General features: G+C 36.1%; 2 protein-coding genes and 2 pseudogenes across 11 annotated transcripts; 2 read left to right on the top strand and 2 right to left on the bottom strand.

Annotated features, from left to right (window-relative positions):
- Positions 1 to 52,595: 52,595 nt before the first annotated feature.
- On the bottom strand, positions 52,596 to 130,030 carry SIM1 (SIM bHLH transcription factor 1). The gene is made up of 12 exons (XM_005552277.5): positions 129,723 to 130,030; positions 128,423 to 129,045; positions 118,816 to 118,898; positions 115,325 to 115,414; positions 114,650 to 114,758; positions 114,422 to 114,507; positions 113,540 to 113,739; positions 113,206 to 113,312; positions 112,347 to 112,494; positions 85,502 to 85,670; positions 58,201 to 58,603; positions 52,596 to 55,853 (listed from the first exon to the last, which is right to left on the bottom strand). The coding sequence occupies exons 2-12, from the start codon at positions 128,595 to 128,597 to the stop codon at positions 55,123 to 55,125; spliced, it is 2,301 nt and encodes a 766-aa protein (XP_005552334.3). The 5' UTR covers positions 128,598 to 129,045; positions 129,723 to 130,030; the 3' UTR covers positions 52,596 to 55,122.
- Positions 130,031 to 173,900: 43,870 nt separating this feature from the next.
- On the bottom strand, positions 173,901 to 546,525 carry ASCC3 (activating signal cointegrator 1 complex subunit 3). 10 transcript variants are annotated; one of them, XR_012433590.1, is made up of 43 exons: positions 546,222 to 546,525; positions 532,847 to 532,992; positions 530,069 to 530,219; positions 513,907 to 514,466; positions 465,401 to 465,521; positions 459,980 to 460,184; positions 459,096 to 459,237; positions 458,365 to 458,490; positions 425,704 to 425,904; positions 425,115 to 425,255; positions 383,115 to 383,279; positions 375,590 to 375,766; positions 373,044 to 373,115; positions 346,528 to 346,662; positions 328,306 to 328,497; positions 327,768 to 327,992; positions 321,581 to 321,700; positions 313,053 to 313,217; positions 311,907 to 311,993; positions 310,881 to 311,057; positions 307,549 to 307,774; positions 306,947 to 307,101; positions 304,385 to 304,483; positions 302,928 to 303,096; positions 299,814 to 300,034; positions 292,328 to 292,413; positions 290,228 to 290,394; positions 289,059 to 289,204; positions 288,807 to 288,927; positions 286,428 to 286,570; positions 269,664 to 269,801; positions 269,453 to 269,573; positions 268,276 to 268,408; positions 264,548 to 264,673; positions 253,707 to 253,801; positions 253,068 to 253,179; positions 252,755 to 252,889; positions 206,593 to 206,817; positions 182,927 to 183,078; positions 181,127 to 181,274; positions 177,629 to 177,838; positions 174,804 to 174,979; positions 173,901 to 174,708 (listed from the first exon to the last, which is right to left on the bottom strand). XR_012433590.1 is itself a non-coding variant. In XM_005552273.4 (43 exons), exons 3-43 carry the CDS (start codon positions 532,949 to 532,951, stop codon positions 174,561 to 174,563), a joined length of 6,624 nt encoding a protein of 2,207 aa, XP_005552330.3. In that variant the 5' UTR covers positions 532,952 to 532,992; positions 535,940 to 536,066; positions 546,222 to 546,525; the 3' UTR covers positions 173,901 to 174,560. The 10 variants fall into 10 exon arrangements, 9 of the variants coding, with proteins under 9 accessions (XP_005552330.3, XP_073893497.1, XP_005552329.3 ...); XM_005552273.4 differs by lacking the exon at positions 253,707 to 253,801 and adding an exon at positions 535,940 to 536,066; XM_074037396.1 differs by lacking the exon at positions 253,707 to 253,801 and adding an exon at positions 535,940 to 536,066 and having other exon boundaries at positions 532,862 to 532,992.
- LOC123572997 (DCN1-like protein 1 pseudogene) lies at positions 196,817 to 197,716 on the top strand (annotated as a pseudogene).
- Positions 546,526 to 554,782: 8,257 nt separating the features above from the next.
- Positions 554,783 to 555,671, top strand: LOC107129502 (MAPK-interacting and spindle-stabilizing protein-like; annotated as a pseudogene).
- Positions 555,672 to 576,716: the final 21,045 nt, after the last annotated feature.

The raw sequence follows: 576,716 nt of genomic DNA, 5'->3' as shown, positions 1-576,716 counted from the left end.
CCTTTTCTCTGTTTTGTCCTCAGTGAAAAATTCTTCTGGAAAACGACATTTTATGCCTGAATTGATAGCCCAAGCTTTTAATTCTAACATTTCAATACATGGACTAAGGGAGATTATATATGTGTCTTGTGTTTCATGGACTTAGGGTTGTGGTAATTTAGGTCTAGATTGCTGATAATATTGGGGCATTGTACAATATATAGTCTGACAGTGGCCATAAAATGGACATTTGTTACTGCACTGTGCTTCGTGTTGCTTAATGGTGTCCACAAATATTTGCAAAACATAAAGAATACTGATATTTTAATGATGCAGTAGGATTACATCAAATAAAAAGCACTTTAGCTATAGCTGTGTGACAGCAAAATTTACTGCACAACAATGGCAACAGAATTTAAATGAAAAGTTCTATGGAAAAGAATAGCCTGCTTTTTCTAGGCTTATACGTGTGTGTGTTTTTATTGGTGTGCTAAATTGATTCTATGCAGTAAATGGCATCATTGCTTTTACATAGCATTTTGATAATTTCCAGATGGTTCGTGTTTTCATTTTGCATTGGAAATTGTGAACATGGAATCATTTTCCAAAGTTTTAAAATGTGACATAGTTGTGAGTCTAAACCTACATAAACACCATAACTGTGTGAAAACCTTTTTTCTATATAAATGTAACATTTACAGACATATTCTCTATTAACTGGACAAAATCACTTTATGCCTAAAACTAACTTATTGTTGGTGATGGTGATGACCTTAATAGAGATAGTCATTGATGAGCAAACTATTTTGCCCTCTATCTGTCCACTAATATTCCTTCAACCAAAGCTAAAACTTCAGTGTTCTTTGCTCATTTTTCTCTTTCCCTTCAGAACCATCGGTCTCAAAGGAATGTTGCCAAGGTGTCTGATTTCCCAGAAGTCCACTGCCACAGCCGATAATTTGATATTAAACCACAGTGTTTCTTCTGCCCACCCTGTTGGTGGTGATCCCATTTCAGCTCAGTGCACAGCCTGCATTGCCGCCCATTCTCCACACATGTCTGCCCCCAAAGATCTTGTGTTGCCGACAGCTTTGCCACAGGATAGTCAGGCTGGCTGAGATCCAGAAGCACGTTGTGGGTGATCCTGCTTTGTGTTTCATGTTAAGTACGGCTGGTGGACGATGATGAGGGAATGACTGGAGACGCCAGATGTGACATCTAGTGAAGGTTGGATATGATCACCATGCCAGAGAATTCCCATTTGGTGTGGAACTGGATGCCATGTTGGTTTCTCGCAGTCTTCTGTTTTGCAAAGGCTCATTGCCAATGTTCTCGATGTGATTATCTTTGCTGAGGAAACTGAATTAATCCAGGTAGCAAAATTCTTACTGTCTCTAATATGCTAATTAATATCATTTGTTCCATATATGCATTTTAAGTCATAAAAAACATGTGTCCAACAAACCAAAAACATTCCTTCAACTAATATTGCTTTATTCTGAGACCTGTGCTCAGTATAAGGATAAAGTGGAGAGTAAGACAACCTGTAGACATACCATTAAATTGGGTCTGCATTTTTTCCCTTCTTCAATGAATTGCTTTGGCATTACAAACCTGATTCCAGAACAGTCTTTAATTGTGCTATCAATGGAAATGCCACAGTTTTGGATATATGCCAGTATTATACTATAACCTTGGACTGACTAAAAATACTGTGCAGCTAATTAATTAAACCATATCTCTTCTTGTTTAGAGTGTGGTTTGTTGCAATACCTAAATGTAGTCTTGTAGATATTCAAACTGAAAGTCTCTTACAGAACAAAATATGTTACCTTCTAATTCACTGCTTCCCATGCCACCTATGAAACATAGATGTTCATGCACATATGCACACATATACACATATCTACTTTCTTCCCTCGAAATAACCTCAATTGGTCATTTGGTGTGTGTGTCTTGTGTTTACATATATGTATGTTCACATCACAGTTATATTTCATGACTGTTTTGTATACATGTGAATACTACTATTGTTTCATGCATTGTTCACTTAAAAATATGTCTTAGAAATCTTGCCAAGTAAATGTGTGTTAAGTCTACCACTTTCTTTTCAACCACTGAATGATATTCTTTACTACAGATGGACAATATTGGATTTAGCCCAGGCCTCCACTGATGTATCATGGTACCATTTCTCATTTAGAAGGAATAATACTTTATTGCCAATTTTTTTCTATTTAAAGGAATTTCCGTGGAAAAGCTACACCATACATATGATCTCCATTTTCAATATGCTATTCTTTTTCATTTGTAGTGTTTGAAATGTATCAAAGCTCCATAAGAGAATTCTGGGTCTAATTCTCTCTGGAGTCTTCTCTACAGTACTCATTGCTTGAAGGCATAAGTTTCAAGTTATATATTTGGTGGCAACAGTAATCTCCAAAGTATTTCACACTTTGCATTTTTTAAGATAATTAATTAGTTTATAGCATTACATACCCAGCACTGAAATTTAAAAACTGTACTTTGGAGCTATAAACCAAGTGACCTGTAAATCTTTATCTAGATGACTTGGAGAAGGTCATGTCTCATAAAATCTGAGAATATTAGTACAATTTGTTATTCACTTGATTGAATTTTGAAAATCTAGTCTCAATAGGAACAGAGGATGGATCAAGATTAAATCTGTGTGCTTTGATTATAACCTTCAGAGACAAGAAATATAATTTGTCCCTTCAAATTCCTTTTCGGTGAAGATATAAACAAATATCAATGGAAAAGAATATATTTGTGAGTAGTGATAATGATGTGGTCCAAATAACTCAGAGCAGCAATTTCATCCACACTTCCAGTTACTAGTTGAATTTTGTCCCCTAACAGAGATGATAAGTCACTCAAAATCACTATTTTTTTGAAATCTCTCTTAGGTTGTAAGCTTTTCGACATTCTGTTAATACAAAATATGTCAGCACACACAGCTGGTGCCATTTCAAAGAATGGGCATAATACCAGTTTCTTGAGAATTTCTAAGTTGAATATTGTCATTTTTATTATCTCATGCCTCTCTTTAAAGGATCAACTAATTGAATTTAAGTTCTCCACATGTCTCTACACATTTAACCAAGTTCTGCATAAATCAGTATGCTTAATTTCCATAGTATACAGGATTGGTTTTGCAAAGATTTTAGACTAAAGAATAAGCCCCGGACTGTCTATGAAGCACATTTAAGGCCAAGAGCTTTGGGCATAATTATTGCTGACTCAGGAGTATTGGTTTTTTCTTTAACCCCTGCTCAGGTTAGCCAATAGTCTGGCTTTGTCCTTTCTACTCTCACAGACCTAATTCAAATGTTATCCCAGCACACCAAATTCTTAGCAGAAACTGAAGGGGAGATCATTGTCAAACAATGGTAAATATTCAATTCCATCCCCTTTGTTCCTAGGTTTAGGAGGTGAAAGAGTGAATCAACCGGAGAAGTAGAATTTTATATTTATTAATGCAACCTCTATCAGCACAGTGAGAAAAGTAATCATTCAGCCTCAGGAATGTTTGCCTGCTTCTACAGGCTAAATGCTGGCACTCTGCCTGTCTCAGACTTTCTCAAGCAGCTCACAATACTGCTGCTGCCTCTGTGGCCCCATCAAAGGATGTCTAGGAGTCTGTTCATTTCAAACAAATCAAAATATCCATACTTCATGCTATCATCTCATGTGATAAAGTCTAATGTCTTTAGTTCCTCTGTAACGTATAATTTTTCTTTAGCTTCTGATTTTCCATTATTTTCACTACAATAGTAGATAATAATTTTATGACCTATTTTTACCCAAAAACTGTATGAAAAGATTGTATCAAAACTAATGGCCAACCAAACTGAGATACCAGTTCACACCCCCAGAATACTTAAAATTAAAAAGACTGACAATATCAAGTGTTGGCAAAGATGTGGAGCCATTGGAACTCTCATCCATGACTGGTAGAAATGTAAATTGGTTAAGCTACTTTGAAAAATAGTTTGGCAGTTTTCTACAAAGTTAAGTATGTACTTTTCATATGATCCAACAATCCTCCTCCTTGGTATTTACTCCCAAAAAAATGAAAACATATGCCCACAACAAAGACCGTGTCAAAATGTATAGATCAACTTTATTCAGAATAACCCAAAGCTAGAATCACTCCACTGTTCAACAGTAGGTGAGCCGATGAATAAACAAATTATGGTATATCCATACAATAGAATCATAGAGTCCTCAGAAATAATACCACACATCTACAGCCATCTGATCTTTGACAAACCTGAGAGAAACAAGAAATGGGGAAAGGATTCCCTATTTAATAAATGGTGCTGGGAAAATTGGCTAGCCATAAGTAGAAAGCTGAAACTGGATCCATTCCTTACTCCTTATACGAAAATTAATTCAAGATGGATTAGAGACTTAAATGTTAGACCTAATACCATAAAAATCCTAGAGGAAAACCTAGGTAGTACCATTCAGGACATAGGCATGGGCAAAGACTTCATGTCTAAAACACCAAAAGCAACAGCAGCAAAAGCCAAAATTGACAAATGGGATCTAATTAAACTAAAGAGCTTCTGCACAGCAAAAGAAACTACCATCAGAGTGAACAGGCAACCTACAGAATGGGAGAAAATTTTTGCAATCTACTCATCTGACAAAGGGCTAATATCCAGAACCTACAAAGAACTCAAACAAATTTACAAGAAAAAACAAACAACCCCATCAAAAAGTGGGCAAAGGATATGAACAGACATTTCTCAAAAGAAGACATTCATACAGCCAACAGACACATGAAAAAATGCTCATCATCACTGGCCATCAGAGAAATGCAAATCAAAACCACAATGAGATACCATCTCACACCAGTTAGAATGGCGATCATTAAAAAGTCAGGAAACAACAGGAGCTGGAGAGGATGTGGAGAAATAGGAACACTTTTACACTGTTGGTGGGATTGTAAACTAGTTCAACCATTATGGAAAACAGTATGGCGATTCCTCAAGGATCTAGAACTAGATGTACCATATGACCCAGCCATCCCATTACTGGGTATATACCCAAAGGATTATAAATTATGCTGCTATAAAGACACATGCACACGTATGTTTATTGCAGCACTATTCACAATAGCAAAGACTTGGAATCAACCCAAATGTCCATCAGTGACAGATTGGATTAAGAAAATGTGGCACATATACACCATGGAATACTATGCAGCCATAAAAAAGGATGAGTTTGTGTCCTTTGTAGGGACATGGATGCAGCTGGAAACCATCATTCTTAGCAAACTATCACAAGAACAGAAAACCAAACACCGCATGTTCTCACTCATAGGTGGGAACTGAACAATGAGATCACTTGGACTCAGGAAGGGGAACATCACACACCGGGGCCTATCATGGAGAGGGGGGAGTGGGGAGGGATTGCATTGGGAGTTATACCTGATGTAAATGACAAGTTGATGGGTGCAGCACACCAACATGGCACAAGTATACATATGTAACAAACCTGCACGTTATGCACATGTACCCTACAACTTAAAGTATAATAATAATAAATAAATTTAAAAAAAAAAAAGAAGCAAACTACTGATACACACAACATGAGTAAATCTCAAAAATATTTTGCTGAACAAAATAAGACAGACACAAAAAAGTACAGATGATATGATTCCACTTACATGAAATTCTGGTAAAAGTGGAAAAACTAATTTACAGAAAGCAGAAGTTGCTGCATGGGGCCAGGGTAAGGAGTGTATTGACTGCTAAGGAATACAGGAAAATTTAGGGGAGCAATGGAAATGTTTTATAGCTTGATTGTGGTATAGTTACATGGATATATATAATTGTCAGACTTAATGGAATTGTATATGAGCACATTTTATTGGGTATGTTATACCTCAGTAAAGCTGATTTTTAAAAAATTAAATGGCCAGACACTAAGAAAGAGAATTCCTAAATCTGTCGAGATGAGCCTGAAATGAATAAACAAAGAGCAATTCACACTTCTATAAGGAGCATATTTTAGCAATATTTGGGGAAAACAATTAGGTTCAGAGATATTTATATCGTCAAGCCAGTAATCCCACTTCTAGAAGCACATCTTAAGAACATTATGCAATCATTAGAAAAAGACATATGTAGGAAAATATTAACTTTGGTAGCAAAAATAAACATTATTTACAGTAGCAGGAGTAAAAATTTATAAAGGAATCATCCCAATGCCCAACAATAGGAAAATGATTATGAAAATTTTAACGCAACTCAATAAAAGATTATTCAATGATTAAAAACATTGAAGATCATATAGCGGTGTGGAAAATGACCATCATATAATGTTAAAGAATACAAAATTGTGTCTGTACAATACATATCTCAGATATTTTGTTCACATATGACATGAATTGAAGGGAAACATAGAAAAATAGTTATATTTGTAGAGGTAGAAAGAGAAGCCGTTTACTTTCTTCTGTTAATGTTACCATGTTATTCTTAGAATAAATAATGAATAAATGTTAGATGACCCAGAAGTGCATTTTTTGTGTCCTAACATCATCATAAGCTATTCTGTAGGCTGCATGCTGCTTAGAAACCTGGGAAAGGGACAAATCAATGTACCCAGTGGAGTTGAGGGGACAGTATTCATCTGTAAACAAGAATGAACATAAGCCATGCTTTTCTCTTTACAAACTTGAAGTCCATACTTATGTTTTTCAAGCTTTCTGTTTCTTTCATTTTCACCTCTGTCGTTTATGATTTAACGGCAATTGCATTAGGTTTTTTAGCTGCATAACAAATTATATCCAATTTACCTGCTTAAAACAACACATACTTATTATCTCAGAGTTTCCATAAGTTAGAAGTCCAGGCATGGCTTAGCTGGTCCTCTGCTCAGAGTCATGTAAGGTGGCAATCTAGATGTAGACCATACTGTCTTTCCCCAAGCTCTCATAGTTGTTGGCAGAATTAATATTTTTTTGATTGTAGGACTGAGGTCCCTACCTTCTGGCCGGTTGTTATACAAGGCTGCTCTCAGCAACTAGAGGCTCCATCAGTTCCCAGCAATGTAGCTCTCTCACAGGCCCTCTCACAACACTGCAGTCGACTTCCTTAATGCTAGCAGAAGCATCTGTCTTTTCAGAAAGGGTCCAATCTTTCTTTTAAGGGCTTTCATTTGAATAAATTGGGCCCACCCAAAATAACCTCCCTTTGAATCAACTGACTTGGGTCCTTAATTACACCTGCAAAGTTTGAATGAATTTTATTTAAATAAAGTGGACCCACCCAAGACAATCTCCCATAGTCAACTGATTTGGGTCCATAATTACATTTGCAAAATTTTGTAATCATAAGAGTGGCCCTCCATCATAATCATAGGTCCTGTTTATACTCCAGGGGAGGGGATTATACAGGGTGTAGGCGCCAGCAGGTGGAAATCTTGGGTTTCATCTTAGAATTCTGCCTGCCACTGTAATTGATATTTATTATATTTACTTATTTACATTATTACATTATATTTACATATTACATATATTTGCTATGGTAAAAAGAGGATTCCCACAGAGATTGAACCTATCCTCGTATGTGTCCACTACAACTTATAAAGGTATTGCCTGAAACAGACAAACACAACACACACACACACACACACACACACAAACCAATAATAATGGAAAATGCTGTCCTTGCAAGACTGGCATCCCCATAAACAGAGAGGCCACTCACCTTCATATGTAAACATAACTGGCCTCCAGGGAACTCCCCATTTCCTTCATTTAAGTGATTTATTATTAGGTTAAGATAAGGATAATTAATATGAGCAGGAATTTCTCCAGTTCCTTTTCCATGTCAGTGACAGACATCACTAGTAGATCACAGTATTTCTTTACACTGTGTCCAGACACGGCTTCAGAATTCTCAGCACAGCTCTTCAGAATCCACAAAAATAAGTAGCAGTTGACACATGAGATTAAATCTACTTACCATCCCTGGTTTAAAATACTGTTTTCAGAAAGTGCCAATTAAACAACAAATTTGAGTGCCAGCTATGGGTAAGGCACTTCAAAGAACTTACACCCAAATTCAGAAAAAAATAAAAATATTCATAATGTATTTCATTTTGTTTTCATTCAAATTAGCACTCACTGAGGTTCTTAAAGAAAAACATATATTCCCTACCATTTAGATCACTAACTTAATTGACAAAAAAAAAAAAAAAAAGAAAGTGGGAAAAGTTGTATTGTGCTTCTGAAAGCATATTTGAGAAGAGCACTGGAAAGACAGCTTTCTTATTTCTTATCATTTTCCTCCATAGGACACTTCAGAATTTCCAAAGTGAATTCATGGTATGATATCACTTAATTCTTGAAATAATGTTGCAATACAGGCATTATTATAATCTTTCCTTTAAGTTGGAGAGGTCAATATAGGTCAATTGAGATCATACAGGTGACCACATCACTTGCCGAAAATGAGAGTATTCTCTGCAGATAGAACCAGAATCAGTTTATTGTAGTTAAAACCACATTTACTGTCTGCCAAAGAATCAGCCTTGAGAAAGGGCTTTAACTGAATTATTCAGGCTACAAATAACACCAGCTCAAGCTGTGTTAAATAATAAAGTATCTCACATAACAGGAAGTCCAGGCAGTTGTGTCAGTTATGTTAACAAGGACTCAGGTTTTTTCTGTCCATCTGCTCTGCTGTCCTCAGCAACCACTTCTTCCTAAAACTAGTTTCCTTTTCCCACTCTCCATGGCCTCCATACAGAAGCTTCCTACTCTCCCCAAACCCTCTCTGATTCATGCCTAACTGCTAACTGTGCACCCACCTGAATCATTTTCTGCCTCTTCCTTATCCTCTCCATTTGACTACACCTTTTATCTTTAATGAGTTCTCACTCTTTCCAGTAGAATCATGATTTAGTATTTTTCTCCTCCTGCTCGGATAAGCAATTTCCATTTACAGGAATCAAAACATTATTTATTCTCAGCTACTGAAATGAGTAATATGCTCATGTATTTACATTCAGGTGCTAGAGCTATTCAAACTATCCAAGTACCTACAGAATAAGCTTTTCAAAACTTAAGCACAGTTTGCAAAAACATAGCAACAACTTTCCAAAGTATACTTTTTCCTTTTTTACAATCTTTGCTAAATCTGGTTTTGAACGTGTATCTAATAATTCCTTAGATGTGTATAGTAATAGTCGAACCTTTCCAAACCACATAAAATAACTGATTTGAGCCTTACAACAATTCTACAGGGCTGGAAAAGTGTGTGCTCTGACCCCATTTATATCTGAGGCATTTCTTTGCTCTTACAGAGGCATGAGCATGATAAGCAGAACGTCATAGACTCCTCTGCAAATTACTGCAACACGCATTGAAAGCTTACATTTGCCAGGCATGATTAACTCAGTGATTACACTGAAGAACACAGAGTGGTAATATGCATTGTAGAGGATGCTATAATATACATCTTTATTAACACATATTAATTAATAATATATTCATATCTATTTGTGATTAATATATTAGCTATTATATGTTATATAATCAATAACAAGTAGGTATGTATTTCACAATACTTAAAGAGATTTGTAATTTACGATGCACTTTCACATCTGCTCTCCCATGGTAGAGGCTGCCATGCTTGCTTTTTCCTGTGACCCTGCTAACTTAGCTAGTCCTGGTTAGATTTGGAGCCCCAGAACCCATCAAATACTTTGGCAGGAGGAATAAATACCCTCAGCTGTGTACCACACTAGGTGACACCTCATCAACTGATGACGATCCTATGAGACATACAGTGAGAGGACTCACGGGTTAAAAATGAAGAGAGAGCAGATAGAAAAGGAAAAGGGAAAGGCTGAGCCACAGAAATGTGCAACTAGTAGAGCTGCCACGTTATCCTGGAAGATGTTCCAGTCTTCGCTGACATCTGACTCTCCAAACCGGAGGCAGCTTCTCGGCTTCCTTACTTTCTCGTGAATCCTTAGAAACCCCCCACCATCTGAAGTCCCAGAATTTGTTGTTCCTTGAAACTTGAAAAAGCCAACACACTGATTTTATGAAGTGAAATGTCATTAAACATTCTCTGGATTAATCAACAAAATCAAATCTTTTTTCCTTCTAAATGAGAAAGACAAAGGAAAAATAATAAAGACCGAATATTTTAGTATTAAGAGGAAATCATTTTATTTTCCTGAACAAAATTATGTTTTCAATTACCAAAGGGTTGAAAAATCTTCAGACTAGAAAAGAAAAAGTACTTTCAGTTTTCCCTCTTTCCCACCCTAATTAAATAAAATATATGTGCAAGGGACAGAGTATCACAATGTTTGCCATAAATGAACCAAGCACACGACGTCTATGCAATTTTACAGATTGTTCAGTTCCATTTAGGTCACATTGGACTTTCATTTAAAATGCATCACATTTTATTTATTATTTATAATTATACTACTAAATGCTGCTAAACGTACCGAGTCTAGATGGTACTTGTAGCATGCAAGGGTCTGGGCCCAAAAACTAAGGTCACATAGACCTGGAAAGTGAGGCTTAATATCCACTGGCTTACAGAGTGAATGTTACTTTTCCAACACTATCCACCCTCTGAAACTGTGTTAGGATGAGAGAGTTAACTCCATTTTGTGAAATCATGTTTCAGGTTAAAGTCACCTTTAGCAGTTTGCTGCCCCCACAGGGGAATAAATAAATATAAGTAAATAAGAAATAGGCATCTTGTAGCTTAAAAAAAAAAAAAAAAAACACATCCCTCGTGTATGTTTTTCTTCTAGTGAGTTGTATGTGTATTTGGAATCGGTAAAAAATGAATCAGGAAGCAATGATTCTTGCTTTAAAGGAAGAAAAACATCACTTCTTATTGTGCCAATTTCCAACAGATAATTAATCTATATATGTTGTTGCCACTTAGTAGTCTGACCCCAGGACAGCAGGCAGAGTCAATCTCTCTGTCTCTCTCTCTCTCTCTCTCTCTCTCTCACACACACACACCTCACACAAAAGTCTCTCTCTGTGTCACATACACCTGCATGTACTAAGGTCCAAAGTGTCATTAGTAGTACACACAGTCTCTGTTTAAAGATGATAACTCAGTTATTCCAAGATAGGAGGCTCTCTCTTACCCTTAACACCTGCATAAAAGTGCCAGGTATTTAAAACAAGTTGCCTGGTATTTATTTCCAAATACCAACAGTATTACTGCTGCAGCTAGATAAATACCACATGACATGAGGGATAACCACCATTCTGCCATGGCCCTAGACAGATCTGAGTTTACAAAGATTAAGGCAGATAACACTGAGAAACTCAGGGCAAGCAAAGAAACTAAAAACATGACTTTCTCTCAATGGTGTGAAAAGCTATGGGAAATTTAAAAAATAAGCTTCATAGAAAGCTTTGTAAAAATGACCTGGAGAAAACACAAATCTGAATATCAGTAATAAATTAAACATACCTGGAAGTGGGTGACTCCGACAATGCAAAATTTTGAAACTGGGACTTGAGACCAGTCCTTAGAAGGATATGAAATTGGCAGCAACAGGAATGGGCACATCACTCACAAACTTTGAAAAGTTAAAAATACTATCCTCAAGTAAAGTGATTTTTATTAAAGTTCAAAAAGCAGGACTTAAAGTTTCTCTTCTCATGCAGTTCTCAAGAGCACTCTTCAGCTTTCACTTCCTTCTTGCCCAAAGGCAAAGATGACATAGCTGTGTCTTTATGAATTTTCATCCACTCTTATAAGAAAACTGAGACACACCAACACTTTCAAAACATTTAAAGATAGTTCTATTCTTGAATCTGTGTGACCAGGAAATCCAAAATAATACATTGACTCAAAGTCTTGCAATGTTTTGATTCATATCCAAGATCTACACAAAGAACGGCTTTCATTCTTTGAACAAATAATTTCTGAATGTCTACCATATGCCAGGCTCAGCACTGGGCACTGGAAACTTAACAATGGTATAAGAGGCATTCAGTAAGTATTTTTTTCACTCATTTGAACCAAAATTAAGATGAAATGGGGCAAAAGATGTAAGTTAGGAATTCTTCATTAAAGACTATTTTTGGAATTGTCTTAATTTTAAAATAATTTTATTTTTTAATTGATGCATAATAGATGTACATATTTTGGTGATATGTGTGACAATTTATACATTCATGTAATTTGTAAAAATCAAATCAGTATAACTGGGATATCTATCACTTTAAATATTTGTCTTTTCTTTATGCTAGAAACATTCAAATTATTCTCTTCTACCTATTTTAAAATATACAATATATTGTATGTAGTCATTCAACTGATCTCTCAAACTCTAGACTTTATTTCTTCCATCTAATTGTACATTTATACCTATTAATCAACTCTCTTCATTCCCCCCATCTCCAGTTTTATCATTGCGAAATATGATTACAACTCAACTGATATAGCAAAATTAACTTGACAAAGTAATAAAAAATAAGACAGATTAATATATAATTAGGAACTCAATTTGTACACGTAAATAAATACTTCTAAAATATTCAAAAACCATTTTTTCTCTACTAATTTACTCCTCCACAATTTTGTGCATACTATTAATTTTAAATTTTAATGTACTGAGATTTTAAGAAAATTTTTAACTCAGTTTTCTCCTAAATAATAAAAATTTCCACATATAAGAGACCAGATCCATAAGGTTTGGGGGGCTTCTATACGCTCTTCTGCATTCTGCTCTTCACACTCACATCCCATTTAGAGCCTTCCTCTTAGGTGTCTTGGTTAATTCTGAAGCTGGCTGGGCACATGAAAGTGTGCAGACATTCAGTGCTCCCATTGGAAGTTTGCCTCACAGCCCAAAATATAAACATTTGCGTTCTCACTTAGAAGAGGGTGAGAGAAGAGAGCAAATCAAAGTAACTTAAAAGCTGTTACAGCATTTTAAATGTTCACTCATTTAATCACTACCTTAACATAGATGTGTAAGTTATATTTATTAATACTAAAGAAAATCCTGCCCTGGTTATAACATCATTTTGTTACATATTATAAATAAACTTTTGTCTGTTGGAATTGTTTTGTGCAAAAGTAATTGAGTCACATGACAGCATTCGTGATTTTAACAGAAACCCTTTTTGCTGGTGGAAGCTTCTGTTAGAATGTTACTCACAGAGAAATCACAAGTGCATTTTTTGTTACTAGGGAAAATAGAACAGATATGCTGTTAGACTTTACCTTCCCTTAAAGCCCAAAGAAAGAAAAGATTTCTACTGCCTTAACAGTTTGAAAGCAAGTGAAATAAGCTTTACTTCCCAAAGCATTCTTCTTGTTTAGAACACTATGTAATTCAAATTCACTTTGCAGAAAATAAAATCAGAACATTTAAGAGGAGAGAAAGGATCCTAGAAGAAAAGACTGAAGGAAGCCATGTGTCATTAATTCAGTTATAAATTATTAGCCAAAAGCAGCCTCTCAGCATTTGTATTTGATGAACAAAAATTGATTGCTTCAAGGGCATTTCAATCCTTTTGATGTTCCCATCTTTTAGCCCACCACAAATCTGAATCCTTAACAGAATGATTATAGCATTATAGTAATCCTGAGAGCCAATACTAAAGGATTTGCAAGAGCAATGGAGATCAATAGTTTGAAAAAAGAATGTCTTTTTGAATTGACAGCGCTGTCTCGCCTGATCGTGAACCTGAACAAAATAAGTGGAGTCTAAGTACACAAGCAATCTCACAGGCCAAGCTGAGCTGCTGCGATGAGCCAGTTCTCTGAGAGCTTGAATAGGCCTGAGCGCTGAATATTTCTAAAGGATTAAACCCAAACTAATGGCAACCCAAAGATATTTTGCAAACAATCAGCTTTCCCAAAATAGTTAAGATAATACATTATGGGTCTTGGTTTGGTATTCAAAAGACTGAGTTCAGCTACAGGTTCAACATTTGCTTTTGCATAGAGTTTGAGATTATGGGAAATTGGATTAGCAGCCACGTTGTCTTAATGGCCATCTCCTTTGGGCTACTTTGAAATTGAGAATCCCCGCAGTATTTCAGGATGGACTGGAAAAAACTACATCCTTAACACATAACATGTTAGAAAACCCAACGAGCCAGAATTATTTAAAGACACAATTGCCTGCATCTATGGGATTTTCAAGTTGTAACATTATTTGATGCCTCAAAAGACAGAGAAAGACAGCTGACTGTTAAAAGCTTCTTGAACAATTCAAGGATTAGCATAAAATTATACATAAAGGAGAGTAAGTACAGCACAGGCACTTGCTCACCACAGTAGGGGCATTGTTAGGAAACGCAAATGGACTCAGTGAAAGTGTGAAGGCATCTTAACATTGTCTGACGGCCCGCATGTTTTAACATTGATGTATATATTTTCCAGTTCTTTGTTTCCTCAAGAAGAGGCAGCTTAGTCCACTGGAGAAAGAAGTCAGAAGACTTCAGATGGCACACATCTGGAGAACATCCCATGGAAAATTGTGAATGGCTAAGTAATCTCTTTCAGAACCAAGACAAGGAGTGGTAATTTATGGTTTAACAGACTACAAAACCTGCCATTAGTTCTAACATACAAACTTTAAACCAATGATTTGGAAGAGTATAACATACAACAACAATTAACAGAAGGAAAACAGCCATCCTGCATGACACAAGTTCCACACTTTCAAAGATTAAAAAGAAAAGAAATCCTTTCTCTAACCGAGTTTGTGTTTTCAGCCACTGGGCAAGACAGCCTTGCCGGCCATTGCACTGGTGGGATGGTGCTGATCCTCACATTTCTGGCATCTAAAAGAGTGGCTCAAATTAAAAGCATGTTGAAGTCACAATCCTTGAGAGTTGTGCTGGAGCAGGCTTAAACATTTTATTTGGAGGCTATGCATGATAACATGTGATCCTTAAAGTTAACCTTTTTTTTCAAGCTGTTTAAAATGTTTTGTAGCTGTTCTTGTCTAAATGAATCAAAAGAAGGATAAGCAGGAACTAGCATAAATAATAGCTGCTCTAAAAGGGGGCAGCAAAATTGATAGCTCTACAAATGGCAGCCACCTGTACCAGGAAAACTCAAAGAAAGAGAATAAGTATTTGAAAGAAAGAATAATTGGAGATGTGACAGCAAAGAATAGAAATCACTCCCCAGAAGGTGTTTAAAAAGCTCTTCTCTCTCCTACTTAATCACTGTTCCCTTAAGCCCATAAATTAAAATGCGATGTGTATGTTATATGCATTATGAGCATGAATACTCGTGTAATCTAAAGAATCTTTGCTCAGCTTGTTTTCATACTACCAGACTCAATTCCATAAATAATATAAGAACAACAAACTCTTACAGTGAACCGTTCTGCATTACATTATCTCACAGTTTTATTGAATTGTGGTATTGATAGTCTGTTACTTAAGACTCTCATATTAGTGCATAAACAAAGACTTGATTTCTCTAAAAATAATTATCATTCTTTCCTTTAGAAAAGGTATAACAGATACATCACTAAATGTGAAAGAAATTTATAAAAGAATAAAGTACTCGTTGGCAATATATCCCTGAGAACTTAAATGGTACACATGACGGATGATGGAGTGAGTCAAATGACAGCTTTGTTGTATTAAAAGAAGTGCTTTAAAGAAGTCCTTTGTTGGAAAAAGAAATGCACAACCTGGTAATTTTTGAAAGAATAAGAAATATTTAACCCTAACTCTTTAGTAAATTAATAATTCAATCTAACCAACTTGACTGGCATCAACTGGTCTTGTAATAGGGATTCAATGATAAATAAGACACTTGAAGGAGCTTGAAATCTAGTAGGGGTGATCATTGTGCCCTTGAAATGTGCCTGTACTATAACAGAAAAATGTATGTCATCTTTATCCTTAGGTTCCTGGCACAGAGTTCCTAAAACCGTTGGAATTTCCTGTGTGATAAGAATGGATTTTATTATCCATAAGGAGCCCCTTTTGATCCTGTCAGAGCTTATGCTAATGAAGTAACTTGGAATGGGGTCCCTAGGTAGACTCAGGATAGGTCTGGTCACCAGGAAGACCAAGTGATTAGAACTAGAACTTTCACTTCCTCCCACCAACATCCAGGAATAAGAAGGAGATCTAGAGATTAAGATCTGTAAACACTCTTGACATGTGATGAGCTTCTGGTTGGCAAGCACATGGAGGTACTGGAAGGGTAGCTCCCTAGAGAGATCATGGAAACTCTGCACATACACACCCCAGCTCCCATACATTGCCCTGTGTGACTCTCCTGTTTGGCTGTTCCTGAGTTTTCCTTTATAGTAAACTGGGAAGTACAAATAAAATACTTTCCTGAACTCTGTGAGCCATTCTAACAAATTATCAAATCTGAGAACAGGGGTCATGGAAACCTCAATTTATAGCTGGTCAGTCAAAACACAAGTGGTAACTCAGACTTGAGTTACTGGCATTTGTGACTGGCATTTGAAGTGAGGGGTCAGTCTTGCGGAGCTCAGCCCTTTAACTTGTGACATTTGACACTAACTCAGGTAGATAGTGTCAGAACTGAATTGAATTGTAGGACACCCAGTAGAGAAACAGTTTTCTATTAATGTCATTAGTATTATGGTTTTATTATTGCCAACGTCACCTAAAAGTTGATCTGATTTTCTATAAATACCTATAATTTCAAAGGACTTTTAGCATCATTTACAAGTGAAAAAGCTATGTAATCAGTTAAAGAGCAGGTCAAGCCTAGCAACACTATGCAACACAATCTTCCCCAAATACTTCCCTTAGAACAATACACAACAAAGGTTATAGGTTTGTTTGCCTGGTGTGCAGCAAGTCAACATACAAGACATTGGGGATGGCAGCAGAGAAAGAACTGAATGGGGAGATAGAAGGGAATCTCAAATCCACCTCTCCAAGGAGCTGGTTCTAAGGATTTTAAAGGGTTTGCAAGAGGCTGAGGTGTGAGGACTACTAATTAGTTGAAGAGTGTAGAGTGAAGTCATGAGAGAGAGAGAGATGAAAACTTCATTATTACACTGATGTGATTCCTCTATGGGGGTCTATAAATTAGTTGGCATCAGCCATTCCACTGGAATTCAAGATCTGAAGAACATCTTAAGCAATTCTTAAACATAAAGCCTTATAATTCTAACATCAGTGATCCTATCTGTAAGACCAGTGGGAATGCAAATGGTCAGTATTTAGTGCTACATGACTTTTCATTACAAGGAAATGGGCCAAAGTGCAGTCTGACTAATACATAATTATAACTGTATTTCTGCCGAGAACCCAGCATGTAATCCCTGTTAACCCTGTGGGGATGGTTTCTATAACATGTGCCAAGGAACACTAGTCTCAAAAGATGTTCTCTATAGAAAAAAGTTTCCACGGCCAATTAGTTTAGTAATTACAAAACTATACACAGATTAGAGAATCACAATATATATCACCATATAAAATCGCTTGTGAAAAAAATTAATGAAGAAAAGAACTTAACTCTCTTTAAATTCGGTATTGCACAGCATGTCTGAACATGGAATGCCTTTATTCATTACACCATTAACATCCTTGAAAACAAGAGTTCTAGCGAACATACGTTGGGAAATTTCTGTGGATCATCCTCAAGGACCAGTTTTTGAGCCAGACCAAAGCAGTGATTTCCTTTGCTCTGAAATTCTATCTCAATTGATACCAGAAACATTACATCATTTTGTTCTTTTTTAAACTTTTAAGTTCAGGGGTACATGTGCAGGTTTGTTGCATAGGTAATCTGTGTCATGGTGGTTTGTTGTACAGATTATTTCATCACCCAGGTATTAAGCCCAGTGCCCATTTGTTATTTTTCCTGATCCCCCCCCCCACCTTTCACTCTCTAATAGTCCCTAATGTGTGTCATTCCCCTCTATATGTCCATGTGTTTTCATAATTTAGCTCCCACTTATAAGTGAGAACATACTGGCATTTGGTTTTCTGTTGCTTTGTTAGTTTGCTAAGGATAATCTTTCCTAAACATGAGTTAGCACAAACCATTTCAAATATTCTTCACAGATTTAGAGACATCCCTCGAAACCTTGGTTAGAAATAAATGAATTAATCAATTATTTCTTAAACATTCAGCACAACTATAAAATTAGACTAATTCCAAATTTACATAACTAAAGCAGATGAACCGTTCTGTGTTCCAAATGTTAACAAAATTTAACTCTTTGAAACACACATGGAGATTGAGTTTCACTGCATAAAAATAGAAGAGCAATAGAATAACAGAGGGCCACAAAGGAGGGGCAGGAGCCTGTGGGTGGTGGCAGTGGACTTGTGCACTTCATTTGAGATCATCGCTGATGAGAACCAGGAGTCTTTAAGGTATCTGGATGCTACTCTGCTACCTTAAATGAAAACAGAGCGTTAGTTATATACATGGAGAATTCTTCATGAAACTGAAGGCCAAGAATGCAACTGGGACTGCACACCAGGAAGCATCCTGGAGGTCAGCTCTCTTCAAATCTCTCCAAACTGCATCTTGGCTTCTTTCTACTGTCTACTCCCTTCCTTTCTCTCTCTCTCTCTCTCTCTCTCTGCAGATAGGCCTTTCTCCACTCCTCACCCATGACTCATTGCAGCCTCTGGCCTCCAGGTCTACATGTTCAGCCACATGAAGTAACTGGAGGTCTAGTTTCAAAGCCAAAACATTGAACGAAAAAATGTGACTGGTCCATTGCAGATCAGGTGTCTTGACAACGCTGCCTAAAGGCACAAATAAAGATGCACATCAAAATGACCTCCAAGAGCCCACCCTGTGAAGCTGAAGCATAGTTAACCAAAGAACCAGAGATAGCCCATGAATGAAGGAGGCTCTCTGATAATATCCACTGAAGGTACTGAAGCTGTGGTTTAGCAATTTATTACTTCAGAAAACAGACAGGGTTATAGTTTTACACATGTAGGTAGATTGGCAAATGCCATTACTAACACTAATAATGGAAAGGCATGATGAGCAAATTCATATTAAAAGCAGAATTTCAGCGGTACGTGGAATATTGTTATCTCACTTCAGAGGAGATGCAATGAGAAGCTTTTTCACTTCTTGTCTGATAACACAAACCAAATTTTAATAAGAAAAATGCTTTGTTTGTTTGTTTGTTTGGTTGGTTTGAGATGGAGTCTCACTGTCACCCACGCTGGAGTGCAGTGGTGCGATCTTGGCTCACTGCAACCTCCGCCTCCTGGGTTCAAGTGATTCTCCTGCCTCAGCCTCCTGAGTAGCTGGGACTACAGGTGCATGCCACCACGTTTTTGGGTTTTTCTTTCTTTCTTTTTTTTTTTTTTTTTTTTTGCATGTGTGTTTTTAGTAGAGACAGGGTTTCATCGTGTTAGCCAGGATGATCTTGATCTCCTGACCTCGTGATCCCCCCACCTTGGTCTCCCAAAGTGCCTGGATTACAGGTGTGAGCCACATTGAAGTGAATGTTTCCACTTCAAAATAATTGCTAACATGTTATGAGACACTATTCTAAGCTTTTTAGGTGTAGTATCTCAATTAATAATCCAGCAACCCTATCTATGATAAGGTATTAGTTTCATCTCCACTTTACAAATGATGCAACTGAGGCTTAGAGTGGTCAAGAAAATTTTCAAGGGTCACATAGCTAGAAAACAGCAGAGCCAGGGCTTCAACCAAAAAAAAAATCACACTGGAACCGTCTGAATAATAAGTCTGTCCAATCCAGAGTCCAGGAGAGGGAGAAACTGAGGCTGCCTGGAGCTGCATAGTCACATGAATGTTGCTTCAACATTAGTAGGTATCACCTACCTTCCTCATAAAACAAATATACTCAAACTTAAAAATGAAATTTAAATCAGTGCACTAACAAAGGCTCAAAACATACAAAATTCACCAACTTCTCAACACTAAGCATTACTGCCTTAGTAGACTGTTAAGCACACATGCTCTGCACCACGTGTAGAGAGATACTCATTCCACAGGTCCTGGGAGTTAAATTTTTTCCTCATTTCATAGAAATTGAGAAGAATTAAAAGAGTTTGTGTTGGGGTGAAAAGCTTTCCAGGCAGGTTTTGTTCACTGAAGTTAAAGGACAGTTAATTTTAAAATATGTGCACTTAAGAACAGCGTTTGATCTGCCAACAAATAAACCAAGAATTTTCAGTAAAATGGAAAAAGTTTTAAGGTCTGGAAGTGATATAAAATTGTCATGAAAAATAAAATGTTTCAGTTGCTTGATAGCAGCTTGGTGCCAGTTCTGATAGACACACTAGGATCCAGAGATTTCCCAAACCAGGGGCATATGGCAGAGAATTGTTATGTACAGAGGTTTGATCTAGTACTGTACCACCCTGTTAGCATTCAGCAGTTAGTAGATACTTAAATGTTAGTTTTCATCTAGCCTTAGTTGGAAGGAAGAGAAGATCTTGAAGTTCCAAAGCAAAACTGGTAAAGTTCTCTGTGTCTTTCAAAGTCACTGTTGCTACCTCTGCACACACTTCCCAGTAACCTGGGTGGGCTCTCTCATGGATGGGCTCACATTGCTCTCAAAGAGCACAAATGCTGTCAATTAAAGCAATGACTCTCAACGAAACAAGTCTACTCTTAGCTATACAGTTCTGTGCATGGAACTGCAAAGGCAACAAAAATTCTAATAGCAGGGATGGGAAAATAAAAGTTCAAAGATTAGGAAACCCTAGGGCTAGAAACAAATTCAAGGAGAGTGTTGTAGGGCTGAACAGAAGCATCCAGTGAGAGCAGAAACCTGAATATGATTATCACAGGACTTCCTAAGGGGAGAACCTGACTGGAATGTGAGGGAGAAGAAGACACAGTGGGAAGCCCTAAAATACACTTTCCTTCTCTGGTCCTCAACAAATGAGCCTCATCATCATCCCCAGACATCACAGTTAAGTACCCTGAAAAGCTCCACTTCAAAATAAGAAGGAATATGAGTTAGAGAAACTCAGTTTGTTGAATATAAATTATTCACAGCCTTATTAGAAATAAAATGTCCTTATTAATAAAGCACTCTGGTTATCATATACGCTGTATATGGATTACAATTTTTATCATATATGCTGTATATGGATTTTATCGTATATGCTGTATATGGATTACAGATATGAATGCAAAAAAGTACATTCACTGCCTTAAATGGAATAAATTTGGTTTTTTTTCCTTAATGGTGTGCAGGCCCTTGAGGATCCCATTCTGTACAGGCACAGCACCATTTAGCACCATTTATCATTCAGCTGAATACGTGTGAAATTGCTAGTTAACACAATTCCCTTTGATGGTCTGTCAGATGAAAACTCAGTTCTCACTGTTCGCAATATGTGTTCTATATATACATTAATATATTATAACTGAAGTCAAAACCACAGCTAATATTGACATTGCCATATTATTAGGCAAGGGTCCATTACGTGTTCAGGAACTCCAAGTTGCTGCCTTGCACAGATAACACCCACACTAACCAGCTCCTCATTTCCCTCCCTCTCTCTCTTTTCCTCTTCTTGAGTAGCCCTTTAGTACTTTCCCATCTTACTCCTTTTTAACTTGGACTGCTTTCCTTATTATGCCTTTTTATGTTCCTGTGAGTTAGAGCATATATTCTTCAAATTTGAATGTAAAAATCAGTCCAGAATGAGTCAATCGATAGAATGTGCTAGAATTACTACTGGAAAGATAGAGGAGGGAGGGAAAGGAGAGAAGGATTTAACGCTTTGCAAAAAAACCCAACCTTCTCTATCAGCAGAAAGCATAACCCATTAGCATTCCAAACAGGCTGTGCTGAACTGGTCCTGACCCTCTCCCCATGCACACACATCCCAGGGGTATCTCCATCCTGGAGCCTCCACACACACGGCTGGCACAGCATCTGGAATTTTATCGCCATTGCAGAGAGAGGATCTGGATGGACCCACTGCTGGTTACTCCAAATTTTTCTCATGACTGAATGGCTTGATATGCATTAACTTGCATGGTATTCTTTGTAGTTGATTTTTGCAGATATTTGCTCTTTCGACACATTTGTATTACAAAGAGGAACATATGGTCCACAAGGAACCATTTCTATATGTATACGTTCCAGAGTTTTCAGATCTTTTTTGTTTCTAATTTAGCTTTTAAAAAACTTTTTTTATTTTTACACTTTAAAGATGGTTTTTCTACAAGGACCACATATAATCATACTTAAAATTCCTTAAAGTCAGTGGCATTTTAGTGAGCATACTTTACGTAGGAGACAAATATGTAAGACAAATACCTAACACAAATAGACAAGAGGCTTAAGAAAGAAGAAATACAAATAATATATTCCCATGGAGTAAAAGTATAGAGGGCTGCATTTTTGTCAGTAGAATGGCTATCCCTTAACTGGCATTTCCTCTATTCACACAAATTAACACAGGCCACCTCTAGCATCTCAACCAGGATCTTGGCGTTTTAAAGGCTGTTCTCCTTTTATAGCTGGAGTACAGAGAGAAATATGGAAGATGTGGACTAATGGGAATAAAAAGTAATCCTGCCAAATAAAAAAAACAACAAAAAAAATGGGTAGACATGATATGACATATCTCAGTGGAGGTATTGTGGCCCAGCTGAGAAAGAAAACTATAAGGACGATGCATATGTATTTGCATTGCTATAAGTGCTGCAATAATTATTCAGTGACCTAAGGACTGAGGTTTTCAGCTATGAAAATTATAGTTACTTGTAGCTACTTATAACAAGATTTTTTTAAATGATTAGAGCAAAAAGTTAGCTGAAGCTCACTTCACTCCATGATTTACTTCTTTAAAGCAAAATTAATGATAACACGATATGTTTTATAAACAAATGCCAAAGCAAAATGGATAAATGCATGAACTTCAAGGCCATTCTTCCCAGCTTTCAATCCTGGTGTTACCACTCATTATCTGGTGGCCTTGGTTAAGTGAGTTAACCTCTCTATGCTTCAGTCCTTGGCATTAAATTAACAGACAATAGGTGTTGCTACTCTTATTATTTTGACTCATTTTTGTATTAGCAAATATATAAACACTTATACTAACTGGTTTAGGTGGGGATAAGTAATGTTAGCTAATATAACAAACTCCAAAATTTAAATTAGCTTAACACAACAAAAGTATTTCTCACTCATGTCAAAGGACAGAGTGTGGAGATAGTTTTACTCACCAATGTGGGAGCTAGGTTCCACCTATTTGGTAGTTGTAGTTTCTTCATATTCTATGGCCTTGGTGTCCATCACTGGATCTCCTGCATCCAGTCTGCAGAAAGAAAGCTCAGGAAAATGCAGGGGATTTAGGAGCCAGGCCTAAAAGAAGCTTGCATCATGTCCACCACATTTTATTCTCCAAGACTTAATTATGGCCCCATCTGGATACAAGGGGGTTAGAAAATACAGTCTTATAGTATGCCAGAAAGAAGAGGAGAAAATAGATTTTGGAGAGCACTACAGGTTTTGTGACAAGACACTCTCCTTCTTACTAGCCATCTTTGACACAAAGGGCATTGGTAGGAGTTTACTTGGGATTTAAAGATGGAAAAAGGAAGCAATGCCTTGCAGACATACAAGTCTGCAAGCAATGCCTTAACAGACTTATCACAGCAATAGTATGTATATGATGTAACATTTATGACCATTAAGTGAGAGAGTATATGTAAAGAGCCTGGCACCTAGTAGATATTCAATAATTGTCAGCTGTTTCATTAATTATTGTATATGAATTTACAAATCTTGGGCACATCATATACAAATTGCCTTTTTTGAGAATGTAAAATATTCTTCCCACAAACCTTTCCATACTAGTGTATATATTTTATATTCTCCTTTTACTTGACTCAAAACGAATATCCTTTGTAATAGGAAGGTCAATCCCAAGCCCCAAAGCACACTGAATTCTATATTTTCTAATAATCTTATTACTTATTTCTCCTAGATCTCATCTGAGTTTCTCTTAGTTATTTTTCTGAGAGTCCTGAGAATGGAATAAAGTAATGGTGCTGGGATATTATATGTAACCTGAAAATACTGTTGTGTTACCAGTCAAGAACATGATCTTCCTCACAATTTCTCTATCTATCGCATAGCTTTCATTTTGAAAGTGATTCTGGGATTCCACATATTTTGCAGAAGATCTTGAGAATCAATTAAATTGAGAGTACCAATGTAAAGAGTAATAAGCTTTATACTAACTCACTACAGGTATTATAAAATGTAGTCCTGTTAGAATAGGAGGAAAATGTAATTACGTGATTCAAATCTAGAGGAAACTTGTGTCTGTTAGGTCATGGAAATACACTAGCAAACAATCTCTTCCATGGTACTATCCTGTAAAAGCTAATTCAGGAATTATGTTTCTTCTATAGAAACTATAGTTATCAATGTGGTGGTCGGGGGGCAGGGTGGTGGTGGAATTATTCTCTAACAAAGGAGCAAAAATTGCTCTGTTTAGAAATTTTTACTTTACTTTTGTCTAAGACACTTCGTTTCGATCATTTCTCAGCAAGAAGATCAAGCTACCTGTATAAGATTGACAAAAAAAGAACACAAAATAAAACTAAATTAAGCCTTCTATACTTCATGGTAAGAAAATGTCAGCCAACATATTCTGAGTCCTTGCTATGTGCCAGATGTTGTTCTAGGTCCTTTGAGGCAGGTTCTATTATTGTCCCCATTTTACAGACAGGAAATGGAGACTGGGAGAAGTAACTTGCCAAAGGCCAGGGGCTGATTTGGGGTAACACTGGAATTTGAATATAGGGAACCTGGCTCCAGGGTCTAAGTTCTTAACCATGACCAGCCCTTAATAACTAGAAGGTGACAAACTACCTGAAACTGATACCCAACATAATGCGTTAAATACTTCTCATGTCGTTTATGTGTAGAAAAATAACTATTTGTTATTCCAAACCAATAGCTGGCCCCATGCCTGAACATAGAAATTCTTCCCAAGCAGGACCTTGGGCTTAGCACATTGATATGGTTAGGCTTTGTGTTCCCACCGGAATCTCATCTTGAATTGTAAGCCCCATAATCCCCATGTGTCAAGGGAGAGACCAGGTGGAGGGAATTGAATCATGGGGGTGGTTACCTCCATGCTGTTCTCATGATAGTGAATGGGTTCTCATGAGATCTGATGGTTTTATAAAGGGCTCTTCCCCACTTTGCTGGTCACCTCTCCTTTCTGCCACCTTGTGAAGAAGGTGTCTTGCTTCCTCTTTCACCATGATTGTAAGTTTCCTGAGGCTTCCCCAGTCATGCTGAACCGAACTTCCCCAGTCATGAGTCAACTAAAGCTCTTTCCTTTATAAATTACCCAGTCTCGGGCAGTTCTTCATAGCCACATGGAAACGACTAATACGTACATATTGCCCTAAGGATCTTAGTTCCTATTAGGTGGCTCAAGACATTGTTACTCAAATATGAGTCAAATGATGTAACATATGAAACAGATGAACTTTATCCCACAGTCCCCATACAGTATCTATGAGCTTTGTCTTTCAACAAACCCATGAAAAGATAATAAATAGCGAAGAGTAACTCCAGGAGCCTAAGAGCTTGGCCTCAGTAGCAGACAGGAGGCTTTGAGGCCTAACACTCTCTTACTACTTGTGTGACCAGTTACTTTAATATGATAATAAAAGTACTTTTCTTATTAGGTTTTCCTTTTTTTTTTTTTTCTTTCTTTTTTTTTTTTTTTTTGAGACAGAGTCTCACTTTGTCACCCAGGCTGAAGGGTAGTAGCGTGGTCTTAGCTCACTGCAACCTCTGCCTCCCAGCTTCAAGCGATTCTCCTGCCTCAGCTCCTGGGTAGCTGGGATTACAGGTGCACACCACTACACCCGGCTAATTATTGTATTTTTAGTAGAGACGAGGTTTCACCAGGTTGACTAGGCTGGTCTCGAACTACTGACCTTAGGTGATCCACCCACCTTGGCCTCCTAAAATGTTGGAATTACAGGCATGAGCCACCACGCCTGGCCCTATTAAGTTTTCTAAGGCAATAACATTTCTCAATCTTTCTGTGTGGAAGTACAGAGGAGACTTAAGGCGTGATTTGGTAGATTATAAAAATGGCAGTGTTTTAACCTCCCTGTGACACACAGGCAGAATTCTAAAGATGCTCTTCCTAACCCCAAGATTTCTATTCCATGCCCATTTAAACGAACACTAATCTACATACTGCTGTGAAGGGAATTTGTAGGTATAAAGTTCCAAGTCAGTTGACCTTAAGGTATGGAGATTTTGGTAGGCCTGACACAATCAAGTGAGACCTTTAAAAGGAGAGAGTTTTCTCTAGCTGGTGGCAGAAGAGGAAGTTAGAGATTCAAAGCATGAGGGAAATTTTATAAGCCATTGCTGGTTTGAATATGTGCCAAGGAGTGAGGGCAGACTTTAGGGTAGAGAGAGGACCCTGCTGAAAACTGACACTAGGAAACAGAACCTCAGTCTTACAACCAGAAGGAGCTGAAGTTGTTACCCAAATTACCTTAGCAGAGTTTTCCCTCGAGCTTTCCAGAAAAAAGCCCAGCCTGGCCAGTGCCTTAATTATAGTTTTGTGAGGCCTTCAGCAGAGAACCCTGTCGTTCCTGCCCAGATTTCTGAACTAGAGACCTGTGAGCTAATGAATGACATTGCAGCCAGGCACAGTGGGTACACCTGCAATCCCATCACTTTGGGAGGACGAGGTGGACGGATCACTCGAGCCCAGGATTTCAAGACCAGCCTGGGCAACATGGCAAAACCTGGTCTCTACAAAAAATACAAAAATTAGCCAAATGTGGTGGTGTGCTCCTGTAGTCCTAGCTACTGGCAGGGCTAAGGTGGGAGGATTGCCCGAGCTCAGGGAGGTTGAGGCTCCAGTGAACGTGCATGATCAAGCCACCATACTCCAGCTTGGGCAAGAAAGAGCTCAATAATAACAACAAAAATAAGAAATGAGTATTGCAATAAGCTGTTACATTTATGAAAATGTGTTACACAGCAATAGAAAACTAATACATTCCCCAACCCTTTACTACTACACCCTTCATTTAAAAACTCTTAATCTCAGTAATTCTTAATTTGTTCACAATTTCACCAACTTCTGAAAAAAATATATTTTTATTTGAGGTTTTCATGCCATTAAAAAGGCTGCTATAGACTGGATATTTGTGTCTCCCCGCCGAAATTCGTATGTTTGAAACCTAATTCCCCAATGTAAGGGTATTTGGAGATTAGGTCATAAAGGCGGAGCCCTCGTGAATGGGACTAGTGCCATTATAAAAGAGGCCCAGAGAGTTCCTTGCTTATTCTGCCATGCTAGGACAGAGGAAGAAGATGGTCTTCTATGAACCAGGAAGAAGTCCCTTACCAGACACCTAATCCAAGCACCTTGATCTTGGACCTTCCAGCCTCTGGAACTTTGAGAAATAAATCTCTGTGGTTCATAAGCCACCTGGTCCATGGCAATCTGCTATAGTAGCCTGCATGGACTAAGACAGAGGCCTACACTGAGCAACTGTCAGCCCTAGGCAACCATTTTTGTTTAAAGTACGAGGTAAGCTAAGTACGCTGCACTTCAGCCTGTAGAGAAAAGAAACTTCTCAGAGCACACTACAGATTTGCAGCCTCTGCTGTGTGCCATAGAGTTGTATGCCGAGTGTCACACATCTTAATCTTTGACCAGAAAAATAAAATCTCTGCTTTTCCCTTATTAATCATATGAGCAGGAACTGGTTTGATTCAGCAGTACTTTCATCCATTCTCCTCTTTTTTCCAGGTTACAGGTTACATCCACATTTCACTTTCCCTTCAAAAGAGTTATTTATATCATCAATTGACTGTCATCTAGAGATCCTCTTTATCACAAGCAAATATATAAAGAACAGGATACCAAACAGTATATACATACACAGTAGACAGATATAGATAGACAGACAGATACATAGATAGATAGATAGATAGATAGATAGATAGATAGATAGATAACCAGATAGATAGATCCATAGATCCAGATGGATGGATAAATAAATAGATATATAGATAGGTAGATAGCTAGATCCATAAATTCCAGAAGGAAATATACAGAAATTGTAAGAATTGTTATCTCTGAATGATGGAATTGTGAATATTTCATAATTTCCTCTTTATTTCTAAACTTCTACAATGAAAATGCATTTTTAAATCTGAAAAAAATATTATTATAAAAGAAAAAATTTCCTGCTAGTGCATAAAGCAACATTATTCATGCACTTGGAACTTTTTCTTGGATCCTAGACAAAGGTTTGAACCACTCACTCGCCATGATAAAATTTGTATAGCATTTGCCCTGCACTAGGACATAGATGATCCGTTAACTTGAACTAGAAGATCCAAGTTCAAGTCCTAAACTTGCCACATGTGGCCTCTTCAGCAAATCATCCATTTTTCTCTTATTTTCTTCTTTATAAAATACAGATGGTGACATCTGCTCAGTCTTGAGAGGATCAACAAGATCCATATGAAAGGAGCTTGTAAATTTAAAATCATTATGTACATGTTTAGGTGGTATCATTTTTAGTTTTAATTAGTGTTAACAATCCTCTTTCCAGAATTGCCTTGTGAATGCTGATTTTCCTCATCCCAGTCATTAATACAATAACATGTTTTTCCATAATTTGGAAACATTATTTTTAAAAAACCACTTCTTTTTTCCTTTATATACTGTCCTTATAGAAAAATCTTTGTTTCAAAATATTTATTAAATCAATCAAATCAGTTAGATAAGATTATGGGCAAGTATTTCTCCATTGTTGCAAAAAGAACCCAAAGACTAACTCAGATTTTGTGAAGCAGTCTAATTTCACAGAACCAGACCTTTCTCTTTTTAAAAAATTTGTATTAATTTGTGTACAAATGTGATTTTGTTACATGGATAGATTTCAAGGAAACACAAGGTTACAGTAAAGCCTGCCCTGGGCAAACTGAGATCTATCTACATGAATATTACCTTTCTGAGTATTTTCCCTCACCCATTTTTTCACTTACTATGTTCCTATTATATTTGCCATTTGCCTACTTCCATAACATGTAACGTCCAGTGAAAAAAACCACGAACTAGTTCCCACTAAGGAACAAATAAATAATGAGGCTATGGTGTCCTATTGTAACAGACTGTCAGGAAGAAGTGTTAGAGTTTCAGTCTTCACAAACAGGTTGAAAGTCAGAAGGCCTGTCTAGACCATTGAAATCTTATTGTGTAGGCCCAATACTTACTCCGTACCTCCACCAACCTACACAGTGTGCTAACACCCTAAAATTATTCCTTATTGCTTTTCTCTTCCATCCCACCAGCCTGCATCTTACTCACACCCACACCACACCCACACACACTGTCAGTGTTGATAATATTAGTTATAAATTTCCGAACAAAGTTTAATGTTTGAGTGACTCATATATTAGGCACATTTAAAAAACAGGAACTTTTCAATTTGAATTATTTTTTTCTTTTGTAAAATATATGACTGACATTGTTTGATATCATCAACAAACTCTCCCACTTGTCTCATACACCAGAAGTATAAGTGGCAATTTAGTGCAATAGTTTTGCACAGATTAGAACGTGAGCTTAGGAGGCTCTGGGCCTTGCTTGGTTTCTATGGTGGTTCAGATCATCAGCTCTGTGTCAGAGCCTGTGTTTAAATCTCAGCCCCAGCACTAACTAGCAGTGAGAACTTAAGCAAATATGTTCCTGTGAATCAAGTACTATTATTATCTACATTGTGCAGACCAAACCTTCAGTTGGTTTGGTCTATATAATTGGATAATAATAGTACTTGATTCACAGGAGCTCACGTAAATATCTGAGAAGATATTACATATAGTCCCCAGCACAGCACAGGGTTGGCCATGTAGTACACATCTGATATTTGTTAATTATTGTTATTATACAAGTAGAGGGTGAGGCTAAAAATCTCCTCCTGCACTAGGATTCTATGATATAATTAGGGTGACATGCCAACGTTATTTCTCCCTAAAAATAGTACTTTATTTCAAACATTTTTTATCCAGAATATGTAATGTGAATTTCTTTCTTCTACTCTCCAGAGGGCCCGAAGTTTCCTTCTGAATGGAGCATAGTTCGCTACCTTCATTGAGGCACTAAGCAAGACAAAAGAACTTGTCCCTGATTCCCTCACATCATGTAAAAGCATGTGTGAAACTAAGGAAACTTTTCACTATTTCTCCTTACCCATCTCCTCATCAAAAACCTCTCCCACTGAAAGTGACTGCATGCTTTTAGCACGGGCACTGAAGAGCATAGAAAGTTGGTGAAAGCAAAGAGAAATAAAGAGCCCAATGGTGTAACCTTTCGAAAGGGGATTGGGCAGGACAGGATGACAGTGCTGCAAGCACTGCAGAAGTTCATGCTCACATGTATCTTGAAAACAACATCTCCACTCCCAAACGTCTGGTCCTAATTCCACTTGGAGGCATTGGCTTTGATATGAAGGAGCACAGCCAACACCCAGGAGCTGGATCCTCATGTCACCAGCCTCCTGGGGAGGGCTGGAGGCTGCTTCACTGAGGATCCTGTCCCTCCCCGAAAAACCCCAAGCGTAAGCAAAGCTCAAGCTTACAGGAAAGCCACACAGAGGATGGGCTTTTTTTGCAATATGGGATAAACGGATAATGGATGGATTGCAAAAGAGGATATTCAAATGTCCTTGGTTCTTTTTACTTTTCTCAGTTGGTGTTTGCCATGCAAAGGGTGAGAAGCTTGTTCTCTTTTTTGTACATTGAAGGGTATTAACATTTTATGGAGAGGAGATGGATTGGTCTTTTTGAAGTGCTCGCTTTGCTATTATTGTTCAAAGAAAGAAATCAGTTCCGCATTAAGCTGTGGCTCTCATGGTAGCCTGGGAGGCCAGAGGGACGTCGTTGTGTTTCCACTTTCTGAACTCAACACACACAGCTAAGAGAAAGTCATGGGATTCCTCAGGTCTGCTTAGAGCCACTTGCAAATTATGTGGCTAAATTGGATCCAAACTACCCAGCTGTTGTTTGTTGCTAAATGGGTGCAGCAAGAAGCCCCTTCTGTCCCCAGTGGGACTATCAGAAAGTAGGGGAAATGCCTCAGCCAGATTGCAGATTAGACAACAGTGAGGCCATCTCTCAGGCCTTAGGGAATCTGTATCTTATACTCAAATTTCCCCAATTGTGGTATAATGAGAAAATGTGGAAGCTCACTTCAAAAATGCACCCAGCCACTCAGAGTGAAATGAGGAAAGTGCCATCTTCCATTGGGCTTCCTCATCAACACACCTGAAAACTCTCTGGCCATCCATCCTACACACCCAGTGCCAATATCCTCGTCATGGCGGTTTGGCAACTTCCATTTGCTTTTGGACACACAGCTCCTGTGGCAGTCCAGGTTTTCCTAATACATTTAAAAAGCAGATGCCCACTACCCTGATATATGACCACAGCTTCATTCACCCATAACCAAATTGTGATATTTTATCTTTATTATAAATGAAAAGTCTGACTCGTGACCTAGAGTAAGTCGTTTAAAAATCTCCAAGCCTCAATTTCCTCATCTGTCTAATGAAGATTAAGCATGAAAATGTATGGTAAGTTTCCAGGCTTGTTGCAGGCCCTCTTTCCATTGTCTACTGCCATGGTGATTAACTTTATGTTCTGAGCACAATACAGTTCTTTGTACATGCTGGCAAAGTTGTCCAAGAAGAAATCTTTATAGCCATTAAGAATACCTCACCAAACCTCAGATATTTATATAAATTTAAATGCTCAATTGTTCAATTACATTCCCTAAAGCTTATGATTTCAGCAAGAGAATAATAAATAACATTAAGATGGAAAATGGGTTGAAGATATCATTACCCCAAACTTCACCTCCTCTAAAGGATTTTATTCATTGTTATAATCTGGACCAAAGAAGAAAGTTTTTTTTTACTAAAGGGAGAAGAGGAAGAAATAATAATGTGATCTACTGCCATTTTCCCATTTTTCTTTCAAAGTGACTCCCTGTCCATCACTGATAGGAGGCTACCTCTGGGACCCCAAGCCAAATCATATCAGTAGAGTTAGAAAACAGTAAATTTATTTTTCCTCTCTGGGCATCAGAACAGCATATTTTATAGTGAGCTACAGATGTTAAATTATTTGAATCCTTGTTCAGATGTTCCTAATTTACATTGTCTGTGGCAAATAAAAACATAAGTATGATCCATATTGCAAATGCATCATACTATGATAAATCTGTAGCCTTCTTTCTCTGAGTCTTCTTCACCTCGTGGAATTTATATTGCAGTCATAATAATGTCAAACCTACACTATGAATATCTTCCTGCTAATTATGCCAAGTTTTTAAACAGTGCCCATTTATGAAGACAGTATTATGGTATTCTTGATTATACCCTAAATAATTCTGTAAACATAAAACATGCTTAATAATATTGGAATTCCACTAAAGAACTGCAATAAAAATAAAACTATGACATACATTCCAACGTTTTCTTTTTCCTTTTCTAAAGAATGCTTTTGATGAGATGCAACACCCTTTAAAATCTCATGAACTAAAAAATACCCATATATATTCTGATTTCAGGTTATTCCTAGAAATAGAATTGAGGCCAAAGAACAATGTGAGAATAATAATTATAGTTATGATAGTACTGATCATAATAAGTAATATCTATCGAGTGATGAGCTAATTATGTCCTGGGTTAAACTATGCTACCATGCTTTGAAGATATTACTTTAAATCCCCTTATCAATCCTTTAAAGTAGAAACTCTACCCCATTTTATGGTTGTGGATACTAAGACTTAGAGAGTTCAAGGACTTGTCACATTTATGCTATATGATCTTACGAGTTTTCAGATTCCAAAATATCCAAAAGCAGAAATGGCAGAAAATTTCCAGTTGGACTTCCAGCCTATCCACATAATTTTTGGCAGGCATGTATATAAGCTATAGAGACCTAGTAGGCAAACTTCCATTTGGGTCTTGTGGGCAGAATCCTCATAGCTATAGTAATCTCACAATGTAAATGCTCAAGGATCGGGCTCTGATTCCAGGTCAGATGTGTTGCCACACAGACACAGTGGACAACTTATAAGACCTCTTTCTGATTGCTTTCCTCCCAAGGCTCCTGATCACCCAGCCCTGCCTTACCTCACACCTGTCTCTATGTTCACAGCGTTTCTACTAGAAGAGTTCTTAGAACAATGGCCACAACAACAGAGTCTACCCTTTTAAAACGTGGTCTTACATGAGTAAGGCAGCTGATGGGACAACTTCACTTTTCAAACTGTTCTTCTGACATTTTAAAACCTTGATTCCATGTCCAAAGCTTCATTCACATGCAATTTGGCCAGGTTTACAGTTCTGAAGAGCATGTCCAAATCTGCAGCATGTGACAGAGTCTGGTTGGGAGTGGGGGGATGGTATTGTTACTCCTCTGTCTGTGATGTCATCTGCACCTGTAACATGCATATCAATCTGGGATAGTCCCACGGGTAGTGGGACAGTGGAGAGCTGGTTTCAGAGCACCTGGAATACAAAGAAATTCATTTTCATTCAAATGAACTATCCTAAACATAGAGAACAAAGTTAATAATCAAGATATACCATATATGCTAAGGATGCTGAAATGTGATTGATTTACTTTGACATACAAAAATAGATAAATCAAATTTTTCTATAATTTAAAATTTACAATCTAGTGCTGTAAAAAACTGACTAATAGCTTCATTAAAATCCACACTTCCCCCCACCCAACAAAATAGTCTCAAATCTTACTCAGTATAATTAAGTGATCTGGCAACTTCTATATAAAGCATCTTGAAATAGCATGAATAGCTTCTGTGTTACCCCACACCCTAGGATATCACCGCAAACAAAATTTCACACTTAACAAAAAGAAAATGACTCCATGTGCCTTGGAGAAAATTGGAAACATTAGCAGGAATCTGTGCAAATGAATTTTTCCTGATCAATTATAATATATTAAATAGGACTTGGTTTGAGAAGAATATTATAAGGTTTGGGTACACCAATTTTTTAAATATTTAAAACGTTTATATTCTTCACATCTTTCACAGATTTTTTTTTCTCCCAAGGATAAATAAAAAAGAAAATCCAGTTCAATTCATTTCCTTCAATATAGCACACTAGGACTTCCTCATTTAAACCGCAGACAACGTCCCCTCTAGTCCCCTCCTCCCTTGAGCCTGAGTCGAGGGAGACTCTCTCAATGTATGCTCAGCCACCAGCTACCACAAGTCACTTAAGTAAACACAGAGGCACCTTGGTGAAAGCAATTGCATGGTCTGAATACCATCAACTGACACTTCTATTCAGTGACCCTCTCAGGTCTCAGAAATAGTCTTTTCAAATTCCGGGTCTTGAGGTATTGATTTCAATCAGCAGCTTTTCCTAAGAGCATCATTTCAAAAATAGCCCTGTCACAATTTCTACTATCTCATCTTAGTTTCATCTGGGCTTTGTATTCCTATTTGAAACCATTCAGTGAGATGACACCAGAGGGTTTTACTGAGACATTGATTCAGCTTCATGCATAGGCAATAGAACGTATTCTCCTGTATATGAGAAAACATTAATATTTAAGTTTGGTGGAGAAAGGTTTCAGGTTTAAACAGTCCAGGTATTATTTTGCTCTTCTTGTAAAAATAAAAAGCCCAAATTAGACCACTCTCACCATAAAATTCTCAAGCTTATTGCTGAACTGGTGACTTAATAAGTCAGAAGCAATCCTAGTCTTTCAGGACATGTAAGAGATAGTCTAAAAGCAAAAATGAAAAAGATGTATATGTATTTCTGTTCATATCTGCATACATGTGGTTGAAGTAGGAAATATGAAGGAATGACCTATAATTTCAGTATAAATTTCTTACTAATTGACAGTGATATCTATACTATATTAAGGTTTTCTGAAGTTGTAATTATAATCTGCCCAACAAATATTTTTGTTGACAGTGATCAAAAGAAGACTGACATCCACTAGTTCATTTTGCAGTGGGGGAGTGAAAGTTTAGAGTTACTCATAATCTTACCTGCAAAAACTTCTTGGATCGCCCCGATAATTCTGCCATGACAGGTAAATCCAGGTTATTTTTCTATCTTAAAAGGAAAAAGAAGGGAGTTAACTTTAATTACTTTCACTGCTCTAAACACTGCCATAGATATTTAACATTTAACATAGATATTTAAATGTTTTTCCATTTAATCTTTACATTGGTCCTTTGAAGAGGTAATATCATGTTTTACAAATGAAGAAACAGACACAATGTCAAGTGACCTGCTCACATTTTTAGGAAGAGTTTGAATTGCGGGTTGAATCTGGGTCTGCAGAGCACAAACACAAGGCAACGTTTTAGCATCTACTATGTGTACCTAGTGTTATATGTGGTGTGGGTATGTATGTATGTGTGCTTACCCTGATGTATGCTGTATGCTGAGTGATGTATGCTTTCTGCCCTCAAAGGGCCCATATTCAAATAAGGACAAAAATAAGAAAATGAATTACAATGGAAAATATAGAAGAAAAGACTTGAAGTTAAACATTAGCACACTGAATACAGAAATATATTAAAAGAATAATTTGACCAAGCAGGTTTTGGCTAGGAATTCAAGAATATGTCAACATTAGGAAAGAATATCTCAAATTAGGAAATTAAGGGGGAAAAAAGTACTGTCATCTTGACTACCAAAATTCTGTTGATAAATTCAAGCATGATACTATTTTTTTAAATATACTAATCTAAAACTCAAAAAAGAAATATTTAAGTATTGAAAAATATTGTCTACATAGAAAATCCAGAGGAATCAACTAAAAACTATCAGAAATAATGAGGTCAATAAAAGATTATTTGTATAAGGTGAATATGCAAAAATCAATTGCTTTCCTATACATTATCAATTCCAAATGAGAAAAAAAAGTTATAGAAAAAGATCCACATGTTGATATTAATAGTTCAGAAAATTATTGAATAACCATGAATCAAGTTAAGAAATACATAAAACTTACATGAAACAAACTATGAAATTCATTAAAGGGCAAGAGTATGGTCTCACATCCTGTTGAAGGGAGTGTCTACTTTTAGAATGTCTTTGAAGGGCAATTTGATAATACTTATGAAAATTAAAGATACTCTTTGAATCAGCAATTTTACTTCTAGGAATCCATTCTACTGAAATTTAGTCACAGATGCAAACAGATATATTTGCAAAGATGTTTATTGTACATATGTACATGATGTAAAATAATACATAAAAATTGGAAGGAAGTAGATGTCTGTTAAAAAGACAGATTTCTATCATAAGTAGAATTATAGCAAGCCCATACAATAAAATACTATAAAGATAATTGAGAGCTATATGAACTCACATAGAATGATGCCTATGATATATTGTTGAATGAAAAAGTTACAAAATTGTATATATTCTCTTTATTACTGTACACATTTGTGTATTACATCAATTTTTAAATAGTCCCTTATTTTTATAATTTTTTAAACCTTATAACTCATAGTACACTCAATAAATATTTAACAGAAATATGAGCCATGCACTGCGGGAGCCAAGAAAGGAGTATAAAACTTTCCCAAAGAGAACTAGACATCACACGAGAACTATGTGCCTTGAAGGGTGAAGAGGAATTTTCCCAATAAATAATGGTTGTGGAGCATTCCAGCCAGAGAACAGTGTGTGCCAAGGCCTGGGATTGTGAAAGGCAAGGCATGTTGCAGGAAGAGTGAAAAACTCGGTACGGCAAAAACCTAGGGTACCCAAGGTGACAGATGGAGATAAGGCTAATGAGGTAGTTTAGGGCTCAGTTGTAAAGCACCCAGTGTGACAGGCTAAGGGATTTAAATTTCATTCAGCTGCTACAGGGACATAAAAGGGCTTTCTAAGTAGATGTACGATATAAACTATTTGGGAAGAAGACCCTGTCAGCAGTGTGGGAGATGTATAGAACAGGAGAAGGGAAATTTGGGGGGAAATTTGAAGGAAGAATGAGAGGAAGTTGAATTTGTGGTGTTATCTCAGTAACAGAGTAAGATTTGGGAAAAGTGTTTTTTAAAATGGATTTGTGTCATGGAATACAATTTAAAAATATGGAATATGCATCATAAATGCAGAAAGAGATTTGGGGGCAAATTAGGGGAAAATGTAGATTTGAGAGGGAAGAAGAGGTGGAACACAATTGTGTTCAGTCACCATAAGCCAGAGACTGTGCCAACGTGTCTCATATATAATCTCCTTTAGATTGCAAATTGTGGGTAAAAGTCATTAACATGGATGAGACTCAGAATGATTACTGTTCAGGTTTTAAAATCGGAATGTTGAAAACAACTTGCAAACCTCCCTCTGCCCCCACAACAAAAAGAAAGAAAATATGAAGAAGCTATAATCCTGTTTATACAATCCAGAGATTATCTGGGGTTGCACAAGCCACAGGAGGTTTTATAATGCTGACTGAAGACCAGATGAAATAATCTGAAATACATGACCATTTGCAAGGCACATAGTCACTCACCCAGCATATTCATTATGTTTCTCTCCTGTGTCAGGTGCTGTTATAGGGGCTGGGGCTGAAGGTAACAGAAGGCACAGGGAATAGTCCCTGCATTGAAGGCCTTGCTGCTGATGAAAGAGCCCACACAAACATACTAGAGAGCACAAGAAAACAGCTGGCAAGCTGGCCAGGAACACTTGGAGTTCAGGAAAAAAGTGCATCCTGAGGCAGTGCACAGGGGTCAGTCAAGGAGGGGGCCACGACAGGCAGGCTTCACAGGAGGGGTGGCATCTACGCAGAAGGAGAGGACTGAAAGGCATTTGAGATTATCCGTCGCCACCTTCCCCAACTGTGAACCTTGTGTGTCAGGAGCTACACGGATTTTTGTCTGTAGTGACCTGGGACTAGCTGAATGTCAGTCAATAGGTGGAGGCACTTCATAAATGTCAGTTAAGCACTGACTGAATGATGAATGAAGGGGAGGTAAATTCTTGGAGACCCGTAACACTAATAGCTAATATCTATTGAGCACTTGCTGTATACTGAGGGTGCCACAAGCATTGCTTCATTGAATGTTCACAAAGGTTTTTTGAGATATAAATCTTCTGCATCCCCATTTTACCAAGGAAAGAACCAAGCCAGAGTGTTCAAAGTTGCATCACTAGTAAGTAGCAGGGCTGGGATTCAAATCTAGGTCTGATTTAGCACGTAAGCACGTGCACACTGGCTACACTGCCAGTCTCTCAGAGACAAATGATGTGATATGGGAAAATGAGTACACCTGTGTGTTAGGTGTAGAAAAATTATGTAGGAGAGTACTGGAAGATGATTTTGAAAATGGCAGTAGAGCCACGTGCAATGACTCACACCCGTGATCTTAGCACTTTGGGAGGCCAAAGTGGGCATATTGCTTGAGCTCAGCAGTTCGAGACTAGCCTGGGCAACATGGCAAAACCCCATCTCTAAAAAAATAGAAAAATTAGCCAGGTGTGGTGGTGGCACAGGCCTTGAGCCCAGAAGGTCAAGGCTGCAGTGGGCCATGATCACACCACTGCATTCTAGCCTGGGTGACAGAATGAGACCTTGTCTCAGAAAAAGAAAGAAAGAAAATGGCAGTAGAAACTAGATTGGAGGAAATCTTAAATACCAAGAAAAGGGGTCAGGATGCTATATGAAAGACACTGAAGAGCTAATGATGACTTGTGCATGAGGGAACCATAAGATAAAAGGGGAAAATTGTACCTTAAGTCTTGGGAGTGTGTGTAAAATAGAAAGTAAGGAGTGTATCATGTCATCTAAATACACAAATAAATGAACTATTTTGTTGGTAATAGGAAGAGAGAGGATAGTATTCAAAGGACTATCCTTATTTTTGTTCTTCTTTTTTTTTTTTAATTGAGAGACTGAGTCATATCTAGAAGCAGAAACAAAGGAATCAGTGAATAGAGAAAAGAAGGGAACAATTAGCAGTGTAACTGCCTCAGTATCACAGGAAGTCGAGTTACTCTTGGAAAGGAAAATCACTTGTTTCATGAGATAGGCAGGCAGAAAAGAAGGGCAAAGATACAGACACATTTTGAAGTGTTGGGAAGAGATACTGGAACGTTTCAGGAAGGTAGGACTATAGAGCACTCCGTCTTCAGCTAAGAGTCGGATTTAGGATGCTCTCGGAATGGAAAACAGCTGCTGTGAGGATTGAGCAAGAGCAACTGAGCAGCTATGAGGCCTGTGGCCTGAAGGCTGGGCCCATCTGGGAGCGTGTGCATGTGTGTGTATGCATGTATGTAAGCATGTGTTAAAAGAACACTGGCGTACCTAAAAATCCTGGGAAGAAGCTGAGAGGAGTCAAAAATGAGAGAAGGGGGAGAAGCGTGAGTAGACGAAGAGAGCTGTGGAAGCATCGAAGACAGAATGTCCAAAGGGAGGCAAGAGGACCTTGAGACAGAAGGAAACAAATTCACGCCTGATCACAGCCTTCTTTCAAAAAGTGCCACATATTGGATGACAATAAGTTATTGTTAAGTTTGGTATGTATGAGAGTGGCATAATGGTTATATATGTATTTTTAAGACCTTATCATTTAGAGATGGTTCCTGAAGTAAAATGACATGATGTCTTCAGGGTAAGGGGAGCCTGGGAAAAAAGTAAAAATTTGGAGCAATGGAATATGACATAATATCCGTAATGAAGGAAACCTGACCATAAACCAACTAAAGAGGGCATGAAAGAGTGGCAGAATTCTTAAGCCATTTTATTTCCATTAAGTGAAGGAACAGCAGTGTCATAAAACAAAAATAAATTTCAAAAACAAGACATTCTGTGTCATTCATAACAAGGCATCTCTTATATATTTTAATTTTATGTAGGGAAATTAGCAAGGTTAATTAGATAACAGACATGGGTATTTAAACAAGGAACCCGCGAGCCTGGAAGGAGTATTTAAGCAGTGTAAAAGCCAGCCTGCTCATCTCTTTTACTCCCCACCCTGAAAAAACTTTTCTTAGCTATCGACAACCCTTAATTATGTAGCAGAATTGCAAATGTGAATTAAAAACATGCCTCTGACCTTTTAAATTGAAAAATAGTTTTAGCATGCTACCATGGACAAGCCCTGTCTAGCCTAACTAATGGGGCATGTGCCTCACACAACGGCTGAAATTGGAAATTAGAAATGTAGAAACGCACTGAATAATGAACCTCAATTACTGCCTGGATGATTTCTTCTTATGTTAGGACCCAATTACCCATTTCCAAGTGAATCCTAGAGACTTCATCCACAAAAGATTTTTCAGGTTCAGGTGTTTTTTGTTTGGTTGGTTTGGTTTTTTGTTTGAGATATATATATATATCTATATCTCAAACAAAGTTCTCAGAAACGCCTCATCAGAAACTGAGAATGATTTCCTTATGACTTGGAAGATACTGCCAAGATTTCCTTTAAGATCTAGTTAGATGACACTCAAGTAAGATTCGCATATGGAATTACTCCCCACACAGGAGCCTGGCCTGGAGGAAGCTGAACAAAGCAGAGATTATTTACAAATTCCCAAAGCGGGGGCTGTTTCACATTTCTCCCACCCTGGATCTAGTTCCATCAGTAACTACAGCACATATTAAGTTATAAAGTATAATTATTAAAAGGCCAAGAAGTACTACAGAGAATCGACCCTCCTGACACTATAAGGCAGAGAGGCCAGTGGCAGTGGATGGCTGGGTGGGCCTGAGAGGCTGCCTCAGTTCCTGATACCTATGGGTTACATAATTACCAAGGCAGCCAGAGACAGACTGATTCAAGCAGGCGTGCATCATTGCTTAAAGATATCCTATAGGGGCCGGGCGCGGTGGCTCAAGCCTGTAATCCCAGCACTTTGGGAGGCCGAGACGGGCGGATCACGAGGTCAGGAGATCGAGACCATCCTGGCTAACACGGTGAAACCCTGTCTCTACTAAAAAAATACAAAAAAACTAGCCGGGTGAGGTGGCGGGCGCCTGTAGTCCCAGCTACTCAGGAGGCTGAGGCAGGAGAATGGCGTGAACCTGGGAGGCGGAGCTTGCAGTGAGCTGAGATCCGGCCACAGCACTCCAGCCTGGGTGACAGAGCGAGACTCCATCTCAAAAAAAAAAAAAAAAAAAAAAAAGATATCCTATAGGAATCATCTGCAGTTAGAAAGGCAGTCTTCCTGTCAGATAACTTGCAACAAGTTCCCCCTCAAATAAGGAAAATACATAATGTGGTAGTTGAAATAGCAAAACCAGGCCCTTAAATAATGCAGTCATTGCTGACACATACTGACTCTTGCTTGAGTGAGTTTTGATTGTTTTTTATCCAAAGAGGAAGGAAAATTTTCCATGAAACAAAACAAAGTATTTAATGACTGTGATGAAAAAGTAAAACTTTTGTTTGGGTTCATGTTCTGAAAATGTTAGGTAAAACATGTATACAGTTTATAATTACTAATGAAGCCATTTGCATTTTGTTAATGGAGAAAGTCTCAAAAAAAAGTCAAATATTATGCGGAACCTTTCAGGATAACTTTCCTGTGAGCTTACTGTGCCCTAAACTTTTCTTGGCATCATGGTCATATAAAAGAAACACCAGAATCCTCATTAAGCAGGAAAGAAAAATGTATGTAAGGGGCATATCTATATATATGAAAGAAACGGCCTATAGAAAGAAAACAGAATGGGGGGGCGGAGCAAGATGGCCGAATAGGAACAGCTCCAGTCTCCAACTCCCAGCGCGAGTGACACAGAAGACCGGTGATTTCTGCATTTTCAACTGAGGTACTGGGTTCATCTCACTGGGGAGTGCCAGACGATCGGTGCTGGTCAGCTGCTGCAGCCCGACCAGCGAGAGCTGAAGCAGGGCTAGGCATTGCCTCACCTGGGAAGCACAAGGGGGAAGGGAATCCCTTTTCCTAGCCAGGGGAACTGAGACACACAACACCTGGAAAATCGGGTAACTCCCAGCCCAATACTGTGCTTTAAGCAAACAGGCACACCAGGAGATCATATCCCACACCTGGCCGGGAGGGTCCCACACCCACGGAGCCTCCCTCATTGCTAGCACAGCAGTCTGTGATCTACCGGCAAGGCAGCAGCGAGGCTGGGGGAGGGGCGCCCGCCATTGCTGAGGCTTAAGTAGGTAAACAAAGCTGCTGGGAAGCTCGAACTGGGTGGAGCTCACAGCAGCTCAAGGAAACCTGCCTGTCTCTGTAGACTCCACCTCTGTGGACAGGGCAAAGTAAACAATAACAAAAACAGCAGAAACCTCTGCAGATGCAAACGACTCTGTCTGACAGCTTTGAATGGAGCAGTGGATCTCCCAACACGGAGGTTGAGATCTGAGAAGGGACAGACTCCCTGCTCAAGTGGGTCCCTGACCCCTGAGTAGCCTAACTGGGAGACATCCCCCACTAGGGGCAGTCTGACACCCCACACCTCACAGGGTGGAGTACACCCCTGAGAGGAAGCTTCCAAAGCAAGAATCAGACAGGTACACTCGCTGTTCAGAAATAGTCTATCTTCTGCAGCCTCTGCTGCTGATACCCAGGCAAACAGGGTCTGGAGTGGACCTCAAGCAATCTCCAATGGACCTACAGCTGAGGGTCCTGACTGTTAGAAGGAAAACTATCAAACAGGAAGGACACCTACACCAAAACCCCATCAGTACATCACCATCATCAAAGACCAGAGGCAGATAAAACCACAAAGATGGGGAAAAAGCAGGGCAGAAAAGCTGGAAATTCAAAAAATAAGAGCGCATCTCCCCCGGCAAAGGAGCGCAGCTCATCGCCAGCAACGGATCAAAGCTGGACGGAGAATGACTTTGAGGAGATGAGAGAAGAAGGCTTCAGTCCATCAAACTTCTCAGAGCTAAAGGAGGAATTACGTACCCAGCGCAAAGAAACTAAAAATCTTGAAAAAAAAGTGGAAGAATTGATGGCTAGAGTAATTAATGCAGAGAAGGTCATAAACGAAATGAAAGAGATGAAAACCATGACACGAGAAATACGTGACAAATGCACAAGCTTCAGTAACCGACTCGATCAACTGGAAGAAAGAGTATCAGAGATTGAGGATCAAATGAATGAAATGAAGTGAGAAGAGAAACCAAAAGAAAAAAGAAGAAAAAGAAATGAACAATGCCTGCAAGAAGTATGGGATTATGTAAAAAGACCAAATCTACATCTGATTGGGGTGCCTGAAAGTGAGGGGGAAGATGGAACCAAATTGGAAAACACTCTTCAGGATATCATCCAGGAGAACTTCCCCAACCTAGTAGGGCAGGCCAACATTCAAATCCAGGAAATACAGAGAACGCCACAAAGATACTCCTCGAGAAGAGCAACTCCAAGACACATAATTGCCAGATTCACCAAAGTTGAAATGAAGGAAAAAATCTTAAGGGCAGCCAGAGAGAAAGGTCGGATTACCCACAAAGGGAAGCCCATCAGACTAACAGCAGATCTCTCAGCAGAAACTCTCCAAGCCAGAAGAGAGTGGGGGCCAATATTCAACATTCTTAAAGAAAAGAATTTTAAACCCAGAATTTCATATCCAGCCAAACTAAGTTTCATAAGTGAAGGAGAAATAAAATCCTTTACAGATAAGCAAATGCTTAGAGATTTTGTCACCACTAGGCCTGCCTTACAAGAGACCCTGAAGGAAGCACTCAACATGGAAAGGAACAACCGGTACCAGCCATTGCAAAAACATGCCAAAATGTAAAGACCATCGCGGCTAGGAAGAAACTGCATCAACTAACGAGCAAAATAACCAGTTAATATCATAATGGCAGGATCAAGTTCACACATAACAATATTAACCTTAAATGTAAATGGACTAAATGCTCCAATTAAAAGACACAGACTGGCAAACTGGATAAAGAGTCAAGACCCATCAGTCTGCTGTATTCAGGAGACCCATCTCACACGCAGAGACATACATAGGCTCAAAATAAAGGGATGGAGGAAGATTCACCAAGCAAATGGAGAACAAAAAAAAGCGGGGGTTGCAATACTAGTCTCTGATAAAACAGACTTTAAACCATCAAAGATCAAAAGAGACAAAGAAGGCCATTATATAATGGTAAAGGGATCAATTCAACAGGAAGAGCTAACTATCCTAAATATATATGCACCCAATACAGGAGCACCCAGATTCATAAAGCAAGTCCTTAGAGACTTACAAAGAGACTTAGACTCCCATACAATAATAATTGGAGACTTCAACACTCCACTGTCAACATTAGACAGATCAACGAGACAGAAAGTTAACAAGAATATCCAGGAATTGAACTCATCTCTGCAGCAAGCAGACCTAATAGACATCTATAGAACTCTCCACCCCAAATCAACAGAATATACATTCTTCTCAGCACCACATCGTACTTACTCCAAAATCGACCACGTAATTGGAAGTAAAGCACTCCTCAGCAAATGTACAAGAACAGAAATTATAACAAACTGTCTCTCAGACCACAGTGCAATCAAACTAGAACTCAGGACTAAGAAACTCAATCAAAACCGCTCAACTACATGGAAACTGAACAACCTGCTCCTGAATGACTACTGGGTACATAATGAAATGAAGGCAGAAATAAAGATGTTCTTTGAAACCAATGAGAACAAAGATACAACATACCAGAATCTCTGGGACACATTTAAAGCAGTGCGTAGAGGGAAATTTATAGCACTAAATGCCCACAAGAGAAAGCAGGAAAGATCTAAAATTGACACTCTAACATTGCAATTAAAAGAACTAGAGAAGCAAGAGCAAACACATTCAAAAGCTAGCAGAAGGCAAGAAATAACTAAGATCAGAGCAGAACTGAAGGAGATAGAGACACAAAAAACCCTCCAAAAAATCAACGAATCCAGGAGTTGGTTTTTTGAAAAGATCAACAAAATTGACAGACCACTAGCAAGACTAATAAAGAAGAAAAGAGAGAAGAATCAAATCGACGCAATTAAAAATGATAAAGGGGATATCACCACCGACCCCACAGAAATACAAACTACCATCAGAGAATACTATAAACACCTCTACGCAAATAAACTAGAAAATCTAGAAGAAATGGATAATTTCCTGGACACTTACACTCTTCCAAGACTAAACCAGGAAGAAGTTGAATCCCTGAATAGACCAATAGCAGGCTCTGAAATTGAGGCAATAATTAATAGCCTACCAACCAAAAAAAGTCCAGGACCAGATGGATTCACAGCTGAATTCTACCAGAGGTACAAGGAGGAGTTGGTACCATTCCTTCTGAAACTATTCCAATCAATAGAAAAAGAGGGAATCCTCCCTAACTCATTTTATGAGGCCAACATCATCCTGATACCAAAGCCTGGCAGAGACACAACAAAAAAAGAGAATTTTAGACCAATATCCCTGATGAACATCGATACAAAAATCCTCAATAAAATACTGGCAAACCGGATTCAGCAACACATCAAAAAGCTTATCCACCATGATCAAGTGGGCTTCATCCCTGGGATGCAAGGCTGGTTCAACATTCGCAAATCAATAAACATAATCCAGCATATAAACAGAACCAAAGACAAGAACCACATGATTATCTCAATAGATGCAGAAAAGGCTTTTGACAAAATTCAACAGCCCTTCATGCTAAAAACGCTCAATAAATTCGGTATTGATGGAACGTACCTCAAAATAATAAGAGCTATTTATGACAAACCCACAGCCAATATCATACTGAATGGGCAAAAACTGGAAAAATTCCCTTTGAAAACTGGCACAAGACAGGGATGCCCTCTCTCACCACTCCTATTCAACATAGTGTTGGAAGTTCTGGCTAGGGCAATTAGGCAAGAGAAAGAAATCAAGGGTATTCAGTTAGGAAAAGAAGAAGTCAAACTGTCCCTGTTTGCAGATGACATGATTGTATATTTAGAAAACCCCATTGTCTCAGCCCAAAATCTCCTTAAGCTGATAAGCAACTTCAGCAAAGTCTCAGGATACAAAATTAATGTGCAAAAATCACAAGCATTCTTATACACCAGTAACAGACAAACAGAGAGCCAAATCAGGAATGAACTTCCATTCACAATTGCTCCAAAGAGAATCAAATACCTAGGAATCCAACTTACAAGGGATGTAAAGGACCTCTTCAAGGAGAACTACAAACCACTGCTCAGTGAAATAAAAGAGGACACAAACAAATGGAAGAACATACCATGCTCATGGATAGGAAGAATCAATATCGTGAAAATGGCCATACTGCCCAAGGTAATTTATAGATTCAATGCCATCCCCATCAAGCTACCAATGAGTTTCTTCACAGAATTGGAAAAAACTGCTTTAAAGTTCATATGGAACCAAAAAAGATCCCGCATCTCCAAGACAATCCTAAGTCAAAAGAACAAAGCTGGAGGCATCACGCTACCTGACTTCAAACTATACTACAAAGCTACAGTAACCAAAACAGCATGGTACTGGTACCAAAACAGAGATATAGACCAATGGAACAGAACAGAGTCCTCAGAAATAATACCACACATCTACAGCCATCTGATCTTTGACAAACCTGAGAGAAACAAGAAATGGGGAAAGGATTCCCTATTTAATAAATGGTGCTGGGAAAATTGGCTAGCCATAAGTAGAAAGCTGAAACTGGATCCTTTCCTTACTCCTTATACGAAAATTAATTCAAGATGGATTAGAGACTTAAATGTTAGACCTAATACCATAAAAATCCTAGAGGAAAACCTAGATAGTACCATTCAGGACATAGGCATGGGCAAAGACTTCATGTCTAAAACACCAAAAGCAACGGCAGCAAAAGCCAAAATTGACAAATGGGATCTAATTAAACTAAAGAGCTTCTGCACAGCAAAAGAAACTACCATCAGAGTGAACAGGCAACCTACAGAATGGGAGAAAATTTTTGCAATCTACTCATCTGACAAAGGGCTAATATCCAGAACCTACAAAGAACTCAAACAAATTTACAAGAAAAAAACAAACAACCCCATCAAAAAGTGGGCAAAGGATATGAACAGACATTTCTCAAAAGAAGACATTCATACAGCCAACAGACACATGAAAAAATGCTCATCATCACTGGCCATCAGAGAAATGCAAATCAAAACCACAGTGAGATACCATCTCACACCAGTTAGAATGGCGATCATTAAAAAGTCAGGAAACAACAGGTGCTGGAGAGGATGTGGAGAAATAGGAACACTTTTACACTGTTGGTGGGATTGTAAACTAGTTCAACCATTATGGAAAACAGTATGGCGATTCCTCAAGGATCTAGAACTAGATGTACCATATGACCCAGCCATCCCATTACTGGGTATATACCCAAAGGATTATAAATTATGCTGCTATAAAGACACATGCACTCGTATGTTTATTGCAGCACTATTCACAATAGCAAAGACTTGGAATCAACCCAAATGTCCATCAGTGACAGATTGAATTAAGAAAATGTGGCACATATACACCATGGAATACTATGCAGCCATCAAAAAGGATGAGTTTGTGTCCTTTGTAGGGACATGGATGCAGCTGGAAACCATCATTCTTAGCAATCTATCACAAGAACAGAAAACCAAACACCGCATGTTCTCACTCATAGGTGGGAACTGAACAATGAGATCACTTGGACTCAGGAAGGGGAACATCACACACAGGGGCCTGTCATGGGGAGGGGGGAGGGGGGAGGGATTGCATTGGGAGTTATACCTGATGTAAATGACAAGTTGATGGGTGCAGCACACCAACATGGCACAAGTATACATATGTAACAAACCTGCACGTTATGCACATGTACCCTACAACTTAAAGTATAATAATAATAAATAAATTTAAAAAAAAAAAAGAAAGAAAACAGAATGAAGTTAGGTAAAAGAAAACTTTATCTAACTTCATTCTGCTTTCTTTATATACATGCACACACACATATGCATATATACATATATATGTGTATATATATAGATGAAACATGCATTTTGTTAATTGAGAAAGGATGGCTGGGTGGGCCTGGAAGGCTGCCTCAGTTCCTCATACCCATGGGTTGCATGATTACCAAGGCAACCAGAGACAGACTGATCCCAGCAGGCTGATTTATTATATTAAATATTATATTATATTATATTACATATATAAAGAGCAGAAGGAAGTTAGGTAAAGTTTGAGAGTAAATCGTCCTGAGTTCAAATTTCATCTCACCACTTATTAGCTCTGTGACTAAGTTACTCAAGTGAGACCTTGAGTCTCAGTTCCCTCATTAATCAAATGGAGCATATAGGTATCTTCCTCTGTGATGGTCTTCATTCAGACTTCTATGATGATCTGAGCTTGATTCAGCATGTAGCACATGATAGTTCAGTAAGTGCTTGTCATTTTTACGATTATCTAAAGAATTTATACTTTCAAAGCACATAGAGAAAATCAAAGACCCATTGTATGTCCTTTCTTATTACACCCTGCAATGAGAAAGATTCTTGGTGCCTATCCCATTTGGGACACATAATAGGTATTCAATAAAAGTTGTGGATTAAATTGGAAATGCAGTTCTTTTGGAGAATAAAATAGGTGAAAACAATTTTATTTGCAGAAGCAAAAGCCCGAAAACAAGTATTTCAAAGAATCATATTTGAAAATATCTGATAAATGCTATAATATTAATAACAATGATATCTTGATATTTTGCTCACTTCATAAAAATGCTTTATAAAATACAAACTATATTTCCATTGAATTAGACAGATATTGTGTAGGTTCATTAAATTGGCCAATAGTTGACAATTTCTGAGTACTTTAGGGCAAAAGAGAAATTCTCAGAGGAGAAAAAGAAAAGCACGTTGGGCATTATGAAAAGGCTTAAAAGAGAAAAAAATAGATTGCCAGATAGAATAGATTGCTACCTGGCAATCTGTTTTTGTTCAACCTTAATTCTTCATTCTGAATTTTTAAACTACTTTGGATTCCAAAACAAAAATTATTCAGAGAATATTTTTAAATGACAACAAATTAAATAATCTCAATATTTTAGGTTTTCTTTTCATGTAGGCGTTAAAAACGTAATCTTTACTTTCAAATTTTCTCCTTTATTTAACAAAGAAGTCCTGTGTAAGTTGTCCTAATGAAACGTTGGAAAACCATTCTCCAGCATCTAATAAAAAACAGACCCATTATTTAATAGTTGCTGTGCATATGTATATGCTTCTATTCCCGGGTCTCTTACAGTATGTGTGTGTGTACATATTTGTGTGTGTGTGTGTGTGTGTGTGTGTGTGTGTGTGTTTAGTGCTACCCATTCCAATAGAATCTAGAGCTAAAATGGTTCCTGTTTCTTTATAGTACTCCTTTGGTTGACAGTCTTCTTTGTCCTATAGAGATTTTTCTTTCAATGAATAACTCAGACTCAAACTGCATATTGGTAACTATATTTTAAACCAAAAAATTCCTCACATAATAAATACATTTTATGCACATTAACTTTGAATTTACTTCAGAAAACTATTTACAATATAAATAATTATAAATGGGAACACTTTGCAAGATATCATTGACATAGCTAATATTTTCTACTTTACATTCCAAAGTAAAATTTCAAATTACAGCTTTATACTACAATGTCACTAAAAACTATACATTGCAACATGGTGTTTGAAATATTGGTGATCAGTATCTTTTCTCACAAATATAATCCTTTTTATAGCACATTATTCAAAAAACAAATGTAAAATATTTTATCTTTTTTGAAGTGTCTACTCATAATGTTTCATTTTTTGAAATATTTCCCTTTGGAAAAAAAGAAAAAAAAATTACAGTACTTCCAAAATTTTTTCCAGGCCAATTTCCTTTCTTTTGAAATGTAAACACATCAGGGTTATTGGGTGTAAATTTAACTATGATTACATGTGTCCCAGGTCAGCAAATTAGGGTAAATTCCCCCCAACCCCATATAGATTTATGAAAGCAAAGTCCCATGCAGCAAAGTTGCAATAAACAAAACTGTAAATGTTTGGTTTAAAATTAGCAATTAGGATTTCTTATGTGAACCATCATTTATTTATTTATGTGTGTGTGTGTGTGTGTGTGTGTGTGTGTATTATAATTGGATATGGCACATTTTCATGAATATGATATAAAAATCATATTTTTGTCTGTGTGTGTGTGTGTGTGTGTGTGTGTGTGTGTGTGTGTGTTTGTATGCTTTCTGCATACAGTCCTAGAGAAGGAACTCTGAACAAACCCCTATTTGGCAATGACTACACTCTCACTTTTTGAGTTAAGCACTATCCATATAACCCTTGCAAGAAATTAGCACCACACAGAAATTTCCCCCAAGAATATTTTCTATGTCTGATACCTTTTGCATGTGTCCATAACTGTTCTGTCATTCATTTAAAATTTAGAAAGATAACTAATGTTTTATCCACAATAAGTTCCACAGTAAGAACTGGTTCAATAGATTTTTCTGTCTTGGACATAAATCCCTATTCACAAAAACTTGCCATTTACATGAAAGTTGAATCATTTACTTGGAGAACCATAGGATTTACATTCTTTTAAAAATCATTATGAAAACAGGATGTATGTCTACATCTATGATTTGAGTGAACTAGGGAACCAAATCTGGGCATTCAAACATTTTAAATCAGAAAGACTTCATTTGGTTGTATTAAAGTGTAAGCTATTCCACTAGGCCAGGTGAGTAACCCCAAAATGGTCAAATGCTCAATTTTCCAAATATCAGCATTCACTCTGTCACTTCCAAATACTACTAGGACTGATAGATTGCACTGAATATCTTAGTAATATCCTACTCTTGAAAGAAGAGCTATACAAATCAAATGTGTATTCAGAAGGTTTCTTTACCTGTGCTGCCGTCCATCAAACTTACTTGGTTTAGACCTTGAAGGCAGAAGTCTTGTATTTCACTTTAAAATGTCTATGCATATTTTCCAAATGGTCTTGTATTATAATTGATCCTCATCCCCCATAAGAAGGAGAAATAAAAATTGGAGCATATTATCTTTTTTTAGAAGATCCCCTAAAGTTTATTTTAAGTGGGATTCTTTACCCAGAGGCAGCATGTGACAACATGGTATAGAGTGAATTAAGAATAGTACCCAATGGAAAAATCTAGCCCTATAAAATATAACCAAGAAAGAGCAAGTGGTTTTTCTGTACAAATGCTGAAGGCAATCATTTATTGCATCTGGTCTCATTTTGAATGACACCTCAGCACTGTCATATTATCTTTTATCAGGCAATTACAGTTTAGTTAAGCGAGCATAATATGACAAAAGACTTGTGGAGCTGAAGCACACCTAAATATCTGACCTGTAGTGACTGTGACATTAATATTATGCATCCCAAAATAACATATCAAATCTGTATATTCCCAATAACAATTTAAACAGAATTTTCCCAAGAAAGATTGGGGAAACATTCATTTACTTCTTTGGTCATCCAAATTTTTAAAGTAGGTATGGCAGGTGAAATGGGCAGTAAAGATACTTATTATTACTAGAAAGCAGAATTCTACAAAACCATGAGTTATGTTTTACCTAATGAACTGATACATATTATACCGGTAATTGGATAGAGCACATTTTTATGTATCCCCAAGGTGATATAAAAATCATACTTCTCCATCTATTTCAATCAAATTTCATATGTCTCAACATTTGGCAAAGTTATGGAAATCAAGAATTAAAACTAAAGCCACATTAAGTTTAACTGATTAAATTATCAGGAACATATTTATTCTATATACTATTTTTAAAAGACATATATGACATTTTCATCATGAGGAAGTATGTTCCTGCACAGAACAAAATAATGTAGATTATAAACACATTTTAACACATTCACATGTATATTAAGAAGGTACATTGTCATCAAATGTCTTAACTTACCTTGGGTCATTTTGTGATAATCATGCCATATTGCAAAAAATGTAAGCTATACAATACAGTGAGTTAATATGATATTTTATGTAATGTAATAAAGCTGCTACGATAAAATTATTGACATTCAGTAAATTTTAAAATGGTTATGTACTTAAAACTGGGTCAATCTACCAAAATTTTGAATCAAGATATAATTTAGTTAATTCTGTATTCCCTTAAAAATATTGGTCATGTCATTTTGAAGACCATTATTCCTTCTGATTACTCTCATCTCATCTGTGAAATTCATAATTTCTTCCTTTCACCAGTTAACTATCTTCCATATAAAAATTCCACTGAAATTCCTTTAGTGACAGCCTTTTCTTTAATATCAGTTCATTTTCCCTGGTTCTTAAGTTTCCAGTTCTTTTAGTTTCTGTCCCTGGCACATTTGGTAGAAAGTATAGCCACCAGAAATACCCATCTGTGAAAATTATCTTTCCAAAATACACCACATTCATCAAATATTTTTGTCTTCCAAACATTTATCAATCTACAGAATTCTACAAAACCATTAGCATTCTTAAGACATTACTTCATGTTGCAAACTGATCAAAACTCCATTTGATGTATTCCAGGATTTCTCATAAATAATTTTCTCAAAATTACTAAATACTCTTGTTTGTATCATTCAAAATTTAGTTTTTATTGTACAGTCACCCCTTGGTATAAACAGGGAGTTGGTTCCAGGACCACCCCCATATAACTAAATTCTCACATGCTCAAGTCCTGCCGTTGGCCCTGTGGAGCTCGCTTATACAAAACATCAGCCCTCTGTGTACTCGGGTTTCACATTTCTCCAAATACTGGGTTTTTGATCTGCATTTGATTGGGAAAAAAAACAACCACATATAAGTGAATCTGCACAGTTCAAACCCATGTTATTCAAGGGTCAACTGCACTTTGAATTTTTTGAAAATATATATAACCACTAACTTTCTCACTTACTTGCACTTTTTTGCAGTTACAGCACAAATGTTAACATTATCTAATTTTATGTAGCCTCTTCTTGCATACACAAACAACCCAATATTCATCTTTCATATTATCATTCAGATTGTCACCTACCTATGGACTGTCAAAGAACTGTGTGTTAAATGATGAAAATATACTACTAATCCCTGAGTATTCAATTTCATGTTCTGTTTCCAAAATTATGTTAAGTTCTTCCAGTACATTCCCCTCCTTAAATATGGCAAGAGTTTTGGGCATGAGACTCCTAGGAAATATTATCTATGAAATTTCTCTAATCACTTATATCATTTTGCTTTAATTACTAAAGAATAGTGCATTAAATAAATCTTGATATTTTTCTTCCTTGTCATAAATTTCTACCAACTACATTTTGGCTAAATCTAGAAAGTTAACTGTAACCTGCCTAAAGGAGCCCACACACCTGCTTAAGTCACAAAGCATCTAAACTTCTGTGTACAGAAAAACCAGAATGATCAGTCTTGACAACTCATAGCAGAGAGTTAATTAGGTAATAAGTTCAGTTCTGCTCTATCACAGAACATGGAACGTTAGGGCTGCCTTACAAACCAGGAAATTAGAGCCCAGGCATGGTGAATGATACAACTGTGATCGCAAAATTAAGTTATAGGTAGGGCCAAAATTAGAATCCAGAGATCTAGTCAGCTGCCTTTCTACTATACCACACAGATGTAAGACCAAGTTTGTTGTTTACCAACAATAAGGAAAATAAACATTTTGCCTATTCCTTCAGAGTACTGCTCTTAGCTTTTAACTACTTGTCTATCAGCCTAAGCTTTCATCTTAGACCCTCGCCTGAGGCTTTCCACATGTTGTTACACTGGCACATACGTGCTTTGAAACGTTTTCAAACACTTACGCTGCTGTCATGTAGCAATTCACTGGTTTTCCTTTTATTTTTGAATGTATCAGTCTTTTTTCTGGGCGAATTGGTTTGAATTTTTTTATTTAGTTGGTTTTCCAAGCAAACCCCAAATATGTCATTTACTTATGCTGAGCCTTTAAATTGTGTCTTTTGAGATATCATTTTATTTCACTCTGCCTCTGGCCTTTCCATATTCATAGAACTTCTTCCAATTGAGCACACCAGGTTTTTGATGTGCGTCCCAACATCTCAGTGTTTTTACTTAGAAAAACCCTTAGCGCCATGTCAGCGCAATCCTCGTCCTTGTCTAACTGAAAAGCAAGGTGAAAAATTACCTCTTCCTGATTTTTTATAATGGATACCAGTTGAAAACTCATTTTTGCACCATATCCAGAACCATTTCTCTAATTTATGCCTGAACCAAATGAGCTGGCTGATTTGAAACCACAAAGAAGTCAGTTTATAAGATGTATCTCTCTCTTTCTCAGTTATTTTGGGAATGGAAATTTCTTTAAGAAGTTTAGGCCGGGCGCGGTGGCTCAAGCCTGTAATCCCAGCACTTTGGGAGGCCGAGACGGGCGGATCACGAGGTCAGGAGATCGAGACCATCCTGGCTAACACGGTGAAACCCCGTCTCTACTAAAAAATACAAAAAACTAGCCGGGCGAGGTGGCGAGCGCCTGTAGTCCCAGTTACATGGGAGGCTGAGGCAGGAGAATGGAGTAAACCCGGGAGGCGGAGCTCGCAGTGAGCTGAGATCCAGCCACTGCGCTCCAGTCTGGGCGACAGAGCGAGACTCCCTCTCAAAAGAAAAAAAAAAAAAAAGAAGTTTAGTGTGATAGAGTCCAAGAAAATTACCCATTTTTTATGTATTTACATTACATAGCCTGTATTTCCATATGTAAAATGTATACCGCAGTTTGTAAGTAATAGTTTGTGTGTATGAGGATCACCGGATAGTCACAATGCAATGTTGTCATTCATCAGTCCTCTCACGTGGTATATATGCACACTTGATCTACATGAATATTTTTCTGTTCAAAATTTATCTCTTCTGGTTCCCATATAATTAGAGGGGAAATTTGTGTATTCAATTTAGCTTCATTTTCTGTGTATAACCCTGAATGCTAGTGCTATGTTTTCTTTGATTTTATAGGAACACGTATCAAATACCCAGTAACTTAAGTTACCCTCTCTAACACTCTGTGGCATAGTAAATGCTGGTAATGGGGTATTAAACTATAAATACGTTTCAAAGATCCTTAAAGAACAAAATATTTCAGCAAAACATCAGCTTCCATTGGTTATTATAACAGATGTTCCCTTGTGTCCTTGTGCTGGGTCTGGTTGCATCCTTAGATGGGAAGTTACATCAAAGTGTGAGCCATTACAGCCCAAGGAATAGTTTCTAATGGTTTCGCTGTCATATAAGTGCTCCAGGGCATATCCAGTTAATGTGTAAGCATGCTTATCAAAATACTGCCGGTGAGAGCCAAAGCAGTTTGGAGAGACAGTAGGGTGGTCTCCTGCTGTCTGATGAGGAGATATATCCGAATGCAGATAGTCTTTAGCTAGGATCAAACTGGATTTTGAAATGCGATCCGAATTGGGACTACTTATCCGTGATAGTGTGGTGGGACTGTTGTCATAGTCATTTTCATGGGGGCTCAACATTTTTCCCTCTCTCTGCTGGATGTGGTCACAGGGTGAAGTGTTGGCAAGAGCAGAGCTGTGGCAGACTTCACCTGTTGGTGGGGGCTGTTGGTAGTTTGCAAAACAGAGGGAGTGTTTTTTCCCTGCCCCATTAATGGAAGCCAGTTGGTCTGAGGGGGCTTTCCTTAGCTGTAATCTGTTCTCTTCTTCTTTAATCATTTGCTGGGTGGCTCTTATAAGAGTTTCAATTTTGCTGGGTTCATGTGGGCTACTTTGATACTGCTCAGTACGATATCGGTCACCTGATTCACTGGCCGACCCAGGGTCTGGAGAACTGACCACACTATCTTCATCCCAATGACCTCGCCCTAGAAATTAGAAAAAGTCCAAAGTAAGTGATCTCAGAATTCACCCTCAAAAATAAATATATTTCATTTTCCTATTGAAATAAACTTTATATCTTTCATTTTTAATATGTGCACCAATATTTGAAATAGGCACAGGCTCACATGATAGAGTGTCAACTCTCTGTACTGGATTCATATAAAATCAGTGAATTTTAAATGCAGACCAAGTTTATAACAAGTTTCTTAGAAGATAAACCTTGTTCGTTGTGAATTACAATTAGCAAAATGGTAAAGTGTGTTTATACTTCTCTATGGATGTATGTTATTAGACTTTTCTGACAGGAAATAAGAGGAGGATGCATAGAATTTGGTTTACGTTATTCACTAGAGCACTGTCACGTTAAATTGATGCTTGGAAAATGTTTTCAATTGGATTTGAGGGAAATAATTATATAGGCTGAACTATTCTCTCACTTCCAAATAAATAACCTAAAATGTTAATATTGCTAAATATATCTTAAGTAAAGTTAAAATAAAGCCCTAATATATCTTAAGTACAGTTACAATAAAGCTCTAATATTCATTTTTAGAGTATTTGAAGGTTAAAAATATACATCTATTCACATAGATATATATGTAAGCATGGATGGATATAAATGAAGATTATAGGTATAGATACAATCTTGCCCAAATAAAACATAAATACCATCTTATCAAATTTGGTGGTAAACATCTCAGCTTCACAGGTAATCATATAGTAACTCAGGTACCTTAGATTGTTTTTGAAGAAAGGTAAAGAATAAGGCCGGGCAAGGTGGCTCACATCAGTAATCCCAACACTTTGGGAGGCCCAGGCGGGTGGATTACCTGAGGTCAGGAATTCAGTACCAGCCTGGCCAACATGGTGAAACCCCATCTCTACTAAAAAATACAAAAATTAGCCAGCCATAGTGGCAGGCACCTGTAATCCCAGCTACTAGAAAGGTTGAGACAGGAGAATTGCTTGAACCCAGGAGGCAGAGGTTGCAGTGAGCCGAGATCGTGCCACTGCACTCCAGCCTGGGCGACAAGAGTGAAACTCTGTCTCAAAAAAAAAATTTTTTTAAACAATAAGGAAAGAAATAAAATATGGAGGAGTAGTGCATCCAAAGTATATTCCATAAACCAAATTATTCTCAAAACAGTCTGAAGTCAATATAAAAAGAGAGAAGAAAAACAAGTAGGAATATATGAAAGCTGTAAATTGCCTAATCAGCAGAGAAAGCCTGGATCACACTATTCATTGCTTTCCTTTTCTCTTTTCTTCTTGTTTTATTTCTAATATTTTCCTCCAGACCCTGTAGGTTAAGCCAGGATTTTCACTTAACTCTATTCTTTGGCAAGTAATTGCCCTTTGCTCTGGGTTTCCATTACCAGTCGACCAAACTAGGGATACTCAAAGTAAAATCAGAAAAATAGAAAGCAAGAATAGAAACAGATTAAAATTACTCAGCTTCTGAGTGGTATTTGACAGGAAGGTTTATTAATGGAAAGAATATTGCCTAGCACATTTCTCATTCTAAAGACAAAAGTAGTAGTATTGGGGCCTTCAGATCAATCCTAATGTCACTGGCTTTTAATGAAATAGGAAGGATTCCAAAAACCGGTCTGGACCCAACCTTGGAATGGACGGAATGAACTCTCCTTAACCAGTTTACTTTGAAATGAACAAAGGGAAGCATTAGCAACAATCAAGGCTTTAGCTATGGTGCCCATTTCAATGTGTTTACAAAGCTGTATAATTATCCCAAGGTGAAAATTCCAGTGCATTCTACATATTGCTTCATCCTTTGCTCACGGGATCATCATTGTGGGTTGTCATAATGATGGGGAAAGAACGGGAAGTTACTGGCATTTAATGCCCAGAAAGGTTAAACATCTGTGATATGTGTGACTGTCCATAAAACAAAGACTGGCCGTCTCCAACAATCAATAGTGCCCTCATTCAGAAACACTGCTATGACCAAATGAGCCTACAGACTGTTCAAGTTCACATTTGAAGCATGCAAATACAAAAGAAAATAATGCAAGAGGAATGTAAATGCGTACACACTACGAATTCAATAGACATATTCAATAATAAACTACATAATTTCAATACTTTCTGATGTTTAAAATAGGAATCTTTTTATTCACTTGTCAAAACTAAATGTATTTGGCAAATACTAGCAAAATTCATAACAGAGTGAACTTTTTAAAAAAATCCCATGGGTTCTGATTTGTAAATCAAAGAAGAGAACTATTTGGTCATTCACTCTAGTGTCACAATATGATGAACCTGCCCAGGGCCTAAAGCTTGGAGTTCGGGAACCCTTTCGCCTGCTCTTACCATGGATCCTGTGGACTGAAGCGATGTGAGGCATGCTGTTTTCATAGGCTTCTCTGCTTTCCGGGGAGGCCTTGGTCAGGGGCAAGGCTGCGCGAGAGCCCCACCAGGGCTCCCTCCCGGCCTGCGGCGTTCCCAGGAAGTACCTGCCTGCCTCACACAGGCCTCCTTCACAGGCCTGGGTATGGAAATGCCTCTCTTCCACCAGCCTGGAATGGTCAAGCGCAAAGCCATAGCAGAGAGAGCTGCGGTCCGAGAACTGTCTGTAGGCGCACGATGCATCGTGCTGGGAGCCAGGCCTGTCGGCGGGGTCCAGAAGCTGCGGAGAGGCCGTGTCGGTCAAGGGACTTCCGCCCCACTGGCTGTCATGATCAGATTCCGATCTTTCCGTGTGAAATCCCGAATACTGAAACCGAGTAGGGGAGAAAAGTTCATTTCAAAAATCGATCAATCAGTAAGCGAAAACAAACAAACAAAAAACAGCTTTTATTTACTCTACAAGCACCCTTAAGTTCTAATTGTCCTGAGGTCGTCAAAATAAGCGTTGCTTTGGCATCATGGCTTGGTGCACACCTAGTTAGGTGTGCACACCTAACTTGGAATTACTTAATTCATTATGATGCTTCCAAAGAAAATCCTTTTGGCTGCTGAAAGCAGGAGATAAAAATAATAATGACAACCATCGACTGAAGTACTAGGCCCTGAATGAAGTGCCTTATATGAACTATCCACGTAGCTCCTATAGGAAACCCTTAATGGCGCTATTAGTATCCCCAGTTTATGGATAGAGAAGCTAAGGCTCAGAGAGAGAAAGTGATTTGCCCAAAGTCACAGTGTTAGCAGGTGACAGAATGAAGATTATTCAAACCCAGGTTCTTCATCTACCCTGACAGTATTGCCAAAGAGAGATTCCAAGTAAGTTCCATATTTTATTTCTATTTGCCTTCTACGATTTTTTTTTATTGTTGTTGTTGTTGTTTGTTTGTTTTTTGTTTTTTTTGTTTTTGACAGGGTCTGGCTCTGTCCCCGACTGGAGCGCAGTGGCGTGATCATGGCTCACTGCAGCCTCCATCTTCTGGGCTCAAGCAACTCTCCCAACTCAGTCTCCTGAGTAGGTGGGATCACAGGTGTGCAAACACGCACAGCTAATTTTTAAATTTTTGGTAGAGACAGGGTCTCACTTTGTTGTCCAAAGTGCTCTTGAACTCTGGAGCTCAAGCAATTCTCCCACCTCAGCCTCCCAAAGGGCTGAGATTACAGATATGAGCCACAACACCCAGCCTACATTTTTTCTTAATTAAAACAAACAAACAAAAACCTAAGGTTTAAGGCACCAATGTCCTGAAACTTAATCTTCAAACTTGACTGTTAACTCTCTGAAGGCCCTGCTGGATAGATGGCAGAATAGTTAATAAGTGCTTACATAATTCAATTGCAATGTAACTCTTAAGAAGTCTTGTCCCATATAAGAGCTGGGCCTATTCACTAGCATTTGCCTCTTGTTTAGAAGATAAAACTTGAAATATGCATAGGGTCACCAGAAAATAACAAACTACAGGCATTGCTGTGCCTTGTTGGAATTAAATGGCTTATCTACTCCCAGACTATTTGGTCAGGTTTTGAAAGAAAATATAAAATGCTTGGTAGATCTCCCTCAAAAGTGTGCTCAGTTTGAAGGCCCTCATGAGCCACTAAAATCAGTAATATAATAATAATTTTTACCAGTTTTGGGTTGCCTAGTGCCAAACAATTCTAGGTACTGTAAAGAGATTACCTACTATGATAATGATGGATGCCATTTATTGAGCGCTTACTATGTGTCTGGCAATATGCTAATCATTCCATATACATTTCATCATTTAATCCTCACAACCACCTGAACATAATATAGCTCCATTTAATAGAGGAAAAAAGGACATTACTACAAGTTTTAATAAGATGCCACAGCCACCTCACAGTCTATCTGGTCTCAAAGCCTGCACTTAAAACCATGATTTTACATTTCAGATAAAACACTGTTAAGGAAGAAAGGAGAGAAAAAATGATCCAATGTTAGGGAGATTTGCAAAGAAGGAGCAGGAACTGTTTCACAGTCCCAGGAACCAAAATACAAGTCCATTTTAGACTTTTATTTCTTACCCCAGAATAAACAGGAGTGGGCATGTTGGTGTTGTGGAGGGAAGAAGAAGAATTCCTAGTCTCCACTGCTGTTCCCTTGTCACCCACGATGAGAACTTCACAGGACAAAACAAACCTTCCCCTTACCAGTAGGCCCACCCTGTGGGAATAAGAATCCTGGCTCTTCCCATTTCAGTACAAAGAGGCATCTCAGCCGAGGGCTCTTGGGGACAGAGAGATGAACTACACAGGTTCCTCTGGGGAACCTCCAAAGTATGCCAATATGGCATGCTCAGAACAGAGTCCTGTGCAAATTCCAGGTCGAAATTTTTCCTTTGCTATTTCTAATTATTACTTTAATTATTTTCCACATGCACATATGGTCTATCACTATATTCCATCAAGAAAAAAAATTAGAAAATCCACCTTCTCTCCCTGCAGGGTTGTAGGATAGGAGACATCAAGGCATCCTGGGACTCGGATCCTACATCATGCCTTCCACATGCCATCATCCTCTTCTCCCAGTGAACCCAGACTCTCTTTTCACAAGATACCACCTTCACTTTCACCAAAGCAGGGCTGGCGCTTCCTCACCTTACTGAGTGGGGATCCAAGTGCTATACATGTACATGTGTTCCTTGAGAGTACCATCCATGTGCTTGCCTCAGAGAAACTCAGACCATCAGTGTTATTCCAAGCTAGGAGTTGCCCAGATTCTGCTTGTTTTTATAAAAGTATAAACTAGGTCTATTTCTGAGGTACTCCAGTCAAGACTTTTGAGCCCTGTTAAGAGGGGGAAAAGCTTTCCCTGAGTGCGTATGGGAAAGTGCTATTGGCGCAACAGAGAAGAACATTCTGTCCTTCAATCAAATGAAAATTCAACAAAAGACAACCTGGGCATACAGGAGGTATACATTTCAAGAGTACCCAAAGAAGAATTGAAGGATAAGCCTCTTGTCAATAGGCAGGAAACCACAACAACACCAAATGCATTGCCCTGAGATATTCAAGCAGGCAGAAGTTGGGTGGTTCAGTTAGTCCAAGACCTCACACTGCTTAGGAGATACAGAGGAAAAACCTCACAGTAAACCTTTTTTTTCAAGACCTATAAATTTACACCAGTGGGCACCATCAAAACTCTGAGCCACATTCATCCCTTTAAAATGAACTGCACTTGGTGTAAACTCTGTTGAGGACACTACAGCCGCATTACTTGATCCAAAATGTTTCAGGTATTCATTATATATTTGAGAAAAGAGAGAACGCAGAAAGAGAGGAAGGTACAATGAATGAATACTGCATAAAAATGCAGTAGTGGGTTAGATTAGACTTTATCTAACTTGTCTTTCAGCTCTACTACTCTTTACAATATAATAACTATTTGGTATCCTTTTTAGTGTTGAAATGTTTGAGTCCTGTGCTTGTCCCTACATCTCAGTTATTGGAAGAAGATAATTATTGAGAACAATAATCCAAGTCTATAAATTTTTATTGTCATAATTATAAAAAGAAAGTTATTGTGTAAATTATAATTTTACTATAATGCCTATTTTTCCTCCAAGTATCCCGTTATGACACAATTTCATTAGGAATTACATGCTGCCTTTTGGTCAATAAATTATTGCATTCTAGAGGCTTCTGAGTTTGAAGGATAATGGCAACCACTGTAATCTGGATCTGTCCACACATTCTGCCCTCAAAACCTATAAAGTCATTAAGAAGCACAAATTAAGTCACGCATTACCCATACTATCAGCATTACTTGGAGGCAGAAAATGTGACAAACTTCAAATATGCTCAACTGATTTTTGACAATTCAGTGAAGGAAACATAAACTTCTCAGCAAATGGTGCTAGAGTAATTGGATATTCATAGGCAAAAATCAAATAAATCTCAACCTAAGTGTCACAGCTTATATAAAAAAATAACTTAAAAGGTTCACAGACTTAAATGTAAAACATAAAATTATAAAACTTTTAGAGAATAACATAAAAGAAAATCTTCAAGGTCTAGGACTAGGTAAGGAGATTTTAGACTTGAAAACAAAAACAGAATCCATAAAAGAAAAAAAAGATAAATTAAACTAGATCAAAATTAAAAATTTTTGCTCCAAAAAAGACCCCATCAGCCGGGTGCGGTGGCTCAAGCCTGTAATCCCAGCACTTTGGGAGGCCGAGACGGGTGGATCACGAGGTCAGGAGATCGAGACCATCCTGGCGAACATGGTGAAACCCCGTCTCTACTAAAAATACAAAAAACTAGCCGGGCGAGGTGGCGGGTGCCTGTAGTCCCAGCTACTCGGGAGGCTGAGGCAGGAGAATGGCGTAAACCCGGGAGGCAGAGCTTGCAGTGAGCTGAGATCCGGCCACTCTACTCCAGTCTGGGTGACAGAGCGAGACTCCATCTCAAAAAAAAAAAAAAAAAAAAAAAAAGACCCCATTAAGAGGATGAAAAGACAAGCTATAGGAAGGGATAAAGCATTTACCGACTACATATCTAACAAAGGACTAGCCTCTAGAGTATATACTGAACTCCCAAGACTCAACAAGAACAAGAAAAAATGGTGAAAGATATGAAGTGGCACTTCACTGGGTAGGATATACAGATGGAAAATAATCATATGAAAAGATGTTCAACATCATTAGTGACTAGGAAGATGCAAATTAAAACCACAATGAAATATCACAATACACCTATCAGGTTGGCTAAAATAAAAAATAATGACAACACCAATTGCTGGCAAAGATGTAGGAAAACTGGATCACTCATACAATGCTGATGGGAATATAAAATGGTGTACTTACTCTAGAAAACAGTTTGGCAGCTTCTTAAAAACTAAATGTGCAATTACCACATGTAATCCTGGACATTTATCCCAGAGGAATAAAAACTATATTCATATAAAACTTGCACACAAATATTTATAGCAACTACCTCTCTGCACTTCCAAGTCCACTTTAATTGTTTCCTTTCTTTTTCAATGTGGCAAAATACACATAACATAAAATTTACTATCATCCATTTCTAAGTATACAGTTCAGTGTCATTAAGTACATGCATGGTGCCATGCAACCATCACCACTATTCATTTCCAGAACTCTTCATTTTACCAAACTGAACTCTGTACCCATTAAACAATAACTCCCCATTCCCTCTTCCCTTCGGTTCCTAACAACACCATTCTAATTTCTGTGTCTATTACTTTGACTATTCTAGGTACCTCACATAAGGAAATTTGTAGAGTATTTGTCTCTTCGTGACTGGTTTATTTCACTTAGCATTATGTTCTCAAGGTTCTTCCATGTTGAAACAGGTGTTAAAATTTCCATCCTTTTTAAAACTGGAGAGTGTTCTATTGTATATACCACAATTTGCTTATCCATTCACCCATTGATGACATTTGGGTTGCTTCTACCTTTTGGCTATGAAGCTACTATGAACATGGATGTACAAATATGTCTTTGAGACTCTGTTTTTAATCCTTTAGGGTATATAACCAGAAATGGGATTGCTGCATCATACGACAATTCTATTTTGAATTCTTTGAGGACCTGCCATGCTGTTTTTCATAGAAGCTGCACCATTTTACATTCCCGTCAATAGTACAACGGGTTCCAATTTATCTACATCCTCACCAACACTTGTTATTTTGTGTGTGTGTGTAGTAGCAGTAGTAGTGGTAGCCATCCTAATGTGTGTGAGATAGTGTCTCATTGCAGTTTTGATTTGCATTTCTCTAATGATTAGCAATGTTGAGCATCATTCCGCATGCATATTGGTCATTTGTAAATCTTTGGAGAAATGTCTATTCAAGTCCTTTTCCCATTTTTTAATTGAGTTTCTTTTGTTGTTGTCATAGCTTTATTTTTAATAACCAAAAACAACAATTAAAAAAATGAACTATTGATACATGCACCAATGTGGATGAATCTCCAGTGAATTATGCTGAGTGAAAAAAGTCAATTCCAAAAGGCTGTATGATTCCATTTCTACAACATTCTTGTAATGACAAAATTACAGATATGAAGAACAGATTAGTGCTTGCTGAGGCTAATGACAAAAGCAGGAGCAGGAGAGAGGTAGATGTGGTCGTAAAAAGGCAACATGAGGAATCCTTGTGGTAGTGAAATTGTTCTATATGATGATAGTAACAATGCAATATCCTGGTTGTGATACTGTACTACAGCTTTGCAAGATGTTACCACTGGGGAAACCAGATAATGAGTAAATGGGCACTTTCTGTGATACCTGCATTTTAATTTAGAAATATATCAAAATTACAATTTGATTAAAAACAGAAAAATAGACAAATCAAGAAAACACATTAAATATAGCATAATGCATACAGTAAATATTAAATAATATGACAGCAGTGAATCGAACATATCAAACCCATCAATAAATGTGAATTGGCTTAAATCACCAATTTTAAAAAAGAATTTTCTGATAATTTATAGAGCAAACCCAATTCTATACTGATCATGTGACATACCTGAAACAGTTTCAAAAGGCTAAAACTAAAGGAAAAGGCAAACATAAACAAAGCAAATGTAGACAATAAGAAACCAAGAGTTTGGATTGTAAAACCAAGCAAAGTAGAATTTAGCCTTAAAAAAAAGCAGTAAATAAAACAAACATAACAAAAGACATTTTATGTTGCTAAAAGCCAGAATTCACAATGAAGATAGAAATGTTATGAATATTTATGCATCAAATAACATTGCAATGCCATCTATATGAAGCTTAGGAGATACAAAGGAGATATAGAAACACTGACAAATAAAAGACTAACATACCACTCTCAGTAACAGAGTAAAGTGAATTTTAAAAATAATAAAGACTACAGAAGACTTAAAAAAAACGAAAATCAATCAGTTAAATTGTATGGCTATATATCACTTCAAATACTGATAATAAAGAAGAAACCTTCTTGATGTAGATGCCCAATCATCAAAATGGAGCAAATATTAGGTCACAAAGAAAACTTCAGCAAATTTCATGGAATAGAAATACAAACAACACCCTCTGATCACAATGCATGAAAATGGAAATTAAAAACAAAATTTAAAAAAAACCCCTTTGACCCGAAAAAAAAAAAAAAAACTTTTAAATAACCTTTGGGGAAAATAGGCAACCACAAATTATGTAAATCAAATACAGAATTCTGTAGGTAAAAGCTACATATCCAGACCTATGAGATCCACAGTTTTGAATAGCTTTACATAGGAATGATAGGGACATATCAAAACGACACAGGAGACAGCTGGAAGGAAATCCCTCTGGCCAAATACAGAAAAACTTAAGCAAAAGTAAACGACAGTAATGAATAAATTGTAACCCACTAAATAAACCTATGGGTCCAAACTGATAAACAAACTAGCTAATAAATAGGGAAACATAAACGAATCTTCCTTACAGGAGAGTGCCAACTGATAAATACGGAGGGAGTAGTTGAGTTAGAAAATAAACATTTTGCAATCACCTCGGTAAAGATTTATTTGGGCACAGATGATCATGGATGATAAATCTCGGGGAAGAACTGTTGAGAAATAGGCTATTTTTATGGTCTTAAAGGGTTTCCCCACAGATTGCTTTTTAATTAGAAGGGGAAAAAAAAAGTTATACAGTAAAGAAACCAAATGATACTTTCACCAGGTGATCAAAATTAACATCACCAACCAAGTCAGAGCAGATGGACATTATGTGCCTTTGGATGTGACAGACACTCTGAAGACACAACCTCACTGATGAAGTATTCCAGTGGATAATGTATAACCAGAATCTAACCATGAAGAGGCAGCACACAAACTCAAACTGAAGAACATTCTGTAAAATAACTGGGCTGTGTTCTTCAAAAATGCCAATAACATGAAAGAAAAGTCCAGGCTAAAGAACTATTCAGATTAAAGGAGATGAAAGGGGCATGAAAATTAAATGTAATATAGATTCCGGGACTGAGTCTTGTACTAGAGAGGAAATAACAAATGCTATTAGGGACATTACTGGAGAAATCTTACATCTTACACCTGTAAGATTAGATAAAAATCATCTTATGAATGTTAAATACTCTGATATTGATAATTGTGCTGTGGTTATATAAGAGACTATTCTTGTCCTTAGGAAATACACATCGATGTATTAAGATTTAGGTAGAGGCATGATATATGTAACCTACTCTAAAATGGTTCAAAAAAATAAATAATAATGAGGGCAGAGGGAAGGGAAAGAGAAAAAAAATGATAAGGCAAATGTGGCAAAATGCTAAGCACTGGTGAACCTAGTGTACAATTATACTATTCTTGCAACTTTTCTTGAAGTATGTAATCATTTTAAAATAAATATTTGAACATCAGAAAAATCCCATATAGTAAACATATCTTATTTTTATACAATCATTTCGGACAAAGCCTTTTCTTAAACAACATTTTTCTGAAGAAATGGAAACTTGTTTTAATAAAGCTATAATTTAATTGTTTAAATACCTTTGTTTTTATTTCTGACTATTAATATTTTGCATATGAAAATATAAAGTTATCAACCAGGAATTTCAGTACAAATAAACCTTGGATTCAGACATGGGCGCATCCTGATCTACTGCCATTTGATATGACTCGTGCAAAGGATCACTTTTCTTGGGCCTTGGTTTTCCCATTTGTAGAACAGGAACACACTACCTTATAGGATTGCAGTAAGAATCAAATAAATAATACATATAACAGCACTAAAAAATACAAATGGTACAGATATGCATGTGTCAAGTAAAGGTCATTGATTAATCACTTTCACTTAGGTAAACAGAAGTGGTTACCATCTTGTAAAAATTATTTTCTGCCATAGACTATATTGTCTAGAAAAACCATGTTTTCAGTACCATCTTATAGGCAGGTAAAAGATAAGATATATATGTTAAAGGGTTAAAAAAAATCAATATTCCCAACTGCAGAAAGCAATCAGGCCACTAGCCAGTCATCTAAATACTGGGGCCTTTTCTTCCAAATACTGCAGTTTTCAAAGCTGGAAAGTAGTTTGGTACCAACAGTTTTTATCATTTACACTTTGATTAAGAGCCTAAAGACGTGTCTTAAGAGTGGAGAGGAGGGAGAATCGTGGTCAGTTAGGTTTAATGCAAGCCTGTGGATAGTTCTCCTAGCCTTTCTTGGTATTGACACTATTTTTAAGTAAAACAGTCATGCTTTATGAGTTAGAGAGTATTTCCTCTTCTTTCTTTGAAAAGATAATAATGTTTTCTCCTATATTTGAAGCTGAGAAACTGAATGATTCCTTTATTTTCATTAGATTATGCCAATCAAGTAAGAAAGTTCAGTGAAAATCTAGCTTTAATTTTGCTGAAACCTCTTTCTTCTTAGAAAATTTTTTGTCATTCTGAATACTATGCACCTTAATTTACCTCAATTTCATATTTAAGTTTTAATTTTCAAAACAAGCATTCATTTTGCAAATTAAAATATGAGTCAGATGATGGATGCTCTTGTTCTCATGAAACATGCAACCAAATGCCATCCACCAAAGGTGGACTGAGGCTGGCAAGCAAAGAGCTCAAATGACTGCCAAAACTGGATTTCAGATGACATCCACAGTCCCCCAGCTCTCCTCTGGAATTCAGCTTATAACAGAATCCTTCCTTCTAGAAGAGACTGATAGTTCATCAGGTTAAAGGCCTGAGCCATCCCTCGGGGCTTAATATGCACCCAATGGGATCTATTTACAAAAATTCATTCTAACATTCATTCTAATATTTATTGAGTGACTGCTATTTGCAAGGCAGCATGCCAGGTAATAGGAGAAATACAGCCCCACCTTCAAGATGTTCACATTAAGAGGGATATAAACAATGAACAGAACATAACTTTAATACAATTTAGAAAAGGCAAAGACCTGAACAGAGAGGAAAACAAAATAGTTTAGGAGTTCAAAGAAGGAAAACATTACTGTTTCCTTTAGTAAATAGGTTATTTAGGAAAAAGGAAAAGAACTGTGACTTATTAAGTAGCAACTTACTATATTATCTTCTTATGCTAACTAATACCCATCACAGCAATAGTTACCATTATAAAACACTTGCTATGCATTAGTCACTATGCAGATTCCATAGACATTGTTTTATTAAATGCTAACAACATCTTTACAATATTATTAATCCCTTTACAGACATAACAAATAAAGTTCAAAAAAATTTTGCCCAAAGTTGCAGAATTACGAAGTTTAAGAGGGGACATGTAATTCCAGAACCCTTACTCTTTTCACTGTCCCATGCTTTGATATACTGTACTTAGATAATAAAGACAACAGTGTCCTACCCTCTATGCAGTAATAGATTTCAGGTTCCCAAGCATCTTTTTACAAAGGGGACTTTCTCCATCCTCCACACCCCTTAATCCCCACACACCCTTACGTATGTCCTCTAATCACTCAAACAGTCTCCTACCACAAGTACACCCATAGATATTCTTCTTTTAATTACGGTCATAAGATTCATTCCTGCTTCAACAGCATGTTCCAGACAGGTGCTCTGCATTCATCTGGATGTGGCAGCAACCACCCAGCCCAGGAAAAATGCCAGATGTTCTAACAATAGATGTCACAGTTATCTATTTTTATTCTGGCAGCTCATTGAGGTTTTTATCATTTATAGCTGTAAAATATATAAAGAGACCCTCTTCTGGTAAAGTCCTGTTTTTCATGAAAAACTTTCACTCTATCAGGCATGAGCAGCTTTCCTCTTGATTTGTGTCTGAACCATGAGAAAAAAAAAAATCACAGATGCAGACTGCATTGTACTAAGAACATATGCATGCTTTTAAATCACTTTTATCTTTTTTTCTTTTACTAATGTAACCCTGAAACATAAAATATGTTCTTTTTTTTCATTCACTGTTATGGGAAGAACAGATGGTGAAAGGGTTAGATTAAAGTAATACAGCATGTCCATTAAAATAACCCCACTTCTCGGGATGCTTCCCTCAAACAGGAGTCCTGTTTACTATAAAGAATGGCTTTGACTTACACACATTGGAAATTGCCAGGAGTTTTCTCAAGGATAAACACAGGAGTAAGAGAAAAACTAATATCAGAATCAAATGTATTTTTAAATGACAATAATGCAACTTATTTTGCTAATCTGAGAGGTTGATGGAAACCATGTGCCTGTGATAATGTAACTGAACAGCAGTCAAATAATAAAGTTTATTTCTAACTGGAAAAATTTTAGTACCTAGAAAACACAACTAAATAAAACTGCAAAGAGAATATCAAGTAGAAATTATTTTCCACATTCCTGCACTCCTACAAATAATAGAAATGTTTGCTGTCATTTCATTTCTAATTTATTACCTTATTAATAAACAGCAAGAATAAATCTAATCTAATATATATTAATAAAAACTAAGTATAATTTGATTTCTAGACAAGTCTCACAAATTTTTAGCATTGGAAAAGAACCCTCCTGAGATATGTTTGTGAAATTTAATTCAATTACATATAGTTCCTAAAGAATTAAGCTTTAAAAAAACTTCAAGAAAAGTTGGAGAATATATTCTAAAAGAAAAATTATATCAATCTTGAGTCACATTCCAGAGTTGAAGATAATTTGGCTAGAGGAACTGAGCAGTAAATATACCCATTTATACTATAAATAATTAGATGGTAAATACTGAATCAAAATTCAGTTAATAGAAGTTTTAAATATTTTGGCCATTTCTTCCTTCATTTTAAAGAATAGCATGAATTATCAGCTTCCCAAAATCAATTTTAAAGTATTTATTCACAAGATTTTCCCCCATTATGTTATAATTTGATTCATTTATAGTTTAATCTATTATTTATTGTGACTTTTTTACCTTTTATCCACATTTTAGTCATATTTAGCTCAAAAGAAACATTCTGGCAAGAAAGCTTTTATACCTGTAAATTCTCTGATATATTTCATGAAGTAGAAACATGGGAAGTTTTAAAAATATGCCTCAAATGTGGTTTGAAATGTCATAGGCCTTCTCTTAATCCACCCCACCCCCCAAAAAAGTTACAAAAATGTTCCTGGGATTTGGTTAACTCATTTTTCTCACAGAAAAGTAACCATAGTCAACATCTCATTAGCTGTCAGGGTGATGTGCAGCTGGAAGGGAATCAGCACGCAGGATCCAGGGCTGGGTTTCCTTCAGTGTAACACTATAAGGAATCTCCTATAGGATTCTGTATGGAGAGAGTTGTTCCCAAACCATGAAATCTACAATCTATCCGTTTTGTAAATCAAAGGTGAAGTCTTAAAGACTTACAAGCATTTTCATTGCACTGAAAATTTTAATCAGGTAACAACAAATTAGAATAAATATTTAATTAAGTCCTTTATGTCATGGCATCCATGACTGTAAATGATTAAGTATATTCCAACTGGCATAGATAATATAGAAATAGTTCTAGCCTACTGGGTAAAATCCTGGATTTCCAGAACCAGTAGTACTAATTTTAATTTAAAGTAGCCCATCTTCCATGATGGGTTTCAGGCATGTGCCACAATCACTTTGCTCCTTTCACTGATGCTCTGACTCACTCTCTGATTTTCACATATAAGTGGCAGATTAAATGGGTTTGAATTAGATGGGTACAGGTGGTGCCACCTGCTCCAACCCCTCGTTGCAGCTTTGTTTGGTCTTCCACTGCTTTATTCTGTGTTTGGACAAAGCATGGACTGCCCAAGCTGTTCTTGGGAATGTCCTAGAACTAGGCCAACAGATTGGCAGGCATATTACCAACTTTCTGCACACTGAAAGAGGAGGTCTATCGGATTTGTAATTTTGTAAAAAGAAATTGAAGCTTAACGGCCCTCCACCAAGTTGAGCAACTGTGAATGGAAGGATAAGTCTACCTTTTCTTCTTCTAAGTCCAGTACAGTAAACATGAGGAAAACTAAAATAATATAAACTATATTAAACAATAGATATCAGAACTTTTCCTCAAGCCTTACTGCAGTATAATTGACTAATAAAATTGTATACATTTATGGTATACAGCACCATAAACTTAATGTAACTGTACATCGTGAAATGAATACCACAAACAAGTTTGTTAACACATTCGTCACCTCACATCATTACCTTTTGTGTGTGTGTGGTGTGAAAACTTAACATTATTCTTAGCAACTTTCAAGTGTACAATACAATATTATTAACTATAGTCACCATGCTCTACATGAGATCCCCAGAACACATCCATCTTATACCTGAAAGTTTGTACCCTTTTGATCAACATCTCCCCATTTCCCCCACCCTCCAAGCCCTGACAACTAGCATTCTCTGTTTCTATGAGTTTGATTTTTTTAGATTCTACATATAAGTGAAATCACGTATATTCTACATATAGAATATTCTACATTTTTTAGATTCTACATATAAGTGTAATCTACATGTAAGTATTCATTTTTCTCTATGTGGCTTATTTCACTTAGCATGAATAACCATTTTGTTGCAAATGGCAGAGTTTCCTTCTTTTGTGGCTGAATAATATTTCATTGTATATATATATATATACACTTTTTAATCCATTCATACAGTATTCCATACATAAGTGAAATCATATAGTATTCATCTTTCTTTATCGGGCGTATTTCACTTAGCAGGTTGATTTATTTTGCTGCAAATGGCAGAATTTCCTTCTTTTGTAGCTGGATAATATTTCACTGTACATAGATATATTTTTTAATCCACTCATTCATCAATGAACATTTAGGTTGTTTCCATGTCTTCATTTTGAATAACACTGCAACGAACATGGGAGTGCAGACATCTCCTCAACATACTGATTTTTTTCCTTCAGGTATATAAGAAGTGAGGTTGCTGAATTGTATCATAGTTCTATTTTTAATTTTTTGAAGACCTTTCATACCATTTTCCATAATGGCTGTACCAATTTACTAACAGTGCCTGGCTTTCCCTTTTTTACACATCTTTGTCAACACTTACCTCTTGTCTTTTTTAATAATAGCCATTCTAACAGGTACAAGGTGATATCTCATTGAGGCTTTGATTTGCATTTCTCTGATGATTAGTGATGTTTAGCACCTTTTCATGTACGTGTTGACCATTTGTATGCCTTCTTCAGGAAAAGGTCTATTCAGGTCCTTTGCTCATTTTTAATCAAATATTTCCTTCTTCTTTTCTTTATTTTTTCTGCTTTTCTTTTTTGTTTATTTTGCTATTGAGTTATACAAGTTCCTCATATGTTTGTGATATTAACTCTTTACCAGATATATGATATGCAAATATTTTCTCTCACTCCAAAGGCTGCATTTTCATTATATCATTTCCTTTGCTATGTAGAAGTTTTTAGTTTGATGTACTCCCATTGATTTATGTTTGCTTTTGTTGTCAATGCTTTTGGTGTCATATCTGAAAAATCACTGTCAAGACCTATGTCAAGGACCTTTTTCCCTATGTTTTTTCTAGAAACTTTATAGTTTCAGGCCTTACATTTAAGTTTTTAATCCATTCAAGTTACTTTTTGTGAGTTGTCTAAGATAAGGGCTCAATTTCATTCTTTTGTATGTAGATATCTGGTTTGCCCAGCACAATTTATTGAAAAAACTATCCTTTCCCCATTTTGCATTCTTGGCATCTTTGTCAAATATTAGTTGATCATATATACGTGGGTTTAATTCTGGGCTCTCTATTCTGCTCCACTGGGGTGTCTGTTTTAATTCTGGTACTGTTATTGTATGGATTATTATAGCTTTGTATAATAATATTGTTTGAAGTCTGGAAGTGTGATGCATTCATCTTTGTTCTTCTTTCTCAATAGTGCTTTGGATATTCGGGTTCTTTTTTGGTTCTATATGAATTTGAGAATTTTTTTTCTATTTCTCTCTTTTCTTGTTTCTGGTCTTAGAGGGAAAGCTTTCAGCTTTTCACCATTGAGTATAATGTTAGCTGTGGGCCTGCCCTATGTAATCTTTATTATGTTGTGTTATATTTATTCTATACTAATTTGTTGAGAATTTTTATCATGAAAGGATGTTGAATTTTATCAAATGCTTTTTCCGCATCTATTGAGATGATCACATGATTTTTATCTTTCATTCAGTTAATGTGGTATATAACATGTATTGATTTGTGGATGGAACCAACCTTGCATCCCAGGGATAAATCCCACTTGATCATGGTGTATGATCCTTTCAACATGTTGTTCAATTTTGTTCGCTAGTGATTTGTTGAGAATTTGGGTGTCTGTGTTCACCAGGGATACTGACATGTTATTTTCTTTTCTTGTGGTGTCCTTTTTGGCTTCAGTATCAGGGCATTGTTGGCTTTGTAAAATGAGTTTGGAAATGTTCCTTCTTCTTCAATTTTTTGAAAGAATTTGAGAAAGATTGGCATTAATTCTTTAAGTGTTTGGTAGAATTCACCAGTGAAGTCATCTGATATTAGACTTTTCTTTGTTAGGAGGGATTTGATGATTGATTTAATTTCCTTACACATTATTAATGTGTTCAGATTTTCTATGCCTTAATGATTCAGTCTTGGTAGGCTGTATGTTCTGGAAATGTATCCAGAAGAGTAAGTTATCCAATTTGTTAGCATATAATTGTTCATAGGGGTCTCTTATAATCCTTGATATATCTGTAGTATCAATTATATTTCCTCTTCCATTTATAATTTTTTTATTTGTGTCCCCTGTCATTTTTTTTGGTTAGTCTAGCTAAAGATTTGTTAATTATGTTGATCTTCTCAAAAAACCAACTTTTACTTCTGTTGATTTTTTCTATTGTTTTCCATTCTCTATTTCATGTATTCCTGCTCCAATCTTTATTAATTCCTTCCTTCTGCTAAACTTGGGTCTAGTTTGTTCTTTACCTTATAGTTCCTTTAGGTGTAAAGTTGGGTTATATGAGATCTTTGTTTTTTTCTTAATGTAAGTGTTTATACACTTTCCTATTAAAACTGCTTTTGCTGCAACCCAGACATTTTTATATGTTGTGTTCCCATTTTCATTCATCTCAAGATATTTTTTATTTCCTTTTTTATTTATTCTCTGACCCATTGGTTGTTCAGGAGTTTGTTAATTTCCATGAAATTGCAATTTTTTCAATTTTCCTCCTGTTACTTATTTTAGTTTCATACCACTGTAGTCAGTGTATATTATACTTGATGTAAGGCCAACCTTCTTGAATTTATTAAGACTTGATTTGTGGACTAACATATGACTATCTGGAAAACGTTCTGCATGAGCTCGAGAAAAATGTATATTCTGCATCAGAACCTTGACCTTACAGAAAAACAAAGCAATTCAATGCCCTGTAATACACTAAGGCGGTTTCCTAAAAATCTGTGAAAGAAGGAAGAATTAAAGGAATCTACATTTCTTAGCTAAAGATACTCAAATTCAACTTTATTAACTCTAGAAGGGTCAAATGCCACCATAAACTGTCAAATGAGGCATTGCTCTCTTTAAATTTACTGTTCAGTTTTAATAATACTTTATTCCATCGATTTTGTTAAAATAAATTTCCCTAGATACATTTTGATAGTAGATTCAGCCATTTTGCTCTTCTCTTCTTTTCAGCTGGGGAGCAGAATCACAAATTGCAGTTTCACTTCCATTAAGCCAGAAGCAGAGGCTTCCGATTTGATTTAGCACAGTTGCTCCACCCACTGCCTGATTTCTTTTTGGAAACTAACCGTTCCCCAGATCCAAACCATGCTACACTATGGAATAGTGACATGTTGAACATAAATTATGACTTATATCCAGGAATCTGTGGGGATGAGAGGCGGAGCTGCAGCTGTGCTTTGATGGGTGGATAGGATTTGAGAAGCAAGTTATCCTCACACAGAGTTAACAGACTCTAGCTAGAGTGGAGTGCTGACAAGGGGGCGGGGGTTGGCAGGTGGACTGAAGTAGGTAGAGTGAGGCAGGCAATGGGCCAGACTGTCAAGATTGGATGTCATACTACAACCAATGAGGTGACTCTGTAGGTATTTAAGCAGACAAGGTAAGGCATAATGAAAATCATATTTCAGGAATCTTACCCCAGCAGGAATGATCAGAGACCAAAAGAACAATAAAGAGGCAGATTAGGTTCTCTAAATGTGATGTCCTGTTCCAGAGAGCCTGGAACCAGGCAAAGACAGTGAGGAGGGGACAAGAGTTGAGAAACATTATGAAGGAACATGACCCTCACAAGGCCTTTTGTGTCCATAAGATCAAAAACCAAGCCAAACAAACAGAAAATAGTTTGAGATACTTTCCCTTTATTGTGGAGAAAATCTATGTTTCATAAGCACAACACTATTAAAGATGTAGAACAAAAAGTGTATATAAACTAGTAGAATAATAGTAAGAATGTAATCTAGAAAGAGACTAGTTATCATGAGAACTGAGCCCTGGAACTAGGGCTGAGCCCATAAACACGGGTAACTGAGATGGAATATAGGGTCAAATGGCATTTCCTACACAGTCACTCAACTGCCAGTGCAAGTATTTTATTATCAAAACACACACACAAAGTAAATATCAGCTGTCACATATTTCCATTTTGTACTGGAGATGACAGTGAGGACAAGAAGACTAGAAAGCCCAGCTCAGGACTGGAAATGGATGGTTCTCTGTCCCTGGAGTATGAGACAGAGAGTGCTTGTTCAAAGTTTTACTCTCAAAAGAACCCTTAGATTCCACCACATCTAATTCCTCCTCAGCACTTAGGTGTTTGATTTTTATTACAGGATGTGGCATTTGCAGACCATCCCTAGGTTGTTTTGTCTCTTTACAGAGGTTATAAATTTCTTAGCAGCAGTATGTTCCCTTCCTCTTGGGGTTTTTAATATCTCCACAGACAATTAACAAAGTGTCCCCATACTTTTAAAATTTATTTATTTATTCATTAATTCTATTACCATTTAGTGAGTAAATATGTGGATGCTGGGGAATGGAGTTGGGGGGAGGTGGATATAAAAAAGACGTGTCATTACTTTCAAAGAGATTATAGTCCAAGAGAGGAGATATGACATGTCTAGAAGGCAGTAGAAGGCAAATTATTCTAAATAGGGGTCCAAAGGAGAAATATAACTCAGCAATATTTTATGAAAGAGGTGGTTCTCAATCTGGACCTTAAGCAGAATTTTGAAAAATAGGGGCAATGCATGCAGAAATAAATGCATAGGCACAAGCATGGGGGCAGAAAAAGACAAGGCATTCATCAAACAGTGAGTAGACCGGTCTGCCTAGATCACAAAGTTCAGGTAGGGGACCAACAAGAGAGAATGTGAGGAAGGTTATTTAGGGCCCAATTATAAATGACCTTGAGGAACAGCTAGGGCAGTGGTCTCTGATCATGGTCTGGGAGACATGGCAGACTGGGGAGGAAAATTTTCCAAAATAGGGAGAAAATTAAGATGCTGTTACAATCATCCAGGCTGAGGGACCTCCCAGGACACGGGCAATGAGGGGAAGAAGATCAAATGGGCGAAAGCATAGAAAATCACAGCTTGGGCTGGGTATGGTGGCTTGCGCCTGTTATTCCAGCACTTTGAGAGGCCAAGGTGGGTAGTCACCTGAGGTCAGGAGTTCAAGACCAGCCTGGCTAACATGGGGAAACCCGTCTCTACTAAAAATACAAAAATTAGCTGGCCGTAGTGGTGGGTGCCTGTAATCCCAGCTACTAGAGAGGCTGAGGCAGGAGAATCGATGGAACCCTGGAGGTGGAGGTTACAGTGAGCCAAGACAGTGCCACTGCACTCCAGCCTGGGCGACAGAGCGAGACTCTGTCAGAAAGGAAGGAAGGAAAGAAGGAAGGAAGGAAGGAAGGAAGGAAGGAAGGAAGGAAGGAAGGAAGGAAGGAAGGGAGGGAGGGAGGGAGGGAGGGAGGGAGGGAGGGAGGGAGGGAGGGAAGGAGAAAGCAAGAGAGAAAGAAAGAAAGAGAAAGAAAGAAAGAAAAAGAAAGAGAGAAAGAAAGAAAGAAGAAAGAGAGAGAAAGAAAGAAAGAAAGAGAAAGAACAAGAGAGAAAGAAAGAAAGAAAGAGAAAGAACAAGAGAGAAAAAGAAAGAAAGAAAGAAAGAAAGAAAGAAAGAAAGAAAGAAAGAAAGAAAGAAAGAAAGAGGAAGGAAGGAAGGAAGGAAGGAAGGAAGGAAGGAAGGAAGGAAGAAAGAAAGAAAGAAAGAAAGAAAGAAAGAAAGAAAGAAAGAAAGAAAGAAAGAAAGAAAGAAAGAAAGAAAGAAAGAAAGAAAGAAAGAAAGAAAATCACAGCAGGGTATTCAGAGTGAGCATGAGTCTGGTCCTTGAAGGGGCACCCAAGTACACCAGGAGTTTATTAACTGTCATCTTGCAGCCCCTCTGCAAATCTTGTAAACAGGGATAAACCCAATCCTGCTGATAACTCCCCTTAACATGTGAGCTCTCTAAGACTAGGGGCTATTGGTTCTCTCACTATCTGCTTCCAACTCCTGCCTCCAGATCATTGCTGGAAGGGCAGGTCAACTCCCAACACATACCACCACCACCACATATACCACACTGACACCACCACATTCCTTTATCTCATTACATATTACATGTGTTTAAACAATGTTTACATTTTAATTTGCCCATTGAATCTGCTTTCTGGGGTGAGGATAGTATCCTCAGGACTTAACATGTCTCATCACTCTCCTGCTTCTTTCTCCATCTACCCCATCACCTCGGTGGGAATCATCCATCCATTCACTCATGCACTCACTCAATATCTGCTAAGGACTTCTAGGTGGCCAAGGCAATCTGGTTACTAAGGGCAACGTCTTCTGTTCTCATGAACCTTACCTTTACTGCCCCAAAATTTCTTCCTTTTACCATGTCATTGTTGCTAGGTCTAATTTCACGTTCCTCATTTATGCCACTTTTTCTCATTTTTTCTTCTTATTGGTCTTTTCTTATTCAATAACTCCTGCCGCCTTACTTAGAAAACTAATGTGACTAAATCTAGCCATCCATTTACTTAATTTTTGTGAGATGTGTCATCTTTAAGTTCTCAGTATCAGGAATGCATTCTAAATGCCATGTGTCAGTGTGTATTATGATGTTATGATAGTAAACATCAATAAAATATTATACCTAACATATATACCCACTTAAGTAAACTAACAAAAAAGGTATACAATCCTATATCTGATTCCATGTACCTACTTTATCTACCATAAATATCTATTTTATATTGTTGTGCTCCAAAGCAAGGTGAAGGCCAAAGAAGTTCTCTATTAAATAAACTGCATTGGAAACAACCACTTTTGCCTGTCTCTACTGTTAGTTCCCTTCCATCTCTTCACCCTTCTGCACTGTCTCCTAAAACGTTCCCTTTCTCTGTGCTCCTTTACCATGCATATTCACTCGGCAAGATTGTGTGTCCTTTATAGCAGACTTCACTATAACCTATTTGAAAAAAAGCACGCTGGTTCCTCCTGAGACCCAGTTTAGAAAAACAGGATAGTGACAAATAAATTTGGGGGTATAAGGAAGTTAATTAATGGAGAATAGTATGAACAGAATGTGATTTCATAAAGCAATCATGGAGAAACCCTGTTTGGGAAAAGGGATGGATGGGCAGAAGCCAACAGTCCCTGGACACCACTGTCTGCCCCTTGCCTCAGTCATATGCCAAGAGAATAAAAGGGCAGAAATTGTGGCCTTGAGGCCCTATGATCAATGACATCTTATAATTCCTCTCTAACAGGTTAGCTTTGCCTGCCCAACTAGACCCTAGTCTCTTAAGAGTTCACCTGTATTACTTTACTGCACATCATAGTACTTAACTAAATGCAAGAGTTAGTAAAAACCAAACTACAGAGGCTTCACCCCACTGAGTAAAATGTTTTCTAAAATGTGAATCTGAGATTCATTTATGAAAACCATCTAAAAAGATTATAAAGGTCTACTCTAATAATCTCCTAAAATTTCAACAGGAGAAGAAGACTAATCTCAAATTTATCCATGGACAGGAAATACAAATGCACCTATCTAATATAAGACTTTCTATGAAAATAACCTGAATTTTTCTGGCAATATGCATTAAAAATTTTTGTTTTTAGTGGTCCAGGATTACATGTTTGGGTGTTACATATAAAACATGAAATGAAGGAATATCTATATCAATAGTGATCAAAGTGCTATGTATAAAGGGATAACTATGCTTAAGAAATTATTGACCCTTCTGATATCTGTGACTTAAAAAGTCAGTCTCTCAGCATAGTAGTCATTAATATATTTTTGAGATCAGAGAAAACCTTTGCAAAGGAAGAGTTTCTACCTTCACTGAAAGGAAGCCAGATTGCTGGCAATGAAAATTAAGAGATTTCTGTGGGATTATTTAAGGTAACAGATGTAGAATAAAATCTGCAAGTGTTACAATGTATCAGTAGCAAGTGATTAAATACTTTCAGATTTCAGAAGCATACAGTCTTCTGTATGCCCTGTTATTACTGAATTATATAGTGTATTGTTTATTACTGACTAGGGAAAAGGCAAGAGGAGGGCAGGATGATACAATAAAACAGGATGGCACGCACTGTCTGTAATAAATGTAACTATAAACATGCCAGTGAGAAGTTTAAAAGGAAACTCTGGAATGAGGAGGCAATTTATTCATGATTGACGTGACTAAACCATGGCAAGATAACCTCCAACTGGTGTTAATGTAGCTATAACTAGTTTTATTAAAATAGACAGAAAATATTGTAGCAATGTCTAGCAGATAAAGTCTTTGAAATAAATTATATAAACTCAGTATTTCTAATTCAACAGAACTCTGAAAAATACATTGCTATTTTCATAAGCATAACAAATGTCATAACAATAAAATACAACTGTCATAATGGTAAGATTGCTACCATACAGCAGCACAGTAGCTATGGGCAGAATCTTTGGAAATTAACTGTAATATTTCTTACAATTTTTCCAAAACCATTCAAAACAATTTTATTTTGACCTCTCCTGTCCCCAGTAATACCTTGAGGTACAAAGATAACTGAGTCATTCATTAAGTGGTCATAATATAATCAAGTCTAACATCATTCCTAAGGGTATCTCATACCAGAAAGGGACCTAAAGTTTCATCTATTAATGGAGACAAACTGAGTGGTGGTTGACAGAGCAGTAGCAACATCATCTTGGACAAACACCACCACTTTAAGTTCCAGCTCCCTTTCTAGCCTCATGCATTTCAAGGAAATCACTTCTCTTCTAACTACAAGCAGACAGAAAGAGCAGACAGTAAAATAAGATAAGACAGCTCGGGCACAGAGGGAGGTGGTGGGGAAGTCTCTTGGGTAATGCCAAACTTTACCCTCATACAATGGGCCCCAGTAAAACGGTGGGCCTTAATAAGCACATTCCTTTTCCTTCAGGTTCACTAACATAAGGAAGCTAAAAGCCGACTCCGGAGGATGCCTGCAGCTGCATGAAGATGTATGGAAACAGACATACAACCCTCCCTCCCAGATAAGCACAACAAAGAGACACAGAAGCAGTCCCAGCCTCTAATAAACTCTCCCACCCTGAACCCTTAAAAACCCTTAGTCTGTAAGAGAGTGTGGCTCTGACCTAACTCAGCCAGAAGTCCCTCTCAGGTTCATTTTCTAAAATAAACCTGTCCTTGTTGACTGGCAAGCCACCCTGCATGTTTCTCTCCTCTTTCTTTAATTCTTACAGTGGTAGCAAATTACAATTTGTGCATGTCTTGAATATTTGTATAAGGGTGCCTACATAATTCCAAAACGCAGTATTACTGCCATTTGTTAGGTATCTGTTAGAAATCTAGATATGCCTGATACATACTAGTCAGAGCAAAAAGCCTAATGAATAATAGTGATAGAATCATTAAATCACCATTTATAGTAGCTAAAGAGGCACAAGACATTACCCTATGAGTCCAATTTTGCTTTTGCTCTGGAAACTGCCTCTTGAAAATTTTAATGTGAATTTGCATGCCAAAAATATGTAAATAAGTAAATAACAAAAAAGACTGTCACCTTATTTTTGAAAAAATGGACAGAAATATTTAAAATTAAATACAATTGAAAGTTTTATCATTCAGTCACAAAAAAAGGAATTTATTTTGCAGCTATCAATACAAAAAGGAGAATCTAATATGTGTATCAATAACTACTAAAAGTAAGCTTTAAAAGTATAATTTCCAACTAAATCCATAATGAATGATCAGAATATATTTATGACAAGAAAAGGTACAAGCAACAAAGGATAAAACATTTTATCCATTCTTCCTCTACAGTCCCTTTTATTTCAGGAGAGAACTTTAGTTTAGATCTTCATAGACTCACGTCAGACTATTAAAATTAGTCCCCTAAATAGTTTTCCTTGCTTCAATCACATTAATCCTCTCATTTCCTGTTCAAAACCTTTACTAGTTCTCCAAAAAACAAACTCTAAACTCTTTGGCCTAGCATATAGTTGGTACCACTCTATATTTCTAAATATATCACTTCTTCTTAGTGCTCATTAAAAGACACCAACCCTCCTCCACTCCACCCTCAGACCCAATCACATTAACAATTTATTCCTGCATTTCTTCATAATTCTAGGCTTCCTGAAGTCCCCTTTCCTTTCCCTTATGCCCATATGCCTGAGTTCTACCCTTGACTCCAGGTCTCCCACAACACCTTCCTCAGCCAGGCTAGAGTCCATATGGTTCATACCACCTGCAATGTCCTTTGTATATACCATCTCCTAGACAATACTTATTCTAGTATATAATTTATGACTTCATCTGTACTGCAAAACTTAAGGATATTTCTTTTACCACTTCTTTGTAGTCTAGTACTTTTTAATCCAACCCCTAACTCCCAACTATCATGATGACCAGAGAAGTATCTTTTTAATGCAGGTATTCAGCTAGCATCTGCTAAGTCAAAGACATGTAATAGCAATGATACATGAAAATTAAAAGTGAATTATTCCTTAACAATATACAAACAATTTGGACCAGATAAGATTTTTGAGAAGCTAATTTTTAAAAATTCTGAGAATTTAAAATCCAAGATGGAGGACTTCTAAGTTGCCTCTTCCAACAGAAACGGTGATGAGTTTGCCCTGGACACCATAATTTTCCAGTGTGCCCCAGAGGAAACTCTCAGCCTATGAGAATTCACTGTAAATGCCTGCTTTCTTGTCTGTCTATACTAGCAAGGATAGCATGTTCCAATTCTGATCTCTAGGTTATCAACAACTCATGCAGGAGGAACTCAGTCAATGATTGATTTAGTACCATGATTATCTAAACACAATTAAAGAATAACCTTAACTAGGCACATAAATGTTAAGTAAACTTAATTTATGACTGTGCAATTTCAAGTGAGACATATGGTTGAAATTCTAAGGACTGGTTTATGTAAGTATTAACCACAATAACAAATACACAAACTTTAAGATAAATCCTATGTGGACATACGTGTGTGCATGTGCATTTCATAGAACATTTCTAGAAGAAAGAACAATTTTGGATAGAAAAAATGAAAAATGGGCACTTTGGGAGGCTGAGGCAGGAGGATGGCTTGAAGCCGGGAGTTCAAGACCTGCCTGGGCAACAAAGTGAGACTCCCATGTCTACAAAAAGTATTTAAAAATTTTAAAATTAATGGGCCACATTGTTGTGTGCCTGTAGTACCAGCTACTTAGAAAGCTGGTACTACAGGGAAGTATTGCTTGAGTTTAGGAGTTCGAGGCTGCAGTGGGCTAGGATCTTGCCACTGCACTCCAGCCTGGGCAAAAGACTGAGACCCTGTCTCCAAAAATAAATAAATAAATAAATAAATAAGAAAATTTTCTACTTTCTACTCATCTGTGTTCCTTTTCTTTAAATCATAGAACGTGTATAACTTTCCAGTTAACTCCTTTCCGCCTACCCTTACCCCATGGAAAGGGTAAACTAATGGTAGTTAAAACATTTAGTATCCTGTTAGAGTGAACTAATAGAAATGTTAGCTGTTAAGAGCTGAGCATGAAAGAAAACATAGACTAGACAGTGAGGATTTGGGGGTCCAATAGGGAGATTTTATTTTTGTGGCTTAATTTCTATATAACAATGGACAAACTCCTTCTACTTAGTACCTCCTAATTTAAATTCTTCTTTCATCTATGTGTCCAACACATCTACATATTAAAGGAGAGAACTACCCAAAGCCATAATCCATCTTTCCAAGCAGTAAAAAGAAACCATAAAACTCTCTTCCCAAGGTACAAGAGAGCAATAAGAAAAGTTTCTCATTAGATGTTCCATAAAAAGAAGCAGCTCCTGGCCGAGTATGGTGGCTCACCTCTGTAATCCCAGCACTTTGGGAGGCCTAGGTGAGTAGATTGCCTGAGATCGGGAGTTTGAGACCAGCCTGGCCAGCATGGTGAAACCCCGTCTCTACTAAAAATACAAAAATTAGCCTGGCGTGGTAGCGGGTGCCTGTAATCCCAGCTACTTGGGAAGCTGAGGCAGAAGAATCGCTTGAACCCAGGAGGCGGAGGTTACAGTGAGCTAAGATCATACCACTGCACTCCAATCTGGGCAATGGAGCAAGACTCCATCTCACAAAAAAGAAAAAAGAAAAAAAAGCTTCTTCTCTGCAGTGACTTTGACTAAAATGTAATGTTTTATAAATTAAGTGCTCAGTACTTATAATGGAAGTTGTACACTGAAAAACATCTGGGCATCACACATCTACTCTCTTTTCTTTTGCCAGAGTAAAGAAGCGTGATCTTCTGTGGAAGACTTCAAACCATGTGACGTAAGTCTCTTAGAGGCAGAGACCATGTTGTGCTCATCTTCATACACCAAGCCACTAAAATAATCTAGCAAATAGCAGCCTCTTAGTGACCACTGGTTCAGTGAACAACATTTTCTCAAATAGTATACACTTATAGATATCAACAGAATAACATAACTCTGACAAATAAGAAAACAATAGTTTCTATACCTACTGGATTGTCATTTTTACTTACAAAACATATTTTAAAATAAATGACAAAGGTCAGCTTGATGAATAAGTGACTCAGAAACCAGTTTGGTTTTGTTTTTGTTTTTTCGAGATGGAGTCTCACCATCACCCATCCTGGAGTGCAATGGAGCGATCTCGGCTCACTGCAACCTTTGTCACCCAGGTTCAAGCCATTCTCCAATCTCAGCCTCCTGAGTAGCTGGGACTACAGGCACATGCCACTACGCCTTGCTAAGTTTTGTATTTTTAGCAGAGTCGGGGTTTCACCATGTTGGCTAGGCTGGTCTTGAACTCCTGACCTCAAGTGATCCCCCACCTCAACCTCCCAAAGTGCTGGGATTACAGGCATAAGCCACCATGCCCAGCCTCCAGTTTGGTTTTATACTAGCCCAGGAAGCATTTCCCGAGCTACTCTAGTGAACTGCAGGAGGTTTGACATGATGCTATTAAAAGAGAAGGATGGAGGTGAGGTGGCCACAGGATATTGGGAATGGGTAATTCTCAGTCCTGTCCTACTTCCTTCAGGCCAGGAGAGCTGTGTACACACCTTGACATAGTCTAGTTTCTATGTCTGTGACTGAACAGAAAAATAATTTTTTTTTCTTTCAAGAACCAGGAATCCTATTTGTACCTTGCAATGTTTCTGGAATATCTCTCGGGGTCTCATCTTCTCTCCACCTTGCAAAGATAAGAAGAATTTGCTTTTCCTACCATTCCGGCCATCTGGAAGACCCTCTTTATTTCATTCCGTCTAGTAAATAGCCAGTCTGTGTTCAAATTGCATGGGAACATGCATCCTTGTTCCTTTGCCTTCCCCTTTTAATTTTCTTCTTCTTTAGTTCCTGTCCCAAGATTCATTTTTCTACATCGAGCTCTTGTTTCCTGTATTTTATTTTGCTGGCTACATCATTTCACTCACTGGGTGGGAGGGAAATTCAGGATCAATCTCCTCAAAATCACAAAGAAGTTATAGTTCTGACAACAACCAGACTCTCGTGACCTTTATATTAATGCAGTAAACCACAAATTTTCAAATTTTCAAATTTTTACTATCAGTTATTTTAAAAGGAGGCAGATAGTTTAGAGAACCTTGCAGATTTACAGAAGTTTTAGTTATTAAAACTAGATAATTCATTCCAAACAGTTTTAATACTTTCTCAACCTCAAGTTCAAACCATGTCACCAAAAGAAAGTTGCAAAACAGCAATGCACTTACCTGAGGGTATGGGGAAGTCCTGGATTTTGACTTTGAGCTGGAGAGCCGGGATTTGGCCCCCTTTCTGTTGTCAGTCATGGTTGGGGTGGAGCTGCTGGTATAGGAGAAGGCTGGTTTGGAGACTGAGATCTGATCCAGGGAGAGCTGCAGCCCTTTGTATTCTGTGTCTCTGCAGGGTGGAAGGACAAAGCCCTTAATCAGCCACCATAGGAAATGGATTCATGCATACTCTCATCAGGAATGATAGTAATCCATATTTGAAAAGAAGGCAAGCAAAAGTTAGCCCTATAACTAACTTCCACAAGCACCTGGATTATTCTAGCAAGGCCTAATATTTAACTAGTGTGCTAATAATAATGTATTTCTCATTATTTTTATTAGTTAAGTGGAAAATAAGGACATAATTCATATTTTCTGAACTTCTGTGAGCTCTTTGATGAGATATGAATTAAACAACCTACTCTACAGGTTTCTTATGTGGGGTGGTCATCTGATGCTACCAGATTATTGGTAGCATGTCTACCACCAATATAAGGAGAATGTCTACTGTCAGCTGTTCTAAGATCAATCATTCTGGTAAACATTCAAAGCATTCTTAAAGTTAGCTAACTAGTTTAAGCAGGATTATAAATAGTTAAAAATTCCTCTCAACAGGTTAATTCAGTTACTTTAGGTACATTTTACCACCGTTTTTTCCATTCCTTCCTTTATTCAATAAATATTTATTGAGTTCCTAATATACACCAGACTTTGTGCTACATAAGGATGTAAGAATAAATAAGATACCTATAAACCCTGCCCTTGTGTGGATTATAATACACTGGGGAGAAGAAACAGTAAACAAATAAACATACATAATAACTGCAGACTGTGGTATGAAGCTTATCTTAGGAAGCTCATTTCAAAGGTATACTTGAGATATCTAGGGGCCGAAGATGACAGCCTTGGCCTGCCCATAGATACAACTTCTGCTGGCTTCTAGACAGCAGTGAATCTCATTGGACTCCTCAGTTTTCATAAGAGGACATTAACCCTTTCCACTGGCAGCCAAAATAAAATGTTTTAGAGAGTCTTCTTTATGAAGACTCATGGGAGAATTTTCTCTCAGGTTCCGGAACTCACTGGGCTGCCCCTGGGTAATTGATTTATTTTGATCTCATGAAACTGTGAATCATATAGCTCATCAAGTTTCCCTCTTTGCACTAAAAGTCAAAAGTCCCCAAGCCCTGAGTCTGATTTGTAATCACTTCTAGCAAGTGTACAAAGTCCTCATGCCATGCATTTTGTGCAACACACTCCACTGGCTTCTCTTATTTTTCTTATTTTTCACTTTCTCTGATTCTCTAATGGGTTTGCCTTTTAAAATTTTTTACATGCATTTTTAATTGTCTTTGGATTGAGAAGCATATAAAACCTGATTTTTTTTTTTTTTTTTTTTTTTTTTTTTTAAGACAGAGTCTCACTCTGTCACCCAGGCTGGAGTGTAGTGGCGCAATCTCAGTTCACTGCAGATTCCACCTCTTGGGTTCAAGCGATTTTCTTGTCTCAGCCCCCCAAGTAGCTGGGATTACAGGCAGCCACCACAATGCCTGCCTAATTTTTGTATTTTTAGTAGAGACAGGGTTTTGCCATGTTGGCCAGACTGGTCTCGAACTTCTGACCTCAGGTGATCCACCCACCTTGGCCTCCCAAAGTGCTGAGATCACAGGCGTAGGCCACTGCACCCAGCCTAAAACCCAATAAATTAATAAAATCATATATGTAAAAGTGACCAGCACATTCAGTTATCAGCAAATATCCAGTGATCAGCAAATATTCAGTTATCTTCTTTTCTTTGACCCTATTGGTTCTTCTATAGCAAGATCAGGCAAAAGCAAAAGTATAATTCAGTACTTGAAAATTGCTAATAGAGTGGATTTAAAATATTTTCACCACACAAACACACACACACACACACACACAGACATAATGATGAGTATGTGAGGTAATGCACATGTTAGTTTGATTTAGATTTTCCACAGTGTATACATACATCAAAACATCACGTTGTACATCACAGATATACATTTTTTACTTGTCAATTTAAAATGGATAAAATATAATTCAGACAAGGAGACTCTTAAGTGAGTAAGAATAGAAACCAGCTAAAACAGCTCCAACCATATCACTGCCACAAAACACAGGGAAGTGATGTATATCAGCAAATTACAATGGCTTCCTATCAAATAATCTATCCACTCAATGCAAGCTTTCTTTAAAAAAAAAAATGTTCTTCTACATAAACAGTAAAAATTTAGAAAGTGAACCTGCAATTTGTCTTTCAGGCCTGGGAAGTCCTATCCCATCACTGGTCTGCTTTTCAGCTCTAATCAACTCCTTTTAAGGACCATATAGACTCCGAGCACTCTGTCAGAAATGGAATAACTTTCAAAATGCTGCTCCCATTTGCTTTTTTGAAAATATTTCAAAATTTTCCTTCATCTACCCCTTACTTCATTAAAACAGTTGTCCCTAAATTGACTTTAAACTCTCTTGGTTCTTCTTAACCTATAAAACTCTTCTTAACTCCCACTTGCCTCTATGAAGCCCTTCCTGACTGCTAAAGCTATTTATTCAATCCATATTTACTGAGTGTCTTTTCTGTATGGGGCCCTGTTCTGGGGACAGGGAGACATCAATGAACACAAGAACTAAGTTCCTACCCCTCATGAAGAAGGTACCTGAGTATTGTGGGGAAGGAAGCAAGAACTATCCTTTTCCACCTCTAGCCTTACTTTTCAAGTGATTATGTCTTGTCTTTCTCAGCGGATTCTAAGTCCCTAGAGGACAAGAGTTAAGAGATATTTTATTATATTCCAATGACCATTTGCACAGTATTTCACATAGAAGAAAGAGGAAGACGATAACAAGGATGAAACTAAGAAAGATTGTTTTCCCCAGTGACTACTAATAACTTGCAACCCAATATCCTTTCTGCACGATAAAAAACTCAGATGGGCTATGAGTCCTCTGACCTACCTGCCATTAGACATCAGTGAGCCAAGTTAACTGGACTCTAACAGGAGGTAGAGCCTCCACCCTTGGGCATTTCCTGTGTCAAATGCACTTCCGTTCATTGGACAATAGTCCAGTAGACATTTAGTTTCTGCTGGACAGGATCTAGACAGACAATAAGAATTGTGCACCCATGAAAGTTTGGCCAAATAACTTGGTAAACTCATTCCTAGTGCTGCATCTCAGCCCAGGGGTTTTATGTCTATAAGCAGGGAATAAGCAAGGATTTATTTTTCTCTTGCACACTTTCAGATCCCGCCCCCGCCCAGGGTATGCATCTCACTGTTGAAAAAGTCTTACCAAAATTTTTGCATGGCTTCTAATAACAGAAATACTTCAAATTAAGTAGGTTTAAATAACATGTAAAACCAAGACATAGTTTAAAATTTCACATATTCACATGAAAACTCTAAAAAAATAAGAAGAGTTATACAAATACTCTTGATAAATTAAACAAATATTAATGCTTTGGTACACATCAAAAATACAAAAATAATCCACCAAAATGTAACGGAAGACCATGATGGCAGGTTGATCAGTGGTTTAAGCTAACCTCTGCCTCTATGTATAGGCCTCAATTTCTTTCTTGTAACTCATACGGATTTGGTGAATTTTTTTATTTTGTTCTGTTTTGTTTTGTTTGAGACAGGGTCTTGCTCTCTCACCCAAGTTGGAGTGCAGTGGTGCAACCTTGGCTCACTGCAGCCTCAACCTCCCTGGCTCAAGTGATCCTCCCATCTCAGCCTCCCAAGTAGCTGGGACTATAGGCATGCACCACCATGCTCAACTGATTTTTTTATTTTTTTATTTTTGATAAACACGAGATCTCTCTGTGTTGCCCAGGTTGGTCTCATACTCCCAGGCTCAAGTGATCCTACTTGCCTTGGCCTCCCAAAGTACTGGGATTACAGGGGTGAGCCACCATGACTAGCCTTGGATTTGGTGAAGTTTAGATGAAATATTCTATGAAAAACTCATAGCACAGTGCCTAGAACATAGTAAATGCTCAATAAATAGCATTATATCTTACCTTCCAAACTGTGTGACAAGTTTTGGCACCTGCTATCCCCAGAACAATAGTTTCACTTTGGTAATGATTACAATAAATTTCATTATAAAAACCTTTTGCTGTATTTCATTCCTTTCTATCCCTGATATGGTTTAGCTGTGTCACCACCCAAATCTCAACTTGAATTGCATATCAGGGACCCAGGGGGAAGTAATTGAATCATGGGGGCCAGTCTTTCCCATGCTATTCTTGTGATAGTGAGTAAGTCTCACAAGATCTGATGGGTTGATCAGGGGTTTCTGCTTTTGCTTTTTCCTCATTTTCTCTTGCCACTGCCATGCAAGAAGTTCCTTTTACCTCCCGCCATGATTCTGAGGCCTCCCCAGGCATGTGGGACTGTAAGTCCAATTAAACCTCTTTTTTTTTTCCCAGTCTTGGGCATGTCTTTATCAGCAGTGTGAAAACAGACTAATACAATCCTAGACCATTTTAATTTACTCTGTTACTTTTTGGCCTCTAAAATCTATTGCAGTATGGCCAGAATACTTTTTAAGGTAAATTCTTTATTGCTAAGTCAGCAAATGGGGACCTTATGGCAACACAGTCACTCTGAGAGGAATTTGGCCTTCCTGCCTCTCTGTTCAAAACTCCAACAGCTCAAAAGATGTGCTAGGATGGAAAGCACAATAAAAAATACCCACTTAAAGCCATTTCAAGTACGGTTGATGTGCTGCCAAGAGCAGCTCTGAATGGCAGATTCACTAAGAACAAAGCATTTGTTTTACTTTTAGAATTCTATTAAATTGAGCGTTTCACTTGTATAGCTTAAAGGGCTAAATGCTGATGGAAATCACATTATGAGCTCCATTTTCTTCCTCCTAACCCAGACACAAATTGTCCGGCCCTACCCTCTTCCTTTCATTTCGTGAGGCACTTTCTGGTATCGCATATGTCCTCAAAGTTACATGCATGCTCAGTAGAATCATATATTTAATGCTTCCTCATGGAGTGGAACAAAGTAAAATACTCAGCTGCACAGAACTTAGACTCTTAAATCAGTGTGGTAAGAAATTTGACTTATCCAATTTTCTAAATGAAGGACAGCACTGCTCTCCTTCTAAAGTTTTCTTGAAAAGTGCCACACAGACCCTGTTTGGGGCTCCATGAGGTAACTTTCTCAAGGGCAGTATATGCTGTTCTCTCAGACGTGATTGGCATATGGAAAGGAACTGTGGCACATGCATTTGACATATCCTTCAAAAGTCTACTGAGGAAAATTTACACTTTTTTCTCCCTTCAATGATTTCTAGAGAGCTCCAGACGTCTTCAGGTGCCTCAGCTCTGAAAGCAATCTGAAATGGGAAATTTGCAATCACTAGGACTTGCAGCTTGTCAATCTCACCCATATTTGCACAGACCAAAGTAATCCTCTTATTCCATTACAGGCAGTCAGAAATCATTCAATTTGCAGAATTAACCATCTGAGTCTACTTTAAACTTTATAATAGTCATGTACATATTTGAAATAACTCAAATTCCAATAGAGAAAATGGGGCCATTTTGTATCTTTGGGCTTCCTCAGCCTTCCCTTAAGCAATACACCGTGACCACTCATGAGGCAAATGCCAACATGCCATATGGGAAGCTCAGCGTGACACCCTTGGAAAGCCAATAGAAGGTGTCTTTGCCACAAAAACTGCATTGTCAGATTTAGAGAAATGCATTCACATTATTTCTATCATTTCAACTGGGAGAATAGCCTCCATAATACCAGTAGCCAAAGTAATTTATAAAGAAATTTGGAGCTATTTACAATTTCAAGTGAGTTTGAATGAGTGTACAGAGAAAGCAATGAACAGTATTTCATCAGTTCTTTTTGATTCAAGATTATTTGCAATAACTTTTCTCTTCCACCCCACCATATTCCACTTTCATTTTAGACAACTTTATTTTTGCTTCTGTCATGTCAATTTGGAGTTGGCTGGCCAATCTGGAGCTTCTTTGTTGGCTTTATGTTATGTGGCAATTCTTAAAAGGGGTTGCCAGATTTCCCGATTGAGCTTTTTTTTTTAAACAGCTGAAGGTGATCAAATTACCAAGGAAAACGTGGAAACAAAGACGTACAATTGATTTGGCTCCAAAGGCGCTGATTGAAATAAGCAGAGGATTGCATTAAACCGTGATCGGATTAGGTGGGAATGACTGCCTTACACTAAACTTTTTAATTGGATTCTAGAGTCACTGTTACACGAAGTGCATGACCTTCTTTATATTCTGGCAGAGTTACCGCCTGGCCACTGGGTAAACCTCTGCAGCAGAGAGATCTACTTTATGTTTCATTTTCAAGCTCCCACGGAGCCCAGCAGAGAGAGCTGACAAGAAGGAATACTGTGAGGGACTCACAGACTAAGACAATCTGCTGGGAAATTAGGCTAAGGCGCCCTTGGAAATTGTAATAGTCTCATACTAATAAGTGGATTTATGTTTGCTCCTTGTAGTTTTCTCCATTTGATCTGGTGATTTTAATAGTTGTCCCAAAGTCTTTGGTTTTACATAAACATACATTGCCTCTGCCTAGAAACCATCTTTCTTCTCCACTTTGAAGGTTTCATCCAACATGCTATGGAGTGGATGGCATCACAAGGGTAAGGAATGGTTCAGACACAAAGTTTGCTATCACATTGTAATTTCAAGATGGAAAGACATGAGTGTAATCAACAGGCAAACAATAACAACCAAAAAGTAAGGCAAAAAAAAATTGTGAAATGTTGATAAGATGTGCCAAAGTCAACCAGCCTCATAACAGAGATTGTTTAATACCTTCATACCAACCCATGGAACAAGTGGAAATATAGCTAAATCCAGATCTGCCATCACACTACATCTAAATTTGTTCCGTCACCCCTCCAGGCCATGGCGATTTCTCCCAGCTCCTTCCTCTGAGTTCTTATACCATTCACTGCCTCAACCACTCAACTGGCATTTCTAATGTTCTGTCTTACAGTGTGGTGGCTTCATATCTTGATAACCTCCTTCTAAATTCCTTCTTATAACAGCCTTTATTTACTGTCTAGACAGTATCTCACATAGAACAGACGCTCACTTGCAAGTGATTAACAAAATAATTATCTTTTAATAAACTTTTGCTCATCTCAAATCCAAATGAATAAAAATTCAAATACTGGTAAATATTTTTATGTAAATGAGAAAGAGATATCTACTAAGTAAGTGAGTTTATGTGAGAGATTCTTAAATTCTCAGATTATAATTAATAATGATCATTCTGAAGTTCTGTAAGGTCTTAAATTTTAAAAAAGCAAATCATGTTTTACTGTTATGCACATTAATAAAATGTACTTATTTTATGAAATTATAATTCAGGCTCAGCATATGTGATACTTAGCCAAATTGGAATTTTAAATTAATTTCATCCTCAGGCATTTATTTGGACTATTACAATTGTATTGAAGGAATTAGAAAGATAGTGTTTTAGACGCCCAGAGAAATAACTTCTGCAAATCAACAAGAAATACAATATATCTGCAGTAGAAAAATAAGAAAAAATATATGAACAATGCACAAATTGCTGAGAAACATTTTGTAAAGGTTTAACCTCACGAGTAAAATGAATTAAAGCAGCTAATGGGTGCCATTTTGCTTTCAAATTAGAAAAAAATTTTAAATGACAATAAATCCAAATGAAGATAAGGTGAAATAAATGGACATTCTTATATACTACTAGTAAGACAGTAAACTGGTAGTGTTTAAAGAGTTTTAAGAATGTTCATACCTTAAATTCAGCACACTAGTGTCCCCTCATCCAAGGGAGTACATTCTAAGACCCCTAGTGGGTGCCTGAAACCATGGATAGTGCCAAACCCTATACATACATTATAGGAAATGTATGTATAGGAAAACACACACACTTTATCATATACCTATAATAAAGTTTAATTTTAAAACAGGGTATAATAAGAGATTAACAATAATAATTGGTAATAAAATAGAACAATTATAAATACATGCTGTAATTGTATGTAAACATGCTCTTTTTCCCTCTCTCTTAAAATTGCATTGCACTCACTTATTGTTGGACTACAGTTGACCTCATATTACTGAAATCACAGAAAGCAAAACTGTGGATAAGGGGGAACTATGGTAATTCCACCTCTGGGAATATATCTTATAAAAATAATTAGAGATAAGTATCAAGAATTTGTATACAGGGCAGGGCGCAGTAGCTCATGCCTGTAATCCCAGCACTTTGGGAGGCCAAGGCGTGTGGATCATTTGAGGTCAGGAGTTTGAGAACAACTTGGTCAACATGGTGAAACCCCATCTCTACAAAAAATACAAAAAATTAGCCCGGCATGGTGGTATATGACTGTAGTCCCAGCTACTCGAGAGGCTGAGGCAGGAGAATCGCTTGAACCCAGAGGCAGAGATTGCGGTGAGCCGAGTGCACCACTGCACTCCAGCCTGAGGGACAGAGTGAGACTCCGTCTCAAAATAAAAGGAAAAGAAACTGTATACAAGTGTGTTTATCACAGCATAATCTCTTAAGTTTAATTATAAATAATGAAATAAGAAGAACCAACAATAATAGAATTACTAAATTATGATATATCCTTGTGATAAAATATTATGCAGTTATTAAACACTTTTACTCTAATGACATAAAATATACATAATAAAGTAAAAAATTATCTCTCTTTGACATGTACTCTATATGCATATTGAGAGATAATAAACTAAAATATTTAGTTGATATTCAAAAATGGATTAAAGATGTCTTTCATCTTCTCTTTAAACATCTCTGCATTACCCTAATTTTTTCTCTAGTATGTATGACTTTTACAATCAGAAAAATATTTCTCTTAAAAAAATACTAATTGAGGCAAATTTCAGGTACTTTTCATTTCATATTAAAACTTTCTTTACATTTCCAGAATTTCTTCTTTGTGTATATTAAATTACAAAAGAGAAAGCATTAGTAAATTCCTTTTCCTCAAGGTTCAGCTCCTCAGGTATGCCATCTGTAATTTTAAAATATCCACATGCTGTCTCAGTGCCTGCATGTTTCACTTACTTTCTGATCTGTTTTCCACCCTTCCTACCTTATAGAATTATCTGTCTCTGAAGGCTTTCATGTGAGCTATATGACTTTCTGTTTCCTTCTTAGGATAATATAATCTAAATTATTACCACAATTGAAAAAAAAATAAAGTATTGTCATGAACTTTCTTAAAACAATTTAGTTTCATGTGGCTTATAAATGGTACATTTGTCATTGTTCAAATGAAGTAAACCCTAATGTGGGGGCCACATTTTTTGTTCTAAGGAACTTTATTCTGCTAAGAAATTCATTCCGTATTTAGCTACTAAAGTTTAAATATATTTGTGAATCCTTCAGGTTGAAGTTCTACATTCTATTGACCTTATATTTTTTCTGTTTCTTATTTTCTTGGAGGCTGGAAGAGAGTGTTGGTCTTTAAAAGTTAGATCTGAATAAACACAAAATATGCTGCCTCTTTCAAATGAGGCATATATTTAAAATTGTCAGTCTCTTCTTCCACAATCTAAACCCCTAATTGTAGCCCAGTTCTAGAAAAGAATCAAATATAAAGAAAAAGTAATATTAATATCATATTAATATCAATCACATTTGTATTACTTCTTTTATTTTCAAAAACTAGGAAATAAAATACGCATGTTATTCTGGCCCCCTCTTTTCCATTATTTCCCACCTCCCCACCCTCTGTGTCCATCCCCCTCACCAGACCCTTCACTGTCATTTATTAAGCTAATGTCTTTCAAGTGTACCTCCCCTTTAGAAGTCTTCCAATACCTAAAAAAGATAAGCAATGGAAGATCCCATTACTGAACATCTTACATAAGGTTCTATTATCACAGAAACAGCTTTCCTACCTAGTTCTTAGCAAAACTGATTCCTAAACCCTAAAAGTATCCTCTGGTGGAGGGGTGAAAAGAGCATACCTCCTGTTTTCAGCTCCACACAAACTCCAGGAACAAAAAAAGTTACCTGTAATCATAAAATAATTTTCCACGACACTGGGAAATTTAGACCCCATACCCAAGGCCACAGAGTCTCCAAATTCCCCACAGGATCTCACATGGGGAGACACCATAAGGCCAAACCTCACAGCAGGTTGGAAGCTCTGCCCTTTTCTGTACAATACAAAGACACTGGCATTTCTGTAGATTATAGAAAAGTAGAGCCTCAGATTCTGAACTCCCCAGAAAATGACACCGCAAAAAATGATGGCATGATGCAATGTTTTCAAATGCACAAATCTTCATTTGTTTAACTTAAATATTTTAAAATATGTCCTATAACATTTATTCTTGATTAAACCTCTTCTAGATAGTTAATCATTAATGGTTTCTTTACAGTTGCTGTGCAAACAGTTCATTCATACCTATGACATATGAAATCTCATAGACATGTTCTTTAATTGGATTCATTTATTTCTAATCTCCTTAAAGCCCTTACTACTGTAATGCTTGGCTAAATATACATCAAACTCTATTATTTAAATGACTAAAATAAATTTGAGATTTATTTTATGAATAAAAATCCACAATTCAACAAATGTCCTACCATTATTAGTAGTATTATTCTGTGCTTCAGTATTCAGACATTATTTTAAATTGCCTGGTAGATAAGTTGCGTTTAAACAAAATAAGTTCTGAGTAGTTGCTAGGGATTTCAGATTGCCCACTAAAATACCAAAATTTTCATTGTCTCTATACCTGAAGTCAGAGAACTTGCATACTACTATACAGAATACATAGTTATCAACAGAGCCCATTACCAAAGACAGAATAGGCAGCAGCAGCCAGTTTTTATGATTTATAGAGCTTGAGAAAGTTCCCTGGCCATGATGAAGATGTCTCAATAGTGGTCTAATAGCTGATGCTTAAAATTCATTTATTCATATTTTAATCTATTTGTCTTAAGCCGATGGCCCAGAAAGAGATAATAGTAGGGCTGGATGAGTGATGACTCATTCATTGGCCAAAGTGGGAGGACTGCTTGAGGCCGGGAGTTCAAGAACAGCCTGGACAACATAGCAAGACCCCATCTCTACAAAAGATAAAAAACAATTAGCCAGGCATAGTGGTGCACATCTGTAATCCTAGCTACATGAGAGGTTGAGGCAGGAGGATTGCTGGAGCCCAGCATTTTGAGGCTGCAGTGAGCCATGATCATGCCACTGCACTCCAGCCTGGGTGACAGAGTAACACCCTATCTCTAAAAACGAGAGAGAGAGAGATAATAGTGTATGCCTCATTTGTTATCATTTATTGTTTAGTTTATCAGCTACTTTCCTGAAAGCAGTAGTTCTAAAACTTCAGCACGCCTCAGAAGCACTTGAAGAGTGTGTTAACACGCCTCAGAAACAGCTTGCTGGGCTGTTTCCCTTAGAGTTTCTCATTTGTAGGTCTGCGGTTGAGCCCAATGATTTGCATTTTTAACAAGCCACTGGATGGTTCTGATGCTGCAATCAGGGGCCATACTTTGAGAACTAAAGCAGTTGTTATCTGAGTTGTTGTTGTTATTGTTTTAAATGAAAGGAATCAGATGAAAGGAGACCACAGAGAAGATAAGAAACCACTGAAAAGGGAGGGTTCCAACGACAAAATTCAAGCTTCACACTTTCCCCAAGGCATACCTCACTGGATATCTTTCAATGAAGTACTCCCACCCCTACTCCCAACTGCCTGTTTCCTCTTAACCTCCTTTTGAGTGCCTCTTATTTCTGCAGACCCCAAAACATTGCAGAGCCGCAGGGTTTAGTCTTCAGGATGCTTCTCTTCTCTATTAACACATACTCTCTGGGTATCTCATCCACTCTGCTGACTTTAAATTCCATACACTGTTTACCCCCAATATCTAGCCCAGACCTCCCAACTCCACAGACCCCCAGGTTCAAGTGCTTATGTGACATTTCCACTCTGATGAATGATGGGCATCTCAAAGCTAAACATGTTGTCCACACACAACCCTGGTTGCCGCCTCTGCCTGCTAAACTGTTCCTTCCCACCATTTACCCAAGTTGCTGAGGCTAAAAATCTAGGTGTTGTTCTTGACCCCTTTCATCTTCTCACATCCCGTATCCAATCTATCTGCAAATCCCACTGAGCCTACCTTCAAAATGTATGCCAAATCTGACCCCTCACCACTACCCCATGTTTCAAGCCATCGTCTTCCCTCACTGTGGCAATTACAATCATTTCTCAATGGTATTCTCTGTCTCCACCACCCATACTCCCAAAAGCCTATTCTCCAAACTAGTCAGAATGATCTTTTCATATACAATCAGATCATGTCACACCCGTGTGCAGAATTCTCCAACGGCTTCCCAAAACCTTCAAGATCCAACACGATCTGGCCCTGACTATTTTTCTAGCATCATTTCCTTCCATTCTTCCCCCTCTCTTACTTGGTGGCCACCACAGTGACCTTCTCTGTTCCTCAACATGCCAAGCAGGTTTCCATCTCAGGGCCTTTGCATTCACTTCCTTCTGCTGGGAATACTCTCCCTGTAAGACTCCACATGGCTCGCCCCTTCATTTATGAGTCTTTAGAGAAGCCTTTCTGACCAATCCCACCTCTTTGTCCTGCTTAATTTTTCTCCTATCACTTTCTGATATTATGTGACATTTTTTATTCCTTTATAATTATTTTATAAGTATATTAAAATTTATGCTCAAATTATCCAGGTGTGGTAGCATATGCATGTCATCCCAGCTACTGCAGAGGCTGAGGCCATGGGAGGATCGTCTGAGCCTGGGAGATCAAGGTGCAGTGAACCGTGATCTTGCCACTGCACTGCAGCCTGAGCAACAGATCAAGACTCTCTCTCTCTCTCTCTCTCTCTCTCTCTCTCTCTCTCACACACACACACACACACACACACACATTTATTTTATATATATAATGTATACTATATATATATATATATTTAAAAACTTACATTCCATGAGGGTAGGGACTTTGTCTCTTTCAGCCACACTGTAGCCCTACCAGGGCCTGGCACACAGTAGGCACTGAGGAAATATTTGCTGAGTGAATGCATGAACAATCCCCAGCTTGTCATAGAGAGGACTACACTCTAAAACATTTCTTACCCATTACCTTAATTATAGCAACAGAGATTAAGCTGATTCTAATGATAGAAATTTGTTTATAAAGAAGGTCCTATTGAGTCAACCAAGAAGAGACACAAATAGAAAAGAGATTAGACTGTAAAGTGCCATGTAACGTCTCTAAATATTTTCCTCCTGGTTTTCAATTAGCCTTCACAATAAAATGCTATCCTGCACATTGCTATTTCTTTATCTGCTCTAATTGGAGGAATGAAATTGACACTCACTCTGCCCTCCCCTTTGTGGGCGTCATTCTTCTAGCATTCCTGAGCTGTAACCCTGCAAGGGTCCGTTATCCAAATCCAACACAACAGATACTTCACTATGCCAGGACTGTGGTAAGATTTCAACAGTGAATATAAATGCTGTGCCTTCCAGTACTATTAGTCTCTTAATGGTTTATCAAAATTAAAATGAAAAACTCTGTGATGCGTTTGGTTTGATCTGATAACAAGCAGCTCTTTGACTGTCACTTGTTTGGACACCAATATCAATTAATGGGAGGTATTGAAACAAGTAAAGCTCCTGGTTCAGTCACAAGAACACATTATAGTCATTACAAGCACGAGAGTAAAATGAATGACTGAAGAGCAGCTGCAAACCCGTAAGAATGCTCAGAACCAAGGATTCTACTTTTGTTAATGGTTTTCAGTAGGAAGAGGTGAGAGACAGCACATTCTAAGATTGCATTTTACCAGAGAATGTTGCTATTCTTGGAGAGATGTAAAAAGTGGCAAGGGACTTGGGTTTAAAAGCACAAACACAGAGAGAATCCCACCTTAATGGGTACCATTATGATATCCAGTTCAATATAATGAGGCTATTTCTACAATCTGGCCGGCAGCCCGTATTAACACGGCTTTACTGATGTGGATACAACAAATTCTGTTTGAACAAGAAATCCCTGGGGCGGGGGGAAGAAAGGATCCATTCACAGGCCCTATCCATTTAGCAATCAATCAAAGAAAAAATATTCTTCTAGTAAAGACAGCAGCTCCCATTTGAATCCTGGTAAAATATTAAATGTTCTAAATAAAATAATGTTCTGTGGGTGATATGTCAATTGTTGTTTTGTGAAAACATCATGACTGTTGATGCTAACATTAGTGAAGAAGAGATGGGCTCAAGATATTGACTGGCAATTGAGTAGGTTCCAAATATACCCAAACTCTGAAGAAACCGAGTCACCTTGTGGAGACCCCATATTTAAAAAGGGGGTAAACTATCCATAGACCATGCAAAATATTGGCAAAATATCATAAATGACTATGTAAATATTAGGTGGAATCATATAAAATTGCCAATATTGAACTGTTTTAATGTATAGAAGTGACAATTTCATATGGTTCACCCTAAAACAGCATTATCCACTTAAAGAAAACATGCCAAAGAGGAAATCAGGTGGATGCTGGAGTCCAGGCCCTGGGTTGGTATGCTCGCTGGACCACTCACTAGCTATATTGCATTGGCTGAGTCACTTTACCTCTCTGACCTCTCACACAAAGCAGCCACCCTTCAAATGTGAGTCTGTCTTACTCCTCAGCCTTCCTAAGCATGTAATGAACAAAACAACATGCCACCCTTCTTTCAGCTTAGAGCTAACAACCACCTCGCAGTGTCTCCCAGACAGAGCAGCAATGCCTGAGAATTACCTCTTATAAAAGAAAAAAGAAGCAAAAAAATTACAAACATCTAAAAAAATTGACAATGTATTTCAAATGTAATAAATCTGCAAAGACTATTTTGAATCTAGAATAATTCTTTAATTGAAAAACTCACTGAGATTCATAATCCTATCAGAACTCAACCCCCAAAATTTTGAAAAATCCCATTTAGAGCAGGACAAAACATCATTCCAACAGGACAAAAATCAACACAACTGCTCTCTCTCCCTGAGGCAATGAGATACACAGGGCCCACCCTGGGCAACGTCCTTGAGAGAGTTAAAGTTGAACTCCTTAATCTGTAGACAGTTACTTGGCTGCCAGTCATGAACTCCCTTACCATACACATCACACACACACACACACACACACACACACACACACCCCTTCCAAGGTGTCCAACTCCTCCCACTGTCTCTCCTCCCTTCCTACTATCTAGCCAGAAAGCAGTCTGACTACACCTGTGAGCTCTTTCCTCAGGAGTGACCCAAACAGTGCCAAGATGCTTTGGGCTGTCTTCCTTCTAATTGTGGATGGACACACACTTTCCTCCATAAAGGCATCTCAGTTACCAGCAAGCCCACAGGGAAATCAGGCTAGGATACAGCTTGGACATATGCTTATTTCTTTTTCCTGCAGACACTGCCTTACTCATTTTGATGTCCTCTGAACTGTGCACAGTGCTTGATATATAATAGGTGTTCAATAAGCCTTTTATGAATGCTTAAAGGCCACTAGTTCTAACCAGTTGAAGGAGGATCTTTCCAGATGCATCAACATAATTGCTGATTTCTTGTTCTTGGGCCACTCTCTGCCTTCCTAAGACTCATGCTTTCCCTCCTTCAGTTCAAAGACTCACACACATTTATTTTGTGTTCATTGGCAGGACAAAAATTACTTTATTCAGTTTCACTAAAATAACCACTGTAATAATGGCCGGGCGCGGTGGCTCAAGCCTGTAATCCCAGCACTTTGGGAGGCCGAGGCGGGCAGATCACAAGGTCAGGAGATCGAGACCACAGTGAAACCCCGTCTCTACTAAAAATACAACAAATTAGCCGGGCGCGGTGGCGGGCGCCTGTAGTCCCAGCTACTCAGGAGGCTGAGGCAGGAGAATGGCGGGAACCCGGGAGGCGGAGCTTGCAGGGAGCCGAGATCGTGCCACTGCACTCCAGCGTGAGACTCCGTCTCAAAAAAAAAAAAATAATAATAATAATAATTCACATTTACTCAGTGTTACTGTGTCGGGCACAGAGCCACCAACCTTACACATAATCTCATTAAATGTTCCAATTGACTCTATGAGGTAGAACCTATTACTACCTGCATCTTACAGGTTTTTGTTGTCGTCGTCGTTTGTTTTTTGTTTTTTTGTGACAGCATCTTGCTCTGTCACCAGGCTGGAGTGCAGTGGTGCGATCTTGGCTCACTGCAAACTCTGCCTCCCAGGTTCAAGCTATTCCCCTGCCTCAGTCTCCCGAGTAGCTGGGACTACAGGCCCTTACCACCATGCCTGGTTAATTTTTTGTGTTTTTGTAGAGATGGGGTTTCACCATGTTGGCCAGGATGGTCTCGATCTCCTGACTTCATGATCCACCCACCTCAGCCTCCCAAAATGCTGGGATTACAGGCATGAGCTACCACGCCTGGCCCATTTTGCAGATTTTTTAAAAATAGAGAGATAGCGTAGTTAAGCAATTTGTTCATAGTCATTGGGCTAATGAATGGCAGTGCTAGGGGACAGACAATAGACCCTAGATTCTAGAGCCCAACCTCTTAACTAATATGCCATGTCATAGGATAAAATATTATGATACCTCATTTGATAACATATTTTTCAAATAACTTGTAATGCATTGCTATGTTTTTCAGAGTCTGAAACATCCAACTAAGAAGCCTAAGGTTTAGTCTGCATCATATTCTAATAACAACAGGATGATAATATCAAATGAGACCCTCCGACCCTGCAAATCTGGAACAAGCTGTATAAGGACTTTGCACCTCCCTTTTCTCCAATCTGCTGGTGTTTGTCATCCTAATATATACCTCATATTTTCTTTCTGAAAATAATTTTTGAAATATACCCACCATATACTCGGTAGCACAGTGTATTCATTTCAATAAGATTTGCATTCAGAATATTAATATCCCTAAAAAAATTTTAAATGGTGTTGTAGTCTAGAAGCTAAAAAAAAAACCGTATTCATTACTAAAGCTGAGTAAACATTTTAATCATATATCAGTACCAGTTTGGGAATGGCAAGAGACTGTAGCTCCCTGGCACAAAGAAAGTGCTCCATAAATGCTGACGTTTCTCCCTCTGCATGGAAATCTCTGCTCCCTTTAGAGTATCAATGACAACAGTGAAAAACAGAGTGAGCCTGACCAAACTGCAGAAATCACCACATACAAAGAGCACAAAGCTTGGAGGTTTGTGTGTTGTGGGACTGGGGAAGGGAGAGAAAATAAACACCTAAATTTGTGGGTTTGAGGATATAAAAAAAATAGTTTCCAGTCCTGATGAAACGCTCAGTTCTGGATCCCTGTCTCTCACCTTGTACAAAATTCAACTCAAGATGGATCAAATACTTAAATCTAAGACATGAAATCATAAATTCTAGAAGATAACTTTGGAAAAACTCTTCTGAACATGGATTTAGGCAAAGAATTCATGGCTATGACCCCAAAAGCAAATGCAACAAAAATGAAAATAAATAAATGGGACCTGATTAAACTAAAAAGCTTCTGCACTGCAGAAGAAACAATCAGCAGAATAAACAGACAACCCACAGATTGGAAGAAAATACTTGCAAACTATGCATATGACAAAGAACGAGTATGCAAAATCTACAAGGATCATCAACAAATCAACAAGAAAAAACAAATAATACCAACAAAAAGTAGGCAAAGGACATAAATAGACATTTCGCAAAAGAAGATATACAAACAGCCAACAAACATATGAAGAAATGCTCGACATTACTGATCATCAGGGAAATGCAAACTAAAACCCCAATGAGATACCACCTTACACCTGCAAGAATGGCCATAATTTAAAACTCAAAAAGCAATAGATATTGGCATAAATGTGGTAAAAAGGGAACACTTTCACACTACTGGTAGAAGTGTAAATTAGTATAACCACTATGGAAAACAGTATGGGAATTCCTTAAGGAACTAACAGTAGAACTACCATTTGATCCAGCAATCCCATTACTGGGTATCTACCCAAAGGAAAAGAAGGCATTTTATGAAAAAGAAACATGCACATGCACATTTATAGCAGCCCAATTTGCAATTGCAAAGGTATGGAACTAATCTAAGTGCCCATCAACCAATGAGTGGATAAAGAAAATGTGGTATATATACACCATGGAATACCACTTAGTCATAAAGAGGAACGAAATAATGTCTTTTGCAGCAACGTGGTTGGAGCTGGAGGCCACTGTTCTAAGTGAAGTAAGTCAGAAATGGAAAACCAAAGGTCATATGTTCTCACTTACAGGTAGGAGCTAAGCTATGAAGATGCAAAGGCATAAGAATGGTATAATGGACTTTGGGGCTTCCAGAGGAAAGGTTGTGTGGGGTGAGGAATAAAAGACTACATACATATTGGCTGCAGTATACCCTGCTTGGGTGACAGATGCACTAAAATTTCCTAAATCACCACTAAGGAATTTATTCATGTAACCAAAAACCACTTGTACCCCCAAAACTATTGAAATTTAAAAAAAGAAACATGCTCAGTTTCAGCAATGCAGTTCAAGGTAAAGAATGTAAAGAAAGAGAGAAAACCCAGCTTAGACAAGAGCACTGAGACCGTCACCATTTGAATCTAATTTGAAGAGTGATACTAACGACATTACAAGGAGTACTTACTGGAAAAGAACAACATGACAAATATATATATGTCACTGACCCGTCTCAAAACACCCTACTTCTGCTTCCAACCCTTAAAATTCCATCCTTTCCCTGATAGCTCCACTGTCACTTTGAGCTCCTTTGTATTCTGTGTCCTTAGCAAATGGTGCAAGTATACTATAACATTGCAAACTGGGCTAATCTGACTTCTCAAAGATTTCAATGAAACCCTTCTATTTCGCCAACTAAATTGTCAACTGCTTGAGAAATGCTAAGATTCCTACTTCATGTAATCATGCAATTAATCATTGCAATCTGCTATACTCCGTGAAACACTGGTATACAGCCACACTCAGTCCGTGTAGAACAATGAGGAATATACAAAAGGCTCCACTGAACACCATCAGAAATGTCAGTGTTTGGTGTTTTATGCACATTAAATTATAACTACTAGCATTGGTAAAGTTGACAAAACACTGATTCCAACTAAATTATCCTAAATATTTGGTTAGTTTCTTATGATCTCTTTTTCCGCAAGAAACTAACCTATGTAAACACCTTCCACCCTCTCTAGCACAAAGAAGGTGCTCAGTAAATGCTGTGTTTTCTCCCTCCACATAGAAATCTCTACTCCCCTTAGAGTATCAAGACTACAGTGAAAAACACGGTGAGCCTAACCAAACTGCAGAAATCACCACACACAAACAGCACAAAACTTGGAGGTTTGTGTGTTGAGGGACTCGGGAGGGAAGAGAAAATAAACACCTAAATCTTTGGATTTGAGGATATAGAAAGTCAAGTTAAGGAGGAAACTAGTAATTCTCTTTCAAAGTATTTTAGTTGACATTACATAATTGGCAAGAGCTAATAAAAACAGCTAAGAAATTCTGAGCACCTGCTTTCTGTCAGATACTGTGCTATATTCTCTCTCTATATTATCTCATTTAATCCTCCACAAATTCCCAAAAGGTAGGTACAAATGTCCCCATTTCACATATGGGGCAACAGAGGGTCAAAGGGGTAGAGTAATATGCTCAAGGCCTCACAGCTACTATGTAGCCGAGTCTTCATTCTAACCCAGGCCCATCTGGCACTAAAGCCCACGCCTTTGTTTCACAGATTGCTTGGAAAATGATACTGTGGGTGTTTGTAAAAACAAAATCACAATCCTACTGCAATACCACTTTCTGTAGATGGCCCAGGCTCAGCCAGACCCCAGAACATTGTCAATGCCCTGCAAAGTAACTTCTTCTTTCAGTTCCATGATCACCAAGGAGGAGCCCTCTTCCCCGCCAGCTCCCTGTCCTTGGAATGCCAGAGGCAGGAGAAAGGGAGATGGGGTTGGAGAGTTTACTCCCTCAGGCAAGCCAGAACGTTAAATTTCTCTATTGACAGGCACTCAGGAATTCCAAGTTTCATCTAAACTCCAACCAATCCTTTTTTTGCATGAAGGTTTAATTATAGACACTAGCATTTCAACTCCAGTGAATTTTCTATGATCACCTGCTCATCTAGAAAGACATCGTAGGCCAAGAACCAAGAAGGAAGTATTGGTTGAGGTGAAAGCAGTAGCAACCTTTTACTAAATTATGAAGATATGTATAATCCACCCCACTCCCCACCACACACACATCTTGTATCAAACATAAAAGTGTTTCCCATGTGAGTAGACTAAGTCAGGAGACAAAAACATGTTTTTCTGGAGTTCAAGTAAAGCCTCCCTTGAATTTCTCCATCCATTCACAATCACATGTGTGGGTCCCTGCCTTCAAATAAGGCAGTGATCCATGTTTTTCTACAATGTGAGTCAAAGATCAAAACCCTTTTTTCCCAACAGCCAGACTAAGAGAAAGCCAGAGGAAAGTAGACAGCCTGGTCATTTAGTACACACCCAGTGGCCTCTACCCGGGAACTAAAGTGAAACTCCTGTGAATCAGTGCCCTTCAGGTCAGGGCAACAACAGAGGAAGAACTGGAGGCCAGAGAGGCCTGGGGAGGGAGAAGTAGTTGGGTAGTGGCAGTGCGAAGGGGCCAGAGGATGGCACAGCAGCCTGAAGAATACTGGGAAGTTCTCTATCCCAGGCCTCTGAATAGAACCCCCAGGGGGCATCCGCTGCTGCCATATATCCCGTCCATTCTCTCTCAAAGGCAGAAAAGGGCCAATTCCTTCCTCCCATCCCATCACCATGGGGATGTACACACACACACACCATGTAAGAAATACACCCCTGCCACAGCAGGCAATTTGCATCACATATGACTTGGTTTGCAAATCTACTGACATTTGGGTTAACTCTTTTGTTTAGTAAAAACATAAAATGTTAAATCTGGTCGCAGAAATAGAATAATTAGTAATAGCAATAATGTACTTATAATAATAATAATGTAATCTAGAATAATGTAATCTATAATAATGTAATCTATAATAATGTAATCTAGAACCAAGCAATTCACTAAAACACTAAAATGTTTGCAGGCTACATTTTCTTCTTACAAAATGAAAATGCCCTTAGTGAAACTTATGGGGGAAAAATGAGACATTCTTAATTGAATGTCATTGAGAAGACAGAACAGCTAAATTTTAGCTAGGAAAATGTCAATATCTGCACACACTTGTGAAGCAACCACAAAGAGGCAGTTTCTTAATCTTCCATCGTGAATTCAGATCAAAGCCTATCTTGAAGTTTTGTGGGCTGAACGCTACAGGTCTCATTCATTCAAATCCATCCCTGTCTCTCAGACATCTTTCCTACAACCACCTTCCACTTCCACCCCTATACACAGAGAACAGCAGGATGCAGTAGGAGTGACACACCAGCTTTTAATTCTGGCTTCACTACTTACTCAGCATTACTGAGCCTCAGTTTCCACACCTAAAAATACGAAAAGCAATCTCTGACCCAACCACTGTGCAGAGCCATCAAAGAAGCAAGTCAGGTAACCAATGTGACAGCACGTTGAAACAGATATGCATTCAGTATTTGTTTAAAAAAATACAAAGTCTTTAAGTTCATAAAAGATGAATTCAAAACCAAATACAGATCCTTTTGATAAAATACTATAATAAGAAAAAAGTGTATGAAGAATAAGATTATTTAAGTGAATATTTAACTGGTATTATGTATTTCAAAAGACACTAAATCTCCTGGCTCTTCCTTTTAACTAAGTGTTTTGGTAGTTATAAAATTAGTATTAATACAAATATGTCTTCAATTTGTTTTTATAATCATTAAGTTACATGAAAGATCATCTAAAAAGAAAATTGTGACTCTGATGTTCAATATTAACTTAGTAAAGATTAAACACAATTAAGGATCAAATCTAATTTATGGGTATACGTTAGTGCATGATTATTATTTTGGAAGATCAAAAGATTAAGTCTATACAAACGGTCCAGAGAGTAAATTATTTTATATTTTCTGTAGCTTGCTAAGTGAAAAGAAAATATTATATTGTTTGTATTTATATTATTTGTAATATAAAAGTGATTTTGCTAACCAGGAAAATAAATAACTGTATGTGTTAACTATATATGTTATTGGTCAAGTTGTTTTAAAGCATTCTCTAAAAACTGCTATAATAATAATAATGCATCACTGGTCTTTAAATAAGTAATTTTTTAAAATTTGAAAACCCAAATTAACTCAGCACCAATAATGTACTTAAAAGAGGAAAGCAATATGAACATATTTTAATGTTTGCTACTTTATGACAAGGATATGTCAGGTTTTATACTTACAGAATATGTTAACATTTAAAATCCTTTTTAATTCTAAGAACTACAGTGGTTCTCATAATGGTAAAATGTTGTGGTTAACATGGTATACAAACAACAACAAAAAGTATGGGATCTACAGTAATTATAATATAGAGACTCTTTTTATTTTCATTGACATGAAGGAAGTACTGTACATCACCTTTGGTATTTGGCCTAACTTTTCTATGAATTCAAAAGGGGTATTTAGTAGACAGCAAATGTTAAATACACTACCAATATAAATTGTCTCTATTTGTTTTGCTTTTAGTAACACAGAAATAGAAATTTTAACACAGAAGACTACTTCCTTATATATGTTCAGTGAATCACTCTAAAACACCACGTGAGATTTTCTAGGAAAGCAATGTTCCATCCTAAACGTAGAAAATAAATAAGCAGAGAAGCCGTCTTTGCTAAGAAAACGAAGTTGAGATGTTAAATCTGTCTGATTTCAAAATTTCCAAATTTCTCACTAAATCTATTCTCTCTCTTTTACTTTCCAGACATAATATCAGAATTGTATTAGCTTGCAAGTCTTATTAGAAAGCTAGTTTAAAATACAGTGTCATTTAGAACCTTCTATCCTACGAAAGTCTCCTCACAAAATATTACCTATCAATCAGCCTAATTGAGATCATACACCAATGAGTACTTGATGAACATTAGTGGCAGATTGTTTTTAATGGCACCGGTAAACTAGCTCTCAACTATGTTTTTGCAAGCTCTACACACAATAATTTTTAACACTTTAAATGTGTCATCATAAACGGTACAGTGGCTATGTTGGAAAATGCTATTCAAGGATGAAGCACCATGATATCTGTAGCTTACTTTGAAGTGATTTAGTAGGAAAAAAAATACACATTAAAAATAAGCACACATATGGGTAGAGTGAGATGTAAAGCAAATATAGGAAAATAACAGTTGTTGGATGTAGATGATGTGAATATGGATATTCATTTACTTCTCTTTCAACTTTTATATTTGCAAAGTTTATGTTTTAAAATATTTTTAAATAGCAATTTTATACTCTATTGGGTTATCTTTAAAAGTGGCCGAATATTTCTTATTTTAAAAATATATGTAGTCTAAAAACATAAATAGAACCAAGACTGTTAATTTTCTTAGAAATTGTTTTTCATAGTTTATTAAGTGTTCTATATTTTCAATTTTCTTTACATTAAAAACTAAAGCTTTCCATCTGAGCTGGCTATGAATAATTAATAATAGTAATTAAACTCAAGAAAACATGAACTCAAGAAGACTCACATAGGTCTTTACACAGTATACTCCATATATTCTGGACTTTGCCCGACATCCTTGTTACTAGACACTAATTCCATTCACCTACCCTCTTGAAAATAACCAGAGAGTAAGGCTTGTCATACTTAACACTTATTTCAAAGCCTGAGGATACTCATAACTTATAAGAAAAATCTTTTTTAAATGTGTAAAGTAAAGCTAACAGGGTATGTGTGTCTTACAGAAAATCATGAACTGATTAGTTTTGTTTTGTTTTGTTTTGGAGCGAGGGTTTAATGAAGAGCTATAGAAGCTTCACTGAACCTCAGAGACCCAGAAAAACTAAGGGAATTTTCAGAATTTAATCACAGTATCTTCTCGCTCACCTCTCCAGATTTTCAGAACATATAGTGGGCATACAAAAGTCAGTAAAAAGCACCAAGGCATGTACCACCTGCCTCTAAAATCATCCAGTTTTCCTATATGCCCTGTTGCAACCACTTATTAAAACAAGGTTACTAAATAAGTCTAATCATTGTTGCTTTTGTTAGATAATAACTTATTTTTCTAGGCATATTTTAACTTCAGCAATAAATCAGGAAATTAGAAAATTAATGAGCTTACGAATGTTGCCTCTACCAAAACATCACAACCTCATTTGACCAAGGCTTATTTAAAATCTCTACTTTCATAACATGAAAATCCCTTTAAAATATATGCTATTAAAACATTTAAATTTGGAAAACATCTGGCATGTCAAACTATTTGGGAGCTTGTGGTTTTAAGTACTTTGTTTGAGGTGGTGTATTTAGAAAGAATTCACTTGTCATTCTCAGGCTTCATAGGGAAGTAGCCCTAAAAAACAAATGTATGTGGTAGTTCACTACAACCATGGAGAATCAATAGCCATCTATTTAATTTGCTAAGACAATGTAAATTAGTAACTTCCAGCCAGATGTGTGATATGCACATCAAACAAACTGCAACCTGTTCATTATGAAAATCCTGTCAACATACACAGAGCCACTTGATGACATTTCATCTAAAGCAATTTCCACATTTGCAGCTATAAAAATTGTCCTAAGAATTTTCATACAAGAAACTGAAGCTGAGACTCATAAAAGGGTAATCAATTTCAGCTTTTCATATTGTGTGCTGTGTATATATGCTTCTGTGTGTTTATTTCCATTTTCATTCAGAGGTATAAAATGTTTTAATGTGCACCATGCTCTTTTTCCTTCTATTAATCATTTATTTATCCTCATTACATCTTTTTAAATTTGATGTAAAGTTGATCCTCTAATTCTACAGTTCTGAAGGAGTATGTAAAGTCAGGAATGACACAATCAACAGAAGAAAAAATGTACACTTATCTACTGGAAAACAAAACAGAATATTTCAAAATGACTCCAAACATAAATTAAGTTTACCCATTGGGAGGTCTAACTTGCATTTGGGTCATTTATATGGGTCTGTGTGACTATATACCCTGCTGTTTGATAGAAAATGATTACTAACCACAGGCACCCACCAGAGAACAGAGTGTATGTGTAACGCTTGTGATGTCTCAGACATACAAAGTACCTTCTTAAAGAATGTCCGTTTCCTTTCCATAGTAAGCAGACGTAATTTTTCACCCTTTAATACTACTGCTTCACAGAGTGGCCTATTTTATGAATTATGCTTTGCCATTCTCTCTTGCATTTATTTTAATAATATGAACAACTGTATTCATAAAATTGATGGTTTTGTTTCATGAAACCCAAAATATTGGTAAATTTTCTGTTTTGTATTAAAATATACAGCCTTCTTGATATTACAAGAATTATATAATATTAATACTGTTTACTAAGATGAAAAAAAGTAAAAGATTATTCTTAATTGTCAGCTACTATTCTTGAATGTTGAATCCTCATCTAAGCCAAATTCATTTTCTAAGTCTATTGAATTAAACTTTCTTATTAAACAAGACACAGAATAAATAGTCTTACTGCCAAGCATAATATTTCCAACTACTACATTTTTAATTTGGCAATTTAAAACAACGTGAAATGAATCTAGTCCTCATCACCTATAGTATAGTCTGATTCCAAATAGCACCCCTTCACCAACTTCCTAATGTCTAAATAGCATTCTACTAAGTGCCTGGTGTGTCAACACTTCCAACTTCCAAAGTAAACAACCTATGAGATTCCCTAAAATCACAAGAATTTCAACCTCTACCAAAAAAAAGGTGGGGGGAGCGCAACTGCACACACAAAAGAGTTCTTCATAAAGGCTTCAACCCTAAGCAACTGGACTTTCACAAACATTATACAGAACGTGCTTTCTTCACCAGCCACACACCAGGCCACGTGATCAACCTGCAGGGCCACACTGGTAATCAGAAACTATTATTGTTTCTAGCAAGAATAAGGCTGAAATGTAGGCCTCTGCAGCCTCACTGTCAGTCGCACCCGCAGGTGGCACCCAGAGCTCCGCTCCTCACTCAGTGAAGCAATTACACCCCGCGCGGGGCCTGGGCACCGGCCAAGACTTGCAGCGTTCGCTGGGGTCCCTTAGCTTTCTGCGAGTTAAAGTCAGATCCTCCTGGTCACTTAAGCCCCCTTTGTGGTTCAGGGGGAAAACCACTCTCTCAGAACTCTTAACTTTGATTGGAGACTCTGGTTAAAATTAAGAACTTCAAATCCCAGATTTGAAAAAATGAAACAGATGTCCTGTTTAACGATAAATGCCTCCGTACGTCGGATCCTTTCCTCTCTCTCTCTTTTTCTTTCTGCCGCATTAAGTTTTATTTAATGCAGAGTTCGCTTAAAAGGTTAAGAGAGAAAAAGAAAGAGAAGAAAGCAAATATGGACTGTGATGGAAAAACTCCTAAATCTTTCTCTAGAATATAACGAAGAAAGCCTCTTCAAAAAGATGAAAGTGTTCGACCTGCCTCCTCTTGGCGCAGCCAGCACTCGAGGGTCAAAACGGCATTCCCAGTGGCCCGAGCCTTGTCTAACCCGGCTGCGCCGCCACCCCGCACTCTCGCAGAGAGCAGGGTCGCCTGGAGTGGGTGAAGGGGTCTCAGTCTTGCACTCACGTGAGGACATAGTTGACGCTGACGATACAGTGTGGCCTGGAGGAGCGGCTGTTGTGCACGATGGTCGCGTAGCTCTGCACCCATACCCAGCCTCCGTGTTTCGCCAGGAACCTGTAGTACTTGGTGGTCACCTGTCCCTTCACCAGCACTGACGGAGAGACAGGAGGCAGATGGTGGTGAACTAGCCTGCTCGGGACTAGTCCCAAATGCAATCCCTGGTGGTGAGAATTGAGGGCCCCCTGTGGGTCCTAATAACCTCACCAGGCAGGAAAGGGAGAGGACAGGCAAATTCCCAAAAGAATTGATTGTCTTGTTATATTGCATCGAGCCCTCCAGTCACCCTTATAGGGATGATACCGGGGTGGTCAGATGTCTTCACCGTTAGCAAAGAGGGGAACACTTATAGCTGGGGGTTTCCTCCAGATTTGCTTTTCTAACTATGGAAGTAAAGCTCTGGGCAGCTAAACTCTGGCGCTCACGTTCCCTGCCCGGGAGATTACGCTCAAAGCAAAGCTGTATCAAAAGCCAGGCGAGTCAACGCAAGTGAGTTCCAGCCTTGGTTTTTGTTCATCTTTAGTGTGGTTCGCAGATGGGAAAAAAATACCAATAGGAGAATAATATACCTTCGCGGGGGGCGGGGGACGGATTTCTCCCAGAAATGCTTCTTCCGCCTGTATTAGTGGCCCGCGGATGTTAGAGAATTAAGTGGGCCCAGTGTTAGAGCAGCCCCTCAGGAGGCCTCACACACCACCACCAACCTCCCTGGGCTCCCACCTGTCCCCTTAAATCGTGGCTCCCCCACCCCCTAACCAGGGGAAGCGCCAAGTTTGCCTGGGTACTGGGCAGGGTGGCGCCTTACGCAAATGGTGCGCGCAGCGCAGGTGGAAGGTGTCGCAGCCGTGCACATGGTGGTACAGGGTCTTCTCAATCAGGTCCTGAGGTTCGTACCCCGTCAGCTCCGCCACCCTGAGGAGAGCAATCCCTGCAGGATGAGTGCAGGTGGGGGTGCAGGGATACCCCTCAAAACACACCCTCGACAGCCCTCTGAGACCTAGCTGTCCGCCCTCACTTTCCAGGGACGGTTCAGTCGCCTCATCTGCAAAATGGGCTCATAGGATAAACGGAAAGCTTTCAGTCACTAAGCAGGGCCGCCCTCAGGCTAAGGGAAGCCCTTTCCGGCCCTGCCCACCCACCTGGAGTCCAGAAAGATGAGCTTCATGTCCAGGCTGGCGCGAAACATAAACATATTGCTGTGTAGCTTGATCTCCGTGACGGCGCTGGGAGGCAGCGAGTGGCCCACGGCCACCAGGCCCACGTTTTGGTAGCAGCCATCGAAGGGGGACATGTCCAGGCTGTACTGGCGGATCTTCAAGTAGCCGCTGCAGTGGATGACCTGAGGCAGAGGGAGAGGGAAGGAGACTCAGCCACAGTGAGGAAGAGCCCCCAAAAGGTGGAGAAGGGGCTGAAACATGTTGAAACTCGACTCAGCCATAAACGCTGTGCTGACCACGCCCATGCACTAAGGAATCCAGTTATTGGTGCTCTAAGATGTCTTAAGAAAGTGACTGCACAGCCACACTGAACTCACCTGGGAGCTCATAAAAAATGTAGAGGCCTGGCCCCACCAACCCTAACGCATCCGAATAGCGAAGTAGGGCCCTGACACCTGCTAATGACGTTCAACGACATTCAAAGTGAGACCCATAGCTTCGAACTAAAGCTCTGGTTTCTAACCTCTTATGTAACGCTACGCATAAACTCTTAGGGATCCACCAAAGTTACCCGCCCCTTCAGAGGCCTTACGAACCCTTAAGGCCCATCTCTACGGGTCACAAGTTCATAGCCACCGCGGCCATCCAATATTGGCACCCAGTTAGACTTTGTCCTTAAGCATAGTCCCCAGGTGTTCACAAAGTTCTGTGGCCCTCGTGGAGAGTCCTGGCCTGCGGCTCCTCGACGCAAGCTGGGGGCGCCCTCGCGGGTAGTCCTATGGGTGGGGACATTCCTCCCACCCGCACGCGCCTCGCTTCTTGCCGCCTCTGACTCCACCCGGAGCGAATCTTCCAGCCACGCACCTTGTAGCCGCCACAGGTGAGGCCGGCGTTACGCTTGGCCAAGACGCACTTCATCCTCAGGAAGAAGGAGCGCTCGATCTCATACTCTGGGAGAGAGGAATGGAGGGAAGCTCAGGACGTGTGATACCGGCGGCGTGGGACGGCAAGCGTCTCTGCCACGACTAATTGGGGAAAAATCACAAGCGGACCGCGATGGGCCTGAGCGTCGCAGGCACATGTCTACCTTACCCTGCACGAAGTGAGAGTGGTAGGGCTGATGGGCGGTGAGCACCGCCGTCATCTCGTCGTGGTCTGCCGGGTGAATGTATTCATAAATGCTGTTTCCGGTCAGCTCTACCTGTAAAGAGGAGGATGTCGCCGCCCCCGTGGCGGTGGAATGCCCGGTGAAGGGACTGAAAGATTAGGCCAGGGGAGCTGCAGGACCATGAGGACAGCAGCCAGAATTCTGGATTCGGCCCTGAGTTCTAATGCCAGCTCTGCTTCTTGCTACCTATTGCAGCCTATCTAAGATTCAGCTTCCTTGTCTATATAATAATAAAAATAGCAGTAACAATGATGATGATAATAATAGCAGTAATAGTAGTAGTAGCAACAGCAGCAGCAGCACCCCGGCAAAGTTCTGATAAAGATATCATGAAATAAGTATGTAACCTCCTCTCATGTTTTCTGGCTTACCACAGGGACTCAAAAAATTAGCCATTGTTTGGGCCTAGGGTGGAAGGTAAAGGAGAAGGGAAGTGGAGAAATGGAGAGACTCAGACCCATTTAAGAGTCTTCCTGCCAGCTGTGAGATGTGCAGCTCCAGGTTTAGAGAAGTACACCCAATCCCCAACCCACCCGCTACCCCTGCTTCCAGCTCTGGCTGTAAACACTGCAGGTGGGATATGTGAACCACTCACCTACCTGAGAAAGACCCAAGTGGACTGAGGCTGTCTCTGAGATGTACATGATCTTCCCATCTGGGGCTACCACGAAGATGAAGCCATCCAGGGTCTGGGGAGGCAGAAACAGAGAGAATAGAGAGCCCTCTGGGCCATCTGGAGAAATGGGAGCAGGAGGACAGAAGTTAGTGACTTTCAGCCCAAAGTGTAGAGAGATGGAGTAGAGCAGGTCTGGCAGGAAACAGGGCATAGAAAACTAGCCACATGAACCCTTTTTGTTCATTCTAAATTTGTAAACATCTGGGGCATGCAGCCCAATGGGAAAGATCCAGAGTAATTGGTGGACAAGGCTAATGCCCTGTAAGACTCAGGATCCACTGAAATGAACAAAGAAAATACATCCATAACACACACACACACTGTCTCTGTCTCTCTCTCTCTCTCTCTCTCTCACACACACACACACACACACACACACACACACAGTTCTGGGGCGGGGGGAATCACAGCCTACATATTCTATAATGAGTAATAGCAGGGTTTGGGACTAGTCGTGTAGTAGGCATTGGTGGGTCAATATGGAAGGGCTGGCAGTCTAAAGTTTGTAGGCAGAAGAAAGCTGGCCAGTGACTCTGGAAAGAGTCCAAGAGAGGCGGCGTTTAGGAGATGAGAGGTTTAACAAGGAGCAAGTCCATAGAGTAGTGCCATAGGGTGTATGTGTGTGTAAGTTTACACTGATACATCAAACTGACAGGCTCTCCATGAAGGAAAGTCTTAAGATTTTCATGGTCTCTATCTTTGTGAATAAGGCCTTAGTCCAGGCAGAGACAAGATGAGTCAGACCCTGCTCTCAAGGAGCAGGAAGTCCATCAGGGGCAACTGGCCTGAAGACAGATATAATGACGACACAGCTGAACAGACAATGCTGAATAGGCAGGCAGCCCAGAGCCTGAGTGACCAGAGGCCTGGGGGACAATCAGGCCTTAGAGGAGCTGATGTTTGAGCAGAACCTTGAACAGAAGCTTGGACTGGAGAAGAGAGAAAGAGCATTCTAGGCAGAAGGAATGAAGGGGCAAAGTCTGCTGGGTCTGGGGATAGGACCAACCTAGTGTATTCTGAGGTGATGAATTTGGTGAACCAGAGACGGCAAAGGAGCTACACCTGCAATAGATTTTGGAGCTTGAAATGTCAACTTGAGAAACCCAGAGTTGCTCTGTAAGCACTAGAGGTCTAACAGAGGTTTCTAAGCAGAAGAAGAGCATGCTTAGATGTGGCATTTGTTTAATTGTATTTTGTTTGGCAGAATGAAGACAGTGATCTGAAGAGGAAGTGGAGGGAAAGAGGAGATCAGAGAAGGCAGCTGCAGCAGAGATGGTCAAGCCTGAAATGGGGCAGTCAGAAGGGGAATATAGAAAGGCGAGAATCTAATTCAAAGATGTTTCTGGATATGGACTTCATTGGTGGCAGAGAGAGGTTTACTTCAAGGTTTCAGTGAAGGCACTAAGCAGAAGGTGGCATCAATAACCAAGATTTAGTGAGATTTTGTATGAGTAGAATTCTAGGGGAGGGAGATAATGCATCCTTGTTTTGGAGATGCTAAACTTCAAGTGTATGCAGATTTCCATTTAGATGTGTCCAGTTTGCAGTAGGAAACAAAAATCTGGAGTTCAGGAGGAGAATCTAGACTAGAGAAACCAGTTGTTTTCATGTGGAGAAAGGAGTTGAGAGGCTGGTGTTGAGTGAGATTACCTGGGTGGCCTTGAAGCTGTGACAGGAGAAATAGAGCTAAACCCTTGGGGAAATTACAGAATTTGCAGGCCAACCAGTGGCGGCGAAATCAAAAGGGAGCAGGGAGAAAGAGAGAGAAGAATCTGGGAAATAGTGCTATTTTAGAAACTGAGGAAAGGAGACAATGTTAAATAATCAGTATCACCTCCTTCAGGTCTTAGTCCGAATGTCACCTTCTCAGTGAGGCCCTCTACAACCATCTCTTATTTTAAAAGGCACTACTCTTTCTTCCTCTCCTCTTTATTTTTCTCCATGGCACCTATACCACTTGGTACACTACACAGTGTACCTATGTGGGCTTGTAAAACTGCTCTCCTTAGAATGTAAACTCCATGAGAGCAGGGCTTTCAGTCTGGCCTGCAACTGCCCCCCCTAAATTTGTGGAATGAGCGAGCTCTGTTAGGATAAGAGATGAGCATCTAATTCAAAATGTGGTGAAGCCAGTGAAGAGCATGATGGGTGGGAGAGATGTCAAACTGCAGGGATGTGGAAGTGAATGGGGGGGGGGTCATTGAAATTGGGAATGTAAGTCAGTCCTGCCAGAAATGTGGGGTGAAGAAGAGGAAATAAATTGGCAAGAGCTAGAAAGTGTCAAGGACAGTTTGGATTTTGTTTTCTTGTTTATGTTTCTGAGGAAAATTAGTTGGGAATATGAAAATATTGGGGGAAGGACATAGAGAAATCTGATAGAAGATGTCTAAGAGTTAAGTGCCTTTCTAGATAAATTCAAAGGTGTGAAGGCCAGGTCAGTGAGAGAATGCTTTGCCCAAGCCCTTTCTTTGTCCCACGAAACTAAAATCTCCTTGGTGTCTTGGAAGGAGAAAGGTATAGGGTAGTGGTAGGAAAAGGAGCTCCTGTCAAGAGATGCTACCCATGCCAGCCCACAGGGAAAACTTGCTTAGTTTCCCCAAATGCTGCTTAGGTTCAAGGCCCCTGGGGGAAGTAGCTCCCAGTGGGCTTGAATAATAATAATGATGATGTTGCAGGGTTGGGACAAATGCAAAATCTAAAATTGCCACTGGGGTTTTGCAATTTAAAATATTTGTTCTGTGACTTAAGTAGGCAAAGAGCAATTTAAAACTGTGAGCATTACAAACCACAAGGTAATGGGAGCCTAGCATTGGTTAGACTCATTATCTGGTGGTGTGTATGTGCTTAAGCAAAGTCCTGCACGCAGCCTGGGCTGGCTTGAAATGAAGGGGAATAGGAAGAAAAGAGGGAACCTGGGCACTACAGGGAGATAAAACCAGTTGCAGATGTAGCTGAATTGGAAAGGTGTGGGCTTAAAGCACTGAGAGAAAAAACAGATTCCTGTTATTTCCTTTGGAAATTCTTCGATTCGGATGGTTCTGTGACCTTGCCTCTTCTGCCTGATCTGGGGTGTTCCAGTTCCCTCAGCCCGATGGAGACAAATGGTGCCCCCTCCCTCGGTTAGGATGCTCTGATGGGGCCTCGTTGGGCTACCTTCCAAACCCAACTTCTCACTTGTCTACTTTGCCTCCCTCTCAACCTCTTGAGGCATCATCTGCAAAAGCTAAAATTTTACTTTGCAGCAGCTATTGGGCTCTGAGAGGGCCCCGTGCAATCCAGATCCCTGTTTTTTGTTTTGTTTCGTTTTTGTTTGTTCGGTTTTATTTTGTTTTTCTGAGAAACTAAAAGCCCAACTCAGGGCCAGACACTCAGACCCTCAAAGCTAATGTGCCGCCGGAAGACCTGCACCTGTACCTGGAGCAGATGGGAGCCCAGTTCTCGGCCAACGTTGTCCAGGGGGCTGGTCCGACTCGAGTGGCCCCACGCCTCGCCAAGCCCTGTGGAGACACAGAAACATCCTGTAGCCACTGAACCCGGACCTGGCAGGCAGTTTGGGACCAAGTCCCGCGACTGTATTACCGAGCGAACACCAGCCTTTTGACTGGATACCATACGGGATCCCTCTCAATGTGGACAGCGGAAGATGGGAGAGTGTACATTTCAGTCCGTCCTCTCAGTTTCTCAGCAGAGGTTAGATTTCGTCTTCTAAACTAGACCTGGTTTCTCAGGGAGAGCTAGGCCCAGGCCAAGGGCCCCCTGGCAGGACTCCAAGTGGCCCAGGTTCGGAAAAAGCCTCCAACACTGCACCCCACCGATAACTTTCGTGTAGGTTCACTAGTGTGTTTGCGGGGGTAAGGGCACTCTGCTTCTCGCCCAAAGTTTTCATCGTCATCCTTTTCCCGGGGCCGAGCTTGTCCCAACACCCAGCGAAAGCCACTGCCAGCCCACAGCGACCTGAGACAACCGGCCAGGTCCAACCGGTCCCTGGGAGGGCTTTCTGATTGGCTGCGGGGCTTCTAGCCACTCTCCTCCCCTTGGCCTCTGGCTTTAATTCCCTTCGGAAAAATTAGTTCCCTGGCGGATGATTTCCAGCCTGAAGTCTACCAGCATCACTGATCAACCCATCTTCCTATTCCTTTCCCCTCCTAGCCCTCTGCCTTACACACAACTCATGCCCCCTACCCACCCCCCTACCACTAAAACCCGCATGGGCTTTTTCTGAAGTCAGTTACTTTGGGGTGCTAACAACCTTTTTGTAGTATTTTCGTTCTCTTCTCGAATTGAGACTCATTCAACTTTTCTACGTTCCGGGTACTGTATTCTATTAACAAAGACCATCTCTTTCTCTCCTTGGTGTTTCCCCGTTAAGATCCTTGGAGTCTTTGCTGCAAACTTTCTCTGGTGATGCCTAAAAAAATAAAACGCTCAGGACTCTTGTGGCCGATTTTTAAAAATTTAATATGGAGTATGCTAGAGTACCCTTTTGTGGAAAGAAAAAAAAAAAGGCAAAAAAAAAAAAACTTTTGAAGGCCTGTGTTAAGCTATTTATGGGTGTTATCTTTTTAATAGTGCTGCTGCTAAAATTATTTTAACTAGGTAGTTACATCCTTTTATTCTTACACCATTAAACAAAGTTTAACATGACCTCCCACACCCTACCCCTCAGAAAGGTGATTTACTGCGTTAAGGAGCAAATCACCAAGAAGTACACAATGATGAACACTGGCCTTGTAATATGAGGTTGGGGGCAGATCTTTCAAAATAAAACATGGAGTTGGATTTTTAAAAGGTGTTGGCTAGGAGCTGCTTCCTAAGCAAGCGATCAAAGCCTTGGTAATGAGGAACCCTGAGCGCCCCTTAAACTCAAATCCGGTCTTTCTGGGTGTTTGCACATCTAAATAAATCTAACGATTTCCCCACCACTCTGCAAACACTGATGCTCCCCGCCCGCACTCGGGACTCCTCTACCTCTCTGGCTCCCGGTCAACTCCTCCCGACTCTAGCCCGCCCCAGTTTTCCTCCCCGGAGTGACTCCACTGCCCTGGTCCCTGGGGTCCTCCTGGACCGTTCTGGGAGGGCCCCCGCCACAGCCACCTGTACACACCCCTTCGCCTTTTCACATTTATCGCTCGCTCTTCCCGTTTCAGCCAACCTATTCTTCGTTTCTATCACGACCTGCTCTTTTCTTTTTAAATCCCGGCTCAGACATACCCACTCAGAAGGAGTGGCAGGAGGGATTGGCTGCGGAGGCCACACGGGGGAAAGGAGAAAGGACCCTGTCGGGAAAGCCGAGGACGCCGGCGACGCTGGCCCTTGGGCTCTCTGGGGCCTACGGAGGCCTTAAACCCCAAAGCTTGGCGGGGACTAAGGGCCGGGGCACTCGGGCGAGCCCACAGAGGGCGGAGACTGCGCTGTGACTGGGAGCAGGTCTCGCGCGGCTCCCGGAAGGGTACGAAGCCTGCGCTGAAGGCCAACAAAACGTCTTCAAACTAACGTTTTGAGGGTCTCCCAAAGCGGCTGTAAGATACCCGAAGCGGCCTCCCAACCAGAATGATCTGAAAATCCCCCCAGGCTGGGCTCGGGATAAATACTCGTTCTGAACTCCCGGTGCCAGCCTAGGCTGTTTGTTGTTTCGGGTTTCGGCCTCATTAGTATGCGCCTACAAGGGAAAATAAGACTTCCCCACTGGTTAATAAACAACCCGTCCGGCACAGGTTAACAGGAGCCTTCTTCCCCTCTCCTGCCCCACCCCCGCCACCTTTTAAGGAACCTTTTGCTTTCCCGGAGGTTTGCCTTCTCTTTCTGTTACCCGTAGAAATCTCACGATTGTGTCTGGGTTAATGTTTTATAAAGGACTGGCTACTCTCGTCTACCTGCCGGGCTTTCCCGATCTAATATCGAGGGAACCTCCCCAAGTCCCAGTAAGGGGTCCCCCCTCCCTAAAGTCTCGAAGTGGGGTAGAGACCTCCTCCGTGGACCCCCTCGCCTCCTGCCTTCGTTGACGCGCTCTGGCAAACCCAATTTCAGTTGGCGAGGGGGTAAGCTGAGATTTCGTTTCTGCACTTGACCTACCGCAGAAAATTCGCAAATCCTTTGATTGTCTGTTTAAAATGAGGAGGAAACCAGCTCCCTTTGCGGCGGGATTACAGTGGGAACAAGATCTAAAGATTCTCTTGTAATTCGGTGAGGCCGAGGGAACGGGGTTTTGCAAAGGAGAAAAGGAGCTCTGTGAGGGAGGCGATAACTAAATCGGGTTTTAGACAAAAGGATTTTCCTCAGCTAAAGTGGCCGAAGACAAAGGAAAACAGAATCTATTTTGGAAGATTTCCAAGATATGCCACATTAACCTTAGCTGATAAATTTTGCTTCTCCCAGGCCCCCCTCTTCCCTTAAAGTCTGGTTTATCATATTTACATAAGTAGCATTAGAAGGGATGTATCTATTATGGATCTAAAGGGCTAGCTCACATTTCCTGTCAAACCCAGGCAAGTTTCACTGTTGCTTTACCCTCCATTCTCGGTTGAGCCATTTCCATTTAAATACCCCCTGACCCAAGGATTACCTCAATGGACTGACTGCACGGGTTTTGTAATTTCCTGAAAATGAGATTTCGATTTATAAAACAAGAAACCAATTAGTAACCAAATGAGGCGAAGTAGATCCACTAAAATTGACCTAATCCCACAGGCACCATTTAGGCCCGTTCTTGGCGAATGAATGATGAGCCCCAGTCTAGCGTGAGCTCAAAGCATCATCCAGCTGTGTTATTGCAAGCAGCAAAAATAAATTGATAGAGCTTTTCCTTCGGAATGAATTTCATACCCTTGACAAAATATAGATTACAGACCCGGCATCATCACCGCCTTCACTCAGACAGGAAAAGGAGGAAGAGAAGAGTGTGTTCTGTTTTTTTAAAAATTTTTCTTTATTTTAATAAATAAACGCTACATCTCAATAGAAATGTATCCTCCTTGCAGTCCTTCCCGGGAACCTTCACCTCCTCAACTAATTGAGGTGCATTTTAGGCAATGGAGGAGGGTGGACGGAGGCGCTGTTTCATGACCTGACCACGACTTGGTGACTGAGGAGGGGAAAGCCCTCCGAGGCTGAGGCCACTGCGGGTCCTGAACAACTTGTCTCAACCAACTGAGTGTCCCTTGAGAGTGTGTAGGAGAGTCTCGTCCGGGGGTGGGGGGTAATCCTGAAAACCCCAAATCCCATGTATCCTTCCGGGCCTGCGCATCGTCGCTAAATGAGTACTGTCCAAGTCTTCCCCGGGCTGAGGCGTTGAGTGGCCTTTGTGTTTAGCCTCCGGGCGCCTCCGCGGCCGGGCTCTTTGGAGAAAAAAAGTGACTACAAATGGGTGCTACCAGCCCGAACCAAGCTCCTGGAGCAGTCACTGGCAGGAGGCCGCTTCACGAACCAAGGCGTACCCGACCCCACCTCTGGCGCTGCTGCCCTCCTCTGCCTGCGGCCCTCTACGGCCAAGGGGCCTGTGTGGTTGACCTGAGGGCATCGGCTAGCGCGCCGGGCCAGGTCTTGTTGCACGCAGCAGCCTGGACCCCACAGTGTGTGCCTGCACTCGGCAGTGCCCTGATCTCTCCTGCCTGCCGATCCCGGTTCAGAGACACCGCGGCCGAGCCCAGGGAATCCACTAATGTTACTGTAAATGTGGGGTGGAGGCCTAAGGTCACAGCGCTGACTCTCTCTCTCTCTGTCTCTCTCTCTCTCTCTCTCTCTCTCTCTCTCTCTCTCTCTCTCTGCGCCTTCGCGGAGCTCCAGCCCCGGAATTTGGGCTTCCCATAGGGATAGAGCCTGCGGGCCAACCTGACTGCCCGAATTGGAGTCAGCCGCCAAAAGACTGCAGAAACCCAAGGAGGGCGGGGTTCGGCCAGACTAAAACTGCGGGCGAAATTCATGCAGGGTTCACGAGACAGTCCTGCGTGACGGCCGAAAAACGTCAATCGATGTCACCCTGGGACTCCGTGTCTTCGAATGCGGCCCAGCTTTGGCGATGCCACCTCTCTAGAGGCCCGCGCTGGCGTGGCCAAGCCGAAAGTCGCAGGCGAATCCACTTCGGTTCTACTTGGCGCAGGGACTCGGACGATAGCACCTAACCCGCCTTCCCGGGAACTGCCCAAACAGACTGGATCTGGACCTAAGATTTAGACGACTGCTTGCCCTTCGGGGGCAGTGGCCGGGACGGCATGAGGGGCTGCTGCACACACCTGCTCCAGCGGGACCTCTGATCCGGCAGGGGGTGGCACCTGGGCCGGCCTGGGGAGTGAGGAGACTGTGCTGAGACCACGAGGTAGGCCCTTGGCTGGGGCCACCGCAGACAGAGGATGGGACACACCGCGCAGACCTGGCTGACTGCGTGCTTTGGACGGTGCGGGAGGCGCGACGGGGGCCTGGACCTAATTGTCCCCTGTCGGCCCTGAGCGGCCCTGAGCCGCGAGGCCGAGTGACAAGGCGCAGGAACCGCCTATTGGTGGGGCTGCCTGCGGAAGGAAGTTTACTCTGCCGTGGACACTGTTTTAGCACTTTCAGAGTAGCAGGACCATCCCTAAATAATTGAGGTTCCCCTTCCTCCACACAAAATTTTAAAATTTCACGGATCAGAGACTGGCAATGGGTGGCCCATTAAAATCATTAGATGTTAGCAAAGTACAAGCCTCATTTTCCTGAGAAATACCTGGTGGTACGGAGAAATGCGGTGAGAATCTATGGGCTCTCATTCTGTGTCCACATTTGGGTCTGTAAAAGCTGGAAGCTGCCAACATTTCTTAGAACTGGACAACAACTCCCCTAGAAATTAGATTTGTCCTTTAGAAATTCAGCCCTGTTTTATCATTAGATGAGTGATTGCACCCTGCTTGAAAGCATCCCACAATAGCTTATAATACCTGTTTTTGTTGTTATTGTTTTTATTAGTGATCCCTCCCTTAAAAGAAAAAAGTATCCTTTTTTATTGATCTGATCTACAATTTCTAGCACATAAATCCGCCTTGCAAATGCTCTGCACGGAGTTTAGTTCTGCACTCCACATTTTAAGTCAACATCAAAACTGGAATTAAACACAGAAAACCAGCACGGAGCGTAAACTGTGCTTAAAGGCCTTTAAATGAGAAAAACTTCTGTAAGAAAATAAACATGGAAACCTAATGCTCAATCATTTCCCCAAGAAGCAAGAAAAACAGCCTTAAATCACCGACCCACGTGGGAAATGGGGCCTCCTTTTCTTTTTCAGTTCTCTGTCTCAAAATATATATATATATATATATTTATATATATATATTTATATATATATATAAAACGCCATTAAGAATTTCAATCTTCAGGTGAAAATTATAGAAACCGTCTGCGGAAGTTTGTTTAATCACCCTTGTCTGTTGTAGAGACGATCTTTCCTGAGTAGTTACTAATTTCAACTCTCTGATTATTTTTATTTTTCCAAGACATCTTGTCAATGAAATGGCAATGTGATGTTACCAAGATTTTGAATAGCTATAGATTAGAAAATATATCTGATCCTTTCAAAGTTTATTATGAAAGCCACTACACACCCAGCCAAAACTGCTTTATAGCTGGATAACAAATATATATCTCTTTGTAGTTGAATTTGTCGTATTTTGCACACAAATGAAGTCATGCTATTTTTTAGATCCTGTCCCTCTGGCTTTGATAATACCAAAAATTGGTACATTTCCATGTGCCTCGATTTTTTCTTCACAAGGCTACTTTGGAATATAATATGTCACTAATTGGGAGATATGAAGTGTTAGTGATTTCTCAGTTATCTTTCCTAATTTTCTTTTTCTCTGAAATCTCCAACCTAATGCTTTATTCTTAATTATTTCAGGTACCCATATCCCATTTCTCTGTTCTCCCACTCCCGCATTTTCACCTAAACAGTTTAACTTCATCTACTCAGGCAAATAAAAGCTGAAACTTGCCCCCAGACACGGAAGCTACTAGACTTGGGAGGAAAACAAAAAAGTGTATTCGGCAAATGAAAAGGGAAGGGAATTAGCTGTATTTAAGGTGTATTTAAGGATATTTATTCTTTCAAATATAATTATGAAATGATTTTTGTTAATTTAACTTATAGACTTTTGGCATTACAGTGTATTAGCGATGAAATAGTATATGAACAAAACTGAAGTTTTACAGCAGTTTTATACCTACAGCTATGTCACCAGATTAATAATTATTTAGATTATATAACTTACAAAATTCATATATTACCTGTGATAAGACATTTATACCTATCTTAATCTCATCCTTAAAATTCTGTTGAGGACCTACTATGAACTAGGATGGCTTCAAGATAGATGTAAAGATGAATTTCATCTTCCAACAAATTCCATTTAACACCACTAGAAAAGGTTACATCCATATAAAGTGATCAGTTACCCCAACTGCCTTGGACCCCAATCTTGTCCACTCTCTGCCTTCAGTGAACACTGAACCTAAATTTGGCACCCCCTACAGGTTGTGCCTGGTCTTGCGATTGTGACTATTTTATTGCTTTGAAAGCTGTTGTGTTGTTGTTGTTGTTGTTGTTGTTGTTGTTTAATATTCTCAAGAGCTGTGTTTGGGTTTTGGGTTTTTGAAGTTTGTCCACCGTCAAAATTAAAACCTCATCCCTAGAAGCCAGCTGTTCTGATGACCCTGTCTAGCTCGCTGGGTGGAAGCTGAGGGTGAGTTATGAGCTCAACAGTAGCTGGAGAAACAAATGATGTGCCCAGAGTTCACACATCGTCCACCTCCTCCACCCCATAAACTCACACTCACCCACAGAAGGGAGAGAAAGGAGGGGTCCGGGGCTGGGGGCGGGGGAAGGTGAGGGGGCTGCAGAAAGCACAGTGGCTGTTAAAGTAGCCAGAGGGGACCATCCTGGCCACCAAGAGGACTCCAGCGGAAGCCTTCATTGGCGCTCTCTTTAAAAATAACGAGAGGTTGGCTGTGAGAGTTTACTTTTTGTTCCTATTTATTTATAACGCGACTTACAATGTGTAGAGTTAGCACTTAATTAAGCAAAAAGGCTTGCTCTTTTAAAAACAAAAACACGAACAACAGCAGAAAACAGCCCGATATCCTCCCAGCTGCGCCTGCCCCGGGTCTGCACCAAGCCGACTAGCGTCCCTGGCCGGGCGACTCCCCGGGCTCTCCCGGCCGGCTCGGTGCCCGCCCCAGAACGCCGCCTTGCTATTCTCCTCCCGCGATTACTCGCAGCCCCACAAGCAGCACCATATGCTGCTTCTGATCAAACAGCGAGCGACATCGGCACAGATAATTGACGAGACCGGCTGGAAATCACGCAGAAAGGGAGCCCACTGAGACCGCAGGGGCTGACAAATCACTGCTAATAATCCTGTTAGGAACAGTGCGGCCAGCGGAGTTCGCAATAGCTTCATTTTTATAAAGTAGGCGCTGACAGTATAAAAGACAACAACGAGATCTCTTTTTTAAATAGAAGGCAGTGTGGTATAATGGTAATTATCCCATCAACAATTCATAGTACAGTGTGAACGGGAAGTGTGGTTTTGGATATATAAGTTCCCCTTCTTCTTTTTCTTCTTCTTTTTAAATTAATTATTTATTTATTTATTTATTCATTTACTTTTCAGGTACTTTAGACTTTCATTTCTTTTTTCCCCGCGGTTTCCAGGGTCAGAGAAGAACTGTTCAAGGAACTGCTTTAGGAGGGAACGACTAAAACATCACTTGTAGTTTGAAGGTAGAACTGAACTATAATTTGAAAGTTTTCCTTTGGTTTTGAGCATGTTTTGCAGGCTTTTTGACTTAGATAATAACTTTAATGTCATGATCAAGCAAAGTGAAACTGCAAACCCAATAATGACTGTTTCCTGCCCATCCATTCATTTAATGGAAAACCACAAACCCCAAACATCTAAAATCAACAACAGCAAACACCTCCAGGGGTCAAATCAGAAGTTCTCATTTGTAAATAAACAGAATTCTTTCTTTTGGATTTTTGTTTGCTTGTTTAGTAATCCCTCTTTTACATTTCTGAATCCCCTTCTCCCAGCAAAGACATATCCAATATATATTTTAAAAAATATGTTTGTATTATTTGAATGCAAGTAAAGGAAAAGATGGGCAAATGGAAAAGTGTCCTTTTCTAATAAGTATAAATGGTTTTATACAGGACACTGTTCTATGAAAGCTGCACTGTCCTCACACAGTGAATCTTGATAATCTAAATACGAGTTTTAAACCATGTGAACAGCTCAGCTATTCTAACTTCTAGGCCTTATTAGACAATTTTCTCAGAATCCATTTGCCAACCTGACACCCAGAAGATATTTTCTAAGCGGGCGAGCCATCTTAATTCAATCTAATGTATTTTAGGACTAGCCTATTATCTTACAGATAACACCAAGCCCACAGTTGCAAATCATCAAGCTCCAGAGTTATTCCAGAATCTGCGAATGTCTTGAAAACTCAGAATAAATTTGCTTAGAATTTATTTAAGAACGTGAGTAAATCCAGGCATACTTGTTCACAAATATGCATGTTACCCATTTGCAAAATTTTAGACATATAGAGAAATTATTATCTGGCATATCTAGCTCCAGGTACATGGGTCTATCTACACCTGGCAAAAAATACAGAATTTGGCAGTGCTCTGGCTTTTTACTGGACAAAATTCTAACAAGAGGAGTAAAAAAGAAAGTCATGTTTGGATTAGTAGTACTTTCAATTGAGCCTAGTCTCTGAAGTGTTGACAAAAGGACTGTTGGGCTGCTTCCCAACCAAACATATCTGATGGACTGAAGAGAAAGTATTGATGGGGAAGTAGAGGGAGCCTCGAAAAAGCGACAGAAATTCTGAGTTCAGTGAGGACCTTAGTGAAGTAGCTGAGCTAAACTTCCCTTTGCAGAATATATATGTAAATATGTATGCATTTCTCTGGTCACTGGTTTCGGCTCATTGCCTGGCAAATCCCCTGCCCCTTCTGCATTTGAAATTCCATCTGGTCAAAGTCACTTACCTTCTGGGAACACGACTCTCATTTTGAGATAGCTGGTCGTGAGTCTGATTATGGATGCTTTGTCCAGCTGCGAGGTGATAGCCGAAGGCAAAGGCAGTAATTTAGCCAGTTCATAAAATTCACTGTTTTCCTTCTCCCTCCTAGTCCGGGCAGCATTTTTGGACTTTTCTTTCATTGTGTCTTGTTCCCCCTTTCTTCTTACAATGTAAACTCCGCAGATTCATCCAAAACAAAAAATAAACTTTCAATTAGAGATCATATTTGGCAAAAACATAAAACATACTTTGAATAAAGAGGCTGAAGTATTTGCACCAAGAACAGTGTATTAATGGCAGTAAAAGACCAGCGGGGGTGAACGGAAAATATTTTCTTTGAAAATGCGGGATGCAGTATAGGAAAGTTGCTGATCCACGGAATTTGGGCAATCCTGGGGGTCCTCGGGGTATCAAATGCCGGTGGGACCCCTGAGGAGCCAGCCTTTTCTTTTACTCCGAGCTGCGAACGCTGGTCCTCGGAAAATCGACATAATAATCCCCGACGTTTGTTCTTCAGTCTCGCGGCATTTAAGGTATCTCCGAGCCCCTTTGGGAAGAGCAGGAACTCCAGACAACTCTTTCAAGGCCCTGTGAAGACAACAACATCAGAGCGTAAGAGATCCGCGGCTCCACAACCACTCACACACTTGTCCCAATTCCAAAAACACGGCCGGAAAGGGACTCAGCGTGCCTAGCCAGGCGTTTTGGGTTTGTTTTTAAAGAACCGGATAAATCGGCAGCGAGACGGCCCCCTGCAAATAATGCTGGCATTCCCTGACCCATGCCAGCCACATCCTCCAGACCCCTGGGAAGTTGCCCAAACAACAAAATGCATATTTTTGAAGACCCGCAAGAGACTTTCCGCTGCAGGTCCCCGAGCCCGCGCCCAGGTTGGGTGCATGTCCCATGAAAGCAGGTTTCTACAATTCAGAATTCCTCCACAGCGCGGCGGGGGCCTTTCAGCTCCCGACCTTGGCAGATGTGGACCTTGGCTACCTCTTTAACTTGGGCCTTAAGTCTGAGGGATTCCTCAAAAAGTGACACTTACACACCAAGTCCCTCGGGACTCCCAAGGCGACCCAGCGCTCTGGCTGCCCAGCAGGGGCGGCAACAAGCGGGGTCCGGCAGCGCCAGGTTAACAGGTGGCGCGGTCGCGACAGCCCCTCGCAGGCGCCCCGGGGGTGGGAAGCGCCGCGGCCTCTCCCACACCGCCGCGGAGCTCCAGGGTTGCTGGTAGGGCGCGGGATGTCTTCTGCTTCACCTACCTTCAGTCCCCACAGGCGGCAGAGGGTTCGGGGGCGCCCATCTCTTAATTGTACTCATGCCTACCGTCCAACCCAGCGGCTCTGCCGGCCTCTCCGCTTCCCACCGGCAGAGAGGAGCAGAGCATTCCCGGCTCCCTTTTCTGGATCATGAATTGGAGGAGCGGTGCGTGGCAGAAAAAGGAGGATGCAAGCTTTGGGAAGAGTGAGGTGATTTTAGAATCCTGGTCCTCCGTAGTTGCTACGAAGCCAGTTCACTATTATTCCTAATTGGAAGCCGAAAACTGTCCCCCGTAACTTCTTTATAGCTTAAGGGTTTAGCTTCAACTTCACTCCCGGGCCGCCTCTCTCCCGCCCTCCCTCAATGCCACTCAAAAGCCTTCTAGCCTCCCATTGGCCTGGCCTGGCCAGGGGCGAGGCGCTCATTGGCCAACAGGGATGAGTGACACGAGTCGGCCCCGCGCCGCCCTCCGCGCGTCCAGGCTCCGGGGTCTGGATCTTACTATCCGCTCCGCCGCTGGGCTCCTAATGAGCCCCGGGTGCGGGGTCGGCGCTGTCCGGTTGCCGCCGCTGCTCGCGGCCTCCTGGGCCTTCCCGACATCGTGTGCGACCCGCGTTCCTCGGGCTGCCTGGGGTCGGGTGGTTAAGCGCTCAGTCCAGCGCGGCGGCCCAGAAGAGCCGGGGACGTCCGGAGGCAGCGGAGGTCGGACCGGCTGGTTAGTTCTACCGGCGGAGGAGGCAGGGTTGGCCCAAAGACCCATCCCGCTGGCAGTCGGGGTCCGACGGCATGCGCGAGGCCGGTTTTGTGCTTTATTTTCTCTTTCTGTGAAACCATGAAGACACGGAATTCATTGCCAGAGGAAATAAATACAATGACTGTCTTTAAATTAATCCCAAAGAAGTGCGCCTTTTTCTAAACGGTTTGGGTTTGGGGGCTGATTTTTTTCACTGTGGAAAGCTCGATCAGGGAGTTTTCCTGTGGGGAGAAGCGAGGGGGACACTAGGGGAACACGTTACATTTCAGGGCAAAATAGAATGATTGATATGTAGAGATACATATCACAACAGTCCGTTATCTTAAACATTAGCCAACTCTTTGCCGGGTTTTGTTTCAGGAAACAAAAGTCCAACATGACTATTCCTTACAGAAAGGATACAGTCTGAATGAATGAACTTAACGATGCTCACAGTTCCCTAATAGGAGCTCACAATTCCCTAATAGGAGCTGGTTAAACAAACGCTCACCAGGACTCTCCCTGAGTAATTATCTCTTAGAGACCCTCTAATTTGAAACGCCTTCTCTTTCTCTCATCTGAGAAAACACAACAGATAGCATAGAGAAAAACTCAAATTGTCCCAAAACAATTGTTGTGCTCACCAATCACATCCTACAGACTCGATTCCCGGCTTGGTTTGGGTACTGCCTGTGACCAGATTCGGCTCCCGGAGGTGCGTTTGGGGGGAGTTGTTTCATCTGTCATAAAAATCAGTGAGAACACCAGTGACTGGGCACTCATCCTCTCGTTTGTGGCGCTAATTGCCATTGAGAAAATAAATACTTTGAAGAGGGGTGTGTGCCATTCTGCTGATATTCAGAACAACTTTAAGAGTGTTTGTTCAAAAATACAGACATCTGCCACCTCCTTGCTGCCCGATGGCAGTGAGATCCTCGTAGAAGGACAACAGGAGCTTTCTGGTGGTATTTACACATCTGGGCAACACCTGGCTGGAGGAGGTGAACTTTTTGGATAGAAAGAAAAAGAAAGAAGCACGGAGATTTTGTACGTCTTTCAAAACTGGAATCCGGCTAATGGACTCCAATCCAGGAGGAGTCATTTCCCCAGTGACTGTAGCCACTTACAGACCTGGTTCTGGGCGGCTTTCAACCACCCAGTGATGCACTTTTAACAAACATAGCTAGAAGATAGCGAGAGATGCACTGTGGCTCACTTACACACAAGATTCCAGAAAGATCAGATAAGGTCAAGTTGGCTACTACATGTAAAGTCGGGGGTGGAGAGTGCGTGTGGAGAGGGAAATAAACTTTCTTGACCCTCCTCTCCCCTCGAACCAGGTCAGATATAGCTGCCAGGCAAAGCAATGACACTCAGGGTTAAGAGGAGGTTTTCTATTGACTGTGTTCTAGAGAGGATTTCAGTCAAGTCTGCGGTTACTCTAACCCTATCTCTACTTAAAACAACATGCCAGTTTGGAAGTGCCTCTCAGGGGTCTGAAACCTGTGCCCACAGCAGGAACTTCCGGGGAGTGGGGGGGGGGGGAGTCAGGTAATGCTGGGTTTCCAGAAGAAGAAATGCAGTAATTTTGCCTTCAGAAGCAAGATGGGCAAAATGAGTAAGGAAGTCTTCACGCTTAAAGCGGACGTCCTGGGGGGCTGGGCGGGCTGTTCCAATGTCCCAGCGAAGCTCAGTTGTCAATGAGACGAGTAGATGTCGTTTAATAAACAAAGTGAATGCACGACCACGAGGTGACGGCCTCTTGCTAAGTCCTCAGCACACAACTGTCTGAGCCGCGTTTACCGAGAGAGTGAATTAGCATGACGACGTAACACCTGTTTTTCTAATCTTTGAACCTAGGTTGGAGCCTGAACGCTGCTCCTTCACTCCCCCGCCCGGGCCCAGGGACCCGGCTTTGCACCCTCCCCGCGACCCTGCCTGCCAATCCCCCATGCGCCCTGTAGCCGGAGGCGTGAACCGTGAACCGGAACCTCAGGTGCCTCCCACGTGTTCTGAGAATTTGCGTTCGCCTCTATCATGGGAAATTTTAAATGAATTTCTTGAAGCTCAGAGACTAATCGTACCATCCGCTTTGCCAATATAAGGAGAAAAGCCCCAGAAAGGAAGAGACGGTCACCGGCGACCCACTATCCCTAAATAGAGATCCTTATAGAGTCTAGGCCGCGACTTCCTTGAGCCAGTGGCCTTAAAACTTAGCCTCTGGCCCTCAGGCATCCAGAGTGCGATCCTGATGTGGGAGAAAACCCATGCGGGGCTGCAAAAAAAGTATCTCCCTCCTTCCCCTACCAAGCAGGGCGAACAGCCCAGTGTGATGGCGACACTGTTCCCCCAAGAGTCCCTGCCACCTCTGGGGCAACCCAGGATGCTGCCCTCATGGAGTCTGCCCTGGACCCCGGAGGCCAGGATGTGCAGGCTTCCGTGAGTCTACCCCAGTGGTTGCCGGGAGCCACTCCGGGTGGATTCGGAAACCAACGCGCCTGTGTGCGCAATGTCCAGCATACCACGAGCACCCGGATAGAAGGGGGAGTGGGCATCTCAGGCGCCTTCTGACCCCTCCCCGCAAAAGGCAAAATCAAGACTAGAGAAGGTGAACTTTCGGTTGTAAAAGAACGAGTGAACGCATAGTGGAATTCCGGTGCAAACCGCTGAACCGGGGTTCAATGCCTCGGCCCCCGACCCTTGCTCTGGCACAGACCTCCACCCTGCCTTCCGATAACTCCTCTAATGACTCTTCTTTGCTCCAGGTTGTTTGAGTAACTTATCAAAACTAGAATGATTTCTGTCCACTACCATTCTCTTTATTATTTTTCTTTTTTTGCAAACTGCTAGGGACGCACACATACACATTTGCATGCTCGCACATCCCACATGCACAGTTGCACAAAGCACACAGACATGGATTTGCTCAATGTCCAAGGTCAGGATGAAGGATATATTTATAATCAAGATACAAAATCTGAAGATGGTCACTCGAACATCTCAGTATGTTATATCCAGATGTTCACTCTATCACTGAAAAGGACAAGTTATCTAGGGACATATTATTGTCTTAGGAAATATTAACATTTCCTACTTCCAAGTATATTAGTTAATGTAATCCTGTCCTAGACTCATTTTATCACCACATTTAGACATTTACATCTCTGTGAGTCGTTATGATGTTAAGGCAGAAACAAAGGCCACTTGTAGCCTTGACCCCAAAGTGTAGAAGGAGCCCCCCAAAATAGGGTCATATTTGCTATGTTAGAAATTATGGTAAATATTACTTGTCTGATCAAGACGTTTTGAAAAGTATATTTTATGTATATAAATATTTTTAAAAACCTTTTTCCGAGGTACTGCTTTTCAGTTGTCTCCCTAAATTGACCCTTGAAATACCCCAAATTCACTTCAGTGGTTACACATTGGAAAAAGAAAAAGAAAAAAAAAGAAAATCCACCAAGTTGGAAAATGAGATTGGCGAATACAAGTAAGGGTTTCATATAGTTTCTCTAAATATTATGGTTAATTTTTCAGATATTGGAAACCGTGGTCTAATATATAACCTTGAATGGCCGCCGAGAAATAAGTGCTTCTTGAATTGTGCACTACTTTATTTGCAGACATAAAATTTAAGCTTTAAATAATATAATTATTTTAACATATAATTGCTAACTGGAAAGAGGTCTGATTCTGTGCATTCTGAGGATGGGAGCAGGTGGGTGCCTGCACTTTCACACTTTTCTTTTCCAGAAATCGAGCGGAGGAAGCTCTGTGTACATAAATTTCAGCAACGCTGAATACAGGCACACAGCTGAGGCGTTCTAACTCTGGAGATGAACACTAGATTGGAAACTCGGGTTGAAAAACACTTTGATTCTTAAATCGGATCGCGAATTTCAGACCAAACTCTGCTTTTGTTATAAGGTGGCTGCATCAGGCCCACGCTCAAGAAACCCAGGCTGGCGGCCGGAGGGACTGGGGGTGGGGAGGCCAGTGGCCTGAAAAAGGGTACGGGACATCAGAATGGGCTGGATCCGGTGAGCAGATACCTACCTTTGTAACTCCAGGTCTCCAACATTAGCCCTTCAGCCCCTCCGGGTTTGAGAACCGTTGGGCTAAGTTTCTAGAGGGTTCTTCCCTTCTCTGAACCCCAACATTCCTTCTAGCCCCTGCGCCAGTGAATCGCGGAATGATGCCCTGCATTCCCTGGGTACATAGGTAAGGGATTCTGAGGAGGAGGATCCCTCTAATAGGTAAACAGATGTCTGGCTTCTAGTCTTGGCCGAGCCTCTGGGTCACTTGGGATGGAGGTTGGGGAGGAGGGCGGCTTTTAAATATGAAGTCTAAGGCCCCACCTTGGTTTAGGAATCGGAAATCCCTGTCCGAATCTGGAATTGGCATTCCGTAAGGGTAAGGAAGGCCTCAGGCCACTACGCAGCTCCGAACGCGGGGAAGCAGGAGCAAGGATGAGTTCAGAGCCAGGGTTGCCGGCGCCACCCCGGGCTGCGCGGTTAGGGGTAGTGGACCCGCCCGGAGACGCAGCGGCAGTAGCAGCTTAACCCCGTTGGGGGCGCCGCGCCACTGAGGTGGTTGAGTCTCCAAGTCCTGAGCCTCCAATAGCTGCTCCGGCTTTCGCGTCTCAAACACAGGACCCCGGAAAAGTACCACTGTGCTCGTCTGGGCGGCAGATCCTGTGCTTTGGGAGTCTGGGGCACATTCCTGGGTCCTCCTGGACTCATTGCCTCTGGGCCCAAGACATGGGAATCTGCCCTTGAATATCTGGGCGCCTTCGCTCTTAGCGCGGTTTTGGAACTTGAGCGTGCATGGGAATTGATTGGAAGGCTGCTTAAAACACAGATTGCTGGGCCTCACTTCCAGAGTTTATGATTCAGTAGATCTGGGGTAGAACCCAATAATTTATTTGCATTTCTAACAGGTTCCCAGGTGATGTTGCTGGTGAGGGAACCGCACTTTAAGAACCATTGCCTTAGTCTGCTTTTTCTCAGCCTACTTTTGAAGTAGAAGACTGTGAGGGGGGATAATATTCGAAGCGATGGCCCTAGTATTGTGGGATCTTGAACATACAGCATAAAATAATAGGGCGGTCTAGTCGAGGCCCAGGAGTGAGGCTGTCCTCCGTGATAGGGATGGGGTCGCTGAAGATGGCTTATTCCTGTCTCCTTAGGAAAGTGGCTGGTCTCAAGAAAAGGGAGAGGAAGCTGGGGCCTTAGCCAGACCAACCTTCTGTGGGGAGTTTGGCTTCAGAAGAGCAGGAAAATACACAGGGTGCTCTCAGAATGTTCCAGTGTTCCAGGATTCTCAGCTATGTTGCTGGAAATAAGTCCAGAGACTTTGGTTCAGTCAACCAGCGGTGGAACACACTGGAAAGATAGCAGACAAGCATTGGTTCTCCTTTTGGCCCGAAATCTGTTCCCTCATTTTTCAAGACAACTTAGGCATAAAGGGTTCAAGGTGTGTGTGTGTGCTGTTGGTGCAGGGGGAGTGGTCGCTAGAGGAGGGGACCCTGCCTGGATGCATTGGGCCAGGGAGGTCTAGGCCTCCCCTCAGGTGGTAAGTGCTTCCTCTTGTGCGGGGTCAACGTTATGATATAGCTTTGTTGATCCTTAAGCACTTTTCTCATGTTTTTTATGGCTCCATCCTGCATAAGAAAATATTTTAAAATTATATTTTTGTAACTGCATTGGTAAACAGATGAGTGTAATCCAAGTTGGTTTCATTATCATATATTCATTATTTTACATATTTATTTATTTTTCTTCTGATGGTAAAAGAAATAAACATTGAAACATTTTTCTCAGGCCGTAAAACTACATGGGCCCCTGGCACTGTGACTATTGTGCGAAATGGGTAAGTCAGTGCTGCTCCTGGGTACACCTGGGATAATGTGGATGCTGGGCATGCCTTTTCCCAGCGGTGGTTCCTAAGACCCTTTCAGAAAACTGGAGAGAGGTTTGGGATGACGATCTCTATCTGTGAGTCACAGCTCCATTTCTGGAATGAAACTGTTCGTCTCCTCAGGGCTCCACTGCGGAGTCCCTCCACCCTAAAACCAAGTGGAAAATCCAGACAGATTAGGCTACCAGCACCATTTCTTATCTTAACACCTGACCTACTTCAGTCATTTTCCTTACCTAGAAATCCAGATTATTAAGTGAAATACAATCTTAAAACACTATGCAAACCAAGCAAATGCATCTTGGGCTACCAGTTTATGTCTGCAGCTATACAACTACTTAGCTTCTTATTACTCTTCTGGAATTTCAAGCAAATGTTAAGATTTATATTATACACACCATTCTGCATCTTGATTTTTTTTCACTTTCCATGACAGTATACAGAAAGCTTCTTCATCCTTTCTTTTCTAAACATCTGTATAGCATTCCAGGAAATACCAGTATAAATTATTTAACCTTTCACCCACTGAGAACATTTAGGTTTGTTTCCCATTATTGCTATCACAAACAATGCTGCAGTGGATAACACTGTACACATGTCATTTACCTGTGTACAAGTACACCCACGGGACAAATTCCCAAAAATGGAGTTGTGTATGGAAGGACACATGGATTGCACTCCTGATAAACATGGCTAAATTGCCCTCCATGACAGTTTTGCCAATTGACACTCATCAGCAATGTGTGAGGGTGACTGTTTCCCTACAGTCTTGGAATGAAGCATATTATTAACTTTTTTCCCCAGTCTAATAGATGAAAATTGACTTTTAATTTTTTTCTGTTATTAGGGAAGTTTGGCATATTTTCATATGCCTAAGTGCTGCTTGCATTTCTCTACTGTAAACTATCAACCCAAATGATTTGAGGGTGGGGGCCCTCTTGGCTCTGAGGTGGGTAAATCCTTGGGTAGGAGGATGAGGTGGGGTCTGGTTTTAAATACAGTTGAACCTTTCTTGAATCCCTGGAGTGAGCACACTCGTCAACACTGGGAAGTGGAGACAACGAGAAACACGGGTTCAAGGTTCTAGAGTCATCTACCAACACTTTTACTCACATGAAACATTTAACATTCTTTCATAGAAAACACAGAATAAGATAGATATGCAAATATAATTCTAATGTATCTTCATTCAACTGATCTCCTGTCTAACTATAATCAATTATATTATACATATGTTAAAACAGTGGTTAATTTCTGGATTCTGTATGTTTTGAAATTCAATTGTCCCAAGTTGATATTTGATCAATCTGTTTCTTTATTTTACCTACAAACACATGGGAGACTTTACCACAGAAACAACTCAAGCATTAACATATGCCAGCCAATCACTTCTCGTGATTTGAACAAATAACTTGGAGGAAACAAGGGGATAGACTCATCAGCAGTTTCAGAGGAGGAAAAGCCATAATAGTCTGGTTAAGAATCTAAATAAAAATGATACATAGGAGAAAACAGGGGAAAACAAGTGCACTGCAAATGTGCAGCCCATCTCAGTTTAGATCTGCTTTGATATTTATTTTCACTCCTGGAGATCTGATAACTAGTTTGTGAAGATACATCTTGTACCATAAGCCATTGTGTATTCTCCTTGAATAATCAAAAGTCACAGAAAAGAAATCTTGATGGCAATGTGATTGTTTTACTCCAAGCCAAACAACAATATAAATGAGTATTAAAATTTTACATTAACTTTCCTTAAAACTTTTGATTTCCTATTCATTTTAGGGCCTCAGTGCTTTGGAATTATAGTATAGTTTTATATCAGATGGTCTCTCACTTTCTTTCTCCCCCAACCCCATAAGAAAGACATGATAATGAGAAACTATTCCAGCAGGAGGAGCCGGTTTAGAAACAAATGGATTCCATGGCAACTCCTGACTCCACATGACTTCTAATAACTGACATTTCAGTTGAAAATGGTCTGTCTGTTATTCTGCTCAATGCTGGTGCTTTATATGGGGTTTTTCCTAGTTTACATCTCAGAAATGGAACGTTAATCTCCAGTTTCATGAATAAGCAGCGGCAGCAGCAGCAGCAGCAGCAGCAGCAGCAGCAGCAGCAGCAATGTGTCACCACCTGTAACTATAATGTGGCCAGTGATTTGTCAAGTGTTTCTGTCTCCAATTTTCAGAGTAGCTCACAGAGGTGAACACTGAATAGAATTCAGAGCTGGTATCACATAGTGTAGAAAATCTGGAAGGTGTGTTCCACTGCAAATTGACAGAGAGAGTCAAATGTTTTCATTCAACTCAAGACAATGCATGCATCAGGCCCCTGACAGCAAGTTGTGAATGTTGGGCTTTGTTGAGTCAGAGACCACTGCACTGGAAGAGGAAAACTAAACAAGGATAAAAATATCTGGTGTACCCCTGTCTTACTTAAAACTCTCTATTTTGTCCCAAGGCTGAGTGATCTGCTGATCTCCCAATGAGTACTGGCACCACTGTCATGATGATAATTAAGATGATAAATGTCATGATGATAAATAAGAAATGTGTACAGAACAGGTTTGTAAAACCTCATGTGTAAGTATTTTATAGATTTTTAGTCTAACACAGAAAAAAAGTTTGGTCACAAATGAGTCAAGTGATCACTCTTGGAATCACTGTAAGTCAGTGATGGATTTGGGTACAAAAATGATGATGAGCTGAGTGTACTTTTGAGAGCTCCTTCCATAGCTTCTGGATCTCATCGAGGAGGTTGTGTCTCATCCATGCAGGTAAGGACTGAAATTCAGCCCTGGCTCAGTCCTGTGTCCCATGCAGAGGGGCGTCTTTTTCTAATTTACACAAAGGCACTGTACAGTCTAGCAACAGCCCTCCCAATACTATCCTCCTTGCTGATTCAGGGCTCATGTGACACACTTCAAAGAATGTTTGTCATGATGTATTGGAAATAATCTTGCAGTCATTTCAGTGCTTAATGGGTGACCAACACATAACATTTCATTCCCAGCAAGTATAAGAATAGAGTGACAGAGCAAATTTGTTTAGTGAGGGCATATCCCAGAGAAAGTAGAGAATGAAAAGAAATGCTACTGTGAGGAAGGAAAAGAGATGAACACATGAGGTGGGGAGCACCGAGGAGAAAGTTTTACAAAAAGATTGACATCAACATGTTTAAAATGGTTCCAAAATCTATTGACCAAATTCGGGGGAAAGACTTTAAAAAGAGCCAAGTATGCTTATTTTGAAAATTGCATTAGACAATTAGCCTGTGCATTTTTAAAAAGTAACTTAAATATTACTATTGCTTTGACTAATTGGAAATTTGAGAAGTGTAAACCCAGTAAGAACTCTTGCTGTTTAGCAATGTTATCAGCCATCAGTTCTTCAGTGGTCAGCAATGCTGTAGTTTATATAGGACCTTCACATCTTTTTCAAATGAGCTGAAACCTGACCAGTGAGACAGCAGATTTGAAATGCCTGTGCAGTGACCACAATGTGATGGGTGCTCACTAGAGGAGAGTGCTCACCTCAGTTCCGACTTGCTCTATTATTTCAGCATGAAAGGAGTTAATTGGAACTTCTGTGAGTAACTCTCTACATTCCTGTGAGGATGGGGACAGAAGATATTTCTCCAAGTTTCCAAAGGGAAGGCTGAAGAACAGAGAGCTGAGTGGCTTACCCAGAACCACATAAGAATAATGTTCACTCAAGTAAGTATTTTTGGGCTTTCCCTCAAAAAGTGAAAAAGACCAAATAAAAAGAAGTTAAGGTTAGATGTATTGGAAATAAGGAGAGTAACCCCAGGGGAAAACATCCCAATTGAAAGCTGGCCTGGGTTTCTTCTTGAAACTTTTTCTTAACTTTTTTTTTTTTTTTTTTTTGAGACGGAGTCTCGCTCTGTCGCCCAGGCTGGAGTGCAGTGGCGCAATCTCGGCTCACTGCAAGCTCCGCCTCCCGGGTTCACGCCATTCTCCTGCCTCAGCCTCCCGAGTAGCTGGGACTACAGGCGCCCGCCCCTGCGCCCGGCTAATTTTTTCTATTTTTAGTAGAGACGGGGTTTCACCATGGTCTCGATCTCCTGACCTTGTGATCCGCCCACCTAGGCCTCCCAAAGTGCTGGGATTACAGGCGTGATTTTTTTTTTTTTTTTTTTTTTTTTGAGACGGAGTCTTGCTCTGTTGCCCAGAGTGGAGAGCAGTGGCGCCATCTTGGCTCACTGCAAGCTCCGCCTCCCGGGTTCACGCCATTCTCCTGCCTCAGCCTCCCGAGTAGCTGGGACTACAGGCGCCCGCCCCTGCGCCCGGCTAATTTTTTCTATTTTTAGTAGAGACGGGGTTTCACCATGGTCTCGATCTCCTGACCTTGTGATCCGCCCACCTAGGCCTCCCAAAGTGCTGGGATTACAGGCGTGATTTTTTTTTTTTTTTTTTTTTTTTTTTTGAGACGGAGTCTTGCTCTGTTGCCCAGAGTGGAGAGCAGTGGCGCCATCTTGGCTCACTGCAAGCTCCGCCTCCTGGGTTCGCGCCATTCTCCTGCCTCTGACTCCCTAGTAGCTGGGACTGCAGGCACCCACCACCACCATGCCCGGCTAATGTTTTGTATTTTTAGTAGAGACAGGGTTTTACCGTGTTAGCCAGGATGGTCTGATCTCCTGACCTTGTGATCCACCCGCCTCAGCCTCCCAAAGTGCTGGGATTACAGGCGTGAGCCACCGTGCCCGGCCCTTAATTTCTAAATTTGGAAATAATTATGGATTTACAGGAAGTTGCAAATAAATGTACAGGGACTTCGGGTGCACCCTTTACCTTGCCTACCCAAGTAACATCTTGCATAATGTATATGTATAAATACCAAGAAAGTGACATTGGTACAATTAACAGAGGTCATTCAGGTTTCTCCAGTTACACTTGTACTCGTGTGTGTGTGTGCATGCCTGCGTGTGTGTGTCCGTGTGTGTGTGCTCATAGTCCTATACAGTCTGACCACATGTGTAGCTTAGTGTACCATCACCACAATTAAGATACAGAATTGCACCATCACCACAAGAGTCCCTTATATTAGCCCTTTCTCTTTCCCTCCATCCTCATCTCTAAATCCTGGACACCACTAATCTCTTTTCCATTGATAATTTTGTTTCAGGAATGTTATGTAAATGGAATAATATATAATGTAACTTTTCGAGATTGGTGTTTCCACTCAGCACCACCTCTTGAGACCAGTTCATATTGTTACACATATCAGTAGTTCATTCCTTTTTATTTCTGAGTAGTGTTCAATGGTATGGATGTTCCACAGGTTTTTTTTAACGATTCACCTTGTTGAAGAGCATTTGGGTGGTTTCCAGTTTGTATATTATACATAAAGGTGCTATGAGCATTGCTGTACAAGTTTCTGTATGAATAAAAGTCTGCATTTCTGTGGAACAGATGTCTGAAAGTACAACTGCTGGGTGGTATGGGAAGCCCATTTTTGGTTTTAAAAGAAAAAGTAAAACTATATGTGTGACTGTACCACTTTACATCCTTACCACCACATATGAGTGATCCAATTTCTCCACATCTTCACTAGCATTAGATTTTTTTTTTTTTTTTTTTTGAAATCATATCTCTCTCTGTCACCCAGGCATGCTGCAGCCTCGACTTTGCAATCTCAAGTGATCCTCCCATCTCAGCTTGGGACTACAGGCATGCACCGCCACTCCTGACACATTTTTGTATTTTTTTGTAGAGATGGGGTGTGACAGGGTTACCCAGGCCGGTCTCAAACTCCTGGGCTCAAGCAATCTAGCCGCCTTGGCCTCCTTAAGGGCTAGGATTACAGATGTGAGTCACCGTGCCTGGCCAGCATTTGATGTGATTTTTTATGTTAGCCATTCAGATGGGTCTGATATCATTGTGGTGTTCGTTAGTTTACATCTTCCTAATGGCAAATAATGTTAGATACCTTCTCATGTACTTATTTGCCATCTCTGTATCCCCTTTGGTAAAATGTCTGTTCATGTTTTTGTTCATTTTCTAATTGAATTGCCTGTGTGGTATTTTACAGCTGAGTTTTGAGATTATATGTATTCTTTGTTTGATTTGTGATTTGCAAATATTTTCTCTCAGTCTGTAGTCTGTCTTTTCATCTCCTTTACAGAGTCTTTCACAAGCAAAAGTTTAAAATTTTGATGATGTCCATTTTTTCTGCTTTTTTTTTTTTCCTATTTGAAACTTATCTTTAAAAAGCAATAGGACAACATCATCCACAAGGGAATGACTCAGTGTCAAAATCACAGCTTTCTGAAGCTATTTCACCATTGCAATGGAGAGAGGAATGCCAACTCCAATTCAACAGATATTTATGGAAGATTTTTTTCAGTGAACAAATCAGCAAAGATCCCCACCCATGTGGCATGTAAATTCAAATGGGGGAGGTAGGCAATGAACATAATAAAGTTAATTACATAACAGGTAAGAGGGTTGTAAATGCTCTGGGAAAAGAAAAAGAAGAGCAAAGAGTATAGGGTGCTGGTGGGGGATGTTTACAGTATTGAATAAGGGTATTAGAAGGGCTTTACTGAGAAAGATACATTTGAGCCAACTTGAAGGAGGTGAAGGAGTTAGTCAAGTGGATATCAGGAAGGAGAGGACTGCTAAGACTCTAATGTGGGGTGTGCCTGGATGATTCATGGAGTAGCAAGAAGGTCAGTGTCCATGGCAGACTAGAGACGGGGAGGAGGAGAATGTAGGAGAAGAGAATGTAGGTGCAGATCACATAGGCCCTTGGAAGTCACCCTAAGGATTTTATGAAGTGAAGTGAGGATACGTTGCAGGATTTTGAGCTGAGGGGTGAAATGATCTGACTTGTTTTAACAGGGTCACTCTGGCTGCTGTGTTGACAGTAGTTTGAAGGAGGGCAGAGCAGAAGCAAGGAGATACCTACTACAGGGATCCGGTGGAGGGGTAATGGCGGCTTCAACCAAGTGAAAGCAGAGTAGGTGGTGAGAAGTGGCTAGATTCTGGATGTATTTGAAGGTAAATCCAACAGAGTTTTTGGTGAATTGAGTGTGGGGTGAGAGAAAGAGGAAGAAGGAAGACTTCAAGATTAAAGCTAAAACATAGGCCCAGGTGCAATGGTTTACACCTGTAATCCCAGCACTTTGAGAAGCTGAGGTAGGAGGATCACTTGAACCCAGGAGTTCAAGACCACCCTAGGCAACATAGCAAGACCTTATCCCTACAAAAACTAATTTTGTAAAAATTAGCCGGGCATAGTGGTGTGTGCCTGTAGTCACAGCTACTCAGGAGACTGAAGCAGGAGGATACCCTTGAGCCCAAGAGGTTGAGGCTGCAGTGAGCCATGATTGCACCACCGCACTCCAGGTTGAGTGACAGAGGGATACTATGTCTCAAAACAAAACAAAACAAAGTTAAAACAGAATAAAAGTGGCCCAGAGTATAGGTTGTGAATAGAAAGTTAATGAGAGAGAGGTGGGGTCAATAAAAAGGCAGTTCAGCCTTTGTGGGAGGTAATTTAACAGTATTTTTTTTTTTTAAATTCAAAATGTGTATCTATGCTTTGGTCCAACAATTTTTTTCTTTTAAGGAATTTATCCTTCAGAGATATTGTACACGTAAACAGGTATATATAAAAGGACTTCACTACAGACCTGTTTATAATAGTGAGAAACAGAAACAACCTAGACATCCACCAGTAGGGAAGGAAATGGTTTATATATTATAGTACATTCAAACTATAAACCCCATGACACATTAAACTGCATAACATATGTCTAGTTAAAGCTCTCCAAGTTATACTGTTAAATGAAAAAAGCAAGCAGCAGAATACTACATGAATTGGGCAAAGAAAATTCTCTCTATATCCACACTTACGTATCTACATATATGTAATACTTAGGGATAAGCCTGGGATGATACATGGGACAATTTTTCAAAGGAGCAAGGAATGCATGAAAAAACACATTGTATCCTCTTTATACGTTTAAACAGGCACTCAATATTGTCTTAATTAAACACATTTAAACAAGTATACTATATCAAAAGCTTTTAAAAGTAGGGTAGAAGAATTATTTCTTGCCAGGGGTGATGGCTCACACCTGTAATCCCAGCACTTTGGGAGGCCGAGGTGGGCGGATCACCTGAGGTCGGGAGTTCGAGACCAGCCTGACCAGCATGGAGAAACCCCATCTTTACTAAAAATACAAAACTAGCCGGGCATGGTGGTACATGTCTGTAATCCCAGCTACTCGGGAGGCTGAGGCAGGAGTATCTCTTGAACCTGGGAGGCGGAGATTGCAGTAAGCCGAGATCGTGCCACTGCACTCCAGCCTGGGCAACAAGAGCGAAACTCCGTCTCAAAAAAAAAAAAAAAAGAATTATTTCTTGTTAATAAAGCCTTTTTTTTTTTTCCACTCTGTCACCCAGGCGGAAGAGCAGTGGCATGTAATCATAGCTCACTGCAGCCTCAAACTCCTGGGCTCAAGTGAACCTTCTACCTTAGCCTTCTAAGTAGCTGGAACTGCAGATGTGAGCCACCAAGCCTGGCCACTGTAAATTAAAGTCTTCACTACTTTCCTTAGAGCCCCAGGGGATCCTGACCCTCACTCTGGGAAACAACCCCCCTTTCACGATGAGAGAGTAAGGGTTGGTTGGCCGGGGTGAAGGGCGGAAATGAGAGAGTCCAAGGTCATTCTATTTACAAAGGCTCTAGGAGAACCACTGGGGCTTTCCTGTGAGTGGTACACCCAAATAATTAGTTATTCCTACCCCCAAATCCTAGGTCTCTTTGTCACTTTCTGCCTTACATTGAGATAGCATAAAGTGGCAGACAGAGACAGTACCTGGACTCTAAGGAGCTGGGCTCCAGTCTGCCACTCCCCCGGTGTCTCTGAGATTCTGTTTTCTTATCTGTGACATCAGGGACAACAGCAAAAGTCAGATGAGAGCTGTTGCTGGAAGTGTGTTGCGGGTGGAAGGCTCCCAGCTGTCAGCGCTCTCAAGGAGGGATATGTCTTTCCCACTCTAAACCAGGGTGTGCTGTGCTGTGTTGTAGGAACTCTGAAATGGATCCTGAATAGATGCATTTGGTGCAATTTCATGAGGTATTCTTGCAGATGAATCAGACTAAGTATCTTGTAAGATTATTACCTGTTTTTTTCATTTAAAAATTTTTTGAGAATGTTGTTTCTGGATCCATTTGGATTTCTTGTTTTCTTTCTTCAAATTTCACTTTCATCTCCATTCCCAGTGACATTTATTTGCAAGGACACTCAAGGACAGAATGACAGCAGTACAAGTTTGCCACCTATAGGTGGACATTGTCATTACAAGTGTTTTTTCTGTGACCCAGACAGTGGTCTAAAAAAACAAACAAAACTCAAAAACTAACTAACAAAAAACCAGTCATGCACAAAACACCCCCGTGACTTTCACTTCAACCTTACTCTTCACATATTTGCTCTTATTATTCCCGTAAGTGTTGGTGTTAATTAGGGTCACCGGCAAGGATTTTTGTAACTACAAACAGGTGTAACTTTTGCTCTATAAAGATTTGTCTTAAATGTTTTATTGTATTTTCCTGTCTGATCAAGGTAGATTGGATTTGATATAAATGTTCTATTTCTTCAGAAAATGAACAAAAAACAGATCTAGATCACTCTGCCTTACTGCTTGTAATACAAGTAAAAGCATGGGCCTGTGCAGGTATAAAACGTGACACAGACTCTTGAGTAGTGCTGGCCAGTGGACAAAGGCACACAGGCCTTGTTTTATCTCTGAGCTCCACCAGATCATGGCCTGACACCTGAGCATCTATTTGCTCATCTATAAATTAAGTGCTGGGACTGAATTTTCTATGCAGTTCCTTCTAGCTCTAATAAGCTAGACTCGATGGGCTGAAGTAATTATAATAACAAGGATTTCTAGCATTTATTAAGGCCTTACTAGCTGTCAGGCCTGGGTTAAGCATGATCTCATTTGATCTGCATGGTAAACCTATTAAATAAGTGACACTATTACAAGTAAGAAAACCGAGATTGAGGGAAATTTAGTAACTTGCCCCAAATTATAAGAAAGTATGTGCTATGGTCAGAAGTTGACCAGTGACTACCTACTGAGCTCACCATGACTTTAGGCACTATAATATACATCCCAATAAGTGCCGTTCCCTTTCATATAGTCCCTTTGGAAGCCTACCCAGATATTCTAATAATGTTGCCATTACTATGTTTGGATCACTGTTTTGGACAGAAAGTAGCCCAAACTGGTGGGCTAATTTTTTTTTAAGAGACAATGTCCTGCTCTGTGGCCCAGGCATGGTATAATCTTGGCTCACCCCAGCCTTAGCCTCCTGGGCTCAAGTGATCTCCCTGCCTCCGTCCCTTGAGAAGCTGGGACTACAGGCATATACCAGCATGCCCAGCTAATTTAAAAAAAATTTTTGTAGAGATAGGATCTTGCTATGCTGCCCAGGCTGGTCACTAACTCTTGGTCTCAAGCAATCCTCCCACTTTGCCCTCTCAAAGTGCTGGGATTACAGGTGTGAACCACCATGCCTGGCCAAGGTGAGCTAATTTGAATAAAACAAGAAAGCTGGCCTTACTGATGTTTGGCCATCTCCAAAATAAGCAAGTGATTAAGCCAACTAGTATTTTTTAATTTATCTACATCCAATGTATGCTGAGCACCTAATTCTTCATACAGATGGAGACAAAAGACACAGGGTCTGTAAGACAGGATGTGCTGTGTGGTGAAGATGTGGGAATTACCAAAGGTCGTGAAAAGGAGCCAGGCATAGTGTGCCTCAATGGAGGAGTGGAGCATGGGCAAGTCAAGGCTTGGGGTGTGGGAAAGTGGAAGAGCTGGGAGAGTGCAGGTAGGTTTAGCCAGAGAAGAGAGTTGGTTGCTGGAATCAGTGAGAAAGAATGCTGAAGTCTGGGGCCCAGTGGAGGAGGGCCTTTTATGCCAGGCTAGGCATCATGAAATGCCTTGAAAGCCCTTTGGTAATGAGGAAATGCTCAGTGCAGGGCTCTTGGATGGCCCTGCCTGAATCTTCATCTCATCTCTGCCCAGCAAGTCCCCTGGGTGATGTCCTTTACCCTCAAGGTATTAGCCATCACCCTAGTCCATGGTTGTAAATATTTCTTTTTGGCTTTGAGCCCTCCGGATACTCCAGACCTGCATTCACATCGCATGCTAGACACATCCATTGAATGATTGTTTCCTTTAGGGTCCTCAGATTCAGCATGGGTGGGCACATAAAACTAATATGTTCCTCCTGGGTTTCCTATTTCAGTTCATGGCCTCAACATGATCAAAGTCAACAGAATCATCCCCTGAATGACATCTTCAGATCTCCCATCTTGCTCCTTTCCTAGACCCCACCAATCCCTGAGTCCAGTCATCGGTGTAGCTTCCCTGGCTACAGCGCACAGATTTTGGAGTCATACAATGAATTCTAATTTGAATCCTGACTCTCTGTGGCTGTATTATTAGCTAAGATGTGTAATCGGACTGAGCCTCGTTTCATCATCTGTAAAATGGGTAAGATGCCGATCTACAATTTAACCGTAGGAATTATATGAGATACCGATATAAAAGAACCCCTTCCCCTTCAGATTCATTCTCTACCCTTTCTACCCTGCTTTGTGCCACAGACACTGAACCTATGCAGAGACTCCAGAGGGAAGTGGGGTTCCCTTCAGCTTCTCGTTGGGTTTAACCAGTGGGTGACCATTGAGAGATGGGGGAGAGAAAAGCTGGAATGTTCATTGCCTCATCCTCTTCCTGCCATGGCTTTTACAGTGATTATATTTTTCTAGGCCTTGACTTTGGCGGGCAGTCCCTCTTCTATAGCTATGGCTCTCACCAGTTAAGAGAGTCCATCTTTCTCCTCTTAGCCTTTCAGACCTGGGGCAAGATCTTACTTTTGCTAGTCCCTCAGTATTTTGGCATCCTTTGGTAATATCTGAATCCTGATCCACTTCTGTATACAGTTCTTTTATTAAACTCTTCTCAGTTAAATTTTGTGCATATGCCCATCTGTTCCTGTTGGAATCTGGCTATGACAAGGTGCAAAGGACCTTTTGGAGAAAATGATTTGGTACGGACCTGCAGGATGCAGGATGGATGGCAGGGATGAGTTCCATCCAGAGAAAGAGTACCAATGAAGGACTGGGCTATGACAGGCAGCAAAGTGAGGGTGGAAATGAAGGGCAGGTGTAGATGTACTTTCTTCACTGTACAGAGTGCCTGCTCTTGCCACAAGCTACCTTGTCTAGGTGACACATCTGTTTATTATCTGCTTTCAAAGCCCAATGCTACTTTTAAGTAACCAAGAAACCAAAAAATAAATTTGAGGAATTGAACACTTGAGGGGCTCCCATAGCTCCAACAAAGCTCTAATCTTGTTTAGCCAGCTCCAGCCCTGTCCCAAGCCTGGTTGTAGCTGATCTTGTGTTTAATCAGGACTATAGAAGTCTCTGTTTCTCTCCCACCAAAAGCAAATATTTACCTTTCATATTCCCATAACACTTCACAGAAACTCTGATTTAGAACTGACCATGTTGACTTTGAGAGCAAGGACAAACCGTCTGGGTTTGGCTTTGGTCCCCTAGTCCCCAGCATGCAGAGCCAGCTTACTTTACCCCAGCTCTGTGGAAGCTCAGTTGAGTGTCTAGGTTGAAGAGTGACTGGAGTAGGCGTGGATGAGAATAAAGGGCAATGAATTGCAAGCTGTTGCAAAACCCACGTCCATGGTACAGGAGGAACCCCGTGGACCTGCGTGCTTGCCCTTGTCAGAATGTCACAGCTCACAGGGCAGGAGAGAAGATTGGCATTCTCACCCCAGCTGCCTGTATGCTTCTCAGCCCTTAGCATAATTTTGACTCTGCAGAGGTGCACAATAAATGTTACAAAGGTAAGTAGAAGACATCATCCACTGTTTATGCTCTTGAATTGGCCAAAAGATTGTTTCCAGAAGAGAGATATTGGAATGTCTTATTTTGGAAAAGCAGCTATACAATTTTTGTTGTGTTGTGTTTCGTTTTATTTTGTTTGAGACAAGGTCTCACTCTGTTGCTCAGGCTGGAGTATAGTGGTATGATCACAGCTCCCCACAGGTTTAACTTCTGGGCTCAAGCAATTCTCCCACCTCAGCCCCCCAAATTCCTAGGAGTACAGGCATGTGCCACTATGCCTGGCTAAATTTTTCACTTTTTGTAGAGACGGAAGTGTCCCTGTATTGCCTGGGCTTGTCTTGAACTCTTGGCCTTGGGTAATCCTCCCACGTCAGCCTCCCGAAGCACTGGGATTACAGGCATGAGCCACCGAACCAGGCCAGCCATACAGTTTTGAGTTTTATCTTCTTATCTCGTTTGGGGATTGCTAAGAATAATTAATAATGTACACTTTTATTTGGGCAGGATCCATGATAGGTTCATCAATGTGTTTCCATAGGGCTTAGAGTATAATATAGTATACATTCATAAATTTTGTCTACTCTTCCCCACTACCTGCAATAGAACATTTGCAGTTTTTCATCTGCCCTTTGAAGTACCTACCACAGATCCATTCCCCTGAGACGTAAGCAGCTCATTATAAACCCCAAGATGTAGGTGGAATGGCTTAATCTAGGTCAACTAGAGAATTGGGTAACTCAGTCAGTACTGAGTGTCTGAATCTCACCGAAGATGTCAACCTATGGCAGGTACCTTTCCCATCACAAACTTGCAATTTGGCTTAAATGAGACTTTCCTAACTGAAGCATACTTTGCACTTCATTCTCCTACTTCTGGCTTCCTGTGCTTCCATCCCAGCTTCTAATTCTGTGGCAGAGAAAAATCCTGCCCTGGAAAATGTGTGGCCACAGCAGGAGTCATCGGGCAGGACCCACCATTGCACCCTCCACGTCCAGCATGGATTTTCTCCTTTGTCTTTTCCCCTGGCTCTCACTGACTGCCTTTCAGGACTAGGAAATACATTGTAAAGACTGCTCTAATTGATTCCTGTATTAAAAGGGATGGTCTGAGAATGCTGTGATAATCTCAAGAGGAGAGTGAGACCCTGTCCCAAGTAAACGCTTTCCTTTTTGTTTTTCATGTTTTGATCTTATGAGCCTTGACTAGGCTCAGTTAAAAACAATGGCAGCCTCTTCAAAGGGGAATATCAAGCCCTTTGAATGGGCTAATTCTGCTCCAGGTTCCCGCCATCTACCCGCCCTTGTCAAGCGCCAGTAGAAGTCAACAGGTGGTTGTCCAAATATAAATGAAAAGGCTTAACTCTAAAACATCGCTGTCTGAGGGGATTTTTAGAAGACTTTACTCTGTGGTTTTGGCAGTGACCGTGTGTTTCTTTGCCAGCACACAGAGAAATTTGACCTGTGTCTCTCAGGAGTTAGAGATTTTCATCACTACTATCCCCACACTAGACCTATCAACCCCTTCTCCACCCCAACAAATCAGGAGACTCACAGATGAATAGTGAAGAGAGAGAGAAAGAGAGAGAGGCTGAAGAAACAGGGGATGAGAAATGGTACAGGAATGCTTAGTGAGTCTATATTTTATTCCCTTATTAAAGTCACATTTGTATGTGTCAAAAACAGAGGGTATTTTGATGTGTGAGCAGAGTGGGAGGAGAGGTATTTTGCACGCAGATTTCTCTCAATAAATTTTTCTTTGTGCTGACAATACAGTGACAAATTAGTAGAGTTATCTATATAAACAATGTATATTTAAGTTACCACCAACTTCTGAAGCAAAGATTGAGAAACAAGTAACAGAGGAACAGAGGAGGGAAGGCCCACGGGGTGTGATCTTTCCAGTTACCCTGAGTCTTCTTTGGTCATTTCCCTTTCTTAGGCAGCCAACCACCAGAAAATATTGACTCCAGGCAAAACTTATTTTCCAGAGCAGATTCTGTTGTGTTTCAAAGTTGCAGCAAATTTGTCCGTAGAAAGTGCTATATACAGATATTATTGAGAACTTAGGGATTCAATTCAGAATCTAACTTTATATTCTCCAACTTCCTGAGCAAGTGATTCACTTGATACTACTTTAGAAGAATAACTGCCTTCACTTTCCATTTTGATAAGCCGTCCTGAGTGGTTAGTGATGTCAAATAACCACCGAAAGGGATAAATATGACATCTTTTTCTAATCTAGAGGCACAAAACTTTAATTATGTAAATAAAAGAATATAAATGTCAAACTCAATTTACATACATTAATAAATTATATGAATCAAATAAAAATACCCAGGTAAGCATCAGTGACAAAGGCAAACACTCACATTAACAGTAGGTCAGCATGGCATCCATCATCCTCCTTGTTCATGGGGTGGAAAACCTCTACCCCCAATCCCAAAATATCAGGTTGGGTCAGTAGGTGGAACACTCACCCTTAGGAGCTGCCATCCAAAAGACTCTGTGCAGGCTGTTCCCTGTGCATCTTAACGGAGTTTTCTAAGATGCCTGAGGCTCCTCCTCTGAGTGTGCTCCTCCGTTATGGCCCAAGGGAACACACACCCTGGTTTAGCCTGATGCCAATTTCGGATGGGCTCATGACAGCTGACCTCTGTGGAACAGGCACCCCTGGTAGCCTGGGTAACTCCACTGTGTTCCCAAACACTCGGCTAGGATCCCATCTCAGCCTGCTGTGGCCTCAGCATGGAGCAGGGAAGATGCCCATGTACGTTCTATTCAATTGAATTTAAAGGGCAGGCTTGGACCACGGGGAGGTGCACAGATGCTCCAAAGGAGTCCAGAGAGAACATCATTTCTAAATAACTTTATCCCTTTTCTTCCCATAGGTACCAACATAGATCTTTCCCCAGAATATAGAGAAATTGCCACAGGAACTGAGCCAAAAAGCATGCATAAACAATGTGAGTGTAGAAAAATTTTGTTCCTCGTCTCTTGTGATGGCATGGTAGAGATTAGCACTTGATAACCTTGATGACTGTGCACTTTTGAAGTAAGTAAAAGTCTCTTAATGAGCTCCTAAATTAGAGAGGAAAGGAGGCCCATCTAACCTCTACATGTTATTGGAGTCAGAAACATGGTATAGCTACAACTTAGCACTAATCTTAACAGCTTATGAATGCCAGAAAATACTGTAAACTAAAGAATAAAGCTGTCCAGCAAATCCACAGTGGCCTTTCTACTAGCTAATTAGTTCTGGGAGTTCTAAGAGAACTAATTGTCCACACTAGAAAAGAAAAAAATTACTGATCCCAGGTGAAAGCAGAAGTAGTATCATGAAGTCATAAGTGTCTAATTACAAGTTTTTGAAAAGCAGCTAGCAAAAACGGAATACTGAGGTTTAGGCTCAAAAAGAGAAAGGAAGCTTTTCATAAAGCTAAGTGAACACCATTATCTTGGGAAAGAAAACACCTATTTTAACAAGGCTACCATTGTGCAAAATACACTTTCAAACTTCTCTTTGGGAACTGGTTTTGAAATCAATGACTACAGAATCTCAGTCTCATCTTATTTGACCAAAGCTGTTTTTACCTAAATTGATCACATCGGTTTTGGGCCATTTCCAAAAATTAAATTTTCTCTCAAAGAACAAATGTTTACCACTACTGAGGAGAAATATCCCTCAGGTTCTGAAAATAATTCTGAAAGGGAATGTTTTAAAAACTCATGGCAATAATTGCTTTGGAGATGATTACATTGAAGGAAATAAGAATAATTTAAATGCAATTTTGGGGATTTGCTAAAAGTCAGATTGTATTATAATTATCCCTTGTAAATTTAAGTATCTATATAACCAAATTCAGGAAAGTCTTTTTAACTAAAGGAAGGTTGTTGAAATTTGTACAATTCCTTTTGAAATACAAGAGAAAAAGAAATCTTTTTCCTTCCCCCTTTAAAACATACTAGCATGTTAAGAATTTTGCTTTCAGGTTCTTCATCTTCATGAAAATAACTTATATCACCTGCTAAATCTGTACGGGTTGGCCAAGAAAAATTATCTCCCTATACTTATTTTTCACTCTTTTTATTCTGTCTTCCACAGCCTGTTACAATCTTTGATTTCTACATTTTAGAGATTTTAACTGATTTTTTTTTCCTTGAAATAACTTTCTTGATGATAGTCCTTAAGCTGAGAAAGTAGGGCCCACTTGAGACAAACAGAGATAATAAGCCCTAAAAGGAATCGAGGGAAGTCTGAAGTTCTGTAAGAATCTCCCAGATACCTATCAATGGCAGTAATGTGGGAGCAGAATTGGCCTCAGCTCTAAATCATCGTTCCTTCATTCCTCCCAAACTTCCACACCATTGTCCTGTCTCTGAAAGTCACATTGACATCTCTGGAACCACTGGAAAATTTTCAGAGCCCCAAAGTTTTCCAAAGTGCTGACTTACGAAGCTCGGTTGCTTGGTGTGCATTGACAGAATTTTTCCATGGGTTTTCTATTCACATGGTGAGGCCATTGATATGGATGAAGTGATTGTATAAAGCTCTGACCCTTGCCTCATTGTGAAATAACCACACAGATCCATCACACCTGGGACCTCACGGAGCATTTGGGAGAACCAACTGGGATGGGATAGGAAGATAGGTGGTGATGATTTCCTGCAAATAAATAAATGACATCTTCAAGGGATTTACACAATCTACTTAGAATCCAGTGGGGTAGAGGTAGCAGGGTAAGCAGGGAGATTCTTTGTGTCAGCACTGCCAGGGCGTTGGGGTTCCAAGCAGGGACAGTGTCCTTGCGCAGGACTGCCTTGCTGCCCCATCCTCCCCTCCAAACTCACTTGCTTGAGCCCCAAAGGATGGCAGACATGGATAAGACAGTGTGCTTAGTGCAGTCAATTTTCAAGGTGAGAGTATGGGGTGGACAGTGGAGCCAAATTGGACACTTGGGGGGCCAACGTTTTCAATCTTGCCCTTACCATATGTTAGTTGCACATTCTTAGGAGATGTACATAGCTTCCCTGGGTATCTAGGGCAGAATGGAGAGAAATGCCAGAGCTGATGACAGGACTCAAAACAGAAAGGAAGTAACATGTGTGAGCATTTGCTTCATACCATTATAAACCACCCTCATGTTTAACCCCCGTGAAAGTAGGTGTTATGATTTCATTATACCACTGGGAACTGAGAGTCAGAGGGCCAAGTCACACAGGTATTGCAGAACCACCAGGCCTGTCTGACTCCAAGTCTTGTGCCTTTTCTGCTGCCCCATGGGTCTCAGTGCAAGTTAATTCCTCTTCAAGAAGATTCCTAAAAGCTGGAGGTAATGCAGGGTGATGGGGAGTGGGGTACTAAGGGAGGAGACAGACTCAGTAATGGTCTGTGGAAGGTACTGGTGCTTTATGGGGACATGCTGGCAAAGGAAAGATGTGTTTTCAAACCCATGTCCTTAATACCAGCCAAGGTCAACCCGAGAATAATTCGCAGTGGAAAATTACACCCGGTAAATTCTGTAGCCTGATCCTAATTAGGAGCTAACCTCTTTTATTAGGTGAACTTTTTCTTTATTCCTTCACTGTGGAGAATTGGCAGTAATTTGTTAATGAAATAGCATGCTAATATATGTAGTCCTATAATTTGTGGATGATCAAGAGAATTTTTTTTAATTAGAAAAATAGGGCTTTTATTTCTACTTTTCTTTTTTATGTCTTCAAAATCATTAATTCTTTAAACGTGTTCTCTTGGTGTTAGAGAAGTGAGGAATGAAATCACTTATCTCAGGGAATGCTTTCACATCTACCCATTTGTTTCGTCTCAATTGTTTTGGAGTTTCAATTCAGCAATCATTTATTCAGTTCCCAGAGGACACTGAATGGCACTGTCTGAGGCAGAGGTTACAGCCCCAAAGGAACTTATGACCAAATGAAATCAATGCAGATGTACATGTAGACACGTGAGAGATAATGGGAGTAAAAATACCCCAGACAGATTGATAACCTACGTCTGATGCCATTCCTGGGGACTCACTGACTGTTCTGGGCTCTTTTATCGCATGTGGCCTCTGAGTGGGGAGGAACAATTGCTGCAGAAGTGCCAGAAACACACTAGATGCCCTAGTTTCTCCTTGTTGTGCACTTATTTTCCAGTCCACCACGAGACTGCTGAGATTCTGGGCCTTGGCTCTTAATTGGAAGTGATTGGAAATAGTGTGTCTCTCCTTGATGGTGTGCCACTGACAGTACTAAGAGGGTGGTTCTTTCTGGCTTCTTGTAGCCCCACATACTCCTTGACTCATGGCAGCATGACTCCAATCTCTGCCTTCTTGTTCCAGTGGCATCTTCTCTGTGTCTCTTCACATCGTCTGCCTTCTGTGTGTGTCTGTCCACACCTCCCCGTTTGATAAGGACTGCAGTCATGCTGGATCAAGGTCCATCCTAATGACCGCTTTTTAACTGTGGAAGGCACCGTAAAGACCCTATTTCCGAGTAAGGTCACATTCTGAGGTCCTGGGAATTAGAACCTCAACATATATTTGGATGGAACACAATTCAATCCAGAACAGGGGTGAAAGGAGAGAAATCACCTTGATTTTTTTTGGTTCTGAAACAGAGACTCGCACTGTCGCCTGGGCTGGAGTGCAGTGGTGCAATCTCGGCTCACTGAAACCTCCGCCTCCTGGGTTCAAGTGATTCTCTTGCCTCAGCCTCCTGAGTAGCTGGGATTACAGGCGCCCACCACCATGCCCAGCTGATTTTTTGTATTTTTAGTAGAGACGCGGTTTTCCTATGTTGGCCAGGCTGGTCTCAAACTCCTGAGCTCGTGATCTGCCTGCCTCGGTCTCCCAAAGTGCTGAGATTACAGGTGTGAGCCACCACACCTGGCTGAGTTTTTTTAAAGTAGAAAATGCACAAAAATAAAACCCCTTTCCCAGAAATATTCAGTTTTTCTCCCTAAAGCACAATACTGAAGCTGACTTTGTTTTAATCGTCCTTTAATAGGGAGTCAGCCCTGGTGACCATCTGCTCAGGTTAAAGTCGTAGAAGATTTGAGGGCTTTGGGCGCAACTGTGACGTCTCCATACCCTGCAAACCCTTCAGAGAACCTGTGTCTCCTCTGAGGAGGGTGTTTTCACAGGTGTGAACAAGAATAACCCCCTTTCCCCCAAAGCTGTCCTCAGCACAAAATTAAAGTGTTCTCCTTAACTCTTCATGGACCTCTCAGATGCACAGCTAGTGAAGCAGCTTGTAAAGGAAACACTAAGTGCTAGCTTTTGGTTTTGTTATGTTTGTTTGAGGCATATTGTGATTTTGAGTGTTTTTTTTTTTTAATCAAACGTTTTCAAACAACTATTTTTAATGGAAAAAAATTGTGTAAGCATAAGGTTAAAAAAAAAAAATCAAATGGTGCAAAACATTAAACATGAAGTGTCTCCCTGCAGTCCCTTCCTCAGAAGCCACCGCTCATAAATTCCTCTGATAACCTTCCAGAAGTATTCTGTGGAGAGCATTGAGTTCTTCAGACAATGCACATTTAGTAACGAATGTGTTGTTAAATGAATAGCAGTCTGGGGCAGAGGCTGTAAAATATTCTCCAGCAGGGTCTGTTAGACGTCAGGGACTGGTTTTTACCGCTGAACTCATTGCCTGAAAAATACCTTTAATTTCCTAGATTCTGTGCTTACTTTGCTCTCTTTCATATCAGCTTTCCCGCCACAGGAAGGCATTTGTCTGCCTAATGACCTGCAAGCAGGAAGGATATTCGGTAACCTCATTTTGTTCTGTTGACCTTCGCCGGAGACACCTCAACTGATCCTTTTAAAAGAAGATGGGACAATGAGCATAATGGGTGCTCAAGAAAACTTTAAGTTCATCTTTCTCTGTCAGTTGATTGTCTATTTTAATCCTTAAGCCTGTACGTTTAAAATTGTACTTGTTCCACAGACATCTTTCAAACACTTCTGATACACAAGGCTGTGTGCCATGCAGGTGAAGAGACAAAGTAAACTCGTGCCCTGAGAGAGGCTTTGCCGTGGGGGCAGGCTCAGGGGTAGGCCGCAGTGTGCAAGACCGAGGTGGAAGCCGCGCAGGACCAGAGGGCCAGGGAGGCTGCCTATGGCCTCTCTTTGTTGCCTCTTCTGTTCAGAAGCATCTGGATAACACAATTTTGGTTGCAGGTTTTGCTTAGTATGTATTTCTTTTATTGATGCACATGAGTTGTGGTATATATTCTGAGAGAGATATGGATTGCTTCTAAAAATGATTCAAATAATGAAGGAATGTGATACATGATCTTTCTGATTTTTCTTGAATAAATCTTAGGTTGTGGTGAAATGGTTACTGAGGTGCTTTGACAAGCCTGACATCCCTTTAAATAGATCACCCATTCGGGTTGCATCAAAATGACAGTCATTCAAGGCTGTTCATCGTGGGGGTGTTGCTGTATTTGCATCTCTCATCAAAGCTGTCTTTTCTTCATTCAGCACTTTTATGTTTCAACGGGGGTGGTAGTGGTGTTGGGGGTGCTTCGCTTCTATGGCTATAGCTAAAACTGGGAGGTCATCATTTGCTAGTTTCTCTTTTCCTATCAATATGTGATAGGAAATATAAAAACATAAAGAAATATGTTTGATACAAATAACTGAGCCTGCTACAGTGATACCATTTTACCAAATACACTTTATGGGAGGAATAATTTTTAATGTCAGTTTCAAAAGTCTGTAAATCAAAAATAGAAGAGAATCTTTTAAGACCTTTGTCACATCATGAAGCATGCAGGCACGCTTGTTAATTCATGATGACATTTTAACCAGTCCTGTTTTGCCAGGAGAGATCATGACAGGGCATGTTCCCGTTTCTTAGGAGGTTTACAACTTCAGCTTCACCACTGTAGTCCAAAGAGAGTGACAGGCATCTCAGGAGCCCCAGTGTATAGCCGCGGGGGCAGGGCTGGCCACTTCCTGGCTCAGGAGGGCAGTGTGAGGAGGGGCTCTGCATCTTGACTTTTCTTCATACGGCTACTAGAGAATGCACCTGTGAGAAGTCTCCTACTGAGTCACAGAAGAAACATCTGTTGGGAAATTCTGCAGTACATCTCAGCTTAGAACAGCAGAGAAGGAAAAGCATGCTAACTAGGTCAACTTTTTTCAAATCAGGGCTAATTAGGAGAAACTGCTACCTGTGTGCCTCAGCTTTGGATTGGAATATGCTTCAATGGCCACCTTTATTCTACAGTTCCAATATCACCTGCTTAGATTGTTTTTTGTGGAGAAATCCAGGGCTTCACCTTGGTAGATTAAATATTGCCTTAAAAATGTAAACACGTCATGCTAGTGTAGACAAATCATAAATTCCTCGTGTGTAATTTATTTTGATTACTGAAGAATCTGAACTTGAGTATTAGTTGGCTTTGTGATTTTTATGAAATTAAAAATGATTAGATGAGAAATGAGAAAAAATATTTGTTGCAGAAATTTTACTTGTAGTAGCAGATATTGGAAACAAATATAAAAGCTCATCAACTTAAAAATGAGTGAATGAATTATGATATATTCATACAGGTAATTAAACTACAGCAGTATGTATCAACATTGATAAATCTCAACAACCAAATTAAGTGAAAAAAGTTTACAAACATGCTAGACTCTGCCGTATTAATTATCTATTGCAGTGCATGCAACAAAATACTTCCAAATGTATCAGCTTAAAAGAAGACATATTTACTTCATCATAGTTTCTGTGGGTCAAGCCTCCAGGAATGGTTGAGCTGGTTCCTTCTGGCTCAGGATCTCTCATGAGGCTGCTTCCAGGCTATCTTTCATGGCTATTTGCAGGCCTCAGTAGATCTACTTCCACGTATACTTAAGTGAGTCTTTCCCCAGGGCTGCCCCGTAACAAAGTGGGACATAGCAGCTGGCTTCTCTCGTAAGTGATCAACCAAGAGAGAGCAAGACAGAGAGTACCCAAATGGAAATTAGTCTTCTTATCACCTACATTTGGAAGTGATATCCCATTATGTATTCTAGTCATTAGAGGTGAATCTCTTAAGTCCAGCAGACACTCAAGGGGCAGGGACTGCCCACAGGTGTGAGCACAAGGAGGCATGGATCAATTGGCGCCATCTTGGAGGCTGCCCACCACAACTGCTGTGTATTACTTTTGGATATACAGTATGTGAGAATAGTATAAAAACATGGAACAAAATTATGTGGTAATATCAGTAATAGTTTAAAATATGTACACAAAAGATAATAATTCAGAATAAGGACTAGCTCTGGAATGGAAGACGAGAACAGCATTGGAAAAGGGTATATCAGGACACCAACTATACATCTAATGTTTTATTTCTCTTTTAAAAAGTAAGTGTGGAAAATGTTATAATTCAATAAATTTGGGAGACAATAGAAGGATGTCCATTTTGTTAATTTCTCATTTTAGATAGGTTTGAAATATTTCATCATAAAAAATAATGAGCAAATTACAAATAATTAAAACCCTTTTATGCTATTTCTTTTGGGCTTGAAAGGTTGGGTTCAAGTATTTGGCAAACAGATGTTGGAAATGAGGGAGAAAGGAGACTTGGCTCTTTGGTTGCCAGTTTTGCTTGGGTTTCACTTTACTGGAGGCTTGGGTGTCACAAAGTGACTACTACTCAACCAACCAATAACTTTTTAGCATTGTCTTAGGTTGAATGTCAGGGATGCTAATTCACCCTCACACTATGAGAAGACCTGACTCTCACCCAATTTGTGGGTGTGGGTTCTGGCAAAAAAGGAGTACCAAAGGATGCACGAATGAAAATTAGTTGCTCCACCCCATTTAATAAAATATCTAGAAACAATGATTTCCAGATCCAGCATTTAATAGGTTTTTGAAGTATGTTTTCAATGGGATAAACTGATGAAATGATCTGGTAAGCTTTCTGTTTAGAATGGTGATCATTAAAAAGTCAGGAAACAACAGATGCTGGAGAGGATGTGGAGAAATAGGAACACTTTTACACTGTTGGTGGGATTGTAAACTAGTTCAACCATTATGGAAAACAGTATGGCGATTCCTCAAGGATCTAGAACTAGATGTACCATATGACCCAGCCATCCCATTACTGGGTATATACCCAAAGGATTATAAATCATGCTGCTATAAAGACACATGCACACGTATGTTTATTGCGGCACTATTCACAATAGCAAAGACTTGGAATCAACCCAAATGTCCATCAGTGACAGACTGGATTAAGAAAATGTGGCACATATACACCATGGAATACTATGCAGCCATAAAAAAGGATGAGTTTGTGTCCTTTTTAGGGACATGGATGCAGCTGGAAACCATCATTCTTAGCAAACTATCACAAGAACAGAAAACCAAACACCGCATGTTCTCACTCATAGGAGGGAACTGAACAATGAGATCACTTGGACTCGGGAAGGGGAACATCACACACCGGGGCCTATCATGGGGAGGGGGGAGGGGGGAGGGATTGCATTGGGAGTTATACCTGATGTAAATGACGAGTTGATGGGTGCTGACGAGTTGATGGGTGCAGCACAGCAACATGGCACAAGTATACATATGTAACAAACCTGCATGTTATGCACATGTACCCTAGAACTTAAAGTATAATAATAATTAAAAAAAAAAAACTTATGATCTGACAATAACAATAAAAAAAAAAAAAGAAAGTTTGCTTTTGCTTATATAGAACTCTGACTCCATAGTGTATTGTCCTGAACTTTTAAATAAACCCGCAGGTGCTGTATTAGTCTGTTCTCACACTGCTATAAAGACATACACAAGACTGGGTTACTTATAAAGGAAAGAAACTTAGTTGACTCCCAGTTCCACATGACTGGGGAGGCCTCAAAAAACAATCATGGCAGAAGGTGAAGGGGCAGCAAGGACTTTCTTCACATGGTGGCAGGAGAGAGAAGTGCAAGCAAAGGAAATGCCAGATGCTTATAAAACCATTAGATCTCGTGAGAACTCACTATCATGAGAACAGCATGGGGGAAACTGCCTTCATGATCCAGTCACCTCCCTCCCTTGACATGTGGGGATTATAGGTCCCTCCTTCCACACTTCCATACATGGGGATTACAATCTGAGATGAGATTTGGGTGGAGACACACAGCCAAACCATATCAGGTGCCATTTGTTTTTCTTGTACTTTATCATCTTTGATTCAAAGCAGTTGACTTTTTTTTAGTGCACATTTTGTGTTAAGGTAAAAAATACATATAACATAAAATTTACCATTTTAACCCTTTAAAAATATATAGGTGGTATTAAGTGCCTTCATATTCCTGTGCAACTATCACCACCATTTCCTGAACTCTTTTTACCTTGAAAAACTGAAACTCTTTACCCTTTAGACAACAACTCCTTATTTTCCTTCCTCCCAGGCCCTGGCACCACCATTTTACTTTCTGTCTCTGTAAATTTGACTACTCATATATATAAGGTAATTTGTATCAGTGGAATCAAAGCATATTTTTCTTCTTGTGACTGGTTTATTTCATTTAGCATAATATCCTCAAGGTGCATCCACATCATATCATGTGGCAGAATGGTATTTCGTTTTCTGTATATACCACATTTGCTTATTCATTCATCCTTTGACAGACACTTGGGTTGCTTCTAAGGTTTGACTATTGTGAGCAATGCTGCCGTGAACATGGGTATACAAATATCTCTTCAAGACCCTGCTTTCAATTTTTCCGGAATTGCTGGATCTTATAGTAATCTTATTTTTATTTTCTTGAGGAACTGTCATACTGTTTTCCACAGTGGTTGCACCATTTTACGTTCCTACTAACAGTGGATAAGGGTTCCAATTTCTCCACATTCTCACCAACACTGGTTAGTTTTGTTTGTTTATTTTATTATTTTGTGGTTAGCCATCTTAGTGAGTGTGAAGTGGTATCTCATTGTGGTTTTGATTCACATTTCTCAAATGATTAGTGGTGGTAAGCATCTTGTCACATGCTTGTTGGCCATTTGTATATCTTCTTTGGAAATATGTCTATTTAAGACCTTTGTCAATTTGGGAATCAGGTTATTTTATTGTTGAGTTTTAGGAGTGTTCTGGATATTATCTCTTATCAGATATATGATTTGTAAATATTTTCTCCCATCCTATGGGGTACCTTTTTACTCTTTTAATAGTGTCTTTTGATGTGCAAAAATTTTCAATTTTCTTGAAGTCCAAGTGTCTATTTTTTCATTTATTGCCTGTGCCTTTGGTGTCATAGCCAAGAAATAATTTCAAATCCAATCGAAAATATTTGACTTTTAATTATAGTTGCCACTTTTCTTCCTCTGTTCACCAGGGTAGATTATTTTTCTGTTTACTTACTGAATCTATAAAATATGTATATAATTACACTTTTGGTGTACTTTATGTATCCCTTTTTTCATTTTAACATCTCAGTTTTTTTAATACTTTAAGTTCTGGGATACATGTGCAGAATGTGCAGGTTTGTTACATAGGTTTGTTTGTACACATGCCATGGTGGTTTGCTGCACCCATCAATCCATCATCTACATTAAGTATTTCTCCTAATGCTATTCCTCCCCTAGCCCCCCACCCCCTAACAGGCCATGGTGTGTGACGTTCCCCTCCCTGTGTCCATGTGTTCTCACTGTTCACCTCCCACTTATGAGTGAGAACATGTAGTGTTTGGTTTTCTGTTCCTGTGTTAGTTTGCTGAGAATGATAGTTTCCGGCTTCATCCATGTCACTGCAAAGGACAAGAAGTCATCTTTTTTTATGGCTGCATAGTATTCCATGGTGTGTATGTGTCACATTTTTTTATCCAGCCTTTCATTGATGGGCATCTGGGGTGGTTCCAAGTCTTTTCTATTGTTAACAGTGCTGCAATAAACATATGTGTGCATGTGTCTTTACATTAGAATGATTTATAATCCTTTGGGTATATACCCAGTAATGGGATTGCTGGGTCAAATGGTATTTCTGGTTCTAGATCCTTGAGGAATCGCCACACTGTCTTCCACAATGGTTGAACTAATTTACACTCCCACCAACAGTGTAAAAGTGTTCCTATTTCTCCACAGCCTCTCTAGCATGTGTTGTTTCCTGACTTTTTAATGATCACCATTCTAACTGGCATGAGAAGGTATCTCATTGTGGTTTTGATTTCCGTTTTTCTAATGACCAGTGATGATGGGCTTTTTTCATATGTTTGCTGGCTGCATAAATGTCTTCTTCTGAGAAGTGTCTGTTCATATTTTTTGCCCACTTTTGGATGGGGTTGTATGTTTTTTTCTTGCAAATTTGTTTAAGTTCTTTGTATATTAGTCCTTTGTCAGATGGATAGATTGCAAAAAATTTCTCCCATTCTGCAGGTTGCCTGTTCACTCTGATGATAGTTTCTTTTGCTGTGCAGAAGCTCTTTAGTTTAATTATATCCCATTTGTCAATTTTAGCTTTTGTTGCCATTGCTTTTGGTGTTCTAGTCATCAAGTCTTTGCCCATGCCTATGTCCTGAATGGTATTGCCTAGATTTTCTTCTAGGGTTTTTATGGTTTTAGGTCTTATGTTTATGTCTTTAATCCATCTTGAGTTAATTTTTTTATAAGGTGTAAGGAAGAGGTCCAGTTTCAGTTTTCTGCATATGTCTAGTCAGTTTTCCCAGCACCATTTATTACATAGGGAATCCTTTCCCCATTGCTTGTTTTTGTCAGGTTTCTCAAAGATCAGATGGTTGTAGACATATGGTGTTATTTCTGAGGCCCCTGTTCTGTTCCATTGGTCTATATCTCTGTTTTGGTGCCAGTACCATGCTGTTTTGGTTACTATAGCCTTGTAGTATAGTTTGAAGCCAGGCATTGTGATGCCTCCAGCTTTGCTCTTTTTGCTTAGGATTGTCTTGGCTATACAGGATCTTTTTTGGTTTCATATGAAATTTAAAGTAGTTTTTTCTCATTCTGTGAAGAAAGTCAGTGGTAGCTTGATGGGGATAGCACTGAATCTATAAATTACTTTGGGCAGTATGGCCATTTTCACAACATTGATTCTTCCTATCCATAACCATGGAGTATTTTTCCATTTGTTTGTGTCCTCTCTTATTTCCTTGAGCAGTGGTGTGGGACTATGTGAAAAAACCAAACCTACATTTATTGGTGTACCTGAAAGTGACAGGAAGGATAGAATCAAGTTGGAAAACACTCTTCAGGCTATTACTCAGGAGAACTTCCCTGACTTAGCAAGACAGGCCAACATTCAGATTCAGGAAATAGAGAACACCGCAGAGATATTCCTCGAGAAGAGCAACCCCAAGACACATAATTGTCAGATTCACCAAGGTTGAAATGAAGGAAAACATGTTAAGGGCAGCCAGAGAAAAAGGTCATGTTACCCACAAAGGGAAGCCCATCAGACTAACAGTGGATCTTTCTGCATAAACCCTACAAGCCAGAGGAGACTGGGGGTAAATATTCAACATTCTTAAAGAAAAGAATTTTCAACCCAGAATTTTATATCCAGTCAAATGAAGCTTCATAAACAAAGAAGAAATAAAAACCTTTACAGACAAGCAAATGCTGACAGATTTTGTCACCATCAGGCATGCCTTACAAGAGCTCCTGAAGGAAGCACTAAATATGGAAAGGAAAAACTGGTACCAGCCACTGCAAACACATACCAAATTGTAAAGACCGTCGACAATATGAAGAAACTACATCAACTAATGGGCAAAACAACCAGCTAACATCATAATGACAGGATCAAATTCACATATAACATATTAACCTTAAATGTAAATAGGCTAAATGCCCCGATTAAAAGACACAGACTGGCAAATTGGATAGACAGTTAAGACCCATTGGTGTGCTGTATTCAGGAGACCTATCTCACATGCAAAGATACAAATAGGCTCAAAATAAAGGGATGGAGGAAGATTTACCAAGCAAATGGAAAGCAAAAAGAAAAGCAGGGGTTGCAATCCTAGTTTCTGATAAAATGGACTTTAAACCAACAAAGATAAAAAAAGACAAAGAAATGCATTACATAATGGTAAAGGGATCAATGCAACAAGAAGAGCTAACTATTCTAAATATATATGCACCCAATACAGGAGCACCTAGATGCATAAAGCAAGTTCTCAGAGTCCTACAAAGAGACTTAGACTCCCACACAGTAATAGTGGGAGACTTTAACACCCCACTGTCAATATTAGACAGATCAAGGAGACAGAAAATTAACAAGGATATTCAGGACTTGAACTCAGCTCTGGATCAGGCAGACCTAATAGACATCTACAGAACTTTCCACCCCAAATCAACAGAATATACATTCTTCTCAGCACCACTTTGCACTTATTCTAAAATCAACCACATAATTGGAAGTAAAACAATCCTCAGCGAATGCAAAAGAACAGAAATCATAGCAGTATCTCAGACCACAGTGCAATCAAATTGGAACTCAGGATTAAGCAACTCATTGTTACATTATATTTATCTGATTTTTTTAAAAAACATTTTTGTTCCAAAGAACTTTTTCCTGGTTTTTTATTGTTGTAATTGGTAATGTCTTTCTGCTTCCCTTTTTAGCTGTTTTCTGACAACTTAAAATCAAGCATTTCTGTTCTGATTGCTGATTCATGGATTCATTGAAATGCACCTGCAGATTGCATCTCTGTGAACAGTTAGTTATTTTAAATATGTCAGGATTGTCCCTAGAAGATTTCCTAAATAAAAGCTTATTCCAATCAATTTACTTAAATTCATTCTGAATTACCTCAGACTCTGTCTTTAACACATTCAATATTTATGCAATGCATCCTCATGAGTGTTTCAAATATATTGTTTGGGGATGGGATGAAGCATCAAAAAATAATTAACACAGTGGGCAAAGATAACAAAATGACAAAACTGAAATAGAAGATGCAGATGTACAATCATTTTCAGCATGAAAAGTAACAATCAATTGAGAGTAAATCTTTGTGGGTTGGATTGCTGCAAACAGCAGTGGGTCTGATGTTATGAGTTGTAGCATTTTATAAGATGGACAGAAGCCAGGATCATCACTGTGGTATATTACATGATCTGGGTATAGTTATGTTTCTATAATTGATTAGAATTGTCCATGGAGAATGTTCTTTGCTGCAATCCAAGGATTTCTTCAATGTTTCAGTTTCTCCAAAGGCCACTTGTAGGGTAATGTGTTTTTAGAGGAATGCATTTTTCTAAAGGCTCAGGAAATAAGGTTGAGGTTTTACTAAGATGTCTATATTATTCCCTGTTTCTGGTAACAATAGCCCTATATTAGAAGCCAGTAGCATGATTTTTTTCTCCTGATTTTTTGGATAGAATTAGGCTTCAGAAGTTGAATAAATACTGTAAAAATGGTTGTTTCTGAAAAAAAATCAGATATTTACTTTTAAAAGGGAAGGGTTTAGGTTTTTACTGAATATATTTAAATTGATTTTCATGCTTACACAAGCATGAGAGCAACATGACTGCCAGGAAGATTGGACAGAATGGATATTGCTTGCAATGTTAAGGAAAGTACATTAATGCTTTTAAAGAACATTACAGAATTTGCTTAAAATTTTCATTTCACTCTGGGTGCAACATACCTTATGATCCAAACACTCAGTGAGAATGTGAGTTGCCTCCACTCTTGCTCTCAAAAGTTGTTCTGCTTCCAGAGTGATCCATTTCTGATTATTTGGATATAAAAAATGGCCCTTAGCAAGATTCTAAAGTTTGAATTCAGAACCCAGAGGGGAAGTAATAAAGCAGTCAGACTTCACCTCCAGTCTGGATACCTAGGTGCCCTTTACTGTCCCTCCAACATGTTCCCAGAAAGTGCTCTCAGAAGTAATTCACATTCCCATGTGAGTGCCGAGCTACACCTGAGTGTACATGTATTTTGCGTTTTGACAAGTGGGAATCCTGTAGCAAAAAAGGAATGGAGCACAAATCTCTCTCTGGGCACAATGATTTTTCTGTTTGGGGTGGGGGTAGAGATGGTGAGGTGGGGCTCTTAGCTTACCGCCCCATTGACACATAAAATCAATCCTGAGGATGAGTTTGTTTGCTATTGATCATCTTAGACTTCCATTTCCATTATAGTTACTCTTCATAGTTCTTTATCATTTTCTAAGCATTTTCACATAAATGATTCATTCAACAAAATTGATTGAACACCTCCTGTGTGCTAGGTGCTGTGTGTACAGCAATGACGTTCACTGCGCTTCTTATCATGGAGCCAACGACTCTGAGAGAAGGCTGGGCAGGTGTTACCCCTGTTTTTGGAGGTGAGGAAATGGGAACGGAAGAAAGTTGATCAGATACATTGTCCTAAATCTTACAAAATGTGACCAGATCACCAAATATAGCACATGGTGAGGTAGCATTTCAGAACGTCATTAAAAAGAAACAAAAAACTAGCCAGGCATGGTGGGGTGTGCCTGTGGTCCCAGTTACTCAGGAGTCTGAAGTGGGAGGATTGGTTGAGTGGGAGGTTGAGGCTGCAGTTAACTGTGACTGAGCCACTGCACGATTCCAGCCTGGGCAACAGAGCAAGACTCTGTCTCAAAAAAGAAAAAAAAAAAAAAAAAAAGAAGAAGAAGGAAAGAAAAAGAAAAAAAAAGCCAAAACCCTAAACTGCTTCTCTTGATACAGCAAACCTAGCTTAAAAACAAAACTTATTCCTCCCAGATCCCTGGTGAAATTGTGTTCTAATAGGCAAATATATTTCCTGATAATAATTACCAGTTCAAGTAACACAGGTAGAGACGCACATTCCTGGTAGACAGCCTGTAATTAGGCCACTTTTGTATGTACTTCAGCTTATTTGAAAGCTCATTTGAAGTTGCTGGCATTCTTTGTTAAAATTACTATTAGACATTTTCATGCAATATCAATTTTAGACATTTAAAGAAGTATGCAAGGATGGGCTTCCAGTGTGTCCAGGAGCCCAGTGGAAAGAGACAGCTATGTTGGGGCAGATCATGTTTGATAAATGAAGATCTCCATTGGTAGCTTGCTTGTTCATTATTTTAAAATTGTGTTGTGAAGACTTTGTATTTTGTTCCTCTTACTTCAATCCAAACTTTCTCTTCTGTAATTTAAACGTACTTAATATTTTTGGTGGTCCACTCTGGTGACATTAAAAAAAAAAAATAATCCACGCATGTAATTGCACTAAAAAGCAATCACAAACCTAGAACTTACACATTCAAATAAATCGAGTCATTTTAGTTGAATAAACTTTTAGATGAACTTTGGAGAATATGCACCAATCCTGGTGTGTTGACATAAAGAACATTTTTAGAACCTTCTGATTGCAGTTAATGTCATCATAAGAAAAGTGATTTTGTTTTTTATGGTAGTCAGTATTATTCAGCGTTATTAGTTGTCTAATTCTCAGGAATTATTTGGTTATTTCAGGATCTCCATTCATCCCTCAAAGGAATAACATTTGGCACCCTCTAGGCCTTTTGGAAAAATGAACCATCAGCTGCAGGTAGTTCCAAAACCAGCTACAACAATCCTCTACATCCGGGAAAGTACAGTTCTCTGAGGCCAACAGACAGCCACACTTGGGTGAAAGCTCACACATGAAATTCATCTTAGATCAACTCTGCAATCCTCAAATCATTAAAAACTCCTTCCAGTGTAACTTGGAACCAAAAAGTATGATCATTCAAGGAGACTATACTTGTTTTCAATGGTCAGGAGTGGCACCTACATGGCTAAGAAAGTCCCAGTAAAATCAAGGACACCCAAGTAATAAAATTAACAAGTAAAGAAACATGGGTTTGGGGGATTCAAAGAACTTTTAATTAGAAGTTGTGATTCTGCTCAACCAACATGGTATGATCTACAGTCCGTCATGTTCTTCAGGAAGTCTCTGCGGAATGGTTAACAACTTACAGCCACAGTATTAGGAAACTTTAATCAGGCGCATTTTAAACAAATTCTCCAAATCATAGGGCAATCGAAGAATAACAATAGAAATTTAAGTATCCATTCAAATGTGGCTGTCTTTTTAGCCAAAAGCTTGACCTTGGGTCAGCCTGGATCTAATATCTGGGTAGCACCCCCACAAGATCTTTCTCAAATTGGAATGCAAAGTCTTGGGAAGAATATTCAAGCAAAATAGAACCCCTGAAACTTCATTTAAAGGCCTCAAATTTGAACAACTTTATTTTTCAGAAATCGTACAGAATGCTCCTTGATGAAAAGTGGAAGGACTGAAGTGGAAATTGTGGGACTAAATCTTTCCAGAACTCATGATAGCTGTTCCTCCACTGCTTAAAAAACAGGCTTCCAGGACATCCTGGAATCAGCAGTCATTCTCAGCATTTTTGAGTACCTGAAAATAATATAACTAAAACTTACGAAACTCAAAATGTTTTTATCTCCTGTGTTGCTTAGACTTAGAATTTCTATTTCGGAAGCCAGAAAAAGAAAGTTAATCCAAGGGCTTAATACACATCTCTGAAGTCAAGTTCTATATTCAGTAATACTCATTTGAAAGATGCGCAGCTTAATTCAGGTTTTTCTTTTAAGAAGACAGCTCATGAAATAATTTCTGCCTACTCATTTTGGATTATATCTAAAAACAGAAAGCCCCAAATTATTATCAATCTATATTCTTAACTATATGGAGTTCCTATTTGGGGGTCTTTTCACTGAAAATAGCAGCAGTGATGGAGGGAAGGAAAGGGTCTGGTGAGAGAAGACAGAGAGCTACAACTTCAGGTGAGAAAGATTCTATGATCATTGGAAGTTTTAAAAGATCTGTAATACCTAAGATCCATTACTACACAAAAACTCATTCTTCTTTTCCATAAGTTATAACAATCATCATCATAAAACTACCAATTAACTTAAATATACCTTTCCTCTGTTGACAAAAGATACAAGATGATCAGTTAGTACCTTGCTTTTGGTGAGTGTGACAGTACTTGTAATCCCTGGAAGAACGGGTGGTTAACTCTGTGTATGGAGCCAGTGGCGGTGGTGGTGGTGGTTGTGGGGGAGATAGTTTAGAATTCCCGTGTGCCTCTGTGTTCATTTAGTCATTCAGAAAGTATTTATTGAGCGACTGTATGCCAGGAAATATAGGTCCTTCTTTGTAGCAGTGAACAGAAGTGACAAAAATCCCTGCTTTCCTGAAGCATAGTCAGAAGAGACTAATAATAAACCAACACATATTTTAATAGTGTTGATACAACAATGGAGAAAAACCAAACAGGAGAGGGGGTTAGGGAGGTTTTGTGGGCTTGCCATTTAAAATAAGATGGTGAGACATAAGATTAGGGGCAACAGTCATCCAAGTGAGGGAGTAGAAATGGCAAGTTCAACAAGCAGGGAGGTGACTCCTGTGGTTGGTGTGTAGTGAGCAGGAGGGCCAGAGGGTAGTGAGGGGAGAAGGCAACACTGTGCAGGACCTTGTGGGTACTGTAAGGATTTTGGCTTTTGAGATGGAAAGGCACTGGAAGCTTTTGAGCAGAGTGAACTCATGATCAGACCTATGTTTCAAAACCAAATTGTTGTGTAAAGACTGAAAAGGGGCAAGAGTAGCAGCAGAGAGGCCAGCCAGGAGGTGGAGTGGATAGGGTGGCAGTGGGGAAGGTGGCTGGATTTCAGATAGATTTCAAAGGTAGAGCTGAAAAGGTCTGCTGACAGGTTAGATGTAGGTTGAGGTTTTCTAATTAAATTTCTATTCGATTAGAAAAGTAGAGTCAGTAATGACCCCAAAGTTTTGGTCCTGAGCAACTGGAGGTATGTGTGGAGCATGTCCTTGGGAAGTGACACATAATTTTCTAAGGCTATTGGATTAAATCGTGAGAAAGGGCAATCAAAATTTGAGGGAGTGGGTCAATCTTGCATATTTGGACTTCGCTGCATTGTTTGTATGTGTAAAGGGAAGAAAAGACAGATGATTTTTGGTGACTGAATATCCCACCACTGTATCCTCTTCCCATCAAAGTTAGCAGTGGAATTTTAAAGTATGAGAAGGGCTCCTTATTCACGTCAAGGAAATAAGTAGGTTCCCTCTTTAAATTTTCTTATTATTGGGACTGAAGGATCCCCACACTTTGTTTTTGGGAAATGTGTGAGGAATTTTAGTTTTCAGCTTGATGGTGGTAATGGTGGGGATGAGGGCAAATACATATATTTGTATGTGTTCAGGAATGGTGGTTGCAGGGGAGAATGTTGAAAGGAAACAAGCTGATTCTTACCCATTCCTGTCTGCTCTATCATCACCTTCTTCAATGCAGGTGATAACACTGGATCGTTGCTGAACGAAACCTGTAGAATTACTTTCTTCATTCACTGCCTCTCCTTTCTTATTGCCCACTCTGGTCCTCACCTCCTGAAATCTCAGCTTCCTCTCTTCCTATTTAGCTAAATTTACTCTCTTAACAATCATTCATGATCCACCACTCTCAGAGTCAGGACCCTTGACTTGGTTCTTACTTCCCTGACCTCTTGTCAGTATTTAGCACTCATCACCCACCACAGATATGGACGCGTGTCCTGCCAGGCTCCTGGTTGTCTCCTCTCTGCACTGGTTGTCTGTTCCACTCTCAGAATGTTCTTCATCATAACCTTCTCTGGTCCTTCCTGACTCCTTACTGCAGTTAGGTTTTGAATGTTGTTTCCTTGGCTTTTCTTGCTACACTTCCTTGCTTGGTCGTATCATCTCTACATCGAGGCCAGATTCATTTTCATAAAGAAAGCTCCCACATAGCCAAACCCTAACCTCTGGTGACTTGCCAATAAATTCCATTGTATTCACATAAGAGTTACGGTCTTTAACTCTCTAATTCACAGTCACTTCACAGACTTTCCCCTTCGTCTTGCCCATTCATCCCTTTCATGTCTCTGAGAATGCAGACCTAGCCACTCTAGGCTGGGCTAGCTATAAATTTTCCTAATGCTATTCTACCTGACCTGGAATGTCCTCTTTCATCTGTGCCTTCCCAATTCTAAGCATCTTAAAAACAGCCTAAATGTCACTTCATGATTTTTCTAAGTAATATTTTACCTCTGAACTCCCATAGCATTTCCCCCATCACTAATATTAGTGCAATTACTTTTTATTATAATTATGAATATCTTTTTATCACCAGGCTACCCTTTTTGAAGGCAGGATGTGTTTCTGATTCATGTGGGTATCAGAATACTCAACACAGTGCCTACAACAAATCCTTGACTGGAACTTCAATTATTTTGAGTTGATAAACTCCAGAGAAATATGAAATGACCTGCCATGAAAACAGAGTTGTATAGTATAATAGCCAGCCCAGAGGTACATGTTCTGAGATAAGTGGGTTGTAGGTACATCAGTTAAGAAAGCACTTTTTAATACAGCCTTGAAACCTTTTTATCACAATATTTCTCTTCACGAAAACAAAACCCCGCAAGACACTTTAGAACAAATGCATTCTTTCAATAATCAGGATTTGGAATTATTTTAAACACTGACAAAATTCTTGGCCAGTAAAAAAGTTATGAGATGTTAACACTTGCAGATCTGTAAACAGTAGTACTAACCTGATTATGTTGGCATATATCCTGTTGTAAGACACATTTAACACTAATTTTTGTTGAGTAATGAGTGTGGATAAAGTTGTAGATAGTGTTGGTCACTCATTGGAATAAGATTAACTTAAATTTGTCACATTATTTCTCTTCTCTCTAATGGGTACAACAGAAATACTTTCTTATTGCTCCTATGTCCTGTGTCATATATCCAGTGAAGGAGACCTCCCAAGTCTGCTTGCTGTCTAATAAAAAGGAATGATGTTGGTAAACACGAAATCAGTGAGATTGTTACCCCTCAGGTTCCTGTATGGACTGGTCGTTGTTATCTATACATAATCTTCATTTTCTTTTAATTCCACTAAAACAGTGTTTAAGATATAAATTCCAATTAGGTAATAAACTTTGCCAAATAAAAAACAGAGAGAACTTTTATATGAAGTAAATTTCTCAGACTAGAGTCCTCCTTCTCACTATACTTGGTTTGCTTGCAATAGTTATTTAGATTTAATTTTGGGAAGTGAATGCCTGGTTCTCCTGCAACCTACTTTTATTTCTTCTTCTTTTTTATTTAAGCATGGAAAAGGATATATACAAGCAATACATTCCAATTCCAGAAACACTGAAATTCTAGTACTTGTAACAGTTACATTGGAAAATGTTTTAAAATAATTCATTTTAGGGCTAAGAAAACTGAAATTATTTCACAAAGGTAGAATTTCATTCCACTAGAATGCATATTATATGAACATTGAATTTTAACAACTTTTTAGCTTGAAAAAGTATTTTTCAAGATGGAATTTGTTTGCACATAGAGAAATTTTCTTTGACCCATAGGGGTCAAAAATTTTCTGTCTCAGATTTGTCCAGGACAGCATAAAGACAAATAATTGTACTATATGATCTGTAAGTGTTACAACATGAATTAGATTATACTTCTCTCCTTGTGTAAATAAATATGTCAGAAAGATAATGGAAATAAAGCCTTGAAGTAGAAGGGAAAGAAAAGAACAGATGAGTAAGGGGATATTATGGAAAGGAAGCAGAAGAAAACATTGAGTCAACTGGTCTTGAAGTGTCACTCTATATTTTATTTCCCAGTTAACCGTATCTACATTTTCTAAGATCAGTATATTCTGTTTTCTTTGTTATCATCATTAGGCTCCATAATATAATTTTACATCACATATTATTAAAACATTTATGAGTATAAGAAATTCTTGAAGCTACTTCTGCATGTAATCATATCAAAGTATAAATTTTGCTAACAACACACACTGTGTATCACCTTACAGGTTTATATTTATATTTTATGTGGCAGAGTTAGAAATCTGTGACAAGTCCTAACACTTGTCACACCTCAATGCAGTTTTCCTTAAAAAAGAAAAAGCCAATATTCATGTAAACAGTACATTGTGAGATGTAAAATTTGATAGCTCCTAAATATCACCTCAAATATACACAAATTAAAAGATTATTCTACATGCTTTTTCATCTCACATATCAAGAAACTCATGAAGATAACATTATAAAAGGCAACATTTGTTAAAAGGCCACTGTGGTTAACTTTATGTCACTGGAGTCAATACTGCAGCCACTGTCAATTTCCTGGATGGCTGAGGTTAGAAGTTGATCCTTTCAAGGCAAACATCAAGTAATTCGATGTTGTCTAGATGACTGAACAATGAGAATTCTTAGCCACTCCTTTCAAATGGATTGTTCAGGTCAGGTTACTTTAATGCCAGGTCAGTCAGGGCATCAGAGACCTTGGTGTTGACCTGTGCAGAAAGGCTCGCTTGTGTAACGTTGAGATAGATGTCATACTGCTGGTCCAGGCCAAGGTAGCAGTCACTCATGAAATATAATGTGTATATATACCTAAAATATAAAAATAGAATAAAAATGTAAAACCACATTTGTAATCACAATCATATTTAATTCTTTCAGAACTTTGGTAGTAGGCTTCTTCTTACCTTCCAGGTATTTCAGGGGTATAAAAAGAAAGGGAAGCAACATGATGATTTCGAATATATCCTACTCTTTTCAAAGCAATAAGTTCTCTCTTATCCACTTCTCCTAATATCAAAAACCATCCTTCATCTTTTGATTTGGGAAACCGAGGAGTAACTGCACAGCTCTCTGGCTTTCCCTATAAACCAGAAAAAAAGATACAACATTAAAAATATCTAGACTTTCTATACCATTTGGTTGTGGTTAAGGCTACGTTGAGTTACTTGAAGGCCATACATCTACATAGTTCACCATATGTATCTGAGATATTTTAAATTTTCTTCCATTCTGGTTTGGTGTCTTTGATATGCAATTATTTAACTTATCTCAAGATTCTCAGAGCACATTATAGACACTAGTTTGTGGTTGTAAGTATCAGAATATTTGGCCAGTTAGAATAAAAAACTCTGGATCTTGACATCCAATTAGCAAATTCTCATGCTATTTCTACAATTAACTTTAATACCACATTGGTAGATGAACAAATTGAGACATAACCATGTTAACCAAATCTTCCAAAACCTTATTCACAAAAAACGAATGCTTAAGAAAACAAACAAACAAATAAACAAAAACACAAAGCCAATCAAGACTGGACTCTGGACCCCAACATGAGGAGTACTATATGAAATACATACTTTCCCCCCATCCAAGAAAAAAACTCACATAAATAAGCATATATTCTAATATGGTAATATTAAAGAGTCCCTTCTCTGAGAAATGGGCAATTTTAAGTCAAGCAATTTGTAAAATATATTAATCACCACAATCCAAATTAGATATAAACATAATGATCGCACTTGAGGTCTTTATTTTAGATCAATTTTTATAAAATGCAAGATTATTCTAACGATTCTTTAAGACAATGACTTTATGGCATAATAAAATAAAGTAATAATGATATATTCTCAGACTTCACTCAGTATTCTAGAGGGAGATGTTTCACTTATTTCAAAAGGGTGTCAGAAAGTAATATATTTTTACAGCATTCAGAAACAAAAATTAAGAGATTTTCTGGCATGATTAAATCTAAGTTATACATAGAATATTAAGGTAAAAAATCATAGTTTTCCCCCATGATTTTATCTTTATGATTATTGCTATTTTTATGATTACTACTAGTATTAGTTTATATTACTTTTTTAATAAGTTGGAATACATTAAGTCCTCTAAAAATGCTCATATTGCCAGGTGCAGTGGGTCACGCCTGTAATCCCAACATTTTGGGAGGCCAAGGCAGGTGGATCACCTGAAGTCAGGAGTTTGAGACCAGCCTGGCCAACATAATACAAAAAATTAGCCAGGTATGGTGGCAGGCACCTGTAATCCCAGTTACTCGGGATGCTGAGGCAGAAGAATTGCTTGAACCGGGAGGCGGAGGTTGCAGGGAGCTGATGTTGCACCCTTGCACTCCAGCCTGGGCAACATAAGTGAAATTCCATCTCAAACAAACAAACAAAAGCTCATATTAAGGTCAGGTGTGGTGGCTCATGCCTGTAATCCCAGCACTTTGGGAGGCAGAGGCAGGCGGATCATTTGAGATCAGGAGTTCGAGATGAGCCTGGTCAACATGGTGAAACCCTATCTCTACTAAAAATACAAAAAATTAGTTGGGTGTAGTGGCACATGCCTGTAAAACCCAGTTATTTGGGAGGCTGGAGTAGGAGAAGTGCTTGAACCTGGGAGGTGGAGGTTGCAGTGAGCCAAGCCTGGGTGACACAGTGAGACTCTGTATCAAAAAAAAAAAAAAAAAAAAAAAGGAAAAAGAAAAAAGAAAAAAGAAAAAAAGAAGCTCATATTAAAGTCTCTGAAATGCCAGAGGCCAATCAGTTAATACTTAAACTGACAGATTTTTTAGATTTAGAAATCAAATGAGGTGAGACTTGAAGGTACAATACTGAAAGAACATCGTACGAATAGAAAGTTACTGATCATTTTGTGTGTGAGAATAGAAGGGGCAATACTAATGAACTACAGCTTCACCCCTGAGGGCTTATTCTAGATATGGGAAAGCCCTGAATCCACTGGACCATAAAGAAGACTAATTCTTTCTTATTTTAATTATTATGGCACTAAAAACCAATCTGCCCACATGCTGTGTACTAATATTCTTAAAGGACCAGATAATTAATTTTGGTGTCAGAGGCAACAGAAAAGAGCATAGTAATCTAAAATAAAAATATTGTACATTTTTGGCCTGTATGAACATTGACAAAGCTCTTCTATGCATTATAATGAAGGACGCAGGCAGATGTGGCAACTGAGGCTCAGAAAAGCTTAATGTCTTATTCAAATTCATAGAGCTAAGTGGTAAAGCTTCAGTCTCATCTATATCTAGCCCAATGCAGTTCCTGTATACCAAAGTGCCTCTAGGGCAGTACTGCTCAAGCTTTAAGGCCCTTAAAAATCATCTGGAGTATTGAGTGAAGGTATAGATTTTGAGATCCCCCCTCCTTGAGGTTCTGATTCAGCCAGTCTGGAGTGGGGCCAAGGAATCTGCACTTTAAAAGGCCCTTCAGGAAATTCTCCTGGACTGAGTCTGTATACCATACTTTGAGAATAGAACTCTAGGCAATACATTCTTATGTAAGGTAGATTTTCTGGGGCTGAAAAATGGCACATGAGGAGAACTCATGAATTTCAAAAGACTAACTCTCGCTCCTTAAGACCAGCTGAGAAAGCAGGATTCATGAATGACACGGGCGCATTAGTCATATAACAGATATGTGTGGTGGCGCATGCTGGTATTTGGTGTGAAATATTTGAGAATGGAAACCAAACACTATACCTTGTGGAACCCAAAGTGGACTCTCTGCAAGCTGACTTGAAGCACATACTCTTGGTCAGCATGCAATTTGATCCATTTGTTGTCATCTCGTTTGTCTGCAGTCAGAGTTGAGACACAGAGTTCATTATGTCCTTCAACTAAGTCATCCCACGAGCCTTTAACACTTATGCCAACATTTATCACTGGCAAGTGAGATAAGAAATTCCATGCCTAAATAAAAACAGAAAAGTAACATAATAAAGGAAGAGTCTATGTGAAATGCAATGATCAACTAAGAAACAGTGTGCTTTTAGAAAAAAATCAACCTTTTAATGTTGAGATTAATTCTAGATCCAACGCAGTTGCAGGAAATAATACAGAGACATTCTGTGAACCATTTACTCAGTTTCCTCTAAAGGTAGCATTTTTCAAAACTATGGTACTTATTACTACTAGGATATTAACATTAACATAATCCTAATAATTAACATAATAGTGATTTTGTTCAGATGTCCTCAATTTTTCTTATACTTGTGGCTATATGCATGTATGTGTAAAAATATTGTGCTTTTAGTCTTTTTAATGTCTTTGTAAAAGTAACTAAAAGAGGGCTTATCATTATTTAAACTTGTGATTTCTTTATTGTAAATCCCTCCTGATATTGAGCAGCTGTTGACTATACTAAAATAAAACAAGTTAAAAAATGTTTGTTGTCGAACTGGTTTGTTTTAGAGAAGCATCTATTCAGACATTCATGTGGCTTCTAAGATGGAGAGCATTACTTGGAGATAAATGGGCAATCTGAAAAAAATTTTGTAATTGAATAATTGATGTTAGAATCCTCCATTGACCACTTATTGTACATTTTTTGGCTCCTATTTCAAATTTGTCCTATTTATTCTGAAAAAAAAATTTCTTTATATTCGATATTTCACAAGGAATTCTATAAGTCTAGGGTTCCTTCTAGAAACAAATATGAATTTTTGGCATCATTATGCTGAGAATACCAATTAAAATGACACATTAAAAGATATTTTACCTAATTTTATACTGCTTTTGAAGTGGAAAGACATTTGTGAAAAATCAGTATTCAAATAGCAAGTGCTCACCAATGTTGAATGAATGAATGAATGAATACCTAGGTCTACAGAAAAGATGTAACAAAAGAAACTTGAGGTCATCTTTTTATAACATATACAATTCTATGGCAATATCAGCATCAGTCAAGAAAACTTCTCAAGACATTGGCTTTTTTTTTTTTTTTTTTTTTAAATCAGTTGTTACCTTCTATGTTAGTTTATAAAAGTACATGGTATTTTAATTTTGGTTTTCCTTTTATTCCTTTAATACATACTATATATTTCCTTATAGGCTTTGATCTTGCTTACTGCTGCTGGGTATACCTAATTGAAGTGAAGTAGCCCTGATGAACCAAACTACCCCTTAGGAATTAAAAAAAATGTAAATTCAATGCAAATTTTCAATTCAAATCCAATCCTCTAACTTGTCTTATGAATCTGAAATCATGTCTTGAACTGGATTTTGAAATAGTCAAGCCACAGAGTGTACTTCCAGTACAAAGGATGGTCTATCCCCTGCTAGAACCCATAGTCATTCAGTATAGAAGCTGTACCACTGGATGTTCTTCTAGGACTGGCCAGTCTGGAAAAGTGGTTAAGGGGACTTAAAAACACAATTTCTGTAAAGCATTTGACTTTGTCAGACAGCACAAGTAATATTTACCACATGAAGCAAGACTTGATATGTTTCTTTACTTGTACCATTAAATTAGTTACCAATATAATGTTTTGTTATCAGCAATTCATTGGGATTTTACTTTACAAAGTCCCCAAATGTCATATCTGGCTTTTATATATATGTAATTTTTTGTAGGACTTAATGTTATTATTATTTTCAATCTACAATGTGTACACATATATTTATTGGAGATATATATATGTATATATATTTATGTATATAAAACATGAACTATTTTTAAAGAAACTGCTAAGACATTTCAATACCAGCCAAACATATTTATCTGAGGATTAATCTTCATCTATTGAATCAGGCAAGAGCACTGCCATGCATACAATTATTTAATTAGCAGCCAAATCCTCTGCCAGTCAGCAGCCGTTCCAGGCATACTGATGGGGTAGAAGATGCAAATCTCACAGTCGTACTGCTTTTTCTCATTACTACTGCAATTAGCACTTAAATTGATGCTTTAAACATACTAATTTCTGGAATAATTCAGGATTTGTATGTTACCTGGGATCGCCTCACTGCAGAGCCGGCACCAGATTGCTCTGCAAATTGAAGCACTTTTGAGCCAAATAACCATCATCATATCAGACAGAGCCAATTTGCATTTGGTTTTAAAGATAACAGAATGGCAATTTATGCAAATAAATTAAGTAAGTTTACTTCTGAGTTCTCCCTGAACTAATTATAACAATGTTCTAATTTTTCATCATATCTAAAACTTGGCTTGAAATCAATGTATGTTATGTTGGAAATCTGTTGTTGCTAACAGAAGCTTTGTTTTGATTTAAATATATTGTTTTTATTCATAATTTTGATGGTAATTTAGTTAGAAAGGTAGGCATTTATTATGAATATTTAAATAGTATTTTGTGCCAATCTTGGGTTCAACAGAAACTGAACAGTCAATCAGACGTTAACGCCTGTTACACTTTTTCCAAGTCTTGATCAAAAATAAGTTCCACTTGGAAAAAAAAAGGACATAGTTTAGAAGTTTCTTTAATACCTGCATTTGCAAGTCAATATGTTAATTATGTTATAAATCCTGAACGTTTACTTTGACATGTTTAGGGTAAAATTGCTTAAGACTTAAAGTCTAGATAGCCAAATATTTCTGGCATTGTTCATTCATATTTTTGGTCTTCCTAAAGATTGTTTGGAGACATGATCCGTGTTGTTTTTCGCAATATAGATTCAGCTTTCTGTGTTAGTTATATGGTTCACACACACACGGTTTATTTGAAAGGATACTTTTGGATCTAGAAACAAAGTGATTATAATAAGAGAGGGGCATAAACAAATAACTGAGGGAATTGCATGAAAATATACCAAGCATACCGAAGGAAACACTACCCTGAAGAGAGGGAGTAGAAGGCTAGGATAATGCAACCAAGTGATGGACAAGCTACTTGAGGCTTTTCACAGCCAGCTTAGTAGCATTTATACTGAAACAACTTCTCGTAATGCAAATACCACTATTAGTTACTATTACTGTCATTATTTTTATTATTCATTTATTGAGTTCTTACTCTATGTCAAGAACTGTATAAAGCAGTTTACATAAGAGTATCTTCCTTAATTTTCACAAGAACTTCTTGAGACATGTATGTTTTCATGTTCATAATCATAGTAGTAAATGGCAGAGACAATTTAACTCAAGGTGAGCCTGGTTCCAAAATCCATGCTCCAAGTTAGAAAACTCATGGTACACCTCTGAGTAGGGAAGCCTTCAAAACACTTAAGAGATGGTCTTACCTGTTTCGTTTTTGCAGCATGTAGCTCACTTTCTACCATGGAGCTAAATACATGGTCTTTACCTCCACAGGCCTGGATCAGTTCGGGAAGGCAATCGATGGAGGTCCGACCCCTAGCATGTGGGCCCTTCATAACTGGCTTCCATTTCCTAGGAAATAATATCGAACCAAGCAAATAATTGTTTCACAGCAGAAAGATGATTTTCTGACAATGGTGGTTTATATAATGATAACTTTTTTTTGTTTCAATTAAGAAATGACATTTTAAGACCATTATGTTAAGTTTAAAAATTCAGCCAGCATTCTGTATGGATAACAGCCCTAGGCAGTACTGTTATCACTACATAAAATGTATTAATTATGTGTGAGCTCAGTAAACACTTAGGGTTCACAGACATTGGGTGTCTTTCTACAGGAAGGCACTAATGTGAAGTAATGCTTCCACGAAAATGAAGTACTGATCTGGACCCCTGAAATGTGCTTAATGGGTGCAGCAAATGTCTTTAATATAATTACTTAAATAAAGTTTTAAATTATAAGTTGTTGGGAACATAAAGCTAAAAGTTCATTTTGAGAATTTTTGAGATTTACAGCATAAGTAGTGCTAGATCCCAGAAACATAGGCCACCTAAATATTCCAGTAAGAAGAAAAATATAATTGAAACTCTTAAGAGTGCTGTGAAAACTGTATCAAATCTCTTAGGTCCCAAGCAGCTTAAATAGCAGACCTGCGTGCTATGTGTGGTAGTACTTTAATGTGTGTTCTTTACTGCTGAAACCCTACTCCCATAACTTTTATACCATACTGGAAGGGCTCCTGAAACTGAGCTGCAGACACACAGAGGAGGTTATCTGCCTTTCACCCCATGCCACTTGCTGCTGCTATGGCATAAGTGTCTTTTAGTTTCTAGGGACATCCCATGGTTGGAACCCAAGTACCATGGAGACAACTGCCCTGGAACCCAATATATTTGAGTCAAATTGAGGGACTTTCCTAAGGAGACTTTGTGTGTGCCTGAGGTTCTTGTTGGCATCTGTGTCTAGATGTCTCAAATAACTGCCACCCCTTATCCGGATGAACAGGAGTACGAGTGCATGATGGCAAGCTACAGCCAGATTGTTTTGCTTGTCTACATGACTGTGAACCAATATTTTGGCTGCAAATTATCTCTCAACTGGTGTGAAACACTGGTGTGAAAGAAACATTTCCAATTAAACATTGCCAACCCTGCTTGTATTAGACACTGTTCTTTTCCTTGCAAATATATTTCAGTCATGTACATGAGACTTATGGGTTAAATAATTGATGCTAACATAAACTCTTACATACAGGTTATATCTTGAGCTCCTAATATATGTAACTACCTAGTTTGGGACATTTTACAGATGCACAATTTACTTTTACAATGGATTTCAGATATCTCAAATCTCTTCAACAATAACAGACATTGGCCATTTATTTTGCTTTAGATCACAAAGCATTTTAATGATGTCTTCTTAAATGAAGATTGATATTGTAAAAGAATAAACGCAATTAAGAAAAAAATGTATCCAATGCTTCAAATGGAAAATGATTTAGATAGGAGAAGTTTAAATTATAGTTCAGCTTGGGACTGATGATCAAATTCCAAACAAAAATGTTCTGTCAGTTGGCCATGTCTTACTCTGGGAAACAGGAGTATTTTCCATGTCAATAATCAGTATTCTCCATAACATAAAATTTCAGTGACTACATATATAAAAAATATATATTTTTTTAAAATTAAAACAAAACAATTACATTGAAAAGTAAGACAATTACTTGAAAAGGTGAAGATGATGGTTTTCTATGTTTGGTAGTGTAAGAAGAGAAGAGTCTTTTAACCACCGACCCTGGATCACCATCTGAATCAGATTGGTGATATTCAGGACAGTCACCAGCCAGCCCTGGTTTGCAGCCACGTCCAGCATTGCCTGAACAGGGAAAATGCACGTTACAAGAATAACATGGTACTTGCCCCCTTCACTGGGATTCTGATGTTAGCTTTAACAAAAAACAAAGAAACCAAGCATTGTATCTCTAAGTTATTATTCATCAACATAGAAACCAGAAAATAAACCACAGTTGGATTGCAGGGAACAAATTTGATCATAGCATTTACTGTACATTACTTCCCACAAAGGACCAAATAATAAGTTTTGTTAGGGCAGCAAGAATAGCTAGATAATATTGGTAGCTAGCATTAAAACAAAGATAAAAACTCAGTGTACTTACTATGAGAACAAATACTCATATAATTCACTGTATTAAGAACATTAGCAGCTGCATTTAAAGAGTGAATCTCATGTAGTCTTTCAAATTTAAAATCAATAATGGTAAGGAGATAGTTTTTCTTGCCAAAAATTTATTTTCTCCAAAGAACAAGCTAAACATAGAGGCCTGGTTTTCAATGACGATAATACACCACACCACATACTAGCAAAGGGGGCAACTGCTAGTGGTACATGTAGAATGAAGAGAAGCTATTCATATTAGTCTATACATTTAATCTAATGTTTTATGGACAAACAAAAGGCTGCATTTGCTTAAGGCAAAACTAAACAGTGAAATCTTATTTAAACAAAGGCAAAGTTTACACAGGCAAAGCTATTTCAATTAAATTAGATTCTGGAGAATGCTGACTTAAAGACACATAAGTTAATATCATGATCTTAAGTAGCTATTTTATACAGTTTTAGTACTGTACTCTCTTGTTTTGGGAAATGATATGAAGATAGGAGAAATTAGATATGCCTAGCAAATAATTAAAATGATACTTTAATAGTAAATATCTCAATGACAGCAAAATATTTATAAAATGTACAAAATCTGTTAGTGGACTTTTAGAAATAATTTTTAAGGCATATTATGTTGGAAAAATCAATTTGCTATACTACTTAGTACTGTTGATGGAGAAACATCTTCCTTCTGAGCGTTGAATATCCCACTCTGTTCTCTAAAAAGTGAGTTTAAAAAAACTCTCTAAAAAGTGAGTTTAAAAAACACCTGGCTAAACGAATCTATTGTTTCCTTGGTATATTACAGAGAAATGGATCAAAATTTCTGGATATCATGATTAATGTGATGTCATGGTCAAATTGGTCTTTAGTATCTATTAACCTGCTAGATATACATCATAAAGACAGAATGTTGGTATAATAGGTATATTTATATATGTGTGTGTATATGAATGTGTATACATGTATGAATGTACATATTTATAAATCTAAGGAAAATCCACTTATATTCTTCCTTTTTCCCTGTACAGCAGAATAATACACTTTGCCTTTCTTTGAAGTATATGAGACAACAGGTCATGATGAATGCTACTCATAGACAAAAAAAGAGTAGTTCACAAGTCACAACTCTTGAGTCTTACTAAGGGAAGAGAAAAGGAAAAGAGAAATGAGTAATTATACCTAATGCAGTATTATGATGATGTCAGAACTTGCAATGTGGAGTAACTATGGCAATTTTACTTGTGATTTTACATTGCAACTTGACTGGAAATAAATTCCAGACCAAAAGCTCACATACTAGAAGAGCTAGATGGATGAACCATATATTCTTAACTTTGAAGTTTTCATGATGAAGTTGAAAGATTTCATAAAACTTATGAGATTTCCCCACAATTTTATACTGTAGGATCCAGATGTGAAAATGTAAAAAAACATGCTAACTACTTATATGAAATAAATAAAAAAGCCATATCATAAACTGAAAACTATTATTTATCTTGTTTAAATTTAGAGAAAAAGCAAGTGGGGAGACCAAGAATCTGTGATGGTAAAAGGTTTTGTGGCTCCCCAACTGAGTTGAACCAAAACGTTGTTACACGTTTCTCTGCTCAATTACTCCCTAGTTGTCTTGTTCTCTTTGCCCCCATGGCTTTAGTGCAGACCTTGGTTTCTCACCTGGAACATTATATTCTTTATTCTCATCTAATTTCTTTTCAATATTTACTTTATATTGTTACCGAAGTGAACTGTAAGAAGGTAAAAGTGATCATATCATTCCTCTGCTTACATTTCTTTAATGGTTTTACACTGTGAAGGGGATAAAAAAACTGATGCTTCTTTGAATAACAGTCAACATTCTCTCATCTATCTGGTCCTTGCTTTTCACTCTGGCTACCTCCCACTCTGTACTCTTAGTAGAGCAATACGTAACTACTGGTATTTTCCCACACCAACCCTTGCTTTAGATGTTTCCTTGTCCATCTCCTTTTCTTTCTTTCTTTTTTTTTTTTTTTCTAAACAAATACCATTCCTGTACTTTGTCCCTCTGGGAAATTCCTATTCATCCATCAAGTCTCATTCAAATGCTACTTTTTACAATGAAGTTGCCAGACAGTTGTAGGTACAGTCAAGCACCACATAATGGTTTTGATCAACAACGAAAGAACCAAAATATACAACAGTAGTCCCATAAGACTATACAACCATATATTCTGTAACTTTTCTATGTTTAAATATGTTTAGATACATGAATATCATTGTGTTACAATTTCCTACAGTATTCAGTACACTAACATGCTATACAGGTTCATAGCCTAGGTGTGTAGTGGGCTATACCATCTAGGTCTGTGTAAGTACTCTCTATGATGGTCACACATGAAGAAATTGCCTAAGGGCACGTTTCTCAGAACTCAACCCTGTTATGCAATGCATGATAGTATTTTTCCTATGTCTCTGCTGTTCTTGACACACTCCACCATCATCTTTTTGTAATCCTCTGTTTACACATCTGTCTTTTAAAGTATAGGCTTCTTGATGGCAAGAATCTGGAATCATTCCTTGTAATTCTAGCCCAGCACAGTGCACTCAAGAAATATTTATTAAAGAATATAGGTAAAAATGTAATTACAATGATTATAACAGCATTCTTCCTAAGTTATTGCCCATCTACCAAAGACAGTATGGTATAGGAGAAAAAAAAGTTTTAATGTCAGATAAACATAAAGTAATCCCCCCTTATCTGTGGGGAATATATTCTAAGACCCTTATTTTACTTAAGAATGGCTCTGGCATATAAGAGTAGTGATGCTGGTAATTTGAATACGCCAAAGGGAAGCTGTAACGTGCTTCCTTTAAGTGAAATGGTGAATGTTCTTGATTTAATAAGAAAACAAAAAAAAATCATGTGCTAAGGTTGCTAAGGCATACAATAAGAAGGAAGGATAAGTCCATCCATGAATTTGTGAATAAGAAAAAATAAATTCATGTTATTTTTGCTGTCACACCTCAAACTGCAGAAGTTATGCCACAGTGCATGATACATGCTTAGTTAAGATTGGAAAGGCATGAAATGTACAGGTAGAAGACATGAACAGAAACATGTTCTAATTGATGGTAATCAGGTTCTGTACTATCCATGGTTTTAGGCATCCACTGGGGGTCTTGGAACTATGTTCTAAGGATAAGGGGATACTGTTGTACAAGATGGCAGGGAACAAGGCCAAAGATAGATCCTGCAGCTTAGGCCAAACTGGAGGATGTGAGCCTGGTATTCAGAGATCCAAACCTGATGTGACTATTCAGAGATCCAAACCTGATAGGGGCTAAGGCCAAGGGATGGTCCAGGTAAGTGGATTTGAGAGTCCTGGTAGCTTGCATTGATACTCTTCATATGACTGAGCTTAGGATGAGTTCCTTGTGTCTCACTACCTTTCACAGCAGTTTTCCTGGCAGATAAGGATTGATAGGTATATGCTCCTCCCCAGAATGGGGATGGTTTTGGTAACAACTGGCGAGTGTGCCTGAGTTTCCCAAGTAACCCCCAAAGTCCTTTACAGGGATCTAATACTCAGCGATCTAAACAATAAAAGGTTGTTTTAGTACAAGGAGGATAAATAATCCTTGACATTCATTACCAGCTTAGCATTAATATCAAGCAAATACTTAATCCCCCTTTACCTCTTATCCACTTTCTACTTGGCACTCTATCTATCAGACAAAGCTAGGATGATTCTGAGTGTTGGGGAAACATGAATGGGGGATGACTCTGTGTGAGACTTTCTTCTACTAAGTTGGAATCAATTTCAGTTAATTGTTGATTTGGAATTCTTTCTCATCACCAGCCCTGGAAGAATGGAAATGTGATTTCAAGCACTGTATCCACTTATAAAATTATACCACAACTAAAACCTTATTTTAGTTAGCAAAAACAATAGGGTTGCCATTTATTGAAGAGAGGTGAGCTGGAGAGGAGGTGATGAATTTAATTTTGAATACATTTTAAGTGAGGTGCTACTATGAAGCTAAGAAGTTCAGGTGAAAATGAGCTCTGGAGAAAGTATATGGGCTAGAGCTGTGGACTTAGAAATCCTGGGCACAAAGTGCACACAGCCAAAATAATTAAAATGATCATGCATGGAGCAGAGATAGGGGAAGCAGAGTGGGGTTTACCTGGAGATGACACCTGGAAAGGGAGGGGGAGGGCAGCTAAAGGAGTCTCACAGGCACTGCTGAAAGAGTTGTGATTAGGCTGGACGTTGGTTAAGCATCTACTATTTGTCAAACACTCTGTTAACCATTTAATGTACGTTTTTGAATTTAAACCATTTTTCAGATGAAGACACTGCCTAAGGTTGCATAGCTCTGGTAAATGGGTACAGCTGACTCCAGTTCTGGGGAACCTGACTCGAAAGGGCTTGCTTTAACCAATATAGTATATTGCTTATGAAGCTCACAAGGAGAAGGAGGGTGTGTAGACTTTGAATGGGGCACTAAATTAGAATTAAAGATTCTATGAGGAATGTGCACACTAGATAAATTGAAACTTTGTGAAGTTTTCCTGACAAGACAGAATGTAAGCAAATAATAAGTCTGGATGAAGTGTAATCAGTAGTATGATTCATGAATACATGATACTGGTTGAAGAGAGAGTGTGGTATACTAGAAAAAGGTTTAGCCTGAGAGTTTAGAGTATTGTGCCTTTAAATTAGCTGTAAGACCTTGGGCAAATCACTTAACTACTAGTATTCATTTTCCTCATCTGATAAATCAAGGAGTTTGATTAGGTGCTTTTTAATGGTTTCTGTCTTCTGTAAGCTTTAATTTTTCAATAATAAAATGCCAATATGCCCATATTATATAGTTATTTGTTTTTACAGAGCTTACTTTCTATTTTTCCAGGTGGAATGTAATATCCTTGAGGTTAGGGGTAGCATATACTAAGCAGGAAATAAGCTGTACAGAGAAAAGACCCTTTTGGGGTCAGAGGAAGATAAATTATCTGCTTCCAGGGTATGTGGGCAAGAACTCACAGAAGAGAGGAGCTTCTGCTGGTCCCTGGAGACCTCACTCACAGAGAGTGAATGAAGAGAGAGAAGCTCGGAGGTGAAGAGAAGGGAAATTGATAGCACTTATATTAGAGAGTCTCAATCATCTCTGTAAGTTGGAGGCGATGTCTCTTGCTGGGAGGAAGTACCATAAAGGAGCACTGGAGAGAATTAAAGATGTGAATAAAAACTAGAGCAGCTGTGAGTTTCAACAGCATGACTTTGTAGTAGAAACAATTAGCAGTGTTCTGTGATTGTTTCCAGCAATAATTAAGTATGCATAACTTAGATGTGAAAGTTGAGAATTCAAATGTCGATAGTTACCTAGGGAGGTGAGAAACATTAGGGTACCAGTGACATTACTGTTGAAATGGCCAACTCTGGTGTCAATGCTGTTTAGAGTAGCAAGTGAAGTCATAAACAGAGGGAACTGAGGACTAAACTGAGGAATCAGGAAGGAAATAAGAGATTCCAGATCAGAATAACAGAAATGTTCAGTCAAACTGATTGATAAAGATGCTGTGGTCAGAGAGACCACAATCCTTGGCCTACTTTAATCACTACCTTCTTGATACCAAGTGATATCAATGAGTTAATGATTAAAGTAGTTCAGCTATAACAGTTAGGAATATGGGATGCATGTAATTATGATGTTATAAAAGGGTCATCTGTTGAGCCCACTATGATGGAGCTGAAGACTAGGAACTGGTGTTTGGGGAAGGAGGAAAGAGATCTAGAGTTTAGAAGATAGTTGAGAAAATAATCTTATGGACACTGAAAGTAAAACAAAACATGGATAGAAGCAGGAGTCTGAGAAGAAAGAAATGGTTGGAGAACTTTTATTCTGGGGAAGTAAGAAGAATCAGCCAATTCAGGAGTTTCTAAGTTGAATGTTACAATGAAGGTGATGTGTGTGCCTGCCTGTATCTGAGTGAGAGGGTAAGAGAGGGAAAGAGAAGAAGGAGGGAGAGAGAGAAATGGGAGTTGGGGATGGACAGAAAGAGAGAGGTAAAATTCAAAAATAGACATACTAAACACATCTTAGACCTCATCTTTATACGGAAAAGTTAATAACTTCTGAAGTACCTGGTTTTATGCAAGGGTAGAACAAAATAAAACAATAACAACAAAAACAAACAAAAAGCAAAACCCTGTAATATCCTTGAGGTTAGGGGTAGCATATACTAAGCAGGAAATAAGCTGTACAGAGAAAAGACCCTTCTGGGGTCAAAGGGAGATAAATTATCTACTTCCAGGGTATGTGGGCAAGAACTCACAGAAAAGAGGGGCTTCTGCTGATCCCCTCTAGAGTTTAGAAAATGGGCAGTCTCTGTAAGGAAATTTTTAAAGGTGTGGGGTTCCTGAGGCCAAAGGTATCCTTTATGACTTAGATACACCGTATGTCCTCAACATCTATTTCGAATCAATTTTAAGAATTTCCTAAGCATAACAGGCTTGGTCTTAGCATTTAAATTCAACCACATTTTTATATTTGTGTAAGTATTTCTGCAAAGAATAGATTTATCCAAACCTATAGACACTTTTCTTATCTTCCAAAGTTGCAGATTATACTTTAAAAAGTTAACATTTTAAGCTTGACAACATATCTTCTATATTTCATATCAAGTAAATCCCATGAATTTATTGTAAAAAGCTCCAGTGAATTATATAAAGTCAGACAGTGTAGAGAGTATGCAATATGGTGTGATGAAAATACCTGTATAGTATTGCACAGATTATACAACATTTTCACTAATGGCTCTCACCTAATACTCAACAATACTAACTATGAGGCAGGCATTAATACTATCCCCCTTCACAGAAAGGGGAACTTAAGCTTAAAGAAGTTTAGTGACCATGTAATCATGCTGGTAAACAAGTGATGAAGTTAAGGCTTAATTTTGGTTTTCCAGTTTCATACATGTGCTCATTACACTATATTCTATTAAGTGTGCTGATTTCTGCATATTCTGTTTTGCTTCAAAAAGAATCTGAGGTGGCTGACATCTGACCTCGTTTCCCACATAGCAGAAAAATGTGAACTCCAGACAAAATTATTATGTATTAATTGATTATTGTCTCCGTGGGTAAATTTTAGCAACATATTTTTTGAAACTCTAAAATTTTAAAATTAATTTTAACCTAACATTTAGTTATAACTACATCTTAACATTTGATCTTCAGGCACTTATCTTTTGAGACACAACTGAATTCTGGATTTAAATAATCCAAAAGTAAAATAGGAACATTGGGCACTGTGATAAAATTAAGTCAGTTTCATTGCAAGGAAATAGCATCACTGACCTAGGCTACTAAAAGAAAATCTACATCATTAAATGTACATAAAGAGGTATGTTAAAAGGTGGATAATAAAATCTAATTCTAAGGCTTATTATTTAAAAATTTCCCCTAAAATCTAAACTTCAGTTTAAGAAATCTGTCAATTTAATCCTTAGTGTCCTCAAGTCTCTGTGGCTATAGGGTGTATGCATGGAGATGGACGGATTGCTCCAGCTTCTCTCCCCTTCTTAGTATTCTTTAGACTCACACTCTGTCCTCTCCCTTTATCCTTCCTCCTCAAGAAACCTTTCCTCCTTTTCCCATCTCTTGTCATCATCTTAATGTATCTAGTGTTAGTAGAAGGATTACAATAAATGTATGAAAATAAGATCACTGCCAGGAAGAGTGGCTCATGCCTGTAATCCCAGCACTTTGGGAGGCCAAGGCAGGACAATCACTTAAACCCAGGAGTTCAAGACCAGCATGGGAACCAGTGAGATCCCATTAAAAAAAAAAAAAATTGCTGGGTGTGGTGGTATGTGCCTGAGGTCCTAGTTACTTGGAGTCTGAGGTGGAAGGATCGCTGGAGCCCAGGAGGTTGAGGCTACTATATACCAGTTTGGGTGACAGAGTGAGACCCTGTCTCAAAAAAAAAAAAAAAAAAAAAAAAAAAGAGAAAATAAGATCATGACAAAGGTTGAAGTGATACATGTCTGTTCAAATTAAATGACATGGGGATGATATATTGTCATCAGAGTTTAAAAGAAAGAGATTTATTTACGCCAAAATGAGAAAAATTATATTAATTTATAAAAACGAAGTTGTTATGTATAAAGTATCACAAGAATGCAAAACACTATGGAAAGATCATCAAAAACAGGAAAGTCTGAGAAACTGTCAGAGCCAAGAGGAGCCTGAGAAATGACTATTGAATTTAAAGGGATATCCACAATGAGATTCTAGAATAGAACTAAGGGCATTAGGTAACATCACACATTGTATACCTGTATCAAAATATTATACGTACCCTCAAAATAGGTACAAGTATTATATATTAAGACAAAAATTTTAAAAAGAAAAAGGATATTAGGTAAAAATGAAAGAATTCTGAATAAGCATAGACTTTAGTTAATAATTATTTGCCAAAATTGGCTTGTCAATTGTTACAAATGTACTTTACCAATATATTTAAGATGTCAATACTTGGGGAAAAATAGGTTCTATTTTGTATGAGAACTCTGTATTATCTTTGCAGCTTTTCTGGAAATATGAAACTATTCTCAAACAAAAAGTTTATTTTAAAAAATTGTGGAAATTGATCCTAGGCAGTTTGTTAAAACATTAGTTGTTAGACATCTGCTAGAAAATGCACTATTTAGTTCAAGAGCTCCCAGAAGCTTTACAATGATGGGAAAACCCGAAAAAGCTTTCTTGACAGAAAAGTACACTCCTTTAAAGGTTCAGGTCAGTTGCAAGTAATGATACAATATTTTGTCAATAATTAAAATGCTATAAGTACATTTATAAGAATCTTTTTCAATAGCAACAGTTGTTCATAGTAACTTTCTCCTGAACTTTTACCCCCAGAAGGTTAGCATTCAGGAAGCTCAGCTGCTGTCTAACAAACTTAATTAATCAAAAAGTCATTTCCGAGCTGTAACTATGAGTAAAAGCGCTTCAAGTGTGCTAGCAAGCCTACAAGTTAATCAAAATGCTAATGCAGTACAAATTAAAGTTGTGATTAACATTTCACAGTAGCTGCTTAAGTGAATTGATCACACAAATGGGTTAAGCATTACTCATTTCCTACAGCCCCAACCGGGAAAAGGGTTGTTATGTGGGTATGAGAAGAGGAGCAAGGGGTAGAAGGATCCTTCATAATAGCATCATATCATCAATAAACCACCACCAAATTGTTACACAAAAGCTTACAGGTAAAGTCACCCAGGGGGAAAACAGCCTTCCAAATTATATTATAGTCCTTGAAGGGAGATTGGCTATAAATCCACAAGAGTAAGTAAAGGTGTTTAACACCTCAAAATCCACACATTTGTGTTAGTTTTGGGAAAGCTAAATGCATCAGCTCTGTATCACTTCCCTAGTGGAGAATGGTGCTTTGTTTTAGGTGGTGTTTTGGGTGTTCTACTGTGGAGATAAAATATAGCTTTGATCATCTAGGACTAGGATTCTGCACCATTGTGTGGTCCTTTACATTTGGAATAATAACCATTCAGGATTAAGTTCATTTAGAATTATTTGTTTTTAAATAGTCATCCATTAATACACCTTCATCAGGTTTTTATGGCAGAATGTGAACTCCTGGCAGTCTGGCCAGGAATGCAGCCTGAATTTAGACTTCACCCTCATCTCTATGAATTTGATAAAGTCACACTGATATTTACAATAAATAAACTACATTTGTTTATAGATAATTCAAATTTGGCAGAAAATCTTAAAAACATCGTAAGACTCTACAAACAAAAAATCTTTTTCCAATGTTTCCTGTAAAAGAACTAAAAAGAAAAAAGTGAAATATTGATTTGCCTATGATATAGAGATCTATATATCCCAAGCATTGTACTCAAGTCACCTTAACAGTGTCATTATAGTTGATAAGTTTCCAGCATACTTTAGATGATACAAAAGACCCCAAATGTATGCTTATGGTATTAATGCTCATAGTTCCTTGAAACATATCCACAAATTATTTACTTATAATCTACCCATCTTTTTTTTTTGAGACGGAGTCTCGCTCTGTTGCCCAGGCTGGAGTGCAGTGACTGGATCTCGGCTCACTCACAAGCTCTGCCTCCCAGGTTCACGCCATTCTCCTGCCTCAGTCTCCCAAGTAGCTGGGACTACAGGCGCCCGCCACCACGCCCAGCTATTTTTTGTATTTTTAGTACAGACGGGGTTGCAGCATGTTAGCCAGGATAGTCTTGATCTCCTGACCTCGTGATCCGCCCGTGTTGGCCTTCCAAAGTGCTGGGATTACAAGCGTGAGCCACCGCACCCGGCCTAATCTACCCATCTTTTTCTCAAAATGATTAGAAGCTTTCTGAAGCTTCTTGTGCAGTACTGTCTATTTAAAGAGAATGTTTTCTTGGTCTAATTATAAGCATTTAAAAATCTGAAAAGATTCTACAAAAATACACAAAAGACTTTATCTACCATTTGCTATATCAAAACATTTCGTACAAGTATTGCATTAAGGGTTTGACCAAGTACTTCTATCGTTAAGCTCAGCAACACCCGGACTATTTTCATTGCTAAATGTATTTAAACTCCGCAATTCTAAAACTCATTTGTTTAAATGACACTGACATTCTTTAATACATCACCAACACAATGAGTCTGTGCTTAGTGCATCTATATGTAAACACTCTTGTTCCATGGCAATTCTACCTCCTGGCATCATAAAATATTCCTGTGCTTTTTTATCTACTACAAATGAGAATCATTTGTTAATGAAAATATAGAACCAGCTTACAGTCATAATACCTTTCACTTAAAATAATTTTTAATGAAAAATACCCACATCGCTATATCTTCTTTTTCTTCCCTTATTCTTTCCTATTCTCAGACTCTACTGTGTGTATCCATAAATATACACACACATCTTTTTTTTTTTTTTGATGACATCTCACTCTGTCACCCATGCTGGAGTGCAGCAGCATGAATCATGGCTCACCACAGCCTCAAACTCCTGGGCTCCGATGATCCCCCTGCCTTAGCCTCCTAAGTAGCTGGGACTACAGGTGAGTGCCACTATGCCCAACTAATTTTTTTTATTTTTTGTAGATATGGGGACTTACTTTGTTGTTGCCCAGGCTGTTCTCAAATTCCTGGCCTCAAGTGATCCTCCTGCCTCAGCCTCCCCCTGTTGGGATCACTGGTGTGAGCTACTGCACTTGGCTCATACATATCTTAAGGTTATCTGCCAATATACTTTAAAAAATAGATTGAAGATAAAATGCATTTTCAGAATATCTGTGAATTACAGGAAAAATATAATACTAGCTATGTGAAATGTAATATGCTTTTAGCTTATCAGAAGTTGTTACAGAGATTAAGAGTTCAAATCACTGTTTTGAAGTTTAGGCTAAACAACAATCCCACCAATAAGCTTGTAAAGATTTGTTTTTGCAAATATAGGAAGGTTGTCTAAATGAAGAAAGGTATACCCATACAATTCATATACTTCTTCCTGTTATTTATGCAGTTGATTAAAGTTTTTTTTTTTTTTGGCTAGCACATATGACAATTGATAAAGCCTATTAGAACATTGTGACATTAATTGGAGTCTACGTAGTATCTCACATGCAAAAGAGAAGAAAGACTGGAAACTCGGTAGATCAAAAAGACTTGTCTGCTTGTTTCTATGGAGTAGTCATTCTTTTATGCCTTTTCTTTCTTAATAAACTTGCTTTCACTAAAAGAAAAAAAAATACTTGGGTGTTAAGGAAAATAATATAAAATGAAAGCTCCCGTATTAAAGTTAGAGCCAAGACTATATAAAACAATGGAAACGTATCCACTGGAACGTAGCTCCTTAAAGGTCTTCCTTTCAGGCACACTGAATCACCCAGAATACTTTCAAAGCAGCTGTGCTGGCTACTTCTACTAGGGCAATGGAATATGAATTCAATCTATACTAACATTTACCTTGGAAGACAGATCTTTACATTCTTCCTCAATAGTAAAGAGGAGATATCTGCTATCTTTTGGGGGAATTGGTAGTTCCTTATCTTGAGGCAAGGTACCTCTAAGATTGCCTACTACTTCTAGAAGTTTGAAGTTTTCAAGAAGAACCAGTAGATGGACAAAGCTTGCTATCCAGGTGGCCCCATCAGTGGTGGTGGGGTTGGTGGTTAGACAGTGAAAGAAGCCAAAAAGCTAACCTAAGGAGGCAAACCTTAAAATGACAGAAGAACATAAAGTGTGTGTGTGTGTGTTTGTGTGTGTGTGTGTGTGTGTGTGTGTATGTGTGTATGTATATGTGTTTATTGTAGTACACCTATGCAGAAATTATTCTAGTGTGCATTTACCTTTTATTATAGGGTTATCTTATAATTATGATGTTATTCTTCCTTCTCCCTATGGATCAACAATCTGATCTTTCTCTCATTATTTTCAATTATTGTAGCTTTATGGGAGAATGTGAGGAAACAAATGGTTAATTCATTAGTTTATCTAGCATAATATAAAAACTTGAGAAGACGCATAAGCAGTTGATACAAAAAAGGCAAACACTACCAACTGGGCACTGTAGAGTGATATAATAAAGCAGTTACAAATATTCAATCATATTAACAAGTCCCTCTAAGAAACTGGTTAAAGTAATTATAGGCAGACTGTTGAAAAGGGAACCAGAGTAATTAAAAGGAGGTGATTTAAGTATACATTGAAAAACAGGGATTAAAAATATTATTCATGGTCTAATGGGAATTCTTGGTTAAAAAATGTAGAAATTTCTGTGAAGTTCTCAAATTTTAAAATAAATTCTCACTAGATCGTGTGTACAATTTTAAAGTCCATCAATATAGGACAAAGGGAACACAGTGAAATACATTTTTATGGTATATCCAACCTGTGTTGTAGGCTGTTTTTGCCTTCTGACGTGATTTTGGGAAAGTTACTTAGTCTTCATCTTAAATAATGAGAATATTGTACTGCTTCACTAGACTATTGTAGAAAATGGGTCAATTACATGCAAAGCAAGTACAACAAACAGGGCCTGATACAAAGAAAGCCCTCAATAAATGTTCATCATTACCACCACTGTCATGATGTTTGCTTTATGGCCCATCATTAAATAGTTATTATTTTTTTCTTTTTTGGTAGGAGGTACAGGGATGGTGTATAGTTCTCCAGATATTCTGGTATAATTTGGTATTTAACATACATTAATTCCAATTTAAATTTGCAAGCATAGGTTTCTAGAAATCTTTCTAATCAGTGTACACTGTCACAGTTCTCTATGTGCATGTATATGTGTGATGTGTTTTCCTTTCACAAATTAACATCATTTTTCTTGTAGTCTTTAAGGATATTGCTGCTCATTTGCTGCGGAGCCAGAGGAGGAGGGGAGAGCCTTGGAAGACACCAACATGAACAAGTTGAAATCATCACAGAAAGATAAAGTTCATCAGTTTATGATCTTCACACAATTTAGTGAAAAGAACCTCAGTAAGTTGTCTATCTCAAAATGACTGGAAGTTTGATGTTGTAACAGATAATTTTTTCCAAAATCCTGAACTTTATATACAAGAGAGTGTAAAAGGATCGCTGGACAGGAAGAAGTTAGAACAAATGTACAATAGATACAAAGATCCTCAACATGAGAATAAAATTGGAATAGATGGTATATAGCAGTTCTGTGATGGCCTGGCACTCAATCCAGCCAGCATTAGTGTGTTGATTATTGCATGGAAGTTCAGAGCAACAACACAGTGTGAGTTCTCCAAACAGGAGTTCATGGATGGCATGGCAGAAGTAGGATGTGACAGTATAGAAAAACTAAAGGCCCAGATACCCAAGACGGAACAAGAATTGAAAGAACCAGGACGATTTAAGGACTTTTACCAGGTTACTTTTAATTTTGCAAAGAATCCAGGACAAAAAGGAGTAGATCTAGAAATGGCCATTGTCTACTGGAACTTAGTGCTTAATAGAAGATTTAAATTCTTAGACTTATGGAATAAATTTTTGTTGGAACATCATAAACGATCAATACCAAAAGACACTTGGAATCTTCTTTTAGACTTCACTACAGTGATTGCAGATCACGTGTCTAATTGTGATAAAGAAGGAGCATGGCCTGTTCTTATTGATGACTTTGTGGAATTTGCATGCCCTCAAATTGCTGGGACAAAAAGTACAAGAGTGTAGCACTAAAGGAACCTTCTAGAATGTACATAGTCTGTACAATAAATACAACAGAAAATTGCACAGTCAATTTCTGCTGGCTGGACTGAACTAAAGATCAATTCTCACAATTCAGACTGAGGGTTGGGACAAAACTTTAAGGATACATCTTGGACCATATCATATTTCATTCTTCTAATGGTGGTTTGGGCTTGTCTTCTAGTCTGGGATGCTCTAAACACTTATAATTCCAACACTGTGGATTTCATCTTATATCCGTGGACCATCCTACTTTATTCTCACATAAGTCCTAGAAGCTTTATGGTGATTATTTTGAGGTTTCCATTCTCACATAAAGCAAAACGCTGTCTTCATTAGAAAACAGGTGGCATAAGAATTAAACATATGAACATCACAAAACAATTTGTAAGAACTGCTTAAATATATGCTTTGGGCTAGTTGCAAAGACTATGCTAACAGCACTTCCAATAAGGGTGATATATTTAGTATACTGGATCTAGAATGGTATTTTGGTTTGTGGGGAATTTTTTTTTTTCCTGGAAAATCACATAAGTTGTTGATGTGACTAGAGTATCTGATGAAAAAACAATGTCAGAATAACCAACATGAAAATTTTTTAGGATAACTTGGTGCCTACCTGAAAAATGTATTGTGTTTCAGACTCTTGATTTCAAAAGGTTCACAGAACTAGTCTGAGCTTACCTTACCCATGTTTATATATAGTTGTCCTACGGGGAGATTTTATTTAGAAAATGTCTGCATAATGTAAGATTCTACTCCTGTCTACATTATGCACTACATAATTGGACTTCATTATGCTTTTGAAATGCTTATCTGCCTGTCACATAAGTTAAACTATTTAATTTGTTTAGAATGTTTTGGATTGCTACACAACACAATATTCTAAATTTAGGCATGAGGGTTTATTTTTTGTTTTGTTTTTACTTTTTTTTTTTTGTCATTGCACTATGGAACACAAATGAAATTCTCTTAATTTATAAGAAGACAGTAGGAGTTAAATTTTGAAAATGGTTGTGATGAGCCATGAAGTTCAATCTTTATAATATAGGTACTGCTCTTTCAGACAAATAGTCCATTTTTGATGACTTCTTATTTTGTTGAAATTGCTTTAACTGCTAATCACTGTGGTTGCCAAATATTTACTTCAGGAGCAAAGATTTTCAAACAAGCATACACGATGCAAAATACCAATCTGGCTTCTAGTCTGTTTTCTGTTTTTGTTTCATTCAGATTAGCTCAGTTTTCTCATCAAAGCAGAATGCTATCTTTTGTGTGTGTGTGTGTGTGTGTGTGTGTGTGTGTGTGTGTATGTATATTTTATTGCAAGACCCATGAGCTGCTTTTATGCTGAAAATGGTCATTTTTCTGTTCACTTACTGACACTCAAAGAAGGGTTCTTTGCTTTCTAAACATTTCCGTAAGGCAGGCTAGAAATGTAATACTTCAAATGTTAGATGATTATGGTCTTTTGATAAGAATAGATTCTGCTTGGTATATCCAGGCACTCTCTAAGGTCTAGGGTTGATATTAACAAAGGAACGTACTTCAGAATAGCAGTATATTTTATGCAAATATGGAAATTATTTTAAGAAACAATGACATATTAAAACTGCTTTTCATTTACATGATTTTGAAATAGACTAGAAAGCTTTTCTTATAGATATATTAATATTCCAATCATAACTTTAATTCAAGAATATAGTTTTACCAAAAGAAAAATTTGAAAATTTATATTCAGGCTACTGGAATTGGTTATTAAAAGCAAAAGGAAAAAGAAGAACCTTGCTGCTTTCAGTATTACCTGATTTCATTTTTGTAAATATAAAGAGGAATTTTAATTATAAAAAATTTTTAAAAGATATATATGTCTATATATGTATATGTACTGTTTTGTTTCCTGTCTTGAAGATTTTAAGTTATGGTTATTGTTTTCAGACTGATTAATTCACATATGCTGTGTTTTGAAATAAGATCCCATTAGCTGTTTTTTGTTTATTTTTTTTTCAATATAAAGTGTTTTCTTTAAAAGTCTGATACTGGTTCATGGCCTAGTGCCTTGGATTTCACATATTTTTCTTTTTAAATGCAAAACCTTTTCAACAGAATAGTGTTTGTCATCAGGTAAGTACTAAACATTCATAATTACTGTTTAATTATAAACAAAAACACATAAAAGCTTTGAATATAGTTATGGAGCATTAAAGTTAAGGTTGTTCACTATGATGGCATCTTAGAATTAAACAAAACTTTTACTAGGGCTGAAAAAAAAAGAATATTGCTGCTAAAGTTCTTTAAAATAAATCTTAAAATACCTACAAGTGTTTCGATCTCAAATAAATCTTAAAATACACACAAGTGTTTTGATCTGTTAAAATGTAGGCTGCAGGCTTGATAACATGAGCTGAAGGGCAAATCTAGCCTCTATGACTTCTGAAAAAAAAATTTCCCAAATTAACTCAGTAAACTGACAGCACAACTAAACTTGGAAACACACAGCCCTCTGCTTCTCAGATCACTGAGTTCAGGCTCCATAAGCCATGGTTTCTCTTTTGGCATAACACATATGAAAGTTCAATTACTGGGAAGTTTTGAAGTACATACCATATATAGGAAGTAGTGAGAGTGACTGAGATATAAACACATATTCTTATACTATTTGGCTTAGTATTGTATTTAGATTTTTTCATTTAAATGAAGATTATTTTTTAATTTGTAGACTGCTGGCGCTTCTTAGAAAGGATCAGAGATATCAGAGCAAGAATAAAAGTCCTGGAATCTCCATTTGGTTTCAGCACAAATTGCCTCAACAAATCACCTTTAGCAGAGCTATTTAACTTCTCTAAAAACCAACTGCTTTGCTCTTTGATAAAAAACAGTGTCAGCGCTAGGTGTGGTAGCTCACACCTGTAATCCCAGGAGTTTGAGACAAGACTGGGCAACATGGCAAAACTCTATCTCTACAAAAAATACAAAAAAATTAGCCAGGCGCGGTGGCTTGCACCTGTAGTCCCAGCTACTCAGGAGGCTGAGGTGGGAGAATCCATTGAGCCCAGAAGTCAAGGGTGCAGTGAGCCAAGATGGTGTCACTGCACTCCAGCCTGGGAGACAGAGCAAGATCCTGTTACCCAGGCAAAAACCAAAAATCAAAAATCAAAACCAACCAACGAAACAAAAAACACACAAAAAAGGCAGAGGTACTCAAAACACTAGACATTTATCATTAGTTCTGGTTTTGTCACCAAATTTGAAAATTTAGGCAACTCACTTATATTTTTGATACTTTTTACTTTTAATTTTTCCATAAGAGCGAACATGAAGCTTTTCTTTGGTATATCCAGCACAGAAAGGCTGTCATATCACTTACTACATTTTACAAATACATTTTATAGTTAATATGATCAAGAAGAGGATTTCAAAGGTAAAGGGCAAGGACAGTCAATTCCATAATTATGCAATTTACAAATTAGAATATTCTAAACAGATTTTAAAAATTGAGATATGTATAGTAATTTTAACATTTATTTTTGTTAAGGGGGATAGCAAAGGAAATGCTAGTAACAGTAAAATATTAAAAGGAACCATGACAAAAATATCTCAAACCAAAAAATGACACAAATGCCCTTGATACATAATTTGAAATGGGATAGGAGAAGCAAAGGCAGGCTGTATTGTAGACTCTGACTTCAAGCCAGGAGGAATAATTCTACTACAACTACGTTTTTCTTTTGTGAAAGACTACTAGAACATGAGTAGTCAAGACTACAGAGTTTTCATAACCTGTATGATGGTGCAAATAAAAGGTAGGCTTCTATGAAATAAAGGGAATAGTTAAGTTACTATGAGAAAGCAAGGAAATAAAAGAACTACTAAGAATGAAGATACTAAGACCTATTTCCGAGTCCTGAAATTGTTGTTTACTTTATAAACATTAACTAAAGCACCACTCTTCTAAGGTGTTAGCTTTACTCAGACACCAAAGGTTAAGTGACTTGTCTATGGCCTTATACTAAAATGGCAGCAGAGGAGAATTTACAGTCAGAACTGGTGGCAGATTCCCATCCACAGTTCACAAGATCATGCTGATGTCCCATGAGAGCGGTAGTATAATTTTCAATCAGCCAGCAGAGCTGCAAACTGCTTAAACCCGTACTTTCTAAGGCCAATAGTACCCGCGTATCAAATGAAAACAACAGGGTACAGAATTAGAACTGCCAATCAGTCATTCTCTCCAAGTTTCCCACTGGCAACTCTAATATTCTTTCCTCTTAATGGCTTATTTACTTTCATACAATTTTGCAGAGAAATTCCAAGAGTGAGAGGATTCAGAATATGAGCTTTTTTTTTTTGAGATGGAGTCTCGCTCTGCCACCCAGGCTAGAGTGCAGCAGCGTGATCTTGGCTCACTGCAACCTCTGCCTCCCGGGTTCAGGCAGTTCTCAGCCTCAGCCTCCCGAGTAGCTGGGATTACAGGCACCCGCCACAACCCCCGGCTAATTTTTGTATTTTTAGTAGAGGTGGGATTTCACCATCTTGGCCAGGCTGGTCTTGAATTCCTGAACTCGTGATCCACCTGCCTTGGCTTCTTAAAGTGCTGGGATTATAGGCATGAGCCATGGCACCCAGCAGAAGCTGGTTTTCATCTCTTTACAATGCAGCTTCCTTCCAGGTGGCTTCCGACAAGCCAAGTCAAACATTTAAGATGGTCAAAACTAATGCTTATAACTTAAAATAGAGGAAAACTGCATACACAAATGTCTAATAACAGATAACTCACTAAATAAATTATGAAATTTTATATGAGGGAATATAGCATAGCCATTAGAAATTATTCTTGAGAACAATGTTTAATGCTATAAATTATTAGGCATTTATAAAATAACATAAGATATTTCTATAAGAAAAAAGTGAATGTGTGTGTGTGTAAATTTACCAAGAAAAAGTCTCCAAAGAAAAAAAAGAACTGTACACAACTGCTGCATTTTAGTTAGTATCTGCTTTTTGCAAGAGAAGGGGTTGGTAATTCTAAAACTACACCACTGAATATTCTAGGATTGAGGAGCTAAATAAATATATCTTTATTAACAATACTGTGATACCTTACAGGTAGAAAGAGGAGTTATTAATAAAAAAGGAGGAAGACTAAGTGAACCCTTTGGTCTTAGATTGACATACAAGGTATAAGAATGATAAATATAGATGTTTTTACACACACATACACATGTCCATGAGAGGTAAATGGGCACGCAAATAAATATAAATGTCTGTGTATACATACTTACATTTCCTTGTTTTGTACACAGAGAGGGCCTAGAAGCAAAGACTCCCAAGTAGCAGTGGAATGCAAAAAGCACCCAGATTTTCTATTTTTGAGACAGGGTCTTGCTCTGTCACCCAGGCTGGAGCACAGTGGCTTGATCATGGCTCATTGCAGCCTTGACCTCCTGGGTTCAAGCAATTCTCTCACCTTGGCACCCCCTACCGTCCACCACCACACCTAGCTAATTTTTAATTTTATTTTTGTGGAGATGGGGTCTTGGCCTCCCAAAGTGCTGAGATTAAAGGTATGAACTACTATGCTCAGTCCAGATTTTAGTTTCTACAACCATCTCTAATAAAAGGAACCAAGGTTCTTATAAAAAAAAATGGCTGATTCCAAGGCTGGGGTGATGGAGTGACAGCACAAGATGCCAGAATGCAAGGTAGTATTCAAGAAACACTGCGGTGAGTCTATGCTTATATAAATAAATAACTGAATAAAGTAAATAAATGGGGAAGAAGGGAAGTTCTTCCCTTTCGTATAATTCCAAGAATCATTAAAATAGAAATTCACAATAGTAATTGTTCTGGGCAAATATCACAAATGGATGCTGCAAATAATGTTAAAAACTATGACAAGACACAGAATATTTATATAATCTCAAAGTTATTTTCCAAAGTATATTTATTAATTACAAAAAAAAAATAACTAGAGAAGAAGGCTGGTAGACATCACCTCAATTGTATAAAGTCAATATCATTGCCACACACATCTGTCATAAGCCTCCTGATACGATACACTAAGAGGACAAACCATCACTGCTGCCGTATTCTTGACAAAGAATACCATAAACTTAAATGTAATCATAACTGGCAAATCCAAACTGTGGGATAATTCCATAAAATAACTGCCTGGTACTCTTCACAAGTGCCAAGAAAGACAAGAAGGCCAAGGCGACATGACAACTAAATGCAATCTGGGATCCTGAATTGGATCATGGTACAGAGAGAGAAAGGGCAATTATTGGGATAAAATTCATACTGACAAAATTTGAATAGGTCTGTAGATTTGTTAATAGGACTGGACCAACACTGAGTTAAGATGTTAACTTTTGGGGAGGTTGGGTAACAGGTATAAGAAAATTTCATTGCAGTATTTTGCAAATACTTGTAAGCTTGAAATTATTTCAAAACAAAAGTCTAATTTAAAAAAAATTAAAAATTCATTGAAAAAAAGAAAAGAGCCTCATATTCATGTGAGTGAAGGTATAATTACTATGAATGACTTTAATTTTAGTATGCTGCTTTTCAAATTATCTACAATGAAGTGTACTATTTTTATAATTAAAGAGAAAATGATTTCTCTTTAGATGCTATTTATAAGGATCAACCATATTTAAGGAATATAAATATTATCCCAGACACTGTATATAAGATATATATAGATATATATACTATATAAATATATATACTGTATATAAAAATATCTAATAGAGGCTAAAAAGTATCTGGCTGAATCCTTTTCCTTAAAAGTAAATTTAGAAACAGACTCCTTTAAGAAATTTCCTAGATTATTATCTAGTTTTTGAATCGTTATTGACTGAGTGCTAAAAAAGAATCAATGAACTGATCACACAATATAGGTTTTAGAAGTAATCCACATACAAAAATTATAACGTACAATCAAAATATCTGTAAATATAAAAACTTAATTTATCTTGCCGTTTCTCTTCAACCCTTTCTGACCCCAGAGTTCATTAACAAGTCAGTGTTTGAGAGAGGAAAGGAAGTTATAGGAAACACAAATGAGTATCCAGGGCAACAGCTAAAACTTTAGGACCTTTAACCTTTGTGAAGTGTGACTAATAAGCAGTAGCAAATCACCTTCCTCAATAAGTAAACCATGTGTTAGTTACAAAAGAGTGTAAAAACATGTTATATGTTTATTATAGCCTTACTTCCCTTCCAATTTTTGATAACTTGAGCTTACTCTCTCTTTTTATAGTACTTCTAGTTTCTAAAACAATAAAATTGTTATTTTTGATAATAAAAACACTTGAGGTTAATTTTAAAACATTCAAACATTTAAGAACAGCATAAAGAAGAAATTAAAAATCACCCGAATTCCTGCTACCCAGATACAGCTACTGTTAAACTTTTGGTGGACACCATTCTGGATCTCCTCTCTGGGTATATATTCATATACAGATATGGACATTCTACACAAATGTAGAGTTCATAAATGGAATTGTAATATTTTGTAGTATTCTAATAACCTGAGAGATACTTAGGTTATTTCCAAGCCTTAACTTTGCAAATCATTTCATAATGTATATTCTTGTATACATATTTATATAGACTAACTTACTCTACCTTTAAAGATCTTAAATCTTTTGAAAATTTTAAAAATGGGTTTTTATGAAAAAAAAAGTTTAAAAACACGTCCAAAAAGGTATAAAGTAGAAAATCAAAATCCTTTATAATCGCAATCCTTTAGGTATTCTTCCCCCACCATAACCAGCTCCTCTGACAATCATCTCCCAGTAATGTTAGCTCCATGCTTCTAGTTGCTATGGAGAAAAGCCCTGAAATCATCTTTGGTTCCTTCCTTCCTTAAAAACCCTTGTTCAATTCATTAGAAGAGTCTGTTAGTTCTCCTTAGAAAAATATTTAGTATCTGACCAATTTTCATCAACCTCACCCATTACTAACCTGATCAAACCACCATCTTTTTATTGTCTAGCACTAGAGCACTTAAGGTATAAAAAGGTCATTAATATGGTTTCAGATTCCACATTGCAACTAACCTTCAAGAAATATCGCTTGTCAGGTTCTAGTGTAGCATTAAAGAAGAATACCCACAATTATCTGAAAAGGCTATAAAAATACTCTTCTCTTTTTAAACTGTTTACCTTTCTAGGCTGGATTTTTTTTCATATACTTCAACTAACACATCCTATTGCAATAGACATTTTATGTTGATTGTAAAAGAAGATATATAAACCTAGTTGATCTCTCATAAGTTGGATATTAAAGATACTTGCAAAATGTAAAAACTGCCATACTTCTCACTAATTTTTTTTATTGTTTTAACCATCTCTTTCGACCTTTTTTACAATAAGCCTCCTGGATATTCCTTGAATATACCAAGTAACTTCCTACATGAAAACTTTCTTAGTGTTTGAATACACACCTGCAGAGACCCTATGGTTTACTCTCTTCTTTCATTTTTAGTTAAATGTTACCTTACCAGTGAGATAGTTCCTGAACACCATATTAAAAAACAGTACAAAACATTACCCTCCATCTTTCTCTTTATTTATTTTACCATTCTTTATTTTTTTAAAGCAGTTATTTAAAAATGCCAGTTATTACCTATTAATTTATATTCTAAATTGTCAGTCTTCCCCAACTTGAGTGAAAGTCCATAATAGAAGGGACTCTTCTGTCTTGTTCATTATTATATGCTCAGTGCCTAGAAAAGTATCTGGCACATAGTTTGCCTTCAATATGTTTTAGTAGAATGGGTGACTAAAACTGTCATCTTATTTCATTTATATTTGTTTTTACTTTGGAAATTCTCGGTATGATCAACCAGTTGTTTCTCAACAATGATACCATAAAGTTGTTAAATGCAAGTACATTTTATCCTAAAACTAGCAAAAAGAGGGCAGGAATGATGGGAGAAAACACACATAGATATTAGAAGTGACTTTCATACCTGACATACTCTGAGAGCTTGGTCCAAGACTGTTTTGGTATCAGTGTCATAATCTGGGCAGGGTAGCATGGCTCGGCTGAGATGTGCCTGTAGTAGGAGATGTGCTTTGGTGTGAGGGCTGTCAAATGAATGAGGATTTAATTCAATGGGAAGACATTTTGCCAGTTCACTATTCATATGATCTTCATTGTGTCTCACGGGTAAATCTGTATACTCTTCTGCATCCTGAAAAAAAAAAAAAGCCCCACATGGTTGGATCAAAGTATAATTAATGTACTTCTTAGTTCTACTGACATTTAAAACATGGCTCAGAAAAATCATACAATAACTATATCCCTTAGAATTTTGCTTGTTCAATACTATCATAAGCAATGTATTAGTGATAGTGAGTTAGGTACAATCTATGTGAAATTCATGAATGTTCCTTTGTATTTACAGTCAACAAAAATAATAGAGTATTTACTAGTCATCACACACTATGCATGACACTGGGGCCACAGCAGTGAACCAGAAATTGAGAGTTCATCAGGGAAGGTAGATAAAAAAATTCTATAAAGTGTAATAAATGTTATGATACAGTAAAAGTACAGAGTGTTGAATGAAAATTCAGTTTGGGGGACCTTCTTATTTTAGAGGGCGAGGGACAGCTTTCTGAAAAAGTGATGTTTAATTTAAGATCTTCTGAATGAATGGAAGAAATAAGACCGGGCTGGAGAAAGGGGCAAGGACAAGACTGGCAAGATGAGAAAAGGGTAAAGAGCAGAATTAACTTACTATTTATTGTAACCAATTAGATCACACACAGAGTCAGATTGTTCTGGAATGTTTTGATTTTCCATCTTAGATTTTTAGGGTACAGTAGTGAAAAGTAGTCTGCATGATATCAGTCAATAAGTGCCAATTGAACCTACAAGCGAAACTAGAACTGTTGTGTTAAAAAATAGACTGATCTATTTATTAGTGTTTGTTGTGAAACAAAAATCATATTTTCCAAATATGTAGTTATTTGAGATTGTCCATGGATGTTGATATGAATCCTACATCAGACATAGCATTAATTGGATATGTTAATATTCAAACAGGGGCTGGATTTATCCTCCTACTGCAACTGCCCCTTCCTCAAAAAAAAAAAAAAAAAAAAAAAAAAAAGACAAAACCTATGAAACAGTGGTCTTCAAGATGCCGAACATAAAACTATGAAAGACAATGATCCCTGATACATAGAAAACAAACCAGGTGAGCCTTAGCATTGCCTCAGCTTACTGCATGGAGAGTTACCATACTGTGGTGTAGTGAGAGGAAATCCAGGTACATCTAGAGGACTCCCTGTATTGAGGCGATGAAGACAGCCTTGCCTAAGTAGTGGAGAGTAATTAGCTCTAGGACAAATATTACTCTAGCCTGCCAAGCAAATTAAAAAAGCAACACCTAAAATGATCAAACAGCTTCCAAGTAAATTAACTGCATTCCAGAACAGAGCTCAAGAAGATTTATAGGAATACAAAAAATATAGTACTCAAGAAGGTGAAATTCACAATGTATGGCATCCGATTAAAGATTATCAACTATGCAAAAAAGCAGGAAAAGAGGATCTATAACAAGGAGAATAATCAGTCAATGAAAACTTACGAGTGACATAGATCTTAGAATTAGCAGACAAAGAAAACAGTTGTTGCAACTGTATTTTACATATTTAAAAAGTTACTGACAACTACTCAATTCAAATTTCTAGAGATGAAAATTTCTGGAGATGAGATTTTTCATCTCAGACATTTTGTTTTTTATGAATTTTATTAATGGAAGAATACATATTGAAGAAGAAATTCATAAACTTTAAGACATTAATAGAAACTATTAAAAATGAAATACAAACAGAAAAAAGAATTAAAAAAATCAACACAACATCAATGAGTTGTGAGACAACTTCAAGTGGCCCAATGCACAGTGTGGAAGGAAAGGCAGAAAAAAATTTGAAGAAATAGTCACTGGAAAAGTTCTAATTTGATATAAACTATAAATCTATAGATTCAAGAAATTCAACAAATCTCAAACAAAGAAAACTGAAAACTATACAACCATAATTAATCACTAATGAATTGCTCAAAATCAGTAATAAATAGAAAATATGAAAAGCAGCCAGAGGAAACAGTATGTTATATACAGTGGAAGGAAGATAAGAAAGCAAGGTGCTCATCAGAAATAATGCCATAAGGCAACAGTGAAGCAACATCTTTAATTTACTGTAAGAATAACAACTGTCGGGCCGGGCGCGGTGGCTCATGCCTGTAATCCCAGCACTTTGGGAGGCTGAGGTCCGCGGATCACGAGGTCGAGATTGAGACCATCCTGGCCAACACGGTGAAACCCCATCTCTACTAAAATTACAAAAATTAGCTGGGCATGGTCGCGCGCGCCTGTAGTCCCAGCCACTCAGGAGGCCGAGGCAGGAGAATCACTTGAACTTGGGAGGCAGAGGTTGCGGTGAGCCAAGATGGCGCCACTGCACTGCACTCTGGAGACAGAGCAAGAGTCCATCAAAAAAACAAACAAACAAAAAAACAAACAAAAAAAACAAAACAATAAATAAAAAAAGGAAAACAAAAACAACTGTCAATCTAGAATGCTAAAATTCAGCGAAAATAAATATTTCAGAAGTGAAGAATTTTCAAACATACAAAAACTGAAATAATTCAGCTGATGCGCTTAATGTTAAAGTCATTGTTCAGGCAGAAGACAAATTATACCAGATGAAAATATGGATCTACACAAAGAAATGAAGAGCACTAAAAGTGGTAATTTCATGGATAAATATGTAATAATTTGTTATTACTATTTTAATATCACTGAATACAAAATGATTGTTTAAACAAAAATAATAAATACACATTATGGAGTTTACAATACATGCAAAAGTAAGATATATGACACAATAGCATAATTTCTGGTAGGGGAGAAACAGAGGTATAATATTCTGAGGTTCTCTTATGATACATGACGTCTTATAATATCATTTGAAGATAAACTGTGATGTTAAAAATGTACACCATAAATCCTAAAGCAATCACTAAAATAGCAAAATGCAAGAGTTACAGTTAGTAACTCATCATAGAGGATAAGAAGTAACTAATCTACTCTCCAAGAACTAAAAACGGAACTAACTACCCCTTGACTGGGCAGCTCCAAAGAAAAAAAAATCATTGTATCAAAAAGGTATCTGTACTTGTATGTTTATTGTAGTACTATTCACAATAGCAATGTTATGGAATAAACCCAAGTGTCCATCAATGGATAACTGAATAGAGAAAATGTGGTATGCGCCATGGAATACTATGCAGCCATGAGAAGAATGAAATTATGTCTTCTGCAGTAATATGAATGGAGCTGGAGAACATGTAATCCCACATGTTCTCACATATAAGTGGGAGCTAGACAATGGGTATACATGGACACACATACACGCAGAATTAATAGACACTGGGGACTCCAAAAGGAAGAAGAGTGGGAGCGAGATAAGAATTGAAAAATTACTTATTGGGTACAATGCTCACTACTTGGGTGATGGGTACAATGGAAACCTAACTCCACCACACAATACATCCATGTAACACACCTGCACAGCTACCACCCTGAATCTATAAAAAATGTTTTAAAAATAAATAATTAATCCACATGAAGGTAAAAATAAAGAACAAAAATATAAAGAACATACTTTACACGGAGCATGTGAAGTATGTTTTCATATCATAATGAAATTAAATTAGAAATCAACAACAATCTCTGGAAAACAAATATGATTATATACTTAAACCTAAGCATATCAACAGTCACATTAAATGTAAATGGTCTAAACAACTCCAGTTGAAGTCAGACATTATCTACATAATAAAGCATGACCCAACTAGAGTTGTCCCTTGGTATCCATGGAGGATTGGTTCCAGGACCCCCTGCAGATACTTAAATCCAGATATCCAAGTCTCTTATATAAAATGTGTAATATTTGCATATAACTTACACATATCCTCCTGTATACTTTAAATCATCTCTAGATTACTTATAATACCTAATACAATGTAAATACTATGTACATAATTGTTATATTGTATCATCTGGGGAATAACGACAACAAAGAAAAGTCTATACATGTTCAGTACAAATGCAGCCATTTTTTGGTTTATGAATATTTTCGATCTGCAATTGATTGAATCTATGAATGCAGAACCCATAGACACAGAGGGCCAACTATATATGTTTGCTTACTACCAAACACACACTAATATACATGTATAAATACATGTATGTATGTGTAGATATGTACATATTAATGTATAGAGAGACAAATATGTTAAAAGTAAAGGAATAGAAAAAGATATACTATGCTAACAGTAGTTCAAAGAAAGGCAGAGTGGCTATATTAATTTCAGACAAAGTAGATTTCAGAGCAAAGATTATCATCATGGATAAAGATGGTAACGTCATAACTCTAAAGGAGTCAATCAGAAGGACATAACAATCTGAAACATTTATGTTCTGAATAACAGCTTCAAAATCCATGAAAAACAAAAGTATAGAAGTACATGGAGAAATAGAAAAAAACAAAACAGTATTGCTGAAGATATCAATACCTATCTTTCAATAATCACTAAAACAAGTCGAAAAAATCAGCAAGAATATAGAATTGAACAACACTGTAAACTAAGCTGACTTGATTGACATTTATAAAACACACAACCCAACAACAGTAGAATATATTTATTCTCAAGAACACAGAGACTATTTACTGAGATCATATTAGCGGGCCATAAAAACAAATTTTAAGTGATACTTTGACTGCAAGCAAATTAAATGAGAAACCAACGACAGATCTCTAGAAAATCCCAAATATTTAGAAACTAAGTAGTACACCTCTAACTCATGATTGAAAGAAAAAATAAAACAGGAAATGAGAAAGTATTTTGCACATTCATGAATGAAAATAAAGACATAATGTCTCAGATTTTGTGGGACATCACTGGAACAGTACTTAGGAGGGATTTATAAAACTAAACATCTATATTAGAATTGAAGAAAGGTCTCAAATAAGTGACTTTTGTTTCCACCTTAAAAAACTAGAAAAAGAACAGTAAATTAAGTCCAAATAAGCAAAAGAAAGGAAAGAATGAAAATTAAAGTGAAAATCATTGAAATAGGAAACAAATACAATAGAGAAAACAAATGAGACCAAAAGCTGGTTCTTTAAGATCAACAACACTGATACTCCTCTAGCAAACAGATCAGGGAAAAAGGAGAGAAGACATACATCAGTATCAGGTATAAGAGGGGTGACATAACTGCAGATTTTACAGATATTAAAATAATAATTAAAAAATAATATGAACAGCTTTATGCCTTTACCTATAAAAACTAAGATGAAATAGATAAACTGCTTGAAAGACACAAAACATTAAGAAGAAATAGAAAACTCAAGAAGAAATAACCTGAAAATCCTTACATGTATTAAAGAAATTCAATTTGTAGTAAAAATCTTCTGACACAGAAAACTCCCAGCTACTCGGGAGGCTGAGGCAGGAGAAGGGCGTGAACCCGGGAGGCGGAGCTTGCAGTGAGCTGAGATCCGGCCACTGCACTCCAGCCTGGGCGACAGAGCGAGACTCCGTCTCAAAAAAAAAAAAAAAAAAAAAAAGAAAACTCCATGCCCTGATAGCTTTCCTGGTGAATTCTATCAAATATTTAAGAAAGAATTAAAACCAATTCTGTAAGAACTTTCCTGGAACATCAAAGAGAAAGAAATATTTCCCAACTAATTTGATGGCACCAGTTCTGTCCGTATGCCCAAACAAGACAATAACATTAAAGGATAAGAAAACCACAAAATATCTCTCATAAATGTAAAAATTCTAAACAAAATTTTAGCAAATTTAACAATATATAAATAGAATAATACATCATGACCAAATGAAGTTTATTCTGGGGATGCAGGATTGGTTACACACTCAAACATCAATAAATATAATTCATCTTATAAATAAACTTTAAAAGAAAAACAACATTATCTCAGTCATACAGAAAAAAAAATCGGACAAAGTTCAACATCCATGCTTAACAAAAACTCTCAGCAAACTAAAGAAGGTTACTTTCTCAACCTCATAAATGGCACGTCTTTTCTTTTTTTCATTTTTTTTTGAGATGGAGCCTTGCTCTGTCGCCCGGGCTGGAGTGCAGTGGTACCATCTCAGCTCATTGCAAGCTTCACTTCCCGGGTTCAAGCAATTCTCTTGCCTCAGCCTCTCAAGTAGCTGGGACTACAGGCACATGCCAGCACACCTGGCTAATTTTTTTATTTTTAGTAGAGACAGGGTTTCACCGTGTTAGCCAGGATGGTCTCGATCTCTTGACCTTGTGATCTATGAGCCTCAGCCTCCCAAAGTGCTGGGATTACAGGCGTGAGCCACAGCTCTGGCCATAAATGGCACTTCTGAGAAATCTATGGCTAACATTTAATAGTGACAGACTGAATGTTTCTCCCCTAAGATCAGGAACAAAACAGGAATTTCTGCTTTCACCACTACTACTAAATCTTCTCTTTAAATAGGGCCTCACTCTGTTGCCCAGGCTGAAGTGTAGTGGCACAATCATAGCTCACTGTAGCCTCAAAATCCTGGGCTCATTATCCTCCCACCTTAGCCTCCAGAGTAGGCATGCACCACCATGCCTGGCTAATTAAAAAAAAATCTTTTTTGTAGACTTGGGATCTTATTATGTTGCCGAGGTGACCTCAAACTCCTTGCCTCAAGCAACCTCCTGCCTTAGCCTCCCAAAGCGCTGGGATTACATATGCGAACCACCATGTCTGGCCTGCTCTTACTATTTCTATTCAACATTGTACCACAGGTTCTAGCCAGTGCAATCAGGCAAGAATAAGAAATAAAGGCATCTAGACTGGAAAGGAAGAAGTACAACTATCTTTATTTGCAGATGACATGGCCATCAATGTAGAAAGTCCAATGATATCTACAAAATAAGTTTGGCAAGTGTGTAGGATACAAGATTAACATACAAAAATTGATTGTATTTTTCTGTATATTTGCAACCAACAATCAGAAATAAAAAAGGAATTCATGATAACATCATATATATGAAGTACACTTAGAGATGAATCTCATAAAAATATAAAAACCTGGACACTGAAAACAAAACACAACAAAAACACTGCTAAGAAAAAATAAAGAGGATCTAACTAAATGAAGAGTTATACCTTAATTCTCCCAAATTGATCTATAGATTTAATACAATTTCAATTGAAGCTGTAGCAGGCCCTATTTTGTGTGTGTTAGAAATTGACAAGTTGATTCTAAAATTCATATGGAAATGTAAAGGACCTAGAATAGCCAAACGCACTCAGGATAAAAAGACCAACGCTGAAGAGCTAGCACTGCAAGATTTTTTTTTTTTATAGTTTATGTATTTTAATAGCAAACTTACAGGAACAGCACACAAGACAGACAACATTAAAAACATACTTGCACGTAGGACAACTCAGAAAAATACAGTGAATGGACGGAATCTACTGTATGATAAAAATGAAAAAACACCATTGCCGTCAATAAGAAATTTACTTGTTTTAAAAAAATCTGAATCCTGGCATTGTCCAGAAAAATTTAACAAGTTTATTTATAATTATCACAAAGCTGAATTGCTGAAACTTGTTCACTGAAACATTTTGATTTGCATTAATGCTTTATATTTCCACATTTATATTAAAAATTCACACACTTTAAAAATGGAAAAACTGCCAATACCTAATTTCCGTCCCCTATTTTTTTCATTCGCAATCATATACTTAGGTACCTTTTGATCCCATGGAAAAAAATATCTAGCATTCAGAACTACCATAACAGGAAGAAGATAATTTTTTTTTGAGAATGAAATATTTCCCATCATGATGGATTCTTAAGCATGTTCTCCACGAGCACTACATGACTTACAAAGCTACACTAAGCAAAAAGTATATATTGGAATTGAACAAGGAGTCCCAAAATAACCCACATATACATGGGCAACTAATTTTTGACCAAGGCTCAAAGGCAAAGCAGGGGAGAACAGTCTTTTCAAGAAGTGGTAGTAGAATAACTGGGTATCCATATGACAAAAAAGAATCAACTTCAATCCGTATTTTATACCATAAAGAAATATTCACTCAAAATGTATTATAGACCTAAATATAAAATCTAAAACTTTAAAGCTTCCAGAAGAAAACATAGAACATCTTTGTTATCTAGAATTAGGAAAAAATTTCTTTGATCGGACAGTTAAAACATGACCCATACAAGGAAAAAAAATGATAAACTGAACATCACCAAATTTAAAAGATATTGTTAAAATACTAAAAATATAAGCCACAGAGTGAAAATATCTGCAAAGCATATATCTGATCTAGGACTTGTATCCAGAATACATAAGGTTTTCTCAAAGCTCAACAATGAGAAAACAAACACCCCAGTAAAAAATGGGAAAAAGACTTTAACAGATACTTTATGGAAAGATGTCTCATATCACTAGTTTTAAGAAAAATATAAATTAGAATGGCCAAAATTAAAATAACTGTGACAGAGCAAGTGTTGGAGAGAATGGGAAAGAAATGGAAATTTCATGCATAGCTGGTGGGAATGTAAGATGTTCCAATTTCTTTGGAAAAGGGTCTCATGTTTTCTTAAAAAATTAAACATATACCCACCATATGATCTAGTTATTCCATTCCTAGGGATTTACTCAAGAGAAAATAAAGCATACGTCCATACAACAAAGACTTGTACAGAGTAGTCGGCAGGAGCATTATTTGTAAAGCGGAAAAAAAAAATCAGAAAAAAAATTAAATGTCCATCAACAAGTGAGACGGTAAACAACTGTGTCACATCCATACAATGGAATTTTTGCAATAAAAGGAATTAATGATTGATGTTTGCCAGAACACGAATGAACATCAAAATAATTCTGTTGAGTGAAAGAAGCCGGACCAAAAAAAAAAAATGAAAAAAAGGAATACATACACTAGGATTTCATTTATATCATACTCTAGAAAATGCAAATGAATCTAGAGGGACAGCAAGCAGATTACTAGCTACCTAGGGAAGTGGTCATGGTGGGAGGGGTGTTCATAGAGAAAAATAAGACAACTTTTGACTTGTACTCGTGGATTCTTGTCTATGAAATAAGACTTAACGATGGAAATCTTAGAGATTTCATTATTTGGAATGTAGTAATATGAAACAACTGGAATATTCTGCTATCTATGCATAATGTCTGCATGTTTTTGTGCTTGACTGAAAATTTCAGAAACCCGTGCCCATATTACATGCCAAGTATATACTACAAAAGTACTAAAAAGTGGGCCAATGACAATAGTATTAAATCCTTATGAAAACATTTAGACTATATTAATAGGAAACTTCCTATATCAAAACTTTGTATGAAATAATTTAATAAATATTTTTGAGTATCTGCCATATGCCATTGTAGACTGCTGGCACAGTCAAGCTCCCTAGTGTGACAGACAGACATTATTCAATCAACTACATACATAAATGCAAATTTGATATGGTGACAAGTGCTATGAGGAAGAGATACACAGAAACGTGACAGAGTTTAGTAAAGAAATTTGACCAAGTTAGGAAGGTTAGGAAGGCTTTCTGAAGGAAAAGACATTCAAACTAAGATACATAGGATGAGCAGATATTAACTAGATGAAAAGAGAAGTGAGGAGTATTTTAGGAATAGTATACAGTACTTCTCCCTTATCCACAGGGGATACATTCCAAGAACCCCAGTGGACATATGAAACTCTGGATAGTAACAAGCCTTATATATACTATGTTTTTCCTATATATACATGCATACCTATGATAAAGTTTAATTTATAAATTAGGTAGAGTAAGAGATGAACAACAATAACTAATAATAACATAAAACAATTATAATAATAAATTACAATAGGCATTTTGTGAATGTCCTCTTTCTCTCTCAAAATGCTTAGTGTAATGTAGGTACCTATTTTTGGATTGTGGTTGACCATGGGTAACTGAAACCTGGAAAGAAAAACTGCAAATAATTGGGGAGGACTGCTGTATACAAAGGCCCTCTAATGAGAGGAAAAATGGTGAGTCCAAGAGACTGAAAAATGTTGTGCAAAAATAGTTTCAACAGATTTAATACAGCAGGCTGAAAAAATATCGTGAATATTATTTGGAACATTCTGTTTAACTGAATTTGATAAATATTTGTTAATTATGTCCCTTATTTTTCTTGGTAATAAAAAAATGTATGGCTATTCTACGCTGTTTTGAATACTGTCTTCACTATTTTGGACTATGTTATGGAAGAAGTATATGCTGACACATTAGCAATTGACAATGTTTATTTAACCCTGTGTGTCAACTTGATTTTCTTTTTTATGTCATGTTAGTTTTTTCCTTTTCTCTTTGAAGTCATTTGCCAAAAAATGAGGGATCAGCTACATAGGACAGTGCTATTATTCTTGGATTTCAGGTGAATCAGGACTGAACTACTGCTACCTGCTGACTGACCCATTTCAACCTGTTTAAGCTCCATCAAAGTCCCCATCAGAAAGTTCACTTATTTTCCCACCCTTGCCAATTGGTTTAAGAAAAATGTAATAGCAAATAAGGAAGAGAATGACTCAGAAATCTAAAAAAAAAAAAAAAAAAAAATTCCTTCAAGAAAATTAAAATAATATTTAGGGAAACAAATTATATAAATGAATAATTATTTTAAGTGAGGAATAAAACATTCTACAGAGAAGAGCACTGAAGAAAACTTGGATGTGTTGGAAAGTTTCCCAGAAGACATGGCATTTGTTCTAGGCTTAGAACAATTTGTAGAAGAGGAGAGAGGAGAGATTCCCTGCATTCCAAGCAAAGAAAATAGTGTGAGTAGATCCATGAAAACAGATAAGGAGCGTCTAAAGTTTAAGCTTCAGGGATGAGAAGAATGATGATGCTATTAGTAGCAGAGAAGTTGGGAACATCCATGAGCAGGAGCTTTCTGTCAAGTATGCAAAATACACTTAAAGAAAGAGCAAGAATCCAGATAATTGGGTGGAGGTGATGGAAGGAGAAGAAATCAGCTTTAAGTCTGTTTCATAGTCTAAAACTTTATTCATATTTTATGTTTCTTTCTACTGTTTGTAAAATCCAATTCCTTCTGATTCTTTATCAGAAGAAAATTCAATAGCTGTTTTAGTACTGCAACCTACATTGGATCTCCAGATTTTGAATGAAAACACTAATTAATAGCATTCTCTATTAATTAGATAATCTACTTTCTTCAGTACTATGTAGGTCAAATTAGTTACATATACAATACACTCCCATTTTCCCCAGAGAAAGAGAAACCTCTGAGAGTATGAACATCTTTCTGAATATTATTCTAGTATTCAAAAGTATACATTTTTCATAAGGCTTGCCTTCTAAATGTAAGCAAACTACTTCATTTGGTGCTAAAGAAACAATGATCTGCTCCAATGCTAGAAGAAAACTTAGGGGTGCTAAACTCACAGAGAAATAGCATATCTGAACACGGCCAACTATACTCGACCATGCTTGTACTTGTGGGGTTATTTGCAGGTAACTTTGATCATAAGTACTTTTAGTTGTATTTCCCTACGTTAGAATTTCAACTCCATGTAAGATGTGACTCTACTGTTCTCTTCTAAACCATGCTAATTCTGCTAGATTTATGTGATTTATTGCATTAATCCCCTTCTTTACTAGGATTTTGTATTTGACCACTGCCAGTAGTATCAGTATCAGATGAGACTGCTAACAGTTGAGTACATTTTGGGTTGGAAAGAATGCTCTGCAGTAGAGACATTTTTCTAAGTTTAATAAGAGGGTCATCAAACCTTTTATGAAGGTTATCCAGACAGTCACTCTCCTAAAATGTTTAACCCAGTGATGCCTTTTCTTAGTGCATGAAGTAATCTTTCTTAACTAAGGGCTCCTTAATTTCTTTGCAAAAAACTATATGCACTTCAATAAAAATTAAAAGTACTTCAATAACCACAAGGTCTTACTGTGCTGGGTAGCTGGTTTACCACATATTTATTCAGCATATATTATTGACAGGTATACACAATGATAAACAAAAAGAGACATGACCCTCTGCTTTTATGAAACTCTGCAGTCTAGTCGGGGAGCCAGACCTTAATCAAAGTTAATCACAAATGAATGTAAAATGGCAACTGGACAAATATAATGGGGAAGAGGTACACATAATAACAGTGGGTCATGTAGGTATCTGTGAAGAAGTTATGACTGAATTGAAAGACAGTCAAAATGATTTTTTTAAAAGAAAAAGGAAGGAGGGAAGATAGGTTAAGGATCAAATTTGAATTGAAAAGGGGGGACTGGAACTTATTATAGTAACATACTCTTAAAAGGGCTTAATATTATTTTTCAAATGTAAGTTATATCTACACTATACTTGATAGTGAGACATAATCCAAAAGTGTCTACACTGATTTTACAATTAAACATATGCTTTTGGTAAACAGGACATTTTTCACTATCAAATTTGACACAGACAACACTTTTGAGATCTTCAAAGGGGCTGACATTTGGTTTATAAATGTTTATCAATTATCAAATCAATATTAGTTTCTATATTTAAAAATTATCTATAATTAACAGGTCTAATCAACAGCTATTACTTCCTTTGAGGGTTCTTCTTTTTCTGCTTCCAGTGTTTGAAATAAAGGGAATACAAACAATGCGGTAGTAAGAAATTCATCCCTTTAGAGATACTATAGATCTCTAGGGTCGGCATGGTGTGGGATGAGGTGGTGGAGAGAATGCGAGATCTGGGAATTGATACAACAGGTGATCTTCAGCTCTGCCACTTCCAAGCTATGTGACCTTCTGGGAGTAACTGTAACTCCCCAGGTTCCAAATTTCTTATCTTAAATTTGGGTTTGGTGTCAGAATATGATAGTGTTTATAAACCACTTAAACACAGTAAGACGTGCTATAAATGTTAGATATAATAATAAAAATAATAGTAATAATAATAATCACATCTGATATCCTAAAGGATGTTAACTGAATTTTAAGAGTTAACTGAATTTTGTTCTATTTTCAGATGTAAATCTTTGCTTATAATTATGTAAGTGTCCTTCACTATGTAAAATAAAATTTAATTAACCTACTTTTAAAAATATCATGATTCTTAAAATATTCAAAGAAACAAGATTTTTAAAACTTATGCTTTACTAGTAGTTGTACATTCATTTTATTCAAGTAACCAATTTATATGTGATTATATCACTGAAAATATTGGTTCTGTGAAAGACCAATATGTGCTTGTAATACAAGAGACAGTCAGATTAAAGATAAAATATTCTGAAATTGTATCCTCTTGAACTGCAGATTTGATACTGTGAGCTTTAGTCTCCAATCTCCAATTAGGTTTCTTTTAAATCCATATTAATTAAATGCTCACAAAAGTACATCAATGCATGATAAAGAAATATGCTCTTTCCAGTGCACCTCAGTGGAACTGACTCAAAATAGTGTGGAAAGACAGGCAAAAAGAAGCATTAATACAGCTGGAATGCAGCATTTCTATTAAAAAAAAGAAAGCATTATGGAGTGTATTACTCTGAAACCCTATAGTGTTTTCTAATTAAAACTCAAGTGCTATGAACCACAAGAACAAGATAGAAAATATTATTTATTTTAAATTATTTAGAATGAATAGAAAATATTAAAAGTTGTTTTTTTCTTTTCTTTTTGGAGACGGTATTTTGATTATGAACTTGAAAAGAGATTTAAAATGAAGACAGACTGAAGACAACTGCTATTTAATCCTGAATTGCTCTGCCAGGCTCTCCTGTGAATACCATGGTCATGTACTCCTGAAATTCCAGTTCACAGTTTCTCTAAGCTCTTTAGAATATTACATGCTTGCTTCACCACTTTACTTAGCTCTTACGTCCCTCATGTATTTTATGCTGGGTGTTTCAGAATACTTACAGAGGAGGCTTTTTACTCAGTTAAGATTAATTAGAAAAGCAGCAATCGCAGGATCAGCAGAGAGTGAGCTAGTAAAATAATCACAATCCCTGGTTAAAAACAAGCAAACAAAAACCTTTCTAGCCACTGCTTCCTTAGTAGACATTCTATTTACCTCCAAATTACTCCTCTAATTTTAAACAACTTGTCTAGCTAATTTCCTGTGTGATCACTGACTATCGGTAAGGTTCATTTTCTTATCTACATCATGTAGGTAATTAGAGGAAATTGAAAGTGGGTAGTGAAGCTTTTATGCAACTGGGATTGAAGCTGAATGGAGGGCAGCAAGGTCAGTGGAGTCCATTATATTTTTATGTGAGAGGCTGGTTTGTCTGCCCTATCCTTGTTTATTTAGTGTAGGCTGGACAGACTACTAACTGCAAATCTGTGTCTCTGATTTGCCCAGCTGTCCTTGAATAAAGACATCTTCCCCTGCAAATGTTAAATGACAGTGATTGACAACCTACGATGAACTCTGCTTGTAACCCCCTGCTACTGTTTTTAGATTGCAAAGGAAAAAAACAGAATAAGGAAACATCTTTCATAATCACATCAAATGGTCCCTGCTGTTCTCTCAATACTTTCCATTTTGCTTCCCTTTTCATTACAAATCTCAATCTGTTCTACAAATGCCATAAACTCAGCCACTCCACATAAAGTTAAAAAAGAAAAAAAAATTTAGCCTGCTAAATTTTGCTTGCATATTTATGCTGATTTTTAGTTTATTGGGGATATACACTATTACCTAATGGTTTACTCACACAATCATGTCACATAACTCGCTTGCTTGTTCTCCTAAGAACAATATGGCAAAATCTGTACAGCTAAATATGAGATATGTCTTTCAGCAATTAACTGGCACTTGGGTTTAGTTACAGCTCCGGTAGTTTTATTTGATATGTAAATCTTAAATGTAATTGTGACCCTTAACAACACTGACTGTAAGTTTACCTTTTAGATTTGTTAAAATAAGAAACAAATGATTAAATACTTATAATGTACTCTTTTTCTTTACTGAAAGCACGTGAACAAATGAATGTTGGCTGAGTGTGTGTGTATTTTTAAACATACATATATATTTTTTCTTCCAGGTGTAGTAACTATTAGTGTCTGCTTTACCTAAGCAGATTACCTAGAGTAGAGGAAAGACACGACCAGAATGGATCTGTACCTGGTTGCACGTAAACATTACGTAACAGTAAACTAGTACTTTTATGTCACTGCACACATCGCTGCCTACACTGAACTCACTAAATTGCAGATAAGAGGGCACTTGTACAGAGGGGATGGCAGCCTGCTTGATGTGAGACTAAAGAAGCTTTATGCTATAACTTAATCTCTGTCATGGGAAAAGTAAAACTTATAAAGTTAATGAGTTCTAGACTTTAAGTAGCACTTGATTAATTTGTAACATTCTGAGGCGTTAAAACAAACCAAAATTAGTTTCTCACATTCTACTGCTGTCTTTTGGCCACTGAAGCTTTAGAAAAAACATTTCAGTAAATTTCCCTGATAGGAATCCTGTTTAATTTCTGAAGTATTACATTAATTGGGTATTCTGTATTTTATAATAATAGTTGAAAAACAATCTGGCATTTACCATGCTAGGTCCAGGTATATCAAGGGATTAAAAACATGCCTTATATTTTTATCTTTATTTCTTCAGATATTATTGGATCATTAATCTATTAAAAATTGTGATAAAACTTTTTTCTATATATTATCAAATAAATACAATTAGTATTGTTTTTAACACTTATGATTTGGACTTTTATTAAAATGATCTGTTCAAACTTAATAAATTATATATCATATCAAACAAAATAAACCTCTAAAATAAAAGACTGTTATAAACTGTATTTACATGGTATTTATATTGACCAGAAAATTCACTGTAAGGTATACTAGGAATTAACATTCCAGGTAGAAAAAAGTAAAAAAAAAAAAAAAAAAAAAAGCCCTATGTTAGAAAACATTTATTGGAAATGTTACAACTAAAATTAAGTTAATTAAAAATTGTCTAATATGCACATTGTTTACTCCACTATAATAAAGTATCCAAATAACTTTATTATGTAGATGGTAAAAATATAAGTATTAATGTCTATCATTGTAATTTCTCATAAAATCTATGTATGTTTCCTTTCAGGGCTCATGTGAATATATGTATCTGATTTGCATCAATGTCTTATAAATACTTATGGACATATGTTTAGCCTTCAACAAATTAGGACAAGAACATAAGCATTTGTCAAAAATAAATGTGAAGAAGAAATGATACTTCATTTTTTCCATTGTAAGAAGGTTGACAGCTGGAATTTAAGGGATCTTAAAATAGTGGGTCTGTTGTACTTAAAATAATTTCAGTGGTAAGAATTCCATCAGGAAAATCTATTTCCCAGGATTTATAGCTAAGTCCTTAAAAAATTGCCCTTGGATGAAACTTGAAAAAATTCCTGTTTTAAAGGTTATAATAAAAATGCCTTACAGCCTAACAATGTTTAGATATTTTCCTTTTAAGAAATACAAATCTCAAGGCTATCAGGTTTGAATCCTAAAAAGGGAAACAGATTAACAGCAACATATAATTGTGTAAGATTCAGTGTCACACTCTGCAATCTATCTTAAAAAGCCAAATAGCCAATAGCTAGGCGTGGTGGCACAAGCCTGTGGTCCCAGCTCCTCTGAAGGCTGAGGTGGGAGGACTGCTTGAGCCCAGGAGATGGAGGCTACAGTGAGCCGAGATAGAGCACTCCAGCTTGGGCGACAGAGTGAAACTGTGTCTCAAAAACAAACAAACAAACAAACAAACAAACAAACAAATGAAAAAGCCAAATAATCTTTCTAATTACCTTGCTTCTATCTTTAAAACCACATATATTTATTAGAAGTGACTTTCTTTGTCATTTGCATTTCTACTGGGTATGAGAATATATCAAACATAAACAACAACAACAAAAAACCCCACAAGAATTAAACCCAAAATGGAAAGGATTAAGGCACAGCATTAAAACCCTTCTAATATGTTTAATATTTGCTTAATATTCTTGTTCTAGGAGTCAAGAAATACATATACAAAAAGTTAAATAAATCTAAAAATGAAATATCAAAACTGGCCAACATACAAGAAATATCACAATACAGGCACAATTGGCAAATGAATGAAATGAATGCTGGTGCTATAAATTTAGAAAAGGTAATAATCACTGAGGCTCAATTAAGGAAATTTTAAGAGGATGCCACACCATGTGGATGGATGAATGTCAGATACATTGTCTAGGTGGGAACCATAAGCGAAGGTATGAAGTGAAATATACACACAACATGATTAAAGGTGGGAGTGAGAATGTTAATCAGGAGAAAGGGGAAGAAGTAATTTATAACAGTCTAATGGAAGATGTAGGTAGAAAACTAAGACTGTGGAGGACCTTGACAGCCAGGCTAAGGAAAGACTGTGGAGGGGAGAAATGATGCAAATGGTGGTTTAAAACAGATTAATTGGCAAGACTGTGTTGGGTGCATTAAGGATGTCAGAGAAACTAAAATCGGAAGATCACTCAGGAGACTGTTAGCACAACTGTTTAGGAATAGGGTTATAAGAACCCAGATAGGAGCTAAAGAGTGAACATTTTTTTTTAAAGGGAGAACTTTGAGAACAAAATAATAAAGAAAGGACCGAATAAAAGGCAGCTGGTTTAATATGTGAAATTGGGGAGCAGAGAGGGAAGAGTCAAAGATTACTCCAAAAAATTCATCTTGGAAGTATGAAAGACTGTGAATGCAGCTCACATAAAACAATGGTAGGACTCCTCAGTCTTCTGGGCATGATGAAGACAAGATTTTAGACATGTTGAGTATGTTCACAGAGGAACAGCAACATGGGAATGTCTACTGAGCAAGCAGAAGCAGACTAACTTTTGTTGACTTATTCTACTGTCTTTATACTCTCTATTTCACTTATCTCAACAATTATCTTTATTACATGCTCCCTTGTGATTACTCTTCTTTTTCCAGCTTTTTAAGGTGGAGGGTTAGGTCACTGATTTGAGATAGTTCTTTAATGCAGGCATATACAGTTATGAATTTCCCTTTAAGTATGCTTTAGCTGGATCTCATAAGTTCTGGTATGTTGTGCTTTTATTTGAAAGTATTTTCTAATTTCTGTTGTGATTTCTACTTTGACCCACTGAGTGTTTAAAAAAGTATGTTGTTTAATTTCCATGTCTGTAAATTTCCCAATTTTCCTTTTGTCAATTAATTCAATTTTGGTTGGAGAACACACTTTCTATATTTCAATTATCTAACTTTATTGAGGCTTCTTTAATGGCCTGGCATATGGGGTCAATACTGGTGACTATGCCATGTGATCCATGTATTTAAAGGCAGTTTTTCAACTATAATAATATGGTATGACCTGAGAAAAGCAGATAACCAAGAAACAGGGTTTACAAAACAAGCAGAGGCAGACACAAGAAGAGGAGCCAATGATGAACATAAGAAAAAGAACTGGAAAATATATGAGAGTACATTTTTAAGGAAGCATAAAGACAGCATCAAGATTTATTCACTGTTGTCAAATACTATAAAAAGGTCAAAGAGAACGAGCACTATGAAAAGACTATAGCACTGGTAATTAGGGGGACACTAATTATCCTATGAAAATTTTGGATATTGGTAATCCGGAATACAGAAGTTAAGAATGAATGGGTGGAAAAGAAATGAAAACTGCGGGATGAGATCTCATTTTGCAGGGGTGGAGGTGGGAATGAATGAGAGAAACAATATTAAGAGAGCTACTAAGAAAATTTTATAACAAGAGTTAGGGGAAGAACGGACGTGTGGAGTACTAGGGCCAGTTTGTGAGAACCAATTGTTAATATTCACTTTATGGATATATCACATTTTGTTTGTCTATTCAGTAGTTGATGGATATTTTATCACCTTGAGCTAGGATGTAGGGGTGTGAGTGGATTGTGGCTCAAATCCGTAGACATTCACTCTTCTTAAAGAGATTTAGTCCATTATCTTGAATAGGTGTTTCTTCATTTGCTGCAAGTCCTTAGGACAACTTTCAAAGACTTTAAATAGTTAAAAAATAACTTCTGAGCAATTGAATGGATTTCCCCATGGAGAGGGTCACCTGTGCTCCTCACACTGCCATGCAGTCCATCTCCTCAGTATATTTTTAGATTACTACGATAAACCAAAAAAATATAGACTATACTTACCTAAGATCTCTCCCTCCCCATCACTTTTCTTAAAAAAAAAAAAAAAAAAAAGGCCGGGCGTGGTGGCTCAAGCCTGTAATCCCAGCACTTTGGGAGGCCGAGACGGGCGGATCACGAGGTCGGGAGATCGAGACCATCTTGGCTAACATGGTGAAACCCCGTCTCTACTAAAAAATACAAAAAACTAGCCGGGCGAGGTGGCGGGCGCCTGTAGTCCCAGCTACTGGGGAGGCTGAGGCAGGAGAATGGCATAAACCCGGGAGGCGGAGCTTGCAGTGAGCTGAGATCCGGCCACTGCACTCCAGCCTGGGCGGCAGAGCGAGACTCCGTCTCAAAAAAAAAAAAAAAAAAAAGAAAAAAGGAGAGAAGGATTATTGAGTATTTTCTCCTATTTTGCTTATGGTGAAAGTAAAGTATACTTGAAAGTGCCCTAATTTTGAAATCAGACAGAACTGAGGTGAATGCTGATACTGCCACTTATAACGTAGACTTTCTTAAACTTTCAGAGCCTCAGTTGTCTTATCCATAAAACGGAATAAGTAATATGTACTCCAGAAAGTGCTGTATGCTCTGAGAAGAAAATAAGATAATAGGCTCATGTCTGTAATCCCAGCATTTTGGAATGCCATCGTGAGAGGATCGCCTGAGGCTAGGAGTTCGAGACTAGCCTCAGCAACATAAAGAGCTACCCCTGCCTCAAAAAAAAAAGAAAGAAAAAAAAAAAGAAGCTGGGTATGGTGCGTGCCTGTAGTCCTAGCTGCCTGAGAGCCTGAAGCAGGGAGATTGCTTGAGCATAGAGTTTGAGGCTGCAGTGAGCTATGACTGCACCACTGCATTCCAGTCTGGGCAACAGTGAGACCTGCCAAAAGAAAGGAAAAAAAAAGAAAAGAAAAAACATAATATAGAGAGGGCACAGGAACTGACAGATTGTAGGCATTTTTTGTTTTGAACAAAAAAGGGTGCTGCCTGCTCCCTGGAGTTAAGACTATTTCTGGGGAGTAGGAGCAGATAATTTGATAATAAAAAAGTGCCTTATTTTCAGTGCCTAGCATCACTCTATATATTAAGATGACTCATAAAAATCTGCTGAATAGATAACAAAAAAGCTTATTTTTCTTTTTCCAGGTAAGAATGAATTGAATAATAATGGAGCTAGTGTTAAGCAAAAAATACCATTTCATTTTATCTACATATTTATATTGATTTTTTCCTTAATCATTTTAATTGCAGTTTGCTTGCCTTCAGTGTGGCATAATAATATTTAAATAGTGCTTAACAGTTTGTCAAGTGCTTTAATCAATGTTATTATATATTAAAAACAGCAACTCTATGAAGCAAGGTAGGTATTGTTTTTATTTTACTGGTAAAGAAACAAGCTAAGAGATAGTAAGATAGTTATTATGATGACGGTTTGTGGTTGTACTAAATCAGAGTCACTTCTGTTATGAAGGGTGTCTTTGTCATCTAGGTATTCACTATCTAAGTTTCTACTGCTACAAAGTTGTGTAAGGAAGCAAGAGTCATACATAACTACTCCTAAACGTGTCAGCCAATTAAATATTAGTCACCAAGCATTCCTCCCAATTTAACATTGTAATCTATCCCTAGCCATTAGTCAACCACTTTGTCAATCTCTAATTGTATGAAATCAATTGAACAATATAATGCAAAGCAATGAAAAATGATTAGAAAGGGTAACTAAAAATTTTGAAAGAGACACATTATTTCATTAAATCGATGAAAGTGTTGCTGGAGAGTGTTTGAATAACATGCAAATCCAGAATCAGGCAAATAAGAAGCAGGTTGAGTCAGGCTGATGAACATTGAAAGAGTTTACAATAGTAAGTGGCAGAATTAGAATTCAACTGAGTTCTGTCTGATTCCAAAATTGGGGCATTTTCAAGTATACTTTATTGTCTCTATAAACAAAAAAGGAGAAAATACTTGATAATCTCTCTCTTCTTTGAAAAAAAAAACAAGGACAGGAAAAAGGTTCATATTTTGGTTTATTATAGTAAGATAAGAAGAAAACTACATAAGACTAATGATACTATAAGTGCTCAAAAGCAAATGACTTGAATATCAAAATATTAAGGGAGGATAATGAGAAAATAGATGATGTCCGGATATATATTTTTGGGAAAAAATTTTTCTATATGATTGTGTGCTAAAAGTTAAATCCAAAGTGAAAAGCATTGTACCCTGCTTTGATTAGGAAGAAATGGATGTCCCTAAAATTTCTGAATAATTCTTATAAATACTCTAATTCTCTATTTTGACTTGTAAATACATTGCTTAAAATTAAGGATTGATTCAATAAGTGATTTGTTCTTTTGAAACAATGTTCTTTATGATCATAGAAGGTCAAATGCTGCTACAGAATTAATCACATGATTTGCAAGCCATATCTCAAAAGGACAACTTTGAAGAAGTCAAGACAGAACATGTAAAACAAAGAAACTAGAGATTTGTGGGGTGTTTTCGTTCCTTATTTAGGCTAGGTACAGCATTTGAAGATGCCATAGTTTTATTCTGAATGGGACAGATGGCTGACAACAAGAGATGGCTTATTTAGTATAGATTGGGAAACAATTATTTCAATGCATTAGCAATCATTACTACCGCAAAAATGACAACACTGCTCCAGGCTTCTTAACTCCTCAGTTATTTCTCCAGTCCCTCTTACACTTGGTTGCTTTCATTCCATATTATGTCCTCTGGCTATTTTATCATGATGAGAAAGTCTTCCTGACACTTATGAATCTTGAATTTTTGTAGGAGCTTCTTCTATGAAGTGTTAATCTTTGAATTCTACTTAGTGCTTTTAAAAATGTTTATCTTTTCTTGAGATATATATTGAGAATTGAGTATTGAGAATACTCTTGGTAAAACAAGATGTGGACTCATTATTAACAAAAATCTGAAACTTAACTAAAATAAAGGTTTATATCATTATGTAAGGTGTGCATAGAACCACAGGAGAAACTGATTTTAAATAAACATACCAGAACATATGTATGTCATGTTAATCAAATACCTTGGGAGGTTATAAATGCATTTCAATAGGGCATTCACTATTCAACATACCGTGAAACTTCTTTTTTGGTATTATAATCAGAATGACTTTAGGAACTACACATTTTCTTGTAGTCATACAAGATGTTTTACAACTCCAAATTACATTGCCTGACTTAACAAACTTACTCACTTGACTTGGCTTCAAATAACTTCCTGTTGTTTTCTCAAAACGAAAATAAAAGTAATGAACAAAATAAAACAAAAAACCCACAAAACAAAAATAACCATTAGTGGACCACACTTTGCTTCCCAAATAATCAAAAGAATGTACAATAAGACCCGGAAGGAGTTAATGTTTTTTGGTAATGGCAAAGCCTAATAAAAACAGCTTTTCAGATAAATAATCCTGAGGAGACAACAGTCATTGGATGTATAAATTCTGTTACAGGGCTGGGCATGGTGGCCCATGCCTGTAATCCTAGCAATTTGGGAGGCCGAGGTGGGAGCATCACCTGAGGTCAGGAGTTTAAGACCAACCTGGTCAACATGGTGAAACCCCATCTTTACTAAAAACACAAAAAGTAGCCAGGCATGGTGGTGCCCTATAATCCCAACTACTTGGGAGACAGGAGAATTGCTTGAACCTGGGAGGCAGAGATTGCAGAGAGCTGACACAGTGCCACTGCACTCCAACCAACCTGTGTGACAGAGCTAGACTCCATCTCAAAACAAAAACAAAAACAAAATTCCGTTACATTTGCTAAAAACATCAATTCTATTTTGAAACCCACATTCATCACTCAAAAGGATAAACATATTGATAGATCATATAATAAGATATAGGAAACAGGTATAACATGGAAATCTTAAATTGGGAGAATGAAAATAAAACCATTAAAAATAGAATGGTTATACGTTAGAAAACAAAATGACACCTGTCAATCAAATAGCTAATGCTATGTCTTTCTGGTAATATATGTAAGTGGATATACTTTGGACATATAACTTAGTGTCCGTTTAAGCAGAAAGTTTTAGTTTTAGTGAATGTTTGCAAAATTTAGATGTTTGAAGTTATTAATTCATAAAATTAATCACTTTCTAATATTTAGAGATATCAATATTTTGGCTCCAGGGTAAACTTTCGAGAAGTTATATTTAAAGACAACAAAGAAAAATAGAGATTTTCAGTACCAGATGTCGGGGAAGATCCCACTTGGATTTGAGCTACTTAAATTTGCAATCATGTATTTATACTTCTAACAGAGCTTCTGTTTCCCCCAGAATCAGAAAATTAACTAGCTTTGTAGCATCTTCCTTGATCTGCCACCCGTGCCCTGAGGATTAGAGACTCCACCTGAGCTTGTTTTACAAGCATAACAGAAAAAATTAATCTCTGCTGGCAGCACTCCCACTGGGATACTGATGAATAATGATATCCCTCTTTTGCTGCCCTCTCAGTCCACTAGAAAAGCCACTCTAACCCGGCAACGTGGAAACTGCTGAAACCATTCCAGCTGTGGATTAGCAGGCAGTCAAGCATCCATCTGCTCTGTGTGAATCGAGAGAAAGCAAACATGCATTCTTATGGCTAAAGTCATAGGCAGACCCCAAAACATCTTAGGGGAACACACACACACACACACACACACACACACACACGCATACACACACACATAATAGGCAGGCACATACTGTAGGCTAAGTTAACCTAGTTCCTCAATTTAGTTTGCATTTCCTTGGTGCTTTTAACATTGGAAAACAAAGTACATATATGTTGAGGGGTTATAAAGTACAGCTCTTAAGTTTAGTATGCATATATGGGGCTGATTCACTGGATATTAAACTTCTAGAGTGTGATAAGAAGATAAATCAGGTATATGTGCATTTCCAAATTCTCAAATATAGCAACCAACTACTTGTTTTATAAAATAAGACTGTTTACTCAGTGACTTAACTTTACCAATACATTGATGTGGTGGATATCTGTGGATTTTTGTCTTTGCCAAAAAGAAAAAAAAAAAAAAAAAAAAAAAAAAAAACCATTGCTTTGGTCTACAAATAGCAAAATTGCATTTAACAGGACTCTTATCAGCTCCATATTAATGAGCTCTCTAGCACTTTAATATATCCATAATGTGCTGATGTTTATATTGATAGCCTCAGGATTCTGAAAGAGCCTTAGAGGTCTTCTGAATCATCAAAGAAGTACATAAATGCACACACACACATATATTTTAACACGGTTCTAAATGTATTGTGTTAAAAATTCCTTGAATTCTGAAATCCATATATATGTAGAAACTTAATTAACAAAAATATTTTAAATCACTATCACATCATATTCTCAGTCCACGATTTATAAAAAAAGAAAAAACCTTGCTTTAAAGTTTCAGTCTGCTATCTCCCACGTCACTTCGGTGCGGGTCTCAAATGACAATTTATTCATCTTTTGTTTCTTTTCCCCAATTTTAGTTGTATTCACTGGTTATTCTGAGGTCTTAACTGATTCTTTCCTCTCTCTCTCTCTTTCTTTCCTTCTTCACTGGTTAAGAAAGTAAAAGTAGTTCCAGATCAAAAGCCTTTCTATGCTTTTAGTTCAGCAAAGCAATACTGTCAGCTCAGTCACTGATTCTGAGCTGTTCATTTGTTGATCTGTCAGAAAAAGATGACACCTGTTTGGCATTTATCTTACAAATTTATGACACTGTTTAATAAATAACAGAAAATATCTAAAAAGATCATATAAAAGACCTAAATTTAATAAGTTGAAGTGTACATAGAATAATTCTCTCTTACCAATAGAAATACTTGAAAACTGAGATTACAGTGCTTCCACCAAATTGCATTATTCTTCTGAGTTACACACAAAACAATGAATAGAATATAAGAAAGTATAACATTTTATGTAGCCAAGGAGGATGACATTTGGAAAATCCTTCTTATGCCTCAATTTCTTTTTAAAGCACAATGAGCGCTAACTTTCTGAAATAATCAAATTTCTGAGATATGCTTATATTCCATTGGACTGTCAGTTGGAAAACATTGTGAAATAAGTGGAATCCTTTTTCAGGAGAATGTAATGTTAAAACAAAATACAGATTTCTGAGTAATACTACTGTAATAAAGACCATTTCCATGTATTTTATTTAGTAGTAACAAAATTTTTCAGAAAACATTGTATGAGAATGAAGCATACCCATTTCTTTGGATTTAGAAATCAAAAGATATCACTGGAAATTCCTCTAGGCTTCTGTTATAAATATTATAATCCAGCATAAAAATATTCATTTTAGCCTTTTCATGGTGGGAAGACTACAGTCTGTTAAGAATTATTAATCAGTAGGTAGATTTTTTTCCTGAAGGAGCTTTTCAAAACTAGTCAGTTAATTAGTAAGTGATCCATTGTTTGACATGCATAAATACCTATTAGAGTATACATATAGGGCTGTATAAAAACAAACACTTTTTCCCACTGATTCCCTTTCAAGAAGTTAAGGTTATGCTTTGCTGGTTACAAATTATTTATTCTGAAAGAGAGATACCGGTCTTTATAGGAAAGTTTTCTAGTTTTTCTTTCTATTATAAATCATGCTGTGATGACCATTTGTGTGCATTTGTGTACATACATTTTGACAGCACACTTAATTCCTTTGGATCAATTCCTACAACTGCAATTAAAACAACAAGTTTCAAATCTTTTAGAAGCATAAAATAAAAATTTTGATAGATATCAAATTTTCAGGTCAGTAAAGACTATTTAGCAGTGTTTGGGAATGTCCAACTTACAGCGTTCTTATCATCAATGTGTATTATCCTTTTTGAATCCCCGACAATTTCATAGGCTAAAAAGGTTGACATTTTTTTTCAATTTCTAATTCCTTTATCAGTGAGAAGGTTGAGTGTTTTCTTCATATTTGTTAAAAATGAATTTCTTCTTTTGTAAGTTGTTACCAAATGACTTCTTTTCATTTTACCACTGGAGTGTTAGTGGCTATTTTTAAAATATTATGATTAAAAATTTTTAAATATTATCTATTTATCTTTCAGAATTATGACATATAGTAATGCTTTTAAAATTATATTTAAAGACATGCATATATTCTATATTTTTATGTAGGTAAATTTACCCATTTCCTTTTGCAATTTCTTCAACTCTTTTTTGTTTCTGATCTTCCCCTTTTAGAATTTTAAAAGGGGGAAGAATATAAAATTTTAACATTATGCTTGGCTTTAATACTTAATCTAGCTGAAGTTTCTTTTGGCATATAGTATAGAATTAGAATCTAACTTGAGTATTTTTCCAAAAAGTTATATGATTCACCTCCTACTTGTTGAATTAAACCATCCCTTAACCAATGACTTAAGATGTTTCCTTTTTATTTGGTTAGTGTTTCACATGGATGATAAGTGAGGTGGGTCTTGGACCAACGTGTACAAACTGTACTGGCTGTGGTGGGGAAGGAGGCATTCCTGGCACGTGGATTAGCATACGCTTTATGAGGGAGTAAAAGGGGGAAGAGCAGTTGAAGATGGGGGCTATTCTCACCCTGCCCTATGCTGAAGCCAGACTCAAAACAATCTGATATGTCAGGCTAAGGAATGCAAATTCATCTTGTAAGGTATTTTGATTAGAAGATAATAATGATACTTGTTCTATGTAGAGATGATTTATATGTTATAATACATTGACTTAAATTTGCTATCAATATTAAAGTATGATTACTAATGAAAGCTAGCAAGGGCAGATATCATATGGTAGGTAATGTACTAAGGCTTTATACATATTATTTTATTTAATCCTCCCCTTTATTTTATAGAGGAGCATGGATCTTAGAGAGGTTAAGTGACTAGTCCAAGGTCATACAGTTAGAAAATGGTGTAGTTATGCCTGTTTGATGCCAAAGCCCATGTTCTATTTTTTAATATTCAAAAAATTTCCTTGTTTTTAAGGTGTTTCACTATAATGTTTTTATTTTTCAGTTTTTACTGATGTATAATAGTTGTACATATTTATGGGGTACATGTGTTTTTTTTTTAATATGTGCATACAATGTAGAATCATCAACTCAGGGTAACTAGGCTATCTAAACATTCTAGGTCTTCTCTTCTAGCTATTTGAAATACACTATAAATTCTAGTTGATAATAGTCACTCTATTGAGTTACTGTACACTGGAACTTATCCCTTCTATCTAACTGTGTTTGCACCCATTAACCCACCTATCTTCATCCCCCATACTCCTGGCCTCTGGTAACTACTATTCTATTCCCTACCTTCATGAGATCAATTTCATTTTAGCTCTCATACATGACTGCAAACATGTAATACGTGTCTTTCTATGCTCAGCTTATTTCACTTAGCTTTCCAGTTTCATCCATTATAAAAGCCCATGTTCTTAATAACCAGAATTTCAGCATATTCCAGATATGCTGGTACCAGTTACACTTTCAAGACTGTTACTATCAAGCTATAATCACTTCTTAGACATAGGCCTGTTCCCTTCTTGAAAGCAGGAATCCTATCTTAATTATCATGGCTCCCCTTATACCTACTAGGTGCTATATAAATATACTTAGAAGGTCTATGTTTAAGAATTATATGTAGAATATTAATAGGTATAGAACAAATAATCTTCCAAATAGGAGAAAATGAAGGGCAAACAAGAGGAACTAACTAGGAAAGGTGGTCAAGAATAAGTTGTAGTAGAGGAAGGAAGAGATTACAAAAGTGTAGTACCTGTATAAAAGAATAAATGGACATTTATCCCTCATTAAAAACTAAAATGAAGTAATGCTTTGCACAACAAAAATGTTTATTCTTGAAAACCTATATTTTACAAATACTTAGATTTTAAATATGGTCCTTGCTGCCCAGTATCATATTAGATAATGTAATATTTGCCTAATTATTCAGGAAGATAAATACTAAACATCACAGTCCAACCAAATTAGAGTTGGCATTACTAAAGAACTAGATTAACTTGACCAGAGCTTTAACTGCATTTTTCCGATGAATATATGCCTAATAAAATGGCCAATTTGATTTGCCTGATTTTTCTCTCAGCCAGGTTTCCAATGGGTTCCCAACTGTTTTGCAAATTACTGCTCAGTCCCAAAAGAAAGAACATTTTTCTTACTAATACAGCTTCCTCATAGCTTTCAAGCCCAAGTTTCTAACTCAAAGAAGTGCTAATCCATTTGCAAAGCATGTTAGTGAAGGAGTAATCACATAATCATAATCAGTATTACTAATCATAATTACTTTATGATTTCTCCTAATTACTAAGTGGCTTAAAAAAAAATAAAAAGATGAGCACTCTTAGGAGCACAGACATTGGTCTGAAAGCCAGGATAATGTCACATTAAAGAGCCTTAGTGCTTTTTTATTTGGAGGTAGGATGATGTGGCAGTGAAGGTTAATTTTTTTACAGACTGTCATTCCCCTGTGGTAGTCTAAACCCCAGAGCCATGGCTTTTAGTAAAATATTAACCTGGGGAGAGAGGACGAAGGGAACAAGGGAGTAGGGCAGAGCAACCAAAGACAGAGAACTCAGAAAATGCCACTGAACGGGTAAGTATGAGAGAGGATGGATATGCTAATTTCTTTCACTATAGTTACCACTTTACTATATATCTCATAACATCATGTTGCAGACCTTAAATATACACATTGACATTTATTTTTTAAAATGCCTCTTAAGAGCAAAGATTACTTGGCAGCACAACAGTCACAAGACTGTGTACTTATTTTATTCCTTCAAGCCACTAATAATGAAATAAAATGTTTCTTAGTGAGTCCAATAGGGCTGCTCTTCTGACAGTCAGGGAGAGACTAAGTGTTCTGAATCCCTAAAAATGTAAAGGTGTCCAGAGTAAAGCAGCACTGAATGCAAAAGAAAAGCAAAATGTAAATAATAAACTTAAACCAAAACGCAGCAGAACACAAAACAAAAAACCTGTCTAGAGTAAGGTCAGATATGTTCCAACATGTGTTCCTTAAATATGTATAATGCCTTATAAACATATACATACTAATTATCTAATTACCTTATTGGATACACACAGTAACCCTGTGAAGATGTATAGGGTAGGCATAATCACACATTTTTTAATGAATAAAGAAATTGAGGCTTAGCGGGATTAAATAACTTGCCAGTTACCTAAAGAGGTTAAAATGGTCATGCTGAGATTCGAACCCATGTTTCTGAAATGCAAATACCCGTATTAAATCCACCATACTATGGCCACCTCAATGTATTAATGGCTTTTACCTACATTTACAGGTCATTCCCCACCTCCTCAGTTTCAGCTGACGACCTTGCTTCTTAGTTTATGAAAAAAATTGAAGCCATCAGAAGGGCATAACTTCATTATACCACTATCCAACAGCAACCTCCTTATATCTGTACTCCAACACTGTATCTTCTATTATGATGGATAAATTGTCCCTACTTGTACCTAAGGCCAATTCTTCCATTTATGCATTGATTGCCATTTATCTTTTGTTTTTTTTTTTAAGGACATTGCTCCTTCCTGTATTATCTCCCCACCCTGGAATCATTTCCATGAGCATATAAATATGCTGCAACAGCTTTAGAAAAAGAAAGAAAATTGATTCCATACCATCTCTGCCTCCCTAGCTCCATGTAAGGAAGGATACTCCTAGCTGTATTTGCTGTCTCTACTTTCTTAAAATTCATTCTCTCTTGAATCCTCTCAAATAAGTCTTTGGTCTTCAACCCTCCACTGAAATTACTCATTAAAGACACCTAGGATCTCCATCTTATCAATTGAAAGAATATTCTCAGCTCCCATCTAACTCTGTATCTCAACAGTCTTTAACTCAGTTAATCACCATCCTCTTCTTGTTTTTTTAGTGACTAGAAAATAGGAAAATTTTTATTTAAAAATTAAAATAGCTTTTAAATTATTTTAAAATATCATTTACTTATTGAAAATATCAAACTATAAACCCATAATCAAGAAAAAAATATTTAAAATTCTACCACTCAGAGATGATCTGTGTTAATATACTGGTGTACATTCATCTAAATATTTTCTTATGCATATGTATGCATAGTAATATATATGGCTATATATATGGCTCAAGCTACATATACTATTTGTACCTTAATTTTTTTTCCTTTCACTAAACAATATGTTGTGGATGGCATTCCATGACTAGAGGTATAGGTATACATCACTGGATTAATGGTTGCACAGTATTTCATTGCATAGATGTACCTTAATTTTAATTAATTAATTTTCAACTTCTAGATTCAGTGGGTACATACGCAGGTTTGTTACCTGGTATACTTGTGATGCTGAGGTTTGGGGTATGAATGATTCTATCACCCAACTACTGAACATAGTACCTAACAATTAGTTTTACAACCCTTGTCCCTCTCCCTCTTCCCCTCTAGCAGTCTCCAGTGTCTACAGTCAACTTTTTGTCCATGAGTACCCAATGTTTAGCTCCCACTTATAGGTGAGAACATGTGGTATTTGTTTTTCTGTTCTTGTGTTAATTTGCTTAGGATAATACTGCATCCATGTTGCTGCAAAGGACATGATTTCATTCTTTTTTTTTTTTCTGTGGCTGTGTAGTATTCCATGGTGTATATGTACCACATTTTCTTTATCCAATCCACTGTTCATGGGCACTTAGGTTGATTCAATGTCTTTGCTACTGTGAGAATGCTGAGATAAACATGTCAGTGCATGTGTCTTTTGGTAGAAGAATTTGTTTTCTTTTGGATCCCCAGTAATGGGATTGCTGAGTTGAATAGTAGTTGTTTCTAGTTCTTTGAGAAATTTCTCTCCACAGTGGCTGAACTAATTTATATTCCCACCAACAGTTTATAAGCATTCCCTTTTCCCCACATCCTTGCCAACATCTGTTTTTTGACTTTTAATAATAGCCTTTCTGGGCCAGGCGCAGTGGCGCATACCCATAAACTTAGCACTTTGGGAGGCTGCGGTGGGAGGATCACCTGAGGTCAGGAGTTCGAGACCAGCCTGTCCAACATGGTGAAACCCCATCTAAACTAAAACTACAAAAATTAGCCAGGCATGGTGGTGGGTGCTGTAATCCCAGCTACTAGGGAGGCTGAGGCAGGAGAATCGCTTGGACCCCGGAGGCAGAGATGGCAGTGAGCAGAGATCATGCCACTGCACTCTAGCCTGGGTGACAAAGTGAGACTCTGTCTCAAAAACAAACAAACAAACAAACAAACAAAAAAACAAACAAGCCATTCTGACTGGTATGATAGTATCTCATTGTGGTTTTGATTTGCATTTCTCTGATTAGTGATGTGGAGCATTTTTTCATGTTTGCTGGTTTCTTGTATGTCTTCTTTTGAGAAGTGTCTGTTCATGTCTTCTACCCATTTTTAAACAGAGTTGTTTGGTTTTTTTTTCTTCTTCTTCAATTGCTTAAGATCCTTATAGATTCTGGATATTAGACCTTTGTTGGGCACATAATTTGTGAATATTTTCTGTAGGTTGTCTGTTTGGTCTTTTAATAGTTTCTTTTGCTGTGCAGAAGCTCTTTAAGTCTCATTTGACATTGTTGCAATTGCTTTGGAGGACTCAGTCATAAATTATTTCTTTCTTTTTTCTTTTTTTTTTTTTTTGAGATGGAGTCTCGCTCTGTCACCCAGGTTGGAGTGCAGTGGCACAATCTCGGCTTACTGCAAGCTCCTCCTCCCAGGTTCATGCCATTCTCCTGCCTCAGCCTCCCGAGTAACTGGGACTATAGGCACCCGCCACCACACCCAGCTAATTTTTTTGTATTTTTAGTAGAGACAGGGTTTCACTGTGTTAGCCAGGATGGTCTCAATCTTCTGACCTTGCGATCCACCCATCTTGGCCTACTCATAAATTACTTCTTAAGGCTGATGTCCAGAATGGTGTTCCCTAGGTTTTCTTCTAGGATTCTTATAGTTTGAGGTCTTAAATTTAAGTCTTTAACCCACCTAGAGCTAATTTTTGTATATGGTGAAAGGTAGGAGTCCAGTTTCATTCTTCTGCATATGGGCTAGCCAGTTTATTGAATAGAGAGTCCTTTCTGTATTGCTTATTTTTGTCAACTTTCTTGAAGATTGGGTGACTGCAGGTGTGTGGCTTTATTTCTGGGCTCTCTATTCTGTTCCACAGGTTTATGTGTCTGTTTTTGTATGAGTACCATGCTGTTTTGGTTACTATAACCTTTTAATATAGCTTGAAGTCAGGTAATGTGATGCCTCTGGCTTTGTTCTTTTTGTTTAGAATTGCTTTGGCTATTTGTGCTCTTTTTTGGTTCCACATGAATTTTAAAATATGTTTTCCCAATTCTGTGAAAAATGACATTGGTAGTTTGACAGGAATAGCATTAAATCTGTAGATTGCTTTGGGCCATATGGTTAATGACATTGATTCTTGCAATCTATGAGTATGGAATGTTTTCCCATTTGTTTGTGTTAATCTATGTTACCTTTTAACAGTATTTTGAAGTTCTCCTCATAGAGATCTTTCACCTCCTTGGTTAGATGTATTCCTAGGTATTTAATTTTGTTGCAGCTATTGTAAATAGGATTTCATTCTTCATTTGGCTCTCAGATTGAACATTACTGGTGTAGAGAAATGTTACTGATTTTTGTACACTGAATTTGTATCCTGGAACCTTGCTAAAATCTTTTGTTGGTTTTAGTATTCTTTTGGTGACGTCTTTAGGGTTTTCTAAGTATATAATCATATTATCACCAAAAAGAGATAGTTTGACTTCGTATTTTCCTATTTGGACACCTTTTATTTCTTTCTCTTGTCTGATTGCTCTGGCTACCACTTCGAGGACTGTGTTAAATAGGAATGGTGAGAATGGCATCCTTACCTTGTTCCAGTTCTCAAGGGGAATGATTCCAGTTTAAGTTCGGCATGATGTTGGCTGTGGGTTTGTCATATTATTTTGAGCTATGTTCCTTTGATACCTAGTTTGAGACCATCCCCTTCTTGAGATACTTTTTTCCACCTGGTTTCCAGGACATTGCACTCTCTTGGATGTTTTCCTTTTTGCTTGTTGTTCCTCACTCCTAGTTTTCTTTGTTGTCACACCTTCTCCTCCTTCTCTCCCCAATGTCTACATACTAGCATTCTCAAGAGCTCAACTTTTAGACCTCTGGTCAATACTGACTGCCCAGATGATCTCAACCAATTCCATGACTTTGAAACTTGGAAAAGAATCCATATGCCTGTCACAGTCCCCCCATTCCCCAAGACAAACACACACTCTGCTCTTTACTCATTGCTTTTCACCTCAATTAATGGTATTCTCTCTCAGCAAATTGTTCAGGCCCAAACCTAGATAGCATCTTCCATTCTCTACTTATAATCAATCAATCATTAATTCCTGTTGGCTCAACCTTTAAAATATCCTGGGTTTGACTACTACTCACCATTTCAACCTCTAACCACTCTATCCAAGCCACCATCTTCTCTCATGTGGACTCTCTCCAACAGCCAGTTCTCCATAAAAAAGCAAGAATGATCTTTTTCACTATCAATAACATCACATCACTCACCGGATCAAAATCCCACCAATGGCTCCACTGAACACTTAGGATAAAAATCAACACTCCTTACTATGGCCCTAGATGACATCACCTCTGTCTCCTAGGTCCTCTCAGTGTGCACTCCACTTTAAGCATACTGGCTTTTCTGCTGTTCTTTGAAATTTCTAAGCAGCTCCTGCTTCCTTTGCATTTGGCTTTTCCTTCTACCCAGGATTTCTTCCCCAAGGCTTTCTCATGATTTATTCCTTCATGTTATTCAGTTCTTTGTTCAAATATCATCTTCTCAGAATGGCTTTCCTTTACCATCGTAAACCATCCTATTAATAAGAGCATCCTCTAATTATCTTCTGATTATTACCATGTTTTCCCTGCATCTACCACTTATATTCACCTGAAATTACATGTGTGTTTATTCTTGGCCAACTCCACTATAACTGTAAGGTCCATGAGTGGTGGAACCATTAGCTCTGTTTTCTGCTGTATGGCTGGAATATATGTGCTCAATAAATATTATTATTAAATAATAGCTAATATTTACTGATTACTGCAAATAAGCAAATAATCGTTCTATACACTTCACCTATATAAACTAATGCAATCATTCCAATAACCTCATGAGGAAACTGAGGCTCAGAGGGTAAGTACCATTGTCCAAAGTCTAGAAAGTGGCAGAGATAGTATTTGAAATTGTTCAGGTTTCATTTCAGAACCCAGGCTCATAATAACTAAGCTTACATGATCAGAATTATAACTTTAGTGAATTGACTAGATGATAGATGAGCTAATATGCAAAATTTTCTTCACAACAGGTTTGTTTTGTAACTTTGTGGAATATGGGAGTCAGTGAAAGCCAGAGTTATCACCCACAGGCAAAAACTCTTTTATAATGTAACATTATAATGTGAAAAGCTAATGTGATGTGGCAATATACACAAATACTTGTGATATCACAAAAGATACAGCTCTGCAATCTTTCTGCACATGGACTATTGACTCTTACAAGACTTGTGAGAAAATGATCAGGAGATATAAATCTCTATATAGACTATGCTCTAGATTGAATATTTGTGTCCCCTGCCCCACATTAATATGTTAAACCTGAACTCCCAGTGTGATGGTGTTTGGACATGGGGGCTTTGGGGAGGGGGTGATTAGGTCATGAAAGTAGAACTCTCATGAATAGGGTTAGTGCCCTTATAAAGGAGACTCCAGAGAAATCTCTCACCACTTCTGCCATGTTAGGGCACAACTAGAAGATGGCCATCTATGCACCAGGAGACAGGCCCTCACCAAACACTGAATCTGCTGATTCCTTGATTTGGTACTTCATAGTCTCTAGAACGGTGAGAAATAAATATCTATTATTAAAGCTACCTATTCTATGGTATTTTTGTTTGTAGCAGTCTGAATGCACCAAGACAGGCTAAATAATAGCTAAGGTATGAGGACTACTGGTGGTCTGATAACAATCAATGAAAAGGGAATAGGGCACAGGGAAACACTGTCAGGAATAACAAACTAAGAAAGGGTAACCGTCCACTTTTCAATTTAAAAAACTTATAAAAGTAGTATTATATATAAAACAAGATTCAATAAAGCAAGGAGATAAACACAATGACCTGTTTTTAAACACATTAGGATATACTTCATAATAAATAATTAACAAAAAATTTTGTTCTAATCTGTGTTAACATACCTGTTTACAATACCCCTCATCATGAAGGGGTATTTTCTATGATTATTTTTTCCTTTTACAATTCTGTGTTTCCAAAATAACATAATATTGTAGGACTCTGCTTATAGTGGGTTGGATTGAATGCTGGCATGCTTAATTTTTCTTTTTCTCTTGTTACATAAAAGTGATACTGAAACATATTCAGATGGCCTTAAATATTGGAAATGATCACTCCTATTTAACTACTGAGCTGCTTTCCGATGATAAAAAGTAGGATGATATGACTTTTAGTTTAAACAGCATTTTGGTATTATTTGTACTGAGAAGACATTTGGGGCATGAATCATGAATCTTTTGGAAACAGTTCTAATCACCATTATTCATGGAGGAAGGAGGTCATATTGATTTCTGAATTACCCCATCTGCTGAACCGAAGAGACCCTGACAACTTCAGAGTACTTAAACTTTATTGGGATGAAATTAGAAACATTTAAGCAGAAGCCAATTTCTAGCATATGAAAATTAGATTTTAATATTCTTAATTCAATATTAAAGTTTCCATATTTTCCACTTATTTAAAAAATCTGAAAAATGCTCTACTTACTCAAAGTAGAGTGAGAGGTGGTTAAAATTTGGGGAAGACATTTTATTTCCAGTAGGATAATATGTTTCAGTGTTATTTTTATTTCTCCAACATGATGCATGTGTAATGACAATTCTAAGTAGTTATTATATCACTAAGTTAAGCAGAGAGTTACTATCGATAATAAAAAAAAATTTCAAAAACAGATTAATAATAATTTATTTTGCCAAATAATTCCTAATAAGATTCTCTGGAAAGTAAAATACCATGGAAGTTTTATAAATATGACTTAATTTAATTTATATAAACCCAACCAAGATTATGTTTGCGATTTAAAAATGTTTAGTTGGAGTACCCTTTGTAAATGTTCTTATGTGCCCCCGGGAGCTTGGTGTTCCAATCTTGCCCATAGGACAGGCTGGTAACTCTTTGGGGGAGGACAATGTCAGCAACTCTTTTAGACTTGAATGCTGTAGGTAGAACTAAACACTTGCCATGCTTAGATAAAGCTATATTGAGCAGCAATGGCACACAGAGATAGATACAAGCTTATGCCTTTGTTTTCATTAAGCTTTTAGGGCTCTAGTATAAATCTTCTTAAAAAATACGGATCTGTCTCTGTTTCTCTGGTATTCCCCAAATGCACTGAGTATTGGATAGAATACATAGCAAATTTTAATAAATGACAAGCTAAAAGTATCTTTTACAGATAGCTTTGGCAGAGAAATTTATGGGTGCAACCTTTTTATGTACCTTACTTTGTAAATTTAGATAAAAGAGCAAAATAAGATGTAAAAAGAAGGAAAAAAGAAAAGTACAAAACAGAAATGGGAAACGAGACAGGACATTCAAAAGGTTGCCAGGAGATACAAATTCTAACACTGCCCTTTCCCTGTTGGGAGCTGAGTTTTTATATTATTTTTCCATAGTAGTTGTGTCATCTTGGGCAAGGTTAGGCCATTTTCTTTTTTAATGAGACAGTTAAACTGGTAGATAATAAAAGAAATATATTTTGTTATCTAAATACATTTCTTCAATAACTAAAACTCATTCCTAAATCTAAACTCATTTCCTATTTAATCACCAACATTTGGAATCCTGGTAATTGATTCTTAATCTTAATCTGTGGGACAATTTAGGAAATCAAAAGTAATTAAGAAAAACAAAAAAAGAACAAAAATTTAAAACAGGACAAATTCCAGACAGTATTACACATACATTTTATGCTTATTGGAACATAACAGCTTAAAAACCTATAACCTACTAAATCACAATAGATATATTTGAGATTGAGGACTTCTATCGGGAAAATATCTCATTTCTCTATATTAAAGAAAGCTTGTAAGTGCAGAAGGTTAGAAGTTAAGAAATAATGGAGAACATGGAAGGTCTCAAGGGAAAGAGACCAAGAGAAGTAGAAAGATACCTTTTTTCAAGACAGTTGCCATCTGTGCCTCTCCAAAAGATGCCAGGCAGCTTCCCAGCCTGAGAGTTAGGGAAGCTCTTCTCGCAAACCCTGGAAGATATCCCATTAGGTTTCCCCACTAAGAAGATAAAGAGTAGCAGATGGGATCCTGTGATTGTCAGGAGGTTATTTGGAAATGGAAGGCCATGAGGTTGGTGGTGTTCACTGTTATTCAGTTAACCTTCCTTTCTTTCATTTTTCCTTTAATAAACTCTTTAACTTTTTTTTACATGCTAGGTTCCCTACCAATGCTATTCATAACTGGCTTGTCCTTTTTATTTAGTTTTAAATTTCTCCCTTATAAAAACATTCTTGCTTATTTTTTCAACCTTATATGTTTATGAAAGATATTTTTGCAATTTTTCCTACAAAACAATTTGTAGTTGTGCCGCAAACATGATAAAATTCAAATATTAAAGATGTTATATTACTGAAAATATTCTATATACAGGCAGAGCAAAGAATCAGCGTGCTTTTGAAGAGAACAGTACAGAGAACTGCTAAACCTGGACATTTATTGACACATAAAAATCCTATTGTTCTGGTACTTTTCTAAATTTGGAATAGTTATATTTACATTTAGACATGAAACTCATTCTTTTAGTCAATATCCAAGCTTGTGTGAAAATAAGAATTTCACTACTTTTAATTAAATATTTGATATATAAATAAAATCTCATTTCATGTTGTCATAAGTACCATAACAACCAACTGTATGTTATACAAATTAACTGAAAATTATTGAGACATAAAACATGTGGGGCATATTTTGTTTTCTTTCAAAATTATCAATATTATAGCAAGCATATTCTGAAAAATATGTTCAAACAAATTTTCCCTAACTTTGAAGCTTTTCATTTCTCTTCCTGTTTTAAAATAGGCTACCTTCTAAAAGTCCACAGAACATATCAGATCATGATCCTGGTTTGCCACGATGACAGGCACTCTCTACTCTGGACTTCGGATTTCAGTGCCAACATCATTAAGAGATTCTTCAAATTACTTTCAAAATGTCCTTTTCCCTCAGGATTTTTACTTATATCTAATTAGACTACTTACTCCATACCATGTAATCCCTGTTGCTAAAACTGCTAAATGCTTCAATAACTAGGAGGAGGGCATCAATGGAGCAAGACAGATGTAATGTCACTGGTTAACAGTAGAGGTGTGAAGCAGCTGCCTTAATTACGAAGCTTATTAATTCATGGTGTTAGAAAAAACTTGGCAAGGGTTCTTATAAAATACCTAACGTTTTCCAAAATAGCATCAGATTGTTTAAAACTTAAAATAATGTCTTCAATAAAAAAAAGCTGAAATAATTATTTTGTTAGTAATTAAGATCTGTATTTAATACTTATGATTCTAGTTACAAGGTCATACATAATTTTAAAAGTAACTCTGGTTCTTTATTTTTAAGAAGTATATATCTTACATGTCAATGCTTTAAAAATTTTTTACAGCTGGAATGAAATAATAGGATAAAGATAGAGTATGTCTAGAAGAGGAAATAAAGCATAGGGAAAAGTTCTAAGGAGTTACTTTCTATAGAAGCTATAACAACTTAATCTCATTAAAATTCAATTTCATTATTTACATATTAACACTTAACTTGAAGGACTATTTGATGCTTATAAATAATGTATATAAAGTGCCTAGCATGTAGTGGGTTCTCAATAAAAAGTAATTAACATTTTTTAATGGCTATATGGAAAAGACGGGATTTAAATAAATGGGCTTCTATTGTAGAAGGAGATTAGTGAAGAGAAATAGTTTCAATAGAATCTTTGCTTTACACCCAGACTAGAGTATTTTACTATCATTTAAAGACGACAATATCTAAAAACCTAAGCCAGAATCAGCTAAGCTTCTAGGAAAGAAGAATAAATAAAAATGGAAGTCTCAAAAGAGATGTTACAGGAGATAAAAAATGAGTGGAAGTGTATTTCCTTTCTCAACTGTTGACTGGAATAGTTTCATATAATGGAATAATAATCAACAGAAATTAGTATCTGCAAGTACTAACAGACTGCCACAATTTTCTTTTTTTTTAAAAAAGCACACAATACTCTGAAGAATAAAAACATTCCTAAAGTATCTAGAGCTCCAACAGAAAAAATTCATGCACATGCCAGGCAGGTCCAATCCTGATCCCTGCTGTGTTAAAAAAAAAAAAAAAAAAAAAATTCACCTATCATACCAAATATGACAGTCACAATTCCATTTTCTATTTTAGTTCTTCAGTAACTTTTAATAAATTTATTCCATCTCTTTTTGAATCTATAAATTTTTGGCCTATGTTATATCCGTCAATTGAAGTAATAAATCCTCTGAGTTCATTTCTTGCAAGATCAGATGGAACTTCCTACTAACTGTGAAAAAGTTACTGTTTTCAAGATCCAAAGAGGGCCTCTATTCATGATTTCAATTTTGGTCCCATTGATTCAAAGCCTTTGCCTCTCTAGACCAAAGTGCTCTAATCACATGTCTTCTAACATTTGAGTAGCTCATTTTGGACACATTCAGACTTTCTCTGATGTCCTTTTGATCTGAGGCCACCGGAAATGTATATAGCAAGTCTTCTCCATATGGACGATTAACATAACTATTTCCTGTTTTGTTTTTAGATATTCTTTTTGATAATGGGCAACATCTGCTGTCATCCTTAGAGCATCACACTGAGCTGATGATTTCAGTCAGTAGCAACACCAAAGTGCAAGTGTCTTTCATGGTTTACTACCATTGTCCATAATTTATCTGTGTATGACCACACACACACCTACTCACCCACACACATACAAACACACACACACTCACACATACACATAGGAAGTTTGCCACTAATGTTCATTGTTCTGTATCTTGCCCCTAGAAAGTGCCTTATACATTGTAGACACACAATAAATATATTTTTGATGAATCAATATATAGTCTGTGGGCAGAATAGTGAACAACGAAACTGAGTATGAAAAAATGGAGAGTAATACTTAAAGGTAAGTTATTCAAGATATGCACACTGAAATATATTCTTAAAAATTTTTTTAGACAATTTCCTTTAGCTTAGCTCTATACTATTTGGAAAAATTCAGTTTCATCTGCAAACTGAGAAACTGTCTGTTGCCTCCATTCTTTGGTCAAAGGGTGATATTGTCAATATGATATCATTCTGAAAACTACCAGGCTGACCCCAACCATTCTACATATAAAGAAAAAGAACATAAAAGGCGAGAATTCAAAGGATAACATATAAACAGATATAACATATAGAATTTTTACCAATCCTGACAATCTTCTGTTAATCAATTAAGTAATTAATTAAACTTTAATTTTAGGTTCAAGGTTACATGACCAAGTTTGCTACACAGGTAAATTGTGTGTTGTGGTGGTTTGGGGTACAGATTATTTTGTCACCCAGGTAATAAGCATAGTACTCAATAGGTAGTTTTTGGATCCTCTCCCTCCTCCCAGCTTCCACACTCAAGTAGGCCCTTATGTCTGTTGTTCCCTTCTTCGTGTCCATGTATTCTCAATGTTTAGCTCCCATTTATAAGTGAGAATATGTGGTATTTGGTTTTCTATTCCTGTGTGTCACATAGGATTATGGCTTCCAACTCCATCCATGTTTCTGCAAAGAATATGATTTCATTCTTTTTTTATGGCTGCATAGTTTTCCATGGTATGTATGTACCACATTTTCTTTATCCAGTCTACTGTTGATGGGCATTTAGGTTGATTCCATGACTTTGATATTGTGAATAGTACTGCGATAAACATATGCGTGCATGTGTCTTTATGGAAGAACAATTTTTATTCCTTTGGGTATATACCTAATAATGGATTGCTGGGTTAAGGGGTAGTTCTGTTTTAAGTTCTTTGAGAAATCTACACACCGCTTTCCACAATGGCTGAACTAATTTACATTTCTATTAGCAATGCATTTTGAGAAATCGCCACACTGCTTTCTACAATGGCTGAACTAATTTACATTTCTACTAGCAGTGTATACATGATGCCTTTTCTCTGCATCCTCACCAGCATCTGTTATTTTTTGACTTTTAAAATAACAGTCATTCTGACTGGTGTGAGATGGTATCTCATTGTGGTTTTGGTTTGCATTTTTCTAATAATTAGTGATGTTGAGCATTTTTTTCATATGCTTATTGGCCACATGTATATCGTCTTTTAAAAAGTATCTGTTCATGTCCTTTGCCCACTTTTTAATGGGGTTGTTTGTTTTTTTGCTTAATTTGTTTAAGTTCCTTACAGATTCTGAATATTAGACCTTTGTCAGAGGAATAGTTTGCAAATATTTTCTCCCATTCTGTAGGCTGTCTGTTTACTCTACTGATAGTTTGTTTTCTTATGTAGAAGCTCTTTAGTTTAATGTGGTCTCATTTGTCAACTTTTGTTTTTGTTGCAACTGCTTTTGGCATCTTTTTCATCAAATCTTTGCCAGGGCCTATGTCCAGAATGGTATTTCCTAGGTTATCTTCCAGAGTTTTTGTAGTTTTAGGTTTCACATTCAAGTCTTTAATCCATCTTGAGTTGACTTTTGTATTTGGGTAAGGAAGGGGTCCTATTTCAATCTTCTGCATATGGCTAGGCAATTATCCCAGCACCACTTATTGAATAGGGAGTCTTTTTTCTCATTCTTTTTGCTGACAATTAGATGGTTGTAGGTACGTGGCTTCACTTCTGGGCTCTCTATTCTGTTCCATCAGTCTATGTCCGTTTTTGTGCTAGCACCATGCTGTTTTGGTTACTGTAGCCTTGTAGTATAGTTTGAAGTCAGGTAACATGATATCTCTAGCTTGGTTCCTTTTGTTTAGGATTGCCTTGGCTATTCAAGCTCTTTTTTGGATCCATATAAAATTTGAATAGTCTTTCCTAATTCTGTGAAGAATGTCATTGGTAGTTTGTTAGAGATAGCACTGAATGTATAAATTGCTTTGGGCAGTATGGCCATTTTAACAATATTGATTCTTCCTATCTATGAATATGAAATGTTTTTCCATTTGTTTGTGTCAACTCTGATTGTTTTTGAGCAGTGTTTTGTAATTCTCATTATAGAGATTTCTCATCTCTTTGGTCAGATGTATTTCTAGGCATTTTATTCTTTTAGTCGCTATTGTGAATGGGATTGCATTCTTGACTTGGCTCTCAGCTTGAATGTTTTTGGTGTGTAGAAATTCTACTGATTTGTGTATATTGATTTTGTATTCTGGAAATTCTAATTCTTATTTCAGACAAGTTAATAGTAATATGCAAAATGACCATATAAAGGGTAAGAATTCCAACTCATTTTTTAAAAAAGAGAAAACCATATAGCTCAGTACAAGATTATAAATACTTATATTCTCTAAAGGAAGAAAAGGTCTAAAAGAGGGTACCATCAGTTAGGACTAGATACCATCAAGAGACTATCACTTGAAACTATGTTTTGAGGATAATAGGAGAGAAATAATAGGTTTATATATTTAGAAATGTTTGGTAAGAGTGAATTCATGTTTTAATATTCTTTTTTAACCAATTTATGATTACCTTTTAGCTTATTTTTTGTGCCCACAATCATCACAATGCAATATATTCAGAGGACCCAAAAGAAAAATCTTAATGAACCTAATTTCTATATGTTATTAATACCCCAAAATCCTGAAAACCAAAAGACAAATTTAATGGGTAGCTTAAGAAATAAGAAAACTTTATTCACTAATAAAATTTAAGAAAATATTATGGAAAGTTCAAAGTAATACTCAAAAAAATAGAAGTATTTCAGTTGTAATGTTATCAGAAATACTAAAAATTTAAAAACTAAAGATTAAAAGTGACTTTAGAAACATCAATGAATATATCTTAGTAAAAGGAAGCATTAATAATGAATGTTACATGAGTGAATTGTACAAAAACATGATATGACTTTAAGTATTAAGATAACAAAAGCAATGACAATGGAAACAGATCTTTGAAACACTAATGTTATCCCCACAGTTTTCCTCATCTTCTTATGCTTTTATCATCCTGTTCCCTACTGCTTCTGTCTCACTACTAGTTCCTCCTTATTTTAAAACCACAATGACATTAATATGCATTTTTGGAGGCAAAAGTAGGGGGGATACTGAGGTTTTGTGAGTCATTTGGTAGTCTTTTCATGGTTAAAAAAAAGTCATTTAAAGAAACTTAAGAACGATTTCTGGAAATTACAACATAATTTTACAATCTTGCTGTATTATTTAGGATTTTTGCTGGTAGTTACACATAGTGTTTGCTAGTGAACAAAGAATAATTCCTAGGCAAGAAATTAAGAAAACAGTGTGATACCTACATATCTTCTTGTCAATGTGAGTCCTATGGTTCTTCATTCAGAATGAACCCTCATTGAGATAATAGAGACTGAGACAATATCTAGTGCAAGCCGAGAGCTCCTTGGACTAAACACCACGAGAGAAGAAGATATTCTTGCTGTGGAAATTTTTATGGGGTAGACCATATCATATCTATATAAATATTCCACTATATAGCTTTCCTTACACATATTTTCAGATGGTTCCATTTATTCGGTTATTGACAGGATGGGAACAGACCTTTTGTGTAAAAGGTAAAATAAATTCAGAACTGACTTTATTTTAACAAAATATATAACAAAAATATACCAACAGATTAGCATAACTGGTTTCATATAGTGTAATGCCAGAAAGAAACATGCTGCTGACAGGATGGGAACAGACCTTTCGTGATCAATGCCTTTTCAAAGAGAAGACTAAAGCAAATGTTTAATTTCCCTGGGATTTTAAGGTTTTTTTTGGCTTTTTTAGTGGAGTAAACAGGGGTACAGAATGTAGTAGGCATATGATTCTCACAAACTTCCTTTACAGCGTATATCTAGTTTTAACTTGTTACTTTGTACCTCCCACCTCAATGCCTTCCATCTAACTGTGTGCGTGTGTGTGTGTGTGTGTGTGTGTGTGTGTGTGTGTGTGTGTGTGTATGTGTATGACTTGAGAGGCAGTATAGTAGGATGGTTTCAGGGCCCATATTCTGGGGCTACACTGCGAACTACTCACTTTGGACAAGATGGTTAACCTTTAAAATGGGAAAAATGATGGGATGTTATTAATATCAAATGAGTGGTTGTTGTGAGGATTAAATGTTTATTAAAGTTCTTAATGTCTAGTGCGTAAAAACTGCTCAAAGGTGTTAGCTGTTATTATACGTTTCCAAGGCAGAAAAGTATGCTTAAATATGAGATTAGATAAATACGAAATAAATTATAGTCTTAAATCTAACAGATACTAAGAGGCATGCCCAAATTTATTAACCATTATTTTGCTGCCTGTGCTAACAGTCTCTCCCCAAGAGAAATCCTACCTTTTTGAATCTTTGGCTAGAAGCTGATAAAAATATCATTCTTAAGGATCTAAAAAAGTCTTTATACTTTGTACTCTTCCATCAGAAATAAATTTTTGAGTTAAAAAACAATATTTTTCGGTAGCTACCTCATATACTTTAGTCCTCTATGCTTTTCTACACAGCAAATAGAAAACTGATTACTACAGGATCCATCTATCCTTCCATCTGTTCATCAATTCATTAATAAATATTTTCAAACTCACTAAAATGTACATGGCACTATGCTGGGCACAAAATTTACGAACTATTTTCTTGGAGGGGAAAAAACTGAGAAATTTAAAACCTGTGAATAGGATACTGAAGCTTATTGAGAATGATAAAGCAATAGAAGAGGAAGGAAAAAAGTTACTCAGGGAACTACCATAGAATCAATGAATTTATAACAGAAGGACTTTAAAGACAGAATGGTCCAATTGTTCTTAACTTTTTAAAAAAGCACCAACACATCTGAAGGATAAGATAACAGTCAGAATATATGAATATCCTAACTAATATGTTAACAAAGATTTGTGGTAAATTATTACACTTAAAATCAACAAAGTGAAGAAAAGCCAGAAGGATACATTATGTAGAAAGAAAGGTAGACAAGATGCTTCTAATATCAATTTCTTAGCTATTTGGCAAAAAAAGGAAAAATGAACAAAGTATAGTTTTTTACCATGTGATATAACTGTGGTCATTTTTTTGGTAAGGGTGTTTGTGGGGATGGGGGATAAACAGCTGTACTGACATTAATTCTAAGAACTTAATTGTGTGGATGCTTATGAAAGAAACTTCAGTAGCATCACAGATAAGTATTCAACAGGAACTATCCAAAAAAGCAATAAGAAAAGTTTTCAATCATAATTCAAAGAGGCTACTATATTTAAGGATAGGGTGATGACTTGCCTTGCTCAGGACAATCCGGTTTACATCTACTATCCTGGCTTAAATATTAATAGGGCCTCACTCTACACTCAGAAGGGTCCAAATTTTGATGATATATTATGTGGTCACCTTATCTATGGGCATCTTAGTCTACATGTGTTGCTTTGTAGTGACCCTGTTTAACAGAGGAAAGGGCTTTATAAATGGTTTCTGTTAAATTTCAAGACAAACTAGGTGGCAAAACTTTAAGCCCTAAATTAAAAGAGAAGATACGAAATATATGAAAAACTCACACTTAGAATTGAAAGCAATTCTTCAGTACCGCATTCAGGCTTCAAGCGGTCCTTGAACATTTTAACCGTTTGATGCTTCAAATAGTAATAGGAGGCAATTCGGCCATAAGTTAGAGGTTCAATGCTGCGATTATCCTATTTCAAAAGAATAACAAATGAAGAGTACATGAAAGTAGGTATCTTTATAAAATTAGTAATTCAGACAGCTGCTTTTGAAACAATTTTGTTAAAAATTTTGATAGTATTAGAAGCAAAAGACCTGTTAAAAAGCTGGGCAATCTTTTCAATTAGAATGCATATGACTAAGTCGTACCTCTCCAATTTCAATACAGTGGGAAAGTTCCAATTCAATCAGGGACTTCTCAATCAGATGGGACAGAAACTTGTTCACAGAATCATGGCTCACATCACCCAAATTGTAGTAGCTAGAAAACAAGCAAGGTTATTATTTGTTTCAAGATATTTTCTACTAAAACTATCACCTCAGTTTCACAGGCTACATATAAATATAATCCCCTTTTATTATAAAACCTATCCTCAGTAACTTCACAAAACTCACAGAAATATTAATCTTGGGTGGTAGATGACTAAATTTAGGCAATTTATTCAATTATTGTTCCCCTAGTACTTAGGGAATAAATGACATCCTAATGACTAGAAGGGACATCAGCAGGGTAAAAATAAAGCGTTCTAACCAAACCTCAATACAGGAAAAATACGTAAGTCCAGCTCTGTATATTTTCCAAGCAAAAAGCCTAAAGACATACATTTCACCTGATTGTGCCTCCCTGCAACACTGAGAAGTTCTTGGCAAAACCCTACGGCCACTAGGGATCTGTGCCTGGAAATAGACCTGAAGAGCAAGGGACTACACCCACAATCTTGGCAGTTCCCTAATTCCTACTAGGTGAACCCTGTATCCTAGTCATAATGAGTAATTTATATGCCCTACCTCGCTTTTCCCCATCCACATCAAAGAATGGCAGTGGAAAGTAGTCTTAGAGAACAGGTTCTCATCCGTAAGACCCCATCATGATGGTTTTATATCTGTATAGGATAATGAAGGGAATATTCATAGTCTGGGAAAAGGGTGCTAACAATTTCAAATGGGAGAGGACTAAAGAAAGCCACAACTTGAGAGCAATGGAGAATACTATCTAGATGACAATTTTTGTGATATTTTTCATTCTTCAAAGGAAGAGACTTGGGGTCAGTAAATTATATAAAAAAAATTAAAAATACACAAAGCAGGACTAATAATGTCAGGACATATTTTCATTAGAAAGAAAAGTTAGTGCAAATGGCTAGGTACACCCAAATACGAGAGGCTCCATTACATAAAAATTATTATAGTAAGGCACTATTGGAATTTATTTGGGAAAATACCTTCCATTAAAAAGGAATAGTTACTTTAATTTTATCTATCTAAAAGTTACTGTTTTTTCTAGAAAAGCTCTTGGCATGGACCAAAATAAAGCAATATTAATCAATTAAGAGATAAGTAAGTACTAAACCTAGTGCTGTCATTAATTTAAACAAAATGTTCAAATTTACGTATAACTATGGAAGTGAAAAACCAAAATTATTAACCACTATAAAATATTTCTTTTCTTTTGGAAAATGACTAAGGAGGAGTATTTAGTTAGAATAATGTCTTCTGCTTTAGAGGTGAAAATAAAAATTCTGGACATTCAAGCCATATAAAAGATACAAATATCCAAAGTCATTCCAAATTTTTAAAATATTTTTTCTCTTTCATTGTTTCCCAAGAAATGAAATTCATCAGTCAAACTTTCTGCAACATAAGTGCTTACTTTGTATTTCACATTCTTTTGGCTTGCTAAGTCTGTAAATTTTCCAATACCATTTTTAGCTGTCAGGACTAATACATAACTGATAAAGTTATTTCTAAATTGAAAACACTAGTAAAAATGTGCCCAGGATACTAAGTAGTACGATTTGTAGAGTAAGAATCAAACTATTCTTTTTTTAAACCAAATCTGTCTGCCTTGATCTTGGAACAAACAATTCTTTATGTAACTGACATTACAGAAAGAAGGTATTTTGAAAATATTACCGTGAAATACAAAAAAACTAAAATTCTACTTTTATCTATACATTTACTAGGTCATTAGAAAACTAATGGATGCTGTTACTGATTACCATAAGCCATTGTCCTATATATAACTGGGATGCCAACTTTATTATTTTATGCTTTAATGAATAAATTTGGTACATTTACAAATAACACTTAAAACTATCAATGAAAAAAACTTACCTTGAAAAAAATTACAGGTTCTTTTAAATATTTATCTTATTTTATTTGCTGTATTTGCTTTAATTTGTTTAATATGTTTACAAAATATATTTCAATGGATTAATATCCCGCCTAAAGTCTGTTTATTTAAGTGTATTGGGACTTTTTAAAGACAAATTTGTGGTTTTCATCCAGATAAAATACAGTCAGAGTAAATAATTGCTTAAACATTTAAAGTACATTGCCAAAAAAAAAGAAAAATCAACCTAAATGATGTTTCTGAGATTACAACAAATTATATGATGACTCCACTAAAATATTACTCATAATCTAACTTGCTAAAAGTTCACATTTCTTTGTGCAGAAAACATACACATTTCATTGTTATTTATTCTTAATACAGGTTTTTTTTTCTAAATGTGGTTACCAACATTCTTATTGACTTGCATAACAGAAGAAATACAAAATTCAATTCAAGTAAATTGAACTTCACTGATCTTTACCAAATACTATTCTTTGTCAATATTTGGACTGAGGTTCTAAGGGCATTTAAAATATCTTCAAATCCTTATAAAAGTAAGGTATTGTTACATCTAAATTAGATATACAATTTGTGAAACACTGTAAAATAATTTAAATGTAAATGAAGTTTTTTAGGTTACATAAAATTCTGGGAGTTAATATAAGGGATAGATTACAGATTTATATGATCTCTATTAGTAGCATAACGTAGCCTTTACTTCTATGAGGTGAACTTTTTTTTAGTTACCGTGCAACTTCTAGACTGAACAATTATAAGCATTTAGCTTAAAACATTACATGTCATTAATTTTAATAATAACTTTACTAACTTGAAAAAGCATGCAACAGCTAAGTAAAAAGGTCTGTTTTTATATTGCACTCTCCACAGTACAAAATTTGTAATTTACTGGTTATTTAAACACAAACATTTCACAACTGTTTAATTATGGGTAAAGGATAAAATGTAGTTTCATGTTCACTGCATTGAATCATCAAGTCATTATCTTCTCTTTGCCATAAACAGACAGCCTACCTTTTTGTCAGCATGTTATTTCATTTATTTCACAGAGAAACCCAGTTTCACAATAATTGACTTGTCAGAAGCTCTAATTTATGAGACTGAGCTCTGTAAGATTTCTCTATATTGGACTCAACCTGCACACAAGCAGGGTTGAATATTTACAATGCTGTTAACAGGTGCTGAGTTGTTTAATGATTCTAATAGCCAGAAGCGTACTGAGAAAGCCAGCGGGATCACAATTACAGGCTGTTTGAACACAACAATTACTAGTCCCCTGAGAGGTGTGAAAGTCAAAGGCAGTTTGATACTGACAGCATCTAGCACATGGGCTACACAAGCTAACTTCTATTAGCAGTCCATTGGGAAAAAGTAGTAACAAACCTCTCCCTATCATAAAAATTTACAAAGTTCATAAAATTTAAAGAATCAAAAACTAAAAAACTTTTCAACAATTACCTTTAAAAGATCTTATCAAAGGACAAACAAGAATACTACATAAGAAATCTCAAGTTACTTTTTCAAATCTTAATACTGATGAAATTTCACCAGTTGAGAATGAAAGAGGTTTTATATTAATGTAAAACATAGATAAAGTTACACCAAATGGTTTGGATTTAATGTGAATAGTGGCAGCCATTTCCTGTTTGGTTTATGTAAACCTGGCCAGATATCTTGCTGGGAAATTTTTCATCAGTATTGAAATGCTGCTGCTATAACTGTCAGTAGTGGGAAGTCATTTGTTACAGCACCATGTTTTTTTATGTTCAGATTATGCAGCAATAATAATGACACAAATAGCGAAAGTGGTTGCAGGAACAGCTGAAACTACCACAACATTTTTGCCCCAGATATATTTAAAAGCTTTCTCAGGGGAAGACAGAGTAAAACTGAACATACAAATTGAATCCAGAACTGAATTTGGAATATATTATATTTTATGAAAGCACCAGTACATGTGTTTATATTCATTTGAACAAGTTAATGTGTGCCTATGTTATATATATATATGTGTCTATATCTATTAACATAATTATCTTTATATGCATATATATTTGCATATATACATAATATACACAAACAAGAATATAAATAGACATACAGTGACCAACTCAGGAACAGTGGTTGAAATCTTTGTCAATACAAGTTTTACTTTTGGTGTGCTGTGGTGAGGACTTTATAGTAGTATGATTAACTGAAGGGAGCTGGAATATGAGGTCGTAGTTCCTTACCTATATATGACTATATTATAAAAATGGTCTTTCTTTTCTATTTTTAAGTAAACCTCAGTCTCTTTGTTACACACACATGCATGCATACATATTCTTCCTTCCCAAGAAAAGTTAAATCTCAATTTATGGTCCTGGATGAAAAGGAATATTAAGGAAAAATTAAAACTACACATAAGTTTTTCATTTGAGACAATTAATTTAGCATTTAAAAAAATTTTATCAGATCTAAAAATAAGTGGGAAAAATTTACCAGTTTCCTATGCCTTGGTTTGCTTCCAGCTTTTGGGAAAAGTGATTTTAACATAGACAATAATAAAAAGATACAAGCAAGGGCCAATGACGAGAATGTGGAGAAAAGGGAATCCTTGTACATTGCTGCTAAGAATGTACATTATTAGCACAGCCTCTTTGGAAAACAGTATGGAAGTTCCTAAAAATCTAAAAATAGATCTAGCATATGATACAGCAATCCCAGTTCTGGGTATACGCCCAAAGGAATTGAAATCAGTATGTTGAAGAGACGTCTGAACTCCTATGTTCATTGCAGCATTATTCACAGTAGCCAAGATATGGAAACAACATAAAGTGCCCATCAATGGATATTCGAATGGATTTGAAAAATATGGTACATATATACACAACTGAATACTTAAAAAAAGAAGGAAATTCTATATTAGTCACAACACAGATGAATCTATAGGGGGAGGAATCTAGAGGGCGTTATGCCTAGTGAAATAAGGTAGGTAGTATGGAAAGACAAATACTGTATGATCTCACTTATATGTAGAATCTAAAAAAGTCAAACTCATAGAAGTACAGAGTAGAATGTCAGTTATTAGAGGTCATGCGGGTTGGGAAGGCCATGCAAGCAAAGGGGCAACTGGTCAAAGGGCATAAAGTTTCAGTTAGACAGGAGGAATAAGTTCTGGTGATGCACTGCACAGCATGGTAACTATCGTTAATAATAACGTATTGTGTAATCCAAAATTACTAAAAAGAGTAGATTTAAAATGTTCTTGCTACAAAGAAATGATAAGCATGTGAGGTGATCAATATGTTAATTAGCCTGATTTGTTCATTTCACAATATATACATATTTTGAAACAGTACATTGTACACCATAATATAATTATCAGTTAAAATTTTTTAAAAGAAAATTTATGTTCACACAAAATCTCACAAATATTTATAGCAGCATTATTTTAAAAAAGAGTCAATCAAAAAAGAAGGTGGCAGAGCTTGACTACAGCTAAGTAAAATATATAAATTGTTAAAATTTACTTAGGCACATTTTTCCATTTTTATCTAGATGTGAAGATTTAGATATTAAAACTGACAATTTGTTTTTTTGGGGGCATCAAATAAAAAAGGGCCATTTGAATGAGTATGGCAGAGTTTCCATAAAGAACCCAGTGTTCAGCATAGCACTGAAAAGAGAAGTGGACAGGGAATGTGGACCTGACAATGAGCACAGTGATGGAGAATGGGATGGAATCCCAGTGTTGCCTCTGTCACTTGGGAGCTGTGGTACTGGGAACAAGTTGCTTAATCTCCCTGTGCTTCCTTTATTTATAAAATGGGGATCATAACAGTACTAAATGAGTTAAGCTCCTGAAACAGCATTTCAAATATAGTAGACACCCAATAAATACTATCGATGCAGATTTTTGTTTACAACCTTATTAATTCCAATTTTCATTTTTATAAACTTCTTGCCTATATTTATGTTTTGCTATTGTTCTGCATCTAGTTTCTTAAGATAAATGCTTGGTTATTTTATTTTTAAGCATTCTCATTTTTTATTAGGTCTGTAAAGATATAAATATTCCTTAGAATTGTGCTTTGGTTTAAATTCATTGTTTTATTACATTACATTTTTATTTTTGTATAGCTGTGGTCTAAACCTTTTGTTTTGATTTCATCTTTTACTAGAATAAAAGTTTTATAATCCCAAGCAGTTAAATTTTTTTGCCAGCCCTTTTATTTTTATTTCTGGTTTTATTATATTACACAATGAGAATGTAGCCTTATGATCTCTATGTTGAGATGTTCTTTGTGGTCTACTTCATGGTAAATTTTTCAAAACAAATATTCCATTAGTGTTTGCAAGTAATGATATTTCGTTAGAGGCATATGTACAAAGATACTATAGATACAAATTCAAGGGTATTATTATTTAAATCCTCCTTTTTTATGAAATACTTATCTTTTTGATGTGTTAAAGTCTCCTAACATGACTAATTTAGTTGGGCTATAATTTTAATTGAATTTCTGTTTTTGCTTTATATACCTGATGTTATTTTTAGTTCTCTGAAAATATGTAAACTACCATAACTTTCTAGTGATTGTGTTTGTTACCAATATGATCCATTCTTCTCTGTCCTTTGTATTTTTTTTGCCTCGAATTTGGTTTTGTATGATTTTAATTCTGCAGCTGCTGTTTTCTCTTTTTCTCCTTTACATCTTCTGCCCATCCTTAATTTTCAGCTTTTCTATATCAATCACGTTTGAATGAATCTGAGAATTTCTATTTTACAACAGGGAAGTTTAAATAATTATCAATAGTTATTATTATAGTTGACCTGACTTACAGCATAAGTAGATCCTGTCTGTCCCCTGCTCAAAACTCTGCAATGGTTCCTGTTTCATCCAGAATGAAAGTCAAAATCCTCACCATAGTTTCTAAGACCACCCATGCATGCCCTGTATCACTACTGGCCCTCCACATCCCCAACCTCATCTCCTGTTACTTTCCTGCTTGCACTTATTCTACTTCAGCCACATCTTTTCCTTGTTATTCCTTGAATACACCAGACACGCTAGCCTTAGAATCTCTCTTGTTCCCTTGGTCTGAAATGTTATTTCCTAGAAAGTGGCCGACTTTCTTACCTCTTTCAAGTTTTGCCTGAAATATCAGCACCCTTAATGAGGCCCACCCTGACCTTCTTTTTAATACAGTATTGTAATCTCCCATCTCCCCCCAGGCCACCTTCTGGCTCTCCCACTCTTCCTTATCCTGTTTTCCTTCTAAACATCTATTATCTTTTAATAATATTAAAATCTACTGTCTCTGTTAAAAGAACGTGAGTGCCAGGACAGCAAAAGTTTTTGTTTAGTTTACTAATACATCTTCAAAGTGGCTAGAGTGATGCCTGGAACATAGTAGGTACTCATTAATGTTTACAGAATTAAGAAATTAAAAAATTCATTTTTAAATGCTTATACTTTATAATTTTAGGTAAATTTTATGATTTTTGAGGCTAGAAGTCATTACTTATGTTGCTACTACCTTCCAATAGAAACTAATAGTTGCTAATCAGCTTTTTCTGAAAAACAAATTATTGCTGTACCTATTCTACATTTATGAACTTACATGGCAACAGCTTGGGCGTAGGATTCTACTTCAGAATAATAATGACAGGTAACTCAACATATGTATAGGTGGCTACTGAAGGAACTAGCACATGAAATATGAATGGTCAAGAGTGGATAAGCTGTTACTTTTGAAAATCAATAGAAGCTACATTTATCAATATTGACTGGACTTTTAAGACTGTTAAGACTTGGCTAGCTGTAAGGGCTAAGGAGGGTACTGCAGGCAAGAAGAGTGACAGCAAAAGCACAAAAGTGAGAGGAACCTCTTATGTAGATGGTGTGGGTTAGTATCTCCTTTGATCTACACTAGCCCCTTGGATGGTGCGGGGGAGATACTCAACCATCTTTTTGGGGCAGCAAGATGAGAGGGAAAGCAGCTGCCACAACTAATAAGAGTTCTTAGTCAATGCATGAAGATAATTTACCCTTCTGACTTTCAGCCCGCAAATTTCCTATATATAAAGAGGTGTGAATTAAAGAATACTCATTTATTTACATGGACTACACTGACTACAACCATGTGTGAGCAGGAGACATCCTAAATTGCTAATACCCAAGAAGTTCTCTGGATCAGAGGCTCACTATAATCTCTGTAATTTATGAACCTCTTGAGATTTCATCTTTTGTGTACTGTGATAAGTGTACCCAAACTTCCTGTTCTGTCTTTCATTACTACTGTTTATTACAGTTTCATGTGAATTTTCTCACCATAATATTATAAAATAGAAGGCAGTTTGTAACCAGAGCAACAGGGAGTCATACCTACCCATCTCCCTGTGTGTGGGACCCCTATTCCGACCCGTGTCTCCAACTGTGCTCCTGGCTCATCTCACTCTCATGGTTGAAAAAAATGTAAACACTGGACAGTTTCCTACTCATTATCTTAATTTAAAGTTTTACTGCATTCTATGTCTACTAACTAAACCTTATCTAGTTCCCAACCCCTATATAATACATTTAATTTCTGATCGATACTGTCTGACAGTTTATAAAGTAGGCAAAATTGTAAGACTAAAAGCAGGTTAAGCAATTACAGAACTATGGAAGCAAAGGAGAGGGAAGATCAAAAAAGTAAATTTGGGGTTTTAAGTCAAAGTAAACAGATGCAGCGATAATATTAACAAAAGTAAGAAAGAGTAGAGAAAGATTTTGAGAGTAATATGATTAATTCAGTTCTGGACATGTTAAAGTGAAATGATGGCAGGAAGGCCATGTGGCAATATTCAGAAGGCTGGAGAAATAAAATTGTAACTTGAAAGAGAGCAGATTATAGCCACATATTTTAGGGTCTTTCACATACAAGGTGATATTTTAAATATAGATAGGACTGGCAGAGAAGAACCTTTTAATATTATGTCCTGAGAAGAACACAATATCATTTCTGTAATATTCTTGCTAAATAGATATAATTGAATTTAGTGATGAGGAAACCAGCAAAAGCCAAATTGAAGGGCATTCTACAAAACAATTGGCCAGTTCTCTTAAAAAATGTCAAGGTTATGACAGACAAAGAAGACTGAGGAAATATCACAGACTAGAGTGAACTAGACAGGGTACTCAAGGTATTAAACTGGATCTTGTACAGAAAAGGGACATTAGCGGAACAATTGGTGAAATCTGAATAAAGCCCATAGTATTGTATAAATGTTAATTTCCTGATTTTGATAATTATACATGTCATGTAAGATGTTAACACGGGGAAGCTGGTTAAAAGGTATACAGTGCTTCTTTGTACTATTTTTGTGGGTTTTTTTTTGCAATTTAAAATAGAAAGTTCAACGATTAAAAAAAATTTTAAAAAGGAGATATACACACAAAGGGCAATGTATCTGTGGATTCAGTAAGGAACTACCATTTGCTAAAGTACTAAATTGGCCTCAGAGAATTATGTCTCTGTGTGCTAATTAGACAAACTGACTAAAATGACTAGGTTCTTAGTCTCTAAACTAGACTCTTTAGGATGGTATAGAAGTAAAGCAACTGACAGAGAGTTCAGAAGAACAGCTGAAAATCAACATTATATTCTTTATAATTAATACAGAATTAGAATGGCTTTAATTCATTTACGTAATTCTCAATATGACCCAGTGAGGGAGGGAGGCTATTTGTTACTTTCCAGATGAAGAACGTCTAGCTCAGAGAAGTAAAGTGACTCAGACTCACACCATTAGTAAAGGACAGTTAGGAAACAAGAATCAGCGTGTTGATTCCAAGCCCAAAGCTCTGTCACACTAAATGCCTTGATTCTTATGTGATAGAAATGATAAATATATCTACAGTTACATGCCAACTCCCATCTACAGACACACACACACACACACACACAGAGTTGTAGATTGAGTCAGAAAACTTGACTTCGTAAGATCTGGCTTTATCAAGAAATAGTAATGGGACCTAGAACAAGTGATTTTAAGCTTCCAGCTTCCATATCTTCAATATCAAACAAGAAGATTGGGCTAGAATAAACGTAAAGTCTATTCCACAATTCTAATCCTGTAATGTGTTTGTTTGCTGTGGTAAATGTGCAGTTCTGGATGGCTATTTCACTAATTTTGCAGCTATGTTCTCAAATAATATTTAGTATCTAACCCAGACACCTTAACAGTGGAGGGAACTGGGCAAAATGTCACCATATTCTCAAACTCCTATCTAAGTAAGTTAAAATGTTGGCTGAAAAGAAACTTCTTAAGGTATTAGTAGGTAAGATTTAGTAAGAACATTTTCATCATGACTTCTCTAAGACTTTATAATGGTTTTCTTTTACTTACATCTGGAACGTCCCTTAAAACTGACCCTTCCTCCATTCACTCTGTATCTAAGGTCCTCATTATCTTTTCCCTATTATTCAGTAGCTTCCTAACTGGTCTTCCTGCTGTAATGGTCTTTCCATCCCAGTTCACTTCCTACCATAGTGCAACAAATATTTAACAAAACAAAACCTAATTTGGTAATGTTAATCCATGTTTAAAAAAGCTCTCCATAGCCTCTAGGATCAGATGCAAACTCCTTAGCACAGCATAAGGGCCTTGTAGCCTCTGGTTCTTGGCCCACTTTCTAGTCAAGACAATCTTGTCTCCCTTCTCCTTAGGTTCTGGCTACATTAAACTTTTTCATATTCTCTAAACACTTATGACTCTTTCAAGCCCAGAGGATTTTTGCCCACATAATTTAATTCTGCCTCAAGTGCCTTTTGCCTTTTCTACTCCTGTTCCTGATTCAAGATTTGGATGAAGTGTCACCTTTTCTGTGAAGCTGTCACTCTCATAGGCTTACATATCATTCTATTAGAGGATTTATAATTTTCATTGTAATGACTTCTATGTGTTTTTCCCACACTAAAGATCAGCCCTTAAAAAACAGGGAGTCATGTACTCATTTTTACATCTCAGTGTTTAGTTTACCATCTGAAAAACAGTAAGTACTGAATGAAGATCTAACATATTGTCTGGAGTGACACTCTACCGTGCCTCAATTTTATTTTCTCTTGCAATCTTCTTATTAACACTTATAAATGTCCCACAATTTTTTTCCACCTATAATTTCACAAGCCTCACTCTTTTCTGAATTCCAGCTGCATCTAAGTCAGTCACTGTCATGTAGTTTAGCACATTTCTTAATGACTTCAGTTATCTCATGTCTCAACTACAGAGCAAATTCCTCAGGATGGCTTAAGGTAATTAAAATAGGTTAAGTAACAAATGCATATAATTATTGATATTTTAATATACTGTGATACCAGCGATATCATCTGATTCTTTAGACAAATTTATATACCTAGAATCTCCAAAGTTCTGCCTTTTTTGTATGTACCTTAATTTGGAGTTTATTACTTTCAAATATATCTTATTTCAGGGCAAAACAGAAAGGTATATAACTGCCCTTGTACTTACCTGGGATTCATGATAAGACGCCGGAAAAAGTAAGTCCAGGTGATATAATCCAATGCATCTTGCTTAGATGTAATTGTACCACCAGCAATCTCTGCATTTAAGTGGTCAGAGAGCACTCCTAATAAACTATATAGTGAACAAGACATGGGAGACATACGAGAGCATTAAACTGAAAACACTTAAATTTATCTCACATAGTCAAGATTCAGATTTTATGTTCTAAGATAAAAACAAATTTGTTTTATATAACTTAAAATTTAGTATATAATTTTGTATACTTTATAAATAATTCATTCCAAATTATTTAGTGGGAATTTGGTTTCAATGTACTTTAATCATGAGTCTATAAATCACTTAGTATCATTAACTCAGGTGAACCCATATTATTCACCAGTACATATATGTGTTCTCATTTTCTTTTAAAAAACTATTTTATAATTTTCATTTAAATGTGAATAAAAAGTGGGCTAGTTAGAGAGAATGTCACAAAAGTACTATAATAACATTTTTCCAGATTAAGTTAACAGTAGTAGTAATTTGTTCAAAGCAATCACTAGTGCCTGTCACATGGTATGTACTCAATAAATGGCACTTACCACTACCAATCATTTTTGGAAAATAAATTGCTAGATGTAAAATGAATACAAGCTGACAAGAAGAAAGCTACTGACTTTCAGGAGATGATGACAGCCACGAGAGGTAGAGTAAGGGCAGGCAACAGAAGGGATATCTTGCAGAGCAAGGAAGAGCACAAGTACGGGGCATGGAGTAAGTATGGAATAAGTACTGAGGCAGATTAAAGGAGAGTTGACATGAAAGAGATGCTATTTAGAACAGAAGAGTGAGCAAATATATTCTCTTCATTAATTTGTAAATATTAAAGTCCCTAGTCATATAAGACATTATATATTAGGTGTTGTAGAGTATACAAAGATAATCAGATGTGTTGAAAGACTGGTGTAACAAAATGTTCAGCTTAGTTTCTTATGTTAAATATAAAAAAGGAAGCAATGTTCAACAAAAGAAAAAGCTAAGTAAAAATATAATTCATGGAAAAATATGCATGTATTAAAAATAGTTTTTGCAAAGGACATGAGAAACTGGTTATAATAAGCTGAATTTTAAAAAGTTGCTATGTTAGTCTCAGGTCACCAGTTGCAGACTATAAATTGGTACAGTCAATTTTGAGATCAAATTTGTAGTATCTATTTGAACAATCACTATGAACCAGCAATTTCACTTTTTCATTATGATCTGCTAGAGAAACATTTACATGTGAGAATAGGAAAGAAAATCTTTCACTGCAATGTTATACACAAGAGGAGAAAACTGAAATTCTCTAAGTGTACATTAATAGAGAAATGAATAAACTATGAAATACTATGTAATATATAAAATAATAATGGTCATATCAAGGTACAAAACAAAAAATTAGTTAACTTTTTACTGAAGTATACACAGATAAAATTACATAAATTATATAGGTACAACATAATTAATTCTTACAATTTGAACACAGTTGTGTAATCAACACCAACATCAAGCATTGAAAGTGTCTCAGAAGCCCTCCTGTTGTGCTTTTCTAGTCACTTTCTTCTCAAAAGAGTATTTGGACTTCCATTTATTTTTGCTACCTTACTGCAGTGGTTTGGGCCTGTGGCTCAATGCTTACTGGAAGAAGTGAAAGCAAAATCCCTACATCATTCCCTATCTCAAAGGGAAAGCTTTCAATATCTTCTTATAAATTATGATGCTTGATATAGATTTTTTGTAGATATTCTTTATCAGATTAGAGAATATTCCCTCATACTCCTGCTTGCTAACAGTTTTATTATAAATAGGTATGGAATTTCATCAATTTTTTTACATTTATGAAATGATTATATAATTTTTCTCATTCTTGTTCATATGGTGAATTATATTCACTCATTTTTCAAATAATCATCTTTGCATTTATAGAATAAACTGCATGTAGTAGTAATATATTATCTTTTTATACATTGCTTGATTTGATTAACTATTATCTGTTTAGGAGTTCTACATTTATATTAATGAGAGACGTTTGTTACATTCCCGTCTCGTAAATTTCTTATCAGGTTTTGGTATCCAAGTTGTTCTGGTCTCATAAAACAAGCTGCAAGTATTCTTCCCTTTTCTAAGACTAGGAGGAGATTGTGTACAACTGATGCTATTTCACCCTTAAATGTTATGAAGAATTCACCATTGAAGCTTCTGGGTCAGAAGACTTCTTTCTAAAAGATTTTAAATTTCAGATTCAATTGCTTTGATAGATGAAAGACTACTTAGATTTTTAAAAGAAATTTTACTATTTGATGTAAATTTTAAACATTATTTGCATTATGTTGTTAATATCCTATTATTATTCCAGTCTGTGGTATTTTTCCATTCCTTATACTTACACTAAAAAATTTATCAATTTTATTCATCCTTCTAAAAGAACCAACTTTTGGTGTTGCTGATTTTTCTCTAGTTATGTTTATTTTCAGTTTATTAATTCTTACTTTTATCTTTATCTTTTTCTTTCTTTGAGTTCAATTCGCTATTTTTTTTCTAAATTCTTGAGATCAGTACTTAGATTACTAATATTTTTTTCTTTTTCTTTTGTTTTTCTGCAGATAGGGTCTCACCCTGTTGCTCAAATTAGAGTGCAGTGGCATTGCAGCACACCGTACCTCAAACTCCTGGGATCTAGCAATCCTCCTGCTGCCTCAGGACCACATACATGAAACACCCTGCCTGGCTAATTTTTTTATTTTTACTTTTTTGTAGAAACAGGATCTATCTATGTTATCCAGGCTGGTCTCAAACTCCTGGCTTCAGGCAATTCTGCCTCAGCCTTCCAAAGTGCTAGGATTACAGGTGAAAGCCACTGTGTCTGGCTGACTTTCTAAGTTTTTAAAATCAACATTATTTGCACTTATAAAAAATTAAAAAGAACCAATAACTATACACAGGATGAATCAGATGTTTTGTCTTCAATGCAGTTAGAATATGGTAAAGGAGATCCAATATATAGAAAAGGACTATGATAAAAGGTAGAAAGTGGTAAGTGTTTATAAGTGAAAAATACAAAAATCTGAGGGAAGAAAGGTTATTTTCAGCTGAGAATACAAGAGAACACTTTGTGAAAGGGGTAGTGGTTACTGGGTCCCAAAAGAGGTACAGGATGATTCTCAAATAAGCCAGCAGCCTAAATCATTAATTACGTGCTCCCTTATTTTGGATATTTATTTATTAACTGTATAACCATACTATGAAAACCCTCACCAAACTAATACTTTATTAAAGGTTTATTATGTGATAGACACTGTTCTAAGCGTTATGCATTTGATCATTATTAATACTCTATGAGATAGCTGGTCTTGCTACCATCTCCATTTTACAATAGGTACAATAAGGCAATAAGGAGTTAACTAACTTGCTCAAGATCAAGCAAGTAAATGGTAGAGCTCAGATTTTCACCCAGGTCATCTGGCTTCATAGCCAATGTGACTGAACACTGTACTATACTACTTATTTTAAAAAGTTATTTTTAACATTTAAATTATAATTGAATATTGTCATAAAGTGATAATTATATTGTTTCACATTATATTAAATTCTTTTAAGCTACCTGTTTTACTGATTTTTATATAATAAAATATAACCAGAAAAACACTAACTTGTGATGAAATAAATCCACTTAAACTAATTTAATTAAGATTTACCTTGACTCTACTGGGAAAGGTTCATAAAGAAATTTTTTATAAAAGTCTTTCTTTATGTCATGAACTAGAATTACAGCTTTGCCTTGGTCATCAAACTGCGGCCTCCCAGCACGCCCCATCATCTGGAGGACATCTTTAAAAGAGAGAACAAAGAGATTTCTACAATGTGGCACATAGCACAAGGTATATTTACTGATTATGGAAGGCTTCTATAATCAACCAAATAACAAAAGAAATAGATTATTTTCATAATATGTTTGCTATGTTGATGGCTACTACTATATTGAGTTCCCTAAATTAATGTAATTCACTCAGAAAGTTGATAATTAAATAAGCAAGTTACGTAACTATGATGAAAAACTGAGTCCTCGAAAGGGTCTTTCTTAACATTTATAGATTTAAAGATGAAAATTCCCTTTAGTGGAATGCTTTAAAATGTTGTTTAATAGATAATATTTTAATTAAATAAGAAAAAGTAAAAAATAAAATATATATACAAAAATCTTTTCAGCAGTCATTTGGTTATTTTCCCCGTGAATAATGAACCAATTTAGGCCTTGTCCTCCCTGCACCCCAGTATAAAATTTCTTCCTTTTAGCCTACATAACTCTCTGAGGTAACTAATGATTTAGAAATGATATAGCTTTTACACGTATTCATTTAGTGGAAATATACATTGAGTTTATTTCCCTTTTAAAACTCACTGAAAATGCTTTTATCATGTTTTAAAGTATCTTAATAGAGTCTTCATGCATAAGTTACAGCAACAAACACTTTGGTTCTGGAAATCCCATGGAGGTATCATTTCTAGTGAAATATATTTAAAATTAAGCAAAGTAATACTTAGTCATAACTTACTAAGAAACTTCACTACTAGCTCCTAAGAAGTACTTCTATCTATTTATAAATTTGAAACCAACTTTGGTTGCTTGATAATAAGTACTTTAAGCCACTTATTATTTTCCTACTTTTGTGTAAGTAAAAGTAAATACAGCAGCAGTATTTTGTATAATATTTTAACTGGAAACAAAAAGTCTATAATTGCTTATCATCTGTTTAAATGTGACCAATTCTCAAAAGTTTAATTTGTGGAAATTCAAATTATTACTTATTCAAATTCAAATTTACTAAGGGTAAAATAGAGCTTCATGTATTTCTGTGAATTTAAGAAAATTACCTGTAATGGGAAAATCCACATAACGTCTTGTTTTTCCATCATAGTATTCTGTTCCCTTAATAATCACTAAATGAGCTGGAAAGTTTACACCCCAGGCTAATGTGCTTGTAGCAATAAGAACCTAAAAAGCAAAATAAAATATCTTATATTTAAGTAAAATATAATTTTTAAGTTACATTTAAATATGTGTTCATTGGAGGAAAAAAAGTACCTGAACTTTGCAGTTTACAAATAGTTCCTCCACTGTTTTTCGGTCCCTCTCATGTAGTCCAGCATGATGCATTCCTATTCCGAAAGCAAGTGTCAGCTTGAGGTTAGAATCTCTTACTGTTGCAATGATGTTCTCCATCTGCAAATAAAAACAGAATTACAAGATGGAGATGTATAACTTTAAAATTTTCATATTAAGATTATATTTGATTAATTTTGTTTTTTATGTTATGTGGACATGAAAATATATGTCCCATGTACAGTTATGATTAAAGTTCAATTAACTGAAAATAATATCTACTTGGTGAGAATATACACTCTAAACACACTAAAGTTTAAAAGTTATTCATCTTATTTTTATGCATCGAGAAAAAATCTGTAGATAAATGGTATGTCCTTTAATGAGTAACAACCATTAAAAAGGATGGAATATTTCAGTGTCTCTGTTCATCTCTTATTATAAAAAACACTGTTTTTGAAGTTCAATGCCAAAAATTTTGAAAATACAGACCAAAAAATCGTAAAAAATCAGCCATAATCCTTGCAGACAGAAATAAATTGTTCCAATTTATGCTTTCTTACAGAACTTATCAGCCCTGAACAAGTCACATAAACTTACTGGGCCTGTTTCTTTAACTCTAAATTTGAAATAATAACAGTAATCTTATACATGCATCTAACCTTCCCTAAAGCACTATAATAGTAAATACTATTATTAATCCTATATGTAAATGTAGTAATGATAAAAGGATACATATACCTATTTAAAAATTGTTTTCCAGAGAGGCACACAACTATAAATATATTAGCATCTCAATGTTACTATATTCTCAAAACTCTATAACTGGTGTATTTTTGTTTACTTCTTATCTTTGATCAATAGTATAGCTAAACGCTTTTTATAATTATTGGCTGTTTTCTTTTATAATTTACCTTTTAATTTTTTAAGTCGATGTGATAGTCTTTTTTTTTCTAATTGGCTTGTGATCTTTTTTAATATATTAATGGTATTAACCCCTTGTCCATCATATGCTATAAATATTTTTGCCCCCAGTTTTTTATTTGCACTTCATTTTAATTATGCTTTAACTTTATAGACCTAAAATTGCAAATTGATCTCTTATGTTTTGTTGCTCAGAAAACTTTTCCTAAATATATACATACATACTTCCCCATTTCTTCAACTTCTGTTATAGTTTTATTTTTTAAATTTAAATAATTCTCCTTTAAATTTAAGTAATTTATTTTTGTATAGAAACCATGGTAGAAATCTAAGTTTATTTTTCCTAAATAATTAACCAATTATTCCAGCAATATAGGTAAAATAATTCCTCATCTTACTTTAAATGCTCCATGTATTATATTCACAATTTTTATACATTATAATTTTTACATTTTTAAACATTTCCAGCCTCAGTTTAGCTCACTAAGCTGTCATATGTCTAAATGGTTTTTGAAATTCATGTTGTATAAATGCTCTCTGAATATTCTATCACTTTCCATTCTATATGGAAAATACTTAAACTAACACAAATTTGAAAGAGCAAATCTTATTTTCTTACAAAATTTCTTGTAAAGAACTAAATAGTTGTGGCTGGGTGTGGTGGCTCCAACCTATAATCCCAACACTTTGGGAGGCCGAGGCGGGTGGATCATGTGAGGTTTGAGGTCAGGAGATCGAGACTAGCCTGGCCAACATGGAGAAATTTCATCTCTATCAAAAATACAAAAATTAGCTGGGCATGGTGGTGCATGCCTGTACCCCTAGCTACTCAGGAGGCTGAGACAGGAGAATCGCTTGAACCGGGATGTAGAGGTTGCAGCGAGCTTAGATCATGCCAGTGTATTCCAGCCTAGGCAACAGAGCTAGATTCTGTCTCACAAAAAAAGAAGAAGAAAAAAAGAAAGCCCAGTTTCTTTGTTTCAGATAGTTCTCTGTCCTTGAAGCAGAGGATAACATAAGGCACAGTATAAGGAAGTGCTTTCTGGGAAACTCCATGAGGAGAATAATGTAAAGACCAAGTGATCTGAGAAGACACGAGCACTGAAAAGAAGGATACATCTCTAAAGTTTCACCACCACAATCCAACAGTAAGTAACAGGGAAGAAGTAACTTGGAAATAGTAAATGTATAATTTTTATATGCCTAAGATAGAAGTATAAAAAAGTAACAATTTCTTCAGATCTTATTTCCTTTTTTTCTTCTATTAGCACCCTCTAATATGTGTACATAAGTATGTTTGCAATACACTTAATATCTTTTTTGTGCATAAATCAGTAAGTAGATCACAAAATCCCCAGCTTGAGAAACTATCGCTGCTGCTGCAGTTTAGTAAAAATGTATGACCAAAATATCCATATAACGAAACATTCCAACTGCTTTGTTGTTCATTTTATTTTCACTAGTCAGAAAAATTTTCTCGGTTTTTTTTAAAGTGGAAGCAAGCTGTTTTACACTTATAATAATCCATAAAATAGGACTATAAAGTTTAGCTTTATAGTAATTACTAATGTATTTTAAAAGTACTATACAAACTAGGTGATATTTTAGTGACATACACATAAGAAATGTTATTTATCAACTTTCACTGAACTGAATGTAATGTATAAATAGTTCATGTATAAGTAGTTCATTCTGTTTGGCCACCTAGTATTCTTGTATTATTTACTTTATGAACTGTTATGGAGGAATATAGAAATGTATTAATATGAATCCACTTTACCTTAAAATTAGCACAGGATATGTAAGCTGACACAAATGCATGATATAAGGAAAGGTGCTTGTCTAGTCTCATAAACTACATGTTAGGTATTCTCATTTGACAACTTATTACCCATTTTTTGTTCAATAGTTCACAGCATAAAATATCTTCAATTTACACTACAAGAAACTAATTCACTGGTGTCCTTGTTCTAATAATTAGTTTGAGAAATTTTTTTTTTCACTTTTAAACTTACATAAGTATAACTTGTGTAATTTATGGTGCCCCATGGCAATGCCAATCACACCCAAACAGTAATGTATCATTTGCCATAGGAAAGCTAAAGAATCCTGTGGCAGAAGGTCTGGTGAGGCATGAATATCCTGCCTTTTGCACCAGGGAAGGCTAACTGTTTCTCAATCTCCTAGCCCCCACTTTCACATAAATCAATGCAGTAAAGAGAGCTACTTGCTTATCCCAACTGGCAAAGACTTAACACCCTCATGAAGACAATCACACACACACACAACTTCATTTATTACATGGTTTCTCTGGATGAATTCCAAATTATTTGAACATCATAAAAAGCAAAATTTATAGCTGTTAATCATTAAGCACAAAATACTACTAGGACGGCCTATACAAATTTGAAAATATAATTTTTTGGATTATATACATCTTTGTTACTGTACTTAAAAATAAGTTCCATCTTGATCAAAACATCATAAGACAAGCAAAAGTATTCAGAAACTCAGGATAATTAAACTTTAAAACATAATAATAGATATAATTTGTTGAGCACTTATAATATGCCAGGCATTGTGTTTATCACTTTACAAAGATTATCACATTTAATCCTTTATATAAAGTAATATAGCCCTAATATAACACTCAATTCATTTATACAACTGAGTATATTTCAAATAGAAAGATCCAGTGATTTTGAATAATAAAGAATATACTTTCTTAGCCCTGGTTCCATCCGAGAATTAACCCCCATAAAAAATACTTGGGTTACCATCTTCTCAATTTTTCCAGTGACAGCTAGTACCTTTCTAGATGGAGAGGAGACAAGTTTATTTTATACATCAAACGGATACCTTACTACATTAAGGCTTAATTCTTGTTAAGAAGGGCTGCTATAGAACTAAAAAAAAAACAAAAAACAAAAAAAAGAAACAAAAAAACATGATACAGAAAGTTTTACTTTCATAGTTCATTTTTGTTCAACTAATATTTGTTGTAATGCATTGGTATCTTTCCAATAAACAGCCTTTGAAATATGTCTGACTACCTGATTATTAAAAAAATTATTCAATATTATACATAAAAGAAAAACAGATCTATGTTATTCTAGGTAGTGATCTTTTTCTTAAGGTTGGGGGGAGGAGGCACATATGTAAACTGTGGAACCATTTACTTTAACTTAATAGAATTTTTTTACATTTTATATTTATTATACTCAAAAGCTTTTGTAGAAAGATAGATTCCATTTAAGTAGATACATTACTCTGTGCCTGAAATACATTCCAGTCAGAATATAATTCAGTGAGTTGATGACAACGTTGGCTCCAAAAGAAAGGAGGAGACCAGATTGGACAAGAATGAGCTAACAGATTGTGCAGCCTGATTCTGTCCTTTTGAGTGTGATATATTGTTTCAAGATGCTAAAACCCGTACTTTCTCAAAGCGTATCTGTTGTGCTGGTTTTCTCATTTTCACAGAATCCTCATTATCAGAACTCCATACTCTTTTCAAAGCATGTCAGACTCAGACCATATGCCACTGAATAATGCTTATCAATTGTCTAACATGCTCAATAAAAGATGTACCACAGAAGAATCATAAAAGTTACAAAGAGTTTTTTTTTAAATAAAAATAATTAAATCTATCGTATCTGGTACAGATGTTAAATGAAATGAAAACATTTCCTTATAATCACCAAATGTTAATTTCTTTTAATAAAAGTCTGTGTGATAAACCCCATACACTGAAGGAAGAAAAACAATGAAACATTTTAGAGCATTCTATTGATACACTAATAAAAAAGAATTCAAGAAATAAATGAATTAAAAAGAACAGTTTCTAAACTTTATCAATACTCCCAAAATTTATACTCCCTTGCTCTGACACTCAAAGACAAGCATACTTCAAAATGACTAATCATACTTTCAACATATAAATATATTTATACGTGATTAAATTACATGTGAAGTAAATATGTAAGTTAAATGTAAATTAAATGTACAAATGAAACATAGACAATAACAGCTAAATCTTTGCTATTTTTCCAAATAAACACAATATTATCTCCCCCCCCCCCTTTTTTTTTTTTTTTTTTTAGGAAAGCATGCTTATATTTGTCTTAAAATATTTTTTGAGGGAGGGGTACAAGCAGAATCTTATTACATGTCTAGATTGCGTAGTGGTCAAGTCAGGGTGTTCAGGGTACCCATTACCTGAATTGGGTATACTGTACCCATTAAGTAATTACTCATCATCTACCTCCCTCCCACTCTGTCACCCTTCCAAGTCTCCATTGTATATAATTCTCCTCTCTACATCCATTTGTATACATTAAATTTTTTTATTTTTATTTTCTTGTGCATACACAGTCACATGTATACATTTTTCTATCACCCACTTATGAGTGAGAACATGCAATATTTAGCTTTCTGTGTCTGACTTGTTTCACTTATGATAATGACCTATAGTTCCATCCATGCTGATGCGGAAGACATGATTTCATTCTTTTTTATAGCTGAATAGTATTCTATTTTGTATATATTACATTTTCTTTATCCAATCATTTATTGATGGATACTTAGGTTGATTCCTATCTTTGCTATTGTGAATAGTGCTGCAATAAATATATGAGTGCGGGTATCTTTTTGATATACTTATTTCTTTTCTTTGGGTAGACACCTAGTAGTAAAATTGCTGGATGGAATGGTAGCTCTATTTTTAGTTTTCTGAGAAATCTCCAGACTATTTTCCATAGACGTTGTTCTAATTTACACTCTCACCAACAGTGTGTAAGAGTTCCCTTTCCTCTGCATCCTCATAGATGATAATAGCCATTCTGACTGGGGTAAAATAATATCCCATTGTGGTTTTAGTTTGCATTTTTCTGATAACTAGTGATGTTGAGCATTTTTTCATATACATGTTGGTCATTTGTACGTCTTCTTTTGAAAAATGTCTATTTATGTCTCTTGCACTTGGCCTAATTCTTAATAAAAACAGTATCAAAACTGGGTTGTAGGGTAACATATTAAATATTTTTTCTTATTCATGTCTTTAATTTAATTTGCCATGCTGTTGGTAGGAAATTCCAGTGTAAGCACTTCATATTTATTTCTGATTATAATTTTTATCTTTATTTCCATTGTTGAAGAATTCTGATTCTAACTCACACTTAGCATTTCCACATATTGAAAAACTTTAAAAATGCAGATAAAGGTAATGAAAGGGACATTATAAAATTTCCTAAAGTAGTATACTGTTAAACGGGTAATTATGATCTTAACATGAATTAAATTTGTGAAGGATCACAGGCAAAAAGGTATAAATATAAGATCAGATTTTACCACAGTTCTCAACAAAAAGAATCTGTTTATAAGGTATAATTTCATGTTGCTACACTATCACAGTAATAACAGTTAACATTTATTAAACATTTAACTAAGTTTCAGTATGTTAAATGTATTAACACATGTAATCCTCACAACATTCCTATGAGGATGGGTTTCTTAAGATTCTCTTTTATAGTTGAAGAGATGGCGCTCAGAGATTACTCCTACCAAGGCCACATAGCTTGTAACAGGAAGTCAGTATTGACCAAGAAGCCTGGCTCCAGTCCATGCTCTCAAGCACAATGCCACCCTCTAATCACTACATGAATAAGAGGGATATTCAGTTAACCACTGAAAGTATTAATATTATTAATCAGGCTTAAGGCTGAGCCCCATTGTTTTAGACTATATGCAGAAAACAAGTAAGATTCGAAATAATGAGTAATGTATTCAACTCATAGCTGGAAAACTATGCAGATGATTTATAAATCTATTTTTTCTTTATTATTTGAGTATTTCCCACTTCTATGCCTACAAATGAAGAATATCTAAAATTATTTTCTTTTTTAAACTAAAATATTACCTTTTTCAACTACCTCATGATTGAGAATGCCACAGCTCCTGTTGGTTGCTCTTGTTTGTTATTTCAGCTATGATTTTTCTTGTTTTTTTTTTCCTTTTTTCTAAAAAAAAATTTTGAGATAGTCTCCTTCTGTCGTCCAGGTTGGAGTGCAGTGGCGTGATCTTGGCTCACTGCAACCTCTGCCTCCCGGGCTCAGGTGATCCTCCTGCCTCAGCCTCTCAAGTAGCTGGGACTACAGGTGCGTGCTATCACACCCAGGCCAGGCTTGTCTTGAAATCCTGACCTCAGGTGATCCACCTACCTCAGCCTCCTGAAGTGCTGGGATTACAGGCATAAGCCACTGTGCCCAGCCCAGCTACTGGTTTTTCTTTATTTTTATTGCACTTTTGTCCCCATCAAATTACCCCCACCCCCACCATGACTTTTCCATCTTTTCTATTTGATATTGTTGTCACTGATTCCAATTACTGTATGGCAGATTAAAATAACACAGATTCTAGGTCAGCTACCCTGTTCTGAGTTCCTAAGCTGCCACTTGCTTGCTTGTGGCAAGTGATCTGGACAATCACTTAATCCTTCTAATTTCAGTTTTTGCATCTATAAAACTGGGATCATAAAAACTACCCTTTGAGAATTCATGATAAAATGTGATAATATAAACTTTAATGAATTCTAAAGTACTCTATATAAAGACATCACTTAATACTTAGTTTAGTAAAAGTAAACTACTATTATGCTTAGCGATAATTGATATATTTTGCCTCTTTCTTCAATAGGATATGCATGCTACCAACTAAGGCAAAATAAAATAGAACAGCCTCGTATACTGTAACTCAAGGATACTGACTAGCTGCTCTAAATTGCAGAAATATTTCACAAGGCCCAACTGGTTTCAAACATCCAATGCTCAGCAAATCTGCAGATAATGCTTGCTTGACACTTCATATTCTCACCTTAATAGTTTTTTTACTGGTCAATCATTTAGAGGTACGAGGCTTGATAAAACAGAAAGCACTTGGGGTGGGAATTTTGTACCATGAGCTAAATTTATTTTAGTTCTATAAAAAACAGGTCCTTTGAGTTAGAAATAATGTTGTTACCCTGCATTAAATTCAACTTAATTTCTGATTTAAAACAATTTCAAAATCCATCTTCAACGTCTAGTACTAACTTCTTACTAACAAAAGAAGAGGCTAATATCTATCTATATGTTGAACGAACAGGCAAATTAATCAAAGAAAACTGTAGTAAAATGTAATTAGTAGAATTCCCACCAAATCTGAACTTAGGATAATTTTGAGTAAAGCAAAATTATAGTTCATCTGTGTAGGTCTACTAATATTTTACTTGTAATGAGATTAGGTGGATTATGTTTAGCTTAAAATGATAAACTGCTCTAGTATCTAAAAACACTTTAGTATTAAGCTGTGAAAACACTATCAATCTCACTTTTCATGAAAGTGTTCTTCCTATGCACCTGCATTACAGTTTTCATAAATTCACTTTAAAGCATCGTGCAATATTATAATTGGCACATTCAAAAAATAATGTTCTGTATAATTTAGAAGAGTCTTCTAGCCAATTAATTTGAATTAACAAGGATTAACTATACTGCTGTTCCTTGTTCCAGGGAACTGTTATCTCCCATACCCTTCTAATTTTCATATTACCTCTACCTGGATTTTTTTCCATGGTTTGCTCCAGTCAGAAAGCTCTTACCTTTCCTGTTTCAGACTTTTTCCCCCCACCTACCTTTGGATGATGTTGTAGACTTTACAGCACAACTTAAAACATTCATGGCAAGAGACCTTGCAGAATCCTAATTCATTTCTACTTGTAAGGACAAAAGTGAATAGCGAGTTCTCTTTGCTGTATTCTTCTTTTAGCTAACTGGATCTTATTAACAGTGTGGCAGAAGAAAGGGGCAGCCCTGCTGTTAACTGGCAAGATACACAGAGGAGTTAAGGGAAATAATGTAAGCAATACTAAAGAATGAAGTCTAATCTTCAGCCAGCATCCTGCTTTCCCACCCCAGAAAAGGAATCTCATCTAAGGGCAGTATTCTGAGCTTTTTTTGTTGTGTGGTTTTTGTTGTTGTTGTTGTTGTTTTCGTTGTTGTTGTTGTTGAGACAGTCTTGCTCTGTCACCCAACCTGGAGTGCAGTGGCGCGTTCTTGGCTCACTGCTATCTCTGCCTCCTGGGTTCAAATGATTCTCGTGCTTCGGCCTCCCAGGTAGCTGGGATTACAGGCATATGCCACCATGCTCAGCTAATTTTTGTATTTTTTTTCAGTAGAGATGGGGTTTCACCATGTTGGCCAGGCTGGCCTTGAACTCCTGACCTCAAGTGATCTGCCTGCGTTGGCTTCCCAAAGTGCTGGGATTACAGGCGTGAGCCTCCACGCCTGGCCCAGTATTCTGAGCTTTCAATCCACAGACTCACTCAGAAAGAAAAGGCCTTCCTCTGTTCTTTCATCTGTTAGTGCTGGTTGGCAACTATCCAGATCATAGCACTGTTTTCCTTGAAATACGGGACCAGACTGCAGAATATTGGCTGGAAGCTGACAGATCATATTTGCTAGATGTTAAATTATAATATTAATTAAATTACACAGTAAAACTTCTAGAAGTTGTATACACTATTTGCTTCCATTTTCACCTCCTTGCCCCCCTCATTTGCTCCTCAGTCCATTCCAAACTGCTTCTGTTCACATGTCACTGACCGCCAAGTTCATCCAGGACCTTCAAATGATAAACCCCATGGGTGTTTCTCTGCTCTCCTCCACTCAACTCTCGTTCACATTTGATATAGCCAAGCACTCCTTCCTTCACAGAACCTACTCTTCTACAGTGTTTTAGCACACTGTCTTACCATACTGGCATCACATTCTCGGTGACCTGTGCCAGTTCCTCATTTTCTATCTCAGCTCACACTAAGAGACTCCCTCAGGGCCTGCCCTCTGTTTCTCCACACTATGTCTGAGAGTCTCATGTGCTCACCTGGGTTTAAGAGTTGCCTCCACGCTGATACATCCATGTTCATATGTTCATTTCACAGTTTCTATGGGTTTCACAGACTTGTATCTAATTGCCTTTAAATCTCCACTTGAAAGTCTTGGATATGCAAACTAACATGTCCAAAATCGAACTTCTTTTTAAAAAAATGAATATAAATTCTGGGAAGGGCTGTCTACGGCTTCGAATTAGAGGACTGCTATTTTTATGGATATTTTGGGGAAGTAGGAAGCAAAAGAAGACTAAGTGCCTGACTATGTGATACCAGTTGATTTTGCAATGAAAGCTGTTGATCATAAACTGAGTATTTCACTGTCACTTTACTGGAAAGTAGAGATGATGCAAGTAGATGATTCACATTTTGTCCTGAAGTTAACTGGATTAGCCAGATAGTAAGGAGCTTAGCAAGAGTATTACTGGAGGACAAGAAAGGCAGAAGTTTTAGGTGGATGAACTCTTAGAACAGTGCCAGAATAAAAGGCTAACTGTATTTCATGAAGATTCATGACAAAAAGTTAAGAGCATTGTGCAATATGCTGGTAATGATCAAATGGGCAAAATAACCACCTCTTAGGATATCGGACAGCCTCCTTCCTAGGCCACAGTTTTATGCAATAGGTTCATGTACTCAATGGCCAAAGTGAAAGAGATGAAAATTATGCATGGGTGAAACACAAACTTCCTTTTCCTCATGAAGGCCCAGCTATTGCCACTGCTCAGTGCCTAACATGTCACCAGTAGAAACACTGGGCCTATAATAAGGTATCTTACCCCTGGCACCAGACAGTTATCTGGTGGTGAGAAGATTATACTGGACCTTCTCTATCACTGAGGAGACACGTATTCATCTCTGTAAGAACAGGTACTTACTTTGGATTTTAATTCTCTTTTTCTACCAAACATGGTTCTGCCAGTAGCCTCAAGGGTAGAATTACTGAATGCCTTATACATACGACAATACCCTGTATAATAATGTTTCTGACTGAGGAACTCACTTCACAAAGGAAAAGGTAAGACAATAGGATGATGCCATTGAATGCACTGGTCTTATTATGTTCTCATTAATAGAAAGAGCCGATTTTATAGATTAAAGATTCAGAATGGCAGCTGGGAGGGAATACCTGGGAAATGTTGGGGTACTATCCTATAGGATGAGGTGTAGCCTCTGAACTTGTAATCATCAATGATGCTATTTGTTCTACTGCCAGAATATACGGTTCCAGGAACCAAGTACTCAAGGTGTATGGATGTCTTTTGAAATCATAGGTAAGAAACCACTTGAAAACTTTTGCTTCTCTTCCCTACAACTCTAGCTTTGCTAGTTTGGAGGCTTATTATCCAAAGGATTAACAGTTTACTTGGAAATTGACAGTCATATGACTACTTCAGGCTCTCAGGTTCCTGGATGAACAAACAAAATCTGGTCTCAGTATAGTCTGGGAAACTGATACTGATGAAGAAATTGGGCTATTGTTTTATAATAAGGGGAAAGAAATTTGGATAGACAGTAAATAAATCTGACACTACTGTATCCATTTGAAAAATTAAAGATTTCACAATTCTATATATTAAACATATATAAATTTGCAATTTTCAATCTATCAGGAATGTATGCTTTCGGTCACTCCACTGGATAAACAGCCTTGATTAGCTTAGTGACTGGTTGAAGAAAAAATGTACAGATGATGTATGGTAGAGAAAACGAATCATAAATATCTATTTGGCCCCCTGACTAGTTGCAGAAATACACAGTGGTCTCTAATCTTTTTCCCTTCTGTCTTACATATCAACATCTTTTAACTAATATATTTTAACTAATTTTGTTTCTCTTTCCTCTTTCTATCCTCTTTTACTGTTGAATACGGCATGGTTAGTTGTAACTTTATACTCTAGTCCACTGACTAGAGAATATTGAGATGGGCTTGCAAAATAACTAGAAGGTGGCTAGATATAAGCAAGAGATCCAGGACTAAGTGCTAAATGGAGTTGATGAAATTTTCAGTTGTCTTTCCTTGGAGAGGGATGAGTGGATTTGGGTTAAATGAAAGAGACTTGCATTGCCAGAAAAAATTATTTAAATTAAGTGTACGTATAGGAAAAATAGTGTATGTATGAGATTGTGGAGTGAAAGGGCCATAGTGGACCTTTGTTGTTTTTGGGCAGCCAGTATCTGAATGTCACCTCCTATAACAAAAGCCAAAGGAGGAGATTCCTTTTTTCTGCTGCATGTCAAAGATGGAAACTCAGGCATTCAACTCTTTCTGTCTTGACTTGAAGCTTGAGAGAGTGATGCAAAGACCCAATAATAGTTTGAGGTTAGTGGCAGAAGTAGCAGAATCCAGGTCACATGGTAGCATATATCCACAAATTTTTGAAACCACTGCAATAAGGATTCCTAATGACAATATGGAAAGGTATTTCCTTTGGGGTTTCCTGACATAGTGTAATTTTACATCAATGATACACTTGAAGGTGTCTTTCTGCTTCCTAATGCTTTGAAACTATACTGGATTAAGAAGATAGACGAATAACTCTTTTTGCTTTTGCCAATAAATTAATGAGAACATATATACTCTTCTTAGTCATATTCTCTCTCTAGCCTCTTGTGATTTACCCTAGCTTTCTTTATTCTCCATGCCCCCAGCTCAAATATCTATAGACAGTTCCTGACTTAAGGTCATTCAACAGCAGAATAATTTGAATGCTGTTCTATGCCAGACACACTGCTTCATAGTTGCCAGGATAACTGTTGCTGTGCTTCCTCTGAATGCTCAAGTTGTCAACACTGGAGTCTTAACCAATTACCCATGTCCTGCCACAGAACATCAATTTAACACTACACAAGGAGCAGCAATGGAAGCAACCGCTAAGCCTCCAGCCCAGAATATTAGAGAAAGTAACCCACACAAAAATTAAAATGTTAAAAAGTTTTCCTATTATTATTTAGGGCTAATTATTTAGGGGTTCAACAACTAAAACACCTGCTTTATAGTATGCTTCAGTATAATCACATTGAATTTACATAGTAATCATTTGTAAACCCTCTGAAATTTTCATTTTAAAGGTGATTGCTTTTAGAGTCAGTAGTAAAACAAACCATGGTTTGCCTTATTCTTGAGATGGACGTGGTGAAACAAACTATCTGGAAATGACATAATATTTCTAGCTGTCCTATTTTATACTACATTTAAATAAACAGTACATTTATAACAAATATTTACGTTAATAAATACAATAATAAAACTAACAAATTTAATTTGCAGAATCTACAAGGAACTTAAACAAATTTACAAGAAAAAAGAAACCCCATTAAAAAGTGGGCAAAGGATATGAACAGATACTTCTCAAAAGAAGACATTCATGTGGCCAACAAACATAAGAAAAAAGGCTCAGCATCACTGATCATTAGAGAAATGCAAATCAAAACCATAGTGAGGTACCATCTCACATCAGTCAGAATGGCAGTTATGAAAAAGTCCAGAAATAATAGATGCAGGCAAGGTTGTGGAGAAAAAGTGACACTTTTACACTGTTGGTGGGAATGTAAATTAGTTCGACCATTGTGAAAGACAGTGTGGTAATTCCTCAAGGATCTAGAGGCAGAAATACCATCTGACCCAGAAATCCCATTACTGGGCATATACCCAAAGGAACAGAAATCATTCTATTATAAAGATACGTGCACATGTATGTTCACTGTAGCACTATTCACAATAGCAAAGACACGGAATCAACCCAAATGCCCATCAGTGATAGACTGGATAAAGAAAATGTGGTACATATACACCATGGAATACCATGCAGCCATGAAAAGAAATGAGATCATGTCCTTTGCAGGGGCATGGATGGAGGTGGAAGATGTTATTCTCAGCAAACTAATGCAGGAACAGAAAACCAAACACCCCATGTTCTCACTTATAAGTGGGAGCTGAACAATGAGAACACATGGCCACATGGAGGGAACAACATACACTGGGGCCTCTTGGGGATGGTAGGAGGGAGAATATCAGGAAGAATAGCTAACGGATGCTGGGCTTAATACCTAGGTGATGGGTTGACCTGTGAAGCAAACCATCCTGGCACAAGTTTACTTATTGATATGGTTGGGCTTTGTGACCCTCACCCAAATCTCATCTTTAACTGTAATCCCCATAATCCCCACACGTCAAGGCAGAGACCAGGTGGAGGTAATTGAATCATGGGGGCCGTTTCCCCCACGCTGTTCTTGTGATAGTGAGTGAGTTCTCACAAGATCTGATGGTTTTATAAGGGCTCTTCCCTTTCGCTCAGCACTTCCACTACCTGCTGCCTTGCGAGGTAGGGGTCTTGCTTCCCCTTCCCCTTCCACCATGATTGTAAGTTTCCTGAACTCCCCCAGCCAGGCTGAACTGTGAGTCAATTAAACCTCTTTCCTTTATAAATTACCCAGTCTCGGGTAGTTCTTTATAGCAGTATGAAAACGGATTAATATACCTATGTAACAAACCTGCATATCCTGTTTATGTACCCCGCCCAGAACTTAAAAGTTGAAGAAAAAAATATAAAAATAAAACAGTTATAACAAATATTTGTTAATAAATACAATAAATTTATAATAAACATTTTACACACACACAAAATGTTTTCTAGGTGTTCTATTTTAGCAGTGAAAATCTACAACAGTAGAAACCACGAGAGTATATTCTATAGTTTCTACCTAGCCTTCTTGATAGTTTTCTGCTGATCAAAAAAAAAAAAAAATGAAACAGAGAAGTAATTCTATACAATGTCTGAGCTATCTACAATTCTTTAGGTCTCATACATTAAAATAAAATAAAAAAAAGAAACACAGTGGATGTACTATACCTGATATTAGCACATGAGGTTCACATTTGAAGTTAATGTGAGTCACATATGTGCTAAATGCACAATGTCTATATACTTTAAGCAAACATCCCAAAGTGTGTTTAGTAGGTTTGTACATTGTATCTTGACTTCAAAGAAAAGTGTCCATTTGGAAGACTTTTAGGATAACATATAAAATAAAATTAAGCCTAGAGAGATACTGCATATAAACAGAGTCATCAATATTTTGTACATCTATTTTTCATCATTTGTCTTCTAAGTTATGACACTGCCTTAGACACAATAGGATGATTATTCAGATATCAATTAAACAATACAGGATAAAAAAATCTTTTAACAACATTATTTTGAACATAAATTAGTTTCTTAAATATCTGGTATATCCATACAAGTAACATTAAGTAAATAAAGATAAATTTAAAAGATAAAATGATCGCTATTACTCTACTTCAAGCAGTCATTTGATAGTCCGCATATTAAGCTAATTTATGAGTCTGTTAGTGAATAAGGTCATCTTGGAACTAAGCAAAACCATTCTGAAATATCAGTTAACCATTACACAATAATGTAAGATATAGAGTACTATCCAACGGTCCTACTAACTCTAAATGAGTCATGAGAAGTAGAAGGGGAGAAATATGCAAACTGTTAATCCTGGACACCAGTGGGTTTGGAACATTGTTTTTTACTGATGCTGAAGAGCACTGCTCTTCTTTAGCCTGCATGAGATCACAAAGTGGGAACACGGAAGAGGGTAGGTGGCGAGATCACAACTCAACAATTATGCTACTGATTTCATCTGTTTTCTTTGTAACTCCATTTAGGAAAATATTTTTCAAAACTGGAAAAGTGTAAGAAAGAACAATCACTATATATTAAATCTATAGAAAGGAGGAGGAATATCTATATTTAGATGTCGTATAAAGAATCACAAAGGACCATACTAACAAACTGGATTACATAAAATGCAAAGTCTTCTATTCGTAAAAAGACACCATGATAAGAAGACAAGCAATAAACTAGCAAAGTTACCTAATACAGCAGGCAAAAGATTAATATGTATATATGTATAGAAATACATATATACGGAGAAAAGTAATATATAAAATTTTACATACGTATATATTTTTCTAAATTTGGCAAATCTCTCACACAAATCTACAAAATAAGTGCTGTACTGGAATAGATGAAAGACCAAAGAAATGAAGAGGCAACAAGGAAAAAAGAAGACAACTAGTAAATACATGAAAAAAAAAGTTCAACCATACAAAAATCAAGGCATACATTAAGATAATATTTTATCTATAATATATCAATAAGTTGCAACAAATGAGGATGCAGTAAAACTGTTATTCTCATATACTTCTGATAACTCATACATCAGTGGTGATGACGCCAATAAGTACAGTTCTTTTGGAAAGTAATTAGCAGTGTACCTGAAAAAGCTGTAAAAATATTCACATCATTTGACCCACTAATTCTATTTTTAGAACTCTATACTGAGAATATAATTTTAAACAGAGAAAAATCTACAATAATAAAGATGAATGATTATTAACTTACAGGACAAAACCACTATGAGATAGTTGCATAATGGAATATAACTGCATAGACACAAAAATTATAATTTAAAATTTTACTGGTGGTTATTACTTAGGGAAACGATAAAGCAGTTTTTAAATTTTTATATGTTAGTGCTTCCTAAAATTAAAAAAAGATTATTATATATTTTTAAAAACCCCACCTTTGCAAAATTGATTTTAACTTCAGTGAGGGCAGTGAATACTAAAAGAATATGAAAATGGTTGAATGTTACAACATACATAGGTGATAATGTTAAAGGAAAAAGATATAAATACAAATATACAAAATAAATATTAAGTGGGACTATACTAGAACAAACTATATCAGAATATTAATAGTGTGGTAAGGTGGCGGTATTAAGGATTTATTCTTTCCCTATAATATAATTACATACATAATGTTCATTCTAATACAATATAACCTGAAACGTATAAGTAGTAGAAGATAAAAGATGGTGCTTACCTCTCTTTCATCCATGTTTAACCACTGCTTTGGATCTTCTTCAGTAGCCAGGAAGGCGATCAATTCCAAAGCAGTAAGACGAGTTTGACGTCTTGATGAGACAAATATCAAAACAGGTTTGGCGGGAGAGTGGCTTCTAATTGCTGTTGAAAAGTTGTGGGAAATAAAATGGAAAGCTACTTAACCCCAGAATATGAATTTCAGTAGGATATCAAATGGATTCATGAAAACTAATGATGGAAACAATTTAGGCATGAAATCTGGCATTATTGCAGGTACTACACGGATCTGGCAGCATATTAGACAGATTAATAGGAAAAGAAAAGTTGATGGCCCTACCTAGAGAGTATATTGCCTCAGAAAAGATTTAATTATGCTGGGTCCAAGTTCTATTCTGAGCTGCCAAGGAAGGAGAAACTTAAAGATTGAGACTCTCCATTAAGAGCTATACATAGACACTGAATCTTAGATTGAGTTTTCTGTGCTAAGTTGTGTTTCTTAGCTATTTGTATTGCCTAAGCAGTGATATTACAGAGTTAACTGGTCCTGGGGTCTGGTGAGAAAACCAAGTCCTGCCAGGTGATGGAAAATGTCTAAAAAGACCACAAAAAGTACCTTTTATTTTTATCAGTGATAGAAAAATTAGTAGAGTTTGTACCAGTAAACAGGTTAAGAGATAAATCAGAAGAAAGTTTTCCCTCTGTTTTTCTAAAAGCATATGTGTGAGAAGGGCAGACAACAGAATGTAGAAGGGGGCTGAAGAGAATACTATGCCTGAATGAGTATCTGAGTAATGGGACATGGTAGTCAACACAAAGAAGATGAGATGACTCTGGTCAACACAAACCAGAGTGACAAGACTGAAGGCAATTTTGTACAACAAATCTTTAAAAATAATTAAAGAGCCACATAAATCACTTGGCTTATATTGAAATGAGGTTTTTTTTGTTGTTGTTGTTGCTTTACATAGGCTCCAAAAAGCTGATAAGATGCCATGAGTAGAATATATATTTATGTCTACACAACTCTCTTAAAACAGTCAGAGACATGTAAAAATTTTATATAAAAAGTTCAACTGCTTTGTAATTTCTTGTTTGAAATGTGAGCTGCAGAATTTCTTTTTATGGGCTGGGAAACAAGGTTTATAATGGAAATGTTGACATGACCTTGACTTTATTTACATTCTAACTATGAGAAATAAAGCTATTACACAATCATATTTCTAAACTCAAAGAAATATAGTAATCACTACAGGTATAATAAATAGTACATAAGTATAGCTGCTGTGCAGATACCATATCTACGGAAGTGTAAGTATTTTAGTTATTTACTATTGATTTATACAACACAAACGCTTCCTTTCCATCAACGGTATACAGTCATTCCATATAGATATATGCAATTTCAACAATATATATTATGAAAAATAAACATTTATCTTATTTCTCATTATTTTTATTATTTATCAGAATGTTATCCAAGGTAAATGATAAAGTTTGATAAATCATATTAGAGATACACCATTTAAAATACACATATTAGTACAATATTGGTATCATTTGGACACATAAATATAAATGGATCTCTGTCTTTCTTTAGGCCTCAACATTTAATGGATTTTTGCTGCTGAAAGAACAGGTGTGGCTGAACAGCTCATGGCAGATTTATTGTTCATTAGTGATTTTGTACAATGCTTCTGTGGAGGTGTAAATAATCTGAACTGCCAAAATTGGTCTCTAGTTCACAATCAATACTTTGCTTCTGTCATAAGGCTAATTACAGCAGCTAAAAAGTCACCTCACAACTGTCACCACACAATCAACAGCAGTTCACATTTGAGAATTTATTTTTGAGGTTATTTTTAATTGATATAATAAATATTCTTTATGCAGCCCAAATAAAACATGTTTCAATAAAATCGGAGTGCTATTCTTAAATCTTTCTTGTTTGCTTGCCTAATTTGTTAGAAGAGGAAAAACTAAAAACAGAAGCACTGTACTAAAGTACTGAAATTTCTAAGTTTTATGATTTCTCATAAAAATGATTATGAGATGCTTTTGACTTGTAGCTTCCATTTCTCATATGTTCAAGCTACTATCATAAAAACACTTTGATTAATATTAAGAAAACTCTGATAACTTTTTAAAATTACATACGTTTATTCTTCTACAAAGTCATTACCATTTGTGAAATCTCTCCAATTTTCAATAGGTAATTTAACATACATTTGTATTCCTTAACATTTGACACAAACTGTTTGAGATATTTGTAGAAGCTGGACCAGTATTATCCTTTCAAAGAAACCAACACCAATTAGAAGACATTTGATAGCTACCATAAACAATGGTTACTATTTTATTCCAAGAATCTGAAGCTTACCCTGAAATGCAGGCTTGTTCATACTAGCCATACGAGGACAGTAATGTTGACCTGGAAAGCCCTGAATGTGAACTTCCAGTGGAACTGGGCGCACTGATGGTCGGAAGTTAAACAAGCCCATCTAGAGTAAATATGAGAGAGAAACCATTTTCAATTTTTAGATTGAATTTTATAATGTTATTATATTGCTTTAAAGGAATCATCAAAGTCACACTACTAAATAAATGTATAATTTATCAATCTTCTACATACCTGCTTAATATTGAGCCAGTCAGCAAGGTCTCTGGCATTAGCTAATGCAGTAGACAGTCCAACTATTCTAACAGGCTTTTCTGTGTGTGATGAGATAAAATTTGTTCGAGATACAATGACCTCTAGAACAGGGCCTCTTTCCTCCCCTAGAAAATAGGGAAAAATCAATGTTAATCATTTAACAAGTCTGTGTTGGCCACTGCAACCACAAAAGGAAAAGTTTGTAGCTTCCTCAAAAAAAAAAAAAAAAAAAAAAAGGAAAACTAAAGATAGAACTACCAAAGGATTCAGCAATCCCACTCCCAGTGCATGATGTCACTTAGATGTTGAATTAAAAAAAACTGACCTCATGGAAGTAAAGAGAAGAAACGTAGTTACCAGAGTCTAGGGGCATGGGTTAGAGTCACAAGAGAAGGGAACAGAGAGATGGTGATCAAAGGGTACAATGTTTCAGTTAGACAGGAGAAATAAGTTTGTCAGATCAATTGTACAGCAATGTGACAACAGTTAATAATAATATATTGTATATTTCAAAATTGCTAAATTGCAAAATTGCTAATTGCATGTTGAACTGTAATCTCCAATGTTGGAGGTGGGGCTTGGTTGGACGTGATAGGATCATGGGGGCGGTTTCTCCTAAATGGCTTAGCACCATCCTCTTGGTGCTATTCTCATGACAGTGAGTGAATTCTCACGAGATCTGGTTGTTTAAAAGTGTGTAGCATCTCCCCCACTACCTTGCTCTCTTGTTCCTGCTCTTGCCATGTAAGAAGCTCTCTGCTGCTTTACCTTCAGTCATGATTGAAAGCTTCCTGAGGCCTCCCCAGAAGCAGGAGCTACTACGTTTACTATACACCCTGTAGAATCTTGAGTCAATTAAACCTCTTTTTAAAAATAAATTACCCAGTCTCAGGTATTGCTTCATGGCAATGTGAGAACAGATTAATACACTAAGAGAAAATTTTTTATGTTTCACCACAATTTATACGTAAGGTGATAGATATGTTAATTAGTTTGATTTAATAATTCTACATTATATACATATATAAAAAATCGCATTGTACCCCATAAATATAATGATTATTACATGCAAATTAAAAATAATACTAATAATTAATATTTTAGAAAGTTAAAGTTTGTAAACTGGCTTTAGATACAGTGGTACCTACCAAGCAGATGGATCTCATCTATGATAAGAATAGTGACTTGCTGAACATAGCTCCTATTTTGCCAGCTTCTGCTGACTCCATCCCACTTCTCTGGCGTAGTGACGATAAGGTCAGCCTTGGCAATGGATTTCATATCAGGAGTCACATCCCCTGTTAGTTCAATAACTCTGGAGGCAAATATAAAAATGATCCCAGAACATTTTCAGGTAACAAGCGACTTTCTAAATGCAAAAATCTATTTCTTTTAAAATAAAATTTTATAAGGCTTAAAATTACTTTATCTACCTTTGATTTTTGAAATTTTCCAAGTTGAGTCCAAAATGTACATTTCTTAAGAACTCTAAGAAAATTTCTTGCCGTAAAATGAAGGTCATATAAATTCCAATCACTGACATATCTAACTTTTATACAGATATGCAAGGATATCTAACTTTGCTTTAATTATGTTTATAGAAACTCCATCCTAGGTGATTTTATAAAGTCCCTTGTCCCTATGTTGGAATAAATTTTTTTGTAATGAAGGAAAGTGTTACTTTATGGAGACAAAAAAGGCATTCATTAAGAATATTTAGGATTATGTGTAAATTTAATTAAAATTATGTGTAATTTAGATTGTGTGCAAGCTCATTTCTTTCCTTAGATTGGAATTTTCTATAGATTTTATAGCCAAAATGAAACGTATTAGGATGAAAACAAGGTAAGTCAGAGCAAATATGTACCAACTCATTCTAAGCAGATCACAGTCATATAGTGAGAGAAAAGGAAAAGAAAAACCTATGTAGATCTAGAGGAATTACCTAAGAATTCCTAATTACATACGATTAGCTCTAGGCTAACACCAAATATTAAGTAATTACTAAAATAATTTCTTTTCTTTCTTTCTTTTTTTTTTTTTTTTTTTTTTTGAGACAGAGTCTCATTTTGTCACCCAGGCTAGAGTACAGCAGCTTGATCTCAGCTCACAGAAACCTCTACCTCCCGGGTTTAAGTGATTCTCCTGTCTCCAAGTAGCTGGGATTACAGGCATGCACCACCATGCACAGCTCCTTTTTTATTTTTAGTAAAGATAGGATTTCACTATGTTGGCCAGGCTAGTCTCCAACTCCTTTCCTCAGATGATCACCCGCCTTAGCCTCCCACAGTGCCAAAGTTACAGGCGTGAGTCACCACACCCAGTCTAATATAATTTCTATCTGTGTTAAGACTTGGAAAATAAGAAAAAGGGCAAAATTGGTTCCTCTGAGCATAATGTTCACAGAGTATTTACTTATTCTCATTTATTTTAAAGATTTACATTTTATATGCTATTTTGAATATGGAATATATTCACATGGTTCAAAGAATATAGGGAATAGTCTCCATAACATCCCTATCATATGGATAGCTAGTTCTCATTCTGAAAAGAACCACATATTCATATTCTTTATCATTTTGCAAAAAACATAAGCTAGGATACTTTAATTTTTTTTTTTGTTTTACATTATCTTTGGAGATCATTCTTTCCACATAAAAATAACTCATTTAGTTTTTTTTTTCCTACAGAGTAATACAATATTTTATATTGTGTGATGTACTATAATTTACTTACTGATGCTCTATTGGAAATTCATTTCTCTGTAATCTTTTGCTATTAAAAATAATACTGCAATGAATAACCCTGTAGTACATTAAATTATTAATGAAAAAAACCCCACATCATGTTTTTCAAAGAACTTCTGCTTTTTCTTAAATAATTTACATGCAAAATGCCTTCCAAGCAGTTTCTGGAAGCTACTCTGCATAATATGAAAAAAAACAGAGACACAGAACTTATTTTTGTTTTGTTTTAGAATGAAAATATTTTGAAAAAGTTATCCTGCCAAATAAAAGTACTCACATAGATTTCATCTTCAATCTTAAAACAATGAGAATATTGATATTTTAATAGTAGGTACATATCTTAAAATAAAAGACTATGAAAATCATTGCATAGCCATTCAGCAGTTAAATAAAAGACTATGAAAATCACTGTAAAACCATTCAACAGTTTTATTCAACTCTTGTTTCCTGGTCCTTTTAGTCAATTCAAAGCATATCTTTTGAGTGAAAGTAAGAACTTACTTTTTACCAAGTTTTTCTTCTATTCTAACTTTCCAATCATCCATTCTTTCACGTACTAGGGCTTTTAGGGGTGCAATATATACCGCCTAAAAAGGGGAGAATAGCCAAAAAAACTCTTATGAAAATAGTGATAGCATTTTCAAATAAAAGTAAACTCCAAAAAATTTGTCAAAATATGACAGTGTGGTTTTAAAACGTATCTTTCAATTCTGAACACCCAAATTTTTAAATCAATGGGAAAAAGTCATTAACTTAAACTACATTTATCCAAAATAAGACAGAAATGTAACACATCACAAACATTCCATTCATAAAAAATATTAACATAGATGAATTTAAATTACTTTTTAAAAAGTATCAGAGGTATTTTCCTTAGGCATTGTACTATGAAATTATATTCTACATAATATAAACAAATAAAAAAAATTATAATACATTATAGAGAAAATTAGGGTTCTGATGAAAATAATGTTTTTTTCTATTATTATGATTAATATTTATTTGAGTTGCATGTAACTCATGAACAAATGTACTGATGTTGAAGCTTTGAAGAGAAATAAACTATTGTTTAAATTTTAATGCAGATTTTATAAAGATGCTACTAGTACACTTTAGGTTTCAAAAAAATAAATAAAAGCTGGTCTATAGTAATCCAAACCTATACAAAATTTATTCCCTTTATGTTTCTAATTTAGAGTAAAGCTCTACTGTTACATTAACATGTCTCTAGAGATCAATAAGCACATATTAGAGAGACTGAAAAGTAGGAAAACTTAGGGTTAAGTACGGAAGAAAAGCCACTAATTAGGAAACACTACAAGGGGATGTTAAAACATTTCTGAAATCATAAATGATGAAGAAACTAGCCCATAATTCCAACACAACATCTCTGTAAATGTTTCTATTTTAGTGTGATTTACTCACAAAATTAAGAACAAGAAAACTCTAAATACTACATAAAAAACTGTTAGAATTAATAAACAAATTCCATATGGTTGAAGGACACAAAGTCAACATATATAAACCAGTAGAATATATACTATTAGCAAATTATCAAAAAAAAAAAAACAAAAAAAAACAAAAAAAACAAATCAAGAAGAAGACAGTCCCACTTACAACAGCATCAAAAAGAGTAAAGTACTTAGGAATAAATTTAACTAAAGATGTAAAAAAATCCGTACACTGAAAACTATAAAACATTGAAGAGAAACAAGAAAACACAAATAAATGAGAAGATATCCCATGCTCACGGACTGGAATAATTAATATTGTAGACATGGTCATACAACCCAAAGTAATCTTCAGTTTAAATGCAATCCTTATCAGAATTCCAATGACATTTTTCACAGAAACAGAAAAAAAAAAAAAATCCTAAAATTCACAAGGAAGCACAAAGACCTTGAATAGCCAAAGCAATTTTAAGAAAGAAAACCAGTCAGAGGCATCACATCCTGGTTTCAAATTATATTACAAAGCTACAGTAATCATAAAAGTATGGAAGTATGGACCTGATGTTAAAAGAGGCACACAGACCAGTGGAACAGAAAAGAGAGCCCAGAAATCAACCCACACATACAAGGTCAACCAATCTTCAACAAGGGCCTGAAGCATACATACAATAAGGAAAAGATATTCTCTTCAATAAATGATGTTGGGAAGACTGTATATTCACAAGTAAAAGTACTACTGCCATATACCATATACAAAAATTAACTCACAATGGATTAAATAATTAAACATGAGATCTAAAATGACAAAATTCTTACAAGAAAACATAAGGAAAAAGCTCCTCAATGTTGGTCTTGGCAATGATTTTTGGGACATGGAATCAAAAGCAAAAATAAACAAAGAGGTATACAACAAACTAAAAAGCTTCTGCACAGAAAATAAAAAAAAATAAATAAAATCAACAGAGAGACAATGTGAAATGAAAGAAACGACAAAATGAAAGAAAATATTTGCAAACCATATACATTAGTTCTGTCTTAGTGCCTTCCCTTTCCATGCTTCCAATTACTTGTAGTCAACTGTGGCCCAAAAATGTTAAATGAAAAATTCTAGAAATAATTCATAAGTTTTAAATTATGTACCCTTCCAAGTAGCATGATGGAATCTCACCTGTCCCATTCAATTCAGCCTGCAACATGAATCATCCCCTTGTCCAGAGTATTCAGGCTGTAGCCACTCCCCAGCCATTAGTCACTTAGTAATTGTCTTGTTTACTAGAAAGACTGTGGCAGTATCACAGTGCTTTTGTTCAAGTAACCCTTACATTACTTAGTCATGGCCCCAAAGCACAAGAGTAGTGATGCTGGCAATTCGGATTTGCCAGAGAAAGGCAAGGTGTTTCAAGTGAAAAGATGAAAGTTCTTGACTTAATAAAAGAAAAAAAAATCATATGTTGAGACTGCTAAGATCTATGGTAAGAACATTCTATCCGTGAAATCATAAGAAGGAAATCATAACAAATTGGTGCCAGGCTGGGTGCAGTTGCTCAGGCCTGTAATCCCAGCACTTTGGGAGGTCAAGGTGGGTGGATCACCTAAGGTCAGGAGTTTCAGACTAGCCTGATCAACATGGAGAAACCCCATCTCTACTAAAAAAATACAAAGATTAGCTGGGTGTGGAGGCGCATGCCTTTAATCCCAGCTACTTGGGAGGCTGAGGCAGAAGAATCAGTTGAATCCAGGAGGCGGAGGTTGCAGTGAGCTGAGATTGGGACATTGCACTCCAGCCTGGGCAACAAGAGCAAAATTTCATCTCAAAAAAAGAAAAAAAAAAAAAAAAAAGAAAGAAAAAAGAAATTTGTGCCAATTTTGATGTTGCACCTTAAAGTGCAAAAATTATGGCCACAGTACATGATAAGCACTTAGTTAAGATGGAAAAGGTATTAAATTTGTGGGCGAAAAACATGAATGAAAATGTGGTTTTAAAATTTTAATACATTTTTCTTAAGTATATATTTATAAAGGATATAGTACTGTACTACTATACCATTTCTTTTTTTACTTTTTATTTGTTTTTACTTGACACATAATAATTGCACATATTTATGGGACACACAGTGATGTTTTGATACATATAATGTATAGTGATCAGATCAGGGTAATTAGCCTATCCATCATCTCAAACATTTATCATTTCTTTGTGGTGGGAACCTTCAACATCCTTCTTCTAGCTATGTGAAACCATATTATATATTATTGTTAACTACAGTCCTTCTACAGTCGTGTACAACACCAGAATTTATTCATTCTACCCAGCTGTAATGTTGCATCCTTTAACAATTCTCTCCTTATCTCTCCCTTCCCCCTACTCAATTTGGTTAAATACTATCAGGTTGCAGGCATCCATCAGGGTTTTGGAATGTATCACCTGAGGATAAGCAGGGACTAAGTATCTGATAAAAGGTTACAATCCAAAATAGAAACTTACACAACTCGATAGCAGATAAACCCAAATAATTCAATTAAAAGTGGGCAAAAGATCTGAATACATTTTTTTTCAAAAGAAAACACACAAATGGCCACTGGATACATGAAAAGGTGCTCTTCATAACTAATCATCAAGGAAATGAAAACTAAACTCACAATAAGACATCCATTTACACCTGTTAAAATGGCTATTATCAAAAGACAAAAGACAGCTGGGCATGTGGCACAAACCTGTAGTCCCAGCTACTCAGGAGGCTGAGGCAGGAGGATCACTTGAGCCCAGAAGTTCAAGGCCAGTCTGGGCAACACAGCGAGACCCCATCTCCTCAAAAAACAAACAAAAAAAAAGAAAACAAAAAACAAAGAACACATGTAGGTGAGGATGTGGAGAAAAGGTAACTGTTACTGTACATGATTGGTGGTAATGTAAATTGTGTAGCCATTATGGAAGACAATTTCGAGGTTCTTTAAAAATTAAGCATAGAACTATCCAGAAATCCCACTTTTGGGTATATATCCAAAGGAAATGAGATCAGTATCTTAAAGAGATATCTGCACTCCCATGTTCATTGCAGCTTTACTTAGAATAGCCCAGATATGGAAACAATCTAAGTGTTTCAAGATAGATAAAGAAATTGTAATATATACATATATATGTATATATATGTGATATATATATACACACACACACAATGAAATATTCAGCTTTAAAGAAGAATGAAATCAGCCTTTTCAACAATATAGATGAGCCCTGGGGACATTATGCTAAGTGAAATATGCCAGACATAGAAAAATACTGCATAATTTCACTTACACATGAATTTTTAAAAGTTGGATTCATAGAAGGAAAGAGTAGGATATTGGTTACCAGGGGTGAGGAAGGGGGAATGAGGAGATTACTGGTCAACAGGTATAAAGTTTCATTTATGACGAATGAATAAGTACTAGGCACCTAATATACAGCATCGTGATCATAGTTAATAGCACTGCATTATATACTTGAAATCTGCTAAGAGAATAGATTTTATGTGTTCTCACCACAAAAAAGATAACTATTTGAAGTGATAGGTATGTTAATTAGCTTATGGCAGTAATCACTTGACAATGTATATCAAAACATCACATTGTATACCTTAAATATACATAATTTTTATTAAAATAATAAATATTAGGAGTTAAAAATTATGCTTCAAGAAAGCTTTAAAGCAATACTTACTTGACTTGTAATGTTATTTAATATTAATTAATATCATGGCCATTTGCAGAAGTTATATAAAAGCTACTCTATATTTAATATGTATAATCAAACTATATTCATTAAAGCACTAGTATTTTCTTCATATAGAAAAGATTTGATTATGAATTATTTTGTATTGTTTATACCTATGAAGTGGGTTTCTCACAGTGAAATTATCTACGAATTGTAGAAATCTAACAATGAGGAAAGGATGTGTGTGTGCCACTGCATACATTAGAAATTCAACTGGAGGACTACAAAGTTTAAGGTAAATTTTCTTGCTGCAAATTATCCTAATACAGGTATAGCTCATTTTACTGCACTTTGCAGATATTGTTTTTTACAAATTGGAGGTTTTGTGGCAACCCCACATTGAGCAATTCTATCAATAGCAATTCTACTGATTTTTCCAACAGTATGTGCTCACTTCATGCCTCTGTTACATTTTGGTAATTCTACCAATATTTCTAACTTTTTCTGTATTATTATATTGGTTATGGTGATCTGTGGTCAGTGATCTTTGATGTTATTGTAATTGTTTTGTAGTGTCATGAACTATACCATATAAGATGACAAACTTAATTATAAGTGTGTGTGCTCTAACTTCTCTACTGACCAGCTGTTCCCCCATCTCTTTCCTTCTCCTCAGGCCTCCTTCTTCCCTAAGACACAACAATATTGAAATTAGGTCAATTAATAATCCTACAATAGCCTCTAAATGTTCAAGTGAAAGGAAGAGTTGCATGTCTCTCACTTTAAATCAAAAGCTAGAAATGATTAAGCTTAGGGAGGAGGGCATGCCGAAAGCTGAGATAGGCCAAAAGCCAGGCCTCTTAATACCAAGGAGTTAGTCAAGTTTTGAATGCAAAGGACAAGTTCTTGAAGGAAATGAAAAGTGCTACTTCACTGAACACATGAATAATAAGAAAGTGAAACAGTTTTATTCCTGATATGGAGAAAGTTTGAGAGGTATAGATAGAAGATCAAATCAACCACGATATTTCCATAACATAAAGCCTGCTCTAGAGCAAGCCCCAAATTCTCTTCAATTCTGTGAAGGCTGAGAGTGGTGAGGACAATCCAGAAGAAAAATTTGAAGCTTGTTTCACAATGTTTAAAGAAAGAAGTCACCTCTATAAAGTGCCAGGTGAAGTAGCAAGTGCTGATACAGAAGCTGCAGCAAGTTATCTGGAAAATATAGCTAAGATAATTGAGGAAGGTGGCTACAATAAACAACAGAGTTTTAATGTATACAAAATAGCCTAATATTGGAAGAGGATGCCATCAAGGACTTTCACAGGTAGAGAGAAGTCAATGACTGGCTTCAAAGCTTCAAAGGATAAGCTAACTTTCTTGTTAGCGACTAATGCAACGGGTGACTTGAATTTGAAGCCAATGCTCATTTAACCATTCCGAAAACCCTAGCGTCCTTAAGAATTATGCTAAATCACCTCTGTCTGTGCTCTATAAATGGAACAACAAAGCCCGGATGACAGCATATTTACTACTAAAGGGCATGGTTTATTGAATATTTTAAGCCCACTGTTAAGACCTACTGCTTAGAAAAAAAGATTCCTTTCAAAATGTGACTGCTCATTGACAATGCATCTAATCACACTCCAAAGCTTTGACAGAGATGTACAAAGAGATGAATGTTCATGCCTGCTAACATAAGACCTATTCTGCACTCCAGGGATCTAGGGGTAATTTTGGCTTTCCTATCTTTTTACTTAAGAAATATGTTTCATAAGACTATAGCTACCATAGATAGTGATTCCTCTGATGGACCTGGGCAGAGTTAAGTTGAAAACCTTCTGGAAAGAATTCGCAATTCTAGATGCCATTAAGAACATGCATGATTCTTGGGAGGAGATCAAAATACCAACATTAACAGGAGTTAGGAAGAAGTTGATTCCACCCTTCGTGGACGACTGAGGGATTCAAGACCTCAGTAGAGAAAGGCACTGCAGATGTGGTAGAAACAGCAAGAGAACTAGAATTAGAAGTGGAGCCTGATGATATAACTGAATTGTTACAATCTCATGATAAAATGAACAGATGAGGAGTTGCTTCCATGGATGAGCAAAGAAAAGGTGTTTCTTGCGATAGAATCTACTGATGACAAAGATACTGAGGCCATTGCTGAAATTACCATAAGGATTTAGAATATTACATAAACTTAGTTCATAAAGCAGTGGCAGGGTTTGAGAGGGTTGACTCATTTTGAAAGACGTTCTATAGTGGGTAAAATGCTATCAGGCGGCATCACACGCTACAGAAAAATTTTTCATGAAAGGAAGAGTCAATCAATGTGGCAAACTTCATTGCTGTCTTATTTAAAGAAATGGCCACAGCTACTCCAACCTTCAGTAGCCACAACCATGATCAGTCAGCAGCCATCGACATTGAGGCAAAACCCTTCACTAGCAAAAAGATTAAGACTCACCAAAGGCTCAGATGATTGATAGTATTTCTTAGTAATAAAGTATTTTCAAATTTAGCTATGTAGATATTTTAAACATGCTATTGCACACTTAATAGGCTATGGTACAGTATAAACATAATTTTTATATGAACTGGGAATCCAAAAAATTTGTGTGACTTGCTTTATTGTGACATTCACTATATTGTGGTAGTATATAACCAAACCCATGATATCTTCACGGTGTATCTGTACTGATCTGGTCCCCTGGGAAATTCATTGAGACTGACAAATCTATTCTTTGGACCCTGCTAATATATTTATAACTGTCTAGTTTAGAGATTATGAACATCTTTTCTAATTAAATGTAGGTATATGATTCTTTCAACAGACCTTTGAAGTAGGGTATTTGTTGAAGACTCTGAAAATGGCTAATTCAGCTGCAACAGTCTTTCCCGATCCAGTAGGTGCTCCAAGTAGGACATTACAATCCGTGTGATACAGTGTATGAAATATTTGTGTCTGTACAGGGTTAAAGTGGCTGAAGTTGTACAGGGCTTCATAAGCTTTACATCCCAAAGCTGTGATTGGTAAAGGCTGAAGATCCAGTAATTCTGTAAAGACCCAACAGGATGGCTATACAATAATTGAAAAACATGCACAATACTGAATATTGTATTGTAAAGAATATAGTAATCCTTAGTTCCTTACATGGGGTGAAAAAGCTTAACACAAATTCTCATATACCCATTACAGATCTGGCGTTTCAACAAATATGTCACGCAAATAATCATATTTACCATATTCACATACTGGATGCTTTTCTTGGGGAGTGCCCTATATAAGCCGACTATAATGCTATATCCTTTTTTCCCAATCAGGAAACTCATTTGAATAACAAGTATATGCATGTTACAGAACAAAACCTAAATCTGCCTCAATTGGCAAAAAAATTAAAACCATTTGCAGACTTCAACACTGAAATGGTTACTAACAACAAATTACTTTTGTTCTGTTAGACACTGACCAAGCAAGAGTAGTTGAGTGAACTATTGTTGTCAATCAAAAGTAAAATGAATTTAGGGTAATTCCAGGTAGAAAATAGGGTGGGAGTTTTAAAACAAAGCTGAGTAAAAAAAAAACTGCCCTGAGAAAACCTAGAAACTAGATTTAGTTGTTTCTTATTATGTGGATGGGAGGCCTAGGGAATTAGAAACATAAAATGATTTAGAGAAACAGTTATACACCCTTGAATTCGACAGACCTTATATTCTCCATAATCCAGAAAGTATCCGTTAGAAAACCAGAAGGCTGCTTTACTCTCAAGATTATTTCATGAAATAGAAATCCGGTCATTTGAAATTTAAACAAGAAGAAGAAATAATCTGTAAGGTAACATAGTAGTCTGTACCCTGAGTCACATGTTCACCGTACTGTTTCAAAATGGAAGTATGGCAAATTTTCTTCTTAAAAAATGTATTTAAGAGTCAAAAAGTTAATTTAAAAAATTATCCTTTCCCTACTGCTCTATTCAATTAATTACATAGGTAACTGAGGGCTAATGACACGCTTTCTATTTAAGAAACTGCAAGTTTCTTAAATTTTCTGAAGCACTAAAAATCGAGGTCGGGCGCGGTGGCTCAAGCCTGTAATTCTAGCACTTCGGAAGGCCGAGGCGGATGGATCACCTGAGGAGTTTGAGAACAGCCTGGCCAACATGGCGAAACCCTGTCTCTACTAAAAATACAAAAATTAGCTGGGCGCGGTGGCAGGCACCTGTAATCCTAGCTACTAGGGAGGCTGAGGCAGGAGAATCGCTTGAACCCGGCGGGTGCTGCTCACTTGCAGTGAGCCCAGATCGCGCCACTTCACTCCAGCCTGGGCGAAAGAGTGAAACTCCGTCTCACAAATAAAATAAAATGAATAAAAAATCGAGAAGGAAGGAGGGGAAGCATTGCAAGTTAATGCTTACAATGCTAATCAAAGCTAAGATATGTTCTTAAAAAGACTAAAAAAAAAATAAACTGTGCATATTGCATATTTACAGAGGATGTTAAATTACGATGCTTTATATTAGTGAAAGATGAAGATTTTTCTTGGCTCATTTGGGCTCAATGGTATGACTATATATTCAAAGAGACCCTGGAATCATTGAGGTTACTTTGTATATGTCTAATATCAACTGAGATGTTATGGTAGTACATTTATTGTTTTTAAAAATGTAGTCAGAACTCAGCTAATTATAGGAATAGGGTGATACGTTCTTGGTCATTTGGCAGGCAAAAGATTAAATGAACATTGAAAGATAATGCTAATGCATATTAAGATCAAGTGCTGTGCTCAAAGATTAATGATGTTTGAAGATTATATTTTACATTAAAGCACCAAACATTTTTTATATATTTTATTCTGAGATACTGAATATTACATGTAAGCACATTTGATGAAAGAAGACTAGAAAGATCCCCTTCAATGAGCAGATCACTAGATACTACAATCTCATTATTTTTCTATGTTGACAAGCCTGTTAGTTCTGTTCTGCCAAGATATCAAAGTGGAATTAAGCTGTAGTATAAAGTATCTCTCTTTAAAATAAGCTAAGATAATTAATAAGGTACACATATGACAAAAATGGCAAAGTTTAAAGTCACGTTAAGACCTGTTTCAATTCCCAAAGGACTGCCAAATAATGAGTTCATTAAAAGTAGTGAGGACTATATTTTATTCTGAAAATGACAAAGGGTTTCTCTTTGGAAGAATCATATGAGAAAAAATACGGACTTTCATTTTTCTATAAATTAAGGCCCTCTTAAAATCAATACTCATCAATTATGAATTCTGAAAAAGAAACTTATTATACTAGTTAATTAACAGATTAGTTTAGGATTTTTTGAAATAGAGTATTTCATAGGGCACTTAAAAGTATCATTGTAAACATTTATTCCTGAAAATCTGCTTCTATATTAAGTCAAAATAAAAAGGTATTTGTTCATGTCATCAAAATTTAAAATGGATTTTTACAAGGTATGACAGTGAAAAACACTCTTATATGATGTTGAAGATTACCATGTACCCCTTTATAACATTAGGGCAGAGGGATAAAACTAAAATAAAGGGTATATGTTATTTGCAGGACACAAACTCACTTGAGGTATATGGAAATCCACTCCATAGTGATACCATAATATGATTCCTTAATATTAGCTTTTTTGTTTTTGGTGTAGAAACACAAAAGATGGGGGAAAATTCCCCATAACTCACTGGTATGTTAGTTAATTTAACATACTAGAAATAAGTTTAAGTAAACTGGAATAAATGCAAGGGAGAAAATAAAAGTTTTACAGAGAGCATAGATTAAATGATTAATAACAAATGAAATAAAAAGGGAGTTACAGGGAAGTTACAATGATTATAAGTAAAACTTTATAAGGTGCAGACATTTTTCAACATTAATTAAACAACCATTTTGGAAAAATCAGTGATTCAAATCAGCATTCACCATGTTACCTGTATGAGGAGGATGTCTCTCTGGTAGAATGAGATGCTGAAAGTTGATAATACATACTGCCTCAGCACCCAACCATCTATCAGACACTGCTCGGATGTAGTATTGGGAAGGCAAAGGCTCAAAAATAGGGATTGTAAACACCAGTAGTTGAGCTTCTTTGCTAATGACCTAATATGAAATAAAGTCAAAAATAAATAAGGATATTCTAATAGCATAAAGCCCTTATTAGTCTACTGTTAAGATAGTGGTATCTCTACAAGATATACTAAAGACAAAGTATCTTGAATTTCTAAATAGCTGAAATATTCAGAAACTTTAGAAACTTGTGCATGGTGCCCTTCTGAGGATACTGGATAGAAGGTAAAATTTTATGCCCAATTTATATTATTTATATATGCATATCATCATGTATTAACAAGTTACCAATTTGACTACCTGAATTTCCCAAACATCATTCATTCAATTACATAACTTCATGATTTTTACCATACTGAATTACCGTATTATTTACTTAATATTTTTCGTTAAGTTCTATCAGTACCTAAAGTGGAATACTGGAATCACTTGGTACAAATAGAAGGTAACCAAGAAGACAAAAGCAATGAATACAAAACACTGCTCTGAAATTCTACTGTTGCCTACCCAAGACTCTTACCTGAAACTTGCTTTCTCTTTGATAAAAACAGAAATTACAAATGAGTTAAATCAGTTAAAGAAATACCATCAAATTGAGTCTTTGTCTTGTGATTTATAAAGACATTTAGAAGAAACACTCTTTTAATTCAATACTATTCAGTATTTTGTGCATGTGACCCTTAAGATTATTATTTATCCTGCCTATTTTCATATTCCACACCTCTGGAACCCATGGATTAAACCATGGTAAAGATTATCCAGTAACGCATTGCTTAATGACAGGAATAATTCTGAAAAATGTGTCATTAGGCAATTTTGTCTTAAGAACGTCACAGTGTATGCAGACAAGCCAGATGGTATAGCCTCTTAAACATCTAAGCTATATGGCATAGCCTATTGCTCTCATACAGCATGTGACCATGCAGCATGTTACTGTATTGAATATTTTAGGCAATTATATAACACAATGGTACATAGCTATCTAAACAAATTTAAACCTAGAAAAAGTAGTTGAAAATACAGTATTATAATCTTAAGGGACCACTATTGTACTGTTGTTGTGTATGTGGTCTGTTGTTCACTGAAATGTCACTATGTGGGACATGACTGGTAACTGAATTTCTTAAACCATGATCACATTGAATATACCAGTACTATAACATTTAATCACTGTATTCTTTTAAAACTAACAGAAAACTAAAACATAAAATAAAGTTTTAATTGTACTATAAAATTACAGAGAAATAAAAGCAGAAACTGTTAGTATAAATTTTTTTACAATGGCAAAATAATAAGGATATATTCACATATATATACTTACTTGTTTTTTTAGAGCTAGAAAATACTCTGAATGATAAATATGATCATTTGTAGGATCTTCTACCCAAATCCACCAAGGTTCTCCCACTGTCCCATGTACCTAGAAGAAAAATAGTATATCATAACTCAAGTAAGGGATAGCATCCAATCTTCTCACTCTAGAAGCTTTATTGATACATAATTTATATTACAAAGTTTACTCATTTAAATATTTACAGTATACAGTTAAATAATTTTAAAATATTTCCAAAGTTGTACAACCATCACCATAATCTAGTTTTAGAACATTTTTACCACCTCAAAAAGAAATCTTGTACCCATTAGTAGTCACTACCTTTTCCTTACAGATTTGCCTATTCTGTAAATTTCAATTAAATAAAATCATATAATATGCAGTCTTTTGTGACTGGATTTTTTAATTTACCATGATGGTTTCACAGTTCATCTACGTTTTAGCATGCATCAATGCTTTCATTCCTTTTTATTGTCTAATAATATTCCATTGGATAGATATACTGTATTTTATTTTATCCATTTCAATGTCTTTCTCTCTCTCTTACTCTCTCTCTCACTCGCTCTTCTTTGCAAAACCCAGTCTTGTTCAGCATGCATCTCTCCCTCATGTGACTCAAGAAAAAGTGACCACATCCTCTGGGATAATTTTGATTGGCATAAGTCAATCAGCTCATGGGATTCCCCTCACAACTGCTGTGGTAAGGCAGAGGCACATGACAAATACCGGCCCAATTAGACAGAAGAAAAGGTCTATGGTCCATGCTCTGGGCTGGAGAAGTGGGGATGTGTTTCCCATGCTCTGTTTAATGCAAACAGTAAATCATGAAAACATTTGAGAAGTATCCACAAGTGTCAGCAGAGCAAATGGGTGAAAAGTTCCTGGTCCTTGAATGATATCTTTAAACAGAAGACTCAACCATCATTAGGGCCTATTCTACCTGTGGACCTTTTATTATGAAAGATAATATACTTCAGTCCTTAACTCAGTTTGAGGCAACTTAAGTTTTCCAATCTTGAAGTCAACAGCATTGTGCCTGACAGAGATAACTATTAAAATCATTAAGTACTCTGTCTTACTAATGAGTTAAATCAAACTGCAGATTTATTACAGATATTGGCAGAAGGACACAGTGTAAGAAATACAAAACTTCCACTCATTTCAAAAATAGTGTATTAGAAATAAAATTTCAAGTATGAGTTTATGGGTAACAATAAATTTATATTTATGTGAAACTTTATACCTATAGAAATATTAAATATAATTTTGTATCATCTAGTCCCAATGAAAATTCTGTAAAAAAGATTATTATTATTATTATAATACATGTTTATAACTGAGGAAACTAAAGAAATTAAAGATTTGGACACTTTAAGACCAATGTAGAATTAGGTTAAAATCAAGGTTGGGTAATTTTAGAGCATACTGTTAAAATTCATTCACATTAAAGATCTATAAACATCAGGTAATGCAGAAGATACTTAATTAGAACTTTACAATAACATGCGAAATAGGCACTGCTATACTATTAATAGTGATTTACTTGTTTTCCCCCATCGGCTTATTGAAAGTAAGAACTAAGCCTCACTTGCCTTTGTACCTATAATCTCTAACATAGTAACTGGTACAAAAATAGATCTTTAAAAGATATTGATTGAATAAAAAGAGAATCTGGTGTGTATCTTTATATACACAATAATATCTAAGCTATCAATGGAGAAGAAAGAATTAAAACAAACAAAAACGTGATGGGAATCAAGGATGAACATTTTGAAAAACTGTATGGTGTTAAATATTCAGAGAAGTAAAGAAAATAACTAAGAAAGATCTATTTATTACGGCAATCCATCAGTCTCTGGAGATCATGGAGGAAGTAGTCTCAGCAGGAAAGAAACAGGTGATTGGGAGAAAATAAAGAATACTTTTCTACAAGTCTAATGTTTCAAAAAAGGAAAGAATATTAATTTAAGAGACATCAAGATTTAAAAATGGCTCTTTTTATCATGAAAAATCTTGAATTTTTTGGAAGGCTAAAATGACAAAGTAGACATGGCAAAAATGAAGATAACATAGAGAAAATAAAAGAAGATAGAACTAATATAGCAAAGTCCCTATGGAGTTGAATCCACTAAACTCATTGTTCATTGTTGAAATTTAGGTTTTCTAAATGTTTTGAAGGAACCTCACTGGTTGACATATTACTAATATACCAAGGTTTTGTTGAGGATGAGAGTAAATATTGCTATAAGTTTTTTTTTTTTTTGAGACGGAGTCTCGCTCTGTCACCCAGGCTGGAGTGCAGTGGCATGGTCTTGGCTCACAGCAAACTCAGGCCTCTCGGGTTCACACCATTCTCCTGCCTCAGCTTCCCAAGTAGCTGGGACTACAGGCGCCTGTCACCATTCTCGGCTAATTGCTATAATTTTTTACATAAATCCTCAATATATATTCCTTTTAGAGGATTTTCTATATGCCTTAGGAACAGATGTAGTTGAGCCTGTAGTACAGACATTTTTGTTTAACATAGATATAGGCGTTTTCCACTTCTACCTGATCATTCCAAGTGAAATCAGGATAGATGCTGAGTGTCACTCGGAGGACAGTCCTTGTGATGGGCTGAATGGATGCTTCCATCATAACAGAAGGAATCTGATGAACACATTGTTTGACCTTCAGTCCAATATTCACATGATGCAAAATGTGACCTGCAGAAAAATATCACATAGAACAAATGTGTCCAGGCAGAAAAAAGCAATATAATCTGACTTGTAAATGGGATTTCAGAGAAGGTGATTTTATTGCTTGTTTTATGATTTGCTATGTAGATTAGCTGACATTCTTGACCTGGCATGTTTGAATATTTTGTAATAGTTAACTTGAATTAGCAATTCACAGTTTTTAAAGCCAGTATCAAGGTTTCTTTAGCTATTAATAGGGTTCTTAAAATTACGATAGTGTTTAAACTACTATAAACAGATTCACTTGAATATGAAGAGATTTTTGCTTGATTTTAGATAAATGAAAAATATTTATAAGTATGGCAAAATTTTTATTTTGATTAATGTGTAAATTCACAATACCTTCTTTTACATCTAGCAACATATTCTATTTGCACAAAACAATACATTCAAACATATTTGCTTCCTTCTTACCTATTTCGTCTTTCCTCATGTCTTTCAGCTTATCCACAGTAAGCTTTTTTTCTTCTAATCTTGTTAGGATGTGTGGTGGTAGGACTGAAAATTGTCTCAAAGGGCTAGCCCAACCCCAAAGCCTCTTGTCAATGACTTTACTAAGATTCAGGAGCCTGTAGGTCATGGCAGGCCAACGTTTCCTCAGAGCAATTTCAAAAAGAGCGCGGACAATTCTAGCTGCATTCTAAAACATAATAGGAGGAGATTGGTGGTTATACCCAATGTGCTTTTAAATTTGTCAATAAATTTATTATTCAAACTCACTCTGAAAAGAAGTGCAAGTGAAGCTGCATCCTTGAATTGTGGGGCATACCTTTTTGCATATAATCCTAATTATTCTTATTATTTCTACATAAGAATAATCCTGTCCTTTATATGTGGATGCTACTTGCTCACTCTCAGAGGAGAAGCCGTATTTCCAAGTTCTTAGAAAGTTCTACCTTCTAAACAGGAACAAAGTAGGAAGAGACAAAAGGCATGCAAAATATTTAGGAGGCTGTTAAGGCATCTGACTATAACAGACAAGGATGCCTCTAGATGAATAGTGGAATGATTAAATTTACAAGGCTATTTAGAGGATTAAGGAAGACTGGGATTCCAGTCAGGGAAAAAAAATTAATGAGAGAAGGGTGACAAATGAAATACTGATTAATGTAGCTACTTATATGAAAGGGCCATATTATTGGCTTCCTATAAACCAAACAATATGTTAACTTGCTTTACATACATTGCCTCATTTAATTTTTACAAAAACTGCATTTAATTGATATTGATATTATGATTTTATAGATGAATACACTAGGGCTCAAAGAGGTATAAAATTTCACCAAGGTCACACAGCTTGTTGGTGTCAGAGCATCTACTCAAAGCCAGGACTAAAGGACTCCAAATATAACTGAGATTCTAGACTCAGTGGTCTGAGGATAACTTCATTAATAGACATATAGAAAGTTATAATGAATGCAGTCTTTTTTCTTCACATTTCTACAGCTAGCTCCCATTTATTTTGCCTCCACTCCTTTATCATTAACTTTGCAGATTGTTTTATTAAAGATTATTTACTAAATGAACTTAAAGATACCTTCCAATATCCAATAACATCTGTATTTGAAAATAAAGAATGTTCAATCTGGTTAAAATTCAAACAAGACATACAAAACTGAAAATATTTCAAATGGCAGACAAACAATCCAGCCTAAAATTATGAGATCAAAAATGACAGATGAGTTAAGGGCTTTCATTTCACATTTTATATAAGATATGCACTGTCTTTTGACTAATTTGACTGTTTTGTTTCGGTATTAGAAACTAAAGTACAAAATGGTAGATAGAAGTATAAGGACAGTTCTGATATCCATTAAAAATGACTGAATGGGTCTTTATAAGGCCCAGAGAATAATAAATAAAATTTTGATTACTGTATCTATCAAATAGGTTTTCCTACCTCATTCCCACTTGTTCTTATAAAAAACTGTCAGGCTAATTTTCCCAACTGTCTTTGAAAGTATGTCATTTTAATATTACTGATCTACAGTTGTCTCCTCAAAGTTAAAAGAAGTAGGAGAAATTCCATATGACAAGATACAAACAGGGCATTTTAATCTAGAATGATATAAATTGGCTGAAAATAATAAGTCTATAACATGTACAGTCTAGAAAAGTTAAGCATAAGCCTTTAAATAGAATCCTAGAATATTTGAGCTATAGGTTTACCTTAGGGGCTGAGAAGAGAAAGCTTAAAAAATATAGAAGAAAATACCATTTTACAGAGTTGAGAGAGTAGTTGTTCAATTACTGATAGCTTAAACTTAAAATGTAATAAAATATAATTTATCTGATGCATTCAGGGATGCTAAATCCATAACAGCTATTTAAGAAAAACCAGGGATGCTTTGAGATATCCTTAATCAGAAGTTGACTTCCTGGATACCAATCATGAAGAGAATTAAAGTTTTACATTGTAAGCAATTCTTATGTCAGTCTCTGATAATATCTTCATAATCTTGAAACAAGCAGAAATGTTGCCAGATTATTCATCCAGAACCCAGTAAAACTTTACCTTTTATTTAAATGATTAACTATTTCAATATAAAATATTAGAACATATAAAATATTAGAAAATATAAAATGACAATATTATATTACTTTACAGAAAAACATATAAAACAAAGGAGATTAGAAACAATTATTCCTATAGAAGCTATAATGTTTAAAGAATATATAAATATTTTCACTACATCTATACTAACTTTATATAATTTATGAAATCATCACCTGGTATCTTGGTTACACTGATTAAATTACTACATTCATTCAAAATGTTTACTAATATGTCTTGGTTTGTGTTTGTAAATATTACATGTTGACAGCACTCCTAAGTACTCACGGCTATTAATAATGATTCATTTAACACAAACATTGTTTTCTATATTTAGTCTTTGAACAAAATTACAAATACAACATAACAGCAGAATTATTTCCATATTTAAAATAAAATTGAGTTTTAATTTATTCTTAATTTATAAAAGGAAATACTCAATAAAATAAAATTAAAAAGCCTTGATAGGTAAGTAAGTTTTTTAAAAAAGTATGTCTAGAAGGGAAATTTTTCATTTGAAGGAAAAATAGGGTAAAACATAACCTACTTTACTTCACATGAGGGCTTGAATATTAAAACACAAATATTTGAACATTTTATACTATGGTATTTTTTAAAAGTTATAAATTAAATGAGCTGTAGTTTAGGGAATAATTTGCTTTCTGTCCTCAATTTTTAAGTTTCAACAGTAGAGAGGAGAGATAACTTTTGTAAAAACCAGAGACTTATTACACTGAACATATGGTAGGAAATATGTTTACTATGCCTTATTTAATGATTAAAAATATTATTTCTAATATTTGGTAAAAACTAAAAAAGTTTCACAATCTTTTCTTTATGCTTGCAACATTCTTTAACTTATCTCTTTATAAGTACTTTATATTCTTTTACTTTATAAGTAAAAGAAATGAAATTCATCATTTAAAGTAGAAAAAAATCAGGTATCATTTTAAAACTTTATAAAAACATCAACACCAAAAAAAGCCAAATCAGCCATCAAATCTCATCCCCAGTCTTGTTTTATGAGCATAGATTACATAAAATATTTACAAATTAGCAGAACCAGTTCTAAGTAAAATGGTGGTTTGGTAGCATGTCACAAAGCAATACATTCATAGCATAGCATGAATTAGCACCTTGGTCCTCTAAAGATATTCAAGGAAGAGAAAAGGGAAGGGAATAAGATTCTTACCTGTGCAACATACGCAGAATCTGATATAAGGGAGAAACTGTCCATTTCTCCTCGGCTGATATAAGTTTGAAGTAAGATGTTTATTTTCCCGTAACTATTCTCTACACCTCCAGGAGTGGAGAGTTCACAAAAATTGCTTAATAAGGCATCTAACTCCTCTATTTCCTCTTCTCTGACCTAGGAGAATCAATGTATTTATTGGAATTTTGAGGCTGATTTATTTAAATTTTTCACATTTAAATTAAATACACCGCATGCTTTGTAAGAGTTTCCATTTACTATAAAGCAGCACTTTTCTTTCATAGAGTTAAATAACAATAATTTTTCCACAGTTAGCTAAAAAACTGCAATATGAAATGATCTTGAGGCTGATACAATTACATTTTATTATTTATCACCAATATTAAATTCGCCATTGACATATAAAAATTTGATATGCCAAAAAATTAAATCTTCTGACCTCACCATCCTTGAATTGATGAGATTTCATATTTTATTTGACCAGAGTAAAACCTCTGCACAACTGGATTAGGGCAAACTTGAATTATCTTCAAATGCATTCATTATAGTCATATATTTTTATATGGTATAATACATTCATAGCTTAAAGCCGTGAAGTACTATGATTCAAAGTATTAAAGTTTTCACTGTTAATAAGATTAAATATTAATATAGGTACAGAAATACTCATATCTATGGTTTGAATCATACAGGTACTTTTACATTTTCTTCAATAAGCCTTATATTGCAATAAACCAAAATCTTCATACTACACTCTTCAACAGTTTCATTACTGCAAAACCAATTTAAATTATTTGATGTGGAGTACAGAACAAAGAATGATGTTAGGTATGACGTAATATTATAATCTAGGACAGTGGGTCTTATTGATAAATAAAGAACATTGCTGATATTCCAGATGTGATGTGCCATACAGCTCATATGATATTAATTAATGAGAAGTTTTTATAAATGAATGAATGCATACATGTTGCATGCATTTGATTCAAATTTCAAGAATCTTACCTTAATTTGATCAAATTCTTCTGCTTTGGAGACTATGGCAAAGATATCACCTTCTGTTTTGTGAGCATCAAAGAGTTCATTAAAGGTCTACCAAAGTGAGTGTTATATTTGATTAAAATCAAAACATTTAAAATATTTTAAATTAAAAATGTGACTATAAATTACAGAGTGCAGTTATAATGTATGGTTACAGTACTTAAAGTTATTGCTTTACAAATATCAATAAATTTATCAAAGACCAAAACAAAAATTCCTAGAATATAATTAGCTATAGAAGATCTTTAGCAGGAAAAAGATGGATGATGAATAAAAGTTAATAAAATTTACATTAGACACCTTTAAAAAGTTCATAAAATTCTGGTTTTTTGTTTATTTTCAGCATGGCCATGTGGAAATCTGCACAGTTCACTAATTCTAAGCTGATCATGTATCAAAAAATTCAGAGATGTATATCTAGAAAATATGTAATCTGAAAATTCTCAAAATACTGCTAGTGAGGACATACAGAAAATCAGAAAACTGAGTTGAAAAAAATCAGTCAAAGGGCACATAGATTGAAGACAAATGCTAAAGAAAGTCTAAAGTTCCTGCAAAAGAACTGCAAACAGGTTTAGGATATAGAGTGGTAGCAACACACTAGCAAGTGAACAAATCTAAAAAGTTACTTTGACAAAATGAGTGGATGTGAATAGGTGATCGAAGAAGTGGAAAGCTAGAGACAATATGTTGGATTGATCTCAACCAGATCACAGTTCTGAGATAAAATATGTTTAAAGATTTTAAAGAAACCTAAAGTGCTATACAAATAGAAGGTTTATTTGGGGAAAGATGGGGAAAAGTTAGTAAGCACATGAGGTGTTTTCTGAAAATCATTACATGTATAAGCAAATGTGCCTTGACTTTTTAGGCTTTGGTGTGTATATTGCTTAGGATAAACACATTGAATAGGATGACAAGAGGTTTCTGAGTATCTGAAGTTTTTTTTCTTGTCTTTACTGAGGGTATACTGTTGAATTCATATAAGTTAAATGGATTTTGTTATATTATTTGCTTTTATTATTTTGCATTAACAACACATTTTGAAGTCTAGAAAGTATGTGCATATAAAATTAAACATATTTGCATTTGTTCCACTCAGTATAATACCTCAATGGTGTTGTATTTAATATAGTAATGGCTGGCAGTTCTACCCAAATCAGTTGAGGAAAAATATCCAGTTCGCTCCTCAAAACGAATCATCTGAGCTTTGTCTAGTTTTCGTCCAACTTCAATGACCAACTGTTCTCGATGTTTTCTTAATGTTGGGTCAATCTATGGCAAAAATATATAAACAGTTGAATATTTCTTTAGAGAGTAACCATTTGCAAACATATATCTATTTATGGAAATTAAAACTTAATGTTTTAGTTAGACTTTTTAATTACAGTTTTTAAACTACATTTTTCTACATTTAGGAAAAAATTGAAAATATTTTATGCCATTAAATAAAGGAAGCTTAAAAATTCATTAAAATTATAAATGTGCATATTCTTTTCAGGTACCAACATTTTGGAATCTAAAATTCTTATATGATCTTATGATCTTGAAAATCATAAAGATTAAAAATCAAATTTAAAAAACTCAATACTTGTCTTCTTTCACCCATACAGAGGGGATTTTAAATTATCAAATCATATTCATACTTTATTATCAGTTTTTTGGAGAAATGATAGCAAGAATGCTTTCCATGTCAAAATCAAGATATATTTAAAACTGCAAAGTTATCCGGCCAGGTGCAGTGGCTCACACCTGTAATCCCAGCAATTTGGGAGGCCAAGGTGGGTGGATCACAAGGTCAGAAGTTTCAGACCAGCCTGACGAATATGAAGAAATCCCATCTCTACTAAAAATACAAAAATTAGCCGGGTACGGGGGTGCACGCCTGTAATCCCAGCTACTCAGGAGGCTGAGGCAGGAGAACCACTTGAACCCAGGAGGCAGAGGTTGCAGTGAGCCAAGATCACGCCACTGCACTCCAACCTGGGCAACAGAGTGAGACTCCATCTAAAAAAAATGAATAAATAAAAATGCAAAGTTATCCTTTCAAAAAGATAGTTTTACTGTTTTAGTAGTTTTAATAACTGTAGATGGGAGAACTCATTCTGCATAAAATAATAATAGAAGTAAAAAGTAAATAAAGTTGACAGTGAATTTTTCTATAGTTTTAAAACTATTAGTTATCTAAAACTTTGTCTAAGCAGAAATAATGTAAGATACAAACAAATATTCTTGTTACTATAGTGTTGTAAATAAATATATGTATGTACACATGCCAATTATTGAGGAACACTCTGTAGTCATGAGCAGTAAAGTGAAATATGACCTTTAATGGAGTAGGGGGAGTATTAAAACAATCTAGAAATCAATTAATGAGTTAACACTACTACCATTTGTTCTAACTTAGATATTTATGGTAGCTTATTTATGTAAGAAATATAGCTAAAATAAATTTTAAAAATCAGAAAAATGGAGCAAAAGAATATTAGCTGCAGGGAAGTAAGATGGAGTTAAGAATTATATCAGCAAATACAAAAAGTCTTAAATGTTTGCTATGAGTGATAATACATGTATCAGGTTCAACTTATAAAACGATTTTATTAATCACCTATTACTAAACCATTAAAAATATGTTAAATTATTTTATCTATGTTAGTTTCATAAGAGTTTTGTGGCCACAAATTTGTATCGAGTAATAACATTAAAACACACAAGTCAAAAAAAAAAAAAAAAAGGGTCAAGATTCTCTAAAGTATAAAGGTACTATGTATCCAAAAGGTCTTTATACTGGAAGATGATAGGCAAATGGCTTTTGATTATAACCTAGTACTTTAAAATCAATTGATGTATTTATCTTGTTCCAAATTTTGAGATGGCTTAGTTCATAAAAATAAATTGTTTAGTTTTTGTTTTTCTTTACTCCTTCAAAACACTTTATTTTTATTTTATTTTATTTTATTATACTTTAAGTTCTAGGGTACATGTGCACAACATGCAGTTTTGTTACATATGTCTACATGTGCCATGCTGGTGTGCTGCACCCATCAACTTGTCAGCACCCATCAACTTGTCATTTACATCAGGTATAATTCCCAATGCCAGCCCCCACCCTGCCTCCTCCCCATAACAGGCCCCGGTGTGTGATGTTTCCCATCCAGAGTCCAAGTGATTTCATTGTTAAATTCCCACCTATGAGTGAGAACATGTGGTGTTTGGTTTTCTGTTCTTGTGATAGTTTGCTGAGAATGATGGTTTCCAGCTGCATCCGTGTCCCTACAAAGGACACGAACTCATCCTTTTTTATGGCTGCATAGTATTCCATGGTGTATATGTGCCACATTTTCTTAATCCAGTCTGTCACTGATGGACATTTGGGTTGGTTCTAAGTCTTTGCTATTGTGAATAGTGCCACAATAAACATACGTGTGCATGTGTCTTTATAGCAGCATGATTTATAATCCTTTGGGTCTATCCCCAGTAATGGGATGGCTGGGTCATATGGTGTTTCTAGTTCTAGATCCTTGAGGAATCGCCATACTGTTTTCCACAATGGTTGAACCAGTTTACAATCCCACCAACAGTGTAAAAGTGTTCCTATTTCTCCACATCCTCTCCAGGACCTGTTGTTTCCTGACTTTTTAATGATTGCCATTCTAACTGGTGTGAGTGGTATCTCATTATGGTTTTGATTTGCATTTCTCAAATGGCCAGTGATGATGAGCATTTTTTCATGTGCCTGTTGGCTGTATGCATGTCTTCTTTTGAGAAATGCCTGTTCATATCCATTGCCCATTTTTGATGGTTTTTTTTTTTTTTCCTCGTAAATTTGTTTGAGTTCTTTGCAGGTTCTGGATATTTGTCAGATCAGTAGATTGCAAAAATTTTCTCCCATTCTGTAGATTGCCTGTTCACTCTGATGGTAGTTTCTTTTGCTGTGCAGAAGCTCTTTAGTTTAATGAGATCCCATTTGTCAATTTTGGCTTCTGTTGCCGTTGCTTTTGGTGTTTTAGACATGAAGTCCTTGCCCATGCCTATGTCCTGAATGGTATTACCTAGGTTTTCTTCTAGGGTTTTCATGGTTTTAGGTCTAACATTTAAGTCTCTAATCCATCTTGAATTAATTTTCGTATAAGGAGTAAGGAAAGGATCCAGTTTCAGCTTTCTACTTATGGCTAGCCAATTTTCCCAGCACCATTTATTAAATAGGGAATCCTTTCCCCATTTCTTGTTTCTCTCAGGTTTGTCAAAGATCAGATGGCTGTAGATGTGTGGTATTACTTCTGAGGGCTCTGTTCTGTTCCGTTGGTCTATATCTCTGTTTTGGTACCAGCACCATGCTGTTTTGGTTACTGTAGCCTTGTAGTATAGTTTGAAGTCAGGTAGCATGATGCCTCCAGCTGTGTTCTTTTGACTCAGGATTGTCTTGGCAATGCAGACTCTTTTTTGGTTCCATATGAACTTTAAAGCAATTTTTTCCAATTCTGTGAAGAAAGTCATTGGTAGCTTAATCGGAATGGAATTGAATCTATAAACTACCTTGGGCAGTATGGCCATTTTCACGATATTGATTCTTCCTATCCATGAGCATGGTATGTTCTTCCATTTGTTTGTGTCCTCTTTTATTTCACTGAGCAGTGGTTTGTAGTTCTCCTTGAAGAGGTCCTTTACATCCCTTGTAAGTTGGATTCCTAGGTATTTTATTCTCTTTGAAGCAATTGTGAATGGAAGTTCATGCATGATTTGGCTCTCTGTTTGTCTGTTACTGGTGTATAAGAATGCTTGCGATTTTTGCACATTTATTTTGTATCCTGAGACTTTGCTGAAGTTGCTTATCAGCTTATGGAGATTTGGGGCTGAGATGATGGGGTTTTCTAAATATACAATCATGTCATCTGCAAACAGGGACAATTTGACTTCTTCTTTTCCTAACTCAATACCCTTTATTTCTTTCTCTTGCCTGATTGCTGTAGCCAGAATTCCAACACTATGTTGAACAGGAGTGGTGGGGCATCCCTGTCTTGTGCCAGTTTTCAAAGGGAATGCTTCCAGTTTTTGCCCATTCAGTATTATATTGGCTGTGGGTCTGTCATAAATAGCTCTTACTACTTTGAGATACATTCCATCAATACCGAATTTATTGAGAGTTTTTAGCATGAAGGGTTGTTGAATTTTGTCAAAGGTCATTTCGCATCTATTAAGATAATCATGTGGTTTTTGTCTTTGGTTCTGTTTATATGCTGGATTACGTTTATTGATTTGCGTATGTTGAACCAGCCTTGCATCCCAGGGATGAAGCCCACTTGATCATGGTGGATAAGCTTTTTGATGTGCTGCTGAATCCGGTTTGCCAGTATTTCATTGAGGATTTTTGCATTGATGTTCATCAGGGATATTGGTCTAAAATTCTCTTTTTTTGTTGTGTCCCTGCCAGGCTTTGGTATCAGGATGATGTTGGCCTCATAAAATGAGTTAGGGAGGATTCCCACTTTTTCTATTGATTGGAATAGTTTAAGAAGGAACGGTACCAGCTCCTCCTTGTACCTCTGGTAGAATTCAGCTGTGAATCCATCTGGTTCTGGACTTTTTTTGGATGGTAGGCTATTAATTATTGCCTCAATTTCAGAGCCTGCTATTGGTCTATTCAGGGATTCAACTTCTTCCTGGTTTAGTCTTGGAAGAGTGTAAGTGTCCAGGAAATTACTCATTTCTTCTAGGTTTTCTAGTTTATTTGCGTGGAGGTGTTTATAGTATTCTCTGATGGTAGTTTGTATTTCTGTGGGGTCGGTGGTGATATCCCCTTTATCATTTTTTATTGCATCTATTTGATTCTTCTCTTTTTTCTTCTTTATTAGTCTTGCTAGCAGTCTATCAATTTTGTTGATCTTTTCAAAATACCAGCTCCTGGATTCATTGATTTTTTGGAGGGTTTTTTTGTGTCTCTATCTCCTTCAGTTCTGCTCTGATCTTAGTTATTTCTTGCCTTCTGCTAGGTTTTGAATGTGTTTGCTCTTGCTTCTCTAATTCTTTTAATTGTGATGTTAGGGTGTCAATTTTAGATCTTTCCTGCTTTCTCTTGTGGGCATTTAGTGCTATAAATTTCCCTCTACACACTCCTTTAATTGTGTCCCAGAGATTCTGGTATGTTGTATCTTTGTTCTCATTGCTTTCAAAGAACATCTTTATTTCTGCCTTCATTTCGTTACGTACCCAGTAGTCATTCAGGAGCAGGTTGTTCAGTTTCCATGTAGTTGAGCGGTTTTGATTGAGATTCTTCATCCTGAGTTCTAGTTTGATTGCACTGTGGTCTGAGAGACAGTTGTTACAATTTCTATTCTTTCACATTTGCTGAAGAGTGCTTTACTTCCAACTATGTGGTCGATTTTGGAATAAGTGCGATGTGGTGCTGAGAAGAATGTATATTCTGTTGATTTGGGGTGGAGAGTTCCGTAGATGTCTATTAGGTCTGCTTGGTGCAGAGTTGAGTTCAATTCCTGGATATTCTTGTTAATTTTCTGTCTCGTTGATCTGTCTAACGTTGACAGTGGGGTGTTGAAGTCTCCCATTATTATTGTATGGGAATCTAAGTCTCTTTGTAAGTCTGTAAGGACTTGCTTTATGAATCTGGGTGCTCCTGTATTGGACACATATATATTTAGGATAGTTAGCTCTTCCTGTTGAATTGAACCCTTTACCATTATGTAATGGCCTTCTTTGTCTCTTTTGATCTTTGATGGTTTAAAGTCTGTTTTATCAGAGACTAGGATTGCAACCCCTGCTTTTTTTTGTTTTCCATTTGCTTGGTAGATCTTCCTCCATCCCTTTATTTTGAGCCTATGTGTGTTTCTGCATGTGAGATGGGTCTCCTGAATACAGCAGACTGATGGGTCTTGACTCTTTATCCAATTTGCCAGTCTGTGTCTTTTAATTGGACCACTTAGTCCATTTTCATTTAAGGTTAATAGTGTTATGTGTGAACTTGATCCTGTCATTGTGATATTAGCTGGTTATTTTCCTTGTTAGTTGATGCAGTTTCTTCCTAGCATCGATGGTCTTTACATTTTGGCATGTTGTTGCAATGGCTGGTACCGGTTGTTCCTTTCCATGTTTAGTGCTTCCTTCAGGGTCTCTTGTAGGGCAGGCCTGGTGGTGACAAAATCTCTAAGCATTTGCTTGTCTATAAAGGATTTTATTTCTCCTTCACTTATGAAACTTAGTTTGGCTGGATATGAAATTCTGGGTTGAAAATTCTTTTCTTTAGGAATGTTGAATATTGGCCCCCACTCTTCTAGCTTGTAGAGTTTCTGCCAAGAGATCTGCTGTTAGTCTGATAGGCTTCCCTTTGTGGGTAACCCGACCTTTCTCTCTGGCTGCCCTTAACAGTTTTTCCCTCATTTCAACTTTGGTGAATCTGACAATTATGTGTCTTGGAGTTGCTCTTCTCGAGGAGTATCTCTGTGGCATTCTTCATATTTCCTGAATTTAAATGTTGGCCTGCCTTACTAGGTTGGGGAAGTTCTCCTGGATGATATCCTGAAGAGTGTTTTCCAACTTGGTTCCATTTTCCCCCTCACTTTCAGGCACACCAATCAGACGTAGATTTGGTCTTTTCACATAATCCCATACCTCTTGGAGGCTTTGTTCATTTCTTTTTCCTTTTTTTTCTCTAGACTTCTCTTCTCGCTTCATTTCATTCATTTGATCTTCAATCATTGATACTCTTTCTTCCAGTTGATCGAGTTGGTTACTGAAGCTTGCGCATTTGTCATGTATTTCTTGTGTCATGGTTTTTATCTCTGTCAGTTTGTTTATGGCCTTCTCTGCATTGATTATTCTAGTTATCCATTCTTCCATTCTTTTTTCAAGATTTTTAGTTTCTTTGCACTGGGTACATAGTTCCTCCTTTAGCTCTGAGGAGTATAATCGACTGAAGCCTTCTTCTCTCAACTCATCAAAGTCATTCTCGGTCCAGCTTTGATCCATTGCTGGCGATGAGCTGCGTTCCTTTGGAGGGGGGAGATGCGCTCTGATTTTTTGAATTTCCAGCTTTTCTGCCTTGCTTTTTCCCCATCTTTGTGGTTTTATCTGCATTTGGTCTTTGATGCTGGTGACGTACTGATGGGGTTTTGGTGTGAGTGTCCTTTCTGTTTGTTAGTTTTCCTTCTAACAGTCAGGACCCTCAGCTGTAGGTCTGTTGGTGATTGTCTGAGGTCCACTCCAGACCCTGTTTGCCTGGGTATCAGCAGCAGAGGCTGCGGAAGATAGAATATTGCTGAACAGCGAGTGCTGCTGTCTGATTCTTGCTCTGGAAGCTTCATCTCAGGGGTGTACCCCACCGTGTGAGATGTGAGGTGTCAGTCTACACCTCAGTTGAAAATCAGAAATCACCCGTCTTCTGTTTCACTCGTGCTGGGAGCTGGAGCTTGGAGCTGTTCCTATTCAGCCATCTTGCTCCGGGGAGTTCCGAAAGCATTTTAATAGTGCCACTGACTCTCCTCAAAATGCCCACATTTGTGATGAGAATAACTAGTGCCATATTCCTTAAATGTGTAAGTTTACAGGTTATAGTGCAGTTATATTTTATAACAGAGCAATTTGGCTGTAAACGTAAACATTCATTTAAAGATTAGCACAAATTTCAACTGAAAAGAAGAAAGGTAGTTGAGTCCCATCTAGAGTAAATCTAAGTATAAAAACCTAATAACGGCTTCAGATTTAACAGCCTCAGAACTAATTGCTGCTGCTGCTTTTCTTATTTTTCTTCCCCCAAGCCTTAAGTTTCAATTTTCCCATGGTAAAATCTACTGCACAGGGAAAGAAAAAAATAAAAGAAATAAAATTTAAAAAATTAGCAACTGCTTTGATAACACAATAGGATTTACATAAAAACTAAGTTACAGTAAATTAGGTGAAACTCTAATTTTGAACAAAGTTCAACTTATTTATGAATTTTGACTTAATACTAGTAAATATCCATATGATCATTGTAGAGTAATGTTTTCATTAGACAACAACTGTATTTTATCTGCAATTAGGATACATTTACAATATATGAAGCAGAGTTATAAAGGAAAGACAAGATTTCACAGAATCTGTAAGCCATTGTAAAGTTCATAGGAAGAACTGCTATCAAATTCATCTAATTCTTACTCTATGTATATGAACTTGAGTAGTGGAACTGATTCCAGTCCTCTAACTGTTAAGATAGTAACTCTTTAATGGTATATTTAAATTTCAGAATAGGGATTAGAAGAGACTTGATAAGAGGAACAGATTGTATATAACCTAAGCCGATTATCAAATATGGTCAATAAGTTTCCTCATGTCTAATTCATTCTAAAATGAAATTTCTCATAGCTTAAAAAACATACCAAAATATTAATATCAAATAGAAATATACTTGAATACATGGATAATAGTACAAAGATTAATATAAGTATTTGTAGAAGAAGATTTAAATGTAGCCTGCCTAATAACTACAAGGGCCTATCTAATTTTTTGAAAAATATTAAATCTCTTGTTCTTCTTCTAGGAACCTCTTTTCAGATGAGGGAAGAGCAGCAAATAAATATCTATCCTCATACCATGAAAGAACCAAAAAGAAGGTCTGAACTTTTTTTTTTAATAAATGAATTTTCTACCTGATAAGCCTTGTGACTGATGCCATATGCTAATGGATTTGCTCTCATCCGTACATAAAGATAAGTGTAACTTATCCACTTCACTGCTTCTTCCACATTAGTAACTGTTCCCAGAGCAATCTGCAAATCAAAAATATGACAAAAATTAAAGTAATGTATTAAAGTTGAACATAAACATTTCATCAAAGATCATTCTGTCAGAGGTGAAGTTTTAAAAATATATCATTGTGCATTTTTAAAAAGGTAGGCACAGTGACTGACACAACACTTTTACAATTAATTAAAATCAGTCCTGCCTCATTTAATTGAGAATGATATATGAAAAATGTTATCTTTCAGAACTGAACTTACTCAATATTATGGCAGATGATTATTTTTCTTTAAAAGGAGTTTAATTCTACATAGTATTAAGGACATTTTTGTTATTTTTTTTATTCAGTATACAATTTATTTTAGTTTCATTTTATGTGACTACACTGCTGAAAAATATAAGTGTTAAGTGCATCAGAATAAAAACAACAAAACATTGTTAATTCTGTTCATTTTTATCCTAATTCTGTATACTGTCATCACAAAAACCACAGAGGGGATATCCTCAGCTTTTACCTCTAAAGATATGCATCTGCAGGACTGTAAGTAAAGAGATGTAATATGAATACAATAAAAAGTTCACTTGTTTTGCACAAAACAAAGCAGATTTTGTTGTGATTTATACATATTAATAATACATACACTTTAACAAACTGATGTACAAGAACAGGGAGTAGTTTTTATTTGTCAGTAAACTTAACCTATGGAAAAAATATTCATGCATTTGAACCATAATAAACAGTGGATAACTCTTCAGATTATCTCTTGAAAGAAAATATTATTTTTAATATAGCATTTAATGTAGCTTTGTGATATATTAATTAAATGAAATCAAAGGTTAATAATTTAAAAACACAACAATAGCATATAAGAGATGTATAACAAAGAAAAAAGAATTATTAGAAGAAGATACTAACAAAGAATTTCAATGAAAAGTTTCTTAGAAATATATTACCTTAGCCAATGGATCTATAGGTCATAATTTTATTTTTACTTAAGGTACTTATTTTACTTTAAAAATTTACCCACGTTGTAAAACTTCACAGTTGTATTTTTTTTCCTGAATTCTTGGCTGAAATTGTTTTTAACCTCTTAATACTTTAATTAAAGGAGAAGAGATGTTCCTGACCTAAATTAGTAATTTTAGGAGAAAAAAAGGAAAAACAAACCCTCCCGATTTAGTCCTAAAAGAAAGTAAAACCTTCATGTTTAATTCCTACATTATAATTTTTTATTATAATTCTGTATAACTAATTTCATGAAATAAATATGTGGATGGTTAATTGTCTTTAGTTAGTTGAAGATGAGATTTAGTAATGTATAATTTTCATTATAATATTATGATATATTATTTGTTACTAAAACAGAGAAATGACCAAAAGTTGAAACATAATAAGCGAGATTCTGTCTACTAACTTTTAAATTTATATTACAAATGGCCAAGCCATCCATAATGTAGGTAAATATATATATTTAGTGTAAACTGTAAGGTTTTCCACCAAAGTAAGAGTAGCAAGAACTAAAATTGAGCCAGTGTGGGAGTTGTGTAACAATTCATGAAGATTTACAACTAAAACAGTTAAACATTTTCTAATCTACTTAGGTAAATAAAACTAGTTTGGTGATACGGCTAAAAATCTGAGAGTTTCTCTCCTTTGTGAATTCATTATTTGACAGACCAAATTGTATTAAACCATAGACATATGACCTATATTCCTGTCATGACTTTATGATGTTACTTTAAAATAATGACCAACATTCCCTTAGAACCTTAGAATATTATTTTAAAGTAACATCACACAACTCCTATGAGTAGAAAAATTTATAAGGGATAAAATAAGCTTGCTATTATTTTCAAAATCAGACAGTGAATTAACATTTAAAAATTACCTATTGCTACCAGTGATATGATTAAAGGAAAGGAAAAAGTACGTAGCAAAGATTGGATCAACTAAAGGAAGTCTTGTAAATGTTCACTAAAGAGGACAAGACTACTCAGAAAAAGGAAGGTAAAGGTATGACGCTATACCTTATTTTGAGAGTAATATTTGAATGCCACCTAGTGACAAAAAATAAAAATGTATTTGTAAATACTTGCTGTCACCTAGTGGCTACTTAGCACAGGAGCCTTTTATAAAACAGGAATTTTTTCATAGTACGTCTTTGAAATTTATTCACTCATCTCAAAATCATATAGTAAGTCAGTAACAAGCCTGTGCTAAGTAAAGCACAATGGATATGGTAACAAATAGAGTATGCTCCCTAGCCTCAAGAAGTTCCAGGGTCATATGGAGGTGAGACATATGTAACTAACCACAATGACTTATATGAACCCACCATCCATTGTGCCTAGCACATAATACCTATTCAAAATGCTTTTAAAGAAAAACATCTAACATGACATTTCTGAAAGTGGCATTAGTATACAGTGTGATAGCTTTACGTTCTGTTAAGTAAAAGAGAAAAATAAAATCCATACACAAATTTGGTAATTTAGAAATAAGATTCCATATCAGTTCATATCTAACTTTAGTATTTAAGGTAATCTCAATTGTTTATTTGAATATGTAATTTAAAAACATGGTTGAAATCATATAAAAACTTAAGCAAATACTATAATCATCGTGAGTATGCATGCGTGTGTGTGTGTGTGTGTGTGTGTGTGTATATATATATATATAAGCTAGTAAATACATATAAAAACTATGCTACTCTTCATTATTTATCTAAAATTTCAGTGCTGGCAATAAGTATGAACAGGGCTGAATATCAACAGACTATCAGAAAATGGTAAGTGACTCTATCATTTACCATAAACTACCTTGGCACAGGCATTTCTTAAATTTCCACAACAATCCAGTGAGAGTATCTTTATTTACAAGTGAATAGAGTAACAACAGCTTGTCTAGGGCAGAAGATCTGTGTTGGAGAGAAACTGTAGCCAGAATTAGGAAGGTGGTTCAGACTGTAGAGGCCTTAAATCCAAGGACAAGGTGTTTACGTAACATTCTACAGAGATGGGATGAACTCTGTATAAAAAAATGTATGTATATGTAAGGTGAAAGAAAGATTAACATAGTTTGAAGAACAGACTATAGGGAGCTGGCACAGAGTATGTACTCAGTAATGTGTGATGAATAAATTTTAATCAACCTCAGTATTTCTCTCAGTGTAAAGTTCAGTGACTTTATATATGGATGGGACTTATGACCTTTCAGCATTAGGATTATTTAGTCAGTCTCGTTATGCATCGATAAGCAAATGTGCCTCATAACATGTTTGCATTAAAATTATAACAATATAATAATTTCTCCAGTTCTCCTAAAGTAATAGTCAGAATTGATACTCATGACATAAAAGATATTAATGGAGGCAACATTCTTAATCTAGCACGACTCTAACGTTGATTAGTGCAACCGTAGAGTCTTGCGATGATTTGGGGAATCTAAAGACTTAAAAATTCATTACCTAAAGAACAGAGCACATATTCATTTTATAAACCAATTTCACACTTGATTTCCACAGATAGTCAAATTTAATTTAATATTCAACAATAATTTAAGAGTTTGTTTCCTTAACAGGAAAATTTACTTTAAAAGGGAACTATTCCAATAGATTAGAATATGAGCAAGTTAGTTCAACAATGGCTACACTTCACTATATTGGTAAAAAATGTCAAGATATATGTTTTGTTATTTAAATACCATTTATATCACTAAATGGAATTATGTGTATAGTTAGCTGACATTTCTGAAAACCACACATTTAATAAGTACTTTATAAATATTTGATAAGTGTATGGACCCTAATTTATTTTTAATTTCTCAGGCCTTGATCAAATAGTTTCAATGATGTTATTTTACAGTCCCTAAGAAAAATAGTTCCTTGAAGAAAAAAAGCAGTATTTTACTGACTTTGTGTCTTCTGTATAACACTGCCAACTTGTGTTTATTTTACCAATTACAAAAAGCTATTAAGGACATAAGTTTACTGAGATATAGTCTTCCTTGACATGCATTTTAAGATATCACTTCATATCTAACTTTAGTATTCAAGTCTGTTCTTCAAAACTATGTTAATCTTTCTTTCACCTTACATACTACATACATTTTTTATACAGAGTTCATCCCAATTCTGTAGATTGTTACTTTCAAACACCTTGTCCTTGGATTTAAGGCCTCTACATTTGAGATATACTCTTCGTTGACATGCATCTCATGATGTGTATAAAAGAACCACGCCTTTTACTGCAAGTCGGAAAAATTATGGCTACCATTTTGGAAAATGTTTTTCATATAGGCTTTAGAAGAGGGCAAAGGCTATATATTAATATAAGCAAATGTATTCACCTTCAACTTAAATTTTATATACAAGAAATCTAAGCCATAATGAAAAGTCTAGGTTTAGAGTTAAATAGATCAGAGTTTGAATACTAGTTTCAAAAGTTATAATGTAGTGACCTTGGGTCAATTACATATCACTCTGACGATAATATCTCCATAGCAGCAGTAGTGAGAGAATAAGAGAATGTACGTGAGGCACTGAGCAGAATCTCTGGTATACAGCAGGTCCTCAGTTCACTGCTACTATCATTTTACATTAAGAGACTTTGTTCCACACATTAGACACTGCTAATCCAAGACCCAATTATTTAAGCCACACAATTATAGTGGCCAGTAGGATTGAAATTGAGCCATAATAATATTTCCTTTGGATTCAAATTTTATTTCTCAGTTTTTAAAAATGTTATTATAATTTTGCTAATAGAAAATGAGGCCTTTCATGCTATTTTCTCTAACCATTATCTTCTAAAACTTATCCATTCTTTGAATGACCATCCCAATTCTGGCTGTGGATTATCTCCAACACAGATCTTCTGTACTAGACAAGCTGTTACTCTACTCACTTCACCTGAAAGTCCCCATTTTCTCATAAAATAAAGATACTCTCACGGATCAAATTTTACCACATTCATGAACCAAAACTTTCCTGATAGCCTGGGACAAACCTATTTTCTCCTTCTGCTGAATCCTTCTACAGAACTATCTTTCCAACATTATTGCACTGTGTTTTCATGTCTTTTTCTCCCCTTTTGGAATATACACTTCTTAATAGAGAAAATGAACTAGTAAGTGTGTTTTTCATTCTCTAAAAAGACTTATAAATAATATGATTGGAATGTTAGATTAAATTTCTATAAGCTCTTTAGGAAGTACCTAATATAGGACTTTGTACATAATAAGTAGTATTTGATTATAAATATTTCAAAGTAGTCATTTACTTAATATTTACATCCTCCCTACTTTCAATTATTGTTTGAGTCAACTTAAAGGTATGAAAGAATACTGAATTAGCAAAGTGTTGAATACCAAATTATAATTTAAAATGTCACAAAAACAGTCAAACCTGATTTGAATGTTCTATACATATACTCTAAATTTTAAGAATGTTTATTTTCTTTACCAGTTAAGATGTTACCTACGCTTCCAGGGTCTGCTATGTAAATCTTAACATAAAAGTCACACACAGACACACACACACAGACACACACACGAAACAAATTATCACAATCTAGCTCAATCACATTGTGTATAACAAAGTTAATCAACTAACCTAATAGAGCTAAAAGAGTTTTATAAATTTTATTAAACCTTTAGTAAAAATTTCATGTAAAACTTTGTAAAAGTGCCAAATATTAGTTATTATTGCTTTTTGTTTCCATATTTTCTACAGTCTTTGTTAGATTTCTGGTCTTTGGCAAAGCCTCATTAGTTTCAAAATATGGTCTTTTAGCAATAGATTTTTTATCAGTTATCATTCTATAATCCTCTGAATTAATCAACAATAATGCCATTCAGCCTGTTTTATCTTATAACTATATGGCATAGGCTGTAATCCTAAACACTACAAAATAGCAACCAAATCAACCTTTATCTTTCTTGGTCATTCTTTTATTTTTATTTATTTTTATTTTTATTTTTTTATTATACTTTAAGTTCTAGGGTACATGTGCACAACGTGCGGGTTTGTTACATATTTTCTTGGTCATTCTTAAGGCTGATGATTCTATTCCAAACTTTTACTCATTAGATCTTACCTCTGCATTTAGGTTATCTGCAAGGCTTTCCAGAAACTGACTCTCAATTGGGTTTCGTTGGGTGAGCAAAGTGAGGTAATGGCTGAGTTTATCATGCGTTGTTATAATGATTCCTTCCCCAAATTTGTCAAATTGTGGTCGTCCAGCTCGACCAAATATCTGCATGACATCTAAAATTCCAAGGTCAACAAAGGAGCCTCTTTTGGCAGCATATATTTGCGTTCCCTAGATGAGGAAAAGTTAACAAAAATTTACATAAACACACACAAATATAATCCTGATGAACTGAATACTGAAATTAGGCAAATATGGCAAGATCTCAAAAGTGTACTTTAACTAATCCTTTCATCATCTGTGATAGAGTTAAATTTTCACAATATAAACTAGATTCTTACTGGAGAAAATAATTCTGACCTTTTATAAATAACATTCAAAGTCAAGGAAACAGACAAATCACAATATTTTTCTAAATAAATCAACCAAGAGGCTTGCTTTAAGACACACACAAATCCATATATCAAGGAAGGTAAGCTCTTACCTTAATAATAACAGCATGGGCGGGAAGATTGACACCCCAGGCTAATGTAGCTGTACACACTAGGACTTTGATATGCCCATTAGAAAACAAGTTTTCAACTAAATTTCTGTCCTGCCGAAGCATTCCTGCATGATGAATACTAAAACCATCTGGGAATAATTCTCGTACTTGCTTATTTCTCGACCTTTGCACCTAGACACCAAGAAAGCATAAGAGTATTATTTAGCATTTAAAAGCAATTGTTATTTAGCATTCCTGTTGTATGAGTTTTATCAAAGAAATCAGAAAATTATTTTTAAGCATCTTAAGGTATTACTAAGTCTTAGTATACAATGCTTTATATAAAATAATAAAAAATAATGTTACTTATCTTAAAAAATAGGTAATAACAAAATATGTCACAAAATTAAAAAGAAAAGAGGTGAAAAGCAAGTGTCTCTTTCATCCAGAAGTCTCTTTTTGCAATCAGTCAGTATTACATGTTTCTTAGCCTTCAAAAAATATGCTATTCAAAATAAAACTAAATCTCAGCAGCTTCTTAACTCCTTAAGAGTAAAGGCCAGTCATTACAGTGCAAGGCCCTACAAAAATCAATCTCATTTCCTTACCTCATCTACCTCAGCCACAATGGCTGGCTTTTCTGAGTATATTTTCTGACAAGTCCATATCTACTTCAGAGCCTTTACACTTTTATTCCAGACCCACTGCCTTTGAGTCCTTCTCCTTTCTTATTGAGATCCCCATGATGCTTCCCCTGTGATGTTCCTCATTGCAGTGAGTCAATAAAGCCAGCTTTGTTCACCTACAGTTGTGTTCTTGGTGATCTTTGATAGCAAGTTGACCATCTGTTTTAGCTCCTCAACTACACATATGCATTGAGTATACAGTAGTCCTTCCTTATCTGTAGTTTTGCTTTCTGTGGTTTCCATTACCTGAGATCAACTGTGGTCCAAAAATATTAAATAGAATATTCCAGAAATAAATAAATCATGTTTTAAGTTGCGTGCTCTTCTGAGTAGCTTGATGAAATCTCACACTGTCCTATTCCATCCAGCCCAGAAAATGAATCATCACTTTGTTCAGCATATATAAGCTGTAGACACTCCTCACTCATTAGTCACTTAGTAGTAGGCCTGGTTATCAGATTGACTGTTTAAGTATCCCAGCGTTTGCAAGTCACCCTTATTTTACTTAATAATGGCCCTAAAGTGTAACATTAGTGATGCTGGCAATTTGAATTTGCCAGAGAGAAGCCATAAAGTGTTTCCTTTAAGTGAAAAGGTGAAAGTTTTCAACTTAAGGAGAAAAACAAAATTGTATGCTGATTGCTAAAATTGATGGTAAGAGCAACAAATCTTCTATTCGTGAAGTTGCAAAGAAGAAAAAAGAAATTCATGTTATTAATGTTTCAAATTGCAAAAGTTACAGCTACAGTGTTTGATACCTACTTAGTTAAGAGGAAAAAGGCATTAAATTTGTGGGTGGAAGACATGAACAGAAATGTATCTTAATTGACAGCAATCAAGTTAGTTCACTAGTATCTGTGGTTTCATATCTTGGAAATATGCCCCATGGATAAGGGGGGACTACTGTAACAACATTACTTCTGTTCTGTGGCTTACTCGGAGTCCAGAGGTGAGATTTAGTATACTTATATGCCACCTGTGTAACTGCTGTAGCAGAAGGTCGTAAAAGACTCACTGAAGATTCACTATACAACAGACAGAATTTTTATGAAGAACTAACATTTAAAGAAATGTTTACATAGTTAAAGCTTCTGTTTGGCCATCACATCATGTGTTTGTTTGCTATTGGTCTCAAAATCTCATGATCAATTCAAGAGCTTCTTTTTGAACAGTTTTTTCCCCACACTTTTTACTTAAGGGCTGGACAATGGCAGGGAGTAAGATTTTAGGGGACTAGGGTTCCAGTCGAGACTTTGCCATACTGATTATCTCTCAGGTCACTTAAAATTTTAAACTTCTAAGTTAATAATATTTAATAAAATTATCTAAGAAAATAGCGTTCCATGAAATCTGCCTTAATTATAAAACCAAAAGTAATGCATTAACAAACCACACCATCTAGTGGCCAGCCAAGTAAATAACAACTTACACATTTTGAGCCTCTTTAGGGTCCAAAACAAAAAACAATATATAAACATAAAACAGGAGAGCTTCTTAAAGTTTCAAGGGGGTGTATTCTTATTTTATTCTTGTGCAGTGCAGTCAGCCTGTTAGAAATTATTTTATACATATACTTTACAATTAATTACAATTGGATCTCATTGTCTCAGCTTTCACCTTTTCAGACAAGTGATATTGTCACTGTAATCTTAAAGCAGCTCTTACGAACATGGAAAAAAGTCTAATTGTGGTGTATTTGCTAAGAGCTCCTTCAGAGGCTAAAGGTAGGGAGAGGAGAAACATTTCACTTACTTCATTTCTTCTCTAATATTTAAGAGTGGACATTCAAAGCCAATAGAGGAAACTAAAACTATTGGTTGGAGGTGATATTCTGTACAAATCATATTGCTGGATTGCTGTTTGGTTTTAGGTGAAGTCTGCTATCTGTGGACTCCCTGCATTGAAATGTTCTGCTGTCCTTCTTATAAATATAGATTCCTTAGTCAAACCCCACCTGAGGTAAAACATGGCTAGGCCTGCTGTGGCACCAATGACACAGTAAGAAGTTAAACAAGGGAAGTATGTATCTGTGATAGACATGTTTCTTATAAAGTAGCAGGTGGATCTTGGAGTAGTGACATAGTACCTCCCACATGATCACATGGGTTTCACATTCAACCAGCACCAGTGGCCACCAACTGGGTATATCTCTCTGGTCTCTGTGAGGAACTAGGAGGAGGTAGGAGTCACTTCTACTTCTATTCTTGCATACCGTGTGCATTGTTTTATTTTTAATGGTTTATTACAGACTTGAAGTGACAACAATCTTAAAATAAGTCTGGGTTTTTTATTCTTAACTATCTTTGAATCTGAATTTTCCATATGTGGTCTGCCTTAGCTCACAAGAAAAATGAACTGGAATCTGGCTGGGCACAGTGGCTCACGCCTGTAATCCCAGCACTTTGGGAGGGTGAGGTGGGCAGATCACGAGGTCACGAGATCAAGACCATCCTGGCTAACACAGTGAAACTCCATCTCTACTGAAAGAAAAAAAAAAAAATAGCCGGGTGTGGTGGCGTGTGCCTGTAGTCCCAGCTACTCAGGAGGCTAAGACAGGAGAATCACTTGAACCCAGGAGGCAGAGGCTGCAGTGAGCCAAGATCGCGCCACTGAACTCCAGCCTGGGTGACAGTCTCAAAAAAAAAAAAAAAAAAAAAAAAAAAAAAAAAAAAAAAAAGAAAAAAGAAAAAAAGAAAAGAAAAGAAAAGAAAAAAAAAATGAACTGGAATCCCTGGAGATGAGGCCCAGGGATGTTCCTCATCTGATTTTAAAATCTGATTTTAAAAATCATCATAAAGCAAAACTATTTTTCCACTTTTAGTGTACACATTTAAGAATTTTAACACGTTTGTGTTAGATTTGCATAACTACCATCATAATCAAGAAGAGTTTCTCCACCCTAAAAAATCCCCTCATGTGATTTCTTTACAGTTAAACTTTTCCCAACTACTACCACTAATCTGTACTCCAACAGTATAGTTTTCTCTCTCCGAGACCATTACACAAATTGAGTCAGAAAGCATATAAATTTTGAAATTGGTTTCTGTCACCCAGATTAATGACTTTGAGATTCATCTAAGTTGTTGCATATATCAATAGCTCATTCCTTTTTATTGCTGAGTAGTATTCCACGGTGCTACAGATGGGCACATTACAGTCTGTTAATCGGACCTCTCACTGAACGACATGAGGGTTGTTTCCAGTTTTCACAATTATAACCATAACATTTATAAACATTTATGTACGCTTTTTGTATATGTGGATATGATTTCATTCCTCCAAAGTAAATACCAGGAATGAAACTTTTAGGTCATATGGTAAATGTATGTTTAATTTTATAAAAAATGCCAAAGCATTTCTGGAGAATTTTAACATTTTGCATTTGCATCAGCATTGTATGACAGTTCCAGTTGCTTCCCATACTTGCCAGATTCCCATATATTACATAATTATTATTTTTTATTTTAGCCATTGTAATAGGTGTGTGGTGGCATCTTACCATGGTTTTAACATAAGTTTGTTTAACAGTTAATGATTTTTTTTTTGAGACGGAGTCTCACTCTGTCGCCCAGGCTGGAGTGCAGTGGCCAGATCTCAGCTCACTGCAAGCTCCGCCTCCCGGGTTTACGCCATTCTCCTGCCTCAGCCTCCCGAGTAGCTAGGACTACAGGCGCCCACCACCTCACCCGGCTAGTTTTTTGTATTTTTTAGTAGAGACAGGGTTTCACTGTGTTAGGCAGGATGGTCTCGATCTCCTGACCTCGTGATCCGCCCGCCTCGGCCTCCCAAAGTGCTGGGATTACAGGCTTGAGCCACCGCGCCCGGCCAACAGTTAATGATGTTAAACATCTTTCATGTTTTTGGATGTGCATATCTAATCAGCTCCTCAAGTTATTCTACTGCACACAAAAGTATAAGGAATGAAGTTTTTTACAGAAGAATATTTGCAGTGATGCTTTTCTCCACCTGTTTGTAATACAGCTGTACAATTTGACCTCATGAGACTATTTAGTACTAAGCAACCTTGTATTTGTTATTGCACTAAATTATTTACATTCGTAAGAAGAGTGCCTCCTAACAGATTTACGAAACATGATAGTCACTAACAGACAAAAAAAAAAAGCACTGTAAAGAATCAGAGAGGTCAATTAAATAAGAAACACGTATTTATAATATATTAGATCCTAGGAATTCAAAGAAATTTAAGACAAAATCTGAGCTTTGGATAATTTGCAGACTGGTAAGGACAGACTCATATACAAATGATTTCTATTAAATATAATGTGTTTATGATAGAGGTACATGGACCAAGATGAAACTTTGTTATTTATGACATTTATGATACTGTCATTTATAACAAAAGTATGTCTTATTTACATTTGTATTGCTAACATATGGCAGGGTGCCTTCTTCATACTGATACTACACGTTCCTTGGATGAATGAATCAGTGATCTGATAGTTTGATCAAAGAAGTCTTTACAGAAAATGTGAAATGTGGGTCTTGAAGGACAAGGGATAGCCTGCTAAATGGTGAAAGGTAGGCAGCAGGATATATAAATACCTAAGCTGGGAATGGTTAAAGAGGGAATGCTTAAACACACACAGTGTGTTTGGAGGGCATTCTGTTCAGAGGGTGTGGGATAAAAATTAAGAAAATTAAGCTAGAAAAAAGGATTGGGGTCAGGCTTTACATTGTCTCAAACATAGGTGGAAAAGGAGTCAATCTAAGTTTTTAAGGAGTGTCAGATTTGTTCTTTAGAGAGGTAACTTCACAGTTGTGCTAAGACTGAGCAGGTATCGGCCACTACAGCAATCTGCAGGGGAAGACGGAGGCAGGGGAAACAGAAATAACCAAACAAAGTCAAGGTGAAAGTTGGCTGGAAAGTAACCAAGACTGGATGACTGTCTAGAAAGGAGGATGAACATTACATAAAAGAAAAGGAGTTAGAATTGTTTCAAGCTAATCCTTATCTTGGTGCACTGAATATATGATAAGGTAAACAGGATGAGGAGAGCTAATGATGTGCCTTAAACTAGGTACTAAGAAGGTCAGAAGTAAATTATATTTCATGCATGAGTTTGAAGTGATCCATTATAAAGACTTGGGCTTCTCTTCTAAATAAATGGGAAGCCACTGAAGATTTCTGAGGAGGAGAGAAATAAGGGAGACCAGTTAGGTAGCACTATAAGAACATTCAGAGTGAGATGAGAGGACACGTTCAGGTGTAAAACATGTGAATAAAATAACACAGGCTGGGAGCAGGGGCTCACGCCTGTAATCCCAGCACTTTGGGGGGCTGAGGTGGGTGGATCACCTGAGGTCAGGAGTTTGAGACTAGCCTGGCAAACATGGTGAAATACTAAAAATACAAAACTTAGTCTATACTAAAAATACAAAAATTAGCCGAGCATGGTGGTGTGTGCCTGTAGTACCAGCTACTCGAGAGGCTGAGGCAGGAATCACTTGAACCTGGGAGGCGGAGGTTGCAGTGAGCCAAGATTCGCCATTGCACTCCAGCCTGGGCAACAAAAGCAAAAACTCTGTCTCAAAAATAAAATAATAGTAATAATCATAAATAACACACACACAGAGGCAATGCTCTGTATGTGTGTGTGTGTGTGTCTGTATATCTTGGCTTTCTTCAAAAACAAAGGAGAAATTAAAACTGCAAAAGTCTAAAAATTAATGAAAACACTACATATCATAATAGGACAGAGTAAAGTTATACTATGAGAAAACATCACACCTGAAATACTTATGTAACTAAAGAAGAATACGTAGTAAGTGAATTAAGCATCTAACTCAAGAATCTACAAAAACAAAAATAAAACAAACCTAAGGTAATAAAAAGGAAAGCCCTAATAAAGTTAAAATAGAACCAATGATTTAAAGATTGTGAAACTGAGAAAAAAATTAACACTCTTACTTTAAAAGAAAAAAAACAAAAAATAGACAGTGGTCATTACTGACTAGAGAAGGAGCTGGAAAACTATGTGCTAACTGCCTGCTTTTGTAAATAAAACTTATTGGAAAACAGCCATATCAATTTGCTATAGATTGTCTAAGGCTGCTTGAGCTACAACAGGAGGGCTGAATGAATAGTTGTGGGAGAGATCATATGTCTACAAGCTTAAAATGTTTACTATCTGGTCTTTAAGTAAAATAATCTGTATAGCTGTACACAAGTACAACAGCACAAGCACAAGACCCAATGTCAGAAAAATGAAAATACCACAATTTAAACGAATATAAAAGAAATAATACTACAATTTAAAAGAATCAGAAAAGAATCAGAAAAGAGCACTTTGTAAAATTCAGTGCATTTCACTTAAACTGTTTGGAATGGATGACTTTCTAGGAAAATATTGTTACTAATATTTATCCTAGAAGTGACAGAAAACTTTATATATAATGATAAAAATAATGAAAAGAAAATTTAAGAGTTAAATTTAATAGCTGGGCTTTCAAATTTTTAAAGATGAATTAATTCTAATGCTATTAAGAGACTCTAGAGGACAGAAAGAGAACACTGAGACTGATTCTACAGGCGACAATAATGGCACTGATATTAAAACCTGACAAAGCAGAAAAGTGAATACAATAACAATATCTCTCTTATAAATATTAATCTAAATAGTAAAGAACTTTAGAAAATAGAATTTATCAATACATTAAAACAAAATGCCACAACTAAGTATTCTTCAACCCAGAATGCAAGGGCATTGCACTTAATATATTAACATATTTAATAATTCAAAAAATTATTAAATAATTATAATATTTTATTAAATATTAAATTTTGTAAATTTAATATTTATATTAAACATTAAATATTTAATATGCATGATGGTGTGCAGACATTGAATTTTGACAAAAGGCTACATTCAGTCCTGATGATTACAGATGACGATATACATCTCAAACTATGCTTAATAGTGAACATTCAGAGTATACTAATTAAAATTAGGGAGTAGGCAAGGTTATTTGGTATCAGCCTATTGATGTTCCAGACAATGCTAGACATGAGAAAATAATAAAGAATATAAATACTGAAAAAGTATAAAGTAATTATTTGTTGTAGATAAAGTAAATGTTTATTTAGAAAATTGGGTACTGACTAAAATATACTAAATAAAATAACAAAAGAATTTGGAAAGATGATAGTCTCAAAAATTTAATATTTTATAAAAGTATTTCTTTTATGAAAATATTTTTCTTTTCCTTAATATAATGTAAAATATTTTTTATATTATATATATTTTAAAAATGGAAAGAAATATATTTTCTTTTCTTTAATTTTAATATAAAATATTAATCTTTAATATTATAAAAATATATTTTATAAACGTTTTATAAAAAGACATATATACACTATATATACAGATAATAACTCATAAAATAAGTGAAAAAATCACACTTATAAGAGCAAAAACAGAAATAATAAGAGGGAGGATCTATATAAAGTTTTATAATATTGCTGAAGAACATTCAAGAAATAATATATTTAATTTTGAGATGGGAAAACTTGATTTGGCAAAAATACCATTTCTCATTAACTAAATGTGTAAAATCAATGCACTAACTCAACTAAAATATAACATGATTTCCCAGAGGGAATACTAAAATTCATCCTGAAAAGTAAGACTGAAAATTTATCCGGGAGAAATTCTACAATTGAAGAATAATCAGGATGTTTAATCCAACCAGTTATGGAGAATTCTACGAAAACAAAATAAGTAAAACAGTTTGATAAAAAAGAAGAAACAATAAGATCAATGACACAGAAGAGAAATTTTAGAAATGACTCAAGTAAATATGAGAATATTGTATATTAAATTTTTTAATCAACAGAAAAAACGGTATTTAGGAAAAGATGATGGGCCCACCACTATCTGGAATAAGTTCCAGAAACATCAAGTATTTAATAATAAAAATAAAATATAAGGCTTGAAGAAATCACAGATGAAGTAGGTGTATAGCTTTTATATGCAAGACATAAAACCCAGAGACCATAAATAAATTTTCAGAATTTCTACATAGTAAAAAATAATCATAAATAAACAAAAATAAACATCAAGGGTTAAATAGAAAAAGTTTATGTAACATGTTGTACTAAACATGCAGTTTAGTACATAATGGGCCAAGATTATGAACAATTTAAAGAGTAGGAAATACAAATAGGCAACGTAAAAAATGCTCAGTCTCACTCATAATTAAAGAAATGCCAACCAAAATAATAATGAAGTACCATTTTTTGCCTGTTAATCTGTTATAAACTTAAAAACGTTAATACTACCCAGTGCTGGCAAAGTTATGTGGGGTAAAGTACAGTCTTCCCATGGTATCCGTAGGGGGCTGATTCAAGGAACACCGTCTCTTCCCCTGTAGACACCACAAACCATGGATGCTTAAGTACCTTATATAAAATGGTATGATATTTACATATAATTTACATGGTCTTCCTGTATACTTTAAATCATCTCTAGATTACTCATAATACCTAATACAATTTAAGAGTTATATAAGTAGTTATACTGTATTGTTTAGGGAATAATGACAAGAAAAAGTCATCTGTGCATGTTCAGTACAGATACAACCATCTTTTTTTTCCCCCAAATTATTTTAATCCACAGTTGGCTGAATTCATGGAAGCCATGGACATGGAGGGCCACCTGTAACAACTGCTGGAGGAAGTATAAATTGGAACAATATCTCCATGAGGCAATTTGGGGCCACTCATCAAAGTTTTAAATGCATGTAGTACATGATAGATAAATTTCAGTGCTAGGAATTTTTCTAATGTATATCATTGCAAGAGTAGGAGTAAAAATGTGTACTGTAGCATTGTTAACAATCAAAGGTAACTGGAAACAACAAAAGTATCCCTCAATAGAGGATTCAGTAAATGAATTATTGTAACATCCGCATTGTGGCATATTACACAGTTGCTAAAAGAATGAAACCCATCTTTCTGAGTTGATTTGGAAAGACCTCCTTGATATATTACTAAGTGAAAAAGAAAAAGACAAAAAGGTATATACAACATGATGCAATTTTTCTGTATTAAAACATATACCCATGCACACAGGCAAACAATGGTGGTTGTACAAGTCTTTCCTCAAAAGAAATATAAGAAGCTTTTTAAAAGAAGTTTTGTTTGGAGAAATGAAGGGAGAAGAGATGGTTAAGACCATAAGTTATGGAGCTGAACTTGTTTACTATAAGATGCCTGCTGCTTTCTAAGGCATCAGAAAAATCACTGCTTTTTCTACTCGGTTCTCCAAAGCTAGCACTACATGGAGTCCAGGTTTTGCTATTGTCTGAATAACTACAGAGATATACTTTATCTTGTTCACATTCTGTGAACAGACAATTTGGATTCTCCACAGAAGCCATTTGAGATCCAATACTATGCTCACTGGATAAAGTGTTTCTACACATGGAAATTCAGCACAAAAGAATACCAGCTGTGAAAAGGTAAAGGAAGTAAGGTATGTAGTTTCCCAACGGTCTAAGTTTGGTTTCCTCTGACTTTATCTTTCCAGTTTTCACAAGTGAACTTTCCACACAGGGCTTTATAGTCGGTCAAATTCAAATGGAATGGGCAACTGCCAAGATAATCCATCAACACAAGTAAGGCATTATATTCCTTTTCCCCAGTGAAAGCATGCAGAATTTCCTTCCATGCCTTTACATCACATTTTCCTACTCATGAGAGAAAAAACACAATGTAAATGCTTTTAAAAACAAGGTTAAAATGTAACTACTTCCCAACATTTACTTCTGAACTAACACAAATACATGATTAAATAACATGATTTTTAAAAAAATGGTAGCAAGCAATTGAGGGTATTATATCTGGTCCTTGCCTAGATTAGACTCATGGCACATAGTTGCCATCTGCCACTCCCTATCACTCTTTACATTTCAGTCATTTTGACTTGTTTTTCTTATTTGCTTCAATGTGCATTTTTTTTTTTTTATGTCAGCCTTTTCTTTGAATACTTGTCTGTCCTCTTTTATTTGTCAACTCATAGCCTTCAGATCAGCTTAAATGTCACTTTGTTGGTGAACACCATCCTCTAACACCATGGGTCTAGATCAGATTCTCCAACTCAATTTTTTCTTAGGACTTTATCCCTCTTTATTATTTATTTCAAATGTAATTAAAATCAAGTATTTAATTAGTTGTTTAATCTTTCTGTCCTTCCAGAATATAAGCTCCATAAGCGTAAAGGGATGACTACTTTTTCCTCCCTAAAAGTATTTCCACTTCCACTCAAAGCAAATATTAGTCTACATATAATATCTGCTCTTACCTCCTTCTAGGAGCCTTACTGTATTGCCTGGACCGGAATATAATTTCCCAGATCTCATGTAGTAAGGGTACTAGATGATAAAGCCCATTGTGCTAATTAAAAGCATTCAGGCAAGATCTGAATGACGGAAATGAAGAGATAACTATCTATTGCTGTATTTTTCTGGCAAGCAAGATTTTGGAGACAGAAGGGTTGAAAGTTTTAACGGATGAACTATACATTCAAAATTTGGTTTTCTAGTGTGTTCATGAATGTTGGAAGGCATCTGTAGTAATAGCTGTGGCTTTTTAACTGCTAATCACCATCATGTAACTGGTTAAATTCAAGAGTTGTAGTAGTAGCCCTGAACTTCTACTCCTCTGATTTTACCAAATTTCCAGTAAGTACCTAATTTCTTATACAAATTCTTTTCTATTTAAAATGTACCTAGAATGGTTTCTGTTTCCTTTTACTAAATCATAAGTGATACATGTGTCTACTTCAATCCAATATAAACAGGTTGACAGCACTTTATTTATATTGATACCCATTGATCTATTAAAGTGACTGGTAACCAGCTTACACTGAGTAAATATTTGCTGAGTGACCATGATGAAAAACAGTTTAAGGCTCATGTGTATATAAACAAGTCACAATCACCCAGACCAGCCTAATCCCAATAACTAATTTCTATATGTTATTCTGTGTTAATTATGCATTTTAACTTGTGAGAAAGAAAGTGCCATTTGCTCTGTTTCATATCATATTCCTTGAAAGATGATCCTGGTTCCCATATAGGCTGTCCTGATTATTAATAGAAATAAGTTGGCATTCCAGAGAGAGGATCCTAATTAGAAAAAGATAAATCTTATCTAAAATTGCATTATTTTAATTCATTTGGCCATCTGTAAAGAGAAAAATTTAAAAAATGAAATCACAATATGAAATGTTTTTGATTTTAAATTTTATCATTACACATCTCTCTATCCCTAGGAATTTATAACATTATTTATTAATCTGATGTCTTTAGAGTGCTTCCGTTACTCAAGTATTCTCAAATGAGTGAAAAACAACATTCTAATTAACATACTTTTTCAAAACAGCATGATTCCTTAACAAGATGTATTAATTTATTGTAAGAAATGTATTCTATGCTTCTAAAATGCATCTTAAAGCACAGAAATGAAAATTGCTACAATCAAAATTTCCTTAAAAGTAATAAGAAACAAGGATAAAATTTCAATGCTATTTACTATGTTCTTTAAAAAGAGTCTCACTTATTCAAAGTGAATAATGTTAGACCATATATTAGACCACATTGAAATGAACACATTTGCCATGAAAATTTCCCTTGCTTGGAAGAAACTGAATCCTACTTTTCAGTACGTGAATTTTGGTCACACAATTTGACTCTTCAACAATCTTCAATAGCTTCTCACTGCTTATAAAGTCTAAAAGTCTAGGCATAGAATTTGAAGTCTTCCATTGTCTGACCATGTCTAGCCCTCCATGCACCTTACATTCTGGTGAATAGAGAACATTCTTATTCTCCAAATAAACCCAGAGTTTCCCTTTGCCCGTGTTCTCTTTCTTCTCTCTTTGGAATGTCGTTTCCCTGTTGCTGCCTATTGAAATCTAAAATTACTGGCTTGAATTAATCTGCTTCTCTTTTACATTTCATCTGAACTGTTTAACCTTGGTGTATATTAACTTTTTCTTTTAATCTTTCCTTTGAAAAATTCCCAGGTTTAGAATTTCAAAGTTAAAAGGTCTGGAATAAGAACCTTGGCTTGGCTTTTAAAATCTATTACCAATTTTTTTTTTAAAGTATTGATCAATACCACAAAAAATCTCCTCAAATCATCTTCAGAATTGGGTACTATTATGTTTAGATTTTGATAATATATTGATGAATATATGTTACATAATTTTTTAAGAATTGTTTTTCATCAAAAGTTTGTTTACCCACTTTATTTCTTCTTTTTGCTTATTTTACTTCATGTTTTAAGTTATTAAATTTAACAAGTGTACATGTAAAGACGTAGATATTAACTAGTCTGTTGTTGCTGTTCCTAATATTTCTACCAACCTTATTGCTTTTTACAATTCAACATTATTTTTTATTGTTCCAAAGCATTAAATTTAATTTTTGTCACATCTATTATTGTTTAAAACTGTTGTCTTCTTCCTCTTCAAAGCGTATGGGTAAACATTTACAGAATTTCCACCATGTGTTAGGCAAGGTATATGTTACCTTATTTATTACAGAATTTTTCTTTTTTTTTTTTTTTGAGACAGAGTCTCCCTCTGTCACCCAGGTTGGAGTCTCAGTGGCATGATCTTGGCTCACTGCAACCTCTGCCTCCCAGGTTCAGGCGATTCTCCTGCCTCAGCCTTCCCAAGTAGTTGGGACTACAGATGCGTGCCACCATGAGTGGCATTTTTTGTATTTTTAGTAGAGACAGGGTTTCGTCATGTTGCCAAGCTGATCTCAAACTCCTGACCTCAGGTGACCTGCCCATCTCAGCCTCCCAAAGTACTGGGATTACAGGTATGAGCCACCGCACCAGGCCACAAAAATCTTAAAATATAGGTACCATTGCCACTTTGTACGTGATGAAATGTGGCTTGAGGATGTTAAAAAGGCAGAGTGTGTGAATCAACATTAAAAAACAGGTTTGCTTAGATCAAAAGTTTATATTTTATATGAGGTTACCTCCCTTTGAAAATGGAAAAGTCATGCTTCCAAAAATGCGATTAAGCAAACAGTTGCATTTTTTTTTTTACAATTTTGTTTCATTTTATTTAAATAATACTAATAAACTTTTGACACCCTATGTGGTGGTAACTGACAAAAAAATTATTATATTAGCCTCCAAGAGGAAAAGAGGTTGATAAGATATGGCAGGGAAAGAATAAACTCTGTGAAGATGACATTTTGTATATATTTAAAGTAAAAAAAAAGTAAGAGAAAGAGGGCTATTAACCATTTCTGCTACTAATAATCTGTTATGCTCTCTTTAGTTAACAGATACCTTCTATTCTAGGAAGAGATGATTCTTATTTTACTTGGCCATATTGACACCAAAGCTGCTCAAGCAAAAATAAAGCAAGCTGTAATAGTAAGCATCGATAACTAAATCAAATTGGCTTTGATTCCAGTTGCCATTGATTTAGGCAAAGGCTAAAGCTGAACTTATAAAAACAAGGAAATGATTGATAGATCTACATAATAAAAAGTCAGAAAATTATACTTTAAAGCAGCTTGAGGGGACATATTACTATTGGATTCTTCCTATTGCTATAACTGTTCAACAGATATTTTCAATGACTACAGACACAAGGCTTATTACGTGACAGAAATTCTACCTAAAAGACAAACTCTTAACATCACTGATATATGTAAAAATATTGAACTCACATCAGGGCCATAAATCAGAAATATACGGTAAAGGGATGGGTGGGAATACTCAATCCAGTATGAGAACAGTTAAAGCCTGTTAAAAATTTATCCCTAACGGAAAAAATTGATTTGACTGAGATCTCAAGTAAAACAGAATCTGAAAATTCTAACTGAAGGATTCATTTAACTTAAAATTAAAATCACAATGGAAAACAATGGCTTAATAACGAAAACATATGCATCTTTAATTATATACTTACTTTTATAAACATACACTGCTGCTATTCCTTGAGGTTATGTTCTATTTTATAGAAAACAGTGGTTTCTTAAGACAGTCTTTGTGGGGGAGAGTATAAAAGTAGTAAGTGGTCACTATTATGCTTTTGCCATTTTGAAATTTAGTTATTAGTATATATATATTTTCTAAAAATAAATTTCTATGATAGGTAAAGTCTTATCATTGTTCAGTTTCCAAAATAATTTCATACATCATTCTGTTTCTCATAGTAAATAACTAGACTAGGTATTATTTACTCCATTATTATTCCATTTGATAGAAGAGAAAGTACATTTCAGAAATGCTTAGATGTTCAAGGCCATAAACCTTCTAGAGGTAAAATCACAACCAGACCTTTTTGTGAATGTGTTCTGTTGGTTTGGGCATCATTTGTATGTCCTGAGATATTCCTGTGTCCTGGGAGATCCCCAAGCTCCTTTTCTGAAGGTTAAACTACTCTTGGGAGACTTTCCTTTCCTTTCCCTACATTCTTGTTTCAGTGGACAAATCTGGAAATATAGGTAGTTTTTCCCCTGGGGGTGACTTTGATATTAAAGGTGAAAATTATATGAGAAGTCCTGAGGTGTAACTATTACTTACAGAGAGAAAAGAATCATTTCAGTTGCAGCTAAGGCATAGAAACAGCCTTATTACATGCACATGTGCGTACACACAAACACATACACAGAAAAGGAGGATTTTCTTAATGGAGTTTTGTTATTTATACAAATAAAAAATATATTGTATTAAATGAAACTGTAAAGAAGTGCTTTTAAATATCTTGGTAAGTCAGGAATTGAGGTGATTACATTAAACACTTGGGGTAAAGCATCACTGTGGCATGGTAGGCATTAAGTCATATAACAGGAGGCATGAGGCTAAATTTCTGTGTATGCTGGTTTTCTAGTTAAATTTTAATTAAATTTACCTTCTAATTAAATTTTAATGTTTGGGTTCTTAATTTCCCATTTTTCAAAAACATGGGAAATGTCTCCCACCATGATGATAATAGCTCCCTTGAAATTGCTAGACTGTTAACACCATTTAAGTTCAAAGGCACTTCAAGAAATATGAAGGAAGGTACCACTAGCACTAGACAAATACTCTTAAATTCTAGAGCTCTGAGAAAATATTGAGAAAGATGACCTTATCTTTTGGTACAATATGCACTGTGGAGGGTTTCACTCTTTAAAATCTCTCTTTAGGAGAAGTGAGGGATATAGTTAGGTTGAAGAAATGGAAATGTTCTTCTATTTTATTAAAAAAAAACAAAAAAAAAGACTCCATGCCCTAAGGTCTTCAGAAAGTCCCAGATTGGACGTGATCTGTTTGCTTTGAACAAACAGGACACAGTACAGTGAAAATGGTGGACTTTGGAGTCAGACTGACTCAAATCATGGCTTCACTATTTAATATAAGATTCTCTGTGAAAATTATTTACTTTCTCAGTTTTCGTTTCCTTATCTGTAAAATGGGAATAAGAATCTTAAAGGACAGCACAATGGTGCAGGTCAGATGAGAAAATTAAAGTGAAACATCTATTGTAATGTCAGTCTTGGAGGAATAAAAGCTAAGAAAAAAAGTAATTCTGGGATACCTACTATCAGACAAATACTCTATGAAAGTCTGGGAATATAATGGTGAATAGGATAATGTTCTTAATAAATGTGTGTGCAATTCATTCTTCTTGGGAAAAAAAAGTCCAATAATAGTTGGATCAGGATAAAAATCAAGTATAATAAAAATATAAAAAAAGCTATGATAAAAATGACTAGGGATTTTCAAATCTACCCAATTGTATCAAAACTTTCCATTTCTCTGTTATTTTTCTTCCAGCACAGTGATCTGTGAATTTGTGCTTGGTAACACTGCCTTAAATAAACATCATTTGAAAATGTCTCCATATAAATTACTGTAATATGCTCTAGAGTATTTCATACTATATTTGATTTACACATATACCATATCAAGGGATAATACCAGCAATATCATAGGTTATAAGGATTGAATGAGTTATATACAGTAATAAACACAATGCCCGACACTAGTGACCACTTAATAAATGTTAAGCATTACAATAACTACAATTAAATAATAAACCTGCATTATTTAAATTAGCAATAGTTCTCCGAATTGAGATGGATAAAGAAACCAGAAATCCACAAGGTGGCTCTCAAGGTTTGGTTTTTAAACAGCATAGAGTTGTTTCGTATTTCCAAAGAAATGAAACAAGACTTATGAATACCAACTTGACTTTTCAAAGACTCTCATAAATTCATGATTAATAAATAACTGGAAGGACACAAAGCTGTATAATCTGTACAATAAATGTTATGTAACAAAAGTAAAAAAATATAGAAAATAAATAAATTTTCCATTTCTAAATTGAAAGAGAGTCTGATGTTCAAAACAACTGATATCAGCTTAAGATAGAATTTAAAATATCAATATAAAATGGTGAAATTTATAGTACAGTTGCAATTAAATATATTTTACTTGGATAATAAATATAAAAGGGCATAAGACAATGTCTGGCAGCTAGCAGCTGTTCGGTGACCAATCAGTTAAATCTTACATTTTATATATATATGAAAAATTTAAAGTTATCATTTTATGCCAACAGATTTTTTTTTATTTCATAATTTATTTTCACAGTTTTAAAGCAGGAGTCAGCATACTTTTTCTGCAAAGAAACAGAAAGTAATTTATAGTAGCTATCACAACAACTCTATTCTTCTCCGGTAGTGCAAAAAAAGTCAGACAATAAATAAATTGGTATGTTTATGTTCTGATAAAACTTTAATTATAAAACAGGTAGACACCTTTGGCCCGAAGATGTCTTGATCTTGATCTAAATAATTACCTGATATAGTTAAATAAAATAAAATCTGATATAAATCTTAAGATACTACCAATACTCAAATTACCAGGAGGAGTGCTTCTTAAACTGTAATGTGTACAAAATCCCCTGAGGATCTAGTTAAAATGTAGATTCTGGTTTGGTGTGTCTGGGTTGGGGCCTAAAGGTCTCCCTTTTTAACAAGGATGCAGGTGATCCCAAGACCTTTTTGTCCTTTGAGCATATGTACACTGAATAACAAGGCAGCTGTTTACAAACTTTTTGGCTCAGAATTCTTTTACATTGCTTAAAAAAAAAAAGCCTTAGTTATTTAGGTTATGTCTATCAATATTAACCTTAGAAATCAAAACTGAGAAATTTTTAAAAAGTATTAATTCTTTAGAAGTACAATAATAAACCCACTAGATGTTAACATAGGATATGAAATTTAACTGCATTTTATATTTTAACTATATTTTAAAGAGCAGGACTAAACACTTCAATTATAACCATATAGAAACGAATGATAAGTGTTATGTCATACAGTGAAACCTTTTAATAAAAGATTATTAAGTCAAGAAAAAAGTCAAGATTATAACATCATAAATCTGTAAAATTAACTTCTTGGAATTTCAGACTGTGGATCTTTCACATATAAAATACCTGGGATATGTGGCATGTTACCTGCTTTAGTTCTTGTCCTATTTGTTCCTTACCTGTTTTTCTGCAAGTACATAGTCATGTCCTTGGGTAGGAGAAAAGAAGGGAATATGGCCACAATTTTTTGCTCTTTCTATTAGAGACATAGCTGTTCTTACAGTGGCATTTCGAGCATGTACAAACACCATCACCTGAAAAGAAGGAAAGCTGTTTATTTACTATTCCAATTATTTAGATTATAGCTTAATAGTAGCCTGGATATCATTCCATATAAACAACTATTAATTTCTCAAAACAAAATCACAAATTTATGAATTCTCCAACATCTCCTTATTTTAGAATAAAGTGTATAAAGGAAAAAGGCAAGTTAAATAAAATTCAGCTTACCAGTTGATAGACATTTGTGGAGTCTATAAAATTTGGAGTTTAATTTGTATGTTTCTCTTTTGAATACATAATTTATTATCATAGTCACTTATTATAGAGACAGCATAAAAAATATTTGAGAGTTTTCTCACTGGAAGATTACTACATTCAGTGAAATTTCCAATTTCATAAAGGTGTTTCAAGAAATTGAAAACAATAAAGAAAACTCTTCCTTGGACAAAATCATGTCTAAGAACAATCACTTAAAATACAAAGGTTAGGGGACTGCTGGAGACAAAAATGCTTCTATAAAAGTACCTGGAATTCTCTGTGTGGCAAGCCTTCCTGTGGAATTATTCATGAAGTGACTGAGGATATCTGAATTACAGGGAAGGTATGTGTCTGAATGCTGTGTCAAGGAGAAGTGGGGAAAAAAATGCATCTTCAGGGATAGTCACCAGGCACGATGTGAATACAACTGAAGAGAATTAGGGAGTGTTTAGCAGCTTGCCTTTGCTGCTTGTCAGTACCTGCCTTCTTTCCTCTGTAAGTTTCTTCTCTGGCCTCTACCTTCCATCACAATCAGCTCAACCCCAGCATTCCCAAAGAGCCATTAGTATGATAAAAATTATTTTTTTCATATAGACTACTGCTCTTTTTCAATTTTATCTGGTGTGAATAAAAGCAACTTTACACAACTTTAACACTGTTAACAATCTGGAATATACAATCTGAAGATATTAAGTGTGGGTGCAGTAAATGACTTAAAGAAACGTTTCCCTAGCCCCTGCTTTCAACTAAACTCACATATCTAAATCTCTGGAATCACTAAAGTATTCTGCTTAGGCCTCAAGCAACTCGGAGGTTCTAATCTTTGACCCTCTTCTCAATATCTCCCCTATACTCCTCTGTTAATTACATTTTTCTGGAAGCTAAAACTTTCATGTTTTTTGCAGGCTACACATTTATGAGGATATTCAAAGATTGTATCTAGTCAGGGAATTGATAGGTTCATGTGAGCTGACCTAAGTAAAAGAAAAGATCATTTTGAGGGCTAACAAAAATGAAAAGCAAAATGAGGTTTGGGATTTGACCAGAAAGGAGATAGGGTGACACAAAGGTATCTATACCTCCATAGAGGTATCTCTATATTTAAACCATAATAACCTTATGTCTACAAACTTGTCAAGGTAAGTGTTCCACATATAAGATGCTTATTAAAATTCACAGTAAAATCTCAGATAACAATCATTCAAGAAACTGGAATTCTTAAATAACTAATATTATTTTAGGTACATTCAAAGTAAAGGAGAACAGATAATTTGGAGAAGATAAGAAGTTCCTCAAAATGAAACAAAACAAAAAAAAAACCCAAAATGTTTACAGAAAAACAAAAAGCACTGCAAGTCATCAGGAGAAATTTAATCAGCTAATTACAGTTACCAAAGGCATAAACCTTGAGATTTCATACTTTATCAGAGCTTCAACTTATTTACTGATACTAACATGTTTTGAAAAGAAATATGATAATAAGACTATTTTAAGGCTGGGCATGGCAGCTCACACCTGTAATCCCAGCACTTTGGGAGGCCAAGGCGGGTGGATCACAAGGTCAAGAGATTGAGACCGTCGTGGCCAACATGGTAAAACCCCGTCTCTACTAAAAATACAAAAATTAGCTGGGCATGGTGGTGCGTGCCTGTAATCTCAGCTACTCAGGAGGCTGAGGCAGGAGAATCACTTGAACCCGGGAGGCGGAGGTTGCAGTGAGCCGGGATGATGCCACTGCACTCCAGCCTGGCAACAGAGCGAGACTGTCTCAAAAAAAAAAAAAGAAAGAAAAGAAAGAAAGAAAGAAAAAGAATATTTTAAAAAGACTACACTAATAGAATTTATTTCAGAAAGTTTTGCAGGTACTGGGACATTCTGTTTTCCTTATTTTTCAACTAAGGAAAACAAATCTCTTGATTTTTGATAGGCTCTCTAGGCTTTCATGGGTAAACATCTTTACTTCATAGGATGTTATGAACTGCCACATAGGTTCAAATTGTGATATTTTCATAATGACTGATATACACTATTTAATGCTAAGATAGAAAATTCTGTCCTGCTGAAGATTCATCAGTTTCAGAATTTGTCAAATTCTATCATTCTATCTCTTACAAATGGTAGGGACATTTCCACTGTAAGTTTCTTCTTAAAGAGCAAGGCAGATTTTTTTTTTCTCTTCTATAAAAATAAATTTTACCACCCAGAAAACCTCATTAACCCCCAAATTAAATTTTAAGAAAACTGAAATTAAAATGAAGTTATTTCTTATTTTGTTAATTCATTCGTCATTCATTCATTCATATGCTTCTGAACATGCATTAGCTAGTAAGTTCTAATAAAACTACCATGAAAATGAGAGACAAAGCCCCTGTCCTCATGGAGATGAGAATCTAGTATGTTGAATTAAATAATCACAAAATATTTTTTACTTGATAAATATTTAGTAGGCATGTATGTGTAAAAAAGAGTTAAAAATAGAGATGAAAATAGACAAGATGTGGTCCCTTCTACGAAAAACCTGTATAATTTAAGGAGAAAGATAACATTGTACACATAACTTAGGCAGCTGAACCAAAGAGAAGATAACATGTGGATAACGTGGGAACCCTAAACATGGAGCTACTTGGTTTTCTTCATTCATCCATCCCAAGATACTTATGCAGTTCCTACTATGTGCCAAATACTGTACCAAGTGCTTAGTACAGCACCAGGGATACTATGATAACTACGTTGCAAAGATCTAAATGCATACGATACTGTTATGGGGAGAAAATTCTCTGATAATCATTCCTATCATTCCAAGGTTAAAGTTGCATAAAGGAGGCTACAGTAGTATTTGGAATATTTAATTTTGTTATTTTTAGTGTGTTAGCTTGAAGGAGTACATTCTCTTCTAAAGTTTCTCAGAGTGAGACCTAGGGACTACTACATCCAAATCACTGCTGCTGCTTATTAAAATAGATTTCTGGGTCCTCCTTTAAAGCCAGCTGAGTAAGGAAATCTAACGGAGTGATCTAGAAATTGAATTATTAACAACAACTGAAATGACCACAGCACTACTGTGTGAAATTGGTTAATAATTACTACCAACTTAATTTTCCCCTCTGAAGCTGAAAGAGGATTAAAAGGTAAAATAAAACCACGATTACAAAGATGTTTTAAGAATCCCCCTAATAATATCTTTATTTACCTATACATATGAAATATCAGGAAATTTTAAGGTATTTTATATAACCAATATAGCACCAACATTATTTCCCAGATGGGCCAGAGTTTTATAATGCTACCAGATTTCCATTCTCCATAATTCAAATGCCACATTATGTAAATCTTGTTGAATTAGCAGATATGGAGAACATAAGGGAAAATAAAATACGACCTAAATCTTCATTAATTATTTCAGTCTTACTTGTCAACTTTTCATTTTGCAAATTATTTTCTACTGCAGCCAAGAGAAATATTAGTTACAACTTAAAGTAACAATTTCTTTTTATTAAAGGATCCATCATGTCAGTGTTAAGTAAAATAATTTTTTTTTTAAATTAAAAATTTCATGTGTTGAAGCTCCAACTGAAGTCATTACAAGGTTTTGGGTCTCTATAAACACATCTGATTTTATGGTTTTCTAATTTGGTTAATTAACTTAAATAGACTCATGAAAATTACAAGTAATAGGACAGCATTGTTTCATTTGACAGAAATAACTCCAAATTAATATTAGAAACACTTTTTGGTAACTGAGCAGCAGTTAAATTGGTGTGTGTCATTAAAATAAGAACAGAATAGTAAGATTAAGTCAATAATGATGGCGAATTTAGATTGTTTTATGAAACTGTTAATACTTTTATTTGAGTTTTTAGGTTATGCATTTAAAAGTATTTTATATACTTATTTTTCATTTCAAAAGGCATTTTTCCTATTGTTTTATTTTTATTATGGAAAAGTTCACATAGAAACAAAAGTAGGCAGAATGTGGTCATAAACTGCAAAAGCCATTTATTTTTAAAATATATGATGGAAGCATGCCTGTACTTGGGGAAAAAAAGTAAGTAAATTTGAGTTCTGGTCCTGTTAGTTGACCTGTCAAAGAAAGTGTTCTTCACATGAGATACTGATTAAAATTAATAAAGGAGTAAAAGCTCAGAAAATAATGATTCAAAAAACTGGAATGCTTAAGTAACACACACTGTTTTAGGATGTATTCAAAGGAAAGATGGACATATTATTTGAAAAAGATTTGAAAATTCTTCTTTGGAGTACTGCTAAATATCAGTGTGAGTTAGAATAAATTATTTAACCTCTTCAATTCTTATTTCCCCCAGAACACACATAAAGAGTTACAATCTATCACAGGATTACTATAAGAATCAAAGGATTAATGTAAGGGAAAACGCTGTGTTTAGTAAAATGGTGGTTCTAAAATTTTAGAAAGCTTCAAAATCACCTGGCAGGCTTGTTAAAAACACAGATTGTTGCTCTTTCTCCCAATCCCCTTCCTGACTATATAGGTCTGGGGCAACCCACGAAACCGCATTTCTTTTTTTTTTTTTTTTTTTTTTTTTTGAGACGGAGTCTCGCTCTGTCACCCAGGCTGGAGTGCAGTGGCCGGATCTCAGCTCACTGCAAGCTCCGCCTCAGTTTCTAAGGAGTTCAAAGATGCTAATATTCTTGTCTAGGAACTTTGAGAACCTGTGTCACAGCTGGTAAGTATTAGCACCATTATTAGGGGAATAAACATAAACAAAATTAATCTTGCCTAGAAGATTAAACGGACCAGTATGCAACTGTTATACACTGACCACCATGCACCTATTTTTTACTCATTTACATGCATATGTGCATGTGTGTATGTGTATTTAACACTACACAAAACAATTTAAAACACTTCTCCTTTAGCAACCTTTGTAAGGAGGTTGTGAAAGATGAACTAGGAATAAAAAAATCAGTAGGAATATTTAATGTGAAATCTTGAATCAAACCCTCTTTTCTTTTCTTTTTTTTTTTTTGAGACGTTGTCTCGCTCTGTCGCCCAGGCTGGAGTGCAGTGGCGACATCTCGGCTCACTGCAAGCTCCGCCTCCCGGGTTGACGCCATTCTCCTGCTTCAGCCTCCCAAGTAACTGGGACCACAGGCGCCCGCCACCACGCCCGGCTAATTTTTTTCCATTTTTAGTAGAGACAGGGTTTCACCGTGCTAGCCAGGATGGTCTCAATCTCCTGACCTCGTGATCCGCCTGCCTCGGCCTCCCAAAGTGCTGGGATTACAGGCGTGAGCCAACGCGCCCAGCCGAACCAAACCCTTTTTTCTAGGAATACTGCTAAGAAGTGAAACAATGGATGTATCTGAAAAAGACACAATATGGCAGATAGATGTCCCACAGAAAAACGTTGCTGAGAAATGATGTTTTACATTATGTGGCACATATGGCATTGGCTCTTGCAAAAAGCTGAGGCTTGGGGTAGGGAGGGTCATGTCCTGGCAGTTAAGGTTTTCATTCTAACCATCACAGTCACTTATCTGTTTTGCTCTCAGTTCTTCTCAACTTTCTTAACCCAGGCTCTTCAAGAGAATTAACCCCTAAAGACCTACATAAATATTGATTTTAAAGTGTGTGGTTCCCTGATCAGCAGCACCAGCAGCACCAGCAGCAGCAGCAGTGACCTTGAGTCAGAAACTGTGAGGGTGGGGCCCAGCCATCTGTTTTAACAAGCTCTCCAGGTTATTCTGATGCAAGTTAAAAATAGAAGAATCCTGTATTAAGGCATTCATTATAAGTTAAAAAATATATATTAGCTTTTCCTCTGTGCATTTACAATAGTTCTGGCAAATACCATCTTCTGAAGAAGTGGGAAAACAGTGTTATATGGTCTGAATGGGAATGCCACTACAGATATATTTCAGATACATTTATTTATATCCCATGACAGCATGTAGGCACAGAATAGTTTCTGCTGCTGTGATTACATTACCACATTTGTATTATCAGGTAGATACAATTTTAAAAGGTTTCATTGTGCATGCTGTAGATCCAAGAATCATCCATAGTTAGACACTACAAGTCACTACAGAGATTTTGTTTTAGATCACAGTGCTAGCCAGCTGAAGACACTCAAGTCATCTGACCATATTCTTACTCTTCTAGTACTTCCTCTATCAAATAACTTTCTATATTTAGTTATCTGACTTCTCAATAGTGAGCAAGGAGCCTGGCATACAGCAAATATTCAATGTGTCTTAAGTAAATATAAGACATTGAGCCCAAACACACAAGCCCATCACAGTTAATAATGGCAATTTCTGTTTTTTAAAAATAATTTTTGTCTTTCATGTATACTAAAAACATGGGGTTGTTGTGAGAAATGAGACAATATAAACAAAGCATTTACAATAGTGCGTGGTACATAGTAAGTGATCAATTAATGTTAGCAGTTGTTTATTAGAGTATAATTTTGCTTCTGATAAAATTTAATACACTGTATCAATTTTTTGATAGGGTAATATATTTACATAGTTCAAAATTAGAATTAGAAAGTATAAAAATGTACACAGTGTCTCTACCACCCTTCCCTCTAACCCAGTAGCCAGTATGTTTCTTGTGTGTCCTTTGAGAGTTTATGCACGTATTTAAACAACTACAAATACATAATTTTAATCCCTTTTCACTATATAGTAGTAGATTATACATACTATTCTTTCCTTTTTCACTGAACCATATTATATTGAAGATCTCACATCAGTATAGTTTTCTCATTTATATTTTACAGTTGCATAGTATTCCATTACATAGAAACACCAAAACTTATTTATAACTAGTGTTTGTTTGATGTATTTATGTTGTTTCCAATCTTTTGTTATTAAAAGCAATGTAATAAATAACTCTGTACACAAGTCATTTTACAAGTTTGTGAATATATCTGTTGGATACATTCATAGAAGTAGAATAGTTAAGTCAAAGTATGTAAGACTATTGAACTATGTCCCTATTCTGAATATAATCTGTTTAATTTTGGGGCTTTACTCTTTTCTTATCAATTTGTTGGTCTTCTTTGTATATGAAAGATAGTACACTTTGCCTTTTTCTGTTTTGTGAATATTGTGTCCTAGTCTGTGCTTTATCTTTTGATTTTTACTTTTGATATCTCATTCAACACAGACATAGCTCATTTTTTTCTGTACTTAAATCTATCAGCATTTTTCTCTATGGCTTCTGGGAAATTCACAGACAAGAAAGTGCAAATAGTCATAAATATACAAAAGTATTTTTAACTTCACTAGCACTGTTGTGGCTCTGAAAGCCCAATGGTGGATGTAAACAGAGATGGATCCTGCTTGCTCGCTCTCTGTCTCTCTCTCTCTCTCTCTCTCTCTCTCACACACACACACACACACACACACACACAGAGATGTCCATAATCTACTGCTAAGTGAAAAAGTATCAAGTTGAAGAAAAATTTCCATAATATTATCCTAAGTGTGCTGTTATATTCTAAAGAGTATGTATGTGAATGTATATGTTTGAAAACAGAGATATAGACACCCTCCAAATTAGTTATCTCACAAAATGAAAATGGGATTTGGTGAGGGATGGGGAAACAGAATAAAAAAACATTTTTTTCTTTGTATGTCTTGTATCATTTGTCTTACCAATGGAAGCAAGTCTGTAATAGTTTTTTGTTTGTTTGTTTCTGAGACGGAGTCTCGCTCTGTCGCCAGGCTGGAGTTCAGTGGTGCGATCTCGGCCCACTGCAACCTCCGCCTCCCAGGTTCAAGTGATTCTCCTGTCTCAGCCTCCTAAGTAGCTGGGACTACAGGTGCACACCACCACACCTGGCTAAATAGTTTTTATAATTAAATATCTAAATGATTTTGAACAGGAGAAATAATTGATAACAATGAGGCTATAATAATATATTCATAATATACTGTGGTAATAAGATAGTATATTTGCTATGGTTATTTTACTGCTATGGGTTTTATGGTAGAAAGCCTAAAAAAAACCACATATTTAACAATGCACTTAAAAGGGTGATGATGAAACCTGTGGTCTAAGTGGCGAATTTATATTTTAGTTTACCTGGAAAAGTTTTAGGAAGAAAACAGAGACATGACCTAGCAGAAGAAATCAACAGAAGTTCAAGGGGAAAGTATCCATATGTTCAAAGTTACAGAGAAGAGAGTAAATTCATGTGGTGGTCAATACAGACTTTTTATAGAAATGGACATGTGGACAAAAATAATACCACCTGAAAAGGTAAAACATAACCTCATAAAAAATGGTAAAGGAAATCATTCATTTCAAGGCTCAGAAAAAAAAAAAAAACACAAAAACAAACCTGATACTACTAAAAGAAATACCTGAAAAATTATTTTTATGTTAGAGAAGTATTTTAAACTTAACAGAGAAAGGTCATCATGGTTAAAACAATATTGATTTTAATAAAGGAATACATATCACATGGTCAAAAAATGTGGCTTGAAGTAGTATTTTTAAAAAGTACACAAACCATGGAAAAAACCTAAAGACAATCTTGGAATTGTAATTGATAATTTTAAAGTGGTGGAGTTATAAACATGAGCTCTTGATTCTTTTAGTAAAAAATGAAGATGAGCAGAAAAGCATTGATATCTATATCTGAGTAAACTGAGTTAGTATAAATATGTGAGATAGATCTTATGAAAAAATCTTAAACATTTTAAAATATAGTTTTGTGGCTACTGAATTACTTGAAAAGTTTATACATTTTTCATAAAATTTCATTTAAGAAATAAAAAAGAAACTCTCATACATACATGGAAGAGATGAACATTACTACTATGATTAAGTAGTTCTTCCTGGCTGCTTCCAGATACAAGTGCTGTGATGCCTTATCCTTTTGGGCATCTAAATAATTCAGATGCCTCTCACTTAAGTATTTATCACTGCCTATCTTTTATTTTTAACTATTTTTGTGCTTGACTTAGTTCCTCTGCTAGTCTGTGATTATCCAACAATTACGTGACAGGCACTGCAGACATATAATGGGCTCGCCTAACACTGGTCCCTGTACTTCTGGAGCTTGTATCTAATTATACGGTGAAGGATTGGAGTCTAGGAAGATCATGAACACAGAAGCCACCATTCATTACATGAACAACTATAAGAGGAAGTAACCAAAAATCAATAAATACAATAATCCAGAAATTAATTAGGATCCTCCCTCTCAAAGATGACAAAGTACTTGATTTTAAAGGTCATAACACTCTAAAGTTCTTCATTGTTGGCCCTTTGGGTGTTATCTCTCTGAACCCTTCCTGTTGTTTAAAACCCCCATGCATTTGTATATTCCTAGGATGTTACTCATGTTTTTCACTTAGTCCTCCTGCCGACTGCATTTGTGTAAATTCTATAAACCTGCAAAGCCCAGTTCCAGTGATCCTTCTCCCATCTCGCCAGGGAAAAGTAATCACTCCCATCACACTTTGTTCATACTTGCACCTTGTGTAATCACAAGCTTACATAGCTCACCCCAGTGTTAGGACTAATCATAAAAGACACCACTTATTGGGTCATACTATGTGCTAGGCCCATTACTAGGTACAATACACATGTTATCTTACTGTTAACCACAGCGAGATAGGTAATTGTATTAGTATTTTACAGAAGAGAAAACTAAAGCTCAGAGCATTTTAATAATTTGCCAGTCATTCAGAAGCAGAATAGGGAGTTCATCTCAGATTTGACATTTCAAAGCCTACTTTCTTTCCATCAAGTTATAGCTCTTCCTTGAATGCTGCCTGAAAGCAGAGCTTATATTTTGCTAATTTTGAGGTCTACATACCACCCTTCCTGCAATCATCCAATCAGTGGATGCTCAATAAATATTGCTGAAATTACAGTGTTAAAAATGGTCAGCTTTCACAAAGACCATTCATTTTTCAGCAGAGATTTGAATTTAAAAGTTTATAAATTACAATAGCTTAGTAGGCTGAGTTAATACTTTTCACTCACAACTTTATTAAAATATGAGGTAACAAGCAAACTTCCAATTACTCAACCAAATAATTTTCATGGATAGGTTTATTTAAATTTAACAGCAAACCTCTCATTGATATTTAATAAATAAAAGTTGCTGCTAAGTCTTTTGATACTGTTGTAGAAATACGTGTATGCATATTTTAGTGCTATTGGAAGGTGTAAAATTTGTGATTTAAAAAAGAAATGACTTATAAGCTATTCTGAAGATTAGCTTATAAGAAAAAATTCCGGACGTTGAGGTCAAAATTGGTTTCTAAATCTAAGCTACCTACATTAAAAATTAATCAAATGTATTCACCAAAATACAGTCTTCCCTTGGTGTCCGTGCGAGACTGGTTTCAGGACCCCCTGTGGATACCAATGCTTAAGACCCGTACATAAAATGGTGCAGTATTTGCATTTAACCTATGCACATCCTTCTGTATACTTTGTATCATGTCTTGATAATATCTAATACAACATAAATGCTTTTTAAATTGTTATTATACTGTATTGTTTAGGGGATAATGACAAGAAAAAAATTCTACGTGTCCAGTACAGATGCAACCATTCTTTTTTTCCTCAAATATTTTCCATGTGAAGTTGCTTAATCCACAAATGTAGAACCCACGGATATGGAGGGCCACCTGTAATGTACTACTGAACAGGAATAAAGAAAGCATCCTTACTTTGGGTAAAGGTAAAAAAAATGACACTACTACATTTGGATTACATCAATAAAACTATCATTTACTAAAAATAAGGCTAAAATGATAAATGTTAAAATCCTCTATTAATCATGAGTGTATCAATTCGCATTTAACAACCAGCACTTATTAATAGATATTCTTGGCAACCAATAAAATTACTAAAGTGCATGTTTTTTCTTTAAAGACATAGCCAAACATTTATTAGATACACCATGAAAATATAAACTACCTCAAATAGGGTTAATTTATGCTGCCCTAGCTATATAAGACTGTATAATTCACTGACTAGTCTTCATTCATGAAGTTATGTAAATAAGCCAAGGAAAGTAATCCACAATAGAGAGATGTGTTTCCGCAGCTCCAAGCTATGTGATTAGATCTACACTTGGCAGTTCGGAGCCAGTTCAGGACTCTCATGCAGCTCTTCTCAAGAAACCCAAGCTTTTAAGTGATAAATAGATTCAGGTTATTATTACTGAATTATATATAGAATACTACTCTGAATGTGAAACATTCCTTATCAATTTCACTTAAAAATCATCTTAATATTCATCAGCTTTTATGTTTGAGTTGTGGAGAGCTTTAATTGCTATATTTTATTAAAAGAAATCAATAATACTTTACATCTCCTAAAATCTAAAAGATACCTGTTATTAAAAAGTATAATTTAAAAAACCAGACGACTAAGTGTACATTATGTACCATGACAGCAAAAATACAAATAGTCATATTTCTAAGTCAACTATAAAAAATATTATCTTACAATCAATAGCAAGACATTATACAATATATTTAGAAACATAAGACATATTTCAGCAGTCTCTGAAATACTAGGACCCCAGAAAATAGAACAAAAAGTATAGTTTATTAAGTATAAAATTTTAAAACAGTAAATGTTTTGAATGCATTTCTCTTTTACTGTAAATTTTTTCTCTAATTAAAACAATGTTTTCTTAAGCATATGTATTTTTTGGAGGTAATATAATTTATGTTATCCAACTGATGCTGAAATAAATTTTCCATACATTCTTAATATGCATTCAATTAATCTGAGATATGAATTCATTTTTGCAACTTATATTTATAAACATAAATAACAATACTATAATGCTACAAATGTGTATTTTTACCTTAATATTTTCTTGAACATAGACTATGTTATAATTTTTATTTGGCATTTATAACACACAAAAGAAAATAAACATAATCATACATATTAATTTTACTTGCTCATAATTACTTATACAAATTTAATGAAAATCAATTTTTTGTTTTAGAAAAATTGGTTAGCAATCTAGACTAACTTACCAAATTCTTACCTGATGCCAGACTAATCTACATAACATATAGACTTGTGCTGAATATCAGCAGTGTTTAAGAGTCAAGCAGACCTATGTTCAAATCATAGCTCAGCATTTATATACTAGGCAAACTTGGGCAAGTTCACCTGCACTTCAATTTTTTATCTGTAAGATGGAGATAACAGTATCTACCTTACAAGGGTGCTGTGGGAACAACAAATAGTAATTACAAAGTATAGGAAGAAACCTAGCACATGGAGGTGATCCATTTGGTAGGACAAGGTTTAGTTGTTTTACAGAAGTTTTTCTAACATTCACCCAAGATTTATTTGTTGAACTTCCCATTCACTGGGACCAAGACCAATACTGATCTCTCTGTGGCAAGAGGAAAACAAAACTGCACTTCTTTCTACATATAACAATTTGTCAAATATTTGGAAACTGCTATCAGATCTCCAGTACGACTTTATCTTTCTTGAACTAAACATCACCAGTTCTCAATGCTGTTTTTCATAAATTATGGTTTTTCATGGTTTAACACTAGATGAATTATATGTACTTCATGTTTCTTCAATACTAAAAAGTATACATTCAAGCAAGATAATTGCTGAAGAAATTTTTTAAAAAATTTATAAATGCTTCATGTCTAAAGTGTTCTTAGCTTGATTATACAGTTTAATATGATATTTTCAAAAATATATGAACTTGAACATCAACTCCAGTTAGAAACTTGAAAAAAATTTTAGTAACTTAAAATTACCATGAAACTACAGATCTTTCACCCACACTATTGAAAATTTCCTTAGGCCTCAGATTTTCTAGTTGGAATTTTTTAAATTTTTCTTTTTTTTTTTTTTCTTTTGTTCCAATTGGAATTTATAAACATATTCTCTGAATTGTTTTCTCTGTTTAGGGCATTAAGTGGTTAAATGAAGATGTCAGTTTTGTGGTGGGAAAAAACTTTGAAATGGAAGTGAAGAAGCCAAGGTTCTAGTCTCAATTCCAAAGCATAAGCATATCTCACTTTGGGCATAGTATTTGGCTTAATTTTCTCATCTGTAAATTAGTTGGACTAAGTGAACTTGACGATGCTCTAGAAAATTTAATGACAAAATCAGCATAATGATGATCTATTAAATACCATCTTTGAAATACTTTTTTTATAAAATAAAATTACTAGGGATCTGATCAGAAGATGTTAAAAATATTATTTAATAAATATAACCTACAATTTAGGAAAAAATTAGAATATTATCCATTTTAACTTTTAAGTAAGTAATATAACTCAACAGTATTTTTGGCAATGATTCAAACTATAAAGACAATATTTACATCATGATATGAATTTAAGATACATATATATGATGATTATAGAGTATATCTTCTTTATATCATATTTTATGGTAAGTTTTTGATACACTCATAACTGTTATTTATATTAAAAGCATTTAAATTGAAAACTTGATTTTGTTACGGGTTTTTACATAAAAAGCATTTAGCCAAACCAACAAACTGAGGTGTGCAAGTTTTGGTCTGTATAGTGAATATAGTATGAATTGTGAGAATCTTTATATACAAGGAGTTCACAATTAGAGAGAAAAAGTAACAAAACTGAGGGTGGAAAAGCTGTCAAAAAAAAAGCTTTCAAGCTCAGTGCTGGTTTGTAGAGTTGGTGCAGCGTTTTCAGTTACAGGTCTGTCTTATTATATATGCAAATAATTGACTTTACCCCAGATTTGAGAAAATGGAGGAATCACAGTTGTTCAATGACTAAAAGATATTATGTTTGAAACCATATAGTGCACCTAATCAGTATTCACTCAGTATAGACAATCAGTGTTCAAGCTGGGATTTTAGGACCAAAAGGGAAAACTGCTGATTTGCTTGGTCCAATGCATACATGACAAAGTAGATGACCAAATCCATTTCTGTAACAAAAATGAAACTGATACTCCATATGTGAAATATGTCTACTAACACCACAGAACAGAAATTACTGATTTTTATGTAAATTATGAAAAACTAATGCTGTAAGGAAGCAGTTAAAAATTTTTTTAAGCTGTAGAATTTGTTCTTCCAACAAACTCTTGTAGCAGCTCAATATATTAAAATAAATAAATAAATAAATAAAAGATTAAAGCAACCAAAGTATATCTGAGAGAAACCCACATCTCTTTTCTCACTTCCAAATAGCACACTTCTCCCTACTCCTAACCTCATGACAGCAATTCCTGTGACACCTCAGAGCACCTTGAAGCAGTCTAAATATTATAGGTATAGGAAGAAATCTTCTAGTGGAAAGGGACTGCTGAAAATTATATTTGTTCTTGGATAAAAGTTTGAAAATTCATCATCCCTTTCATTTCCCTGAATAATATTTTTGGGAAAAAAATTTGGGTAAAAATACTCATTTAAAAATAAAACAGGCTAGGTAGGTGGCTCATGCCTTTAATCCCAGCACTTTGGGAGGCCTAGGCTGGAGGGTCACTTGAGGCCAGGAGTTTGAGACTAGCGTGGGTATCAAAAGGAGACCCCACTCTCTAGTATAAATTAAAAAAAAAAAAAAACCTGGGCACAGTGGTACATGCCTGTGGTGCCAGACACTTGGGAGGCTGAGATGGGAAGCGGCTTGAAGCTCAGGAGTTTGAGGCAGCAGTGAGCTCTGATCATACCACTACACTCTAGCCTACGTGACAGAGGAAGGCTCAATCTCAATCAATCAAAAATAAAACAGATTCATTGTTTCTAAAGAGTTTATAAAACCATTCCCTACTAAAGGGATGAGGTTTGTTTGCAGAAACAGTTAACTCCAAGTCTGAGAAGTGGAAGGTACAAAATTAGATCTTAGAAGATCCTATTGTGCAAAATGGTAAAAACCAGAAGCTAGCATGAAGGGGCTTCCATTGGTCAAATTTGGGTCAATATTATTTTCAAAGTAAATAGTATAGTGATAGACTGTACCACTTTCAAGATATCGACAGAGATGTAAATTATCAAAGTCCACAGAGATATAAATTAATAAATAGGAGAAAGGAAGTTAGTCCATATGTATAGTGGGATGAAGGAAATGATGAAGTGAGAAAATCATCAAAAGATGCTAAAATGAATGGGTAAAAGTTTGATGAGGGGCACTATATATTTAGTCACAAAAGTATCTCCTCCCTTTTTAGAAACAAAGGGGAAAACAATAACTTTATATGGAGAAACTTAGAGGAAACAACCTTTAACAAGTGATAAAAATGAATGTCAGCAATGCTGGACAAATCCAGTAACATTTACTACCTGGTGTGAAGTAGTACAACATAACATCACTTCTGTTGTACTATTGTTACAAAACCAATAGGGCTTAATCATGAAGGAACTTTAGACAAACTCAAATTGGGAGTCATTTTACAAAATAATTGATATATGCTCTTTGAAAAATGTCAAAGTCAAATCCAGTAAGACAAAATAAGGTCAAAGAACTGTTCTAAATTAAAGGAAACTAAACAGACATGATAAATTAATGCAATATGCAATCTTGGACAGGGATCTTGAACCAGAAAAAAAATTATCTACAAAAGACATTATTATTATTCATTATTAATACAGATGCAAAAATCATCAACAAAATACTAGCAAGTTTAGTAGACCCTGTGTGTCCCTTCCAGACACCTTGGGTTTTGTTGGAAGATAATCCTCCCTTAAATTTCTGGTGTTCCTACACATCCAGGGCCTGCTGAGTAACAGAAACTAAAGTGCTAAACAGACAGAGAATGTCTTCACTTCCCCAGAGCCATTTTCTCCAATTCAAAGGGTTAAAAAAAGCCTAGAGACTCCTTTCTTATCTCCCAAGGAGTCAACTGCTTACATTCCAGGATATAGGCCTTCCTTTCCTTCCTTAAGGGAGTCTGTGAAAGGTCCATAGTAAAAGATAAGGTCCCTGCATGGCCAATTGGTCTACTTTTTTTTCTCTCCTCTCTTTCTCTCTCCAGAGGAGAAGATGAGCAGATGTGCCCATAGCTCCTATACAAGCTCAGAGTTTCATAATTTTGGAGTACCTCTCCTGTGGTGCAACCCACGTACATGCAGTAGCTGGCTCTTGCCATGTAGATAGATCAGCAAGGAGGTGAAACACGGTCTGTACCCTGACAAAGGTGTCAAAGTTAGCCTATGGCAGGCTACCTTTTAGCATGCAGGTAGGGCAACATCTTAGACACTTCATAGTTTCAAATTTATTTAACAGGTCTCTCTGACTGTATTTCTGGAGCAGTTACTAATTTAAATGCTGTGCTATTTAGAAATGCACACTTTATTTGTCTTAGATAGCTACAGTACTGTAGATGATGGCTATACTTCTCATCTACTCATTTGTAAAACAAAGAAGAAATGAGATGAGATCTAAGACTATTATTCTCTTTAAAACAGAACCTTATTTTACAATATTAAATATAGACACATGATTTCTTTCTTCCCACCCCCTCTCACTTAAATATGCTACTATGGATATAGACCAATGGAACAGAACACAGCCCTCAGAAATAATACTACACATCTACAACCATCTGATCTTTGACAAACTTGACAAAAACAAGACATGGGGAAAGGATTACCTATTTAATAAATGGGGCTGGGAAAACTGGTTAGCCATATGTAGAAAGCTGAAACTGGATCCTTTCCTTACAACTTATACAAAAATTAATTCAAGATGGATTAGAGACTTAAATGTTAGACCTAAAACCATAAAAACCCTCGAAGAAAACCTAGGCAATACCATTCAGGACATAGGCATGGGCAAGGACTTCATGTCTAAAACGCCAAAAGCAATGACAACAAAAGCCAAAATTGACAAATGGGATCTAACTAAACTAAAGAGCTTCTGCACAGCAAAAGAAACTACCATCAGAGTGAACAGGCAACCTACAGAATGGGAGAAAATTTTTGCAATCTACTCATCTGACAAAGGGTTAATATCCAGAACCTACAAAGAACTCAAACAAATTTACAAGAAAAAAACAACGCCATCAAAAAGTGGGCAAAGGATACGAACAGACACTTCTCAAAAGAAGACATTCATACAGCCAACAGACACATGAAAAAATGCTCGTCATCACTGGCCATCAGAGAAATGCAAATTAAAACCATAATGAGATACCATCTCACACCAGTTAGAATGGCGATCATTAAAAAGTCAGGAAACAACAGGTGCTGGAGAGGATGTGGAGAAATAGGAACACTTTTACACTGTTGGTGGGACTGTAAACTAGTTCAACCATTGTGGAAGACAGTGTGGCGATTCCTCAACGATCTAGAACTAGAAATACCATTTGACCCAGTCATCCCATTACTGGGTATACACCCAAAAGATTATAAATCATGCTGCCATAAAGACACATGCACACGTATGTTTATTGCGGCACTATTCACAATAGCAAAGACTTGGAATCAACCCAAATGTCCATCAATGACAAACTGGATTAAGAAAATGTGGCACATATACACCATGGAATACTATGCAGTCATAAAAAAGGATGAGTTCCTGACCTTTGTAGGGACATGGATGCAGCTGGAAACCATCATTCTCAGCAAACTATTGCAAGGACAAAAAACCAAACACTGCATGTTCTCACTCATGGGTGGGAATTGAACAATAAGAACACTTGGACACAGGAAGGGGAACATCACACACCAGGGCCTGTTGTGGGGTGGCGGGAGCAGGGAGGGATAGCATTAGGAGATATACCTAATATAAATGACGAGTTAATGGGTGCAACACACCAACATGGCACATGTATACATATATAACAAACCTGCACATTGTGCACATGTACCCTAGAACTTAAAGTATAATAAAAAAGAAAAAAAAATGCTACTATGAAAACAAACAAAAAATTGATAAAAACGATAGCTACAGATAAAGACAGGACAAATTTATAATGGTTAATCATATTTGAATGTTGTTCTCCTTTTTTCACATTGAGAAAATACATGGATAATTGTATCAGATTTCCTTGGCATATAAAATTTCATATTCAGCTTTAATAAAAAATACTATCTATTCAATTTTATCAAATGATTTATCTAAAAATGTAGTCAACAAATGCTTATGGTAGCAACCTAACTTATTAACTATATTTACCAATGGCTTAAGTCCAAATATCAGGTGGAAAGCAGCTAATAAGGAGATTCAATACATCATTCTCTAGAATGAAATAAATAGCTGTCATAAAAACTTCTAATAATATAATGTAAAATACTCCCAATGGATGTTTAGAGAATTTTCTACAACTTTATAAAGACAGAAAAATGATTGCAAGCAGTCAAACATTACTTTAGCATGACCAAAGTCTATATTTAAACAGCAATAAAAATAATTCAAATAAATAATATAAAACAAGCATATAGAAATTAGGTTTCATTTTTACCAAAATAAATAAAAATAACAAAAGTGTAATGTATTTGACAGAAGTGAATCTTTTAAAATAGACTCAAAGGTCCTTTTATATTATTTAATTTGACAATTATACATGTGTATATATATATTAAATTACACATATATGCACACTGTAATATGATATTGTAATCACAAAATCACATAAATTGCCAAATAATCTAATGCATTCAACTCTTAAACCAGAACTATCTTTACTTTTATGTAGCAAGTCAGAAAACATGCATTTACGCATTGGCTACATGCACATAAAGCACATATATGCAGGGCCCAATAGCAATATTTGCTTTCATGCAAGACATTCCGCAGGTGTGAAACAAAACAAACTAAGATAAAAATTACAAAGTGCTATGGTAAAAAAAAAAGTACCTAATTAACAAGGCAAAGCAACTAGTATTATCTTCACATTTTGCTGCTTGAGAGATAAAGACGGATAAAGAGGGGAATCAAAGAATACTTAAAGAATGAAGAAATGGATGGAAAAGTTGGTAACTTCTATAAGCAATTTATACTCACGAGACACATAAAAAAAGAGATAATGCTAATACATAATAGAGGCAAAGACTTGAAGTGAATGAAACATTAGCTTCACTGTCCTGGTTTAAATCTGGTTTTATGTAAGTTCCTTGATGTCCAACAATGTAACTATATATACACACACACACACACACACACACACACACACACACACACATATATATAAATTTCAAGAAAATAAACAAAACTACTTGTTTTGCTTCCAATTATTTCCAAGATTATGCACAGCATTTTCTTTTGATATTTTGGGTAAAACTTAAAATGGGAAGATAAGAATGAAAAAAGAACACTGTACGCTTACATACCTAGGATATCCAATACCCATCAATACGACAATTGGAACTGAGGTGGCCAAGAGGTAAAAAGAAATATTGTTTGGCATCAGCAGAAAGGCTGGTAATCTATAATTATTAGTCAGTTTTTAAAGGTGATTTCTTAGAAACAGAAATGTCTACTAACAACTTATAAACAATGAGGAAAGAGAAAATATGACACACATCTAAACAAAGGCTGATGTTCAGCATTAATACAAGGTTGAAGAAGACGTTTTTCTCTTTAATATCACAAAGCTTTTTATTACTTAAAACTGAAGGTAGATTTTGAGTAAGAAGCTGCTAAGAATTTAACTTTTTAGACAATATGGAAAAGAACCTAAGTTAACTTACTAAATATGCCATAATCTCTAAGGAAGTTTCTAATTTCTTTTCCTATAACTGTAACAAAGTTTGTACAACAAGAAAAATCTCAACAGAGTTAAGGCATTAATTATTTTCCCATTCTGCAAGTTACACAGGAGGAGGGGAATTATTAACCGGAATGATAAAGCTGTACTTGCATTTGGTAACACAAAGAGAAGCTTACAAATGAGACGTTTCATTAGTTTGAGCAGATGGATCAAAATTAAAGGCTGAATCGCCAACTTTTGATTTCCCAATAGCCAAGAAGAGCTTGAAGTCTTGCAGAGTAGGACTGTTGAAAAGTCAACATGAAAAGATTTTCTCCATCTGTCATCACACATGCCTGAGTGGAACACAACTGCCTCCTACTGTTTTTAACACTTTTAAGGCAAAGCTGCACATAAAATCTATTAAGTACATGAGCACACAAGTTTAGATCACTAAAACCCATGGAATAGTATGATCAAAGAATATCAGCATGGTGTTTGAACATGAAATTTGTTTTAATCCAAATAAGGAGAAACAAATTGAATTCATTTGTATATTTAAGATAAAACTGTTAATTTTTCGACTAAAAAGTGTTTAGTTGCCTGAGAGTCACAGTTCTTTTGTTTTCAAATGGACACATACTTGAGTCTTCTAACTAATTGTTTGAAATGTAGCTCCTCTGATAAAACCAAAGTACTTAAGGAAACCAAACCAGGAAGAAATCCAAGATACTGAACAACTTGAAGGCAAGAAAAAAGCAAATTCAGAAGACTATTGACTAGAGATTTTTTTTTTTAACTGCTTGTGGGGGAGAAGGGGCAGGCAGCATGAGGTAGTAGCAGGAAAAATTCAATTAGTTCACTTAGACTAGAATAGACTGCGTATTTCTTACTGCTGTACACTGTATTACTATAACTGCTAAGATAACAAAATAGAGCTAAAGTTTACGTACACAGCCCCACAAGAAATAACTTGATTTTCCTTAATAATAAAGAAAAGCATATTTATGAAATATGTAATTGGGTGCTTAGAAACAATGCACTATCATTGACCATTGTTATTGGTAATATTGTTATTAACCATGACCACTGTTAATAACAATGCACTAATATATAGTTAGTTATATCTATAACGAAATTCCAGAAGCAACTCTGTCTCTCTCTCTCTATATATATATATACATACACACGCGCGCACATAGTATACATACATAATTTACTGTACTTGCATGTATAACAAAATATTTAAACAGAAAATAATCTCAGAACGACACACACATATAGTTAGGCTTCTCAGTCATCAGAGTTAGAATAATAAAATTGAAGAGTTGATTTGGCTGTCAGTTTTTTAGATAACGTGAAAAAAATGTTGAATTATATATTTTCCGACAGATGGATGCATACAAATCACCTATTTAAAGTTATCATTTGAAACCTTATACAAAGACAGCTAGTGACTGGGATAACATTAACTTCAACCTCAATTCTTATGAGTTAAAAAAAAACAAACACAACTCAAAAACTCTATTCTACTGGGAAGTTCTTTGTTGACGTTCTAATACAAGCAGAGGACAGAACACTACAGCTTAGTTAAGGTCTCTCTTCAAGGAGATTAAAAAAGAAAAAATAATCCTTTACGGGGTTCTAAGTTCCTGAAAACAAACCTCTAAATGAGTCTCAATAATCAATGACTACTATGAAGCACCAGTTCTTGTGTGATGGAATAAATCAAGGGTTGCCAACTTTGTTGAAATAGGTATATTTACCAAAATCAAAATGTTTAACAGTCATGCTTTCCAAGTACCTACTCAGCAATTTTCTGTGCTGGACATACTGCAAAGGCATTCAGCAGAAGCTGCCACACAGTAAGCTAATTGATTTTAGGTCAAATAGTATTGGCAGATCCACCTGCAAACAGAAAACTTAAACAGAGCAAGCCTTTTCAGAAGACTGATACAGAGAGAGAGATTTCAGTTTTGGGCAACTTTTATAAAGTTAAACATACAATGGAGGTAATTTCAAGAAATGAAAATGATAGAACTTTGTTCTTCACTTATGTTGCAAAAGAGCTCTTAAGTTGAGATGATTATATGAATGTAAAAGACCATTGCCTTACCAGCTTAGTACTTAAAATCTGAAGGCATTGGCCTGGGCATCTGTAATACTAGCAACACCAGAAGCAAATTTCAACTAGTGGACCATAGTCCTGATGCGTTTCATATTTCCTATCATCCTCATCTCACTAAGTATGTTAAATCTTTGAAGACAAGGCAATTCATCAAAATCAAATCACATTTACCACAGACTTCCCATGTATATGATGATATACTGAGAACTAAATCAACAGTATTTGATTATTTCCTTATAACCCAGTCTTTTGTGGTGGGACCTGTCCTGCTGGGACACAAAAAGTAAAAGGACAACATTGTAGAAATCAGAAGAACTGATTAAAAATTTTAAATATAATCCCTTCATCAAAGCATTTATTCACATTTTAATGCTATCATTTCTATTTATCGTTCTGTCATATTTTTGAATGAGAAAAATACAACAGATTAGATAAATTATAGGAATAAAAGAAAAAAAATTAAAGGAATAAAATGCATCAATAAAATGGAAGCACAAATACCAACAGAAGCTACCTCTGGTAGTGGAATTACCAGTGATTATTTTTTCCCCTTCATGTTTGGTTTATGGTATGCCTAAGGATTAGATTTAAAACTATTTATTTATTCAGTCTCCTTTGTATTAATGTATTTATTTATTTATTAAGAGTATAACATTTTATGAAAAGATAAAAATTAAAGTTTACCTCTTTAATAGGGTAAAAAACAAAAGCGTGCCAGGCAGCTATTACTAAGATAGGAGAATTATCATAAAATTGTCTATTTAAAATTAAGAATACTTTAGAGGTTCATGATGATTGTCCCAATGTAGATGACGCTTTTTACAGTATCCCAAAGCATTGTCCAGCTATGGTTAAAAGAAGGGTAGCTCCTTTGCAATTCAGTCTATTTCACGGTAGAAAAATTGTAGTTCCTGTATCTAGCTCTCTAGAACTTCCACTCAGTGGTTCTAATTCTCTTTGTGCAAAATAGAACACACCTTCTTTCATATGACAGCCTTTCCAATACCACCACTTTCAACCAAACCCCACCTGGGTTTTCTCTTCTGCAATCTTAACATTCCGGTTTCTTTTGACCATTAACTCAAATTATATGTATTCCAAACTTCTCATAATTGTAATAACCTTCTCTTGAACCTCTATTCTCAAAATATGGTACAAAATGACCACAGTACTTGGTAACAAGCCAAATTACAATGAAGTTTTCACCTTCCTTGATTTGAACTTTTTTCCCTCCGATAATGACATTTAAGGTGTCATTAGTTTTTCAAAGTGTATATAATACTTGTTTGAATTAAAGTGAATTTATTCAACTAAAATTATCATTTTTTCCAAGACAATGTTTCTTTAATTTATACCTACGAAATATGTTATTTGAGTTTAAATGCAAGAATTTATATTTATCCATAAGAAATTTTAGTATGTTGAATTTGAATACTGCCCAGTTGAGATAAATTTATATCTTGGTTCTTTCTTAAATGATGCCCTAATATTCACTATTGGTAAATTTTACATACATTTAGATGAAATACATTCACTAGGAAAGATATCTGAGGGGTGCCTCAACCGACATCCCTCTAAACAACACTTTTCAACCAGGGGCACTTATGTACCCCAGAGGACATCTGGTAATGTCTGGAGACAGTTTGGGTTGTGATATCTGGAGTGGGGAAAGCCACTGGCATCTACTGGGTAGAGACCAAGGATGCTGCTAAACAACTTACAGTATACAAGACACACTTTTCATCCCCCAAAACACAATTATTCTGTACAAAATGTCAATATTGCCAATGTCAACAGGCAAAATACATATCAACTGGCTAGGAAACATATATTAATCCTATTTAAATCACATTAAAAAAATTCAGGGGCTACAAGGTAATTTATAGATTCAATGCCATCCCCATCAAGCTACAAATGACTTTCTTCACAGAATTGGAAACAACTGCTTTAAAGTTCATATGGAACCAAAAAAGAGCCCGCATTGCCAAGACAATCGTAAGTCAAAAGAACAGAGCTGGAGGCATCACGCTACCTGACTTCAAACTATACTACAAGGCTACAGTAACCAAAACAGCATGGTCCTGGTACCAAAACAGAGATATAGACCAATGGAACAGAACAGAATCCTCAGAAATAATACTACACATCTACAGCCATCTGATCTTTGACAAACCTGACAAAAACAAGACATGGGGAAAGGATTCCCTATTTAATAAATGGTGCTGGGAAAATTGGCTAGCCATAAGTAGAAAGCTGAAACTGGATCCTTTCCTTACTCCTTATACGAAAATTAATTCAAGATGCATTAGAGACTTAAATGTTAGACCTAAAACCATAAAAACCCTCGAAGAAAACCTAGGTAATACCATTCAGGACATAGGCATAGGCAAGGACTTCATGTCTAAAACACCAAAAGCAACGACAACAAAAGCCAAAATTGACAAATGGGATCTAACTAAACTAAAGAGCTTCTGCACAGCAAAAGAAACTACCATCAGCGTGAACAGGCAACCTACAGAATGGGAGAAAATTTTTGCAATCTACTCATCTGACAAAGGGTTAATATCCAGAACCTACAAAGAACTCAAACAAATTTATGAGAAAAAAACAAACAACCCCATCAAAAAGCGGGCAAAGGATATGAACAGACATTTCTCAAAAGAAGACATTCATACAGCCAACAGACACATGAAAAAATGCTCACCATCACTGGCCATCAGAGAAATGCAAATCAAAACCACAATGAGATACCATCTCACACCGGTTAGAATGGCGATCATTAAAAAGTCAGGAAACAACAGGTGCTGGAGAGGATGTGGAGAAATAGGAACACTTTTACACTGTTGGTGGGACTGTGAACTAGTTCAACCATTGTGGAAAACAGTATGGCGATTCCTCAACGATCTAGAACTAGAAATACCATATGACCCAGCCATCCCATTACTGGGGATAGACCCAAAGGATTATAAATCATGCTGCTATAAAGACACATGCACACGTATGTTTATTGTGGCACTATTCACAATAGCAAAGACTTGGAATCAACCCAAACGTCCATCAGTGACAGATTGGATTAAGAAAATGTGGCACATATACACCATGGAATACTATGCAGCCATAAAAAGGGATGAGCTCGTGTTCTTTGTGGGGACATGGATGCAGCTGGAAACCAGCATTCTCAGCAAACTATCGCAAGAACAGAAAACCAAGCACCGCATGTTCTCACTCATAGGTGGGAATTGAACAATGAGATCACTTGGACTCGGGAAGGGGAACGTCACACACCGGGGCCTATTGTGGGGAGGGGGGAGGGGGGAGGGATGGCATTGGGAGTTATGCCTGATGTAAATGGCTAGTTGATGGGTGCTGATGAGTTGATGGGTGCAGCACACCAACATGACACATGTATACATATGTAACAGACCTGCACGTTGTGCACATGTACCCTAGAACTTAAAGTATAATAAAAAATTTAAAAAAGAAAAAAAAATAGTACCTGCCTCATAGGTTGCTGAGAAAATTCAATTAGTAAGTATAAGATAATCTTATCAGTTTCATACATTTATGAAGAACTAGAAAAGGTTAGCAACCATTATTATTGCTAGTATACAACTTAAAATACTTGTGATTTCCTAAAAAGTTATTATTAAAACCAAGCACAATCTCCAGAGATTAGTTATGAATGTGATTTTAAAACTATTTCCTAAAAATAGAAAAAATGCCTCATGAATGCTCAGTATTCCAATGTTCAAGGAGGCAGTGTTCCATGCTCTCAAGTCCAAATCACTTTTGATTTATTTTGTATACTGGAGTTGCAAACAAGATTTAGTCTGGGAAAAAGAGGTTTCACTACTCTTAAAAGGAATTTAAAAACCTAAGGGCCAGGAAAACACTTTACATGTCATAAAAGGCTCACTCTGTTTTAAGAAATGACATAATAAAGTTATTCAAAGAACCATGAACAATTGGGAAGTGGCCAATTTTTATTTAAGCAATTATTATCACTTCACTTTGTCTTTAACGATCTTGATGTGAGTATACTGAACAATGGAGAATTAAAGAATAAAAGTGCTTAATTTCTAAGCACCATCAAACAATACAAAACTTTATTATATATATAACATCTCAATTGATATTGCTTCATGAAAACAGTAAGAATATAATATTTAAAATTAAAAATGGCAAACAAAATAGCATGACCTATCAATATTGGGATAATATCTATGAATATTTTTATGACTTACCCATTGGGCTAAAGCAGTTATTAATAATTAGAACCTCTGAGTCACTGCCTCAGAATTAAAGAAAAATTTTCTTCTGAAGAGCCTAAAAATTAATAATTTTTATCACTAAGCACTCTCTAAAAGCAGGATAAAATAAACCAAGTGTACCTGGTGTCCAGCCTTTACTTGCTTCAAAACATTTTCATAACATACTTCATCCATGTTATTCAACTGCTGCATCTTAAAGATTTTAAAACATTAAAAAAAATCAGATGAAACAATTATAAACTTTCTAACTACAAATAAAATTTTGCCAATTACAATGCATTTTTTTAAATTTTCAGACTACCTAGAATGCAGAGGTAACAAATTCCTTACAAACATATAACATATAACAATCCACAAAAAAAAATGCAATGCAACTTAAAAGTACAAATAGAATAACTCAGATAATAGTTTCTGAGTACTAACTTTCTAAACCCACCAAGTTTTTAAAATACAATATCTTTAAGGATATTTTTGTTACTTACAAATATTCTAGGATAATTTTTAAAGTTCTCTCTGCTTTTCCGAGAAGCCCATTCTCCAGGCTATTTTCCTTGTATTTCACTATATAAACCATACAGCACACCTTTCCTGTATGATTCTCAATGTTACGAGAACACTACGGATCAAGTGTCAAATGGCACACAGAGCTGAAACATACGGTAACACACTATTTCTGTAATGTATACTGAGAGAGGATGCTATTCAGAATGCTTCTACAGAAACATTTTTCAGATTAATTGGAAATCTAATACAAAATTTATGAACTAAGAAAGGGTCTCTAAGTATTTAAGGTGATGGATATCCCAATTTAACTGATCTGATATTCAGTCAAATAGATTTGACTAAAGATTTTCATGTGATAAGTTAATACATTCATATCATTATCAATGTATTCATATAATTATGAATGTATTATGCCCACATATGCCCAGAAAATATGTAAATCTACTATGTATCAATTTAAAAAAATTTAAAAGGGTCTCATATTCCTTATTAATGATGAGAAAGCTTCTAACCTAAAAGTAAGGTGACTAACCCAAAGGAGCAGGCATGTGACCCAGCCTATTATCTCTCCACTTAACATGTATTAGTAAGAGTTTAGAGGAGGATGAAAAGCATCATGTACATCTAAAATGACAGTGATTTGGATTTTTTGTTTCATTAAGGTAAACACTTTAAAATATTGGAACTCTTATGACTTATAGTTAAGTAGGATGAGGTGATCATAGGATAATTTACTCCCCACGAATAATTTAAAAACAATCCCCACCCCCTACAAAAGACAAAACTCCCAACAACTGTTTCATTGTACTTTGGATTCATTTCTGATCAAAGCCATTATTCCAAATTAGGCATAACACTCACACCATTCTCCCATTCCTTTCATGATTATGATGGTAATGTACTGTAGTGAAATATACTTTGGATTTAATTAGTTTTAGGTGATTTACCAATTTGTATGATGCAACTGAAAGAAAATAAAGTTTAAGACGGCTGACAAGCATGTGAAACAATTTTCTTCTCTTTACATCTCTCTGTGATAACCATCTGCTTATCATTTAAATTATAAAGCTGAAAACATTCTAAAACTATAAACGATGCAGTTCTACATCTATCCTACTGATATATCGAAAATGAACTAAATAATCAAATTATATTGAAACAACTGAAAAAAACAAGCAGCAAACATTGCTGAAAAGCAGCACTTGAAACAATTAAGAAGCTTAAAATATGCATAATTGTATATCATAAACTCTTCCTTTGTGCACAAGTCTGAAATGACTCCCAAGAATTCTAAAGATACCTTACTTTCATGCAATGCAGTTACAGGACATTAACTGTTGTATTATAGTAACAGTCACTTTGGATATTTTTAGGTGAATATTTTACTTATAATAGTGTAAGGTAAAAATGGCTCTATTTTACTAATAAAATTGTTTTTAGACAAGAAGTGACTGTAATACATTAAAGACTAAGGTTGACATAGTAATGTATGATTCTATCTTGTTCTCTTTTAGTAAAAATCTCAAAAGGCCTGTAAATATTTTCCTAAAACTATTTCTTCTACACAAAAAACAGGTGTTGTTGAATAGCATGATAAATGTTTAAATTTTAAGCGATGTTTCCCTTATTATAAAATAAGTCTATAATAAGCACCCTAATAGTGTGAATAATATAGGTAGTACTAATTTTAAAATTAGATAAGCTTTTTAAAGCATAGAATTTTAGAAATGCCACTTATATCTATAATAATTAAGGTAATTATAGAACATTATAAGTTAAATGGAACACCTTCCTTGATGGTTGCTACTATGAAATTATTTTTCAATTTTATATGAGGTACTATTATTTCTATTAAATGCTTGTTTAATTACAGTTTTTATTATTTCACAATGCTCTTCAATCATTTCACTTCAAAATAACTTTTTAAAACTTTTAACAACTGAAAATATGTAACACACATTGAAAACAGCAATGCAAACTATGACAAGGTACTTTCTGTAGGAGGACTTACTCTACTACAAATAGTTGAAGAAATATGCTGGAAATATGCTGGAATGTTATGTCAAAAGACTGAAATGGTCTTTTGGAGTCTCTAACCCCAAACAAGTATTCAATAATAAGTCAACAAAAATTTTTAGATAAGAATTAAAATGAGTATTTACCTTATTTGTACATTTAATCCCCAAAAATGTCTGTCCAAGAGGTACTGGTCGAAAACGCCCATCAAAGAAGAAAAGTCCAATGTATGGATTAACATGTAAAAATGTGGCAACGTCGAGGTAGTTAGGTAAAGTTGCAGACAGTCCAAGAATCCTTATCATACTCTGTGTGGATTCAACCTATATGGATTATTTTAATTAAATGTGGGTTATTTAAATTATTTTAACCAAAAAAATTATCATTTATCCTACTAATAGGACTTCTAAAAGCTCTAGACAGAGACGAGTATAGAGGTCAATTGACGGTCCTATCATGTAAGACTGTCTAGCCCATAATTCACAAGCTTGATTTAACAGATACATAATAAAATTCCATACCCACTATAATTAAAAATACACACAAGGGGTGAGTGTGTTGGCTCACACCTGTAATCCCAGCACTTTGGGAGGCAAGGTGGGCAGCTTGCTTGAGCCCAGGAGTTTGAGACAAGCCTGGGCAACATGGCAAAACCCCATCTCTACCAAAAAAAAAAAAAGTAACTGGTGTGGTGGCACACATTTGTAGTCCCAGCTACTCAGGAGGCTGAGGTGGGAGGATCACTGGAGCCCATATGATCGTGTCACTGCGCTCCAACATGGGTGACACAGTAAAATTCTGTTTCAAAAATAAATAAATGAATAAAAATAAAAATGCAATGGGAATTAAGAACTTTGTGACAACTAAATATATTTTTAGGTCACAAAAAACTCAGTAAATTCCAAAAACTGAAAATCAGATAGGCTATATTATCTGATTATGATGGAACATACCTAAAAAGATAAAAACAAGCGATGGCCAAAAACTTGCATTCATTTGGTAATTAAAATATATCAGTATGATTTTCTGAGTAAGCTGCTAATTTTGCTCAGTCTAGGAGATTCAATGGGTATAAGCAAAGTAGTCCAATGTGAATAATACTTTCAGAGTCATCCATCCATCAACACTGGGTTAGGATCTAATCTGCAGGCACTAGGGATGCAGTACTGAATAAGACATAGATCCACACATGCAGAGACTATTTGCAGAAACATAACAAGGGAGGAATAAAAGAAGTAGAGATGGGTAAAAATTAAAGTAACAAAACATATACAGTATCTTTTTATAAATTTGTTTTCACTGAAGAAATCTTACAGATATTGGCAAAACCCCAAACCAAATCCCATCAAAAGCAAGGAACCCTAAGTAAGGGGAAATAATCGCCAGACCTATTTTTAAAGAAACCTCTTTCACAACATAGAGTAATTAGAATGACTAATTATCTCACAGTTCTATGTAGTACTAGTGGTGATTTGGAAGGAAATGAAAATGATATTTGGTTTTAAAATCATCACGTAAAACACAAGAGTTACAGAATATATTTTTAAGGTTGTTTGATGTTAAAGACACAATACTCTGGCAAACACTAGACATTTTCTGCTAAAATCCATTTTAAAACAACCATATTTTTAAATCTAAAAGTATAATTATAATATAGTTATTTAATATAGTTAAATCTATGTGAGAAACACTTTATTTGAAATACAAATAACCTGGAATGTTATGTCTAAGCCAAACCTTGAAGTCTATACACTATACCTATTTACCTTAAAAGTATTAATTATTGACAATTACAAAAAGTTAAAAATTTACAGCTTTTCCCCTATCATTAGCTCAAGATTAGACAGTATATTTCTGTGATGTTTTCCTTCACATAAAATTTAGTTCTGATAAAATCTCCCTACTTACTAAAAGTAGGTTAAGATAATTATTAGTTCATGTTGTTAAATAAAATAGATTTAAGATTTCTTATACTTTCATCTTTTCCAAATTTCTCCCAATCATGCCAAGTGTGTTAAGAATTTAGTCCCTAACATCACCATGCAAGTTCAGAACCTGAACAAAATCTACATTGCCTTCCAATAGCTTCCGAAGGCGCTTCTACATTAGTTACAAATGTTGAAGTGTGATGTGATGTGCCATCTACTGGGAACATTTGGTAAACACAAGGAACTTTGTAATATTTCAAAATAACTATGAGCATTGTACTAATACTTTAAAATATGAAAAGATTCACACAAACAAATCTGTCAAGGAAGCTGAATTCTAGTGAGTCATTTAGATGAAGAAGAATTCACTATAGTAAGTTGTGAAATTATAAGGAAGATCATCATAAGCGTTAAAAATATGTTTTAAAAAAAGGGAGTGCAAAGAAAACACAGAAAAGGTGTAATTCCTTCTGATTCAGGAACTAGGAAACACATCATAGAAGTGGCATTTGATGGATTCAAAAGAACAGTAAATTTTCAATAGATGGATGGGTGGAGTTACAAAAAAAGAAGGCATTATATAATTTGGCATTTACAATCCTTATGTCACAACCAACAACACATTCTGCCTCAAGTTAGATTAGTTTCGTTTTTAAAAGAGGGTCAATGATATTTAAAAGGAAGTAGGGAAAAGATCAAATAGTTTTGTGTTACTGGAACCTTTGGTAGGTGATAAAGATGTAGAAGTTAAAATTAGACAGAAGGGCTTTAATAGTTTTTAATGTCCAGCTAAACAATTTGACCATTTTTCTTAAGATAACAAACAGCAAGTCAGCAAAGGTTTATGGGCAAAGTGGTACAAAACTATGTAATTGGAATTTGATTATAATATACAGATGACAATGTGAAGATGAAATTATTATACATCTATAATATATATGATATACACTTATATCATATATTGTTATACTATATATTTATATAATATACTGCATATAATACATAATAAACTGATAACATATAGTTTGATATAGTGTATAACATTCATGGATTTTATATAGAAACTATACTATTTACAATTTATATTTTAAATAAAAATTATACATTTATAAACAATTTACAAAATTATTTGTAAACTTTCTAAGGTTATAATGCCTGCTTAAAAATATTATGATATATAACGTTATATCTATGTGTCTTTGTACATACATACAGAAAGGATTAGCACTAAGACTACAATCTGTTTTCTTTTCCTACTGGGGATGCACAGGAGAGAAAGATGTACTGTAACAGTAAAATCCTTTGTAAACATGAATGACAGACCTCTTGGAAAATATACTAATGATATTTACTTGGCCTCTAATGTTCTGTAGTTACAGAAAGTCCTTATCTTTGCTGGATGGACATGGTCTCTGTAGGTGGCTCGCTGCAAATAAATGTGGTGTATGGATTGTTATAGCGTGGCTCCTTGAAAGACATCACTAAGTTAAGTATCAGGGCATAAAACCAAAACATTTCATAATCAGACTAGCTCTCCTTTGTGTAAATCATGCCTTGCATGCTTCTTTTATGAGACCTCATGTATAACATGTGGGCCAGAGCACATGCCTTGTAGGAAAAATGGACCTGGAGAATAGAGATGGTAGTTTCAGACTTCTCCATACTTCATCCGTGTCTGATAACGACCTGCATTTAAAAACTGCTCTTAAAATGGATTTTAGTTAAAAGCTGTTTTTTATAAATCGGCTTTGAAAATTTCAACCCTTTGTGTTTTCTGTATGTGTGTACATATACACATATTTTTAATTTATGTGGTAAAAAGTAAACAAGTCCCAAATACTTCTACAATTCCATTTCTACAGAAGAAACCACTTTTTAATTAGGTCCTACTTGTCAAATTTTGTTTTTGTTGCAATTGCCATCTCCCACTTTTTAGTTTAATTAGGTCCCACCTGTCAATTTTTGGTTTTGTTACAGTTGCTTTTAGGGACTTAGCTAAAAATTCCTTGCCAAGGCCAATGTCAAGAATGGTGTTTCCTAGATTTTCTTGTAGGATTTTTACAGTTTGAGGTCTTACATTTAAATCTTTAATCCATCTTGAGTTAATTTTTGTATATAGGGAAAGGTCAAGGTCCACTTACATTCTTCTGCATATGGCTAACCAGTTACCTCAGCATTATTTATTAAATAGGGAGTCCTTTCCTCACTGCTTATTTTTGTCGGTATTGTTGAGGATCAGATGGTTGTAGGTATGTGGCTTTATTTCTGAGTTTTCTATTCTGTTCCATTGGTCTGTTTGTCTGTTTTTGTACCAGTACCATGATGTTTTGGTTACTGTAGCTTTATAGTATAGTTTGAAGGTGGGTAGTGTGATGTCTCTTTTATAGTACTTTTTGCTTAGGATTGCTTTGGCTATTTGGCCTCTTTTTTTGGTTCTATATTAATTTTAGAATAGTTTTTCCTAATTCTATGAAGAATGACATCCAAACTTCAGCATCATGCAATATACCCATGTAACAAACTTGCACATGTACCCCTGTATCTAAAATAAAAGTTGAAATTGAAAAAGAAAGAAAAGAAACCACTCTTCAACTTGTTGCCTATCTTTTCATGTATATGCACCCAATTCTACACCAGCCTAAAATCTAAGTGTAAGCAAGAACTTTGTTTTGTTTATCTACAGCATTTAGAACTATGTAGCTGGTACATGTGTAGGTGCTTAATAAATGTTCATTACCTGAATGAATGAATGAATAAAAACATAAATATACTGCAAGTTTTTCTTACACAAATGGGATTGTGCTATACATACAGAACAGCTTGCTTTTTCAGTGAATAATATAACATCTTTTAAGCCCAGTTCACATAAATAAATGTGGAATGTATAGATTGTTATGGTATAGCTCCCTGAATATAAATAAGAGCACAGAGTTCATTCTCACTTTTTTAAAAGGCGGCAAAGCAGCATTTTATTGCATAAATATACTATAATTCATTAAATAATTTCTTCTATTATTGAATATTCAAGGTATTACCGAAATATTTTGTATTAAAAAAAGAGCTTCAATGAATACTGGTATTACTATATCTTTATAAATTTGTGCTATTATTTCCACAGTTAGATATACAGAAGTGAAAACATAGCATTGATTTTGCTGGATGCTTTCAAATTCCATTCTGTTTTTATTTTTGTTAATGTAATAGAACAGAAATGTCTCATACTGATTCATATTCTTTTTAAGCACCTTTTAAATATTTCTCAATAATTTTTTCTACTGTAAAATGCTCCTTCCAATTAAGATTATTTTTCTTATTAATTTATAGAAACCTATTAAATATAAATGATATTAAAAAGTTGTTTTCTGTGTTGCAAATAATTTGTTATTTGGTCTCACATTTAAAATTTTAGGGGTGTGTTTTACTGATCAGAATTTTAAAATAGTTATGCATCCAAATGTGACACAGGTTTCCTTCATAACTTCTCCAGTTTTGCATATTGCATAGAACTCCCCCAACAAGATTTAAAAAAAAAAAAAAAAACTCTCCTATGTTTTCTTCATTGAACTGGGAGCTCCGTTTGAAACAAATCATTAATACATCTAGAATTTTATGGTGAATGTATAAAATAAAAAACAAACACTTTCAAACTTTTAAAAAATACATTATGTCACTTATTGTACCTACTTCTTTACATTTCCACTTGAATCTGAATCAGAGGTATTTAGAATAAAATATAAAGAATTGATATCTAATTAGATATTGGGATGGAAGAAAGTATTAAGGAAGAAGGAAAATTTGACTATGACTCCTAGGGTTCTGGCTTCGGAATCAAGTAGATTACGATACCATATCTAGGTATATAGGGAAGATGACAAGAGTTCTTACATGTTTATGGGCAAAAGATGTCTATGGGATATCAGAGTCAAAATATACAACTGGGTTATATATATATATACACACACACACACACGCATACACATCATACACATATTATACGTACATAATTTAGGTAAGATGGGTAGAGAAGTGGTTTTCCCTAGAGTAAATATTTAGAATAAAGAGAGAAGATGGCAAGTGACAGAGTCTTAGAGAACATAAACAATAAACATTTCCAGATTGAGAACAGGGAAGAAGCAAGGAAGGCTGAGAAACAGTAGCTACAAAAACCAACCAACAAACCAAAAAACACAAGTGAAAGTAACCAGGACAGGGTGGTATCACAGAGTCAAAGGGCAAAGAGTTTCAAGATTGAGGAAACAATCAGTAGTACTAAGCATCAAAAACGAGTAGAATCAAAAGTTAAAAAAAAAAAAATAGGTTTGAAAACTATCTTTCAGTAACTGGTGATCTTGGTAAAAACATTTTATTACCTATGTTTGAGCAATGACCAGACTGCAGTGGTTTAGTCAAAAGGGAAACTGAATCGAGATTAATATTTCCAGACACTAGGTGGTGGTGAGGGATAGGCTTAAGGAAATTTTTTAGTAAAGACAGAAGGGACTTTGCAATCCTTTTAAGCCAAAAAGACAGTGCCCACTGAGAAAGAACTTAAAAGACACAGGAGAAAGAAAAGGGGTAGCTTATAGAGTGAAAGAAATGGGGTCCAAGGCAAGGGGAGAAAGGACCTCTGAGAAACGAATAAGGGGTGGAATGAAGGGTATGAATGAAGCATACCCTTCATTCCACCCCTTATTCTGGGCATTTTCCTGTTTAGGGAGAGGAAGGAAAAGGAATGGAAATTGAGAGAGTTCAAGAACGAGGGACTGTATTTCCCTTTCAGTACAAAACACTGTTGTGTAAGAATAAGGCATGACAGGGTGATGAAGAGTGAAAAAGGGAACTGGTGAAGCTTGAAAAGGGTCACATTAGGGACACAGAAAAAAAGCTGCTTAGAAGTTACAAGGTAATCCCAAGGATCCATGTGAATGTAGTCTAGGAATGTCTACTCTAAATCACAGTCTATGAAGGTACACTGATGCCAGTCAGCATCTCTAGCAATCTTTCCCACTGGTAATCAGCAATCTGGCTGGAAGTACAGACATGGCTCAATTGAGTCACTGTTGTAATTTTGTCAGGTGCTCAGGGGATAAGTAAGTAAAGTTATTAAGAAGATAAATAATTAGTCATGGAGTCTCAGCTATTTCGGAAGAAAATAAAGGCAAGAGAATATGAATACAAGACAATAAATGAGGAGTCAAGAAACTAGAGTTCTTGATTAGGTCAAAAAATAAGTGTTCATCTACTTTCTATATATGTACAATCTACAAGAAAACATCAGTTAAAAACTCATGAATATTATAAGATATCCTGTCTTTTCATTTAATGAAAAGAATGGTTGACAGAAAATATCTTAAGACTCTTGGCATTAGGAATTTACCAATTTTGGTTTGGACTATTTATGAATAGCCAATGAGGTCTAAAACTACGGACAACAGGCACATTCCCCCTTTTAAAAATATGAAGATTATGTCAACAGTAGATTTAGCTTTGTAACACAGGTCTACAATGAAAGTTTCCTTACATTTGTTCTGTTTAATTAAAGACACTGCAATAAAATACAATTTGGAATAAAAAAAGATAGGGGACTTTTATTATGAAAATAAAATAGCTAAAGTTTTCTCCATACTACAATTATGTTAATTCCCATGAACAATGCATATTAATATTTCCTTAGAATGCTACATTTTAAGTTGAAAAACATATTTATCCCTTCAAAATAAGCTTATAAATAACTTCCTCTTACCTGCCGTAAAGTACGGGCAACTATGCTTTCTAATACTGGTCCTCTATCTTCATGCAGCAAATGAACTTCATCAAGAATAAGGAGCTTTACAATCTGGGAAAGAGCTACATCTCCAACACTCTTTCTTGTCACTACATCCCATTTTTCCGGTGTGGTCACAAGCATCTATAAGATAAGACAAATTTTAAAAGAGGAAAAGTTACATAGGTTATTTAAAATTGAACTGTGATATTCAGAAAGAAATATTTTGGCCACCTCTATATAAATCAAATAAAAAGTGTTTAGAATAGCCTAGAATTATATCTAATTTACTATAGACAACAGTCATTTCAAGACGAACTCTCTTTAAGCTGTGATATTAGGCAGTTTAAGCTCACTGAAGGTCATTTGCCAGTGAATTGTAGGGCAAAGTATACAAAATACACACTTTAAAAAAAAAAAAAAAGTATCTTACAATGAAAAAAAAAAGAACACTATTTTTTAAAGTAGCATATACTGATAATGTTCTTTATTTGAAAAGAGACTAAAAAATGATGAAAGCATTAAAAGGAAAGAAAGAAAAATCAACAATTCACTCTACTGATAATCTACCTTTGGATAATGACAGATTAAAAATAACCTGAGATATAGTATCATAAATATACCCAGAGATCACTTACTAACAGTGCTTTTCATTGAAAAACATGCCCATGTATTGTAAAACAAAAAGACACCATAATTCTCCTAAACTTTAAATTAATGGCACATTAAAATATAAAACTAGCTAGTTATTAGTAAATATTAGGAGAGGTACAAAGTAGATTATTAAATTACAATAATGTGTAATTTAACAATTACAAAGCTATCTACCTCACCACCAACTTAGAATAGTATGCCAGCCCTTTCTTATTAATTTGCAGAGAAAAAATGTGGTAACAAATTATAAAATCAAAACTTTCAGATATCAGAAACTATTCCTAATTTGAAAATCCCAAATCCAAATGCTCCAGTGAATATTTTCTTGGAGCATCATGTCAGCACTCAGAAAGTTCTAGATCTTGAAGCATTTTGGATTTCAGATTTTCAAATTAGAGATGCTCAACCTGTACCACCAAATCTTAAAAATCCTTTCTAGTATTTTGTTTTCTATGCTTTAATTTCAGCACAGTAAGAAGTGGCTTCATTTATAATACTATTTTACTACTTCAGTTCCCTGAACTAAAATGACTAGAAAATAAAGTGTCATATTTGCTTAACGAATTGGAACTCATGCAAGACATTTCCATCTGCTCTTACATTAGGGCCTGGGTTAACTGTCAATATTTTTACTGTCAACTTAAATTTCTCTCAGTACATGTACTTAATCCCTCGGCAATATAAAAATCAGTATTCTAAACTGTTCCAACTTTAGACTGTCCACTGGGAAAATGGCATAGTTGAGATGTTTATAAACCACCATTATGCCAAACATTTGGTGTATTTAATTTTTAAATCTCATTAATTTCACAGCAAAACCAAAGGACCTAAGACTTGCTAGAACCAATTCATCTTAAACATTATTATTAAAAACTTTCCTTACAGCTGTATATAGTAAAGTTACACTATTTCATTTTCTACAATTGTTAAATGACTACTCCATTATTGTTTATCCTAGATAAAGTGTATTCCTCCTTGAGGAGGGGACGAGAAGAGAAAAGCACAGTAAAAATTTTAATCTGAACTTTTAATGATTAGTTGCATAATCTACTAATTGAATACTATAGCAAGCCCTATATCAAACACACCAGAGGGTAGTGCTTCACTGAATGAAGAACATCTCACCCAAATCCACGTATTCATAGACTTGTCCCAAACGGAATTTTTTGAATTTTGAACTAAAGAATTATGGGAGAGATCATAAAACCTCTCGTGAAATAATGCCTCCGAGATAAATGAGTTTGTGCATTTTACATTTGGTTCTTTTTCCCCCCACAAATTACTAGATTGAATTAATCTAATGCTCCTTAAGAAACAGAAAATGCAAAGATTCAATAGGTTGAAGGAACTTTTACTGTGTCAGCCAGGCAGCAATTACAGGCAGATGACCAGCTACAGTGTTAGACCCCAGAGCTATGGAGCTATGGATCTGAACTTTCTGTTCTGGGCTTGTAACAACAACAACAACAACAACAAAAAGGGTCTAAATATATTTTATTCATATTTTTACTCTACAAGTAGTTATTAGAGGCAAAGATTAAAAATGATTAATGTTATTAACATGGCTTCACAAAGAACTGAGCCAGAATGAAGAGAAAGAAATCAAACTAGTGGTTTGGAGGGGGAGGGGGGAACAGACAGAAAAGTGGCAGTAGGGATCATTCCAAGGAGAAAAAAATTTTTCTATACCTTCTTAAGAGTGTGGCTTACACATGTGCCAAAACAGTGTATCTCTTCTATTTGACTGTAAGTCAAAGAAAGTCTAAAAATAAATTTTTCTTTCCTAAAGATAAACATCTGCAAACAAAACATTATTCTCTATGTGTCAAAAGTAACAATCAAATTGTCTAACTAGACATAACAAATGCAATATGTGAGCTTGGGAACAAACATTAAGCTGCACATATAAATGTTACTATAGTATATAACTATGCTATAGTGCTTAATATTCAGTAAACACAGGAGCCAAAAAATTAATTGAAAATAATGAATTTTTTTTTCATATTTAATAAAAAAACACAAGAAAGAAGGGGGGAATGATAAAGTAACAGACAGACAGTCAGACAGAAGTGACATCACTATACAACTACCATAAAAGTTAGAATGAATGATAGAAAATACCAGAGGATATGTTTACAGAGGATGTGGAGCAACTAGAACTCTCCTAAACTGACGGTGGAATATAAACTTACACAACCACTTTGAAAAACTGCTTGGTAACATCTAGTAAAGCTGAAATATGCATGCGTTGTGACCCAGAAATTCCATTTCCTAATATACTATATACCCAACAGAAACACACATATATGTGCACCCAAAGACATGTATAAGAATTTTTATTGCCATATATATTATAAATATTATATTATAAATACTCCAAAATCAAAAACAAACCAAATGTCTATCAACAATAACATGGAAAAATAATAAGTAATATATTTATACAGTGGAATAAAATACATACTGAACAATAAAAATAAGTAAACTACTAAACTATATGCAACAGCATGGAAAAAAAATTCATATTAAGTATAATCACTTTTCACCTTCTCCTTTCCCACTCTCTCCTTTGCCAAGAAGTCTCTTCCCAAAAACGAAAGCATCCATAGCTGGGGATGGCCTATGATAAATCTCATATTCCATGTTTATGGGGCACATGTTAGCACTTAGGGAAGAAAGCGCACTTGATGATAGCATGAATACGTCAGAAATAGTCGTGCCAATTCAACCTCATTTTCACTTCGGATAAAGTCAACAAGAAGGTAGTGAAGAGAAAGCACCAGACACAGTATATACAGAGTTTTCTGTATATACTGAAACTTTTGACAAAGCTTGCCCATGATATCTTTATGACTAAGACAAATCAGGAAGGCCAATAATACAACTATGGGTTTCTGAACAATCTCACTGAAAGACTGGTACTTGAACAAGAGCAAAAAGTTAATCAAAACCAAAATAGTCATTATTTTAGAATGAAGGAGCTAGTGTGAGGGGGTAAATAAGACAGGGAGAGGACTAGAGAAATTAAGAGGAAGAGAAAGAAATAAGGAGGGAGAGAGAATGTGTGTGTGAACAGAGAAAGAAGGCAGAGAGAATGTGTGTGTGAACAGAGAAGACATTTTATGGAAACGTTTCAACTTCTTGAACAAACTTGTAGAAGAAGATCTTGAACAAAGATCTGTCAGAGCAAATGTGTACTGGAAGCTATGCTTCAATTTTTCTTTAGTGAAAAAAAACTAGCTAGGCAATGATGCACCTAATCCTTAAAACCTTCCAATTTTAATTGTTTCATTATACATAAAATGGAGTCCTAAGGTTTTTTTTTTTTTTTTTTTTTATTATTGAGAATACATATCTGGCTTAAGACACAAACATGTTTGTGATGCATAAAAGTAGTCTGTTGTATGTTTAACTCATCTTATTATAGCTAATGTGAAGTTATGCAAGTCATACTGATATATTGAATTTTAAATAATTTGTCATTTTGACTATTGGAACAATTTGTTTCTTTGAAGCACATGGCTAAAACGTAGATTTAAAATTTTGAATCAAAAGGAATACACAAATTTTAAAGATAAGAGTATATTTTCTTGTGTTTATAACATTTAAAACTGATTTTGAAATTTTTAGTACGTAGACTGTAGTAAACTGGGAACAAATGGTAAAATTACATATGTGACTTTTTTAAAACCAGAATGATAAAATATCAAAACATAGCCACTAAAATCCAACAGTACATTATATATCATCAAATCTCAGGAGCCACTGATTCCAGCTATACCATATTTTATTGTCACTAAGAAAGTGAAAAAATACCACTGAGCTGTGTGCAGTGGCTCACACCTGTAATCCCAGCACTTTGGGAGGCCAAAGTGGGAAGATGACTTGAGGCTAGGAGTTTGACACCAGCCTGTGCAGTATAGTGAGACCTCGCCTCTAGAAAAATAAAAAAATAAAAATTAACTGGATGTGGTTGCACACGCCTGTAGTCCTACAAGGGGTTGAAGTGGGAGGATCACTTGAGCCCAGGAGTTTCGGGCTGCACTGAGCTGTGATCATGCCACTGCACTCCAGCCTGGGAGACAGGGCAAGACTCCATCTCTGAAAACAAAACAAAACAAAACAAGACAAAACAAATGCCACTACCAAGTATACTTTCAAAATGTATCTTACAATTGATAAAATATGGTACATTTAGTTAAAAAATGTTAGGAATCTGTTAACTAAGCTAAAGAGCAACCTTCAAGAATGCTTGCCTAGCACATCTTCTGTGGTGAAAATAGCCTGGAATTGCTACAAATCACATTCTAACATGATAGGTGTAGACCAGGCAACAGCTTGCAAGATTTAAGAAATACTGTCTTCCTCTCTAAAATACATAATCACATACTCAGTCAACCAATAAGCTTATAAATTATATGAATGTTTTAATTTAAAGATTAAATCTAAAATGTCACATGGTTTACATTCCATAAACATACATATAATTAGTTATACTAACCTCTGATATACAAATGTCAGTTCTGATTGATGGCAACGGTCCCCATAATGGAATCTGACAGCTTGCAGATTATACCTGCCCCTTGGGACTCTACAACAAATCAGTTAGTTCAAACCACTTCCTCTTCAACATTTTTTATGTTCCCTGCTCTCCCATCAATTCACATGCACGAATGCACAGTCACACACATAAAGCATAGTTTCAAATATCGAGTTATAGTTATGTCAAGGATGGTGGCTTTCAATTACAAAATAAAAATGTATTCAAATACAAAAGTATTCTCACAGCTTACTGTTTGTTGAAAAGTACAATATAATAAAGCTAAAGCACGAAGAGTGTCACCTGAAATGTATCTCGGTATTTTCATGTTAGGAAAAATAAATGATACTATTTTTAGCTAAAATTTCAAATTGACACTTACAAAAAAACAAAGTGTAATTCAATAAGAAATTCTAAAGCTTCTGAAGGAACAGAGCAGGAAATGCCGAGAATCGGGGAGAGAAGTTCTCCTATTCAAAACTGAACATGTAAAAGAATTCTTTTTCTTTTTCTTTTTTTTTTTTTTTTTTTTTTTTTTTGAGACGGAGTCTTTGCTCTGTCACCCAGGCTGGAGTGCAGTGGTGCAACTCGGCTCACTACAAGCTCCGCCTCCCGGGTTCACGCCATTCTCCTGCCTCAGCCTCCCGAGTAGCTGGGACTACAGGTGCCCACCACCTCGCCTGGCTAGTTTTTTGTACTTTTTTTTTTTTTAGTAGAGACAGGGTTTCACCGTGTTAGCCAGGATGGTCTCTATCTCCTGACCTCGTGATCTGCCCGTCTCGGCCTCCCAAAGTGCTGGGATTACAGGCGTGAGCCACCGCGCCCGGCCAAAAGAATTCTTTCTAGATTATGTGTGTTTACATCTGAAATACAATTCTTTTTGCAGTTCATTCTCTTTGCAGTTCTTTTTGTTAAGACATTTTTCATCAATGCCAGAATATACATACTGAAGTCTAGCCTCATTAGCATAAGCTTGTAAAAAAAGGGACACAATACTTTGTTACCCTGAAACCTTAACTAATTACATATAATTGAGAAAAATACAAAGTTTTTATATTTCTGTTTATAGAAACCATAAAGCCCTTGTTCATCACTCTAACTGCTTACCTGTAATACTCCAGGATTTCACTCCATTAACATCTCATAGAGCAGGCGTCTGCTACAACTTAGAATGCCTCTTCACGCTCATAAAGACAGTTTGTTGTTCACATGTGACTAATTTGTGGTAGCAACCTGTCCTGCAGTGAGGCCTAATCGTTAACAATTGAGATACTCACAGAGAACAGGTTTCCTTCATTTATTGTAAAGTTGTGTTTTTCAAATTGGACTGGTTTGTGTGCTTTGAAAGCAAAACCAAACCAAACCAAACCAAAACACAACTTTGAACGTTTGAGAGTCACTACCTCTTACCTGCCACATTTGTAAAGCCCAGTTTGAGGATCAATCTCTTACATAAAAAAAAAAAAAAAAAACCACTTTAAAATGTCATACTGCAGGTTGGGTGTGGTGGCTTACACCTGTAGTCCCAGCACTTTGGGAGGCTGAGGCAGGCAGATAACCAGAGGTCAGGAGTTCGAGAACAGCCTGACCAACATGGCGAAACCCCGTCTCTACTAAAAATACAAAAATTAGGCAGGCATGGTGGTGGGCGCCTGTAATCCCAACTACTTGGGACGGGGAGTCAGGAAAATTGCTTGAACCCGGGAGGCGGAGATTGCAGTGAGTGGAGATCGCGCCACTGCACTCCAGCCTGGACCACAGAGCGAGACTCCATCTCAAAAAAAAAAAAAAGAAAAAAAAAAGGCGTATTGCAATACAACACTACTACACCTTAAATGTGATGAACTAAATAAATGTATTATGCAGTTCTCCACAAAAAAGACTCAAAATAATAAAAAATTTATCTCTTCAAAGTAACTCCAGACAGTCAATATTAACAGATTACATTTATTCAAGAATAAGTAGTCAAAAGTTTGTTTGGGGTGTACTTTTGGGAAAGGAAGACAGAGGAAAGGGGAATCTAAAACCCTATCAACAAATTACAGTATGATAAAGGCTACTGAAAATGACCATAATTAAGAAATAAATGTTTTTGTAGTTCCCTATTGTTCACCCATTTCAATTATTTAAACCATTTCTTTTTTAATTGGAAAAAAGAACAACGAACATGGGTACATCTATGAATTTCACCATAATTTGTTTATCCAAGAAGAGTTTCCTGATGGAAATTTGTGACTAACTCACTCATTCAATGTCCTTAGATGTGTGTCTATCTATGGTTAGAATACAAAGATAACTAGAAATCATACTTTGAGAAAATACAGCAAAACAGAGGAGAAATGTGGTCCAAACTCAATGTTATGAAATGCAATGGTCATCTATGTGGCACAGCTGTTCCAATTCGAGTAGCCGCCACTGCCACAACCTATACCTCAAGGTCCACATTACTAATATAGCACTAATATGAATGTAGTGTAGAGCCAAGTGAAATTATACATTTTCTATATTTTCCCCTCCATTTCCTTCCATTTCCTACAATCTAACTAACAAAACTGGAAAACTAACTAACAACATTAGAAAAAAGATCAAGGAACAATGATTTGTTATTGGTTTTGAAGTGGCTTAACAGAAGTTCACATACACTAAAAATAGGGTTTAGTAAAGTGATAAAGGAGAAAAGCAAATATGACCAAAGTATACATAATATGTGATTATATATAAAACCTTGCCCTAAGCTTTTGACACTATATTGAGAAAGCAAAACTGGCACATAGCTTCAAATAGAGACAAAACAGAACCTCAATAAAAATGTTATTCTGGCATCAAACTTTAAGAGCATTTCTTCTACAGAACACTATTCTGGAGACTGAATGACACAGTATGTTCACTCAGTACCATCTTGTTAGTGAAATTTGTTCCCCAATGTGGCACTATTGGGAGGTGAGGTCTGTTGAGTGGTGTTTGGGTCATGGGGTCAGATCCCTTATGAATAAATTAATGCCCTCCTTTGGGGGTGAGTGGATTTTCGCTCTATTAGTTCCCAGAAGGACTGGCAGTCAAAAAGCGTCTGGAACCTACCCACCAAGCAACCCCTGCAGTGGCACTTACGTAAGGAAGAGATCCAGTTTCAATTTTCTGCATGTGGCTAGTGAGTTATCCTAGCACTATTTATTAAATGGGGAATCCTTTCCCCGTTGCTTGCTTTTGTCTGGTTTTTGAAGATCAGCTGGTTGTAGGAACACAGTCTTATTTCTGAGTTCTCTGTTCTGTTCCATTGTTCTATGTCTCTGTTCTTGTATCAGTACCATGCTGTTTTGGTTGCTGTAGCTTTGCCATATAGTTTGAAGTCAGGTAGCATGATGCCTCCAGCTTTGTTCTTTTTCTTTTGGACTCTCTTGGCTATTTGGGCTTCTTTTTGTTCCATATGAATTTTAAAATAGCTTTTATTTCTAATTCTGTGAAGTATGTCAATGCTAGCAATTTTTGCACATTGATTTTTTATCCTGAGATATTGCTAAAGTTGCTTACCACTTTAAGAAGCTTTTGGAATGACACAATGGGGTTTACTAGATAAAGGATCATGTCATGTGCAAACAAAGATAATTTCACTTCCTCTCTTCCTATACGAATACCCTTTATTTCATTCTCTTGCCTGATTGCCCCGGTGAAAACTTCCAATAATATGCTGAATAGGAGAAGTGAGAGAGGGAATCCTTGTCTTGTGCTGGGTTTCAAGGAGAATGCTTCCAGCTTTTGCCAATTCAGTATGATATCAGCCATGGGTTTGTCATATATAGCTCTTATTATTTTGAGGTACATTCCTTCAATACATAGTTTATTGAGAAATTTTAATAGTAGCAATGTTGAATTTTATCAAAGGCTTTTCTGCATCTATTGAGATATTCATGTGGTTTTTGTCTTCAGATTGATTTATACAATGAATCACATTTATTCATTTGCATATATTGAACCAGCCTTGCATCCTGATATGAAGCCAACTTGATTATAATCGATAAGCTTTTTGTTGTGCTGCTGGGTACAGTTAGCCAGTATTTTATTGAGGACTTTTGCATTGAAGTTCATCAAGGACATTGGCCTCAGGTTTTGTTTTTTTTGTTGGATTTTCCAGGTTTTGGCATCAGGATGATGCTGGCCTCACACAATGAGTTAGGGAGGAGTCCCTCTTTTTCAATTTTTTGAAATAGTTTCAGTAGAAATGGCATCAGCTCTTTGTAATTCTGGTAAAATTCAGTTGTGAATCCATCTGGTCCTGGGCTTTTTTTGGCTGGTAGGCTATGTATTACCACCTCTATTTCAGAACTCACTATTGGTCTATTCAGGGATTCAATTTCTTCCTGGTTCAGTTTTGGGAGGGTATATGTATCCAGGAACTTATCCGTTTCTTCTAGATTTTCTAGTTTATGTGCATAGAATGCTAGTTTATAGTATTCTCTGGTGGTTGGTTGTATTTCTGTGGGGTCAGTGGTGATATACCCCTTATCATTTCTGTTTGTGTTTGATTCTTCTCTCTTTCCTTCTTTATTAATCTAGCTAGTGGTTTAATGATTTTTTTATTTAAAAAAAACAGCTCCTGGATTCATTGATTTTTTGAAGGGTTATTCATGTCTCTATATCCTTCAGTCAGCTCCGATCTTGGTTATCTCATTTTCTGCTAGCTTTGGGGGTTGTCTGCTCTTGGTTCTCTCGTTCTTTTAGTTGACATGTTAGATTGTTAATCTGAGGTGTTTCTAACTTTCTGATGTGAGAATTTAGCACTACAAATTTCCCTCTTAATACTGCTTTCACTGTGTCCCAGAGATTCTGGTACACTGTCTCTGTTTTCAAAATTTTGAAAGAACTTCTTGATTTCCGCCTTAATTTCATTATTTAACTAAGATTCATTCAGGATCAGGTTGTTTAATTTCCATGTAGTTGTGTGATTTTGACTGAATTTCTTAATCTTGAGTCTAATTTGATTGCACTGTGGTCTGAAAGACTGTTGATTATTATTTCAGTTTTTACGCACTTTCTGAGGAGTGTTTTACTTCCGATTATGTGATCAATTTTAGAGTAAATGCCATGCAGCAATGAGAGAAATGTATATTCTGTTGATTTTTGGGTGGAGAGTTCTGTAGATATCTATCTGCTCCAATTGATCCAAACCTGGGTGCAGGTCATGAATATCTCTGTTAATTTTCAGTCTCAGTGACCTAAAATTGTCAGTGAGATTTTAAAGTCTCCCGCTATTACTGTGTGTGAATCTAAGTCTCTCTGTAGGTTTCTAACAACTTGCTTTATGAATCTGGGTGCTCCTGTATTGGACACATATATTTAGGTTAGTCAGCTCTTCTGGTTAAACTGCACCCTTTATCATTATGTAATACCCTTGTCTTCTTTTTTATCTTTGTTGGTTTAAAATCTGCATTGTAAGAAACTAGGATGGCAACCCCTGCTTTTTTTCTGTGTTCCATTTGCTTGGTAAGTACTCCTTTATTTTGAGTTTATGTGTGTCTTTGCCTGTGACACGGGTCTCTTCAAAACAGCAGACTGATGGATCTTGGCTCTTTGTCCAGCTTGCCATTCTGTGTCTTTTAATTGGGGCTTTTAGTCCATTTACATGTAACATTAATATTGTTATACATTAATTTGATCCTGTCATCATGATATTGGCTAGTTATATGGTTGCTTCACAGTGTCATTGCTCAGTTTAATTCAATGTGTTTTTGTAGGACTGGTAATAGTTTTTCCTTTCCAAATTTACTGCTTCCTTCAGGAGCTCTTGCAAGGCAGGCCTGGTAGTGATGAATTCCCTCAGCATTTGCTTCTCTTTCTCCTTTGCTTACGAAGCTTAGTTTGGCCAGATAGGAAATTCTGGGTTGGAAATTCTTTTGTTTAATAACGTTGCATATTGGCACACAATCTCTTCCAGCTCGTAGGTTTTCCACTAAGAGGTCTGCTGTTAGTCTGATGGGCTTCCCTTTGTAGGTGACCTGGCCTTTCTCTCTGGCTGCCCTTAATATTTTTTCTTTCATTTCAGCCTTGGAGGATCTGATGATCATGTGCCTTGGGATTGATCTTCTCATGGATTATCTTTAAGTAGAGTTCTCTGCATTTCCAGAATTTGAATGTTGGCCTGTCTTTTTAGGCTGGGGAAGTTCTCCTGGATGATATCCTGAAGTGTGTTTTCCAACTTGGTTCCATTCTCCCCATCTCTTTTAGGTACCCCAATCAGTCATAGGTTCAGCTTCTACCTAATCAAATATTTCTTGGAGCCTTTGATCATGTATTTTCATTCTTTTTTTCTCTATTCTTTTCTGCCTGTCTTATTTCAGAAAGATAGTCTTCAAGATCTGAGATGATTTTCTCTGCTTGGTCTATTCTGCTACTGATACTTGTGATTGCATTGTGAAGTTCCTGTAGTGTTATTCAGCTCCATGAGGTTGGTTATGTTTATCTCTAAATTGGCTATTTCGGCTGTCAGCTCTTGTACTGTTTTATCTGGATACTTAGCTTCTTTGCACTAGGCTACAACATGTTCCTTTAGCTCAGTGAAGTTTGTTATTACCCACCTTCTGAAGCCTACTTCTGTTAATTCAGCCATCTCAGTCTCAAACCAGTTCTATGTCCTTGCTGGAGAGGTGCTATGGTCATTTGGATAAAAGGCACTGGCTTTTAGAGGTTTTGGCATTTTTGTGTTGCTTCTTTCTCATCTTTGCGGGCTTATCTAGCTCCAATCTTTGAGGTTGCTGAGCTTTGATTGGGGTTTTTGTGGGGTCCTTTTGTCAATGTCGATATTGCTGTTTTCTGTTTGTTTGTTTTTCTCTTAACAGTCAAGCCACTCTTCTGTAGGGCTGCTGTGATTTGCTGGAGGTCTGCTCCAGATCCTAGTTGGCTCAGTTTTTCTCATACCTGGAGGTATCACCAGCAGTGAAGGCTATGAAACAGCAAAGATGGCAGCCTGCTTCTTCCTTTAGAAGCTCCATCCCAGGGGGTACTGACCTGTTGTTGGCCTGAATGTGCCTATAGGAGGTGGCTGAAGACCTCTGTTGGGAGGTCTCACCCAGTCAGGAGGAATAGAATTTGGCATTCATTCAGAGATGCATTCTGACTGCCTTTTGGTTTAGCAGGTGTGCTGCATTAGGGGGTACCCTTCCTCATTTGGACCATTTGGACTCTCCAAAGGCACTTGACTGGAACGGCTGAATTGACTGAACCAAGAAATGGCAGCTGCCCCTAACTGCAGGAGCTCCATCCTAGGGAGAGATCAGAGCCCTGACCATATAACACTGGCTGGAGCAGCTGAAGCCCCTACAGGGAGGTACTGCCCAGTGAGGGTGAACATATCCAAGTCCTGTTTAAAGAAGCAGTCTGGGCACAGTCTGGCAAAGGAGCTGTGCTGCTTTGGAGGGGACCTTTCTTCATCTAGACCATTTGGGCTCTCCAAAGCCAGCAGGCTAGAGTGGCTGAGTTGGCCAAACTGCAGAGATGGGAGCCCCCATCTTCCCCATCACAGAAACTCCATCCTGTTTCAGGCAGACTTGAGCCTGTTGCCACTGGCTGGCTGGAATTCCAAGCCAGTGGGTCTTATCTTGTCAGGTGTGGTGGAAGTGAGGCCTGCAGAACAATGCTGCTTGGCTTTCTGGATTCAGCCCCGTACCTAGGGGAATGTACAGGTGGACCTCTCTCGCCTTGCCAGGGATCTCGAGGCCATAGTATGCAAAAGTCCTGGGTCTCTGTGTGTGCCTGAGTGGCTGCTCTGCCAAGACTCTACACAGCTCTGTGTATCAGACCCAAGGCTCTGGTAGAGTGGGTTCATGAGGAGATCTCCTGATCCACAGGTTGCAAAGATCTGTGGGAGAAGTATGGTTTCCCAGGTGGGGTCACACAATAACTCACTTCTTCCCTTGGCTGGGGGTGGGGAGTCCTTTGGCTCTGTGCCACTCTTGGGTGGGCCATCATCCCACCCTGCTTTTCTGCATTATCCATGGGTTGAGTTGTTTGCCTAATCAGTCGCAATGTGAGAACCTGGATATTTCAGTGGAAGGTGCTGTTATCACGTGCCCCTTTCATTCCTCTCCATGATTGCCACAGACTGCAGCTGCTTCTAACTGGCCCTCTTCGTTTTCAGCCATAAGCTGATTCTTGACTTACAGATTTTTATAATGCTCCTGTCTCGTGACTTCCCTATCCCCTTCAATCCTCAGTCTCCTCCCTCACCCCCGGCCTCTCCTATCAAAACAGGCTACCATTTACTCCCTTATCTCCCATAAGGCAACAGCTGAGGTCTCCTGGTTTATGTCCTCCAAAGCAAGAAAGCAGAGTGGGTGGTCCTATTAACATGGTTTTCATTCTATATTTGTATAAATAGTAATGTATTAACATCCTTAAATCTATATTCTTAGAGCCATGCCTCATTTGTCAATATACTATATATCTGATAGATTATGGTTTAATGAAAACACATTCAATATCTTTCAGTCATGCATTTATCAAATATTTATTATACACCTACTAGTACAAATCCTACAGTTCCCTACAACATAAGATGAAAAGATAACAGTACTTACATATCACTGGATTATAATGAATATGAGACACATTAATACTCACAAATCTTTAGAATAATGCCTGACAGATAGGGATCAATTGTGTTTTCTAACATCAGCATCATTACCATCATGCAGGGTTTTTAAACTATTTTAAAAACTGTATCTATGCTTAAGTAGCTTATTAAACACTGCCTGTTAAATGATTAACATACTGAACTGATATATGAAAAAGATACACAGTACTTTATCAAGCTATATAAAGGACTTTACCCTGAATGTTCTTACTTATCCTTAGCAGAAGCTCAAACCTTCAGCAAATCCAGAAGCTGAAACAAATCCTTTTATACTGATAAAATCTACATTGTGTATTATTTTACTTTCCCTTAGTTATTTCATATTTTATCAAGTAGCTTAAATTTATTTTATTTTATTTTTAGCTCTTTATACCAAATAGAACACTGGGAAGGAGAAGGGAGGAGTGGGGGCAAAGATTACTGATTATTATAGGTAGGCTATAAAACTCAACTATATTTTCCAGAGCTAAGTACAATCAACATAGCAACAACAATTTCTGTGCCTAAATATGTAATATAAACAGCCAAGGTCTAGAAGTCAAACTGGTTTCTAATTTTCTATGAATGACTATAGGTAACTTGATAACAAAGGATAACATCAAAATTAACTTTTATAATGATAAATTATGAAACGACAAACTAATAAAAATACTATTTCCAGTTACTAATTTGAATGTGTTAAAATCCTGGAGTCGTACAGGGTCATTTTGCAAGCTTCAATGTTTTATTCAGGAGGCATGTCCAATTTTCAACTTACAGAGTTTTTATTAGCTATTATACACTGTTTCCTGGTATGCACTTTTAGCTAATCATATACACTCTTGATTTTTCCAATGGAAAAAACTTGGAAATGCTATAAACAAACTCCCAAGGAAGAGTTAAATAAATACCAAATATTCATATGATGCGGAGAGTACTCTGCAAGACCCTAGGAAGCTAGAAGCAGAGAATTCTCACTGTATGTTTGAGAATCGTGTCAAAATTGGTTCAAGAATCAGGAAAGCATGACGTTTGTAAACATTCCCTTAAGCTAAAGCCAACAGACTGTAAGCTTAACTTCTATTAAAGGGGAGTGGAGTAACTTAGCAACAATTGGCTTTTTTCTGAACTATGGCAGGACCTTTTGTGAACAAGCAACTGTGTGTCTCATAATGAAAGTAAATGTGGGCCGGGTGTGGTGGCTCATGCCAGTAATCCCAGCACTTTGGGAGGCTGAGGCGCGCGGATCACAAGGTCAGGATTAGAGACCAGCCTGACCATGGTGAAAACCCATCTCCACTAAAAATACAAAAATTAGCTGGGCGTGGTGGTGCGTGCCTGTAATTCCAGCTACTCAGGAGGCTGACGCAGTAGAATCGCTTCAACCTGGGATAGAGAGGTTGCAGTGAGACAAGATCGCACCATTGCACTCCAGCCTGGGTGACAGAGCGAGACTCCATCTCAAAAAAGAAAAAAAATTAGCCAGGCATGGTGGTGGGTGCCTGTAATGCCAGCTACTAGGGAGGCTGAGGCAGATAATTGCTTGAACCCAGAAGGCAGAGGTTGCAGTGAGCCGAAATTGCATCACAGCACTCCAGCCTGGGTGACAGAGTGAGACTTGGTCTCAAAACAAAACAAAACAAAAAAACAAAAAAACTCAACAACAACAAGAACAAGAAAATGTGGATGCATGCACATACACTGCCTCTCCTCCTGTTCTGTATTGCCATCATGCTTTCTGTAAGCATATGTTTGCACTGTTGGAAGGGACTTTCTGTGATAATTGTAATGTTCTGTGTATCTGCATTATCCAAGTTGGCAGCCACTGGTAACTACTGAACAGTTGAAATCAGGCTAACTGCAAATAAGGAAAAGAATTTTAAATTTTATTTATTTTTAATTTTAACAGTCATTTATGGCTAGTGGCTACTGTATTGAGCAGCACTGCTCTATTTCCTAGTTTAATAAATGAGGGATACGTGGCAGGTTTGTGTGTCTTGTCTTTTCCTATCAATCAGTAACCTTTTAGTCTTTTCCCATCAATCAGTAATCCACTTTGTCAATGTCATTAAATTCCTTTTAGATATGTATCTATTGACATAGATAGGTCATGGTATATTTTTAAATAATAAAAAAGCAGGATATAAAGCAGCTTATTTGTATAGCTTTATTAAAAGATAGCTAACACTTATTGAAAACTTATTGTGTGCCAAGAACTATTCCAAACACTTCACATGTATAAAATCAGTTAACTTTCAAGTAAAATCATCAATCCAACTTTTAACAGAACAATTTTTAAAATAAGGAAACTAAAACACATAGAATTTGAGTAACCTGACCAAAGACCTAAGTGGCTGAGGTAGGGTTTCAATCCCAGTGATCTACTCCATAGACTATTTTGCTTACGCCGCACTGCCTCTAATTAAATAGATTAATCTAACGTATCTTAGAACAAGTTAAATAGTATACGTACTTGTAATAACTTGTGATTACATATGTTAGTTTTGTCTCTTAATTTTTCTGTTAAAAAGAATATGCATTGAAATGAGATGGAAAACAAAACAAAAAGTGTTTAAAAAATTAAATACTTTAGAAGGATCAATATCCTAAGGGTTGTGGGTAATTTTTTCCTACTTTCTAAAACTTCAGATTCCTTTCACTCACTTAAGGTTGTACTACCATTAATGCAATGTTTTCTGGGAGTTCAAGTTTTGCAAATGAATTAATAATAGCTAGAAGCCTCACTATTTGCACTTTTATAGCATTCTTTGCTGTACAGTTACAAGGTAAAATTAAATAGTAATAGGTGGAAAAAGTTATCAAAAATCAGTGAAAACCACATGGAATTCATATGGAAATGAGAAGACCTGAAATAATCAAAACAACTTTGAAAAAGAACAAGTTGGAAGACTTAACCTGATTTCAAAACTTAACATATAGTTATAACAATCATGAGTATGGTATTAGCATAAAGATAAATATATAAATTAATGCAAAGAAGTAGAATTCAGGAATAAATCCACACATATACAGTCAATTTGTTTTCCATAGAGGTGCCAAGGCAATTTGACGCTAGAAGTTCAAAAGACACCGTTACAAACATCAAAAGGCAAACCTACTAGATGGAAGAAAATACTTGCAAAACACATATCCAACAAGGAGCTTGTATTCAGTCATACAACATCTTACATCTCAATTGCAAGACAAACTACCCACTTGAAATATTTTAGACAGGGCAAAAGACTTGAATACAAACATCACCAAAGAAAATTTATAGTTGCAAAATAAAAAACATAAAAAGATGCTCAACATCATTAGTTGTTGGGGAAATACAAGTGAAAATAACAAGCTGATACTACATACCCACTAGAATAACTAAAATTACAAAGAGTACCCATATAAGTTTTGAAGAAGATATGGATAAACTGGAACTTTCATACTCGGCTGGTGGGTGGTATTGCTGCTTTGGAATACAGTTCTGTAGTTTCTCATAAAAACACCCACTGTATGTCAAGCAATTCCACTCCTAGGCATTTATCCAAAAATGAATGCATACGTCCATACAAATATTTGTACATGAATGTTCACAGCAGCTTTATTTGTAACAGCCAAAAACTGGAAGCAAGCCGCATGTCCATAAAAATTAAAGGGATAAACAATCCATGGTATAACCAAGCAAGTTGATACACATAGCAGTACCCAAAAAATGAACTATTAATACATGCAACAACATGGATAAATATCAATGTAATTATGTGAGTGAAAGAAGCCAGATAAAAATGTATACACTGTGTGATTCCACATATATAAATTTTTTAAAAATGTAAACAAATCTATAGTCACATTAAGCATTTCAATGGTTGTTTGGAGACAGCAGGAGGAAGAGAGAGGGATGAATTATTTTGATTGTGATGATGGTTCCATAGGTATATACATGTCAAAACTCATCAAATTGTATTTTTAAAATGTATATTTTGTGTATATTAGTTATACCTCAACAAAGCTGATATAAAACGTTTAAAGATCAACCAGTATACATGCATTAAATGTATCATGTAGTTACTAGTGCTTTCCTTAGAATATAATTGATTACTATTTTCTTTTCTAGTAAGAAAAGTCTGAAATTTAGGAATGAATAAATAGCTTTTATCTTCATATTTACAAAAAGGATAAAATTTAAAATAAGAGCCTTTTTAAAAATCAACTCTTCAAAAGGTTTTCTCCTAGGATCAATTCTATAGATTACTGTTCTGCCAAATGGGTAAGTCAAACAGAAGTCTACTTACTTCTAAATAATCAACACTCACATTTACTATATTGCCATTTCTAAACAGGGAAGAAAACAATCTACTTTTTCTTTTCTCTTTGAATTATAAGAGCCAGGCCTAGTTTGAACAGTCAATGTAGCACGATCATCAACTCAATACTTTGGGGCTATTTTTCATGAAGTATAGTAAGTTAGGGGGAGAAATTAAAAAAAAAAAATGAGGAAGCAGAAAGGAATATTTGTTGAAAGCCAATTATGTACCAACCATTATCCTCAAATTGTTTTTTATACATTGTACCAAATAATAACAGTAAAACAAGATACTGTTTTTGAATATTTTAGTCTTCTATAACTTGATGAAACAAGGAACTATCCAGTGAAAATGTTTTTAGGGTAAATTGGAAAGACTAGAGAGCACAGATACTATTCTTTCAAACTATTAATTTGGAGTTCTGGGCCTGCCTTAGACACAGTTGAATCCCCAACAAAAAGGAACCCCATCTTTCACACAATGTATTCACTTGCTCAAGAGTTATTTAAAATACATGAAATACTTTACAATATATAAATTAAACAATAATGAAAACTGAAGTATTATATTTGAAAATAATCTTAATCTTATTTTTTAGACATAGCAGATCCAAGATTAGTTTGCATTCAGATGTGCTTTCATGACTGGAGAAAAAGAAGAGTTCTACCTGGAGCACCAAGAAGTGGATAACCCATAGACCATTCTATGGGTAAGTCTAGAGGGGTGCATTTTATACATGCCTATTATCCATAAGCAGAAAAAACAAAGAACACTTTAAGGGAACCAAACGCAATGAATCTCTGGGCTTAAAGAAATTTAAGCCTATGCCGATGGCTAAGACAGAAGACATCTGTGGTAATGTGACTGATAAATATGAATGTGAGGAAATTTCCTTTTCCTGAAGTCCAGGAAGAATCAACTTTAATATTAAAAGGGAACTATTTGTTCTCCTCCATAACAACTTAGTTTTTGAGATACTCTTTTTGCCTCTTCCCCATCAAACAGTGTTCAATTTGTTGTAGGTGAGTGAGCGAAAAACGTAATTCTTAATAAGTAAGTCATCAGAAGTACATAGTTAACTTGGTATATCTAAGACAGGGAATAGTCTGCAGCTATCAAGTGTCACATAATATGAACTAGTATTTAATAATATGCAAAAATATTCCCTGGAAAAAGAATTTAACAAAACAATATAGAATCAACTTTCGTTTTTAAATATTTTACTAGAAAAATTATTAAAAGGGTATATACTAAATATCTATATAATCTGCATTTTTAAACTTTTCTACAATGAGAATATTATCCTTTTAGAATAAGAAAAAAACTGTGGGGCATGGAAATACTAAAAATAAAAGTAACTTTTCATTTGAATTGATTTTTAAAAGTGCTACAAAGCCACAGTTAGAAATGTAAAACTATGCAACAACATACCTTGAAAATGACCTTTAGGATTCAAAATGGCTTAAAATATATGATCTAAAATAATATTTATCATAAAGAGGAATGTCCTCTAATATTCTGGTGACTTCGATTATCCAAGAACAATAGGTAGTAAATATGTCTATGTAATGTATTCAACCAAGGTTAAAATCAATGATGAATGCAAGCACAATTAATTTCCTTTAGAAAACTATTTATGAGTTTAATGGCACAAAGCTCTGAAAAATAAGATTACATATATTTCTAGTACTGATATATAGAGTACATTTTATATAAAATTATGTCAAAAATTTTACAAATAAAATTAATATTTAATGTGTAAAATATAAATTCAAGAGAAACTAGGAAGTTACAGAAAATACAGCTCTCTACAATTCCTATAATTAACCAGCTCAAAACTTGTATTTTAGGTTTACAGCAAACTTGCGGTTCTATTGCAGTGTTTGTGAGACAGGAACTTTTTTGACAAAAATTGCCTGGAAAATTGACCAGAATAACTGCCCCAAACAATAGAAAACTTGCTTCAGATCAAGAACTACTTGAAAGTAAAAAAAATTGCCCCAAACTATCAAGCTCTCAGGATTCCAGGATCTCTATACTTGCTTATTCATGTGACATCACAAGTGAAATTTGAACTTTTAGACATTTAATAAAATAACATTAAAAATTTCTAAGGTGTATGATGAGAAAAAATAGACAATATCAGAAAATATTACAGATACCAGTGGATATGGAGAATGCCCTTATGTTTTTGTGGATGCCTTAGGAGAAGAAATCTGATGTGTCTGAATTATGAAGTTCCTGCTCTGTTAATAAAGTTTAATTTTTAGAGGAACTGATTGTTTAAAGAGTGAATTATGTCTGCCAAGATAATATAGTTTTCCTGTAACTATCTTAGAATTTCTAGCTATATACCAACATTTGTGAAAAATACAAGCTGTATCATAAGACTCATGAAATGCATTTACCCCAGCATCCTTAAAAACCATTCCTGTATAAGATTCTCACTAACCAGATCTATATCTCCTTACAGTTGCATACTTTTTAAGAATATAGTTTATGGAACCTTTTCATCTGCTTCTGTGGCACTGAATACCTAGCAATATATACTTCATCATTCTTTTATAAACATTAGACGCTTAACAAACAAAAGCAAACAAAGTGCCAGCATGACACAGGTAAAATCTATACGGTCCTACTAATAGTGGTGACCACTCAAGTGTGTAGAAATGTCAGTGGATGTCAAAGTCACTCCAGAATTATAATTTCCCAAATCAAAGTACCCTTTCCTCTAATGGTCACCTTGGGGCAGGGTTTCTTCACCTTACAGGAATGAATCACTACAACAGACTGTGAGGAATTTTACATATTTATGCTCATTTGCTCCCCTAATTCAGACTCTAGTGGGAGGGAAGTACCATTACTTATCAGATTTTCACTGGCTCATAATTCAAATAAATCAAATAGCCCTTAGACTATTTCCTCATGCTTGCATAAATCCAGATATACTATATCAAAATCTTCCTCAAGGTAGTTCAATTCACTCAATTCATATGACAGAAATATTTCTGACCCCAGTTTTTTTATACAAACTACATAAAAAAAGGGTTTTCAAAAATTATAATAAAATGAAATGTTTTAAAAAATGCAAATCCATTTTAACAGTAAAATGTAAATATTTTACAATGTAAACATTACATACGTAACATAGTGTATGTAAATGTTACATTACACTAATATATCATTTAGCATTGATGCTAGTTATAGAAAATAAAATAAAATGTCTATCATAAATTTATTTCAAGTCTTTGGAAAAAATACAATTATACTACTTCCTATCTCACACCTAAACCTTATTCTATAGGAGTTCCTTACCTAGGGTTCTTGAATTTCTGACAAATAGGGTCATAAACAAGGAAAGAGACCCCAGACCCCTACCAAAAGCTTACAAAAGTAGCCAGAGGCAGTGCTATGTTTCTGGCTTCCCAGTGTGTGAATATAAATGCATTTTCCCATAGACACGTTATCATGCAGGTCCATAACTGTACATCCAATTAAAAAAAAAAAAAAAAAAAAAACAAACTCTAAAAGACAAGTTATTTCTTACGCTTGATATAAACCCCAAAAAGTTTTGCTGTAAAAACATTAATGTGTTTGATTATAGGGAGCTGCCCAAGACCCCACTGTAAACATTTTTCCATTTACTGCTAACGTCAAGTTGCAGGGTTTCAGTTTACCTGGTCATTTATGTGGTCATACACTATCATGGAAAGCAAGGGCACCTATAATTTAACAGTAAGGACCTTAGCAAGTGTGCTAAAGTCCCCAATACAAAACATTTGACCATGAGGAAATATGCCGTATTACTAACTCCCTAAAAGAGAAGGAAACACAGACTACCCTTGTACTTTATACAGATCTATAGATTCCTAAACATCAGACCCATGTTTTTAAAAAAGGTCCATACAATTTACCATAGCATCTATTGGAGAGATGTTTTTGAGAATTTCTTTCATTATATTACTGTTGTTCTTTTTATAAGAGTCCCTAGGAAAAGTTTCTGCCTCATACCCTCAAGAACAGCTGTGCTTTTCCAGATCAAATGGTCACTGTGATTTATAAACCTGTTTAGTTTTCCTAGACTTTATTACCTGCATTATTGCATCAGTATTGTTCTCAGTTTCTCTTTTTAATCCAACTCATATTTTCCTTCTCCTTTCTTACCAATCTAAAGTTTACATTATCTTGCTGGTTCGTGTTTATTTTTTCAAACACCTCCATGTAAAAGAGATTAAATCATTTATGAAACAGGAGGGCAAAGCTAATGAGGTTCAGAAAATCCTAATCTCTAAGTACAGCACATTTAAACAGATAAACTAGAAATTATATATGGAAACCCAAATAAAGTGGCATTATATTTCCAACTTATTCTAGAACTGTTTCCAGAATCCTTTTGAAGTAGATTGTCCATCTAATTCAGGTTGTTAATACCTTCAGCCATCTTTTCATACTCAACATGTTTAAAACCAAACTCACTATTATAAGAAGTTACTTTGTCATCCTATGTGCTCAGATTGAAAACGGCCTGCTAGGAAAGTTATTTTGGTATATGACATCTGTTTATCCTCCAACCTTTTAGAATGATGTCCAGAACATTAAATGGGCTAAATTCTATCTTCATGAGCCAATCAAAATTTATGCTCCCCAAAACCACTGTATATATTTTGATCAAATTGTAAGAACTCTGCAGCAGAAAGTTCAATACTGTACATAAGAAATCCTTAATAAAAAAGTTGTTCCTTTCATAATCCGGATCTCTGGTTTAAAATTAAATGGAACAGTCTCAAATGTAGAAAACTGTGAGTGTAAGTACGGAAAAAAAAAGAAAGTAAATGATCTGAAAAACCCAAAATAAGAAATATAATTATTAAACTATTTTCCTTCTGTATAGTATAATTCTGTGCAGAGATAATTCTGAAGTGAATAGGCCCCTTTCAGAGCACAGACATGAAGGGATTTCTAAAGCTAGGAGCTGGGCCAAATTATATGGTTCTAACCTGATTCTTTAAGCACCACACTCTTACCAATCAAAAACTTTGAAGATCATAGCTTATTCAAATTTCACATTAATATACATCAAAATCCTAAGTAACGTGAACAAAATAAAGTTAATGATGTTTATATTTCATGGAAATTGAAATTAAGAGAAAGAAAAGGTTAAAAATTCTAATTAAAATTTTAAATTTGACCAAGATCATTGGCAAGTAGTTTATTGCTAAAATATTCAACAGCAAAAAAAAAAAAAAAAAAAACAACACCTTATTTTTGACAACAGAATGGCTATCAGCTATACTAAAATATCACCATTAAATTTAAAGTGATATTTATACTTCAGCATCCAATGATAAAAACTAAAGCGACATGATAAAGAGGAAGGTTGTATTAATGTCATCAGTAAAGGGCATGAAAAAATGGACAAATCAAAGAGGTGCCCTGTTTTTAAAAAAAACAGTCTTGCTATTAATATGCTGCCTAAGCTGGAGTGCAGTGGCTAATCACAGATACAATTATAGTGCACTATAGCCTGAAACTACCGGGCTTAAGTGATCCTCCTGCCTTAGTCACTCGAGTAGTTGGTACTACAGGCTCTTGCCACTGCATCCTGCAAAATGTCTTCTATCTAGAGGAGAAAATTAGAGTAGTGGCAGTGATCAAAGAATGTGCTGACATTTTGAAAAAAGCAATCTTACCTGTAATATGCAGGACACTATATGCTAAGAGACAATTGCTTTTGTTATATTAGTTGGGCAAAAGGAAACACTGCATAAAGAACCAAAATCATTAGGCCTAAGGTAACAGGCTGAACATAAAATCAATTTGCTCTACTAATTTCAAAATATTTGATATTAATTACTAATAAGGTCACTATATGACACTCCAATTTCTTAATGTTTTAGAGAAGACCTAAAGAGTTCATCATCAATTTTAAATCATGATTAAATTCAAATTCCTACTATTTAACTATTCAATAATTGTGCTGAAAATGCACAGCCTTTTTATATTTAATGTATTTTAGCAATTTGTTTTAAGAAAACAGATATTTTGCAGGCTAATACTAACAATGGATACAATTTTATTAAATATCAATTGCAACATAATAAAGCAAAAAAAGTTTAATTAGTCATAAAATATTCCAAGAAATTATAAGTGTTGACAAAAAGGTTTGGTTTAAAACAAATGTACTTGTACATAATCTGGTTTGGTCAAGACAAAATGCTTTAAAGTAAATGCCAGTGCAACATAAAACATTGAACTGGTGTTGATTTCTTTTAATTTTTAACTTTGGTAGGTACACAGTAGGTATTTATGGGGTACATGAGATGTTTTGATACAAGCATGTAATGAATAAGAATCATATCACGAAGAATGGGATCCCTCAACTGTTTATGTTACAAACAATCCAATTATACTTTTAGTCATTTTAAAATGTACAATTAAATTATTATTGACTATACTCACCCTGTTGTACTATCAAATAGTAGGTCTTACTCATTGTACCCTTCAACATCGCCACCTCCCCATACTCACCCTACTACCCTTACCATACTCTAGTAACTATTGTACTACTCTTCTATTTCAATGATTTTCAATTCAATTGTTTTGAGTTTTAGATCAGTTGTTTTGATTTTTAGATCTGATATGGTTTGGCTGTGTCACCACCCAAATCTTATCTTGAATTGTAGCTCTCATAATCTCCATGTATTGTGTGAGGGACCCAGTGGGAAGTAACTGAATCATGAAAGTGGATTTTTCCCATGCTGTTCTCATAATAGTGAATAAGTATCACAAGATTTGACAATTTTATAAAGGGCGGTTCCTCTGCACATGCTCTCTCTAAGATGTGTCTTTTCTCCTCTCTCACCTTCCACCATGATTGTGAGGCCTCCACAGTCATGTGGAACTGTGAGTCCATTAAACCTCTTTTTCTTTATAAATTACCCAGTCTCGGGTATTTCTTCATAGCAGTATGAAAACAGACTAATACAAGATCCCACAAATAAATGAGAATATGTGATATTTGCCTTTCTGTACCTGGGTTTCTCAAAACTCTCAAAAGTAGAATTAACTCTTTCTCACTGGAACATTCTTTTCCTAATTCAGTAAAAATATTCTGGAACAGCATTTCTCAAAGCAAGTTCTATTAATAATTGTTCTATGAAAGAACGCATCTGTATTCAAGTAAGTTTGGAAAATGCTACGTTTACAATGTTAGATAAATTAACTTTCCTGCAAAGCATCACAATCTCTATTATATATATTTTCCCCCCAATGTGCTTTCTTTTTTTGAGATGAAGTATTGCTCTATAAACCCAGGCTGTAGTGCAGTGGCACCATCACGCTCACTGCAACCTCAACCTCTAGGGCTCAAGTGATCCTCCCACCTCAGCCTCCTAAGCAGTTACACCCCCAACTAATTTTGTTTATTGTCTTTATTATATTAACATGAACTATGAATCACTCTTAGAGATCATACTACATGACCACCTGACTATAGAATTCTTTCATTCATTCAGCAGCTCCCCAAAATACTGTTCTGCTACACACATACACACACACACTGGGCCAACCTGTTTTAGAGTATAATGAAAGTTCAAATTTCAAATATTTCTATTATTTTCATTTTCGCTCACAAAGTAAGAATACAGACAAAACAAAGACCTCCTGGAATCATAAAATTAAATAAGCTTTTGGTTTTACCAAAAAGCTAACTATCGGACAAACTATATGTGTCAAGATACTTTACATGGTATATTTCACAATATTAAAATTCAAATTTACTTTGAAAAAAGTAAACTTTTTAAAAATTATGCATCTACATGGAAAAATATCAAAATAATATGTATTTACATTAGCAGATATCATTAGGAGATTTTTAAGATTCATATATGTAAAAATCTTATTTCTGGAATACAATACAAAAGTAATTTATCCAGAATTTTTCTATTAGGTCTGGAACGTCTAGTATTCAAAAAACCAGTAGTGATTTAAAAATTGGTTTGAGTGAATGTTTCTTTTCTTTTTTTTATTTTCTTTTTTTTTGTTTGTTTTTTGAGACAGAGTCTCACTCTGTTGCCCAGGCTGGAGTGCAGTGGCGCCATCTCAGCTCACTGCAAGCTCCACCTTCCAGGTTCACACCATTCTCCTGCCTCAGCTTCCAAGTAGTTGGGACTACACCCGCCCACCACCATGCCCGGCTAATTTTTTGTATTTTTAGTAGAGACGGGGTTTCACCATTGTTAGCCAGGATGGTTTTGATCTCCTGACCTCATGATTCGCCCGCCTTGACCTCCCAAAGCGCTGGGATTACAGGCGTGAGCCACCGTGCCTGGCCAGAGTGAGTGTTTATTTTCAATTAGCCAAAGTTTTGTTATGACAAATGGTATTTCCAAATAATTAAAAAAAAACTTCTTTGTACCACAAGTTAAAAATACAGGCAGAATACTTTTGTGCTTCTGAACTTTCTAGTACTTTTACACTTCTGTTTATAAATTTTCTTCCTTAGAGGTAGCATATATGTTTCTCTATTTTCAACTTTTAATTTAATTTAAGTAATTCAGTAAAAGTTTGGAAGTTCCAGACTTGTGAGAAAAAATAAACTTTCTTAGTAATCTTTGAGATACATCTTAATCACTATTCTGTCATTATTTTGTCTGTTGTTCATTAGCATTAGAATAATAAAACTGTAACTTTCACTCAATAAAGCCAACTGAGCTTATGTAAACTCCCTTCTCTCAGTTCAAAAGTATAAAAAGACAAGAGAAAATATTTAAAATAGTAACATTACACAAGTATATACACTAAGGGAATCGAATGATAAAAATATCTGATTCTAAGGCTGGGCTTCTCTCAAAGTTTTGGGGCCAAATTGCTGTAATTTGCAGATTATATCACTGCCTACACAGAAAGTCAAAGAGAATTTACAGATAATCTATGACTATTAGAGTAAGAATACTTAGCAGCATCGTGGGATATAATACAAAACCAAGTGTTCTTATCCTCCAACAACAGCCATTACAAAAATTTTTTTTTTAAATTAAATAGTGGCAAATAATACAAGATATCTAGAAATAAATCTTTTAAAATGTACAAGATCCATGAGGAAATACATTTTTGAAAAGCTTTAAAAAAGACTTAAAAAGTGGAAAATATGCAATACTCACAGGTGGAGAGACATAGTAAAGGTGTCAACTTTGTTCAAAGTATTGCAGAAACATAATTCTAATAAAAACCCAAATAGATCTTTTGATGTAATGAAAGAGTCCAATTTCAAAATTAAAATGTTCAGTAAGTAGCTAAGGCTATTCTAATACGAGAATAAATGAGGAGGCTGAATTTGCTTTATAATCAAGACTTATTCTAAAATGATAGTAATTAAAACAGTGTAGTCCTCAAGGAGGGCCAGATACAGATACACACACATACACAAACACACACACACACCACCACCACCACCAACAACAACAAATACAGCTCAGTAATAGCCACAATGCAACAGCAGAATTGAGAATATGGCAAAGATAATATTGTACTTCACTAGAAAAGGCTAGAAAGATGACAACAAAAGGGCTTTCTTTAGGTGAAGAAATAAAATAATAACCCTGCTCCTACCAAAATAACAATAAAAATCCAGAGAGACTTAAGACTTAAATCTACAATATAAAACTTCATTCAGAATAAAATCATTCAGAAGAAAAATGTAGAACTTCATACACTTGGGATAAACTGGAATTTTCAAAAAAACACAATGAACAAAAGAGGCACAAATGACAGAGGAAGTTTATAAATTTGACTATCTTATAATTTTAAGTCTATATGGCTGAACAAGATAAAGTAGAACTATTTCATCTCATTCTTGCTTATTACACCTAATAACCCTAAACAAAATGCATGAAACAGACATCGGAAGACTCTGAAAAGTGAAAAAAGAAGTAGGACTTGATAGGGACATCAGTACTCAAGGAAAGAGCTGGCAGGGAGTTCCTGGAGTTTCTTTCTGCATATTCCAGACTGGTGAAGAAGCCCACAACTCAGAATTTCAGTGGGTGCAGAACTAACTCCCCAAACAAACAAACAAGACTTCTCTTTCTATACAAAGGACTGAGAGGAAGCACCAAAGAGAAACTGAATCTTTTTGACAACACCAGCCAAACACCACAGAATGAAAGTGCTCCTCTCCCAACTCACCGTGTGTGAAGACTGGCACTGATGGGTGGGAACATGTGTAAACAGAGTATCGGCTACCATCCCACCCAGGAGATTTAAATAGGAAGGAAGTTCTCTGATATCATAATACTCAAAAAGTCAAGGATGCAACTGAAAATAACATGCTTACCAAGAGCCAGGAAAATACCAACTCAAATGAGAAGACACATGTAGCAGCTGCTAACTCTGAGATGACAAAGATGTTGGAATTATCTGACAAGACTGTTATTTTCATTTTACTTTAAGTTCAGGGATACATGTGTAGAATGTGCAGGTTTGTTACACAGGTATATGTGTGCCATGGTGGTTTGCTGCAGCTATTGACCCGTCCTCTAAGTTTCCTCCCCTCACTCCCCAAGCCCCAACAGGTCCTGGTGTGTGTTGTTCCCCTCCCTGTGTTCATGTGTTCTCATTGTTCAACTCTCACTTCTGAGTGCCAACATGCAGTGTTTGGTTTTCTGCTCCTGTGTAAGTCTGCTGAGGATGATGGTTTCCAGCTTCATCCATGTCCCTGCAAAGGACATGATCTCATTCCTTTTTATGACTGCATAGTATTCCATGATATATATATACCACATTTTCTTTATCCAGTCTACCATTGATAGGCATTTGGGTTGGTTTCATATCTTTGCTATTGTAAATAGTGCTGCAATAAAGATGTGTGTGTATGTGTCTTTATAGTACAATGATTTCTATTCCTTTGGGTATATACCCAGTATTGAGATTGCTGAGTCAAATGGTATTTCTGGTTTTGGATCCCTGAGGAATCATCATACTGTCTTCCACAATGGCTGAACTAATTTACATTCCCACCAAAGCATTCTTATTTCTCCACAGCCTTGCTAGCATCTATTGTTTCTTATTTTTTAATAACTGCCATTCTGACTGGTGTGAGATGGTCTCTCACTGTGGTTTTGATTTGCATTTCTCTAATGATCAGTGATTTTGAGCTGTTTTTCATATGTTTGTCATCCACATAAATGTCTTCTTTTGAGAAGTGTCTGTTCATATCATTTGCCCACTTTTGGATGGGGTTGTTTTTTTCTTGTAAATATGTCTAAGTTCCTTGTAGATTCTGGATATTAGACCTTTGTCAGATGCGTAGATTGCAAAAATTTTTCTCCCATTCTGTAGGTTGCCTGTTTACTCTGATAATAGTTTCTTCTGCTGTGCAGAAGCCCTTTAGTTTAATTAGATCCCATTTGTCAATTTTGGCTTTTGTTGCAATTGCTTTTGGCATTTTCGTCATGAAGTCTTTGCCCATGCCTATGTCCTGAATGGTATTGCCTAGGTTTTCTTCTAGGGTTTATATGGTTTGGGGTTTTAAATTTAAATCTTTAATTCATCTTGAGTTAATTTTTGTATAAGGCATACAGAAGGGGTCCAATTTGAGTTTTCTGCATATGGCTAGCCAGTTTTCCCAGCACCATTTATTAAATATTATTGGAGATCCTTTCCCTATTGCTTGTTTTTGTCAGCTTTATCAGATGGTTGTACATGTGTGGTGTTACTTCTTGTAGTATAGTGTGAAGTGAGGTAGCGTGATGCCTCCAGCTTTGTTCTTTTTGCTTAGTATTATCTTGGCTATACAGGGTCTTCTTTAATTCCATACGATACTTAAAGTAGTTATTTCTAATTCTGTGAAGAATGCCAATGGTAGACTGATGGGAATAGCATTGAATCTATAAATTACTTTGGGCAGGATGGCCATTTTCCCAATATTGATTCTTCCTATCCATGGGGAGGGAATGTTTTTCCCATTTGTTTGTGTCCTCTTTTATTTCACTGAGCAGTGGTTTTTAGTTCTCCTTGAAGAGGTCCTTCACATACCTTGTTAGCTGTATTCCTAGGTATTTTGTTTTCTTTGTAGAAAGTGTGAATGGGAGTTGATTCGTGACTCGGCTTTGTGCTTGTCTATTGTTGGTGTAAAGGAATGTTTGTGATCTTTGCACACTGATTTTTGTATCCTGAGACTGCCAAAGTTGTTTATCAGTTTAAGGAGTTTTGGGGCTGAGCTGATGGCGTTTTCTAAATATAAAATCATGTTGTCTGCAAAAAGAGACAATTTGACTTCCTCTCTATTTGAATACCAATTTCTTTCCCTTGCCTGATTGCCCTGGCCAGAACTTCCAATACCATGTTGAATAGGAGTGGTGAGAGAGGGCCTCCTTGTCTTGTACTGGTTTTCAAAGGGAATGCTTCCAGCTTTTGCCCATTCAATATGATATTCACTGTGGGATTGTCATAAATAGTTTTTATTATTTTGAGATATGTTCCATTGATACCTAGTTTACTGAGAGTTTTTAACATGAAGGGATATTGAATTTTAGCAAAGCCTTTTCTGCATCTATTGAGATAATCACATTGTTTATGGATTACATTTATTGATTTGCATATGTTGAATGAGCCATGAATCCCAAGGATGAAGCTGACTTGATCATGGTGGATAAGTTTTTTTTGATGTGCTGCTGGATTTGTTTCTGACAAGACTTTTAAAGTAATTATAAAAATCCTTCAAGGAGCAATTTCAAACACCCTTGAAACAAACGAAAAATTAGAAATGTCTCAGCAAGGAAATAGAAAATAGTTTTAAAAGCCTAATACAAAGTTCAGAACTGAAAAGTCTAATAACCTAAGTTAAAAACTCATTGGAAGAAATCAACCACAGAATGTAGACAACAAAGTAAAAGAATCAGTGACATCAAACATAGATCAAAGAAATCACCTAGACAGAACAGCAGAGAGAGAACAGATTGGAAAACAAAACAAACAAAAAACCCAGATCTCGGTGTCCTGTGGGATAATAACAAAAGATCTATTCCTGTCAGCCGAATCCAAAAAATAAAGGAAAAAACATGACAGGTTGAAGAAATAAAGGCTGGAAACTTCCCAAATTTGACAAAGGACATAAACCTGCAGATTCAAGAAAGTGAGCAAACACTCAACAGGATGAACTTAAAGAAATTTACACCTAGGCAACTCATAATAAAACTGTTGGAAACTGAAGATAAAGAAAGAATGTTGAATCTTTAAAGAAGCCCAAAAGAAACAACATATTAACTATAAAAGAATAATAATTTGAATGGAGTGAATTTCTCTTCAGAAACCACAGAGGTCAGAAGAAAAGTGGCATACTTTTTAAGGCCTGAAAGAAAAGAAGGCCTGGCCTGGTAGCTGATGTCTATAATCCCAGCCCTTTAGGAGATCAAGGCAAGAGGATCACTTGAGACAGGAGTTTGGGAATAGCCTGGGCAACACGGCAATACCTCGTTGCTACAAAAAACAACGTGGTGGCATGCGCCTATAATCTCTGCTATTCAGGAGGCTGAGAGGAGAGGACTGCTTGAGCTCAGAAGGCTGAGGCTGCAGTGAGCCATTACTGTGCTACTGTAGTCCAGGATTGATGACAGAGTGAGACCTTGTCTCTAAAAAATAAAATTATAAAAAAACAAAGAATAGAACTGACAACCCACGAATCTATTTCCAGCAAAAATGTCCTTCAGGAATGGAAGTGAAATAAAGATTCTCAGATTTTATGCAGAAAGGCAGCAACTGCCAGTAAGAATTGGAGTTTGGAGATTATTGGCCCAAGGGTATAATCAAACATGCATGACTATGGCTGCACAAAAAGAGGAGAGAAAACTACAGCTTCATTAGTGAAAGATGCCCAAAATTAGTGAAAGGTGCCCAGAGCTAGGATTCCGAGCTAGTAAAGTAGCTTGAAATCTAAAGCGAAGGATGGTTCCAAGATGGCGGAACAGGAACAGCTCCAGGCTACAGCTCCCAGTGTGAGCAAGGCAGAAAACGGGTGATTTCTGCATTTCCAACTCAGGTACCATGTTCATCTCACTGGGGCATGTCGGACAGTGGGTGCAGGACACTGAGTTGAGCCCAGTGAGCAAAAGCCGAAGTAGAGCAAGGGGCAAGGGGCAAGGGGCAAGGGGCAAGAGAATTCCCTTTCCTAGCCAAGTGAAACTGTGACACACAGTACCTGGAAAATTGGATCACTCCCACCCTAATACTATGCTTTTCCAAGGGTCTTAGAAAACGGCACACCAGGAGATTATATCCTGCACCTGGCTTGGAAGGTCCCACACCCACGGAGCCTCCCTCATTGCTAGCACAGCAGTCTGAGATCTAACTGCAAGGGGGCAGCAAGGCTGGGGGAGGGGTGCCAGCCATTACTGAGGCTTGAGTAGGTAAACAAAGCAGCCTGGAAGCTCGAACTGGGTGAAGCCTACCACAGCTCAAGGAGGCCTGACTCTGTAGACTCCACCTCTGGGGGTAGGGCATAGCCAAACAAAAGGCAGCAGAAACCTCTGCAGATTTAAATGTCCCTGTCTGACAGCTTTGAAGAGAGTACTGGTTCTCTCAGCATAGAGTTTGAGATCTGAGAATGGACAGACTGCCTCCTCAAGTGGATCCCTGACCCCTGAGTACTCAAACTGGGAGGCACCCCCCAGTAGGGGCAGACTGATACCTCACAAGGCCAGGTACCCCTCTGAGACACAGCTTCTGGAGGAACGATCAGGCAGCAACATTTGCTGTTCAGCAATATTTACCTTTCTGCAGTCTCTGCTGCTGATACCCAGGCAAACAGGGTCGGGAGTGGACCTCAAGCAAACTCCAACAGACCTGCAGCTGAGGGTCCTGACTGTTAGAACGAAAACTAACAAAACAGAAAGGACATCCACACCAAACCCCATCTGTACATCACCATCATCAAAGACCAAAGGCAGATAAAACCACAAAGATGGGGAAAAAACAGAGCAGAAAAGCTGAAAATTCTAAAAATCAGAGTGCCTCTCCCTCTCCAACAGAACGCAGCTCCTCACCAGCAACGGAACAAAGCTGGACAGAGAATGACTTTGACAACTTGACAGAAGAAGGCATCAGACGATCAAACTTTTCTGAGCTAAAGGAGAAAGTTCGAACCCACTGCAAAGAAGCTAGAAACATTGAAAAAAGATTAGATGAATGGCAAACTAGAATAACCAATGTAGAGAAGTCCTTAAATGACCTGATGGAGCTGAAAACCACGGCACGAGAACTATGTGACGAATGTACAAGCTTCAGTAACCGATTCAATCAACTGGAAGAAAGGGTATCAGTGATTGAAGACCAAGTGAATGAAATGAAGAGAGAAGAGAAGTTTAGAGAAAAAAGAGTAAAAAGAAATGAACAAAGCTTCCAAGAAATATGGGAGTATGTGAAAATACCAAATCTACGTATGATTGCTGCACCTGAAAGTGACGGGGAGAATGAAACCAAGTTGGAAAACACTCTGAAGGATATTATCCAGGAGAACTTCCCCAACCTAGCAGGGCAGGCCAACATTCAAATTCAGGAAATACAGAGAACGTCACAAAGATACTCCTCAAGAAGAGCAACTCCAAGACACATAATCGTCAGATTTACCAAAGTTGAAATGAAGCAAAAAATGTTAAGGGCAGCCAGAGAGAAAGGTCGGGTTACCCACAAAGGGAAGCCCATCAGACCAACAGTGGATCTCTTGGCAGAAACTCTACAAGCCAGAAGAGAGTGGGGGACAATATTCAACACTCTTAAAGAAAAGAATTTTCAACCAAGAATTTCATATCCAGCCAAACTAAGTTTCATAAGTGAAGGAGAAATAAAATCCTTTGCAGAGAAGCAAATGCTGAGAGATTATGTCATCACCAGGCCTTCCCTACAAGAGCTCCTGAAGGAAGCACTAAACATGGAAAGGAACAACCGGTACCAGCCACTGAAAAAACATGCCAAAATATAAAGACCATCGATGTTAGGAAGACACTGAATCAACTAACGAGCAAAATAACCAGCTAACATCATGATGACAGGATCAAATTCACACATAACAATGTTAACCGTAAAAGTAAATGGGCTAAGTGCTCCAATTAAAAGACACAGACTGGCAAATTGGATAAAGAGTCAAGACCCATCAGTGTGCTGTATTCAGGAGCATCTCACATGCAGAGACATACATGGACTCAAAATAAAGGGATGGAGGAAGATCTACCAAGCAAATAGAAAGCAAAAAAAGGGAAGGTTGCAATCCTAGTCTCTGATAAAACAAACTTTAAACCAACAAAGATCAAAAGAGACAAAGAAGTCCATTACATAATGGCAAAGGGATCAATTTAACAAGAAGAGCTAACTATCCTAAATATATATGCACCCAATAGGAGTGACTAGATTCATAAAGCAAGTCCTTACAGACTTACAAAGAGACTTATACTCCCACACAATAATAATGGGAGACTTTAACACTCCACTGTCAACATGAGAAAGATCCATGAGAGAGAGAGAGTTAACAAGCATATCCAGGAATTGAATTCAACTCTGCACAAGCAGACCTAATAGACATCTACAGAACTCTCCACCCCAAATCAGCAGACTATATATTCTACACAGCACCATACTGCACTTATCGCAAAATTGACCCCATAGTTGGAACTAAAGCATTCCTCAGCAAATGCACAAGAACAGAAATTATAACAAACTGTCTCTCAGACCACAGTGCAATCAAACTAGAACTCAGGATTAAGAAATTCACTCAAAACCACAAACTACATGGAAACTGAACAACCTGCTCCTGAATGACTACTGGGTACATAACAAAATGAAGGCAGAAATAAAGATGTTCTTTGAAACCAATGAGAACAAAGATGCAACATAACAGAATCTCTAGGATACATTTAAAGCAGTGTGTAGAGGGAAATTTATAGCACTAAACACCCACAAGAGAAAGCAGGAAAGATCTAAAACTGACACCCTAACAACACAATTAAAAGAACTGGAGAAGCAAGAGCAAACACATTCAAAAGCTAGCAGAAGGCAAGAAATAACTAAGATCAGAGCAGAACTGAAGGAGATAGAGACACAAAAAACCCTCCAAAAAAATCAAAGAATCCAGGAGCTGGTTTTTTGAAAAGATCAACAAAATTGATAGACCGCTAGCAAGACTAATAAAGAAGAAAAGAGAGAAGAATCAAATAGATGCAATAAAAAATGATAAAGGGACTATCACCACCAACCCCACAGAAATACAAACTACCATCAGAGAATACTATAAACACCTCCATGCAAATAAACTAGAAAATCTAGAAGAAATGGATAATTTCCTGGACACTTACACTCTCCCAAGACCAAACCAGGAAGAAGCTGAATCCCTGAATAGACCCATAGCAGGCTCTGAAATTGAGGCAACAATTAATAGACTACCAACCAAAAAAAGTCCAGGACCAGATAGATTCACAGCCAAATTCTACCAGAGGTACAAGGAGGAGCTGGTACCATTCCTTCTGAAACTATTCCAATCAATAGAAAAAGTGGGAATCCTCCCTAACTCATTTTATGAGGCCAACATCATCCTGATACCAAAGTCTGGCAGAGACACAACGGAAAAAGAGAATTTTAGACCAATATCCCTGATGAACATCGATACAAAAATCCTCAATAAAATACTGGCAAATCAAATCCAGCAGCACATCAAAAAGCTTATCCACCATGGTCAAGTTGGCTTCATCCCTGGGATGCAAGGCTGGTTCAACATACGCAAATCAATAAACATAATCCAGCATATAAAGAGAACCAAAGACAAAAACCACATGATTATCTCAATAGAAGCAGAAAAGGCCTTTGACAAAATTCAACAGTCCTTCATGCTAAAAACTCTCAATAAATTCAGTATTGATGGAATGTATCTCCAAATAATAAGAACTATTTACGACTAACCCACTTCTCAAAAAAGAACAGACACTTCTCAAAAGAAGATATTTATGCAGCCAACAGACACATGAAAAAATGCTCATCATCACTGGCCATCAGAGAAATGCAAATCAAAACCACAATGAGATACCACCTCACACCAGTTAGAATGGCAATCATTAAAAAGTCAGGAAACAACAGGTGCTGGAGAGGATGCAGAGAAACAGGAACACTTTGTTGGTGGGACTTTAAAGTAGTTCTACCATTGTGGAAGACAGTGTGGCGATTCCTCAAGGATCTAGAACTAGAAATACCATTTGACCCAGCCATTCCATTAATGGGTATATACCTAAAGGATTATAAATCATGCTGCTATAAAGACATATGCACATATACATTTATTGCGGCACTCTTCACAATAGCAAAGACTTGGAACCAACCCAAATGTCCATCAGTGACAGACTGGATTAAGAAAATGTGGCACATATACACCATGGAATACTGTGCAGCCATAAAAAAGGATGAGTTCATGCCCTTTGTAGGGACATGGATGCAGCTGGAAACCATCATTCTCAGCAAACCATCGCAGGAACAGAAAACCAAACACCGCATGTTCTCACTCATGGGTGGGAACTGAACAATGAGAACACTTGGGACATGAGAAGGGGAACATCACACACCGGGGCCTGTTGTGGGGTGGGGGGAGAGGGGAGGGATAGCATTAGGAGATATACCTAATGTAAATGACCAGTTAATGGGTGCAGCACACCAACATGGCACATGAATACATATGTAACAAACCTGCACGTTGTGCACATGTACCCTAGAACTTAAAGTATAATACAAAATAAATAAATAAATAATTTAAAAGAATGTTAAAGCAATAAGCCCAATGCCAGGTTGAGAACTAAACAGTACATTTATGGGACATAAGAATATAATTTACAGATATTCAGATAAAACTGCAACCTGGGCATATATAATATCTGCCCCTATCTCCATCTACCCTTTATTCCCACCCTTATCCCATATATTGAAATAATCAATAGACTACATACCATAGGAAAAATCGCCTTGAAGGAAGAGTAGATTAGAGCAGTGTGACATCGAACACTGCCTGTGATTGAGCTCATGCGTATTCACAGCACCACACCCTGTCAACTACAATTACTGGAGCTTTGGTCTAGCAGAGTAATACAAAGAAAATTCAGATTTGCCTTTGCAATTGCTTGAGCCTAAGAGATCTGAACAGAATCTCCCTCTATTCTCAACCAAAAAATAAAGAAAAGCAAAACGTGAAATATCCTATCTCAACTCCCAAAGGTACACAGATAAATGCCTCCCCATAAAAGGATGAGGAAACAAATATAAAAGCAGAGAACAATTCCAGAACTCAGAGCAAATGCTTTGCTTTAACACAAAGTTACTGCCAGGACAGGAGAAATCTTTTCTAAAATTTGTAACCAGTGTTTTCACTGATGTTCAAAGGAACACTGCTCAATGGAACCACTGAAAAGTACAGTGAATATTGTAAAATAGTAACTCTTCATCAAGGATACATTTAGAGGGAGAAGTTTGAAACCAATGTTAGATATAGAATAATGGAAAATAATGTTGGAAAAGTAGATCAGTGTTTTAACCAATGACAAATTTATGGTGTTTTTCAGAGTTGCACAAAACTGCATTTTAGCTGTACACCAGAAAGATATTTGTTGCCTATACTGTTTCTCCTAACAGTAAATCTTATAGTTATATAATTCTCTCTTGTAAAAGGAAATTTTACATTCAAACCTCAATAAAATCATAACTGCTGCTATACCTGAAGGTCCCTAGTGAACCACAAAATACATCACATCTCATAGTATACTTAATTTATACAAGATTCTTAACAAGCTAGGTAGTTGGACTTAATTCAATAAGCAATAAAGAACCAATGAAAGTTTATGAGCAAGAGAGTAATATGATCAGAATGGCAAGGGAGAAAATTTGCAAATGAGATTAATTTGGCTTCCTATATTTAAAAAAAGATTAATAATACTGAGATTGTTAGAAAAAAACACAAGGCAAATTTAAGATTATATTTAATTTAATCAATGCTGATTATTGGGAAACTTATTTATCAAAAATAGATAACATGAATAATTAAGAAGCTATTAAAAAATTTCAAAATGAAAGTGAGGAAAGCAAGAAATTCAAACTCCACAAAAAAAGTTGAATATATATGTACTCCCACATTCTTTACATTATTCTCTGGTTTGCTTTGTCTATAGCCTCATCTCAAAGGCAGCAACAGCAGAAGTTTTTAATCTGCAAGAATCTGTGAAAAGGGTAGAAGGACAGAGTAAAAAGATTAGAAACTATATAGTTTCAATTCTACAAAAATTAGCAACTCCAGAATTAGAGCAAGCACAAAAAGTTCAATTAATAAACTATTTTTGAGGCCAAGCACCTAGTCCCTGCCCTTACATAGTCAAAAATTACTGACGAAAGATACAGAGTCTAGCAAAGTGCAAAAATGGGCAAATGGGTAAGAAATACATGTTCATAAACCTTTTAAGAATATAAAATTCTGTAGATCAGTCAGGGTAGTGGGAAAAATGAATAGAGAAAGACGGAAACCTTCTTGGAAGGCTGGGAGGTTTTGCAAAGCCTCGGGAGAAAATAAAAGCTGAAGGTGGCTAATTCTCTTACACTGAAGCAGAGGGCAAAGGGTAGATAACAAGGGAATATAAGGGAACTCACTCGATAAACTGGCTTACTTATGTCTCCGGACACCAATCTTTGATCATTTGCACACAGGACCACTATCTACTCGGGGGATTGACAATGTTAATTACCCACAAATTGTGTTTGCTCCAAGTCTTTGTCATTAAATCTGTACTAAATAAATACAAACGTCCCTGGCTTATTGGGGCTGCACTCTCATTGGCAGAGCTGCACTCTCATCAGTGATGGTAAGCCATGCAGTCCCCTAGCCGCGGTCTGAGGCAAAATACCTGTCTGTGTACTTCTTACATCTGTCGCTCGGCCAGAGTCTGCGGGACAGACTACGCATAAATCTAAGTAGATTTTTTTGGTTTTACTTTCTGCTCCTGTAAAATGGAGATATTACCCAATAGAGTTCTTGTGAAGACTCACGGAAGTTGCACATATGCATTTAGCATAGTAACTGACTCATAAATTGAATTTAAATGTTACCTCCCTTGTCTTTCCATAAACATCCTTGCGTTAGCATCAGTAACATACTCAGATACAGGACAAGAGCAATCAAAATTTTACTTGAGAGTGATCCAGATTTTTAAAACTATATCAGGTCCAAAAGCATAGATTTTGTACACTAGGTATTATTTTATGAATATAAATGAATGGTGCTACAGGATTCAAGGAAGAAGTAAATACAAGGTTTGAACTGGGTTTTAAAGACTGGGCAAGATTTGAACAAATGTCAATAGATAAAGGAAGATACTAAGAAAAAGGAGAAAACACATGAGGAAACTTACTAAAAAGCAACGTCCATTTAAGAAAATGTTATTTGAGCAAGGCTATTTTAGAAAAAGCAAAAATAGCCTGACTATAGTTTATATTGAGAAGCATCTGGGAGATAAGGTTGAAAACCAGGCTGGATGTAGACAATAAAAATAATCCGATGTCATATATAAGGCACTTTGATGTATCATGGTAGTTTTCAAATTGTTTTGGCTTTGGGACTCCTTTGTAATCTTTAAAATTATTCAGGTCACAAAGAACTTTGTCTTTTTGAATATTTCTTTATTGAGATGGAGTCTCACTCTGTCACCCAGTCCTTTATTATTATTTATTGAGATGGAGTCTCACTCTGTCACCCAGTCCTCCCCACTTCATGACCTAAACGAAGTCCAATTATCTCCCAAAGGCCTCACCTCCATTACTTGTGGACTAGGGCTTCGACATATAAATGGTGTTTGGGGGTCGGGGAGATGGTATGTAGACATTCAGCCCATATGCATGACCTTATTTGGAAAAAGGGTCTTTGCAGATGTAATTAAGGAAAGGTTGTTAAGATGAGATCATCCTGACTATGGTGGGCCCCAAATCCAATGACTAGTGTCCTTAAAAAAGGGGAGTAGGGGAAAAGACAAGCAGGGGAAAAGGTCACAAAGATGGAAGCAGAGCTTGGAGTGATGTATCTACAAACCAAAGAATGCCAAAAATTCCCAGCAGCCACCAGAAACCAGGAAGCATAGACCAGACACTGTCTCAAAGCCTCCAGAAGGAACTAACTCTGCTGACACCTTGATTTCAGATTTCTAAACTCCAGTACTGTGAGAGAATTAAGACTGTTGTTTTAAGCCACTGTACACCAAAGATAAAATTCTAAGCCCCCCAACCATCTGAATGGACCCCTCCTCTTAGCAAAGGCATTCCAAAGTTAACCTGAAAAACTAGTTCAGGCCATAATGGGAAGTGAGAGCAGGACAAGCCTCATTATACTCTCCCTCCTTTTGGAATTACTGATAGAATAGACTTTTTTAAGTCTGATAAGAAACATTTACAAACTATTCTCGCTGAATAGACAGGCCTCCTTTCTTTAGATAATAACTCTTTCAACCAATTGCCAATCAGGAAATCTTTACATTTACCTATGACCTGGAAGCCTCCACTTCAAATTGTCCTGCCTTTCCAGACCAAACCCATGTACATCTTACATACTGATGGATGTCTCATGTTTCCCTAAAATGTATAAAACCAAGCTGTACCCCAATCACATTGAGCACATGTCATCAGGACCTCCTGAGGTTGTCACTGGTGCATCCTTAACCTTGGCAAAATAAACTTTCAAAATCAATTGAGACTTGTCTCAGATACTTTTGGTCTATACCACTGAGCTTATGGTATTTTGCTATGGGGAGCCCTAGGAAATTAATTCACACTCTAATCACATTTTAAATCAATATCCACTCACTGTTTTAAAAGTTCTATTATATATTTTCCATATTTTCCATCAAACTATGAATTTTTCCATTAATATCTGGTCATCCACTATTTTATTTTTTACATTTCTTTTTTTTTTTTGAGATGGAGTCTCACTCTGTTGCCCAGGCTGGAGTGCAGTGGCGCGATCTCTGCTCACTGCAAGCTCTGCCTCCCGGGTTCACGCCATTCTCCTGCCTCAGCCTCCTCAGTAGCTGGGACTACAGGTGCCCACCACCATGCCTGGCTAATTTTTTGTATTTTTAGTAGAGATGGGGTTTCACCTTATTAGCCAGGATGGTCTTGATCTCCTGACATTGTGATCTGCCCGCCTCAGCCTCCCAAAGTGCTGGGATTACAGGCATGAGCCACCATGCCCAGCCTATTTTATTTTTTAAAAACACAATGAACTTCACCTAACTTACATATTGCTTTCAATAATAATCATCTAGTTGAAATGTAAATATTTTTTCTTACTTAGTCATAAGATTCTTGAAGACAGAAACTGTATCTTAAGTGTCTTTATTGTCATGCATTCATTCATTTCTTCTAATATGGTGCTATATACAGTGCATGATTTAATAATAATAACTTTGCATTTGATTAAATAATGAATGACCAAAAAGCTTTATTGTATGTTAAATCATTCTTATGGAATAGTTTGGAATACTAGTGCAATCATTTTAAGATCTATGTATGTCCCTCCTCTTAAAATTAAACTCTGGTCTTATTTATATCCTCATCCCCTACTGTTTTAAAAGAATAGCCTTACTGCCAATAGACTTGGAACCTAACAATATTCAAGATGCAGTAAGAATCACAGGAGTTAGAAGGGACACCAGAAAACAAAGTACCAGCAAAAACTCTTTGTAGTACAGAGATAAGATGTGGTTATAAATAAAAGTTCATTATATTATGTTTGTATCACCTATTCTAGTTACTTAAGATATAGTCATTTAAAAATTTTGCAATTACCTAAAAAAAGAATGGTATTAAACAAAAAATCTAGGTAAACAACATACCTGAGTTCGTAAAATTTCACTTTTTGACAACTGCATGTCACCAGTCAATTCTTTCACAACGATGCCTAGTGGCTCTAGACGTCTGCTGAAGTAGTTTGTCATTTCAGCTGCCAAGGCTTTCATTGGAGCAACATATACAATCTATACCAAAGGAACACTAGCTTGATTAATGAGCAAAAACCACCATGTCATTTGTCTTACAGTAGCCAATACAACTCACAATTTATTGTGAAATATGATTGTAACTACTTCCAGTGAAAAATCTTAATAGTGATATATGAAAAGTCTTATTTTTGTGAGATACGTGTGTAGCTGTTTAAAGAATAGAATTTGTTTACACAGCTGCATCACTTTGAAAATTGGTTTGCTTTCAAAGCTAAATGTATTTTCATAGCTTCTTACATGGTAATAGAATTTTCATAACACAAATAAGAACTGCCTTAATAGTAATCAAGTAAGTCAAGCCGTATTACTTATCTGATTTCAAGTACAATATCTTTAAGAACTTTCAAATTTCATGTTATATATAACCGCAAATTTATTTTATTCCTTACAATTTAAAAAGCTGTTGTCTGGTTTATTTACTTACCTTAAATTCATTCTTTTTGATAACACCTTGTTGAAAATGTTGGCGAATTTCGTGCAAGACCGTAAGCATTGCAATGTTGGTTTTTCCAGCTCCTGTAGGGGCACAAATCAGCATGTTCTCATTGGTGTTGTAGGCAGTCTCAAACACTATTGACTGGATTCTATTGAGTCTCTTCATTCCTTTAAAAGCCAGCTGTCCAATCTAAAAAAAAAAGGCATCATCCATTATAAATAGTAACAATGTGAAGGACCCATACAAATCATTATGTGCAAACATTTATTTCCTTTGTTTCTTAAAAAAAGACTAACTTGTAGTTTCACAATGTGTCTTTTATTTAAACGGAGGTGTATGCAGTTGAGAATAACTGAAAAATATTGTACAATTCGAATGTACTTGAAATGGTAACTCGATAAATTTGAAAAATATGACTCTATACCTAAATTTTAGAATACAATTCTTAAGTAAAAAAGATGATAAATTAGTAATGTGAGAAAGCAAAATTTAAGACAGGTATTTTTTTAGTTCATGTTCATTTACAAATTTCATCATGATGTTCTAATTTATCTAGTCTAGATTAAAGATGACTAATGAAACAGCAAACAAGATACTTCTTGAAGATACAAATCAATAGCAAATTCTATTTCATGTGTTTTTAAAAAAAACTTAAAAAAAATGCAGCTGTAATAGTAGGAACAAAAGCCATAGACTACACTTACACAGAGTTTGCACTGCAACATGTGCAGGTGTAGAATCTTTGATACGATTTTGTTTAATCCTCAAAACAATTATTTGGTGTAGGTACTCTTATTATGTCCCTTTAATCAAAAAGAAACTAAGACCCAGAGCAGTTAAATAATTTTTTCCTAAAATTTTCCTATATAAAAGTCTTATATGAAAACTAAAGGTCTGAGAGTAAACAAAACACTGGTTGAGATTATTTGCAGAAACTTGGAATGGCTATATTAATATCAGAAACAATAAATTTTGAAGCCAAGAATATTACCAGCAAAACAGAAAGTCATTTCGTAATGACAGAGGTAAATTAATCAATATGATATAATAGTCCTAAACATTTGTATAACTAATAACAGATCTTCAAAATACATGAAGTAAAAACTGAAGACATGCAAAGGGAAATAGGCAAATCCACCATTATAGTCAAAGATTTCAATATCACTCTTCAAAATCTGTAGAACAAGAGGCATGAAAATCAGCAAGGCTACCATAGACTTGAATGGCACTATAAACCAACTTGACCTGATTGACACTTAATCATCTAACAATAGTAGAACACATGTTCTCTTCCACTGCTCTTGGAACGTTTAAGTTATAATATATTCTTGGTCAAAAAACAAGTCTTAATAAATTGAAAAGGAAGACAGTCATGCAAAGCATATTCTCTGACTGCAATGGAATTAAATCAGGTACGCTTATTAGAAAGATACTTGGAAAATATCTAAGTATTTGAAACAAAATAGCATACCTCCTTAAAGAGCACACTTCCTACCACTGATGAAAGAAGAAATCAAAACAATTTGTAAGTATTCTTAACTGAAGGGAAATAAAAATTTATTATGTCAAAATTTGTAGAGACTGCTAAAATAATACTTAGGGGAAATTTTGTAGCACTAACCACTATATTTAAAAAGAAGATACCACATGATCTCACTCACATGTGGAATCTGAAAACGTTCATATCATCGAAGTAGAGAGTATAATAGTGGTTACCAGAAGCTACAGAGGACGGGGGGAAGAAAAGCATGGGAAAAGGTTGGTCAATGAGTTCAAAGTTATAGTTAGATAGGAAGATTAAGTTCTGGTGTCTTATTACACAGAGACTATAGCAAATAATAATGTATATTTCAAGATAGCTAGAAGAAAGGACTTTGAATGTTATAATCACAAAGAAATAATAAACATTTAAAGTGACAGATATGCTAATTACCCTGATTTGATCATTATGCACTATACACATGCATTAACACATCACATGGTACCTTTATTTATTATTTGTCAATTACAAATAAAACTTTTCAAAATAATCCATTAAAAAAGAAAAAAGAAGGTTTCAAAAGAATAACTTTATTTTCCAAAATAAAAAATTAGAAAAAGAAAAACAAAACCAAAGCAGAATAAAGGAAATAATTATAAAGATCAATGAAACAAAAAACAGAAAAGGATGATTCTTTGAAATTAATAAAATTGATTAACCTCTGGGCAGACTGATCAGGAAAAATAAGGGAAGATACTAATTATCAATACCAAGAATGAGAAAAGTGGCATCACTAGAGATAATATAGGTATTAAAAGAATAGTAAGAAAATGTAATGAACAACTACATGCCAGTAAATTTGACAACTCAGATGAAATGGGCAACTTTCTTAAACAACATAAATTGCCAAAGCTCACTCAAAAACAAATACACAACCCCATATCTATTAAAGAAATTAAGAATGAGGTTAAAATTATTTACACACAAAAAAACAAAAAAACCTTGAGGGCCAGAGAGATTCTCAAATGAATTCCACCTAAAGTATAAGATGGAAATAATATCAATTCTACATGGAGTTTTAAACTATTTCAAAAAAAAAAAGTAAAAAAAGGAATACTCCCCAAATCATTCTATGAAGCTATCACTGCCCCAATATAAAAGCCAGATGAAATAAAATCACAGACTAATACCCCTCAAAGCATAAATATAAAATTATAAACAACATAATACATCACAGAAAAACTTCATGATCATCTTAATAAATGCACAAAAAGCTTTTTACAAAATCGAACATTCATTTATTATTATTTTTTGTCTTAATTTTAGCAAACCAGAAGTAGAGGAGAATCCCTCAACCCAACAGAGGGCATCTACAAAAATGTTACAGCCGTTCCCATCATATTAACAGGGTAAGACTGAATGCTTTCCTCTAAAACCAGGAATAGGAAGGCTGTTACACTCACTCACCAATTAACATTGTATTGGAGGTTCTATCCACTTAACATTGTACTGGAGTGCAATCAGAAAAGGGGGGGAAAAAAAGGAAATAAAGTCATTAATATAAAAAAGGAAGAAAACAATACCTGTATTTAGAGATGACCTGATTGTCTATGTAAAAAATCAGATGGAATTTACAAAAGAGCTCCTAAAGCTAATGTGTGGATTCAGGAAGGCTGGAGAATGCAAGACTAACAACTAAAAAATTACATTTCTATATACCAGCAATGAAATACCTGAAAGCAATTTTGTTAATCAATAAAAATAGCACTCTGTTATGAATTTCTTAAGGATAAATATGAAAAGAGATGGGAAAGACCTGTATACTGAAAACTACACTATTTTGCTAAATGAAAGATACAATTCTTAAGACGTCTTCTTTTTTTTTTTTTTTCCCCAAACTCATCTACAGATTCAATGCAATTTCAATCAAAATCCCACCAGGCGTTCCTATGGAAATTGGCAAGCTGACTTTAAAATTCATATGGAAACACACATGACCTAGAAGGAACAAAACAAATTTGAAAAAGAATAACAATGTTAGGGAGCTAAAACTACCTGATACCAAAAATTATTAAAACACTAGAGAAATCAAAACAGCATGGTATTTACATAAACATAAACAAATAAATCAAGGAACTGAATAGAAAATCCAGAAATAAATCCACACATATTTGGACAACTGATTTTTGACAAGAGCTGAAAGGCAATGTAGATGACAAAGGTCAGCATTTTCAATAAATGATGCTAGAACAAATGAGTATACACATGTTTAAAAAATGACTTGAATCCATACCTTGTGTCACATACAAAAATTAACTCAAAATGAATCACTGACTAAAAGTAAAGCCTGAGAGTATAAAACATGTAGAAGAAAAGATGAAAGAAATTCTTTGTGGATGTGAGTTATGCCAAGATTTCTTAATTAAAATAAAAATCTATAAACAAATCAGTAAATTTCACTTAAGCAAAATGGAAAACCTATTATCTTTAAGATACTGTTAAGAAAATAAAAAGAGAAGCCATAGAATGGGAGAAAAATCTTTGCAATACATATATCAGATAAAGTACTTATATGTAGAATATATTAAAAACTCAACAAAACAATAAAGAAAATAAGCAATTTAATTTTAAGAGTAGGTAATGATGTGAAGAATCATTTCACCAAAGAAAATATATAGATGTCAAATAAGCACACATAAAAATGCTCAACATCATTAGTCATTAGGGAAATAAAAATTAAAATCACTATTATGCACCTATTAAAATGGCTAACATTTAAAAAATTGGCAAAATGTTTAATAATTTAAATATTTTAAATTGCAAGTATTGTTGAGCATGTAGAGAAAAAAGAATTCACACATACTGATAGTAGATAAACTAAATGTACAATCACTTTAATAAAACAATCTAGCAAGCTTTTTTTGTTTTGTTTTGTTTTTGTTTTTTGGTTTTTTTTCTTTTTGAGACTGAGTCTCACTCTGTTGCCCAGGCTGAGCTGCAGAGGCACGATCTCGGCTTACTGCAAGCTCTGCCTCCTGGGTTCACGCCATTCTCCTGCCTCAGCCTCTCGAGTAGCTGGGACTACAGGTGCCAGCCACCATGCATGGCTAATTTTTTTTTGTATTTTTAGTAGAGATGGGGTTTCACCAGGCTAGCCAGGATGGTCTAGATTTCCTGACCTCATGATCCACCCGCCTCAGCCTCCCAAAGTGCTGGGATTATAGGCGTGAGCCACCGCATCCAGCCCAATCTAGTAAGTTTGTAAAAGTTAAACAAACATACAACTAAACTAAATGTACAATCACTTTAATAAAACAATCTAGCAAGTTTTTAAAAGTTAAACCTATACCTAACATACCCCTTTGAGGGTCTACCCAAGAGAAAAATAAGTATATGTACATACAAAAAGATGTATATGAACGTTCATAGCAGTTTTACCTGTAATAGCTTAAAACCATTCAAATGTCCATCAATAGATAAATGGATAAACAAAATGTTATATATTCATACAATGGAATACTACACAGCATTGGCCGGGTGTAGTGGCTCATGCCTGTAATCCCAGCACTTTGGGAGGCCGAGGCGGGCGAATCACAAGGTCAGGAGATCGAGACCATCCTGGCTAACCCAGTGAAACCCCACCTCTACTAAAAAAAATACAACAAATTAGCTGGGTATGGTGGCAGGTGCCTGTAGTCCCAGCTACTCAGGAGGCTGTGGCAGAAGAATGGCGTGAACCCGGGAGAAGGAGCTTGCAGCGAGCCGGGATCATGCCACTGCACTCCAGCCTGGGCGACAGAGCGAGACAGCGAGACTCCGTCTCAAAATAAAACAAAACAAAACAAAACAAAACAAAACAAAAAGAGATCATAGTAGTATCTCTTAGGCCTAGGCAGGCCAATTAAACATCTGAGAGTACCACTGATACTTTCTTCATCAATTTCTCCTGATCACTTAGCCTCGGAAGGACAGTACAGCACATTTTTCAGGATACTGGGCTTATAGTCAGAGACTCAAGTTAAAATACTCGCTTTGCCACTATTTGCAATATAACTTTTAAGAAACTTAAGATCTCTAAATTATATTTTCTCATCTGCAAGGTAATATTGCAAGTATGACCTGCAGGTAACTTAAGATCTCTAAATTCGATTTGCTCATCTGCAAGGTAATATTGCAAGGTAAAGGTGTTATCTTTATAACACAAGGAAGTTACAAAAATTAATTTAAAAACAGCTAACAATTATGGAGGGCTCACTATGGGCTAAGCACAGGAGTCCTTGACATAAAATATCCTAATTATTTCTATAGCCATACCAGAATATTTTGTAGATGAGGAAAATGAAACTTGAAAAAGTTTGTTTCAGTTCACACAGCTATAAATGGTAAAGCTAGTATTTGAGGTCATAGAGTATAACTTCAAAACCAGTCTTTAATTAGATAATATATAAAAATCATATACTATAAACCATACACAGAGATGGTACTTATTAAATACGTTGAAATAAATTAATGGTAGCTATTATCATTACTGTCATATGTCATTTCATTTTTATATAAGATTTACTAAAATATTGCTGTGAATGAATGCAGCAATTTCCAGTTTTTATAGACTTATGACAAGAAACAGAGTATACTATCCATAAACTACAAATCTGATCATGTCACATTCCAGCTTACAAAATGTTCCAAGACTTCTCATTGACTCTTCATTACCATTCAAGTTTAAGCTCAAAAGCAATCTCTGGTTCTCTCCAATTCCCTAAACAATTGTTATCTTTATTTCTTTACACTTCACCATATTTTAGAAGATTTAAGGAACTACCATAGCTTCTCTCGACAACTAGACACTCAGACAATCCTCTTTATATATTATTATTATGACCCGTAACCACAAATATTGAAATGAGTCCTTTATATGTATTTCTGACCCATTGGATTGAAACTGAGGGTTCTGTTTTTTATTACTCTTTGTATTACCCCAGTACCTAATCAATTGCCAGGAACATAATAGGCTGCTAAATAAATTTTTATTGAATGATTTTATGCTGGCTACTAGCAAAAAGAACTATAATTAAATGAGGGGAAAAGTTTAAAGATATACACTGCATACATAATATCCTCCAAAGAAATACTAAATTGAATCTAACCAAAATATGTAGCAGTTTAGCAAAAGCCCTATAATCAACTTTCAGTAAAAAACTTATTTCTGTGTTTTTGAAGGTTATAATTCAAGAAATAAATAAAGTATCAGAAGAATATACTAACAAACAAAACCTATTACATACATAGAGGTTTATAACATTCTAATCAATTCAACAATCGTTTACTGATTGTTATTATACTAAGGAGTTCTGTCAATACAAATATTTGTTTTCATAACAAAAGTTAGACAACGTTTAAAATGATCCTTAAAATTGACTAATTTCTGGGTTTTGTTGATTTTTGAGACAGCATCTGGCTCTGTTGCCCAGGCTGAAGCGCAGTGGAGCAATCATAGCTCACCGCAACCTCAAACTTCTGTAGACAAGTGATCCTCCTGCCTCAACCTTCTGAGTACGTGGGACTACAAGTGCATGTTACCACACTCAAGTAACTTTTTTTTTTTTTTTTTTTTTTTTTTTTGCAGCTGGAGTGCAATGGCGCTATCTCAGCTTACTGCAACCTCCGCCTCCTGGGTTCAAGCAATTCTCCTGCCTCAGCCTCCTCAGTAGTTGGGACTACAGGCGCCTAACACCACGCCTGGCTAATTCTTTGTATTTTTAGTAGAGACAGGGTTTCACCATGTTAGCCAGGGTGGTCTCGATCTCCTGACCTCGTGATCCGCCCAGCACAGCCTCCCAAAGTGCTAGGATTACAGGCATAAGCCACTGTGCCCGGCCCTAACTTTTTTATTTTTAGTAGAGACAAGGTCTTGCTGGTCTTGCTCAGACTGATCTTTGAACTCCTGGGCTCAAGTTATCCTCCCACCTCAGCCTCCCAAAGCACTGGGATTACAGTTGTGAGCTACCACACCTGGCCCTAGCTTGTCGTTTAAAGGAAGAAAAAGGCATATTTAAAATCAGATTAAATCACTAAGGTTTCTATAATAAAGATATGAACTATATGCTGAGGTATGTAAGGGAGAGGCAGTCACTAAGCATGCCATATCAGGTACAAGAAACAGGATATTAGAAAAACACTTAGGGCTAGTGAAAAGCAGTAGCAAAGATGATGAAGATGGAAAAGTAGGCCAAGAGCAGACTACAAAAAGCCACATATGCCACAATGAAGGAGCTGACCTTTTCTTCACTCATTTACCAAGTTACTAAATGAGTACCAAATTATTGAATGACATAGCCGGGGACTTTTTCAGCCACTAGGGATGTAACTGTGAACAAAAGTGACACAGTTACTATTTAAGGTCTCTTTTAAGCAAGGAAGCTGCATATTATATTTCCTATTTGGAATATAATAAAAAAAATATTTAAAACCATAGAAATAATAAATTTCTCTTCTGAGAACAAGAAGGCTTATATTTAAATTATGAAAGAAAAATTCAATATGAAGAAAAGACATTATAAAGACTCCTCTGGAAACATCTCTAAAAGGTTATTTTAGAGACTACGTGAAGAAATTATCAGAGGGAACTGAGACCTAGAGAGGTTAAATAACTTACTCAAGTCCACACTGCTAATAAATTTGGTCGAGACAGGATATAAACTCAGTTTGTCCTAGCTCAAATACAAATTACCACCCAATTTACTGTTTAAAATAATATGATGATTTATCTTGCTGGTTAAGTATTCTCTACATTTATTTCAAAATAAACATTTCAAAAAAGTCCTTATAATATTCTTGCATATATATACATCACTCTATATATATATGCATATATATATATGCATATATATATGCATATATAGAGTGATGTATATATATGCAAGAATATATATAATATTCTTATAATGTTCTTATAAGAATAATATAAGAACATGCTGAATAGAAACAGCAAATTAAAAAGGAAAAACCCTCCAAAGCTACAAACATATTTAAAACAGCCCATGTTTTGTACCATTCCCTATAAAGTTTCTTTTTATTTTTCATTTCAAATTAAGGAAAATGAATGAAATAATTTTCACCAATAAACTTGTTGGTAAAAATAAAAGGAATGTGCACAGACAGCAATTGTGATGGCAGTAAAAAAAAAAAATCACTAGAGGGCTCAGTATACTTGATATTGTGAACTGTGGTTTAAGCTACTGGCACATGAAATAATTAATGTCCATTATGCATAGATTTCTTATATTTGAATGATATTCAAATTATATTCACAAATGCTTTAAGTTAAGAAAACAAATGATTACAGAAGAAGAAGAAGAATATGGGTTATATCAAAACTCTATTTTATTCAACTTTAGAACTTTACATGCTAATAATGTTTGTTTTATTTATATTTCCTGCATACACAATACCTAATGAAATGCAGCTAATCTTTGCTTCCAAATATTTGACGTTCTTTTAACTTAAAACATTTCATATTGATTTTATATATTAATGAATAAAGTTAAACTGAAATTATTTCTTAACAAATCAGCATTTGCTTTTAAACAGAAAACTGAGAGTCTCATGATCATTTATCTTAAGTGCTTTATATTTAATCCAGATAGTCGTTCTAAATATATACCATTTTCCTTTTTAATTGGTTCTAACTAATAAGCATTTTCAAAACATACCATAATTAGCAGACCAGAAACATTTTAAGTGTTACAAGCTTCATCCTACATCCCACTTGTCTATACATATTTGGGACACACCAGACTACTGATCTTACAAACATACACCAGACTACTGATTTTAACATACACTTGTCTTACATATTTGCGACTCACTAGACTACTGAAATAAGATGACTCATTTATGAAATTCCATAGAAAGTGTAGGTTTTGGATATCCATTTATCAAATACTGGTAATACAGGCTACTTGTGAGTGCACACTCTATTTTTAAAAATAAACTGGGCGTATATACCCAAAGGATTATAAATCATGCTGCTATAAAGACACATGCACACGTATGTTTATTGCGGCACTATTCACAATAGCAAAGACTTGTAACCAACTCAAATGTCCATTAGTGACAGACTGGATTAAGAAAATGTGGCACATATACACTATGGAATACTATGCAGCCATAAAAAAGGATGAGTTTGTGTCCTTTGTAGGGACATGGATGCAGCTGGAAACCATCATTCTCAGCAAACTATCTCAAGAACAGAAAAACAAACACCGCATGTTCTCACTCATAGGTGAGAACTGAACAATGAGATCACTTGGACTCTGGAAGGGGAACATCACACACTGGGGCCTATCACGGGGAGGGGGGAGGAGGGAGGGCGGAGGGATGGCATTGGGAGTTATACCTGATGTAAATGACGAGTTGATGGGTGCTGACAAGTTGATGGGTGCAGCACACCAACATGGCACAGGTATACATATGTAACAAACCTGCACGTTGTGCACATGTACCCTAGAACTTAAAGTATAATAATTAAAAAACAAAAACTGGATGATACTATTTAGCTGGAAGAACAAAAATATACAGTAAACATACCTCATTGTTTATAATAATCATATGTATTTATTTTGTCAGTTAATTAAAAAGCATTAACTAGGCATCTAAGATGAACCTAGGAACATGCTGTCCCTCCTAAACTAGTGTAAACATCATAAGCTTAAGTTTAAGATATTCAAAGGATATTAAAATTTCAGCATATATTTATCATAAATCATATAGTTACCAAGGACACACATTACATAATTTTCACAGTTTTTCTCTGGCTCCCTATAGGATGTGGCTTAGGCTCAAAATTTCAGAATCAGAGATGACAGCCACTCCACACTCAGTCCAAGTTTTATATGCTGGAATCCCACCACTCTAATATTCCTCACAAACCTGGCTCCATGCCATAATCTATGTAAAAGTCACGAGGTTAAAAATCAGTTTACATGAATACCTTATTTAACATACTTGAGTATTCACTAGATGATCAGATGATTTTCTTTTAGATAACTGGATAAATTTTTTCATTTAAAGGTCTTCAAGTATTGACTACTTTATATGTGTGTGTATGTGTGAGCGTATAAAACTATTTTCAATAATTACTCTAAAATAGATGACTTTGGGCTTTTCCTAAACAGGATACATTTTTAAAAATCTCTGATCTTTCATTTTTAGCTGGAATCACTCATTTATTTGGCAAATAGTTCTTGAATATCTCCTCTATGTGGCATAAACTGTTCAAACACTCAATAAGGTAGACAAAGTCTCTGCTGTCATGTAGCTTACTTACGTTCTAATTAGGGTGGGAGACAAAAAATCAACATGTTTACTAATTTAAAAATTGTTTCAAATGCTCATATGAATACATTTTCACAGATGGTGTAATGGAGAGTGAGACATAACAGTCACCTTAAATTAGGTTTCTAGAAAGGTGCCTCAAGAGAGGTGATCTGAGTTGAGAATAAAATGACAAGAACCAGGCCACGAAAAAATTTGCTATCTCAGCATATTCTAGGCAAAATAAAGATCTAGAAGTAGACCACTAAATCAGGACTAACTTGAAATTTCAAGGAACTGTACAGAGATTAGGATGGCTGAGTAAGTGGTCACACATGAGAAAGAAAGATAGGAATTGTAGGTAGGTCATAGCAAAGATCTTGGATTTTTATTCTCAACACAATTAAAATCTCTGCAGGATTTTAAGTAGAAGAATAATATAATATGATTTGTAATGTTTAAAGATGTCTCTGGCTACCATGTGGAAAAAAGACTGAGAAGCAGCATAAAACTATGGCAGTAATACAAGTGGAAGGTGACGTTGGTTTATATTGGAGTGTCAGCAGAAGAAATGGAGAGAAGTTCCTGAACCCAGGCTATCTCTTCAAGTTACAGTCAATGGATCTGATGATGACTTAAATGTAAGATGGTGGGGAAAAAAAAGAGAAAAATCAAAGATGACTTTTTGCTTGAGTGAAAAATAGTTCTTAGGATATGAGGAAGATTAAGATGACAGACTGAGACAGAAAAATAAACACTCCATTTGAAGTACCTACTATACATCTAAGTAGAGATTTCAAATAGGCAATTACAACAGAATTTGAAAGTCATGGAAAGGTCAAGGATTTTTAAAAATTAATTTTCGGAAAGGTACAGTGATTCTTCCAAAATTACATAGTAGCAGCAGATTCAAACTTCAAAAATTTACAGTCTAGTAACCTTTCTAAATTCTGTCTAAAATTAGAAGCTAACAGACACTAGGTAAAGGTTTAGTGGATTCTTTGAGGAATAAAGTATGTAAGGTTTTATATAATAACACTACACCTCTATTTTAGTTGTTAGAAATCTTCTTGTTCTCAATTAGGGTTTATCAACTATATTTGTGGTCAATGGAATTTTGTAGTATACTACTTAGACTAGATAAGCATTGTTATAAGTAACTAGTCACAAGATTAAACGGCAATCATCTTAATAAAAAATACTTTTGATAGTTAACACAACTTAATAAACAAATTTTATTATTGAAAGGCTATGTGACATACAACAATGCAGATTTTTTTCATATTTAAAATCTGCTCATGCAACAGCCTCTGAAAATTGAATAACTTGGTTTTCCAAATGTAATCTAAGTCTTGCTTAGGAAGAGTAAACCACATCCAACCTAATGTCATAGATCTCACATATTTGAGAAACGTTTGGCTATTCAATAAATATGAAATTGAACTAAAAGTTAAGTTTAATATATTCTGATTATTTTACTTCAACAATTCATAAGATTACTTGGGCAAAAGAATCATACACATTTTACCACATTAACATAAATATATAATTAGCAACTATGTAGATAAAAATCTTTAAGATACTTTTAAAAGATCAACATAAAAGATGAAGATTGCAAGGTATACAGCTATAATAAGCTTTCAGCTTTCCTAATTACCAAGTGATTTCTCAAATTAGAGGAACAGTTAAGTAAATTATGATATACCTATTCAATGAAACAGTATGCATTCATTAAAATAGTAATCAAGGAGAATATGAAGCAACAGGATAAAAAATCCTATATACATTAAGTGAAAAAATACAAAATTATATTTTATTTTATTTTTTGAGATGGAGTCTCGCTATGTTGCTGAAGTTGGTCTCAAACTCCTAGGCTTATGTGATCCCCCTGCCTCAGCCTTCCAAATTGCTGGGATTCCCGTCATGTGCCAGCATGCCTGACTCCAAAATTATATTTATACTATGCTTACAACCATATTTTAAAAGACCACATTAAAAAGCTGGAAGAAAATGCTCTGCTGGCTCCACTCCTCTATTGTTACCATGGAGTCCCCTTTTCATCTTTCTGAGGATAAACCTAATTTATTGGTGAAAAAGCTTTCGGATAACAGAAACTGCTTCATATTTTACATGACTGAGCCACCTTTTATAATTCTCATCCTTTTTAACTCTCAGGGGATCTTTCAGTAATAGATTCAGATAAACAAATGTAGAAAGTTCAGGACCTCAATTTAGGCCTTAGAGACCTTGGGACAGGTTCATTTACCTGTAAATTTCAGGTAAACTATGTGAACATACTAGGGCTAGTATCTTCATCTGACCAGTTTGTTTCTGCATGCATTTGGTTGTAAATAAATAACTTAGGCCGGGCGCGGTGGCTCACGCCTGTAATCCCAGCACTTTGAGAGGCCGAGGCGGGCGGATCACAAGGTCAGGAGATCGAGACCACGGTGAAACCCCGTCTCTACTAAAAATACAAAAAATTAGCCGGGCGCGGTTGTGGGCGCCTGTAGTCCCAGCTACTCGGGAGGCTGAGGCAGGAGAATGGCTTGAACCCGGGAGGCAGAGCTTGCAGTGAGCCGAGATCGCGCCACTGCACTCCAGCCTGGGCGACAGAGCGAGACTCCGTCTCAAAAAAAAAAAAAAAAAAAAAAAATTAACAACTTAGAAATCAAGGCTTAGACCATAATCTTTCATACTCTACTAAGAATAGAAGACAAAATATCAGCTACCCTAGTCATAGAGAAATCTTAAAGGTGGGGACTACATATATTTTTTTAATTTATTTATTATTATTATTATACTTTAAGTTCTAGGGTACATGTGCATAACGTGCAGGTTTGTTACATATGTATACTTGTGCCATGTTGCTGTGCTGCACCCATCAACTCGTCAGCACCCATCAACTCGTCATTTACATCAGGTATAACTTCCAATGCAATCCCTCTCCCCTCCCCCCTCCCCATGATAGGCCCCGGTGTGTGATGTCCCCCCTTCCCGAGTCCAAGTGATCTCATTGTTCAGTTCCCACCTATGAGTGAGAACATGCGGTATTTGGTTTTCTGTTCTTGTGATAGTTTGCTAAGAATGATGGTTTCCAGCTGCATCCATGTTCCTACAAAGTACACAAACTCATCCTTTTTTATGGGGACTACATATTAAGAAACAAACAAATTCACGGCCGGGCGCGGTGGCTCAAGCCTGTAATCCCAGCACTTTGGGAGGCCGAGACGGGCGGATCACGAGGTCAGGAGATCGAGACCATCCTGGCTAACACGGTGAAACCCCGTCTCTACTAAAAAATACAAAAAACTAGCCGGGCGAAGTGGCGGGCGCCTGTAGTCCCAGCTACTTGGGAGGCTGAGGCAGGAGAATGGCATGAACCCGGGAGGCGGAGCTTGCAGTGAGCTGAGATCCGGCCACTGCACTCCAGCCTGGGCGACAGAGCATGACTCCGTCTCAAAAAAAAAAAAAAAAAAAGAAACAAACAAATTAATCCTACAAACTGAAAATAAACAACTGAAAAATATTTTAAAACATTTTAAATATTCCTAGCCTAATTCATTACTGTCCAATAGAAGTACATTAAAAGCCAATATATACTTACATTTTCTAGCAGAAACATTAAAAAAACACAAAAACAGTGAAATTAATTTTATAATGTATTTTATTTAACTCAATGTATCTAAAATATCATCTTAACATGAAATTGTAAAATTAGTGTATGTTACACTTAAAGCACATTGTAATCTAGACTAGCCATATTTCAATTGCTAAACACCCACATGTGGTTAATGGCTACTATATCAAACAGTGCAGCTCTGGAGAGTGCCCAGCTAACTTATATAATACTTATAAATTGATAAATATACTGTCCTAACACAGCAGCTTGCATTCAGGGAAAATCTCTTAGGGCAACATTCAGAAATCCTTAATGTGGTCTAAAAGACCCTGCCATAATATGAAGTTCATAAAATTCAGTTAAATTATAATTCACTTAAATTATACAGTGACTCATGCCAGCAATCTCACAACTTTGGGAGGCTGAAATGGAAGGATTGCTTGAGGCCAAGAGTTGGAGGCTGCAGTGAGCCATGATCATGCCACCACAAGGCACAGGGTGACAAGGTGACACAGGGTGACAAGGCAAGATCCTGACTTAAAAAGAAAACAAAAAACTACACATTGAGGAGTCTTTAGGAAAGAGAAAGGACATTCGTCTTTTTCTTGATGTCTTATTCTCTATAGTTATCCTTGGTAAGCATAAAAAGAAGAAAATAAGTAACCATTTGTTGAATGTGTTAAACAATGAAATTAATGTTCTTTTCCAAAATTGACAATCACTCATACTTATTTCTATATTCCAACCCAAGGTCTAAAACAGTGAGGTTGAAATGTCAACCACATATTACATTAGTGACAAATACTTGACAAATACCTCACCTGATCAAATGAAATCACTTGTATTCCCTAAAGTACTAAACGATAAATATAAGAAGTATTTATAATATAAGAATATAATATAAGAAGGATGAGTTTGTGTCCTTTGTAGGGACATGGATGCAGCTGGAAACCATCATTCTTAGCAAACTATCACAAGAACAGAAAACCAAACACCGCATATTCTCACTCATAGGTGGGAACTGAACAATGAGATCACTTGGACTCGGGAAGGGGAACATCACACACCGGGGCCTATCATGGGGAGGGGGGAGGGGAGAGGGATTGCATTGGAAGTTATACCTGATGTAAATGATGAGTTGATGGGTGCTGATGAGTTGATGGGTGCAGCACACCAACATGGCACAAGTATACATATGTAACAAACCTGCACGTTATGCACATGTACCCTAGAACTTAAAGTATAATAATAATAAATAAATAAATAAATAAATAAAAGAAGTATTTTCCTTTAGAATATAAGACTACTATGAGGCAGAAATTATGTTTTTCAACTTTGTCTCTCTAATTCCTAGCACAGTAAATGGTGTAAAGCAAATACTCGGTGGTGGTGTCTTTTTTTTTCTGTGCTTGCTTCAGCTGAGTCATTTTGATTAAATTGTAATTATCAACTATGAACTGCATTGTTGATGGATGTTTACAAATCAACTAATAGTTAAGATGCTCCATGTTAAGAATAAATTGTTCTACTCACATTATTTATTAAGTTCCACAAGTGTTTTATCATATATTATAAATATTAGTCAAATAATTTTTTTCTATATTCATTCACTGCAGTTGCCAGTAAAACACCAAGTTAGCTTGGATTGCAACCACTCCTGGTACACTTGTTTTTTTTTTGTTGTTTTTGTTGTTGTTTTTTGAGACAGAGTTTGTTCTCTTGTTCTCTTGCCCAGGCTGGAGTGCAGTGGTGCAATCTCGGCTCACTGCAACCTCCGCCTCCAGGGTTCAAGCGATTTTCCTGCCTCAACCTCCCAAGTAGCTGGGACTACAGGCGTGTGCCACCACACATAATTTTTTAAAATTTGTTTTTATTTTTACTTTTTTTTAATACAGACAGGGTTTCACTGTGTTAGCCAAGAAGGTTTCAATCTCCTGACCTTGTGATGCGCACGTCTCAGCCTCCCAAAGTGCTAGGATTACTGGCATGTACCACCGCACCTGGCCGGTACATTTGTTCTTAAAACCGAAACAGGTAGTTTCAAAACATACTTTTAATGTATTTTTTAATCTTCCTGACACTAAGCACTAAAAACTCTAAACATAACCAGACATTTAGCATATCGCAGAATCTCCCACATTAAGAATACACACAAATTATGTATTATGTCAGAAATATGTAACATTCTATCTTATATAATCCCTAAGAAACTGACTGGTTTATACCCAATCCCTATTTACGTATCTACATTTTTCTATATTTATAGCTCTCTCTATATATTATACCAACATATGCTATTATTTTAAAATATCATCCTTCTAGGTCCAGAGGTAACAAAATATTATTTCTAAGAGACTTTATAAAAATTACTAAAGCCCATGCTTATTTGTCTATTTGAACCTGCAAAAGAATTATAGGAAATTCTTGGGAGACTGTACAGTCCAACGAGGGATCTTCGTGTACTATACGTAACAGAGTTGGTCAACTAAACTCTATATCAGTGTATTTCACAAAGAAGGTTATGCCTTACTAGTGAGTTATGAAATTAATTTAGGGATTGTTATCAGTGTTTTTAAAGAATAGAAAAGAAAAAGAAAATACTAATACATCACATGTGATAAGGGTAAAACAGTTTCGTGAAAATTGTGTTTTAATTGTTTTTGAGTGTATTAATTACAATGTAAAATATTTTTTAGATGTGCTCAATAAAAAAAAGTCTGAAACCCAGTGCCACAAATAAACACTTTCTTAGTGAACGCAAATGCATTCTTTCAAAATATGATCCTGTTTCATTTTGGGAACACAAAAATATTTCGCTCACAAATGAATGCCTATAACCTTTGGCCTATCTGGCAATTTCACTTTTTAAAAATGTATCCAAAAATATACTTACACATGTGCAAAACTGTGTATGCATAAGATTATTAATCACAAATTATTTGTCACACCAAAAATTAAAAACAATCAAAATGTCCTCAATAGCGTACCACTGGAATAACTTATGGCATATTCATGCAATGAAATTCTATGCCTCCATAAAACAGAATAAGGAAGTTTTCTATTTTCTGAGATGAAAAGATCTTTTTATGGCCAAGAAAAAGCAAGTTGCAGAATAGTATTATAATACGCTATTTTATTGTCCAAATTTGAGGATGGAAGGAAATAATAATGTATATTTGCTTGCAGAAATTCTGAAAGAATGCATAAAATTAAATACACTGCTTATTAATGAAAGAAGGCAGGGACCTGGGAAGATCAAAGACATAAGCAAAAGGCTTTTCGCTATGTAAAGGTTGCTAGTTTTTGAAACCGTATGATAACACCTATGCCAAAAAAAAATATGACTGACATGTTTTAAGAAACGGAAAAGATAAAAACATGTCCGATTTAGTGGAAAAGCCTAAATGAGTTCTCGTGTATAAATATTTCATATTAAGTTTTTCTCGTTATTCCTTGAATTCTACCCTTTAGAAACAAAATAGTGAGTTAAATTACTCTTTCATGCCCCTTCAAATTATTCTACACCATATGTCCCCTACTCAGTGTTCTTCCCAGTCTTCTCTTTTTTGGTCTTAACATGGCTAGTTCCTCAAAGGACTTCCCAATTAAAAGTTTAGTTACAGAAGAAAACAGCAAGTGTTCTTTCTACCTCCAATATTTGTGACATCAGACCTGTGGTCTCATCTAAGCCTCAATGACTTCACCAGAGGACCAGATCTGTTATTAAATGCAAGCCTAAATCACATGTTGCTGCTATCTAAAATGTATCCTCCTACTCCTTCATCATGCACTAAACGCTGCCTACCAAGTGTCAGGCTTTGAGAACATGGCCTGACCTCAAGAGCTCACGTTGTAGCAGATGAGCTCACATTGCACATCTCTAGATTCATCACTAGACTACCAGAAACCCATTTCATGAGCTCTAACTATAACTTTGCTTCCACATACCCCCACATTGTAACGTTTAAGGAAGCAGGAAAGATCTGACATACTACTTCACTAAATACACCAATCCTAAACTACATAATTTGTGACAAGTCAGTAGACTAACTGAACACAAAAACTACAATGTGATCTCTAATGCTCTTGAATTAAAGGTAAACACACAAGATAATATATTCCTTAAGTTGGCAAGTAAATTGTTCACTAATCTATTTAGCAACCATTTTTACTGAGCACGTACTACATATAAGGTTTTGTTTTAAATGTTTTAAGTGCATGATATCACTTAGCATCCAAAGAAAATTTATGAGGTAGGTCTTTTTATCATCCTTCTTTTAAAGAGGGGGGAAGTAGGCATGGTGAGTTTAAAGAACTTAACCAGGATAAATGGCTAGTAAATTGCAGAGCAAAGATTGAAACTCAGGTATCTGACACCAAAGTCTAAATTAAAAGTCCAAGTTAGGCCGGGTGCGGTGGCTCAAGCCTGTAATCCCAGCACTTTGGGAGGCCGAGACGGGCGGATCACGAGGTCAGGAGATCGAGACCATCCTGGCTAACACGGTGAAACCCCGTCTCTACTAAAAAGTACAAAAAAAACTAGCCGGGCGAGGTGGCAGGCGCCTGTAGTCCCAGCTACTCGGGAGGCTGAGGCAGGAGAATGGCGTAAACCCGGGAGGCGGAGCTTGCAGTGAGCTGAGATCCAGCCACTGCATTCCAGGCCACTGCATTCCAGCCTGGGCGACAGAGCGAGGCTCTGTCTCAAAAAAAAAAAAAAAAGAAAAGAAAAAAATAAATAAATAAAAGTCCAAGTTAAAGGCTTGTAAAACTTATTAATTTCATAACTTTACACTTTTATTTTTAAGGTTAATTTTTTGATTCCTAAAACTGATTTTTAACCAAGTAACATAATTTATAAAACTAAATATGAAAATACAGTCAATGAAAATAATGATTTTACTAATAATCAAATAAATGCAAAATAGAGTAAGATACTATTTCATTCATCCGAGTGTTGAAGATTTTTTTAAAAATTGATCTTGGTAATGTTTACACCCTCATATATATTGCTTATATACAATTCATATTACAGATGTGCATACATCATTTAACCTAACTCCAAGTCAAAAAAGTATTCAAGTAAAATAACTGAACTCTTAATATCAGATACATAAAAAAGCACAAAGATGCTTGCTTTAACATCATTTACAATAAGAAAAAAAAACAGACACAAGCTGAATATCTATAAATAGGGTATTGGAGCAAGTAATTCATGACACATTCTCCATGAATCACTGTAGATAAACAGAATGAAGATATATTTGCTTATACAAAAATGTGTCTAAAAGAGAAAAAAAGTATGCCACAAAATAGTAACTAATTAAATATATTTTATTAATACAAAAACATTCTGGAAAGATATATATCAAAGTATTCTACTAAAGTTGGGGCTGTAAAGACATTTTCACTTTCTATTTTATATTATAAACGTAGATGTTACATTTTAGATATTATTTTTTGGTAAGAGAAAAATTTTATCACCAGCCCTACAAAAATCTTTTCTGTTTACATAAAACAAACAAAAGGAAAAAGGCCTATTCTGTATTGACTCAATGTATTAACACAACAATATTTCTTTATAAATAGAAATACCTAATGCTTTTGTAGTAATACAAAATAACTAACTAACCCTCTTTTTCATTCTGTAATATAGAGTTCTACATCTTTACAAACACCAAATTTCTAATTTGTACCCCCTCTTGAAAGTGCACTGAAAAATTACTAAATTTTATTAAGAGATATGAAAGACAGTACATGGACACTTGTTTTCTCTTCACTGAAGACTCATATATTTTAATGTTTTATGATGAAAATGCATTTTCAATCAGATGATCTGGGTAGAGGAAATTAAGTTTTAGTAACAAAGCACCTCAAAAGAGTAACCTAATATTAAATCTTTGAAAGAAGAGAGATTGTTAGATTTTGTGAAAATCAAGTTACTTATTTTCTAAAATGAAACTCAGCCAAATTGTATTACATATGAAGAAAGCAGTAAGAAAGCCCACCCAAATTAATTAGAAATTGCAATGCATTATTCATATATTTTTATGCTACTTAAATGAATGCATTTACACCACCCATTCACTCATTTAATCATTTATTAATTTAAAGACAGGATCTCATTCTGCTGCCCAGGCTGGAATGCAGTAGCATGATCATCAGCTAACTGCAATCTCAAACTCCTGGACTCCAGTGATCCTCCCACATGAGCCTCCTGAGTACCCAGGACTACAGGCATGCAGCACCATGCCTGGCTAATTTTTTTAATTTAAAAAAATATTTTTAGAAATGGGATTTCACTACGTTGCCCAGGCTGGTCTTGTCCTGGGTGCAAGTGATCCTCCTGCCTTGGCCTCCCAAAGTGCTAGGATTACAGGTGTGAGCCACCATGCCCAGCCCATTTACACTGTTTAAAATATGACAATACTCAATATGCCTGTAAGTGTTAATTCCTAAAACTTCTCATACAGAAAAGTCTATCTAAGAAGCATAACAAAAACAAATGTCAGCTAAATACAGATGGACCTTCTAAATATACTTCACAGCCTGATGGTAAAATGATAAATAGGAAGTTATTACTGGCCTTGAAGACAAAACACATGAGAGAAAAAAGAAACAATAGCAATACCATGTTTAACAAGAATTTCAGATATAATTAGAGTCAGAGAGGTATACTCTCTTCTTGGGAGGGTAGGATGCCCTCCTAATTCCCAGCAGAGGTATGATTTGAGCAAAAGTTGAATGTTTAGGAAAACTGAAGAAAAAACACAAAATTCTCAATGGGGGATTTTAAAAGAGAAACAGAACTTGGACTGCACAATCATAAAAAGTTCTACTGACAAACCATTCAGATTGTACATCTGGTTTTCACCAGGACACTCTTAACAATAACTCAACATGTCAGATGTCACTCTGAAACACCTTCTTTAGGGTGCTATGCCAACAGTCACATTCATACACATGCTCTTGGTATGTTATCATATTAAATTAAGTGTTAGATATAATGCTGGTGGAAATAATGTCTTCAAAAATTTCCATTGAGGATTCTAATAATGAAATTCCCTTGTTTAAGGAGATATACATTTAAAATGACATTCTTGCATTATTTAATCAGTTTGGAAAGTTTAAAGTCATATGAACTATAACAAATTTAAATTAAATAATTACCCTTGATTCAACATCTGTAATATTTTGTGGACTTGACCATACAAGTACCCAAATATTTTATCCTTTGCAAAGATTTTGAGCAAACTAGTAAAAGTAATTTAAAGGTTCAAGTCAGAGCTGAAACCAATTATTACCATAAATATCAGCCAAGAAACTAAAAATGACATTTTCATTGTGGGATTCAACAGAATTTAACAGAGACTCTTTAGCTTCAGTTTTATTGCCATGATTAGAGGTGCAGCTGTTTATCAGAAGTTAGATCCTACAATCTCAGCCAAGACTGTTTGTAATACCAATTAAATCATTTTAGGCTATAAAACTTTGAAACCACACTTAAAATGATATACCAGAGGCATACTTATACACACTTGATTTCTAACAGGGATGAAATTGAGTCTTAAAAATGGGTCAAAATGGTGCTAGAGTAACTGATTATCTATATTTTAAAAATGAATTTAAATCTTTATCTTACATCATATTGAAATATCAGTTTTAGATGGTCTGGAAATGTAAATGTGCAAAGTAAGATTTTAAGTGGCGGACAGACCCTAAAGTTAGCCCAAATAATCCCAGATGCCTGCCTCCTGGTGTTCATGCCCTAGTTTAGTTCTTTCCCCTCAAGCGTGGTGGGATCTGTGACTTGTTTCTAACCAATAGAAGAATATGGCAGAGGCTGTCACTCCCATGATTATTTTATGTTATATATGACTCCATCTTGTAGGATCTGCTTTCTGACAAGCAACTGACGCCCCCTTGTATTTCTCTATACTTAATGAATAATTAGAGGTTGAATCTGAAAGAGTTTTAAAATAATACCAGAAAACATAAACATGAAATACATAGGTATAAATTTAACAAATAGTTGTAAAACATATGCTAAAAATTATAAATTAATCATGAAAAAAATCAAAGAATACTTAAATAAATGAAGAAGTATGTAATCTTCATGGTTTGGAAGGTTTGATATTAAGATTTAAATCCTCATCAAATAATCTATAGATTCAATGGAGTATCAGTAAAATCTCAGCAGAAAATTTTGTAGAAAACAACACAATTCATATGGAAAATCGAAGAAACAGACTAAGCAAATACTAACACCTTTTTTCAAGACTTCCTATAAAGCTTCAGTAATCCAGACAGCATGGCAAAGAAGAGACACGCAGGAAATCAAAAATAAGCTCATATGTATGTATATGGTCAACTGATTTTTAACAAACGTTTAACAAACGTGCAAAAACAAATCACTGTAGAAAGAAATCTTTTCGATAAATGGTGCCTGAAAAACTGGTCAGCTGTATGTAAAAACAAACAAAAACCTTGACCCTTACCTTTCATCATACATAAAAACTAATTAAAAATGGATTATATATCTAAATGTAAGAGCTACAACTTTAAAACTTACAGAAGAAAATTACGAAGAAAATCTTAATAACCTCGCATGAGGGAAAAATCGCTTACATATGACCAAAAAGCATAATTGAGTTTTTTTTCGTTTATAGAATGAACTTCAAGGGTACTAATACATTTGCTCCACTGAAGACATTTTATGAAAAAACAAGTCGTAAAATGGGAGAAAATATTACCAACACACATCTGAAAATGGACTGTATTCAGAATACCCAAAGAACTCTCAAACCTCAGTAACAGGAAAACAAATCACCCAATTAAAAACTTGACAAATTATGTAAGCAGAAATCTCACCAGAGAAGAGTGACAAGTAAAGACACAAAAAGCTGCTAAACATTATAGGTCATTAGGGAAACACAAACAAAAATCATAATGAGGTACTACTACACAACTAAGTAAAATGTTTAAAAATTTTTAAACTGACAATATTATGTGCTGACAAAAATATAGGGTGACTGGAATACTCATACATTGCTGTTGGAAATACAAAATGCTCCATTCATTTTGGAAAACAGTTTGCCAGTTTCTTACAAAGACAAATACATATTTACTGTACAATTTAGCAATTCCATTCCCATTTAGCCTGGGAAAACAAAAATACATGTTCAAACAAATAACTGCACACGAACAGTTATAGCAGTTTAAGTCATAATCAGCAAAAGTTGCAAACAAGCTAAAAGTACTTCAAATGGAGAATGAAAAAATTGAAGTACAGACACAAAATGTAATACATTTCAGCCATGAAAAAAAAAAAAACAAGTACTGAAACATACAGCAATATAGATGAATCTCTAATATATTACATTAAGTGACAGAAACCTGATTCAAAATATTCATGACGCTTACATGATATTATACAAGTAACTTATATGATGTATACATAAGCATTACACAAGGAATTGTATGATACTTATATGATATTTTGGAAAAGTCAAAACCATAGGGAAAATAAACAGACCAGTGGTCTGCAGGAACTGGTGGTAGTGGGAAAGAGGTAAAAGAGGCAGTAGAAAAGTTTTTGACATGATGAAAATGTTGTTTTTGATTGTGTTGATATTTACAAAATCTACTACACTATACCCCCAAAAGAGTATATTTTATAGTAGTCAAATGATATTTTAATACACCTGGCTTTCAAAAAAGACATCAAAAACAAAACAAAAAATAAAGCAACACAACAAAATGAGGGGAGGAAAGGACAGGAGGAAGGAAGACAGGGAGGACAGGAGGGCAGGCAGAGAAAAGACTTTGGTGGGGAGGCCATTTATATATATGATTGGTCACCTTATCTTTAAATTTAGGGAAGTAACTTATAAATCCCGTTGACTCTTATGTTTCTCTACATGAGATCTGAAGTTCAAAGTATAAGCTTTCCAAATACACTGAACCCACAACTCAAAAGAGTAGGGGAAGGACTTAGTTACAGACAACTGGAGATGAGCTCAAAGGATGCACTGAGGCCAGTGCTTTTATTTTTTTTTATTTTTTATTTTTGGTTTATTTATTTATTTATTTATTTATTTATTTTTTATTATTATTATACTTTAAGTTCTAGGGTACATGTGCATAACGTGCAGGTTTGTTACATATGTATACTTGTGGCCAGTGCTTTTAAAAACAGGTTCCTCATGCTCAGGGTAGGGGCTGCTGGTCAACACTTGAGATTTTCATTCATTCGCCAGGGGGTGGGAAATAATAATTTGTACATTTCTTAACAGTTCCCAGGTGTCTATTAAGTATAAGCAAAACTGAGAATTATTATCAAATGTCCCACCCATTCACAACACAGTGAATAGGTTTTCTGATTCATCTATGTTTAATAATTTAATATAATCTACTCTGGAAAGAACAATGTATATTTTACTCAGAAAAATTTCTGTTAAAAACATACAGGTTTAGAAGGGGTCCCTATAAGAAAAATATTTTGCTTGAACTTCTTGTGTAATATGTAAAGATTTGAAGGGACAAGCAAAACATTTAGGGGAAGAAATCATGAAAGCTGTGTAACAAAACATGATATTATACCAATTGCTTAATAATTCATTGAGATCCCTTTACATACTGATTCCCTGGTACATTTAAAATTTACCAAAATTATATGAGGCAACCTATGTTTAGTTAACCACTTTGATATTTGCACCACTGGATCAAATTTAAACATGTCCTCTCTAAACCTCTTGCTGTCAAGGTGGACGTGATATGCCAGGGTTTATATGATGTTTATATGAAGGGTTCCCAGATTAAACAACAAAACTCAGCTATCCATGTGAGAAATTAACTGAAGGTACAGTTTATATAGGCATTTCTTGTGCTGAGAATTTACTGATCACCTAAAGTATATCACAAAAAAAGCTATACATTTTCTCTGTGCTAACTCATGTAATCATCAAAATAAATAGTCTGAAAAGAAAACTGAAACTCAGAGGCATAATTTAACTTGATTTGTGTCACAAAATGTGCAGATGGTGATGGGGTAAACTCCCATCAGTCCTACCTAACTGGATAGCAAGCTCCTTAAAGCCAGGATCATAGTTCTAAACCTCTGTGTATCCACCGTAACTCCTACCACAATGCTTTGCATCAATCATGAGCTCAGAAATTATTACTGATGACCAATAACCAATATATATGTACTTTCAAACCAAATAACAAGAAGAAAATCTATAAATAGCAACCTGTAAGTATCAAATATTTCTGTGTATTGTTGTAGGTCTGTGAAACCACAACTCACTGACATATTGAAAGACATAGACTAAATCCAGTTCTAAAGCGATTTGAAATTTCCACAATATAACTTAAATTCTTTAATTTTCAGATTTCTGAATTCATTCAAGTTCTAAAATTATCATTCTGGGACAGTTCAATGTTCTTAAGTTTTTAATCTCCATTCTAATTTCCTGCTATAAAATCAATAAAGCGTAGGTTGTAAAGAAAACAATTTCTTTGATTACTCCTAGAGGCAGATGTTAGTTATAACTTTTTCTGTAGTTTAGCAGGTATTTTTGAAGCAGCTGGTGCCCTTTTCTAGTTATCTGTTTGCAAGTGTTCCCAGTAGACTATACAGTACTGCAATCCTGAAAAGGTTTTGGGCATACAGACAAAATGAATTCTTACTTAGAAAGCATAGACAGACAGTATTTCCCCTCAAATGAGACTTGAGCATTTCATAGTTTGGAATGATAAAGCATTTTCATAACAAGTAAACATTATTTTTTTAATAATTTAAATAATTGCTGAGAGTCAAAAATTGATAAAAATCTTATTTATAATTTTATAAGGAAGATTATCCAATATATCATTTTTAAACATATTAAGCATCTATTGATACCCCAAACAGAAAATAATAATTATTAAAAGCATGTACCACACTGAATGTATCAAAAATCCCCAATTACTTTCAAGAATAAACTGAGAATTTTAAAAGCTTTTCCTTACAGTTTCCATAGTTGCACTCTAAATAATACTCTAACACATGAAATCATGGCCTTGTTGACAGTCACCAGGTTTTTATACAAAACTTAATTTTGAAGATTCTCTATAAAAAATGTCACAGATAAGACATAATCCCCAACATTTCATGACAGTTCCATACAAAATTTGCAACATGAAGTCAAGAGTTATTATTTTCTCTGTATACCCCAAAACAGCTCTATTAAGGAAACAATTGTTTAGTTGATATCACTGTTTCAGATGAAGATCGATGCCCACAGACTAAGCCGTCAAGAAACAATACAAGTCTCATGTTCTACAAGAAGTCTTCATTAACAGCCATAGCCTACAATGATCCCAGTAACCTTGTTCTGACACATCCTATAATAGACAGTGTTAGTTGTCCACACACAATCACTGTTTCATTTTGTTTTCTCTAATGAAAATCCATGTTTTTATTCAGAAAAATCTGGCCTCTTTCACAAAATCATGTGTTTCACCAAGCCAAACATGGCAAACTTGTTTCCCTTGAGTCCTGGAAAATACTTCCTCACTCTTAAAATAGACACAAGAAAATGCAGTCCTTATTTCTTACTGGACTTTTTTTGCACAGTGACCCTGGAATAACAGTCATGATGAGAGTTAATTTGAGGAAAAGCCAAAAAAAATGAGGATAGGAGAGTAGAAAGACATCAACAAGCTGGGTTCTGAATAACATCATTGAGCAAATAAATGGACAAACCTGGACTATTTGGCTCCCCATGTCTTTTTGTTATATCAACATACTTTGATTCAATCAAATCACGAAGGCAAGAAAGTCATAGAAGCATCCAGAAAAATACTTCAGAGTATGGATCCTTTTCATGAGATCACTTTGAAGATAATGAAATGTCACTAAAACCCAGGCATTCCCCAAATTAAAAAGCCTTTTTCTAAAGCATCCCACAAGGCTGTTTACTATACTGTCACACATGCCATCAATTTCATCAGAACCATGGCCTTGAAATCACAGCCTTTTTAAGAGATCATATCAGTAAATATTAATAAATTATGAAGTTTGAAACTAAAAATTGAATTTACCATTTTTTTAAATTTACAGACATCATAGCAAAGATGATTTCATAAATTTCAAGAGGAAGGAAACACAAATGTGGCACAAATTAAATGGAGCAAAAATTAAATTTCTAATTTAATTTGGCAAATACTAAATTTCCTTGATACAAGCCTAGCCTCACCTGGCAATTTGAATCATGGGTTGCAGAAAGGTAAGCAACTTGCCTAAAGTCTGGCAGACAGAATGTGGGATAGTGAAGACTGAAACTCAGCCTAGATTCAGGGGTCTTGCTCCTAACCAACATTGTATGCTGAACATGCACAGAAGTTTTTCCTATTTCCTATTCCTCACCTTAGTAAATGGCACTATCACTCACCAACACTGCTCAAAACAAAAAACCTATATCTCATTCTAAACTCTTCTCTCTGCCTTATCCCCTCCTATTTAATCAGTCATCAGGTCTTACATACACTAGCAGCTAAATTTCTCTCAGTTGTCCTCTGTATATATAGGCTGCCCCTTTCTTAATTTAGGCTTGTAGCTTTTCTTCCTTGAATTATTGCAGCAGTTCTACTCTTAACCTTCAACTTTGTGTTGCAGCCAGAGCAATTCCTTTAAGTGAAAACACCTGATCATTTACTCTCCTATTTCCCACAATACTGAGTCTAAACTTTTTAGTATGGTCTTTCAAAGCCCTTCATGTGCAGGCAATTGTCTTCTTCCAGACTCATTTCCTGGCGCTCTCCATATATGGCCTACATGCTAATAAGACTGAAGGGCTTGATGTCCAAAGGTAACAGCAATTTCATGCAACAACCTTTGTTTGGCATACACCTCTACCTGCTTTGTCTATCTGGCAAACGTGTATGCCTTCAACATTATCCTTCATGAAAGCTTCTTCCTTGATCTCTTTAGTCTGCCTTTTCGGCTGCCATAGAACTTTGTACAACATAACCCAACTGTACCACTTATGTCCATGGAAATGGAACAGATACACTACAGTGAGTAACTTAAGATAAGAGATAATACTCTATTCTTTATTTTCCCAGAACTTCGCCTATAAGCACAGGATTCAAGAAGCTAGGCTCATAGAAAACTTAAATCTTAAATTCTTTACAATCAGATTTTATAGGACTCAATTTTCTTAAATTTTAAAATGAAATATTATATGCATCTTTTATATTACTTTTCTAAACCAAGTATTATCTTTGGGTCAGTAGTCCATTTTTGCTGAACAACACTCTACTGACTCTTAAAAAATCGAAGTCCCAACTGTAGAAATAGACAGAAATCAACATATTTAACACCAACAAAGAAGTAAACCTGAGTTTCTCACCAAAAATATCAAAGACATAGTTCTGTCTTCTTAGCATCTTTCTCATCCTACTTTTAAGGGTAATATTAGCACCCTCCTTTCCTTTGGGAAACTCCCCTTTGACTCCTGGTGGCTCATGGGGAGCTGATAATGAGGATACACAAGTGAGCAGCCGTGTGTCAGTAAGAACCTCACTCACATCACATCACAGGGAAAGGAATTGGTTCAGAAATGAACTGGTGACCTAAGTCAGGAAAATCAGAGTTCATCCTAGGAGGTTTTTTTGTTTTCCTGGCAGAACTGGTTAGAAAAAAATCCCCATTGCTTCTGGGACTATAGTATGGAGAAACAGTCATGTTTGCTGCTGCTGCCATACATTTTTCCCTGGTAATATGGAGAAAGCCTATCTGGGAATCAGGGGATGAAAAATCATAAGAGAAACACCAAAGGGGGTGGGTAAGAGAAAGGAGGAAAAGAGGGGAGGAAAAAGAAAAAAAAGGAAATGGAGATAAAGAAAGAAAAAGAAATAAAGAGGAGAAAAAAATCTGATGACATCATCTGAGCCTATATGTCCAAGCTGGGCACACAGGCAGTTTTACTTCTGGACAATCCAGGTAGAAAAGGCATAAATTGTCACCTTTGCTTGCTTTGACTTAGATTTCTAAAAGTTCCAACTGAGTGACTCTTGACGAATCAAGAGACGCATCTACATTTTTTACATTGTTCCCTTTCCAAGAAAGTACAAAACCCATTTAATGACATTAATGGTATTTTTGCATGTGATTCTAAAATTTTAAAATTATCCTTAAGTTTTTGATCAAATTACAGAAGTTATTAAACTTATCCAATGTGACAGTCAGTAAAAGGACATAAAAGCATCTTAGGACAGTTAGGAATAGCATGCAATTATGATCTCAGTGAAAAATGACAGACCTTCATCTTCAATAGCACTTTCTCTGACACATAAAAGATCCTACCTGGTAAAAAAAAAGATCCAAGACAAAAGAAACATCTACTAAACCATATGACATTCTGTTAATGTCCGTTTTTCCTCCTGGGGTCTGTATTATTACTCAAGCTTATGATGTCTGGCAGGATCAATATCTACAGTAATATGACAGCAAATGGTTTACTTACTTATAATGACAAATTTCACTTAAATGTATTACTCCCCAATTATTATTAGCCATTAGAAAAGTACAAATTAAAACCACAATGAGAAATCACTACAATCAGATGGCTAAAATAAAAATATAAACAATATATAAAAATACAAATATAAGTGGCTACAATAAAAATAAAAAACAGTGACAACACCAAATGCTGGTTAGTATGTGGAGAAACTGGATTATATCATCAAATTGCTCATGGCTATGTTAAATGATACAGTCACTCTAGAAAACAGTTTGGTAGTACCTTAAAAACCTAAGCATGCAGTTTCAATATGACCCAGGAAATGCATTCCTGGACATTTATTAAACAGAATGAAAACTTATATTCACACAAAAACCTGCATACCAGGTTTATAACTGCTTTATCTGTGTTATGGAAAGAACTATGCCCTTCAAAATTTGTATGCTGAAACCCTCACCCCTCAATGTGACTGTTTTAAAGATAGGACTTTTAGGGAGGTAATTACGGTTAAATGAAGTCATGAGGGTGGGGTCCTAACCTGATAGGGCTGGGGACCCTGAAAAAAGAGGAAGAAACATCAGAGGTCTCTCTTCATACACACACAGAAAAGAGGCTATGTGCGAACACAAGAAGAAGGCAGAAGGTAACTACCTGCAAGCCAGGAAGAAATCCTCACCAGAAACAAAATTTGCTAGCAACCACCTGATCGGTGACTTTTAGCCTCCAGAGCTGTGAGAAAATCGGTTTCTGCTCTTTAAGTCACCTGGTCTGTGGTCTTTTTTATGGCAGACGAATACAGTTTGTAATCACCAAAAACTATCAGTAAAATAAATGTCCTTCAATAGGTGAATAGTTAAAAAAAAAAAAACTGGTCATCTACAACACGTGTGGTAGGCAGAATAATGATGCCCACCAAAAATCTCCACATCCTAATCCACAGAGTCTATGAATATATTAGATTACATAAGATATGGACACTACAGTGGCAGAGGGAATTAACCTACTCAGAAAAACTCTTTTACTCCAATAATCCAAATAAAAATGAACAAAATACTTATTTAGAAATAATTATGATAGAAAAGTTAAAAAGCCTGCTTCATTCATTATTAATTTAAATAAATGTCAATGATGCTTTTTTAAAAATTTAAAGATTTAGACCAGGTGTGGTGGCTCACGCCTGTAATCTCAGCACTTCGGGAGGTGGAAGTGGGCTGATCACTTGAGGTCAGGAGTTCAAGACCAGCCTGGCCAAGATGGCGAAACCCCATCTCCACCAAAAATACAAAAATTAGCTGGGTGTGGTGGTGCACACCTGTACCCAGCTACTCAGGCGGCTGAGGCAGGAGAATTGCCTGAACCCAGGAGGCAGAGGTTGCAGTGAGCCGAGATCGTACCATTATATTCCAGCCTGGGCAACAAGAGTGAAACTCCTTCTCAAAAAAAAAAATTTATATTAAATATTTAATACATAAAACTTAATAAATCTTGATGATACTGCTTATAATGATTGATAAGGTTTATAACAATTGTATTATAATTATTTAATTTTATTGGCTGTCAGTCCTGGCTGTATTTTAGAATCACCCATAGAGCTTCAAAAAATCATTCCCAAAATATTGTTACCTGGACCTCTTTGAAGAGATTAGGACTTAAATAGTAGCAAGGCACTTGGATTATTAAAAAGTTCTACGAGTACTTCTGATATACAAGATATAACTAGAATTTTATTCTACTATAAAAACTTATTGTAAAAAACAACTTCAAACTATAACAATAATAAGTTATTTTAGAATAAAGGCATAAAATGGAATAGTATGTAGTGATAAATTGATACTGCAGAAATATGTTTACTGATACAGAAAGACACATATAACTATATATACACACACAAAACAGTAGGTATGATGTAATTCCATTTTGTAAAAGAAAATACATATGGACACCTATACACAGAATGAAGTTCATTTTGGTTGGCTGTGGGTATTCTTTTTTTTTTTTTTTTTTTTGAGACAGAGTCTTGCTCTGTCGCCCAGGCTAGAGTATTCTTTATGATGCTTTATGCTGCTGTTTTTGCTTGCCTTTATTTTTTGTTATTTCCGAATGATTCTATAAGAACATATCTGAAAAACCACAGCAACTTAATTTTGATACGGAAAAGATTAACTTTCAATAATATGAATACTTTAACATAAACTAAAATATTATATTTTGAAATAGAGCAAATGTGACAAAATTTTAACAAATGGTGAATCCAAGTGAAGGATATAAAGATAGTAATATTCATGCCAGTTTTCCACAGGTCAAACATAATTCAAAATTTAAAAATTCCGAAAAAATAAATTCTTAAAGCTACTTAGAATTTGCGCCCCCCCATGTATTCTCTTTTACTATAGGTTGATCATTTGATATAATCAATACAATAAACAAATCCTTTAACATCTTATTTAAATCAGTGTACATAAGTTAAACCAAAATCTTAGCTGAAAAAAAAAACATGAAACACAGAAATATATGCACAAAAATATACACACATTTGTTTAATGTATGATATAGTGTATATTTTTTTAAATTTAAACTCTCCTACTATAATTGTCTAGTAACCAACTATGTATGTCTGTACTATATTTGCCAACTAATAATGTTTTAAAACAATTTTTCCAGTATAAATTCATTCATACCACATACCAAGCCTCAAAACTATCAACTCTGTAAAAGGCTCATCTCACCTCATCTAAGTCTTGGATATAAACTGGCTTTTCCTCAAAGCTGAGTGGCATTGGTTCGCTGTAGGGAATCCTTACTTCTTCATAAAGCTTGTTATTTTCTCTTTGGATTCCTTCTGGCAAAATCATCTACAAACATCAACAATAAAAATCCAGTAATAATAAAAAATAAAACACTTGCTCTGGTAAATATTCTTGAGAGAGAGAGAGAGAGAGAGAGAGAAAACACCACTTGTTTTATAACAAAGCACTGGTAAATAAACTTAGCTAATTTAAAAGAAAACAAATCTAAATAAAACAAAAACAAATGCAAAAAACCACTCACACAAAGCATTAACATATCAGGTATTTTACGTAACACACAGGCCACAGTATGTTGACAAATCTTAAAGTATACACTAATCAGATGGTACACCTGAATACAAATGTATTCATATAATTAGGAAAATGTACAACATACAGTATAAAGTTTAGCCAAGCAGCGAGGCAACTGATAAAACTCAAAAATACAAACTGCAGAAATAATAAAAGGGAGGGAAACATATATGTTCTGAATATCTACTATATGTCAGGAGCTTTACATACACCACATTACGTCATTTTCCCCAATACTTTAAAATAAAATTTAGCATAGTCAACTAGTGTTAGACTCATGAAGGAAACAGGGAAAATCTACACATCATTTCTTTAGAATAGACATAGTATTCAACAGTAGTTATATAACAATGACATACCTTTGCACCAGCAATAAATGCTGATGTTTTCATGGCTTCAGCCTGGGAATCATACACATGGGGATAATGTATTTTTTCAATGTCTGCGTCTCTCTGCCTGCTCAGAATTGGAACACTTCTAGCATTCAGAAGTGCCTGCTCTCTGTAAATATAAAAATAGGCCTAATTTGAAATTTTTATGTTTAAAGGTAATGCATACAATAAAACAATGTAATTATAAAAAATATTGGGAGGTAGCCTTCCACCATAAAAAAGAAGAAATTAAACTACACAAAGGAAGATTTTAGGAATCCTGAAATCTTCTGGGTGACAAAATAGGATTCAGCACATTTTCAGATATTATTTATAGATAACACCACCTGGTAAGTTTGATTTACTGTTCTTTCTAATTTTGTTTTTTCACAATTCAAAGATGTTTATTTAACAAGGTATACATTTCCTTTTTGAAATGTGTTTCAGTATTTAAAGAATCAAGTAAAATAATGCTTATATTTCATTTTTCTCCTACTTCTAAATAACAACATTTTTAAAAAGGTACGTTAAGCATAGAAATAAAATGTATCTCAAATAAATTTATGTAAGCTATATAAATCTTAACCTAGTGGTGTGTACACAGCACCTAAAAATAGCTTACCTCTATAATCTAAATTTCTTACCTCTATAATCTAAATTTCTTATCTACCTGGATGTGACCAAGAATATTATAATTAAGCAGACCATTGCTTTCTTATCCCAGAAAATCAGGTATTCATAAAACAAACTTCTATGAAGAAAATGTGACTTTAAGTAAAAATCATCTATACTGCTGAGACTAAACTAAAAAATGATAATGATATGTAAAAGCAGCAATTACAACACAAGTGTTTTTCAGCTTCTTTTATTACCTCTGTATCCGCAATTCCTTAGGATCAAAGCACGTAAGTCCTTCTGAAACTTCTAAATCTTCTCCAGCCTTTTTTTCTCGTCTGGCAATTCTTTTTTCTTCACGGCGATATTGTTTCATTAACTGCTTTTCTTGTTCAGACTGAATAGTGACTTGACAACCATAATTGGGTTTAGCATTTTCTCCTAAAATTTTTTTACAATTGTCTAAGAAGCAAATGTAAGACACACAACGTTTTATAAATCTGAATATGATTTAATCTTCATGAAAACCATTTCCTTCCTCCACCCCACAACATATAATGCTCTAACAGTTCATTTTTTAAAGCTGGCACATTCAATTACATGTTTTAAGGTGAGTTTTTAAAAATCACAGTATCTAAATAAAATTACATGGTAGTTTAAGAAAAGTCAGCAGTATTTTCTTCCTACAGACTAAACAGTTCAATGTCATTCACATTAAAAATTCTTACATATAACATTAGGAACCTAAAAATTCAATTTTATCATTTGAAATTATTTGTTTATATAATTTCAATAAATATAATAATTATCAATACTAATTAGTGTTTACTGTTAATATAGTAAAAAAACAAACTCTTTCCCTATTAGAAATAACTTTTCTCCATGTAATAGACCTTAAGCAGTTAAGTTGCACATATGTTACTACTTAGTTATTTATAGATTACATAAAATTTATTGGCAGTAGTTCAAGACATATTTGAGACAATGACTAAAGCAAATAAAGCAAAAGTATAGTCCACCTTTTTACGGAAACACGGTTTTTTTTTAAAAATGGAAAAACCAAGTGAATTAAATCTCAGTGTTTACAAAGTACACTTTAGGTCTGTGGTTTGGTCAATTCAAAATTCAACAAAAATTTTCTTCCAACAGGATTACCTTCTGTGCTTGTTTAAATCTTTACAGCAACAGTATCTTCACTTACTGAAGTTCTAAAGGAACTAAAAGGAATGTAGCTGAAAGTAATCCAAGTCAATAAGCATTTATTGCATTGAGGTCCTACTCCGTTCTAGCCACTGCAGCTAGGCTAGGAGGACAATGAAGAATGAAACTTGGTCCATACCCTGACAGAGCACAGTGCAAATTATTTTATCATATTCCAACATCCAATACAGAACAGAGAAGGAATTAAACATAGCATCAAGATGGGAAAATTAGCTTTCTAATTCATTCTAAGTCGAATCTTCACAATTCTCAGACAATTGTTACTGATCCATTACATGATTCTGGATATAAGTCATTAAAATCTCAATCATAGGGAAAACTTCTACAATGGCTTTATAAGCCTTAAAAAGGAAAATATGTCTCAGAATTATGAAATAAAATAAAATCTCATCTATATTAGGACTAAATTTTACAGTTCTGAAATAAGCATTTTCCTAAGTTTTTTATTTCTTGTTCTCCAATTAAGTATTACATACCTACTATAACAGAATTTATAATTAGCGTTCAGTGTTAGAAAAAGAATGCAACATTCTGCCAATTTTTACATGTACTCTGAACTCTTCATAAAAGTTAACTTATCTGCAAAATTACACAATCAGCAACACAGATATCGAGCCGAATGTTTAAAAATGTGTTTATCAGAAACGAATGTTAAAGATTTTAAGCATAAAACTGTAAATACTTTAGGTGACATACTAAATGCTATGCTAATGTAATTAACATTTTAAGCAAATGTGACAGTAACAAAATACTATACATACTTATGATCATCTAAATAAAATTAAAATTATAAGAAGAAAATATGTCTACCTCATAGAAAGCTTAAAAGGTCCTAATTAGAACATACTGGAATCCTGTAAGGCTGAGTATAATAGGCTATTTCAAAAAATCAAGTTGTAAAGCAGTGAATGTTTGAATGTATGGTTCTCCTTGCTGGGTTAGGTTAACTGTAGAGACTGACATGCAAAAATGAAATGAATATCCTTAACAGTAATTCTAACACACAGTTATTCTGAAGAACTATGTACAGGCTTGTATCCTTTTAGAACAGTTGTTTAAAAATGTGTAGCACCTCCCCCTTGTTCTCATGCTCCTTCTCCTGATATGTAAGATGCCTGCTCCCCTTTTGCCTTCTGCCATGACTGGAAGCTTCCTGAGGCCTCCCCAGGAGCAAAAGCTACTAATGCTTCATGTACATCCTGCAGAACTGTGAGCCAATTAAACCTCTTTTCTTTATAAATTACCCAGTGTCAGGTATTTCTTTATAGCAATGTCAGAATACACTGATATGAAAAGGGTATTGATTCTAAGAAGCTATCCTAATAGAATAAAACTTATGAAATCAACATAATAAACATAAATAAAACTCATCATCTACAGTTTCCAAAAAATATGTAAAGCTGGACTTATATTAAACTTTACATTAATAAATTACTACTATTAAAAGCTGGAATCAGGCTGTGCACTGTGGCTCACACCTGTAATCCAAACACTCTGGGAGGCTGAGGTGGGAGGACTGCTTGAGGCTAGTAGTTCAAGACTACCCTGGGCAACACGGGGGACTTCATCTTTACCAAAAAAAAAAAAAAAAAAAAATGTTTTTTTCTTTAATTAACCAGGCATGGTGGCGCACACCTGTGGACCCATCTACTCGGGAGGCTGAGATGGGAGGATAGCTTGAGCACAGAAGGTTGAGGCTGCAGTGACCCCTGATTGTGCCACTGCTCCCTAGCCTGAGCAAGAGGGAGAAGGCCTGTCTCAAAAACAAAAGCTAGAATCAGTAAATATCTCTTTATTAATATTTAGGAGACTGACAAAATGAAATACCAAATTCTCAGAATTTACATTGCAGGACTAGATATTTAAACTCATTTATTTTCCTTGGCAGACACCCATTTTAGATGCTCATAAACCTTGCTGGCTTACTGCAATTTCTGATTATATACTATTCAACAGGTGTGATATGGTTAGGCTTTGTGTCCCCACACAAATCTCATCTTGAATTGTAATCCCCATAATCCCAGGTGTGAAGGGAGGAAGCTTGTGGGAGGTGACTGGATCACAGGGGCAGTTTCCCCCATACTGTTCTAGTGATAGTGATTGAGTTCTCAGGAGATCTGATAGTTTTATAAGTGTTTGGCAAGTTCCTCCTGCACATACTTCTCTCTCCTGCCACCATGTGAAGTAGGTCCTTGCTTCCCCTTCACCTTCTACCAGTTGCCTGAGGCCTCCAGCCATGTGAAACTGTGAGCCAATTAAACCTCCTTTGTTTACAGTGTGAGAACTGACTACTACAAGGTGGGAGTGCTCTTGGATGAAGGCAGAGTAGAAGTGTTCAATACACTTAAAGAATGAAGAGACCTGCAGACAAAGTTGCTAAATTCATATTTTTCAAGTTTCTTACAATCTCAAAGGAACTTGAGGCTCTGAGAACATTTATTAGTAATCAAGAGAATCTGTAAGAAACAGAAAATCTGTCAGAAATTTTAGATTTAAATTATAGCTGTTTTTATCATTTCCTTTTAGTGCCATAATCATAAATGTAAGAAAATGAGGACGTAACTTGCAAGAAGGAATAGATGTTGAATAGTTTGAAGACAGTTGCCAAGTTTCTTATGCTCATATACTTTTTTAAAATCCAAAACTATTTGTAAGGCTGGCAAAAAACACTGTGGTAAAGGTAAAAAAAAAATTGTTTTCCTATTTATCACTTAAAACCTGAGTTTCACATCAACTGTGTTTTAAGTCAAGCTTATATAAAAGTAATTTTTTTCCTAGACAACTCTTCTTAATTTTTCTGGGATTTAAAAATATATGTAATATATGATACTATCAGTGTTCAATTTGCTCAGTGTGATAATTGTATTGTGCTTAGACATGTGCTAATGATTTTATAGGCAAAGTATCATGATGTCCAGAACTTCCTGTCATTGTTGAGCAAAAATTTAAACAGTAGATGTGTGTGTAAAGGGTCTAGGAAGAGCAAAGTGTCAATGACTAATGAATCTACGTGAAGGGTAAACAGTGATCATTGTATTATTCTTGTAACTTTAACTACAGGGTTTGAAAGTTCTCAAAATAAAAAGTTGGAGAGAAATTACACTACTACTTGGCCCATAGTAAGTATATATGTATTTTCTTTTTAAAGAAAATTTGCTATGCAGAACCTCTTTAGTTTAATTAGGTATCACTTGTCAACCGAGTAAACAAACAAACTATAGAATAAAAGAAAATAATTGTATCTGACAAAGGCCTAAGATCCAGAATCGATAAAGAACTTAAATCAACAAGCAAAAAACAAATAACCACATTAAAAAATGGGCAAAAGACATTAACAGACACTTCTCAATAAAAGACATACAAGCAGCCAACAAATGCTCATCAACACTAATCATCAGAGAAACGCAAATCAAAACCACAATGAGATACCACCTCACACCAGCCAGAATGGCTATGATTAAAAAGTCAAATAATAACAGATGTTGGCTCAGCCACAGAAAACAGAGAACATTTATATACTGTTGGTGGGAATATAAATTAGTCCTGCCACTACGAAAAGTAGTTTGGAGATTTCTCAAAGACCTTAAGACAGTTACCATTTGACCCAGCAATCCCATCACTAGGTATACACCCCCTACAAAATCAATCATTCTACCAAAAAGACATACAGACTCACATGTTCATCACAGCACCATTCACAACAGGAAAGACACAGAATCAACTTCAGTGCCCATCAACAGTGGATTGGATAACAAAAATGCAGTACATATGCACCATGGTACATATGCATTGTTCTGTTTCCTGAGTTGAGTCCATAGTAATATTTTTCTTACAACTTACTACATAACAGCTGTCATTTTACAGTTAAAGAAGCTTTAGAATGTTTCAATTAATCATGACTACATGATGTCCTTTGCAACAACATGAATGCAGCTAGAGGCCATTATCCTAAGCGAATTAACATAGAAAACCAAATACCTCGTGTTCTCACTTATAAGTGGGAGCTACACACTGGGTATACACAGACACAAAGACGGAAACAAGAGACAATGGGGATTCCAAAAGGGCAGCGAGAGGGAGTAGGGAAAGGGATAAACAACTACCTGTCAAGCACTATGATCACCATTTGGGTGACAGAACCCATATCCCAAACCTTAACATCAAACAATATACTCTTGTAACAAACCTGCAAGTGTACCTCCTATATGCAAAATAAAAGAAGAAAATTTGTGTATTCTAAGTAGTTTTAACTTTTACCAAAAACTGCCATACCCAAACACTGCCCTCCTATTTAGGTCACTTATGTTTTTTCATAATGTGCCATATCTAAAATCTATTTAACAGAGTAATATCAGTGAATTATATAATAGGCCAAATAAAAAGTAATTACATTAAAAACATTTGCTAACCAACGAATCTTTCCTTTAAATTACAATGACCGCTGCATACTTTCTTACCTTGAAGAACCTGAAACCTATGATCATTTGAAGAATTAAGAAATCTATCCACAATTGTAATTCTGTTCTGGAGGAGTTTCTCAATAAGTTCAAGTCCTTCAGGTCCCAGCAGTTCAAATAGCTTATAAAAAGAGAAAAAAGTAACAAACATCTGTTACCTCAAAGTTTAACTTTCTCAAGTTATTAACAACCTATTCAACAGAGTTGTAAAGCCAAACTAACATAGAAATACTCAAAACGTTTAACAAAAATTGTAACTTAAACTAAGAAAAATGACTCTTCACATTGCCAAGAAGCTTTATAAAGGCTATCTGCAATTATATAATTAAAAAACATTATTCAATTTTTAAAAATTAAGATTTGAATATATAACTCCAAATCACAGAATAACAAATTCTTGGTATAACCAAATGAAATTCTAAAATAATTTGCTCTTCAACATATTCTGGTTTTCCCAAATAGAGTCCAGAGTACTATTTTTCTTGCAACTTACTATATAACAGCTGTCATTTTAGTGTTAAAGAATCATTAGGATGTTTTAATGAATCATGACTTCATGCCAATTTTTTACATGTATTTTAAATGCCAAATAAATCTGAAATCTAAAACACAGTGCTGTAAGTGCTTTACATAACTTTATGAAAATTTCCCAAGCATATCCCACTCTCCTAGGCAGAGCAGTTATCAAAGATTAAGTTGATGTCAGAGGTAGAGAATCAGTGTTAGGATTCAGAGAGTTTCAACTACATAATTACACAATATAACTATTCTAGGAAGTCTCTAGGTTTCCGCAAGTATGATCTGGGAAGATATATATATATATGCACACATATATATATATTTTTCTTATTTATATATATTATATATAATATATATTTCTTGTTTAGAAATATAATACTCTAATTTTCCATATGAAGATGACATATTAACCAAATTATAACCATTCTCAGAGAATCCACACAAATAAAACCATAAAATTTTATTTGGTGTATAGGGACATTAAAAGTTTAATAAACATTTTCTTTTTGCTGTTCATTTTACTGAAATTATGCACACAAAGGGACAATAAAAGAAACAAAATGAATTATTAAGAATAGTCCTGTCCAATCAATTTTAATTCTACTGGCCAGTATTTTTTATTGAACACATTATATGCCAGGTACTATGATAGGCATTTTGCTAATCCTATCAAGCAGAGTCTCCTAACAATATTTTCAAATTAAGGTATTATTATTGTTATTTTTGGACTTAAGAAAATAAAGCTTTAGAAGATTTACACAAATTGTCCAAAGTTACACAACTAATAGTAGGGTTTTTTGAAATGACATCTATCTGAATCGAAGCCTAAACAACTTTCCACTGCACTACACTAACACTTTTGAATATTTTCCAGAAAACTGTGACCCTGAAATATGAAATATATTGTAATAAAAAAGATACCAAATTAGGTAATATAAAAGATATTGAGGTTAAGAAACTTTTGTAAAGGGAAACAGCAGAGGAAGCAGTAAAGAGGCAAGACAATAGGAAAATGGTCAAGAAATATGAAAGTAAATACATAACTTGTGACACCCACCCTCCCTCCCCTCAAAAAAAAAAGGTATTAATAGTATGTGGCAGAAAGAGTTTAAGACAGACAAGGATAAAGGATGCTGGTAGACGAGACATAATGTCTGTGTTCCCTTACCCTCCATACTTCCTCAAAGAATCACCCATCAATAAAGTATAACATATGGAGTCCTAGAAGTCCCAGAAACTCAGGGGGCCCACATGGTCAAAATTATTTTCATGATAATACTTAGCTATTATTTGCCTTTCTTATTCTGTTGACATTTGTACTGATGGTGCAAAAGCAATGGTGTGTACAACTGCTGGTGCCTTAGCACAAATCAAGCTAATAGTGTCAAATGAATTAGTAATTATCGTATTCTTCACTGTCACACAAGCACAACTACAAACAACAACAACAACACAAAGCCAACTTCACTTAAGAATGTCCTTAAGTAAAGCAATAAAAATTATTAGTTTTGTAAATTTCATATCATATGTATCTTTTCTAATATTCTGTGTGACAAAAGGGGAAGTATGTATAAAATCACTTCTATATATAGAATAAATGTATGTATAAAAGTATTTTATAAAAATTTTATAAAAGTATGCATAAAATTGCTAGTGAAGAGGCTTCCTATGTAACACTGTTTTGATTTAAAAGAATGACTAAAGACAAATTGATTATTCAGAATGGGATATCTGACATTTTCTCAAAAATGAAAGTAAGCTTCCTACACAAAGGAAAACAACTGAATGTAATTTATTGTCAATGCTAAAATGCAAGTTTTCAAGAGAAAATTAGAATTTTGAAAAACTTGCATTCCACTGTAAATTTGACCATTTCCCAATACTTAAAACTTTTCTGATGCCAGTGATAATATTAATGAATGAATTCTTTTTATATTATATAATCAAATATGTCAACATTTAGAAGATTTGCATGACTCAATCAATTATTTTCCAAAAGACTCATATATGACATCATAAAATTATACATGGGTAAAAAAAAAAAAAATCCATTAAAAATGAGAACACTAATAGATTTTCAGGAAAACTAGTATAAAAATTCATTGATATGCCAGATTTTCATTGTAACTAAACTGAAAGAAACTACTGCTTGTCAAGTTTTAATTTAGCATCAAAAAAGAATATTAAAAATTATTTGAGAAGGCTTTTAAAATATTATTCTCTTTTCTAACTGCATATCTATGTGAGCCTGGATTCCCTTTGTATGCCTAAACCAAAAATATGTATGATAGCAGATTGATTACTGAAGCAGGTATGAGAATCTGCTTTCTATTAAACCAGACATTAAAAAGATTGCAAAAATTTAAAATAATGCTACTTTTCTTTCTACATTTTACAGTTTTGGAAAATATAGTTAATTTTCATTAAGCTGTTAACTTCTATTATTATTGTTATTTTAAAATGAATAAATATACGCAGTCATGTGTCACTTAATAACACCTATCCTGAGACATGAACCACTAGGTGATTCTGTGGGAACATCATAGAGTGTACTTATACAAACCTAGATGAGGCAGTATTCTACACAGCTAGACTATATGGGGTAGCCTATTTCTCTTAGGCTACCAACCTATACACCATGCTACTATACTGAATACTGGAGTCCACTGAAACACAATGGTAAGTGTTGGTGTGTATATGTAAACACAGACAAGATACAGTAAAAACTACTGTACAAAAAGTGGTATAACTGTATACCTAAAGAGGAGACTGCAGGATTGGAAGTTGCTCTAGTTGAGTCAGTGAGTAATGAGTGAATGTGAAGGCCTAGGATGTTACTGTACTACCGTAGACTTTATAAACATTGTTCACTTTGGCTACACTACATTTGTTTTATCAAAAAAAAAAAAAAATCTTCGATAATAAGTTGACCTTAGCTTACTGTAACTTTTTACTTCATAAACTTTACATTTAACTTTTTGACTCTTTTATAACAACACTTAGCTTAAAACACAAACACACTGTACAGCTGCACAAAAACATTGTCTTTATAACCTTATTCTATAAGCTTTTTCTATTTTTAAAATTTTCATTTTTTCAACTTGTTAATTAAAACCTCACACACAGAAACACATTAGCTTAGGCCTACACAAAGTGAGGATCATCAAGATGTCACTGGTGATAGAAATTTTTCAGTTCTATTATAATCTTACAGCACCACTGTTGTATATAGTCCGTCACTGATCAAAACATCCTTATGCAGCACATGACTGTACTTGAGTTTCTCAGTTTTAGTTTCTGGTATAGTGAATACCAATAGACATAAACCACATAAAATCTTGTAGAGTACTCAATAACTTTTAAGAGCATAAAGAGGTTCTGAGATCATAAAGTTTGATAACTGATGGCCAAGATTACTATAAAACATTTTTAAATGGTCACACTCTACTTATCTTATACACACATTTCTATAGCGTTTTCATGCCATAGTACATTTGGAAAGTCACAATATTTATAAAGCATGTGAAGTAAACAGACAAGGCTACTCTGACCAAAAGAGACTAATTAAAAGCCTAAGTGATCCTTGGCCCAGACAACTGCCTTGAGGATTAGTTAATAAGAATAGTATCCCAGCCCACCTACAACCCATTATGTTATATGCCCTGGCACACCAGAAGGAAACCTCTACTATACTAACACACAAATCTGTTCATATAATACCATGGTTTAAAATCCTTCATAGCATTCTGATCCTTACAAGGTAAAATCCAAACCTCTAAGTACTCCCTCATGATTGATACCTTCCATTGGCTGGTCCCAATAAGCCTGTCTGGCATCACATTCTTGCTTTCCCCAACTCATAAGTCCTTATCATTGAATGACGCCAATCCATCTGCTACTCTGAAGGCATGCTCTTTCACATGCCCATGTGTCTCTACATGCTGGTCCTGCTAGGCAGAATTACCTCTCTAATTTCCTTAGCACAGTAACCTCTCCTTTTAGTCTTCAAAATCCAGCTCAAATAATAACTCTTCTCTAAGACTTTCTCTATCTTTACTATGTTTTATGGCAGTTAAACAGCATACAAAGCTTCCCCATTACTCTATGTCTTCCTTCAAGGAAACTTTACTCTTTGTTTCTCCAAGAGTTAAAATAGCGCAAGACAAATCACAAGTGCTGATTAATTAAGATGTATCAAAGACATGCTGTATTCATAACAGTATTTTCTTTCAAATTTTTAACCCTTAAATAAGTGTCATATTTTTTCAAAGGGAATCATTAGAAGCATATGTTTTATTTACTAGATTAAACTCTTTCTAAATAAAAGCAAATATTGTCTATAAAAATAATCTCAAAACAGAAAGACTCCTAAGTAAGTTCCTTTTGATAACACAAAAAAGTCTTTTGCCAAACTCCACCCAACACAGGATGAAGATTAAGTTTTTGTTGTTGTGTTGTTGTTGCTGTTTAATCTCCTTTAATTGCTGGTAGTTGCAAACACTTTAAGGCCCTCCTGCAACCTCAAAAATGGTTAACATATAACAAGTATAAGAGATGCCACTAAGTCTTCATTAAGATTCCTAAAAAACTGGTAATAAGAATTAACAGATCTGTGAAAAAATAAAAGCAAGCAAAGAATCTAGACAAAATAATGTACACAAGATCCACGTTTGATCCTCCTTTCATCCTTCAGGCATGTGTAAAAGTACTGAAGATGTGACCGGGCGCGGTGGCAAGAGGAGGATTTTTGTCTATGTTTACCCCTTCCCATACTAAAGTCACCTAGAAACAGTGTCCAACAACGTAAATATTTCTGGAGTTGAATCAAAAAAATCACATAAGTGATGACCACAATGGAAATGAATGATAGGCCCATTTGTCCAACTCCAGTTTTTCCACACTTAATCTTGCACAGTCCTGCTCCTACTAGCATTAACTCTGTATTTAAAATAACATATATTAATTTTTATAAATGTTAACATTAAAGTGCTAGATTATAGCTCCAATAAGATCAAATATAGAAAAAAAAACCACAACTAAAGTTATCACCTCCTTTCTCAAATCTTCTTTCTCCATTCATCACCAATTCTGTTAATGATACAATAATCCCTCAGTGAAATTAAAGTTCAAAATATTCTGATCAGAATTTATTATTTCTTTCTAGTTACACTTAACATCAAATCATACTACAAGTGAAGTGATTGTTCTTATCAGAAAAGTAGAGAAACTTAAAAATATACAAAGGACAGTTTATAGAATGAAATTACAAATAGTCCTTATCAAAACACACTAAAAAACACTCAGGCTCCCTTGTTATATTAAAAAAAAAAAACCTTAAAATTACATTGATTTCTGTTTACCTTTCAGATTGCCAAAAATTCAAACATTCAACAGGGCATAAAGTTGAAGCCTAAGTAGTCTATGAAAAACATCTAAGATTGTGGTGAACAACAACTAGAAAAAGATTCAAAGATTCAAGGACTAGGTTATACAGGAAGAGAGAACTGAGTAAAGAGACAACTGAGAGGAGCCCACTGGGTTCGGGATAAATGTCAACACTGACCTCTAAAATAATTCTTTCAAAGGGGCCACAAACTTATTGGATTAGTTTGTAGAGAAATTTATGTCCCCCCAAAATGTTGCAAATGATAGAGTAATAAGCTTGAGATTAGTAGTTTCAAATCTAGTTATAATCAGTAAAAGGAGAAAGGGCTCTGCCAAAACCATACCAGGGTAACAGAGGACATACCCAAAGATACATCTCCATAACAAACAACATCAGAAGCTTAATACTATGAAGTGAGAGGGGATGAAATCGTACTAAAATAATTTAGCAAAGTGACTAAAACAAAAAAAAACCCCAAGCAGGCAACAATAACTAGCCCCAGTGTAATCATGGGACAAATATCCAGAGTATCCACAATATATTAACTGAAATGTTCATTTTCTAATGAAAAATTATAAGGTATGTAAAGAAATGGAGAGGTATGATTCACATACTAGGGGGAAAAAAGCAAGCAACAGAAATTGCCTGTGAAGGTAACCACATGTCAAATTTAATAGAAAAATACTTCAAAGTAGGCATTGTAAATATGTTCAAAGAACTAACAAGAACCGTGATTAAAGAATTAAACAATGACCAAAGAAATAAACACAAGTCCAAATGAAAGAGGAAAGAAACTGAGATAGCATTTTTTTTAAAAATGAAAATTATGAAATTATACACTACAGTAACTGAAATTAAATATTAATTAGAAGGACTCAATAGTAGAGTCAAACTGCCAGAAGAAATAATCAGCAAACTAGAAGACAAATGGATATTATGACATTTGAAGAACAAAAACAAGGCCAGGAATGGCAGCTCCTATCTGTGATCCCATCACTTTGAGAGGCTGAGGAGGGAGGATTGCTTGAGGCCAGTAGTTAGAGATCAGCCTGGGCAACATAGCAAGACTCTGTCTCTTCAAAAAATAAAAGAATTAGCCAGGTGTGGTGGTGCATGCCTGTAGTCGTAGCTACTCGGAAAGCTGAGGCGGGAGGAATCCTTAAACTCAGGAGTTCAAGGCTGTCATGGGCTATGATCACACCACTGCTCTCCAGCCTGGACAAGAAAGCAAGACCCTGTCTCAAAATTGGATGGATGGATGGACGGATAGATAGACAGAAAGACAGGTAGATGAAGAAAAAAAAAAACGAAGAAAAATTAAGAGACTCCGAAAAATGTGAAACACCACTAAGTGCACCGACATACACATAATGAGCATACCCAGAGGAAAGAAAAGAGCAAAAAAATTTTGAAAAAACAATAGCTTAAAACTTCTGAAATTTATTGAAAAACACACATCCAGGAAGCTTAACAAATTCCAAGTATGATAAATACAAAGAGATCCACATACAGACACATAAAAGTACAAATTATGAAAGTTACAAACAAGGAAAAAAAATCTTTAAAGCAGCAAGAGAAAAATAATTCATCACTTAAAAGGAAACACCAATAAACTAACTGCTGACTTCTCAGCAGAAACAATGAAGGCCAGAAATTATGCAATAACATATTCAAAGTACTATAAAATAAAATAAGATTAAAAAAAACCCCAAACCTATCAGCCAGAAATCCTATATCCAGCAAAACTGCCATTCAAAAGTCAAAGCAAAATAAGGATGTTCCCAGATAAAAACTAAGAGATAAGCCAGGTACAGTGGTTCACACCTGTAATCCCAGTACTTTGGGAGGCAGAAGCAGGCGGATCACCTGAGGTTGGGAGTTCAAGACCAGCCTGACCGACATGGAGAAACCCTCTCTACTAAAAATACAAAAAATTTAGCCAGGCATGGTGGCGCATGCCTATAATCCCCCACACGGGAGGCTGAGGCAGGAAAAGCACTTGAACCTGGGGAGGTGGAGGTTGCAGTGAGCTGAGATCGCACCATTGTACTCCAGCCTGGGCAACAAGAGCGAAACTCCGTCTCAAAAAAAAAAAAAAAACACTAAGAGATTTTGTTGATAGCCGACTTACCTTACAAGAAACATTAAAGGAAGTTTTTGAGGTTGAAAGCAAGTAACTACAGATGATAATTCAAACTCACAAATTACATTACATATTACATAGGGTGTCTGTGTGTGTGTATGAGTGTATATATGTGTGTATAAGCAAAGTACTAAAATATATTAATTGAAAGTGAAAAGGAATACAGAATGGGGAGATGAAAGACAAATAATTCAACAATAACAGTTGGAGGGTGCAATATCACACTTTCAATATTGGATATAAAACCAAGCAGAAGATTACTAAGAAAATACAAGAATTTTTATCAGCTTAAGGAGCTTTGTGGCCACAACTATGGGGTTTTCTGAATATAGAATTGTGTTGTCTGAAACAGAGACAGACTGACTTCCTCTCTTCCTATTTGGATGCCTGATATTTCTTTCTCCTGCCTGATTGCTTGGGTAGATGTCCAATACTAATGCTGAATAGGTGAGAGAGGGCATCCTTGTCTTGTGCCTATTTTCAAGGGGAATGCTTCCAGATTTTGCCAGTTCGGTATGATCCTGGCTGTGGATCTGTCATAGATGGCTCTTACTATTTTGAGGTATGTTCCTTCAATACCTAGTTTATAGAGGGTTTTTAACATTAAGGAGGTTAAATTTCATCAAAAGCCTTTTCTACAACTATTGAGATAAGCATGTGGTTTTTGACTTTAGTTCTGTTTTTGTGATGAATCACATTTATTGATTTGCATATGCTGAACCAACCTTGCATCCCAGGGATAAAGCCTACTTGGTCGTGATGGATACATTTTTTGCTGTGTTGCTGCAATCAGTTTGCCAGTATTTTGTGGAGAATTTTTGCACGCCTGAAGAAAATGCCTGAAGTTTTCTTTTTTGTTGTTGTTGTGTCTCAGTCAGGTTTTGGTATCAGGATGATGTTGGCCTCATAGAATTAGTTAGGGAAGAGTCCCTCCTTCCCAGTTTCTTAGAATGGTTTTAATAGAAATGGTACCAGCTCTTCTTTGTACCTCCGGTAGAATTCAGCTGTGAAACCATCCAGTTCTGAGCTTTTTTTAGTTGTACAATATTTATCACTGATTCAATTTCAATGCTTATTATTGGTCTGTCTAGGGAATCAATGTCTTCCTGGTTCAGTCTTGGGAGGGTATATGTATCCAGGAATTTATCCCTTTCTTCTAAATTTTCTAGTTTATGTGCACAAAGGTGTTTATAGTATTCTCTGATGGTTGTTTGTATTTCTCTGGTGATATTCCCCTTATTCCTAATTGTATTTATTTGGATCTTCTCTCTTTTCATTAGTCTAGCTAGCAGTCTATTTTATTAATTTTTTTCAAAAAATCAACTGGAATTGTTGATCATTTGAATAGTTTTTTGTGTCTCAACCTCCTTCAGTTTAGCTCTGACTTTGATTATTTCTAGCATTCTCCTAGCTTTGGGGTTGGTTTACTCTTGGTTCTCTAGTTCTTTTAGCTGTGATGTTAGGTTGTTAAATTGAGATCTTTCTAACTTTTTGATCAGGAAAGTCTCAGGATACAAAATAAATATACAAAAATAACCAGCATTTCTATACACCAACGACAGTCAAGCCAAGAGATAAATTGGGAATGCAATCCCACTCATAATTGCCAGAAAAATAAAATATCTAGAAATACAGCTAATGAGGGAGGTAAGAGATCTCTACAAGAGGAACTACAAAACACTGCTCAAATAAATCAGAGACAACACAAACAAATGGACAAACATTCCATGCTCATGGATAGGAAGAATCAATATCATTAAAATGGCCCTACTGCCAAAACAATTTATAGATTCAATGCTATTCTTAGCAAAGTATGAATCACATTCTTCGAAGAACTTAAAAAAAAAAAAAAACTATTTTAAAATTCACATGAAACCAAAAAAGAGCTCAGATAGCCAAGACAATCCTATGCAGAAAGAACAAAGCTGAAGACATCATATTACCTGACTTCAAAGTATACCACATGGCTACCATAACCAAAATAGCATGGTATTGGTACAAAAACTGATATACAGACAAATAGAACAGGTTAGAGAACCCAGAAACAGGCCCACACACCCACAAACATCTGATCTTTGACAAAGCTGACAAAAACAAGGAATGGGGGAAAGACTCCATATTCAATACATGGTGCTAGAATAACTGACTACCCATAGGCAGAAGACTGAAAATGGAAGATTGAATCTTCCTTACACCATATAAAAAATTAACTAAAGATGGATTAAAGACTTAAATGTAAAACCTAAAACTATAAAAATCCTGGAAGACAACCTAGACAACACTATTCTGAACATAAGAATGAGCAAAGATTTCATGATAAAAATGACAAAAGCAATTGCAAAAATTGATAAATAAGAACTAATTAAAAGAAAGAGCTTCTGTACAGCAAAAGAAACTATCAACAGGGTAAACAGAATGAGAGAAAATATTTGCAAAACTATACATCCAACAAAGGTCTAATATCCAATATCTACAAGGAACTTAAATTAACAAGCAAAAGACAACCCCATTAAAAAGGGGGCAAAGGACATGACAGACACTTTCAAAACAAGATACACTGTGGCCAACAAGCATATGAAAAAAAGCTCAGCATCACTGATCATTAGAGAAATGCAAATCAAAACCACAATGAGATACCATCTCACATTAGTCAGAATGGCTATTACTAAAAAGTCAAAAAATAACATGCTAGGGAGGTTATGGAGAAAAAGGTATACTTATACACTGCTGGCGGGAGTGTAAATTAGTTCAACCATTTGTGGAAAGCAGTGTGGCAATTCCTCAAAGAGCTAAAAAAAGAACTATCACTTGATCCAGCAATTCTACTACTGGGTATATACCCAAAAGAATATAAATCATTCTATTACAAAGACACATGCACACATATGCTCACTGCAGCACTATTCACAATAGCAAAGATATGGAGTCAACCTAAGTCCCATCACTGGTAGACTGGACAAAGAAAATGTGGTACATACACATTATGGAATACTATGCAGCCATAAAAAAAGAATGAGATTATCTTCTTCGCAGGAACATGAATAGTGCTGAAGGCCATTATCTTTAGCAAACTAGCACACCAACAGAAAATCAAATACTGCATGTTCTCACTTATAAGTGGGAGCTAATTGATGAGAACACATGAACACATAGAGAGGAAAACAGATACTGGGGCCTACCTGAGGGTAGAGGGTGGGAGGAAAGAGAGAATCTGGAGAAATAACTAATAAGTTCTAGGCTTATAACTTGGGTGACTAAATAATCTGTACAACAAACTCACATGACCTGAGTTTACCTATATAACAAACCTGCACATGTACTCCTGAACTTAAAATAAAAGTTAAGAAATATAAATAAAAATTTTAACAATTAAAAAAAAGAAATACAGGATTGAGCTACACTATAAACCATCTAAACCTAACAGACATCTATAGAATACCTACCCATCAAAAGCAGAACATATACTCTTCTCCAGCACACATGAAACTTCTCCAGGATAGATCATATAGCTGGCTATAAAACAAACCTCAATAATTTTAAAGTACAGAAATAATACAAAGTATGTGTTCCAACTACAATAGAATGAAACTAGAAATCAGTAACCAAAAACATTAGAAAACGTACAAATATGTGCTAAATAAATAAAACAAAAAGAACTGAACCAAAAATTAATCAAAAGAGAAATCAGAAAACACATTGAGATGAATGAAAATAAAGATCCAACAGAGCAAAACTTATGAGATTCAGCTAAAGCAGTGAAAAGGGAAAAATTTATAGCTATAAATACATATAAAGAAAAAATAAGATCTCAAACCAGTAACCCATCAACCTTAAGACACTGGAAAAGGAAGAGCAAAATAAACCTAAAGCAAGCAGAAGGAAGGAAATAATAAAGTTCAGAGCAAAAAGTAAATGAAATCAAAACTAGAAAAACAATATAGAAAATAAAGGAAACCAAAGGTGTTCTTTGAAAAGATTAACAAAATGAACAAAACTTTAGCTAGATTGACCATGAACAAAAGAGAGAAGATGCAAATTAGTAGGATCATATATAAGTCAGGACATACTACTAAGCTGAAAGAAGTAAAAAAGGTTCTATAGGAATGTTATAAACAATTGTATACCAATATATTAGATATACGAGATGAAAGGGAAAAATTCCTAGAAAGCTACACACTACCAAAACCAACCCAAGAAGTAATAGATAATCTGAACAGACCTATAACAAGTAAAAGATTGAATTAGTAATCAAGAAACGGCCCACAAAGAAAAGCCCAGGTCCAGATGGCTTCACTGTTGAATTCCACTAAATATTTAAAGAAGTTAATACTAATTCCTCACGCTAGTTACAAAAAGAGAAGAAAACACTTCCCGATTCATTTTAGGAGGCCAATATTACTCCGACACCAAAACCAGATAAACACATCACCTGAAAACTATAGAGCAGTATCTCTTAGGAAAATGAACACAAAATTCCTCAATGAAATACAAGCAAACCGAAAGCAGCAATATAGAAAAAGAATTAGAAACCATGATAGTGAGATTAATGTCAGGGATACAAGGTTGGTTCAGCATTAGAAAACCAACTGATAGACTACATCATATCAATAGAATTAAAAAAACAAATCACATGATCAGCTCAACAGATGCAGAAAAATGAACTATAAAAAAATCCAATACTCTTTAATAATAAAAACATTCAACAAAGTAGCTCTTGAAGGGATCTTTCACAATGTGATCAAGGGTATCTATGAAAAATTCACAGCTGGCCAGGCGCGGTGGCTTGTGCTTGTAATCCCAGCACTTTGGGAGGCCGAAGCAGATGGATCATGAGGTAAGGAGTTTGAGACCAGCCTGGCCAAGATGATGAAACCCCATCTCTACTAAAAACACCAAAAGTTAGCCGGGTGCAGTGCGGGCACCTGTAATCCCAGTTACTCAGGAGGTTGAGACAGGAGAACCGCTTGAACACGGGAGGCAAGGAGAAGGTTGCCGAGAGCCAAGATCGTGCCACTGCACTCTAGCCTAGGCGACAGGGCAAGACTCCGTCTCAAAAAAAGAAAAGAAGAAAAATCCGCAGCTAACATACACAGCAGCATTTCATAATTGTGAAAAACTATATACGTAACCCACTAAGATTAGAAATAAGAAAAACAAGTCTGCGCTCACCACTTCTATTCAACACTGTACTGTAGGTTCTAGGCAGGGCAGTTAGGCAAAAGCCAAAAAAAAAAAAAAGAAAAACAAATATAAGGCATCTACATTAAAAAGCAGTAAAACTACATATAGAAAAAAACCATTAGAAGGGATAAACAAGTTGAGCAAGGGTTACAGGATAGAAGATCAATATACAAAAATCAATTATAGTTCTATAACTAGCAATGAAAAATCTGAAAATGAAATTAAGTAAAAAATTCCATTTACAAACCAACCCACATCCATAGACAGGATTAAGAAAATGTGACACATATACACCATGGAATATAAAAAAGGATGAATTCACATCCTTTGCAGGGACATGGATGAAGCTGGAAACCATCATTCTCAGCAAACTATGACAAGGACAGAAAACCAAACACCGCATGTTCTCACTCATAGGTGGGAATTGAATCAGTTGGACACAGGGTGGGGAACATCACATATAGGGACGTGTTGGGGGGTTGGAGGCTGGGGGAGGGATAGCATTAGGAGAAATACCTAATGTAAATGATGAGTTGATGGGTGCAGCAAACCAACATGGCACATGTATACCTATGTATCAAATCTGCACGTTGTGCACATGTACCCTAGAACTTAAAATATTAAAAAAAAATCCATTTACAATAGCATCAAAAACATTATGTATCAGTCAGGGTTCTCTAGAGGAACAGGACTAATAGGATAGACGTATACATGAAAGGGAGTTTTTTAAGGCATATCGACTCACATGAATGATCACAAGGTGAAGTCCCGAAACAGGCCATCTGCAAGCTGAGGAACAAGGAAGCCAGTCCGAGTCCCAAAACCTCAAAAGTAGGGAAGCTGACAGTGCAGCCTTCAATCTGTGGCAGAAGGCCCAGGAGCCCCCGGCAAGTCACTGGTGTAAGTCCAAGAGTCCAAAAGCTGAAGAACTTAAGAGTCTGATGTTCAAGGGCAGGAAGCATCCAGGAAGGGGGATGGGGGGAGATGAAGGCTGGAAACTCAGCCAGTCTAGTCTTTCCATATTCTCCTGCCTGCTTCATTCTAGCTGTGCTGGCAGCTGATTAGATTGCGCCCACCCAGACTGAGAGTGGGTCTACCTCTCCCAGTCCACTGAACTCAAATTCTAATCTCCTTTGGCAAATACCCTCACAGACACACCCAGGAACAATATTTTGCATCCTTCAATCCAATCAAGTTGACACTCAATATTAACCATCATACATTACTGGGAAAAAAATCGAACAAAGGAAGTATAAGAGTTCTACACTGAAAACTTCAAATATTGCTGAAAGAAATTTTAAAAGATCTAGATAAATGGGAAAACAGTCATGTTGATGAATCAGAAGACAATTGCTAGGATCATAATAAACCCCAATTTGCTCTACAGATTAAAACCAGTTTCTATCAAAATCCCCGGTGACTTCTTTATAGAAATTAACAGGCTGATTCTAAAAATCAGATGGAATAGCAGAAAACCCAGAATAGTCAAAATAAACTTGAAGAGAACAAAGTTTAAGACTCACACTTTCATACTTCTAATTTACTACACAGCAACAGTAATTTAAACAGTGTAGTACCAACATGAGGATACACAGACAGATCAACAGAGTAGAACTGAGAGTCCAGAAATAAACCCAAGCATCTATAGTCAACCAGTTTTTTAAAAGAATGCCAAGACTATTTAAAGGGAAAAGAAGAGACTTTTCAGTAAATGATGATGGGACAACTGGCTAGTGATGTACAAAAAATTAAGTTGTACCTTTACTTCATACCATATAAAAAATCAACTCAAATGAACAAATGACCTAAATGTAAGAGCTAAAATGATAAAACTCTTAGAAAAAAACACAGGAATGAATCTTTATGGCTGTAGATGTGGTAAAGAATTCTTTTTTTTTTTTTTAATTATACTTCAAGTTCTAGGGTACATGTGCATAACGTGCAGGCTTCTTACATATGTATACTTGTGCCATGTTGGTGTGCTGCACCCATCAACGTGTCAGCACCCATCAACTCGTCATTTACATCAGGTATAACTCCCAATGCAATCCCTCCCCCCTCCCCCCTCCCCGTGATAGGCCCCGGTATGTGATGTTCCCCTTCCCGAGTCTAAGTGATCTTATTGTTCAGTTCCCACCTATGAGTGAGAACATGTGGTGTTTGGTTTTCTGTTCTTGGAATAGTTTGCTGAGAAAGATGGTTTCCAGCTGCATCCATGTCCCTACAAAGGACACAAACTCATCCTTTTTTATGGCTGCGTAGTATTCCATGGTGTATATGTGCCACATTTTCTTAATCCAGTCTGTCACTGATGGACATTTGGGTTGATTCCAAGTCTTTGCTATTGTGAATAGTGCCGCAATAAACATACGTGTGCATGTGTCTTTATAGCAGCATGATTTAGAATCCTTTGGGTATATACCCAGTAATGGGATGGCTGGGTCATATGGTACTTCCACTTCTAGATCCTTGAGAAATCACCATACTGTTTTCCATAATGGTTGAACCAGTTTACAATCCCACTAACAGTGTAAAAGTGTTCCTATTTCTCCACATCCTCTCCAGCACCTGTTGTTTCCTGACTTTTTAATGATCGCCATTCTAACTGGTGTGAGATGGTATCTCATTGTGGTTGTGATTTGCATTTCTCTGATGGCCAGTGATGATGAGCATTTTTTCATGTGTCTGTTCGCTGCATGAATGTCTTCTTTTGAGAAATGTCTGTTCATATCCTTTGTCCACTTTTTGATGGGGTTGTTTGTTTTTTTTCTTGTAAATTTGTTTGAGTTCTTTGTAGGTTCTGGATATTAGCCCTTTGTCAGATGAGTAGATTGCAAAAATTTTCTCCCATTCTGTAGGTTGCCTGTTCACTCTGATGGTAGTTTCTTTCGCTGTGCAGAAGCTCTTTAGTTTAATTAGATCCCATTTGTCAATTTTGGCTTTTGTTGCCGTTGCTTTTGGTGTTTTAGACATGAAGTCCTTGCCCATGCCTATGTCCTGAATGGTATTACCTAGGTTTTATTCTAGGGTTTTTATGGTATTAGGTCTAACATTTAAGTCTCTAATCCATTTTGAATTAATTTTCATATAAGGAGTAAGGAAAGGATCCAGTTTCAGCTTTCTACTTATGGCTAGCCAATTTTCCCAGCACCATTTATTAAATAGGGAATCCTTTCCCCATTTCTTGTTTTTGTCAGGTTTTTCAAAGATCAGATGGCTATAGATGCGTGGTATTATTTCTGAGGACTCTGTTCTGTTCCATTGGTCTATATCTCTGTTTTGGTACCAGTACCATGCTGTTTTGGTTACTGTAGCCTTGTAGTATAGTTTGAAGTCAGGTAGCGTGATGCCTCCAGCTTTATTCTTTTGACTTAGGATTGTCCTGGAAATGCGGGCTCTTTTTTGGTTCCATATGAACTTTAAAGCAGTTTTTTTTCCAATTCTGTGAAGAAACTCATTGGTAGCTTGATGGGGATGGCATTGAATCTATAAATTACCTTGGGCAGTATGGCCATTTTCACAATATGGATTCTTCCTATCCATGAGCATGGTATGTTCTTCCATTTGTTTGTGTCCTCTTTTATTTCACTGAGCAGTGGTTTGTAGTTCTCCTTGAAGAGGTCCTTTACATCCCTTGTCAGTTGGATTCCTAGGTATTTTATTCTCTTTGAAGCAATTGTGAATGGAAGTTCATTCATGATTTGGCTCTCTGTTTGTCTGTTACTGGTGTATAAGAAGGCTTGTGATTTTTGCCCATTAATTTTGTATCCTGAGACTTTGCTGAAGTTTCTTATCAGCTTAAAGAGATTTTGGGCTGAGACAATGGGGTTTTCTAAATACACAATCATGTCATCTGCAAACAGGGACAGTTTGACTTCTTCTTTTCCTAACTGAATACCCTTTATTTCTTTCTCTTGACTGATTGCTCTAGCCAGAACTTCCAACACTATGTTGAATAGGAGTGGTGAGAGAGGGCATTCCTGTCTTGTGCCAGTTTTCAAAGGGAATTTTTCCAGTTTTTGCCCATTCAGTATGATATTGGCTGTGGGTTTGTCATAAATAGCTCTTATTATTTTGAGATACATTCCATCAATACCAAATTTATTGAGCATCTGAAATATGACATCAACAGAATGAGCAAAAAAAGAAAACAACTTAGATTTCATCAAAATAAAAAAACTATTTGTGCTTTAAAGGATACCAACATGAAAGTGAAAAGGTAACCCACAGAATAGGAAAAAATATTTGTAAATCGTGTGTCTATCTGATAAGGGATGTGTATCCAAAATATACAATGAACTCTTACAACTCAATAATAAAAAGAAAACCCAATACAAAAATGAGCAAAGGATCAGAATTTCTGCATGGACTATACATAGATGACCAATAACCAGGATGATACTCAACATCATTAGACATCAGAGAAATGCAAATCAAAATCACAATGAGATACTACTTAACACCCATTAGAAAGACTATAAAAATGGAAAATAGCAAGTTTTGGCAAGAATGTGGAGAAAACAGTTTGCTGGTTCCTCAATAAGTTGTTTTGTTGTTGTTTTGTTTTGTTTTTTAAGTTGGGGTCTTGATCTGTCACCCACGCTGGAGTACAGTGGTACAATCATGGCTCACTACAGCCTTGAATTCCTGGGCTCCTGCCTCAGCCTCCCGAGTAGCTGGGACTATAGGTGCAAACGAACACACTCAGCTAATTAATTTTTTTGTAGAGACAAGATCTCACTAGGTTGCCCAGTTGAGTCTCAAACTCCTGGCCTCAAGCAACCCTCCTGTCTCAGCCTCACAAAGCACTAGGATTGTAGGCATGAGCCACCATGTCCAGCCTCAACAAATTAGACACAGAATCACTATATGACCCAACAATTCCCTCTAGGTATACGCCTAAGAGAATTGAAATATGTGTCCAATCAAAAACATGTGCACAAGTTTGGCTATTCATAATAACCAAAAAATAGAAACCCAAATGTTCATCAAATGAACTGATAAATGAAATGTGATATATGCACAAAATGGAATATTATTCAGCTATAAAAAAAAAATGAAGTAGTAGGCAGGGCGTGGTCATTCATGCCTGTAATCCCAGCACTTTGGGAGGCTGAGGTGGGTGGATCACAAGGTCAGGAGTTCGAGGTCAGCCTGGCTAACATGGTGAAACCCTGTCTCTACTAAAAATACAAAAGTTAGCTGGGCGTGGTGGTGCGACCCTGTAATCCCAGCTACTCAGGAAGCTGAGGTGAGGTAGGAGAACTGCTTGAACCCAGGAGGTAGAGGTTGTAGTGAGCCAAGATGGTGCCACTGCACCCCAGCCTGGACGATAGAGCGAGACTCTGATTCAAAAAACAAACAAACAAAAATGAAATAATAAACAACATGAATGAACTTTGAAAACGTTTTGCTAAGTAAAAAAACAGTCAAGAAAAACCATATTAGAGGATTCCATTTGTATAAAATGTCCAAAATGGAGAAATCTCCAGAGATCGAAAGTAGATAATTGGTTCACTAAGAGACGAGAGGGTAAGGAGAAGGAGAAGGAAAGATGGCAGTTAAAGGTCAAGGATTTCTTTTTGAGGTGACGAAAATGCTCTAAAATTGACTGTGGTAATGACTGCCCTCAGCTGTTAATATACTAAAAACAATCATTGATACACTTTATATGGATGTCTTATATGTTGTGTGAACTACGAATCAATTAAGCTACTATTTAAAGCTTACAAACCAAAATGACTTACAATAGAAAATGTAACAACAACAAAATGCCAGTCCCAGTGGCTTATGCCTGTAATTCCAACCCTTTGGGAGGCTGAGGCAGGCAGATCACTTGAGCTCAGGAGTTCGAGACCAACCTGGGCAAAAAAGTAAGACTCCATCTCGTCAAAAAATACAAAAATTAGCCAACCATGGTGGCGTATGCCTGTGATCCCAGCTACTCAGGAGGCTGAGGTGGGAGGATGGCTTGGGCCTGGGAGACAGTGGTTGCAGTGAACTGAGATTGCGTCACTGAAATCTAGCCTGGGCAACAGAGTTAGATCCTGTCTCAAAAAAAAAAAAAAAAAAAAAAAAAAAATTATATATAGTTTTCCCTAAAAGCATTTTGAATGAGTGTCTTGAATTGCCATTAGTGAGATATAAGCTGTGTGCTTAAGGTTAAGACCGGTATTAAAGAACCTTGAAAATTCAAATAGATAACTATAATACATACCTATACAGTTACTTTCTCTCACCTGATTTGAAACAAATAAGAAATGCTCTTTATATACAGCATGAACTCTCCTTTAAATCCCATCAACTCTCAAAAAATTTGTTAATTCTGAAAATGAAAATGAGACCATTTATTCCATAAGAAAATAATTTATCATGGCAGAGATACCCTTACATATCTTAACTATTCAAAGTTAATCCAAAATGCAATGTTCACACATAAGTTCTAGTTAGAAATATTTAGCCCAATACATACTTCTTGGAAACCACCGGGATATTTCGAAGATAACTTCTAGTGCAAAGTCCCAAGCATAGGATCACCACACAAAAAAGCATATTATTTTTTAAAAATAACACACCTAAGTCCTAGCAAAAGAGACAAAAAGAGTGCTTTGCTCTTAATAGGACTTCCATAACCCCAAGATGAAAATCCCCATCAGAATTCTGAGATCAGCTGCCATTAGATTTAAAGAAATCCCAAAAACATGCTTCCCACAACATTTGCATTTTTCATCCAGATTGAAAGCAGGTGTCGTTCTCACTCAAGATTTGCACTACAAACTAATTTGGCACTCAGGGTGACTGTTCATAAAAGCACAGCTGTCTGGATCACTGCTCTACACACAGATACAAGTTTCTGAAGTTATCAAATTAAAAAAAAAACAGTGAGGAAGAAGTTAGCTGCGGGTATAGAAACAGACTTCTACTAAAGAGATTTTTAAAATAAAACATGAACAAATGCAGCTCTCCAACAACGAAAAGGCAAGTTTCACTATTCTGGCAATAAACTATGGATGTGAGATTTAAGAGAGACAAGATAGGTATAGACGGGTAACATCCTTTTCCTGGTAGAAATTGTTAAAGTCATTATTATCTGTTAAGGTATTTTCCAACAGAAAAAGGTGCTTACAGTTATTCTTATTAATATAAAGCCTTATTCCTAAAATTAAATTTTAAGTAGTTCTTTCCAAAATTCATGAATAGAAACAGTCAAAAAATTAACCAAAAGACTCAGAGATGCCAAAAAAAAATTTGTTGAGTTGTTGAGATGCCAAAAAAAAATTATTTCCGGGCATGCACAAACTAAAACACCATTACTTCCTTTTTCCTTGACAATGCAACACATTTAATATATGAATGCAGCTTTGAATCTCTCAAGAAAGGTAATCCTCATTTTCCACATACACAGAATTATATCACTGTTATTCCAACAGGAGCAAAGCTATAGTGTATGTTAAATTCCCAATACAATATCAAATGAATCAAGATATCACCACAAATTCAAAATTAGAAGTAATGTTAAGCTTTTTAAATAATATACCATGGAAAATCACATTATAAATCATATAAAAACTGGCTTAAAAAAGATACCATAAGCCTAAATATGAACTGTAAACCTGAAAACTGGGTTATGCAGAGGTAAACTGAGGGTTTCTGAAACCACAGAATAAATATGACAAACGTAGTTAGATTATGGGTTTACTTAAAGATGCAGAAGCAAAATATTATATCCAAGTAAATCACAGTTCTTGCCATGTTATTGTGCTATTTGAACCCTGCTCCAACTAAAGTGTTGAAGAAATAATTAAGTAAGCACTAAAACAGGCTTTAAAGCAAATAAAACTTACAGAAGGTTTGTAAGTTCCATTCTGTTTCCATCTAGTGAATACTAGAGAATTCATCAAAAGTCAAAACTGAGTCTACTTGGAATTCCAAAAGTCCTCACTCAAAAGAGAAACCAACTATTTTCGACATAAATAGTTAACATTCTGAAAAATAGCTGATGATGCACAGTAGGCAGAATATCTTGATGTGAATGAGGCATCCTTATCATTTCTCAGTCTTTTGGCTAAGATCAAGAATCCTTTTGAATTAGAATATGGTCAGGCAGGTTATGGAATTAATGTCAATATTGAGATCAGCCACTAAAGTTGTTATTCAAGGATTGGTCATCACTCTCCCCTGCTTAATAATTTTATCAATGATATATAAACTAGGAGACATATTAAATAAAATAAATTAAGAGTATTAATATGGTACATAATAATATCAATATTTTCGAACTTTATATATAATCTGATATAATCATCTAAGAAGTATTAGAGGTAAACATAAAACTTCACAATTAGATTTAAAAACTCATGTGTACTGGGGAGAGCTTCCAAGATGGCTGAAGAGGAACAGTTCCAGTCTATAGTTCCCAGCGTGAGTGACCCAGAAGACGGGTGATGTCTGCATTTCCAAATGAGGTACCAGATACATCTCACTGGGGCTTGTTGGACAGTGGGTGCAGAACAGTGGGTGCAGCCCACGGACCATGAGCCAAAGCAGGGCAAGGCATTGCCTCACCTGGGAAGCACAAGGGCTCAGGGAATTCCCTTTCCTAGCCAAGGGAAGCCCTGACAGATGGCACCTGGAAAATCGGGTTACTCCCACCCTAATACTGCACTTTTCCAATGGTCTTAGCAAACAGAACACCAGGAGATTATATCCCACACCTGGCTCAGAGGGTCCCACGCCCACGGAGCCTCCCTCATTGCTAAAACACCAGTCTGAGATGGAACTGCAAGGAAGCAGCGAGGCTGCCGGAGGGGTGCCCACTTTTGGTGAGGCTTGAGTAGGTAAACAAAGTGGCCAGGAAGCATTCCTATACACCAATAACAGACAAACAGAGAGCCAAATCATGAGTGAACTTCCATTCACAATTGCTTCAAAGAGAATAAACTACCTAGGAGTCCAACTTACAAGGGATATGAAGGACCTCTTCAAGGAGAATTACAAACCACTGCTCAATGAAATAAAAGAGTACACAAACAAATGGAAGAACATTCAATGCTCACTGATAGGAAGAATCAATATCGTGAAAATGGCCATACTGCCCAAGGTAATTTATAGATTCAATGCCATCCCCATCAAGCTACCAATGACTTCCTTCACAGAATTGGAAAAAACTACTTTAAAGTTCATATGGAACCAAAAAAGAACCCACACTGCCAAGACATTCCTAAGCCAAAAGAACAAAAGCTGGAGGCATCACGCTACCTGACTTCAAACTATACTACAAGGCTGCAGTAATCAAAACAGCATGGTACTGGTACCAAAACAGGGATATACACCAATGGAACAGAACAGAGCCCTCAGAACTAATACCACACATCCGCAACCATCTGATCTTTCAAAAATCGAACAAAAACAAGAAATGGGGGAAGGATTCCCTATTTATTAAATGGTGCTGGGAAAACTGGCTAGCCACATGTAGAAAGCTGAAACTGGATCCCTTCCTTACACCTTATACAAAATTTAATTCAAGATGGATTAAAGATTTAAATGTCAGACCTAAAACCATAAAAACACGAGAAGAAAACCTAGGCAATACCATTTCGGACATAGGTATGGGCAAGGACTTCACGTCTAAAACACCGAAAGCAATGGCAACAAAAGCCCAAATTAACAAATGGGATCTAATTAAACCAAAGAGCTTCTGCACAGCAAAAGAAACTACCATCAGAGTGAACAGGCAACCTACAGAATGGGAGAAAAATTTTGCAATCTACCCATCTGACAAAGGGCTAATATCTAGAATCTACACAGAACGTAAACAAATTTACAAGAAAAAAATCAAACCAACCCCATCAAAAAGTGGGCAAAGGATATGAACAGACACTTCTCAAAAGAAGACATGCAGCCAACAGACACATGAAAAAATGCTCATCATCACTCGCCATCAGAGAAATGTAAATCAAAACCAAGAGATACTATCTCACACCAGTTAGAATGGCGATCATTAAAAAGTCAGGGAACAACAGGTGCTGGAGAGGATGTGGAGAAATAGGAACACTTTTACACTGTTGGTGGGACTGTAAACTAGTTCAACCATTGTGAAAGACAGTGTGGTGATTCCTCAAGGATCTAGAACTAGAAATACCATTTGACCCAGCCATCCCATTACTGGGTGTATACATAAAGGATTATAAATCATGCTGCTACTAAGACACATGCACACGTATGTTTACTGCGGCACTATTCACAATAGTAAAGACTTAGAACCAACCCAAATATCCATCAATGATAGACTGGATTAAGAAAATGTGGCACATATACACCATGGAATACTATGCAGCCATAAAAAAAGGATGAGTTCATGTCCTTTGCAGGTTCATGGATGAAGCTGGAAACCATCTTTCTGAGCAAACTGTCATAAGGACAAAAAACCAAATACCGCATGTTCTCAATCATAGATGGGAATTAAATAATGAGAACACTTGGACTCAGGGTGGGAACACCACACATCGGGGCCTGTTGTGGGGTGGGGGGAGTGGGGAGGGATAGCATTAGGAGATATACCTAATGTAAATGATGAGTTAATGGGTGCAGCATACCAACATGGCACATGTATACATATAACAAACCTGCATACATACATGTAACAAACCTGCATGTTGTGCACATGTATCCTAGAACTTAAAGTATAATAATAAAACGAAAATAAATAATTTCCATAGTAAAAAAATAAATAAATAAAAATAAAAAGTATGAACTGCATATACTCATGCTTCTCACTTATCACAGGGTAAATTTAAAACTGATTCATTAAAAAGTTGTCTTTTTCAAGAATTCAAAAGACAAAGAATTTTGAGAAATACTACATTTTTATTTAAGTTCCTTTTTTCTTTCTAATTCTACACTTTAACCTGCTACTTTTCATAAGTAAATTGATAAAAAAGTTTTTTTGGGGGCTGATATATTAACTGTAGATTTTCTATGGAGTGAACATGGTTATATATAAATCTGAATTGTCCAACTACTTTGTTGGAACAGTTCCTACTGACTGGAACTGCTGGGGCGAAGCATATACAAAATCTACATTTTTAGTAAATTTCCTACAATCAATGTAAGCTTTTCCAGTGTTTGAATGTTTCCCATTTCCTAAAACTGCTCAAATATTAGATATCAGTATTTTAAATCACTGATAATGTAATGTTACAAAGAAACTGCTTTTTTCTTCTGTTAAAGTTAAGCTAGATAATCTTCGTATAGCCTTATTGGTTGTTATTTCATTTTCCTCTGTTCCTTTTATTTTCACTTCTCTTGTAATATTAGTCTCTTTGCTACTGATTTCTAAGAGCTCATTTCTGATTAAGGATGTGAAGATTTTATCAAGCATTGCAAATGAAATACCATGTTTATTCCTGTTTATTTTATTGTGGTGTTTTATTTTTTTGGTTGTACAGAAGTTATGTATTAAAATCTAATCCTGTTCTTTATGGCCAAAAATAAATAATAATAATAATAAAACTCATGTGTACTTGTATAAGATGGAGAAAACTGGTACCACAAATACATTACATGAAAGCCGTGAAGGGTAAAGGATTAGTTTTTTTGTTTGTTTGTTGTTTTGCAAGCTCAATGTGAATAAAAAATTCAATAAAGGCTAGGAAAAAAATTAATATCTCAATAGCAATACAGTGTGTTAAACACTCCATGTGACATTCCAAAGGATGCTACAATGATTGAACCATATTTATTGATTTTTGAGTTAAATTATAATCTATACTTTTTAAGAAGACTACAATGAAAAATTGAAATACATTCTGAAAAAAGTAACCAAGATAGTAAAGAGTCTGTTTATAGGATGTTTTTGAAGCTTGTCCAACCCATGACCTGCAGGCCGCATGTGGCCCAGGACAGTTTTGAATGTCCTAAATTCAAATTCATAAACTTTCTTAAAACACTATGAGATTCTTTTCAGATTTTTTTTATTATTATACTTTAAGTTGTAGGGTACATGTGCACAACGTGCAGGTTGGTTACATATGTATACATGTGCCATGTTGGTGTGCTGCACTCATTAACTCGTCATTTACATTAGGTATATCTCCTAATGCTATACCTCCCCCCTACTCCCTCCCCACAATAGGACCTGGTGTGTGATGCTCCCCTTCCTGTGTCCAAGTGATCTCATTGTTCAGTTCCCACCTATGAGTGAGAACATGCGGTATTTGGTTTTCTGTTCTTGTGATAATTTGCTGAGAATGATGGTTTCCAGCTGCATCCATGTCCCTACAAAGGACACGAATTCATCCTATTTTATGGCTGCATAGTATTCCATGGTGTGTATGTGCCACATTTTCTTAATCCAGTCTGTCACTGATGGGCATTTAGGTTGATTCCAAGTCTTTGCTATTGTGAATAGTGCCGCAATAAACATATGTGTGCATGTGTCTTTATGGTAGCATAACTTATAATCCTTTGGGTATATACCCAGTAATGGGATGGCTGGGTCGAATGGCATTTCTAGTTCTAGATCCTTGAGGAATCGTCACACTGTTTCCCACAATGGTTGAACTAGTTTACAGTCCCACCAACAGTGTAAAAGTGTTCCTATTTCTCCACATCCTCTCCAGCACCTGTTGTTTCCTGACTTTTTAATGATCGCCATTCTAACTGGTGTGAGATGGTATCTCATTGTGGTTGTGATTTGCATTTCTCTGATGGCGAGTAATGATGCGTATTTTTTCATGTGTCTGTTGGCTGTATGAATGTCTTCTTGTAAGAAGTGTCTGTTCATATCCTTTGCCCACTTTTTGATGGGGTTGTTTGTTTTTTCTTGTAAATTTGATTGAGTTCTTTGTAGGTTCTGGATATTAGCCCTCTGTCAGATGAGTAGATTGCAAAAATTTTCTCCCATTCTGTAGGTTGCCTTTTCACTCTGATGGTAGTTTCTTTTGCTCTGCAGAAGTTCTTTAGTTTAATGAGATCCCATTTGTCAATTTTGGCTTTTGTTGCCGTTGCTTTTGGTGTTTTAGACACGAAGTCCTTGCCCATGGCTATGTCCTGAATGGTATTACCTAGGTTTTCTTCTAGGGTTTTTATAGTCTTAGGTCTAACATTTAAGTCTCTAATCCATCTTGAATGGAACAGAACAGAGCCCTCAGAAATAATACCACACATCTACAGCCATCTGATCTTTGAAAAACCTGAGAAAAACAAGAAATAGGGAAAGGATTCCCTATTTAATAAATGGTGCTGGGAAAATTGGCTAGCCATAAGTAGAAAGCTGAAACTGGATCCTTTCCTTATTCCTTATACGAAGATTTTTTTTTTCTTTAAGCTCATGGGCTAAAAATAGAGATAATGCCAAGTAATATTCTAGGAATGCTATTCAAGTTTTTTTTCCTGGGTAAAAATGCATCGACTTCTTACTACTACTCTTATAACTTGGTTTCTAATGATTCTTCATCTAAGTTCCTTTAGAAATATCCCTTTTCCAGAGCCTCTTAAAAAATCTCACTCAGTCTGATGGACTTCCCTTTGTGGGTAACCCCACCTTTCTCTCTGGCTGCCCTTAACAGTTTTTCCATCATTTCACCTTAGGTGAATCTGACGAGTATGTGTCTTGGGGTTGTTGTTCTCAAGGAGTATCTTTGTGGTGTTCTCTGTATTTCCTGAATTTGAATGTTGGCCTGTCTTGCTACATTGGGGAAGTTCTCCTGGATAATATCCTGAAGAGTGTTTTCCAACTTGGTTCCATTCTCCCCATCACTTTCAGGTACACCAATCAGACCTAGATTTGGTCTTTTCACATGGTCCCATATTTCCTGGAAGCTTTGTTTGTTCCTTTTCATTCTTTTTTCTCTAATCTTGTCTTCTCACTTTATTTCATTAAGTTGATCTTCAATCTCTGATATCCTTTCTTCTGCTTGATTGATTTGGCTATTGACACTTGTGCATTCACAACTGAACACAGTATTTAAAATATAATTTGATCGCCCAGGCGCGGTGGCTCACGCCTGTAATCCCAGCACTTTGGGAGGCCGAGGCGGGCGGATCATGAAGTCAGGAGATCGAGAGCATCCTGGCTAACACGGTGAAACCCCGTCTCTGCTAAAAATACAAAAAATTAGCGGGCCGTGGTGGTGGGCAACTGTAGTCCCAGCTACTCGAGAGGCTGAGACAGGAGAATGGCGTGAACCCGGGAGGCAGAGCTTGCAGTGAGCCAAGATGGATCGCGCCACTGCACTCCAGCCTGGGCGATGAGCAAGACTCCGTCTCAAAAAAATACAGATAGATAGATAGATAGATAGATAGATAGATAGATAGATAAGATATAGATATAGATATAGATACGTAATTTGATCAGCACAGATCACAAAGATTATTACCAAGCTGGAACTAGTATTAAGCTTCTCTGAACATAGCACAAAATGGTAATGACAACAAAATGTAGACTACAAACTGAATATGCAGCCAAACAAAAGCCTTTGGTTTAATTTTTTTTCCACATGAACTTCTGTTAGGCTAAAGTACAGACTGTACTTTTTTTGTTCATTTTTTGAGAGAGTCTTGCTCTGTCGCTCAGGCTAGAGTGCAGTGGCGTGATCTCGGCTCACTGCAACCTCTGCCTCTCAGGTTCAAGCAATTCTCCTGACTCAGCCTCCCAAGTAGCTAGGACTACAGGCGCCCACCATCGAGCCCAGCTAATTTTTTGTATTTTTGGTAGAGACGGGGTTTCACCATATTGGCCAGGCTGGTCTCAAACTCCTGACCTTGTGATCTGCCTGCCTCGGCCTCCCAAAGTACTGGGATTACAGGCGTGAGCTGCCGCGCCTGGCCAAACTGTACTTTATATAGTATTTTTTAAGTCCAGAACTCCAAATGGATCCTTATACAGTTCACTTTCATACTGTTTCCTCATTGTAGTCTTTTGGAAGCTTTCTAAGTCCACATGACATCATCCACCATATCGGTAATACTATCAATGTTGAATCTGACTTGTCACAAGTTTTAGAATCACACCTTTATACAGATTACTAATTGAACTGCTGAGGACAGAACCAAATTAAAAAACTGCAAGATAAAGTATGAAGGTCTGCTCCCAAACTGGCAATAAATCAATATTCAGAGTAAGGTTTTTCAATAAAACTGCAGGATAAAGAATGAAGACCTGCTCCCAAACAGGCAATGAAACAAAATTCAGAGGAAGGTTTTTCAATCAACTACTAAGTCCATCTAAACTGTATTTTACCAGTCTACATTTCTCTTTCTTCTGTCATTTAGATACTTCCTGTCTAATATTGTAGCTGCCAGCAACAAGAGCTACTTATATTCTACATAATTTAAATAAAATTTAAAATACAATTTCTAAGTCACATTAGCCACATTTTAAGCAATCAATAGCCACATGTGGCTACTGTCTACCATGTTGGAGAGCAAATACGGAATACGTCAATCATCACAAAAAGATGGCATTAGTCTGGATTCTACTGTAAAATGTTCCGCTAAGATTTAGATGGAGTACGTTTACATCACATCATTTATCTGCCTAGTTGTATCATACTTACTACCAATTAGTTTTTATAAGTCCACAGTTCACACTGGGGTTCACATTTTGTGTTTTATACTCTACAAGTTTTAACAAATATGTAATGATTATAACGACAAGTATCCACCATTACAGTATCATTCAGAATCATTTCAGTATCACTCACTACCCTTAAAATCCTGTGTTCTACCTGTTCCACCCTTTCTCCCTTTCCCCAAATCCCTGAAAACCATTTATTTTTTCATTGTCTCCATAGATTTTGCCTTTTGCAGAAGGTCAAACAGTTGGAATCACAGAATATGTAGCCTTTTTAGATTGGCTTCTTATACTCAACAATTTTCATTTAAGGTTCTTCTAATTTTTTGTGGCTTTATAGCTCATTCCTTTTTATCACTGAATCATATTCTATTAGATGCATTCACCACAGGGATTACCCATTTACCTAATGAAGGATATCTCAGGTGCTTCCAAGTTTTGGCAATTATGTCTTTTTTTATTTCAATAAATTTTGCTCTTTATAAATACTATAATGTCCAAAAAATAAGCAAACAAATCCTATACAGACAAATGCTAACAGGACACTACCATATTGTACACTTTTCATTTTTCCTTTTTATGTTTTCCAACTTTTCTAAAATTATAAACATATTAATCACAGAAAATTTTTTATTTTTAAACAACACAAACCAGATTTTATCATTTGTTTCACGTTTTGTCTACTAAGAATACACCATTAATTTAATAAAATGGATTTTCACATTTACCTTATTTAGAATGAACATCTAAAATTTTAAAGAAAAATCCATTATCATGTAGACAAAGTCAGCTCAAAATTAAAATACAAGGACTAATGATTAAACAACTTAATTTCCTTTCAAAACTTATTTCTCATATGAAAAATGTTTTTGTCAGATAAACACAGTTTAACCACTTGGGTATCATGTTGACACACTGAAAAACCAATTTAGTAATTCATATTAATAATTATTATTTCATAATAGCAAAACAAATCTTTAGTGGGTGTCTGAAAACTGCAGAATATCAAACCCTATATATACTATGTTTTTTCCTATATATACATGATAAAGTATAATTTATAAATTAGCCACAGTAAGAGATTAACAACAATAATTTAAAAATAGAACAATTATAACAATATTGCAGCAACACTACTCTTGGCTTTGGGATGCATTATTAAGTAGAATAAGGGTTACTGAACACAGTCACTGTGATACTGCAACAGTAGACCTGATAACCAAGAAGAAAAGAGCTAATATGATAATCAAGGAGGCTACTAAATGTCTACAACGAGATGATTCATGTCCCAGGCAGGACAGAGCAAGATGGTACAAGACTACTCACAAGGGCGTGTAATTTAAAACCTTGTTGTTTATTTCTGGAACTTATCATTTAATATTTTCAGAATGTGGTTGACTGTCAGTAGTTGAAACCACAGAAAGCAAAACTTCGATAAGAGGGGACTACCACATATTCTTTTCAAGTAGAAGACATGGCATTTAGACAAAAGCTAGTTAAGAAAAGGAATAGCAACTTATAGACAAAAAAAAAAAAAAAAAATTAACTGAGCATCTGAATGACCAGACATAAAATGTAGCAAATAGGAGAGGTATTTCTTTTCAAGTAGGCTCATTTGTTGTATATCTAGAAGAAATGAACACCTATCACAGAAAGCAATACCTAAAACCCATTACATAGATATAACATTTGTATGAGATATATTACATTTCATGGTAGACAATCAGTATGTAAGCAATAATGTTTACTCTCTTTCCTTACGAATATGGACAATGAAAGAAAAATCACAGCATTTATATGTGTAGGTACCACCTGTACCTCTCCGTGTTGCCTTATGGGAATTGGGGCTCCTAGAACAGGTACAAAATTGCTGCAAGTAGTAAACTGTCCTTTGTCTTTGTTAAAAAAAAAAAAAAAAGGAAAAAACGAAAACATAGCATTTATCAAGGAATCAATCTTTCTGCTTAAGGGATTGCAAGACATAAACTTGCTTCACAGAAATTCAATTCACAGTTCACAAGAATATTATATCACAAAGCACTTTTTCTGGGTATGAGGTGATATGTAAAATGCATAAGCAACTAAGTTATGGGAAACCTATACTCATATAAAACTAAAAACGGGGTTAAAAACATCAAAGTAAAGCAAAATATAAATAAGACTAATATAAGTTAGTATGATTTCTTGGTTTGGTTTTGTTTTCCCCAGAATCATCAAAATACTTATAAAGGCTACAGTTAAGTTATCCTTATTAAAACCAATATAACATCATGAATAATTTTCTATCACCTTGATCAAACTAGTTTTCAATTTTAACCCTAAGTAGAAAAGGTTTAGTTATTCTTCTGTTTTCAAGTTTTAGAATATTTATAAAAGACTAAAACAGTTTATCACAACAAAAACGTGATCTTATAAAGATAATAACAATCATTTCTCTTTAAATAAAAACACTAAAATATATTTTACTTTTAAATTTCTTCTTAAAATTGTCTTGAAAAACCCTTTCCCTTTTATGCTTCAGAGAAAAAGGAGGATGCTTGCTAAGAGTACTAGTATTATCAATTAAAATGATAAAGACGGCACAAAATTCACACTTTAATGCAACTCTTCTGGTTAAAAAAGAAAGAGAGAGACAGAGAGACAGAAAGGTACATTTGAACTTAAAAATAAAACTAACATCTCCCTCAACCAGAAATTCGACAAAATAGACAAAGCAATGAGCAGAGCTAAAAGTTGCGGTAAGCTCAGCTACAGTTCTGGACAGCTAGGCCAGGAGTTTGGCTCCTGCTGGGTAACCTAGATAAAAATTGATCCATGCAAATGGGAACTAGAGCTAATCTTAATGGAAGCCAGGGATTAGACATGGAGCTTCCATGTTCATGAAAAAAAAAAAAAAAGCTGAACTACCATCGAAATGATTCCTAGGGCCACAGCTACTATAGAAAGTCAGGGCATGGAGTAAGGAGGAATGTGAAGGGGGAATCTTCAAATTAAGGTCAGTCTAAAAATTAAAATTCTAAACCATAAGAAATATTACACTAAAACTGGCAGTCAACAAAATCAGCAATGAAACATAAGAAAATAATATGAAACAACATGACAAAGACTTTGAAGTATTATAAAGCTGAAAAGACAAAACAGTTGCTTTATTAAAAAAGGAATTTATAAAACAAAACAAAAAAGTTAAAGAAGAACCAGTGAATAATAAAAAGAGACATGCAGAAATCAAGAAATAAAAAATAATCACTAAAAATTCCTCAGATAATTCTGTGGAATTAGTACAAGGATTTCACCTCGAATGCAAGACAGAAGTAAATAGATTTAAAAACAAATTAAAGTATTGGAGATGGAAGATATAGAGTGAGAGGTTCCAATATATCTCTGATAGGATTTTTGAAAGACGAAGACTAGAGAGAATGACAGAAAGGCATTATTTTAAACGATTATAGCCTGGAATGTTCTAGGATTATAGAAATACATGAATATTCAGAAAGAATGCTTATAAAGGAATAACAAAAAAGACCGCAAGTCTTTCATCAACCACAAATGATGCTGGAAGGAAGTGGGGTGATAAATGTAAGTGCTGAGAGAAAGATAATCTTCCTAGAATGTAATCGCCAACTAAACTATTATTACTCTTATTATTCAAGAACGAGAACAAAATTTAAACACTTTAAGACATACAAAGACTAAATACTTAGCAACCATTGAACCTCTCTGAAAGAATTCTTAATGAAGTACTGCAGTAAGAAGAAAAATGAATCTAAAGGAAAATCATGAATATAAGAAAGGATGAGCACACTCATAAAACATGCCAGTAAATTTAACTATACGCTCAAACAAATAAATCATTTTTATCTTTAAAGAAAGAAAGCTCTCAACAATAGTAAGATGGACAAAAGGAAGTTGTTCAGTGGTTGGAAGAGGCATTCTTAGCTACCCATTCATGTTTAAAACACATTTAAGAGCATGCACCAGAAGTGAAATTCAATCTATTAGCTCCTAAACCAGAAAAAGAATAAAAGGGAACATAAAAATGTTATATATCCTAGAGACAATATAAAAGGGTAGAGGAAGAATGATAAACCCAAAAGCTTAGAAACTAAAAGGTGTTCATCTAGTTTATGAATTACAATTAAACAATAAACAGTACATACCAAATGAAATACAGTTAAAGCACCACTTACAAATTTTGAAGAGTAGAAATGAGGAAAGTGTTCACAAATAAATAGAGCTGAGCTATACTAGAAAAACAAAGACGGAAATAAAATATAAAACTTAATGAAATTAAAAGTCTTATTTTTAATTGACAAAACTGAGAAGCAACCAATATATCCTTCAATAGGTGAATGAATAAACAAATTGGACTACATCTGTATAATGGAATATTTTATTCAATGCTAAAAAAAACCCAACAACAACAACAACAACAACAACAACTGTCAAGCCATGAAAAGACATGGAGGAATCTTAAATGCATAATGCTAAGAAAAGAACCCAATCTGAAAAGGCGACATACTATATGATTTCAACTATATGACATCTGGAAAAAAACATGGTAAGAGTAAAAAGATCTGTGGTTCCCAAGGCTACAGGGGAAGGGAGGAATGAAATGGTAGAGCACAAAGGACTTTTTAGGGTGGTGAAACTATTCTGTATAATACTGCGATGGTAGATACATACCAGTATACATTTGTCAGGGCCCATACAACGCATAATACCAAGAGTGAATCTTTCTGTAATCCTACGGTAAACTATGGACTTCAACTAATAATAATGTGTAAATATTGGCTTATCAATCATAACAAATGTACCACTCTAATACAAGATGTTAGAAGAAAATAAGGGGAGTAGATATACAAGAACTCTATATGTTTCACTTATTTTTTCTGTAAATGTAAAACTGCTCCAAAAATTAGTATATTAATTAAAAACAAAATATAGTATAAAATTCAAGAAAAAAATAATTGTAAAGCTATTATCAATGAAAATGATTATTCCCTTAATGCAGGTAAATGTTTGTAAAACTGAAGGATGTGTCATTCAGAGCGTAAGGGCCGCAGTGAAAGGTTGTGGGACACGTGCTTTCAAAGGCTGAAATCCTGGCGGCTCACGCCTGTCATCCCAGCACTTTGGGAAGCCCAGGAGGGCAGATCACTTGAGGTCAGAAGTTAGAGACCAGAGTAGCCAACATGGCGAAACCCCGTCTTTACTAAAAATACAAAATTAGCCAGGCATGGTGGTGCATGCCTGTAATCCCAGTTACTGAAGGAGAATCGCTGGAACCCGTGAGGCAGAGGGTGGAGTGAGCCGAGATAGCATCACTGCACACCAGCCTGGGTGACAGTGCAAGTGACTGTGGTTTAAACAAAAATTATCTAGCCAAATGTCTTATATATAAAAGATGCTTATCAAATCTTTGTGGAGAAAAGGAATAAGTAATGAAAGCAGGGAATCAGTGACTAATACAAGGTTGTTTTCAATGAGTTTTTGTCATTAGGTCATAAAATATAAATCTCTCTTGGAATTTCACATTAGAATTTATTTTTCACATACAATAAAATAAATGTTTAGAATATTTCAAATGTTAGCACAATTATTATTGATAGCATAAGGAAACAAGTATTTGTAAACAATCTAACATTTTTAAAGAAGAAACCCATTGTCATTGTGAAAGAAGTATATTTGTCATCACTGGGTTTCATTAGAAGACCTTTAGGCTCATCCCAACCTCTTCAGTATTTAAAAACTGGAAAACTGTCATATGTCTTATTATTTAAAACGAACACATGCTGTATGAATAAATCCCAAAACATATGTGAGAAAAAAAAAATAAAGAGCAACAAAAGCAAAAGCTGGTTTTCTGAAAACAAGGCAAAGACTACTCTAGCAAAAAGGAGATAAGTACATCAGAGACAGATATAAGAAAGAAGTAATATAACTAAAAGCTAGCATAATTTTTTTTAATAAGAGCACATTATAAACAACTTTATAGCAAAAATCTAAGTACTCAGAAGAAATGGCTAATTTCACAAAAATATAATTATCAAACAACTTAGCAAGAGAAAGTCTGAATAAACAAACAACTACTGGAAAATTCAAATTGGTAATTGAAGTTGGTCCTCCAAAAGAGACTAGGCTGTATAACTTCAGAGGCACACTAGTATTAAATTTTCATGGATAGATAACTGCTTTCTTACAGAAACTTTTTTGAAAACACAAGAGAAAGCTGAAACTGGAATAATGTTAACTATTAACACAGAATAATTCACAAATTCTCGAATCTGGCTGAGTTTCTAGACAGAGTATAAGCATCTAAAAACCATATAATGCATCAGTGCCTACCCAATAAGCCTTCAAGGAAAAAAAAAAAAGACACATTCTGATTCTTACACATTGAAGAAAACCGATACATTTCCTCTTTAATTACATAGAACATGCATTTTAAAAATTAGAGTTATTCTCAGAAATAGTTTGCAAATATTTTCTCCCATTCCCTAGGCTGTATTTTCATTCTGTTTATTGTTCCCTTTGTTGTACGGATGCTGTTTAGATTGATGTAATACAATTTGTCTATTTTTGCTTTTATTGCTTATGATTTGGGAGTCTTATCCAAAAAAAAACCCTTACACAGATCAATATCAAGAAGCATTTCTCTTATGTTGTTGTCTAGTGGATTTATCATTTCAGATATCAGTTAAGTCATTAAACTATTTCGAGTTAATTTTTGTACATTGTGATAAAGGTCTAGTTTCATTCTTCTGCAGATGAATATCCAGCTTTTCCAGCCCAATTTATTGAAGAAACTGTCCTTTATCCATTGTGTCTTGGGACTTTTGTCAAAAATCAGTTGGCTATAAGCCCATGGATTTATTTCTGCATTTTCTATTCTGTTCTATTGGTCTCTGTGTCTATTTTTATGCCAGTACCATGCTGTTTTGATTACTATCGTTTTGAAGTATATTTTGAGGTGTCTGGTAGTGTGATGCCTCAATATTATTTTGGCTACTCAGGGTCTTCTGTGGTTCCATACAAATTTTAGGATTGTTTTCTCTATTTCTGTAAAGAATGTTGTGGGTATTTTGATAGGGATTGCACTGCCTGTAGATCACTTTAGGAGTATAGACATGTTATCAACATTAGTTTTTCTAATTCACCAGTACAAAATATCTTTCCATTTATTTGCATCTTCTTCAATTTATTTCATCAATGTTTTATATGTTTTCAATGTAGAGATCTTTCCCATCTCTGGCTAAATCTACTCTCAGGTATTCTGTATATGTGTAGCTATTTTAAATGGAATTGTTTTCTTGATTTATTTTTCAGATAGTTTGCTTTTAATGTATTAATATACAAATGATACTGATTTTTGTATGTTGATTTTATATCCTGGAACTTTATTAAATTTGTTTATTCTAACAGTTTTTTAAGAGTCTTTAGGGTTCCCTACATATAAGATTGGATCATGTTGTCTGTAAACAGGGACAATTTAACTCCTTCCTTTCCACACTGGATGTCTTTTACTTCTTTCTCTTGCCTACCTGCTCTGGCTAGGACTTCCAGTACTATGTTGAATAGAAGTGGCAAAAGTGTGCATCCTCGTCTTATTCCAGATCTTAAGAGAAAATGTTTTTAACTTTTCCCCATTCAATATCATGTTAGCTATAGGTTTGTCATATATGACCTATGTTATGTTGAGGTACATTCCTTCCAATTTGTTGAGGGGTTTTAATCATGAAGTGATGTTGAATTTTGCCAAGTGATTTTTCTGCATCTACTGAAATGATCATAAAGTTTTGTCCTTCATTCTACTCATGTGATACATTATGTTCATTAATTTGCATATTTTGTACCATCCTTGCATCCCTGGGATGAATCCCACTTGGTCATGGTGAATGATCCCTTTAATGTGCTATTGAATTTGGATTGCTAGTATTTTGTTGAGAATGTTTTACATCTACGTTTATCAGCAATACTGGAGTTTTCTTTTCTTGTTGTGTCCTTATGTGGTTTTGGTATCACGATAGTGCTCAGCCTGTAGCATGACTTTGGAAGTATCCACTCTTCAAGTTTCTGAAATAATTTGAGTAGAACCATTATAAGGCCTTTATTGGCAGAATTCAGAAGTAAAGCTATCAGATCCTGGAATTGTCTTTGATAGGAGATTTTTTATTACTGATTTCATCTCATTACTTGTTACTGGTCTGTTCAGATTTTCTGGTTCTTCATGATTCAATTTTGGTAGGGTTTATGTGTCTAGGAAGGCTAATATCCAGAATAATAAGGAAATTAAATAACTCAATTGCAAAATAATCTGACAATAATCCATCAAAAATGAGCAAAAAATCTGAATAGACATTTCTCAAAAGAAAATACACAAAAGGCCAACAGGTATAGGCAAAAAATGCTCAACATCACTAATCATCAGGGAAATGCAAATCAAAACCACAAAGAGGTACCATTTCACTCCAATTAGAATTGCTATTACCAAAAAGACAAAAATAAACAAAAAACAACTATTGGTGCAGATGTGAAGAAAAGGGACCTCTTAAACACTGTCAGTAGAAATGTAAATTAGTAAAACCATTATGAAAAACAGTATGAAGGTTTCTCAAAACATTAAAAATACCACTATCATATGATCCAGCAATCCCACTACTGGGTATATATCCAAAGGAAAACAAATCAGTATGATGAAGAGAGACCTGCACTCCCATATTTACTGCAGCACTATTCACAACAGCCAAGATATGAATCAACCTAGCATCCATCAACAGATGAATAGATAAAGAATACATAGTATATACACAATGGGATACTATTCAGTCGTAAAAAGCAATGGAATCCTGTCACTTGCAACAACATGGATGAACCTGGAGGACATCATGTTAAGTAAAATAAGCCGGGCACAGTAAGACAAATACTGTTTGCTCTCACTCCCCTGTGGAATCTAAAAAAGCTGATCTCATAGCAGTAGAGAGTACAATAGTGATTACCAGAGGCTGGGGAGATTGAGAGTGGAGAGAGAATAAGTAGAGTTTGGTCAATGGGTACAAAGTTACAGTTAGAGAGGAGGAGTAAGTTATGGCCTATCTAGAGCACAGTAGGATGACTAGGGCTAACAATACTGTGTTGTGTATTTCAAAAAAGCTGGAAAAGAGAATTTTCAATATAACAAAGGAATGATAAATGTATGAGGTGATGGTTATGCTAAACACTCTGATTTGATTTTTAAACAATGTATACATGTATTGAAACATCACACTAGACCCCATAAATAGGCATAATTATGCATCCATTAAAAAAATTTAAAAAATTTTTGAAAGATGGTAAATAGTATGATCAAAAAAGTTTTTAAAAATTAGAGTTGTTCTATACATTAAAGTAATAAACAGCACACATTATAAATTACAGTAAGCATAGTATGCAAAGAAAAACTGTATGCAATTTAGGAAATGTCTTTCTTTGAGATACGAAGCAATTTTAGACTTCCATATGAAATTTTAAAATGTGCATATTGAAAACTAACAATATGAAGTATAATAAGAGAAGAAAATGTTAAAACCTGAGAACAGTTTTGAATTGACAGTTCATATGGATCTGAATATGGATAATTATAAAAGCAGATAATGTTATTTAAAACTTTATAAATTATTCTTAGTCTGAATTGTGGCACAGAAAGTTATTAAGTATTCATACATTATAAAATAAGGTAATAAATAACATAAGAAAATGACCATGAAAATTATGACAGCATTTATTTATCTCTTAAGAAGAATTTCTATGCAAATTGTGGCTGTTTGCAGAGAATTAGATAAATTATATTTACAGAATAACTAATGCTTATTATTTACAGGTACTTAATCTACATAACAATTTAACAAAGATAAAACTAAGGTCACTTGCAACTTCATTAAGACAACTTAGAATGTGAACACTGTTTATTCCTCACATACTATAATTAATTAGCTGCACAGTAAATAAGTCAAAGCTAGGAACCACTACATATTTAAAAGCTTACTTTACATTTTCATGTATATGGCAAATTGACAGCTTCCTTGATTCTTAGATATTCTGATATTAATTGTCTCATAAGACAAGTTTCAACCATTATGTGTGTATGTATGTGTGTGCTCATGCATGCATACACATATATATATAACTTAAAATTTATGTATTAAATCTTAAATATTTGAGTGAATGCTTACAGCAATTTCTAAATGTAATAACCATACTTATTTATGTTTACAAACTGATATCCAAAATGTTTTTAATTTCTCTCAAACACAATTAACAGAAACGTATCTTTGTTTTACTAATAAAATGCATTTATCTTATTTCTTCCCCATATCAATATATTACATGTAACTGTCAATATGTCTAATCCAAGTACCCATGTGCTCTTCCAAATCATTCCTAACAACATTCATTATATCACGTACAATTTTCCAGCATTTCCGTCTTAAAAGCATGTATGAAAGATCCAAAAGGAGAGGACAAAAGAAAGCAAGATAATGGGAGGAGGTTGATTAAACTTTGTTAGATTACCTTTTATCTCCCCAAACTTGAAAGTACTTGGCACAGAGTACAGAATTAATGACTGAATAAATGAATGAATGAACAGTATCAAACAGAGAAGTAGTATGAAATTTGTCAAACTGTCTTACTCTCTGAACAACCAGTCCAATCAAGAGCAAATTAGTTCAAAATCTGTTATTGCCATAAATTGGAAACATATATTTAAGCTCCTCATTGTGAGCTTAATATGTTAATAATGCATTTTTACCCACATCTATAACAAGACAATATATGACCTCAACAATGCTTCAGGTTGACAGGTATCTTAAAAGTCATAAAAATCCAACTTTCCACAAATCTCAGCAAAAGTGATGATTCAGCATGTGCATTTACATCTTCAATAACAAGTCTCACTATTTGCCAAAAGAGGTTGATATATTTAAATGACTTTGAAAATTGAAAAGGTTTAACTGAGCTAAGATCTGTCCTCACATATATTTTACCCAGAAGTCCTAGTTGTAACCCTTGGACTACCCTTCTTCCATATATAGCTCTTCGAGTACTATGCTCATCTCTATCTCACTGGAGCTTTCTCTTTAGAAGGACTACCAACTGCAGTTTTTTTCTTAAGTGGGAAAAAAGCAACATACAACCAAGAGAAATAAAAAATATGGCTTGGGTTTTCCTAATACAGATTAAAAAACTTAAAAGATCTGTAATAGCGGATAAATTACTTCAAGAATGTTGACCTTTCCTAAACGTTACACTCAGCTAAAAGTAGAACACAGGATTCTTGAGTTTTTCCTCATGAAAATGGTATCCCTTTTAAAGTAAAAATAGTAATGAATAACCTAAAATAGCAGACAATGTGGAAGTGAAAAGAAACTTGGGAGAAAATAGGCATATCACTTTAGAGTATACAGTATGAACATATTCAGACATATACCCACAAATTAAAGACAGACAAAAGATACATCTGATCCAAATAACTTTCCACCCAAAACCAGGGAGTACTTTTGTATGCAAAATGTTTAGTGATAGGAATACATTCAAAAAGTTTATATACACATGAGTAAATATTTAGGATAAGAGTCTTTTTGTTTTCATTTTTGACAGGCTCTTACTCTGTCACCAGCCTGGAGGGCAGTGGCACAGTCATAACCACTAAAGCCTCAACCTCCCAGGCTCAAGCGATCCTCCCACCTCAGCTTCTCAAGTAGCTGGGACTATACGCACGTGCTACCACGCCTGGCTAACTTTTTTTTCTTTTTTTAGCATAAGAGTCTTTATTGCAATGTTATTTATAATAGCAAAAAACTAGATAAAACTTGAATCTTCAATAGCAAATAATACTACTACTCTGCAACCATTAAAAATTATTACATTATAGATTATTCTCATTAAAACAAGCATTACAAAATGTTAAGGAACATAAAAGCAGGTTCAAAATTATATATCCTGTATGACCTAGTTTTTAAGTATTTTTATTTTAAAAGATATATACTCCAAAATATTTGCAGTGATTATGACTGAATAATGGTGGGTTCATAGATGATATAGTTCCTGCATTCTGCTTACATATGACCTAAATTTTCTGAAACTATGACATATTTTTCAAAATTAGAAAAATATAGTTGTATTAAAAATGGGTGGCAATAAAAAGGGAAATTTCCATCACTATACTGAAAAAAAAAGAGAAAAAAATTGATTGGTATCTAATGAAACACTATGGCTTCACTAGTAGCCATAAACTGAGAAAATTAGAAGGACATAAGAGGAAAAATGGTGGCAAAATCACAATAAGTAACAAATCAAAAAATGTTCTTTCCTTTGGAAAGAGTCATTCTCTTACTACTACTTTTGCTTGCATTTTCTCCTACAGAGAATGTTAGCTTAAAAAAGAAAAGAGTGGAACAAAACCCATAAATATTGAATGCTAGCTACAGCAAAGGAGACAGTAGTAACATCCTAGCCCTTCAAATAAGTTCAGGTATGCAGACCCTGACAGAGCATATTACGAGGTTCAAGAACCACTTATACATTTGATCTCAGAATCATTGCTATCTCTTGAGAAATATTCTTTTTTTTTTTTTTTTTTTTTTTTTTTTTTTTTTTTTTTTTGAGACGGAGTCTCGCTCTGTCGCCCAGGCTGGAGTGCAGTGGCCGGATCTCAGCTCACTGCAAGCTCCGCCTCCCGGGTTCACGCCATTCTCCTGCCTCAGCCTCCCGAGTAGCTGGGACTACAGGCGCCCACCACCTCGCCCGGCTAGTTTGTATTTTTTTAGTAGAGACGGGGTTTCACCATATTAGCCAGGATGGTCTCGATCTCCCGACCTCGTGATCCGCCCGTCTCGGCCTCCCAAAGTGCTGGGATTACAGGCTTGAGCCACCGCGCCCGGCCTGAGAAATATTCTTTTAAAAAAATAATAAGTGTAAGATGAAGGCAAAAGTCCCCAATTTGAAAAAAGAAAAGATAAAAATGATGGACTGTGAAAACTACTTAATTGTCAGCTTAACATCAAAAAATGGCAATGTGAATTAAAAAAAAAAAAGTCATGACAAAATAATTCTTATGAGATTATTAGGTTAGCGGTTCTTAAATTGGCAAAGCAACTGGAAGTGTGACATCGTTGAAGATGATGGGGCAAAGCATTCTACATGTCAGTACTATTAGAAGACTAAACAGCTGTATCCAAATTGTGTTGATAACGGATTAATGTCAACATAGAAGAAAACTGAAGTTGTACATATTAAAAAAAAAAAAAAAGACTAAGGAATGAAAAACATAACTGCCATCATATGTTTAAAAGATAGTCATATAGGAGTAGATGCCTGTGACTTTGTTGCCCCATTGCACACATATAGGACTGAATGGCAGTAGGAGTATTATCAGTTAGCAAAAGAAATAATTTACAAGATAACTACTCCAGAAAGAGATGGGATAACATTTGAATAAAAGAAGCTCTTCATCAGAATAAGTATTCCTCATTACATGAGGATCACCATTTCCATGGAATTCTAAACACACAAATACCACACTGGATGGAGAAATTCTATGATTCTAAACATTCTTGTAAAGGATAATTTTCAATTCAGGCAGCAGGGTAGAGGCTCTTCTGATTATTTGGTGAAAGACAACAAAAAACCAATACATATTGGTCCTCATAGCTGAAAGGACACTTTTAATTCCAATCTGGCTGATGTGGTATCATAGCTCAGCAATACTAAGGCTACCAAAAACAATGTACAGCACCTAACGAATGGAGAGCCTTTTCATAAAGCACTAATATGAATCTTTCAGTACAGCAACATTTTAAATACCTTATTCTAGTTACAAAAAAAAAAAAAAACTACTACACCCTCTTTATCAAATTGTAATACACACATTAAATGAGAGGTTCTCAAAGTGTGAGCCAGAATCTCTAAGATCCTTTCAGAAGATACATGAGGTGAAAATTGTTTTCATAATCATACTAAAACATTATTTAACTTTTTCATTCTCATGTTCCCATGAGCATAATGTAGTGGATTTTTGCAGAGGCTACATAATGTAATGTGTGATATCAGAATATACTGAATACAAAAGTATATATGAGAATCTAGCTGTCTTCTATTAAGCCAAACATTGAAATCATTTATAAAAATATGATACAATGCCACTCTTCATACTTTCCTGATTTTAGAAAATAGTTATTATTCATTAAAATGTTATTTATACTATAGTAATATGATAGATTTAGTATTTATTATTTTAAATGATTTGGGGCTGGGTGCAGTGGCTCATGCCTGCAATCCCTGCACTTCAGGAGGCCGTGGCGAGAGGATCACTTGAGGCCAGGAATTCGTGACCGGTCAGGGCAACATCACAGAACCCTGTCTCTACAAAAACATTCTTTAAAAAATTAGTTGCATGTGGTGACGCATCCTTGTAGTCCTAACTACTAGGGAGTCTGAGGCAGGAGGATTGCTTGAGCCCAGGAGTTACAGGTTATATAAGCTGTGGTCATGCCACTACACTCCAGCCTGGGTAACAGAATGAGACTCTGTCTCTGACAGGATAATAAGAAAGACTAAAAAAAGAATGATTTAATAGACACTTATTAAATTAATATAGTAAAAATTTTCAATTTTGATTCCTAATATAGTAAATATCAATAGAGCTCAATAACAAAGAAAAAGTATATGAGGTTCTCAGTAATTTTTAAGAGTCCAAAAGAGTTTTGAGAACAAAAAACTTGAGAATCATTGTATTAAAGCAAGCTAATTATTCTCCACCAAATTTTCAAAGGATGATAGAATCATTTCTGATGCAAATAAGTTCCAAAAACTACACAGTCTTCCCTCAGAAGACAATCTAGCCAAATAACTCACACTGCTGGACATCAGACACATAACTGGAGGTTCAGAAATGAACTTGCATGGGTCAAGTAATGCCATCTGCCTAGAGTCAAGAGATAATACTAACAGCAAATGTCAAATCACAAATGCTATAAAGCAGCAGCCCATCTGCACAAAAGCAAACTACAGTTGTATCAATAAAATCAAAACTCACTTTTTCTAAAAACTGATTACACAGTAACTCTATCAATATTTACAGCAGCATTAATAGCTTTGCAAATAGCATGTAATATTGAAATAGTACTGAGATATGTATACTTCAATATATCTCCAATATGCCAGCCTTTCAGATCCCACTTTACATATTTCTCAAGTTTTTTTTTTTTTATTAACATCTTTTCCATCTTAACAAGAACTATTAATATCAGAGCTCACTTCAAAAACTTAATCCAAAAGATTTTCTTTAGGGTAGTCAGACATTAAAAAGCCAGGTAGGAAAAAAAATAAAAATAATTAAATAATTCCCTGAATTGAGACCTCACTTTTAAACATCACTTTATTATTTGAAACATCCATAGATAAGAAGGCATAGATAAAAATTTATTTACTGATATATAAGGTATACACCTAAATAAAAGTTTGATTATACAACTATATGGTGCAAACACTTGAGAACCTGGTCTGTGAAACATTAAGTCTCATATATATTATCTCACAAATCCACACAGCAACACTGTGAAGTAAATATTTCACAAATTAGAGAAATGGGGTTCACAAGAGCTTAGTAATTTGCCCATAGTCAGTAAGACATAAGCAAACAGAGACAAAATTTGGCCTGGCTTTATAAGAAAAGAAATTCCTTCAAAGAGCCTTGCCAGTTAATGTTCTTTTCTTCAAAAAATCTGATGGCATACTAGATAGGAATGGTAGATCTATGCTGAGAAAAAAAGTCCCAGAATTTCTACAACTCTCTTGCTTTGTGACTTTAGTAAACAACTGAACCTCAGTTTTCTTCACCTTTATAAAGAGGATATCATTCCTACACATTGCAGGACTGTGAAGAAGCTGGGTAGGTCAAAGAAGAAAGCCTGGTTCAGGTTCATACATAACAGGCACTTAAAACCTGGTAGCTTTACTATTGTTAATACTACTACTTTCTAGGGTAAAATTTTCTGTTGAAATTCCATTAATTATACCATTCCAATAGAACGAATCCTACTGCTACAAGTCTGGTTCTGAAACAGCAGCAGCAGGAAGATAATCTCTACCAATAATGGACAGGTTTTGATTAAGAAAATAACATGGAGTATTCAAGTCTTATTCACTTCCAGGTGTTAAAATGCACTTCTAAAAGTGAATACAATTCAAGAACATAAAGAACCTTAAAGATCTTCTAGCCAATCAAATTCTAAGGCTTAATCATAATGCCTACAGTCTTACCTGGAAAATTACAGAAGCCAAAAGAAGAAATGCTCTTAGAAGAAAGTAACATAGAGGCTCAAGGCAGGGAGGGAAAAGGGGATGATATTCGCAAAAGCTAAGAAGCATGTTATTTTATTAGTACAACATACAGGAGAACACAAATGTACTTTCTAACTCATCTTAAACAGGTCTAAAACAGGAGAACATAGACGTACTTTCTATGTAATAAATTCTCTGAGGAATTATTAAAACTTATCTTAAGCAGGGTCTAAAAGTTTCATCCTTTTATTTCAGCCAATTCCTTATTTGAAACTCTAAAAGGAAAAGATCTTGTTTCTAAAGAAATTTTGAATTAAGAGTAGATGTCAATAATTCCCCTACATAAATTTAAGATGCTTAGCTTCAAAACACAGGAATATGTACAAATCTACTTAAACTCCAGTGCGCCTGTGTACTTTGTCAGAATGTCTGAATTTACATCCTGGATCCACTATCTACTCTGTAACTCCAGACAAATTTCCCAGCATCTCCACACTCAATTTGCTAATCTATAAAATATCTGCCACCAGCAATCAATAATCTATGGGGCTGACAAAGCATTTACTTAAGGTACCAGCAAAGCAGACCAGGAAAGTTAGAAAAACTTCTCAAAAAGGAACTTGATGTTTGAAAAAGACATCAACTTTATCACCATGGTAATAAATGAAATTTTGTTAGATTTTCTTATGTTTGCTTTAGTATGCTATTTTTTAAAAAATTTTCATCACATATGGGAGGGGATGAGAAATGCCTCAGAGTGTAACCTTTTCAGTTCTTAGGGCTTCTAACATCTTAATCTAGCACTGCCTATCTCAAAGCACTGCTATAAAGATTAAATGAAGTCATGCACAGAAAGCACTTAACATAATGCCTTGTCATGTAATAATGTCAGTTGTTATTATTACTATTGTCATTAGTCTTATTCCTCTCCACGTTTCAGTCGGAAACCTCACACAGTCTTTGTGGCAAATGTAATCATATGAATATACTTTTTATTCCCATGTTTCTAACACTAGTGTAATAATAAAATAAAGGTCTTTTTTAAAAAGATGTTTAATAGCTAGCCCTTAAAAATGGCTTTATCATCAATTAGTCATTAGGTCAATAAACTATTCAGAGCTGGGAAACCACAGGTTGAGAAGAATTTTTGCCATCAGCATAGAAGTAGCTTTATATGCTTATTATATGCTTTTCTTAGATTATATGTAAAAATATTCCCATTTTTACATTTCTGGAGCAAGAGCACACAGCATGCTACTTAAACATTCCTATTTAAATAAAGACTCAAGTAAAAGCTTAAAAAGAAATAGAAATTAACTGTTATCATATGAACTGACTGATTATGCTCTTTTAAATTATCCTCTTTCCAGGTTTAAGTATGTAGAAGTAAATAGAAAACACATAAGGTATAGCACACCCTAAAGTGAAAACAACACTGGTCAAGAACAATTGTAGTAAAACAACTGTAGGGAAACAACTGTAGAAAACTACTAAAGCATCACTTGAAAATTATACTGAAAATTTTCCAGAACAACAGAATGTAACATATAACAGCAAAGAATTATATCTAAAATATAAATTATGAATAACCTAAACTACAGAACAAAAATTAAGATAATGATTCATTTTTATACACAAACAGGAAAACCAAAACACTGACTATATAAAACCATATAGAACTACCACTCAAGCCACTGATGGGATGTGAAATAATAACTTACATGTTAAACTATCCATTAACCCTGGTTGAAAAAAATCATTGAACCAAACTATGTAGGCTTCAGGGTGGCTTGTCATATACCTTAACAAGGTGCACAGCCCTCACCTCCTTTGGCTCTTACCTATCTGCATACCCTTGTTTCTCAGCACTCCACCTTTGCATCTTGCATGCTTGCTGTACAGAGCTACAGCTCTCTGAAAGCAGTGTTCAAGCCTGAAATATGCTTACCTTTCTGGTCCATTTGAAAGAGTTAAATCTAGTCATATCTGAAGACTTGGTTCAAGCTTAACCTTCTCTATGCATACTTTTCCTCATACTAACACCTCTATAAAATCTATGACTTGTTCTTTTATGCACCCATTTTCTTTGCATGTACTATTATAATACCTATGATATTTCAATAGAGTTACTTGTTGACACGTCTCCTCCTGCCAGACAATTAATTCTGAGAACAAGTTTACTATCTTATTCATCCTTTTATGTTCAGTAAATAGCACTGTACCTAGCAATACAATAAGCATACAGTAAATATATGAAAATGAAGCTATTATAAAAAAAATCTAGAACAAATATTCCCCTTCAAACAATCAGATTCAGTTACATACTTTAAAATTGTGGTGAAAGACTAAGAAATACAAACTTACTATAGATACTCAGAAGTGAAAGTAATGGTTTTATGGCTCACTAAGAAAAGAAAATATCCATTAATTAGATATTTATAAGTTTCAGTTTACTATAATCATAACTGGATAACTGCTATTATGATGAGCAAATATTAGTAAAATTTTCTTCATAAATCACAGTTTTTAAATATTATGTTCAGAATGTTAGAGAAAATTTAATAGTGTAGAACAGATCTGATATAAATTAAACCAAATGTAAAACATTCAAGGTAAATAAGACTGATCACAGAATTAATGATATAATACCTTACTTCCAAACTAACGTTAGTCGGCATAACACCTATCACTACCATGGGTTAAGTCCTCTAATACCTACTTAGTTAATTCTCTTTTCTCTGAAAAATACAGCTAGTATTTTTTCTGTATTTCTGCTACTTAATGTGATTTAAAAATTCTTAATTCCAATAATAACAAGGAAATAATCACAATTACCACATAATCATTATTTACTATGTTACTTACCATTTTGCATATATCATATTCAATCCTTATAACAATTCTCTGTCTTGATATTGGTGTCTCCTTGAGATAGCCCAACAAGAAAACTGAGCTTCTGAGATATTAAGTTACCTAAAGTGTCACAACCAGTAAGTGGAAAGGGAAGAACAAACTGATTTCAAAGCCTGTCCTTTCTACAACAGTAGGCCATCTCTCTTAATCTTTCATGAAATATGTTACTCATTGAATTTGTCCAGTATTAAAATTAAGTTGACATCAAATCAGCACTGTCCCAGTAACCAGGGCATGTGGACAACCAACTATTGCCTGCTGACTCCTCTGCTACACTCATTACACTTTCAGACCTCCTGTAACTATCCAGTGGGAACGTATATACAGGCCTGCTATGTGAAACCATTTGGCTATAGATTCAACTACTATACAGAACATTAAAGAACTTTCTTTGCTAACCAACCATGTTTAAAAACACTATTTCATTAAGATAGTTTACATTAATATAAAAAAATCAATCATTTCAACTATACCTCATCCTGAAGTTCATCACCACTTTTAATAGAAGCAAGCATATCATACAAAGTACAGCAAAGATCTTCTACTCTTGGCACTTCAGTCATTTCCTTCAAAGTTGAATTTAAGTACTTTTCAACTTCACACCACAAAAAGGAGCCATTTGTTTTTTCCACAGGCTTGAGTTCTGGGGTGCAAGCCTCCTGGAGATGTTCATTCAGAAACTTCTTGTAATCTAGGCTTATAGTTTTCTGAGTTTCACCATTTACTGGCAGTTCGTCAAAGTGGTCCAAATCATGCATGTCAAATGAAAACGCTAAATTTTTACCAAAAAAAACCCTATCGCCATGTTCTTTTTCTGTCACCTGCACAAGAGCAGTAAGATCATCTTGACTAAAGTGAGAAATAATTCGATTAGTAGCATTACAAGCTGCAGTGGCAGATGATGATGGAAAGGGGCCAAACATCTGTTTGATAGCCTTTGTTTCCTTGTGACCAACAGAGTCCTTCAAGTGAAATGTCATGAAGAGAAATGCAGCCCCACTTTCAATTGCTTCTCTGCCATTATCAGTTCCAACTATTCAAAGACAAAAGAAACAATATTAGCTCAATTGAATCATGGTTCAAGTTACGATCTTCCGAAAAATTACCACAAATATTCTCCTGAGTAAATCTAACAGTCAAATCATAACAACAGACCAGGTGTAGTGGCTCCATATAATCCCCACACTCTGGAAGGTCAAGGCAGGAAGATCATTTGAGTTCAAGACCAGCCTGGGCAACATGGTGAGAACCAGCTCTACAAAAATTTTTAAAAATTAGCCAGGCATGGTGGTGCGCACCTCTAGTCCCAGCTACTCAGGAGGCTGAGGTGGAAGGATCGCTTGAGCCTGGAAGGCTGGGGCTGCAGTGAGCCATGATTGTGTCACTGTATTCAGCCTGGGCAACAGTTGTGAGACCTTGTATAAAAAACAACAAAAACATAGCAATAAAGATAGCCAATTTAAGGAGCAGGAACCAACCCATTCCTGAAAAAGTATTTATTTCCCAAAGAACTACTTTAGGTAAATAAATCATTATCAGTAATTATTATGTATCTAAGTACAGAAACTACCTAATAACAATCCTTACCACTTCTTTCTAAAAACCACTTGAGGCACTAGCTAAAACTCACTTTAAAACTAATTTTAGGCCGGGCGCGGTGGCTCAAGCCTGTAATCCCAGTACTTTGGGAGGCCGAGACGGGCGGATCACGAGGTCAGGAGATCGAGACCATCCTGGCTAACACAATGAAACCCCGTCTCCACTAAAAATACAAAAAAATTAGCCGGGCGTGGTGGCGGCGCCTGTAGTCCCAGCTACTCGGGAGGCTGAGGCAGGAGAATGGCGGGAACCCGGGAGGCGGAGCTTGCAGTGAGCCGAGATAGCGCCACTGCACTCCAGCCTGGGCGACAGAGCGAGACTCCGCCTCAAAAAAAAAAAAAAAAAAAAAAAAAACCTAATTTTAAAGATTGATTTGATGAGCTAGTTAAATAAACCAAAGTAAGGTACAGAAAACAACCTGAATTACAGACTTTTGGAGCTTCAAGGAAACCTCAAAAACCTATAATTTTCTTTCCAATTTGTACCATAAACCTGAGATGGCAAGAAATATTTCTATAGTTGTCATTCAAAAACATTTAATACCATCAAGGATATTTATTAAGCTGAAGATAAAGTTAGTCATATTATAAAATAAAAAAGAACGCTCCTGTTTAAAAGAGGCTATAAGTAAATACAAGAAGAATCAGCCTCTAATTTATTTAAGGCATTTTCTCATATCCAATTTTCTCAAATAAAAAAAGAAAAGCATCTGTATTTCTGACATGGGTTTCAAAGAATATTCTTAGGGAAGAAAACAAGAATTTAAATCTTCAAAAGGCCCCCAAAGCCTATGTGACTTACCTAAATACTGGTAAAGTTAATAATGTAATGAACACTGGTATCTTCCTAAAAAACATGACTGCAGTTTCTCCCGCCTGTAATCCCAGCACTTTGGGAGGCCGAGGTGGGTGGATGACCGAGGTGGGTGGATCACCGAGGTCAGGAATTCGAGACCAGCCTGGTCAACATGGCAAAACCTCGTCTTTACTAAAAATACAAAAATTAGCTGGGTGTGGTGGCACACACCTGTAATCCTAGCTATTCAGGAGACTGAGGCAGGAGAATCGCTTGAACCTAGGAGGCGGAGGTTGCAGTGAGTAGAGATAGCGCCACTGTACTCCAGCCTGGGTGACAGAATGAGACTCCATCAAAAAAAAAAAAAAAAGAAAAGAAAAGAAAAAAAAAAAGGAAAGAAGGAAGAAAACATGACTCCAATATCATTATTCACAAATCTTCAACAGCTTTCTATAGCTTGATCCAAGCTCCTACACTACCAGAAGTTGATCCCAGCATTTTATTTTCCAGTCTTATTAGCTATTATACATTTCCTGCTCCAGCCAAAAAGAATTTCTTAACCAAAAACCATGTTCTACCCCACTCTATGCCTATTTCTATATCATACTGATTCTTCTTCAAGGCCTCTGATTGTTCAAATCCTACCCATGTTTCAGAATACAGCTCAACCGCCTCTTTCAAGATGAGTACAACGTTGAGTACATTGTAAATGGTACTGATGACAATACCACTGTAGTATTCTTCACTGTACTTAGCCCCAAATAGGTGGCTCCACAAAGATTAGTTGATTCAAACTAGACTCAGGCCTCACTGACACCAGGCTAGTATTTTTATACTACACCAAACTGCCTCAGTCACTTTTTACTTTGTCTGCTATTCAGTCATGTGTAGAAGATTAACAATGTATATGTAGGAAAATAAGCAATTTTACAATGTATGTTTCCAATTTGTTCAAGTATGAAGTCTACTTTTACTGTTATAATTTACACAATTATCTGACATACAATTATTCTTTTAGTATTTAAGAAAATATCTGAAAATCTTCTATAGTGCTTTTAAATTAATTCAATAGCATTTATGTATATTTATTCATTCTATACATTTTACTTATAACTTGTAAAACAGGTTTTGGATAATTTGGGGATTATGGTACTTCTACAGATAATTTAAAAGGGTTGATACGACTGATACTAAAGTCTGAGAAAAAATGGAATTCACATTTACAAACATTATCTACCATTTTAAATATATATTTTTTGTAAAGATAGTATTGTTATCACTTTACATCTTGGGATTTTTAAAAAAATAATAATTTACTAAAAACTTTCACATAATTATCTCACTTTGTCCTAACAAAAGTATCTCCATTTTATAGATGTTAAACGGAAACAGAATTTGAGTAATTAGGGAAAGATCAAATAGCTATTACGTTATTAAACAAGATTAACAGTAGTCTTCTAACTCCTAAACAAATTATTTCCCCTATGTCACACTGATTCCCTGTAAATTCCTAGAAAGTAGAACTTATTTCTAATTCATGTTTACAAAGTAAATTTTAAAAATACATAGGTCACCTAAGAAATAAAATAGTTGAAGAATAGCCTTATTATGTAATGTAAAAGTGTATTTAACTTAAATATCCATTATTAGGTTACTGGTTGAATTCTGATATAACCACATATTACATTCACTAAATATAATGCATCAGATTTATGTATCTTGCCTTTAAAAAGTCCATTAAGAGTGGGTGAAAAAGTTATAAGCCCATTTTTGAAGAGAAAATAATTGTAGACTCATAGAAACATCAACAAAGATATAAGGCAACTTTTTTGGAGTTTCAAATTTTTAATAACCATTAACTTAAAACTATAATTTCAAAAATCACAAATACTTAAAAATATTTAAACCTAGCTGGGTTGTGGTGTTTCATAAATGTTAATATTCTACCCTAATTACTAACTCTCCTTCTGCACAACCTATGTGAAATGGACACGTGTTCATACCACAAAGCAGTATCTCAAGAGAGAATCTCTATATGCCTTACTGTTCTGGGAGTTCCACTAGCCAACACTATTTGTTGACATGAATGGCTACACAACAAAAATAATGACTACAGCAGTATGAAAACAATGAACTTTTTCAGGACACCAAAACATCAGATGGTAACGTCCACTTCCACCACCTTTCTGCAACCACACCTGCTTGTCTTTCCTAAGGGACACCGACATGCTTTCCAGCACGCTGTCGGCATGAGATGACGTGTTGGCGTAAGAGACTGGCTGTTAGCACGCTGCCCGGATGAGAGTGCCGATCAGATTGGAGCAGACGAAGGACCCCAGGTGCTGCGGCCGCAAAGGATGCACCACAACTTTCTGGTACAGCCCACTCAATGTTTTTTTGGTGACTAAAATGAATGAAAAGAGTTTGTAAAATGTAGACAACACATCTGACGAAAATGATGTAGTCAGTTGTCTAATTAGCCAAAGCTATCCAAGGCCCAACCTACCCTCAACAAAAATGTAATTGGCAGGGAAATACTAAGCGATTCTCTATGAGCAGGCTGAACCACCACCCAATTGGCCACATCAGAAGGGGGAGATGGGACGGCTTTGGACAACGCGTGTGGTTACACTTCTAAAGTAGAAAGGTGTTATAGTCATGTTCTTGTTTTCTGACACTAAATCCAAAATTGAACATGTTACATTAACTGTGAGAATCCTGTTCCAAAATAGCCTTTTGTTCACTTCTCTTTATATTCTATATGTAATTTAAGTAATAATACAAACGATTAGGTTTATGATCTTTGGTAAGTTAACATTTGCACCCAATTCTTAAAGCTTTTTCTGTCTGCTTCGTATCACTTACTATGTTCACCTTTCGAAGAGGAATCAGGATTTTAAGTTTAGATTTGGCCACAGATAAATTGATACACTAATCAATTGTCGAAAAGTTTCTATAAAACTTAAGAACTCCAAACTTTTAAAGAAACTACTATAGAAACCTACATACTTGGGTATCTTTCTGTCCATAAAACACTGAATAACATAAGCTGTAAACCGGAAAACTGGCTCTGCCCACCTGGCATTTCAACTGTAACACATTTAAAAGGATGCACTTAGAAAGTCCCTACAATACTTTTATTAAGAAGAAATACTCATCCTACTTTGCAGTTATATTGAGAGGAAATGGGCTGTGAAATGCACAGTAAACTACAAGGCACTTCCCAGAATTTAAAAAAAAAAGTCAAAAGTGAAAGAGGCTTGCCAAAAATCACAGTTAAGTAGCAAAGCATGATCAGAACTCAACTTGGCTGGCTGACTGGTGCTCTTTTATTATAAATAATTTTCAAACTTAAAAAAAAAAACAAAAAACCTTACATAGAAACTAACCATATATGGTTTTATAAAACTATATATTTGGTTGTTACTATAAGATTATAAAATAATTGTTTTAAAATCAAAGAGTTAAATGATGTTTACAATTGTCAGTCATCCTCAACACACAATTTACATCTGTTTTCTTTTGATTCAAAATATTAAGAATTAAATGGTTTTAAGTTGTCACTTTTTTCTGTAGCCTACTTTAATAGTTGAGGAATCTTGGGAAAAGGATGAGTAGAAAATTTTAAAGATTGAAATAAAATATCAATCACTTGCATCCATAATGGATAAGTATTTTTTTATTTTTTTGGAGACGGAGTCTTGCTCTGTCACCCAGACTGAAGTGCAGTTTTGAGACGGAGTCTTGCTCTGTCACCCAGGCTGGAGTGCAGTGACACAATCTCGGCTCCCTGCAACCTTCGCCTCCTGGGCTCAAGTGATTCTCCAGTCTCAGCCTCCTGAGTAGCTGGGAGTACAGGCACATGCCACTATGCCTAGCTAATTTTTATATTTTTTTGTAGAGTCGTTTCACCATGTGGCCCAGGCTGGTCTCAAACTCCTGAGTTCGGGTGATCCACCTATCTCAGCCTCCCAAAGGGCTGGGATTACAGGCGTGAGCCACTGTACCCAGTCAATAAGTATTCAATTTAGAAGCTGTCAATAAATGAGTTCCTTGACCAGTTAAATCCTCAGAGATTCGCTGATTTTTCTGAATCTGGTAAGTATTATGTTTTATTTTAAAAATATGTAAAATACAGGACTTTACCTACAACATTAGATACAACAAAGTACATTATTTAACAAAATACAAAAATGATTCAACTTGAATATAAAATATATCATGTCTCCATAATTTTTCCCTCTACATATTCCTGTTCATTTCCAATTAGTGTAATGATTAAACAAGTACAATATCTAAACTAGTCTCATGAATCTTGCTAATATTTTCCTCCTTTTTACAGAAAAACTCAGATACAGAGATTACAAAACATACTGATGCTACAAGAATAAGCCAGGTACTTTTTTTTTTTTTTTTTTTTTTGTTTTTGAGGGAGAGATTATTAAAACATCTTTCAAATGATCACAAAATTATCAAACTTTTGAGCTAACAGAGGTAGGCATTTTCCATGTGGCTTTTGGGGGAATAAAATGAACAATTTCTGTGATATAATTTTAAAATTGCGTAAGTAATTTAGTATAATAAGCCTCATGTATTTTAGAGTATATAACTCTTTCTGTGCATGAAAGCACCTTTAGCAATACCTTGCATTAAACAGGAAACATATTCAAGAAATGTTCAATATAGTGATTTGAAGGAGTTACTTAAATGTTAAAATTATTACTACATTTACATAAAAACTGTTGCCTTTGGGATGAGCAAATAAAGGAAAGCAAACAAAGATATTTGTTAGAAAAAAATAGTAGTAGTACAAAAGATTAAAATTAGTTCAAGGCATTTCCCTATGTTTTAAAAACAGCCATTTAATTTTATGTACATTCATTACAAAATGTGAATACTCAACTTGCAACTTTAAGGCAGCAACCAGCCACTATATTACCTTTCCAGTAGTATAAAACCCTGCATCAAATTACAATGTAACTTCCCAGGCAACCAAATAGCTAACATAAAAGTCTGAATTAGACTTCATATAAAAGCTTCCTATAATAAAACCATCATTTTGAGCATCACTAAGGAAATTAAAACAAATCACATAGCTCACTGAGATTTAACTGCCATTTTAGACTTTTTTAACATTGAAGGAAAAACAAACAAAAAAGATTTAAGTATACACTTCAGTATTGCATCCATATATCAGATGCTTAGTAATATTATACTCGTAATACTATTTAAAATTATCACTTTTAAAATGCCTCTACTAAGGAATGCAGTTTTAAATTTTCTTATATTTAAGGAATCATAATTTGTTAATGAAAAATAATCTACTAATAAACTAAAGCAAATTGTCAAGAACTTTTATTTTATTTCTATTTTGGAGACAGGATCTGACTGTCACCCAGCCTGGAGTGCAGAGGCATGATCTTGGCTCACTCCAGCCTCTGCCTCCTGGACTCAAGTCATCCTCCAAACTCAGCCTCCCGAGTAGCTGGGACTACAGACATGCGCTACCATGCCTGGCTAATTGTTTTTGTATATTTTGTAGAGATGGGGTTTCACCATGTTGTCCAGGCTAGTCTCAAACTCCTGAGTTCAAGCGATCCACCCACCTCGGCCTCCCAAAATTCTGGGATTACAGGCATAAGCCACTGTACCCAGCCAGTATCCATTCTGTTTACAATGGTTTAGCTATATTCCCAGGTAATCTGAATTGCCTATTTACACAGCTGATACATTTGCAGAGTCTTCTTGATTTTTATAGTTATCCAGCTTTTTAAAAATTTCTCTTGTAAAATGGACATAAATATAACACCTCTGTCTTTGAAACATTCAAAACACAATATAATGCTGTCCAGTGTTACCTTCTCTATGAATTGTTTCCTGACTTACCTAAGCAGTTTCCTGCCCTTTGAACCAGTAAATCACTGGACACATTACATCTGTCATAACATTTAACCCATAGAAGCAACTATTTGTTTACTAATGGTTATTAGCACATCTAAATTATAATAAAATTATTCATTGACAGCCACTTATCAGATTAACCCTAGGCACTTTATACTACTACTTAACATCACAACAACTACAGAGGGTGAGAACTGTTATCACCATATTATAGAAGAGAAAAGAAGTGTAGTGATATTAACTAGCTACCCACTAGTAACTGACAGAACTGAATTTGTACCCACATATATTAACGGATACTTTGAAATTACCCCAAACTATAAAAAAGTAAGGAAACTGAAAAGCAAATAAAGACAGTACGAGAAATATAGTTGCATCAAGTACACAGATATAATGCCTAGATGTGGAGCAGATTATTGGTGAATAAAAGGCAACAAATGTGAAAAGGCCAAATCATTAGCACAGACTTCAGCCCTACCATTATCAAGCTGCTGACCTAGATAGGGAACTTGTCAGATGAAACAAATTAACCCACTTGGTGTCTTTATCACTACAATAGGTTTTGATATTTGAGCTGAATATATTCCTAATACATATATTTATGGATGTATAAATATGTAACACAAATATAAAAATAGGCATGAGAATGAAAAACACCAATTTATTATATTTATGATACTGGTTAACCAGGGCCTGAGCATGGTACATAGGAGTTCTCACCATGATAGCCAAACCTCAAGCTAAATAAATACACAAGCATGTTACTTATCAATCTGAAATATTTCATTTTTAATCTATGTAACATATAAAGCATAGTAATTCTTTTTATTGACTATAACAATATACAGTACACATACAGCTCAAAGAACTATCAAAAAATGAACACACCTGTGTAATCTGGTTAACTACTTCAAGAATCAGAACATTATCAGCTCCCCAGAAACCTCCCTCACATTCACTCCTACTCACTACCTCCTTCCTCAAGAGTAGCCACTATCCTGACTTCTAAAACCAGAGACTGTCATGCCTAGTTTTCAATTTTATATTAATGGAATTATAATATGTATTGTATGGCTTCTTTTGTCAACATTATAAGATTCACTTACAATGTTATACATAGTTGTAATCTGTTATTGCTATAAGGTAGTCTACATACAACAACTTAAGCGTTTTAACAATGAACTGGGTTGTTTCTACATTAAGGCTATCACAAATAATGTTGCCATGAATGCACAAATTTTTGATATACACATATGTACAAGCATTTTTATTGGACATTGATGTTCTAAGATTAAAATTTCACTTATCCAACCATAGTAATAATAGACACTGTCAAACAGTTACGCAAAGTGGTTGTACCAACTGTGAACTCTAGCAGCAGTGAATGAAAATTCTTGTTTCACATTCTTGATCCTAACAATAGGTATGTCAGTCTTTTTCATTTTAACCATTCTAATGAGCATGTAGTGGCATCTCCTTGACTACCAATGAAGCTGAAGCCTTTTTCGTGTTTACTGGCCAATTATCTCCTGTGCAGTCCTTGTTCAAAGCTCTTACTCATGTTTTTGTAGGATTAGCTGTCCTTTCATTATTGATTTGTAGGAGCTCATATTTAATCTGGATACAAGCTCTCTTTTTGGTTATATATCTTGAAGCTATATTCTCCCACTGTATGTTTTGCCTTTTTACTCTTAATAAATAGAAGGCATTAATTCTACTACAGTCCAACTTAATCATTCCCTTTGTACTTTTTGTTCTCTATTTGATAAATTTTGGCACATACCAAGATCCTGAAGATACTCTTTTACATCTTTTAGAAGAGGTATTGTATTGTGTGTCATGCTTAATTCTGTAGGCTGTTTAAAATTATTTTTAAAATAGATACTTTTTTTCATCTATGCAGTTGACCCAGCACCATATACTGAAAAAATAGCCTTGTCTCACTATTGTTTGACCTTCATTATAAATCAAGTATACTTCTATCTGTAGGTTTGTTTCTGGGCTATATTCTGTCATACTAGTCCATTTGCCTATTCTTGGACCAACACCACACTGTCTACTTATCTTTATAATAAGTTTTAATATCTACTAGAGTAAGTTTTCCCTCTTTATTTTTCAAAGTTAACCAGGCTGCTCTTTGCCTTTGAATTTCCATATAAATTTCATATTACCTTGTCAATTTCCACACATACACACATACATACATACACACACACGCCCCTCAAACATAAGACTATGCTTGGGATAGCACTGAATCTATAGATCAATTTGGGTAAAAAATATATCATTATAACAGTGAGTCTTCCAATCCTTGGTATATCCCTCTGTTTATTTAGATTTTTTTAAAATTCTCTCAGTAATATTTTAGTTTTCCATGAAGAAGTCTTGCTTATTTTTTGTTAAATGTATTCCTATTTGATGCTTTTGTAAATGTAAAATAAATTAAAATATATAAAATTTAAGGTAAAATGTATTGTTACATAAAGATAAATGTAATTTTAATGTGCTTCTAGTAAGTAGAAATAAAATTGATTTTTATATTAACCTTGTTAAATTCACTTTCTACAGGTACAGTCATATGAAAACTGGAAAGTTTTTTTTTTTCTTCCAGTCGTTATGCCCTTACTTTTTCTTGCCATATTATGTTAGCAAGGATTTTTAATACAGTGAGAAACAGAAGTGGTAATAGGCATTTGTGTCTAATTCCGTACCTCAGGGAAGCTTCTAACTTTGTACTATTAAGTATGTTTGTTCTAAGTGTTTTATAGCTACTGCTTATCAGATTAACAAAATCTCCTTCTGTTCCTAGTTTGTTGAGAATTTTTATCATAAGTAATGTTAGATATTCATAAAATGCTTTTTCTCTGCTGAATAATCATGTAATTTTTAAACCTTTATTACTTTACAGCAAATCACCCTATCTTCTCATATTTATTAATCCACTCATTGTAAACATTTGATCACACACACATCATGTGTATTTCTTTTGCTGACACATTTGACAGTACATTTTAATCTTCATGAGATTTCACTATATATACTGCAGTATGCTTCTCCTGAGATTTAGGATATCCTCTTACATAGCCACAACATTATCACATCTGAGATCTAATATTACCTAATGACGTCCAGCCTATATTCAGATTTCTCCAATGGCCCCAAAAATATGTAATTTTTTTCTGATTCAAGAGTCAATCAAGGATCATACATTACATTTTGATTGTTATATGCCTTAACTTCTTTTAATCTACAATAGTACTCTCATACCTTTCTAAATGAGATGACATTCTCCATTAAAGCCATCATAGTATATAGATTTCTTTGTAGTTAAGGTTTTTAATTACAGATTAAATTCATTTAATAGTCAAATATTCAGATTTTCTATTTCCTCTTTTGTCCATTTTAGTCATTTTTGTCATCTTAGTCCTCTGAATCTGTCAGAAGCTCTGCTCATCTTCTCATCCTCCTCTTTTCCATCCAGCCTCCTCTTCTGGAATGGACAATTCACTTCTAGGAAAAAGTAGCCCAAATGCCAGGATCACATTTTCTGGGTTAGTTTCTGCTTCCACATCTTGGCCCCAAAAATCTTCACTGCCCTGGTAACTTCTCTGATACAGTAAAACAAATTTTGTATTTTGCAGTTTTTCTAGGCATTCTCTGTAGAGGGTTGTTCCACATTACCCTGTCTGCCACTTTGTGGGAAGCAAAACTCTTTGAACTATTTTGCAATCGGCAATTTTCAAAATAACTGTCACAAACACTGCTATATCCCTTTAACAGGCCTTTATAATTCTAAATGCCTACCATTATGTCCATAGACAAAATTGCCAGATTCTGCTAATATCTTTTTATACTTCCTATTCCAGTCATTGCTTTATAAATGGCTTTCCACCCTAGATTTTGATTCCTCAGTTTTTAACAGCAAAATCTTACTTCCTTGATAACTGATAAACTACAGTGGATTTACAAATGCCCTAAACCATACTTTATAAGCCACTCCTGTCCAACCTACTTTTTGATTCATACTTTTCTTAAAGATGAAGTTATTAAAGGTAAGATGCATAAAAAAAGTCAAAACTCATATAAATAGGGGCTTATAAATTAGAAAAAGCAAAACAAACAGGTCTTTGTAAGACAAAAGTTGAATAGTGAAATAAACTAGTTCAGTTCTGACTGAGTCTTGATTTGTATCCATACTATAGCAAAATCATTAGATTAATACACTCTGGGACAAGTTCAAACATTCTGTTCTGGCTCTTTAAGAGATACTCAGTTAGACAGAGAGTTGATTAGGGAATGGTAGGGTCTTTCTCCCCACTTGTCCACTACTCTTGGCCCCCATCTTAGTTTCTGTCTACACTGTGCAAATCTTACTAGCCTCATGAAATAATTTAAATTCTTAAGTAACAGATGTATGCCTAATACATAATGCATTTTGATTACTAGTCTCAATCCTGACTTCTTTATTTTAAAAAATGTTTACACTTAGAGCACATAAAATATACTGAAAAAGTTTCATTGCCAACTGAATATAGACTATATCCTTCAACATTCAAGAAGGAGACAGCTATGCCTACAATGAGTATTTAAATACACTAAGATTAAGGACCAAGAATACTATTTTTAAATAATTTATATATTTTCTCCATAAAACTAAATTTTATTATTAAAATAATCTTAAGGGAAGAATCAAACTGTAAAAAGGTATGGGAATATACTACATGTAAATTGTGGGCTTGGGAGTGATAGGAGGAATACTTAAAAATGACAAAAAAGAGAGAAACTGCCACTTGTAAGACATCGTCAGCATTACAGGTAGTGAAGACCACAGAGAACTTTGAGTTGGATTCTCAATACTTCATTTGTTTATTGAACATCTACTAGATCCCTTGCAGCATATTAGGCAATGGAGTAGAAAGATGCTGTGACTCCTGTAATATCTGTTTCATTAAAGCATTCACAGTCTATCAGAGACTTCACTACTGTGAAGGGAGAAGACAGGAAAATAATTATGAAACAACAAGTACTCTAAAAAAGTATGTATAATAGAACACAATGGGGAAAGTTATTTTAACACATAAAAGAGAGAAGAAAAGCATTATGTACTGTTCAGGAAATTCAGACAGTAAACACTGCATATGTTGGCATAAAGGTTGCATGTGATCCAATGGCAAAGAGATAAAAAAGTAAATTGTGTCAACTCATAAAGGAGTTTTATGTATCATTCTAAAGAATCTGATCTAAAAGGTAAGCTGGGAATAAAAATGACCTTTGCCTTTGACAAAGATCAGTCTAGTGACAGTGAAGAAGGTGGATGAGAAAGGAAGGCTAAAGCAAACGACTACTGAAGTAGTTCAGACATGCGGTGGTAAAAGGCTGAAATGGGGCAATGGTAAATATATAGAGTAAATTTAAGAACAGTTGAAATGCAGACTTAGTAGGACATGACCTCTAACTACAAGGAAAGAAAAGGTAAAAATCTAGGATTTCTATCATATTCCTAATTCAGAATTTAGATCTAGGCCTGCTTTCAAGACATACAAACCACAAGATTCACTTAACTTTAATGGGCCCTGTTTTTTCACATACAAAATGAAGGCATTAGACAAGATGTCCTCTGATATTTCCTCCAGCTTAATGTCAATTGTCCAGATTAAACAATATGCACAGCCTTGTCTCACAAAATTATACTCAAGTGAAATATTTTTTCTTTATTCTCTTTCTTAACCTTTTTAATACAATTATACCAAAATTATCTATGCTAGAAGATAAATATAAGAGAAATGACAGGGACATTTTCCACATGAGACTAATCCTTTCAAAGCTGGTAGCTTTAATTACATTTCCAGTATCAGCATTTTCATCCAGAAGGGAAGTTTCACTAAAGCTAATAGTTATTCAACTTAAGCACAGCATTTAAAAATGGGTATAATACATTTAGAATTTGCCTACATACAACTTATGATTTTATTTGTCTGATAAACATTATTTTGAGACATTAATCTCAAAATAATCCATTAAACACACAGGCCAGGTGATCAGTCCCTAAGTATGAATCAGGTATTTACTTCACCACAGGTACAATCCCCGGAATTATATTTAATGACTAGTATTTAAAACAATGTTTTCTGACTTGTGGCCAGACATATCCGGAGAAAGCAATCTAAAGGGTTTTCATTTTTTAAATCTTAAATTCCACATCATTTAGGTAAAGAAATAACTTAGTCATGGTACTGAATAAGCTCAATACATCATTACATTTTTGCTCAGTATTCTGAGGTATTTTTGTAATAGAACTAAAGAGGAGGAAGGACACTCTGTATAGTTTTTGAAAAGTACTTTAGTCAGATTCTGGTGGCCTCAACATCTTACAAATGAAGATGTGATGAAAACCAGGAGGGTTAAGACCCTAGTCAAGGTGATGTGGAAGACTGCATTTTCGCCACTATTTTTCAAACGACCTGCCTCTGTATTCTTAAAATATAAAGTCTAAATCTATGCCAAATGCTATTACAAATCTCATCAAAGTGTGCTATATTGCCCCTAGGCTTAAGCAAACTCAGTTTTTACTAATGTCCTTGAACTTCTAAAAATCTAACTGCACAACCATGAGACATTTTATACTTTCACAACTTAAAACAATGAGGACATTCAATCAAATATCATACTAGGTTACAGACCAATGATACTTAAATGACATATTTTTAAAAGTTAACATATTTGAAAAAAAAAATTATAGATTTGATGACCATAAGAAAGTTTTCAAGTCTATGAGATGTAACAGAAACACAATCCAGAGCTGGTATATGGAATAAAATTGCCTACCAGCAAGCATATGGTAAGGTAAAGATCCAAATTCTCTCTCCACCAAGGAATCACCTGAGAACATTTTTTTCATTTATTTAACAAATGAATTTTTATTAAGACTCTAAAATATCCTGGGTTCTAGTATAAGCACTGGAGATGGACAGTTTAACAAGAAGAATAAGATCCTATTCTCATGAAACTTACATCAGAGTGACAATAAACAAGTAAAATGTCAGATAATGATACATGTTATGGAGAAAATGTTATGAATGGTTATAAGATAAAGAGTGACTGGGTAACAATTTACTGGCGTGAAGACCTCATTAAGGAAGTAATTTTTTAGCTGAGTTTAAAATGACAAAAAGGGATCTACCATCATTAAGATTAGAACAGAGTATTCCCAACACAGAGAGCAGCATGTGTGAAGACCCAAATCAGGTACTAGCTTGGTAGGTTTGAGGAAGCTGAAGACAGACATGTGTTTGACACAGTAATGAAGGCAAGAATGAAGTGAGGTCAGAGAGAGAGGGAGACCAGATCATGTAAGACCAGAATAGGAGTCTGGACATTTTATAGTTATAAACCTGCTAAATTTGGAAAATCTAGAACTATAGTAGTATTAATTATGCTTTTTAGTTATCAGAATTTGGAATATGATGAATTTCAGTGTACAAACACAGGGGTTTTACCAGTCATTTGTTTCATTTAGTTTGATTTTTAACCTTGGCAAAGTAACCTGAGTTAGTATACAATATTATAATTTCAAATTACATTTTCCTTCAAATATAATCAATTGATAAGAGTATTAGTCTGGGAAGGGAAGTGAAGCAGTCAAAGTATAGTTTAAGTGCTGTTATTCACTGTGTACTAGGTGGGCATCTATAATAAGAAACTGAGCTACATGGCTTTTAAGCTGCCTTAGAGCTACATTAAAATTTTAATTTATCTTTATTGTAATCAAGATAGTGGTTTTCAAACCCTGAATTCCTACAAATCCTTCATGCTTGATAGTATTATAATTACTAATTTACTTCTGCCTATCCCCAGCCTGTCACTCTCTATCCTAAGCTTGTTGACAGATAAGGACTATCTTTTTTTTTTTCTGTTCAAGACAGGGTCTCACTTGAGTTGCCCAGACTGAAGTGCAGTGGCGCGATCTTGGCTTACCACAGCCCCAACCTCCCAGGCTCAGGTAATTTTCCCACATCAGCCTCCAGAGTAGCTGGGACTACAAGTGCGCACCACCACACCCAGCTAGTTTATTTTATTTGTATTTTTAGTAGAGACGGGGTTTTGCCATGTTGCCCAGGCTGGTCTCAAACTCCTGAACTCAAGTAATCTGCCTGCCTTGACCTCCCAAGGTGCTGGGGTTATACGAATGAGCCAATGCGCCCGGCCAGGATTGTCTTTCATGATTATGAATACTTACGCCAGGAAATTTTAGCTTTCCTTTATATAGTATGTTGTTTACAAGGAATCGTTTTTAAACCTTACTGGTTCTCTTTAAAAAAAAAAGAAAAAAGAAAACTATACCTATCTGTTTTGCAGCATGTAATATATCTTTTAAGTCTTCATTTATACTTTGCATTTTACTCTTCTCCAGTTTTTCATTCAAAAATTTTATTATCTTCTTCCATGTCAGGCCCAAATCTAAACCTTGTTCATGAAGTTTAGATCGTTTTATCTGAAATAAGAGATCATAATGTAGAAAAATACTGCTGCTTAAAGTTCTTCTTAATTCCAACACTGATTACATATATTTTGCATTACATTATACAACTTGGTACTACCCACAAGAATTCAAAGTTGTATCTATTCACATCCAAACTGACTACTCACAAAACAATTTTCCTTAAATGGGTTTTCATAGATTTTCATTTGTTTAAAATATATGTTTAATAAAAGCTTCTTTTTACAATTTTAATTACACTGCATACTGACAAAATCATTTCATACAGCAAAGTAAAAAGTTCAACATCCAGATAATAATATTATTATTATTATTGATAACATCACACGTCTTGCCATTTTTCTAACTGCTTGTTTTTAATACAGCTTAGACTATACTGTATATAAATCAGAGCTTTATGTCATGCTTTTTAATGAAACGCATTTATAGAAAATTAGACTCCCATGATAGGGTCAAATATATTCAAGTCAGCATTACTTTCTTAACCATGATCCTAGACCAGATGAGGCATTTGGAAGATTCTTTTTTATACACACTCTTTTCTATTAGGTGGCTTAAACAAGAGAAATTTATTTTCTCACAGTTCTGGAGCTACAAGTTCAAGATCAAGGAGTTGGCAGGTTTGGGTTCTTCTGAGGCTTTTGTATATTTGAGACTACAGATCTTTCCATTCTCAAGAACTGACCACAGAACACAATAAAAATTTTATTTCAGACCTCTGGCTTTGATCCACGGAGAAAACTCATGAAGCTTTCAAACCAAATGAAAAAGTAGTGGGTCAGGTAGAAAGCACTAATTTTACTATTGGTTAGAATGATGAAAATGCATAATTCACCATTACTTCCCTGCCTCCATTTTTTAATTTCAAATGAGATTAGTCATTCTGAGTTTAGGGAGAGGAGAATGGGCAAAGGTAGAGATGAAACAAGATTGGCCATAAAATGAATTAAGTTGTTACAATGGAGTCATAAGTACATTAAGGTTTATCTTATTTGTCTCTTTACTTTTGTATACATTGAACAGCTTCTGACATAAAAAGTTATATTAAAATGAAGTTCATCATTACTGTGTCAAACACATGTCTGTCTTCAACTTCCTCAAACCTACCAAGCTAGTACCTGATTTGGGTCCTTGCACATGCTGCTTTCTGTGTTGGGAATACTCTGTTCTAATCTTAATGACGGTAGACCCCTTTTTGTCATTTTAAACTCAGCTAAAAAAATTACTTCCTTAATGAGGTCTTCATGCCAATAAGCTGTTACCCACTCTTTATCTTATAACCATTCATAACATTTTCTCCATAACATGTATCATTATCTGATTAAGTTAAAATAAAGCCATTAGGATGGGACTTAATTATCTGATAGATCTTGTAACAAAATTTAGACACATAAAGAGACACCAGGGATATGCTTGTGCAGAGGACAAATCATGTGAGGACACAGCAGGAAGGCTGCCTTAACTGCAAGCCACACAGAGAAGCCTCAGTCAAGAAACCAAGTCTGCCAACACCTTGATCTTGGACTTCTAGCTCCAGAACTATGAGAAAATAAATCTTTGTTGTTTAAGCCACCTAATCTGTTATTCCTAATTTTGTTATCACCTAATTTTGTTATTCTGTGCAAACTAATATACCACATTCAGAGACATTTCTAAGAATCTTTCCTATTTAAGTATCTTATAAGTACATGTCTAGAATTTTCTGGAAGTCTTGATAACATATACTTTTAATTTTTCCATAATATTAAACTTGTAACTACGTATGTAATTTATTTTATACCTTTATAAGACTTATATAAGTTTATCCATCAGAAGAAATTACTTGCCAAACCTCATGCCCTAATTTGCAATTCAGAAAATGTAGTCATTGAACCTATACAGGAAAGAGACTGAAGAAGTTCCTTTGATAAAACAAAAATGATCTTCCAAAGTAATAATTGCCCATTTCTGACCTAGTGAGATCTACCTATATTTGCAGGAAGGGTAACATTAGCATTATTTATTATAAAATTAACTCATATAAGGAAATTTTCCATACCATAATTACTAAAGCAGGGGTCAGTCTTTACTATAAATGTCAAAGCAGTCCTTGTACATTTAATTTTTGTTTCTTACTAAAATGTATTTCTGAATTTTACTCATAAAGTAGCTTTTAAATTAACAATGTTTCTTAAGTCTTAAACACCTTTCTTACCAATTATAATGACAAGTCATTTTAATGAGATCAACCTCTGAGTTCAAGAGATTAATATTCATATTTCTCATAAGGTACAGACACTGCTTTTGTTTATTTGGTAAGAATTTTACCAGAGACCTAAAAACTTACTCAGATAATCCAGAGGTAAATTACAGGATTAAGTTACAAACGTAATTGTGGTAGGGAACTGAACAAAAGAAAAATTAACAAAGGATTCAATTATCGTAGTTCTGATTATTCCCCTTGACAATATGGTTTTAGGTGCTAAATGTAAGTATTCCCATAGGAAACAGCAGCATACACATTCTCCATCTTTGTCTCACACCAAACAAGATAAAACTTCCATGTTAAACACATAGAATAGAGAAAAAGAATGTCAAATAGTTGTCCATAGTCTATTTATAATAATGTTCAACATTTCTACCTTTAACACATCTACCTTTAAGTCAGCCACTTCTTCATTATAATTATCCTGCTTGGTGACATTTGAAAAGGAACGCAAGGCTCCTGTGAGACGAGGTAAAGCCATCTATTATTCAATCAGTGATCCATACAAGAAGAAACCTGAAACTGAAATGAAACAAGATGATATTTATCTGTTCAGAAGAGGTGGCAGAGGTAATCAAACTCAACAAATTAGCCTGTACCAGAAAAAAAAAAAGAAAAAAAAAGTTAAAAAGCAATGGTAATCAACGTTGAAAAATTCTCCTGACATATTTTCTATCCATGAAGTTTTTTTGTTTGTTTTTATAAAGCATTAGCTATGGTTGGAGAAAGGAAAAAGAAACAAACATTTCCTCAAAACTGGGTTCTGTAGATTCCCAAGTACAGGCCTCAAATACTATATTACTACTGCCAATAATATTGAAAGAGATGAAACCACTTGTTCATCTTTTTCCCTAATTTTGTTTTATGCTCACAGATTTCAAATTACACCACTTTCCAGTGGTTTCCTCAGCTTGGAATGGTTTCCCATGATGTTGCTATAGCTGGCTTCACACTGAACTCTTGCCTTAAAAGATGCCTCCTAAGATGGAGCCTTTCCTGACCACCCCATCTAAAACAGGTGACCCAGTCACTGTCTACCAAAGCCCAAAATTTTAATTCTCTTTATAGCATTAAGTAATATTTGACACTTTCTTGTTTATTTACTAATGCATGTGTTGTTTCACCCCACAAAAAGTAAGCTTCATGACAGAAAGACCTCTTAATTTTACTAATCTCCCCAGCATATAGACAACAGAACCAGAATATTTTTGGTACTCAATAATTATCTGTTAATGAATAAATGGAAGACAAATGAAGAAAAGGCAAAAATGGTAATAGACTCAACAACAGGCCAGAAAAGAAAACAGCTGATGAGGGGGAAGAAAATACAGGGAAAGAGAGAATTCAGATGGCCTGGTCTAATCTCCTCCTTAACAGGCTGATGACTAAACAATTTCTAGGCAAAAAGATTAATAATATTTACTATTAGGAGAGTGGTGATCTATGAAAGACTCTTGGAGGACTGTATTAGTTTAAGATTGCTTATTATAACACAACTACTATCTACAGATTTATAAGGCATGGCTCCCTGAAGAATGTCACATAAGCTATGTAAGTCTTTAAAACATCCCAGCTAGGAACGATTTTGCCCCACATGGGACATCTGGCAATATTTTAGATATTTTGGTTGTCACAACTATCAGGCAGGTGGAAGGGGACTACTGGTTTCTAGTGGATAGAGGCCAATGATGCTACTAAACATACGATACAGAGGACAGTTCCCCAACAACTAAGAATTATCTACGCCAAAATGTCCAATGTGGGAAGGAAAGAACTGGGAAAGGGAAGACAGACAGAATGTCTCAGACTATTCTCTGGTCCTGCTGTTCCTCTTGATTACTGTATTCCTGAAGTTATCAAAAAGGGTAATACTTGGAAAAATCTCTGACCTATATATTAGAATAATCAGATACAAAATACTTATCTATAATAACTATAATAGAATTTTTTAAATAATGAATAATAAAATACAAGTAGGATGATTTGAAAATGTAACTTTTAGAAATAAAAATATATACTTGTTAAATTTTAAAACAATCAACATATGGGTTAAACAATAGCTAAAAATAAAAGTGATAACCTGGAAGAGACTTGAAGAAATAACCCATGCATGATGTCACAAACAGACTAAGTACAAATAATGCAGGATAAATAAAAACAAATGGAAATATGTCAATAATCATAATAAATACAAATTAAACTTACCTCTCAAAAGACTGACAGTATGAACTGCAAAACAACAAAGAAGTAAAACACTAGGGATACACCGAAAACATAGGAAAGGAAAGGCTGAAAGTTAAGGGATAGGATAAGATCTTCCTGCAAATAACCAAACGTAGCTGGTGGCTATATCAAAAATATCAGATCAGACAAAATTGTCTTCAAAACAACAGGTGTTCGGGAGGAATTAAAAAAAAAACTCTCTACATAATAAGATAAAGCTCACTAAGAAGACTTAAAAGTTTTGAATTTGTATGCACTGCTAGGATAGTCTCAAAATAAAACAAATAGACCTCAAGGAGAAAGTGACAAGTCTAACATCAAAGTAAAAGTTTAAAGACCTCAATTATTGACAAGTCAAGCCAACCTTCCCTCCAAAATAAAAAATCAATAAAGATATAGAGAACCTGAAGAGTACAATTACTAAGTCTGATTTAATGAACAAATACAGAAACCTGAACTTGATTTTTAAAAATGCATATTCTTCTGAAGTACACTTGAACAGTTTCAAAAATCGTCTAGGTATACTCAGCCATAAAGCAAGTCTCAACAAATTACAAAGAATAAGTGTCATATAAGTCAGAAGTTAGTAAACTTTTATGCAAAAAGAGAGTAGTAAAAAATTTAGGTTTAGGCCAGGTGTGGTGGCTCATGCCTAATCCCCCCACTTTGGGAGGCCGAGGCGGGCAGATCAGCTGAGGTCAGGAGTTTAAGACCAACCTGGCCAACATGGCAAAACCCCATCTCTATAAAAATACAAAAATTAGTCAGGTGTCGTGGCAGGCGCCTGTAATCCCAGCTACTCAGGAGGCTGACACATGAGAATTGCTTGAACCTGGGAGGCAGAGGTAGCAGAGAGCCGAGATGGCGCCAGTGCACTCCAGCCAGGGTGATAGAGTGAGAATCCATCTCAAAAAAAACAAAAAAAAAATTAGGTTTAGCAAGCCACATGCAGTCTCTGCCATATATTCTTTCCTTTTTTAAAAAATGACACTTTAGAAGTGTAAAACCCATTCTGGGGCTCAGGGTGACCAAATCTGTTTACTGATCCCTGATAAGAGGTCACATTCTTTGAGCAAAATAGTTAAGATTACAAATCAAAAACAAAAAAATGAGGTATTAAAAACAAACATGATTGCACTACAGATCAGTAAAGAACTGGTATGAGGACAGCTGGGGAAAAAAACAGTTGGACTCTCTACATCACACTGGAAAATTTTAAACAGAGAAGTCAAATGATCCAACTTACAAATAAACTTCCAAGTTAGCTGACTTCAGATTTCAACTACCTGCTGGGAGTGAATTCAGGAAAGCATGGAAATAAGATGATTCAGGGAATCACATCTGGATTTTTCTCACACTAGATAACATACTTCCTGGAGCATATGGAAGAAAAAAATGAAAGCAAGAGTCAGTGGACAGTACAGAGCAGAGATTCTCAAATTTTATTATATAGTGAAACTACCTGGAGGGCTTCTTGAAAAACAAACTGGCTGAGCCCTACCACCTTACTCCCTTCACCTCAATATTCCAATTCAGCAGATCAGATGGCACTGAGATGAGGTTTGAGAATTTACATTTCCAGCAAGTTTGCAGATGATGCAGCAGGTCAAGGATTGTAGTTGAGAACCACTGTCTTAGAGATGATGTCTTTTCTTCTTTTTTTTTTTCTTTTGAGACGGAGTCTCGCTTTGTCGCCAAGGCTGGAGTAAAGTGGCATGATCTCGGCTCACTGTAACCTCTACCTCCCAGATTCAAGCAATTCTCCTGCCTCAGCCTCCCGAGTAGCTGGGATTACAGGCGTGCGCCACCATGCCTGGCTAATTTTGGTATTTTTAGCAGAGATGGGGCTTCCATGTTGGTCAGGCTGGCTTCAAACTCCTGACCTCGTGATCCACCCGCCTCGACCTCCTAAAGTGCTAGGATTACAGGTGTGAGCCACCATGCCCAGCCAATGTCTTTTATTCTTAAATCACCATTTAATTTTGTCTCAAGCCAATAATGGCCAAGGGAGAAATTCATCTATTAAGAAATCCAGCCAGGAAATCAAGCTGGGTGGATCGCTTGAGGCCAGGAGTTTGAGACCAGCATGGTTAACATAGTGAGACCTCCAACTCTACAAAAAAATTTTTAAAAGCCAGGCAAGTGGCATGCGCCTGTAGTCCCAGCTACTCAGGAGGCTGAGGTGGGAGAATTGCTTGAGCCTGGAAGGTCAAGGCTGCAGTGAGCCATGATCGTGCCACCGCACTCAGCCTGGGTGACAGAAATCCATGGCCTGAATTCAGTGCATAGCCTGGTTCCTACCAGCCTTTCTCAACTGGGGTCTGTAAGAGAATACAAGTCTCTTAATGAAAGTAACTTGACTTTTTCTCAGTTCTCCCAAGAATTATACAGAGTATGTATGTACGTTGTACATGTCATCCATAGAGAGGAAGTAAGGTATACAATGGATACCAAAGCATTGGGGTTTTAATTTTCTACCCACACTGAGACACTGCAAAAATGTATTCAAGATGACTAAATTTAGTCAAGTCTTTAAAGAAAGGCCCTGATAGTAAACTAAACATACTCTGCCTCAGAACCTACCTTTTACCACACAAGTTAGTGCTTTCAAAATGTAGCATCAGAACAAGAAACATGATGTATTAATACTGTGCCTCAGGCATGGTATTACAAATTAATGGGGTACTTGGGACCACTACTTTCACCATTTTTATATACATCACAGTAATGTCCTGAATCCTCTGTGCCTTTCTTTTTTCAAAAAAGTAGAAAGCGAGACTCCATTTTTATTCTAACTCACAAACCTAGCAAATCCTAACAAGATAATACACTCAACCTCTAAGAAGAGATCTAATATTAGGATTCGGTAATGAGGTCACATTGTTACAAACTACAGTAACTGAAAACTTTAAAGCTCCCTGAGATCTGAGTAGAAAAACCAAGGGGGGATCATGGCAGACAGGAGGCAGGACTAGACTGCAGCTCCCACTCTTGACAGAGCAGTGTGTGGAGTCTTGCATCGTAAACTCTTGCTCCAGAGCGACAGCAGGAATAAATCAGGAAAGCCAAGAGAACCCACAGACCTTCTGAAGAAAGCAGATTGCTCCTGCAGGACCCAGGATACACTCCAAATACTGTGCTGGCATCCATGACTGAGACCCACAGATGGTTTACATCACAGGACTCTGTGCAGACAACCCCCAGTACCAGCCCAAAGCCTGGTAGACCTGCCGAGTGGCTAAATCCAGAAGAGAGATAACAATCATTACAGCTTGGCTCTCAGGAAGCCACATCGCTAGGAAAAGGGGGATAATACTACATCAAGGGAACACCCTGTGGGACAAAATAATCTGAACAACAGCCTTGAGTCCTATACCTTCCCTCTGATAGACCCTACCCAAATGAGAAGAACCAGAAAATGAACACTGGTAATATGACAAAACATGGTTCTTTAACAGTCCCCAACCAAAAAAATCACACTAGCTCACCAACAATGGATCCAAACCAAGAAGAAATCCCTGATTTACCTGAAAAAGAATTCAGAAGGTGAGTTATTAAGCTAATCAAGGAGGCATCAGAGAAAGGCAAAGCCCAATTTATAGAAAAAAAAAAGAAACAAGAAATGAAGGGAGAAATCTTCAGTGATATAGACAGCATAAATAAGAAACAAAGCTTCAGGAAACAATGGATACATTTATAGAAATGCAAAATGCTCTGGAAAGTCTCAGCAACAGAACTGAACATGCAGATCTTCAGAGCTCAAAGACAAGGTTTTGTAATTAACCCAATCCAACAAAGGCAAATAAAAAAGAATAAGAAAATATGAACAAATCCCCCAAGAGGTATGGGATTACATTAAATTACCAAACCTAAGAATAATCAGCGTTCCTGAGGAAGAAGAGAAATCTAAAAGTCTGGAAAACATATTTGGGGGAATAATCGAAGAAAATTTCCCCAGCCTTGCTAGAGACCTAGACATCCAAATACAAGAAGCTCAAAGAACACCTGGGAAATGCATCACAAAAAGATCATCGCCGGCCGGGCGCGGTGGCTCAAGCCTGTAATCCCAGCCCTTTGGGAGGCCGAGACGGGTGAATCACGAGGTCAGGAGATCGAGACCATCCTGGTTAATACGGTGAAACCCTGTCTCTACTAAAAATACAAAAAACTAGCCGAGCGAGGTGGCGGGCGCCTGTAGTCCCAGCTACTTGGGAGGCTGAGGCAGGAGAATGGCGTGAACCCGGGAGGCGGAGCTTGCAGTGAGCTGAGATCCGGCCACTGCACTCCAGCCTGGGCGACAGAGCGAGACTCCGTCTCAAAAAAAAAAAAAAAAAAAAAGATCATCGCCTAGGCATACTGTCATCAGGTTATCTAAAGTTAAGATGAAGGAAAGAATCTTATGAGCTGTGAGGCAAAAGCACCAGGTAACCTATAAAGGAAAACCTATCACATTAACGGCAGATTTCTCAGCGGAAACCCTACAAGCTAGAAGGGACTGGAGCCCTATCTTCAGCCTCCTTAAACAAAACAATTATCAGCCAAGAATTTTGTATCCAGCAAAACTAAGCTTCGTAAACGAAGGGAAGGTACAGTCTTTTTCAAGCAAACAAATGCTGAGAACTTGCCACTACCAAGCCAGCACTACAAAAACTGCTAAAAAGAGCTCTAAATCTTGAAACAAATCCTGGAAACACATCAAATAAAGCTCCCGGAGATCTTATCAAAATAATCAGCATGAATTATGCTTGTCAAGGGAATGAAGCAAAGCACATTACCAGATTTGCTATTTTTATTTGATGTGTTTTCTTCCCGAGGTTGAATGACCAACACTAAAAATGTAACAGTTCATTAGCTCATTGTTACCTATAAACCATTCATACACAAATATTTGAGTTTCTCCTATCTACTAGGATCTGGGCTAGGCACTGGATGTTAATAAAGTTTACAGTTCCTCAAAACACATTGTATTTTGTACCAGGAAAAAGATTCCCTTTAAGTTGTATTTGAAATGTATAAAGGTCAAATTCAGAAAACAAATTTTAAATCTTATGTTATTCATTTACTCAGCAAATATGTATAGATCACCCACCATATATTAGATATTTTATGAGGCTCTAGAGATTAAAAAAAGAAAAACATTTTGATATGATTGCACTTGCCCTCAATGATGAGTTTACAGTATGGTTAGGAAGAAAGAAAAATAGTTGCAATAATTATGCAGCTATAACTGTAGGAAGACAGGGAAGGAGCATCTAAAGGGGTAGGAGGGCACTAGATATAAAGGAAGGAAGCTGAGCTTGAGCTGAGACTTAAAGGACCTAGACAAGGTTATTACAAGGGGTAAACTATGAGGGGGAAAGCCAAAATAACAGACTCAATTACTTTTAAAACCCCTACAGAATGTGCATTTGGAAACTGATGAAATAAGACCTAAAGATGTAAGCAGAGACCAAACAACATGTCTCAAATTAAGCACTTTTCATTCTGATAATCAGAATCACTGAAAAAATATTAACATGTTATAGAAAAATTACTCAGATTTACATGTGGTGAACTGTCAAGGTGGGGTCAAACAGGACATAGACAAACCAGTTGGAAAGGTTTTCAATAAACCAAGTGAAAGATAAAGAGGATAGAATTAAGCCAGGGAAATGCATAAAAGGATGGATTTAGGAGATCAGTATACTTGGAAGACAGAATCAATGTGGAATAGGATTTAAAGAAGGAGAAAGCAGCAGGACACTCAAATTTCTGGCTTAGGAAATGCTGAAGAGTGGAGGACTCTATTATGTATAGAGGGCATCAGGAAGAGGAATGATAATTCTGTTTTGGAAAACTTTAATTATGGGCTATCAAGTGGGATATATGGTTTTGGATTTTGTATCAGAGGTCTGGGGTGGAAATCCAGAATTTCATGTTATCACTTCATCACAGTTAAAACCATGGATGAACATAATATTCGTTTAAGTCAAATATACATAAGCCCATGGACCCTCTTCCTAAGAAAACAGACATATATACATATAAACAACATTTTATACTCCATTTCAAAAGCTGCATGAATGCCCATTAATGCACTCTACTCCTAAAGGCCTCTTGGAAGTAGACAGTAGAGAATTAAGAACAGAGTTCTAAGAAAGTGATCCACAAATTGGTAGTCATATGGAAAGAGTGATATGACAAGAGAAAAGAAAGTTTCAAATGACATGATACAGTCCACTGTACTCAGCAACTCTGAGGTCCCAGATGACTAGCACACCTAGTTTCCAAAAATGGTAGAAGGTAAATCTCAGTGAATTAAAGGATAAATGCAAAGGGAGAAAATGGGGGGGAAAAAAAAAGAAAAAAAAAATCTACAAATTGGTATATGCTATTCTTTCAAGAAATTAAGAAAGAAAAGGAGAAAAAGTAAGAAATACTGAAATAGTGTGGTTTAAGAGTTTCTGAAAATACAGGATAGAGTTGATCATGATTCTGTCATAATCAGGGGAGAACAAAGACAGAAGGAAAAGTTGAGCAATCAGGAGAAAGACCATGACTGATGGAGTTAGGGTCTCTGAGAATACAGGCGAGAATGACAACAGAAGCACAGGTCTAGAGAGACTTGGATAGATAAGTATGGAAGGAAAGATGAGTGGAAGTGAATATAGTTATAACATGGTTAAGCAGAGGGTGAAGGAGGAGAGAAAAACAGGGTAAAAGGGAGTTCCACCAAAATGACTCCTATTTTATTTGAGATATGCTGAGACTGTTCAAACAGGTGATGAGATGGGATTTTTTCTATTACAGAGGCAAAAGTCTGAACTTACCACCCACAATAACAGAAGAAATCTTTTTCAGGTAGCAATGAATGTTCAGCTCATACTGCAAACAAAAGGTGGCAATAATCTGGCATAGGAACAAAGGTTGGTGTGAACCAGGGTTAAGGTTTTATAACACAGGGGTTGTGGGACAATGAAGCCTAAATGATGAGGGTTGTTAAGTGCTTAACTTTAGGCCTAGATGAAAGGAAAAGATGTTCAACTAGGAGGTCTTAAAGACAAATCATAACATTCATAGTTAAAATTTCTGGTAAGATCACAGTGAATAAGTATTAAGAAAAACTGGCCTGCATATCAATGTTTACCTTACTAATTTTTACTCCACAATTAATATGGTCCACTAAATGATAAATACATAAATGAAAAATTCTGTTAATAATAAATACTTAATGCCCCATAACAAATATAATTTCTAAAGGATTGAAACCCTAAAAGCCTATTTTTGTTAGAAGTACTGGCTGTGGCTATCTGAACAAATCTTTAAATTGTTAATTAAACGAAAGTACAGATAAAAAGAAAGTCTTGAAAATGTAACTGCCCTTTTTTACATTCCAAATAAGGAGAAAACTAATCTAATGGTAGCATATTTCCTTTTGGGAGATGATATTAACCAATAATTAGTGAGCTAGAATCCCAATACACACTATTCTGAAGTACTACATATAAAAATTGTAACATTTATTCTTCTTAAACCAAACCTGTGTTTCTTAACTCTAAATGGTCTAATTGCTTGATAGCAACTTTAGGAAAATACAGTTACTGTATTTTTTCATTATAAACAAATGAGAAAATCTCCAAAACAGTCAAACTATATTTCCTAATAAGTTCAGTCAACAATTAGTTACTGACAATTATGGATACTAGGGAATTATTAAAGGGACAAAAATAGTCAAAGTGATACAGTGCAGATTAAGGGATAAAACCACTGACATGAAGGAGCAGGTTGTAAATGGAGTAAAATTAGAATTTAAGATTTCAATACTTAAAATACAATCTTGTACCCACAAACCGACACCTTGAAAAAATGAACAGTGAATAAAGATTAAATAAACAGTGAATAAGAATATTTATATTTTTAAAAAATTAAGTTGTGATATTGTTAATATTAGCAAGATCAGAACTCAGAAAATAGCCACCATCGACACATATATACAATCCTCCATTATGCCGTTTCAAAAGGGGTTGATTTTTCATGGTAAATCCTAAAGATAATTTTAACCTTTTATCTCTTACTTGTATTAAACCTTATTACCATCAATTGGTTCATACAGCAGAGTCTAAGCACATTTTACTTTCTTTAATCTACCAAACACTGTAGGCCAAAAAAAGGAAGGTAGAGTCAGACAAAAACAATAATTACTAGAGATTCTGCTTACATTTCAGGTATTGAATACCTGCTCTAGAGTGAACGGCGGATGGGCAACAAGAATCTTGCTCTTTCAGTCTGTTTTAATCACCACATGCATCTCAAAATGTGAGCATCTTGCTGCATTGCATGACTCTAGTTTTTAATACTTTTTCTCTTTTTTTAAAAAACATACAAGGTGGTGACCAAACACAGACCAACTTTTTCACTGGGAGTTCATCTAAAGAAACTGTGATACATTCCAAGTCAGGATGAAAAACACAGCTGTGTAGGACGTGCTGAGAGACAGCATGTTATGCCAACCTGATGTCCTCTTAAGGGATTCTCAAAGGTAATCTTCGCTATTCACAGTTTCCACCTAACAAGTTCACTTTAGATGCTAACTCATTCTTAAGCAAGAAGCAATTGCTCTTGAATAGTTCCCAATCAAGTTAGGAAACACATCTGAAGCATGTAGAATAGAGAAAGCATGACCAAAATAATAAAATACATAAACACTTTTCACACAATACAAAATATAAAATAGTTAAAAACAAAATTTAAAACAAAATGGGGCTCTTATTCTCTAACTTATCCTCTAACTAGGTTTCCCACCCAAAGGTGGGGGAAAAAAAATCCTGGACAGGCTTATAACTATAAAGCAGATTAGCCTTTATATTCAGAATATTCCCCCCAAAGTTGTGTTAATTTTACTTTTAGCACAGGATAAGGAAGGCTTTTCCTTTAAATGTCCCTGGGAAAACAAAAAAATATTTTAGCACCAGATAAGGCAAGCATAGTCAAAAATTCCAGAACATCCCACAAAGATGAAACAAGCACACCCATTACTCTCAAGAAAACATGGAACAGACCCAGCACATATTAGGCAGTATATATTACAACTCTTTGCACAAAAGAAAAGGTCCAGTGGAAAAGGGCCTAGCACAGATTATGTCTGAAAGACAAATTCTCATTCCACCCTAATCCATAAGCCTCTGGAAGGCAGACTCAAGGAATTTACACCTGCCCTCTTGTGAGAGTGGAAAAAACTCAAATTGTTTTTCCTCTGCTCTCACACCACAACTATCAACACAGAAGATGTCTGTGGCAAAATGTGTATGAGTTTCTCCCTACGCACCAAGCAAGCAATCATTTCTGCAGCAGACATTAGATAGGTGTTCTCTAATTCATTTCTGACACTATCTAGAGATACTGTCATATCCCACAGAATGAAGGCCCAGTCCCACAAGACTGCCCACCACTTCTGATGCCAATTACAAGTTCCAGACTTTTTTATCTGTACTTCTGACTGGCCAGCTATAAATTGGGGATTACATGACCCTCTCCTTGGGTTCGGTTAATTTGCTAGAGTGGTTCACAGAACTCAGGGAAACACGTTTACCAACTTATTATAAAGGATATTACAAAGGATACAGATGAAGAGATACATAGGATAGGGTAATTTAAAAGGGAAGGGAATTTCCATGCAGAACTTCCAAGTACTTCCTAGGCATACCACCTCAAGGACTCTCCACATGTTCAGCTTTCAGAAGCTCTCTGAACCCTGTCATTTTGAGTTTTTATGGAGGCTTCACTACATAGGCATAATTGATTAAACCCTTTGGCCACTGGTGATCAACTTAATCTTCAGCCCCTCTCTCACCTCCCTAAGCAGTTAGGGGGTAGGGATGAAAGTCCCAACCTTCTAATAATTCCTTGATCTTTCTGGTAACCAGCTCCCATCCTGAAGCTACTAGGGGCAGCCAGCTAGCAAAGACAAAATTCTTAGTCTATTTATTAGCACACAAAAAGGCAAAATGGGGCCTGTAATCCCAGCACTTTGGGAGGCCGATACAGGGAGATTGCTTGAGCCCAGGCGTTCCAGAGATACACAGGAGATCAATCAGACCAATGTGAAGACTGGAAAGCAACTGATTTCTATCTCAAAAGAAAAAGCTTTTTATTTATTTATTTTGAGGTAGAAACTGAGGTAGAACTGTTAACTTTATATTTAAACCAGCTGTGCAAAAGAAAAACTTACTCTTCTGAACTGGCAAACCACTGGTACATATACTATCTTTTTGATCAAAGGCAATATCAAATCATGCTGTTAAAGCAAGATCATCTGCTCCTCTTTCAATGCCAGTTATATATATACATTGACAATAACTTTTTCTTTTAAAAGCTTTGGTTTGGTCAACTACACATCCATGGTATGAGAAAGAACCCTAGTCAAGATTCTCTCTTTAAGGAGGCTGCTGGATTATAGAAAGTTCATGAGCACAGAGATTGTCTCTCTCTTGCTCTCCTAGGTCTGGCCCAGCGTTTGACACATAGGAAGACTTGAATGAATGAATGAATGACAAAAAACTGTTAAGGAGGGATCAAGAAAGCTGAACCCATGAAAAATTAATTTACTCATATAAGTAAGATTATTTAGCCTAAGCTTAACAGCATCTTTAAGGATCATTTTTCTCATGCAAAACTATTATAACCATCATTAAACAAAAGAGACGACAAAAACTGGAGCACGATCCATGGTAAAACCAAAAGCTGAATTCTCAACTTTTGAGAACTCTGAGAATCAGAAAAAGGATTTCAATCTATGAAACATAAAATCTGGTGAGGAGAAAATGGCTATCAGTCTAACCTAACTTAGGGAAAGAAAGAAAACGTAACTATGAGTTTGAATGCACAAGTGACAACACATCTAACTTTTACCAAACCCTAGAATTATGCTTCTTTTAAACCAAAGAATAGCAAATACCATTAGCACACTGCATTCCACGGATAATTTATGATAAGAAACCTATTTGAAATAACTGCCCATTACTCACAAAACCTCCCTAGCACCCACATACACATTTATTTATTTCAAAATGACATTCTAGGCTCCTTGATTGCGAAATTCACCCACAATCCACCACGGTCAGCTACCTATTTACTTTTCAGTGTGTTGGAGGAAAAATACGAGGAAGATTTCTTTTTCAAAATCTACGTGAAAAAAAAACTTAGTTACCAAGGCTTTGTAACAGAAAAAAAGAAAGAAAACAAATTACCCATGCATGGGACAGGAAAAAACACCTCATCTGGTCACGTTGTGGCTTAATACCTAGACAATACGTGGCTTAGGTTAAGTTTTCTATCCCCTATCCCACCTACAAACTCTAGGAATGGGCGGTATTGTTGCGAGACCCCGGACTCGACCTCAAACCACCGAAAAGGATGACAGGTCTGGACTTGCCCCAGAGGTAGGAAGAGAATCTCTCGGCGGGTCGCGTAGCCAGCCCCGCCGTCCCCGCCTCCAGTCAGCTCCCCTGGCCGCGGCGACCCTTCTCGTCCTCCCACCTCCACCTCCTCACCTCTCGGCCCGGCTCACGCGTTTCCCTTCACTCCGTCAGCTCCTGCCACCGCGCCTCCTTCCCTTTCGGTTTTACTTTAACTTCCCACGCCGGGTGAGGTGCTGAGGGCAGGGCCAAAGATGCGGGCGGGCAGCTGTACCGCCGCGCCCTGTCAGCCCTCCACGCCGCGCTTGCCGGGGTCGCGCCCAGTCACAGGGAACTGCGTGCGAGGATCATCAGCCAGACAGACAGACCCACGGACCCGGCGAGGAGGGACAGAGTGGAGCGGGCGCCGGCCTACACGTCACCGCCCCGCTGCAGCGCCAACGTCGGCACGTCGACTCGTCGATTCCCGGCCCTCCGCGCCGCCCGCGTGCGCGCGTCGCCCCGCCTCCCGCCTCCAGCCTCTAGTAGGCTGGGCTCGGAGGAGCAGATGCGGAAGGTCCCGGCGGCGGCGAGGATGAGTCGCCAGGCCCAGGCGGGAGCGGCCCTGAACGGTGTGCTTTACCCTGGTTGCTCGCGCCGGGCCAGGCCTGCCATCTCGACCTCTCTGTGAGTTTTTCCCCTGCATTTACTTCAGGCTGCCGCCCTTCTCCATAAGGTAAATATGTGGAGGAAATAATTCCTATTAAAGGTAAAGGAAAAGAGAGCAATTTGAATGAAGAAACAGGTAGTTGTTATCGTCGTCTTCAGCCGAAGCTCTCTGGCTACTGGAAGTATACATGGTTCTCTGGTGTCAAGGCCTGTTTTCCATAAGCTTTCTGGATTCTCAGCTTAGTTCCCTCAAAGTGATCTCTGCAAGTCGGTCCTTGGGTCAGAAGACCTCCTCCAAAAACAGAAAGCCCGAAGATTCCCTAACTCGATTGAAAAGATAGGAAGATACGAAGAAAAACTAACCTAAAGAACTATGTGGTTTATCTGCAAAGAGTTCTAGACTAAAAGCCAACAATGCAACGATAGTATGAGTGAATGTGTTTGTTGTGGCTCTCCTCTGCCATTCCCGCTTCCTCATAAGGTAATGTGCCCCGATGCCTGGTAGAACTGTTTTGTAGAGGCAGCCAATAGTGATCCAGTTATTCTCTTTAATGGTCAGACCACCTCTGAAGTGCTGTGTTCAGCATTTGAAGAAGACCTCAATCAAGATGGCATTCTATCAGGGAAGAGCAAAATGATGAAGAGAACTCAAAAACAGGGCAAGTGAAGAAGTGTTGATTAAACCTTCCAGGACTCAGTTAGAAGAGTGAAAACTACTGGACTCTCTCCAAATATGAAGTGACCTGTCATGTGAAGTTGATTTGTTTCATGTGATGCAAACTTCAGGGAACAGATTTAAGATCCTGAAAAGAAGATGCCCTTGTAGCACGACCCAAAAAGAATTTCCTACCTTAGCATGTGTAAATACTTCAACAACAGAATTTTGCTTCAGGGAGATTCTGAAGCTCACTTAATAGGGACTTGGTACAGGGGAGCCACACATCAACAGAAGAATTAGTTGATGGCTTTGTTAAAGCTATTTCCAATCTTGAGATTGCATGTGTCTTTGGTCCTGGACTTCATAGAATTTACAAGTTAGTTCATGAGAGAAGACAAATGCATCACAAAAATAAATAATGCAAGGAGGCCACTTGATAATGAGAGGTGCTGATAAGTGCTAGGAATTCACATGGCAGATTATTCTCATCACAGTTCCAGAGGCTTAAGGGAGAAGAGAAGAATCGAAAATACACTACCTAGAACTGCGCTATCCATTAGGGTAGCCACCAGCTAAATATGTCTGTTGACATTTGAAATGTGGCTTGTCCAAATTGAGACATGCAATGAGTTCAAAATGTACACCAGATTTCAAAGACTTAGAAAAGAAATGTAAAATATTGTAATTCTTACGTCGATTACGTGTTGAAATTATATATAATGGATCAAATAAAATATGTTAAAATTAATTTCAACTTTATTTTTACTTTTTATGTGACTTCTAGAAAATTTTAAATTACATAGGTGGGCTTGCATCATATTTCTATTAAATAGTCCTAGCCTGGAAGGAAATTCAGTTAGCCCTCTGTATCCATGACTTCTGTATATGTCTCAACCAACTTTGGAACAAAAACAATTAGAAAATAAAAAAGAAGAAGAATGGTTATGTCTGCACTGAACATGCATAGACTCTTTTTTTTCTTGTCATTATTTCCTAAACAATATGGGTATAACAACTGTTTACATAGCACTTCCCATTATATTAGATATTATAAGTAACCTAGACATGGTTTAAAGTATATGGGACAATGTGCATGGGTTATATGTAAATACTATGCCATTTTGTATAAGGACTTGAGCATCCTGGGGTTTTGGTATGTGGGAGTGTCCTGGAACCAATTCCCTGTGGACACTGAGGCATGGCCTTACTTCACTGAACTCTTAAGAACTATTTTTGTCCTCTTTATAGTCCCCGGGGTTTCCTCAATTTTTTTTTTTTCAAGAGATGGGGTCTTGCTGTATTGCACAAGCTGAAGTGCACTGGCTATTCACAAGCACGATCATTGTGCACAACAGCCCTGAACTCCTGGGCTCAATGATTCTTCTGCTTCACCCAGGCAGCTAGGACTACAGGTACATGCCATCAAGCTCAGCTTCCCCAAATGTTAGTGGAAAGACAGCCTAAGGAGAATGGGCCCTGATGACAAAGAGACTGTCCAGAAAGTATGCCATGAGCAAAGCCAAGAAACAAGACTATAACTGCATTCTAGATAATAAGTAACCTATTTATCTGTAATGGAACATTGTTAATAGAAGCTAGTGACAAAGCTAAAATGTAAACAAACTATAAGGAGACACAATTTTAAATTTAAAGAATTGAGTATAATAGGCAGTCAGTGTTTGGCGGTCACAAAATGGAATTGGGAGATTATTTTGGCAATATTGGGTAGGGTGGGTTGAAAGTAGTGCATGGCTGGGAAACCAATTAAAACTCATTGCAGTGGGCTAGGCGCGGTGGCTAACACCTGTAATCCCAGTGCTTTGGGAAGCTGAGGCAGGAGGATCACTTAAAGCCAGAAGTTCAAAAGCAGCCTGGGCAACGTAGGAAGACCCCCATCTCTACAAAAAATAGAAAAAAAAATAGCCAGACTTGATGGTACACACCTGTAGTCTTAGTTACTAAGGAGACTGAATTGGGAGGCTCTCTTGAGGCCAGGAGTTTGAGGCTACACTGAGCTATGATCATGCCATTTAGCTCAAGCCTGGGCAACAGAGCAAGACCCCATCTCTAATTGAAAAACGAAACAAAACTCCACATTTCATTTATAAATGTATCATATGGCCGGGTGTGGTGGCTCACAGCTGTAATCCCAGCACTTTGGGAGGCTGAAGCAGGTGAATTGCTTGAGCCCAGGAGTTTGAGACTAGCCTGTGCAACATGACAAAACCCTTTCTCTACAAAAAAAAAAATATATATATATATACACACACACACACACACACACACACACATATATATATATATATATACACACATATATATATATATGAAAACTAGCTGGGTGTGGTGGCATGCACCTGTAGTCCCAGCTGCTCAGGAGGCTAAGGCAGGAGGATCACTTGAGCTGGGAGGTCGAGGCTATAGTGAGCCATGATCACACCCCCGTACTGTAGCCTAGGTAACAGAGTGAAACACTGTCTTTAAAAAAAAAAAAAGTATCATACCAAAAAAAGGCTCAATATTGGATTGATTTAAATTAAATTGTAATACATCTCTAAATTTCGAGGCATTAAAAAAGCATAATGTGAATCTGTATTGCTTGATACGTAATATGTCTAAGATGTACAGTTGAATGAAATAGCTTGCAACACAATCTATACATAATATGAACACATTTAGGTAAAATTATATAAGTTTGTGTGTGTTTTATGTATATGTGTAACATGATCATTCTGCAAAGAGTGCCTTTAGTTATCTCAAAATTGTCTCAAGAACAGAAAATTTCAAGGTGGAAGTGTTTCCAAGCTATTTTTTGTAGCTCAACAAAATTATTCACGCTTTTGACTTTTTTCATTTCTATGTTTCATTATCTTTAGTATGTTAGCCTTTCATTCTCAGACTTGTCACTTCGTGGGTTGAGGGGATGGGCTGCCAAGTTTCAGAACCATTTCCAGCCCATCAGTCTCTGGGTACCTCCTTCAGGATGTGTGTCCACTAGGTCTGCCTAGCTCACCAGTGTGCCGTAGCCTCAGCTTCTAGGCCTTTCTTGTTGTATCTATTGTCAGTCAGTTCTTCCCTGCCCTTTTTCACCCCACCTCATCCTGCAACACCGAGTCTTAATATTCCATCTTTACTGCACTCCAGTGCAGTTCCTTCTCTGAAGCTGATGCTTAACCTTTGGGGAATGCTGATTAATAAAAGACTCAATTCTAAAATGTTTTCCTACTCTTTTAAATAAGTGATATTAGAAAAGAAAAAAGTTAGATTACTACCATGGCAGACACTGTTGTTTGCCTCCTCAACCACAATTTCTTCCCTCTTTCTTAACTAATGAGGTGATTTTTTTAAAGTACCAAACAACTCAAAAAATGTGAGCTTCTCCCAAAGTAATTTCATTTCCCTTTGAATAAGAATGTTGTAGAGGTGGTCATGTGGGCAAAGGGACAATCAGCTTTGGAGAATCCTGCACTATGTTTTACCCAGGTTTCAAAATATATGCTTACAATATATAAACGATTTTCTTGAATTACTGTTCAAGATGGTGAACTCAGCATATCATTTGCCTACTATCCTTTCCTACACAGTACAGAAATAAAAATGAAGAAACAGAAAAAATGAAGAATAAGTAAAGGAGTAAAGATGATGTGTGCCTGTATGCATGCACTTATGTGAGTAGAAAAAAGTAGATGATGTCAAGAAAAGCAAATGAAATTTCAAAAATATCTTGGGATACAAAGCAAATAGTAGTGATTTGACCAAAACCATAGCCTAAAAAATATAGTGGAGAAGCTACACAGGATAGGACAGAAGTAAGAATAAGGGCTGAAAATGGGGATAAAATATGGCACAATTGAATCTATCACCACACACATTTCCCTTTCTCATCCATATACACTGAGAGGAAGCAAAAGATATTAATATCTGCATCCAGATAAAAACAAAGACCAAAAATGACCCCCCAAATCTTCTCCAAATTAATTGAATAAATAGTACAGAAAAGTGAAAACTTTTAGGTTGATGACGCAGAGGAAAAACATTCTCATTCTAGCATTCAGGGCCAGCATCCTGAGAACAAGCTAATTGCTTACTCATCTAAAGTGAAACTTCATATTTGGCATTCCTGGCCCTGTCCTACCTAACCCAGCCACATATTCACAATTCCTACACAAGAGAGAGAGAGAACTGTCAGACCTCTTACCTACAAAAGGAAAAGGAAAACTGTATCAACTACCAATTATATATGTATACACACATATATATGAACAATTAAGAATTAACAGGCAAATAAGGAAAATGAGCATCATGAGAGAAAAATACAAAGAAAAACATAGAAAAACTAACTCTAAAGAAGGCAAGGAAGCATAAATAAAAGATTTTAAAGGAGCACCCCAATTAATATGGAATTCAGAACATATTATAGCTACAAGATATGAACAAGATACTCTGAAAAAGGAGCAACGATAGAGCAAAAAGAGCTACCAGACATTAAAAATATGTTAACTTAAAAACTCAAGAGAAGTACTGGAGATTAAATCAAAGAAGTCTTGTAAGAATATAGTATACATAGCAGAGAGAAAATAAGAAAGAAAACATAAGAATGTCATGGAGAGCCAACCCAATAGGCTTAACATTCAACCAGTAGATGAGAAAGATTTAAAAAAAAAAAAAAAAAAGGCAGAGGGAGTGAGAAAAGTATAAGATTTTTTTAGAGCAAAGAAGAAAACTTTTCAGATTTGAGTAGACTTGGGGTATTGAAAAATAGATTTAAAAAGACTCATGCCTGGAGACATTATCATGTAATACCACAGATAAAAATTATGAGGAAGAATTCCCCAAAGTTCCTAAACACAAAAGACATATTATCAACAAAGGAATAGGGACAGGTGCTATCAGCATCACTGCATATCTGAAGATAATGACAGAATATTTCAAAATTGTAATTGTAGATGTTTTGCAGTCTACAAGTCTATACTCATTCAAATTATCAGTTAACTGTGAGAGTAAAATGAAGATATTTTCAGACTAACAAGGATGTAGAATATTTTTCTCCTGGGTGATCTTTTGGAAACTCACTAGGCCATATAATCCAACAAAATAAGGACAAAAATTTATGCTGATGCTAGAGAAAGGTAAGGACAAATCTCTGCAAGATGGCTGTGCAGCAAGTCTAGAGAGCAAGCAGTATACATTGGAGAAGAGCATGGAGGATTCAAGAAGTGAGGTCACATAAAAGAGAAAAAAAAAGAAGGAATTCAGTAGACTAGATGGTAAGACAGGAGATTTGAAAAACAAAAAAATGAAACTGTGGTGTATATATATATGATGGGATACTGCTCAGCCATATAAAGGAATGAATTAATGACATTCACAGCAACCTGGATGAAATTGAAGACTATTATTCTAAGTGAAGTCACTCAAGAATGGAAAACCAAACATCATATGTTCACAACTCGTAAGTAGGAGGTAAGCTATTAGGATGTAAAGGCATAAGAATGACACAGTGGACTTTGGAGACTCGGGGAAAGGGTGGGAAGTGGGTGAGGAATAAAAGACTACTAATTGGGTGGGGTATATACTGCTCAGGTGATGGGTGCACCAAAATCTCACACATCACCAGTAAAGAACTTACTCATGTAACCAAACACCACCTGTGCCCCAATAACCTATGAAAAGAAAAAAATTTAACATAATGATAATCAAAATTTTAAAAAAGGAAAACAAAAAAATGAAGATATAGTAAATCAAATAGTGCCAGAATAAAAGGGAGGAAAGAGTAGTTCCTCAGAAGAACTTTTTAAAAAATATTACCATAAAAGGGTAAAAAACAGTACATATCCAGGAAAATTAGTACTGAGAGGAAGAAAGAGAGCCAATGAAGGAGAAAAAGAAAGAGTGGCTAAAGAGTTATGAGATAAACAGAGTATATTTAAAAAATTTTCTTCAAGTCACCCAGGTAATTACTGCTTCAAAGTTAAGGAGGGTGAAGATTGAGTAAATGTCTTTGGAAATATAAGTGATTGATGATTTGAAGCAATTTAGTAACATGGTAGGGATGGAATTAGATGTCAAGTGTAAGAGAGTAAATGAGAAGTGAGAAAGTGAAAACAGTGATGATAATTGTTTTTGTCTAATAAATGAATGAAAAAAGCAGGGCAATACGTGGAGGAAATATCAAGGTCCAGAAAAAATCTTGTTATCTGCCTGATGTTTTTAGGATAGAAAGAAAAACAGATATAAATAGAAGGAAAGAACCTGTAAGAAGTGAGTCAAGTAAGGAAATAATAAGGTAAAGGCACACAAGGATATACTCAAGGCTGTGGGTGAAGCTATTAACCTTGGTAGAGAGAAGTTTTCCTGGGAGACAGGAGGGAAGAAGTAGGGGATGTTTGAAAATACATACAGGAAACATTTAATGTGTTGAAGAATGTATAACTTTACAAATTTTGAAGTGAATATGCACTATGAAAGCCATGTTTCTTTTGGTGTCCTTGAAATTATGAATTGTTCATTGCAAAAATATTTTAAACTACTTCCGATAAGGTAGTGAGATATTAAATTTTTATAAAATATTACAAAATTCAGACAAAATCCAATTTCAAGAATGCAGTCATAGATTAGGTTGTAAAAAGCAACACCATTCTCAGTCAATATAAACATATGAAATAAAAACTACAAGTCACAGTTGTCACTGGCAAATTTAACTTGGTGTCCAATTGGTTCCCTAAATGCCAGGTGATACCCCATGATAAATGTGGGTATGCCCATGAATATGTGTTAGTGTGTGTGCATGGGACTTGGAGAAAAGAAAATTGGAAGTAATTGGATTATTTGCTTGTATAAGAAAGTCAAGTCTAGTTTCAGATATTAAAGGCTAGATAAAAGTCATTAGTTTTGAAGCTAATTACTTCCAATTTTCTTTTCTCCATTTATCCTTAAAGCATTGTATGAAAAGGAAAGAATCATTCCTTGCCAACTGTTGCTTTCCTATCATTCCTCCAAGAGATAAGTTAGGATATTGGTAAGACTGTATTTAATGAGACCCCAAACCAACAACTTAATAGAGTTTTCTTCTCATATAATAGGTTAGTGATGGGTAATCCTGAAATCGTGTAGTTGCTTTCTCAATTTAGTCATCCCAGGACGAGAGTACGTTCTTGTCACTTCGCCATTTATAGAGTGTTGTTTTCATGTAATAGTTCAAAATGGCCCACAGTCATGATCATATATATTTCAAGCAGCAGTCTAAAGGAAGAGGAGAAGAAAAGGACATACCTTTGGGAACATGAGTTGAAAGTACACCTATTGAAGAGGAGCCACGTGCTGCTGGTGTTGCAGCCACTGCTCTGGCTGCAGTCAGTCAGGCTGCGCCCACTTCTTCAGGGCCCAGTCCCTCGGACCCATCGCCCCTTCTAGACCCTACTGTGGTCTGGGATATTGCCGGGAGAATGTCTGATGAATTTTCTTTGGCAGATGCACTACCTGAGCACTCCCCTGCCAAAACCTCTGCTGTGAGCAATACAAAACCTGGCCAACCTCCTTAAGGCTGACCAGGCTTCAACCCTTGGAATAATCTGAGTGCTCCACCTTCGGTGCCATCTGGACTCCCACCAAGTGCAACACCCTCCACTGTGCCTTTTGGACCAGCATCAACAGGAATGTATCCCTCCGTGCCTCCCACCAGACCACCTCCAGGACCACCAGCACCCTTTCCTCCTTCTAGACCGTCATCCCCCCAACCTGGTGGTCCTTATCCAGCCCCAACTGTGCCAGGCTCTGGGGCCATATCCTACACCAAATATGTCCTTTCCAGAGCTACCCAGACCATGTGGTGCACCCACAGATCCAGATGCAGCTGGTCCTTTATGTCCATGGGGATCCATGTCTTCTGGACCTTGGGCGCCAGGAATGGGAGGGCAGTATTCTACCCCTAATATGCCATATCCATCTCCAGGGCCATATCCCGCTCCTCCTCCTCCCCAAGTCCCTGGGGCAGCATAACCTGTTCCATGGGGCACCGTTCCATCAGGAACCTGGGGACCACCAGTACCATATCCTGCCCCTACAGAATAGTATCCCACACCAGGATGCTATCCTACTCCCAGTAATCCTTTCCAAGTGCCTTCAGGACCTGCTGGTGCTCCACTGATGCCTGGTGGCCCCCATTCTTACCACTGAGTTAACAATGGACGAAGAGATGACGCTTTGCTTTTTGAAGTACATATATATGCACATGAATGCATATATAAAAATTGCTGGTTTCACTATTAGAGGGCATTCATGAAAGACAAATCTTGTGCCTCTCAGAGAAGATAACTGCCTCTTGTACTTGGATGTGTAGTACATCATATGTACACAATCAGATAAAAGCGTAGAAGTAAATCATTCAGCTGTGATTTTTTATTTGGTTTTCATGGAAAGTTAAAGTATATTGAATAGCTCTTTGACAGAATTTGTTTAAACTATGAAACTACACGCTTAAAAATCTAAGATGTGGATTATTGTTAGAATCTGCAATTTCATTGACAAATTATTTCAAGTATTTTTCTATAATCACTTTCTCCTTCTAAATAAATAAACTTTGAGAATAACCCATCATAACCCAAAGAAATGATGCCTCAACATTTTGCACTGCTCTGTCGGACAAATTCAACTGGTCCTCTTGAGATCGTATTTTGGATATGCATTTTTAAACTGTCAGTAATTATTGTCAGATGTGGAGTTCAATAGCCAGCCAGTGTTCATTTTTATCCTTGAGCTTTTAGTAAAAACTTCCTGGTTTTATTTTTAGGCATTGGGGCATACAGCACTAAAGTCTGCTATTTATGGAAACTAACTTTTTTGTTTTTAATCCAGGTCAACATGTATGTAAATTACATTTTTAGATAATTGATTTAAAAAAAAAAAAGGAAGTACACCTATCACTTGCAGTCACATTTTATTTACCAGACTTAAGTCACATGGTCACACTCAGTTGCAAGGAAAGCTAGAACATACAGTCCTCATTTTAGGCAACTATATACTCAGTTAAAAAGCTTGGGTTCTATTACTGTAAGAGATAAAGAGATACTTAGAGATGAATGTTTCACCCATAAAGCTTTTCCTCAGTTAAAGCAAACATACCGATATCAAGCAGATAAGGGTAGCCTCTCTTCAGTTCTTATAAGAACTGAACCTCAGGGAACAGAATGGAATGGAATGTAAATAATAACTTTTATCTCTTTCAAGCATATGAATATTTAGGTAGTAGAAGATGGTAAAATAAAATGCTGGATATTAATTATTTTTAAAATTAATTTTTCCCGAAACTTAAACTATTCTTAAGCATTTTTATGATTAAGTGAAACTTTCATTCACTCTACCTACAACTAATTAAGCATATATCTCATAATCCACACTTTGCTAAGCATTGTGAAATATTCCGAAGAAAAATATGATATGATCTCTATTCTCAAGGAATTTACAAGAACTTACAGTTTGGGTAGAAAACAAATTTAACATTCACAAGGCTTTTCAAGAACAATTAGGTGCTGAGTTGTGTGATACTTCTTTTATGAATACAAAAGGAGGCCAAATTAAAGATAGGCCCCTGTTAGCTGCAGAAGATTAAAAGCCTGTGTGGAAAACTGAAATTTGAATTGATCATATAAATATAGGTAGAATTTATTTATAAAATCTTTCATATGTTAACTCTTAAAAGGTGTATTTGTAGGATTCATTCTAGAGAATAAAGATACTGAATGCAGAAGATTAAAAGCCTTTGTGGAAAACTGAAATTTGAATTGATCATATAAATATAGGTAGAATTTATTTATAAAATCTTTCATATGTAAACTCTTAAAAGGTGTATTTGTAGGATTCATTCTAGAGAATAAAGATACTGAAGTTTAAAATTCTAATTTGTTGCTGGTGATAGTTTAAAGGATACAAGTGGCTGATTCAGTATATAAGCCAGTTTTATTTCTGTGTTTTTGCTTTAGATTGTATCCACAAGTACCAGCGGAGTACCTGACACATAGTAGACACAAGTAAGTATTTGTTAAATAAGTTTCTTTTTATAATAGTGTTTCCTTTATTGTTTGACCAAGAACTTTTAAAAATTGAGCTATAGCTTTTTTAAACATTGAAGTGTTCCAAAGTATAGAAACCTTAAGTGAACAGTGCTATACACCACTTAATACAACTGATAGATGTAGGAGGAAGATAAGGGAGGGTCCCCGTTAGAAGCTCCCACTCGCCTGGGCTTGGGGAGGATGGGGTGTAGCCTCAGGAAATTCATGCCATTTGCAGGGGGCAGGAGCCTGGGCTCGTCAGTTCCTGTGTGATGACCTGGGATTCAATCTGTGAGGTGGACGCCTGTTAACAGGAACCCCTCTCGCTTTGCAAAGTATTTTTTTCCTTGTTGCCCAGTAAATTCCATTCCCTCTCACCCTGCAAAGTGTCTGCATGCCTAACTTTTCCTGGTCATGTGGCAAGAACCTGGTTTTTTTCCTACAACATTTTGGCACCCAGAACTTGGGACCTGAAGAAGCGTGAGTGAAATGTGGACCGAAAACCTCTCACTTTCATTTCTAAGTATTTTGTTCCTATGACATTTTTCTTCTTTTTTTTGAGGACAGTAACAGCACCTATCTTTTCGTTTACAATATGGGAGGTGGTCCACACCCACCACAACAGCCACAAGCTTGTCTGCAGGATGGTTGGGCAAGCAGTGGCTCCCCACCCACCTTCCCTCCCAGCTGGGTGGGGTGCATGGCCCTGACTGCCACACATGTGTACAGTATCCAACCGCACAGCAGGAATGAGCCACAGCCACCACCCAGGCCCCAGGGCCGCCTTGGGGGCTCCGGCTCTGCACAGCTGGCTGACCAGACTCCTGCTGGATCCATGTCTAGGGGGAAAGGAACCAATTTGAAAAGGAATAAGAAGTTCTTCCCCCAGGCATCTTTCCAACCCTGCACTTTAACTTTTGTTTCCTTTTCTCTATCTAGTCAGCAGTTAATTTTTATGTGAGAGAGTTTTTTTTTTTTTTTTTTTTTTTCTTTTTGGAAAACATTTTCACCAGGCCAGGACCCCAGTGATCACTGTTTATATTCTCTGTAAAGTTTTAGTTATGAAAAATGATTTGTGAGATTGGTCTTAAGCGATAGCCAATCCGGTGTGCGTTCCGTGACTTTCTGAATGGTCAGCAACAAACTTTGCTATAGGCCTCCATCTTGTTTTAGGTCCTTGAGAGCATGATGTGTAACCCCCGGCAATGCTTTTTTAAGTGTCTGCACAGCCAAGATTCAATCCTGGCTTAGGAAACGACTCCTTTCTGCTTTGATATCTGTGCGACCTTTGCCTTTTATTGATTCTCTTCCTCTGCATGAACTACCTTGGATTTTCCTTTCCCTGAGCTTTCAGTAAAGTTTGAAAGCCAGAAATATTGGCCGCTTGGCACAGCTAAAGTCAGGTAATAAGGGTGTTAAAAGGATTTTCTTAAAGAGCATTCAGCTTAATTAAAAGTGGATATCCAAATTATAGGTATGTTTAAAAGATCTTAATGTTTTTCTCTTCTGGGATCTTCTTTGGCTGGAAGAAGTGGTTTTTGTTTTGTTTTGTTTCATTTTGAGACAGAGTCTCACTCGATTGCCCAGGCTGAAGTGCAGTGGCGCAATCTCAGCTCACTGTAACCTCCGCCTCCCAGGTTCAAGTAATTCTCCTGCCTCAGCCTCCCAAGTAGCTGGAATTACAGGCACCTGCCACTGTGCCCAGCTAATTTTTGTATTTTTAGTAGAGACGGGGTTTCACCATCTTGGCCAGGCTGGTCTTGAACTCCTGACCTGTGATCCACCTGCCTCAGCCTCCCAGTGGAAAAAGTTTTCTTCTCAGTGAACAGAATTCTTTTTCTCCATTTTGCCTGCCACTTTCAATGAATACATGAGAAGGGAGAGACCTCTTTTTTCCTAATGGAACCCCAGGAGAATTAAAAGTGCATAGATCCCTCTCAAAATCTGTTTTTGCCCCCAGTTATGCCTGTGTATTAGGCCTTAGAAGCTATGTGTTTTCCTGGCCCTGTCTCTTAAAGGGCTCCACCAGGAGGCCAATAATCCAAATAGAAGATTGGCAAGCAGAAGATCTTATGGCAACTGGGTTTTCTTCTGCCTGTCTGTGTAATTTTGTGTGTGTGTTGTATTTGTGATGTCTATAAAAATAGCTCAAATTAATTGACCTAAAGGAAGATGAGTGCTTGCATCAAATATTTTTCAAAGGGAAGATAAAAGCTGTGATACTTTTAAATTCATGTGACTTTAATCTTTGAGAAATAAAAAGAGCCTTAAAGATTATTGGGGTCAGGTGCGGTGGCTCACGCCTGTAATCCCAACATTTTGAGAGGCCAAGGCATGTGGATCATTTGAGGTCAGGAGTTCGAGACCAGCATGACCAACATGGTGAAACCCCATCTCTACTAAAAAAAAAAAAAAATACGAAATTAGCCAGATGTGGTGGTGCATGCTTGTAATCCCAAATACTTGGGAGACTAGGGCAGGAGAATCACTTGAACCCGGGAGGCAGAGGTTGCAGTGAGCCGAGATAGTGCCATTGCACTCCAGACTGGGCAACAGGAGCTAAACTCCATCTCAAAAAAAAAAAAAAAAAAAATTAATGGTAAAATCCCAGATGTCATCAAAATGTAAGTGAGTGAACTAAATTATGCAGGTCTGATAATAGGTTTGCTAAATGTTTTAAAATTATAACTGCTTTTTGGGTTTTGAGAATTCTTTGAATTGCCTGCTCCACAAATGATAAGGCCTGGGGATATATAAAATTGACTAGGCCCTGTTGTTTCCTGACTTTTTAATGATCGCCATTCTAACTGGTGTGAGATGGTATCTCATTGTGGTTTGATTTGCATTTCTCTGATGGCCAGTGATGATGAGCATTTTTTCATGTGTCTGTTGGCTGTATGAATGTCTTCTTTTGAGAAATGTCTGTTCATATCCTTTGCCCACTTTTTGATGGGGTTGTTTGTTTTTTTCTTGTAAATTTGTTTGAGTTCTTTGTAGGTTCTGGATATTAGCCCTTTGTCAGATGAGTAGATTGCAAAAATTTTCTCCCATTCTGTAGGTTGCCTGTTCACTCTGATGGTAGTTTCTTTTGCTGTGCAGAAGCTCTTTAGTTTAATGAGATCCCATTTGTCAATTTTGGCTTTTGCTGCCGTTGCTTTTGGTGTTTTAGACATGAAGTCTTTGCCCATGCCTATGTCCTGAATGGTACTACCTAGGTTTTCCTCTAGGATTTTTATGGTATTAGGTCTAACATTTAAGTCTCTAATCCATCTTGAATTAATTTTCGTATAAGGAGTAAGGAAAGGATCCAGTTTCAGCTTTCTACTTATGGCTAGCCAATTTTCCCAGCACCATTTATTAAATAGGGAATCCTTTCCCCATTTCTTGTTTCTCTCAGGTTTGTCAAAGATCAGATGGCTGTAGAAATAGGAACACTTTTACACTGTTGGTGGGATTGTAAACTAGTTCAACCATTATGGAAAACAGTATGGCGATTCCTCAAGGATCTAGAACTAGATGTACCATATGACCCAGCCATCCCATTACTGGGGATATACCCAAAGGATTATAAATTATGCTGCTATAAAGACACATGCACACGTATGTTTATTGCAGCACTATTCACAATAGCAAAGACTTGGAATCAACCCAAATGTCCATCAGTGACAGATTGGATTAAGAAAAAATGGCACATATACACCATGGAATACTATGCAGCCATCAAAAAGGATGAGTTTGCGTCCTTTGTAGGGACATGGATGCAGCTGGAAACCATCATTCTTAGCAAACTATCACAAGAACAGAAAACCAAACACCGCATGTTCTCACTCATAGGTGGGAACTGAACAATAAGATCACTTGGACTCAGGAAGGGGAACATCACACACAGGGGCCTATCATGGGGAGGGGGGAGGGGAGAGGGGGGAGGGGGGAGGGATTGCATTGGGAGTTATACCTGATGTAAATGATGAGTTGATGGGTGCAGCACACCAACATGGCACAAGTATACATATGTAACAAACCTGCACGTTATGCACATGTACCCTACAACTTAAAGTATAATAATAATAAATAAATTAAAAAAAAAAAAAAAGAAAAAAATTGACTAGGCCCTTAAGTATGCTAGAAGGAATCAAACCTTGGCTGCACCTACCACATAATTAAAGCTACTGGCTAGGTTTTATATTAAAGTTAAAAATTGCTGGGAGTTACCATTATAACATTATAACGTTAAAACATGAAACTACTAGAAATAGATTTACATGTTTGGTGTGTAAGAACAGTAAATTTTTTTAGTAAAAGATTATAAAAAGGCATGGAAATATAAATTCTTGCCTAGGGTTAAAGAATTGTTTTAAATTAGGTAAGATAAAGCTAAAGTTCAAACAAGCAGTGGAAGGATTGTAAAAATTAATCTTGCAAAAATTCCATGTGTGAACATATTGACTAAATTCAAAAGGGTATTATATGGTTTTTCTGTAAATTGAGCATTGAAATAAAAGCACAACAAGGTACTCTTAAGGCACTAATCTGCTCTTTATCAAAATTTATAAAGGGTTATAAAACGTTTTTACTTTTTTACACTTCCGAGTCATTTTGGCAAAATAAATAACTTATGGTAATCTGGAATTCTGTTTCATAACATCAAGTATTTTAAACCTCTGCATATTTAAAAGGCTTCCCAAAATCAAACTTCAGTTTCAAAATTGTCTTTGCTGTTGCCTGGCTTTTGGATGCTACAGAGAGCCCCTGGAGTATTTAAAAGAGAAGTAAACAGGATTATTTGACATGTGTAGCTGCATGGGATTGCCAAAATGGTGTTCAATCTTCTTTAGGTTATATTTTGGTGGTTAATACTAATATATGTTTGAAAATTGTATGAGATTTCTAAAGTTCTAATGTCTAAAGTATATGCTATCAATCATAATTAAGGTAGTTTTGTTAACTTATTATAAAACACAGAGATAATGAAACTTCTATGTCAATTGTGTTTCTAATTGTAACTACCCTGGACATTTTGTTATTCACAGACAATTGTCTTGTTTCAATCCTTTTCAAAAGATGGTTTATAATAAGCTATAGTACTCTGACAGGTGCTCTCCAATACAGATTTCTGATAACTTTGGAAATGTGACATTGGAATAAATGAAACATGCACAGGATTCATGAAGAGCCAAAATGTTCACTGATATCAAGCAACACAAGAGTTAACTAAATGGACTGAACTCATAGAAAACTGAAGCAATCTTTTTGACTTTTGCTTGGAATATTGTTGATCCTTGTTTCGTTTTTCAGTGTCAAGGAAATTTATTTTGAAATATTTACAGCCTTTAATAATTGAGTAAAGTATACTCCTCTCAACAAAATTTGGAGTATATTTGTCTCTCTTTCTGCTTGGCTTTTCCAGAATATGGATATTAGTTATCAGTATTTTTTTTTTTTTTTTTTTTTTTTTTTTTGAGAGTCAGAGTCTCACTCTAAGGCTGGAGTGGAGTGGCACAATCTTGGCTCACTGCAACCTCCACATCCCGGGTTCAAGCAATTATCCTGCCTCAGCCTCCCAAGTAGTTGGGATTACAGTGTGCACCACCATGCCCAGCTAATTTTTATATTTTTAGTAGAGATTGGATTTCACCAGGTTGGCCAGGCAGGTCTTGAACTCTGGACCTCAGGTGCTCCTCCTGCCTCAGCCTCCCAAAGTGCTGGGATTCCAGGCGTGAGTCACCGTGCCTGTCTGTTATGAGTGTTCTTAACTCATGGCAATATAGTTGTTTGAATCATTGCAATAAGAATCTATTTTCTTTTGCAACAGGATGCAATTGGAGAAACTGGTTGTTTTACCAAGGCTTTAACTGGAAGGGTATATGCTTTCCTTTAAAGAGTCAAGTTCAACTTGCTGATAAAAGCCCCTTGAGAAAACTGGTCTCATACCTTTGTCTATTCAGTCCTTATAATTTTTCTGACATGTAGTAAGTAAAGAATGTCACTTCCTGACAGACCCAGGAGCTCCAAGTTTATCTTGGAACCTTAAGAGGAGAGGATTACCCAACTCACAGGTATTTGAGGGTACAAACCCATGGCTGGACTTGGCTTTAAAAGGTCTTATCTGAGATTCCTTGTGGAACAGAGTTCCATCAAAGCCAATCTAAAATTCCTGTTTCTGAAAGAAATAATTATTCTTGCTGCATTTTATGCAAATAATCAGGCCAAGTATAAGACTAAAGTCTATTTTGCAAACTTGGTCCTATCATGATTTGTTTTTTTTACAAAAATGAGGACTGAAGAGAGAGAAATTATGTTTCAAAACTTATCATACCTTTGTCATTAGATTCTACATTCATTAGCTGTTTTTAAGATTTTGCCTACATTTTAGACTAACCCTTCTTGTTCCTGTGAACTGACCAGCAATCTCCAGCTCCAGTTCAGAAGGAACAAGAGGGTTGAGTAATGTAAAAATCTAGATCAATATTCTAGTTCTATGTAATTATCCTGCAGATCCTTCCAGGTCATGGGAATAAATAGGATGTTTATCACTTGCAGGTTTCCTTTTTGGGAAAGTAAGAATAAGGGAGCTAACCAGAGCCAAGCACCCAAGCACCATGCACCCAAATCTTAGCAAGCATAACTATAGCGACAAGTTATCTGGGCATATCACAAGACATCCTTTTCCTTCCCTTGTTGGAGGAGGACTCCATTTCACAGCTATACCCTAGCATTTGGCTTATGATAAGGAGTCCATGCAACTCCTCCTGAGACACATTTTGTCCCAAATTCAATTCCAAGCTTTGATTCAAAACCCTAGGAAGAAAAAATGGATCTGAGGGATCCAGAGTCAAACGATAATAGAAGTTAAAAGGTGGCCGGGCATGGTGGTTCATGCCTGTAATCCCAGCACTTTGGGAGGCCGAGGCGGGTGGATCACGAGGTCAGGAGATTGAGACCATCCTGGCTAACACGGTGAAACCCCATCTCTACTAAATATACAAAAAATTAGCCAGGCATCATGGCGGGCACCTGTAGTCCCAACTACTTGGGATGCTGAGGCAGGAGAATGGTGTGAACCTGGGAGGAGGTGGAGCTTGCAGTGAGCGGAGATCACACCACTGCACTACAGCGTGGGCGACAGAGTGAGACTCTGTCTCAAAAAAAAAAAAAAAAAAAAAAAAGGTTAAAAAGCATGACTGATTCCTGCCAATTAGGCCAATCTTCCCATTTCATGGATAAAGGTCATGCTAGTATCCACGGCATAAATGAGGTCTAGGGAATTCAAAGGCTACTGACAGCAGGGGAGGTAGGGTGTAAGTGGGTAAGAGCAGATACTCCCACTCCCTGCCCCCCCACCCTGTTAACATGGGTGAAAGCCACTTTGACACTCATGACCCTGTTGCAGTTGCCAGGACTTGCGGATACAATAATGGAGGAAAGAAAGAGCAATGCCTCGCTTTCTCTCTCTCTCATGTACCCCAGTTATTTGCTAGGAAGAGATGAGAACCAGGGATGCCTGCTCCCCTCTTTCTAGATCATTAGGCATTCATCTTCAGTCTGTACCCCTTTCGAATGCATCCCAACCCCTGGGACTCCTTTGAAACAGGAGTCTTTTTTCCTTTTTCCTCCTCTGTCCTCTCTTAGATAGGTAATTGTGTCTCTGTACTACAGGACACTCTCCTCAGATGCATCCTCCAATCTTGCCAGAGTTAATTTCCCAAACCTTAGACTGGTTGGCTTAGGATTGGTCTCGGGGGAAAGGAACCCAGAAGCCTGACATGCCGACAAAATGGGAAAAGATTTTTTACCGGCTGGGCTTTTGGCCTCCCTCTCCCTGTGCAAATTGGTAAAAGGCCGTGGGATTTTTAGGCTGTCCTTACTCCACCTTTTATTCATTTCGATGCATGTTTTCTAATAACTCGAATTGTCTCTTCTCCCCTTCAGGCCATCAGACTCTAAATGGTCATGCAACTGGGGCCTCAAACGATGGCTCTTTTTGCCAGGGACACTTAGATAGTCCTCTGATGGAGCTCTAGCTAATGTTTTCCCCAAACAGCACTCCCTGTCAGCAGGAAGCAGTTAAGATCGTTCTTTGTCCTTATCCTTATCCTAACAGCACTTAGATGTACTTCTTTAGTGGGAGGAATGACAGACATAGGAGGAAGATAAGGGGAAGGGTCCCCGGAGAATCTCTGACCAGCCTGCGCACTGGGAGGATGGAGTGGAGCCTTGTGAAGTTCATACCATTTGCAGTGGGGAGGAGTCTGAGTTCTTCAGTTCCTATATGGTGACCTGGGATTCAGTCTGTGAGATGGGGCCTGTTAACAGGAACTCCTCTTGCTTTGCTGAGAGTTTTTTTCCTTTTTGCCCAGTAAATTCCATTTCTCCTCACTCTGCAAACTGTTTGTGTGCCTAACTTTTCCTGTTCATGTGTCAGGAACTCATTTTTTTCTACAACATAACACCACCCAAATCAGGATTTATAACATTTCCAACACTCCATAGAACTCCCTTATGATTCCTCCTAGTCAGCACCTAAATCATCCCACCTCACCCACCCCTCATTAGCCACTATTCTGATCTCTATAACATAGACTACTATTTCGGATTTTGAACTTCTTATGAAGGAAATCATATGGTATGTCACTCACTATTTTTCAATTTGTTGCCATCCTGGCCTTAATTTGTGAGGCTTTTTGATACTTGAAAGAGATATTTCCCACCCTCTATTTTAAAAGACTTTTCTTATGGGAGAACCTAATAACAGTGTGGAAAATGTTTTTTATTATACAGTTTTATACATTAAAGATGTCATTGATCTTTAGACTTCAAAGACAGGTTGTGCTTACCATAAGGATAAACCAAAATCAGCATAACTTTTATCCTCCATCATTGTAGCACAACTTGGTACTTCTAAAATGACAGCCAAGTTAATTTGCTGTGATTTTTTTATTAAAACAGACCTGGAAATTCCCTGAGAAGTTTGGGCCAATTACAAACTTAGAAGCACAGTCCCCACCCTAATTTCTAAAGCCAACTGCATGTTTAAAGAGTCCCCCAAAACAGGTTAGTTTTGATAATTTGCTATAAGGACTCCAATAACTCACTGAAAGCTGTTATACTCATGGTTATGGTTTATTAAAGGGAAGGGGTACAGGTTAATATCAGCCAAAGAAAGACACACATGGAACATTGTCCAGGAGAGTTTCAAATGTGAAATTTCACTTGACTTCTAGCCATGAAATCAGGGTATCACTGTTCTGTCATCTACATGGGACAGCATGTATATAGTGTTGCAAATCAGGGACGTTTACCTGAGTATAGTGTCCAGTGGTTTTTTTGGGGGGAGGCTTCATCATATAGGCATAATTGATTGATTGTTGCCCATTTGGTTAATCTTAGAATCCAGGACCATTGATACTATGATGCTGTGTGACCCAAAGCTCCCCACTTAAGTTATATTGTTGGTACTTTTGGTTGTCTAGCCCCCAAAATAGAACTTTATATGTGTGGCTAGTCCCCACCCTAAATTACCTTGCTAGATACCTAGTTTGACCCAAGTCCTCCAGACAGACAATCCTATAAGGCTAGGCCTTCTCTTTTGAGCAAGCCCAAATTCTTTACTTACTACATGTCTTTTGAATCTCTACTTCTCTATATGGAGAATTTGTTGCTTTTAAACCCTAAAATTAAATTCTTTTTTCAAAATGCATCCCCTCAGTGATTAATTCCATGAGTTTTTATTTTGAAAAACTCTGAACGATCATGAAGTATCTCAACATATTTGACAAGAGAATTAATATCAAAGTAAGGGTACTAACGTTTTCTTTCCCCGCTAATTGTCTAATACATATAAGTATGAGAATTCTGCCAAGATTACTAAACTTGAGCATTCCTTTTAAAGTTGGGCAATACTTACAAAATAAAATTGAGAGTTTCCCAGTAGACTCTAATGCCAGAACTGACAATGAATGGAAAACGAGGCCAAGTAGCAGCATTTCAGTTATTTTCAGGTTTGGGGGTTGGGCAAGCATACAACACTCCCTCAAGAAAGAATGAAACTCCTAAAGAACTCTATAAGAAACAGTAAATTTCTCAAAAATTATATCTAAATTTTGAAAAAAATATTATTTTATGTAAATGTGTTGAAGAGTAATCACTATGGAACTATTACTATTATAGTAAAAGTGAAATTAAAATATTTAAAAGTTAAGGGGCTGCTTAGTATTATTCATGTCAAGTTTCTGTTTAAAATAATTTTCAATGACTATTTTGATAGATTTAGTACGCTTCCGTGTTTAGATATGAGTTGCCAGGTTTTTCTTTCCTTGTTAAGATATTTAACAAGTTCTGTGTTTCTACAGAACTTAAATGGATGAAACAGGCTGGAGACTGAAATGCCACCTTAGCAGCTCGAACAGGAATAGGGAAATTGAAGTCAATCAAATCACAGGCCAGGAAGGCAGCTTTTACAGAATTATGGGTCAGGATGGGCAAGGTTCAAGTCAGGCGTAAGATGCGGATTTCATAGACTCAAGAAGCTGAAACTAAAATATTTATTTAGCTAGCTCTCTTGGTTAAGTTGAATTTTCATCCATTAATTCAATTGATATATATTAAGCAACTACTATGAGTTGGCAAAGTAACAAGACAAGAAAACGATGTTGCAGCTTTTATAGATGATAGCTGACTTGCTGAACACCTGCTTGCTGTTGGCCAGGCATTGTGCTATGCTCTTCTTTCTGATACTTAAGTTTATTAATTATTATCTAGGTTAAACAAATAAGGAAATTGAGTCTCTGACACATTTACCATTTAACTGAAAGAAAACATCTCAGAGCCACTTGGCCTATGCTCTAAAGTGGAAACTTCTTCCTGTCAAAGGCCCCTGCTAGTTGTCGTGGTCACAGTTTCTCAGTGATAGAAAAAGTATCTTTATCTTCTCTATCACTTTCAGCTTCTGTGGTGGATACAGAACCACATCTTTTGGCAAACTGTGAAATTTCATAAAGAAGGGCAACCTCAGGACTGATGACAAACCAATTATGGGTTACTTTATTTTTTTCTTTATTAAAAATACTTTTTTTTTCCACCTAAGATATCAGTATTTTCTAGAAAACGAGATGCTCAGTCTGATTACAGCTCTATCACTTGTTTATTTTGCCATTATGCAGAGGAAAAAAATAGGGATAATTAATTTTAGCATATCAGTATTTAAACTATATATTCAAGATTGTATTAAAATAAGATCTTCCCTAAGAATGTGATATTGGTTTCACTAATATCTCATTTTAAAATGTAAAATCTTAGTACAATTAATTAATGAACAAAGTGAAACATTGTCCTTGCCTGAACATAAAGTCTCAGATTTAAATACTCTGCACAGACTTGGCTATTTAACGACTAAAGTGAATTTTTACAAATAATTACTGACATAGATGCTCTTTGGGAGAATGTCTCCTTTTTTTAACGTTCACAAAGACACAGCAAGGCCTTTTAAATACATACATAAGCCAGACAAGATTAAGTGGCAATTTTATTATGTATGTAGCACTAATTATTGTTTTTTCTTTTATGAAAGTAGAAAGAATGTAATATCCTCTTGTAGTTTGAGACTCTGAAAGTGGACAACTATATTCTAGAAATAGCAAGTTTGTGTGTTGAGACGACCTTCCACCTGGTATGAGTAGGGGTTACCAATACCTACAGCTGACATCAGTCTCAGAATTTTGTCTTTTTCTGTTTAGCTATCTTCTGACCTGATGGAACCAACTCAACTTGCCAGATGTCACAAGTTTAAAAAATAACATTTTAAAAAGCATTGTTTACTAAAAATATAAATGTAGTTTTTATGTTGAGTAAGCATAGCTTTTGACATATCCAAAATTAAACTTTATTTTTTTGTCTTACAGTTTTTTTAATTTTTACTTGGTGCTGGAGGTGGCTGGAGTTGATTGGTGGGGATTTCCTGTACTTAGATGAAAACTCTGGTGGGATCTATGTTGTTTGCTTTTAAGTAATATAACATTTCATAATCGTTGTAGGTCACAAACACTATTCCAATTATACTCTTGCAACTAGACTATAGTACTACGCAATAATAAAAGTTCAGAGTTGAATTTAGTATTAATTCGTTTCCTTTTACCCCAGCATAAGCCTACTTCAGGCTGAGAGCCCACACTGAGGAAGTAGAGTGGACCTTCTCCTCTTTCCTTTCTCCATATCACAACATCCTCCCACCCCACTTATCTCTGTCATTTCCAAGGCTACACATGTCCCTTAGTAGTTGGGGGATTGAGAAAAGATCAGGAAATCAGGAGATATAGGAAGCTTCTCTCTCTTTATTTATTTACTCATTTATTTGAAACAGAGTCTCGCTCTGTCTCCCAGGCTGGAGTGCACTGGTGTCATCTCAGCTCACTACAACCTCTGCCACCTGGGCTCAAGCAATTCTCATACCTCAGCCTCCCTAGTAGCTGGGATTACAAGCTTGCATCACCATGCCTAGCTAATTTTTGTATTTTTAGTAGAGAAGGGGTTTCAACATGTTAGCCAAGCTAGTCTCAAGCTCCTGGCCTCAAGTGATCCACCTGCCTCTGCCTCCCACAAGTGCTGGGATTACAGGTGTGAGCCACTGTGTCTGGTCAGATATAAGAAATTTCTTGCTTGGTTGCAAAGCCCAGAGGTCTCCTTCTCTGGATCTAAAGACAAGGGTTCCTGGCAAGTTCTAGTAAAGGATTAAAACAAACTTTTTCTTGGGAAACACTTTTGAGGACTCTTTGAAGGTTCCCAACTAGACCCTCCCAACTCCTGCATTTCTCTGGCTGATGCATCTTTCTTTCCTCCACTCCTGGGAAATCTGCTGTGCACCTACACTTTCTTTATTGAGGGGAATTCCTTACTCCTCCAGATGGTTTTATTGGAGAGAACCTGTGATGGTTAATTTCACGTGTCAACTTGACTTGCCTAAGGCATGCCCAGATAGCTAGTAAAACATTATTTCTGGGTGTGTCTTTGGGGGTACCTCCAAAAGAGATTAGTATTTTTATTGCTAGTCTGAGTAAAGAAGATCCACCCTCGACAATATGGGCATAACCAATGTGTAGACCTTCCTGATAGAACAAAAAGTCATAAGCAGAGCAAATTTGCTCTCTTCTGGAGCTGGGACACCAATCCTCTCCTCCTGTTGCACATCAGTGCTTCTGGTTTTTGGGCCTTGGACTCTGGCACTTACACCAGCACCCCACTCCCACCTCCACTTCTCCCTGGGTTTTGGCCTCAGAGTGGGAGTTACACTATTGGCTTCCCTGATCCTCAGGCCTTTGGACTCAGACTGAATCACACTACTGGCTTTTCTGGTTCTCCAGCTTGCAAACAGTGTATTTTCGGACTTCACAGTATCCATAATCACATGAGCTAATTCCCATAATAAATTCCCTCATCTATATCTATGTCTGTATCACCCATTATCTATCTATCTATCTATCTATCTATCTATCTATCTATCTATCTATCTAGTCTATCAATCATCTATCTATATATCCTATTTACTCTGTTTCTCTGGAGATCTGGGAAACTTCACTAATATAGAACCCAGAATGACCTACACTAGGGATTTTATATTCAGAACAACTTAAATCTATACTCCTGGTAAATAATTTTAAAATAGAAACAAAATTCAAACCAAAATAGCATGATCCACTCTAACTCTCCTTTTGGTGGCTTGCATTCCTTGCCCTGACAAGCTTTAAGAATGAAGGCCAGTCTTAAAGCAACAGTACTCTCCTGACTCTACCACCAAGCGGACAGTCATCCTCTTAGCCTCTAAATTACCTGAGGTGAGGTTAGACCCCAATCTGCAGTCCACTTTAGCTTTTTCTGGTGTCAGTGCAACACTACTTCTTTGGGTTTTCTTTTTTTTTTTTTTTCCAATGAAATTTTTTTTGTAGAGACAGGGACTCATTATGTCTGATCTCCAACTCCTCACCTCAAGCAGTCCTCCCATGTCAGTCCCCCAAAGTGCTGGGATTACATGTGTGAGCTATCAAATCCAGCCTTGGGTTTTCTAACTGCATAAAACACATCTTAAAATTTTTCTATAGTCCCCTTGTGATCCCCCTTGCTTCCCTTGAGTTTAGAAGGTAATACTCACATATGCCTATTCCCTAGAGCGGGTAGGTACTCACAACACTGTAACGGCTCTCCCAAGAAGTTTCTCCTCTACTTTCTCTGACACTTTTTAAAAAATAGCTTTGGTTTGGTTGCAGGCTCAAAGAATCATGTAACAGTTTCTTGGATCAATTTCTTTAGTACACCTGTATATGTAGGGAAGAATGTATCTCATTCTCACTTATGTGTCTTATCATCTATTGGTGCCTCAATGGAAACTAGGACAGGCAGAAAGAAGCCTGTTCTAAGATCCTTTTAGAAATATAGGCACGAATAAGCAGACACATTATAGAACCTAGGTGAAAGCAGCATTATTATATATCAGACCAGTGTTTAAATATTTCTTAAATTTTTGTCATTTTCCCCATCTATATTGACCCATATCTTTGTTCAAAAGTTCATAATCTGTAACAACTACTGTTGAAGTCACTTGTCTCTGATTTGGGTTTTATCCCAGTTAAATGTGTTCTTCAAAATACCTTTGGATTGGTTGATCTGAAATGCAAATATTATCTTGTCACCTCTCTGCTTTAAATCTTTCAAAATTTCCCAATAGCCTTACCTCTTACTTTGAGAAGAGGCGTGCTTCTCAAACTTCAGAGTATGTAAAATGATCCGGGAATCTGGTAAAATGCAGATTCTATTAGAATAACGTTTGGAGTGTGGTTCCTAACTCTGCATTAAAAAAAAACCCAAAACTCTGAGGTGGTACTGATGCCAAAATCATAGAGAAATTTTGACTCCTTAGCTCTGCTATATGAAGACCTAGTCTATATCTCTGATTTCATCTCTTATCCGTAGCCACAATTCATGCTTTCCTAGCATTATGTTACCTTTAAAAATCATGCTGTTTCATGTCTTGTGACGGTTTCCTTTTTCCTTTTCTTTCTTTTTTTTTTTTTAATTGATGGTTTACATGTAGTAGTAACTGGCTGAGATCTTTTTATCCCTTCAAGGTTTCTTCAGCTCAGAAAGCAGTACCTGTATTCACAAGCTGAGCTAACTGTTTTATATTTGTTTCTTGTAGCGTCTGTAGCAAATTACCACAAACTAGATGACTTAAAACAACAGAAATGTATTCTCTCCCAGCTCTGAAGGCCAGAAGCATGAAATCAAAGCATCAGGAGGGCAATGCTCCCTCTATGGTTTTAAGGGAAAATCTGTTCCTTGCCTCTTCCATCTTCTGCTGCCTCCAGTAGTTCCTTGTCTTGTGGCCAAATCACTGCAATCTCTGCCTCTGTGGTCATGTTACTGTCTCATATGTCTTAAAACTCTCTACCGAATATTTATTTTTTGGAAAAGCATATCATTGCATAAGGGCTCGCCCAGATAATCCAGAATAAATTCCTCCTCGCAAGACCCTTAACTTAATCACATCTTTCGCCATATAAAGCAATATTCACAGATAGGGGGATAAGGATGTGGCCTTTCTGCAGGACCCCATTCAGCCAACTACATGCCTCTTTTAGAGTGCATGGTATCACTAGAATAATAGCTCCTATGTATTGGGGGCTTATGTGCCAGCCTCTAATAGCCTTTTACTTAGGTAATAAAAACGTGAATAAACCCTTTGAGCAGCCCTTTCTCTTGCACCCAGTCCACTTTGAGAACAGACTCAGAACTTCTGGCATTCTCTGCAAAAGCAAGTCCAACTTCAAAAACATTGGTCAGTAATGTAAATGTTATGAAATTTTCTTGGGGAAACTTGTACACACAAAGCAAACTATAAGTAACCTTCTTTATCAGATGTCTCTGTAAATCCCTTTAAAAATATTTTTTGGAAGACAGTGTGGTGATTCCTCAAGGATCTAGAACCAGAAATACCATTTGACCCAGCAATCCCATTACTGGGTATATACCCAAAGGATTATAAATCATTCTACTATAAAGACACATACACACCTATGTTTATTGCGTCACTGTTCATAATAGCAAAGACTTGGAACCAACCCAAATGCCCATCAGTGATAGACTTGATAAAGAAAATGTGGCACATATACACTATGGAATACATGCAGCCACAAAAAAAAAAAAAAAAAAAAAAAAAGAGTTAATGTCCTTTGCAGGGATATGGGTGAAGCTGGAAACCATTATTCTCAGAAAACTGACACAAAAACAGAAAACCAAACACCACATATTCTCACTCATAAGTGGTAGTTGAACAATGAGAACACATGGACACAGGGAGGGAACAACACACCAGGGCCTGTTGGGGGGTAGGGGGTCGGGGGAGGGATAGCATTAGGAGAAATACCTAATGTAGATGACGGGTTGATGAGTGCAGCACACCAACATGGCACATGTATATCTGTGTAACAAATCTACATATTTTTCACATGTACCCCAGAACTTAGAGCATAATAAATTTAAAAAAATTTTTTCTTCAGCCAGATGTGATGGTGTGAGCCTATAGTCCCAGCTACTTGGAGGACTGAGGAGGGAGGATCACTTGCAACCAAGAGTTCAAAGCCAGCCTGGGCAACATAATGAGGCCCCATTTCTAATTTTACAAATCTCTTTCTTCATCCCTACAGGATCTCAAGTCCCATTTTGTACTGAGCTATTTTGCTGCAGTACAACAGTAAAACAAAATTAGTAAGACAGTAAACTTTAGTTCATTCTTTTACAGTTGGTAGCCCATGTATTTTAAACATCACAATTTTAGGAAGTAGGATTTTGTAGAGATAGGAAGAAACTAAATAACTTATTCAGTGTTACACAAGTAGTGAGTAGTAGTGCTAGATTCAAATCCAGATCTTCTAGTGCCCAAGTCTTATGATTTTAACCATTATTTAAACATGGTGCTTTAACATTGTATTGTATTATACTATCAATTCTGTGCTTGATTCTTAGGTGAATGTTGCCAAGGGGAAGTCTGTCATTCAGGATCACCTAAAAGTATTAACGAATCAGAATCTCTAGGAGTGGGGTCAGATTCTATACTTTTAACAACATCCCTGATAATTCTTATACACATGAGCATTTAAGAGACCACTGCATTTGACTATAATAGTGTCAATAGTAAAGCCTATGCCTTATTTATCTTTGTGGTTATTTATCTTGTTATTAGTAACTTGTACAGTCAAGTTTAGAGTAAGTATAAAAGTAAGTTCGTTGAATTAAAGCAATCTGACTTAGGGCTCCTTTTAATACCCTTCATAAAGACTCCTTTCAGAATCTGAAGTGGAGCTGAATATTTATGTGAAGATTAAGTGACTTTAGATGGAAGATTTAGAAGAAACCAAAACAGAAAACTTGCAGGTTACTAGACTACTTGGAAATCTAGCAATGTCTTGTGCTTGCATGGTATTAAATCTAGATGAACCTTCAGTCAGCTTTAGAGCTTGGACCCTTGTGATACGCTGTTGAATGACCCTGACTCCAGATAAAGATTTATCCAAAGGGCATTCACCTTCTTTTTCCACTAACAAATTACTCTTAAGAGGATGGTTCTTCAGAAAAACTCTGGTAAAATGTTCTAGATAAGGAAACAAGAGTTTTCAGTAATTACCACCTCCATAGGAGAAAAATTAGCAATAAACTGACTACATGGAGCCTCCTTGTGATGGTTAATTTGATGTCAACTTGACAGGGCCCAGATTAATTATTTCTGAGTGCTCAGATTATTATTATTAATTATTATTTATATTAATGTTAATTATTATTATTTCTGAGTACCCAGATTAATTATTATTTCTGGATGCATCTGCAAAGATGCTTCCCTTTGAACCTGCAAACTCTGTAAAGTAAGTGGTCCTCTCCTCTGTGAGTGGGCATCATCAAATCCATTGAGGACCTGAATAAAACAAAAAGCAGCAGAAGGAGGAATTTCCTCCTTTTTTATTCCACCTCATTGCTGAGCTAAGATATCTTATATCTTTTCCTGCCATGGACTGCGATTTATACCATCAGCTCCCCTGGTTTTAGGCCTATGGGACTTGGACTGATTTACACCTCTGGAACTCCTGCGCCTGCAGCTTGCAGATGACAGAAAATGAGACATGTCAGTCTCCATAATTGGGTGAGCCAATTCCTCAAAATAAACAAACAAATAAGTAGTGAACGGTTATCTCCTATTGATTCTGTTTTTCTGGAGAACCTTGGCTAATACACCCCTAAATTGTGGAATACAATTCATAATTCAAGAAACAACACATTTCATTGGGAAAGAACTTTAAAAAACAGAGCTAAATGAAGCATCTCAGGTTCAAGCTCTCCCCACTGCCACATCCTTTCTTCTAATATAACATAACCTGCTCTGAATTTAATTATATTTCATAGTTTGGGATTGAGAATGAGTATGGGAAGACCCACCAAACCTTCCATACAGTGATAATACTATTATTATTATTATTATTATTATTATTATTATTATTATACTTTAAGTTCTAGGGTACATGTGCACAACGTGCAGTTTGTTACATAGGTATACATATGCCATGTTGGTTTTCTGCACCCATCAACTCGTCATTTATGTTAGGTATTTCTCCTAATGCTATCCCTCCCCCAACCCCTCACCCCCCGACAGGCCCTGGTGTGTGATGTTCCCCGCACTGTGTCCATGTGTTCTGACTGTTCAACTCCCAGCTATAAGGGAGAACATGCGGTGTTTGGTTTTCTGTCCCTGTGATAGTTTCCTTAGAATGATGGTTTCCAGTTTCATCCATGACCCTGCAAAGGACATGAACTCTTCCTTTTTTATGGCTGCATAGTATTCCATGGTGTATATGTGCCACATTTTCTTAATTCAGTCTATCATTGACAAATATTTGGGTTGGTTCCAAGTCTTTGTTGTTGTGAATAGTGCCACAATAAACATATGTGCATGTGTCTTTATAGTAGCATGATTTATACCCCTTTGGGTATATACCCAGTAATGGAATGGCTGGGTCAAATGGTATTTCTAGTTCTAGATCCTTGAGGAATCGCCACACTGTCTTTCCACAATGGTTGAACTAGTTTACACTCCCACCAACAATGTAAAAGTGTCCCTATTTCTCCACATCTTCTCCAACATCTGTTGTTTCCTGATTTTTTAATGATCGCCATTCTAACTGGCATGAGATAGTATCTTATTGTGGTTTTCATTTGCATTTCTCTGATGACCAGTGATGATGAGCA

The sequence above is a fragment of the Macaca fascicularis genome, chromosome 4, assembly GCF_037993035.2.
Source record: "Macaca fascicularis isolate 582-1 chromosome 4, T2T-MFA8v1.1".
NCBI lineage: Eukaryota > Metazoa > Chordata > Mammalia > Primates > Cercopithecidae > Macaca > Macaca fascicularis.
The sequence above is the reverse complement of the archived record's forward strand: the minus strand, read 5'-3'. Positions and strand labels throughout refer to the sequence as shown.

Bases quoted from the DNA above. Each gene is read 5' to 3' on its own strand.
- SIM1 (XM_005552277.5), bottom strand. From the start codon at position 128,597: ATGAAAGAAAAGTCCAAAAATGCTGCCCGGACTAGGAGGGAGAAGGAA. The intron at 114,759-115,324 runs GTAGGTGAGTGG...TCCTCTTTACAG, and splicing joins TCCACTTGGGTCTTTCTCAG to GTAGAGCTGACCGGAAACAG. The intron at 85,671-112,346 runs GTGAGTGCAAGA...TCCACCCTGCAG, and splicing joins AGCGTCAACTATGTCCTCAC to AGACACAGAATACAAAGGGC.
- ASCC3 (XM_005552273.4), bottom strand. From the start codon at position 532,951: ATGGCTTTACCTCGTCTCACAGGAGCCTTGCGTTCCTTTTCAAATGTC. The intron at 425,256-425,703 runs GTAAGTAAATAA...CCTTTGGTATAG, and splicing joins TCAAAAAGAATGAATTTAAG to ATTGTATATGTTGCTCCAAT. The intron at 346,663-373,043 runs GTACACTTGGTT...CCTTCTTTTCAG, and splicing joins AAGTAAAGGCTGGACACCAG to GTGATGGTGTTTGTACATGC.